Genomic DNA, 576716 nt, shown 5'->3' with positions numbered 1-576716 from the left:
TCAAATAGATCCGAAGGTGGACTTACAGTTAAGAAAATTCCTTGAAACTCGTCTTGAAACTCGCTGCTTCTTCTTCTTTCCTTTCCTTTCCTTTCCTTTCCTTTCCTTTCCTTTCCTTTCCTTTCCTTTCCTTTCCTTTCCTTTCCTTTCCTTTTTTCTTTTCTTTTCTTTTCTTTTCTTTTCTTTTCTTTTCTTTTCTTTTCTTTTCTTTTCTTTTCTTTTCTTTTCTTTTTTCTTTTTTTAACCTTTCAGAGTTTTAATTTCTTAAATAAAAACAGTCTCACCCCCAGCTCCCTTCTGTTCTTACACGGCCTGCTCATCTCCATATTCTGTTACCTTTCTACTTTTCTCGATTGCACATTTTACCGCCCTTCCTTTTTTCCTTTATTTCTCTATCCTGTCTGGTCCCTTCAAGGAGGAGCTGCTGCTATTGTTCCTCAAGTACTGAGCATCATAGAATCATAGAATCATCGAATATCCCGAGTTGGAAGGGACCCATAAGGATCATCGAGTCCAACATCAGCGGATCATCAGCAGGTCACTTTTGGCAGCACTCGTGTGGCCTGTCTTTGTCTCTAGTCATCTTCTGACTCTCAATGTTGTCTCTTCCTGCTCCTACAAGTACTCTAGGCCTGGACATCCCCCTGACACGTAATGTGGTATTCACAACAAATTCAGTGAAAGGTATTCTGCAGCTCAGCTGTGTGTTTGCTCTTTTGATTGATGATAAAGAGGTTTTCAGTGAACTGTTCATAGACATATCTAGGTCTCTTCCTAAAGTATTTCTGATTAATTTAGATTCAGGTGCAAATATGTGAAGTTTGGGATTTTTCACATTCAGAATTTCCATTTGTTTCTCTCCTGAGAAGCAATTCATAGACAAAGTCATGAAGTTAGTTTCTGCTGAATTATAACTTCACAGCAGTATTTTCTTTAACCTATTTGCTTTTCATTCCATTTGCGAAGGTCTTGCAAAACTAGGCCAAACAAATCATTAATTAAGAGATTACTGGAAGAGAGAAAAAACATGGAAAAGAATAAAAGCAGAGATCATTAAAACTGTCTCCTTGAAATTGTATAAAATATGATGGAGTTCAAAATCTTGTTTTTTCTTAAAAATGTGTCAAAAAAATTAAATCTAGTGCCAATGAAAACTGTTGCTTTGGCAATACAGTATGTCATTCAGTGACTAACAAGCCCAGCTAGGTATAAACCAGTAACCCAGCTGTCAAAGGATACATCTACCTCCCCCTTGCAATCATCTCTTCCAAACCTGTTTGTTGATTCTGGCATAGGGTGTTTGCCTGGGAACTACTGAATAGATATTCCTTGCCAGGATAATATCTGCAAAGAGAGAGGTTTCAGTTTCATAATTAAATGAGAAAGCTGAAAAGACTCTACTGAAAGATAAATTACTTCACTTTTTGTGAAAAGAGGTTTCTAGAATGGATTAATCAATACTAACAATGTAGACTTTGAAAACAGAGCAATTTCCACAAAAGTCATACCTATCTGTACCTATCTCTACACATATGCACACACTGAAATACACTCTACATACCGATGCACGCACACATGTATATCTTTTGTACAGATATCTCACATATTATGTATTTTTTTCTCTCTACAAAATGAAGCAGTCATTTTCAAATGTATAACAAAAGGGAAAATCTCCAAAATACTCAGAGAAATTCTGTGTAATCTTTACACAGTTTAGTGTTTTCTTAAGTGTCCTAGGTTTTATAATTTGTAAGGATCAGTATGCAGGTAAACAGTAAATCTAAATGAATCTGCTTTGGCATTAAATATATAAATAAACTTGCATGAAAATGTTGTAAGGGCAAAATGATCTCCGCTGGTTCTAAAGCAAAATGACATGCGTATGCAAAGTCATGCTGCAGAGAAAGATATTATCAGTTTTAATTAAAAATGGGTCAAGATGGCCAAGTTTTTTCTTTTGGCTGACTTCACTTGCCCTTTCCCTGGCAAAATCAAAGAAACCCCAGTTTTTCCTAGGACACAGCATGGTCTGCTTTGCATTTCCCAGCTTCCTCTTATGCATTCTAAACAGTATAAAACAAAATTAGCAATCCCTTGCCCCTTCTTTCCTCAGATAATCTGACCCTATTTGTAGGATTACAAGTGAAAAGAGATGCCAACAAGCAGGCAGACAAATGAGCAGAAAGACTGCAGGGACCCTCAGGTCATCAGTGTGTGCCCATGCATTGTCAGGTGCTTGCAGAGGCAGCAGCAAGAGTGTGAGGTGTCTCTGCGGTGCTTCATGAAGGGAAAAAAGTGAAAGTTTTTCCCCGTGGAGAAGGGTGAGAGGAGGAACTTGATGCCTTTGAAGTCAGTTAAGCATGGCTTAAAGGAGATGGGTGACAGAGAAAGAGTTTCTTGGGGAAGGGAAAAGGTAGGTGACAGCCATTTTGAATATGGGAGTGAAAAACAGGGAGGGGGGTCAAAGGAGACCCGAGGAAAGAAGTAAAGGACAATGATAGTGGGTAGGACCTGGGGTGATAACCACTACAGGGATAGAATGAACAAATAGCGAGGTATTTGATGCTATTTCCTTACATTAATTCCTCAGTAAATTCTCACAACATCTTGCTATAAAATCTGCACAAGACATAAAGCTGAGCTGTATTGTTCTCTGTAATCTGGACTCAAACATTCCCTAATGTGAGGGCAAGAATCGCTCTCAAATTTGGAGATTTAATCTGATCCACAGCTTGTACTTCCCCTACTGTTTTAACTTTCCTACTTGCATTTAGCTGGGTAATTGAGAAAGGGCTTATGAAGCAGTTTGTCTGTTACATTACCAATTTGTCTGGCATCAGGTACTTCTTCTAGATTCAGATCCTGACTTACCTTCAGGATGTGGGCAAATGACTTATCCTTTTATGTTCTGGCTTCCACATCTTTTGAAATTATTAATTATGCTTGCCTACCTCATAGGAATGTTGCAAGGATTAGCTTGTACAGAGCTTTGAGAATGCTAAGTATGGTAGTTATATTCTTTTCATGGAATAAAAACAAAGCAAAAACAAAGCACTTTACTCGCTACAATCCCACACTCGAAACCACCACCCATCAACAAAAAGTGACTCACAAGCACAATGAGCCAAGGATACGGTGTTTACTCCTGCAGGTTTGTTTGCACAGAAAGAATGAACTCTGCTTCCGAGTACGCCTTAACCACCTTCCCAGTACAGTTGAGTGAGAAATGGCAGAGTCCAGAGGTGTGGCCTACGGCTGATAGGCAACCCATATTGCTCTGAGTCCTTTCACTAGGGAGCAGAGCTGAGCAGGAAACAGAATTGTGGCAAATCAAAGTAGGCAGCTGCAGCGGTGCTGTTTGGGAATCAACTTCAGTGACCTGTTCAAGAATATCATTATCTAGGTCTTGAAAGTAAAATAATTATTGCTGAGAGATGTTGTATACACACCTATTGGTGGACTACAGAGGACATCAGAGATACCAGATTAATAAACATGAAGGGAAGTTTCCAAACATAGTAAAATGAAGTCCTGGTAACCATGGTCAGGGCAAGCCTCATGACTGGGGTGCCAGCAGGGTCAGACACCACCATGAGCAGTGGCAGTGGGGGCAGGTGCTGTTGTTAGGATGGCTGCTGGAGAACATGCTGCTGCCAGGGGTAGTGGCTGCGGGAAGGTGTCTGGTCACTGCAGCAGCCTTGTGTCTTTATATGGGCTGTGTGCACATCTAGTCTCCCACCAAGTCTCTCATCATGATCCCTCTTTTGTAGACTCTCATCCACAATCAGAACTTTGGCCTTGGGTCATCTGCCCTTCTGTACTTTCCTGCTCCTATCACTGAGACCTCAGCCTCCTAGTACTCTGCTCCATACTACTCATAACATCCAGCACCTCAACACAGCTTATTCACCCACCCAACACCTTTCTTTACCTCTCAGTGCTCCATTCCTCTCCTTCTTTTGCTCAATTTCTGAATCCTGAGCCAGTGTCAAAGTCTAGTGTGGTCTTGGCTCCAGCACACACTGGGGAGCAAACACAGGACCTCACAAGATGACAGTTGTATTCAGCAAGAAGACATTGCTGTTCCATCTTCTCTGAACTCATACCGCTCAGATACAGTGGTGCTCACCTTGACTCAGGTCATCCTGCACACAGGCAATAACACAGCATATCTGGTACCCAAATTTTCCAGGCAGACTGAGGCCTCCCAGCAGCTGCCCACACAAGCAGAAGTGACAGCTGTCACTGCTTACTTCAGTGGTATACATACAGCCAGGTGTGTTTGAACTAGAGGTTTGCTCTAATGTCCTTGGTCAAATTATTCCTCCTATATTCACAATCACATTAGTTAAAGCTTAAAGAGGTCAGCAAAATCACCTATTATGGCTTCCTGCTTAATGCCAGTCACAGACATAGACTGTTGTTTGCTGATCCCTCAAAGAAGTGATATCTGCATGAGTCCTTCTTGTTTCAGTAGGTATATTCAAGATGCTCAAGACTGCTCATGTACCCATGAGGAGTACAATGATCTTGAGATTTAGCACCTTGAGAGTGTGCTAAAGGTACAACACTTCACAAGAATGACACCTCTCTTGTCTATATTACAACTCAGACATACCAATACCACAACAAATATTTGCTGCCAACAAGGCATAGGGGCTAAGCAAATTATTATTTTGTCTTTGCCAGCATATTGCTACCCACCATAGTAACAGTGATATTATTCCATTGGTATTTTACACATATGAGTGTATCTTTTAGTAACCTTGCATGTTAAAATAACTAAACAAATATAAATGATCAATAGTTATTTTAATGAATGCTGTCTGTTCTTGCATATTTTTCAGTCAAGGCACCAAAGCCAGGAGTCAGTGCCCTCACCTTGCTCTGCTACTAACACAGTCCTTCAACACATTGCTTATTTTTTCTGATCCTATTACTTCTTAGTTGCCCCAGGCTCACAGACAGTAATACTTTACAAAGGTTCCCATTCATTTTTTGAACACATTAAGTCATGATGACAACCTCATCATGCTTGTCCAAGTAAAGGTGGTCATGTAGTTTACATTATCTACATATGGTAACAGTAACATTTTGCTTTTTTGTAGTTCTTAATTTGTAACAGAACAGAGTTTTATATTCCAGCTGGAGAATTATCCCATTATCTTCATATATCTTTCCTTTTTCTCATTTAAAAACACTTTTTCACACTCTTTTTAGTTTTCCAGCAAAATATGGTTAAGTTATAAAATGGTCACTCTTGGGCTGGTCTTCATTAGGTCTAAAACAATCTGATTGCCTTGAAAAGCAAGGCTGTAATTACTGGCTGGAGCCTTTATACAGAGCTTGAACACCAGAATGTTTCCTTCAGTCTTGCTGTGTGCACATTTGCAGCATATGCATGTGTGAATAGAAAACTCAGCATGCAGATGTTTGAACTTAATACATATGTTTTGGTCCAAACCGCCTCTCCTTTTAAATGAAAAACTGGTAAGAATGACACATTCAGGTTTAATTGTCCAAAGGGGAAATAGTTTCTCAGCCAAAACAGAGTATTCTCAAGTCTTATTTAATTTGTATTATGCTAATTTCTAACAAACAACTCTTTATTATCTTGGTGTTTTTGTCTTTTTTTTTTTTTTTTTTTTTTTTTAGTTTAACTGCAGTGGTAATATCAGTCTATAATGCTTTTACATTATTGAGAAACATAACATAAAAAATTTAAAAGCTGCAGTTTACAGTACAGTTCTCTTAATCAACAGACCAACAAAAAAACCTCTTTTAATGTAGACCAGAAAATGCAGCGCATCATAACAGAAAGCCACATTATTTTGCTAGGAAAGCCAAGGTGGGATAAGTGCTGGAATGGGTAGGGTTTGCAGCCTAAAATCCTACAGGAAGTCTATTTGGATGTTCTGTTTACATGCAAACATGGAAATATGCTCTCAAGGCCTCTGGTAACCTTGTCATAACATTATACTAGTTAATGTGACTCCTGTGTGAGTTCAACATCAGCATTGTCCTATACAAGCTGTATATTTATAAATAGGATTTAACTTCCAAATTAATCACAAGAATAGCTAATTATAGTTATTAAGAATCTTGGCCCTATAACCCCTAATACATTTATTCCTGAGAGAAACAAGTAGCCCTAGGGAAACTGGCAAATCTTGGAGTTCTAGGAAAAGCAATTGCTCTTCTGAGTACTCTTTCCTTGCTCCCTTCTGGGAACAAGAAGCCAAATGGGAGAACATTTTCATGCCGCTTAATGGACCATGCAGTGTCACTAGATAAACTCTGGCTGATCTAAAAAGGGACGAGCTAGTGCACTGAAAATGGATTATCTTTCCCCCCTGCTATTTAAAAAAACAACGGTGCTTTCTAATTAAAGTTCGCACCGTGAAACACATACAAACACACAAAGTTATAAATGAGTACTGAAAAGAAAGTCAAAGCAGTGCACTGCTTTGCAGTCCATGTGGAAAGCAAGGAAGAAGACAATCCAGGCAATCAATGCGATAGAAATTGTAAAGACAATGGCAAAAGTAGAAATAATAAGAGTGTTCCCCAAGCCTAAGGAAGAGGAAAGGGGCAAATAATAACAGGATCTTTATTATGCATGAGGATTTTGTGTAGGCTGCACAGCCTAAGGACATTTGGTCATGATTAGCTGTTGCTCACCATCAGCAGATGACTGTAGGTTTCATAAGACAGGATTTCAGCTTAACCTTTATTTTTTTATTTTTAATTTTTTCCATCAGTGTTGATCCCTGCAGTCTGCAAAAGCTAGTTGTCCTGAATTATATACTATAGGTCTCCTAACTGGAGAAGAGGACCTTCATCGGGAATTGTCAAACCCTTTGCCATTCAGACCAACCTCACTTTCATTTTCAGCAATATTTTGATCATCTTCTCTCTTGTCACTATAACTGATGAGAAATATCCCATGGGGCAAGGGTAATTTGTGTTAATCCATTTACAAGAAGGACACTTTATCTTAGTATGTGAGGTAAAAAAAAAAAAAGGCCCACTGAGAAGAAAAAATATAGAACCAGCCAACCCCCAAAAACTACACTGGTTATGCAGAGAACTTTAACTGAAGGACATCTTATGACTTTTAATTCTACTAATACCATGCATGAGGATAAGGGTATTCATTAGTTAAATAAGGTGCTTTCCAATTTAAAAGCACATTCTCATTCAACGGGTGACCATCAATCTTCAACAAAGCAGAAAAGTGACATCTCTGGTCTTCCAAAGAATAGTTGTTATCCATAAAGAATATATCATTTGTCAGGTGGTATTTTTTAGTGTTCTCTGTCTGGATACAGCTGTTCTATGTCGAGTTGGTGATGTGTAACACATTTTTTAAAAAGCCTATTAACACAGTTGTCAGTTGGGTGTAGATGGCTGTGTACTATTGTCTGCCAAGTCTCCCCCTCCTGCCCAATTAACTTTCTTATTGAGAAGACAGAAAGCAAAATGCAGAATCATTATGCAAAACATGCTTTACTATTTACCTGGAAATTTAGGGGCAGGTTATTCTCCAACATGGATGCAGTCCTAGAAACGAAACAAAATAGTTAAATTAGGCATTGTCTCTCTAACAGACATGACACAGAGGAAGACTAGTTTTACAGAGGAATTGTGTGCCCTGAAATTAAAGAAGTCTTTTGGAAAACAGGAGGAAGTAGGGTGTTATTTAGAGGTATTCTTCACAAGTTCTTGGGAACCAAATGTAAACAATATTAGCAACCTTCATTTGGAATAGCGTCAAACATGACAGGAAGCAGGAATACGAAAAGGCTTTACATATTTAATGCTTATTGACTTTTTCATTGGGTTTAAGATGAATCACTTCAGGATGAACCTACAGATTTGAAAGGATTACCTGAGAACCTCACTTATGCCACTTCAGTCTCCCGCTTTTATCCATTAAATAGTGTATCCCCCTAATTTTAAACACACAAATGCCTGAAGAGCAACTTCATCTGAAACCAAAATGCTGTAATACAGCTAATGCAGTAATGAACAGATTTTTCGTAAACAAACCTGTTTATCCACAAGTTACTCTGGAAGAGATCTGAGGATCCAAGTGAATATAAAAACAAACAGCTTAGCTGTTGCTTTCTTTGGGCAAGTCTTTGTTTTTATTTAACATGAAAATACAAGGAACTACATTTTATTGATTTGAAACGGCAACTGCCTCCTTTAGTTCAACATTATTATTTTTTCACAGAATTTGCTGTCTGATTATTTATTTGTTACTGGAAAATGACTGCAGATTTAGCAAATGTAATCACTGACAGCTTCTTGGAAAAGCATAATTTTTCCATGTACATTTAACACCTTCTTACATAACCGAGTTAGCTTTTGTCTGAACAGGAAGTTTCTGACAGACACCGGTTTTTAAATCTCACAGAGCCTTCTTGTAACACGAGCAGAACATGTTCTGAACACCAGGGTCCAGGCTGCCTATGCCAGCCTTTTGAGTGATGTTTAAGTGTATCCCCTTGACCCATTCTCCTAACCTGAAATGCACCTTAGTGCTAAAATGGTCCAAAATGGAAAGTGATTTCTCTATTATCACACAGGAACCTGTGGGACAGTCAGGCCTGGTGGATTTAAAAGGGGGCAGTGAGCCTTTTCAAGGCTCACAGGTGTGAGAGGAGACTGGACTTGCCAGCTTATCTCTCAGGAAGAGGAGCCAGGTCTGTTGTACAAAGGGATGTAGGCTGAAGATCACTCTTGATAGTGTTCAGAGAAACACCCAGACATTTGAATACATATCTAAATTGAATGCAAAGGCCAGAGAGAAGATAGTTTTGTGGTTAAATTTCAGAGTATGACTTAACAGATTTGCATACTGTCCCTGTTTTTTTTGCTGTAGAATTTCTATATGGTCACGTGTAAGTTACTTTCTGTTTGTATAGCTCAGTTTCCCATCTATCAAAGGGCAGTAATGAAGCCTTTGATTCATATCCTTTATCGCTCCTAGTGTATTTACTGTATCAAGCAATTACAGAAGTAAAAACAAGTCTTTTAGATTACCTCTTTGGAGGAGCAAATATCCAAACACTCACTGACAGATGTTTGTCTAATTGGTAGTTAAAATCTTGTAGTGGATAAGATTCAAAAACTTGTTTACTGATCCTTCAGAGTTGCAAACAATTTAATTTACACCATTTTTTTACAGTAATTTAAGCTGATTTCTTCTTGTCTTGCCATCCTACGTATGGATTCATAGAGAGAACAATTGAGTGTCAGGGTCATTATTACTTTTTCATTATTTCTTGATCCCACTTGACATACCTGGGCAGAAAAAGTCAGCTCCTAGTATCACAGGAAAACGAGACAGCAAGTCACCTACTCCACTTCCTTCATTATCTCCTCTTCCTCTCTTTCAATAAAGTATATGCAGAGCCTCCTTTCCTTTAGCATTATGTTTTCCCTGCTGGACAACAACATTTGTACCTATTTTCCTTAAAGTATGGGGACAATGAGAATTATTCTAACCTAAATAGAGTAGATTTTTTAGAACCTAAATGATTCTGTGATTCTAAAAGGTGTTGGACACAGACCTACATTAGCACAGTTCTCCCTCCTATTCACCATACATATTCGCATGTCCCAGGATAAGTGCTATCTTTTCTGCAAGTCAGATAACAGATTTATAAATCACTCCGCCCCCCCCTTTTTTTTGCATCATGGCAACTAAACAGGGTTCTTATTTTGTGTTGCAAAATGGAGTTATGTTTCCTCTGAGTATTCTGTACACTTGCATTTATTGAATTCCAGCTTGTGATTTGAAGTAATTTTTGTAAATAATTTAGATCATTCAACTTCTATTCCCCCAACTGCTTTGTAATTCTCACTTTTGAGATATCTAAGAAAACTAGAAGCATACTTGATTTCATTATTGATGGATTGAATCCAGCTTTCTTCGTTTAAACCTCCAGTTTATAAGCTTAGTAAATTGTCCTTCTAAAATAAGTGTCTGTATTTCTACTAGGCAATGAAGAAAAATAGCTACCTTTGAGAATATATGGAAGAAGATCCTCTCTGCCTAACTGGTCAAGGTCTTGTTCATAAGACAACAGGCAACTTACCTCTTTCTTTTTGGTGAGAGAGTTTACTTTAGAAGAACTACTTTACTAGACAATAAAAATGATGACACAAAAAACTTGGTCACCTGCCCCAAAAAGTAAATTAAAATACTGAATGTAACTAGGATCAGGAGAGCCCTATTTCAATGTCTTCCAGACAATTGTTTGTCTAGGAAGCAATTTGTAACTACCTGTAAGTCTTTTTTTTTTTTTTTTTCCCAAGCACTGTGCACTAGAACGGTGACATGGGTTTAATCAAAGACATACTTTACAGTTTTCTTCTGAGGATGCCATGTAGGGTAGTTTGAATTTAAAGACAAGATAAATAGCATAAAATGATAAAATGTCTTTTGTAATTAATTCTGAATTAATTCTTTATCCAATAGGCCAGCTGTCCTGGTAAAGGAGTAAAGTAGACTAATGTGTTACAATTTGTACTGACAAATTGATATTGGTTTATCACCTGATTGTTTTTCAATCTCTACAAATAAATTGACTTCTGATATTTCAGAAGTAGGAAAGCAAATCGACTGGCCTGTTTTCTTTCTCTTTTCCTTTCTTTAGTCCTTTGGTGCATCTCCTGCTGTTATTCTTGTTCTATCTACTCCTATCTCTTCATTAAAATTAAATATTTTTAAAACTTGATAGCTCTTTTTTTTTTTTTTTGATAAGGAATGAAATAGAGACATTCTCTGTATCATTTTGCTCCATTAATGGAGTTATGTGTTCACTTGTCTAATGGAGACTGTAGACAATTGAACTTTTTGACAGTTGAACTGTATGACTGAACTGTGGAAAACTGAGCTTTTTTCTTTGCCTCTTATGTTTCCTACTACTTGCTGTGCCCTGAACTTTAGGACTTCTGTAAAAACTGTGTATTTATAATTCTACTATTCATTTAGACTGACCCTCAGTCATATCTTCTTCTTTCACATATATATTTGTATTTTATTTCTGTAAAAGTCCTTGAAGAGCTCTTAATGCATCTCTAACAGCATGCTGTGACTGTCTTTCATCTCAGATTATTGGTCTTTTAGAATGGGGAAAAAATATTTCTGTGAGTTGGAATTTCTGGATGTTACCATAATATAAATAACAAGAACCTTGTGAAGTTTACCCATCTGTACTTGAGCACATGCCAAGAGATATCAGTTGTTTTATTTTCCTATCAGAATCCCTTTGACTTTACTGTAAGTATGATAAAAAAATTGCCGTTTGTCAGGGTTCGACCTCTCTGATTTTGAAATCTGTATTTCAGTCTTCTGTACATCTTCACTCACCTTTACCTGTACTCAGTCTCTTTGAGAGAGTGGATATTGCTCATTATATGGCAGTAAAGAGAATACAGACCCAAAGACATGGCAGAGGGAGAAGGAATATAATGAAAGACTAATCTGAACTAAAGAAGGGTATACAGATTAACAGGATACCTTGATGTGAACCTGAGACTTTATTTATGTATTTTTTTACACAGTAGGTAGGAAATGGGAGATAAACAGATATTAAAATTTCTTTTGAAACTTTGGTAAGCTCGACAGTTTCCTTGAACTAGAAACTATGAGGAAAAATAGTGTCTTAAATTCCTGGCTCTTCTTATTCTTTTCCTTAAACTAACTCAAAGCTGTAGTCATGATTTCAGTTCAGATTAGGCTTCAGGATTTAAAAATAAAAACAAATCTGAAAAACAAAACCAAAAAAAACACAACACTTCACCTCTGTTACATAGCTTAATATTAAACTCAAATACTAAACTTTCATTTGTAGTAGACTGTGCTTCTTTACTGTAGAAGACAGCTAACTTGAAAAGCCTCACTGAAAGTTTGCCTGACCCTTCCCTTACATATTTATGTGCGCATTTATTATATAGTTAAAAGGCATAAACAAGGACGTGCTGTGTGTGCAAGTTTCTGGAATCTCTTGTTTTCCCTTCCATGGTGCACAAACAAGTCATTTAGGTGAACAAAGTCTGAAAGTGAATCATAAACTTGTGTTGTTGTTGTTGTTTTTCTAAAAGAACTTTCTCTGGTGGCTTTGAGAACAGAGGTACCCTGTGTCAGGGCAAAGCACTGGATTAGCACCTAGAATTCAATGGTAGTGCAGACCTAATTTTTGTGGACAGGCTGACAACATTTTCTAGTAGTTCTGTGCCAAGGATAATGACATTATGGCTTGGAGTCTAGCAGAAAGCAACATTAGACTCTGTTTTGAGGGGCACAAGTAAACAGCTCTGTTTATCACTATGTTAAGAAATTTGATATAAGCAAATACCTAGCTCTACGTAAAAGCCATACCAACGAAATCTTGGGTAAGATGGTGGTTTGACTTAACAGAAATGTACTATTATGTTTCAAAAAAGCATTTCTTCTTTAAAAAATGTTTTGGTCATATTTTGATGATTAGATTGACACAAATTCCTTGAGAACTTTGTACATTTCCACATCGTGATCTTTGATACTCTCCCCTATGTGACTGCATCTATATTACACCCCTCAGCTCATGGGCCTGGATGTGTGCCTCTGCCATGTTGTAAGCAAGACCCAAGGAAAGAAAAGTCAGGCGTATGAGTCAGACAGGCACTGTGGCATGCTCCACCTAGGAAGTCTAGGCATGGCCCATGTGCCTAACAGTGCAAAGATGAAACTAGCAGATAAATACAGCCCTGTAACTGGAGCTGCTTTCATTGGACTCCAACTTTAAATCAATGTTTAAAATACATTCTTCAAATTAGACTTCTTTTATGGGTCTGTTGAGTCACAGAGACATGAAATTGATTTTACCTTTCTGCCACCAATACTCTGTGTGGCCTTGGGCAAATCACTTAATATCCCATCCTTATCTATAAATACTAAATGTTAAGCCGCCTTCTTGCTCAGCATTTTTAATGAAAATAAATAAGGAATGAAAGACCAGGTACAGAAGAAAGGAAGATGAAGCAGGGAAGCAAATGGAAGAGACAGAGGCATGTGTGGGAAATAAGAAGTGGACAAGGATGAAAACATAAAATAGGAAAAAGTGTACAGGCAGAGAGCTTTCAGAGGTGGCTAGTACATACTGAGAAGATGTGGACCTGCAAGTCATTTGATAAGGAAAGTGGCAGATGCAGTAGTTAACATCTGCTTGGAATAAACTGCATGTATGTGCAGGGGACTGTTGGTGGGGGAGGATAGCCAGTGCTGCCTGGAAAAAAAAAAAAAAAAAAGAGAAAAAACAAGAAAAAAAAACAGCTCTCAAGTGATCAAAGAGTGTTGACTTTCTCAGAGCACAATGACCCTTTGATCTGTGACTCTTTCTGTAGATAACTTCTGGGATAGAGAACTGAGGAGTTAAAAGTGAATAACGTGACAGAACAGCACAGAAGTGTCCTATGGCTTCAGATTAGTCCCAAGGATCTAGATACAGATCTCCTATGTAAATTAATAGCAAAAGGAGGAATTTTGCCAAGGTTACTCAGAGCCAAAAATCCAGTTGAGACCGTATGTGTAGAAATGTAGTGCCTAAGTTATTCTGATATTCAAAACTCTGGTTCTGAAAATAAGTGTTACTAATTGTGCAAGTTAAAAATCATGAGTCACTCTTGCAACAGTAATAGGGAGGATTAAATACCTTAAGATTTAAACAAATGTATGCCTTATTCTTTGTATTTCTTTCTGATTCTGTAAATCCTGAGAAGTAACATGGTTCCAGTTTCACCATTTTTCTGTAATCATGATTTCTAGGAAGAAGATTTCTTTTTATTTAAAATAAAAGGTGAGATTTTCATGCATTCGTATAATTCTCAATTCTAGCAGCTAAAGCTTTGGGGAAAAAAAAAAAAAAAAAGAAAAAAAAAAGTCACTTACTGTGAACCATGCAATAAAATGTCCTGGTAGTTAGTTAGCCTCTCTGGAAAATTCTACCCCAAATTTGTTGCTCTTTTCTGAGTGGCCCAGTCTAGATTCCTTACATAGTGTGAAAACTGTGGTGAAACTATGTCTTTAAAAAAGCAAGGAAAAGCTCTTTCCATGTAGATTCCTAAGCTGAATTGTTTATGGTCATAAAAATCCCATAATAGTCAGTAGAAGAGTTGAAAGTACACTAGACTATTTGATCACGTAAGAATTTTATTAAACTGATTCATGCATGGATTCTCACCCATATTTAGGTACAAGAATCACTTCTGCCTTGCAAATGGCCCGGAAGTTGAAATACCAAACATTTTAATAAGATTTCCAGGACTTAGCTACATCTCCAGAGCACCATCAATTGGACCCTAAGTGCATTGTGCAAATTAAATGGTGACAGCAATAAAACCTGGAACTTTTTAGAAGAAACCAGTCTCTGTTGGCTCATAGAAGCTTCAATTCCGATAACTGAAATCAACAAACATTTAAACAAAAGTCACTATCATAAGATGTTGTCAAATAAACCTTTGCTGGAATGTCCTGTTCACTCTTCTGAGGATGGTGATGACAATCCAGAAGTCAGCTTCCATTTTCAAACAAGCAGTTCCTTGCCTCCAACCTCATCATTTTCCATAGCCATTGAGTATGTAAACTTTATAGTTCTTCAAAGAATTACACTTGTGCCTGGCTTCCTGGAATTGTCTCTTGCCCTTCCGAATTCCTCTTAGAATCCTTTGTTCTTTTTCTTAGAAGACATTTTACAAGTCTTCTGGTGTTTGTAAGTCCTCTAAATTCCTCATGTGGTAAAAAGGAGCATTTGTGTTAGAACTCGGGAGAATGGCATTGACTAATATGCAAAATCCCACAGACATGGATTCTCTAGACTTCCATAAATCAAGTGCTGTTCCTCTTTCTCTATGGCCATGAAGTCCCCATTGAATTCAATAAGGGCATCCCTTTTGAGGTAATATACAGAAAAGGTTAATAAAACTGAAACAAAAAGGCTCAGAAAAAGAGTTAATCAATCACATTCAAACTTATGTGGATTCAGGAAACATTCAGTTATTTTACTGGTAGAATTTACAAACTTGACAGCTCTATGGAATTTAATTTCTTACTTATCTGAACACAAGCTAATACTCTGGAGGAGTAAGTCAAATTTTCAGTGCTTCTATCTTATCAAGCTTGACTTGCAAATATCATCACCAGATGATGGGAGAGAGGATGTGAGTTACCGTATTCAAGAAGTTCTTCATCTAAAAAGTCTAGACATTGCCACCAACAAACAGATTAAAGCACTGCTTGTTTTATTGCTTATTTCTTGTTGTGTACTCCAGGGATGCCTACAACAGTACAAAAACAACTGATGCCATTTGTTCTGAAAGTCAATGAGAGGATAATGGTAGACACAGTTGTGGTCCCAAGGCAATCTGAAACTGTTCAGGAGAGAAACCTGACTAGCAAAGAAATCAAGTGATTTTACAACATGTGCACAACATGAGACAGTGTTCATGGAGGACCACAGGCCCCTTAATTCCCTTCTCCTGGTAAATGCACGTTTCGGATAATACACATAAAGTTGTTCGAGATGGCTGGGAACTACTTAATAGTTGCAATCTACTGGATGGTCCAACAATGTTCCAATCCACAGTATACAGAAATTAATGAACACCTTTAATATGGTCAAAATTATAAAGGTATTCCTTGTTCAGTTTCAAAACATTGATCATATGGTAATTGTAAATGATAAAATAGAAATGCTATTAACTGCATGAATGTTCTGTTATCAGCTTTTCCAAAGTTTAGTTCATATTCTGTCTGAAAGATTTTGGTAACATCAGAGAAATATGTGATGCTTTTGAGTACTTGTAGAGAATGGGCCACTCTTTACATTTCATGGCTGAAATATTAACTTTGTGAAGTCATTTTACTTGTTTAGTGTGTGTGTCCTGGATTCAAATCATAGAATCATAGAATCATTTAGGCTGGAAAAGACCTCTAAGATCATCACGTCCAACCATTAGCCTAGCACTGCCAAGTCTACCACTAAACCGTGTCCCTAAGAACCACATCTACATATCTTTTAAATACCTCCAGGGATGGTGATCAAACCTCTTCCCTGGGCAGCCTGTTCCAATGCCACACATTGAATTTTTTTGTCAGTGAATTTTTTTTCCCTAATATCTATCCTGAACCTTCACTTGCACAACTTGAGACTGTTTCCTCTTTCCTATTGCTTGTTGCTTCAGAGAAGAGAATGACCACCTCACTACAGCCTCTTTGAGGTAGTTGTAGAGAGTGATAAGGTCTTCCCTGAAACTCCTTTCTAGGAAAAATAACCCCAGTTCTCTCAGCTGCTCCTCATAAGACTTGTTCTCTAGACTCCTCACTAGCTTTGTTGCCCTTCTTTGGACATGGTCCAGCACCTCAATGTCTTTCTTGGAGTGAGGGGCCCCAAACTGAACACAGTATTCAAGGCATTGCCTCACCAGAGCTGAGTACAGAGGGAGGATCACTTCCCTAGTGCTGCTGGCCATTCTATTTCTGATACAAGCCAGGATGTTGTTGGCCTTCTTGGCCACCTGAGAACACTGCTGGCTCACATTCAACCAGCTATCAACCAATACCCCCAGGTTTCCTTCTGCCAGGCAGCTTTCCAGCCACTCTTCCTCAAGCCTGTAGCGTTGCATGGGTTTGTTGTGCCCCAAGTGCAGGACCCAGCACTTAGCCTTGTTGAACCCCATACAGTTGGCTTTGGCCCATCTTTTGCTATACAAGCTGAGAGTAGGAAATAGGACATCAGTGGATTGGTGCATATGTCAAGTTGTCATGTTTGGGCTGGAGGGCTGGAGCAATGACACCCACCAATATTTGAAAAAAATCATTCAGCAGCATAACAAATATTTTTAAAGTGTATATATTTTCTCGTTTGTTTGTTTAAATGAGTTCTGGGAAGCATCCAGGTAACTTCTAGGGGGCTCACCTGGGAAAAGGCTTGATTCCATGAGGAAACTAACCAGAGATCTGCATGCCAAAAAGGGTCTGTAGGTGATACAGGAAGGTTTCCTCAGTAACTGTTTAAGAGAAGGAGGGAGAGACAAATAAAACTGCTTCCAGGGAGAATGAAAAACTTTTTGTTTGATCACAGATTTATTTCCAATGCCTGGAAGAGCAGTTATGTTCAGAAATGCCAGGAAAATGGAAACATCCTGGATCTTCCTTCAAATTCAGAGAAATGCAAACAGGTGTTTCCTAATTTACTTTAACATTCAATTCAAAATAAATGATCCTGGAGCTATCTAAAATCTGGGTAACTGCCTGCTTCTTGTTGCATTAGATCCAAGCAATAACTATTTAAAAGTTGAAGCTGTGAGAGAGAGACAAACCCATACAACACATCATGTTCAGAATGTCTATGTCCAAGAAGAGCAGTAGAGACTAGTCACAGAAATATTCACTTCACCCTACTGAAATACAGGGAAGCCTCCATTGGATTGATTCTATCGGTATCCAAATTTAAGAATGAGATATAGGAGTTCTACCATAGCTTTGTGACAGCATTAAAGATATTGTCATTTTGGAGGGAAGGTACAACAAATCAAATTTCCATGGTAGGATCCTCACCTTTCACGTAAACTTGGCAAGTCATGCTCTGACCAATAACAGTACTGTCCTTTACCAGTTTTGAATTTATTTGGACTGGTTTGTCTAAGTCTCAGGTAAGCTTACAAAATGAACAGATGTTCTGTATTTGCCTACGGCCTTAAATAACCAGTTTTGGTGATCTTTAAATAAACTTTTCCAGGTTCTAGAAGTGCTATAGAAATACCTAGATTCAGACCCTTTCTAGAAGACTATAATTTAATCATCTAAATAAGTGGTATGAACAAATAAAAATAAGGGATGGAGAGAAGAGAGAAAAAAAGACAAAAATGACAGTGGGTTACCCAGCTGGACTCAGCTGGAGGCATGCACTCCTCTAGAGACCAGTACTAATTTTACATCCATCCATCCTGTCCACACATCTTTTCTTGGTGATAAACCGTAAGTGATATTTGAGAGCAGGTCTAAAAGAGGCAAGTGCAATTGATTACCAGCTCAGAAAAGCATTCTAAGTATAACAAGTAATGTGCAAGAAAGCACAGATTGTGTGGGAGGGTGGCACTGCTAACAGAGTGGAGCCTGGGTAGCAGGAGGAGAGAAGATCAAGGACGTACATAAAGTGATGCAGTGCCTTAGATACAAGAATCTTAAAGCCTGTATACTCAGGTGATTAAATGATTTGTGTCATGTCTTGAGCATTGAGAGATCTGCTTAGCAAAACTCAGGGTTAAAACTCATCTTTACACATGTTCAGTATTTGGCATTATGACTATGCATTTTAGATATCCTTTTTATTTATAAAGAAAAGGTTGTTCCTGAAAGACAAAATACCAACTGCAAGTCAAAACCTATTTCTTCCAGACAGGGGCAATAAGTTCCAAACTTATCTAGAGAATGTGCCAAAACTAGAAAAATTTGTATGTTAATTTTCAAAGGTAAACTAGAAAAATTTGTATATTAATTTTCAAAGGTAACTCCTCAGGATCTTTTTATGAAAATTTTAAGGTTTTTTTTTTTTTTTTTGTTCTTGAAATTTTCTATCTGAATTAAAAAAGAGTGCTCTGGGAAGAAGTACTTACGGTTTCTATGTATATGAAGGGAGCTCAACAAGAGTTTATAAGCCCACTCAAGCCATAAATGGATCATCACACTAAGCATTCTCCTCCCTCTAGGACATGGCTGTAGGACATTAGCCAGGTGGTGTTTTCATGATACACTTACCAAATTAAACTTTATTCAAAGATAGAGGCTGGAAACAGCACCTTCATTGGATTCCTCATCCTGCAAGTTCCTTAGACCACTAGTTTAATGCTCCATACAGGGAGATGACTTTAAAATCTTCAGTGATACTGTCACAAGGTAAGTGTTGCGCCCAGGTAATCAGCTGTGAGAACCAGATGCATAGTTCATATATGAACTTAGTGTTGCTCTTAAAGTGTTTTCAGCACATGTGCTCCCATCACTCAGCTCTTGACAGAAATTTATGCTGTAAAGATATTGGCCATAGAAATACTGCCATATGTTCTTATCACCCCTGATTTTGTTTGCTTGCCTGTGAATTCTTTGTGGACTAGTTTATCCCCTCTGACCTTAAGTGGTACTTCAGTTATAGCAAGTCATTTATGTTAGAAAGATCCACCCTTTACTTTTTGTTTCCCATCCAATTTTGAACTTTGCTTTAGCTTTCGTCTAGATCAGTGGATCTCTTAAATATCCTCATTTCAACACCTTGAGGCAAGAGCTTCCTTTTCCAAAGTTATTTCTCTCTCACTAGACCACCATTAAAGATTTAACATCCATCTGTCACTTCCAGCCTGTAGTGTATGTGCTGAGTCTCTGTCAACAAAGTGGAAAGCATGTTAAAAGAGGCATTCAGAACTGCAGCTCCACAACCCTTATTATCAGAGCCAATTCTGAAGTCACACTCACAGTTCCATCATTTGCCATATTTGATTCTTTTGCACTCCCTGCAAAAGCAACGCCCCTGCCATGATGTCTTGAAATACTAAGCCTAAGTCCTTTTTGTGGATTCAATGTTTGATGATTTTGTAAACCATGTATTCGTTATCAGAAATAATCAATTTATTTTATTTTATTTTTTTTAAGAAAAAGGTACTATAGAAAACTTGCAAAAATACAACAAACATAGTATAAACAGATCTGGAAATAGGGAATCAATCTAAACTGACTTGTGTACAAACTGAAAATAAATTTGTCCTATAAAAGAGTACATTGATTTAAAATACTGAATTTCTTTCCCTAACATTTGTGTACACTCACATAATAAATTCCTGAACTGGTCTAAACTTCAGAAAGGTATATTTACAGAGTACTTTAGGAAAATAAATTACTCTGCAAAACTGTTTAACTGAAGCACCACACATACAATGGTATGTAATATTTGGTATTCAGGCATAAGATTCAGTATTTCTGTTTTCTGTGTTCAAAGACAAGTTAATGAGGATTTCTCCTTATGAATGAGTGATTTCTTGAAGTTTAAATCTCCAGTAAAGCTAATGATAGAATCAAAGAATGGCTTGGGTTGGAAGGGACCTTAAATATTATCCAGTTGCAACCCCCTGCCATGGGCATGGACGCCTCCCACCAGACCAGGTTGCTCAAAGCCCCATCCAGCCTGGCCTTGAACACCTCCAGGGATGGGGCATCCACAGCTTCTCTGGGAAACCTGTTCTAGTGCCTCACCATCCTCACAGTAAAGAATTCCTTCCTTATATCTAATCTAAACCCACCCTCTTTTAGTTTGGTAGGACTCGTTCTAATACTATGTCCTAATCCATGTCCTTCTTGTGCTGGGGGCCCTAGAGCTGAACATGATGCTCCACATAGGGTCTCACAAGAGCAGGTCAGAGGGGGAGAATCACCTCTCTCGACCTACTGGCCACGTTTCTTTTGATGCAGCCCAGGATGCACATTGACAGCTCATGTTGAACTTCTTATCAACCAACACCCCTGGGTCCTTCTTGTCAGGGCTGCTCTCAATCCATTCTCCGCCCAGCCTGTATTTGTGCTTGGGATTTCCCCCACCCAGATGCAGGACCTTGCACTTGGCCTTGTTGGGAGCACTTCATGAGGTTTGCACAGGCCCACCTCTCAAACCTGTTCAGGTCCCTCTGCGTGGCATCCCTTCCCTCCAGTGTGTTGACTACACCAAACACCTTGGTGTCATCGGCAGACTTGCTGGGAGTGCAATCAATCCCACTGTCCATGTCACCGACAAAGATGTTAAAGAGCAATGTAGGGCCTGTCATCTCTGAATAACAGCAGTGCATTGCAATGGGAATAATTCTACTGAAGTAAATGGGCTTTGTCTCATCATCCATTCTTTTCATTCAGTTTATTTCTAGCATCATTAGAAACAGTCAGACTGGGATCTCCACCCAAACAAGGGTGAAGAACTTTTCAATTTGTTACTCAAAAGAGAATGAAAATTCAAGGAGTGGCGGGAGTTGAAGTGGAAAATTAAAAGATAACAGCCTAGCTGGGTGGGAGTATTATTACAGAAAAAACTTACTTTGAGACCTAGTGCAGGTGGTGATGAAGTGGATGGACCTTGACCTTACCTTGAGTAAGGGCGAAGAAGCACATTTAAGACTATATTCTTCCTTTATTGGCAATTTACTGCACACATGAATTTGTGTACACATGAATAGCATGGTGTACTGGGTCTGTCTGGGATGGAGTTGGTCTGGATGCAAACTATTGCTGAGAGATTGGCTGGGCATTGAACTACTTCTGAAGGCAGTGAGTGATTGCTTTTGCATCACTTGTCTTTTGCCTTCTCTTTCCTTCACTCATTAAATGGTCTTTATCTTGACCCAAGCTTTCTTGTTTTTGCTCTTCCCATTCTCCCCCCTGTCTCACTGGGGAAGAAGGGGAGTTAAGGAGTGGCTGTATGGGGCTTCTTTGCCAGCTGGGGTCAACACACCACACAGACTTCAAGAATAATCTGGATCCTGTACAGAGAGAAATCTGCTGATTTATGTAACAGTTTTGCATATGCAAACACTGAGGGTGCTGTTTGCATTGTATGGTGCATGCATAAATGAGGAGTGATTCTCCATCACAAGAAATTGTCATGTGTAGTCTGATCATACCATGTGTGTGTTGCATCTTCAGTTGCAGTGAGTGAGCTTGGGTGTTAGCTGAGTCCTTAAGCTGACTCTGTGAAGATGGCCAGACTAGGAATTGTGCTATAGCAATGATACAAGCTGAGTTGACTTGCCATCCTTTCCCTTGTTGAAGCAGTAGTCTTTTATGACATGGTGAATCTATTCATTTACAAAACACAGAGCTGTGAAGGAAATAGTATGGCATTCTCAAAAGCTGCTGGCTTTGACGTGTGCACCAGACCAGATGAAATCATTGTGCCTAAGGGAAACTTGTGTGGACTGTGCTCACAGTTGACAGATGATCCTTCCACAACTAATATTAGTGTGAACTTTGGTCCTGCACTTCTGCCACTGTCCATTTAATACAGACTTGTGACTAAGCTGAGTCACAGCCTCAGTGACAAACTAGTACGTAATCCATAGGAGACCCTGGTTAGAAAATGACTCTGTCTTTGTGTCTTCAGGCTGACAGGGACTGTGATTTTATGTAAATGTTGCTGTTGGTATCCAGAGAGATGTCAAAGCCTTTTTCTGCTGTTAAGGCTTCTTTAGGTGCTGTGGAAACCATGTGGGACGTAACAGAAAAATAAGAGAAGAACACAGATGTCATGGGTAGACACAGTGGAAGTTAGGTGTAGAAGGAGTTTTAGAAGAAGAATTAAAAAAAAAAAAAAAACAAAAAAAAAAACAAGTTCCTAAACTTTATTTCCCTGGGTCTGTTTCTCAGCTATTCATGTGTGATATTCTCCTGTGCACAGTAGGAGAGCACACTGCCAGTGCTTGTTGTTTAAATATAGAGTAGAGAAACATGAAAATTCAGAATGCCTTTTTACTGCTCCTTACACCACATCTACTGGCAACAAAGACACCCATCCCATTTCTGAACTCAAGAGAGAAAGCAATATATCACATCAATCAATAAAAACAAATCCACTGTAATCTTCGATAGATGGCAAATAACAGTAATCCTTGCTCTCTAGACCTGTTGTGAAACATCATCCATTAGTCTTCATAAAGTACATCGAGGTGCTCAAATTTAAAGGTACTATAGGCAGTACAGGCAAAACATGATCAGTTTGAGTACAGCAGAAAAATGACCAATACAACTGACATCCCACATGTCTACAAGCACTGATCATGTATTGGTCTGATTTTCATTTAGCTTATATTGGTGTTAATAAAAAATGACCTGCATGGAGTCACAGAAGTTACAGTACTGTGATGTATGTGAAATAACAATTAAATGTGATACATTTCTTCATGTTTTAAATTTATAATACCTATTTCAAGATATTATAAATCTATAGCTAGTTTTTCTGTAGGACGTTTACAAATCTAATACAGACAGGTCTGGTCCTTCAACAGTATTATACCAACTGGTATAAGCTGAGGATCTGGCACGAAAGGAAATTGGGCATAGAGTATAATGAGATTATTCATTGTGATATAAATAGAGACTGTGATGAGATAAAATGACTGTAGTTTATTTTGTTGAGAAAAAAAAAATTCTTATAGAAAAAAAATTATATTAGAAAATTACCGGAGTAATCGCAATCTGCTTACCTAAACCCCCTCCCCGACCCAAGCACTTTAAACCTGATTAAGAAAAAAAAAAGAAAAAAAAAAGGAAGAAATACAACTAGGGCATGTCAGAAACAATTTCCAAAATGTTTTAAATATATTAGAAAGAAATATATATGTTCTGCCAATTGACAGCAATTTGAATGTACAATTAGCCAAATGAAAATCGCACATACTACTTTAAAATTACACTATTTTATTCTCTGTTTCTTTATTACTCCTCTGTATTATTTTGTCTTCCTCCATTCTCTTCTGATACCCCTTCTCGTTCATTCACAGCTTTCTCTCTTGCCCATTTTTTACCACTTCTCAACATCCGTAGTAAGAGCAAGAGAACATCCTAGGAAGCATAAGCGGGTTAGGGATTTTCTGAGTAAAGTGATCCTGAGCTTGAACCTGCAAAATGTTTCCATTGACTTGGAAAGAAGAAGCATCAGTCCTTGGAAAGATAGGCAGAACCTCTACTCCCATAACACTATTTATTAATCTTTTTCTGTTTTGAAAAAAAATAATGAATGCTGACGTGGCAAATCTAATGCGTCAAAGAGGACAGAAAATTTATCCTGTAGCTCTGAATGTCAAAGAATGCCCTGGCTTGAGAGGGTCCTGCAGGTGATGCTCGCTTACAGAGTTAAGCATCATTTACCATGGTCAAACTAAGCATTTTAATTTCAAAGTTGACTATCAAGCACTTGGCCTAATACATGTGTTTCATCAGCTAGATGTTATTCTCTAAAACAATTTGTACAGACCTGTGAAACATTAAGTCGTTTTTTCTGCAAGTACAAATAATGAACAGATAGTAAGAAAACCCAGAAATGAACATGTGACAGCAATTTAATTAACAGACATATCTAAATCCTTGTGCTTTGAAAGACAAAAGAGGTGTTGGTAACGTTTTATTTTCTTTCCATATTTTTCTTCAGATATGACTGTCAATGTTAAATGATTTTTTTTCCTCAGTATGTAACTGAGAGGAGTCCAATCTGAACTTTTGGATTTCAGTGACTTTATAAGTAACCAAGCAATATAATTGTTTGAATCATGCTTCGTGCTTAACCTTTATTTACTATGTAGGTGTTGGTGCTCAAAATAGAAAGCTTTCTCCACATAGGAGAGAAAGAATACATTCCACTTAATTTGGTTTCTGTTTCACAGGCCAAAACACTTGAGTTCTTTCCTATCTTATGGTCTTACTAATCAAAAGAAGACAGTGATTCCATGAGTAAATCTCTAATAGACCTGGGAAAATATGACTGTATTGATATTTAGTGATCTTTTGGGGTAATCTTGCATAAAACACTAGGAAAATATATTGAATTTTTACTTTGAAAACACATCAAAACTTTGATTGTTAAGGGAGAAAGAAAATGTGTATAAATTCTGGCCTTACATGCTCATCTTTACATACTGTTTTGTTTTGCAATGGAATTAGTTGACATAGTTTACATATCACACTAAATATCTAATTACATCCACGTATGTATAATAACTAATTACCTCCCCTTTAATTTCTTTTCCCTTGAGCAACTGAGATAATAATAGCAATTTTTTTGGTATATTTTTTCAAGCTTTGTTAAAATTTAAAGGCCCTTGGGCTATGCAAAAATTAGAGAATTACATTCATTTATTTCTGTCGAATTAAGAGCATTTGAAAGGATGACACTTAAGATCACCCTCACTGTATCTTCATTTTAATAAATGAAGTCTTAGTTTTTTCTCCCTCATGAAATACATAAAAAGTTTACACTAGTGTCGTATATCTCCTGGGATACAACTGTGAAAGCCCATGCTTCTCAATTGAATTTTTGGCTGTAATATGGACAAGGTCTTCCTTACCAGTAGGTGAAGACAGGACCACAATAACATTCAACTTCTTTATGGAAGTAAGTGCAGTTGGCTCACTGCCCCATTTTTCCAGAAGCAAAAGAGAAATTGCTGGTTTGGAAAAAACCTTTGGAGGAAAAGCCAGTGCCAAAAACCAGGGTGTGACTGTGTGACTGTGCTTCTGCTGTCTTACTCTGATCTCTGTAATTTCTTATACAAATACACTGATTGGCCTGTACAGAGGTGAGAAAAGAAAAATAAAATAAAATAAAATAATAATAATAAAAAAAAACACAACAAACTGTGCTCATATTTCTTCTTCTCTGCAGTCTGATTCACCTTATTACACACAAGATGCAAGATGAAGATGAACCAAGCAGGTCATTCACTAACACCTCAGCACTTTATCTGAAATTACAATTCTAAGTATCTTGTTCAAACCACACACTTCCAACGTGTCTTCCCATGTGGGAAAATGAGGTCCTCTCTGATGTCCTAAGTTAATCTTTATTCCTCAGAAGCTGATGAATTGTACCTCAAAATGGAGTTTTCCGGATGAAAATTAACATGACAGATTCATTTCGCTTGTAACTTTTGTCCTGCTTTCTGAGCATCTGTACCTGCCATTGTTATCACAGAATCATAGAATGTCCTGAGTTAGAAGGAATTCACAAGGATCACCAAGTCCAGCTGTTGGCTAGACACTCCACCTTCAGAGCTTTGTCCAAAGGCTCCTTGAACTCCGGCAGGCTCAGCGCTGTGACCCCTGCCCTGGGGAGCCTGTCCCAGTGCCCGACCGCCCTCTGGGTGCAGAACCTTTCCCTAACACCCAGCCTGACCCTCCCCTGTCCCAGCTCCATGCCGTTCCCTCGGGTCCTGTCGCTGTCCCCAGAGAGCAGAGCTCAGCGCCTGCCCCTCCGCTCCCCTCGTGAGGGAGCTGCAGGCCGCCATGAGGCCTCCCCTCAGCCTGCTCTGCTCTGGGCTGAACAAACTAAGGCCACACAGAGCAGAGCAGGACAATCCCTTCCCTTGACTGGCTAGTAGTGCTATGACTGATGCACCCCAGTATATAGTTGGCTCTTTTGGCTGCCAGGGTACATTTTTGAGTCATAGTCAACTTGTCGTCAACCAGAACCCCCAGTGTTTTGGAGCCAGGGAAAAAGAGCATGCCTGTGGCAAAGTGATCCTGACTGTGTGAGCCATACATGAAGAATAGTTTATTGTGTTAGTAGCTTATTTTCTAGGAGTACTAGGGAGTCCTGTACCACTTAGGGTGCTGATGGTGAGAAATACGTGTTACATTGCACAGACACATTCATACACATTCATATTTGTATATAAGTCTTATAAAGTCAGGATCAGGTCTGTTTCCAAGGAAGCAGGTAGCAAAACACACAATGATTTCCATGAGCATGTGTTCATGTTCCATGTGATTTTTTACAAATCAGTTTGGCATGTTCAAACACATCTCACAATAATCTAATTGCACTGTAATTCCTTACAACCAAGTGTTACCTTAAGTGCATAACTCGTATTAACAGTATGTTACAGGGCCTTAATTTCCTTTAGATCTGTGACTTTCAGAGTGACAAGGTACACCTTGTTTTGGTACACTGGTACATCTGCCGTGAGAGAAATGGCCCCTTGCATTTCTGGCAAAATGGCAATTCTTTACCAGACCAGCTATTCAGAAGAAAAATTGCAAGATGGCAGAAGAACTACTGGCGTATATACTCATTGAAAGAAAATTAATTTCCCTTGTCTAATTTGGGAGATGTTTTAACAAACAGCTTTAAATAGCAAAAGTCCATTCACTGCTGATCCTAGCAGATGAAACAATAAAAATACTTAAAACAAACCAAGTATTCACTCTCTTGAAATAACCTTTTGCATTCAAAGATAAAAGAATAAGGAACTGGCTATTTGCCAAAGGGGAAAAAAAAAAAAAGAAACAGAACCGCAGCTGAAAATGTATATACTCCTTTCAAGCTCTGTAGTCAGGGTCATACCATTAATTATAGATGACAGCATGAGGTTTAAAAACAAATGGTTTCAACCTCACCTTTAGGTTGAAGTGAAGCAAATGTTTCATTATCAGAGAGCACTACTCCAGCATGTTCTAGAAGGATTAAAACAATCAAAAACTGAAAGCAGGTGGTCTTTCAGGGAAAAAGTGGTTCTTGACACTCATTTTAGTAGTGACAGGAACAGTCTTCAGGCTTAAGGATACCCTACTGACAGCATTATTTATGTTGTTAACTGCTCTGTATTTAGTGGTAAGCAAGACTGATAGCAGCACTTTTTTTCTGAAATATTAAATATGATACAGATTCTGAATCTTCCTCCTCTACTCTGTTTCTTTATGTAGCCATTTACATTTACATTACAAATAGTGGACTAAATAAGCAGAGATTTTTTTGTTTGTTTGTTTGTTTTTGTGTTACATACCTTCTTTTTCTAAACCTAGGATTCTGACTCAATTGCCAAAACACAGGGCATAATAATGCCCTTTGAGATGCTCTGTGATCTATCTGCATTGGGCTGGAGGATACAGGTCCCATCCAATTCTGGTCTGGTAGACCATGCAGGAAGGTCTACCATGCAGGCAGGCTACCTTGGGTGTCTCAAGTGCCACTAGATACTTGTGTTTGGATCACTGGATCAAGGTCTAGAAGTCTACACAAGACACAAAGGAGTGGAAAATCACTCAACATGTTCCACTGTGGGTATACTCTAACAGCTATATGAATTTATTTGCAGTTGTAATCCAGATTCTATTCTCAAAATTGATGGCATAAAGAGATTTACGTCCTAAAAAGGTTCTTAAAAGTAACAATTTTGAATAAATTGTCATGAAACAGTTATTTTACAGAAATACTTGCCTCTCATTCACTATAGTCCATTGCTTCCTCATGGTATGAATTCTTCCAAATTATGAATTCATCATTAGGAGTGGATATATTCTATATGTCTTGCCCTCTACCACATGGAATTATTCCTGAAGTACACAGTGTAATAACTTGGGGAAAACAGTCCAAAGGAAGAGAGCAAAACTGTCTAAAAGTCCCATAATTCTTCTCACAGGCTCTCATGATTCACTTCTTTTTGGAACTCTTTATTACTATTTTTTATTATTATAATTTATTTTTATATCCCTAAACAGTCAACATTTGTGAGGAAACTGCATTCTCAAACTTGTCGTCAGGTATACTAACTGCAGAATAGCTGTTCATTATTAAGAGATATATGAATTCTCCATGTGGAAACTTGCAGCCTTAGATGCTAACCAAGGGCCTGTTCAGATGAGCATGTGCACCATTATTAAAGAGGATATGAAGTTTACCAGTCCTCAGGGAATTTTTGATGACTTTGCATGACTAGTCTTCCCTACTGTGTGGAAAGAAGAGAAAGGACCTAGCTTTTGCTTTCCATAGAGACTAGAAAAAAAGAATTTCTTCCCTGTTTTTGTGCAAGACCATATATCACTGTAGATTTATCAACATGAAGACAGGATGCACAAGAAAACTTCCTAATAGTAGGATAGTAGAATTTCTAGGACTCCAATGAAAATATGGTTATTTGACTTATGTGGTTAAAGATGTAAACATAATTGGCATCACAATTCTTTTCTTCCTTTATCTGGGAAACCTTCTTTACCATCTACCACTGTAGGTGAAGAACTTAATGAGGATGGTTTTCTTAGAAAATAATTATTTCCATCTACAATCTAGGCAGAGGTAGCATGAAAGTGTAGTGTACCTTTGAGAAATTAAGAAGTAGATGGCAGACATTAAGCCTTGATATAGCTGAATAGCACCAGCTTCAAATGATTACATTTTGTTTTCTACACAACAGCTGTGAGAATAAGGGAAGGAAGGGCTGCCAAAGATTTGTGAATAGGGAAATAGAAGCTATCAAGACATTCTGAGCAGTTTTTTGGTTGCCAGGACACATCATGAGGAACACCTTCTTCACCTGCTTCAAGGAAGGGTGGGAGTTTCAGTTTTTGCTGTGCTCAAGGGATATTTTTGGCTGTAGAAGAGGGTATCAGACTACAGGAGGCATTGTACATGGTCTGTGTGCTCTCATGAATTCTAAATGTTGTGGATCTTTGGACAGAAAGGCACAGACAATTTCAGCACCTGGGACTGCAGGAGCGAATGGTTTGTCTACTAGTGAGTAGGTATTTGCTATGCAGGGTTTGTTGATGCCACAGCAGGGCTATTGCTGACAGGCAAAAATTAAAGTACTCTGTAATTTCACAAATCATGACTTTATTGTCCTTAAAGCGCAATCAGTACAAACAGTGCCAAAACTTCAAACACTGAGTACATCTAGAACACTGAGAACTGCAAACAATAGGAGTTTAAATTAAAGGATGAAGGAGATCTGACACAATAGCTTGTAGCCAAAAAATGGTTCAGAGCTGAAGTGAACAAACATATTTCCTCCTGGTAGGCCACTTGAGAAGCAAAATGGTAAAGCGTAGTTTTGGCACTAAGGTGTGGGGGGTCCTTAGCGGTGTGCCAAGGGTCTTACTGGGTAACATTTTGCCCTAGACAGGCAGTTTCTCCACTGTGTATAAAATGGAACCGGAGAACCTTGTGTTTGCCAAATCAGATTTAAAACATTTAGAAAAGGAGTGACAAATACAAGACAGCAATGTCTTATTTATTTATTTATTTATTTTTGTCTTTATGTGCAGCAGCTCATTTTCATCTCTCTTCTTATTTGCCCTCTTTCATTGAAAACATCTGTTAATCCCCTAACAGGAAGATTTTTGCCACTGAGCTACCCAGTCAAGTTTTGCAGAAAACTTTAGTCATTCCACAAACATTTCCTCTCTGTTCTTGTTTTTTATGTCTCATATTCACAGGTGCTAGACAAAGGCTGACACTGGTGTTTTGAATGGGCAGAACGTTTTACATACAGATCCTGCAAGACAGGAAAATCAATAGAAATTTACTCTTCTTTGAATGGTTTCCATGCCAGAAAATATAATATCTTCATTTGATAGTTCAGGAGTGTCTTTGGAGTCTCTTAGTCTAAGACCCTGAAGAAGATACCGTCTTATCCACCACTCATTCACCTTATATTCCTTATGTCTTCACATTGCATTCAGAGCTTGCTATTAGAGTATCAGAGTTACTAGCAGGTTGCTGCTGCATCCTGTTTCTTCCAGCGGGGTCTGAGGCCTGTAACTGCATGTCTATAAATAATGCCTTCCTTAAAGAGGTGAAGCTGTAGAGGGAGTTCTGATGAAACCAGGTGAAAGACTTCCCCAGGGAGTCCTGATATTTGAGAGTAACCTCTGTGATAATATAGAGAGATAATGGCTAGGGAAAATCCAGCAAGATATGCACCACTGCTATTCATTAACATAATCTGGAAGAAATTAACCACCTTTTTGGGAATCAGAAATATAGCAGTACCTCTATTTGCAGTAATGGAGTTCTACCAAGGTACTTTCTATGCGTCATTCTCTTCTGTGTCAACTGGTCTAAGTGCAGAGTTCATGGAGTCAATAATGCTGCTTTGTAATTACTTTTAGGCATCATGCCCCTGTGTATGTGTGTGCATCCTTATGTGTGTGTGTAATTACATTTGTGCCTTGCAAATTGTGCTGGGCAATATGTTGCATAACTTCTGCTTAGCAAATTCCTACAAAACTTTTTTTTTTTTTTTGAGAATGTGCAAATCATATTGACGTAGGTTTTACTGATAATAAAAAAGAACGTATCTAAGATTTATGTTAAGCATGCAAAGATCGACCGAATTTTACTGAAACACATATTAATGAGATTTGTACTGAAAACAAAATTTCAATCTAAAATCCATCCTTGTTAGCAAGCTCATGCTGACTTTCTGAATTAATCCCCTTGGTGAGCAAACCACAGTGTGTATTTTGTACACAGTACAGAGTAAACCATTCTCAGATCACAAATGCTCTGTTCTGATAAGAGTGTTGAAACTTGTGCAATGTAGAGGTGAAAAAAATGGGATGGCTCCAGAGGGAGCAGGATACTCAGAGCTAGAGAAAAGGAGGCAAGGAACTGAATGGCAGGAATGAGCAGTCAGTAACATACAACTTGCACATTTTGCAATCACAGTGAAAAACTCCAAATCAACATGTATGGTCATTATGCCAAGAGTGTGATTTCCTCATGGAAAAACAGAGCAAACCTCAGAGGAATCCACATGAAAGAACAGCTATTAGGCTTACCCACACAGAAGAAAGAAACCATCGATGTCACCTCTTGTATGGCAACGTGTAGTCAAATCTGAACTGTTGAACAAATAAAGTATTAGAGCAGATTATCACAACGGATGATGACTATGCCAAAAACAATCTGGGGAAATGCCTCAATGAAACAGCAAGGTATGTGAGGAGATGAGGAAAATAAGGTGAAACCAAAGAATCTAAGTTAGTGCTAACAGGGACTGTGCCTGTACTGAGGGACCAGGGAATGAGTCCCGGCTCCAAGGTCACTTTGACTGCATCCCAAATTCCTGTCAGGATAAGATTTGAGTGCGTGTCATTTGCCCTACAGTGCTCTGGCTTCCCTGTGAAGGAAACACTGGTATGCAGGCAGCTAGGGAGACACAAAGCACAGTCAGAAGGAAAAGGAGAACTGATGTGTGAGGACTACCTGACCTGCAGCTTTGGTCCGATCCAGTGGCAACTGAGATAAATGCTGCTAACTTTATGCAAATGGATTCACTTTATGGAAACCTCAATCTCTCTTTCAGTGGGAGTTATGAACAGAGTTATTAATAGCAAGTTATCAATAAAGGAATGATCTACTGCTGGCTGGCTTGATTACAATATTTCCATTGTATACTAATTATATTTATTACAGATATGTGATTTTTATGTATTTATTTGGCTTGGAAGTTTAACCCATTGACAACAGTCTTGACAAATAAGATGATGTAAATATGGACACCTAGTAGTTTTGAGATGATCCTTAAATTATGACTGTCCAGGATAATATACTTACAAAATGGCCACTATGATGTCAACATGTGATATATCATCCCACAGAAGTGCGTATGTTTAATGAGCAAAATGGGTTGTTATATCTCACATTCACCCTCTATACCTTTTTGGCTCCAAACAGTATCTTTGTCTTTCTGAAGACTTCAAAATAATTGTGCAAAATTGGTCCATCCAGAAATATTGGGCCTGGTTCTTATTACATTGTAGTTTTGGTGTTGGATGATAGCTATCAAATTACTGGTGACATGTTCCTATTCTAAGTAACATTTTACATATTGAAGTCAACAAGAGTACATCTGAGCCCTGTACAAAGAAAGACATCTAACTTCCTTCCTGATGCCAGCTGGGACTGTAGCATTACATTAGTTTTGCTAAAGATTAGAGTAATGAGCTATAAATAAGTAATTTAAGAATAATGGTTACATACTTCAGTAAAGTTACTTGATATGGAGACATGGCTACCTCTATTTGCTGGCAAAAATATAAATAAAAAAATTTATTGCACGTATTGAAATAAATACAATTCCTTTAGAGATGTTTATTATTTAAGATCTGATTTTGAATAGAGAATTGAGAGTAGTGAAAACTGTAGGAAACTTTCAGTCAGTGATTCAAAGATCTTTTGTGCTGCAGTGATCTTTTACAGCAAAAAGAACACCATGAAGCAAAATCCACTGCAGTCACTGGCAACTAAGATTAACAGCTCAGGTGTCAATTGCACTGCAGACACATTTTCACTTGGAGCTTGGCTGAATGCCCCAACTCATTTCACAAAACCTCTTGAACAGTAACATTCAGCTTGTAACAGCTTTCACCTTCTGTCCATCTGGACTGGATGATGAATAAGACCCCAGGAAGGAAAAAAAAAAAGTTTTAAAAACACTTCTGATCCTCTAAGCTGTTTGGCCCGCAAAGGGCCTCTTGCTGGATAAGTGAGGACATAACTGGTATGCACAGCCCATCTATTTTAAAAAAAGAGATTCATTTTTTCACGTGATGACTTTTGCCATCCAACCCCTGCACCTCTGTTGGAAGCAAGCCTGCTTACAGGTGCGTCAGATGGAAATAATGCTGGAGAGCACTCAAAAGAAGCCATGCATTAAATAAAATGAGGAAATGCTTCTAGAGGCATGCTCTAGACAACCTTACGTGATTCAGATATTGGTTGTTGAAACTCATGACAAAAGCCGAAATCCTTAGGCTGAGGCACAGCACACACTATCTGGCAAACCTTAAACGCTTGTAGTTTAGTCATTCAGCTTCTTTCTTCCACCTCCTCCCTGTGAATATTCATGTCTAGTCTTAGGCTTGCTTGCTGCCTTTTCACGTTCTTTCTGGTGGGTGCTGTGACTCACATTGCCCGCCTCAGACTCCTTTCTCCTTGTTCCCCCACAACTCCTCACGTAACCTCCCACATGTCAAACACACCTCCCTCCATTCATTTCCTATAGACTTCTGTGAGGAGTTGCTCCTGTTCTTTTTTTTTTTTTTTTTCTTTTGCAGAAGATACAACACCCCACAGAAACGTCAAAACTTGCTGTCCTCATTCTCTGCTGAGCCATCTGTGATGTAGAGCTCCTCCCCTACTCACTTTACTCATCCTCTGCTATGACACAGCTCTCTCTGACCTCACTCCTCTCTCTGTAACAGCACCTACGTACTGATGCTGACGCAGTGCTTCTGACTCTCCTTCCTGTGACACAATCAGTGACACAATCATCCAATGCTTAATCCCTTCTGAGTTAATTTTGTCATTCAGTGGTGCTGGCTCTGCTTAGCTGGAGAAGAAAGCACTCTTTTTTTCTCAGACAGTGATCTTGCTCCTTGCTTGCTCTTCATATCATCCAAACTGTGGATGTCCCATCCCTGGAAGTGTTTAAGGCCAGGTTGGACAGGGCTTTGGGAAACCTGGTCTAATGGGAGGTGTCCCTGTCCATGGCAGGGGGCTTGGAACTGGGTCAACTTTTGGGGTCCCTTCCATCCCAAACCGCTCTATGACTTTGTGATATTGGAGGGTTTGCTAGGGACGTGAGTGGGAAAGGTGTGCAGAGTGATTCTGAGCTTCTGACTGTGACCAGAATTCAGAAACAGTGTTGGAGCATCTGCTACCATATCCTTTGCAGACACTGTCGACATATGTCAGCAGCAATCTGGTCACTGATCAGAGGATTACATTATGACCCTAAACACATAATTTGTGCTGAAGTTCAGGATAGGTGATAGTTCAGGGGCAATCTTAAAAAAAAAAATGTAGTTATGAAAACATTCAGTTAGTGCAGTGTTGTGAGTACTTTCTACAATATATAAGAGGCTGAGCTCAAAGCTCCGTGAATCAAAAGTAACTTGCTGGAGAAAACTGAGCTATTCCAATGTCACTGAGGTCAAAAATAACCACCGGTCACTGTCTTAAGAGAAACAATCCAAGCTCATACAAAAAGAGACAAGCAGTTAAAAGATGACACTGGGAGAAAGCACAAAAAAAAAAAAAAAAGGTGTCTGATTGCATGGATTTAGAACAAATTATTGTTGCTATTACATTTTTGATTTTTTTTTTTTAATAATCTATACTGATTTCAAGAACTTTGATTTGGTTAATAGTTTGTGTGTGGGACGTTCTTGATAGCTCAGTCCCATTCAGGAACTGAAATAAATAGTAAAAATAGTCATATTTCTGTGAGATTTAGTTTATTACATCAGTGCAAAGGACACCATTTGGTAAAATTGTCAGCCCGCACCCTTGGTTTTCATGCTACATGTACATGTACCTGTAGCTAATTGTATTTATAACTAGTCAAGGCACAAACATTTTTTAAAGCATGACTTCTTGAAGCAATTTAATTTTGGTTAATTCCAAGCTGTATTGTAGAGTGCTTGTTCCTGGGAACAGGCTACTAAAAACATACATATTCCATAACTCCTACACTTCATGCTATAAAAAGCTGCAGAGCAGCATCCATGTGATTTTATCCATTGGGATACTACAAGTGCTTGCCGAAATCTTGTATTCTATTTTTATTTAGAAATCTCCATCAGGAAAGATTTGTATATTTTTTTTCTACAATGTGGTACAACTTCTGTTGACCTTACACTAACAAAAAATGCACCTCTTGTCCATGAGAAAGGAAACAGGAAGAGACAGTTGCATAATGAGACCATATTTCTTCTGATTAAGTCAGTAGACTTTTATAGTCTGTCTCATCTGAGACAGGTGACTCCAGCTGCTGCGTGATTAGAGAGCTATGCTCTGAATCCAGGGGTTCTGATAGATGCCTAAGGTTAGGCATGGAGGGTCGTGAGAAATTAAAACAACTAGTGCTTTGAACAGGTAACTGCTCTAAGTGAACACTACACTTCCATCAAAAGTTAAAAAGCACGTTAATATGAAAAGGCATGGAAAGTACTTAAATGCTTTAGCTGTCAGGACAACCATAAACATAGTTTAGAATTAGATAAAGTGAGACTCAAAAAATCTATCAGATGAACAAGATTTAAATTGCTGAAGCAATCTAATCATTGAAGAAATGTTTGCAAAGCTACTAACTCCTGTAAGAGTTGCAAAAGAAGCTATTCCAGTCCTCTGAGTCCATTTACAGTCAAAAACAATTACTTGACAATGTGTTCCCTTAAAAGGTTGGCTACCTTCCATGTTTCAGGTAAATTTGTGCTTTATTATAGCTGCTTGGCAAAGTTTGCCAGCACCAAGTCAGTTTATATGAAAGTTCTCAAACAGTAACATTTTCTAACCCCCTACAACTTTATTTTTAAATGCTTGGTGGAAAATTTATGTGTGAAAAAGGACTATACTTAAGCAATCCCTATCCCATGGATTGTATAAACCCAGTCAAGTCAAAATGTTCTTGTATTACTGCATTGTGTAGTTTTTCATTATAAGCTTGACAGGCAAGGGTGTGTCTGATGATTGTTTGGGCTGTCTATTAAGTTTATCCAATGTTCATCTGTTTAGGGGTGGTTGGTGCTCTTGGCTTGCCAATAGGCTATTATATGCATATATCTGAATGCCATTTATGGGAAGATGAACAGTGCAAAATATGAATAGTGTTTTTACAAAGAAAATATTTAATTTATTCCTATTCAGATATAGTTGTTCCCCTGAACAAAAATCGTTCACCTAACTTCTGTCATTATCATCCTACAGACTCAGCTAATGCAATCAAGAGGGTCAATGGAAACCACCTGTACCAGTTAGCTTGTGCTTTAAAAGCAGTATGATTCACTCCAATTTATCACCCAAATAGATGCACCAAGGCTTCAAGAAGATGCTTGTAAATTCAATAGCTTTTCAGCCTGGAAGAAAGAATTTTAGGGAAAGAATCCATAAATGTTTAAAGTCTTCAATTTGGGGCAACAAAAAAAAGAAAAAAAAAAGTATTGTCTAAGAGAATGTTTCAGGGAGAGTTTGTGGAGTAATGAGGAGGTAAGGGCAGCTAACACCTAGAAAGCCCAGTAAGCACCACCCAGTAGGTCAGAAATGAGTTGTAAATCCAATACTCTCCATCTCTGCACCTGAGATATGAGCTTCTCTTAGGACACACCTGACAAGGCAGTGAAGTGGCAGGAAAAATGGGTATCAATAACTGTTGGGACAGACAGAAAGTGCAGTAGAAAGTAGTGGCCACAGCCATCTATGGTGAAGGTCTGATGTACCTGGGGCTGTAGCAGACATGCTCCAAGACCTCTGCTGAGTCTATGCCCTCAAAGGAAGTGGGTAAACATGTAGCACGGAGTGGGCCAAGCCCTCAGATGCAGGATAGGATTGGACACTGTAGAGGTCAGCCAGGAATAGCAAATTAAAAACATATTCTTCAAGTGTTTCTTCCAGTTCCTCCAGACTGCCTCCAAAGGTCTCAACGCAGAGTAGGTATGTTTTGGGGTGTCACTTTAAATTAGAGTTAATAAGAAGTTACCTGAGTGAACAAGGTGTGTCTGTGTATGTGTGTGTAAGAGGGTGTTTAAACAAGATACCCTGTACTATAAGATACATTTGTACCAGGGGAAATGGTGAAGTTTTCACAGACAAGCTGTTTTTCTTGTTTTCTTAATTTTTTGAGTCTTGGCCATGCAACTGAAATGTTTCTTTAATTCAGTTTTTTATGGATTAGCAGGTGGTTTGTTATCCTACTGGCATATGCTTAGGTCAGCACTAGTAAGCAACATTTAAGAATATTGATCTAGCTTTATCTATTCTTCAGAGTCCATTTGTCTTTAAAAATAAAGTATATCTGTATGAATCAATTACAGGAAAAGCTGAGGCTCTGTGCTTCTATCTGGACATCATGTGACCACATGAAAGAAATGATAATATTCCCTACTCACAGAATTAACTAGAAATGCCTCTGAGTCACACAGTCCTGGCACTTGCACAAATGTTCCCCAAATTAGGAAATATTCATACTCTGAATTTTTGTTCAGCCTGTTAGAAAGCTGTGAACTGGCTGTGAATCTCAGCTCTGGATCCAAATTTTACCAAGTTCCAGGAATGTTCAACCACGAGATATGGGGGTTGTGTTCAGGTTCACATCTAGCATTATTAAATATCTAATCTGGTTTCCTAATGAAGCAGAATTTATGTGATCACACTACCTGTCAGTCCATACCTAACAAATTCTGAATGAATTGGCCTATTGGCAATCAATCTCGAAAGAGCAGTAGTTATCTCAGAAATAAGCATATATGTACTAGTGTTATGAGTGCTGGATGCTTCATAGAACATTTCCTACACTGTTTGGAAGTTAAGATGAAATAGGTACTTTATTCTCCTGGTTGAAACAACAGGAGACCTAGATGCTTAATTACAGACATTAAGCAATCTGGGGAATTCAGCTGCCTAGAGAAATTCTGTACTAAAAACCCTCCATGATTAGAGGTATGGACGCATTCAGAGTAAGGTAGCAGCATAGGAAGAGCTAAAAGTATCTAAGTTTTGAATTCAGGTTGTTCTCAGGTGGGAGTCTAATGTACTTTCAGTGGACATAGTCTGAAGTTTTGGAGCTAAGGTTTGAAAGAAACCCAGGAAATATTCTAAACAACTGGTTCTTACAGAAGAGGGAACAATTCCTATCTCACTATTGGTTGGTTTTTGCAGTTTCATATGTTACAAGTTGAATATAGGTGTTTTAAGAGATACAGGTATGAGTTTATGACATAGAAAAGAAGTCATTCCTCATAGAAAGCTGTGAAGAAGAACTCAAGAATTCAATGAGATCATCATTTCTGCCTCTGAACAGTCTGTACTCTCAACACATAAGTATTGCAACTCATATGTTCCATGTACAGACAGACTTTCTTCAGTTACACAATTACCATTATCATTATTGCGCTTGAGAGCACAACAGCTTGTTCCAGGGAAATAAAACCCTGAAAAAATATATTAATCTCGGAGAAATGTAGAACTGGGAAAGGGAAAAGTCCTGTCAGTAGTAATGTTTACAGAAGGAGCTTCATGAAGGCAAGAGTAAATACGGGGTGTTGACAGATGAAGATCTACTTATCAAAATAATACTGTTTGAAACAATAGCCAGTATGGGAACATTTTAGCATACCAGTGAATTTACTAAAGCTCCATCTTCACTTTCCTGGTTTATAGAACAGGTGACTAATCTATTGCCTGCAGACTGGTTTCTGCCTGCCCAAACAACTAATCCAGCCTTTAAGTAGTCATGCAGTTTACTGGGATGGATAGGTTAAGAACAGGCCTAGTAGACTATTTCTAGCCATTCTTTTTCTCAGGAGTCACTTAGCCTTATAGCTGTTCTGTGTCTAGATATGTTCACATGAAAGAACAAATTAGCTTGATATGTAACAGTATTTTTAGCCTGTATTTTTATATTAGGTAATGCAGGCTCTGGGAGAATGTAGTGGGAGAAACTGTCTACCTAGAAAGAATTACCTCCTTGTATACTGAAGACTTTTGCATCAAGCTCATCAGTTCTCTGAAGGATTTCTGTATTAATCTTTTCAAATAGATCTGATTTTGGACACAGCACCAGCATCAATATTGGGTTTCTATAATTGTCTTCTCTGGAGCACTCAGTAATATCAGTGTTACAGCAGATTGTTGAAGTAGGTAGTTGAATAATTGTCTCTGAGGTGCCTCTACTACCGGAAATAAACAGAAGTACAAGGGGTTTCCAAAACATGTCAAAACCATTCTCATTCATGATTTATTCAAACCTTTGGCCCAGTCTTTCCAAAGCCCAGTAAAACATGAACATTGGTTTCTTTTCACTTTCTAGGGAGGCATAGTAGTGGCATAAAAAGTTGTTACCTCACACAGATGTGTTTCTAATAAGTTGTACTTGCTGACTGACAGAAAAGCCTTCAGGCAGGCAAACATTGTGAGCTGACTAACGCATCTGAGATTTGCTTGCCAAAACACAGGTATGTTGTGCCATTTGTGACATCTGAGGATATCCAAGGCAGCTGCATGGAATTAGAAGATATGATACAGGGTATGAGGAAGATTAACACCCTTCAAAAGTAGATGGTTCCTATTAGACATCTGGACTGCATATAGGTAATCATGTATAGGTACCTGGGTATAGACAAACACAGGAGGCTGAATATGGTGCTGAATCTCCGTTGTGTAGGCCTATTGTAGATACCTTCACTGTAGCTATCCAGACACTCTTCATTTTAGCCTAAACATCTGCTTTCTGGAATCCTGTCTGGCCTCCAGTTGCCTGTTCATGAAGGCACAAGACTCCTTTGGGTCTTTTGTCATGCTTGCAGCCCCATATAGGTGTTTTGCATACTGCAGAGCATTTCAGGTGACATTGAACTTCAGTATTCATTTGACTGAACCAAATTCCTAAAACTAGGTAAGAAGAATCGCAGCTATGATTTCATATTTGAAATTCATGGTTTTACAAAAAGGAAGTATAATTTCCTCTGAGACAGATGATATGTATAAATAAATAAATGTACTGCTAGTTATGTTTGTATTGAATGTCCTTCTCCCTTTGTGACAGCTTCTTTTTCTTTTTCTTTTTCTTTTTCTTTTTCTTTTTCTTTTTCTTTTTCTTTTTCTTTTTCTTTTTCTTTTTCTTTTTCTTTTTCTTTTTCTTTTTCTTTTTCTTTTTCTTTTTCTTTTTCTTTTTCTTTTTCTTTTTCTTTTTCTTTTTCTTTTTCTTTTTCTTTTTCTTTCTTTTCCTTTTCCTTTTCCTTTTCCTTTTCCTTTTCCTTTTCCTTTTCCTTTTCCTTTTCCTTTTCCTTTTCCTTTTCCTTTTCCTTTTCCTTTTCCTTTTCCTTTTCCTTTTCCTTTTCCTTTTCCTTTTCCTTTTCCTTTTCCTTTTCCTTTCCTTTTTATTTTTTTTCCCAGTGGTAGCTTATGAAATAAAAACTCCAACAATGAACAATAGACTCAATTTTGCAATGATGGTCTCTTAACCACCAGAATTTCTGCCACACCATCCAACTTTACAGTGTACTGAGCATTGCCAAGAGAAGTCTTCTGATGATGGCATGAGAAGCCATCAACAGGTTCTCCAGAGCCATTCAGTGAAAGTCCATATAGCTTTTTAATGGAGAATGTTGTCAACGATTAGATTATCTTGCAAATACAAACCTGCAGAAGTTTCAACACCTTGTTTGTCTAAATGACAAATCGTTGGTGGTTTCGAGTTCAACAGTGGCACTTGACTAGTAGATGCCATAGAGGGCTGGGCCACAGAATCTTACTGAATGTACTTTTGAAACTGAAAGAGTCTAATTATACTTTCCAAATGGTTAGTGTTTTATGAGGATTTATCAAGATTAATTATTGTGATTGTAAACAATTTGTCTTTGAATAATGTGAATATAAAGTGACTTCTTGAAATTCACACACTCTAATAAATAGAGGGGGGTCAGTGCCAGTTTTTGTTTGTATATTTGGAGCATTCATCAGTCACATTACTGACATATAGTCAGTCCTCTGAAACACAACACAGCAAGTTCAGTTAAATTCAGATTGACAGCGTGAAAAGAAAGTTGGCAGAACACAGGGTCCCGTTGCTAAGCGATGCTTGGCAATACAACACACGCACATTATGGTGCTTGTGATGACACCATGAGGAGAGGAGATGTTTTCAATATAATGAAAATCCATCATTTCAGAGGAGTTAGGGAGGAGCAGTAGCCAACAGGGTGAATGGATGGGAGACATGTCCATAGGGAACAACATTTTGCTGTTAGTTTCATTAGCATGAATACATTAACTTCGTGAAAGATACTCTGGATTAACTGAGGAATCACTGTAAAATGTTCCAGACGCTATGCTGAAACTGCCTGTAATGTTTTGTGAAAAAAATAATCCACGTTTTTCACAATGCTTCCAGCTTGCTTCTATGTCACCCCGGGTCAGTGTGAAAATTACAGATAACTCCAACCGGTTGTGGATTTCACAGTTGCCATTGTGTGCCTTCAGGTGACTGCAGCCCTCAGCGTGCCCTATTCTTGAGCTGGACTCAGAACAGCAACTCTGGGCTTTCCCTTCTCCATCATATTCACAAGCACGTATTGTGCTTTGGGCCCAAGAGGGGGACAGCTCACAAAGGATATCCTGAGGCTGAGGAGATGGGGCAGGAAGTAGAGGAGACCCTTCTACCTCATGGTCCCCCCTGCAGTCTGAGTCTGTCATATGACTTCTGTCTGTTGTGTCCTTTATCATCATCTTATGCTTGAATCTTGGTCAGTTATCTTCCAGGGGCTTCCAAAGCCAGTCAGTCTCACCTCTGTGCCTGGCAAGTTCACAGAGCAGATCCTCCTAGAACCTATGCTAAGGCACATGGAAAATAAGGAGGTGACTGGTGACAGCCAACGTAGCTTTACTAAGGGCAGATCGTGCCTGTCCTGCTTCCCCTCTCCTCTCTATCTTACTATTTCAGTGGGAGGTTTTCATTCAGTTTTTTTTTTTTTTTTTTTTGTAGGACATCATTACTACTCTGAATCTGCTATTTCATATTTCATAACAAGGAATACAAATTTACTTCAGCTCTGCAGCTTTCAGAGTTATCTGTAACCAGTCCCTGCTTAGTCAAATAGAAAAGAAACGGAGATAAATCTTGACTTTTATTAAATCAGTGACAAAAACTACATTGACTTTATGTCTATTGCTAAACAATATTAACCAGGAGTCCTTTCTACTTTTGGAGTCTTGCACATCTTATGGCTTTATCCTGACAAAAATACCTATTATATTATATTATATTCAGCCTTTCTTTGCTCTTGTTTTTACTGGGAGCAAAGTCAGATGTAAGAACAAGAAAGGGTCAGCAGTCTGGATGGTACAGGACTGCTCTACTGTTAAGCAATGACAATGAATGCCAGGTTTTCACCTATATTTCCCATATTATAGGATCACAAAAAGGGCAGGGAGGACAACCAGGAGGGAAAGGTCAGTCAGTCATCAAATCTGTGTCTCCAAATGTTAGAGTGCATGTCTATTGTGAAAACTTTTCTTGAAATATAGTAAAATCGGTATTTCAAAATCAGCTATTGTTCTGCATTTTGAATGGCTTTAGGAGGAGCCATTTTAAGTTCACTCAAGGTTTGCTCTTCTAGGTGCTGAAACTTCTGGCACCAATCAAACAAGTGTTGAAGAGCGTAACATAAGAATAAAAGAAAACCCAGTGAGTCCCAGGAATGAATGTGAGTGTTTTGATGGGTCAGACCAGCATGTCTGGAGTGTCACAAGACAGCCAGATGTCTCTGTGTCTGTATGAGAGGTGTCACTAAATGCAGAAATTAATTGGTATTAGAGAGAAAGGATTTTAGTCAGTGATTTTTGTCATCCTTACTTCACACTAATTTAATTTAAAGATACCTTCCAATCAAGCTATTACCTCTCTCCTTGGTATTCCTACCAAGATAGGATGTCCTTTCTGATATGGTATTCAACAAAATTTTAATATGCACCTAATTTAATGAGAAAACACAGACTTTCAGGCTGTGAGCTGGTTGTGTACATTGTGAAATTGCTTGCAGAGTGAGAGTGTTCTCTTACAGGGTTGAGGACAGGTGTGCATAGATGCATGTGTGCACACATACACACAAAATTCACTCCCTTTCAACTCATGGCTCTTCCCTACCTGCAGCAGGATAATCAAAGGAACTTGAGAGTCTATAAGCCTTTCTGTTGCATTTTTTAGTGAGCTAATAAAAGTCAGATCAGATCAAGGGGTAAGTATTCTTCCTATGGAACAAATATTTTTAAAAAGTGAGCGTGGCATGTGGCTTTTAGCTAAATAATTTGAAAAGCAACAAAGTTTGAAGTCCTTCTTTTAATACCAAATGTTTTATTATACTGTATTATCAAGAGTAATGGCAGTGATTTTTCACAACAAACTAAGAAAGTACTTACCTCAGACTTCATTTGAACTAGTTACATAACAAAACTATTTTTGTCTGCATTTTTGTGGAGGAAGAACATACATCAAAAAATACAAATTCTATTCAAAGTTATCATCAAAGAAATGAACAGGGAAATTTTCCCGTTATTTTGACAGCTAAATAAAGAATACAGGAAAATTAACCTGTTTTTCTTCCACTTTTTATGCCTATTTGTCTTGGTATAAAACAGAGGAAAGATGTTTGACGTGTTTATTTTATAATTAATTTTCTTGTTACTACCATCTTTCAAAAGCATCTGATGAGAATAATAGAAAACTTTTGTGTTTATACATTGTGCAATAAGATCTCATTTATTTTATCCAGCAAGTCATGTTTCAAAGATAGTAAGTTCCAACCTAAATAGTCAAATACTATTGTAGAGTTCTGTTTTCTTTTTCTTTCAGAGACAAACATGCTATTTCTTCACTTCCCTTATCACTTTCAGTCTACTAACACCATTCTGTTTCTTTTCTCTCATTAGAATCCTTTTGTGCCTTCTACCATAGTTTTCTTTTTTCCTTTTTTTTTTCCTTTTTTTTTTTCTTTTTTTTCTCCTGAAATATTTCCCTTAACATACTGTACTGGTATCTTCTATTCATTCTTTTAAAATTTGATACAGCTTGTACTCCATATCAGTGATAAAATGAGACAGGAAAAAAAAGAAGAGAAGAACAAGAGATTCATTCCTGAATAAAAACTGGAACAACTTTGGTAGTTATTTGCTAGCCTGTCCTAGTAGTAAACAAACTGAAGTTTCTTTTGTATCCTGGACAGTACTTCCCACATTGTAAGGGATGATCAAATGAATAGCTGCTATGTTGTCACAGAAATTAATGTTTTTTATTTGCTTGGGAAGCCTATCCACAAAACTTAAACTAAATGTAAAGTAATCCCCTGGTTTCATGGGAGTCCTTTGTTGGGGGGTGGGACAACCTGAGCCGAATCTACTTAGCTTAGTTGTCTGGTGAAACTGTGCCTAAAGGAATTGCCAAAGTTCACAGTACTGCTAGTAGGGATAGAAAGGTGCCCTTAGCTGCTTGATTAAAATCAAAAATCAAAGGTGGGAGCTAGAGAGAGAGAGAGATCTACTTAAGATTAGACAAATATATTAGCTGAATAGGATATCCCTCAGGATGCATTTGAAGGTACTTCAATTGAAGTAAGCTGACACTTGTTGAGGAAAGTAATATGAATATTTTTAAAGGGAGGTGAGAGTGAAGAAGCATCTCAGTTAGGGGAGTTTGGTGTCCTTCTTTTTGCAGGACACAGATAAATGCCATTTCATAAAGAAGTAGTACTAGAGTTATGATGATTTTTCATGTGCATGTTGTTTGCTCCAGACTTATGGGAGACAGACAGAAATGGTCAAAAAAAAAAAAAAAAAAAAAGAATGATCTTTGATCTTCACTCACAGTCTGAGCTTCCTTATCCCTGGAAAAGGCTTGTTTTCATTAGAGACATGTTATATCCTTCTCTTCTGCTGCAAACTGCATCTGCATTGTCAGTATAAAAAAACTGCATGACCGAAGCAGTAAATAGATATTGAGCAAGTTACAGCATTGCCTGAAAGAAAAAAAAATAAAAAGCAAGAAAAAGAAAAAAGACACTTTATAGCTATATTAAATCAAAATATTCCTCAAAAAAGACACTGACATTTGACAACAGTAGCAAGAAGACTTGCTAGATTTAGGCCTACTTCCATTTAAAGCAAGCAAATCCCTTAAACAAGCAACTAACTAACTAGAAAAAAAAATCACAGAAAAGAAGTGAAATAGTTCAGGATCATGGTAACTCGTTCCACCGTTCTACATCAAATCAACATTTTGAGCCAAAGAACATCATCGCTAAACCATGAAGGACAAAATCAAAGATACTGTGAAAATGAAGGAACAGTCAGTCTCATAAACCAATTTATCAGCTTTGCACATAATTTCTGCAATTCTAAATCAGCTTTAGGTTGAATCTGACTTTTAGAACAAAGTAAAAAAATAAGGCCTCAAGCTTCTCTAAGACTGCCATCTCAAGAAAACCTGTATATCACCTATTGAGTAATAAGGATACAGGTTCTCTAGTCAATTGATTTTGGTGGTTAATGAGTTTGACTTGAGGCATATAGATGGTGAACCAGGACATTGTCTGAATAAAACCAGTGAGTATTTCAGGCTTATTGCAACAGAAATTAAGCTTAGTAAAACACAAGCAAAACAACCTCCTGCTTCCCATATTCTGAAAATCTAGGCAGGATTACCAAAAGGTTATGTAAATGCCATAGCTTTTGTAATGCTTCCTTCAACTCTGAAGTAAAAGTGAAAAGAACAAGAAAGTGATCTGATAAACAGTTTTATTCTCTTAGTATAAAGACAAGCTCTATTTGTCCTTTATCACATCCTATTCCAAATCAAGGCAAAGCTAAATTAATTTTCTGTATTTTGTTCTGTTTAGTGAATGAAAATGCTAGTATTGTTATCTAGGCCCACTGTCTAGCAGACTAAGGATATTATGCACAATCCCAAACTTTAAGACAGGTGAGTTTTTCCTTACTATATTGAAGTTTTCAGGAGTACAAGTTGTGTCAATTGATGGAAAAATAGAATCTCCTGTTATAAAAGGCAGACACTTCCACCCCACGCTTCCTCTGTGAGTGAAAGTGGCAGGAATCATGGTCATTGAACATTTCTTATGCTGAAGAATGACACTTCCTGGAATACATTAGAAGGGCCAGGATCAGTGGTGAGAAAGTGTCTACACACCTCGTTAGATCAATAACACACAAATAAGTAGGCATAAATCCATTTGAGAGATAAAAGGTAAGACCAGTAACAATGAAGAGAGATATTCAATAAATCACTGTAAATAGAAAGATCATAGTCAAGTATGACCATCATCCTAGTTAAATCAGCAAATCAAAAACCTATGTGGGACAAAACGTAACAACTATATCACTTCTGCACCTTTCTGGATGCTGATAGAAGTTTCCTTGCTCCCACTTAGATTAGAAGATGAGAGGGACTGCCAAACAACCATATTGTTGTGTTATGTGATGAAGAACCTAAACTTAGCAATAGGAGCAGATTTCTCATCTGATAAATTCACTGTCCTATACTTTTACCATTATTTGGAGGGGTAAATGGTGGGGGAGAGGGGAGAGGAGCAGGAGGTGCATGATATGTCTGTCTGGTAATGGTGTCTGGTGTCTAGTAATAATGCAGTGAAGCATCTGAGTAACAGATGTTTCATCATCAAACAGGGTACATGCAAGAGAGTTGCCAGGTAAGTCCAGGTGAAGAATCAAATCCCAATGTAATTGGGTTTTATGGGAGATGAAGTGGAAAGCCACATGAAAGCAGTAACTAGTTCAGCCTGCAGCAACTTGCCTCCTAAAAGTATTTAGATGGTAGACAGAACATCACACCAGACCTCTGCTCCTTTCCTTGGCTCCTGCTGGTAGCTCAAAATTACTTCAAGATGTTGGTTCTTCAGCTTTAACTAATGCTTTCCTGTGCACCTCAAGGCAGCTGAGATTAATGGGGATGCTGCAGCCTAGGAAGCCCCCAGCAGAAGATCTCTACCACACATGGCACAGCACCCTCTGCTGTGGCACTGCTTAATCCCAGAGTTCAGGGCACGTTTGTAGCTTGCCACCTTTCACATAAAATGTCACATTCCCTTCTTTGTGCAAGTGCCTTGTAATAGCTGTATTTGCTTACAGAACGGCTTGGCACTATTTTGCCTAGAGGTAATCCAAGGTATAAACTGGCATAAACAAGTGAGGGAGTGGAAGGCACACTCACAGGCAGAAGTCACTGCCTGACTACTTATATACTGTTAACCCATCATGGAGAAACTTGTATGAATGCCAAAGTGAAGTAGGTTAGCTAAACAAACAACTCCTGATTGCAAAAATGTAGAAACATCCTAGTCATACATGCATGTCAACTACAACAACAACAACAACAACAGCAACAGCAACAACAAAGGAAAAAAGTCACTACAAAGCTTGACTTTGGAGCTGATCTATGTCAAGGGAGAATGGACACCTACACTCTTTCACTCTCTCTAGGCTTGAGCTTCAAGAGAGGCAAGGCTATGTTTCTCTTGGTCAGCATGGAATGAATTGCAAAGGCTGTCTTCTCAGACTACTGGCACAGGCCAAATGTTTGGAGGGTGAAATGAAAAAACAGTTTCTTTAGTATATTTCTCCAATATTGTAACAAAAACCCATACCGCCAGCAGGAAAGGATTAAAATTCTGTGTTAGTGCGGGTGGAATGGAATTTGGAAGGAATAAACAAAAATAATCCTGGGCATGTTTCCAAGGGAGTTCATAAGAAGAATGCCACAGGAATAGTGTCTGTCAAAAGACAAGAGTCTAAAAACAAATTGATTCAGCTTTCAGTGCCAAAAAGATTTGAATACAGGGAAGAGTCTCCATCTTCTTGAGTGAAGTTACGCACAAAGATTGTAAGCAGTGAACAGGACTTTCAAAGAGCCTTTCTGGTAATGAGAGAAGCGAGAGTATCTCTGAAGATAGCAGTCTATTTTAGGCTACATGAAAAGAATAAAAGGACTGAATTCTCTTCCCTATGACATTTTGAAGCCCCCGAAAGCAAAACCCTCAGCATTTGGAAGCTAAGCCTACTAGGCAAACATACTACAAAAATTAAAGATTAAAAAAAAAAAAAGAAGAAGGAGACAGTATAACACCAAGGCAAGGGAAGCTGACACTGTCAAGCTGGCCAAAAGCTGGAGGAGGTCATTATGAATTAAGATTTCAAGGTTTAAGATGCGTAAGTGGTTGTGAGGATTCAAACTCAGTGCTGGGATGATTTTTCATGTGGTCTTCCAGAAAGATGAGTTTCCTATAGAAATAAATAAATAAATAAAACAAAACAACTGAAATTCCCCAAAGAAAACAACAAAAAAAAAGTCAATATGTAAGTCATTACAGCTGAATAATAATAATAAAAAAGAAACAAATACAATATGTGCTTCATTTTATTGGGGACTCAACAACTGTTACAATAAATTTTACAGACAGACAGATGTGGCAGCAATTAACAGATAAAAGCTTTCTATGAGAATTCACAAAAGTGTAGAATGGGTTGTGATCCAGTAAGCATGGATGAGGCCCCATATATCTGTAGGGACAAACATGAGAATTTTCCTCCTGCCCTGAAGGGCATCAAATGTTCAAAAGAGATTCCAGCAAAATGGGGGATAATGATAATATTAGTGAATTAATATTGAATGAAAGGAGTCTCAGCTCTTCAGAAAACACTTTCTGTAATCAATGTAAGACACCTAGGACATCTGATGTGGTCTACAGCCCTAGCCGTCACACTCTGGAGGAATAATAAGCAAGAGATGGAAAAGCAGCTCAGATCACTGCTAAATTTTGCATATGATGTTTTTTGTTGAAGTCTTCTTGAATGGCCAAGTAAACCAGTTATGTGCCTTGAAGTTAAAGCAGGATTAAAAAAATTGCTTGTTTCAATATGTCTGTGTTATGAAACGGAGAATTCTAGAGAATTGTGTCATTGGAGGGATGACCCAGGGTAGCAGCTGGAGTTGGATTTAACAGTCATCTTTCTATATGATAATAAATGATATATAATCTTGTACATCTTCATTACTTACATATGTAAATCAGGGTTTTTTATACCACTGTAATGGAGAATTTTGGGGGGATAAAAATCGGGAATGATTATGAACTACTTCAGTACTGCCTTAGTGAAGAATACACAAGCATCAAAAGATCTTGGCAAAAATAGGTCAGGCCAAAAAATAGGTTGCTAGCTGATACCTGAAATTCAAAAGACAAAAATATTAAGAGTTTAGAGTCATCAATGGGACAGTTCTAAACAGCAGAAGTGATGAGAGTTGTGGATAAAATAGCGCAGTCACAAGCAGCCCTTCTGTCACCTAAAAAAATAACATTGTATTAAAAAAATAACAGATTTATTCCTTTATATGCTGATTCTTAGGAGAGAACAAAGTGATAAAATGCAGAATGCAAGCAATTGTACAACATCAGAGACACAGAAAACACAGATTACATTTTAAATGAAACCTTGGGACATGTCAAGGTCTTGGCCATCAGTCCAAACCTTAATGCAAGGGTTGAAGGCCCTCTGATTGCAGCATAGTGTTTTCTTCAGCTTATCCTTTTATCTTACTTCACTAGAGAATAAACATTCATAGATTAAAAGCCAAAGATCCTATTATGGCTCTTCAGTTTCTGTACCTCAAGCTGAGATGCTGATGTTTTTTAAGTACATATTTCATGGCAAATGACTGTAGAATTGCAGAGTGCTTCTGCATCATCCACAGCATATAAAACAAAGATGAAGAGTATCATGTGATTAGATCTCCAAAACAAGTTTGCAATCACTCATCTTATATTGTCTGGTTAAATTCATAGAAATTCTTTCTGGCACTAGCACATTAATCCACAGAACCTCTTTTCATGGGATGCTTTCAGCATTAAAGATATGTTAAATGCAGCCTGTTCTTTTCACCTGCCCCCCAAATCATCTCAGTTTAGGCCACTTCTTGCCAGTGTGCAGAGGAGCCTCGGGAAGATCTCTCATCCTCAGCATTCACAGCCACCCCCACTCACAGCACCCACATTTCTGCTTTGCCACCGGTGCTGTGTGGGCAGGCAATTAGTATGTGGCTTGCAATCTCCATCTATGGAGTGGGTTTCTAAAGCTTCATGTGTCTCATCTACTTCATTCTGGAATCCACCCCAAACCTCCCACCAGCCAAAAATCAAACAGCTTTACTTAATTCTTTCCACACATACCTCCTTCAGGCAGACTAATGATCTGGGGCTGCTTGTTTCTTTATATTAGTAGGGTGCAGCTCCTCCAACACAGTAACCATCTGATGATATTCAGAGTAGTGTCTTTCAGATCCCAAACTTTTCACTATCCTGTCAGCAACTCCTTGTGAATTCCTCTCCATCGCTGGTAAGCAAGCCTAAAAAAAAAATAATAAAAAAATCCACAGAGCCTTCATTTTCTCTGGGCCTGATAATGTTAGATATCCTTTCCTTTCAGTGAGAAGACTATTTTGTTTTACAAAGGGTCTTTGGGTCAAGAGTGTTTTGGGTGTAAGCAGATAAGATATATTAAAATTGCCTCTCTGAGATTATAGGTGCCTTGTATATCAAGTTTGACCAAACTATGTTTTGAAATGTCCAGGACATTGCGTTCTGTAAAAAGTGATTGTGAGTGGAAACTTTGAGCAACTTGCAATAATAGTACTGCTGCTGAGCAGCAATATGTACTGGTATATTTTCAAAAACAATCCTTTATGTGTCTATTATTTTTATCACTTTGTTTCTTTGTTTTCCATTTCTTCAAGATCTTACAGTTTCTGAAATGATAGTATGAAACCAACGCAAACATTATTTTATAGGGAGTTGTTTCCAAGGACAACCATAAACAGTTTTAGCCACTCTGGGATTACTCCCTGGCTAAAACTGGAATGTTACCAAACCCAGTACATCTGTGTGGGCAAAGGCCACTCCTTTGCAGAGGTCTAGCATGGATCCTGACCACCATCTTAGTTGCCCTCATGCTGTTGGGGTGTGCAGCTCCATGTTCCTGTTTCACACATGCACATGCACATATGGGCATAACAATGCTCAGCTGGAATCATGCACGACTGTGGGAAGGGGCACGGTATCAAACTAACAGGAAGCAGTGGAGGAGTAGCTGAAACCAGCCCAGCATAGGGGAGACCCTTATTGAGAATGGAGGAGGAAAACATCTGAGCTGAACATGTTGGGAACAGTCCAGTAGACACAGCCCTAACACAAAAACATCTCCCTACAGCTCTGCATGTAAAAACACAAACAAATGCACGTCTAAAACAGACTTGTATAGGCAGAAAGTTTCATAAACAAAAGAATAGTTGTAATATTTATAGATGTAAGCATTTTCAGGTACAGATTATGATGATGCACTGCAAACCATACCAGACCCACTCCCCCCTGCATCCTTTGTCATTACTCTATGAAAAGAAACTTCTTCCCAGCAACATACCTATTGGAAATACATGCAGGTCTAAACAGGATCAGTGTATTTTGTTGCTGGCTGTTCAAATATATATTCACTGGTATATTCTGTCCATGAGGATCCTGACAATCATCCAGAATTCTAAAAATGTAAATGGTAGGAAATACTGTGGTTTTCTACTGTGCTGTAACATTTTAAACTAAATATCGGTGTCTTACGATCCGTAAGACAGATAATTGTGTAAAGTAAATGATGACTGTACTTTAATGGCAGTTAAGGTTAACTAATGGGCTTTGCATGTCTGGGCACTGTTATGTGTGTGGGCTGCTTAACTGGGAAGATTCCTTCTCCATACAAAAAAATATAGATGTCAAAGGACCGGAGCGTGAAAATCCCACTCACACTCATGAACAATTTTTCACCTAAGCCCACCACTGCTGTTGTCTGATTGTGGGTGGACTAAGTGATTATTTAGTAATAGGATTACTAGGGTGAACAATTGCTCAATGATTACAGTAAAGAGTTCACTAATTGCCTAAAGGGATTGATGGGCCCACTCCTCTGGCTAAACAAAAGCTGAAGTCTTCTTTTGGAGGCAAATTTGAATACAATCATTTATTTAATTTGTTGCCTGATGTGTTGGTATTCTTTGGAAATGAATGTGTCTGTCTTTATTAAAAAGAAAATATTTGCTTATATTAACAAGTTTATTATTTTTATTTTTTAATTTTTTTTCAGCTAAAGAAATCTAGTCTGATGACTGATTTATTGAAGATTCAGGAGAGGGGTGGGGGGTTTGTATGAGTAGAATCCAAATGCAATAAAAAGTGCAATTAACAATATTTGATATTTGCTGTAAAGCTGAGAGCTTGGCTGTGTGGTCCACTCATGCTTTTGCAGAAGCAGGACTCATGGCCAAATTACAGGTAGGAGCTATTCAAATGGATTATAATATATTGCTATTTCAAACGTCCTCTGCAGTTTTAACTTATATATATATATATATATATATACTTCCTGGATGGAACTGTTGGAGTGAGTTGCTGCGTACTGCTCTGCAGCTACTAGCTTTCATCTCTGCAAGAGATGAATTTGGGTCTCAGCCAAAAATTGTATGTATGAACATATGGCTAAATTCCAAGGCTGTTATGCAGCCTTTTATAGTCCTTCCTTCTCAGACCTATAGATGGGCCTTATAGTGCCATCTTGTCCTGTATGGGTCAATGAAAATGCCCTCCTTTCTCCAACAGCTCACATAAAGCTCTAGCTGATGCAACGCATCATCACAGCACGAAGAGAAAGCCTGAAGGAAGAGAGAGAGAGTCAGTTCCTGAAGACCCTTGTAGAATCAGAACAAGAAAGGAATAATGTTCAGAGCCCTAGAGAGTAGCATGTCCTGGAAAGGCAGCTGAAGAGTGGCACCTACATGAGCCCAGCCCAAGGGTAAGAGCTCTTGTAAAGCTGGTGCAGTCTTATCGGTGTGGTAGTCCCCTGGGGCAGCGGAGGCCACCTTCTGGTGGTTCTAGATAATTCCTGGTAGTCTGAGTGCAGGATTAGAAACAAAGGATGCTCAAATTCTATTTTTATTTTTTTTTGGTCACCTCTTGTATCTACAAAATGCCTAACTGCATCTTGGTTTTGCTGCCAGGTGAGGAGTGTGGGAAAAGGTAAGTAAAGGTAAGGCATTAATTAGTTAAATTACATAGGTGCTTTGCAATTGGACAGCTTGTTGTAGTTGCTATACGTAACATTTGTATTTTTACAAGCAGGCAGTTTAATCCACATGACCTGGGACTCCCAAGCAAAAGTGACTTTCTCTTTCCAGAGGTTCAGAGAACTCTCCTCTTCTGACCAGCAGAAGATTTGGTTGTTGAACACAACTGAAAATCAGTCAAACATATAGGATATAGCTTAAAATTAATAATGGAAATATAGAAATCTAATTGCAATTTGAGAAAACATGGTCATCTAGTTTACACTGGATTAAGATGGTGTGTACTTTTTTGCTCTCCTTAGTTTGAAAGCAGTCGAATACCAATAGGACAACATTCATGACTGAGTTAAAAGGATAGACGATTCTTCAACAGCCAGCCTAAAAGATTTCTATGCCTGCATTCTTCCTGGTGTATGAACAGGAACCTTAGTTTGATTACACACATCACTGTCATGTCCCTATTGTATATTTTACCCCAGGCACAAACTGAGTTAATATTTTATTAGGCACTCATCAGTTTGAAGAAAAGTAATGGTGGAAGCAAAGTGATGGAACAGTCATTTGCATTCCTATGAGAATCTTACAAGTAAATAAAGTTGCTTTAAAAGAAAAAAAAAAGAAAAAAGAAAAAAAAAAGAAAAAAAAAAAGAAAAAAGAAAAAAGAAGAAAAAAGAAAAAAGGTGAGAGTGAAACTACATTCCTGCAGTTATTCCCAGGACACACTATCTACCAAACCACATGTTATTAGTTAAATTTAATAGACATGTAGCTCATGGCCAGCAACTCAGTGCTCATTTCACAGAACAGAAAAATATACCTTTCATCTGGTCAAAAAAAGGGGTGGAGGGGTGGAGGCGAGGGGCGGGGTGGAGGGGGAATTTAGTGGAAGTTAAAATCATAGCCTTCAAATACACACAAAAAGAGATTAATACAATTAGCAAAATAAAGTACGTTTTCACTGAGGAAAATGTAAAATCTTTAAGACAGAGCTATTTGCCTAGCATGAATACTTTTTTTTTTGTTTTCAGATATTGAGTGTCATGTCATAGACTTCTACTTAGTTGTACTTTCAGGTGAATTTCTTTGGCAAATAAAGCTAGACAGCCAGCTACCTGGCTATAAACTTTAAGAGTTGGAAATTATTATTATTTATTATTAAATCTAGGAATTAGATCCCTTCTGATCCAATTTTGCATAGCATTTGCTTGAGCTGAAATTAGGGATGAAATACAATATTAACTTTCATTGTACCCATCTTAATTTCTCACACATCACATGCATTCCTTTACCTTCAGTATGCACAGCCTCATCTGTGATTTGTGTGAATTGGATGGCAGATCTGTTTGTGGGAAACTAAAGAAATCCATGTTGTCACAGCCATTGTATGGCCTTTTCAATGTCTGCAGCTTTATGACACAAATTTTAGCCCAAGTGGCTTTTTAGTCACAAGGCCTTAACAACCATAATCATTTTAAAATCAAATGCAGCAACAAAATGTCAGACTGCTCTGACAAAAATACAGGTAAATAATAGCAAAGAAACTTGTAGAAGGAATATGAGATTAAACCCAGGTGTAAGAGCCTAACTGCAAAAGGTAACATGCATTCCACTGTAACATTCAGTGTGAAAATTGTACAGGATTTATAGGCTTTTTAAAGCACTTTGAAGATCGTGGTCAACTTAACAGAGGAGTGATAATTTTTACTCTAGGGCATCCATTATATAATCACTGTGTTTGTCTAGCTTGGGATGTAAAAGGTAGCAGAAAAAGGGAAATAATTTTCTCTGTGATTTTTAGTGATCAGCTCAGTTTTTATGTTTCAGTGACAGGCAACCTTAGCTTTCCAGCTCAAACAGTCCTCAGCTGGGATTTGACTGGGTGGAAGTAACTGGTCAACCTGATTATATCTCTTGGCCTCTTTATTATTTATATAAGAACAAGCCTTCTTCACATCTTGCAGTTGGGTTTTGGCACCTAACATGACAAAAGAAGCTCTTTGATGACCTGGTTTCTACTTATTTTCCTCTGTATTGTGTGATGACACTAGCATCAATTATCTTGACACCTTTCTTGGCCTCGACACAGATTTCACAGAGAAGTGGAGCTGCTGAAGGACTGTGTTGACACTTGTGATTCATTCACAACCCCAACTGCCACAATTTTACCCTTTTCTCACAGTCTCTGTGTGCTTTAGTGGATGGCAGGAGACCTTTGATGCCATTTTTTTACAATTAAATGGCTTCCCACCTACAAAATTCCAGTAAGTGTTCCTGAACGTTCAAAGGCAGAGGCCATGACTGGTTCATGCACCATACACACAAATACAAACCTCAAATATATGACAAATTCTCATGCTCAGTTTACATATGATTTGTTATAGGGTGAGAAGAAGAAAGAATAAAGTAAAACACCTTCTCACCTATTTGGATCTGCGTTGATCTCAGATCTGAACCAAGCTCTCCAAGCCTGTCTTCCCTCTCATTTATATGTCTGATTCAGCTTCCACTGAAGTCAATGGAGGGACTCCCATTGAACTTGATGGAATGTAGATAAGCTCTTATGCTACCATAAATCAAAAGTGCAAGGCTTATTTATTGCTGTTGTGAGCATCATAGCAAAAGGCTGTGTCAGCAGACCTGCTAAAACCTAACATATTACATAGCTTATAAATTTGCCGTAAAGCTTGGCTAGAGACTAAAGCTTGGCAACAAAGCATATGGCTTTGTTATGCATTCAAGTTTCCTTTATTTTTACAAAATACAAAATATTTTGGTGTGAGTACTAAAATAAAGAGTGGGTTTTGTTGAGTTCTTTTATTTTCCCATTTTCTCCTTTCTATGTCTATGAATCTGAATCAGGATGTTCTCTTAGATTTTAGCCCTGCAGACCTGTAGCAGTTTTTATCCTTCAAATGTCTAAAGAGAAATTAGATGACTGCAAGAAAATTTGCCTGCTAGAAGGATCCATGTTGTTGCCTCATGAAGAGGTTTGTGAGACTAGTTGACATGTAGTTATGTAAAAAAAAAATAAAAATCTTCCTGTGTTATCAGCACTACTCCTATATTTGTGTGTGTGAATACATCCACACCGTCTACACTCAGGTTTGCCTTGTTGTCCACAAAAATGTGATCATAACCTAACAGACTATGCCTAAGATGTTTCAACTATGGATGGGACTGTATAATTATGCCATGAGCACGTGCTCTGATCAGACATTTGGGAACACTAATAGCAATCTGTCAGTGCATTGGTTTGATATTCCCTTTCATTTTTAGAGAATACACTTAATTCCTTTCTTTCATAACATTTGCTTATATCTCAGTCTGAACTAACATTTTGACAGAACTTGGTAATTTTTCCTTTTGAGGTCCTCTGTGGAAGTTTTTGCCATTTTTGGTTTGTTTCTTGAACAGAAATTTGTGTCTCTTATAGTAAATGATTTGACAACATGCACAAAGAAAGGCAAAACAAGTCTTCTACCTAAGCTTATATAAAATTAGCTTGATTTTATATATTGTTTCATGTACTATTTTATGTATTCAGCACTTCACAACATACTCAGCTGCCTTTCAGACAGATGCCACCTGATTAGGAGGTGCTGAATGGGCCCTGTCCTTGAGGGATCACAGGGAGATGTTGCTGATGAGGGAAACTTCAGAAAAAAGGCCCCTTCAGATTTCTCGTATGTGCTGGTTGTTTCTTTTGTAAAGTCTCCTAATGAATGTGGCATACTCTCTTCTTCTCAGTAAACCAGGCACAGTGCCTGCCAAATGGCAGGCAGAAAAGAGCAATTGCTTTTCCTACTGCTCTCCCTCCCCACACCATTTTTATAGTGAGGCACTCCACAGGGGAAACAATCTTTCCTCTCTTCAAGGTAAGGATTGTTCTCATTATCCCATTTTATGCTGACCATGTAATAGGGTGAAGAAGGGACTGTTTAGTTCTTCCTTCCCTGTATGTCCAGGGTGCTGGCCCTCAACCTACTTCTGCATAAAGTTATTTTCACTTAAATTGAAATGTGGTTGATCATCCATCTAAACACAAGCCAGACTTGCTGAAGGCCGTAAGAGGTCAGTTTTTTCCTGGCAGCTAAAACCAAAACAATAGTAAAAGCTCAGCTAGCACTGATTCTCTCCTCTGGTCACTATAAATACTATGGGAAAGAACACGAGCACCAGCAAAAATGAATGCTAAGAAATGTGGTATGCAACATAAAGGCAACATGCTTTCAATTTTCACCCTGCAACCACCTGAAAATCTAGTGATACAAGGTGGATATAACAGAGGTCCTTCATGATTGCAAAACTTGCAATATATTTTAGAGGATGTCAGATGTCAGTTTAGAGGATGATTTCCCTCTGAATGCCCCTAAGAATGCTTTTCATGGTAATGCATTCCTATTCTCTGACTTGTCTGTTTCCAAAGGTCTTTGTCCCCTTCCCTTTCCTTTTTCCCCATTCACTTTTTAAAAGCCTCAAATGAGTCAATTTCTTTTACTTTTACTTTTTTTTTTCTTTCCTGAAGATTGTTGCATGAACTTGTTTCATTCTGACATTTAAAATCAAATGATGAATGCTGACATTATTGTTACCAAGAATAACTGAGTGAGGAACTCTCCACTAGCTACCTAGTCTTTGTGTTCCTGGGCCTTTTTGTGCTATTCGATTAAAATATACCATTATGAATATGAATGCCATTATTCCTTTCTGAAAAGATTATTGTTGTGTCTATTTTTCATCTGGATTGACCTTGTCCTTTCTATGTGACAGTGACTTCATTCTTATAAAATCATACTAAGATACCAAAGTGGCCCATGAAATTAGGTCCAGAAAAAAAAGGAAAAAGAACGGTGACCTAGATGTTTATAAAAAGCAGTTTAATTTGAAGGTTTTCTTGGGGTTCCATTTGTTTGTTTTTAATTACTGTAGCATAATGAACAGGCTGACAAAATTATCAGTCCATCCTGAAAATCTGGAAAAAAAAACACGGTGGGAAAGTCATTTGTAGCAATGGTTCAGACTTCCTCACTGTTCACATTTGCTTCTGATCTGCAAACAGTAAGGATCTATTTACCATATTTCAGAGTGCATTTTGTGCTAATTTAGTCTTCATCTCAACAGAAAACTCACCTGTAAAAACAGAGACTTTTATTTTCTCAGTGGACTCTGTACATACATCTTTTACAGTTTCTCCAGTGAGCTGTTTTTCTTTTCTCTCCTGAATCTCTGACTTGTTACAAACAATGCAAGGAGGCAATAGAATAGAAGTGATATAAAGGCAGAATTCTATTTGCTAAAACTTTTTAATAGCTTGATGACCAGAATAACCAAGGGAACTGCTGCTTGGGCTTTGAATTTCTACATTCATTCATAAATTTACAGTGACAGATTTTCTCAGCTGTTCTCATTACCATTGAACTGTGCATACACATGTCCTCCTACTAATTCATAACCTAGGTTTGCGAGCTAGTCAAAGCATGAACCAAGCTTATTGCAATTTTAGCAAGCCTGAAAACAGGGCAAAATTTTCTCCAAGCTGTTTTTATTCTGGGATAGACTTGCCTCACTGGATGTAGGATATTTTAAGTAATAATCCAATATCAACTCTTCTTTCAAAACAGTTGAGAAAAGAGCTTTTGTTAGTGGAGATAGTAATTAACATAGTAATCCACGTAAAATGTTTCTAGTTTTATTTTATGTTTGTATAGGCTTACATGGCTAGACTAGAAGCTGTTTCTGGAAGAAAATCAAATATGGGTTTTCTATACTCATGACTCATCAAGCCTCTGCTATCAGTTATTTTAAAAGTTATCTTTACATGCTTCAAGTGAAAAGGAAGGAAGGGAAGGAAAGGAAGGAAAGGAAGGAAGGAAGGAAGGAAGGAAGGAAGGCAGGCAGGCAGGCAGGCAGGCTACAAATGCCTAGAGGGACAGTTAGTCTTTTTTTGCTTGGGTGTTTTTCATTTCACTAGCCACCAGTAGGGTTTTATACAAGAACTGACACAAATTCTTCTGTTCCACTCTGGAATGGATCATGTATTGAACTACTCCCATTCACCAAATCATGTAGTTATATGTCAGGAATATATCTTCTGTGCTGAATATATGAATATATTTCTGTATTCATAGTGGAGCACACAATTAACACACTGTAGATACTATGCAACCTATTAGACCTTCCTGGATCTCAAGAAGGCTCTGTTATGTGGATGGGAGGACTACACTTTTGTATAGTTGAAAGTCAGGAAATGCCAAAGAAAAGGCTTCTGGTACAATTATAGCTGAGTGAGAAAACGTGTAAAGCCTACTGTGCATGCCAGGTATGTTATTTTCAGAATATATTTGATCAATTTTTTATAACATCCAAAAAAACTATTCATTAAATGTCTTCAATATGAAAAAACTGAGCTCACAATGCTCCACAGCATTTTATTATATAGATCTGCTTGATTTTGTTTTTTCATTTTTCTTTCTCTTTCTTTCTTCTTTTTCTTTTCTTTCTTTCTTTCTTTCTTTTTCTTTCTTTCTTTCTTTCTTTCTTCTTTCTTTCTTTTATTTCTTTGTTTTTCTGCCTTTCTGCCTGTCTTTTTTTCCCTTTCTTTCTTTCTTTTTTCTTTTTTCTTCTTTCTTTCTTTTTTCTTTTCTTTTCTTTTTCTTTTTTTCCTTCCTTCTTTTTTCTTTTTCCTTCCTTCCTTCCTTCCTTCCTTCCTTCCTTCCTTCCTTCCTTCCTTCCTTCCTTCCTTCCTTCAGTCTATCTGCCTTTTTTGTCTTTCTGTCTTTCTTTCTGTCTGTCTTTCTGTCTTTCTATTAGGATAACCCAGATTTCTTTCTTACTTGTACAGTATGCAAGCTCTTTTTCTTTCTTGCAAAATAAACAAAAGTGAAATGATCTTCAAAGAGACAACAGGCCTGGAAGATACACCTTTCAAAAGACATAACTTCTGGAATGATATACATAGTTTATAATGGGGGGTTAGAATGGAAATAATTATGTAAACCTAAATACAACAAGCATAGATGTTTCTTTTATGTTACAGAAGATAGGTAGGTAGTTTGAAACTTCTTTTTATTTATTATATACATGAACTAATGGGCTGCTAATAGGCACTGTATATGATTAGTTGTTCAGATTCCACAGATAAATTGCATTGTTCATCCACTGTGTGTGGCATGGATGCATAGTTGAGTGTTCATATGCATCTTTCAGTTAATATAGAAACTCTATGAGCTTCAAAATCCTTTTTTTTTACACCTGTAATTCTAATTCATGTTTTTAACATGCAAATGTAATACAACTTCATCTCACTCATCCAGTTTCACCACAACTGCATCTACACAAAGAAATTAAACAGTATCAGTGAATTTTGCTGGGCACTGAAATTCAATACTCTATACTGTGCAATTGCTTCAACAGCCCTTGGCATCATGTTTGTGTGAGCCAAGTAATATTCTTCCAAAAAATTTGTGGGAACAACTGAGTGTTATTATGGGCCTGGAACAATTACCAGGAGGCAGTCTGGTCATTGTTAGGTGTGCTAAATGTACTAGTAGAAATGTAAGCCATGGGGATGCTCTGTAGTGCAGTATTAAGAACTCAGAACTGGGATCTCAGAAAACACTCCTTCTCTAACAGCAAAAGCAAAAATAGTCACTGCAACAGGCAGAAACAAAATTCAGCTATTGGTTACACTTGAGTATCCAAAAATTCCTTAAGAGCAATAGAGGTTATCCATCTAATACAGTACAGTAGAAAGGAATTTTATTTTATTTTGGTTATGGAAAGGATGATAATTTGTCAAATATTACTTTTAAAATAACACAAATATTAAAGTAACTCTGATAACTGAGCCTTCTAAGTCTTAAACTCTTTTCATGAATTTAAATCAAGAGTTATAAAAATCAACCTAATGAGGCTACTCAGCTGTGAAAACAGCATGTGAGGATTTAGGTTGTTTGGGTGCATTTATATTGATAAATAGAAGTGGGTCTAAAAGTGAACACAGGTATTGGACCAGTGATTTTCTGCACAATATACTTCTTGTCTCTTTCCTCAGCTTTGATGTGCTCCCAAAGGCTCCCAGCAGCTGTTCACAACAGTGCCTGGCCATGGTCTTCAGCGACATTGATTTCTAATACTGTTCCTGGAAACAAATATGGACAAAACTGCCACAGGTTTATCCCCCTTGCCTAATGTCACCTACCAGTACTGTTGGGTCTTGTATCTTCCCATGTGCTCTCATGCATCCCAAAGCTGGAGCACATAACCTTGGTTTCATCCTATAAAAACACTGTTCCAGTGGTCTATAGTATAACCCTCAAATTATTTTACTGAATTTGAACAGAACCTCCTCATCCTTAACAATGAAGAATAATTGTATCCTGGGGGCAAGATAGGGTCAAGAGAAAAACGAGGGATAAGCCATGCATTGAAGATGTGACCATTCTCTCTGGACAGGATAACCCTAAGCATTAGGACAGTGAGACTGTCCATTTCAGTTAGCCATGGGTCTACGGACTAGAGGTCTGTAAATTAGTGACATGGGCAGTTCAGTCAGAAGAACAAACATTGAAGACACTAGCACTGGGACATATGAAATATGTCTGTGGTAGACTGAGAGCAAGAGAGATCAGGGATAAATAAGTGAAGAAAAGATTAATAAAAATAGAAGGGGTATGTTTATAGCAGAGGGATACTTTTTATATCAGATAAGGAGGAAGGAAACATTGCAAAGTGGAGGCAGATACACACCATAATTAAAGAAAGGAGTCACAAAAAGGAAGAGGGATTATAAATTTCTGACTGAGAGCAGAATTTGCTTAAATTATTTTTAAGAATTCTGATGAAAGTGGAATAAGGCTACATGCACATATTTTCTGCATTGTTAAATCAACATATTTCTTGTAATATCTTGATTAAAGACTTTGCTAAGTTAGATTTTGGGATCTCTGCATGTCTAGCAACTGTCTGAATCTGCTGCCACATTATCCTTGACCTTACAGGTATGGGGATGGGTGGACTTAAGCTACTTGTAAACCAGCCGCTCAAAACTATTGTGATGATGTAGGGCAACTGCGCTGTGGCATCCCATTTATGTGAAAGTCTAAAAAAAAAAATAAAAAAAAAAAAAAGAGTACCAGAACATGTGCCAAAGAGACCAATGGCTCATAGAAATCTGCAGCCAAAGGAGTCTTCAGAGCACATAATTCAAAAGCAATAGAGGCAGAGAATTAGCATGAATGTACCTAATGAATGGTACTCTTATCAGGATTTTTAAAAAGAAAAGCTGTTTGTTATGAAGTTCTATTATTCATTATAATAACCTTGAAAGACTGGAAATATTTATTATTATAACCTACAGGTAAAACAATGTGCAAATAAAGTATTAATATTCTTTTTCATTTCACAAGGAAATGAAGCTATAAGGAAGAACAATTTTAGATTAAGAGCTTTGTATACAGTCAAGTTCTTGAGATCCATATAGAAAGAGATAATCTTCAGTTTCTGTGTAGATCAAATACCAGATTCAATAGAAAAAAAAGTGTCCTGGAAATCTTGTAATGCAAATCTCTACATCCTTAGGAATATAAATAACTTGAAAATTTGATGCCTAGTAATCATAAATATGACAAAGAAGCCCAGTAGCAACAAAAGTATCTAAAAGTCACTGTCCTTCATCTTTATCAGAAGGGTGCCAATAAATTAAGACTGGATTCTTAGTCTTGCAAGCAATGCAAAGGGCTTTTTTGTGTCTGCACAATTTCCTCTGAGTAAAAACACAGACACTTCTCAATGCCAACACAGCCTTACAAAAGTTGCCTTTACCTTGATACAATCAGAATTTACCAGAAGACACCAGAATATTCCCCATGGATTATTGTCAGCTATATTAATGCAATTAAAATGGCTTGAACACTTTGGTACTTTCCAAGGACCTATTTATACAGCAGTCTATTACTAAACTCTGACAACAGCAGCCCAAATTATGATGCACTTACTCACTCTGGAGAGTACTTTGTACCATGAACAGTCTCACTTTGAATAAGGCATTCACGATCTGGCCCATCACCCTTTAATTATAGATGTTTCAGAGAAGAGTGAACACCAGGGTTTACTGCACTATTTATAAAACAAGCTAACAGACAAACATTGCAGGGCTTCTACTGCTTCAAAAAACAACTTTCCTTCCGTTTATGAGCTCTTCCACTGTGTACTTTAAGCTAATTTGAATGTATCAATAACATCATTGTAGTAAAAGAGGCATCCACAGATGAGAAAAATCTCACTCTTGGAAAAATATAGCAGTTTACTCAAACAGCTGATTTACAGTGTCTGTTTTGGAAATTAAATGCAATGTATTTATTAATATTAACAACTACTCACACTGCAATCGTGGCATGTCACCCTACTGTAAAGCATTTCAGGTTACACTAAAATAGGTGTCCTTGAGTGAGCTGAATACCCTCTGAAACACAAAGAAATCTGTCTGCATTGTCCCTTATTCCAATATGACCATACCAAAACACTCATCTGCATAAACCAGCCTCTATCTGACAAAGCTTAAGAGGAAGCACTTTATCCCTGTCTTTCCATAAATGGAGTGTAAGGGCTTTCCTTTGTAGTCTCTGCTACTAAATATTGTTTGAAATAGGATACCAGCCTGAAAGAACCAGTGTATGGATTCAGTAGCATGGGTGGAATTTTCTTGGTGCATTAGGGAAAACGCACAGGGTATTCCCAAGCACCACTGGGAGGACACGGGAGGAGTTTTCATACCCATATTCAGGTGAAAGCAATGGAAAGGTGGTAGAGAAGGTCTCCGGCTTTCACTCAGGGGAGATTTGAACCCTATGTCTTTCTTTTCCCATACCACTCGTATGACCTTACTTAGCAGCCCTTGATTTTCTGCCACTGTACCATAATATAAATGTTGCTAGTTTCCTCAGCTGTGCATAATTACAGAGTTCACAGGGGATATGAATTCTCTGTCAAGATCATTCTTTGTGTTTCAGAACTTATATTGCTTTTGCTGGACTGTCAGTGCTTTTGTGCACTATACAGAGGTTGCAGATTATATATTTATCGAAGTATATACATTATATACTTCATGCCCAATGAAGTTTTGTCTCCAACAAAACTATTTTTGACTTTTATCCACCAAACATTCTTTACCATGATAGTTCTTGCTCTCTCCAGATACTTACACAGCCCTTTACACTGTGGTTTGTGAGTGTTTCATTATCTAAAATGTACCCCTTATCTTTACCCAGCCTTACAATAGCCTATCAGGCTGAAAATGATTACCTCCCATCTAGCAGGGAAGACACCAGTGGACTTGTCAGTACTTCCTAAGGTTTGCGTGACATACCTCTCCTAACGATAACCTTCTTCCCCAACTCTCAGAGGAGGCTGTTCACAGAGGCAAAAGCTACCTATTCTGTGGAGGTAGCTTTAGCAGTTGTCTCCAAATGGAATAACCTGTCTTTGCTAAATGTATTTTTGCTGGTACATTTTTATTTTTATTATTATTATTTTTAATATAAGAGGATTTGACACTGTGGCCACATCAGTAAAGGACATTTTTTTTTGTTTTCCATGCTTCTAACCAATAGAGTTAAGCTGTCAAAATTTCTACGTATACAAACAACAGTCAGAGAGATTTTTCTGTGGATGTAAAGAAAGGGCATGACTAAACAGAGGACTGTTTCTTTGCGTACAAAAAATGTTTGCTTTGTGTTCCAAAGCAAAGCACTGGATCAGCTCAGTAGTTGCTGGCAGCCTTTATCAGATGCTGCTGACAGGTTCTTGAGAGATGTGAGGATTTCTTGCAGAAACTGCAGGAGAACTCCATTGAAAAGGGCAAGGGGCGAATCACACTTGAATAGAATATGTTCCCGCTACCTATAAAGACAGGTGCATGAAAAAACTCTTCTCACTTGTGCCAAGGTTTCACCTTAAACAGAAACAGTCCTTTTGCTCCAGGTACTCATTGCAATGCAGCACAGACTTCTCTACAAGGTCAGAATAAAGGAATCAGAGATCCTGCAATAAATGATAAATATCCGTTTACGTCAAAGACAAGTGTCCCAGACTTAGTGCAATGCTTTCTGGCCTCTGTACAGGAGGATACATTGCACCGTAGTATGAAGTGGAGTTCACAAAGCCTAAGTAAGGTACTGAATGAGTATCAGCCTAGTGTCATCTAACACAAAATATTAGGCACAGGGGCTTAGAGGAATTCAGGTCATCTGACTCAGACAGTCAGTTCACTGAGTCCGTCATAAATGCTGCCTTTTAAACACCCTGTTTTGGAGAACAGCTTAAAGTGTGTAATAGAAATGACTTGATTTCTAATAATAGTCAATTAGAAGTTCTCCTCTGTAATTGTATTTGGAAATGCAATGTAAGTGCTTCTGCTGGAAAAAGTTAATTTGTCTTCATTTTCCTATGATTTCTAAAAATAGGTTAGAATTAAATGTCATGTACCTTTGGAATGTGTATGTTTGGTAACTAACAAACTCACTTTGTCACTGTTTATGATCTCAGAATTCTTTCCATGGAAACTATTATAAGGTCACTATTATCATCAAGCAGCAATGAATGCTGTTCATATTTTCGAGAGTCATTAGGGAAAGGACAATCCTAAGGCCTTAAAACCCATTTGTTCATGAGGAAAGAAACATATAATACTTCTTTTGTGAATATATAGTTTTATGTGTGTATGGATAGGCATTTTTGATTTGAAGATTTAAAATCATACATACTGCCACTTGCAGGAAGTTCTCTGTCAGTCAGGTGATGCTTTTTTTTGGTTCTTATACTATATCTTCATAGATGGCACACATTCAAATGAAGACAAAATCTATCAGGTACTATACAGTCTCAGTTTCCATTAGCACCTTTTAAGGGCATCCATCACCTTGCAGAACTGAGGTGTTGGTTCATTCAAAACCAGATGCTGAACTCTTCCCTCTCAGAGTACATAGAGGTCTTAAAGTGAATATAGCTGCACTTTACTCCCACTGGATGATTTCATTCTAATTCCAGACTGGCGTAACAGAATCCTCAAACAAAAATGCAATTTAGGATTCATTTATTAATGTAAGCTGTGGGGAAAAACAAAACAAAAACAAAACAAACAAAAAATCTCTGATATTTACTAAAAAGCAAAATGAAGAAAATGTACAGTTTTTTTCAATATTTCAACATGTAAGGGACTCTGTTTATTATTTCAACATCTCTCATAGCCTTCATAGTACCACAACAGGTAACTGCACAGCATAAGACTGCACCAGTGTACTGGAAATGATTGAGTTTATGAGAATGATTTAAAAATTCCTATTGCATATGCATGATTATATGTATAATTCAGCTAATGAGTCTTACTTAGAGTCTCTCGGAAGAATTGCCATTGATTGATAGGAGTAGCTTTGGAAGTAAGTGAAGGAGAGAACATTGTCTATAGAGAACCCTACTCACACATATGCACGCATATATATCTCATAGTCAGCAGAAGATGACTTTCATCAACAAAGGCATTTGTTCACACTTTTCTACCATTAATCTGCTATCAGTTTTTCACATTAGTTCAAACTCTTCCCTAGCATTTGAGGAGGTTTAATTAGAATCAGGAAGCAAACTGTGAATTTCAAGATCTGGATTAAAACATAAAAATATAAACACAGGGACTGATTTGTGATGACAAGTTTAACATGGAGGTTTAAAATTGTTTTATTTGGAGAAGAAACAGAAAAATAATGGATCAACAAAGGTGCCTAAAACCTTGATTTGCTAATCTACTAGATAAAGATACAGATGTAAATACTTGCAGCTGTTTGCTAATACAGACTCTAGGTAATATTAGTTGGCAAAGATAATGGTTTATAAATAGGTATGAAATAATATTCACTCTAATGTGCCAGATTACCTCAGCTAGTCAGAGCAAGGAGCGCACATAATCTCTCTCTTTTTTTTTTCCCCCTTCTGCCTTTCCTTTTTTATTTTCCCAAGCATATTTCTCTAGTCTTAACAAACTTGTCTAATGACAATGAATTTTCTGATGGCTTATTTCTAAATAAAACTATCCTTTGACTATTTTCTTCTACTATTAAGCTTCAGGGGCATGCTGATTTTCAGTATGTAGCAGTTCATATTACAAATCTGGGTGTCTCTGGGGGATGGCTGGTTTACTGAAGACTAACTTATCTCAGAAATTTATCCCATTTAATGTTTCTTATGTACACCATCTTTTGATTAATTTGTATATCTTTATGCAAAAAAAAAAAAAATCCCATTTTTTAGGTATGTGGCAATGAAAAATTTTACTTACGTGTCTCCAATTTCTGCAGACGTGTATATACAAGAAAGCTTTAGGGGAAACATTATGATGTATTTTAAATGCTAGCCAAGAAGTTTAATCCACTCTGGTGCAGAAGTGAGCAGTGCTGTTTGTGAATAAAAGTGACTATCTGGACTACTTTCTGTACTAATCAGGAAATCTTCTGTCAGACAAAAATAGGAGGAGCTCCTTGTTTACCTGCAGCAATATTTCAGTATTTCTAGGGCTCTAATAACTGCTTCATTGTCAGTGTCTTGTCAGGCTCACGAAAATATTTTTTCCTTTTTTCGGTGTTGACTATGAACATACAGGCTGTTTATTATTAATATTATTTAGCCTGTTATTTACCTTTTCTAGGCTTGCAGACATCTTTGTGGCCATAGTAGTTGTGTCCTTGAGAAATTAATTGTTACCTGTATATTACTCAGGTAGAGATGGTCACCAGTTACATCTTTTTCCAGACATTTTGAGCATAGTCAGAAAGGGATAAGACATCTTGGATTTTGTAGAATGACTAAAAACTAGGTGATAATTCTCTGTGTGCTCTCTGTTGGGAGTTACTGTAAAACCTAGGAAATGCCCTATCCTGTCTATATTAATTTTAAGACCCATTGGCTGATTTCTATCAGATTTGGCACAGGGGTGAAGATCTCAAAGATAAATGTGTTTCTAGAAGTCTCAGAAAACAAGAAGAGACAGTTTGAAGAGAGATGTCCTAAACATGAATTCAGTTTCATTTCAGACACCTGCATTTAGGAGTTTGCAACATATGTTGTGTGCTGGTCCATCAGCCTCTGTCTCACGCTACAGTCAATGACAATCTGAAGTGGTAGTCACCTGTCTAAATATAGTCATCTAGTGCCACATGAGATGCCCTAATGTATTTTGCCTAGCCCCCAGCTGCCACTTCAGAAGATCATGCAGTTGGTCCTTATCATACCACACAGATGGCTCAAATACCTTACGAATTACAAAGGGCAACTAAATCAAGCTCTGAATCTCCACGGACTATAGAGGGCACTCGGATAGCCTGGATGTCTGAATCTGTATTAAATCCCAGCCCAGGGCAGGGAAGTAGTTGCCACATATCAGTGCCATTGTATACAGTCTCCTCCCTGGTGCTCCAGAAGGGTGTGGGTCCTATAAATCCTGTCTGCTGGTCCTGTTCCCTTTCATTCAGCTTCCTGACTGAATGAAAGCCACACCATAATATCACAAGCATTGAAATTCATGAGTGAAGGAGGAATTGCAAATGTCCTAACCCTGACGAAAGTGCCCATAAAAGTTTTCAACCAACAGCAGGACCCCAGTACTGGTGCTGGTATACCCCAATCCCAGAGCTCACCAAGCAGCTTCTCTCATGAAAGCCAAGAGTCTGGAGCAGGAACAAAGCCACAGCAGAAAGACACAACATCCCCCAAGTGACCCCTTTTTATATAAAACATGAGGAAAATAAGAAGGCAAAGAGTACCTTGGGAGTTAGCCAGCAAGAACAGACTCTTCTTTATAGTCTTGGCCATCAGCCTGTCTTCAGTCTTTATTTTTTTGGGTGTTAGTTTTGGATTTTCCTCCAATTTCCCTGGATAAACTAGACATTCAGACCATTCAGTCAGGATCATCAACATGTGAGGAATAATGACATTTTTCTGGACTAGGACTTTCCATTTAAATTTACCCCTCAGAGACTTGCCACTCCTCACAAACATGATTTCTCTTAAAAGTCACTTCAGGAAGTGCCAGAGCTGTGCAGGAAGCTGCCTGCCCTAGTTAAGTTGAACTGGCCGCTAGCAAGTACCATCCTCTGCCCTTCCTGAGAAGTTTATGAAGACTTGCCTCTAACAAGTACCAGCCCACTCCTGCCTGCCTTCACTTTGTCCTTCTCCTCCTCCTCCTCTCCAGGCCTGAGTCTCATTCAGGCCTTGAGCTGAAAGCCCTGCTTCAGATCTGCCTCCTCACAACCATTCCCTCAGACCTGGATGCTCTTTCTTGGTAGCACACCCGTGGCAAGGGGGTGGGTGATGGTGGGTATAATTTGCCTAACTGGCAAACAGATGAACTGTGTTACTGGCAATTACGTTCATTTTCATTTCATAGTAACGGGCAACATGGATCTCACTGAAACCTCTCTGGTGTGCTTCTCCAGCTCTGCCAGAGCTGTTGATTGAACTTTGTATGACTCTGGCATTTCCCTTCAAGCCAATTTTCATCTGTAGCTCAAAAAAAAAAAAAAATTGTCTCAACTGTTTTGTGGGGAAAGTAAGTACTGGTATATGACCTTTCTGCTTCCAGCCTGATTTCCCTTTGTTAGTGTCTTCTAAGTGACAGGCAGTGATAATTAAGTGGGTGTTTATGCTTCTGAGACAGACTGTAATTCCAAGGTGTGTACTCTGCTATGACCAGAGTAGTCTGCATATACAGGACTTGTCTACATATGGGTTAAATAAGGAACATCTAATTTGCGAGTCTTGCCAAATAGGACACAAAGTTAGGTTGCTTGTCTGTTTGGTAATATTTGAACACTCCTGCTTTTTCACTTACCCCCATGACCTTGCCAAAGTACATGTAGCCTTGAAAGTATACTAGACAGTGCTCCCATATATACATCTATGGCTACAAGAAGTCAGCTCAGACTTCTCTGAAAGTCAGTAGAGCTTGTGGGTGTTTTGAGGATGTGACTGACCTGACTTATTTTAGATGTCATTCTTAAAAACAATGAAATACCTATTTTTGTCTTTTAACTATAAAGGGTGTTGACTAGCTCAGATGTTAATGGCTCCACCATAGATGTCTCTGGCTAAATGAGTGACCTCTCCATTGGTTTTAAGGATGAGCTGAATTTGTTTTGTTTTGAACGAGTCCTGGTGAGCACTGAAGTACGGGATAGGACAAGAGACAATGGGGACAAACTTAAATATGGGAGGTTCCCTCTGAACAGGAGGTTCCCTAGGAAGCACTTCGTTATTGTGTGGGTGACTGAGTGCAGACACATGTTGCCCAGAGAGGCTGTGGGATCTCCTCCTTGGAGATCTTCAAAAGCCGCCTGGATATGGTCCTGGGCAGCCTGCTCTGGCTGGACCTGCCAGAGGACCTGCCAGAGGACCTGCCAGTGGACCTGGGGGAGGGGTTGGAGCAGGTGACCTCCAGGGGTGCCTTCTGAACTCAGCCATTCTGTGATGCCGTGATCCTGTGAAATATCCATTTGGGCATTTCAGTTCCCTTTATACATCTGGTATCAATTGTTGTCGGTTTTACTTGTGAGAAATTGCCCAAGACAAACTAGTGCAAAATATCATTTTGCACCAATATAATTTCAAATAAGTGAGTAGCAAAAATTTGTGTTATTGTGTGGCCAGTTTTTCATTATTTCTCCTCCAAAAAAACACAGAGCAGCTGAAAAGGTCAAGTCTTCTGATTTTACCATATTTCAGTGAATTAGTACCCCTGAGTGACCTTGATTGGCTCTTTATGAACATTAACAGCCTTGATAGTCTTAACTAATTGCCATGCTTCTCAACTCTGGGAATACTGGAAACCCATTTCTGCCTTTATTAATTTATATATTTATTATAGTGTTGTTTCCTACACTATAATGTAGAGAGAACATTCATGAAACTGTCCTGTGGGATCATCTTCTGACAATAGTTTTTCTCACTGAGGAAAGACTATTCCCTACCACACATTGGATTTTCTGGCTTCACTGAGAAAATGCTGCAGGGGAAGTGGGGGTGGTGAGAGAAGGGGTACCTTGCATTCATGTAAGAGAAAGAAAACCCCAAACCAACAACCTTTGAAGATGTTTTTGTTTTAATTTTTTATGTGAGTAAGGTTAGTTCAGTATGTAATAACAGGCTGTCTTGACAACAAAGGCTGAATCAACACAGAACATGATTGGAATTATGCATGTCAATTATAATGAATCTCATTATGCAACACGAAAGTCTAATTCTATTGTAAAGGCCTGTAGTCTGTAGTCTTAAGGCTGATGTCAATGCTGAACAATAACTGCCCTCTTCCTCACATCATAGACATAAAGAATAAATATAAACCTTATTTCGGCAGCTTTTTCATATGCAAATTTCATTGGGGTAGGGAAAAAGAGAGACTTATTTTTTTTAATTAAAAACAGACAACTGTCCTGGTCTTAAAGCAGTCATCATGTCCATTGCTTCTTTAAATTTAACTTTTAACTTTCTACAGAAAAAAAAAATAAGTAGGATTTATTAAGTTCTTTCTTTGTATCAAGAATAAAAGCCAAGAATGATAATTTCCCATACTGAACTGGCCAAATATTTTGTTTATCAAAACAAAATATAAAGTGCACACAGTTGTAGAGATTAGGTCATAATTTCTAACAAGAAAGTTACAGTAATAAATGTGATAGTAACACCTTTATGGAATTACAGGATAGTAGGAATGTTGCATGTGTTTTGTTAAAATTTGCTGTTTTTCCTGATTATTTATTGCAAGTTTTTTGACATGTGCAATTGAAATGTCTAGCTTCTGTAGTTTATTTCACAGCAATAAATAGATTTTTTTTTTTGTGAGCATGGGATATGAATGCTGTTTGAACTCTTAAATTGTATTCCATAATTTGTTGTTAAATAGTTGATAATTGCAGCTGGAAGTAGGCATGTAGCAGGCATTTTTATTTGATGAAAGAAAACACTGTTGTGGCACTATGTGACTCTGGTACATTCTTCAGACTGCCATGTAGCAGGATTAGGTGAGCACGTTACAGGGGTGAAGCAACATCTGCAGATGTTGCACTGAAACTGGCCCATGGCCATCAGACAATACTTTGCAGAATGTGGTAAGACTAGTCAGTAACCTCTTGTGTTACTGGTTATTTTCAATTGATGTTAGGAAGAGGTACTGCAGCTGACAGCAAAAAGCTTACAGGTGTGAATATGTCTTCTCCAAAAGACAGGACTTCAGAATGCAAAAGAGTTACAGGGTCTTCATTGTAGTTGTATATGAGAATTCATGTCTCTGGGCTACTTTTCAAACAAACTTGTACTAAAATATCCGCTGGTGTAAATTGAGTTTTTAAAACCATAACTTAAAGCAAAATTGAAACAAGATATGTTGATTTTAAAACAATTGACCCAGAATTACTTTGAACTCCCACAGATCACAGTTATTTATTTTTCCAATCAAAAGACAAATGAAAAACAAATTTGCAGGATCCTGAAAGGAACTTGTAGTTATTAGACCTAGGACTGTTATTTAATATTCAATTAGAATAGCACTCTGAATTTTCCTTGTTTAGAATGTCTAGGAGCTTTCATGGGAAAACTCTTGACTTTGGCTGTTTAGAGAGAAAGAAGTTCATAAAGTTGGCCATGAAATTTGTTGTCCTTTCTGGCTATTTCTGAAAACCAACTTTACATTTGTACCATCAGAACATTACTATAACCATGAACAGCACAAGAAATAGTAAGATCAACTGGAGAAAGAATTAAAGATAGTAATTTGAGAATATGCAAATACTCTCAGGTAAAAGGAAGGTTATTCTAGTTCTTGTTATGCTATTATTGTTACCATCTTCCTCATTGGTGCATTTTTCCTGAGGTAAAAGTCAAAAAAGAAGAGAATAAACCAGCATCCAGGCCATTTCCTCAAAGACTGCAATTTCCTTTTAACTACTTGCAAAGATTTATGGGATCTTTGCCTACCACCAAGCTTTTTGAATTAGCTTTGTGCTGTTTTCTCCAGGAAGAAGAGGATAGGGTCAGAAATGGCAGGAAAAGGACTAGATGCTTTGCAGGGTCAGGTGAAAGACCTTCCTATTACAGAAAGAAAAGGAAGGGGGAGGTTTTACAGTGCCAGAGGCACAAAAGGAAAGCAGACAGCTGGAATTCACTCCAGCCAACTCCAATATAAAATGAGGGTGCCTGGGATTGTTGTGGAGAGGGAAATAAGGGAATGGGAAGAAGGATTTGGAGTGTAGTATGCTTTAGGCCCACGTTACGCTGCATCCTCACAACTGTTTATACACTGCTATGGTGTGCAAAGAGTACATCAAAACTCAAGTAGACTCTGTTCACATAGGAATGTGCATAACTGTTGCACAATATATTGGTCAGGAGTCAAGAGTGCAATCACAACAGTAATATTTGGAAGCCAGTAATGAGAGGAGAACTCCAGGGGTCGATAGTGGGTCTAGTCCTGTTTAACATCTTCATTAATGATCTTGAAGGTGGGGCAGTGAACCTTCAGAAAATTCCCCGATAACACAAAGCTGGGGGGAGTGGTTGATTCACCAGAGGATTAGGCAGCCATCCAGAGGAACCTCAAGAGGCTGGAGAAATGGGCTGACAGGAACATCATGAAGTTCAAGAAGGAGTGCAAAGTCCTGCACCTGGGGAGAAACAACTCCAGGCACCAGGACATGGTGGGGGCCACCCAGTTGGAAAGCAGCTTTCCAGAAAAAGACCTGGGTGTTCATCCTTGCAGACACCAAGGTGAACATGAGCCAACAATGTGCCCTTGCTGTACAGAAGGTCAACAACCTCCAGGGCTACATTAGGAGGACTGTTGCCGGTAGGTCAAAGAAGGTGATCTTTCCCCTCTACTCAGCACTGGTGAAGCCACACCTGGAATACTGGGTCAGTTGGAAGGGAGCTTCAAATAGCATATGCAACTGCCTGACTACGTCAGGGCTAACCAAAAATTAAAGCATATAATTAAGGGCATTTTCCAAGTGCCTCTTGAATATTGACAGGCATGGGACATCAACCACCTCTCTAGGAAGCCTGTTCCAGTGTTTGACTACCCTCACAGTAAAGAAATTTCTCCTAATATCTAGTCTGAACCACCCCTGGCACAACTTTATGCCATTCCTGTACATCCTGTCATCAGTTACCAGGGAGAAGAGAGTGGCACCTCCCTTTCCTCCTCAGGAAATTGGAGAGAGCAATGAGGTTGCCTCTTACCCTCCTTTTCTATACACTAGGCAAACAAAGAGTGTGGAGCTACTGGAGAGAGTCCAACAAGGGGCCATGAAGATGATGAAGGGATGGGAGCAACTCTCCTATAAGGAAAGGCTGAGACAGCTGGGACTGTTTAGCCTGGAGGAGAAGACTCAGGGAGAATCTCATCAGTGTCTATAAATACCTGAAGGGAGAGTGCAAAGAGGATGGAGCCAGGTTTATTTCAGTGGTGTCCAGTGACAGGATAAGAGGTAATGGGCACAAGGTGAAACACAAGAAATGCCATTTGAATATCAGGAAACACTTTGTTACTGTGGAGGGTGACTGAGCACACAAACAGGTTGCCCAGAGAGGTTATGAGTATTGTCCAGAGAGGCTGTGGGGTCTCCCTCCTTGGAGATCTTCAAATGCCACCTGGACATGGTCCTGGGCAACCTGCTCTGGGTGGCCCTGCTTAAGCAGGGTTTGGACCAGATGGCCTCCAGAGGTACCTTCCAGCCTCAACCATTCTGTGGCTCTGTGATGTAAGTCAGCCAAAGAACTCTTCCTAACTCAGCTGATTCAGTTGTTTTCCTTTGTGACTATGGGGATCATGGTCGGCATCCCTCATGAAACCTAGAAGTTACAAGAATCACTAACAGATTTACTAGGGAAAGAGGGGACAGAGGTGGGTAACAGTACACTTTATCTGATGATATTACGAACTTTATTTCTGAAGAATCATTTGTGTATGTAGTAGTGCACATGCTTGATTTTCTAAACTCTATTTTACTTTTCCACTCTCTTCCCATGGGGAACTGCTGGTCTACATGCTGCCTGTCTGTCCTGCATTTTACTCTCTGCACAACAAATCACTCTCATTGAACATGGAAAAAAAAAAAAAAAAAAAAAAAGAGCCACTCAGTTTACTGGTAATCTCATTAATAGATTTGTGCCACGGTGTGGGTGAGGACTTCACCTCACAGCTGGCAGTGGTGCGTGATGCAGTTTATTGCAGACCATACCTGAGTGTGCATGGAGCCAGCAGTCAGTGCAATGAGGCAGTCAAGGACAGCAACAATCAATTTCCTGCACACAAGTTGTTAAAACAAGTCAAAGGCAGAACAGCATCTACAGTGACAAAGAGTGAAGAAAGGACAGGCTGCAACGAGGCACCACTGCAGACTATTATTCTTGGTGCTAAATCTTTAGGGTAAAATAAACTCATTGTCCCTGTGGAAAGGAGGGCTCCCCCATAATTAAGGTGTAGATCTTCACCTCTGAAGATCTATATGTCCCTAGTTATTCTGTCACAGACTGTCTCTGTGACTTCTGGCATGTCATTTAAGGCCAAGATCCTCACGGATTTTATACACTGCCTTCACTGAACTCCAGTGCTGGCTGGACCATCGGGTAAACAGTTGGTATTTTTGCAGCTTCCATGTGTAGTCTTAGCTCTAATAAAATGTGTTGGCCAGTCAGTAGGGAAGCAGAGGGTGTCTGAAAAGGCAGCACTTAAACAGAGAGCTGGGTGCAGCCTTGGATAGGAGGGACAGGTGGGACTGGACTGCAGGGCAGCCCCACTGCTTCCCTCCCCCAGGAGAGGGAAGAAGGGCCATGGGATACAGGACAACCACCTCCTGCTCCAAAAATGCCTAGTCCACTTTAATTAATAAAATACTGTCTGCATGAGGATGAAAAATATGTTTGCCTTCCTGACTATGCTTCTATAGTGAGCTAACTATGTTTATCAGCCACAGTTTTCTCTCAGATGTGTGGTGCATTGCATTGCTATTCAGAGAAACCTGTTACTTCTTTTATCATATATATATGTATATATGTATACATACCAGTGGACTCTTCAATGTACAGCGATCTTTTTCAGTTTAATAAGTAGCAACACAAGAATTATCTGCTTTTTGGATTTTAGTCTGTGAAATGTGGTTGGCAGAAATGCTTAGCACAGGATTTATTTTTAGTTTTATGGATATTTGATTATAGGCAAATGAAGACCATGCAGTACGTCAAGGATATATGTATGATAATTATGGAGATTAAATGTTTTAATTCAAGAAATTAACCCTCCTTGGTTACAAAAAACTGCAACTTCAACATTTTGATTAAGCAAAATATCCACGTGATAAAGCTCTTAGAGTCCATTTTATATAGACAGAACAAGGTATAGGTGCTTAAGAAATAATAATAATAAAGACGCTGAGCTAGGACATCTGGATCCAGCCTTGCAAAAAAGCAGAGATTTTAAGGCAAGTTCTGCGTTAACCTCTTCTTCAGCAAACCACAAATTTCTAACCCACCTCTGGGTCTTGCTTTCCAGAAATTAGAGTACATACTTTGACAATTAGTTTTAACAAACAAGCTTCCTATAAAACAAAACTATTCTAGTGGAAATGGTCATAAAATAGCTGTAAAACTGCTGATGGGAATGTTCCTGGAGAAAAAGAACAGTGGATGAATAAAATGTACTTCTGTATAGGTAAAACACACAGGCATTAATTCAATATATGAATAATTACTATTAACAACAGCTGTGCTGTTCATAATTCCTCAAAGCTGTTTCTCAAATCAATTTTGAGCAATTATTTTTAAGCAAAGTATTTTATTCTGATCTCTCCTCACAACCGTGGTGTTAGATTATTATTTGCAAGCAAATAGTACAGTGCGATATATGGAAGAAAAAAAAAAAAAACCTGTACAGAACTCATGTGTGAACATGAAGCTATTGAATGATGATTTACGTCTGGAATAATCGCTGCCACAAGCCCCTTTGGAGCATGCAGCTGGAATTAGAATTCCTGAGCAGGAATCCTAAGTGAAGGGCTGTATTAATTTTTTTTTACTCTTTTTTTTTTCTTTGTTTTTTCTTTTTTTTTCCTGTTTTTTTTTTTTTTTTTCTTTTTCTTTTTTTCTAGAGAACAAAAACCCCTGTCTCTCCCTGTCTGGACAGAATGGTACTGTCCCAGACAGAAAGGTCCCCATAGGCCAAGCTATTCATGTAGCACCAGGCTGCTGGGAGTACCAAGCTATGGCAGGGACAGGGAGGAAAAACAGGGAAGCGACTGCAGTGCCCGCATGACAATTAACACACTACAGATTGGGCTTGCTTGTCAGTTCTGGAGAAAGAGAGAATAGGAGAAAGAGAGAAAGGAAGACAGACAGAAAGACAGAGACAGAGATGGACACAGTAAAAGACAGAAAAAGAAAGAAAGAAGTGGAGAAAGACAAAGAGAGACAAAAAAGCAAGAAAGGGACAAAAAGAGAATGTAGAAAGAGGGAAAGAGAGGAAGAAAGAAAGAAAGAGAGAGAGAAAGAGAGATAAAGAGAGAAAGAGAGAGAGAGAGAGAAAAAAGGAAGGAAGGAAGGAAGGAAGGAAGGAAGAGAAAGAAAGAGAAAGAAAGAAAGGGAAAGGAAGGAAGAAAGGAAGGAAGGAAGGAAGAAATGAAGGAAGGAAGGATAGAGCTATGAGACTAGCACTGCAGGAGGCAATATTTCAAAATGGATAATGAGTGAAAAGGACAAGACAACAAATTAACCTTTTTCACTTTTTTTTTTTTTTTGGTAAAGTGATAAAAATGTTGTTTATTATTTTGCTTTAGAGAATATTCAAAACCATTTGTTAAATAAATGTATAAATAAATTCACTGAGCATATGCAAGGTTCCCAGACTGATTGTGTCTTTGAGTGCCTTTCTCTTTTTTCAGGCCTGTTTTTGCTGTTTGTCCGGACTGTTTATGAAGACCACAATTGCACTTGTTCTTTGACCAAAGGATTCATACTAACAGATTTTAAAATCCTTACTGAAGAGAGCAGGTGCAAGCGAATTCACTGAATATTCTCCAGAGTGCCAGTAATAAAAACATTTTTCAGGGTAGCATATCTGGGTGGTGTATGGGGTTTTATGCACATCACTGCTAGTAAAACTAGCAGGAATAATCAATGTATATAACTGCATGCTGAAGGGGAACTGGAATGCTTACTAACCACCCTCATATTATGTTCCCTGAAAAAGCACATCATTTTCTCAACAAAAGAAAGAGGTTTTTTATCATCATGGAAAATCATGTATATGAGAAGTAGCTCCTAGATTCTAATTTGGATTATTTTACGGGTATTTAAGTAAGGAAAACAGACATCATTCCTCTGTTTCTCCCCACCCCCTCACACTCTGCTATTCATGATTTTCCTGTCATGCAGACATCCCAACTGTGTTCTCTCCTTTATTATTTTCTTCCACATTTTATAGAGCACTGTATTTTCACTTTTGGTTAATGTAAATAAAGAGATCAGCTTAAATTTCCTGTGATCAACAATAATTTAAAGCATCCTTATGATGGGTTTCTTATCCCTTAAAAGCTTTCTCCTTTAATAATCTTTAAGACTCACTAACCATTATTATCCTGTGTATACTATCACAATAAAAGCTTTACAGAAAGAATACCAAAATACAAGGGAAACCAAACCAACCTAAGAAAACAGACCTACTAAATAATATATATGATAAATACATGCATACATATTTATATACATTCATATAGAGATGCATCTATACATGCATATATAGAAGTTTATAAACACATTTATGTGTAAAGGCTTTTCATTTCTTGTGATTGATACTTTAAACTACTGTCAGCTTCCCTGGATATCCGAGGATACTTGGCAGCTCTGACTGGATAGAAGCATGTATCAGTCCCACTTTCTCCTGTCTCTTGTAAATCTCAAAACTGTAGTAATCCTCTGCCTCCAAGGGAACCCAAATACTTTACACTGTGGCTCCTTATTTGAGATAAGGCACAGAGAGTCTGGGCTTCCCTGGGAAAGACTGGGTTTCCATACCCTGTTTCAAGGGATACTGAAGGTATTGTCTGAGCCAAAAGCAGAGGGAATCTCTACCCGTTTTGGAGATAAACATCTCTATGTGGCTCCTTGATGTGAGATGGATCTGCTAAGGGAGAAGGGAAGGGTATAGGAAAATGTCTGTGTGTCTTTTCAAAGGGATGACCCCCTGAATGCAAAGAGGGATGACAAGGTGGAGCACAGAGCTGCGAACATGTATCTTGAATGCAGAAAAGCACACCTGTAACTATAACACTGTGATGCATATATGCAAATTTGTAAACAGGAAGATCATGAAAGACAGGTACACTTTTCCTAGGAAGGCTCCATTACATCTGCCAAGTATCACCTAACATACAGTTCTTCCTATTGTAGGACTAAGAATAATGACTGAATCCTGGATTCCTTTCTAACTTTATAAGGGCAAAGAAGATGGAAGATCTTAGCCCATTTGTCGTTCTATAGTCTTTGAAGAGTATTGAAGCCCTCACTGCTTTTCTGTGTCCACCTCATAAGCAATCCAGGTTGTTCTGTACCTGTATAACCTGTTGTAAGGTAGATTTAATCAGCCATTATTCCACCTTCTTTTTTCTTTTTTTTTTCTTTTTTTTTTCCTGCAGTTTGCCATTTAATTTTTTGATTCCAAGTCATTCATAAAATCTTTAACAGAGAATCTATGCTGAAAATTGACCAGCAAGAGATAAGCAATTCTCCTCATTAATGTTTTCTCCCAATGTCCTGTGATCCCAGCTGTTTCGTTCACTCATTTCATATATACATATTTTGCAAAGTGCTAATTTTTAATCAGAATATTGTGCATTACTAAATTGAACTCCCAAGAAACGAGATATATTATGACAATTCAGTTGTCTGTACCAGCTGGACTAGAAATTCTATGACAGAATATCATCTTGTCAATATCAGGCATATCATGTGTTAATGAGTATCACATACACTAATTCTTTTATTTTTAGGCTATACCTTTTCCCCCAAACTTCTGTGGACACAAAGAACAGATTTTTTCCTTCTTCACAACATCTACTCTGCATATTTGAAGTCCTGTCCCTCTCTGAAAGGGTGAGGGATGGTTAACTCAACTGAGGATCTAATTGGAGGTTTTTGATCTATAAGACTGCCACAACAGCCTACTGACACTTCCACTACCAGTAAGTATTTCTTCACAAAAGCATTTTCTTATATCTTAACATCTTTTAAGAAATTAAGTCAATTAGAGTAGCACAAAGAAATGGGTTATATGTTAAGCTTGTGGAGGAAATATTTTGATATGGTTCCTCTCTTCCAAATTACCTCTCATCTTCCTCTTTTCTTTTCATCCTCCTCCAAGCAATATGATACACAATAGATGAAATAGATGAGTAGGTTCTTTGTGACTCAGAACCTGCCTAAGAGAAAAATGAAAATGTCTGCTTTAATTTGCTCTGGGAATATACTGACTCAGCACAAACTCATACCTGTTCTCCTGACTGGCCTGACCGAGCATTGGCTCCTCACAAAGCCAATGCTACTATCCTACCTCCCAGACTGAGTTAGAAGTTGTTAGCACTGTACTGCATTTTCTAATTACAGGCTTTGTAACACAGCCTACAGTGACAGAAATTGGCTAATATTTAGTCATGCTGTATGTAACATGTCTGCAAAAGAATCTGAGGTACAATTTGTCATAGCCAGACTGATTAAACACGGGCACTTTCAGGGCAGCCTCATCCATCTTCTGTGGAGACTTGATGGTCATAAAACACATTGACAAGTGTGGGATACGATATATGTGAAGAAAGCTTTTCATTGCAACCAAATCACATACCTTTAGCTGAAAACAGAAATTCTGATATTTACAGTCAAAAGTCCATATGCACGTCTTCCATGTAACATCTGGAAATATCTGCATTGGAAAATGGCAAAGTGTAGGTTAGATTCAGTATCTGATATGATATTCTCACTGATGGTGAAGTTAAGGGTAAGTAAAAATCTCTTTTTAAAATCTTTGAACATTTCACTGCCCAGCTTGGAACAACAGGGATAGGATCACCCAGTAGTTTATTTACCACCATACCCCTAATCACCAGAGGCACCAATTAGTAGTAAGACAACTTTGGAAAACTAATTATGGGTGATGTGACAAGACTAACCCCTAGTGAGTTGTATGCATCCCCTAGGACATAATAATTTAGTACTATAGCAGACTATTCTGTACTAATTATCTTGAATCTAAGTACTATTAGGAGCAGCATGATGTCTGTCATCCCTGAAAAGAATATTCTCTACCTTCTTTCAGATTCTGCAGCAGGTTGGTCTGAGACTGCTGCCCCATGGCTGTGCAATGAAATCCCTTGCTATTGTGGTATCAGTCCATCCATTAAAAACTTCTGCAGAATTTGCACCCCAGATGTTTTTAGATTCATGCAGCACCAACCACTTGAAAAATTCTCCTCTGAAGACTGCTATCAGCACAGAAACAACTGTAGCTTAATCACGGTTTTATTTGAAAAAGAAGAACACGTATTTACTTTGATAATATTTTTGAGTTCCTGAAGGCCAGATCCTGTTCCCGCTGGTATCTGTGGCAAAACTCCCATTAACTTCAATGGCAACAAAAGCAGCCACCTAGTTTGCATAATCTGCAGAAAGTAAATATTTTAACAATTGTTATCTGTGTTATTTAAGTAGCTAATAAAAATGTGCATTTAAAACTGTTTCATATTTATTTAAGCTGGTAAAAAAAAGTGACTTTCAAATAGGACAAAATATAGGACAAAAGCATTCTGTAAATGAAGACTCAATAAAGAAGGCTGATTTTTTTCTGGTTCTCCTTCCTCATAGTAAAGCACACACTTTTTATAATATCAGAGAAATATAGCTGTGAATACTGAAAGCAAATAAGATATTCTTATTATGGACATAAAAATGTACATAATAACTTCAAGCCCTAAAATCTTCCCCTACAACACATGCATATATGTTTATATACGGAAAAGGTAAATTGACAAACTATTCTACTTGAGCTTAGTTCTGCAAAAGCCATCTTAACCCAGTTGCAAATATGCTATTTATCCATTAAAGAATGTTGCTATAGTTACAATATCTATTGCAAAAATAGTCTGGTAATATGAGAGAGTAGATGAAGAATGCAGAACAAACAAGCTTTCATATTTCTAGTGCTTGTATTTTTATACTTGTACATGAAAGTTAAAAACATATAGTTAGAACCCCCTTTAATGCTGCCTCTGTTTTGAATTAAAGCCTTAGAACAGTACCTTTGTACTCAGTGGAACTATTTTCTTGTACCTCTAGTGTTACAGGACCTAACATCCATGTCTCAAATAGAGACTCTAGTATAAGAGTTTAACCAAAATTTGCACTGTAGGAATTTTATAAGTGATTACATAGATGAAATATAGAAACACCAAGATTTGACTTAAGTCATCGCAGTTCTCATTTGAAAAATCAAAATATTTGATGTACAAATGTACCAACATTTTTTTACTGATAAACAGCAAAATAGGTGATTCCACAATGTCAATTTTACAAGGCCAATTTTCAGCCCAGAACTACACTAAGCTTTGTTTTGCATGGAGACATACTAGAACTATTTGATCTACCCACCTTAAATTAACTTTGAAGAAATCTTTTAACTATACAGAAGAGTACCTACACCACAACCCAACTGATTCGTCTTATGGTAGTTTTGCACTGGAAGTAAAATGCCTACTGTGGTTACATCTAAGCAATGTGTAGGTAGATGCAGTGATTTGCCAAAATCCTGTCAACCTTTAAGACCTCTTGCATAAAGAGAAAATGCTGTGTTATTTTTGTTTTGCCTTTTTTTTTTTTTTTAAGAAAGTAATCCAGAAGTAATAATTCCTATCTAAAAAATTGCATAATTGGACTCAGTTCCTTTTACAGCCTCTGGCATAGAATCTGCAGAGTCAACACCATTTAAAATAAAGCTATAACTTGGTTCTTCTTCCAAATAAAACACTCATGATATGAGAGTTATTGGGCTTAACTTAGAAGGTGCTTGGGCTAGCATTAAACTCTGGACTAACTCCAGAGAAGTCAGTGTTGTTAGATCAGTCTTAAAACCAGTTCAATATCAAAGGCATTTTTCTCTACATAGAGTTTTTTACAGTCATTCTGTTTATCAGCCAAAAAAAGTGATTAAGACCATGTTGCTCTCAAAGTTATCTTGAGTACTTAGCCCCTTACCAGCTGAAGAGAGAAAATAGAAGGCAGGAAGGTAACATTTCTCTTTTGGAGAAAAAAAAAACACTAAAATTTAATCCAGAAAAGGCTATGACACTCTCTACTGGAATGTCACCTGCATAAATAAGCATTGAGGGTATCTGATTTTCAAATACCATAGCTCTAAAATAAAAAAAGGAAAAAAGAAAAAAAACCCTAAAGTGAGGTTGTGTCCATATTATCAGATAATTTAGCACCTCAGTTCATCCCATGGTCCCTGACCATCACACTGCATAAATGTCAGTCCCTTTGTGGCCCCTGTCTTGGAAAGATCCAACTTAGTTCCCTCACACATAAAGTCCAGGCCGGGTTCTTGTTTCCCTCAAACTCTACTTCTGGTAGGTATTAGGGACAAGAGTGCACAGGAGGTGACCCTTGGCAAATGCTAGGTAGTGAGAATGCAGCAGTCGGCTGTAGAAAAGGACAAGTTTGCAGTACTGGGAATACATGCCTCTTTGCAGCCCTTGTTTTGGAGGTATGGCCATTTGCAGGAGCAAATGCATTTAACAGTACAAATGTAGGCTGCTGCTTAGACAGAATTTACTTTCTCAAGGCTGAGACTTATGCAGACTGCTACCTTAACCCCAGACGGCTCACATGCACCACCATTTTGCTAGCAGTTTTGTTTGAGTTCAGATGTTGTGACTATCCAAATTTGCTCAGATTCTGCCAAAGCCTGGCTGAAATTCACAGAAGTATGGTAAGATCTCAAGACATTCACTTGACTCACCCCAACATAATGTTATACATTGTAGCCGTGGGTCGCATAATGAAAAATGCATAATCAGTCTTGAGGTCAAGGTCAAGAGGAAGAGTAAACCACTTTGGAGGCATTTTGTGTAGGAAATAACTCGTCTGCAGAATGGGACAGACGGATCTCACTAGTAAAGACATTGAAAGAAGAGTATTGTGTAGGATGGTGAGCCATTAGCCAAAGATGTTCAGTTCTTAAGTAAGTCTAAGTTTGGATTTGATTCTAGGGATTGGAAAAGTTTGTTAATATTTTATTTGAGGAAGACAGCATAGTCTATAAAGTCCTAGTCAACCAGTTAGCTTGATCTTACATTACCCTATCGCATTCACAGTTGGATCACATTGTGGAGCACTGTATGGAGATCCACCAACCAGCAGCAGTGGAACTAGGGGTGAGTTTGCTTAGCTCGAACATTATATTCTACCAATGTATCTCCAAAGCTTTTGGGAGCAACGCAGATGTCTCTCTTCATGGGCCTCCTCCAATGGCCATTTTCTCCATTATGTGTCCTCTTCGGTGTTCTGAAGTTGCTGGATAGAAGGAAAAAAATGTGAGATAAAGTGAAACTAGCTATGAATGCTCTTAAATATTTGCTGCTGTTCCTGCTGTTGGACAGGCAGTGTGCTAGGTAAATTTGTCCTCACATAAGACAATCTTTTAGTTCTCTCCTTAAAGTCTGAATTCACCAAAGTCAAATCACCAACAAACCTGAATGATGGCACACGTTGTCAAGCTGTGCAGGATAAACTTCAAGGCTCCTGTCAGGCTTTGTCCCCAGTGTGATATAAACTAAATATGTATGAATATTCCCACACCACACACCTGTTGAGCGCTTCACCTCCTACTAATCCAGAAACTAGCCATTTAGTATTGTTTTAACCTGCACTTACAACATTTCAACATATCCAGAATCCATACTCTAGAATTTTAAATTTCAATTTCATTTCAAATTTGAAATTCAATCATTTCAAATATTTTTTTTTTAAATAAAAGCTAATATTAGACAATGTACTAATAATTCTGTCAACTTCATATACCATGTGTTCCTGCACTTAATGGTTGTTTATTTTGAATAAAGAGATAAATGTCAATAAAGTAGTCCTTCTCTAAACGAAACAGAAGAACAAGTAACAGTGGTGCTGCTGTGCAAGCTAATTCATATTCCCTGCTCCTAGGAGGAAGACTGGCAGCAGTAGCAGCTAGCACTGACATTGGTGGGCTACTGTGTGGCCCAGCTTACCTCCAGTCCCCCTCCTTCAGCCTTCATCCTGGGATGTGACAACGGGATGGCTGGGGAGCTGGTGCTCTCTCTTACTTTCAACTATTTCCAGAACCCCTGTGTTTGGACATGTGTTTTTTGGCTTTTAGCCCTATGATGACTCTGGGATACTGCTAATAGTGTCAGAAAGTAGACTCACATGCTTCCCTTCTCTTCAGCTCAAGCAGCATAAAATCATTCCATTTGACAAGCTTGAACAAAAGTATTTAATAGCAGTCAAAAAAATTAAGCTTATATTGTAGAAAGCAGGGGAAAATAAAAATGAATAGCTAACAGGTGAAACTTCAACTGGATGCTTGGAAGCTTCCTAAAAAAATAATAATAAATAATAATAATTTTAAAAAAGCTTCATAAAGTTTGGTTATCTATGATGTACTTTATTTCCATTTCTCTAAAAGAGATTAAAAGAAAAAGTTTTCCAATCCATGAAAAAGTAGTTTTCCATTCAAATGTTGTCATTAGTTTCCCATAGAATATCAATAAAGCCCTTACTTGGTTTACAGGAGCTAAGTAAAAATTAAAGCTATTTGAACACTGGCGTATAAAAAGACTATCTCTTCAGACAAGTGATCATGGTAACACCCTCTCTGCTAACCATTTACTACCAAAAATCTTTTCAAAGAAATCTGTTATTTAAACATACAGCAATTCTTCCTTTGGTGGTCAGATCCTTAAGGAACCTGCCTAGTGATTTTCATTAGATGGTCTCTTCTCTTTCCTTTATTAGCAAGCGGCCTTACTGGCATTCATTTTGGATTAGCTCCCTGATGCTAACTGTCCCTTCCAAGAGCCAGAGACTGCTGCAGAGGTATAAAGGTTTACCCCTATGCAGCAATGGTCAGAAACAGCATTGTTTTTGTTCCCTTCAGAAACTGGAACCAACACACACGGGCACCCGTTTCTACCTCAACCTCACTTTTATTTTTTTTCACGAATATTTTTCGTGAATTATTTTTCAGTTGTATCTAAACCACTTCACTATATAGCATTATTGATAAGCTCTACTGGGTTAATCAGGCTTCTACGCCGCACTGCAGTTCTCTTTATATGGATACCGAAGGATGGAGAAAGCGGGTGATACTGGGCTTCTGCTTCTGAGTCAGACGAAAGGAGATTTTACTATCCATCCCCTCTTGGCTCTGTGGGCTCTTCACAGGGACCTATTGTCATACTAGTCTCTCTGATTATTCTAGCAAATGTTTTTCATGAGCTCAGAACGGCCATTGGTTTTCGAGTCATTGTGTTAGGACAGCACTGCAGTTTAGCAGGACTTTGTTATTGCCATGAAAGTGTGGGAACATCAGGAAGATCAGAACAAAGGCGGATTTAGAACAGACTGCAGATATAAAAATCTATTAAAGACTTTCTCTCTCTTTTTTCTTCAGAGTGAAAAATCAATAAAGTGGTATAAGCCAGATAGCATGAAATGTACAACTTCTAGACCACTGTTTTATGCACAAAGTGACCTTGACCTGTATACATCTATTCTGCAATTTCCTATCATTAATTTATTATGTACCACTCCTAACCACACAGAAAACAAAACAAAACAAAAGCAAAACACACAAAACTTCAGGGCTGGACGTGTTTTCTTTTCCTTTCTTCTCCTTTCTTTTAAAGAAGCAGACTTAGCACCAAGTAAAAGAATGTAAGTTATTATTTACAACAAAGGGGGAAATAATTTTTTTCACAATTCAGACTCTGACTAAATAACAACAGTAATGATTTACTATCTAGGAGCTAGCTGCAGAATACATTTAGGAATCATATGAGTCTGTACTTTCTGAAAATGTTATTACTGTCTGTACTTTTCTACCTTTAGACTCACACTGTTTTCTCTAATATTTTCATGTGCATATGATCATAATGAGAACAGGAAAAAGGAAATGTGAAAATAGTTTCCCAACCACATTTAGTTATTTTGAAAGAACTAAACACATCACAGTCTCAATCATAGGTCAGTTTATCATATAAACTGCAATTGGAGGAAGATAATAACTTCATTTTACATGGTCCAGGTAAGAGAGAGAAACTAACTGTGTAATTCAGGTCATAATGGAGATGCAGCTGAGTCTGAGGTAGACCTTGATAAGCATTTCAGTGCTGGCTATAATGAGCAGACTTTTAATGAACTTATGGAAAGAAAAACTGGAAAATTCTCTTTCCCTTACTTCTGGTCAAGCCCTTTCTATGGCTCTAATGACATAGACAAGATCCAGTTTGTACAAATGCTGTCTAAAACTTATCTGATGCCCAGGCAGTATTCCAGTCCATTTCTTTCCAGGGTGGATCTAGCCCTGTGAGCACCTCATTTCATTAGGATCTACCTTACTTTGCCTGTTTTGGGCAGGTGAGTCCTGTCCTCTCAGTGATATGTCTGTTGTGGGACAGTTTTAGTCAGCCATGAGACTGTTTTTTCCCTGAAGAGACCTCCAGATGACTGAAATCATCTAATCTAAATCTTCCTAGGCGCAACTTGTGGTCATTTCCTCAAGTCCTATCGTTAGTTATCTGGCAGAAGAGGCCGACCCCATCCTCATCACAACCTCCCTTCAGGAAGGTGTAGAGTGGATATAGGTGATATTGATATGGATAGATGTTGAAGGTGAGGGCAGGATATCATGGCTTTCTGTTGATAAGGCAGCCAGCAGAGGTACCCGGACATGCTATACTGCATCCTGGGTAGCTCTTCATTAACCAAAGAGGTAGATGCCTAACAGCGGACTGAATCACCCTCTTGAGCTCTCCGAGTTCCTTGCACAAGTGGTATCAGAGAAATGTCCTGTCGAGGGACAAATTTGCACTTCTCCTTTTTGAGACACCAGAGGATACAGGCAATTCAGTTCTTCCATATCAGATGCTTCCTTGCCCTCCCCTCCACCATCCACCCTCTCCCAGGGACACCTGCCTGAGATAAGGCAATGCCTAAATGAGGTTGCCTGGATTATCACCCTGATCAGGTTATTCCGCTAAATACACTGCCATGATCTTACAAGAGCTCCAGTTCAATTTGAATATCAAAAAGTCTTGACATCATTAGGGTGACAGAAGCTGGTAATTATCAAAATCAAGTTTCTATTTCAAGCATGACAATTAAAAGTAACTGCTTTTTTTTTTCTTTTTTTTTTTTTAATAGCATTTTAAGTTTTTCACCAAAGTGATCGAGCAGGTAGTATAAAACACAAGGAAAGACACTCTTATGTTAAGACCAATTACTTCTCAGAACTAGTTTTCAAAGAGCACCTCCAAAAATAGTTGCCTGTTATTGATCCTCTGCTCTGCAGATGGGAGACTGACTGGGAAAATTTCCCCCTGCACAGGTGCTGCAGCACCTCAGATACTTGGGTGCAGAGTGTTGTGAACTACAGCCAGCCTCAAGTATATGTCAATTCTTAAAATCCCCAAATCTGCTTGGAGGTTTGCCCTCCATTTCCAGAGGAGCAGGATCATGCTCTCTGAGGGCACCTGAGAGCTGCTCTGCACCTCGTGTACAAAGTGAGCACATTCACACAGAGCCCAGTCACTCCTATTCAGTGCCTAGCACCAAACCCCAGGGAAGTTGTTTCTAGGTCAGTTTCTTGTACCGTTGTTCCAAAGTCCTGGCCAGGAATACGGAGGGGACAAGACTCGAGATTTTCATATGTTTTCAGATTCTCCTCCACTCTTGCATGCAGGTTAAAATCTACAGGGTTTTACCCCATGAACCAGCCTTCTGCTGCAATTTTGATTGGTGCTCCCTTCGCTTTAGAAATATAAAATCATGCACACTTTCTGCTTTTTTGATTCAAATGTAAGCAGCATGTAAAAAAGATGGTGCTTCTTTCTGCCTGACCCAAATGCAACTTTGCAGGAAGAGCAGCAGCATGCCCACACTGCTTATACTGTCATGCCAGAAGAATTAATGTCACAAACTAGTTTTCTTCAAAGCTAACCACATGCAAAAGCTGGGCTGCTTTGGCTGACTGAAGACAACAGGTATAAATAACCTCCTGTGCCCTAGAAAGCAAGAGCTGGGAAAGGATTCTTGAGTTGTTTTCTGCACATCAGCCTATGAGCTCGGGGTGTTTTAATGCTCTGTTGATGCCACAGGAACCAACAGAAGCAGGGACAGATTACACTGAGAAGGAGGTAAACAAGTTGTTTACAACTCAGCGGGGCTGCAGTGTATCCTCCTTACATCGGCTGAAAAGCAATGAGAGCATTGGACACTGGGCGGCTGATGGGAAAGGATCCCCGGAGCTGCCAAGCTCTGGCTCCAGAAATGTCTGTGGGGCTTCAATAACAGGAAATCACGTGTGCTGTCATTATCAGCTGCTGAGCGAGACAGATGCACCCAGATCAATATCAGTGTCCGATATCAAAGAGCTATTGTGGCGGTACCGAGCGGTTTGAAATAAGGAGAACAACAAAACTATTTTAAATGATTAGGCCTGGCAAAAATCCCCAGACTTTCTCCTTTCTGTTTTGTTTTTGTTTTTGTTTTCACAGGCAGTGGATTCATCACCGTTAAAGGAACGGAAAGTCCTCTCTGCCCAAAGTAGTTTTGATCATTATTGATTTAATTAAACTCTGTTTGCTTAAGATTGCACTGGGAAAGGGCTGCAAATCAGCACTCTTCCTGATCTCTCCTAATACGAAAGAGTATCTGTTCACTCAGCTTGGGAATCGGCATGTCCTTTAGCACAGCTGAAAAGGGACTAAGCTTCTCTTATTATGCTGTCTAAAAATACAATGTAGGAACAAAGCAAAACATCTTCAGGGCTTTTCTTCAAAGCCGGACCTGGTGAGCAGAGAAATCCTGCACATGGACATGTGTGCTCCCTGTGCCGACATCCCTGCGCTCCCCCCAAGCTGAGGGGGTCTTGGTTGCACTGGCATTATGTGACACGGCTGACTTCTGCAGTGGGCTTTCCGTTTCTCGTCATTTGTGTTGTCAAATAAAATATGTCTGTAAAGAAGCATGCTATCTTAGCTTTGTACAAATTATATACCAAGGGATGAATTCTGTCTTACGCAAAGATATCTCTCTGGATATTTCAACCTTTTTTAAATTATTATTATTTTTCACTTTTTTATTATTTTTAACAGCTGGTAGGTTAGGGTATATCTGAAGGATCATTTTCTCACGTGCCCTTAAAAACACTGCAAGCTGTTGCAGAGAATTCAGTAGTTTTCAGGCCAGGAACAGAAATCCACAGGTAGAAGTAGGGAGCTTATTTCGTAGCCCATACATAGATACTTTTGTTACGCAAGGACAGCCCTGGCAGAAGGATTCCTAGGAAGTTCTGGCCCCTCGTATTTCAGATAGGGAAGAATCTGTGAAGTATGAGAAATGCACCAAGGTGAATCACATGTTTCTTTCCATTGCTTCAGCTGGGTGACTGCTGTGCTACTGGTACCTCAGAAAAGAGCCAGCAGTTAAAACAGGTATTTGTCTTCTGCCAGTTCTGCGGGTGGCTCATCTGTTTGCATTATGCACTCTAGCTTGTAATTGCATTGCTGTGTATTTGCATGCGTGTGTAAACCGCTCACATAATCCCGCATATCCTGATAAAAGCACTGTATAAAGATGAGGTGGCACAGTCTGCACGCTACCCCACACATACATTTCTCTTAAGTGCAAGTCAGGTACTTGATAAGCAGATTTGCATCAGGAAAAGGTCCAGCTCTGGCATCATTCCGGGCTGGGGAGCTGCACTGAGGGCAGCGTGCAGGTTTCTTTCCCTTCGCCTTTGCGAAGGGGCAGGGGCAGGGGCAGGGGCTCACCTGCCTGCCGTCGCCCCTGTTCACCCCTCTTTAAAGCATCCCTGCCGGGTGTCCAAACACCGCACCGGAGCGGTGTTCAGCGGCCGCCGAGCAGCCCTCCGCAAGGAAATGGTTAAGGCGAGCTGTTTTCCTGCTGCCCGCGCTGCTCCTGCTCCGGGGGCCGGGCGGAGGCAGCCGCGGAGAACCGCTCGTGCCTCCCACGATAAGACAGCCGAGCCCTCACCGCGACCCCCCCGGATCCCCGGAGGGGACGGGCACAAGAGAGCAAACACCGCCAAGAACGAATGGGGGCAGAGGCGGCGGCTCGGGCAGCGCCTGGGCCCGTAGTAAACAAGGCGCCGCGCCGCCTCCCGCAGCCCCGCCGCCGGACCGCGGCCCGCCGGGCCCGAGGGGTGCCTGCCCACGGGCCGCGGTGCGCCGGGCTATTTTTGCAACCGTCTGACAGACCTGCTTTCCTCCGGCAGATCCGCCCGTAATGCTATTAAGGCGACAGAGGGGAGAGAAACGAAGCTGCTGAAATAACGGCGCAGGGCAGAAGTAGGCGGAGGAGGTGGTTTAGCTCGTGCAGGCCGTGGCCCTGCCAGCAAAAGTTGCTCCCAGCAGGATGAACCTGAGTGCAGCGTGGGTCAGCTTTGTATCCATGTCTTGGGCTCCCTGTTGGGGATAGTCCTTTTTCGGTGCAAGTTTGGCACTGCTTTTTGGTCACAGGAAACCTTGACCCAAAGTCGTTACAGTATAAACTGGCACAGCTTCCCTGCACTGTAGTAGCCATCTACCCCAGACAAAATGTAGTCCCCTCTCCTTTTCTGATTCTTCTTAGGACATGAAGTCTTACGCTCTGCAATACAGAAATGTTCTACAAGGTCACCCACAAAATGTAATAAAGCAAGCTTCCTGTTTCCCAGAAGAAGATTATGTCGGAGTTTTTCTTTTTCCCTCTTTTTACTCAAATTGCTATGTGCAATGTGTTCACTTTGGCAGGGTTCAACTGTGAAAGTCGCACCTGGGTCCTGGCTCCCTCTCATGATATCGGTTTTCAGACTATTACAGCATGTGTTTCTGTCTGTGAAGCTGATATTCCAGGGCTTCTGTGACCTTCCTAAATATTGTAATAGTTGCTGGCCACCAAGTGACCCTGTCATTCCCTGGGTGCTTAGATAGGTATATCCAGGCTGACCTTCAGCCTGCATCCTGTCTTGCTGACTACTCTCTTATGTCTTCATCTAGGAGGTCAGAGATCAGAAGGGAGCCAGCCAAACCGGCCAAGGGGCAACCCTCACCACGGTGCAGCATAGCTGGAATGCCCTGAGTGGGCCAAAGAAAGTTGGAGGGAGAGGTGGAAAGTAACAGCTGAAATCCTGGGGTTGCTGAGAGTCCCTGCACCTCAGCTTAGGCAATTTCATGGCTGTAGTTACACCTGCATTACCAGACCTCAGAGCGCTTCTGCATTGGTGAGCCAGCCTGTGTGCTTTGGCCATATCCTAACTCTGCATCAAAGCCAGGTCTGCACACCAGCCTTCTCCAGCCCACTCCTGCATGTCTGTGGAAATTAAACCTTTTGGGTGAGGGCTGGCCAGGAATGGCGGCAGTTTCCTGATGGCACTCATCCACCAGCACAGACCAAGTATTTGAATGAGTCTTTACTTTTGTCCCTTCTGATGCAGTGGAAAGGCAAATAGATTAGCATAGGTCATCGGCTGTTTAGGGCTGTTAGACTTCAAAGTGAAACAGAGAAAGAGTGCTTACAGACTCAGGAGCAGGTAGGAGGTAGTTTTAAGAATCTGCTTCTTAACAGCTTTCAGCTATTGGTTTCTGCCTTCCAGCTGAGACAGTGTCTGACTGTGTCCTAATTAATGTGGTAAGACTGGGCCAAACATGCAATCCAAACGTGCAAAAGCCGTTGAGAGAGAATTATGCAAAACTTTTTTTTTTTTTTTTTTTTTTTGTAGAAGGATTTAAAACCTGCATCTTCAGCAGAGGAGGGAGTTTTGAGGAGAAAGCAGGAATAGATTATAAAGAACATGCCTCTGTCATGTAAGATAAGATCAATACCTTTGCTGTTTGTACATTAACATTATAGTACCTATGGTAGTCAGCAGAACATTTCTGATTTAATCCAAGTACAACAGTAAACATACTCTATAGGTAGTATGTTAGAGTATTCTACCTGTGTGATAAGTTTTGCACTTCTGGAACTAAATATAAGCTAAATATATGTTTTAATCTGATCATGTTTGCAAATGAGATAACCACACTGGGGATATTTTGCCATGGAGATTGAATATGAATTAAACAGTTAGGTAAGGAACAGTAGCCAACAGACTAACTGTAAATGATAGTTCATAGTATGAGATCTTTGGAGTACAAAGAGAAGGTGGGAGAGAAGCAAGAATATTTACAACAAGTAAAGCAAAGAACCAGGAGGAGATAGCACAGGAGTCCAGATTGCAAGAAGGCTATGATGAAGCAACTGCTCATAGCAGCAAGGTGTTTGAATATGCAGGCAATTTCTTCAACAAGAGACTTCTTGAGAAGAACAACTGGAAAGCAGGTAGAAGGCAGGAGCCAGGATGGCCTGAACCCTGTTAGAAGATGAAAAACAGAAAATTGACGCAAGAACAGCAAACAGCAAGGGGAAGTCAGCACAGCAGAATATGCAAAGCAACACTAGAGTTAGAAGAGGAGCTGAAGGGCAGCTGAAGAGGAGGAAAGCTGTGAGAGCAGGTCTATGCTGAACTTCTCAGTGAGAAGTTACCAAGGTCCAACCAGAGAGAACAAGCTAAGAATGAGAAGGCTGAAGGCAAGGAAACAGAGAGGCTGGAACAAGGCAATGGGGATTAGATACTGTGGTTGTAGGTGAAGTGATAGTATTCCTAAAGCAGAAGAGGAAGTGCAAAGGCATTTCTAGTGGAGGAAATTATCTTGTGTTGAACTTTACGATATTCTTCCAGTGGCTCAGCGTCTGGCAGAAGAGAAAATGGGTGTGCTGATATTTCCTATAAGTTTTGTTCTGGATGTCAATTTAACTTAAATAAAAGAAAGACTGGGACAGATAAATGTATTTGTGTCTTTTACAGCCATTTTGTCTATTAAAAGATTGACTTTAGCCCTTTAAATACCTGTTTGTAACAGCACTAATGAATCCCAGTGTCCTTCTAAGTAGCTGCTACTATGTAATGGCTCTTGCAGGCATCTGCTCAAACTGTATCCAATTAAAAAAATAAATCTAGGAACAAACTGCTCCCAGTTTCAGCTGGCTGAGAGGTATGAATTCTACTTTCATAAATGGCTTATTGCCCTTCTCAGTTCTGTTTAGGGCTATTGGGCCAGAAAAACTGCATCGCATAACTTTCAACTCAAACAAAGTGTGTCACATTTCATCTTTTTGGGGGATAAACCTTATTGACTTCTGCTAAGGTTAACAGATGTCTTGTTTTCAGTAAGCGCAAAACAAATACTAAATCTCTGTTCGCGGTGATTTCTTCCACCTTGTGAGATCTGCAAAAAGAACTTACAAACTTCTCTCGCTTACAAGCCATTCAGTATGAGCGCTGTTAGCAGTAGTACAGAACGGTGTGAGGTGTGGAGCTCTAGTAGTGGCATTATGGTAGCATTTTTGGCACCAGGCGGAGTATCACTCAGAAACATGCTATGTCTCCTTTTTACCCTCCAACCTCCCTGTGCTTTACAGGAGTAAACACTGCTGTACGAGCGGCAGTGAGTGCTGGGTTTGCACCGGTGAATTTTGGGGGACCAGCTGGCTGTGCAGGTGTGCCACCCAGCAGGAGCCTGCACCCAGCTGCTGGATCCCAGCCGGAGCCAGGCTGGAGCCCACTCTGGGGCGGCTGCGAGGGGCCTGGGCAGAGAGGGAGCGCTCCTGGCTCCTGCTGCAAAACACAGCCTTATACGGCAGCGAGCCTGGCTCTCAGGGATGTGGGTATCTCTAAACACTGCGCTTTCTTAAAAAGGTTAGCCGGGAAAAATGTTCCCGCTTGGAAAATGCGGGCATTTGAAATAGGGGCCCAATACTAGGGCTTTTGATAATGTGAATTGCAATGTTGAGTCAGACACTTTTATTGTGGTTGTCAGCCATAATCTCCAGCTCCATTTCTACTACCCGACTGATCAAGAGGTTGTAGCTGCTGCCAGATTCACAGGGGTAGAGGAGCAGGGAGCAGCAGGAGCAGGAGCGGTGCTGTACGGAGATCAGAGTGGCCCCCATCACTCTACACCCCTTCCATTATTCGGGTCACAGGTGCACTGGAGTTTGGCTTCCCCTTTGAAAACCACAAGGCAAAACTTTAAAAATGAGATAGTGTGGTCCCTTATTATCTATCCTTCTCCTTTTAATATTCTCAGGCGCACAGGTGAGTAAATGAATGTATACGATAATCGATGCATTTCCATTTTTAATGCTGACTGCTGTTAAGCATGATGCAAACTGATAATTGATGTAACAGTATTCAAACATAGTGCTTTGTCAGAGTTTATCTGCTGGTGGCATTGTTTCTATTTTTGATATGCTTTATTAGTAATTTTTATCCGTCCTAGGATGGATAAAGCACTTACTGATTCCCCCTTTCAAAGGGAATTAGTGAGCCTCGTTTCCTGTTAATAAATATATAGTTATGAAATACTTTATCAGTTGATTCTTAGAGCTGACCACATAAATTTCTTATTGTGTCCATCAATATCAAATAAACTACATGGCAATAATAGTCTTTAGGTATCAGAATTAAAGAATTTTGGTTGGCTGCATTTAATTTGATGGGCTATACCGTACTGTTTCTGATAAGCCATGGATCAGAAGTCAAACAGAGTAAGAATGAAGAAGGAAGAAGAGCAATTATTTTAGATAGTTTTTTTTTTTGTGTGTGTGGGACTGAACACCTGAGAACACCAGCTATAACATTAATTCTAGCAGTTTTGCTTGAGAAAGGGCTACTTTAAGATCAGTTGGAACCAAGCCTCCACGTGGGTTATAGCCATGAATACACATCCACGACATACAAAACTTCCTGTGAGGAATTCTTTGTCACTTGAACCACCACATGCTATGGATCCCCTATGAAAGTAAAGGGGAGATATGAGTCTATTTATATTCTAGATAAGTATCAGGCCACTGGAAAGCAGGGCATAGTAACTCCTATAATCGGGCAAACCATTTTGTGGGGAAAGCCGTCCCGCTCTCTGCCTGCTCCAGCCGCCTGTCTCCCTGTGGATGGTGGCAGGGAGGCAGAGAGTGCACCACTGAGCCCTGGCTCCCCCGCACTGCCAGCCCTCCCTCCGTGTAAACATTACGGGGCCGGAATGCCGCTGGAATTCGGGGTCGGGAGCCAGCCGGCGAGGGGAGCAGGAGGAGCAGCTGCTTTGCGTGACGGGCTGTCACCCGCGGCTCACCCAGCTCCCTGGGAGCCAGAGAACCTTCTAAGGCCACGAGAGGCTCCCCTGGGCGCAGCAGCGGGTGCCACCTGCCCACAAGCAATGTGATGCCAGCACGTCTTGCCCTTGCTGCAGCACAGGGAACAGGAGGTTCGAAAGAAGTATGCCCTCTGTTCCTCTTCCTGACATAGCAATATGAATGCAGAAGCATCGTGTGCTGATAAGCTCATGTTTTTAAATTAATCCTAAACCCACTGTAAGCGTATGGCGGGTGAAGTCCTGCTCCTTGCATTCGCACTGGACGTGAGACTGAGATCCAGGCTTTCATTCATACATTCAAGGCCAAGTCAGCCAGCTTCTAGTGCCCACATTGTGTTCAGGGGGTGTTCACACAACAGCAGCTCCCAGCTGAGTCCTGTGGACATCTTTATGCTGATATTCACTAAGAGGTAAGAACTGAAAATAACTTTCTAGCTGGGTGCCCATGAGGACAAGGTAGAAAGCTGGTCCATAAATCAAGTTAATACTTTCACCCTCTTTGCAGATTTATCTCATTTTAAGATATCCTGTACTGCACAGAGACTTCCTTAAACTGATCAGCAGGAACATCGTATTCCTCTGGGATAGGAGCAAGTGTCTAGTTGTTCCTTCGCTATTGGTCTGTGTCATTTTGTGAAAATGCAGTCTTGATTCTGAGCTTCTTGAAGCTCTATCACATACTGCTTGTCACATGTTCAAACTGTGCGCCCTGCAAATTCAGCGTAAAAGCAACAGAGTTTTCTTTGCTAGGGAAAGCACAAGGAAGCCTGTGTGACACGCAGGTTAACCTGGGAGGAAGAAATTTGGCTAAATTGCAGCAAACAGCCATACTTTTGTTACCAAATATATTTTGTGCCTGAAAACAGACCTAATTGTCAGGACTCCCTGAGCACACCAAGTAACTCTTTAAATAGCCACTGATCTTCATATCATTAGTTTCCCATTCTGAAAACTGAAATGCCCTTTAATTATCCAGCTGTAGGAGCATATAAGATGGCACTAAATTTTGCTTAAGCACCGACCATTGCCAAAAAGGAAGCCAAAATACATAATTAAGCTGGCATTAGCATTCTATAGCTGTGCGGTATCAAACCGCGCAGTGGCTGGGACATTCTGTGAAGGGCAACGCTGTCTGGGTAATGTAGCAGAAACACTTATCTAATAGCGTGCCCTCCTGTGCCCTCTGTCAGGGCGCCAGCACATTAGTCCTATTATCAGCCAGCAAATACTGTCGGCTTCCACATTGTGGCTGCTGCCAAAAGAAACAGTCTTCCCTGTTACAGGATCAAACGTCTGTGCACATAAATGAAACTGAAGAGTAATTAGATTACAGCATTTCCGACTGACCCCTCTGCAACAAAATATTTGGGCTTGCTAATTTACATTAATAAAGATCCCGCAATTTTTGCAGAATGCTTGGTTTAGTTCACAGGTCAGGCATTTTCCATAATATACTCTAAACAGACTACTTCAGTCAAGTAAAGTAGAAATGTCGAGATGACCTCTTCTAAAATTGTTTAAAAGCCCTGTTTGTCTTTTCCTTCTCCTATAATATGTATTTTTTTTTTCACATGGGATTATTATTTAGTAGATTATGGGGGTATTTTTCTTTCATTTTTGTTTTACTCAACTATTTGAACTGATTAAGTAAAAAAAAAAATAAGAAAAAAGAAAAAAATAACAAATACCTGTTCAAGCAATGAAAAAAAAAAACTGTCAGGAAGTTATTAAATGTATTTAGTTCCTTCATTACAAACATATTGCAATAGTCTGTCGTCATGTGACACATCTGAGACAATTTCATTTAATTCAAGACAAAGGGAACTAGACTTCCATAAGGAATATAATAATAATAATAATAATAATAATAATAATCTCGCTTTATTTTTTTTAATAAAACAAATGCCAGAATGCACTTTTCAGGAATAAATCTATCCATTTATTGATGAGCATTCTCATCAACATTGCAGATTTAAAACATCTGTTCATTGGAGCCCACGTAGCAGAATTTATATTAGCTAGTGTAAACAACCTATATACTATTAAGCCCATCATGGTAAAAATAAATCAATCACCGATCAAAGCAGATAAGAGCTAAGGGGCTGAGTTTTATACATAGCTTAGATTTTGGATTTATAAAGTTCAAAAATGTTTTTTTCAAAACCTAAAATGATATTGATCCTTTCATTCTTTTACCTCAGGTTTAATGTCTCTTTATAACTTGTAGAGTTTACAGTTGAGGAAAAATGAAACAAAATCTTGATGTTTTACTCCTTTGAATTAAACACTGTTCATTTGTATAAGGTTTTTCTGTCCTGTGAACTCTTTCTGGAACTGCTCTCTGGAACTGCTTCTGGGAAAAGAGGATTGTCCTGTGAATAAAAGTTGTCTGGTATCAGTCTATAAATTCCTGTCACTTGTCAGAGATTCTAAAGAGCACTCAGTTTGCGGTAAGAAGACTTCTTGGTGCATTTGATGGGTTTATTATAAATGAACCAGGGTTTCAATGATAAATTTATTTACATTTGTGAATTATGTTTCTGCAATTTTATGGAAAAAAATGAGTTCAAAAACAGCATAATATGTTATTGCTACATTTTACACACATAGTTATGTTGTGACTTTAATGACATTTCTTTTGTATGGTTCTGAGTGTGTCATTAATGACATTTCAGGTTACCACTGTTGCCTTGCATACATGCAGCTTCAAACCTGCTATCACTTAAATAACTGAGAAACATATTTCTGATTTTTTGCCCTTATTTCCTTCTCTAGTGTGAGCAAGCTGTGGATATTGGAGAAAATTCTCTCCTTCTTTTAAAATAAGTTTCATTGTTTTAGTCATATAGAAGACTAGTAAAATTTCAGAAGATAAAAAAAAAGTTAGTGATAGCTATCAAACTTGCTATAATCCAGTGTTCTGGGAAAAAAAAAAAAAAAAGTATGATGCAGTGAATTAGAGGTTCAGGGCAAAATAACCTACTGAATTGAAATCTCAGGACATCTTGCTTCCCTTTCAATACATACAACATCTTCCAATATTTTCTATGCACACTGCACTATCTGCATTTTCCCACTTGTTCCTTGTATTGCCTGGTACAATAACTCTGGCTTGCTGCCTCTGAAAAAAGACTGCTCAGCAGAAATCTGTAGAGATTGATAACTTTAGCTTTGTTAGTATAGCAGGCTGAAAACACACTTTATTTATTTTCCCTTGGCAGAACAAAGTGGCAGAGAAAAATCTGAGGTCTTGTTAAAGAAGATCCCAGACTCAATAAGAAATCAGTGGAGTTGACACTGGCAGGGGTAGTGGGAGATCTGAGTTAACTCCTTATTCTGCTCCAAACATTCAGAACATCCTTGGACAGGCCATTTAATGTCAGTTTCCTGTATGAAACATGATCATAAGAACAATTTTAGGCATGCCATACTGCCACTATAGCATGGAATAATGCACTGATGACCATGGTGATAGGGGACATGTCAGTGGAAATATATAGAGGGAATGTGAGATAAGCGGATTTATACTATAGGAGAGAGGAAAAGTGAGAGTGGTGATTTTATCGTCTCAAGAGAATCTGGGTTAATACTTAAGAAAATCTATTTGCAAACAAGAATGTGCAATCCTGTTATGTACAGACTAATGTTTTTTCCTTGCCTATGAATATTCATGCAATCAATTTTAATTCACCTGGAGAAGTGCTTTTATCGGAGCAGAGATGGAAATTCACGTGTGACAGTACTTCTGGGCAAAAAAACAAAAGCCACACTCAGGCTGTTCCCACCTGGCCACCTGGACACTTTGTACCAGCTGGGTGCATGATTCAAGGATGGGGATGTTCTGAGTTCAGGACAGAAAAAGAGCAAGTGTGAATGCCTGTGGCTTTCAAAGCACCTCAGATACATCACCCAGCACAGGCAGCTGGTGCAAGGAGAGGTCATGTAACATAAGGACAAAGCTGATCCAGTGGCAAAGTCCCTGTCCTAGTGACACATTTAGTGTGTTTCTGTCACAAAAGGCAGCACAGTCTGCCTGTGGAGTGGGACAAAACCTCAAGAGAGGGATCAGCCTCCGAGCACAGCTGAGGGGGAGGTTGTGTGCTGAGGTCTTGGCTGATCTTTGCACTTCTGCGCCTCTCTGCCTGCAGGGTGAGATTGCGGCTACTGCTGCATTATTAAAAGGCACAAGGTCCTGAATTCATCTTGTGTAATTATGGGATTATCGAGGATGCCTAAATTAGGAATGTAGCCACTTCACACTCCCTCTATGGGCCTCTCTAACTATGAGATATAGGCACTGTCAGTAGGCAAGCTGTATACATAGCTTTCTTTGCTGTATATTGTGTAGTGCTTTTTATGGACAGGCTCTTTTCATCTTACCCTTGTAAAGTCCGCACTGAAGATGTGAGCTTTCATACAGTCTCTTTGTGGCTGTTTTGAAAATTATTTCATGTTTTCTTCCACACTCCCCAAATCACAGTGTCTTCTTTATGCTAATCTAAAACCTCTATTTTGAGTCTTACAAAACCTCCCTATCAGTAACTGAAACAGCCTCAGGTTCTCTATATCCCCTTTAATCTACCTACAGAAACAATCCATCACGCTGTGTCCTGTATTTGCTGGTCTTTCCTCTGGTCTATTGCTTTGTCATGCCCCACAGTTACATTCCTGTCAGAGACTTATTCATAAGCTCTTTGAGGCAGCAATTGCAGCTTTTATGCATGTCACATCTTTGTTAAAATAGCTAATAATGTCACCAGTCACACACAAAACATGGAGATGTTGCAACTGAATGGTGAAGTGAGGAAAAATTCTCTGAAGCCAGCATTTGCACAATAACATCCAGCTCAAATATGTCCAAGATTCTTATTCGTTAAGCAATTACTACAAATCCATAAAAATCAGGATCAATTCTCAAATATAAACAGTGAAAAGAGTCATATCTGATGACTGTTCAGAATGAATTGTCTGGCCAGCTGCAATCTCAAGTGTCTAGACTGGAAATCAAAGGTAATGTTGTGACCATGTGTAATGTCTTCAGTTTAGTATTTAGAAGCTGAAATTATGCAAATTCAAGTTAATATACAGGTTATGGCAGCGTGGATAATCAGTCATGAGCACAACTTGACAATGGATACAGTTGCTTCTCCATCACTTGTTTTCAAATTGGCCACAGATCTCTTTTTTGAGCAATATATACTATAGTTTGATCAGAATTTATGATTAAGATAATTATGGATCATCCAATCTGTTTTATGCAGATGGTCAGCCTAAATTATCATAATGGATCTTTATAGTCTAAAAAATCCATTTGGGGATTTTATTCTTGTCTTTTTTTTTTCCTTTTTTTTTTTTTTTTTTTCCAAAAGACAGTGGTTTCTTGTCAAGTAGGTGAGCCTACTAGAAATGAGAACATGCGAAGGGGATCCTCACATTCTCACTACTGAGTGGTGCTCCATGATAAAGATATATCCTCTGTGCTCTTCATGAATAAAAAGGTATTTTCAGCAAATGGTTGTTATGGCCAAATACTTAAAAGAGGCTAATTAAAAAGTTTGCAAGGTTTTTTTTTTTTTTTCTTTGTCTGTTTTGTTGGTTGGTGGCTTCTCAAATATTTACAGTTTATGACTAAAGGTAATTGTCATTGCTTTGTTGCTGAATGAGTCTTATAAAGGCTCAATATTCCCTTCCAAGTCTTTTTCCAGGTTAACTGTGTTTGAGTAATAATGTGATAATGCTTTGATTTATACTGAAAATAGAGATTAACAGTACCACATACAAAAAGGACAGGGAAGGGAATGAAGAAAGTATCTCTAAAATATCCATCATTAACTTCCACTGTATAATTTTTTTTAAAAATTAAATTCATAATGTTTGAGCTAGTCGATCCTTGCACTTGGCAATAAGCAATAACAGAAGTAACTAATTTTTTTTCAGGGATTTAAAATATTTCAACAATACAAAGAAAAGAAAAAAACAACAACAGAGGGAGGCATTTCAGTGCCTCCAGCCCTAGAACAGGAAGCTTTTAAAGGTTTAAATCAGGGGTGTTGTGTTTTTTTGTTATTATTGTTTTGTTTTGTTTTGCCTAATAACTAACTTTATAATGTCTACCAATCACAGTTTCTAACAAGTTTTAATCAACCCTAAATTTGTACTGCTCCCTCTGTAAACATGGCACATGGAAGACAGATTCAAGTATATGTAGATTTTCAATGCAGTATACAAGATTACTTTTTTTTTTTTTTTAATCAGAAGGACCACAGTGGGTTCTCATCTGGAGCTGGTATTTGACATTTAAAGTAATTCCTAGTCTAAAATAATTCACATGGAAAAAAGATAGAGTTTCTAAATGTTTAAAGTTGATAAATGTTTAAAGTTTCTAAAGTACACCAATACCCAAAATGATCCAACGTGTTGTTGGCTGATCAAGGGGAGTTAATGGTGCTCAAACTGGCAGTGAAAAGTACAACAGCTTCACTTTTCATTCATTTCATTAGACTCTAAAAGCTGGCAAAATAGCTTGGGGTTCAAGCTAAGAGCAATTACCACTATATTCTGTTAAAACTATTCTATTCTCATTATCATCTAACCTAAAATGACAAACTACAGGCAAATAAATAACATTTGAAATATCTATCTGTGTTCGTTGTAGGGTTTCTCTTTCTAAGAAAATTACAGTAGAAACCCATGACTTCATTAGCCACATACCTGGAAGAACTTGCCAAAAGAGCATTTTTTTTTAAATTTCCTTTCTTTTATTTCATATGAAGAAGTTGAGAGGTGTATATAACCTATATAACCTACAGTTAAAGCCAAATTAATCTTCATTTCAACATAGGTACATTTTTAAAAGTTTTATTTTTACTGAATTTGTCCATTGAAAATCCATCACAAGAAAGAATACATCTTTCTTTGTTTAATGCAGAGAAATATTGCAGAAATATCAAAACTTCTTACATAGCAATTAGACCTTTCTAATAAGACAGTTTTCCTCAGAGGTTGTTCCCCTTTTATGTTGCAAGACATTTCAAGCCTTTTGACACAATAGCCACTTTTCTTCTGAAAAGAAGACAGAAAAATATGTGCCTTCCTTAACATTTTTTTTAATGTGACTGGTTTTAAGATGAAAAACACAGCATTTGTATTAAAGTAATGTGAGTCTATTTTAAAGAAGTGGATTAATTATGTCACTTGCTCAAAGCTGTAAGCTGTAGTGATAAAGTGTAGTGTAGGTCTAGTGAGAAATACCTGCAGAAGCATGACCTAATGTCATGTACTTCCTTCCTGTATAAAGGTAAATAGTTCATCTTAGTTCAGCTGGACTGAAAATAGTGAACTGAACCCTGAAGCTTTTACTCTGTGTTTAATCAGTTGTCAGTCAGGCAAACCTCCTGGGAAGTCAGTGGGAGTTTGCCCAGGAGATGACAGGGCAGGAATTTATTAAAGCCCTTGGAACCGAAATGTATTCATAAGGTTTGCAGGATCAGGCCTATAAGTTAGCATGAACTAAAAACATGGATGGAAAGTTGGCCATTCAGAAAACTGTAGAAAGGCTGGGCAGGGGCAGGCACAACTCTAGGCAGTGTGCACCACGTCTTGGAGCAGCATAACAAGAGGTTACTGATGCAGCTTGACAGAACACTTCAAAATGATGCATGGAGCTGGATTCAGTGAAAGGATAATGGACAGATGGCTTTCATTTTCAGAAATTTAGTGGTGACTTGACATCTTTTGTCATTAGTTATCTTCTTTAAAACTTTATTGAATAGTGATATTTTTTGTTTCCCGTGTTTTAACAGAACAATCATCCTGCTTCACTACAGCCAGCAAAGTATACCTATAAAACCATGTGCTCTTCAGCAGAATGACTGAAAGAATGAATAATTTCATTCAAAATGCTTATACTTATTTTTAACAAAGAAGTTGCATGAGGGGAGGGGAGGGTTGTTCTTTTTTTTTTTAATTATTATTATTTTATTAACTATAAAAACAGGGAACGTACATCTTGAAACCCACATTTGATATGTCTACTCACCATTCTACAATAGTAAATTTGAATAGTTCTTCAAAGTGCTACTATAAAATTATTTTTAAAAGTAACAAGTAAATAAACATATTCTATTTTCTCCTGAAGCCTACTATTGAAATATTTAGCATATAAAAGTAACTCTGTTTTCAAATAGACCTCTGGAAATCATATGAAATGTTATGAAATGCATCCCATTTTTTCCAAAATGACACCTCCACTCAATACTAATCTAGTCATTCTTTTAATCAAAGATTCACAACCAAATGTATCCAGCTTTCTGTCTGAAATTTTGACTTTACCACAAGATTCGGGCCATTAGGTAGGAAAAATATTAATATTTACACATTTGTTATTATTTATCTTTATTTATTTCAGCTGCTAAATAATCAGATAATGGCATACTCCCGAAGTACTTCTTATTTATATTTTTGGTCTTTGTATTTCATCTGCAGATTTCTGCTGCCCTTTGTGAGTGTCAGAATATCTTTGCACTCAGAACCGTCAGATTCAGAAGACAGTGAATGAAGCGTCTTTCTTTCACGAAGACACAAAACCCCACTGCTTCTTTCATAAATCACATTCAGAAGGACATACGTACATGCCTTGAAGTCTGAAATTACAGTTTTAGTGAGCAACCTGAAGTCCTTTTTCAAATCATGAAAAGAAATATAGTTGTGTGGTTTATAATGACCTAGCAAAAATCCGGATATTAATTTTGTTTTTATATCACTCTCTGATTTATGCCTTATTTATTATTCCTCAGGAAAGCTCATGACTGCAGAAATACTAATATTGAATTTTCTTTTTTTCCTCACAAAACCAATGTTGCTTTATTTGCTACAGAAAGATAAGGTTTCTTCAAACACGTTAAGTTAATATTTTGAGACCTACACACACTTACAAATGGGTAAGAATAAAGTTCATATTTGTGGCCTATTGACTGTGGCAGTGTCCTTTTAAAGCATTATTTTTTAACCAATGGATCCATGCTATCAGGCACATTCCACCTTCATTACTTATAAATGGTACAAGGCTTATTCCATGACTTATTTATTAAGAGCCCACACTGTTTCCTAAATTAGTGAGTATTCAGGTAACTTCTGGAGCATCATGCAAAAGGGCAGATTATCAGCTCTACTTAGCTCCCCGACTTTCACTGAAATACATCAAAGCCTCCCTTGGGGATGGGGTTGCAGTCTGCTAGCAGGCAGGAAACCCTTGACGCTACAAAGCTTATTTCTGCCCCCCTGCACTGAATACCCACAAGTTAGGCAAGCAGAGGGGGAATACGCCTTCCAGGCAGTGCAGCAGATCCAGCATATTTGCACAGCTTCAGATTGGGAGGTGACAGCTGCACAAAACCTCTGTCCTTACCCACAGTACATTTTCCAGGAAGGAAAACCTTCCTCCCGACCGAGGCATTCCTTTCGCACCCAGGATGCTCGCAGCCAGCTCCCCAGGATCTCACTTGGGCAGAGGGCAGCGTGTGAGCCAGGTGCAGGAACTGGCCCCAGCTCAGCAGAGGCTTAGCATAGTGCAGGGAGGGCACCAGCGTGCCTGAGGGACGGGGTGGGTGGCCAGTGCCTGCTGTCCCCTTGTGCTGCCTGACATTGATGTCACCTTGGTGAAGAGGCTTGCACCACTCTGTTCCCACTACAAGGTGTACTCTGCACACATAAGCCAGAAGTTAAAATATGCACTGGCAACACACGTGTTAAAAAATATATTCAGGTCTCCGGGTCTAATCTGAGGTGTGAATCTGACAAAAAAAAAAAAAAAAAAGGAAAAAAAAAAGGCTTCCTGCTGCCTAGTGCTGTCAAGGCTAAAATGTACCCTAAGAGTAGAGACTCCTCCAGGTTAAAAAGAGTAACACAATAAAGCTTGTCAGCGTCTACTAACCCCATCACCTTCTTGATAGAAGTATAGAAGTTAGTCAGAGCCTGCTTAATGCTGTGTGTGTTGGAACCAAAGGATCAGTGTAGAACAAAAACTTCATAAAGCAGGGAAGAAAACTTTAACAGAGAGAAGGCCATTGCTAACTTAGAGGTCTTTAAGTGCTTTGTTTTAATTTCCAGTAGTTCTTATTTTCCTTAATGATTTGTTACAGCTGCAAAGTCACCATCTTTATTTACAAAATTTAACTTTAAAATGTATCTGTAAGCAAATACAAATTTAGAGTCATAATTGGTATGTAGCTTAGCTCTTTCACTTTTGGAGTGAAAGGTATGCTCTTCCCCCCCCCCCCCCGCCCCGGTAGTGTTTTCATGAAGGCATCGCCGTTCTCAGCCCTGACTTGCAGAAATCATTCTGTACACCTCTTCTGTAATGTCTCCAGTGAGACTGGTAGGAAAGATGCCAAAGGAAGTGCTATTGTTTCCACGTAGCATGACAACCTCTTCAACAGGAATAATTGGCTCGGGCCAAGAACTCGTTTCATGTCTATGACAGAATCACTGACCCAAGCTGGATGGGAACCAGCAGACATATGATTTAAATAGGAGATGAACATTGATCTCAAAATAACTTCAGCAACCTAAGCCAAGGAAGCTACAAAAGGTTGAATGCTTAGCACTGCAGAAAAATAAATACCCCATTTTAGAAAACAGACTTTGCCACAAGAACCAAGCACTTGTGTATTACCTAGTGTCTTAAGCTGAAGAATATTCCTCTACTGGTAAATTCAAGGAAAACAATAAAATAAACCCTTTAATGAATCTTTGCTATAATAGTATGACCAGAACTACTTGAGTGAGAGCGTATCCCTTTTGTAGTTAGACTGATGAATACAGATTATGACAATGTCAAGGATATCAAGTGACTTATCATGTTACAGAGAAAGGCCAACTGAAAAGGAGTACCAGACTAACAGAGGTCCTTAGCACAGAGTCCTCTCTAGCTTATGTGTGCATATATATATATACATGTATGTATATATACATGTATACATACATACATACATAAAACACACATACATATATATGTATATATTGGAGATCTACATAAATATTTACATGAATATATACTTGGGAGGTGTGGCACACTGCCTGTATATATTTCCAATATCATATATGATGTATTACAGACCACATATCAGATGTATAATGTGTCACAACTCCCAAGATTTGCAGTCATTGTAATCTTTTCTGAAGCCATAGTTTCCTGAAATCCTGAATTGTACTCTTTGTGGAAAGTTAGGGTCTTGAGCAAAATTTACTTAGCAGAGGGATTAAATTCAGTCTGAGGAATGGTTCCACTTTCCAGTTAGCAAGTAGACACAGTGGGGGAAAACCATGTCAGCTTGTGACCTGCTTGTTTCCTTGCACTATATGGAGTGTGCTGCTGGACAAGGTGCACCAGCACCAGGTGTTCTAATAATCTGTTGCCAAAAATTCAGGGGAAAAGGGATTTTTCTCGCAGCAAGGGTTCAAAAAGGCCTTTGAGAACAGGGGTGGTTTTTTTTTGTTTTGTTTTTCAGAATATCTGTCCATGTGAGATTCTTTTTCTGTGTAGAAAAGGATATGTTCTGCTCCTCCAATCCAGTATATAAACTGCAAAGAAAATAATAACTTCAGCTAAATGTGAGTCCAAAGCACCATCCACTAATCTACTTGTTTATATCACAGGTAATGCGTAAGTGCTTTTCAGAGCTAATCCTGTCAGCCATACTACAAATATGAAGGCCAATAAGATTACTTGGAGATGAAGCATTTTAATAGCATCACTCAGTCAGGAAGTAACCAGATTATGAAAAGCAGCAACTGGCATTGATTTTATTTTGCAGCTTGGCCCAAATGTCCCAAACTTGATGCATCTTGTAATCAATCTTGTTTGAATTTCGCATAAGATTTGATCTCATCCAGAGGATAAGCAAGCGTGCAATTTCAAAAATCAGGACATTCAGAACACAAATGATGAGACAGAATGAAGCCACAGTGTAAAACTCAATAGCAAAATCACCTTTGCCAGTCCTCAGAGGTACTTGGCAGGGTTCAAAGAAAGAATCTGTGGAACAATTGTGCAGCAGACGACTGCAGCAGCGCCCACCTGGAAACAAACCCTCCAGAGAGGTTAGACTTGGCGGGTGTTTCGCTAGACACTCCCAGCTTCTCCATCGGTGGCTTGGTTTTCTCCCTGTCATTCTGGAACATTCCCAGTGTGGACTGCATTTTTCTGTCTCATTTGTAATATGAGCATCTAGAACAGAGATTCAAACTTTACATCTTCAGAAAGGAATCTCCCTCACGTGCAACAAAACCGCTTTGCAAATCAGGCTGATACGAGGAGGCAATTGAGGAAATAGTCCTTCAATATGTCACTATTGCTTCAAACCAAAACACTCATGTAGAAGGCAGGGATTAGGCCTAAATTACCAATTCAGTGAAATGAACACTCTGATTGCAGATCTATGAGACCTTTCTGACAACCATCACACTGTAAGAGCTGTATTTCCTTGCTATAATACTACTCTGAAAGCTCTCGACAACCTACGTAGAAACAGAGAAGTATTTATCTGCAAGCACGACTTTGTTGGAGGGTGTGGGGGAAGTCTCGATCAACACACTGCATACCAGCTCTGATTTTCTGACACATACATCTTGAATACAGTGGAAGAAAGCACTGTGTTTGATGAAGCTGGCTAGTGGGGCTAAATTAACAAGAAAATCATATATGCTCTTTTCATTGAGCAGGAGCAGTTGATACATCTTTTGCCATGAGATTTTTCTCCACAGAATGTTCAATCATGTTCAACATTTTGTCAAAAAACATATAAAGTCTGTATCTGAGGTAATCCTGTGCCTTTCTTCTGGTATAGGTACAGCCTCAAATTTCCACTTGTATTTGCATATCCAGTGGATTTTAATACATTTTGAGTCTGTTCAATTTGAAATTCAACACTTCCACTCTGTCCATGCAGCTAGATAATTTGTTTCAGTGGTAATCAGCTTTTACCTAGAATTCATGCCAAATCCACCACTGCACTCATTTTGTGTGGTTACACTTCCATTTCATACTTCCAGGCTGAATGAGAGGGCAATTACATTCCCCTTAGGTTAATAATAGCTGAAACAAAAGAAGCTACTGCGTAAGAGTGGGCAGGGACTAAGTAATACAATTGAACAAATACCCTTTGGAGCTGTGAAGTAGGAGGGATTGGTTGGATGTGAATGTGAAAGATAAACAGCAGAAACATGTTGAGTGTAGACAGAGAAATAGCAGCATGAGGAAAGCAAGAAGGACTGGATGTCAGTGAGACAGTCAGCACAGGCACCAGGAATGCAATTCTGAACAAAATAAGAGTCTTGTGGGAGAAGTGGAGAAAGACTTGCAACTGGCAACAAAGAAAATGCATCCTGCTGACCTTGCAATGAGGTTTAGGGGGATCTGTCCACATGATTTTTTTCTGACTACAAACAGAATTGCATAAAATGAGTATCTGACTCCACCATCAGCTTCTCCTAACACAGAGAGCCCTCAAACACCAGCCAATTGCTGGGGACAGACAGACATTACACACTCTGCCTCTTGGGCCACTCTCATGCAAGGGGGTGGCTCAGATTTGGCATCATCCAGATTTGTAAGAAATTTCGAAGCATAACTTCCACTTAAGCCCTAGCTCTTAATTTCATAAATGCCTTTGGGCTTTCAGCTTTCTCAGGTTTTTGAGTCAGAACATCGGTATTTTTTGTACTGTGCTACTTACCTTGAAAATTCTCCCAGAACTGGTGTATAAGTTATCATGCGCATCTCCCACAAATTATTCTCATTCTTTAATTTTCCAATAAATCTGTAAGAAGAAAATGAATTATATGTTAATTTCATGGGGAAGAAGGGTGGAGCTTTACCGCTACAAGGTAGAGCTTTGAGGAAAGGAGCGGAAACCCAGAGCTACATGAACAATTTTTGTTTATTATTTCCCCCCCCAACATGGATTTGAAGTAGGTATGTGCCACCTGAGAGTCTGAATTTGTGGAAAAGGAAAGAGTAAAGAAAAAAAGTATTCTCTATCTCTAGATTTTTGGAGAAGTGTTTCTCTTTTAAGGCTGCAGTGGAAAACAATTTCATGTCTGGCATGCAGTTTGGTTCCTAAAGATCATCTCATTCCTCCTGAGAATCCTCAGGCAGGGCACATATGGCATACAGTATAAAAATACATGAGAAAAAAATACTTTGACTATTGATTATTTAATAAAATGTTGCTTTCAACTGATCTTCCAGTGGCTGTTACTTCTACTGGCTGTTGTATGATTTAGCCATGAGATTTTCTGGTTCTCTGTTGTTTTTGCCATCCCTGCATAGTCACCTCTCGCACAAATTTTCTGCCAAGTGTGTTGGTTTTTAGATTCATCCTTGTGACAATTTATCTGAGTCACTGACCAAGAATTGCTTTTCATGCAAAGAACAGCTGAGCATTCAAGGGTAAGACAAGGGTTTTCTTTCCTACTTCATCAGCTGCTCTGCAGACCAGTGGCCACGCCTGAGTGAACCAGTGCCTCTGTTGTAAACATCACGGGGGGAAATATGGGACAGATTTGGCTTCTGGCTGCTCTAACTGTGATTGCCACCTTGACTGTGATGTTTTACCATTGCTCTGCAAGAGTTATGAGTTTCTCCCGTGGGAAAGGTCAATGCTGTAATTTTAGCTCCATAATATTATGGAAGCATTCCAGCATTGCTATTTGATTTTCAAAACTTGTTTTGAAAATGAAATAGAAAAAGAAAAATAGCCCAGAAAAATCAACCTTAAAATCCACTTTTTGTTTCTCTCCCCTTCCAATTCTGAAGAATCATTTCACCACCCGTTACACTCATTTAGGGAAGGAATCCTCCTTTAGAACCTTTTAGAGATTCTTCTCTCTGAATTTCCTCTTACTTCCTCTCAGCAGCTTGTCTCACCTACCATCTCTTTTCACCTTCTTGGAAACATTGTGGAAAAGCCTTTCCATCTGATGCTGACTTGTACACATCTGCATAGTCTAACAGGGCACCCAGCACTGTTCCTTCCCAAGACTGCATCATGGTATCTTGCCTGGGCTGGTGTCTTGACACCCAAAGAAGTGTTAGAGATTTTATGCATGTGCTGACCTGCTTAGCAATGTCACAGAAGCTCTCAGTGCTACCCCAGAAAACTCCTCCTGCTGTTTTCTGGTCCATAGTGGAAAGTGAGGTTAAGGTGGGAAACCTCAACCATAGCCTTCTGTTGCTGGCCAGTGGTGTGTTACCAGACTGGGCATCCAGTGTTATCCAGTGGCATCCACTGCCTGCTTTATTACAATTTATTCTGTTAAACCCCAATATGGGTCTGTCTACTCACCTCTCTTTCACTCAGTGATGAAGATAAATTTACCTCTTATCGTCTCCTCAAAACCTTCTTGCTTGTACAGCCCAGAGAGAGTCATTTAAGAGTTATGCTACCACATTCACAATGACTTACAGGAAAAAGAATGAGCAAAAGCAAGCTGTAATATCTTCCAACCCACCATATCAATAGAAGAAAGATTTAAAGTCCCTAAAATTAAAACCAGACAGGTAGCCACAGTACTATTGACCATCATAGGACTACTTATAGTCTAAAAATGTTATTAGTTTCAATATTTATGTAATCAACAATAATGTAAAACAACATATATTGAAACAGAGAACCCCCTTTTGAAAACCTTCATAATGGCTAGTCTGTCCTCTGGACTGTGTAAACCATAGCAAAAGAAAATATACAGATGACTTCTTTTTGTTAGGAACTGTTTGGTCCTTCTGATGTTACCTATCTTGCAAAGTAAAACTGTAATTTGCAACATATACTGTTCTAGATCAGGGACATACCTGGGAAAATGCATACCTCACTCTGCAACTGCAGGCTCTGAGAATCAAGTAGCTGAGTCTCTGTATAAAGTGATTGGCTGTCACTGTGATAGGTAGAGAGCTATTTGGAAAATGATATGAATTTTCCCTTTTTTATCTGTAAAACCTGATGCACTTTACAGTTGCTGATGAAATTGGAAGTCCACAGCAAGGTAATAAGCTCTCCATACTATTATTTATAAAACTAGTGATGCTCTATGAAAATTTAAGTATATCATTTTAATCCTCCCTTAGTCCTGTCAGATATGCTACTAATTATGCTGGCTTGTGCTGTTGGAAAAAGGGCTCATACAGTCTCATGTCAGATTGCTGAAACAGCAAATTTTATGATAAATTAAATGATCCATTGTTTCATTTAATTTTTGAAAACATAGGTAAGGCATTTTGCTGTAGATACACAAAGAAAACAGGCAAACTGTTTTAAAAGCATTGGTATAAAAACTATGCTGTGATCTGGTACCATGTTTTCAGCTGAATCAGGAAAACTTTCTCGAAAAAATCCTTCACGCTTCTTCAAGGGTTTCTATATCTACCTCCATCTAACACAATAATCTGTGTATTATTTAGAGCAGAAAAAAACTACACAGAAACAGTTCATGGACCTGCAATATTTTCTTTATAAAAGAAAATTATAATTATTTCTGAGTGTTTTCTTTCTTGAAAGTTTCATTAGAATAATGATGCTGGGACTGACTTTAGTGTAAGCTCCAATCACAAACCTATTATGTAGTTCATTTTTGAGACTGAATTTAAGCCAAAAGCAATAATTTTCCTATATATTTTAAATAAAAATAAACATTTTAAGAAAAAATTGAAGTTTATGTATGACATTTGATAAGTACTTTCCCTCCCCCTCTTTTGTTTTCCATACCCATGAAAATATAAAAAATGAGTAATACTGAGTGTAAACAATATTAAGTATTGTGTAGGAAATATTTCCACTGCATTGAAAGTTATTGGAAATTATGTCATTGTATTAGCATTTACATGACATCTGTACACCCAAAGTATTTGCTTGAAAACAATTAGCATATGCAGAGTAATTCTGGAAGACCTATGAGTTTAAAAATCTCATGGGACTTTCCAGGAAAATACAGAACAGATGGGCTGTGAGTTTAAAGAATGTGAGGTCTCCTCATTTTTAAATGTGAATGGAACAAGCTTTTCCAGCAAGACTTGTATTCATTTTTGAAGTTGAAATGCAACCTGATATGCACTCAAAATGGAAGTACAAACATATATAAAATTTAGATTCACTTTAGGATTAAGTAGTTGCTTACTGAAAATAAAAAGTAAATGTGATTTCCATTGCATTAGCATTGCAGGCAAGTAATGTGTACAGTTTATTTACATATTTAACAATAATCTTCCATGAATTGTAAAAATACTATTTACTGTTAGACGCATACAAATTTTATATGGTAAAAATATTAAAAATCCTTGTCAACAAATTCTTTTGGGACTGCATAGGGTAGCAAAGAAAAATATTTTTTTTCTGTATAGATCTCTCTCCTGAACAACTGCTCTTACTCTAAGCATAATAAGAGTAATATCTTCCTCCTGCTCCACCTAATTCTTGATCTAGCTGCAAGGACAAATCAGTGCAAATCCGGGAGGCCAGTTGCAAGACTGTAAATTCATCTTACAAAGCAAATAAAAACTGAAAACAAACATCTGCAAAAGAAATTCAAAGTTTTGATTTTGAGATATTTCAAATGGGTTGATTTTAGACTTTTTCATTTGCAAAATCAACATAAAAAGCTCAGAAGCACTTCATGAATGTATACATTCTGGAGAAACATCATTGTTTTTAACAATTTTAGGTCAGTTGTGATCACTGTTCCTTTGCAAGTCCTCTTTTCGTTCTCCAGAGGTATAAAACTCCCTCCTAAGATATCATTATCACAGAATCAAAAAATGTCTGAGGTTGGAAGGCACCTCTGGAAGTCACCTACTCCAATCCCTCTGCTCAGAGCAGAGTCAGATAGAACAGTTTGCCCAGGCCTGGACCCAGTTAGGCTTTGATTATCTCTAAGGTGTATTTCTCCAACTTTTCTGGGCAACATCTACCAGTGATTGGTCACCCACACAGTAAAGAAGTGTTTCAAGATGTTCAGAAGGAACTTCCTGTGTTTCAGTTTCTGTCCATTGTCTCTTGTCCTGTCACTGGGCACCACTGAGAAGAGTCTGTCTCCCTCATCTTTATTACCTCTTTTAGATATCTATACGCATTGGTAAGAAGCCCCTGAAATCTCTCTTCTCCAGGTTGAACAATTTCATCTCTCTCAGCCTCTCCTTGACTGATGCTTCAGTTCTTTCACCATCTTTGTGGCCCTGTGGGCACATGGTCTTCTAGCCTGCAGGAGGTATACAATTGTCAAGAAGCTGTGTTGTAAGGTAAAAGAGCTGAAGGAGGTCTTCTACCTCTCCTCATGGCTTACAGTTACAGGATAGGTTCACTGTCCTTGTAGCAAATGGAGCATCTCTGGTGGTTGAGCCTGCGTGACTTGTGACCATTAGGATACCGTGAGGAATGATAGTGAGTAGAAGACTCACTACAGTGAGGGACTAAGGCCCCATCTGCTGTTAAGACATGTTATCTAGGGAGGTTTACAGCTTGCCAGGGGTTCATATTTGGGATGTTGCAGAGAGGCTGCCAAGGCTTGTCTGGCCCTCTGACAACTACTACTCCCTGTTACTCTTCTGTGTGGGCCAGAGTTGACCTGGAAAATATCAAACATGGGTACAGGGGCAATAGTTAAGGGCATGAAGACCAAGGTGGTCTTCTCCTTGATCCTGCTGATGAGGGAGAAGGGTCTGAGGAGGACTCAATGGATCCTGTGGGTTAATACCTGCTCAGTGGGTGGTGGCAGCAGACTTTTGTTTTTTTATGACCATGGGACATTCTTTAAAGGTCCAAAGCTGCTTGGAAGGATGGGATCCATTTGACTAAATGGGAAAAAAAATATCTTCACCAGTAGGTTGGCCATCTGGTATGGAGAGTTTTAAATTAGAAACATGGGCAGGAAGTGACTTGTTAACAAACAAGCAAGAACAAGGAAGGACTTCTCAGAGATATGAAAGCCGAAAGCAGCTGTGGCCATGAGATGGTGGAGTTCAGGATCCTAAGAGAAGGGAGCAGAGCAAAAAGTAAGACCACAGCCCTGGACCTCAGGATGGCAGACTTCAACAACTTCAGAAATCCATTTGGAAAAATTCCATGGCATACAGCCACAGAGAGAAGATGAGTCCGGGAAAGCTGACTGACATTCAAGGATAAACTCCTCCAAACTCAAGAAAGGGCCATTTCTACAGGTAGAAAATTCTGCAAAAGTGTCAGAAAGCCTGTATGGATGAGCAGGGAGCTCCTAACTGAACTCGGATATAAAAAGGGAGTATAGAAGAGCTAGAAGTAGGAGTAGGTGACACAAGAGGAGTGTATAGTTGTTGTCAGACTATGCAGGGATGGGGTTAGGAAAACTAACCTGGAGTTGAATCTGGCAAGGGACATGAAGGGTAACAAGACAGGATTCTAGTACATAGACAGCAAAAGGAAGAATAGGGAAAGCATGAGCTGAATACTGAATGGGGCAAGGGACCTGGTTACAATGGACATGGTACTAAATGCCATCTTTGCTTTATTGTTTACTATTAAAGCTGATCTTTAGGAATCAGCCCCCCAGACCAAAAGGACAGTCAGGAACAAGGAAGACTTGTTTGGTGGAGGAGGACCAGGTTAGGGAGCACTTAAAGAAACTGTACACAACTAAATTCATGGTGTGTGATAGACTGGACTAATTTCTCCTCTCACTTTATAGTACTCTATGCATCTGGACTATTGGTTTACTTTTGGACTACCAGGTGATTGGAGGGAATCAAGATCTCTTTCATCTAATGACTATTTGGTTACTAGTGTAAGATGGATTTTGAGACTTGCATTTCCTCCTGTAATGCATCTCTAATAATTACAATGAAAAAAAAAATCCAAAAGATTTTTTTGCAGCTGTGTATGTGATTTAATTACATTAGTCATACAAAAGAGATTCATATTGTCATAGTAACTAAACCAAGATTCTTTTCTCCCTTTTATACTGCTACAGTATATTGTATAAATATAATAGTTCATCTTGGAAAGGCATGTCTGAACTCTTCTCAAGACATTTTTATCAGAACATATATTCTACGATTTGACATTCAGATCTAGCTCGTTTTCTCACAGATGCTGCTTCTTGAGTTTATCTTTAAGCAAATGAATATGCTGTGGGTGTATAAAACCCTACTCATCTGTGCAGCGTTAAGCATGAGCATAAAGATTCAGATCACTAGAGCACTTTACATTGGAAGTCAGGAATATGCTGGCATTAACTACATGATGGACTTCTTCACCTGAGTGAGGGCCTAAGTCTTTGCAAAGCTGGAGCCTTAATACTGGAGTTACAAACAAATCAACAGACCACCAGAAGATTTAAACTTACCATCAGTTTTCTGGGGAAACACCTTTGCTACAGAACAATACATTGATATCGCAGTGTGCTGCAATGTGCCTTTTATTTGAATACTTGATTTTTGTTCATCCTAAAGCTTATAAGGAATCACTCAGAAGTAACTCATTTTGCCAAGTGTTCCTTTATATTTACATTGTACCTGGTTCAGGAAAAAAAAAAAAAAAGAAAAAAAAAAGTTATAAAAGCTGATTACAAACTTAGCAGACCATGTCTTGGATTTTGATTAGGTAGAAAATCAGTCATTAACCCGGGAAAATCAGTCATTTTCCTGCACAGCTGCTCAAACATGCTGGGGCACATACTATGGAAAAAAAAAAAGGGTGTGTGTGTGGGGGAGGAACATTATCGCCATTGTAAAGCATTGATTAGAGTTTATTACAGAAATAATTACATTTAATCAATTCACAGTTAACAAGTGATTTCTTGGGGATTATTATTATCTAATTGTTATTAAAGATCTGACTACAGATGGCATATGCAATTCATTGCTTATTATTACTCTTACAAGCACAGATGGTAGAGTACAACCAGTAAGATGAGCAGACAGTGATTTTTTTTTTTTAATATAATAACAAATGAATGTGCTGAGTGATTTTTGTAGTTTTGCTAAAGTAGTACAAAACAGCTAATGGACTCACCTCTTCAGATCATCTTGTCTCAATAGCAATTCCTACTGATTGCATGTAGAAGCATGCTGAAGACATTCCCCAATTATAGACTCAAAATGTTACAGACTCAAAATATTTGCGTTATGATGTTCTTTCCAACTTGCCTGAAACTACCCTTTGCATAAGAATCAGTTTAGCTTGAACTCTGTGAACTCTACTGGCAAAACTTCTAAGGCATCGAACTATCAATAACATTCACACAAAGAAAGAAGTTAGTGGAAGAACATTTTATGGCTTTTTATTAAAAATAGAGTGGTAGCTCTTCAAAAACCAGAAGAAATAAAAAACATACGTATGCAAAAGCCAACAAAACAAAATCCTTTTAAACTAGCAAGAAACGATTGTTTCAGTGAAAGATCAAGTTTTTTCGGAAAGAGAAACACAGCATGCATTTGATACTTCAATACCTTCCTTTTTTGGGTCCTAAATGAGTGGGTGGGAGGATACATGTGTAATTTTACTGACTGTTTAGTTAGATTAAATTGATCCTAAAAACAAGACAAGTGCTGTGATAAGTACAACTTAATTCTTTTGGCCAAGTCTATCCAGCAATTATCTTTTGGAATTATAATCCCTCTCCAAATCTCCATCTCTAGTAAGTAAGCCAAACATGTCATTCATGGTTGAATGGAATTATCAAAATATCTAAAAAGTTACACTCCTAAAACATAATTATAGTACTCCTGTATGAGAGCTTTCACAGTCAGCAGTTGTACAAAGCTGGAACATGTTTTCACTATTCAGCATGGGTCATATTAAAAATGCATTGTTTGCTCTCCTTAAAAATATCCTGATCACATCTCAGAAAACGCAAACAAATTGCTAAGTGTTACTATTAAAGGATTGTTATTGGAATGCTTCAATTTTGAAATAGAATGAAAAATATATCTCATGAGAAGGACAGCGAACGTTACATCATGGCAAGTATGGATAATACAAAAACAGAAAAAGAAAAAGCAGAAATTATTAAAAAAATATCAGCTGATAAATAGGTCAAACATGGGAATATGTAACTTTTTTTTTCTTTTTTTTTTTTTTCCAGTGACATGTCACAACAGCTATATGCCTAAATATGTAGCAAATAAAAGGAGTGAAGGTAACTCTATTTATTATTGAAATACATGTATGTATGTCTTGATCTAAATCTGTAGAGTGTCTAACAGTTAAGCTGGTTATTAAAACCTCCAAGATAACATTCTCTACTTTCAGGCACTTCTAAGTCTGATTCAGCATACCAAGGCAACAACAATAAAAATTCGATCTGATCTTCTTAATAAAGTTTTTAATAATGAGGTAAAATTCTGTCCTTATATATGGTATTCTTACAAGGTCAAATATGATTTAATTACCTTGTGTTATTGAATTACTCCTCAACAGCTGAACTGTGGTAACTGGCAAAGTGCACACCTTAGTAGAATCCATTTGGTAAGTAAAATCCATTAGCTTAAACCACTATGAAACAGTGCATAAGAAAATCACCATCAAGGAGTTGTGGTTGAACTAGTGGTTTGATCTAATGTGTTTCACTATGCAATTGCAGCAGGCTAAAAGCATATACACAGGTCTTATCACAGCGTGGCAGAGAAGTAGTAGCTTGTTTAGCCACAATAACGATTGCTTCCATTCTACCTCCATTTCCTTACACATTTTCCATTAACTTCAACAAAGGTCTGGTTCTGCCTGCCTTATGTTAAAAGGGTACTATATGGAGTAGGCATGGCAGAAAAGCACCCACAAGTAATTTATTTCTCCGTCAACTTACTTTAATTGAGTAAAATAATCTTGCCTTTAAGTCTCTGAAGAATACAGAAAATAGTATGGACTCTGGTGAGTTGAAAATGGCAGATATATCAGGTTCAAAGTGTAATAGATGATGATTTGATGTCTGGTTGGTGGTCAGCAACTAGCAGAGTACCTTAGAGTTGATACTGGGGCCCTCACTGTTTAGCACAATGACCTGGATGACTTTGGAGTGTACACTCAGCAAATTTAAATCAGAGAGTATTACTACTGGAACAAAGAGCAGGCCCTTATAAGCTGGAGCACTGGACCACTGAAAACCTTATGAAATTCAATAAGGAGAAGCATCAAGTTTTGCATACGAGGTGCAGTGCAGTGGAACTGTCTGGCAACCAAGTGATTGAGAAGTAGTCCTGCTGAAAAGGACAATGAACAGAATGTGAACCGATAGTTTGCTTTCCTCATGAATAAAGCAAATTACACGCTGATCATTGCCATGACTGATCTGACCCAGTGGCAATCCAGTTTGACTGTGAGTTTGGAGTCTGTTGGTCCCTCCAACCCATCATTTCTGCTGTGCTATAATTCTATGGCTTTTTGATAAGTCTAGCTGTAGGAACTGTGTACAATTCAGACAAATACTTTGGACTTAAACAACCATTCAGTATTGGTAACACAACCTTTTTCAGTGCACAAAGCCCATGACAGCCAAACATGTCCAACACCAGGTGGTGGAACTAGAAGCGACTAGAGTAAACAATACATTCCATGGTCATGATTCAAATACAAGAATAACATTGTGTGTGTATATTTTTAAGAACTAAATATCAAAATTTAAAAAATAATTAAAAAAATCCTCAAAGTCTTGTGAAGTCTTTATTTATTTTATTTTATTTTTTTTAATTTTTATTTTATCTTACTCAACATTAAGCTCATTTTGTGATGACAAAACAAAGAAAGCAGGAAAGCAACCCTTCATGAGATTTTATGTTTTATGGGGTGTAAAGATATTCACTCTCTTTTCAGTATGGATTTCTTTGGATAGTAAAAATTCATCCCTGGAATTACCAAGAAAAAGATGATAAATAATTGAACATGAAACACTTAAAAATCTCTGGCTTCCAAATAGGATGCAACTTTAGAAGAATTTTTAAATGCCATTTTGTTTTGGGCTGTAATTGCCTCAGTACAATATGCTTTTCTTGCCCAGTTCCTATTCTTTAGATTTAACTAAACTGTGCAGTGTGGGGGAAACAATTCTGAGTTGGTATCATGTCTCTTTTAATAAGTTTTGTAAAGTGCTTTATTTTTAACTTTTTCTAGTCTTTGTCATTTAATTGCTTCCCCGCTTGGGGAACTGCCTACTCTTCTCTGCACCTCGTTCAGAGAAATGTTGCATTCATGTAAGAGCCAAAACCTGGCAATAATCACTGAGAATGATCATGGGTATTATACCAACCTGTGGGAAGCATTGATAGAGAAGGGAGAAAGTGGATCTTCATGCTTTTCTTCAACATACTCCCTGTGGTGTGTCATGTTACACTATTCTCCACTGCTGATGTGAGGAAGATTTATTGCTCAGATGCCATGGATCCCCGTGGCACGGATCAATTTCCTGTCTCTCATTTTCAGTAATCAGTTCAATGTCAGGTACCACCACCTACCCCCTAGCCTCTCTGTGTCCTTCCACCAACCTATTTGAAGCCTGCATACAAACATGTCCTCCCAAAACACAGAACAGGCAGAGGACATTGCATGCAATGACCATGGCTTTCAGTGACTGTGAATCAGAAGTGGTGCAACATCCCCACCTTTTCCTGAAACCATCAACCATCTGGACGATAGAATGAAACCAGTAAGTTTCTATAAATTTTTGGATAATGCTGCCCTTAGTCAAAACATCTGCCACAGAAAGCAATTGCTGAGCTAAACTTACAGGCAAAACTTCATTGCCATAATCTGGCAGTGAAAACTTCACTGGTGCCTCTGAGGAAAGTATTTTCATCTTCGGTGAGATCCTGCAAAGTATCTTTTTATTGTTACTGATATCATGGCTCAGGGACAAAACTAACCTTCATAAAAGTAATAAAGAAAATGTCGGCTTTTCAGAAAAACGTTTGTAAATTGTGAAGGACTAGAGACAAGCCAGTGTTTACTGGAAAGCAAGCACTCCTTATCAGAGCTAAGATGTAAACATTTCAGTATTCAGATATGATTAGCAAGTAAGCCCATCTTTTTCTGTGGTTCAAGTATTTCTGGAATAAATGCAATACAAGTGCAATACAAGATTTCAGCACTTCAGGGAGAAGTGACCAGAATCCTGTTGTAAGTTTTTGGGTCTCCAAACCTGGTATACATTTATAATCATTAAAGGAAAAAAAAAAAAAAAAAAAGCAAACACAAAAGATCCCTTTGAAATACTTTCTCAAGAGTAGAAGTAATGACCTGGATGCCTAGCACATGTACATGTGTAACAAGAAACAAAAGAAAGCGCATGTGCCTCCACAGGCAGGCATGGCAAGCAGTTTTATATGACTGCTCAGGATTTGTTTTCTTTTAATGAATTTGCTTCAGCTGTGCTTTTTCTCCCTTTGTATTCATTTTCAAAAAAAAAAAAAAAAAGTAGGGGTTGTTATCATGCATCTTGGGCTTTAAGCTGCCAGAGTAAGTATTAGTGAAACTACTTGACACATGAGAATTTGTGCACTCCTTTAATCTGAGAACAGAAACAACACCATATGACTTGTCTGACCAGTCACAACTAATCAACACAACTAGAAAAACAAATATCAGACATTGCATAAATACAGAAAACTGTTCACAAGCAGTCTCAGCATTACTGTTGCATAACAAATACTTATGATCTGTTTGTACATTGATTATAAACATTAGGAAGAAGGAGGTTTAGGCTTGTGAGAAACATTGCTAGTTTCTTCCTGTGTTCTTTCATTTTCAGTATTTACACTTGGAGGAAAACTGACCCCTTCTTCAGATCTTCCCTATCTGCAAAATAATAATTCTAAAATACTAAGCTTTCCATTTCATTTTGCTTATTTCCAATACTCCTTGCATTGAAGATCACCTAGCCCTAATCCTAGTCCAAATTTTCCTCAAGTTCTGTTTTTATCTACATAACTGTGTGTACGCAGTGCATGTGAGTCAATGTACTAGTCTTGGTGTGATGTCCAGAATTATAACAGAGCTGCAGCTTTGCTACAGTCTACTTCAGGAATTCCCATTTGGAAAAAGTGGATGCTCCTAAGTATTCCAAAATCTGCATGCTTATTTGAGTCTTTCCCCTGAAAGGGGAAAGGTGGGAATAGAAAAATAAGGAAGAGAACATCTGAAAAAGAACAACAACATAGGGGAACTTTTTTTTTTTTTTAATGCTTTGCAGATTTTCTTCTTTTTTCTTTGTTGTGCTTTGATTTGATTTTCTGTGTGGAAATTATGCTACTATACTGATTGTTCCTAAAATGGTCTCATTTTTTGAGTATTTACCTCATGCTTGGCATTAGTTGCTCCACTGGGGAAATTTACTAGAAAATTGTCTTCAGACATGTATTTTTTTCTACTAAAGGAAGTCTAAAACTAACCCTTACAAACTATATGCACACATAAATAAATAAAACTGGCCTTTTCTTGAGGTCTCCTTCCCTTTGAACCAGATACATCACCTATGGCTTGGGAACTGAGGACCTGCATGGTTGAAAGCAACAGGGAGAGACAGTCAGAAGGTCTAGGGACAGTCTTCCTTTGAGGGCTTTGCAGCATTAGAGATCACTGTTCAACAAAGAGAGACATTTGATATCTCCACCTTTCCTCAAGGTCTGTGTGAAGTATTTTTATAACACTCCTGACTCTCTTCCAAGACAGGGTGAAAATACTAAGACAAAAAGTCAAGTGGCTGTTGCTTTCTACACATGTAAGAGAGGTGCAATTGCTGATTCAGAGATGTTTGCAGTCCAGGGAGCTGTCAGTACCCCATTATCATTAAACACATTTCATATGACTTGTCGGTAACAGCATGCTGAATTTCCCCTTCAGAGGTACTTCTCTCAGATTCTGCTTCTTTATATGCTCAAAGCAAGTCAGACAACTTGCGATTTCCTGTTTTTCTGGAGCAAGTAGTTACAGCTTCTCAGTATCTCCAGCAGATGAAGGAAACTGACAACCAGCTCACGAGGACCAAAAAGTCAGGAGATGGGAACCAGAATGAAAAAGCTGGCCTTTTAGTACTTTTGTCCATCACCTTATTTCTGTGGGGACATACACCTAGACGCCTAAGATTTCAGCAAGGAGCTCACTTAAGTATTTGGCTTTTACAAGGCTACTATAGATGTCACCATCTAGACTAACTTTTCTTATCTGGTCACTTGGGATTCAAGGGATACAAAATCTAGATGTTCCTGTGGGTGGGTTTCTTTATGTGCTTAATTCAGTAGACAAGCTCAGATTGTGCCTAACGGCTAAAACAACTAATGAAAAACAGGTGTTTTTATTTGAAAGCAAGAATATTAATTGCCCACATTTTAAATAAAACACTGATTAAAGCACACATAAATAGAAAACTCTCTGGACAGAGAAAACTAAAACCCGTGTTTCCTATTTACAATAATCAGCAACCTATGGAGCAGATGAGAAAACAAAATCTACGATAAGCAGCCAAACCCATGAAGGTAATAAGGTGATCTGGTAGAAACCTTCAGTGAGGCATGAAGCTAAAGGTCTGATGCTATATTCACACTTGCATATCTGGATCTGCTAACTGATTTAACTTAAAAAAAATAATACATGAAGACAAATTTATCTTGAATATTGCTATACTATCTGTTTTCTTCTAAAAATATTTTCATAGACCTTGAGACTTACCTAAAATATTTAAACTCTGGCAATTTTAATTTAGTAAGTACAAAATATATTGGATTTAGCTTGAGTGATTTGTGTAAAAAATTACTTTTAGTCACACATATGATATTGAATTCTGAAAAAAAAAGGTATCAAAACTGCATTTCGAATAAAGTAAAGCATTTGATTTTGAGATAACTAGTAAAGCTTTCTTAAATTTAAATAGAAGTTTGTTTCTAGTGTAAATCAACATACAAACAGTAATTTATCTTTTTCTAACTTTACTATATTGATTAGCATTTCCCTTGCCAGACCTGGTTCAAGATCTTTGCAGTTTCACGTTTTATAGTTTTCAATGTAATAAAATATTTTGTTGGTAAATTCTGTGTTGAAGATCTAAAAGAGTAAATCGAAATCATCTTAATCTCCCTGCCTGACCTGGGTCTACAATCTTAAAAGAGTAGAAAGCAGAAAAAGCATGGTCAATATTAATATTGTACTCCCAGTGACCTAGGGTAAACACAGTTAAAAGATCAGACATACAAGAAGGTGCTATTTTTGCATACTCACTGTTCAGAGCAAAACCACACTTCAGCAGCTTTAGAGAAAGCATTCACAACATCTTTGAAATGCAAGCTTGAATCACGGAACACACTGTACGTTGAAAGACATCCATCTAAAGAACAATGAGTAGGCATTCTATTTCTGAAAAATATGGCCAAATAAATGACACCATAATACGTTTATTTGTAACATGTAACAACTAGTTCTAGGGATAATTGCTAAGTGCTTGTTTGCAAAAATGAATTTGCTGAATATATTTTGAAACTGGCTATTAATGTCACTACATATGTGTCACCTATATAAAGCTGGTAATTGTGACTATGTTCACTTATCATTGGAAAAAAAAAGAAAGGCAAGTAAAAAAATAGAGCTATCTTTTATTCATTTGAATTTAAATATTAAAAAAAAAAAAAAAATATGCTGACTATTCCTGTGATGAATTTAGTCCATTATTTTGGAGAACTTGGTTGCACACTCAAAAACATCTTGGATAAAACAAACAAACAAACAAACAACAACAACAAAAAAAAACGTGTTACACAAAGTACTAGGAAGGAGCAGTTTCCAATGTCTACCCACTTCTTCATTGCTAATACACATTACTGAAGTTGTAATTGATGTCCCTTCATACACCAGGCAGTTTTGCACTTCATTATGAAAGAAGGCATTGTTATCACTGAAAGTCAACATGCATTTTTTTAAACACACCCAAACCTACCAAAAACACAAGGGATAGCTTTCTAACATTAGTAAGCCTCTCCCATGCATTATAAGGCAGACAGTACTATACAGCAAAGAATGGGATCTCTAATAGCCAGAGACCAGTGAAAACACGCAAATCCACCCTCCCAGGAGTACCTAGGACCAATTTCCCCAAGAACACTAGGGAGTGTGTATTTAGGCTTCAGAAGAGAGGGGGAAAAATACACTCACATTTTGAACTCCATTTTAAATAAATAACAGCAAGAGATGTTATTCATGTCTTCGTCAAATAGACATTTGATAAAGTACAGTGTTAACAAATTTGAGAATGCAAGGAAGAAAGAGAATTCCCTTTTCCTCTCAGTCTCTTTTTCCACTCTCATTTCCATTGCTCCCTTCTGTCTTTCTGCATGACTGCTCTCTTCAGTTCTTGTCATTCCCTCCATACCTTTCTGGTTCAGTCATCCGCATTCCTAACCACCTAGATAGCACTGACATTTATGTGGGCCTAACCACCATTGCCTGCAAGATAATGCCTAGAAAACTTATAGCAGCCCTCTGATGTTGCAACCTAATTAGGTCCAAACAGAAAGATTTTGAGAACACCTGACAAGCTGCCATCTTTTATATTTACAGATGTGTCTAACTTAGTAGGTACCCACCTGCAGGCCTCACAACTCCCTACGGATTAACAGTGTTGCATTCTCCCACAGCCAGAAATGTTTAGTTCATATCTGTTAGGTATACTGCTTCATTTGCAGGTGCTGATCTGAGCCCTCTTTCAACCGTCATAAAGTCTTGGCAGTGAGCAGGATATGACCCTCTCCATCAGCCAGAAAGGAACTTCTCTCTATGGATGGCTCATAGGGTGCAGGAGCTGCCTACACATTTTTTTTTCAGCTCCAGAATAAGGACCTTGTCCACTAAATATAAATATAGTAAAACTGGCTTACTGTATGTATACAAGTTGCTATACTGTTATCTCTTGATCTTTCTTTTCCTCCTGAGAATAGTTATACACCTTTATCTTGATATTTTCACTAGTGCCAGTAGCCCAATATATATTTAATTTAATTTGTTGGTTTGAACTGTAGCAAGCCTAGGGCAGTATTAATATGCTGCATGTATTAACATATGCAACATGATTCTGTGAAAAAAAAAAAAAATGCCACCTTTGATGAGGTTAGGTATTAGCAGTGATACCACCACTGTGAAAAAGAAGAATATCCTTTCACTTTGAATAGTTTTTAATGCCTATTTTCTTTTACATTCTAAAATAGAATAACAAAAATGAAAACTGTTATGGAATCATTCACTGAAAATAGCTAGTGTAATAACATGGAGATGAATTCAAGCTCCATAGCAGAATAAACAAACAAAATCCCCAGGAAGCTAGACTTGACAAACACTAGTAACTTTATCGTATTTATTATTAATATTAAAGCTTTCTCAATGTGTTATTACCTGAGCCATGGAATTCACAGTTTCATTAGAGAGGAAAACCGTGCAGCATAGCAAATTGTTTCTGACTCCCATGAAATCTTTGAAATTTCAAAATATTTTCCATTCCACGCCAGGATAAAAGCTATGACCTTTTGACAATTCTCATTTAGGAAACAACATACCACCTTCGAGAGCACTCTCACTCAGATGAAGGCACAAATCACTTCCTTTATTTGGGATGAATTATCAGCTTTCAACTTAAAGACTGACAAAACTGCTCTGAGCACCAGGCTGTGCAACGTTTGGGTGTGGGAAGCCAGTAGATGTGATCTCTCCTTTTCACTGCCACCCCCAGTTTGGGCTTTCTCATTAAAATATTTATGTACATGTAAACACATATTTATGCATTTAAATGTTGACCAGCTGTAAGAAGAAATATTGTAAAATGTTTCTTTGGGCCATGTGATCTGTTCTTTCACTAGACTGTGTAAGGCAATGTTTGTTTGGGGGGATTTTTGCCACTGACTGTTGTAGAAGGCATTCTTCTTGCAGCAGTATGATTGTTATTGTTGTATTCATCTTTCTTACACTGTTATCCTGAAAGTTTTCTAGCTAAGGCTCTTGTGCATAAACATTTAGACTCAATAAGCCAAAAGAAGAAATTATTTGCAAGGGGTAATAATGAGGAGTAGCAGTTCCCTGCTGAAGAGTGGATTCATTTAGAGGAGAATAAATCTATTCCATTATGGAGGATTCTGAAAGTGATTATATTAGGTCACTGCACTCATGTTGTCCATCTGAACTGTTGTGTAATTACTATTTTCCAAAGTCTTTATTCAAGTCTTAATGCAAGCATTATAAGCAACAACAGAAATAAGCCTCACTCTTATCTAATACAAACCTATTTAGGATTCAGGGCAATGAAGAAAAGGTATTGAAGACCTATTTTACTTTTGTACTTGTTTCTTTCCCACTTTTTTTACTACACTGAAATGAATGCTAACAGTGCAAGTGTGCATGCAGCTTGCAACAACTAAGGTTATTAAATGCGGGCGCTAATCCAGGGAGCCCATGCAGAATCAGTGGGTGTTATGCTGGATGCTTCCACATATTTTAGGCTCAGAACAGGTAAAGGTAAAATCTTACAGAAGCAAACAGTTTCTGATTTAAACATTAATAAACAAATAAACACTAATAAACTCTATGTCACTTCTCAACCTGGTGCAATACCATTCTACCTAGACCTCATTTTTTTTTTCTCCTGTGAAAACACTTCGCTCCCCCATCTCCCTGCTCTTCTGTTTCTCAGTACCATATTTATAATATTTTTATATTCTGTGATGTTTGGGGATAGGTTTTTTACTAAAGCAAATGTCCAAACATAGCTGTGTGATATGTTTAAAAATTCAGCGTGACATCTATTAATGGAACAGTAGTTAGGCAAATAAATCTTCCATGAACTGAGATTAGAAAATTATACCTCAAAGTATTCACCCACCAAAACAGGCCATGAGGAAAAGAGAGTTATAGATTACTGTCTTGCTTTTATTTAATATTTTAATCAAGCTGGCTGGAATCCCATAATTAAACAAACAACTCACTCCCAAGCGATTTCTCAGAGTGAACAAGCCGCTAATATTACAGTGATATCTCATATCATCAGATTTTAGGGTAATGAAATGGTCACAGATTTTGCTTTCAGAAGAAGGGAGGGGAAAGGATGGGAAGGGAAGGAGAGGGAAAGGAAGGGAAGGCCATGGAAAAGGGTCTTGGTTTCACAGTACAAATACCTTTCCATCTTTGGATGTAAGCTGATAACAATAAGAATTCAAGTCAATAAAGAAATATCATTTCGAAAAAATGCTTTAAAATGGTTTCAGTTCCTCTTACTTCCCACATACATGAGTAACTGTGGGGTCATATGAATTCTTAATATCCTTCAAAATTCTTTTTTATATATAATTTTTTTCTTCCTTTTTTTTTTTTTAAATTAAGAACTGACACATAGCTGTTTGTTTTTCTGTTAACAGCTAGCATCTGAGGTGAGCTAGATCCTAACGGTGTGTTGGATGGACGATGTCACGCCACTGAGAATGACGTTATGTTGGACAACACTACAGCTACCTTATCTTCAGTGGAAATATAGAATATAAGAAGGGAAGCATTTTTTAGTTATAAGCCACATCTTCAGGTGGAATGGTGGTTCCTGTACACCTAACATGCAATATGTCCTAAGATATCTGGAACACTACAGGGTTGATTTGGTCCAATCCATTCAACTGAAAACCTTTATCAGAATGGCAGGAGTTCTACAGATGTATCCCCTTATTTCGAGACGGATTCTGGATAATTTTTCTTTCCTAATTCATAAATCTTCATATTTTTTTCCACTTGGGAATATAGTTTAGCAAGTTTATTGATTGATTGATTGATTTTTGATTTTCTGGTGGCATGGCCTACATTTATATTACTTTGAGATTAACTACACAGTATTCTGGAAAATACCTTGTTTATTTACACAGTAAAAATACTTACTTTTTCAATTCCACCTATATTTGATGTTTCTCTCAATATGAACGTTAAGAAGTGCAGAAGAGTGATTTAGACAGGCATCTTAAGGAGAACAGATTAATGTTTCTGAAAGGGAACTCTTAAGTTTGGAAATTTTTCTGTTTAGCAGCTCTGCTGGCCCTGTGCCTTATTAAGACCCACACCACAAGAACTACATGCAAAGGGAATTAAATTACAGATCTATATCTACGAACAAAAAAAAAATCACCTGCAGATACCTTGGATTCTCCATTTGCTACACAGAGGCAATAAAACAGGTGAGTATGGCTTCTTCTTGTATGCCTCACTTATCACAGAATTAATTTGTACTAATTGCAGGCAGTGGACAAGTCTCTCCCTATGTTTCCTATTTTTGTTCTTTGGTGCCATTTTCCAAGAAGGGAAGAAACATTTGTAGAGATTTGGGGAAGGGGAAACTTGAGGAATTTTTGTTTCATTAGCAATCACAAGAACTCAGGAAAAAATATGACAATAATTCCTATTACATTGGTAAAGTACAATGTCTACCAGACCCATTTTACCAAAATAATCACTTTGCTTTATGTGATTCAAAAAGTTGCTCACAAAGTCCAGTTTAGTAATCAGGATAGAACTGAATGACAGGTTTCTGTAAATATCAGTGATATTAATGGCAGTATAATAATAAAAAGCAACTAATTAAAATATTCAAAACTGTGGTGAAATTCATCACATGGGTATGTTCAGAAGAACTCCTAAGCATGAAGAGTACAGACATGCTGAAAATGCACGAGGGCCCATCATTTGTTTACCATTACAGGTAGAATATCAATTCCATACTAAATGGAAAATTGTAAAAATTCACAATTTATTTTATTAATTTCATTCATTCCTGTTGCATAAAAAGGAGAAGGGAAGGGGACTGTTTTGAAGTCCTATCTGCTTTATTAAAACCTGTATTTTCATAGCTCTTTGGGCCTGAAAGATAGTCCTCAGGAGAATGTCGGTGTTACTGAGCCATCATTTATTTATTTACTTATTGGTTATCAAATATATATTTTTGAGCTAAAGAGTTTTTAAATATTTGAATTTATGAATCCAAGTCAGGCAAGTTAATTTTATCATTTAAAATAATAAATTAATAAAATTAGATCATTAAATTTATTTAACATTATAAATATTAATATTAGCATAACAATAAGATGAAATTAATAATTAATAAGCATTAGGTTTTCTTGAAAATTAGATTATTATTTACACAATTAATTCTCCATGAAGTCCATAAGAAATTTACTTTGCATCTTTACAACAGTTCAGAGCATATTGTTCTGACACAAACATTGCCTATATAGAAAACTGTGCATATATGTGCATAGAAAATATATGTATATGCAATATTACACACACAGATATACATGCATATCTGTATACTTATTCATACACAGACATATTTATTTTTGTGAATGGTTTTCATCAAATTCTACTTTGTGGACTGGTAATATATGAAGAGACATTAGAATTCTGAAGAAAACATACTGACTGACTGCTAATTAGTAATTTTTCAAAAGATACAGATTTTCACACTTACACAAGAATTTTCATAAAGTAACACTAAAAAAAAAACACCAAAAACATAATAATACTCAGTTTTCATCAAATACTACCTCGTGAAGTGGTAATATATGAAGACATTAGAATTATGAAGAAAAAGCACTGACTGCCTTCTAATTAGTACTTTTTCAGAAGATACAGATTTTCACACTTATACAAGAGTTTTCATGAAAGTTACACTTAAAAAAATGATAATACTCTGGGTTTCTGCATTTAGTGGGATATCTTTCAGGTACTTTACCACCCCTGTTCTGGAGTAGTCTGAGACACTTATCTAAGGGCCAGATTAATTTGGGATGAACTTTATTTAAATGAATACTGCAAATGCCATGAATTACTTCTTAAACCAAGCAATTCTCCCTTTATTTTATAGTTGTTTGTTTTCTCTCTCTCTGTAGTAGCATTATGGTCTCTTTCTTTCTGCATTTCCCATCCACATAAATAAATTCTCATGTTCTTCTACACAAAATCTATCCTCCACAATATCTTGATGCAGTCTTTAAACTTTTTTTTTTTTTTCCCCTAACTAATTCCCGTCATTTACATTCATTTTATCTCTGAATAAACAGAGTATAGTGCTACCAGCATTAACAGTTGTACTAGGTCTGGCTGGGATGGAGTTAGCTTTCTTCCTAGCAGCCCATATGCTGCTGTGCTTTGTCTTTGGGGCTAAAACAGTGTTGGTAACACCAAAGTTTTGGCCATAGCTGAACAGTGCTTGCACAGCAGCAAGGCTTTTTCTCTTCCCCCACCTCTCTAAAAGTGAGTAGGCTAGGGCTAGGCAACAGGATGGGAGAGGATACACCTGGATGGTGGACTTAAACTGGCCACAGGGATGTTCCATACCATGTGGCAATGTGCTCAGCAAGAAAAGCTCAGGGAAAGGAGGAGGAAGGGGAGACGTTTGTGGTGATGGTATTTGTCTTCCCAAGCCTCTTTGACATGTGCCAAGGCCTTGCTTTCCAGGGAGAGGCTTCTGATGGGCAGGAGTGAATGAATTCCTTCTTGTGCTTGGCTTGTGGGCACAGCTTTTGCTTTCCCTATCAAATTGTCACTGTCTCGATACACAAGTCTTCTTGTCATCCTTCTATTTTCTCCCTGTCATGTGGGAGAAGGGAGTGAGCAAGCGGCTGGGTGGGTGTGTGGCTGTTGGCTGGGGTCAACCCACCGCAAAACTATTTCCAGCTCTTTATATGGATTCTGAGGAAGTAGAAGTAAAGAACACAAGCATTTGAATCACCCTGTTCTTTAGCTGCAAGACAAACTTCAAGACATATTTTGATCTGAGGGAAATAAAAAGTATGTATTTTCTTAAGGCGTATTTTATGATACAAAAAGACTGCAAGCTTAGTTTGATATCTCTCTTCTGAAACATCTTACAATAAAAAATGTGTATAGTTTCATTGGTCTTATTTTTTGCAGCTGATCCATGACTGAAACAGGGTTTATGACAACTGTGACTGTGGCACATCAAAGCTGGTTTTAAAGTTGGCAGTATGCATACACAGTTGCAGTCCAAATCAGGAGTAGGCTGAGGGCAGGTTAACCTCCTGTCTCTTTCACTGACACCCCTGGGCTCATGGGCAGAGTTGGCATCCTGCCCTGAAGTTCTCACCAGCACAGTTTGTCTCTCCCTGTACCTAAACTACTCAGTTTAAAACTGGTTGTGGAATATTTATGCATAGGCATTCCCTATTCAGCACCAAATATACCATTGCTAAAATAAGAATTAAAAAATAGCAATGCTGACTCAAAGTAGACGTGCTTAAAATGCTTCTCACATGAACAAAATGGTGTATTTAGATTCCACAAAAGATAATGGAATTTTCCTTTTGTTCTAAAAGGTAATGGCACATTGACTGACTTAGTGTTAATAATACGTATCCTCATAGTTAATAACTGACCACTGAGATGCAACAGAGAAAGTGGAAGCTGTCACATAAACAAGACTAGATTTTGCCATACATAGATGCCCAGTCACAAGACTCTCCTTTTCAAAAGTTAAAAAGATTTGGGGAGGCCCTCAACTTGAACTCAGTCAGAGCTCATCACCCGTTTGTTCTTTCATCGCCAGCCCTTTCTTTCAGTTTTGCTGAAGAATTTTAGTGCTTATTGTCTGTGCATGCTGTACCTGTTTTCTTTGTGTGAATGAATTATACTCTCAGGAGGGGGGAATTAGGGATGTGCATTAAACTTTTCACATGTTGGTGTGGGGATTCTTTTGCTCAAGTCCCCAATCTCATAACTAATCCTTGTTTCTTGAGTAAAAAGCACGTGTGATTCCCTCTTCAAACCTTTTCATTAGGCTCTTTGGCTCTGAGAATGAAATCTAGACTTGACTAACCTGACAGTTTGCTTAGGATCCCTCAGTCTGCCAAAAAATAGTCAAATAAAGTTGATTGGTGAGGGGCTCTGAGATATATCATCTTGTTCCTTCTTTTAGCATTGCTCTGAACCTGATGGCACTGCTGAGAGAATCAACTCTTCCATTTGTTGTTATTTACTATGTTTTGGGATCCATGGCATTGTGAAAAATAAATGTTGAGTGTTTTTATAGATTATTATGCAGATCGAGAACTCTGAGGTCATTTAGAAAGCACAGATTTTTCTTTACCTTCCAGCGAACGTATCCAAACTGGATTTCATGTGTATGTTTATTTGACTTGTATTTCATTTGGCACAGTAATCATTATTCATCTGGAGGTTCTTTTCATCTTTTGTGAAACAAATGGACATTTAGTACCAGTATCAAAGATAAGATCAAATACACAGCTGGCATAAATCACCCTAACTCTACTGAGTTGCTCAATTACTACTGTCAAAGTTCAGAACTTAAACTCGTTGCCCGCTTCCTTCTGTACAATGCGAATAAAAACATAAAATAGCATATTTCCTTGTTGCTATTCCATGGAAGATGATATAGCTAACAAAAATCCACTCTGAAGCAACAAACTATGATCACTTTTTGACTGTGTCATGGAGTCTTCCATTATTGGTGTCTAGATAGTACCATGGAAGAAAGATTGTTGGCCAATGGTCTCTGCTGTATGAATCATCAGTTATCAGTGAAGATTAGATTAGATAACCCTATTAACTTTGATATGTTTAACTAGAAGTTGCTGTTAACCTGCCCACAAGCTACAGAAAGTAGAGTTAGAGTCACTGCAAACCATATCAATTTCTTGTTGTTAAAGATAAGCTTGGGGTCAATTTCTTTTAGCTATTTTGAATCAAAATACATCCTTCCCTCCTTCCCTTCCCCTCCCCCCCCCATGTTTAAATGATCAACACTTGTAATATTTATAATCATACCTTATTTGCACATGCACACTGTGGTAATATCTTTAGGATCTTCAAAAGTTGGCAGTGACATGTATATAGAGAGTATGTTTAAACCAGAAAAAAAAAATCAGAAATACTTGATAGCTGTAAGTGTTATTAAGGATATTATTAACTTCATAATTGCAACAGTCAGTGCTCATTGTGGGTTAACTGCCTGAACATTTACCCTTCTTTTTGGCAGCTCCTGATGAACCTTGCATTGCTCTGACTGGAACATTTCTACCATGAGTAGCTAGTTTAAATGTAACTCCAGCACCTCTATGCTATGTTTCAATGACAGCACTGGCTGTACTACAGATGTGCATTAAACTTTATTCAATGGGTCCTCAGTGGCCCATTCATAACACTGAGGAGACAAATGAGCAGCTCATCACAACTTCTCTTCTGAAGAGGTTGTTTCTGTAGACAGAAAGTCACTTCTAGCAGAGTGAAAATACATAGTAGAAATAGATTATCTTCATTCCAGGTCCTATCTGTCGTGATCCTAACAGCTTTATATTCAAGGCCTTCTTAACAAAACCTCTAGGACACTGTAAAAACTACTACTCATGTTGTTTTCTCTTTCCATCAATAATTTCAGCCATTTGGAGTCACAGTACTGGAAGAGGCTCATCTTAGGTCCATGTATGCTCTACTTGATAGAGTGCTTTTCCTTGCCTATGTCTATCTGCATTCATGCTGGCTGGGGTTCTGGCTTACTGCATTTCCATATTTTTGGTCCAGCTTGCTGTGCTAACTGTGTACAGAGCCCTAGCAACTGCAACCAACATAAACGCTTCTTATCTTGTTGCCTGATAGATTCAAAACTGGGTTAGCAGAATGACAGATCTATGTTCTTTACTAACAACTGTTGACTTGCTTTGAGCATGCATTGTAACCTTATGGGCAAAAAATGCTGTCTACAGGCTTTCAACAGCAACAACAAGTGGTCCTAAGGGCACTAGCCACTTGAGGATGTTTGCAACAGACACTTTAATGTTGAATAAGGCACTAGTATTTGCTGCTTTCATTTAATTTTTCATGTCCCTTTATCCACCTCCAAAACAAGGCAGTGTGTCAAAACAGGCACAAGTTCTTAGGTTTTTGTGTGAAGAGTGCTGTGCTGCTTGAATGTGTCTTTTGTTTGGTTTTGTCCCCCCCGTCCCTCCCTCCAGGCAGGCCAGCCTGGGAGAGATCACCATTTCAGCTTCTTCTCTTCTTTAGCTGGGGTATTCAACGTTCTCTTTTGCTCTTGGTAGAGGGGTGGCTTTTGAAGTGGAGTAATATTTAAGAATGAAACTATGTTTTCCTCCCTCCAATTATGTTTGTGCCCATGATGTAAGCATGCTTCCTGTGAATCTCAAACATGTTTATTAAATGGAAGTAGATGTTTTGATACCTCAAATCAAGCTTTTGGGGTTCAATTATGTGTATTTATTTGATACATCTGTTACTGCTAGCACTGGGAGTCTACATAATTCTTTTACAGACTGTCACCTCTATGTAATTTGCGTAAGCCCTGTCAGGAATGCTGACCTTGTGCTGCCCTCGTGCATTTGTGTCTGGCCAGGTCCATGGTGACCTTTTACCTGAACATGAAGAGAAATGGAGTGGTAAGAGAATCTACAACATTTTCATCCTACTTACAAGTGGCCACAAATAAGAAGATGAATTTATTTAAGTAGGACAATTTTTTTTCCTAAGATGGAGCAAGGCATTTTTTGGTACTCATGCCAGGAAACTGCATGGAGAGTTTCATGGCCAAATTCTTTGAGCTGCACTGCTTTCAGATTCCTTCCTAATTATTGTGATGTCAGGAATGGCAAATCCAAAAGGTCACTTACATAGTCCTGGAAGCAATGCTTTCTCCCTGTCTGTCTTTCCCTTAGAAATTGCAGTGAGATGATCGTGGTTCTATTCATACCTTTGCATCTCGTTTGAATACACTGAATACTTGAGCCTCATTTACTGAGTGGTCCAATCACCGTAAATTAAAATAGACCAGAAACAAATGAACTAACACACTAATTATGAAAACAAAACCAAAAGTCAGAATGAACATCCCAAATAGTATCCTTGACAACTGGCAGAATATTCAGAAGTTTAATGCAGCGTCCTGCTATCTGCCCGTGGTAGGCCCCAGGAATGCAGAACCCTCTATTTTCTGTGCTCCCTTCCAGCACCAAATATGCTTCTCTGCTTCAGACAAAGCTATCTGGGAGCATCTTGCAAACCTATTAACACTTGAGGAGGTCTGCACAGGACTGTAACACAAGGTTTCTGAAAACCGTCTGAAAATGATTTTACGAAAAATTTAGCCAAGAGTGTCAAAATGGTTACTGCCTTTGTAGCTAGAGATGTCAAAGAAAATTAATATCTGAACATGAATGTTGTTTTTGTGTTTTCAGGTATTCTGGTATTCTGATATAACAAGAATAAGGGGGGGGGGGGGAGGAGGAGAGGGAAGAAATGCCGTTTTTAGTGTATCTTTTTCATGCATTTCCTCATTTTGTGAAAAAAGACACTGTACCCTCGGGCTCCTTGGCTTGAACGGAGTCTGCTCTGAATGTATGTCTACAGTGCTGTAGAAATACCTAAGGAAGCTACAAGATAGCTTGCTCAGGTAGTGTCACTGGTCTAGCATAAGCACACAGGAACTTTATCTCCTGGGATGCGTTCAGATTCACCAACACAATGGTTTGGCACTGTTTTCCCTTCATTGCACCTCCCTGTGCTCCAGGGCCCTGGAGAAGAGCCTGGAGATGGTGCCACATGGCATGACTCAATGGTCCCATAGCAGGGCTGTATGGCTATGGGCACAGGACACTGCACTGCCTCTCCCTGCACAGCCTCGTCAGGGATAGCGACCTCAGATCCTGCCCTTATGAACAGCTATGCTGCTTCAGGACCCAGAGCAGAGCCTGTGTGAAGCTGTGACTGAGATAACCAGCCCTGCCGGGGCAGAAGTGGCCCCATCTGTGACAGAGATGGCGAGAGTGAGCTTCTCATGGGCAGCTGAGAGAGGATAGACCACATGTGTGGGTGCTCTGGGATGCCAGGCAAGCCTCACAAGCTGCTGACTGTTGGTCGTGCTTGGCTCCAGGGTGCTGTACAGGAAAGTAAGAGATGTGGGTCTGAGTCATTTCAAGCAGAGGAGAGGATGGAGAAAGTGTCTCCCATATGCTGGACCACTCTTAGATTTATAAGCTGTTGTGTGGGAAAGAGAGAGCACAACAACTTCTTATGGCTTTAAAAGAAAAGTGGTCTGACTCATACACCTTAGAGAAAGAGTGGTGCATTACTGATGCTTGCAGAGCAAGGATTTAGGGCTTCCTTCTAGCCTCAGTAATTCTCTGTTTCTCCTTGGCAGCCACACACAGGGAAAGCTGGCAGCTCTGGATCGTAGCTGTGAAGGGTGCTTGCCACTTCAGGTGATGCACAACATGTCCAGGTACCCAGACAGTGGCCTGGATGCCAGCTGGGCATTCATTGAATGTGGCATTTTGTCCCTGGCTTCCTCCTACTTATTCCATCAGATTTCAGGGGAAGAAGAAAATTTCAAGCAGTATGGCTCATGCAGTGCTTCCTAACAATTGCCTGTGCTTGAAAGTTGCTGCTCACCCGTACTGTGAAGAAGTGAGCCTTTCTCCTCATCCTTCTAGGCTCAGGTGCACCTAAGGATGGGCAATGCAGCCTGTGGCAAAGGTCTCTGACTGAACATTAAGGCCTTCACCACCCCGGCTGCACTGGGAAATTTCACCATACAAAAACTTCTGTACACAAAAATTTCACAAACAACAAAAAAATTATTTTGTACATGCATATTCTGCTTAATATTGTGGATAATTGTTTTCACTCTGTCCTAGTTTGCTTTTCTGTTTTTCTTTTACTTTCCATTCCCTCCTTCCCCCTCTTCCCCCCCTTTTTTTAAAGTGCACTAAAATAGCTAAAATAGCTCACACATTGTTTTGGAACTTGTAGTACTTCTGTTATGCTGTAACATGACTTTAAAAAAGGAAGCTTGATTGGTCCAGGCCTTCATGGAGCTGGAAAATAAGGACCTGTGCAGTGCAGCATACAAAAGAGATCCAGGCTTAGTCTCGTAAAGAAAAACATCTAAACATTTATGTGATTACTAGGAACAGCATATTCTCCTGCACCCATGTGCCTCTGGATGCATTCCAAGATATTAATAGCTGTAGTGGCAGGGCTGTACATTATATTGTTATTTCCTCCTTGGAGAGAACAGAATGTTAGACTGTGAGAATATGACATGGAAACTATGCAAGTTGGCTGCCCTGTTCTACTTTATTTACTCCTTCCTAGATCTTTCTGACTTTGGGGCTTTTGCAATCACTTTAAAAGGGATTCACTTTTTGCCCAGGAAGAGGAACACTGTAATTTCCACTCTGGATCAGTTTGTGGACATTAGTTCAGGCTTCTGTCTCATTCTGTCAGAAACACAACAGACCCGAGGAGTCAATAATGTGTTAGACAAAGGCTAAATCTTAAATTTACTTTTGTTTGAGTTACAATGCTGATCGGTATATGTCAGTAGGTATAGATATTGATAAGATTCATTATTTTTCATCTTACTCTTACAGAAATAGACGTTATACATTCAGATAAATGTTGTCCTTTCATTTCACTGTCTATACCATTGAACTAGTCAGCAACACCATGCCTTCCATTGGTTTGATCTAGGATTCAGCTACAAGCAGGTCAAATACTACCAACAGACAGGCCTAAGAAGCTAAGTGGAAAGCAATGATTCAGTTTTTTATTCCTCCTAGAGCAAGGGCTGGTTGCTTTCTGAAAAGCTCTTGTTCCACAGTTAAATGAGAACCCAGGTGCCTCTTAAACTGCCCTAGTCTGCAGTGTGCCTAGTCGCATTTTCCAAGATTGGGGTTTTCAAAGATGTGGGCTTCTCATTGCTGTGATGAGAAGCAAGCTAGTAGGGCTGCTGAAACTGGCAGCTCCCTCTTTTCTGCATCTCCTTCCCTCCCTCTCCCACCCGCTCCTGCCCTTTGCACCACATTAGCTCCTGGGCTGAAACAACTATTCACGAGGTGGCATGGAAAGTCAGACCAGGGAATGGATCCAGACTGAAACTAACTGTGTTTTAAGCACTCAAGCCCGTTTCCCACTGCTGTTCACCATAGAATTGTAAACTCACAAAATATCCTGAGTTGGAAGGTACACACAAGAATCATCAAGTCCAACTCGTGGATCTGCAGAGGACCACTGAGAAATAAGACCGGGTGTCTGAAAATGTTGTTCTTGAACCCTGGCAGGCTCAGTGCCATGACCACTTCCTCCACACAGTGTGGAGGTGAGGAGGCAGAAAAAAGGCAGAATCTGCAGATCAAGACAGTGATGCCTGTTAAATGTTGAAATAATACTGCATTTCAGGGGACATGTAGTCATTAATCTAGATGGTACCTTTCCCTTCTACATGCAGTGTTATCTGTGTTAGTTGCCACATACGGCTTCTCACACCATCTGGCAGAAGCTCTCTCCCACAGAGGAATCTTGCTACAGATAAATTCAAATTGTGTATCTCACCCAGCAGAAAGTCTAAGGCACCAAACCTGACGCAGTTGTGCTCACACTGCTTGTTGGATGTGGTGCTTTGCATAACCTAACCCCAGAGCTGTGGCTGCTTTTCTTTTTCAGAGCGAATGAGATGACTTGCTCCAGAAGAATGAACGGTATTTACTCAGTGTGGGTAATAAGGTTTGTGATCTGGGCAAGTTGAGTTACTTGGTAGTACAGATGTTGGCTACAGGCACTTCCGTGTTTGGTGTGTTTAAAGAGAACGTCCATGACGTGGGCTTCTCTGTTTGAAAACTGGTTATTTCCCAGATTTTTGAAAGTGATATCTACGTGTACACAAATTGTCCAACCTTCTTTGCTGGGTCAGTCAATGTAAAGAAGTAAACATATAACTTGGGCATTGATCACTGAAGATTTCCTTTGCAGAGCTGCTGAGGTCCTTACCTGCCTACGGTGCCTGTACAGGGACTGCAGGTGCTTATTCTTGTGCTCACCTCCTACAGGCTCACCTCCTATCCTTTTTCCATCTGACCTCTCCTAATTCTACACCTAAAAGGCTAGTACCAATTGCTTAAGATAGTCTCAGTAAATCTGGAGGTAAGATACTTTTGTCTTAGATATAAAAGATACTAATTTTCTGTGCATAGCAGAAAGTACTACAAATACTAAGCTTCCACGTTCCAAAAGCAATCGAGTTTTTTATTATTATTTCATTTACTCACAGTGTGAAATCATCCTGAGAGTCCTACTCATGATTTATTTGATAAAACAGTGCTTCTGTTTCCTTGTAATTTTGTTCCACTATAAACACTGTATTTTTCTGCTTGAATGAGAGTTGGGCCCAGCTACGCAATTGGATCTGAATTCTCTGATAAAGTTTCTCTTCGGGATCCTGCTTCAAATTTCTTTGCAGAGATGTGTCAGAGCTGAGAAGCTGAGTTTTCCATTGTTGCTGGAAAGAAAGATTCAGAAGCCTGGTACCACAGGGTAGTTTTGAAAATAGCAACAGATGTGCAGGTTTAACACCATATTAGGTCTGTCTCAGGGTGTCAGGGGCTACAGAGCTGACGTGCACACCCTTGCCAGGGCAGCACAGAGCAGAGCAGCAGGGGCCTCCCTGGTGCTGAAGCTTTCCAAAACATGCTGACAAAGGTGCCCATTGAGAAGATTAACCTCCGAAGGCCACACTTTCATCATAGCTATGAAAGGAACTTCATTTCCTCCTACATCTAGTATGTAGGCATCAAGATTTGTGAAATGCCGCTACAAGATTTAAAGTTTTGCATGGCATTGTGCAATAAAGTTCGTTGCCCTTTTTGCTTTCTTCCACCTTACTCATTGAACACAGCTATGAAAAGAAGGATGCATGTATATAGGACAGAAAAAATGACAAAATGACATGTTCAGATTTTTTGTTTGTTTGTTTTGAAGTCTTTTTGGATTTTTTTTTTATTATTTTGAGTGTTGAACTCCAAATACGTCAATATTTTTTGATGCTATTGTTATTATATAACATCTGATTACTCTGTGAGTTTGCCATGGTACCTTCCAGAAGATAAATAAAGACACAATGTCTCAGCCTTATACAGTGAGCTCATCAGGAAGTTACTTGTGGAACAGCAGCTGCAGCGAGTATTAATCTAGAGAATTGATAAGGAAATAGGATGGACTAACTCACTTTCCTGGAGGGCTTATCTGTCATTTGGGCTTATGCAAAATATTCTAATAATGTGCAGACCCTGGTAGCCTGAAGCTGTTACTGGTGTATCGGAGGAACCAGGGTTTGCATAACAACGGGGGGGGGGGGGGGGGGGGGGGGGGCGGGGGGGGCGGTATCCTTGCTATGTTTCCTCCTCTTCTCTTGTTCCCAGCCCTCCCTGTGTCTGGAATGTAAACTCTAAACCACTGGACAAGGCAGCAAGTGAACTCGCATGAGGCAGCCAGCAGGTGCGCAGCAAGTGGTCAGGGCAGTAGTATGTCTTAACTCCATGCTTCAGAGCATGCACAAGCCGTACTGGAAGACCACGGTGCAGACGTTTGGCTAGATGAAGACTGAACATGTAATCTAGTACCTGAGCATCACTCCAGTTTCTTGGAGAGGATCTGGTCCTGGGTAGTTAAAAAAGTTACTGTTTAGTCAAGATAGACCTCAGCTGACAAGGTGTTTCTTTTTCATATAACCTGAGTGCTCATTAAAGGCTCTTTGATGATGGTGTTGATGGCTGAAGTGGCCTTCATCTGTACAATTCATGCATACAAATTCACCACATAGCCCTGTTTGACCCTGGAGGGTCTTTTTAAGGGGAGTAGGGTAATACAAATCCAGTGACCATTCTGCTTGTTTGCAGAAGTAAGTGTGTTTATAAAATTAGATGAAATGTCTTGTCTGTAATTACTTTTTTATTAAAAAGAATTCAGAAGCAGCTAAATGGGAAGAAGCCAAAAAAACATATGGAGAAAATAATATCCAAAAAGCCTGGGATGTGCTAGAAAACCAGCAGTCAAATAGGAACAATAACAAAAAAAATCGATAGAAAAAAAAAGGTTTATACTGAATCCAATTAAGTTTGCATTGATTATAGAGAGGAAAATAAAACCAATTTTGACTCATCTCTCTAATACTTAACCCTGAGAATGATGTCCTTATTTAAAGCATTCTCGATATGAGTTTCCATGATTTGCAGCTTTCTCCTCTGAGACTGTGCCATGCAGCACATTTATCGTTTATGTCAGAATTAAATAAAAACAAGCAGAGAAGACGCTTAAAAAAATTTAGTTCTGAGAGGTAAAACTATCAAAAGAACAATCAAATAACTGAAAAAATAATTAGCAATAATGAATACAAAAATCACTTTTTCAGGCCTGTTTCAAGTCTCTTTCACGTTTGGCCATATGTCAGAGTGGGGCTATGGAAGCATGAAAAAAGAGAAACATGTTTCTTCACAGCAGAGTGGAACTTAAATTCAGACCACACCTAGGGTCTACCCAAAAGCCCAGTTAAAATTCCTTAGGGTAGACACTAACACTTGGTGAGCAAATGCATTTTTATTTATTCACCTAACTCCTACTTTGATACCTAATATCTCCAGGTGATCAAATTGTTCTAACTGCTGTAACCCATTTTACGTCAAGAACGTCTGTGTGCAAACCTGGATCAGACAAGTGAAAAAAAGTAGAAAATGAGGTAGTGTTCAGATATTTTTAGGAACTGGAGCTCCAAATTTCATAAGCAACATAATTAAAAACAATTTATAAGATAAAAACAACCCACTGGCATAATGAAAACATCTCTTCTTTCTTTGATATTATTTTATAGATTTTGAAGTTTCATTTACTTTATTGTCAAAGTCAGGATGATTTTAGAATTAGAAGTAAAAAATCAGAAATAATGAGTAAATTTAGAAGATATGATGGTACATCTCTCTACAATTTGGGGAGAGAGAGCACCGAGAATGCTGCCCTTTTGTTTCCCAATAACTGAGAAGTATCTATTCACAAAATATTTTGACTAACTTGCTTGGGCTGGGATTAGCCTCTCCTCACATCTAATATCTAAAAATTCAGTATCTAATCTAATCCAATTGACCAATCTCATTTTGATGTGGCCAGAAAACATTGGATGTCTAAGGCAGGTATCTAAGGAGGTAAAATTAATTTATTTCCAACTGTGCTTACCTCCCAGCCAATGCATAGTTCCTCATCTAAGTGTTAGGCAGTTAAGTGAGAGGAATCATACTTGACATCAAGATCCACGAAGGTATCTGTTGATTTCAGTGGGAATATATTGAAAGGTGGCTTTAAAATGCTATAGTTTGTACATACAGTAGTTTTGGTCACTGTGATGAAACATGCAAATCATGAAAATTTCTTGCAAGATGCACCTGTGAAATATTCTTTCTTTCTGGTTTCTCTCTCTCTCCCTCTCTCTCTAATCCTATCACCACAGTAAGATCTCAACATGATAACATGATATATAAAATGCATTATGAAGTGGAAAATAAGCAGCCAACCTCTGCAACAACAAGGGAAGACAGTAGGAAATCAACTTCATTTTCAATACAAAATAATTATTTGGGCATCAGGAAAACACCCTTTTTAGAAGGGTGAAACAGTGGAAAGGGAAATTGGAGTTGTAGCAGAATTTCTTTTACTGGCAGTATGTGACAGCAGGTCAGCTCATCTGTCAGTGATCATCTACAGATAGCAAATCCTACTGGTCTTGACTCGGTACAGGAAAGGAAGATCAGTCTTGCTGACCTCCAACCTCATACTTTACAACACTGTGAAAAGCCTTATCGCCTTTTCCCTTGCATTTGGAACATCGCTGAGTTTGCATTGGACATGTATACCAAGGTCCAGCTGTGTTTTGTAATTGCTGATGGAGAATATTGTTCCCATCTGCCAAGCCTTGAGCAGGGCTGTGCATGAACTGAGGTGTTACTCAATGTATTTGGGAAAGTTTAAGCTGAAATATTGAAGTGGAATTTAGCAAAATTCAAGCAGCTGAGCAGGATCACAGCTTTGGACTTGGTGCCTGTGTGTTCCGTGTAAGTCCCATTTTTGTTAAATCCTTTTGCCCCTGCCTGTATTGTGGGATGTGAAAGTGCCTGCCAGCTTCTGCATCCCTGAAACTGAATCTGGGCACATACCATCTGCTTTTCCTGCCTAGGCTATGGTCTTCAGCCAAAGAATATTCAGGCACAGAAGAAAGACAGTGACAGAAAGTTTCAACAATTTCCCTAAATGAATGAGGGTTAGGACTGGATGAAGGAGGGTGCCACTGAGGGGACACAGCACAGCATAAGTGACCCCTCAGGCCATACCCATAGAGCCAATATATTAATTTAGTGTGGTACTCTATTTCCTGCACAAGCCAGAAGAGGATGTCAAGGGAGGGGTATTCTGCCCTTCAATGTAGATATGGCCTCTCTGAATCTGGCCCAGGCAGCTTCCCAAAATTAAACACGCAGATAAGTATAGCTTCTGAGGAGAAGAAATGTTTTAATCCATTTCCATTAAATAAAAAGGTGTTATGGGTAAGTAGCTGGTAAGCTTTGCTGCCAGTGAATTCATACATCTACTTTATGACCATCAATTGTCAGAAATATGTGCTGGTCTGGAAGCCCTTTTTACAAATTGACAGTGACTGGCCAGGCTGAAAGCAGGTGTATCCATTTAAATCTGTTCTGACCTTTGGTTCATGGCATATGCTCATGTCATGTCACATTACCTCATCATATCACAAAAGCTAAATGTCACACAGTGTCACAACTTGACCTAAGATGGCTCATCAGCCTCACTGTTTTCAGATTAGGTATCGCATGATAAGTGCACAAAAAATACATCTCATGAGTTATTTTAGCAGATAGCATTCACGTAAGAATTTGATGGTAATATTCATGCAAGTGAGCAGATATAGCACAATTTATTTGGAACCTCTCTGGGGCTTGTTTACTGATCACTGTTTTCCTAAATTCTACTTCTTAAGACTCTCTGAATTATCATCATGCTTGAGGTGAAAGAGCATGGTTCCTGAGGGCAGCTGGCTGATAAAATTGTCTTTGCCTTCTGTATGGCTGTGGAATTTCTCTGCCCATGCTCCTAGCTTTCTATCAGCGTATGAGTCAAAGCCTGTCAATGTAATCAAGCATGTGTCTGTTTGTAAAGCTTATGTCTTCTGAGTGGGAAACTGAAGCAATCCCTCATGACTTAGGGGACCAGACACAGAAGGCCAAGAATGGCTGACCATGGAGCTTGACTGCCCCAGGATATAATTTGTTTAGATAAATCGCTAGCAAACAACTGCAAGTGATATACAGGTTTGGAGAAATTATCAACAATTCACAGAAAGATCACAGACTGGAAAAGAAGTCAAGCAAAGGGACCATTCATCCTGTAAACTGATTAAGTGATCTCTCCAGGCCTATTCAGCCCACATCTTGCTGTCCTTTGGTAAGAACTACAGACAGTCATAAGAGTAAAGGTTTAAATTGTAAGGGAAGGTAAGTTGCATGTAGCTGCAAAAATGACACCTGGTGGCCCTTTGGGAGAGTGGCTATCATGCTTTCTTGGGAAGGGGGGAATAAAGCTGTTTTCAGAAGATCTTTATGGTCAGGCAGACACAGTCAACATGGGTTTATGAAAGGCAGGCCCTGACTGAATCTCCTTCTAAGAGAAGATGCCCTTCTTAGTGGACAAGGGAAAGACTATGGGTGTTTTTAACTTGGACTTTAGCAAGCCATTTGATACTGCTTCCCATGGCCTTCTCCTGGAGAAACTGGCTGCTCATTGCTTGGACAGATGTACTGCTTCCTGGGCAAAAAAAAAACCTGTCTGAATGGCTGAGCCCAAAGGGTTGTTGTGAATATAGTTCAATCTGGTTGGCAGCCAGTCACAAGCGGTGTTCCCCAGGGCTCAGTACCAGGGCCAGTTCTGTTTAATATCTTTATCAGTGATACCGATGAGGGGAATGAGTGCACCCTCAGTAAGTCTGCAGATGACACCATGTCAGATGAGATCTGCTTGAGGGTAGGAGGGCCCTGTAGAGGGATCTGGATAGGCTGGATTGATGGGCTGTGTCCTATCACATGATATTCAATAAGGATAAATGCCGGGTGCTACATTTGGGTTGCAACAACCCAATGCAGTGATAAAAAGCACAGGGAAGAGTGGCTGGAAAGCTGCCCAACAGAAAAGGATCTGGGGGTACTGGTTGGCGGCCAGCTGAATGTGTGCCAGCAGTGTGCCCAGGTGGCCAAGAAGGCCAATGGCATCCTGGCCTGCATCACAAACGGTGTGGCCAGCAGGACTGGGGAACTTATTGTCCCCCTGTACTCCGCACTTGTGAGACTGCAACTCAAGTACTGTGTTCAGATTTGGGCCCATCTCTACGAGGACGACATTGAGTTGCTGGAATGTGTTCAGAGAAGAGCAACAAAGCTGGTGAATGGACTGGAAAACAATACGAGAAGCAACTGAGGGAAATGAGGTTGTTTAATCTTGAAAAGAGGGGACTGAGGGAGACCTCATCACTCCCTACAAATGCCTGAAAGGAGGCTGTAGCAAGGAGGGTGTTACTCTCTTTCTTCAGGTGGCAAGCAATAGGATGTGAGGCAATGGCCTCAAGTTGCTCCAGGGGAGGTTTAGATTGGATGTCAGGAAGAATTTCTTCATAGAAAAGGTAGTTAGGCATTGGAATAGGCAGCCCAGCAAGGTGGTGGAATTGCCATCCCTGGAAGTATTTGAGATGTGTGGATGTGGCACTGAGGGACATGGTTTAGCAGTGCACTTGTAGTGTTAGGTGAATGGTTAGGCTTGATGATCTTAAAGGTTTTTTCCAAACCAAATGACCCTGTGATTCTAAGTTGGGTAGATCTGCAAGTAAAAGGTTTCAAAGAAAATGCTTCTCATTGTTCTTCTGGATACATTTTTTTCCTTCTTCCTAATATAGGCAGATGCAATTCCAATGAGTGTGGTTTTATCAGGCCACATGGCAGAAGCATCTTAACCTGCTTCCTTTCTCCTCCTTCCGCTCCTCAGTGGTCATGTAGGTAGGGAAAGAAGGAACTTGCAGAGCTCTGCCATGCCATGCTGCATGCTGGGACACTCTTTTCTGATACCTGCTACACATACTCCTTGCATACTTTTTCATGCATGTGATGGGGAACTAGGGACTTATGACATAGTGGGGAGTCTTAAGCTGCTTGCATGCAGCTTGCATGTTTTTAGTCTGAGTGCCATGTGGCATTTGGCAGCAAGGTGCCAAGGAGAAGTAGGAATACAGTGGTAGATGGGATTTAACAAGGCAATGAGGCTCCTGAGGTAACAGCCGTAAGGACCAGCTCCACAGCATGCCAGAGCCTTGCATGTGAAATGCTGAGCACCCCCAAGCTCCTCTGTGATTAATAAAACCAAAAGGTTTTGAAAGTTTCCAAAGACTTCTTGAAGACATTTGGCTTCTTTCGAGACCAGATTCCCCTCATCACTCCCTCCTTCTGCCTCCTTCAAGTTGAAATACTTACTAGCTAAATCATTTACAGATTTAAGCATTTTAATAGGCTAAGTAATTATAGCCCATGGTCATAATAAATGATATACAGAGAGATTTTTTTTGATTAAGAAATGTTTTCCCACACCTGTATAGAAAATGACCTTCAATGTATAGGCCATATTTCTTGCTCACTCTGCCACCCTGAGGGCACCACTTCCCTTTATATATATATATATATATATATGTAAAATGTTAATGATGTACTTATGATCACATGGCTACATCTAAATGAACCTCATTGCAGACTTTCCCCAAAGGGTTTAATTACACAGGTTTGTGCAGAATTACACCCAGTTGTAATCCTGGGGTCCGCTACTGTGGCTGGTGGTTAGTTTGAGCGTCTAGACTCCTGCCCAAGTGTGCACAAATAAATGTGATGCAAATTTCAAAAGAAAAGCTTCATTAATGTGACTGCAGATTGAACCTCTCAAACAGCAATGACCAGAACAAAGGATGTGCACCTTTCTACAGAATAGCTGAACGTAGTTCTGAGCTATCCCTTCCATGTGGGAAGAAAAGATGGTCTCAGTTAGATCTTTTCATTACGTATATTTAAATGTAAATGTATGTATTTTTTTTTCAATCACAGACATTTTAAAAAATAGCCAATTCAAAAGGGAGTCCTTCCCTGATATACTCATATTAAAGGTCTGGGTCAAAGTCTGACATCTGCTACCCTGGTATAAATCTAGAGATGATACCTGGATTCCAGTGGAGTAGCTCTGGATTTATACTGATGCCAATGAGAGCTCATTTGGCCTTCTAAATATGTAATTGTTCTTAGAGCAAAAAAATCTATTAATCCTTCACAGCAGTCACCAATTGTGGCATTTTAACAATAACAGCCAGCATGATTGAGTGTTTTCAGTGCTTACTGACAGATGGTCATTGTGTTACAAAACAGCCTCCAGTAAATAATGACCAAATCCACATGAGAGATGGAAAATAGTTCTCTATTGTACAATCCTTTCTTTCTTTTTTTTTTCTTTTTTTTTCTGCACGTAATGAAGTAGAAATATGTCTTCAACTCCATTTTATACTGATACTAAAAGGCCAAAACTTCCATTTGAATGGGAAGTGATAAGAAAATGAAAGCAGAAAGGTTCCAAGATGCTTTTATTTGTTTGCTTGCCTATTTGTTTGCATCTAACAAACCATCGGGACTTTGTGGTTAATATTCTTCTATCCTTATTTCATAGTATACCGCTCCCTTAGGGCACTAATGGAGCTTCTTTTTAAAGATTGCAAGTAATCTAGAGGTGAAGATACATCTTAATAGTTAGAACTTGATTGGTCTAAAACTCTGCATCTTCTTAACATGATGAGTGTGAGAGTGCACAGAGGTCTGCATGGCTAGAAAAGAGATTTCATTCTAACCACACGGCTTAGGATCATGACGTGTTGCATTAACATTCACAGAGTTGTGAAATTACTAATGTTTGCTGCAGGAACTGTGTCTGTTATATTGAAAAAGAATCTGTGCCAAGCGTGTTCAATAGATGCCTCAAAAATGTTTGCAGTGGATGCTTTATTGTTACACTAGGAAATAGCATAGTCGAAGTAGGAGTGCTTCTACCTGAAAAGGAGATTGGATACAAAAGAGAGACAGAAGCTGTCTTGCATCAGATTATTGCTAAATAAAAGGAGTGTTTTACCCAAGCACAGAGCCTACCTTCATAAGCCTACCTTTCTAAATGTATGTGGATTTAAGTTTTTGAAGAACAAATTGCTGTTCAGTAGCTGTCTTAATTTTCACTGCAGAAAGTCTCAATGATCCAACTGAGCTGAAGTGAAACAACAGTGAAGCACAACTAGAAAAATGAATACACAGCTTTTTTTTTTTTTTGTGTGTGTGTGTGTTGACTGTTTAGTAGTACAAAAAGTAGCTAAACTCTTTTTCGTCATTAAAAAGAGCAAGTATAATTAAATACATGGAATGAACAGATCTATCAAACAAGAATGTGCCTGTCACAGCCAAACTATCCTTCAGAGGTAATTTTTAGCCCTGCCTTACACATTCTACAGCAAAAAGACTTTCACTGAACCTTTATCTGTGCTGAAACTGATTGCTCAACGTTTCACATTTGCACTTCACTACCTTTTAATGTTTGATGTCTTAAACTGGATTATTTCATTGACTTTTACCTTTTAATCAGGGGAAAATGCAAAACATCCAAAACCACAAGCATCTTGTCTACAGAAGTTTTCAGGGCACATTTTGCACAAAGTTTGCTAATATTGAGGTCAATGATCAAACTGAAATCAGAAACTTCCATGTGTCTGAGTGACCCCTTCCTGTTGCAAGTGCTCCGGGGTCATAACTTGTGGGTTTTATATTCCTCTACGTGTTTACATGTGTTTAAATTAGGAATTGTTCTTTGGTTCTGTGATTAGAAACAAGAGCAGTTCTTTTATTAGAGTCCATAATGAGTTCTCAGAGCTAGTCACTTGACCCTGACAAGCTGTGGGAAAGATTTTCTGTGGTGGTTCCCACTTCTGTCTGATAGTGAAGTAGCCTCTTCAAGAAAAACTTATCTCAGTAAAGGTGAGAGGCATTCTCATATCTATTAAGTAACCATTTATCATTCAGATGAACATTTGTGAAAGCAGTAGCATGTCTTTTAACTTCTATATATGGGACAACATTAAATTCTTCATCTGTGAGCACTTTTGCTACAACTTGTTGGCCGTTTGAAATACTGTGCGGAAATGAGTGCATGGCTTCATCACCTGCTAGAGAGCTATCGCAGCTCACCCTTAGCTAGCAATCTCACAGACCTTAAAAGGTGAATTATTACAGAGGCTTACCTTATCATATTTTAAATGTGGTATCTTCATGTCAGAGTTGCACAACACAAAACAGATCTTTTAAAAGCAGTATCTGGAGTAAAAACATGACTCCTGGATCTGGGCAATTTCAAGACCTTTTTCCTTGTCATAATGTAATTTAAGTATCTCACTATTTGTAATTGAACTATATTAAAAGAAAGTTTTATTCCTCTAATCAAAGCAACACTGAAAGGTAGAGACAAAAATCACTCATTGCCTCATTTTCAGCTGACATGGTCTTGTGAAACTACTTGTACAATGGTACATTAAATACGTTCTCTGTACCAAAATGGAGCTAAATCTTGCTTTACCTCCTAACAGAACTTCCAACCATTTTTTATTTTCTTGTATGAAAAGCTGTGGGAGGTATTATTTCTCCAAGTAAAATCCATGCATGGAATTCCTCAACTACATTCCATTCATGGGTTGTAGCGGGAAGGGAGGACATTTCTAACTTCATGAAGCCATATGGTGGAATAGCATTTGCAGACGCTTTGTCAAGGTTGAATGTCAGGTGATCCTGTACGAGATTTATTTATAGGCATATCTATTAAGGAGCACATGTTAAAGATGCAAACACAGATACTGAGAAAGACACATGCATGTGTACACAGATACATGTTCACAAATTACATACATGTGTGACGCCACAATTATGACAATGCAATAGCTTTCATGTTGTGTGCTCCATAACACAGCTTATACCAGCTCAGCACCTTACATACGGATCGTCACAGTTGTTTAAGCATGGTTGTCTTGAAATGAAGTTTATCCTTCCTTTTTTAAGTGCTGTGAGTCTTTAAGCCTTATTGTCTCAGAGACTGTGGCCATGCTTCTTCTCCACCAAGGGAGAAGAGCACCACTTACTTTCTTGCACTGTGGGAGTCACTGCAAAGACAGTTGTTCTCTCTTTTGCAGTTGTGCACGTCTCCTTCCACAACTGATATATTTTTTTCATGGCTTTTAGCTCTTTTTAATGATTTCAGAACCTTTTGCAGTTTTTATATGATCACTTTGGATTCTGCTCCAGCATTCTTGCAAGTTTATTCAAGTCTAGTGCCATCCTTAATTTAATACAAGTCTTTTCTGCTCAGTCATCCATACTGGTAAGAAATATTTGGAGCAGAAGAGGGTCTCAGGTGCTTGCTAAGATGTGATCCTACATAGAATCTTTCTTTCCTTCCAGTCTTCCAGTGATTACTTTTTGAGAGCTAGTTTTCAACCATCTATTTGTCTACCACAGCAACCTATAGCCAAACTGATGAGATACAATTTGGATAGGTGAACTACAAAGCAGGTAAATAATTGGCTGGACTGTTGGTCTTAAAGCATGTGACAACAGCACACACACACACACACAAAAATAGTTGGCAGTCAAATAGCAGCATTCTTCCAAGATTAATACTGGAGCAAATACTGTCTTAATTAATGACAAGAAGAATAATGAAATTTGTGAATGACAGCAAATTCTACATACGTGCTGGGATGAGGGGGAGTCAGTACTCTGGAGTGAAGTGCTGGAGCATGGGGTTGCTGTTCAGTGGATGCTGACAGACCGGAGGAATGGGATGGCAGAAATTTAACATAGTTCAAAAACAAACTTAAGTTCTGCATCTTTCATGGACAACCTCCATGCAGCAGTATGGACTGGGAGCAGACTAGAAAGGCAGTAGACTTGCAGAAAGGATGTGATGATGATCCTTTGGGACAAGAAGTTGAACATGGTTCAGTAGCATGCCTTTGTGGCAAAGAAAGCCAACCCCACACTGGCTTCTACTAACAGAAGTGCAGCTGTCAGGCTTAGAGAACTGATCCTCCAGATGTCTTTTCCAAGCTAGATTACTGTATGACAGCCCTCATTTCCTCAGTTTGTTTAAAGGATGTGATTGGACAATAAATAAAGCAACCCAGTAGTCAAGCTCTCTTCTAATGTTAATAAGGCTTTTAATGTTATCTGCCTGGTTGGTTACCTTATTAAACAAGAAAATGTGCTGGACTGACACATAATGTATTTGGGAACCTCATATGAACTTTTCTTCTAGGTGCTTGTTATACATTTTTATATAGACTAGTATTAGAATAGATAAAAATAAAATATTAAAAAAAAAAAGATATAAAATTGGCCTGACAAATCTGGTGGCCACCTACCATGGGGTTACAGCATTGGTAGACAGAGGAAGAGCAACTGACATCATCTACCAGGACTTGTGCAAAGCATTTGACACTGTCCTTCATGACATCCTTGTCTCTAAATTGGAGAGACATGGATTTGATGAATGGGCCACTTGGTGGATAAGGAATTGGCTGGATGATTGCACTCAAAGAATTGCAGCCAACAGTTTAATGTCCAAGTGGAGATCAGTAACAAGTGGTGTTCCCCAGGAGTCAGTGTAGGGACTGGCACTGTTTAATATCTTTGTTGGTGACATGGACAGTGGGATGAAGTGCACCCTCAGCAAGTTTGCCAATGACACCAAGCTGTGTGGTGTGGTTGGCATGCTGGAGGGAAGGGATGCCATCCAGAGGGACCTGGGCAGGCTTCAGAGGTGGGCCTGCGCGAACCTCATGAGTTTCAACAAGGCCAAGTGCAAGGTCCTGCACCTGAGTTAAAGCAATCCCAAGCACAAATACAAGCTGGGCAGAGAATGGATTGACAGCAGTCCCGAGAACCTGGTGTTGGTTGATGAGAAGCTCAACATGAGCCAGCAATGTGCACTTGCAACCCAGAAAGCCAACCTCATCCTGGGTTGCATCCAAAGCAGTGTGGCCAGCAGGTCAAGGGAGGTGATTCTCCCCCTCTGCTCTGCCCTTGTGAAAACCCATCTGGAGCCCTGCATTCAACTCCGGGGCCCCCAGCACAAGAAGGACATGGACGTATAAGAATGAGTCCAGAGGAGAGCCACAAAGATGATCAGGGGCTGGAGCACCTCTCCTATGAAGACAGGCTGAGGGAGTTGGGGTTTTTCAGCCTGGAGAAGAGACGGCTCCAGGGAGACCTTACAGCGGCCTTTCAGTAACTAACTGGGGCCTACAGGAAAGCTGGGGAGGGACTCCTTGTCAGGGAGTGCTGTGATAGGACAAGGGGGAATGGCTTTAAACTAAAAGAGGATAGGTTTAGATTAGATATAGGGAAGAAAGTCTTCACTCAGAGGGTGGTGAGGCACTGGCACAGGCTGCCCAGAGAAGCTGTGGATGCCTGGTCCCTGGAAGTGTTCAAGATCAGGCTGGATGGGACTTTGAGCAACCTGATCTGGTGGGAGGTGTCCCTGCTCATGGGGGGGGGGTTGGAACTAGATGATCTTTAAGGTCCCTTCCAGCACAAACCATTCTTTGATACTACTATTCTATAAATAAAAACTTACTAGCTTTGTAGAAATCTGGCTTCTTTCTTCCCCCCTTTTCTAATATTTTCATCTTTTTCATCTTTATAATCTTTCACATCCTCCACAAGTTCTAGATGGTAATTGCTAACCTCAAGAAGTTATTTGTTCACCCCAAGGATTTATTTGTCCCTGCCTAGGACTTTACTTTTACTTCGGACTATTTTCAAGAATACTGGCCCTGAAACCTGTCTGTACTCTCAAAGGTTAGGTATTGCTTCTCTTAAACACAGTGTCCCAGTGATTTAGTAGATGAGGAGCATGGAGGTTTGGTAAACTCTGGAAAAATGTAGTGAAGTCTCAGAAATTTTCATACATCATGGGAAGATGAAGTCTCTCTTACCTCCAGCTCCTCCTGTATGCAGTGATATGCCCATTATAATGCACAGGGATTCCACGATGCTGAGGTCCTCTGCTTTCCAGCCCAAACTACACTCCTTCTTCCTCCCTGAGAAATTTTAGATGGAGTCAGAAATGGAAGCCCAGAACAGGCACTACAGAAACCCAGCTCAGTCCTATACACCTTTACAGGGACAAGGCACTTAAAAGGGAGTACTTATGTTAATTTCCTTTCAGGATCCAAATTCTCACCAGGATCTAGCCTTTTGATCCTATACAGGGATTAAATAAAGAACTAGATGTGAATATTTGCCATCTATTGTTGATTTTTTTAAATTATTATTATTTTGTCTTGCCAAGTCTTATCTGGATATTCACTCATGACTTGTATATATAGATACACAGAAATAAGTAAATAATCTGTGGGCATTAAAAATCATCTGAGGACTAATCCTGAATTTAACTGAATATTTCCAGAAGTATGAATCTTAACATTTAGCCCCAGGTTCCCCAAGTACAAATCAGTGTCTCAAACAAATAAGCCTGCTGCAGAATATTTAAGGGAATTATAGCTGGTATAGAAAAGTAGGAACTTTTGTAGGAACTGATGTAAAACATCGATCACTGTGCTTTCTGGCAACTAAATAGAACCCCCTTCCAACCTCAGAGAAACTGAGGTCTAGCTGTTATAACCTCAGGAGACAAGAGATGCATGTTTTTCAAGCTGCATGATGGCTGAACTTGGGAATTGCTCATGCTTAATAAGGACCCAGTGGTTATATAGAAGAGAGCTACTTTTGGGTGACTGCTTTAATCTTTAATGCTGTGATATCTAGCCATTTATTTATGGTAACTCTAAGGCTCCGGGAACCCAGATCCTAGCATGGACTTAGAAGACATTTCAAATGCATTTATTTTAATATTAACCTTTTTTTTTTTTTTAATTTTTTTTTTCTCCCCCTTTTAAAAATGTTATTTGAGTTTTTGTTCAGTGTCATTTTTTAACTATAAATTCATATTACAGACTTGTGTGCTGTATCAGCAAACACTAGACTTCAGTAAATACAGACTTCCGGTTACTAAAATGTAATAAATGAAGATTATTAGAGAAGTAATTTTTATTCAAGGTAACTCTTCACTGCACAAACTGATGGGGGATTAGATTCATTAGATGCTCGAGAGAGTCCAGAGAAGGGTGACAAGGCTGGTGAGGGGTCCGGAGAACAAGTCTTACGAGGAGTGGCTGAGGGAGCTAGGATTGTTCAGCCTGGAGAAGAGGAGGCTCAGGGGCGACCTTATCGCTCTCTATAGGTACCTTAAAGGAGGCTGTAGAGAGGTGGGGGTTGGTCTATTCTCCCACGTGCCTGGTGACAGGACAAGGGGGAACGGGCTAAAGTTGTGCCAGGGGAGGTTTAGGTTGGATATTAGGAAGAACTTCTTTACTGAAAGGGTTGTTAGGCATTGGAATGGGCTGCCCAGGGAAGTGGTTGAGTCACCATCCCTGGAGGTCTTTAAGAGACATTTAGATGTTGAGCTTAGTGATATGGTTTAGTTGATGACTTGTTAGTGTTAGGTCAGAGGTTGGACTGGGTGATCTTGGAGGTCTCTTCCAACCTAGACAATTCTGTGATTCTGTGATTCACAAAAGAGATATCAAGTCTTGTTGAAATCCAGCACTGTAATTTATAGCTTCAGGCTGCTGCTCAGAACCATGAGGAAGGTCACAATGCCTAGAGATTTCCAAGCATCTCAGACTGTCTTCCACAGAGCACAGATCTCCTACGCTATCCACATTTAAATACTAGACATCCCCTTGCCTGTCTGATTTGTGAGGCTCAAACCAATCTATTGGGGAGGGTCTGCACTAAAACCAGCTAAAAGTGGTTTTCATTCAGAAGATCTATGTGGAGGTGTCTTTCTGAAAGGATGCAAAAGAAGCTCCCCTACTTTTTGGAGTATTTTCCTGACCATGTTTTACTATGTTGTGAGACAGAGGAGCTATACATCCATAACCATTAATTTCAGATATTTCATTTTGCATGGACATTTATTTCAACCGCTTTCTAACTTATTGGTTTGTTCATATCTGTACAGTGAGCAAATTGCATTCTAATTCCTATTTTCAGAAACATTAAAGTAATTTATATTACTTAATAATTAGAATGAGCCTGGAGAGCACTTCTCCCCTCTCTTTGGAAGAGGATGACAGACAGATTCAGCCCTCTTCTTTCTGAAGTCTAATGCATATCAGGAGACAGGTGAGTGCACATCCATGTAGATGGAGAAGGGCTTAAGGCCCTGATTAAAACAGTGGGGGCAAAGGATTTGTCTAATAGCTGTCACATTAACATTGCTATGATGGCAATATAGCTGTGCTTGTCAAATTTTCCCCATTTACGCTCCTAAGCACCTCAGTTCTCTTGCATCTCAAAACAAATATACATTAGCGTGGTCTTTTCAGAGAGGAGTGGATTTATGAAGAACGATGTCTGGGAAAAATTACATGTAAAATCGGATTGCATTCAGCAAACAGTTTGAGCTGGAAGAGAAAAGGTGAAAAACATTTTGAAAATATTAAAATATTCTATTTTAGCATTTTAAAAATAATGTTTCATTAAAAAATAACTTTTTTTTTTGCTGTAATTTCCTTTAACACCCTTTTTAAAACTTTTTTCTTTCCTTTTTTTTTTTTATTATAAAATTCTATTTTAAAATTCATGTAAGAAGTTGACAGGAAAGGAAAGAAGAAAGGGCTAAGAGGGGTTTTTATATACATATATAAGAACCAAAACAAGCTATTTCAGATTGAATTAAATACTTCTAGCTAATTCAAAATGATGATTTTGTTTATCATAATGAATAAATAAATAAATCCTCAAAAATCCTTTTTGACTTGACAAAATTTCACAGCAATGTCTATGATTCAGCATATATTCTTGCCATCAGAGAAAGGGTCAAACCACAGGTGAAAAGACAGACAGCCTTTGCTAATGATCTAGTTCTCACTGGCACAATATATATCAGCACAGGGATTTATATATTTCTTCTGAAAATGAAAATCCTGAGCACACAGAGAACAGCAAAAACTGGAAAAAAAGCACTTCTTTATATGCTCCTGTGTTCTGTTCAGATGTTGTGAAATAGTTATGCTCAGGTTATGCTTTCTTTTAAAAATATATATATTTAGAACACAAAGCCATGAAATGTTTAATACCATTCTGGAAAAATGACTTGTACAGAGTTTAATTACATTTATTATTTAACAAGTGAATGGCAAAACTTATTTTAGGTTCCTCAGAGCATTTCAGATATTAGCAGTCTTTATAGCAATAAGAATAATGTGATTACGAGGGATCTCAGTACTACAGAGCAGAACTAAAAACTACAATGAATATGGCTAATACTATCACTTTAGAACTATGCTACAATCTATTATGCTTTCTTAGCAAGTTAATGAAATTCTTTGTCCCACATACAAAGGACCTGCAATGTAATAAAGTTATTAATGAAAATAAATCAACCTTTTAGAAGGAATAAAAAGGATCACTGGCAAAAAAGGAGATTTAATTCACTTATTCAACAACCATACTATTGTTTTGTAAACAATATAAAGTTTTAAAAGGTTTATCACTTCATGCTGTACACAGGTCTTTCATAAAATATTGGTGCGTGTACTTCTCTGAATGTCTAAATCAAGTTTTAAAAAGTAAGGATCTGCTTATAATCTGCAATAGGAATGCAAGAACAACTAAACACAAAGTGCTATTTCAGGAGTAACATGTAAGATTTATAAGCTTTAAAAAATTCTCATGCCAACAGCTGTTGTTTTTTGTTTTGTTTTTCATTTTTATTTTATTGTGTCTTAATATGGTTTTAGAATTCCATTGGATTTTATAATGTAAAACATATCTGATTCTTCTTATACTGAGAGGCTGATTTGTTATAAGTTTTGTTTGTTTCACATATTAAAAATTAAGCAATAAGGCACAATGTGGAGGAGTGATTATCTGATGATAACCCCAGCTTCCTGAAATTGCTTTATTGCAAATATAAATACATTTTAGATTGCTCATTGGATATTAAGGGCATTAGCATGTTCATAGAGTTTAATCTTTCCCTTTAGAATATTAATTCATAAGGCTTTTTTTTTTTTCCTAAGCTATTTTTTAATGTGCAAGAGAGGACTTTGTATACTCAAGAAATACTGTAATTGGCTGGCACATACTCCACTGGGGAGATTAATTTACAAGCACTGTACAGTTTGCTAAAACTACTTCTCAACATTTCAAAATGTCAATAGTATATTTTCCCAGCCCTGTAAACACATTTTGATACACAATATAAACTTTAATGGTAGTTTTAATACACCTCTGGGGGTACAGTTATTTAAGCAATAAGACACAGTAGGGTGTGAATTATGGTGTAATAATTCCCTACCAACTGCATTGTTAGGCGTGAGGCCAAAGGCCAAGGGACCAATGAACACACGAGGTGTGAGTTATGACATCATAAGTCACACTCTGGAGTGTCTTGCTGCCATTACAGAAATATTTTAAACATGTTTTAAACACAAATACTTTTCCTAAAGTACTATATTTTAATTGAATATCCTGAAAAATCCTCCCATGTAAAAAGTTGGCTATTACATATCCTGAAATTAATAACAAAACTGGAAAAAAAAAAGTCTCTCATCTTCTGCTGTTGAGTTTGTCATATTGCACTGTGATTATGTGCTGTAAGGAAAAGCCCCAGGAAAATGCATTCCTTACCCAAGTTTGCAAGAGAACAAAGGCCTTCTGCACATGGAGTCATGATGTGCTTTGCCCTTTGGAGAATCAAGGCTGCCTACATCAGGTTTGTAGCAGCTTCTCCTGTGTAACGGTACTGATGAAACCGCTAGCAAATCTAGCTACCTTTTTCCACACTTGGTTCACGCTGCTGTAACAAGATACAATGCAGACTTTGAAAGAGTAGCAGAGAGATTCCTTAAACCCCACCTGTGGTCCTGCAGCTGAAGCTGGTCCCCGTTTTAAGACAGCTTTTAGTAAGGATTGCAAGTAGCATGATGTGCATCATCCCATTTTAAACTCCATTTGACAAATGTATTCTCTGCCCCCTGGATACTCCCATGTTACAAATGCAGTAATGACAATAGCATAGTCTGGAGATACAAAAGCTTACCTTGCAAATAGCTGGCTCGGTGACTGGTGGCAAGCTCTTTGCAGCAGTAGGTATCTTGACATGATCTAAACCGGCTTCTCGGTCAGTTTCTACCGTTTGTCCTAAACCTCCATGCTGCTCTGATTGATTGCCAGCAGTCACCAAGCCATCCAGTGGGGACGTTAGAGTTAGCAGTGTGGTAGTAGAGCTTATGAAAGGACTATTTGCCAGACCTGTCTGAGAAGCAATAATCCTGCGGGCACGTCTGCTTGTCCTAGTGCAGTGAGGTCAGGATTTCTGAGCTAGGTGGGTAGATGATGCTGTTTTGGCTACATATGGTGACGCTAGGCCACACAGAGATAGCAACTTGCATCCTGGAAGCCAATGTCAGGTTAATTAGCTTACTTGCATCCAATGCAAGCCTTCTCATTTTGCTTTTACACAGGGATTTCTGCATGTCCCTGGTTATCTGAGAAAAAAGGCAAAACCACAACTCTTCCAGGCTAAGGCCCATCGTGACATAATTTTTCAGCAGGTGAGAGCTGTTCCCTGCATCACCTCACAGCGGCCATTTGATCTGACCATTGATATCAGCTGAAAGCAGAATCCCTGCTTCTCCCTCCACCCGTAGTGGGTAGCCTTACAGAGAGGACTTCTGCCAACAGAGGAGTGGTAAAAAGGTAAAATTCTGTGCTGAGTGATAGCTGAGTGATATTTACCCCTAAGTATCAGAGACCAATCAGCACATCATTAATTTAAGAGTTAACCTGTTGTCTCCCTTCGTTGTCCACTCAAAATGTCTGTTTTAATCTCCACCAAGAGAAGGTGTTTAATTTTGCCTACATTACTCATGGGAATAATTTGAGTTTTGCTGCTTCCCCTGTAAAAACTAACAAACAAACAAGAACAGGATTGCTTTTTGCAGGTTGTTTTCCCTTCCCAACAACTTCTAACTAAGGGTGAGCTCACTTCTATAAACCTTGCTTACATTTTAAAATATTAGTTTTACATCCACTTGCAAAATTACAAGCACTTTTTCCTGAATCCAAATAGGAATGGGGCAAACAGCCAAGAAGAGTGTTTCACACTGGTTCTACATACTCCAAGAATTTAAGTGGCCTCTGACAAAATACCTGTGTATATATATATAAATTACTCCTTTTAGTGGCAAAGCAGTATTTCAAAGACTGCTGAGCAGTAGCTAACAAGTTTCCAGCAGCATGTTTTTCATAAATTAACATTCCTGCTCAGAACTCATGTTCTCCAAGTAGAATGCTTCAATTTCTGAAACCATTTCATTACATGAAATTTGAGTTATAAATGCATCACTGTACCACTATAAGGACACAATCTTTTGATATACCCATCTCCATGAAGCATTCTGGCTTTTAAAAGTAAATCACAGTCCTATTTCCATACCTCATTACCATTATGTATCTTTCCACTGACACCTGACCTTATGCATAATCAGGTGTGAATTTCAAACCATACTTATAATTTAAATGAGTGCCTCATTATTTTACATAACCCAGAATGAAATAGGATTTGAGATGTAACTACAGAATTCACAGTCCACCCATTCAGAAACACAAGTCCACAGAAAGAAATTCATGCTCTCTAATTCTTGAGTGTGAAAACCTTTAAACAACACTTGCAAATACGGGCTTTGCAAGAATTTCAGACTGGACTTCAGAAAGGACTTTGCCAGTTCTGAACAAACAACACAGTGTTGAAACTGTCTGGGATGTTGTTAAAGATAAACTATGAAAGAAAAATGTGAGTATTGAATTTATTACCTGTATTTTGAAGAAAGAACGACAGCACCAATTGCATAAAGTTATAAAACACCGGTAATAAACATGTAAATAAACTTCGGGTTTGCAACTCCAACAGAACACAGACATCTACAAAGAAATATATATATGTATACATGTAATATAATAAAACCATTCATTAGGGAACAAGGAACATCATATTTTATACTATATAAAACAGCTGTACAGTGTGCACACAGACTTTCCTGATCTCTCTAAAATGCCTGTCAGTCACTTCTCCCTGTCATCATTTGCTTGACATAGTTTCTTCATTGTCCATGGGAGAGCTCTAAGTGGCTGTCTTGTACTTTTAAAGTAAGTACTTATAGTGCAGTTTGTCTCCATATATATATACACACACACATACATATATATACTCACAGATGCACACATATATATGTATGTGTGTATATATATCAAAAAGACAAACACACACATGTACACACACACATGACAGATCTAAATAGCTCCTCTATCCTGTGCTCTTGAATGAGTGCTTGTAAAAAATCCCTGCACACTCTGTGGAGGGAAGGAAACTTGCTGATTTTGCAGATTGAAGTCATTAGATGGTTTCACTACTTGCTGTCTGCAAATACACACATCCAAATCACATGGTGGTGTCCCATATTCCTGAAGACAGTCTGTTGCAGGAGGCATCCTCCACCTTCTTCAGCAGCGTTGGTTTTTTACAAGGGGGTGGAGGTGGGGCTGTGATTCTTTGCTCGGTGTTGTGCAAGATTTGCGGCCAGTCTTCTCTCTCTTCACACAGCTTTCTCCTCCAATCCAGAAGTTCTTGCAGAGCCACACTCTCATTCTCTGAAAGTCTAAGCTGATGAATAACCTGTTAGTGAGAAGGAAATAACAAGGGTAGATAAAGTTAATTTTCTTGGCAGTGTAAAACTGCAATGTCCCTGTTGAATGATCCTCCACACAGGATCCTGTGCAGTTTCTGTCATTGATGTAAAACTGCGATCGGGACAGATTCAGGTCCCATTTTCTTATCATCCTCTGTAAATAGCTCAGTGACATGTATAATGCTGTATAAACAATAATGACTTTCTGCAAAATAACCTTGCCTTGAACTCATGAGAGGTATTTTATATTGTGAAGCCCCATGCTAGGTGTGAACCACCTTCCACTCCACAGACTACATCTATTATTTGCAGAAGGACCCCATGGAGCAAGATAAGCTTATTCACACATTCGTGTAGGATGATGAACCAAAATCTTACGACTGCTAGAGTGTGCCCTGGCTTAGCCATGTTGGATGGTGAGTGCTCCCATTTTGACAGTCACAATTAAAGAAATAAAAAGATGCATGTGGATAAACATTCAAGTTCTACACTTTTGCTGATGGAAAGCTACTATCATTTGTGCTACAACTGAATGAAAAGAGATCAAACAACTCTGTAAATAATCTGAAGCAGTCTTCTCCTCCAGAAGGATTTAAAACTTTGTGCTTAACATGCTGTACCCACACCCTCCATTATCATTGTTTACACACAAAAAAACCAAAAATATTAATGAATTAGAATTGCCTTCCTTCACTCTCATGTCTGGAAGTCACAGAACTGAAGTTGTATGAAGTAGATTCCAAAAATTAAATGGAAAAAACAGCCTTGTGTCAGCAAAGACTACATGAACACAGTCCTTTGAAACACACAAAACAGACTACCTACTGTGATGAGTAGTTTCTATTTCTAACAACCTGGTCTTAAAACTGTTGTCATATAATACCATTATATTCAGAAAATACTCTTACACAGAGCAAATAGCAGGTGCAGGAGCAGTAAGGATTTTCCCCTAAATGTAAATACCCGAATGACCACAACCAAGAAAGTATAACGTTTTTTTGCTGTTTGGAATTAATAACGTTCTTGTTACAGATGTGTATTGTCCTTAGAATTGGGGGCTGGCATTTGCCTTCCTCCAGAGAATACATTATTGATTTAAAATATAGTTTCAGTCAGCCTGAAACTATTTATAAACTCAGTGAAGTAGCCTAACAGTTCTGAACCAAATTCATAATCCACCTAAAAGAAGACTGTTCCCTTCCATTTAACTTTTCTGTTCCAATGATTATTTATTTTGTACAAGTCAGTTTGAAGCCCTCACATCAGCACAAGTCCAGTAAGCTACGAAGTCCATCTCATTGTCCCTTAGGACTCAATATAGCAGCACCTAGACCAGGCACTGAGAGCTATTTGCTGGAGGATATTCTGTAGCAGACGGGGAATCTAGGGAATATGAACCAAACCCATCAAAACAGCTAATGGTCCACAGCCCTTACCCTGCTGCCTTCCTTCTTAAGAATCCCACAGGGACATCCAGGAGAGGCACCTGTACATGACTAAAATGTGCATAGCTTTCTTCACACAGCCACATCAATTGAGAAGTATGGCTATTCCTGGCAAGACAACAGCATAGCAAGGGATGCCTGGCAAGGCATTCCAGACCACTATATACCACTACGAAATCAAAAACATTTTTTGTTTTTATGTTTATACAAAATGCACCAATGCATCCCAGCAAATCAAAGGTAAACAAAACATTCCACAGATACTGTTAGAGAGGTTTCAGAGACTTCTTGTGTAACAAAACATATTACTTTTCAGTGTGAGTAGGAAAGATTAGAAGACAAAAGACACTTTTTAACTTGGAAACAATTTATCAAGAAAGAGAGGCAAGGTAGTTTTATCCTGAGGAACAGGTTTGAGAAGCACCATAGCTTACTGTTGCTGATTTGTATAGATTTTTGTGGGTTTAGATTGTGGACATAACCCAGTTCAGAAAACAGGTAGATTGTAATTCAGTCTTCCCTATTTAAACACCTTATTTGCATCTAAACATTAGGCATTTCATGAGCCTGTATTAGGCATGATTCTCGAGGTGCTGGAACATACAAAAAGAAAACTGTTAGACTGTTAAACAAGAGTTTCATATGAAGGAGTTTCAGAGATAATTAAACAAAGATGTGCTTAAACATTGGTAGATAAGCATACTTAAAACAGATAGTTTGAAACTCTGTAAGGGTAATTGGTTGCATTCAGGTGACTAAAGCTTGATAGCACAATTCTAATGAACTACAGAGGCATTTTCAGTTCTGAAAGATGTATAAAGTATATGAATAGAGACAGCTCCACTACTATTCCAAGATCCATAAAAGCACACAGGTGCAGGGTGAAAAGCAAGTACAATTTGCCTGGGCAAGGCAATTGTCAAATGCATCCTATTTATAGCTTATAGGCACTTTACTTTCCTGACCCTGCTTATGCAAGCTGTAAATTAATGTTGTGCCAGCAGTTTCTCTATATAGCTCATTTTCCAGTGTATAGTGGACAAATCTTAGTCCAGTCTACAAGTAAGTGTACATCTTTATTATATTTTTTAAACACGGATGGAAAAATATCTCAAATCATAATTCATTATGAAATTGATCTGGGAAATAGGCTGGAAAAAGTTTATATTTCAATTTGGATGAAGAATGTGCAATGGAAATGCAGTGGCAATGAAATGCGAGGAAATGCACAAGAAATGACAGAACTTTAAATGAATCAATTAATTTAGTTAGATTTATTGAACAAGATGATATCTTTTCTCTTTTCCATTCATGACTAGACCTGTGACAAGTTAAAGGTTTATTATACATATTCATTATAGAAAAAAGATTTACTGAATTATTTTACATGAAGCACAATGTAAATCAGCAAGCTATGTTTCTTCATTATTATTCTCTACCCTGAACAGGTATTTTGTGAAGGGTGAATAAGGTGTGTAGGAAGTAAGTAATTTAAGAGTGCTAATCTTTTCAATGAACACTGAACAAACAACTTCAACCATTAAGGGGTAGAGATGGTACCAACTGTAGACCAGGATTTTCCTACTTAAAGTCAACGGTCAATCACACATGGGCAACACAGCATTTGGGCTAGACCCACAAAAACATATATCGTTTGAATAGCTAGCGTTTAACAGCCTGGCCATCTGGTGGAAACACCTACCCTGTGTTTGGTATCCAGAGTCCTACTTGAGAAGACAATAAAAGCAAAAGTGTCAAAGACAGTGATGCACAAGAGAAGAGCATGCAGAGTTGCCAATTCAATGGATTGCAGTGGAGTGAAGCAGTTAAACAAGGTCCCCCTTTTCAACTGTGAAGACAGACAGACGAACAAAATCAATTTCTAATGAGCAGCCCAGGGAAGAGAGCCCAGGAGCATTCCTCCCAGCTCACAGCCCAAATCTACACTGTGAAAGAAAGTGCTCTCCTCCTGGCACTATGGCTATTGGTTTGTGCTGGAGCACCAATGGCTTAGTTCCAACAGAACAAACATGGAGGGACTTTTCACCATTATCTAGTGGTTAAAGTACGTCTGGAAATCAGAAGATGTGGATTTGACTTATTTCAAGTTAAGGAGGGGACTGAGTTCCCACATCCTGAGGGTGAGCTTAGGACACTGCAACTGCAATAACTGGACTCTGAGCGCTAGGAAAAGGACTTTGGTTCCTGCGCTATGTGCTAAGGTGTGCCATCCATGTGTGGTAAGTGTGCTAAAGCAAATCCTTCAGAGTGAACCCCTTGTGGTTTCAGAGCACAAGTGATAGGAAATTGGAGACAGATCACTTTGGGTGCATGCTGCAACTGTGAAAATTTTAGAGCATGATTGTGCCTACCAAGTAATATGCACTTAACTTTTACCCAGTCATTGGAGAATGAGTTCCTGAATAGTATTCCTGGATTCGAGCTTGTAAATTCTGCCTAAGTTCCTTTATAAGGGTCTAAAGCAGACATAGTGGCTTTAAACTCTGTCTTAGAATCAAGATGAGTAGCTATAAGTCCATAAATTATTTTAATTAGACTTAGTTCTTAGGCTGGTTAAAAAATAGAGCATTTTAATTATGAAAAGTTGAAAGTTTCACATTTTAAAATAATTTGTGACAAAAAGGTGTGCCAGATAAAAAGATTAACATGCCCATTTAAAATTAACTTCAGAATTATTTACGGATTTGGCTGTAGAAACTCTGGAAATTCATTCTGCATTAAAAGATCAAATTTTATAACGTTACAGAGGATGTTTTATAAGAGTAAGAAGTAACAAAGAGCTTATATTCTCTGTGTGGCAAATGCAACACAGTCTTACTCATTAAGCTAGGGCAAAAGGACTTATCTTAACATGTCTGTCAGAGATTTATAAATTTGCACTAGCATGTTCTTTTATTTATAAAATGTTTTCTTATTTTTTCTCTTTCTATGGCAAAATGCAGGGTTTATTTTTTTAAAAATATGCGTATTGCACTCGAGTCATTTTTTTGGTCACTTGCAACTGCAGTGATTTTTCTATCAGAAATTCACTAGACAATGAAAAGGAGCATTTAATTACATTCTTAGACGTTAAAACTTACAAATAAATATCTCTGCACAAAGCATAGCTCTGTGTGCTTTATTATAGTTTAGTTTTTAGTTGCTTCTGTAAGCTTTAGTAAAATTCCTTAATATAGACATCGAAGTAAAACAGAAAACAGATTTTTAATCACAATACAGTTTAAGGACAAGTATAGCATATAAACCTGTACTCCTGAGCCATATGCAGGAGATAGCTAGTCCATATTTTCCCTTCAGAGACATATTACTAATTACGTTCTTTAATAGATTTTTCAATGCTGGTGCTTTAAAGTAACTGTCAGTAGATTCTCACAATTAATTATTGCAGTTTTATTATGTTTCTCTTCCATTAGTGTTTTAAACTGTTAGTAAAGTTGAAGTCCCACCATGAAATCCATGGGGAGACTGAGTATATAAGGGCAGTGATTTTACCTTTTTAACATCAGTTCAGGATCAATAGTAAATCATGCCATAAAGGTAAAATCTTGATGATAAATTATCATAATTATCTTAGAAATGTAACTACCTTAATAAATTCCACATTTTTAATCTTTTCCAGTTTGCAGACTGCCTAAAAATGTAAGCAGATCAAATTTGAGCCTGCAATCAATAGGTGACTCACAGTTATCTCTGTTATAACCCTTAAAAGTAGTTCACAAGTCCCAGTGGGTCTCCTGCAGATCATCAGTTTTAAAGACAGAAGTGATCAGGATGTTCTCACCTCTCATTTCACAATTAAAGACACAGTTTCATTCAGTAATTCTGGAAATAATTCTTATTCTACGTAATTATTATGGAGAGCAGCACATTTTGATTCAACCTGTGACAGGCATGCATCTCTCTCACACAAAATGCTTCTAACTCATTTTAATGGTTTCATCTTTTTTTTTGTTTTCCTTTTTTATCTTAGAAGCCCCTACACTGACTGCTTCCAAACATATAAGTCACATCTTTTTTCCTACCTATAGGACAAACACACCACCAACACCTCAAAAATCCCAACCTTTTCGGTACCAAAACAGATCTGTTTTGTTTTTATTTCTCTGTTACAAAAAGTCACAGATCAGGAAGGGATTGCATTTCCACCAACTCTTGAATCAAGAATAAAAAATCTTGTCAGCCTACATGTTATTTAATAATAAAATATTCATTTGAAGATACAAGGGGAAAACACACAGTTAAACAAGAGTGCATTAAGAAGCCTAGGCAAGCACTCAACAAAAATCAAATCAATATGTAAATCTGTGTTTGATTGGGAAACCTGCATTGGCCATGTAAGACCCCAGCAGGGATTAGAGAACGGCTGTGATAAATGAGTTTACATGCTTCTAAATTCCAATTAAAAACTTTCAAATACAAATGTACCACTGGGATCCAAGCTGATTCATCCAATTGTCTTGTGAATGCTGGGACATGCATTTTTTTTGTAAATGCAGACCCACTGGACATAATAACTTGATATATAATATGCAACTGTAAAGTGATTTTAGTTAATTGTTCTCTCAAACTGCTGATAATTTTCCTTTGTATTGGAGTAACCTTACAATCTCCAAAAATAATACTCTCCAAATGGATGGCAAATGGATTTATTGGAAAGGACAAAACGGCAAAGCAGATCAGTACTGTCTGGTACAAACTTGGAATTGGTCTGAAGAAGTTGTGCCAATTTGAACAGCTAAATATGAGATCCATAACTGATATATATTGCATTTGCTTTGTTCTGAACAAGAAAATGTCTCATTTAATTCATGTGCTTCTTACATCAAAAGAATAAACTAGTTTTAGGTCAAGTGATACATAAATGACATACCAATGGAAGTCAGAATCTTGCTGATACTTAAAATCTGGGGGTAATCTTAAAACTAACAGAGTTGGTATTTAAAATAAAACAAATTACCACAGAAATCAGGAAGAAATCTTTTCCTTCCTGAGAAGCATTTTTCAGCTATCTTGATTTTTGGAGACAGATTTCATTTTCTTCCAAGCATAGTGTGATGCTGGAAGCAGGATATTCTGGGGGCAGAGATCACTTGGGTATAGGCATCTTTGATTCTATCCCTCTGCTATCACATGGCATTTGGAGAAGTATCAAACTTCATCCCCCCAGAAAATCAATTCTATGGTTTGCCATGGGTTGGCTTGGCTTGGCTTTCTGAAAGGATTTTCCACAAAAGTTCATGGAAGAAAAGTCCACCAAGTATTGCTATGTATAAAATGAACTCTGCCTCCAGAAGGCTCTTTCTCACAGGCTGCTGGAAACTGGGAAGATGTACCCTGAGCCTCTGAAAGAGGCACCCTGAAATCCCTGTTTCCTGAGGCAGCAGTGTCTTGTTTTGCTCAGGAGAATCCTGGGCTACATGCATCTTTGGTGTGACTCAGATTTCATATTTTTAATCTGACCACAATTCTATTTCTGGTACAAATTGTCTGATTTTCTCTCAGGCTCTTGGATACTCTTGGTGGGTTTTCTCATTTGTTGATATTGTTGTTGTTTTGTTGTTTTGTTTTTGTCTGTTTGCTTGCTTCCCCAGGAACAAAACTTAGTTGCAAAAGCAATGGTTGATCTTCAGTTCTTTTTCACCTTTCCCTCAGTGAAGTAGTACCATGCCTGGGACCACAACATTCTAGATTAATTAGGCTTCTCACCTTCCAGGAGGTCTTTCAGCAATCAAACAATGATACTATATCTTTGCAAAATAAAGTCACTGTACAAATCCTGAGCATAGCTCTAACACGTAATCTGGCAAAAAATATTGGAGGAAGGTAGGAACGTTCAATAATGTATGACAGCACACATTTCAGGCTCTCTGATTACTTGAGCTGGGAATACAGTTGGACAAGTCCACACATTCAAAACAGGGCTGCACTTTATTTATTTATTTGGATTTTGTGGGCTTTTATTATTTATTTATTATTGTTTGGTTTGGCTGAGTTTATCTATACTCTACATTTCTGTTGTCAGCTACAAAATGACACCTTACCAGAGTGACTAAAACTTCACCTTGGTACTGAAATATATTGTTTGTTTATTATTTTTTTTCTCTGAGGCAATATTTCTCTCTCCAGACATACTGACTACAAACTGCTCCTTAAAAATTTCAGGAGCATCCTCATAATTCACATCTGATGTGTCAGAAAAAAGATTATGTTCACGATAGCAACTGTGCCTTTCTCAAGATGAGTTCTGAAAACAAATCATCCATTGTAGATGTCTCAGAACAGCTGACCCAACAATACTCATACCTCTTTGTACATAAACTAGAAAAACAAACAAACAAAAAAAAACAACAAACAAATAAATACAAAAAAAAAAAAAACAACACAAAACCAGAAAGCATGCTACTACTTAATTGAATGCTAGTACTCTGTGGTATTAATGGTGATATTTTACTTGATCAAATATCAATTAATTTGCCAATCATTTTTCCATGAAGTTCTCAAAAATCTCCCTTGGCAATTGGAAGCTATGTTTGCCACTATGCTTTTGAGGCAATTACAGAAACCATCATCAACTCCTATTTTCTAATATTGTATCTATCACCCTTGTACAAAAAGCTACACTTATGGTCAAACAACACTAGAGGCAAACACCACTTAATTTATGGGCTGTTAGCCATCCAAATCCCAGCTGATCCACATGGATATGGCAGTATGTGAATGCAAAAGAGTGACAGGCACAGGGACCAATTTATTCTTTCTCATACCAGGCACTTAAAACTGTGAACTCAGAAGCGAAGTCATGCTCCGCAGGTACTGTCCATGGGGTACGGGACAACCCTCCCATTGAACTAAAATTTAAAGCAGCCTTTTATGGTGACCCATTGGCCATTGTGGCAGCCCAAGGAGAATAACTACATACCTTAGCCAAGCTCCTGAGCTTAGAGAGGGCAGAGGGATGCTTGGGAGGTTTTGTTTCCTTCTCCTCAACAGTCACAGCAGGGAAAAATGCAATGAGGATGAAGAAGTGCAAAGACGGAAAAGGGACCTCAAACATACAGGGAACTGATCATGGCATCTACTGGTTCAAAGGAGGAGATTCTGCACTTTCCCTTTTGGAGTTCACAATGTAGTTCCAGAAGTCAGAATTAGGACATACTTGCTGAGGAGGGAAGCATTTGGCCACCAAACACCGCTAACACAGCAATACAAGATATGTGTACCTACTATAGTACACATTACCTCACAGTATTTAATACATAAGGTACATATTTTTGGCTGTAAGTCTTCTAAAAATAAAGCCGCACTGTGTTGTAAGTCCTGATTTTTGTCTGGATGTGACATTAAAAGAAGAATTCTTTGATATTACTGTCAAAACAAAAAACACAATTTAGGGGAAAGTACTGATTCAGGTCGACGATAAATATGAAACACTCTGTGTCCTCTCTTGGATGTTATGTGTTTACAACGGCATTGGTGATTTTATTGTTATACCAGACTTGGTTGATTGCTACATTTTTCTTCAAACTGTTCCAAGATTACTTCCAGCTAATAGCCAAACCCGACAGACATTAATAACGAATGCTAGAGCCCAGTGTTTAGAAGCGTGACAATAGGCTGGGGGGTAGCAACGCATCACATTCTTGAGTATTCTTTTTTTTTAACTTCTGAACAGTCAACAAAAGAAGTGATTGGCAACAAATATTAAATCAAGTAGGAACAAAGGCAGCCCTTGAAACTATAATGAATATGCAGCTTTTTCTGAAGGAAGAGACTGCTGAAAGCAATGAGATTTCATGAAATAAGAGCTATGGCTTAAGCTATAATGAAACAATAAATACATTCTTCATGAATATGAAAAGACATTTCCAATTCTTCATTGTCAGGTGTTGGCTCCTATATTACTGCAATCTGCCAACCAGCACTATGGGGTTTAAACAAAACAGAAGAGATAAGACTGCAGATTTTTTAATATAACAATATGTGAAAAAAACACATCATTTTTTATCTTATCTCTTACCTTTTGAGCACGTGACAGATAAAACATGTTTCACAGAAGTAGGTAACCACTACTATTAGGATAGCAAGCTGCTTGCTTATTTAAGTCTTGTTCTGGGAGCATTTCCATAGGATGTTGAATGCATATGACTTTGATTTCAAATAAGCCGACATTCAGTCATGAGAAAACTAAACTGCACAGAGAGGCTTTGCATCTGTTAATCAGAAATTTTCGACCTTTTTCCTCTGATAGGTATGGACACTGTGGCTGTGAACTAACTTGCATAGTAACCACCCTATAGGTGAAGGTTTATTAAAATTATTTGTATTTGGCGGAATATAAATATCACACTGATACATGTATGAAGATGAATGTCTCATCTGGAACATCACTTATGACTTTCTACTTTTTTAACTCCTTAGTGCTGCTCTCTTTTCTCCCCACTATGCTGTAATCTGACATTGGTTCTTTCTCTCCTCTTTTTTCCATCTTTCTTTTAGTTGTTTTTTTCTTTCTGTGTGCTCTTCCTTCTTTCCTCTTTCTAAATCCCCTATTCCTATTACAGTCACTTTATACTTCTTCCAGTCTGTCTTCTCTGAATCATCCCTTAACTGGTGCCTGTTTTTCTCCCCACTCCCACCCCACACACAAGCTTATTAACACTCCAGTCTTTAATCTGCCCCTCATTCCCATCTGTTCTTTATCTCCAGGTTGTCCATTTTATCCCTTTACAGACAGACCATGTTGCTTCTTGCTGCCCACATAAGAAACAAGGAGTCTTTTAGCTGGTCTGCTTTTCTTTATTACACAGTGTCTTTCTCACACCACATCCCACTTCATAGCGAATGTTAATAACAACTTTAAAATATTTTTATCAAAAATAAAAAATACGGTCCTAAATCTGTGGAAAAGAAGACAGGGCTGCTTAGCTTTTGTGCAAGGTGCCAAAGACACAGTCTTGCTTTTGTTGTCAGTATTTTGTCTTGCTGATGTTTCTAATATGCCAAAGAACTTACACATCTCAACAGTCTTTATGCTCACATCTTTCAAACATATATGCTCACAGGAGCCACTGAGAACAGAGGAAGCAATAAATACTGTCCAGAGAAGAGAGTCCATTGGACTGGCTAAGGAACTGAGAAATTTTTGGTGTAAAAGGAACAGAGCACAGAGGCAATATTTTCTAAAGCTTTTTTTTAGTTTAGATGAGGTTTTGGTTTTTAGATCTTGTTAATTGATTTCAACATTTGTGGAGCCTCCAATATGCTTTGGATCACTTCCTGGGGTATGACTAAACACAAATAACTCTTGGTCATAACAAAATCTTCTACCTAGGCAAGATTATGGCACAAATGACCAGAAGCAGCATATTCCCCATTTTGGTGTTTTCTTTGACTCTGGAAGAAAATTATGGGGTAAGAATTCAAGACCACAGGTCCAAGCACATTGGAAAGTCCCATACTGTTTAAAAAAATCACTGAAGAAATTGACAAGAGTCAGCATTTCAGTAATTTAAAATCAGTTATTTTAAATCAAGTTTGGACGTGTCAGTTTCCCAGTTTTCTAATGTTCAGGGAGCAAGCAGGTAAGCTGAAAAAAGGCTTTCTGCAGTAGCTGAGTCTGACGGACTGCTTGCAGCTGATGTATTTGGGTTTAGATGCTAAGAGCAAAGTAGGCTTTCCTGTAAGGGTGGATCTGGATATTGTTTCTTGCAGTGTTGTTTTGCTGTATAATTCTAGTTTATGTTTGAAGATTTTCTTGACTAAAATGTTTTGTTTTACAAAGAAAACATAAAATACATGGAGCCTAGCATCCTGGGTTGCTGAGAAGAATACGTGTGTTTCTTTGCTAGTAAATAGTTTCTTAAGGACCTATTATCTGAACAAAATAAAATACATGAAACTTTTGGATAACTGGTTCTGAGAGCTTTGATCCCCAAATCCAAGGTTCAGTTTTTGATATTACAGATTTATATCTGATGTTAAGTTCTTTATATTTTATGTTGTGCTTACTTGCAATTTATAGATATAATCACTTGGAAATCTACAACTATACAGCCACAATACAATATGAAGGAAAAGGCATTAGTTAAAAAAATCATACTTTGCTGTTCACACTTTTTCTGATGAGACAAAAATCAAACTTTATTTTTAATTCTTTTCTTTTTTTTTTTGGTAGCAGAATAAAGTAGAATTTTATTGTGTACATTTCAAATAAGAAATATTTTGGTAATATTTTAACATTTTTTTTTTCAATTGTCTTTTTTCATCCTGTTAAAATAGACCTTTAAGGAATAATGGCCCTAGAAAATCATCATTTGTGGTCAAGACTGAACTTATTTTGTTTTCAATAGATTTCACTTTAGAGATGATAAGTAAAGTTGCTGAGTTCAAATCTGCATGATATTTTATACTGGTAATTGCTTCCAGAAGTATTTGTTAAGGTTGATCATTATGATGCATGTTGACAGATACTGAGCTAAAGAATTTGCTCTCTGAAATGTGTAGGTTTGCAGTGTGTGGAAAGTTTCAGGCAGTGGCACAGGTAATTATCACCTGATGTGACAATATGATGGTACTGCAAGCTACAATACCTAAACTTTAGTTGGTTGTATACGAGCCTTGAGATCCTGTGCCAAAAATGAAATTAACTCCTGTCACTTCAGGAAGGAACTAGCAGGGAGATATTAAAAAATACATAAATATTAGAAGTCCCTGAAGGCTAATGAACCATTTTCCTTTAGCTGAAATGACAGTGTCAGCCAAGAAACACGAGGACCCAGTCTATGTTTCTCTCTCTAAAGCAATTAGTCAATCAGTACCTTCAAAGATCTGTGAAACAATCTGTCCTATTTCATATGTCTGTACAAGAATTACTTTAAAGTGATAAGGTTATTGTATCAAAGCCTGGAAAAGAGTTTTACAATAGGGTTGTATGCTGTTAAGACTCACCCGCAGCCTGCTAAGAAATGTCAACTGTAATTAAAACCAATCATTTTCAGATATACGGCAGACTTTTGAAATAGTGAAGAATTATTTTTACAGTAAGAATTTTCAGCCCTGTGAGCACAGACTATTTTTTTTTGTGGGAGGAAGATTTTTCTTTTTCTTTCTGCAATACCATTTTGGAAGATGTTTATTCATTAAGGGAATTGTATCAAAAATCACTGAACTGCATGTTCCTTCTCTAAACTTGTCACAGTTCTTATTAAGGCTGCATTTAGGGATCGTCCCTGCATGTAATTCTGAGTACATGGCATGGAATATATTTTAAAGATTTGTGAGACATTTTGCCAACCATCTATTTACTGAAAAGTGACATTTCAAAGTACTGAACTGAAATTGTGTTAAGCTTTTGGCAAGTAGTGTTGGAAGAATCAAATATAGAAGTTTGCAAATGGTTAAAGACTTTCTTCTAAAATAAAGCATTTAAATGTTGCAGACTAATTTCACATAAGGATACAGTTTCCACTTGTAAAGATAAGAAGAGGAAAATTACTTCTCTAGGTCCAGTTCATTTAACTCTCCATGTACTGTACTGAGGTAGTAACTTAAACGTGAGCCCCCTTGATCCCAGGCAAGCCCTTTTGCAACAGAGGTGTAAGGTTCTCCACAATGACTGTGTCTCACTGTGTGAGGTTTATCACTGCAGCAATGTCTGAGATTTGGGATTTTCATTCACTAGAGAGTGCTCCTTGGCCACTCTCATGCCCGATAAGGATTTGGTTGTTTATCAGAAATGTATAAATATACCATCTCCAGTTGTCCTTATAATCCCATACCCTCTTACAGTATGGTGACCTGGAGATAGTAGGCCTGTCAGAGGGGTGTAGTGATGGCAAAGATTTGTTCATTTGCACAAGGAAGGTATGTGCCTGTGTGTGCCAGTGCAGTTCTGGCAGGGCTGTCATATATCTGATGAGATCAGCAAAGTGTTGAGTACTGCCTTGGCACAATTCTTCAGTTCAGAGTTAAGTGATGCAGTTTTGTCTGTGCTTTGGGCAGTGGGGCATAGAGACAAAATGTGAAGACTTCTGTACTAGTTTGCTCACATATTTAATCAGTTGCAACATACTGTTTTTCAAAGTTATGTTAACACCTAATATGATGCTGAAGGTTGAATCCCTTTCCTGTTGGAGCCAATGGACAAGGATTCATTCACTTTGTTATGGCCAGGTTATCGTAATGAAATCTCATCCGTCCCCCACAGAGAAAAACAAACAAACAACAAACAAACAAACAAACAAACAGAAAAAAACAGCTTTTAAGTGTGATAAAGCACTTCCCTTACCTTCTGGTAGAATATTTTGGAAACTGTAGCATTGGTTACTGAGAGGTTTCTGTTGAGGAAATTCCTCTCAGCTCCAAAATATTTTCTTTTTGGACAATATTTAGCTTTATGGTAAAATTCTTACAATCTCACATAAAAAAAAAAAAAGAGTCAGAAACACCATTTTAGGAAAAGAAGACATTAAGATAACAAGAAAATACACTAACTCTATTTAAGTGAAATAAAATTAAATTGCTTCAATGCCTTAATGCCTCAATTGGGTACTTAGAAAGTAAAGTGTTTCTCTTTATATATAAAATGCTAAAGTAAAGAAATAAGAAAATGTATTATGAAAAATTTTGTTCATTTTTGTTCATTTTATGCACATCAAAAAATTCTGTGTTGTTACTATTAAGTGGCATTAGCTAAACAGAAATTTTAATATACACAAAGTGTAAGCTTCACACTATGTCAGGACCTATTGTTGCTTAAATTGACACTGATATTTTGATTTTAATCATGCAGTATGGTTATCTTCACAATGGAAAAAAAAAAGAGTATATTAATCATTGTCCTTAGCTCAGTACAAGCCTGTAAGAGAAGTCTGCATTTTTTAACACCCAACACATAGATTTGAATCAATAAAGCTTTCACCGTGCAGGCAGTACAAATTTTTACTCTCTTATGGAGTAAAAATTACTCTCTTTCACTGGTTCCATTAGACCATCGATGACATTTTTACCTGAGTAGTGTGGCTCTCTCTATGTCTTTGAATCGATGAGCCTGCTGTACTGCTGGCTGACAGTCTTGAATATTCATTTTCCTCTGGTAAACCTAAAGCAGAACAATAATAATTTATAATCTGACATTTATGCACTGGCTGATTTCAACACAAGATTCAAAATACCTTGATGTGTTTTACTGCAAAAGAATGAAATACATCTCACATTTGCCTGGGTATTTGTTATTTCCATGCTTACTGAAGCTGGACATATTATTGTTTATCAAGCATAAATAGTATCATAGGTATGCATGCTGGTTTACAGAAGGAGCAATTGTACTGAAAGAGCCTACAAATAGCACTTTACCTATACACCGGCCAGGGGTTCCTCCTGCAATGCAGAAACCCCTGGCTCCTCTTCCCCTGTCTCCTTTTCGTCACAGAAGCAAGGCAAAGGGAATGGAAAACAGGTTCGTGGTCTGCTCTCAAATTAATGTCTCTAGTTGCAAGGGAAGTCGAGAGTAGCTCCAGGATTTACAACTTCATCTCATCAGTATAGTGGTTTTTTTGTTTGTTTGTTTTGTGTAATTTTTTACTTATTGTGCACTCTCCGCATGGGAATTAGATGCTCAAAATTTAGCCGTGTAAAAAGCAGTCATCCAGTGTAAAAGAGCCAGGCAGTCTCCCTCTGGAGACAAGAGAAACAAGCATCTCTGCATAGTGACCTTAGAGCAGGGCTCATGGCCAGCACCTCCCCATCGCTTCTGCTGGAGTGGGAAGACTATTCCCATAGCTATTACATTAGACTAGGTACCCACCTACCTTTTGGGTGGCTAAAACTAGAGAAGCTGAATCTGGGAATAGATATGTAACCATGAGATAAACAAAAATGAAGCAAATCCTACTGTTTGTATATTATACACAACATATTCAGAATTGTGATGGAAACAATTCAAAGTTAAATGCAATGAATCCTAAACTAATTATGAGATTATGTACTGTACTACCCATAGTTCAGTTTCATGTTCCTGTTCAGTTTCTTGTCCAATCATGAAACTACCATAAAAACACTCTATTGAAATATGCTTGTCCTACAAACCTCTATTTTCTGTATTAAAAATACTTACTTTTTTATTTTGATAAATGAACATTAACTCTTATATGGTTAGCAATATATGATTTAACTCACGTAAATATAAGTTGCATGAAAAGTCTCATAAAATAACGTGTTTCTGTGAGAGAAATAAAAGTTTTAAAGAGAATGAATAATCCTTACTCTCTTTTGGCCTCTTTCTCATTTTTAGTTTTCCCCTAACACTGGTGCATCTCCCCAGCTCTGTAGATAAGGACAGCAGCTTTATTTATATTGTTCTTCTGAATGAAGTTTGAGTAAACTATTTGGATCTTTTTCTACAGATTCACATCATCTGGACTTCTTTTGGATACACAAAGGCAGTGAAATGGTGGAAGCCCTGCTTGCAGCTCTGGAGACAGGACCAATCTTGGGAGAATCCAGCACTTCAGTCCTGTTCTGCCTGATGCAGAGAGGACATCTGACCCTGTTCTCTCATTGCTTTGAACTACCCATTATTTTGAGTTACAGTTCTTTCTTTTTTAAGGTATATATTGGAGCAAGGTCTGATACTTGTGGTATCCAGCATTCTAGGTTTGTAAAACATATGTTACCCCTATTCCTTTCTTACATTTATTAAAGTCAGTAAGCAATCCCTATCCTACAACTTTAAATTTCTCCTCAGCAAAATCACATATTTTTTGACAAATGAGATACTTGAAATACATGTTTTTATTTATTTGGAATTTCCCCCAAAAAATCCATTTTTGTCAACACAAACCGAATCCTTTTTTTTTTTTAATTAGTTCCTGAACTAATAATGTATTCACATGGATTCATTTTGTATATATCTCAAACACAATAAAAAGTTGTCTACTGTTTAATTCAAAATGCCTTTTAAAGTATGTGTTATTAATTTAACTCAAATACAATATATATTGTAAAATATTTTCATGATTCTAGACACCATAAATGAATGAAAAACTTTCCTAGGCCAGCAATATCCTTTTGGAAAAGATACCGCTTTTGCACTGTATTCATACACTTTAGGATCTATGGTGCATGACAGCCTTGAGCTAATAATAAGGTTATCAATGATTTTCTGTTTATTCCTATGAAAAGCACTTTGATAAGCAGCCTTATCAAGTAAGTAAAGTTTCCATGTACAGCAACAGCACGTCAGCACAGACATGGAAAGCAGAGGCTTGGTGGAGTTTGGAAAGATAAATGGAGTAGTTGATCGAACTCTAAAAGTTTTCCTTTACGTACACCTAAGTAAATATTAGGATACCACAGCTGTGCACTGAATAAGACCTTGCTTAATTCAGCACAAGGTTGGAAGCATCAGTTTAGCAGGGGCAGGCATAGAACTACAAGAACATAATCTAATGAGAGGTTCAGGCTGGAGCATAAATTATGACATAAGGACTGGGATTTCTTGAAACTCGAAGTAAGTCTAATTGTGATTTTTTTGGAAAAATTCTGCTTTGTAAGGTTACTGAAATTATACACGTTGGTGACAATGACAGCAGGGAATATGATTCAATCAATAATCTGCGACTGGGGAAGTTAAACAAAAGAAATGTATTCCAATATTTTCTTGTAATAAGAATACAGCCTTGTCCCAATCAACATGTATCTTCAAACTAGAAATACGATCTTTTACTCACTTGCCCCCCTAATGCATTTTCCATACTGCTTCAAAGGAAGGTCCCACACTCAAACCCTGATCTTCTTACTACACTCCCTTCTTCCCATGCCTGCCCTGCTCTCATATGCTGCTCTTACGATCCTTCAGATAAATGGCTTGCATCTCAAAATTATTGAGATCTAGACCACTGGACATCTAGAGGTGCTTCTGTGGTTCCAGAGAACCTCTAGTCTCAAAGGCTCCACTTCCCCAGAACTAGGGGGCCTGCACCTCCCGACCTCCAGCATATTTTGCAATTCAACAGCAACATCAAAGATGCTCTGGATCTTTACAACTGTGACCACAAATCATAACCCAAACCTTCTACCTTTCTCCATGATTCCGTATCCACACACAGGTTCGATCTACTGATAAGCTCCACTTGACACATTGGCTGCTACAGTGTAAAAGAGGTATCACCAGGAAAGGCAAGGAGGTGATGTAAGACTCTGCACTCAACAGCATGTAGCCTGTGTCATGGGGACATGCCCCTTTTCTGTCAGGTTGTCTGCTGTGACGCTTCTCCCATTCTATGTGCAGATAAGAACCTGTGGCCTAAATCTAAGACTTGGGTTAAGTTTCAAAAAAATGTACAGCAAACTGTAGTCCACAGGTGACCCGCTTAGACAGAATGGCTACCTTCTTGACAGATGAACTGAGATGAGACTAATCCCCTCACCAGAATAATGTGTAGGACTCTTGGGGAAACAGACAGGTTCTTGACAGTTACTCCTATGCTGATCAGCATAAACTAGACAGTGACTCCTCTCATGTGTATCTCCTCACCACGAACAGGGGACCTCGGTTATAACTGAAGGGAAGAGGAATAACCAGAGAGGCTTCCTTTGAGGGACAGCAAGGTGCCAATGGAGCTGGATGCATGCATGGCACAGTGTGAAGTGTGTGCCTGCACGACCACTGGGCAGGATGCAGCACAATGCTGCCAGAGTGGTCTCCTTTGTTCCAACAGGACTGTGTCATCTGTACAGTAGCTACTTCAGTTTTCAGTTGGATCACACTGGGTTAAGTACCTCTACAACACCCTCCACTGGGGGTAAAAAAGTGTCATGTATAACATAAAAGATTACTATAAGCTTTATAATTACTCTTTGTGCTTGGACAAGAAAATAGAAGAAAAAAATAAAAGCTTTCTTTTAGAACAAAACTGTAGATATGGAAGGTTTGTGGAAGAAAACTAAAAAAGTACTCTGGAAGAAAACTAAAAAAGTACTCTGTACTACGTTCATAGCACAGAGGTGTAGAAAACTGTTACTACTAATATTAAAGATAAACTAAAGAAGAAGAGGATTACTTTACATAAAATGAAAAAGAAACTTCTATTAAAATTCCAAGCAAACAGCAGTGCCAGATATTAAACTCAGCTTGTGAAAGCAACACAGCATTAATCTATTTGGAAGCTGAGCCAGCTAGCTTTTTAGCTGCTTACTAATGATTTTCTAAAGAATTCATCAGGTTAGAAGATTAACATCTTGGTCAAGTTGATTATCCTTATGACCATAGTGACTTTAAGTTTCATGATGCTTCAGAGAAGTGGTGCTGACACTTTGCTTCATTCATGACAGCAAACAACTAGTCATATTTAAAAAATTGCCTCTGGATTAACTCACTTGAGTAACGCATTAATCTGGATTTTAGTTCTAACAATAAAAAGTAGAGTATATAGTTCCACTGTGTAACAGTGGGAAGCAAATTATTGTATGCTCAAGAGTTTTGTAATCTCAGCATCAACTAATTAATAATACATTTCAAGTTTTATTTTCCTGAAAGCTAGCTTGTATACACTAACAGTAATGAAAAAGTATTTAACATGGAAATATCTTATGACACATTAAAAAATACTAGTTTTAACCTAGAGATATCCAAAAAGACAGATTTTGAAATCATGATGAATCCTGGAAGGAATACTTTTTCTTTTAAGCAAACTGGCAAGCTGTTTTTCAGGTCATGTAATCTAAGTAGTTAGGAAGTATGAAGTTTTCCATATTGTTAATTTTTTCAATTATTATTAATGCTATCTAGAAAACTAGAATTCTGTACCACAAAATTTATTTTTTGATTTTGGTCTGTATCAGGGTAAAACTAAAGCTTTTCTAGAACAGTCTAATAGACAAAATGTAGATTTGAACCTTATAATATCACAAATGATGTTAATTCTTTACCCAGTGGGATACTGCAAGACCTAAAGGGACGTTTTTTCTGCTCATAGTATACAGTAAATACCAAAACCATTCCTTATGAAAGCTGCATCAAAATTGGCAATCTTCCATTGAAACTTTGAGTTTGATGAATCAGTGTTTTTAATGGAAAAAATATCTTACTGGAAAATTCCACTGCACAACATTACACCTTTATGATTAAACTTTCCGTTTACAAATAGTTTAAAAATAATTAGTTTATGCATAATAGATACTGTGTATTATCAATAATAGCCCTGGCTACTAGCAGTTGCAAATACACTAATAAAAAACTTCACACAAATAATTATAAGCACACATCTCGCCTACTAGTTGGCCTTTTATTCAAGCAATGACCATTTATTTCAGTAACTGTGATCATTTACTAACTCAACTATAATCATAACAAATTATAAACATAAATCATCACTTCATTTCTAAGCTGAAAGAAACACAGCTCTTGTGATTAAACTCCCAGTTAAGGGATCTGGGGATAAAATGGTTGCTCTTATAAAAAGCTGGTCTCCCACAGGTCCCATTAGGACATCAGAATATATGATTAAAATCCTACATAGAAAAGAATCAAAGCCTTGCTCTACCCACAGATTTTGTGTTGCTATAACAGTCTGACTGTTATACATATCAAAAATATGTTCCCTCCTCCCTAAATTGTTATATTGATACAAATGGGGAAAAGTTAGAATGGACAAAGATGCCTTTTTCTTCTATTACAGTGCGTTCCCAGTTCCACGCAGGAATGAATGCACCTTTACACTCCTGTAACTCAGACTGGAAGACGTTTTTACTTTGATTATCAGAGAGAACAGGAAGAATTATTTTGGCAGAATAAATTTTCTTGGGAAAAAAAAAAAAGAATTATTTAATTTTGAAATGCTTCATTTCAAATAATAAAGCTTGATTTTTTCATTTCAAAGCTTTTCCATTTTTTGAAAATTTTGACAAAACACTTACTTGTTCCTCCACATCCCATTGAAATAAATACTTTCTATTTGTCTTATTTATATTCATACCATACTTTTGTATTTGTATGATATGGTTTTATGCAACAGAGGTGTTATATCCTTAGGATTATGTTTATAGGACCTTGAAAGATTTCATTTGGTCATTGTTCTTGCCCCATTTTGATCATCTTATTGCAATTATAAACAATTCGCCATTCACTAGCAAGGCACTTGCACCAGTGGGAGATTCTGATTTTCCATTTTCTGTTCAATTTTTATTGATTATAGGGTCAAAAGTCTCAAATCTCTGTTCTCCATGCCTTGGGTTACTTACAGACTTGGAGCTGAGGTAATTACAAATTCCTCATCAGAAGTTGTTTTATTTTCTTCACATTCAGCTTTTATTGGAGAGGGGCTTATCAGTTCATACATATGAAGTTAAGCCAGTTCCAGAAACACAGATATTTCACAACTGAAGAGATCCAGCTTGACTATATCTTAAAAAGCTCATTGAAAGATGCACTTCAGCAATTTTATGTTAGAAGAGCTTTGGGATTAAAAAATGCTTACCATTTGATACTGAATTTCCATTTTCAGCAGTCACAGAACTGGACAGTGGATTAGATGACTGAGTTCCATGGTTATTTGCATTTTTATCCTGGGTTTCTGATCCAATATCTGATGCATTTGGATCTTCCCTGCTCCTCAAGTTCAGATTAGTTTCAGCACCTGTCACAGACAAAAAGCTTGTCAGCTTCCTATTTCCTACTGGCTTTTGCACATAAGTAGACAAAACTAATACAAAGAAACCAAATTTATCAAATTACTTTAGTTAATTACTACATTCACTAGACCGGTCATAAATGTGGAAGATTTAAGTCAGTGATTTTTGCAGGGTTCTTCTTTGTTCCACCAATAGCTAAAATTTATGAAATTGAAAGGCATTAACAAAATTTCATTTGTACTGTTCCTTTACATCAGCTGATAAAACTCAACACGTTTGTGTTGACCCTATTTCAGGTTCTATGTCTATGTCACAGGAGTTCATATACTGCTGTCATCACTGCAATGTCTTTCACCATCGTATTAGGTGATATGAGCACCAGCTATAACACGGCTTTATTTTGTTTCTCTTATTTCTAAGAAATGAAATGGCCTTTAATACAAAACCATACGTAGCAAGATTCCTGCCAGCAGGGCCTCCATGTGGGCACTATTTACCATGTGTCAAGGCTCTCCAGCCATCAACTGTCACTTTCTATAACGTTCCAGGTTTTCATGTTAAATTTATTTTGCCTTCTAGTTAAATTTCTTCAAGATACCAAGAGGAGCCCTGATCCTGTAGGACATCACAGTCTGCGTACAATGCACAAGTATTTCTCCAAAGAGAAGGGCAAAACTCTTCTCTTCTTCCCCCCTTGACTGATGGCACATCTCCACAAAGCAGAAGAGCTCACCACAAAGTGCCCTGAACTGGCCCCAAGCTTACTGGGCTTTGTCAGCCATCAGGCATGCCACACGATGGTTCCCACTGCAGTTCAGAGGCTTGAGGGGACTCAGAGCTGGGAGACAAGACCGTGAATGGATGGGGATGGCAGGAGGGAGCCGCACTGCATGTCTGGCATCCCAGGCTATCCTTACTCTGCCCTCTGTGGAAGGGCTGATGAGACTGCATTAAATGCTGCACTGGCAAGGCTATGCAGTTCTTGGTGGATTTCTGTCTCTTTTCTGTCTTTCTGTAAGTTTGGTGGTGAACACCCTGTTTCCTTGCCATAATGAGGTTTCTTTCAGAGAAGACAAAGATGAATTCTGTTTCCTCTCTGGCTAGCTCCATTTCAGCTTCCCTAACTCCCTCCACCCCCTCTGAGAGCTGGCGTTAGCTGCGGGTCTGATGCACAGTCGCTGACACGGGTGCAGAGGCCCTCATTTAGCACTCTAAAATGGAAACATTTCCTCTGTGACAGCTATCAAAGAGCTATTCTTTGCTTTCGGTTGGGTCTTCTTAAGCCTTGTCATAATAACAGCAACAACCAACGAAGGTCAAAAGACTAGCTATTAAAACCAACATTACAGCATTTATCCATAATTCCAGTGACATCCTCAGCTCTCCCAAAGATGCAATACATCCTTGTAAGTCCTAAGCACATGAGCATTTTTCAAGGGAAAAGGAAAAACACTTTTTCATCAGGTAACAGATACTTTGCCTTCAGAGTTTCATACCTAATGCTGAGTGCATGGTCAATTTTTCATTTTCATGCCTTAACTGAAAAAAATCCAAGGTTACAAAGCACTAACATTTTTAAAATGAATTAACAACATGAAAACGATACTTCCAGTATGGTTGACTTGAAATGTTTCCTTTCATTGAAACGGCCTTTCTTAGCTGTGTTTAGCTTTCAGTTATCTAACTCTGAATCTTTCTTAACATTTCCTTTTCTAACAAAAAAGCTGTCTTGAAAAGTCAAAAAGTTCATTTCCAAGCTGTCAGAATAAAACATTTCAATGTTTTTTTATTCCCTTCCTTGCCCTCATTCCCTGATCCTTATTTGTTGCCAGATCTGATTGGAGTGTTTCAGTGGTGCTGTTTCATAAACTGCATATTTAGGCAAATGTGCTATGCACTGAAAAAATTAGGCCAGCTCTACCCACAGTAACTGATTTGGGGCAGCCGGTAGAAAGGGAGTCTGAGCTAGAAAATGCATGCAATACAATTATAAGAGCATGCCTGACTTAGCTTTTGTACAAGCAAGTTGACTGAAAAATGCATCTTTGCACCTTGTATTAAATTTGTCTGAAAAGGAAATGTCACTTTTAGATGTTAATAGTCAGTGCACTTGCCTATAGATCATAATCCACCTACATAATTATTGTGCCACCTTTTACATAAAGAGTCTCAGGGGAAGTGGCTAGGATCCTTATTTTTCTTGATATCCAAAAGATTTATTGATTTGCCTGACATCTGCAATTCATTTGATTGTTGAAGTGGAAAGACATTTTCTTGCATTCCTACTTTGTAGAAGTCTTTTGTTTCATAGGTACATTGGTATCTTTTCACAGCATTCATGAAATGGTCTTGGAAAAAGAAAAGAAAAGATTATCTTTTCTCCATTGTACGTGTAAGATGAAATACTACAAAACATTGTGGATAGCTGCTATTGATCTAAAACACCATCATAAATTGGCAGAAACAAGTAGTGGACAAATATGCAACATATCTGTTGGGACAGCTATCTAAATAGAGATCTGTTATCCCATTTGCTCTATTCAATCATTGTAAGAAATGCACATCTTCATTTGCTAAATAAAAGAATCTTACAGAGAAAATAACACTCCACAGTGCCTTATTTTCTTTCTCTCAGAGGTGAGAAAGAAGTCCATATTTTGTTTCAAAATAATCTGGATTATACAAAGGTACTTGCGCTAATTTTCAGTATAATGGGCATCTTCATCTCCTTCTTGGAGCAGTCATGTGAGTCTTTGGAAAAAGTGTAAACACATATGTTGGCTAACTTCTAAAAGACTCCTGGAGAAGCTGGAGTTTATCCCTAGCAAAAAAAACCAACAAAACTCTTTATTTATTTTGGGCTTTGTGTAAATTGGGTGAGTTTTTTAAGAAAATCTTTTCTATACATAAGATAATAAGAGAATGTTTTAGTCAGGTGTAACCAGGGTACTGTCCCTGTGCTGCAAAACTTATATCGGGCAATCCAGGCTGGAAGGAACCTCAGGAGGTCCCTAGTGAATCCCCTGTGACTTTATCTTCTGCTCTGGGGTATCCCTCTCTTCTGCCTCCCCACTACCTAAAATATCTCTGAGTATAACAAACATGTCTCCTGACTTTCTGTCAAAACAGCTCTGTTCCACATTGTGTGCCATTGCACAGTGGGCAACTATAAAAGATATAGGAAGCACTCTGGTAACACTGAAGACTTACAGGAAGGTTCCCCAATTCTAATTTTATCCATCAAATATTGGTCTGAAATTCACTTCACCGTCACGTTATCTCAGTCATCTGATATAAAAATTTGGACATTTCTCAACATTAAAGTCAGCTTCCCCCTGCCGCCATGAATCCCTGCAGAAACAAGTATGCACTGCTCTCTCATCCCTTATCAACTTTCTGGAACTATAATAAACACATCAGGAGAGAGTAAAAGAAAAAACAGTGGTTCTTACAGTTGTACATCTTCAGCAACCCAAGCTTTTTGTGCAGACTTGTACTCTGCTGTTCTCACCAAATGGATGGATTATCTACCAGAAGTTTCCACTATTTTTTTAATATATATATATACATATATATAGATTTTAGTAACAGAATCTGAGCAGTTGCCAGCCATTTGAATGTTACTTGAAGAGTCATCTGTGCCTACTTGTGAGAGACTAGCTACAGAGAGCTGTAAGAGCATGGTGGGAGTTCATGATTATAAAAGGAATGCAAGCTTCAAGTGAAAACCTACAGACTGTTTGCAACAGCGAATAGCATTTGGATTATTGTTCTGGCAAACTCAACTTGCCAAAAAGGTATCTCTGACTCAGTCAAATTCTGCTCTGACTAATTTTGCAGTTAATGAGGATGTATGGACTATGAGGATGCATGGACTGGGGACATAATTTGTCCCACAACTGCAGCATAGTTAATAACTGGAAGCAATGTCATGTACAGTGCTTTTAATCACAGTACAACAAATCAAAGTGTAACAGTTATTTCCTTTCAAGCAAGCTCCATATTCCAATAAACCCATAATTAATTATATCATCAGTACTTGAAAAGTGTAAAAGGAAATGAATACAAAAGAGGCAGCTTGTGAAATCTGCATTTGCATGCTAGTCTCAATATTCCTGGAAGAGACAAAGTTTAAAACTCATAAGGTACTGAATGAAAAGTAGTTTCACTTTAGAAAAAAAGTCAGAGTATAGCAATCATGGACATGATTTAACATAACTGCTTTTTATTTTCTTTTTTGAATCATTACCTGTCATTTAAAAGAAATCCAACACACTGAAAGTCTACGTGGAATAACTTCTTGTCAAAAGAACAACTTGAATTCTTTTAATTGAGCTATGCTTTCCAAATATTATACTATAAATCTCTTTTTTTTTTCTCAAACATAAAATGTAGGATGCCAAACACTGCAGTTATTTCGTAAGTAGGATTTAGGTTGAATTAATGCTGTTATCACGAAATTAGAAAATGAACTAGTATAGGCTCTATTCAGATGACAGATTAAAGTGCAATACAGAAACATTTTGAGGACCTATGATTTTTTATACGGAAATTATATCTTTAGCCTATTTAATAAAGCTTAAAGCAAAGTATAAATCGATGATTGATATCAGCATTTAGGTGGAATCAACATAGACTCTTTTTGCAGCAAGGCATGAAAAAACAGTATGTTATTAAAAGCCCAGCAGTAACTAACCTGGTTGGATTGTAATTGACTTTTCTGCCAATGCCCTTTTTTTGCTCTCCTTTCTTTAAAAGCAGGCATATCCTTAGCTTATAGCTGTCCCCTTATGTTCTTTTTTCAAACACTTCTTTTAACATTTAGTGCTCATTTACAGTCTGACTGAAAACTCATTAATAACAACAGAAGGCCTCCACTGCTTCCAGTGGGTTTTGGATCAGATTCATGCTTACCTTGGATGCTTTGTGTAGCACTGCCAAAGCATGAAGGGATTCATGATATAGGGTAAATACAGACAGCCCCTTGCTTTGTCTGCCCTGGTAATTTTAATGTGCTCACAACTGTTCTCTGGCCCTGAGGCAAATGGTAAGAGACCCATGTCTAAGCTATTAAACTTTCTTGCCCTCCACAGCAGAGAAGCTGCATCCAAGCAGTCTAGTGGGAATAGACCCTGGCCTGTGCCATTTCCTGAACCATGCTCCGATCTGTCTGGAAGGGAACCAGCCTGCCAGGTCCAAAACCTTGCCAGGGACTGCTCTAACACTGAGAGCCCAGATGACTGAGCTGCCATACCCAGGACATTCCCTGGCATTGGCTCATCTACGGAAATAGACATAGTCCTTCGCCTTGACTAGTTACTACAATCAGAAATGAGTGGTCAATATTGAGTCCACCTCAGAAAAGAAAAGACAAAAAATGAACCTCAGACAGGTCAGGGCTAGTGGGGGCACTAAACAACTGCTTGGTCTCTACTATGTAAAAGTTTCATCTTCAATTGTATTAGGCCAATCTCTAATGATACCGGGGGAGCAAGTCTCCCAAGTTTTGCATTAGTGTAAATGGAAGTCATATGGTCTATGAGGGGTTTATACCCCTCTTGATATGATCCATCTGATTTGACTTTTATCTGGATCAGTTTTTCAAGGTACATTTTCCGTTTCACTAATTAAACAGTGAGCTTAGACTGAGTTCTCAACTGAGGAATTCCACTGTCACAAGCTAAGCTGGATGTATCTGTCCTAAACTAGAAACAACCTCTGTCCTGGTCCACAAAGATCAGCTCCATAAATCAGAAACCACCAATACTGTAGAAAAAGCTTAATAGCTTTTCCACAAAAGAACTAATCCTACAAAAGTATATGAGACAATTATGGAAATAAGTATACAAAAAAGAAGGAAATAGTCCCCCTTCCTGTTTATTGTCTGAAAAAAAAAAAAAAAAGCCAGGATAATGTCCAACATTATTTCTTAATTCTTGAAAAACATGACTTTCTGTAACCAATAATCAATGTATGGCTTTAGTTATCAAGATGCACAGTCATCCACCCTGTATTAGCAACTGTGAAAGACAGAAAACGTATTCTGGTAGATAAATTAATTTAATACTGGAGGAGAAGCTTTTTGTTCCTGGGCTTCCATGGAATCCAAAAGCTAAATAGCTTGATTTTCTTGAAAACTGTGGCTGGCGTCCAGCAAAATGAAAATTTCAAGTGAAGCAGCTTGTCACTGTACACATGAATAAGTAAGAACCGATGGATCTTATTAACCAGCATACGAAAGACAAGGCGCTGCAGACAGAAGGGATTCTTGATCTGTGCCCTCATTCTTTCCTGGGAGAGTCTGGAGTATACAAAATCCTAGCAGCCAACCATGAATATTTGTTACATTTCTTGTGGTAACTGGACACTGTGAAGTGTGGGAAATAAAGAATGATGACTGCACAAACTACACGGATATTTTCTGATGAAGGAAAGGGAGAGGTGGGTTACATAAAAGGAGGTCATTCTATTTTGGTGCCAGTGTTTATCACTGTGTTTTGTTGCACCTTGGCAATTTCACTTGGCATTTCCTGTTTTGCTCTGAACTTACTGCTGAGACACTCCTTGCCAGTAGAGTTTGCTAGCTACCCTCAGCACATGTTGTCTGGGGTGTCCTTTTGCTGGATGAATGCATATTGCTTCAGATTAGCTCAGTTTACTCACATGAAGTCACACTGTGACCTGCTGTAGCATGACTGTTTACTTTGTCTGCTGAGAGCTGGAGGCAAACAGATGCATCTTATTTGCTGAAAGAAATGGAGCAGGATGAAAACTGTCAAGACAGGATTCCCCCAGCCTATTAGCGTGTACTGCCTGTCTCGCCCTCATAGCTGTGCTGCTGGCTGCCGCTGCAATAATTATTCATTGATTTATTTCATCTCACAAAGCCTGTCCTTGTAGCACCAATTGTCTGGGATTTCCCCCTGGTGATGATGCTCCTAGGACAGGCAGCAATGCCTGTACTGTCGCTTCCAGCACCCTTCTCCCTGAGCTGTGTAAGTAGAGGCATTACAAGCCACTCCAGAAGCCTCGTTCTTAAACAAAGCAGGTAAATACAGCATGAGGAAAACAGACAACTCCTGCTTTGCTCTGGGAAGACGCACTTGTGAAAGCTCTGTATAAGCACCAGAAAGCAAAGAGAGGAGACATAGGCCATGAAGATCTTCAACTGACTCACTCTGCTTGAGGTGAATTGCTCCTCTGAAGAACACTGTTGGTGTAATACTGGTCAGAGCTCAGAAGACAAGGCTGGTAGCGAGAAAGAAGTTGCTGAAGCAACTGTAGGAACTCCTAGATCTCAGTGAGCGCTTAGGAATCATCAGCTCAAATGCTTTTTCGTATATCACTTTAGATCAACGGTACGCCTAGAATTGAAAATGTTTGGAAGGTTTCTCTTGCTTTCTTGTCTGGTGGATTCATGTTGGTGGGAACATAGTGCTCTAATTTTACACTGATTTCAGCAATCACTACAAGCTACAAATTTTTCACTCCTTTGTAGAAATAATGCTTGAGACAGCACTGGGTCAGGCAAACCTTCAGAGTTGGTGAGGGAGGCTGTAAAAGCACGCTCTTTCCCAATCTGGAGGACTCTGGATCATCTGAGATCAGTTCCCATCACGAGACAAAGAATATTGCTGCTGAAGGGGAGAAAACTACCTTCCTAAATACTCATCACTGATGAAGAGTATCTGGGCAGACTGCCATATCTCCTGCTTGATAGCATCTGAGCAAGAACTTGGAATGTCTTTTAATGCAGCAAGTATGCTAGACTCAAGGCAGAACATGCTTTTCAGAGAAGGGGGATTTCATTCACCCTGTCATCTCTAGGAACTGATCTCTGTGGGCCTTTCTGAGGCTCCAACACCAACCACAGAGGGCAAGAAGGAAGGCAGCATTGCTTGGGACAATTTCCTGCCTCAGGAAAAGCATCTCTTCCCCTCATGTTCCCCACCTTTTCAAGACTAATATGGAAAAGAGTAGCTGATTTTACTCTGTAATAGTTTTGTTTACTGTTAGGTGTGTTGATTGGCTCACCAAAGAGGCTATTTCTTGTGTTTGTGTGGTTAATCAACTGCTGCTGTGCTGGAAAAGGAGGAGGCAATTTGGTAAGAAACACAGCTTCCCTTCTTTAAACTGTTTTTTTCTAACTAATGTGGATGCAGCAGTTCTTTTTGAAGACAGGCATTTAAGTTTGTTTACTTTTGTGTGTGGTATCTCAGTAACAGAACAGCATTTACTGCTGGGCTTTAGCTGCTGTTGGAAGGAATTATGTGATGAGACACTGTCTCAACCTTCCTCCCCCTCAAACACTGTTGCAAATATTGTGAAAATAAACAAACAAAAAACCCCAAACAAATAGACACGGATTTGCCACTGCCAACAGCATCACATCAGTTCTGTTTACTTTTCCCAGAGAATACTTCTACAGATTTTTCAGAATCTCTCTCATAAGAGCTCTGGCACCAACTGCAACACAGAAGTCCTAGCCTAAGTGACTGCATTGGGCAGATGAATTGTTTGAGCAGGTCCTGAGGGAGAATCCAAGGAATATTTTTGGATCACCTGTATTGTCAACCTTCCCACCATATAGACAAAACCTCTTGGACAACTTTTGCAATTTGTTTCGGAAGTGAATTTCCCAAATAAGAATTGAATTTGGAGATACTTCTTTAGCTTGTTTTTAAGTTCATGTTGAGGGATACGGAGATGGTCAACATCCATGACCTTAAAGCAGGAACATATATCATAACATATATCACAAACGCAGTGTGGTAAGTATCCATCCTGTGTACAAATACAGCCAACCTGTGGCTAAAAACTATCACCACATTCTACTGATATGTCAGCATCATTATAAGGGACCAGCCCTTAAGGAAAGAGCTAGAAGAAATAATGAAACATTAAATTTCAGTGCTGAGATTTTTTTCATATGTTGTTTCTTTTAAAACTTGCACATTACAGAGGATAAAATTCATTTTCACTTTTTTTCATTTTAAAATAAAGTGAAAACTCTACCCAAGAGAGCCTTGAACCTGAAGGCCTCTTTATATTCACATCCACTAGTGGGCTTGGGGAGAAGGCAGATGCCCCAAATTTCCAATGCTAATTCAGTGCTCCATTTTCAAACACTCTCCTACTCTCCTGACAGCACATTTCAGTTGTGAGGAGAGGGCATGAGGGTCAGGGCACCCTCATGTTTATGACCACATCTTTTCCCATTCTTTTTCTGGCTGCCTTCTCTTTCTTTTCCATCCAGCCCCACAATGCCGATGGTGCAACTGGAACACAATCCACGTGTGGGATTGTTTCACAAGTCCTGTCAAGAACTTTGGGTCATCACTGAGGTGCTGGAGTTTGTGCCATCACAATGGCATTGATCCAGGATACCTGAGCCAAAAAGTTTAGACGCAGCTTGGTTTGTCTGTAACAGGCATAAACATATCTTTGGTTTTTGTGCAGACATACCCCTAAGTGACATCCTGACCACTGCTGAAATGACCACTCTTGAACTTAGCCAGGACCAAAACAAGTCAAAATGCCTCACTGTTAACATTTTCAGTAAGAAAAAAATCAGCATCTGTGATGCAAACCATTTCAATACTTTCCAAACATTTTTGAAAGAGTTGACATGAAAGAATGTTTATTTCTGCACAGAATTTCAGAATGCTTGATTTTCATTCCAGGGCAAAACAAAAATAAATGTCACAATCTTGACATTTTCTGTGAAATGGAATTACTGCTCTTTACTTAGGCTTTATGCAAAATATGATTTAATGCTGAGATGTAAATAATTAAAAGCATCTGAACAGATTTCTCACTCAAATTGAGAATTAGAAACTTTCATTAAAATGAGTGTTCAAATTTCATTCTCCGCTATGTTCCAAATACCCGTAGCCCTGTAAAATCAAGTAATATATGATATTTACTGCCAAATAATATTCTTGGTTGGTATCAGGAATGAAAGTGTGCTAGAATTCAGTTTGCTCGTTCTCTCAGATATGATTAATGTCTCACATTAATGTACTTTTGTTTTACAACTAGTGATACAGTTGTTCCTAATCAAAGTCCTTCATGGTTCTCCATCTTGGTTCACAAATAAAAGACACAGAAGACTGTTTATCATCTAAAGAAGCCCACAACACTGTCACTAATGAGACAACTTTCCAAACCAGTGCTGAATTTGGAACAATGATGTTGCATCAGATGGTGAAGAATCTACATTTTTATGAAAATAAGAATCCTGTAAATCTCCTCCTGAAGGACTGAAGTCACTATTACATGTGGAATATTATTAAAATCCATGGGCTTGAAACGCACTAAGTTGAACCAGTATGGTATGGTTATTGTTCTCCAGTATCAGACAGGATGAAGGAGACATGCAGTAAATTGAACCCAAAAGGAAAAATAGACTTTAAGAATTAATTATATACAAGGAATGCCTGCAGTTCTCAGAAATGGAGCATTTAAAAGGAACATAAAAGTGTGCTGCTACTTCTCTTCAGTTTCCTTCCTTTTAAGCACTGACTAGGTATGAACACAAGAGTCCCCACTGGGTCAAACCAAGGGTCTGTCAACTCCAGAATCCTCTTCTGACAGATGTAGATAATTACATTATAAGATTGGGTCAAAAAATGAAGTGATATTTCCTATGTGATATTGGGGCTGTACAGCCTCCTCCAATGTCTATATGACTGGATATCAGCTTTGGAAGTGTGTGTAGGAGTGCTAAGGATTTGGGTTTATTTTCATTATAAGCACTTCAAATGCAAAATAAATATAATAAAGGTTTATGACAATAACCATTCAATTTTCAGCTGAAATATAAATTAGTTTTGATTTGTTCTTTTCTAATAATCTTCAGGTAAAAATTGTCTATCATGACCTCACACATAGCTTAATTTTCAAGTCACAACAGAAAACCAAAGCAAATCATACACTATAAGATTTTAGGCAGTAAGAACAAACACTGAAATCAACCAGGAAGAGAAATGCTTCAGTGAAAAAAAAAATAAAATTGTCATAATTGAATAACAAATGTCTCTACACTGAAAATAGTTTTCAGATTCTGAAATGGAGAATTATTCTTGGTATACTGCATTTTTCCTAAAACAGATCTTTTTTTGTGACACATTATCCAGATAATGGCAGCCTTACAGATGGGGAGAAAACTGCAGATTAAGGGGATATCTTCCAGGCTGTAAAATGTTCATAAACATTCTGCAAACAGAAATGAAGGGTGCTTTCTCTAGACTTTTCTAATGCCTTTCCCTGCTGCAGTAATGCAAACCACAATTGTTTCTTCAGAAAAATCACCCAGTATGTGCTGGACAGCAATGGTATTGCAAGCAGTTCAGTCTCCTCGTTTGTTATTTTTTGCACAGGGCATCTACAACTAGCCAAGTGTGGGACTTTTTCATGACTCACATTAAACTGTTAGTAGCAATGTTTTGGCTTTTTCCCACTTCTCTGTAACTACTGCAAAAGATTCAGACTGAAAGCTGCAAGTAGTCCGTAGTGAATCAGAGATGATGACTCTCCTGTGTTTAGATACCTAATCTGAAAATTAGTCATAGAAAGTCACCCTCATTCCCTGGTAATTAAGGCAATTATATAAACAGATATTAATCTCTCTCAGAGAAGTATTGTGAAGATAAATTCATTAAAGTTTTAACGCTTTGAGAATTTTACTTCAAAGATGTTATACAAGTCCAATGTCTCATGTAATCATTCCTCCAGAATTCACAGGTGAAAGAAGACAAAAGGTGACAACACAGCTTTTTGTGTTAGTCATGTTTTTTAAATTGTTAGCTTTTGCCACAAAGAAAGTAAAAATATTACATTGTATCAGTATAATGTAGGAATAATGAGATGCAGATACGAACATTATTAAGTTGCTTAAGAGGAAAAGCTGACTGGCTTAGAGGATAAGGGACTGGGATTTCATCTCAGAAACCCCAGTGGGAATTTAATTTGCAATCCACTGTTGAGATGTTAGCTGCACAATAGTAGCTTACTCTAATCTGCTGATAGAAGCAAATTGTTTACTAGCTGTCAAAGGGATACCTGCCTTTGGCAGGTCAGTATTCCCCATACATACACATTAAATCCTGTTATTTTCCAAGTTTGAGCCAATTTCAGCAACGAATATTTGTCAAACTTTAATCCCAACTAGGTACATCTAAATATTTGCACTATTTTCCATTGGTAACTATCTTACTATGACTTCCAGTGCCTAAACTGGAGAATGTGAAAAAATTAACTGATACGTGGAGCTACCTGCACTGGAAACATTTTGCCTAAGACATGGGTAAAAAGGGATTTATATGGATGCCAAAGACATTGGGCAAACATCTGAACAGTGTTGATATTTTGTCAACAATTTAATGTTTGTATGTCTTTTCTCTTTTTGTTATGTAAGTTACTAAACTTTTTTGGGGGGAAGGAACAGGCTACTGAAGCATAGACTTGCATATACAGACCTATTTTAAATGAAATTCTAACAAAAATCTTGAAGCTTATACAAAATTATTATTATTATTCTCACAAAACTTGAAGCTTATACATTGATGGGCTAAATAAAGGAAAGGTCTTCCTAATTTTGAAGGCAAGCATCCATATCAACCTTTTCTCAATCAGCAAGAAGGAGAGAAGGCTTAAATCTTTATCTCAATAGCCTGATGGTAAGCAAATTCATTCAGGTTAAATGAAAGTCATGTTTTATTTGCTCTTTTCCTTTTGGAATCCACATGAGTACTCACTCTGCCAATCTGAGCACAGATGATGGGCTGGGAATTATTCCTTCTTTTGTTCTGAAGCTGAAACAATTCCACTTTGCATGGAATAACTTAATATTAACTGTATCAAATTATGAGAAACAATGGTACAAAGGAGCAATCTGAGTATTATTCATCCGTATTGAGGAAAAAAGAGTTCTGTCCTTGCTCCACAGATAATTAATATGAAGCACTTCAACATGTAACTGCCTCCTCCTTCCCAGGAATGCCTTAGATGTTGAATAGTGTCAAAAATTTGTACATTCTTCTAGAAAGAGTGTGTTCAGATTAAGGCACTGAATTGGGTTTCAGGAAATCTAGTTTCAAGTCCAATGTTTTCATCTAGAAATACCTGGGTAGGAACTCTATACATGATCATTCAGCTTCTATTTGACCTGCTAACTAAAGTTACTATTTGTACAAATTAGAAGAATAGAAGAAAGGTGTGTGTGCATTACTGCTAATTTTCACTCAAGTCTCATTTGATATGGAGTAAAAGGGATTTCCTGTCTAACAATACATCTGTAGCTTCAATGGCAACTCCTCTCAAGCTTGGAGAAATCACTTCAGCTCAGTTCACAATTATTACAGTTTTGCTTATTTAAACTATAAGTTTTGTAGAGCTGAAAACTTTTCTCATTACATGTATTTTGCAAGAAATTGCACACTATACGACATACTGAAACTACTGTTTCAGTATACTGAAACAATTGCACAGTATATGACTATACTGAAACTACAAGTTTCAGAGTTCAACAGGACAATATCCTGACAAAAATGCTTCTGTGCGTTGACAAATTTCTGCCTGGGAAAACAGATTGATGCCCTAAACATCAGTAAGACAGCATGCGTGCAGCCAGCCAATGACTTGGTCATTAAATCTCATTCTGTGATAAGGTCACCCACTTAGTGGATGAAGAGAAGGTGGCAGATGTAATCTTTCAGGATTTTAACAAGGTCTCCGATACTCTATCTCACGGCATCTTTCTGGACAAATTGTCCAACTCTGAGATGAACAGGTACATGATCTGCTGGGTGATGTACAGGCTTGATGATAGAGATCAGAGGGTTGTAGCAAATGGGGCTACCTCTGGCTGATGGACAGTCACTAGCGGTATTCCCTGGTGCTCAATACTATGATGTCCTCTTCAACATTTTTATCAGTGATGTGGATGCAGGAGTAGAATGCATCCTCAGGAAGTTTGCTGATGATAGTAAACAGGGAGGTACATCCTTTGAGGAGAGGCTGAGGACACCTGGGTTGTCTAGTCTGGAGAAAGGTGCCTGAGGGGTGACCTCATTGTTCTCCACAACTTTGCGAGGAGGGGAAGCACAGAGGGAGGTGCCAGTCTCTGCCCGCTGTGAGCTAATGGCAGGATGTGCGGGAATGTCACAAAGCTGTGCAAGGGGAGGTTCAGACTGGATGTCAGGAAAAGTTTATTTACTGAGAGGGTGGTCAAACACTGGAACAGGCTTCCTAGAGAAGTGGTTGTTACCCCATACCTGTCAGTGTTCAACAGGTATTTGGACAATGTCCTCAATGGTTTAACTTTTGGCTAGCCCTGAAGTGGTCAGGCAGTTAGACTTGATGATCTCTGAAGGTCCCTTCATACTGAACTATTCTATTCTAGACTCTGATCATTACTTGAACCTGTAGATTATTTTGTTATTTTAGAAGAAGATTGGATACGCCCAGTCTATAACACCAGGTAATGAAAGTTGTTGCCATCTGATTATTTTTTTTGTTGTTGTTGCCTGTGTGAAAGAAAGGTAATCTCAGTTCAGTTCACAATAAACCAGCAGTCCATCAGAAAACCACAAATCCATTCTAGTGGAATTCTGGATGATCATTTCCCACAGTGAGGTCAGGAGCCAAAAGGATATCAGTGCCAAGGATTCAGGCCTTGAAATTACTCCTCTAGGTAAGAGGGAGGCATGTTGGGAGATCTGTCTGTATTACACTTTTATTGGCAAAGAGGCTTTTATCTCCAAGGCTGATGATCCTGTACAGAGACATATTGATTCCCATAGCTAACTTTCCTTGACTCTGAAATGGCCCACATTTGTATTTTCAGTTTTGAGTTAAAGTTGTTAAGTTATAATACAATATTTCTATAATATTCTATATAATATACAGAAATAAAGTAAATTGCACATTACAGAGTGCTGGTCTAGGTTGTGTCAATTTTCATGAATTTCCATTTAAAATTATTTAATTTTTTTACCACATCATCTCATATAAGTACAATAATACAAATAATGACATGAATTGAAAAAAGAAGGCAGTCTTCCAGGAACTTCATATGCATAAAGTAATAGGTGATAAAAAATCAGAACGTAAGACAACTTGTAGTTTTAGAGCCTATTCTGCCGATTGTCATTTAATTAATTGTATCAGAGGTTTAATAAAAGACTATTTATTCCAGCTGTTACCCTAGAAATGAACAAAACCTGTGAAGTACACAAAAAAAGTCAAAAACATTGCACATACCTTCACCTGTATTTCTTTGTTACTTTCCATCCATCTGCTCATTGCTGAACTATTCATATGTAACTGCACTTAGTATTATACAGTAGCTTCCTAGATCATAAAATATTGATTCAGGTTTTTTATTCTATATCTTTTTTGAACTTTGATCTTTCATAGTTAGTGCTGCCTTGATGAAATATTTAGAAGTACAACATTTTCCATGCGAAAGGTAAATTTAGAGGTTTTATATGGTAGCCTGTGTTAATGCACCAGCTTCAACCCACAGGAGACCCAGGCTGAACTCTGTCTTGGTCACATTTAGTTGAAAATTGAGTTTGTAGAAACCCTCAAATCCAAAGCAAAAAATTTTTAAGGTAAAAGTAAATTTTCTGACTTAAATGGAGTAGGCTTACCACACTTCCTCACTAGATACTTTTAGAGAGCCTTGAGACAATACATCCAAAGAGCTGACTTTAAAATCTGATCGTTTCTTCCTAGCAGATAAAAATGTATTATCTATACAACAAAAGCAGAGCCCCAACTTAAAAAAAAAAAAAATCTGCATGTATTAATAGGTTTTGAATGTTATCAACTAACTGCCAAAGCAAACAAAACTGCACTATCTTTACAAATTTAATCAATTCCTATACTTAGAATAATAAACAAAGCATTCTCTTGAGGTTGAAAACTGATGAAGTCTCAATTTGTATCCATGGCTGATTGAATTAAACATCTAGGAATATGCACGGTCCAGCTAGAACTTTTTCTAGGTCTGGAGGACTTACAAGAGGACTTACATCCACCAGGGTTTCTCTGATGGCTGGTAGAGGCCTTCTTCCCAAGTATAAGTCTCTTCTCTCCATCTAGTCACTGACTTTCATGAAACTTGTAGAAATCCAATTATTTTGAAATCTTCATCATAGAATCACAGAGTCATAGAATCATTCAGGTTGGAAAACACCTTCAGGATCATCAAGTCCAACTGTCAATCTGACCTACTCAGTTTCATCACTAAACCTTTCATCACTAAACCCCTAGTGCCACATCCACATCTCATATGTATCTTCAGGGATGGGGACTCCACCACTTCCCTGGGCAGCACAATCCAATGCTTGACCACTCTGTCTGTGAAGAAATGTTTTATCCAATCTAACATCCCCTATCCCGCACCCATCCCACCCCCAGTGCAATTTGAGACCATTTCTTTGCATCCTACCACTTGCCACCTAAGAAAAGAGACTGACACCCTCCTTGCTACAGCCTCCTTTCACGTAGCTGTAGAGAGTGATAAGGCCTCAGCCTGTTTTTCTCCAGGCTAAACAACCCCAGTTCCCTCAGCCACCCTTAGTAAGTCTTGTTTTCTAGTTCCTTCATCAACTTCATTGCTTTTCTCCGAACATGACTGAGCAACTCAATAACCTTCTTGTAGTGAGAAGTCCGAAACAGAATGAAACATTTGAGGTGAGGTCTCACTAGTGCCACATACAAAAGGACAATCACTTTCCCACTCCTGTTGGCCATACCATTTATGATGCAGGCCAGGGTGCCACTGGCCTTCTTGGACATCTGTGCACATTGCTGGCTCATGTTCAGCTGGCTGTCAACCAGCACACCCAGGTCTTTTTCTGCCGGGCAACTTTCCAGACACTCTACCCCATGCCTAAACTGCTGTATGTTATGGCCCAAGTTCAGGACCCAGCACTTAGCCTTGCTGAATGTAACAAGATTGGACTCGGCTGATTGATCTAGTCTATCCTGATCTCTCTGCAAAGCCTTCCTGTCCTTGAGCAGATCAACAGTCCCTCCCAACTTGGTATCATCTATGAACATACTGAGGCTGCACTCAGCTGCCTCATCCAGATCATTGATAAAAATGTTTTACAACACTGTCCTCAATATTGACCCCTGGGGAACACCTCTGGTGACCAGCCACAAACTGGACTGAACTCCATTCACTACGACAGTTTAAGCCCAGCCATTATCCAGCTGGTTCTTCACCCAGACAACTGTGCACCTGTCCAAGCCACAAGCAGCCAGTCTCTCCAGCACTGTGGAGGAGACGATGTCAAACACTTTACTAAAATCCAGGTCGACAACATCCACATCCCTTCCCTTATCTACTAAGCGTGTCATCTTTGTCATAGAAGGAGACCAGGTTAGTCAGGCAGGACCTGCCTTTCATAAACCCATGCTGTCTGGGTCTGATCACTTGATCATCTGGCATGTGCCATATGATGACATTCAAGATGATCTGTTCTGTGACCTTCCCTAGCAACGAGGTCAGACTGATGGGCCTGTAATTCTCTGGATCCTCCTTTCCTGTAGATTGGAATCATATTCAAAAACCTCCAGTCAGCTGGAATCTCCCCAGTTAGCCAGGACTGCTGGTAAATTATTGAAAGTGGCTTGGCGAGCACTTCGGCCAGCTCCTACAGTACCCTTGGATGAATCCCATCCAGTCTCATAGATTTGTGAACATTCAAATGATGTAGTAGCTCACTTACAGTTTCCCATCGGATTATAGGAGCGTCATCTCCCTCCCTGTCACCATCTTCCAACTCAGGGGCCTGGGTACCCTGAGAACAATTGGCCTTACTAATAAAGACTGTGGCCAAAAAGGCATTAAGTACCTCGGCCTTATCCTCATCTTTCATCACTACATTTCCCCTCACGTCCTGCAAAGGATGGAGATTCTTCTTACTCCTTCTGTTGCTGTTGATATATGTTTATAAAAGCAATTTTTTTTCTTCTTTTCTGGTCTCTCACTGCTCTAGCCAAATGGAGTTCCAGATGGGTTTTTGCCCTTCTAATTTCCTTTCCTGCACAACATCACAACAGCTCTATGGTCCTCCTGATTTCCTTGCCCCTTCTTCCAGAGTTCATAAATTCTCTGTTTTTTTTTTTTTTTTTTTTTTCCTGAGTTCCTGAAGAAGCTCTCTGTTCATCCAACCTGGTCTTCTCCCCTAACAGCTTGACTATTGGCACATTGGGACAGCCTGCTCCTGCTCCTATAAGATTTCTTTCTTGAAGAAGGTCCAGCCTTCCTGAACTCCTTTGCTTTTCAGATCTGCCTCCCAAGGGACTCTTGTCAAACAGGTCTCTAAACAGGCCAAAGTCTGCCTTCTGGAAATCTAAGGTATAGATTCAGCTAACCTCCTTCCTTATTTTTCCAAAAATCCATAACAGTATTATTTCATGATTGCTGTGCCCAAAACAGCCTCCAAACATCACATTACCCACAAGTTCTTCACAACTTGTAAACAACAGGTCAAGTGGGGCAACAGGTATCTCCTTGTATTTGGTTAAAAGAGGTTTTGGTTGAAGGCTGCCAAGATCTTAGGGAAAGAGAAACAGGGTGACACACAGACAGACATACATATGTCCAGAGTAAGCACAAACACCTGCTTCTGTCCTATTATAGCTACATAAATCAGGATATGATACCGAGATCAATGAAGCAGTATATAAATAAGAAAATAGACATTTAATAAGAAGATAATCTCTTTTGTGTAAACTAGAGGTTGCACACAAGTCAGGTCATTCAGGATATGCTGCTAGGGAGATGAGTTCATGTATACAGTGCACTGACTATTTTCAATAGGAGATTGTATTTTAAATCAGAAAAGTAACATAAAGTTACAATACTGGAGACAGTGTTATAATCGATACACAGGATGGGATTTACTTCACCTAACTTTAATCATTTAGAAGTTACAACTCTACTTGTTTAATCATCTAGGCTTTCCTCATACCCGGTGTAGAATGGGAGGAATGTAGGAGGAATTAAACTCTCAAAATGACTGTATCTTCATAGCCTAAGGATGTGATAACTACATTTTGAGCTTTTAGATGGACAAAGCTAGGTCTGAAGCATCTCATCCTTAAAAAGTAATGAAGTGAATTTGTTAATACCAGGATGAATTTTCAGTATTTGTAAGATCCATAGATTTGATCCAGAATATTGAACACAATAAACACTTTCTACCCGCACAAGGCAAATAATTAAATGATATTGTCTCAGGACCATAGTCTCAAAAACCTTAGCAAAATGGCAAGTTTTGCTTCTTTTTATAGTTGACTTTTGCACTAGATACAAACTACATACTTCAGGTGCCAGAAAATCAAGTCATTTGTGGGTATGTACATAAAAGTATATAAGTTAGAGAAAAGGTTAGAATAAAAAGAAAAGGGAAATAAACAGAGTTTACTGCAATACTCTTTGTCTGAAATTCATTTGAGATTTGTATGACCAAATCCAGAGTTTCATGGAAATGGAACCTACCAGACAGCTAGCCAACTGAAATATAAAAAATACATTTCATTCAAAGTATTTCTATGGATTGATATTCTAAACTCATTTCACATGATATAACATCTGTGCTTATTTTACTGAGACTATGGGAATGTGGAAAATAATCCATTTGATTTTGTGTCGTACAAATGTTTTGGTAAAAGACATTTCAGAGAAAACCTGAAGGCCTATATTTTTCATACGCAACAAATTTCCCATGTGTTTCTTATGACTACAATGGATCTTTGTCAAAAAAAAAAAAAGAACAAGTTTCTTTTGTTTTTTATGTACCCTGTCACCTTTTAATGTAAGACTGTTTTGGTGCAGAAGAAATACATAGAGATCATTCTTACCTTCTGGCTCCCTGATCTTACGTCCTGCTGCAGATTTCCGCAGCACGCTCCGTCCTGAGTTGAACAAGCTAGTTAACTCATCAAGGGGACTGGTCAGTGACCTTGAGTTTGTAGGGCTGTACGGAAATGAAGATGATGAATTAGAGTTCAATTTTCTGTGATCTGCTCTTGCCACCTTTGGAGAGTAAGGCAGTTTGGAGAATGGAGAAGATGAACATCCAAGCGGAGCAGGGTTTGGTCTCTGAGGTACTTTTGATAGATCTGAGTTTGTACCTGTTTTCCCTGTATTAATAAGAAAACTAGCACAAGGGTCTGGAGGAAATGCAAAATGTGTGGAAGACCGGTAGGAAACGGGAGGTGGTACAGGAGGAGGGGGTGGTGGAAGAGGAGGGGGTGGTGTTGAAGGAGGAGTCACTTTGCTGGAAACATTGAACACAACCAAGCCTGGAGATGCTGGTCTTTCATTTTCTCCTTTCTGGCTTTTGGAGTACTGTGGTGATAACGGACTTGAGCCTTCTGACTGCACAGGATATTTTAGATTGGTTTCCAAGACTGGAAGCTTTTTAACTTCTAGTGGTGTTAGCGGTGATTCATCAGAAGCAGGTGAACATGTGACAGGAGTTGGAGGAAATACGAGAAGTGGGGGCCTGTGAGGGAGCAAGTTTGGGAAAGGGGCTGGAATGTCACATGAGTCTTTATAGTTTACAGCTGCTTGACTATTTTCATCCAATGTTCCAGCTTCAACATGAACATTTTTTTTGCTTTCAAACATCAGAGGAGGAGATCCAGTCGCTACTGAAATTATTCCATTACCATTGCTTCCTTCTTCTGGCAGAAAATACTTCATTTCCTCATATACAGACTCTCCTTGCTCTGGGCTTTCTGCTTCAGCAGAACTGCTTTTCATTGCATTCCCTACCATTTCAATATAGACAGGCTCATTTTCTTCCTCTTCTTGTGACATGTAGAGACTCAACACACCATGCTGTGGTCCATCAGCAGATACTGCTCTCTGTACTGTCACAGTGTCATAGCCACCTGGTTTGGTGACTACGTTTGCCTGTTTCACATCCCTAGGCTTTTGGCCAGGTATTTCTTCATAAGAGCCACTAAGTTTTGTATTGGGACTCCGTTTTGGTTTTCTGGGAGGTATTTTTTTCATGGTACTATAGTCATCACTGTGTGGCCTTGGACGGGTCAGTACTAGGAAAGTGAAAAAGCTGTGTGTTACTAACAGATCAAAGTAATTTTTTTCTTACACAGGGCCAGTATTTAAGCTTTCAAATCTTGCTCATATAGTTTTACAATAAGAGTCACACACACGGGGATTCAGTCAAAAGTATACATATTTCAAGGAATAAAATGCAGAACTTTCAGCTTCAGAACCACAAGCTTTTGCTGCCTGGGCATACAATCTGCTTTGGTAGCCTCTACTGCCACTAAAACTAACACCCAAGGAGATATTTTTTGAATCCAAATGTTCACTGCATGGTCTGTAACACATGGAAATATGTGTTTGTTACTTATTTTGCCCCAAGGGAGATGATACAGGGGCATGCTTTTAACTAGGAATTTCAACATGGTGCTACACTGACATGGATGTTATCACCAGTAATTGAAGTATCTGCCTTTTATGTGAACTGCTTCGAGAACAACTTTTTACATGGGCAGATAGTGATAGAAAAGGGGGAACAGTTTTAAACTAAAAGAGGGCAGATTTAGATTAAATGTTAGGAGGGAATTCTTTACATAGAGGATGGTAAGGCACTTGAACAGGTTTCCCAGAGAAGCTGTGGATGCCCCATCCCTGGAGGTGTTCAAGGCCAGGCTGGACGGGGCTTTGGGCAACCTGGTCTAGTGGGAGGTGTCCCTGCCCATGGCAGGGGGTTTGGAACTGGGTGATCTTTAAGGTTCATTCCATTCCAAGCCATTCTGAGACTCTATGATTCTATTTAGTATATAAAACTCTAATTCTAGGCCGATATTATCCCTATCTCTGCTTCTTCTGTATTGTTGGTGTGGAAATAATTTACTTAGTTATGGAATCACATACCCTAGGGGTAATTCTTCCACTGAGTGAGTATACAGTTAACAAAACTAGATATCTTTTCACAGCCTCCAGGTACAGGTGGACTGGAGATAATAGACACCAATCATCAATATGTGACCGGTCTTTTAAGATCAAAATTAAATGGTGTAAATTGAGCTGGTTTTGGACAAAGACTCAGTGAATATATAATTCTTGAAAACTGAGCACAGCAGGGAAACCAGTCTGACTGTTTTGCGAGTGCATAAGCATTAGTGTTAAGACCACACAAACATATATAAATTTTCATTCTTTCAGAAACTCTGCTACAGCTTTTTGGTTAAATCAATCATTTCTTTCAGTGCTGGGCACAGAAAACCTAAACCACTACTCCTTAACTGACACTGAAGTTTATAGTTTAAAAGTACTATATTGGACACAGTTCATCTCACTTTACAAGGACATTGAATGAGAAAAGAAGTCAGGAAAATGGACTTGCATCTAATAAACTGGGCATGAGTAATTATTTTGCAAGAGGGAGCTGCAAAAATCTACAGCCATTGTATGCAGGCGTAGAGAATAGTTACATGTAGCTTTAAACCCAACCTGAAAAATCTTCCCTGATAAGCTTACAGGGGGCTCTTTACACAAACCATGACAAGTCAGGCTTAACAAGGAAAAGCAGAATGCATCCCTCATCTTCATCAAGAGTGTAGGAGGAGAGAAGAACAGAACTCAAAACTGGACCTAATGCACAATAATGCATTGCAACACTTTGGGACTTTCATAGCAGTTTCATTCCAAACAAAAAATTCACCATAAGCAAGTTATGGCACAATCATCAACCACTGAATGCACAAGTTATTCATGTTAACACAGAGCAAAAGCGGGAGAAAGTTTAATATTTAACTTGGTGAAATTCAAGATTTGAGCATTCTGTCTGAGCAATGCAAGATATTCTAATAGACAGTTAAAAAGGTGAAATAAAACAGTCAGTGGGGTAGAAAAACTGAAGCTGACAAAGATCATTTGCCTCTAGAGGGAATTCTGAAAACAGGCTTTGGCTGTTGACAAACCAGGCAATTAGAACACACAAGTACCTATTTGCCGATTTGGGAGCAAATGACAAATTGACTAACTTTATTTACTGCCACTGAAATATTTTACGGAAGCGGGGCTTTTCAAAGGCGCTTGCCTGTGCTTAGAGGGATCAAAGTGGAAAGAACAAATCAATAACCTAGAGCAACATTTGTGACGGCTTCCCCCTTTGTGCCTAACCTTCGCTGGCGGTTTCTTTAGAAGCTGCCGACAAGCAAGCGCTAACAGCCTCGTAGGAAGCGCTCAGCCGTGTGTTGGGGTCCCTCTTTGGTTTGGGAGGAGGCTGTTTCCTTGGTGACGGCAGGCTATTGCTGTCCTCCATGCTGAACACAGAGTGCAGGGAGGGGGACCTGATGGATGACCCAGCCGCAGAATGTACCAAGCCGTCCACCGCCATGGGGACGGGGACGGAGCTGGAGTGAAAGTGCTTAGGCGTTCGACAGCCGGCAAAGCTGTCCTCAGAGACCTTCCCACCCTTGTCTTCAGCTCTGAAAACACAGAAGAGAGGCCCAGATGCATTATTCAAGTGATAACAATGAACCTGTTCATGCAAACATAACAACAGCTTTTTGGTAAACAACCTCACAACTCCCCTGCTGCGCGGAGGGGATGTGTGGAGTAATCTTCTGACAAACAAATCCTGATCAAGCTGCTAGCTTTCTTCCATTTCCTGTTTCATGATAAATCAGGACACTGGCCCCTTTTCGCACAAATGCAGCTTTCCTTAAGCAGTTGCATATTGTTGATCAGACGTTCACCGAATGAATCGTTCACACTTTGATTGTTGCACACAATCAAAAGCTGCATTTCCAATCTGAATGATAATTTCTGGGAAAGCCATTTTAATGGAAAGTTACTGAGGCAGCAAATGCTGAGCCTTTATCACTATTTTCTAAAAAGACAACAATAAATTCTATTTAGATAATGCAAATCTTTAAAATATTAATGACCTTTTTAACCACCGACATTGGCTGCCTGAACTATTCCACCTAGATATCTATATATCCTCCTGTTTAAGCTTACTTATTAGTTATCCTTTTAAAGATAACAAATATCACAGTTTTGGACTTTTACTCATTCCATTTTTTACTTTTATTTTTTGCTATTTCAATGCATCCTGAGAAGTGACATTTATCAGCTGCCTCCAACAAACTGATTTTTAACAAAAATTCTTCCAACATTTTACTCCTCCGAAAATCAAAACGCTGAAAACCTTTTAACTTACAGTGGCAGTGTATTAGATAGATGTCTATACCATCATTTTACAAACAAATCCCTATTTTTTTTTTAAATTGTATTTCTGCATGGCAGATCACCAGCAGAGCTGGAATTCATACACAGGATATAGCCAGCTGCCCATGTAGTAAATGAAACAGCTAAAGATGAAAGTGTGGTGCTCAGTGGATAATTTGTTTTCACTGTAATGTTTAATTACAGTCTTTTCTACAAAGGCATTTCCTCCAATATGTAATCACTGGGATATTTGAAGCTAATTAAGCAGATGCACTGCCATTTTCACTTTAATAAAAGTCACTGACAAAAGCAATGAAACCAAAGGCAGTTGTTCCGGATGAGAATTAAGTTCCTATGGAAAAATAAATATTTGTATGTCCAGCAAGTTATAGACACTTTCCTGCAACTGATACATACTTGCTAGTAACTGTAAATGCTACCTTTGCCCATTCAGGCGTCTGAGGGAAAAAAAGATCTCGGACACCACAGCTAAGGAAAGAAAGGCTCTCCAACACCTGCTGGATTTGCACAATAGGTACTCTTGAAAATTCTGATGGGAGCTAAACAAAACAAACTTTCATCTATTTTTAAATAAGAGCAAAGAATCCTCTTCAAAATCTATCTAGTTCAATACACGTTCAGGATTTCTTAGTCTGCATCTTGTTGCATTTTAATGCCTTCCTGGCTGTTTTTCATTATCTTGGCATTTCCCAATGTTGGAATTTTAAGTTAGATGAGTTTTTCTTTTGTTTCTTTGGTTTGATGAAAGTTCAACTATAATCTATTTATCTTCAAATTAAAAAGTATTTATGTAAAAAATAAAGTCCTCAGAGGCTTGAATATGTTCCTATGAAGCTCAGTCTCCCTTGAATAGTACATTACCAGTGTCCTTTAGTGTCTAGACTTAATTACCTGCTACACAAACAAAATAGTGTCTAATACTGATTCAGGCTGAGCATATACTTGAAAATCTTCCAGAATTCCTGTGACTTTCTAAGCAGGGAAGAAAAGCTGAGGAAATGCTCTAATTCTTCACTATCCAGCACAGAAGATATTTTCTCATCTTACCTTTTGTGGACTTCCTCTGGTTTGTTTCTAGCCTCTAGCTTTTCCCTGTGGTAAGCTGCATTCATCTCATTGCGGATCCGGTCATTTTCCCGAGCAATGTCAGAAGCATTTTGAATGACCAAGGCATCATATGTTTTCAGCCCCATATCCTCGGCATTCTGCAAGAAGCTTCTGATTGAGGTGACCTCTTGCTGTTTGATGCTCATCTTCTGTAGCATGTGCTGGCGAGCTAGAAATCCTCTTACAACTACCATAACAAAAGAAAAAATTATGAACTAATGAAAGACAACTAACAGATTAGCAAATAAATTAATATTACTGTGTGTTCTGCTGTAAACATAAATAAATCAAATTCAGTCAACATCTTATACAAAGAATGAAAGAAATGTGACTGCATATATACATACAAAAAATGGAACCGTTTTCTAGTGCTTAAAACATAGTATGACAGCAAATTCATTCGCAAATTTAAGCTATCATAACTCAAAATGTTTACTTTCACTGAAAGTTATTTTTGTTTGCATTACAACTGGAAACTTGGATGTATGATGCAGAATGCAGAAGCATACACTTACAAAGAAAAGATCAAAAGATTATTTGTTTCAAAATAACCCCCTGAGTAAATGATTGTTGCATTGAATGCCATAGAAACTATAAGATCGTTTGGATCTGATCAACTTAAAACAGTATTTTAGATATTTCTGTGTACCTATAAACAGAAAAAATAAATAAATCAAAAATCAAAACCAACACAAGAACTTTGACTGAGACTTTGCTCATTTTTTTTCAGTAAAGACAATTAATGCAAATTTCTGAAATGTTTCTGTCATATCATCTGCATTTTGCAGTTTAAAATTTTCATCTACATTGCATCAGCTTTATGTGTCTATCAGGTCTAGTTTTCACACTCCTTGTCAGCCTTATGTTTTGGTGTATCTCCTGTAATAGCTGTGTTACTTTTCTAAGTATGTACACGCATTTCAACCACTTCTACCCAACCTAAATACCACCTAGTCTCCTGAATTTTCAGAAGCACCCAGCTGATCAGAAACACAAGGCACAGGGACTTCTGTGACCATGATGACTTCAGCACCAAATTGATTACTCTACCTGTAACCAGTGGTATTAGTATTCTTGGAGCATACCTCCTGGTTTAGGAGGAAGAGCTGTACCAGCCAAAGGTGCTTTTCTTGTTAGTTTGTTTGTTTGCTTGTTTTCAATTTCCCCAAGGTGCTGTTTCTTTCCAGGTCTAGAGCAAATTCTGTGTACCTCACAGGGAAGCACTTCTTATAGTATTATTTGCCTAGTGCCTGAAATACTGCTGACTTTCAACTTACATGTAACAAAAATGGGTCAAATTTCATCATTCCTTATAATGTTTGCCATCATTTTGGTCAAATGAAAGTTTTTCATAAGTAAAGTAAACAGGAAATAGCCTGTATAAGATGTTGTTTTGTGTTTGGGAGATGCTAATGAAAATAATGAGGTTGTAAGATTAAAAAAAATATATATATATGCTACCACGTATAGGTCTTTTTAACAATGTAATTAGTTGTAGGAGCACTGCAAAGTTAGTTGTAGGAGCACTGCAAAGTAACATCAAATGACAGTCAAGCTGAATTAATCTAAAGGAAAAATGTAGAGAGAGAAAGATACAATTAGTCTTCTATGAATGTAAGATGATACTGAATAAAACAAATAGATAAAGCAGAGGGCAATGTAAGATAGTTTCACCTTTTATGTCCTTGTTTGGATATTTAAAACAAGATTTTTTTGTTTTTAGAGATGCTCTAAGCCTGGCTGATGAAATACAAGACAGGGTAATGTTAATGTCCTAATGGTGCTGCTATCCAAAATTCACTGGTTTTGGAAACATTCAAGTTCATATACTTTGATATTATTTATAATGGACAACTTTGAAGGTTTACAATTTTTATAATCATAGCCAGTCATGCCATTTTCAATCCCTTGGAGTTACATTCTATAATAAAATCTGACTTCTTAAAAACCTGAAACATTAATGCACTTACCCAATTTAGTTGAAAAGGAAATTAATAGCACAGGTTTTTTTTGTTGACAATTTTATGAGAATTCACAGTGGATATACACATTACTGAGTATGAATTCATAATGTTGCTGTTGAGAAGGTAATGAATACATGTACAGAATATTATCAGAGTTCACGGCTCGCAAGTATGAAAAATTTCAAAGAGCTTAAAAATCAAAAATTGCTCCTTCACTTCCAGTATTTTCTTTAAAATTACCTGCTGCAGAGCAGATTGGGCATTTGACAAACGTTTAAGTATCAAATCCTGGATGACTTTGAAAAGAAGCTTGTATATTAAAGTACAGCTGCATTTTTACAAGTGTGCTTATACATTTGTATTTCGATATTGGCTAAAAAATGAGAGGGGATCAGTAACAACACTAAGGTGGGTTATGAAAGGGAAATACAAGGCCAGACCTCCAGTAGGATTGGTAGCAGGCATGAATGATGCAGAGTAGTCTGCTAGGATGGCCCAGTAAAATGATGCCCATTATAACTAGCTGTAGCACCTAGAGACTACTCTGAAATAAGCACATTCATCAAAGCAGAGATGTTTTGAAGAAATGCTCAAGAAAGTTTAGCCAGGAAGGTTTGGAAGAGATTTTTTTTTTTCCACACATTCTCATGAACTGAGTATCTCAGGTTTTCATTAAAAAATGGACATTTCACCATGTTTCCTTTTCTATGAAGATATTTGAAAGATTTTGTCTTCAGACAGAAAAAAACAGCAACAAAAAAAATCAATTTCAGAAGGTCAAAAACAGATGTGAAATGAAACTGTCATTTCCTAGATCTTTACTCTCTGTGTCATATAGTACTGTATGAGTACTTAAATTGTGTTATAAACTCATTCCTTATTTATGTAGATCTACAATAATTCTCACTTATGCAAATTAGAATAATAGAGGTTAGCACGCTCAGGGCATTAAAATACCTAATTCTTTATAGTTCATCTAAAGTCAAAGATCAGAATAATCAAAATTCAAGTAGACCATGGATCTGGTTTCTGTGAGAAATGTTTTAACTACTGTCTATACAATGTATTAATGTTAATTCCTAATCTGGACAAATTTTAATGGAAGAATCTAAAGATGATGGATTTTCCTATGCAATCAATTTTCTCAACGATTCAATATGATCAAAACTTCCCATATGTAGTTCTCAAACTGTCAGAAAAAAAGAAAAAAAAAAAAGAGCCTGTAAAATCACCCCTTTCTTTGCTTGTGTAAATTAACTTTCAGGATAACAGAAAAAACTTACCTAACTTGGTTTAATTAAGTTTAATTTAATTTAGTTTTTTTTTCTTCTTCTTTCCTTTTTTTTTTCTTTTTATTTTTTCCAAAATGTATGGAAATGCTGAAGGGATTGCTTGTAAGACTGGGGTAAAACCATTCTCTTCAGCTAACAATTTTGGACAAGGCCATTTAAGTCCTTGTACAGTTATAGTTTCCCATTTAAGTCCTTGTACGGTTATATGATACTACATTTTAAGATTGCTACAGAAAATATTGAGTAATTTTGCTATTAGTCAATATACTATCAAGAGAGATTTATCTTTCTTTGGATGCAAGGGATGAGGGTAGAAATACATGGATATGCAGCAGGAGTGATATTATTAATTGCTAAGCATCATCATCCAAGTGTAAAAGTTTATGCATCTCAGTTTTAGGACTACATAAGAACAAGGCACAGGTACCTATCCTGCTCCCAACCTGCCGGTGCTCTTTGGCATGCTAATTCTGCAAATTTCAATTGTACCCATTTGTGAAGGGCAGCATATTTCACGAACTAATGTAGTAAAATGGATGTGTAGCTATTTCTTACTCATACAAGTTCCTTAGTTTCTCAGGTTTCCCAGATTCTAGAAAACATACAGATGAGCCATAGTTACATAGCAAAACCACATAATTTTGGTGAAAAAGACTTTTCAAGTTAGCCTAATTAAGGATAACTAGAAGACAAAAAAAAAAAAAAAGACAAGAAAACCTATCATCTTCATTCTTCAGGCAGGGTTTGGCAGGTGCCTATTCCCTTAGCTCTGTAAAGCATGAATGTATCTGAGGTGTAGCACTCCGTAAATTGGACTCTGAAAGGCAAATATTCCCTTTCTTTGATAGGTCGGCATGAGAAGGGAGACAGGATAAGTCACTGTTGCTTTTCTAAATGTATGAATACAACAGGGTTATTCGGATACAAAATCAGGCACAATTTTCAGCACCCAGCTGACCTGTGGCCTGTGTTAGCTGTTACCCTCCACATTCATTCCTGAACTGCTACAATTTTGATTCCACTTCCAAATTCAACTTTTCTCTTGGTTTCCTCTATTTTTCACTGTAGTCTCACAGGGAAGAACAGTTAGTTAAAATGGAACTGGGTTATATATTCTTAAGTCTGTAATATTGTCTATCTGACCAATAAAACCAACAAAGTAAGTTTTTGTCTTTCTGATTTCCTTAAAAAAGGTGCTAATGGGAAATGTTGCAGACATCAGCTAATTAGATCAATAATGCACTGTGTTAAGGAAGCAGTTATTTGAGATTTTGATAGGAAACGGAATAGAAGTAACAGGAAATCAGGAGACAGCGAATACTAACTCCTTTAAAAAATGAGCCAAAAATGTCAGAGTGATCTTAGTAAAAACAAAAACATAGAAGAAAAAAAAAAGCTTAAAAATAAAAAAGTATTTTCTAATAAAAAAGCTGCAACAAAAGGAGAAAATAAAGACAACCAAACATTAAATTATTAGCTTTGTATTCACAAACATTTGAACACGCAGGTATTTTCTATCTTTGTTATTGTATTTGATTTGCAACAAGAAATTTAAGGTGATATTAATGCCTTGAAAAATCAATGAACATACTTTAAAAAGGAAATATTCAAGCTCTCCTTATTTTTAATTGTAGTCAATAGTTTTCCATAAAATTATGTTTCACAGACAGAAAGTGCAAGCATTACCAATGCTTGCATCATCTCCAAGAATCTGTATAAGCAGTTAGTTGGAAATATGTCTATATGGAAATATATAAAATACAGCACTATTCAAGGAGGAGAAATTTGTTGTTGTTGTTATGCAATATGTTTCTTCTGAGTGCACAAGGCGACAACTCAGGAATACTTGCTCTGTAATCGTTACCTTTTTGGCAGGTTATAATTTTCTTCCGAAGCTGAAGGCACAAATCGTTGAGATGGTCAGCTTGCCAGTACTTAAGAAACACTTTTCGGACTCCTATCTAGAATACAAACAACAGGGAAACCTTCACCATCACTAAAAAATGCCAAAATGATGACAAGTAAATAACAACAGTATGTATGCAATCCATCTAAGGACTGAGATCAGATCTGCCATTTAAGAATAGAGTACAATGCCAATAGTTGTACAGAGAGGCAATATCACTTGGTTGAATAAAAAATGTATTTAGAAAGGACAAACAAGATGTCATACACAAATTCCCCCTTCATGTCCAAAAACATCCAGGACAAACAGTCTTCACATTAAATATGGGTTGGAAAAGAAAGCATTCTGGATGTAATTACACTAATGATGTGGTACTTAGAGACATGGTTTAATGGGTAATAGTGCAGGGGGACGGTTGGACCAGATGACCTTGGAGGTCTTTTCCAACCTCTATGATTCTATGATTCTATGATAATGTGTTAGACAATTTAATAGAAAACAAGGTTTAGTGTTCATAAAACAGAGGACTGTGAGCACGGAGAAAGGTGAGAAACCTTAAACCTATGTGGAGCAGAAAACAGTAGCACACAAATGACATCAGTAGAAGAGAAAAGATTCAGCCCAAATTGTAGGATGGGAGAAACTCAATGCCATTGGTAAGAATGATTCCTAGTGTCCTATAAAATCATGAACCCTGGTTCCTGGAGTTGCCAGCTGAAGCTGTTCTGCAGGTCTCCTCTCAGAATCAAGAAGTCAGAGCTGCATTTGTGAAAACTGCTTTCCTAAGTATTGACAGAGCGTATGAGCTTGTGCTGGCACTGAACATTTGCTTTGCTTGATTTATCTAGCTCTTTGAGGGTCTTAATAAAAACAGCATACATGGATGCTCCTCTCCCTTTACAGAAAAAGTTAATTAGTTACACCAAAAAGAAACACCTTCCTTTTGATACTTTCAGAACATGCTGAAACAATCCTTAAAATTATTCTCTGTATAATCTTCAAAATCATTCCTTTCTAATAGCCTTAAAAATAAATAATAATTACAAAAAATTTAAGAAAGCTACTCCACAAATACTAAGTCACTAAAAAGCTTGCAGAAATGATGCTTTTGTTTATATCACTTTCTTCTCAGAAATTCTGGAGAAGAAACTTCACTTCTAAGAAATAACAAGACAGTACCAGGTAGCTGTGCTATCCAGTGAAGATTATAGCTTTTTTCTAGCTAATAATTTTTTATGGTTTATAAGCATGCTGATTAATTAATACCAGTCTGGCTGAAATTGCAGACATTCATTCCAATTCTTGTTTGTACGCAGTGCACAAGCTCATTTTCTTCTCATTGCACCATCCTGCTCCACTGTTTTTTTAGTATAGATGTAGGAGCCAGGTAGTTGGCAGGGAGATTTGCACACCTTTTCAACTAACTGCTTTTAATCCAAACACTGTTGTCAGGTATACTTCACTGGTGGTGATAAACCAGAGATAGCCAGGACACATATACCATGTCTAAACTCCATTAACAAAATTCAGAAATGGCAGGAGCACTTTTTAGTCCCTCGGCTTCCCTTCTCTCTACTCTACAGAAAAACTACTTTGAAACAAATGTTAGGAGTCTCTAATTCTAAAGTTTGAGCTGACAGACAATGATTGTCAACTGTTAGTCTTTTAGTTAAAATCAGATGCACTCAAATGGCAAAATTAGAATTATTTCTAATTTTTTATTTGTTAGTAACTCTTTTCCCAATAAAATAAGCCTTTTTGTGTTACTGCAAAGTGTGTGAAGGCAAGGTGCTAAAAAAACATATTACTTGTCTTGCCACTGTAGAAACTCATAAATAAGGAATAGGCTTTCTTTACATGCTGAAAATGCCTGGAACAGCTATTTTAGAAAACTGTGCGGCTACAGAAATACTAGCATAGCTTAGCTATTCCAGAATAGCTCCTCTATTCAGACCATCTATTCTGGAATAATCCTTCTGCTTACAAATTGAAGTTATTATTCCAGAACAAAATTGCTTTTGTCCAAGAGCCCTGTTTCTACAATTGTAGCTACCTTGGTAAAATGGTGCCATTATGGTTACTTAATAGATTATCTTAAGTGATGCCTCATAATTTTATAACGTCATATTCATCTGAAGCAATCTCACTGAGTTCTCATTAGGCTCTCACACTTTGCTCTCAGGGACATATTCTCATCCTCATTTTTCTGACTGCTGACTTCAAACAGAAGTTTTCGCTTTTCTTCCTGTACTTTCACACTTGTCTCCTTGTCTGGTTCTTAGCACTCCAAATTCCTTCTTCATCCATCATCTGCAGTCTGCTTCATTAACAGAACTTGCTAAATTTCCTTAGGAATCTTTCTTTTTGTTCCCAATTTTTTTCCTCCTCTCTTCAGAAAAAAAAAAATTCAAAGAAAAATAAGTCAACCACTTTCTTCTTCAGTTTAAGTTTGCTTCTCTTTCAGGCATCTAATTCCATGTTATGAACAAGCAAATTTTTCATGTTTTCACAGCAAACCATGTCAATTTGCTCTTCTCTTCCCTTCAAGCATTCTTTTGAACCTTCAGCTTTCTTCCACGATACCAGAACTTCATCTCGACTCCTCCCACCACATCCATTCTGTCACTAAAGGCTGCAAATTCTATGATAAATGCTCATAAAAACAGTTTTCTATTCATCTTGTTAAATCACATATTGAACTTTTCTTGTTACTAGTTTTGGCTACTAAAATCTTCATCTACTTGCTCACATCACCTTAAATCCAGAATTGTTCTATAAGAATAACTGAATTATTACTCATATGGTTAACTGCAATGAAATTATCATGTAGTTTTTAAAACTAGCATTTTTTTTTCTGAGTAGTTCTCAGAAAACCAGTGTGCAGATACAGATACTTCTTAAAATTATATTCTTCTCCTCTGGTGACATTTTCTGTTTACACCCCACTTCTTCTTTCCATAAGCCCTCTACACCACTTTGAAGACTTTTTTTTTTTTTTTAACCCCTCTGTCTAAGGCCTATACCCAATTGTACACTCTTTCTCATTTCATCTCTTTCCCTCCTTTTCCTAAAATGCTTGTTTCTGTCCTTCCTTCCTCACTGGAAGTCTAAAGCATGCCTCCCTATTAGGGCAAGATTATGGTACTTTGACAGTAGAAAAATCAGAAAAATCAGTTGAAGGAGATGAAGAGTTACATTTTGAAACCTTAGAAGAAGCCCTTATAACCAGAAATGCTTACAGCAAAATTAACAACCCCATTCTCAATTAGTCTCGTAATTAACACACTGATCACATCTATGATGTACTTCAAGTGTGTAACTTAACTAAACATGGAGTTGTGATTTATTTTGCAGCATTCAGTCACAAAATCACAGTCAAGACAACTGCTCAAGCTTATGGTCAGTGTAGCTACAAGTGTTCGCCATCTGCCTCTGTAGACTCACAAAGCCAGCTAGGGGACATGCAAATCATCAGCGCTCTTTTCTCCCATCCCATACCCAAGGAACAACATAAATGGAGTTATCATGGTATCACTTATACTAAGAACTTCATTAGTAGAGGTCTGCTATGATTTTTAAGTGAATGAAGAACGGACAGAATACAAATTCATTTTTTACATTCAGATAAAAGCTATCTGCAGATGTTACATCATATGCCAGGTCTATTGAGAATAGACATCTAGACAGAGGCATGTATAGAATAAACTACTGTAAGACATCAGGTTACGTTCACATTGCTGGAGATCTCTGTTGCTCCATCTTTGAACTAAATCTGATATCCTCTGAAGCTGATAGAGAACAAGTTAGTCTCCCTGCCTCCTCTGCGCAGTTCTGGCGTTCAGTGAAAGCAGGAACACTGAAAAAGGTTGGCATTTCATATGCTGGATATCACTACAGTTTGTGAGCCTGCCACTTGTCTTCACTGTGGTCTTTTCTCTAACCACAAAGTGTTTCCTGCTTACCTAGGGGGAAAAAGGTTAAAATGTTCTTCCCCTAAAGAAGTCGGTTTTCCGTACTTTCGGGGCTACAAAGTGCTTTCATCTGAGTCTGAAATTTTAATGTCATTCAGACTCCTGTAAAAGTAAACCATCTGTGAATTACAGTCATAGTTATTTTAATTAGAAAAGCATTAGGGCTTTAAATGTTATTTTTCAAAATGACACATTTTTTAAAGATTAAGTAAAATTGTCATTGATGACTACCAAAGCTTCAATTACTGCTACAGGGCTTTTTTTTTTTTTTTTTCCTGGGAGGAGGAAGAAAGGATGGGAGGAAGCTGTTCTTATTCTCTCTCTTTCTTTCCTTCCTTCCTTCCTTCTTTCTTTCTCTTTCTTTTTCTTTCTTTCTTTCTTTCCTTCTTTCTTTCTTTCCTTCTTTCTTTCTTTCTTTCTTTTCTTTCTTTCTTTCTTTCTTTCTTTCAAGAAAAGGTGTAGGATGTAGAAGTACAGACATTCAAAACTATGGAATGGATGCTGAGATGGTGTGTAGGTGGCATGGAGGCAGTATTAGCTCATATTTAATAGGTGTCAAGGGAATCTGTAAAGCTGTTCTTTAGTTTAAAAAAGGCAATTTGTGGGAGTGCTGTGTGTTTCTGGCAGTACTTTCAAAATAGCTACCTACAAAAGACAGAGAACTATAATCTAATGATATTTTACACAATGACACACATTTTCACAGTGCATTAATGAAATGTAGAAAAAAAGCCTTAAAACTATTGTAAAACGTGTCTTTCTGCAGCGTACATGTCTGCAAAAATATTATAACGACAAACACATTTACAGGGCACTGATCTTTTACAAGGACTGAAATGTTATTTTTAAAGGCTTACTCTCTCTGCTTTATTTGCTAGCTTTTCTTTACACATTTTAAGAGCCCTCCTTTGTCTCTGGCAAACTACTGACCTTGTACAGTGGCACATACTGAATACATCCACAGTTGGGCACAGCTTATGTATGGTCTTAACAAAAGTATGTGAGTAGTCCAGTATTCACGCAAGTGACATAAGGCATTTATGCAATAACTTGTCAAGATCTGGACTTTTGGGAGAAAAAGCTCTCTGGGAAATGGCAGAACAATGGTCAGCCCTGTTCCAAAAACTGTGCAACCCTCACAGCTCTTCGCTGGTGAGGCAACAAAGAAATGACTGCATCACAGGAAAGGAAATGAACAGGAAGAGTAAGATGTATGTAAGGAACACAGCCCTACCCTGGTTTAATCTCAAGGGATCCCTGTATTATAGACCTACAACTCTATTCTTTCTAAATTCTAGAAATAGACATAGCACTGAAAGAAACAAGATGGAAGTGTCTGTGAGTGTGAACTGAGAAATACAAGCACCAGGCAACAGGGACAACAGTGGCACAGAAGGTAGCCCCTGAAGTGGGAATCTGGAAAACTAAACCCAGACACATAAGAGATGAGCACCAGGACCAAATATGAAGTGACCTATCTAAAAACAAAAGAAAGAGAAGAAAACAATAGAAAAGGGTCAAGAGAGAGGCAAATAGAGAAAATCAACTTTGAATTAGAAAGAGAGACTCAGAGTCCAAATGTGAGAGAGCTGCATGAAAGAGGACTCAGAAGGAAAATGAAGAGTTTGCCAGACTAGTGATCATAAGCACCCTGAAAGGTAGATAGAGGTAGGGAGGGAGAAATATATTCTAGAGGGAAAAAAAAAATAGGAACCATAAGAAAAGCTCAGTGTGAATAGATAGAGCTGGTCAGAAGTCAAAGTGAATGATCCAATGGTCAAAGGAGATGCTGTGGACTTGTATTGTGTAGCATAAAAGAGCTGCTAGGAAAACTTGCAGGTGGATGCTGGCTTGGGCCAGCTTTTTGGCAGTACTGGTGAGGTGTAGCCTCACTCTGGCAATTTGTGCTACCAGCAAATTATTTCTAAGAATATAATGGGATGATATACTACTTGGACAATGTAATTCTGCTGACAAAATTCAAAGTATAAGGCAAATACAAACACTGGTGTTTTAATCATTTGCCATTAGTTTGGAAACCCCTCCTGGGATTTTTTTTCAAACGTGAATATGAAATTACTCAATTTTAAAATTGCTTCAAAGACAATTGACTTCTAAAATAGGAGATTCAAAACTAAATGGAAAATGACTTTCAGCACAGCTAAGATTAGTAAATGACAAATAAATAAACTGGCATACAATTTATGAGGCTCCTGAAATGACTTCAGTAATGTCTGTAGCTGTAAGAACGTGGATTGGAACTAAATCAGCACCTGTCTCATGCAGCTACCTGCTGGTGATTTGGAGCTTCAGAAAAAAAATAAAAAATAAAATCAGACTGACCTTCCTGTACTGCTTATTTCATATCTGATCAGTCTTCGGATCATTCCATTCAAACTTAACACCTTGTCTAACTCTCTCCAAAATGAGTGATCTCTTGTTTTCAGAATCCAAGGCTACTGATAAGAAGGAATCATTGTGGATTAGAACTACCAGGCTAAAAATTGAGAAGATAAGCTAAGACAAAGATTTTATTAGACACGTTTAAGAAGTCCTGTCTTTTAAACAGACAAGTATTCATAGCAGTTAAAGGCTCAGAGATCCACCTTTAGTGAAGTCTGTCCTTCGGAGCGCTAGTATTTAACAGCTGCACTGTACAGTGAGAGCAAATTAAACTGACGTTTTACCTTTGGTAAAATACAAGTTGTTTGCATTTTGGCAAGCTCCATATGAAGTAACTGAAGAGTTAACTGCAGATCACTGACCTTAGCTAAACAAAATGTAAAGCTCCAAGTTTTGATGAGAAATCTCAGTAAGCTATGAGCTAACTCCCCTTTATTGAATTCATATTTGCAAGCTTAACAGTGTGAGGAATGATAATCCAAATGAATGAAAGTTTTCTTCTGTCAGTAAAAGCAGCCAAGGACTGTTTGTGCCCCAGATTTCTCTCAAAGCATGCTAATGTTTGCCGGCTAGTCACGCTATTGGGATGGTAGGCTTTCCCTGGCTAATACATCATCGCATGACAATAAATGAACAATGAACGTGGATTTGTAAAGGCCTTCAGATGTTCTGGAGGGTGGGAGATTCTCCTGCTCGACATGAAGCAGCCAGTACTCCCACTCAATTTGACTCTGAAGTTACCATATATCAGCTTGCTCCCTCTTATATTAGTAGCAAAACTCTCAATGACTTCTCCAGGGGTTAAACAAGTCTGTTATTTTCACTCCGTCTGGAGCAGGAATGGTTTGTTTTGATTTAGAAATCTGATTTTCTCTTACATAGGGTGTGCTTAAAAGTCACAGCAAGTAGCTAAGCTTGTCATGATCGAGTATATATTTAAACTGAAAGAACACTTTATCTAGGCTGCACACAGAGTCAGGATGCAAAAACAGCCTTTCATTAGTAGCTCTGCACTTTCATAATTTCAGTAGTTAAGCTAAGTGCACGACTGAAACAGCATTGTATGCCAGCTTCAATTAAACAGCTATTTTATTGTCCTAGTTTAGTTATCTCCAGCTCAGCTTACCCAAGTAACAGCAACATTTCATAAACCTATCAACACTTCTTTAATAAATACTTCCCCCTAACACAGAAGCTGCTGAATCAAGCACAAGACCTTGGCTAGCTGATAGTGTTTGCTCTTGCACTCCACTAAATAGTAGAAAATAAACCAAAATTGGATTCTGGTATTAGGTCTTCTTCATTTGCCCTCGATTTTTAAACAGGCTGCAATGTTTACAAGAGGAGGAAGAACACGTTTTGTGAGTAGGCTTTGAGTTTTGTTGTTTTGTTGGTTGATAAAACACTCTCGAAACACAAGTTATGTGAGGAAAGAAAGATAAATTGTCAAGTAGAAAAGAAATACGAAGAAACCACTTTCTTCACCCATTTTTGGGAACTCATTTCAGAACACTGATTTGCTTTCCCCTCCCATCAGTTTAAGATCACCTTTCACAAAATGAGATAGTCAAGTATGTTATCCCAAGGAGGTTAAATAGCGTATCATCTAAATTCACCCAGCTGCTACAGAGTTCAGATTTTTCCTTCCTCCCCCCACCCCTCACCTCCCTTCTGTGGAGTTCATTGCCAACCTTGTCCTCTGATGACATGTAAGCAGGAGGTTGATTTCAGATGTGTGTTGCTTTTTCCTAAACTTCACCATCCTTGATGTGGATACTTTAGCTGTCTATTTTTTGGCCAATTTATCCATCCAAATCTGCAACAGTTCTTCAGGGAAGTGCAGGTAACAGAATTGGGGAAGACATTCTTTGACTTATTCATGAACCCCTTCACCAAACAGATTTTCAGTTCCAGCAGTGACTCATTTGAAGTAGTTACTGCTGGCAAAAATGGCTGAATAAACTGGTTATATGTGTAACCCCCTAACTCTTGGATGATTTTTGGTGATGCACTATAAGATGACTCCTTTTCTCTGACTTGGGTAGCTGACATCATCCTGGGTTCCTAATTTTTCTTTTCCTTCCCTTTCTTTCCCCTCTTTCTCCTTTTCTCATTTTTTTCTTTTTTTTTTCATTTTTTTTCTTTTTTTTTTTTTTTGGAGTCCTCTGCTGTGAAAGCATAGAGGAGGTCACCCATGACAACTACAGATTGCATAAGCTTCCACATTTAAATTGTTATTTAAAGTTCAACTTTCATGATTAGTCAAATAAATCAAAAAAGATAATTGAGAGAGAGAAATTAGGTGACACAGACATTAGTCACTACTGGTATACAGTTTTGTATCAGCAATACAAAATGTGGTGGTGTCAAATTGGTGTTCACTGGGCATTGCTGTAAGAAGTTCTCTGGACTTAGAATTAATTTTCTCCTAGATTTTTCTTCCAGGATAACTATATTTCCATCTGTTAGTCATAACTCTTTGTGGCTTGAAGTGGTAAGGAGCAGGTCACTCACTCTTTCAGACAGACCTTGTTCCTTTCAACTTAGTCTGTTGCCAGTGTGCTTCTTAGTCACCCACTGAGAATGGTATAACTCTCACCTACAACCCACCCCCCCCATTCCATTTAACTTACCAACATCGCCTAAGATTACCAACATCTCCTAAACTTACCAACGTCCTTTCTGGTTTGAAGGAAAATGCATCATGTGCAGCTGTAGTTTTGCACACCTGACTTCTCATGATGTTAATGATATTCTGGAGTCAGAATCTCTAAAACCTGTTTGAGATCACAAGCTTCATTCCCTGCACAATGGAAGGCAATTTCCTTCTTACATTTTTGTCTTTCAAGGTTTCAGGCTTGTTTTCAAACACCAGTCACTACACAATCACTAGTCTTGAGCTACGGAATTGCACTGATGGCCAATTGCTTTTTGAGGGGCTGTAATGCTGTTACTGGCTCCTGGGGAAATAAACTTGACAGGCATCCTGCTCTGTGTTTTGTGACTGGAGCACAATATGTAATTACTGTTACATAGCTTTTGTCCAATATCAAACTTGTAGCCTCAAACAAGTTCTGAAGGTTAGTGGCACTCTCAGCTCCAGGTACTCGTAAGGTAAAATACATCTTCTAGATATTAATGGTGTGTTTTTTTTACAGGGAACCTTGTGGCAAGGATGCAGAATATACTCCAGAACTGACCTAAGAAAACTGACCTAGGGAAAGCAAGTCTATTTTATGATTTTTATCTTCTTCAGGGCCTTTCTTTTTGCTCTTTACTATCGAGGGAATTCAGGTTACACAATGATACGTGTCCTACTTACTTAAGTGACTAAAAGGGAACTTAAACAGCATTTTGACCAAAGAAAAACCTTCTTATGTGTCCAAGTACAGGTAATCATGCATATATGGGTAGGTACAATTTTTTTCCTGTTATAAGTAAAGAATCTAGGACACTGAGAAAAATTCACAGCACTAAGTCTAACACAGTCCTTGTCCTTCATCAACCTTTTCTTTTTCTTTTTTTTGCAGAAACCTTTTCCGGTCATCTTAATGCTTGGACATTGTTACATGAATTGGAAGAAATGTTAACCCCTTCCTTTAAACTAATATTCCAAAAGCCTATATGAGCGTTCTAACCACTCGTCTGTCCCTAAACTTCAGACCTGCCTCTGAAAATGGTCCAGATGCTGTCTTGTGGTATAAATTTCAGTCCTCCTAGTCTCGGAAAAGACTTGAGTGTGAAGCTCACACTGTCCAGACGAATACTCCATACATTAAGTCACAGAATGCTTCCTTTCCATACATCAGCTGACATAATGTGAAAGGGAACAAAGTTTTCTTTAGAAATTGCATATGGCGAGGAAATCAGTGCTGCTAAATTACAAAGTTACACTAAGAGTACTTTCAACAAATGGAGACGTATGCATTGCAATTCTTATTCTGGTGAGGATTAACTATGGTATAAACAGGGCAAGGAGAAGGGATGGGAAGCTGAGAGCTTCCTGTTCATTGGCATTTTCTGGTGGTGGTGGTGTTTGTACTTGATGTACAGTGATCCTAGTTACCTAGCTCTATCTCTGAGTCAGCATACTGCTACCTACACAGGCACTGACTAGATGGGAAGTCCTAAGCAAAAGTTTTGAGTCTGTCCTATTATCACAGTAAAACATTTAGCATAGACTTTTACATGAAGAAAATATGCATTTTTTGTTGTTGTTTTGTTTTCTTTCCTAATTCAGAAACAATTCAACCACTAAAATGCATACACCAGATACCTTTAAAAACCTAGATACAAATTTATAAAGTGTACACGCTTAATTGAATTCCTTTTCTTCCCACAAGAAGACACTGATTTTTGACACAATGATCACACCTACTCATATGGTAGAAAACTCAGAAAATCAGCTTGATTCTACTCCAAAGCATATATTAAATGTCAAAAGAATATACTGCTGCAAAGGATCTGGTGGCTTGCCACAATGGAAGTGACTCAGCTAGCTTGTTTAAAGAATGATATTTTAATTGCTTTGTAGATCACAAACCTGCCAGCCTTGTAATTTACACTGCTGAAGAACAAGACGACATCGCTCCTTGGCAGACAACTTCTTCTCTCCTGCTGCTGTATCAGCCAAATCTTTATACCTAGAAAAATTAGCAGAAGTAGAGTTACTCTAATGTGGGACTGGTTGACATTTTTTGCAGATACTGTGAGTTTTCCTTTGACTTTCAAATCTCTGATATACAAACTGGAAGCTTAGGATTCTGCTGCAGGTGAAGAAAACAAGGAGACCAACTGCTTTAAATCTTTCATGTTATTAGACATGACCTTGGTTAATAACAGTGTGGGATAAGTGAGGCCTAAACTCAGATTTGCTTCTTGTCAGTTCTTCTGATACCTCACTCAAAATCAATGCAGAAAGAATGCAAAGCCTCATCAACTGATTTAACTGGTACTGAATCAGGTCACTGAAAGGAGGAAAATATTTTTTCAGTATGTGTTATATAACATATGGCTACTACGAAGTAATTCATAAGAAAGTGGCATTGCTTAAAATGTTTTCCATCAACCTGAAAATATTTTTCTTCATTTTGAAGCATTTGAATGAAATGTCTTGTAGTGAAAAAGACTTTAAGGAACTTGATCAGTTTACACTATTGGAAAGAAGATCAAGAGGAGAGTTCATTACAGCATTGGAGTACTTTCAAAGATAAAAAATGCTAGATATTAAAATGCTCTTTGATGTACAGAAGAAAAGAATCAATGTAGGAAACAAGTTATACAAAGTCAAATAACAGAAAATTTCAATTTTAACTGAGAACTTATTACAACATACTACTACTAAAGAAACTCATGAATTTACCACATCTTGATGCCACATATTATTACTATAATTTCTTGAAGGCATTTCTCAGTCTAGATATGACAAGATGTAACGAGCTAGAATGCTTTTTCATTATAAGAAGCCAGTTTTTGAAAGGGGAAGATTTCACAAATGTGCCACTTTTGAGTAATCTCCCAATGAAACAGAGGTAAGTTTTGAAGTTTGTGTGCCAACTACATTTCCTGAGGTTTTATTTGTTTGGTTCTCTGGTGCAACACAGAAGTGCTGTCCCAGGCCCACTCACACAGACCATGGCAGGCAGAGCTGCCAGGCTCCAGGGATATCAATGGTCCCAGAAGCCATAGCAACTCTGGAGCAATTTCCTCAGGCAAACCACTCTAAGGCCAAATTGAACCTATACTTCTAGTGTCCTGGAGCTACGCTGAGCTTCTGCAGTCTGGGAATGTCAATTGGTCTGGTAGCAGTCCTGCTGAAGACTCTACAGCTAAGGTTCTATGGCTAGTAAGTGAAATTTGAGAGGAATTATTTCTGCCATAGAAAATATATCTGGAAAAACAAACAAACAAACAAAACACAACCCAACAAAAATCACCATCAGCACCAACAAAGCAAACAACAACAAACAGCCTGTGCCCATTTATTAAGTATTCTACTATGTTCTGTTAAATACTGTCACCTTTCAATGGAGTGTAGCCATATTTGAACATCCTTCTGGGATTACTGGTCATTAGTCTGTCTCAATTCCCAAATTATGCCCAAGAATGGTTTGGAGGAATTCTGGTTGGAAGGGGCCAACTTCACCAGAAACCCTTCTGATTAGGCTAACACCCTAGACTATCAGTAGGAAACTGGGGACCCTATTTTCTTAACAGCTCACCTAGGGTCACAAAGACATTTGCTTTGTGGATCGCCATTAAGGCTGGGGCCACCTTGTTTCCATACTTGTACCAACCAGCTTTTCTTAGAAATCATGGAGAATCAGAGGTATTAGAGAGAAAACAGCTGGAAAGCTTAGCAACTGCTGACTAAAATGAAGATGATTCAGCATTGACTCACAATGCATGAAGATGCAACTGTGAAAGTGGCCAGCCTGAAACTCACTCACAGTAGAAACCCAGAGAAACATATTTCATTCCTAAAGCAGTGCCAAAGCAAAGTTTAAAAGGCTGAAATTCTAACTTTGGTTCAGATTTACTTTAGAACCATTCAAATCACAGGACTCAAAACAAGGATAAACAAATGTTCTTTACAATCTATATTATACAAGAAGCCAGACAAAAATGATCCTTTGATTTCCCCCAATCTTAAAAATCTTTCAAATTTCATCACATCATCCTGGAAGTCTAATCAGAGTTCCAAATTCACGTCCACCCCTTAAAACAAGCCCTATCTTAGAGAAAGAGGACAGGTTAGTGGTTGTGGTAGCAGAGAAAGAACTAACTATGGAAATTTAAATTAATTTCCCAATTCTGCCACAAACTTCCATTTTGAATATAGAAAGTTATTTTGAAAATAACCTACTTCTCCCTAAGTTAGCTACTGAAAAGCTATGTTCCTAGTCTGAGTTAGCCACCTAATTCTCACAACAGACTGTGAAGACAGCTTTTTCCATCGGGTGATTTGTTCTATGCATCCTAGACATTTTTCTTAAAATGAGAAGAGATTGCCCTCTGGAGGTGCTCTTCTCTACTGACCACAGAGGGACTCAGTAGTCCAGACTGGAGGCCTGCATTTTGGGTGGCTGAGAGGGCTCTCACTCTATGACTACTTGTCTGACTGACTGACTGACTTATCTGCTGAGTGGGCCTAAGAGAACTTCCTTATTTCTCCTCTCTGTCTTTTTCAAATTTGTTGGCTATCTAAGCACCTAGAATGAAAAACAAACAAACAAACAAAAAAATACTTTTAGACTTGGTATCATCATCTGCCACCTCAGATCAATCACTTTAATCTTGTATATGACTGTTTAAACAAAAACAACACAAAATTTGTAGCTATTTTTTTCCGCCAGAATGTTTCCCTGGTTGGTTTGATTTTCAGCACAGTTCTTCAAATATCAGTATTGACACCAGGGTAGTAATGGGAATGGAAAAGCAGGGATGAGCAGACTACACCTGTTGGTGGCAGCCCAAATTTGTCCTGGACAAAAGTGGCGTTGTAATCATAAGATTATTTGACTTTTTTCATAGCTAATTTTAAATGTGTTAAAGCATTTAAACTTTCTTCATTTTGTTTTTCCTTTTGGAAGTATAACCAAACATGTAATCTATGGCTTTGTGATTTTTTGTATTTTAAGGTTGCTATTACCTTCAGGAAGCATTTTGTTAAAAAGAAAGCAAAATAAAATTGATAATAAACTGAGATATAAAACAAAACATATAAAAACTTGTAATAAACAATACTATTATCAAAACACAAAATTATTCATATTTAGTATATCGGATACTTTCTACTGTGAATGGACGCTTGTGTTGCCATATAGACACAATAATTTAATGTCCTGTTTAACTTAATACTTTCATGGTCTCAAGAATAACAAAATAACTTACTATTCATCATATTTACTGTATCATAGAAAATCATAATAAAAATACTGAATTTATGGTGCAGGCTTGTATAGATAAACTTGAGTTATGTGCAAACACTGGGGTTTGCTTCTGGGGAAATGTAATCTGTAGAGTCTTTGAAGCCTTCCCTTACCAGAGAATTCTGCTAGCAATGTAACCTTAGTTCACTCTTAGGTAAACGAACAACCCAATTAAATACCAGGCTTCTTCTCACTGACAGGTCATATATTTTCCCCACATAAATAACACAGAATATGTTTGTAAAGCTTTAGAGGCGATCCCGAGGAACCTAGCGAGCTACCTTGCTAAAGAAGACTTCAGTGAGGTGAAATACATTTCAGCTAAACTTCCATTGATGAATTACTTGTGTAGACTTTCTTTAGAGTCAATAGAAGATGCTATTTGGGTGTCATATACTCTGTTGTAACACTGATCCTTAAAATAGTTCAGATGAGTTTTGCACTGTATGACCCCATTTCTTTCCACTGAGTATAAAAATAAGGTATGTATGCTCCCGATTCCAGCATAGACATGTACCGTTAGACAAAGTGAGTCCCTTTCCTAGGGAAGTAGAGAGGCTGATAAAAAGCAAGATCTCATGGCCTAGCCAGAGCAATTTATTCACTAATGGATCCAAAACAAAATAAAAACCAGGCAGATTTAAAGGATTAAATTGACTCTATACTCCTCCGCTGCCATGTAAACACTAATGTAGTGTACATTAGGAAATGCAAGACCTCTTCACTTGCACTCTCCTTACAGTTACAAGTTATCATCAGGGAGCTCTCCCAGTCTTCATCCTCTCTACAGGAAATCAGTGTGTGTTTACCTCACCTTCATCCTTAGCACTGTCCTCTTCCCAACCTGTTTAACACAACAGAAGAAAGCTTTTGGCTAGACAGGTTGGCACTGTGAGCATGGTCTGGCTGGAACCCTCTGGTGTCGTAGAACTTGTGCTCTGACCTCTTTTCTTTCACTTCTCAATGATGCTCTTGATCATGAAGACTTTTTGATTGTTTGGACTAGACACTACTGCCAGTAGCTTCAGGTAGGTTGTGAATACCGAAAACTCAGTTCTCTTGGGTCTTCAAAGATAAGAGTGTTATCTGATCCTTTTCTCCCTCACTTCCCTAAGTACACAGTTGACGAGATCCAGCAGGCTGCTTTTTTTTTTCTTTTTTTTTTTTTCTTTGTTAGAATATTCCTGAGTTCAGGTTATGGCACAGTAACCCACAGTAATACTCTTGGGCTCAGCACACTATTTGATTTACATGGAGTGTGCACAAATAGGCTGTAGGGCTGTACTCCCAGTTCTGTATACACAGCAAATCTTTAAGCATTGGAATAAACACCACACACGCTATTTCAATAGCACATCAACATGATAGAAGACACTAATGGAAAGAACATTGAAAGTACAAAGGGCAGAAAAACAAGCTGCTCCAAATCAACAGTTTACCAGCTTACACAAACCACATCGATGTCCTTGAACTGATGCCTCAAAAATACCTTTTTTTTTTTTTTTTTTTCTTTTCTCCTGTTTGATTTTGCTATTCTATTTCTCAGGTCTTTCTCCTGCCTAGCCAAGAAAGAACAAAGTTAGAGATATCTACTGACTGCAGTCCAATGTCCTCAGTAAGAGGATAGCTTTGAATACCATAACTCAAATCTTTCCTGAAAGCAACTCCTTCTCTCCATGTCTTTGTCTTGTTATTTCAGAAATTAAAATCACATATGGCTGGCATGCAGCTACCTTATAGCAGTGCTAAGTAATGTAGTTTTAAGTGGTAAATATCCAAACACAGCTTATGCAAAGAAAAATAGTAAGTCCTGCCAGTGTAATTCATTATGTTGCCATTTCGTTTTCTCTTTCTTTTGTTTACTACGCTTTATTCTGTTTGCCAAGTTAAAATGGCATGATTCAGTAAGATCTATTCAAAAGGTAGTGAATAAAAGAAGGCAATCCAAATTAACCTGTATAATGTATTTCTGCTAAAAGAAATGTAAAAATTGTCATCACAAAGGAGTAAAAACAGGTTGCGCTGTCTTACTAAATTCTCTTTTCTTCCTTTCTAAACTTCTTTTCTTCCTTTGACAACCAGTAACAGATTGATGTATTATTATGTCTGTGAAATATGTGAAAGAGATGGACTTTGTTTGCAAAACTTGTCACTATGTGCTCATAACTCAAGATCTTTAGTTTTGTTTGTTTGGATTTGGGGAGGATGGGGAGAGTGGGTTAGGCATGGCTTGTATTTGAAAAAGCTATCAAGTGAGAGCTGAAATATCTAGAGGATCTATCTACTGCAGAGAGAAACATATCCTTTTCAAGGGAAGATAAGATGTCTGGAAATGTTTCAAGTGATAGAAACCTTGTAAAAACAGTCACCAGAGAAGAATAGGATGGAATTTTGATTAATGTTATGTGTATATAAAGGATACATAGTCATTCCAGTTCCCTGTGTTACATATTTTTTTTTCTTTTTAATTAAAGGAGTAACCTAATTATCTTTGAAATATGAGGAACAAGGGAAATTCCAGATAATTAGAAAAGGTGAAATAGAGTATTATAGTTTCCAAGAAAAGAAAAGTGATTCTGCCAATCTCTGTGCAATATATAAAACATAAATATATTGTTACACAGCATAAATATTAACACCCAAATCAGGTATTCAAAATTTGGGATAGAATAAACCCTTGACAGGCATGAAGAAAAAGATGCCTTTATAAAAACAGATTATAGCAGACAAAAAAGATTGCATTTGGGGCTTATTTGATAGAAGTATGAAAATACAATATAAGAGGACTGTAAGTTTCACCTTTATGTAAAACAACAGTTTTGGGAGTGAGTCTGCTTCATACAGACTTACAGAGATAATCCGTATAGGTGTGGACATGAACATACATGCATGAAGTGCAATTTGCCTAATAGGTTTGAAATGATGAATAAGTATATATGGCAATGAACCAAAACTTTACAGTACCTGCATACCATGGTATTAGGTTTTACAATATCTTAATTGATATCAAGCAATGCAGGATTAAATGGCTAGACCTACAGACCAATTAGAATTAAGAGAGAAAATAAAATTAAAGTCATTTTGGAAAAACCGCAAGCAGTTTTGCTGGGTTAACCTGACAGATATTTGTTGAGAGAAAGAAACTTGAAAAGCAATCATGCTGAAAGCAATCTTACACCAAACCGCCAGGTATGATAGCTTCATGACAGTGCTTTTATACATGCCACTAGAACCCAGAAACTTTTCAACTGATGAAATATTCTGATTTTTTTACTCCAACATTTTAAATTTAATTTCTTACATAAAGGCACAGGGGCATGAATAGCATGCTTTATCATGTCTATGGAGAAAAAAGGAAAATAGAGTGACATAAATGGTATGTAACTGAGATAAAACAGCAAAATTAAGGACCAAGAAACACAAGCAGAAAGACTCAGAAAATCCCCGGGGCATAATTTTACACTGACCTGCATCAGCCCTACATGGAGTTCAGTACAGACTTTTGAGGGAGGGTCTGGGCTATGAAATGCACTGAATCAGAATAAACTTGCACAGGAAGTGGTTATTTAGGATATTTTAATTTAGACTGAATAAAATATAAAATAAATCTCTCATACAAAGAAACCAGTTTGTGATGGGTGACAGACAAGTGACTTGCAAGGATTTTTTTCTTTCCTAAATTTTATGGGTTTTGCATTAGGTTTTGTCATCCTCAATCTTTTCTAGATGTGTGAACTGCAATTTCTGGAGAGAAGAAATAACGAAGACCCACGTATCTTAATCCTGGAATATTTATTCATATACTTCATGTAATTAAGCAGGGGCTTCCTCATCTCAGACAATGTGGCAGCAGAATAATAAATAGAATATAAATTATAGTTCAACTCTTGGGATTAGTGGATTCAGCTATGCAAATAAAAAAAATGAATTCACAACATCTGCTAAAGATTTGCATTACAATACTTCTGCATTATCTTACTTAAAGCTGACACTCCCATTCCACCTACATAAAGCAATGTAAAAACGTATTTATTTAAGAAACTTGCAAAAATTAAATCAAAAATACACTTGCATCAAACAGATAATCATCTATATTACACAAACACATGCCTCTAACTCTGTAAATGTTTACATTTCCCTCTAGGCCTTCTCCATAGCTAATTTCCGCTTCATGTTCGGGCACTCCACAAGCACAGACACAGAGCAGTAAAATGTTTCCCTGTACATGAAATATAAGGACTGAAGAACAAATTCAACTTTATCAAACTGATAACTTGATTCTGTATTATACATAGTGGTTATAGGACTGCTATGTAATGAAACTAGTTTGCCTTCACAGACATAGCCATGTGAAAACAGGGCATCAAAAACAGATGTCCTGAAAAACTTAAAGGTACAAAATCACAGAAAATCAAAAGGTACACTTTTTTTTTTTTTTTAAACACAGACCAGAATATAGGAATGCTAGGAGTGGGAGTCTAAAGGTGACTGAACAGATGGGTAAATTTCTGTCCTTTCCTACCGCAGGGAAAAATTTGTCCTGTGAATCTGAGTCACATCTCACTAGTCAGGATATAAACAATTAGAAGATGACTTAATGCATCCCTTTCTTTAAGATCACAACCCTATGAGACAAAGATTTTGGTGATATCATAATATCGTGCACCTGGTCTCCAGGAAATTTGCAGAACTGGGCATCACCAGCAGGCCAGCTTTGAGTAAGTCAAGATAGAAAGTCTCCTGTCTCAGGTTTTGGAAGCTTAGAAGCAGATGCCTGAAAAACTGCAAACAGGTTGTGTAAAGCAAAGTGAATTGTGGCATAGACTTTTTCTGAAAAATGCACAAGGCCGTTTCAGAAAGGCAATGTGATTCTGAGTTGAAACACTGCAGACAAAATGGGCTTAACCCTTTCCCACCTGGTCTCCTGTTACTAGAGGGGCTGCTACGACGGCTCTTTGACTGCCAGGAAAGCACTTCCCAGCTTATTGCAAAGTATATTGAGATAGAAGCAGAAAGCAAAGCCAGAGTGAAATGGAAAACCCTGATACTAAAGGGAAAGAGGATTTAAATTGACGTTCCATATAGATGATTCTTTATTTCTTCTTTGCTTTTCCTTTTTACTCTGCTGTTCAACAAAAGAACTCACCCAAGGAACGGAAACACACAGAATCCTTCCCAGATGTCTCTCTTACTGGTAACTCAGAGAAGGTGCACTGGGATTATGAGGAAGGTTTTCAGGACCTTATTAAACCATACAAGCAAAATAGCTGCTCTGGAAGATCATCCCTACCTCTACTCTCTTCAGTGGGAGTTTCCATTGTACCCTCTGAACCCCACGAGTAGTATCACTCTGAGTAACAGTGATTCTTCAGTCTCTCAAGTGTGTAATTGTTAGACAAACTGTACTGTTGAAAAATCAACATTTTTTCAAGATATGCAAAGGCTGCCCCCTTGGGCTGCTGTATCAATACCGGAGCAGATTCTGATCTCATTTACTGTGGAGTACAGCAGGGCTAATTCTGCAATCAATGATATTAAATTAATGCAACACCGGTGTAAGAAAAGAGGAAAAAAAAAAGGCAAAAAAAAAAAAAGCACAAAGTAAGATCCAGTGGTTAAGCCATGTAAAAGGTTTTTACATGCATGCTTGCATGGGATTTTGTGTTTGCTCTCAGATGTCTCCAGTATAAGCTGCCTACTATTATTCAGTCTGACTAGGAAATGTAGCTTCAGGACGTCTCATTACAGGTTCTTCTGCTGAAGATTAAATGGTTGTAAAGAATATCAGGATGCGGATAAGGAGAAAAAGGGTGCCATGAATGTCTGAGTTGAGTGGAAAGAATTTAACAGCTGCAGAACCAAAGAAAGAAAAAACAGCAGGAGGGTCACAGTGGCTTTTGAGTGTGGGGAAGCTGGACTGCATTTATACAAGCCTTATGAGCAGACAAAGAAGCAGTCAAAAACAACTGATTATATTTTTCTAGGCACCGAAAGCACACAGTTATATTTAATTAATCAATGAATACACAGAAATTATTTTAAAGCTATAAAATTAATCTATCCATGTGACAATTTGCACTGTAATTAGATAACTAAAACTTCCTGCGTAGTGGCATTAGCATAAACTAATGTGTTGCATACTTACTTGTTTAAAATGTTTACTTTAAAGATAGCCTGTTTGTATTAATTTAATAGATTTATTATTTTAATAGGCATTTCCTTAAAAGGGTTTCAATGTATAAGGATTAGTGAAGGGATTAGTGGTTGATAATATTTTCTTTTAACAGGTTTATTTCTATGGCAGGCATTTAACTGAAGTTCTTACTACCATATATAAATCTCTGTCCATTATCTTTGTCATTAGGTGCTGTCAGCAAATTGTGAAGTACTCAAGAGCTATTTTGGTTGAAACATCAAGGTTCTGAAATCAGTTAATGTTATTAGCTGTTTGTTATGGGCACGCAGACATCAAGCAGCCTGTTGGGGTATATATTAAGAACTTTCAATATTCATATTTATACACAACTATAATTTTACCTATTTTTATAATTCAGGCTTTTAGATGGAACCAGTACTGTGGTATTTTAGTATTCTGTGGGAACATTTTCCCATGCTTAGAAACAGCATGAGCCTTTAAATTCACAGATGTAAATATAATACGGATATCATAGAGTAACAGGGCTATTTGGTGATTTAATAAATGTTTAGTTAACCCTGAGGGAAGAGAAATGTCAAATTCAGATAGTGGAAGCTGAGCGTCAGTCCAGAGGTACCAAGGGTGGCATGTAATTCTGGAAATGAAGTAAACATTTTAAAGTTTCACAGATATTTCCGTATGTCAAAATAAAGAAAATGACTGAAACTGCTGAAAAAGTTCAATCAGAAATACATTTGTGGGTGTCCCATATATTAACAGCTGCATAAGAAAATTAACCTAACTAGGAAAAAAAAAAAAAGATGGAAAAGAGAAAGGTGGAAAAACCCTTCACATAGTCATTGTAGTGGAGGAAGAACACCTTGAGGTTCTCTTTGAAACAACCTGAAAACCAGGACATGCTCTATTGCACAAAACAATAAACTCCATGTAGGAAGTTCCACTAAGATTTATACATTCAATACTAAATTTAATACAAACAAGAGTGGAAGCTCATTCAGATTGGACACTTTCAGAAGCTAGGAACTGCCAACCATAAAACTGACCATGCCACCTTTATTTCCTCATGTCTGTGTGTTTTATTACTGAGTTACATCCCACTACTCAAGGGACCTCTTTTCATGATGATCCTACAGAACTCTAAGTACATGACAAACATGAATAATTCAACTGACTTCACTGGAATGACACAACTGTTTACATCCACTTATGATTGCTTTAGAAAAATGAGGGCTGCATTATAAAGCTTAGAAGATACCCAGCAAACAACGCTGATATTTATTTTTACCTTCTAAATACAGGAGAAAGCTAGATGTCCAATTTACCACTGAAAATTCCAGTCAACGTTTTCTCTTATACTCATTTGTACACTGTTAATGAGCCCCCAAAACACTAGCAGCTTTATCATTCTCACAGTCCAACTCTGTGACATGCAGCATAAGCACTGATTCTTGGCATGTACAATACTGCTTATTCTGTGGCCTGGAGAACTGATGGTACTATGGTGTAACTTCAAAAGCTACTTCTACTTCAAATCCACAATGTTCTCAGTTTTTTGTTGGAGCCTGTTAAAATTTGAAACCTGTAAAATTTTTTGTTGGAGCCATAGACAAGACCACAACTGACCATATGAAATACCTGAAAAAAATGGATAAATCTAAAATAAGTCAGTTGAATCATATCCTCGAAGTGTACATTTTTCTCTATACACTATAAATTAAGTACAGGCTAACTGGTTGTGTGCCTATAGGCATCTGAAGATATCTGATGTTATATAATTTATTTCTTGTCTTCTGAGTATTACAAGGGAACAACAGAGAAAACAACACTAAACAGCTGCAAAGAAACACCCCTAAATGAGGTAAACCAGAATATTCTATTAACCATTAGTATAGTTTTAACATATGGAGATTTTTAGTTTATTCATAATATGATAGATACTATCCATGCACTACCACATTGTATTAGTAAAATTCAAACGGTCTATAGCGTTTAAGACTATATATAGTCCTAGGTAGACAGTCTTGTAGATAAACTATAGAAACACCTACTTACATCTATCCAGGCAACTCCCTAGGTGATATACACCAGTTCTAATATATGTGGATTGCCAGGGAGATCATCAGTGAACTCTGGGTTCTGGTCAAAGTTTACAGCATAATCAATCCCCTATATTAGCAGGCTTTAACATGGGATTAGTAATTTAAAGTAATTCTGAGACTGCCATAAATTATTCCAAACTGGACCCCATTATCAGAAAGGTGGGCAAAAAACACAAAGATTATACACTCCATTGCCCCCAGTCAAGTGCAGTTAGAAGCACAGTTCATCTGTAGTTAGGTTTGAGGACAAGGAGTGCTAATATTGTGAGCAAAATAAAAATAATTAACAAATAAATAAATAAATAAATACCCTTACTTTGGAATGCCATTGGTGTTAAGGTTCCAATGTTATCCATTTCTTTGTGGATATATGCTTTTGAAAGCCCAAGGCCAAAGTTTGTTTCTGACATTTAGGAAACCAAACTTTTTTTTTTTTAAAAAAAACAAAAACAACCCTAAGCATTAATAAAATGAGTCTCCTTCAAAAGACCTCCATATTTTTTAACACTTTTGCACAATTATTAAGGCAACTTCCTTATAGAATTTGATGATTACTGACACTGCTAACAAGATAGTATTTTTAAAAATCATAGTTTTAAACTTTGTTTATGAATTTGCATTAAAAGTGTTCTCAAAATGATGACTTCAAAATACTTCATTTACTCACCTTTTGTTGCATTTTAAAAGAAAGACAAACAAAAATGATTGTCCTATTTATTATACTGGTCAAAAATATCACTTCCAGCTTTACGTCTGAAGCAACAAACGATGCAATGGTGAGATTGCCATTTGGAATAAATTGGTAGCATTGCATCTACTTTAATTCAATATTGCTTTTTAACAGCAGTAAGACTATATCTTGTACTCATTGCAAGAATTTAAGGTATTATAGTGCATATCAATGCACTACTCTATGAGAAAACTGATGATATTATTGTATAGCAGACAATAAAGCTAAAAGGGCCAGTCAGTGTGATGACCTACCACTTTGCAATCTACTCAGTACATCATTCACGCTAAAGCTCTGCCTAACTTGCTCATGAGACTCTGAAATGCTTTGATGCAGTTTTGTAATTCACTACTGATATATTATAAAATATTATAACTTCCCTGCTCTCAAGGGGACAAAAAGAAAGAGAGGAAATACAGAGAAAGAACTGAACACCAAAAAGCTTCTGAACAAAGGGAGTTCAGATATGCAATGATGAGTCCTACAATAAATACACAGTCACAAACAACAAATCTGTGCAATACAGCATCAGCTAATAGTACAAATTTGATTAAAAACTTAAAATAGCGTAATGGCTTTGTGCCAGCTTCAGAAGGACAGACTTTACTAGATAAAGCAATGATATTACTATGAACATAAACTTTCCAAGGAAAAATGTACTTCTTCAGAATGATCTCCCAGCAAAGCCAACTGTCTGGATGACTTAGTAACCCTTAAGTGCTCTGCAGCCATTTTTGATCTTCTACTGAAGTCCACTGTTAGAGCATTTTGGTATCAATGAATGCCGCCCTGAGTAGAACTGCAGATTTCATGATCTGCAGTTAAGTGTAACTTCTAAGAACTTCATACTGAAATCAGAGGAAAACCTGTAAATAGAACAGGCTTCAAAAATACTATTTTTTTTTACCCTCACTGCTATTATTACCATAAGAATCTATTATCATTGTGTTCTGTATGTTCATTCCTAATATTTCCTACTGAGAAAATAGGAAATCTTTAAAAAGGTGGTCCTTTTTAAAAGTTACTTTAAAACAAAACAAAACAAAAATTAGAATGCTAACTCTTTTTAATGTTCTATTTTCAAGACATTAAAATCTTTAAGATTTTTTATTATTTTGACTCCATGTGTCTTACATATTATAATTTAGATATTTAACATATTCTGTACATAGAGAATAAGATTAGCCAGTGAAAAGAAGGAGGAGAAATAAGATAAGAGGAAGATGAGGAAAAGGAAGTAGGAGGAGGAAGAGGAAGGTCTAATATTGTGTCTTCAAATCTTCACATGATTCTGTCTTATCAACACAAACAACTGTTTATAATCTAAGCTACCTGACTGCATGACTATAGGTACAACTGAAGAATAGATTAATTCAATTTAAGCCATTTTAATGAGAGAACTGGAAATGGTGAATCATACCATTCTAGAGATTTATCTCTTCTTGCAATAATACTCTTACAGATGTCTTTACATATACCCTATACACTCTCTTTGACATGAAATTTTCTGCTTTTCCTTGAGCATTAGTTGAGGGCAGAATGGGAGTTCCATGATGGAAAAGACAAGACTGAATTGAAAGTGTTAAATCCAGAAAAGACAGTCTGGAAACTAGAGAGACAGTTATGAAATTTCAAGAAACACTCAAAAAGTGCTGAAATAAGGACAAGGGACATCATACTAGTAGACAATTATTTGGTCTTTCTGAACAACAAGTTTTGTTTTTTTTTGTCATAGAAATCCTGCAGTACTCATCAGTTATTAAGTGAAAGGCTGGAAGTAATACCTGTTCACATAATCCACAGAGATTATCCTGGGGTCCAACAGCCCTGAAGCTGTGTTGCAAACAGGCAGGGAAGGCTAACACAGATGTCTCATTTCAGGACCTGTGCAAGGACCTTGCAGTCTCCACTGCTAAGCAGGGTTCCAGATGCAAGACCTATGTGTGACACATGTACCTCAATCTCTAAGGCAGAAGATAGTTCATAAACCTTCCATCAATCCAGGATACAAAAGCACAGGCAGGGCAAAGCACTGGGTACAGTTCAGAAACTTACTGAACCACAGTAAAGAAGAAGAAAAGAGGAAAAAATAATTTTAATTTCTAATCCAATTTACATTAATGGTAAACAAAGTCATTTGAAGAGGATGGTACCAAAATAAAATTGTTCAGAATGAATAAAACAGAGCACCTTACTGCCTCTTTTTTACCTGACCATGCCTGAACAGCTGTATTATACTTCACTGAGCAAGAAATATAAGCTCAGCTCATTACTCAGGATGGGTCCTTGATCACTATCATTATTTTTAAAAATTTATATTCCTAATGGCTTTTACATGTCTTCTTTGAGCACCAAGTGAGGTGAATGACACGAAAGTCAGCCAGGATCCATTTTATTAATTGATGCAAAGAGATTAAGTCCTAGATATTAAACGTGTACAACCAGGCTCTGTCTGTGCCCCACAGAGTTTCTGAGCCTTACTGTTCTATACTGATAGTAGAACACATAATAGGTAACTTTTTTTTTTTTGCCATTGAACAAAATATTAAAAACAAAAAATTACTGTGTTCCTACTAAAGTCCCTACTGGCTATCTTGGGTAGAATTAACCTCACTTTAAATCAGATATCAAAATGCTAAATGCTGGAAAGAAACAGCCATCTTCAGACAGTCATTCCTTTGACTTGGATGCTTGTGCCAGGTGGTGCTGTACTGCTCTTTGGCAGTACTTATTTCTCCTTGTTGACTACATAAGGGGTGGCATACACCTTAGACCTACCTGTTTAATTTTGACACAGAGGACAGAAGAGGACAGAAGAATGCCTTCCATCTCTGAATTATGATCCCTTTTGATAGTTGTCCGGGAATTTGAAAAAAAAAAACATTAGAGCACTGAGGAAGCTGTGTGAACAGTTCCCACTTTATCATTATTATATTCTTTCTTCCAGGAAAAGGATATTTGAGAATATTTTACCTATGCACATAATTTGGCTGCTAATTGGAAATTCTGAACTCTTTACAACACTGCATCTTTAAAAGTAATTTCAAAATCTAGAGTATTAAGAATAGAATCTTAAGATATTAATGCAAAAGATAAGGGCAAAGTTTTCCAATAGTTCAAAATGCATGTTATCCAAGGCTTTTTATTTTAAAGATAAGGTAAAGACTGATTTCTGACTCTCTACTCAAAGAGCTATAGAAAACTGAGCCAACACTGCAGGCAAATTCAGCAGAAACACTGCAGCTGGATTGGCAAATCCTCTAAAATAACATATATCATTTTATGATTATATTGGTGCTGCCAGTTTTTACAGTATTTAATAGCATCTGACCTTATTAATTCCCATTTTTATTATGTATTCATTGACAGTAACTGTCACAGCTCCCACTTAAGAACCAGAATTTCCACAAGATTTCCTTCTGATCAACGCACCTTGGTGATTGAGGGGTTCACCAAGCAGCTGTCAACTTTTACTTTGATAATACATAAGGAGAACTGGTAAAACCAAAAAGAAGAGCAATAGAAATAATGATCAAGCGTTGTAGCCCAGGAAGAAGTGCTCTTGCAGAATATGACCTTTCCTTAGCTACTGTCTTTCTTTAGCCATCGCAGAGTTCAGGTGTGACTCTTAAATATATGCTAGAGACCAGTCATATTAATCCCTAATGAGACATTAATAGAAATTTATTCAAATTCATCATATTAAGAAAGCAATGGTACTGTCTGTATTACTGATGGACTACCCAGTTTTTCTGATATTCTACCCCTTCACCACAAAGACTGCTAGTTCAAACATTGTCTTTTTATTAGCAAAAAAAAAATATAAATAAATAGATTTTTAAATTTGTCATTGATTACTTTTTTTAAACTCTGACCACACTATTGATAATGATAAGGAAGACCCTAAAAGTAAATGGATAAAAACTGCAAGGAAGGTGGGGAAGGGTAGCAATTCATTATCATCTGGGAATTCAGGCTGGGATCCGGGCCACAAATCCTCTTTGATTTTATACAGTGCCTTCAAACCTACCATTAGTATCCTTTACTTCTCAGGCCAGGTAAGCCCAGGAGAACTGCATAGTACATTCAGCTCTAGAAAAACAAGATTTCCTCACATCACTAACATAAAACACTTTGCAGCTGAGCTAAGCCATGCTGTTGAACCACAGAGACACATTCACTGAAACTCAGCCCATCAAAAGGATGTCAAGACAGAAACTTGAATGTGAAACTCTTATAGTTACAGGTAAACCTCTCACAGGCACCAATCTGGGGACACATTTTCCTACTTGTTTTTCTTTGGTTAAAATCATTCTTGGATTGGTAGTTCCTAGGGTTATATTTATTAACTGTATTAGGACAATGGGCCCTCTTGTGTTTTACATTTGTAGGCCCAGTTTCCACCCAGTTGAGGCCACACAATCAAATTGCTAGTTAACATGACTCAAATGGGGAGGAAGCCCTCTCCTTCAAAAGATAAAATCTTCAATGAAAATCAAGAGTCCTTACTACTGTTCAGTATTTACAAACAAGGACACAGAACAGAATGACAGAATAAAGCAAAAATGATTTAAATTTCCATTTCTTATAAAGCATTCAAGGAAAAATTAAGGTATAGGCCAATTTCACCATGCGCAGGTGCATCCATCACTGAATTAAGAGAAGCATCCCTATTTCTTCTTTCGCCCTCTGTGTTATTCTGTTTCCTTCTGTGTTTCTGTCCCCAAAGTAATGGGAAGTAATTCCTTTGCCTCTTTGGGCAAGCCATGGAGAGACTAAACCATTTCAGATAGGATCAATATGTCTTGAAACATGTGACAGTAGCCTTGAGGAGGAGTTGGGGGTGTTGCTTGATGAAAAACTCAATGTGAGCCAGCAATGTGTGCCTGCAACTCAGTAAGCCAACCGTGTCCCGGGCTGCATCAAAAGAATTGTGACCAGCAGGTGGAACGAGGTGATTCACCTCCTCTACTCTGCTCTTGTGAGACTCCACCTGTAATGCTGCATTCAGCTCTGGTGCCCCCAGTATAAGGACATGGACCTGTTGGAGTGAGTCCAGAGCGGGGCCACAAGAATGATCAAAGGGCTGGAGCACCTCTCCTATGGAGAGGAGCTGAGAGAGTTGGGGTTGTTCAGCCTGGAGAAGAGAAGGCTCCAGGGAGACCTTACACTGGCCTTCCAGGTAGCCTACAAGAAGGCAAGAGAGGGACTTTTTATGAAGGATTATAGTGATAGGAAAAAGGGTAATGGTTTTAAACTAAAAGGTCTCTTTTTTATTAGATATTAGGAAGGAATTCTTTACTCTGAGGGTGGTGAAGCACTGGAGCAGGTTGCCCAGAGGAACTGGCTGCCCCATCCCTGGAAGTGTTCAAGATCAGGTTGGATGGGGCTTTGAGTAACCTGGTCTAGTGAGAGGTGAGTAACCACAGCAAGGAGGGGTGGAACTAGGTGATCTTCCAGGTTCCTTTCAACCCAAGCCATTCTGTGATTCTGTGTGCAGAAGGTTTCTTACCTCATATTGGACAAGATGGTGCTCTTTTTTTGCTGAAGCATTTGAAAATGTAAGAGAGGCAAAATCAAATAACTGAAATATGGACAGGGGAAAAGAGTTTTTCTTCACCCAGAAACAGTGGTATAAATCTTTCATTCATTTCAAATTAATTTAAAATTTCACTAATTTCTAACAACAATAATAAAAATCGAGTTGTGGTATGAGCATTAATAACTCATCAACATGTAGATGCAAATCCTAGCATACGAAATACAAATCCTGAATCCATGACACCTACAATGATAAACTGATAAAAATGAGACTATTTCTACTTCTCTTTTTTAACTACCTAGGGACGATATGCAATATTTTGTATTTTATAGATCATATAAATAGTATAAATTATAAAAAAAAACTATTTAATGAAGTTCTCTTTTTTACATTGAACACATTTTCCTGATGATATTTATAAAAATATTTCCACAAAGTTCATGATTCCTTCCATTAAAAGTAACAACCCTACACACATTGCTAGAAGACATGATTTTTCTGTGAAGTCTGAAAGGCTCATAAACAAAAGAACACTGCAAGTACTACTAGAGCATGACAGAAGGCTTTGTACTGTAGGTGAGAAAAAGATTTTATGAAACTTAAAAGAATTTACCTTGACAAGAAGTCTGTGAAAGAGAGACGTATGGGATATCCGTGTCGTATGATTTTGACCATGTCTAGGACACCAATATACTGCAGTTGAGCAGACACATAAAAATTGTCAAAAGTATCTGGCAACTTGGAGTTATTAGGCTTTATACAATGAACTGAATGTGGTGTGCAATTCTGCAGCTTCCCAATAATATCTGTGAGTGATTTCTGTGGAAAAAAAAAAGAAAACAAACAAAAACCAGTTATCAGCCATTATTGTGCTGGAAAGGCAATTGCACAACACATACACTATTCCTAACATCATTTAACATCATTTTCTCAAAAGATACAACCTGGCCGTGCAAGTGGCTTACACAAGAACGTGATTTTTCTGAAATTGCAATCCGTAGAGACTAATTCTGCCTTTAAAACTTTTTTTTAATTATTATTTTTAATATACATCTGTGCAGAAAATGTTCACTAACCCTGAGTTGTATTGCCACAGTCGTTGGGCCCCCTCTCTCCAGTCTCTGAAGAAATGAGGATGTCCCTTTCTTTTTCAACAGCTGTGGGGGAGAAAAGCACACACATGGTATCATTATTTCAAGATGGGCAGGAACCATTCATTTTCATTGTTACACAATTTGATAACAAAGGCAAACATTTACACAAATAATATGTCACAGACAATGATTTGATTTTCAGAAAGAATTGGGAAAGTGGATAAATACCCTCAAGTGTCTGTGGAGGTATGATTGGCAAGAAACTTTTGATTTGAAAAGCAGTTGTATTTCATTGTAATGATAAAATCCCTTTTCTAAATAACTGGGCAAGGCAATATGATTTGTAATTTTACTGTAGAAGCAGGACTTGTACAGTTAATATGCCATACAGTCTGTGTATTAGTAGCACAATTCTCTAACTCCCTGAAAAGCTTCCTCATGTCTTTGGCAGATGCTTAAGTGACTAAACATAAACACAGTTCATTAAAAAATGTTGAAGTCAAAACAACAATATTAATATTTAAAAACCTTCTATTTTCTTCCTACACAAGTGAAGGCAGTTCATTTTTTTTCAAACAGTTTTCACCCATTTTAGCCATAAATTATCAATAGATTTATATTATGTTAGAACCAACATTATCCTTCCCACACATCAGAGCTGGGAGCAGGGAACAAATTTCTTTTTTACTTTTCTAATTCCTATCTTGCAGACTAAAATGTCAATAAGCATCCTAAAAGTGGTACCAGTATCTTTTTTGTTAAAGATGCTACAGAAATGATGGCAAAACTATCGTGTTCTAGGATGTTGCCAAGCTCTTAGATTCAAACCTCTGTATCAATGACAGCCTTTTCACCTTTCACTTTTTTTCATTGCCTTTCTTGAGTCCACTTACCCCATAAAACTCCCTTTCTATCAGCTCAGCATGTTCTGGCCTACTCCAGTCTTTTTCCAGTTGCATTTAAAAACTGTACATTTCCTCAGTTTGGCCTTTCCAGGCCAATCTCCATTAAAAATATTGCAGTGTTAGCAATTCTCTACTCACTATGCTAGATTTTGGAGCTCTTTTTTATTTCAAATCTCACTTACTAGGATGTAATAAAATTTTAAAGGCAAATTCATCCCAAACTACAAAACAGAAAAGTAAAAGAGAGCTGCTTGCTCCATGTCTTCTCATAAAAAGAACCACTATGATATTTCTCAGTTAAAGTTTACAAAATGCTTTAGGAATATAACTAAAATAGAGTTACCTCTGCTTGACAGATGATTTGTTAGGAGGAATGGGTGATTGCATTAAGTCACTAGTTCTAGACCATTTGCTGAGTTAGGGGAAGAGCCAGGAACAAAGCTTTGGATGTTAAATTTCCTGCCTGGTGTACTGTGTTGCACACTCTTTCCATGGGAAAGAGGTATAAGAAGCCAAAGCCTCATAAAAAGTATCTTTACCAGCACAATATATTAAAGCTTTAACCCAAAGACATACCAGAAGTTTTGCAACAGGTGAGCTCTTAAAATAACAGTCAATGAAGCAAAGTGATCACAAGGAGAAACAATGCAAAGCCAATGAAGAGTAGAGCCTTTTGTTTGTGACCTGCATTTGTGTGACGCAAGTTCTGCTATATGAACTGCAAAGCCCACTGATTCTTCCAAAGGAAGGGGGTGGGGAGGGGAAGGCAACAGTATAGATTTGGAATAAATTACAGAAAAACAAGGGTGCAAGAGCTGATGTGAGCAAAAGAGAGTTGTGAGACTATCAATGAAAATATTTTCTCTTTTACTTGAAAAGGACGCACAGCCTTCACAAGTCACAGAGACCTGAGCTGGCAGCTTCTCACTCCTTATGTGCTCCAGATTTCTGACCTGTTCATGTCTATTTTGGGATGGATGAACTGTTCTCTTGGACCCTACTACAAGTAGAGTGGTGAGTTCAAAGAGGTAGACCGTCCTTACCTGTGACAACTTGCTCTGAATCAATGAAAAAGTCACCTATGAAGAGGTCTAACAATAGGTAAAAATATGGTGATCTACAGAGAAATCTATAATTATATAGGCTAGCAAATAGCTAGGACTGCAGATGAGAAGCTAAAAGGGGAGGGGAATCATAACAAACTCTTGTGTGACCTCTGAAAGCATCTACTTCTCTTCCCTGGATACGGTGCAGTCTAGATAAACCATACACAGTAACCCAAAAACCTCTGAATTGTAACATACATCATATGATGTACCGTATGCATCAGCCTCAGATTTCAGCTATAATAGAAAATACATTCTCTCTGGTTGATAATTCTTGCCTTAATGTCCCTCTTCCTTTTTCTTCCCCTCATTTCATTTTTTTCCCTTTGTTGCCTTTACCTTCAGGATAAACTCCAATAAAAATGCAGTGGTTATGATTTTCCAAAATGTAGTCATTTTAATTCTCAGCTGATAAAAAATGCCTCTTACATTGCATTTGCAATTACAATAACAATAAGAACAACAAAACTACATTGTTCTAGCTTACCACGGTGGATTTTCAAGGCTATACTGGAAAAGGGAAGAAATTATGAGATACAGCACACTTATAGATGCGGACTTGATCCACAAAAGAATATAAGCACTTACCTACTTCCAGTTCCTGCATCAGTTGCCTATTCCAAAATAACAATGGGCTTTTGGATTGTTTTTTTTTTTTTTTTTGGTCACTGGAACAGATTAGATACCTAAATACCTTAGATACTGCTTCAGTCCTGCAGGACAGCACAATAGCTTTCTCAAATTAGGCCAACTTAGTATCTACAAATTGAGCAGTGTTCTGTCTCACCTGCACAGCTTTTCTTAAAGCTTACCTTTGAGAAACTAAGCAATCTTTGCTTTTGTGGGCAGATGAAGGATGGAGTTCTTCCCACCTTCCATCTAATACCTAACAGTTTAGATCTTTCTCACTGAACCTGGAAGATCTGACTTAATTTATCATGCTTCCCAAAGGAAATTGAGTATGTTTTCTCTCTCTCTCAAGAGAGTAATTCCAGGTTAAAAGCTATTCTGGACTGGTGAAAAGCCTCATAGTTTCAGAGATCCCAGCTGTGTGGTGTTTCCCCCTGGCTGGATTAGGCTTCTAACTTAGACATGCCTTTCATGCTTCCTTCCATGTATGGGACTAGGATCTTTTTCACGTGCTTAGGAAGCTTCCTTTAGGAAGCTGTTACTATAGTAGAAAGGCACCTACAGGCACCTTGTGGTGCCTCAGCTGTTTGCTAAATATATCCTTAAACCAACACCATTGACTTCAACTTAAGTTTTTTCCACTGAGATTACTGACAAGAACAGTAGACAGGAATTATGCTACTATCAGCAGCAGGGCTAAAAGGAAGCTCCCATTGCTCTTCTGTGGATGTACTTGCATAAAGCCCTCCACAAAGACACATGAGAGCAGGCTCCTTAATCCCATGGCAGAATCAATTCTGTGCAGCTGTAAGCCAAAAATAAAGTTGTAAGATTCAAGAAGCCTGGCAAGGCAGCTGATACATTGAGAGAACCGCTTGCTGCTTTTCTAGAAGGGGGAATTCCAAAACTGTACCAAGAATGAACACAGCAAATGATGTGATTTCTCCTAAAAACAGAAATGTTCCATGTGACATTAACAATTACTTTTCGATAGCCTCCCAAAGTTTCTGTTTGGTTTTGTTTTTTAAACTTTTTAAACTTGTAGGACTGACAGCTAGCAAAAAAAAAAAAAAAAAAAAAAAAGAGGCAAGTTCCAACATGCAAAAGTTTGATTTGATTTGAAACCGACTAGGAAAATTTATGTGCAAGTGACCATATGAAATAGCAATATTTTAATAAATTTACAGCATTGATCTTCATACAAAACCATATAAACTGTCTTTTGCAAACCAAAAATGTCTGTTTAATACAATAAAAACACTGAGGTTTAATTTTTAGCTTCCTCTTTCTTAATTGACTTAACTAATCATACTCAAGGAGGCAAAACAACAAAATATTTTTATAGCCATAAAGTAAATAATACTACATCTACTGCTAAGCCCTGGAACCACAGAATCATGGAATGATTAAGGCTTGAAGGGACCTCATCATCTTGTACAACCTCCTGCTCAGAAAGTCCAAGAAAGAGCCCATATTACTAATGGGCTACCTGTTAATTCTCATTATTGCTCTAGTGTTGATATTTGGAACTAGATTATTTTAATTGTTTAATGACTACAGAGAACCAAGAACACAGAGCTTTCAGAAATGAGAAAGTAACAGAAAAATCTACAAGAAAGAAAGAACAGAAGGATTTCTAAATCCTTACCTTGCTGAGCTCAATATATTTCTTTGCTTCTCCACTTGCAGAGGCTACGGATGTATTTTTACTCAGCAAAGCTGCTTTACACCCTTTGATTTTAAGGGAATGATATGGAGGAACAAGTGATCCAGTTTGTGTCAGCTTGGACTGGAACAATTGATTGATGACTACATTTTCACTGGCTGGGAAAAAAAAGAGGAAATTAATGCATGAAAATGAAATACAGTTTAAAAGGTAAGTACATGGTATTTGGAATGAAAAACACACATACAGTAGGAGACAGTTAAATAAGTAAATTCAAAATAAATGGGCAACCCAATAAGCTATTATTTTATGCACTGATCATAATCGAAGAGCTTTCACTGCTTAAGGATGTCAGCCATCACTAACATTATTTTTAAACCTATTCAGATCCTGTGCTGAACAGAACAGGGCAGAAAACAAAAACTCTTAGGCTGTGATCTGTCTAAACTTAATTACTTCTGATAATCATGCTTGAATTTTGTCCCATTACTTAATGTTAATTTATCTATCTATTAAAACAATATAAGAGATGCATGCTGCACAACATTTACTTAACCTGTGGCATTTAGAAATGAACAAGGCACAACTATATAAAACATAATATAGGAAGGGATAAAAGAAAAAAATAAACAAACAAAAAAACTCGGTGAAGGACAGATCTGTACCAAGCTGGGTTCATATTTCTCCACATCAAGACCACACTTACAAACATTGATGGAAAAACGCATAATGACATATATATTTTTGATGCAGTGCTAATAAACAGTACAAAACAAATCAATTCCAAGAGATGTTTTTGTAAATGGAAATCTGTGAACTTGAAGACAGATAGGATATTTTATAATAATTCCAGCTAGATTATCCTTTGTAAGGTTATGGTCACAGGCTTTTTAAGATGAACATGGTAATTAAATGCTGCTTGCACTGCCACAGCACCAATAAGCATTGAAAACCTGCTGTGTGATACATCTTTAACCATCCTTAATTTTTATTTTTTTTAACAAACTGGCATTATGATCACACCCATCATGTGAATAAAACAAAAAACAAATTAAAAAAAAAAAACAAAACACCCACAACAGAGAAAGATTAATGGGATTAAGGTCATAAGTAATGTCATTAAGTTTAGCATAGCAAGTAGAAAATTTGCTCATTATTAGCTGTGTGAAGATACATTTACTAGATGTTTGAATGTAATAGATTTGTTTATCTTTTTCTGTAGCAACTATTATTGCTGACTTAACTTGAATAATAAAGTTATGAGAACGATACTAAAACAGATACCTTAATAAATTTCAGCACAAGCAGTGGACGTGGTAAACCTCCATATTTTAAAAATATGGATAAATGTAATAACTAGCATTAGGAAAGACATTAAAATTATGCCCTCAAAATTAAAGCAGATAAAACCTATGTTAATAGTATCTCCTGATTTATCTACAGGACAGGTATGTTCCACATTCTAACACATATATGCAAATGACTTCTATGATGTTAATGTATTTAAAGGTTTTGAACTGAGTAAGGAAACTTAAGTCAATGAAAATCAAGAGGCAAGCACTTAAGTTATACATACACAAAACATACAAAATTGACACTAAAGGAAATACATCACTGACAATCAATAGATTTTAAGTTTCAAAAGCCTAAGTCACTTAGATCCTTTTAAAAATTCTGCCTTCAGAATGTTTCCATTAATTATATTTATTATTATTTGACTTGTTAATTATATATACTCACTCTCAGCAAATCAAACATTTTATATCCAATCCAATCCGCCATTCTTCCCTTTTAAGAGCTGCATAGATGATTACACAAAATAGCAATGAAAATGCAAAAGGAAACTATTTAAGAGAACAGCAGAATGTTCTCTCTTGTAGAACATACTGGAAGTTGAGAATACACCTTCTTGTATTATTTGGCATTAAGTTACAACAGTTAGAACTGGAATTTCTCTAAAACTATAATCAATAAGATCAACTCTTTCATTTCTTTTCTCATCCTCAATGTATGCTATTTGCCTTTAAATTGCATCAATTATTTTTACTAGGAGGTTTAGCTAATTTCACAGAAAAATTGCTAAAAAACAATATATTGTAAGAGCAGGGCTGATTTGGAAGACAAATATTACCTCCAAAAGAACTCTATTTCTATTGAAAGAAATATAAATACATAACATATTAAGCAAAAGACTCTGCACTGGTTGAAGAAAAGACAAATAACAGCTCAGGATATAATGACATTTCCCCATGGAAGATGTTTTGTTTTTCTTCACAGAAAGAATAAATGAATGAGGTTTTTAATTATCCAATTATGAATCATTAATTAATAAATGGAGATGCATTATTATTGGACATAATTATACAATATGCACATGGAAGGGTATTTAATTTTGTATTTCAAAGGACATTTGTATCTATTCATTGGAAAACAAGAACACCCACAAGATGCTGCTTTTAGAAAGCACACTCAAGCAGTGAAGTACATCCCACTGCAGTCTCTATGATTTTGGGAGCCTTTTTTCCTTTCCCTATTTTCATTTTTTGTTGTTGTTTGTTTTGTTTTGATTTTCTTTTTAAAAGGTTTTAAGTCATACTTTATGATTTTTTAAAAAAAATTATACTAATCAATAACACTGTATCTTTTATTTCTTTACGTCACATCACATAATAAAGATGCTTCATGTTCATGGATTCTAAAAGCTTTCAAAATTAGAGTAATTTTCAGACAATAGGAACATACTTCAAAGAGATGAGGGTGACTTCTTTTTAAACTGGAAAGAAAATATACATAAACTCTCCTAAAAATGAATGAAAATTGAAGTGAAGTCATAATAGGTTGATTTCTAACAACAACAGCAACCACAAAACCATTTACTTACTTTTCATTACAAATACGAGATTTTGTGAAAGGGAATCTTTATTTTTTTCTACTGCACCAGCAATTTCGTAAGTAACCTATAATAAAATATTGTGACATCATTAGTAATGATCCCAGCACCTATTAAAAATCTTACAGCAATAGAAATTAAGTTGTGTTTTCTTCCACTTGACAGTTAAAGTCTGGCACCACATAGTGTCTTACAATTTTTTCTTAACAACACCAACAATACTAACCAGAAGAACTGGTTGCTGAACATTATGTGTCTCTGCAAGTATATAAAAATTTCATCAGACTGATTCTAAAACACTTCCACAATGCAAGACTCAATCAAAAGTGTAGCATATAGAAGACAGTGATGTAAACATTACTTTCCCTGTACTAATCATCAGTCCCAGACCACTGTGGTCTATTCACAGTGACCGTAACAGACCACTCATAGATCAGTCTGAGGTCCCAGCTCACACTCAAGACAAGCTCTAGCCATTTATATTGCCTTTGGAGGCAAATTCAGTCTACAGGTTATGTAAAAATTCCATTTACCCATCCAACAACTATGCACATAAGGGTTTTGGATCACCTTAGCTGACTGATGTCATCATTTCAAGTGCTACGCCATCTATCATCTGAATGCAGATGAACTCTAACACATGTGGTGGGCACACCAAAGTGAGGAAAACCCAATGCTACAGCAAGAGTTCCTGAAGATACATACAAAATGATGAAATGATGAAATGACCAAGTGTCTGTTTTAACTTTGAGCCTATCCAGGTGCCACTGTATAGAAAAGAAGCACTGAGACCAAAATGCAGTCACTGAGCCTGAAACACCAGTTAAAATCCTTGCATCACCATTATCAGATTGCTTTGTCCTCATATTTCTAAATTTATGTTTATTTTGCATAGAATATCAATATTTTACAAAATAGAATGATTAAAATAAAACAGCAAAACAGAATTTTCTTATCAACAATTTGTGATTATGGTTCACATCTTGGCTAGTATGGCAATCAATATTAAAGACAGACCTGGGGCACAACTTTAAAAAAGGAACTGTGCTACTTATGTCCTGTTTTGAAAACAAGTCTGTGTACAGATTATGGGATTTATCTCACCTTATGTAAGTGTGGGTGCCTGCATCTCAGTCAGTCACACATGGCTTCTGTATACATGCAGGAAAAATATATTCCTGACTCATCTGCCCTATTTTTCAATGGGATGCATTCCACCCTAGCAAGTGCTTATTTGCCATCCACCAACTATGCGTGTAGATTAGATGGCCAGCTCTGATATGCAAGTCTCCAGCTGCAGCAAAGGACATTTCGTTAGATGAATCTTGACACAGAGACACTAATGGCTACAAACCTTTAATGGACCTAAACTTTAACACCTAACCATGATGATACCCAACCTTTATCTGACTGTTTTGTGGAATGGAAGCAAGGATTCTCTAGGCTTCAGGCTCAGCATCAAGTGAGAGTTATGTGACTGAATTCACCAGTTCCTTGAACAGGAAATGCCCTAGAACTAGTGTACGGAAAACATATATCTAATTCCACCTGGAATTTTAGTCACCTAAATTGGCATTGCAGAAAGATGTCTAGTTCCACCCGGAAGTGCAGCCCACAAATCTTTCTTACAACCACTCTCTCAAGTAAATCAACTTTCTGGATTTTTTTTTTTAATAATTATTATTTATTTAATGTGGTTGACAATAGCAGGTGTGTTTACTAACATTATAGATGCTACTCTGCAGAAAACAAGATAGAAACATTCTATTTACATGATTCAAAACAATCTAGCCACAAAAGCTTAGATCTTCTTCAAAGCCTGCTACCTTTCTGAGGAGAAAAATCAGCCCAAGTTGCAGACACATGCACACTTTGCCATATATAGTAGATTTCCCTACCTCTCCACTGCATTTCCCTCCTCTGTCTGAGGTGGGAATTTATCTTTCTTACCTCCCAAGGCAGTTTTGCTAGCTTGAGAGGACGGGTTGCTCAGGATTGAAAAAAACTGTTTCTCCTCTTTATGCTGAAGCATGGAACAACAATAATTACATCTCTAAGATTTTTATGGATATTCTGTTAACCTAGAACTCATGCTGTATGCACCCATAGCTTTAACTTAGGGAAGGAAGCGGTTTTCCCTCTTCTCCTCCAAACTCTAATATCATCCCTATCCTCCACCTTGGTCTACATATTTGCATCCTCCCTTCAGGTTAAGCCAGAAGCTAAACCAGTGCTTCCTGTTTCTCAAATGAAAGCTCTCACAACTAGACCACTACATGAAGGGTAAGAGCTACACGGTAACTTTCCGAATGAAAGGATATTTTGCAGAAAGCTCATTTCTACAAAATGGATAGCCATTTGGCATTTTTTTTTCTTTTCTTTTTTTTGTGGGGACAACAGACAAACAGCTAATTAATTTTCAAGCTTTAGATATAAACAGCTCTAGCTTGCATCGTAGTAGAATCCAAAGGGAATTTAAAAATTAACAAGAAAAAAAAATAGACTGTAGTACTACCTCCAGGATTAGGCAGAAACTTAATGGGAACTTCTTAGAACACAGTTTTTGTTTGTTTGTTTGTTTGTTTTTACCTTGGGACCACATTTTTATCTAAAACTGTTTTAAGTTTCTTATTGAATCTATATCCTAAGCTCCTTAGGTATTTGGGGAAATTTTATCCTTGTATATTTAATAAAGCTGTAAATATATAATAAAGATTAGTAATACTAATCAGTTCATTAATTTTCTTTTCCATTGGGTCATTTGACAATTATGTGATGCTATCTTACTCATGAAAAATATTATATGTCTTGGATGTGTATAATCTGTTGTACTTAGTAATCGTCAAATGATGTAATTAGTATGGCATCAGCCATAGAAAAGGTGTAACAATAGAATTATGTTTGTTTCCATGATGGATGCACTATTATATTTTTTATCTGTGTCTCTTAAGAGTATACAATATAGCTAGCAAACTATTAGAATAATTTAAGCATACTATTATGTTTAACTTAAGCATAAGTTTTCAGTGTACTTAAAGTACATGTTCTAACATACTGGTCCATAAAAGATAATTAACAGGCCTTACTTAACAAATTCATAATACCAGTTCCTAATTGAATGTCTTAGGCTTTGACTAAGTTAGAAGAAGAGAGTTACTATTGATGGGACGAGTAGGTAAGTATAGCAGTGGGAGATTATACATTATGGTAAGTGCACCCTCAGTAAGTTTGCAGATGACACCAAGTTAGGAGGAAGTATCGACCTGCTGGAGGGTAGGAAGGCCCTGCAGAGGGACTTGGACAGGATGGGTCAATGGGTAGAGGCCAGTGGGATGAGCTTCGATATGGCTAAGTGCCAGGTCCTGCACTTTGGCCACGACAACCCCATAGAATGCTACAGGCTTGGGGCAGACTGGCTCAAAAGCTGTGCAGAGGAAAAGGATCTGGGGGTGTTGGTCGATGCTCTCCTGAACATGAGCTGGAAGTGTGCCCAGGTGGCCAAGAAGGCCAACGGCATCCTGGCTTGTATCAGGAATAGTGTAGCCAGCAGGACCAGGGAGGTGATTGTCCCCATGTACTCTGCTCTGGTGAGGCCGCACCTCGAGTACTGTGTTAGCTTTGGGCCCCTCACTACAAGAAGGATATCGAGGCCCTGGAGAATGTCCAGAGAAGGGCTACGAAGCTGGTGAAGGGCCAGGAACACAAGTCCTGTGAGGAGCGGCTGAGGGAACTGGGGTTGTTTAGAGGAGGCTCAGGGGAGACCTTATTGCTCTCTACAACTACCTGAAAGGAAATTGTAGAGTTGGCCTCTTCTCACAGGTAACTAGTGATAGGACTAGAGGGAATGGCCTCAAGTTGCACCAGAAGAGGTTTAGGTTAGAAATGAGGAGACACTTCTTCTCAGAAAGAGCAGTCAGGCATTGGAATGGGTTGCCCAGGGAAGTGGTGGAGTCACCACCCCTGGGGGTGTTCAAGGAAAGGCTGGACGTGGTGCTTAGGGACATGGTTTAATGGGTGATATTGGTAGTAGGGTGATGGTTGGACCAGATGATCTTTAAGGTCTCTTCCAACATTAATGATTCTATGATTCTATGAAAATGCCTACATTGAAACAGGGAGAAGTTTCAGTACTGGTACTGGTATAATACATTATCAACTTCTAGAATTATATTCATAAGACATCTCTCATCACATAAAATACATAAAAGTTAACAGGACTCCCTTTATTGCTAACTCTCTAACACTTTTCCCATAGTAAATTGGTAAATTAATTCACTGCCTAAAGACATGAAAAGTGGCTCAATGAAATGGCACTCTAGGGTCCCATATTTATTGTCAGTTCCACAAAAGAGAAAAAGAAAGAAATCCTCTCCAAATTGTCTATTTTGTTAATTTAATCATGTCCCCATCAGAGATGCCAACGTATGGTGGCACTTTGCCTAAAGCACATGCAGTTCCCCCACTTTTTTTCCATTGGGTTTCTAAAGTAAACTGGCCAGAACTCTGCACTGATTGGCACTCGAGCACCGTGTATAGTTATTCTGAGGAGAAAAGTCCCATACAAATTTTATGTGGTTCAGACAGGAAATGTACACTAGCTTAGCTCATGGTTCTGGTATTATAAAACATACCCCTTATTCTCACTTCCATTTACTGTAGCTGTTTGTTCTGTCTTGTTCTGCACCATGAACATTTAGGGGTAGACATTATGTAAACCTATGTGTCTGTGTTAACCAAGGGTAACACAGTAGTAGTAGTATCTTTAGATACTACCTGTACCAGTTGTTTTTATTAAAAAATAGTGCAGAGTTCCACAATGCATTTGAACTCAGTAAAACATTTAAACAAGAAAGGGATTGAATTTACTTCCCTTAAGTTCAGAAGGGAGGAGAGCTTAACCTAAACATACTAGTAGTGGGGCAGGCCAAATGTGCATTTAGCCCTGGGCATTTAAGGGAAAATATTGAGTAATGCTTCCACTTTGCCTCCCACCAGTTCCCCTCTCATCTTCCAGGGCTCTGCCCATTAGGGAGCTCTGGATCTGCAGGCTGTATCTCATCTTTGTGGTTAATATCTCTTGACAGATGTTTCCTCTATGAGTCTCTGTTTCCAGAGCTCATTAACATTTTCGGCATCCATAATACTCTGTGGAAAGGAGTTTCACTAGTTACTTGCTATGCGAAAAAAATATTTCATTCTGTTTGTGTCAGATCTGTTCTCTGGTCATTTAAATTGGTGCACCTGGTTTTAATGTCATGAAAACAAGTAGATAAGAATAAGAGGAAAAAAAAACAACACCCAGAAGACAGAAGGCTTGCACACCAAAGGTGCACAGAGAACTGCATGGCCCTCTTATCTTCTTACACACTCTCGTTTCTTCAATTCATTAATCATCCTCATGACACTCAATTTTACATCTTCTCTTAGAAATCTGACTTCTGACCTGAAGTATCCCCCTTCGTATCATCTGATTTTAGCAAGGGACTTTATCTAAGTTTACTCAATTTCCCCAAATACTTTATCAACCGGACCACCTTTACACATACTTTTAATCAATTCCTTCAAATAATTTTTGTTTTCATATCCTGTGGTATGACAAAAGTACTCATGGTTAATTGGAAGATTAAAAAAGCCAAGAAAATGCCACATGGAATGTTATGTTCATTTGGTTACATTTATAGTTCAAACCAAAAATGTTACTATTTTCATAACGTAGTAATAATATTAATAATTCAAAATGTAACTCAGAAACTCATTTTGTATGTCTTGCCAAATTCAGTTAATATGAAAATAATCAGTTTATATAATTGAAAGAAAATTTTTTGAGAACATGTTCAAGGACAATTTCAAAGCACAGAAAGTCACTTGTAGTTCCTACCTTTCCACCAGTACATAAATGTGAGTGATAGCATTTAAAAGTCTGAGTATGCCATTTTTTTCAGTATCTCTGGGCTTCTGACACGCTCCAAACAAGTTTTGTTAAGCAATGAGCTAATTAAATACCTTTAAAACAGTCTGTATTCTAACACTCTAACTCAGTCTTATTCTAACACTCAGAAATAGTGGAATATTAAAGCCAGAAGATGTTTAGAAACAAAATGAGAGAGGTGGTAGTTATGTTCTATTATTTTTTCCTTCAGGAGAACCTTTAAGTGAATGTCCAAAATCAAGTTTACTTTGGGGGGGGAGGGGGGGGGAGAGAGAGAATGAGAGAGAAAAAGACACAGGCCAAGTAGGGGGGAGAGAGAAAGAAAGAAAGAAGGAAAGCAAAGAAGGAAAAGGAAGGAAGGAAGGAAGGAAGGAAGGAAGGAAGGAAGGAAGGAAGGAAGGAAGGAAGGAAAGAAGGAAGGAAGGAGGGGAGGGAGGCAGGAAGGAAGGAAGGAAGGAGGGGAGGGAGGCAGGGAGGCAGGGAGGGAGAAAAAGTACAACTACCTTGTCTGTGTGAAAAAAGAGAATCTTTGTCAAATAACCTTTATAGGCTTTGGTATAACTTAGACTAGACTGATTTGATTGTTATGTCTGGGGATTCAGCCTGGGGAAAAAATAGAGAAAATGAAAGCATCCTTATTGATTAATCCATCTCCTTTTGTCTTTTGATTTAGAGGTTCAGTTTCACAGTCTGCCTGGGATACATAAGGCATTTCAGAGATGACTGCATTGGTGAAGGTGAGCTGACAGCTGAGAGGTATTCTTGAAATGTGCATAGCTGAGAAATGGCACAGACATTGATCTGCACTTAAAGGACATTATGTACACTGGTTTATAGAGCAAAGCAGTTGGTCTTTTGGTCTGAACAGTTTATTATAGTACTATAAGTCAGAAACAGTGGCAAAGCAAACATTGACAAGGGACTTACCAGATTTGTTAATTCAAGTATAAATTTAAACTGCACAAAGCTTAAAATATGACATGTTGTTCAGGCTACTAGAACAAATGGGCATATAGCTCATTATCTCATACAAGGATATGTTAAATTCTGCTACAAGGTAAATCTGTGTCTCTTGGCATTATGTTAAGCTAATATATTAGCTTAGATATTTCTGGTTTACTTACTGGCATGTAAATTCTTCTGTAAAATTAGGAAAAAATAAAACAACTTTGAAACCTAAAGAAAATTCCATGATGGAATGTTATGCTTCAAAAATCATGACTATCAGTAAGGCTGACAGTTCAGAGATGTAATTCATGTGAAGTCCTTACATTACATGAGAGCCTACAATGTAAATATTAATGTTATCGACAAAAGTATATAGAGATTCGGTATTACACATTCTTAGTACAGTTTCAGCTGATGGTTAGATGCATTGATCAACTGCACCCACAAAACACCTTATTTCCTCCAGACAAGCTGGCGATGTGCACTGTGGGCTCACCGTGCCTCTCCTCTCATAGTGCTGCCAGGCAGATGGTCTCTGCAAGAAGCAGCTAAGTATACCCACACCAGGCATCAGAAACAAAGCAATACCCTACACGAGCAGAATTTTTCCAGAAGAGATCAGACTGCCAATGTTCAAGGCAATGTGTAAAACAACTTTCAGATAAAGCCTTCCACTAGATTTTTTTTTTAGTCTTACAAAACCTGAATCATTCTTTTCTACCTTCTGCCTGAACTGAACAGATAAGCTTTTTGTCTTACAGCAGTCAGATACCAAGACATCAAATGGCTTTTAGAAGAGACTCATAATATATCAAGGCATTTTAGGAGTCTGCTCAGCTGCAAAATTAAAACTGGGAGATAAGGTAAAATACTGGATATGATCAAGTACTAATATTCACAGTGGCCTTTGCTAAACATGTGATCATGGAGTTAACTGTATCATACTACTGCTGAAGAAGGCAGATCTAGTGTTGTGCAGGCATAATAGTGAAATTCAAGAGAAATAAAGAAAAAAAAAAGTTTCCTTTCTTCCACAGGATGGTTCTGTCACATCTGTGTAATATGGAATTCGTTCTCATCTTTCATTGAAAAATTTCACTCACACATTGATTTCTATGTGCAGCAGCTTACTTGTGCACAGTTTCCTCTTTTAGCCCACTTTCTCCATTCCAAAGGAGTCAAGAGTATAATAAAAAATAATTAAAAAAAGGGTCTCTGAGAATGGTATCATACACAGACATTTTGTTAAAGTATTGTTTCTCCAGAAAGTCAAGCAGGAATTCCAAATTCTTTTTTTTCTTTTTTTTTTTTTTTTCTTCTGAATCTCTTCCCCCTGTATGCCTTCCTAGGTTCATTTTGACCTTGTGCATTCTTTTTTTTTTTTTTTTTTTCATTTCTCGCCCCTTTTCTCTTTTTCTCTTAGTACTGCCTGTTCTGGAATAATCTGAATCTAATTAGGCTTGGAACAGCAATATGGCATATGTAGTCCTAGAGAAGGCTACTGAGCATAAAACATAAGGGAATGAGTGATACTTGACAATGTATGATTATAATCAGTCAAAAAGACTTAATAGTGGGAAAAAGACTATTGTCCTACGACAATAGTTACATAACATTAAGATAGGAGCATGTTAGAGGTCCTTAAGACTGCATGGACACATTTGTGTCAGTTGTAATTCCCTCATAATATAAAGCTAGTAACACACTTTCATTCACAAAAGGCTGTCTGGCGTCTCGATTAAAGATAAAATAGTAGGTCTCTTCAGCAAGGCAGAATTTTCAATAGCTGCTTTTTGCAGTATAACTGCACTTAGAGTTGCTAAAATGGCAACTCTAAGCGTAGCGACCTGAGTAAACATATCTGAACCCAGTTCTTTCTGGACTTAGAGCTACATACATAACCTATTGAAAAAGGAGCCCACACCAGGTCCAACATGAAACTTTTTTTTTGCAGTAGATGACATGGACTACCAGCTGTCTCGCACTGACACTGACTGTGCAACTACATTGCAGTTACAGTTTTTGTTACCTATGGAAATCAGGTTGTGTGCCCTCAACTTCTGTTTAACATAAAGCCTGCATTCAGTGTTACTTTTTTCTGTGAACACCAGCCTAGACACATTACCTGAATATAAATGATTAAGCCTAGAAGTGAAAATTTCATGTTCAATTACCTGTCACATTTTACTGGTAATTCTTCTTCTACCCTCTGGGTCTGATTCATCTTTCAGCTATACTCATGTAAATAATGAGAAGCTTTACCAAGTAAAAGGAGTTACAATCAGTGAAAAATTGTGATAAGTGAGAATAAAATCAGTCCATCCATCCCCCCTCCCCCATTTTAAATTTTGAGATCTCTGAAGGTAATGATCAAGAGGAAGACTGCTTTCTACTTCTCCTGCTTTAGACTCATTTAATTGATATCAGACTATAAAAATAGCTATCAAAAACTGCCAAACTATACTGTCACTTCATATACGAAATTCTTATTTTTGAGTGCCAATGAAAGCTGATGTATTTAAAAGTCCGATCTATTAACAATTTTCATTATATATAAATCACAAATGACTTCTATAAAACAGATACTAAATGTAGTAATAGCACAATCTCAAGAACAGCATCAGCAGTTCTTAAAAAAAATAATAATTTAACATCCTTTTTTTTTTCAACCTATGAAGATAGCTAGTCTGGGAAAAAAAAATCCATTTGTGTAATAATTTAGTACAACAATGCTATCATCAGATTTTATGTAAATTCCTATAATAAATCCCTGGACATTTCAACTTATGATAGCTTGGTAACAGTTCCATGAATTACCAAAAATGCAAGTGTCTTTAAAGATCTTGCTCAGTCACTATTAAAGTAAGGGGAGTTAAGCACTTGCACAGGAACTTTTCTGTTTTGGCACGGACACGAGCATTTTACTGCTATGCGGATGCAAAGAACAACCTTACAGTCTGGAATAATTCCTTGGCCAATGTAAACCAAAGGATCTCCATTGACTTCAAAAGAATGTGTGAATTTACATTACTTGGAGAGCCATCTATTTGTTCATACTTTTAGATCAAATGTCATTACTATTATTAGGAAAAGGTCAAACCAAGAGTCTATATAATAAAAAAAAATCTAAACAACTATGCAAGGATAAAACACACATTAATTAAAAGTGTACCCCTTACCACTCATGTTTTAAGTTTCAGAACTGGGCACCCGAATCTTTGATCTGAACAAATGGTCCTACTGAGTCCTTCAGAGAATAAAACAAAATGTTTTCAACCTCAAGAAATTTGCTTATTGTTGTGATCATGATTTTAATACAGCTTCCTTGCTGTTTCCATATCAGTCTTCTAGTGTGTGGAAGCTTTTTAGAGGTATTCTGATAAATTTGGATAATCACAACAGAATTCCATTTAAAAAACAAAACAAAACAAAAAACACCTTACCTAAGAACAACAGATTTATAAAAGAATTTAGACATCTGGAGCCCACTGTCAGCAATTAACTCAATCACTTTAGTGCTAATAAATTTCAGAAAATCTTCACTGTGCTGTTATCTAACCCCTACGTGCCCACATTTCTACAAAAAAAAAAAAAAAAAAAAGTTCCAGTAGTAGAGGTATTCAAACCACTTACATTTGGCAATTAATTTGGGCGTAAGTAGAAGGCTTCATGATGAAAGAAGAGCCTCCAGGGAGTTATTCAGAGTATTTAGGTTAAGAATTTAAGCACTGTCCAAACACTCTTAATCCTTTTCATAATGACCACATTTCTATCATTGGGCAGGAACAAATTTGCCTGCGTCAGAATGCTGCCCAACACTTTCATCTACTTCATTTCTGATGCCAAATAAGAGCCACAAAATAGACCTTTCCCCATATATATTGCTGCAAAGGACCCTAATCTGGTCAAAGAAGCCTAAGCATGCGCAGCCTGTCTTCTCGTTTGCTCTGGACAGTTCAGGAAACATAATGTTACCTTGAGATATGACAGAGACAGCAAGTCTTTTTTTGGTGACTTGGAGGCAAGTCTTGAACTTGACTTCTAGGTGTACCCACTGCCAATGGCTGACTGAGTATTCAATAGCATAAATCTGTTGCACCTAAAATATTCATCATAGCAGAAAGTGTGTCATCCAGTGGAGTACCTTTAGCAACAAGGATTAGAGCTCTATTTCTTTTGTTCTTACCCTAACAAGCACAAAGAGCTCCCTTCTGAATCTATACTGATATTTTAGCAGCACACCAGATAAACTGTCTGCATTTGCTACAAGGACAACCATGTGAAGAGAAGGTTGCTCTAACTACCTTTCACAGTAAGGAGCAGCGAAGCTCTTACATTTGTGTTAGCATTGTAATATGCATTCTAATCAGAAGACTTTATCAGAGCTGCCCAGTTTCTTGCTCAATGACCTCACCTCTTCCATCTCTTGCTCAGGTAAAGAGAGGAGCATCTATGTGTCACTTGTCTGGTTAAGCTGAAGCACCTGCAGTTTCTACATGGCTTCCACGGAAGATTCTGATGTGATGAGGTACAAGTCACAAACCACCACTAAATCATGAAAAACCCAGGCTTTGCCTGATACCAGGCTTCCTGAGACCTCGGGTCTAAAGTCCCCTATTATGTAAAGTCATCAAACAATAACAAGTACATTTATATTTATAAACAACACAGTGCATATGATCACAGTGCTGTGGTTCCTTGGCAAAGTAGCTAAACGCAGCTGCCAGGCACAAAGCTTTTATGGGATTTCATCAGTGGAGAGATAGCACATGGGATCACTGCTTAAGACTTGGAAAGTGTGAAAAGACACAGAACAATTTGTTCAGATGCAAGGACTGATTCCTGCAACTTTCAGTCTACATTTTCACTTGATTTCGGTGGAAATTTTTGAAAAGAGAGAACCGAGAACCCCAGTTTATGTCCATATTTTCTATACTCATTAGCTCATTCCAAATACCGTACTTTGAACAGAGAAAAGTGGCAACATGTCACATTAATTACAGAGGGGACAATCTGTCAGATTATAAAACAAACATATTTTTATCCATTTAAACACATAACTATTCTGCTTGCTTTTAGCCGTGGTTCATTGTGGTAAGAATATGAAAATGAGGGAGTATTGGAAGAAAAGGGTAAGAGGCCTATTTAACAAAATTGATCATGCTTTTCCTGTGAACATTGGAGGAGGGGAAATGCAAAACATTCATCCTGTTTTACGGCAAGATTTAAAGACACAGCATGTTCTGAGATTTAAAAAAAAAAAAAAAAGGTACAAACATATTTTAGGTATGATTGCCAACTTGCCAGCAAAAATGTGGGTTTTTTTTTGGCCAGATTCATGCTGGTATCCATGGTACCTATATATATGGCACAGGACCTACAAGGAACCTACCCTGTTCTGGAACAACTTCTGAAAGCAAAGTGACAGCCAACTAAAATGACATTAAACATTTATGCTGAGATATCTGAATCACCCCTCTTCTTCATAAACAGCTTACAGTGAAAATACAATTTAGGATATAGAATTATGTAGGACTGAATCCTGCTACAAAAGTCCTGATTAACATTTACCTATTCCGTAACATTACCAAAAAAACACCATAGGATACACACCAGCAATTCTATACATGTATTGCATTGAGATACTAAGCTGATTTCTGAAAATTCATCATTACAATGTGAATTGTTATTTGTAACCAGAATTTGGACAGGCCACACAGAATTTACATTAACTATGTGTAACCCATCATTCAAACAACTTACCCTCCCAGCATAATGCATAATGGTGAAGGTGGAGCCCTGATCCTTTGGCGCAAGGTTGCCATTCCCATCTTTTGTGGAAGAATAAACTGTATTTGTGTCTGATGTATCCAAGTAGGACTGAATGCGTTTAGCAAGACTCTGTTCCATTGACCAATTAGATTGGCTTTCTTCATCTAGCATTGACAAAAAGCCTGATGGTTTCTGAAATGAAAAATAGATGTTTCGGTTTTATGTAATTTCAGTTGTTCCTTGTGAAGTAACAAAGCTGGTAATTTACTATAGATAAACATATCACCTATTATAGAAAGAAAAGGAAAAAAAAAACAGTATAAATGTTCTGGTAAGTCTCAACGTCTATGCATATCAGATAATTCAAAACTGATAATTATTGCTGATCTTTTAGGAAACTGTGCTATGTCCTTCTTAAAAGTTTTGCTCCAGAAACTAGTTCCAGGCATAAAAGAAACTGCCAAGTTTACAACAGAGATTGGTCAGTACTACAGCTGCATTCAGGACATGACATGACACACAAATGCTACACGTGAATCAATACGGGCAGAGTTTCTGCTACATCTTCTTCAACCCTAGCTCATTACAAATCTGTTAGCCCTCAAGCTGCAAGAGCAGACAACCCTCTCCATGGTTTCCTTGGTCCCATAACGTTCTCTTCAGATTCAAAAAACAGGAAATGCAAACAAAACTTCATATTAATCTAACACGCAGAGTATGCGTATAAATACACATGATGTAAAGTGGATCAGAAAACTACCTGAAAGAAAAAATCCAAGGCTGCAGTATGGTTTCCAGGAGCATATACTGTTTCCATGGTAACTCCCTCTTGTACACATTCTGCTTGCTCTTGTAGGAAAAGCACTTCATTGATATACTGGTGTATCTTCTCATTGGTCATATTGACACACAGCTATTGCAAAATGAAGAAAAAATAGTATTAGAAGTTTACTGGATAATTCATCCATTAGTATAGGGTTTACTGCATATCTAATACTGAATTTGATGAAATGTCAATCCACAACATGTTCTCTCTCTCTAGACCACATATTAGGAAGACCCTAGGGAAATTTACATTTTAATAGCTATTAATATTAAATTGGGAATAAACAGTTTTCTGTCTGCATAATTGTGAATTCTACATAAGACTTATCAAATACCAGCATTATGAAACAGTGCAAATTTACTCTAATTCCATTGACTGAAGTGGTGTAACTCTAAATATATGTTGTTACACTCAATATTCTTCTGCAGTTTATATTCAGGAAGACTACATAGATGCAACACGGTTTTAGAAAAAAATAACTGCATATTTGGTTAAGATCCTGATTTTGTAGTTAGTTTAGTATTAACAAATATGTTCAAATTCTGCTTCCACTTATACAATCACTGAAGTCTAAAACAGTTTCTGAAGAACTCATTGTGTTTTGCCCAAGTATATCATATAAAACAACTAGGAATATTTTACTAAATGCCTACTAAATTTTATTGATATTCTAATGGAAAGTTGGCAAGAAATGGTCTTCCATAGAAAAGTTCAAAGTCTGCAGAGATAAATAATATAAAAACCTCTCAAATATTTTCTTTGATTGCCTTTTACGACTTGTAGTGCCACTTTCGTAAAATAAATAGTTTAATAGGAATCTGGTTTTCAATTAAAAACAGGTGAGGGTTGTATCAGCTTATTCCTGGACCTTTTGTATTTTATTCAAAGTTCACAACCTTCAAAGAAAGTAAACATTTAATAACTTTGCTGAATAAATCTTGAACTGTTTTATTTACATTAAAATGGCAATTTTAGTGAGAAATTCTAAAATCTCTTCCAATGCTATACTATCACTAAGTAACTAAGAAAACAGAAACTCTTAGAGGGTTGGAAGAACCCTTTATATGAGGAATCATGCAAGGAATAACTGCACAAAGTATCTTTTCACATTAAACTAGTCACATATTTGTTTTGGCGATAAACTATGTCTTCCATGAATAAAGTGTATAAAAGCAATTCCACCAGCAAGTCATATTAAAAAATATGAGATATTTAGATCAACCATAAAAGTACATGGTTTAACATTCAGGTAAGGGAAAAGAACCCAAGTAATGTGTAATAGCTGCCTGAATTTTCCATTAACACCTCACGCTAGTATAGTCAACTTGCACTTGCTCTACAATGAAGTAGACTAGTGTGAATAACAGCAAGAAATAAAACTAAAACCAGATTTTATAACCAAATGTCTGTTACTAATTGTCCTTACCAACATATGAAAGTGCAGACAAAATGGAGCCTCAAATAATACCAGTATTTTTTAAAAGAAGGATTTATAAAAATTCAGATTATCTCATTTTAACACTGAAAGTATAAAATTCACTTATACTATTTAATTTTTTTATTGAAAGAGCTTTTTTAACTTTGAGGCAGGCAAATTTAACTTTGAGGCATGCTTTGCTGAACATTTTCCAAATTCAAATTCTAATTCCAAAATCTTTTCAGAAGCTCCTTAACATTATTTTAGAAGGCAGACATAACATTGCAAGCTTATACTTCACAGGATATGTAAAGCCTCAGCATGACACATGCTGTGTATACCTATATTTGGAAATGAGTTCTTTAGAGAGCTGTGTCATTTAACTGTACACTTTCTCTTATTTTACCATAAGAGAAGTTGACAAAATCACTATAAACTCGATTTTACTTTTTATCATTTGCAATTATCCTAAAACACATAAAAACAATTGATGTGCTGACTCTGCAGCAAAATTATTAAACTAAACAAATTCAGCTGGAGAGTAAGAATGACTTAGTCAAATTTTAAAAAGATGCTGATAAATAATATTGGTTTCAACTGCCAGTAGTGAAAGGCATATTATTTTGTTAAAACATTCACACATAACGTGTTGGGCTGGTAAAAGAAAAAATAATAAGTTTTACAGATCAGTATATTATAGCGTACATTGGTGTGCTTTTTGGTAACAGAAGCAACGCTGTCATTCATATAAGCAGGCTGGCCATAATGACAATAAGGTGCTGCAAACCACACTAGAAAGCAAGCTCAAGTTATTATATAAACTGCAAGCAGCTCCGAAGCTGCTCTGTCTAGCACTGGTTGTGAGCAGCAGCTCTGCAGAATGAGCACTGGAAGACCAGCCAGGGGCTGCTGAAAAGCAAGACGCTCTGATTGCCTCTTTCTCCATTTCAATGTTTTATACAACGTGCTGAGAAAAGGTGATAAACAGAGTGTTTGAAATTAAATGCTTGACACAGGTTGCTGCAATAATTAAAACAACTGAAATGTACAAATCTGATGAAAATGAACTAAACTAGTTTGGCTAACCCATCTTCTTTTGCTCTGTCATATGAAGTTTATATAAACAATGATGTTTTCTGTCCAAAGATATGCAAAGTTCAGAAAAACACATGAATTTAATTTCACCCATGCAAATGAGATGGAAGTGTAGTAGTAATAAAAGAAAACACAATTTTTAACATAAAATAAATGTTGCGGGAATACCTCTTAGCACTGTATATTTGCTTTTCTTGGCAGAGTTACTCAACATAACCCATAGCGCTTCTTGTCATTAAACATGGTTAAACTATTTGTCACAAGCCTTTTATTGGCTCCACTGTATGTCTCTTCTGTAAGAAATCTTCCTTTCCACCTATCTTCCTTTCTAATCCTAACTCACTATCATGTCTAGGTGAAAATAAAAATACAATTTACGTGTCAGTCTTCATTAAAAAGTACTCCTAGAATATCACTACAATACAATTAAAAAGGCTAAGTTAAAGTATTTAAACAAACTGAACTTGAAGTAGCATCCAAACTGTAGTATTCAGAAAAAATATGTATAGTGCCATTTAGTAAAACAAATAGGTATTCATCACATTAGACAGTATTAGTTTGACCTCTTTTTCTTTACTGCATTTGACCAGTTAGTAATATTAAGTATATTCAAAATTCAAATTTAGGTAGGAGACCAAAACTGTACTGTACCCCAAGGACAGAAAACCACCTATCATTAATGAAAATTTCCTGTTGCCCTGCTCCTCAGTGTATAGAAAACACTATTTGAAAAAGCATATCAAAAAAAGGGGGAGATTTGTGAAAAGAAAACTTGGTGACTATTAGACAGTGAGGTTGAGATGGATGTGATCACCCTCTGCAAAACTCATTTACATCCTTAGGTCATGGAGAAGAATTAGCTCTCCCAAGGGATGTGTATTCAGAGCATTGAGTAAAGCTTACACCTTTCATATCAATCTATCTATCAGGGCAAATGTTATAGGCCAAGATGAAGGAGCTACAATGCCAAGTTTAATTTGTAAGGATGTGCTCTATCTTTTCTCAAAAACACAATTCTGAGATAATGGAAGGCAGAATAATCTTCTATTTACTGAGTCTGGATTCCAAAAATGTTTTTAAACCTAAGGTAGGTAATCACTCATTTCTCAGAAGTATCTTGATGACTGTTCCCCCTTGTACCTGCTACCCTGGTGAAAAAAAAAAAAAAAAAAAAAAAAAGATACATCTCTTTTCCCTTTTAGTACTGTGAGTGACAGTTACTAGACTTCCACATCTTCTATGTAGAGTACCAATTAGAATATTTTTAATGCATAAATAACAACACCATAAACCAATACATTTCTTCCTTTGCCTTTTAGGGGCAATGGGATTTAATACAGACTTCTTGTTTTCTGTGTAGCTTCAACGCAAATTCAAACGTAGTCCTTCTGTGTCTCTTTTAGAAGAATTTTATTTCACTGGGAATTCATGTTGTCTTGGGGTCTGTTGCCATTGTACGTTCCCCAAACAGGGTAAAACAGAACAGTGTTATATTGAAATTTTATTGTTGATAGCTGTCACCCGAAAATCCTTCTACAAGGGAGGATCTACAAAACCTTTTCATAAAGGATAGTATTTCAATGCAACATGAAATACCCATCCACTTGACTCTGAACACATCAGAATGATAAACAAACAAGGAAACAAACATGGTAGCAGGTTTAAGGAATTTAGAATTAGAGATATTGAAATAGTTCCAAGTGACTTTTTCACTCATACTGCTGGCCAGCAATACTGTAGGATATAAAGGGTTGGGTGCTGCTGTGAAAAAGAAGATACCAGTTAATAAAAGTCTTTGCGCAGCATCTCACCAATCACAAAATGAATCTGGCTGGGAATCTAAATTTTAGATTTTATTTTCATCCACAAAGCATTTACTGTAAAGGAATAAAGAAAAAAAAATATTTTAATGTCAGGTACACGGTGAGAATTTTGACGTAGCCAGCTTAAAAACTGAGTAACACTGGCTTTTCAGTGGCTTGCTTGAATCTGCTGCACAGATAACAGCATCCTGCACAAACAAAAAAATATGTGCAGAATGAAAAAAAAAAAACAAAAAACAAAAAAACAATGAGACTGACAAGGAACAAGGGTACACCGTGACAAAAGCTATACAGACTGAAAGGCTCTCAGGAACTGGGTTGAGGAACAGATTATAGCACAGGTTTGTCAGACCCCTTGAGAGCACTGATTTTCAGGACCCTACTCAGCCTCCCCTGGGACCTCTACCCATACTTTGTCCATGGGCCCAGTTCCTGCCTCAGAGACACCACGGCAGTGTCAGTTTCCAGACCCATCTCCCACTGCTCCTTATGGTACCCCAGTCCTGGCTCGCTGCTTGTTGCATCAGGGCTGGCGACAGGTCCCGTTACCAGCCCTGACTCTGCCCACCATGTTCAGACCCCAACTGATGGTGCCCATCAGGGCGGGCATGGCCGGCTCCCTGGTACCAAGGGGACAGCTGTCTCCTGCTGCTCCCTGACAGGGATATTAAAATCTTGTGCATGGAGGCTAACTGGACCACAGTCCCATTTGTCTATGCTCAGGACAAGCAAAACCAAAGACTGATTTTTCTGCATAAAATTAAACATTGGAATGCCCTTTGGACTGCCTGAATGCAGACACTTGTGTATGGGACCTCCCATCTGCTATCACTGAGACCGTAATGACTGTAGAAAAGTTAATTTATGTAACTTTTATCTATTCATGCCCATCTATCTACATAACAGGCAACATGACCTTACATTTAGATAGCTAGAAACAGGCTCATGGCTGAGGGAAAATAATCAATTAACAAAAAATGTTATGGCTCTTTTAGCTGGGGAAGGTGACATGACAAAATCAAAGGAGGTCTCAGCAGAGTTAACTAAAGAAATAACCCACTGAGAAGTTAAGATTTACAGCACTTAATAATAAATGTAAGCTAAAATTCCTGTGAACACAGCTGGGTTGTACAAGCTCTTTCGCTTCACTGTAGTGACTTGGAACTGAAGCACTGAGTAGAGCAGGCAATGCTGTGTGCTCTAGGAGCCAGCTGATTCCTATGGCAAGAGAAGTGCAGCACCATGCTGCTACAGGAGCCATGCTTCTCCCAGCACTCTGCTGCATCACACAGATAATGCTACACATACTTTAATGGGTATAGAGTAGAATGGGAGTCAACAGACATTTGACTATTTCAGTAACTTTCAGTCCTAACTCAGATAAATTGCTTATATTTCCTATTAAAAAAAAAAAAGGAAAAAAAAAAGGTTGATATATACTTTCTTTGCAAAGCTTAAGAGGACTACAGAGGCAAAATATCATGCAAGAGCTAAATACAGTATTTACCACGAGTTAAATATTTTTTCATTTTACCCCTTGACAGATATCAGAGAGGAAAGTCTCTACTAGAGTCCATTTTGGTGAGCTGGGGGTTGGCCTCTTCTCACAGATAACTAGTGATAGGACTAGAGGGAATGGCCTCAAGTTGCACCAGGAGAGGTCCAGGTTGGAAATGAGGAGAAATTTATTCTCAGAAAGAGTGGCTAGGAATTGGAGTGGGTTGCCCAGGGAGGTGGCAGAGTCACCGTAATATTGGTGGTAGGCGGATGGTTGGACCAGATGATCTTGGAGTTCTTTTGCTCTTCTCCAACCTTAATGATTCAATGATTCTATGATCAGGCTTGTCATTTCATTGTGAAAATTCATCAGGCTGGTCAAGCATGAACTCCCTTTGGTAATCCATGCTGACTTCTGCTGATAATTTTCTTCTCCTTCATGTACCTGGAAATGGTTTCCAGGATTAGCTGCTCCATCACGTTCCCTGGGATCAAGGTGAAGCTGACCAGCCTGTAGCTCCCTGGGTCCTCCTTCTTGCCCTTGTTGAAGATAGGAGTGACATTTGCTTTCCTCCAGTCTTTAGGCGCTTCTCCCTGTCGCCATGACTGATCACAGACTATCAAATGTGGCCTCACAAGGACTTCTGCCAGTTCCAGCACTTCTTCGTGCATCCCATCATGGTACATGGACTTATGTATGTCCAGTTTGCTTCCAATCACCATATGCTTCCTTTTTGTGTTTGAGTTTGACCAAGAGATACTGGCCAAACCACATTCCAGTGTGGTTGTATAAAAAGCTGTTCTGGAACAGCAGTTACACAGCTGCTCTAGGAAAATGCTGTTCCCAAGCTAATGATCATTGCTAAGAAGTGACTGTAAATTGTAATTGGGGTGAGCTAAAAGTGTAGTCATTTACCATAGCTCAGCTGATGACCAGTAACTCACCGAGTCCTGGTAATTCAAAAGCTTTCATTTTTTATTGAGCAACGACTCCCTCAGAATACAGCTTCTAAAAATATTGTCCTCTGTTTTTAAATCTGTCTTGTAAGAGTTACATACCAGAAATCCCAACTCTACTCACTATCATTTATTTTATACACTCATTCACTAACATTGTTTCAAAAGTAATCACATACTATTTTTGCTATCATATTTTAAATATATTACAGATACATGTTTCTACACAATGAAGGCTTACCAATGCATGCCAAGTGCAAGCAAAACTGAACACAAATAATACTGCTTTTTACTTCTAATACCTTCTTTTTTATAATCATCTATAAAACTTCTCCTTGTAAACCATCAGCTACACCTTTTTGCCTGCAGAAGTTACCAGGTTCTTGATGTAGACATAATTAACATTACTCTTCTAGCTCTTTCACACCTCGTCCTGTGCATTGTTCATAAACTGTTACCAGTCCAATTCTTTGTTTATCGTTCCAACACAATCACTGGAGTGATCTTGTTGTTCTACTTGGTTTATTCATCTCTCTCTTCCTGAAATGTCTTCAAACAGTCTATTTAAACATATTGCTTAAATTGACATATGACTTAGTACCATATTGTTCTCTTAAATGTTACATTAAAATGTCTACCAATTAACCCAATTAACCCAATTTGAAGCCCCAGCAAGATTCACACATCTGCTTGGAATGTCCCAAGATTTCATCAGTCAGGGGATTTTAATCGTTCATGAAAATAATTGTGGTGGCTGTTTTTTTTTCTTTTCTTTTTTTTCTTTTCTAAAAGCAGGCAAACAGATATCACGAAGAATTCCTTCTCTTACACTACTTTGAAACCAAAGGTTAATTTCCACCAAATTACTTTTGCTATGCCATTTTAAAATATATTAATCTAAATCTAATAAAAATGTATTTTCTATGTCTCCTCCACTGTTCAGCTGCTAGGCCCATTTAATGTTAACGTTCTGCAATCACGGGCCTTGACACTGGGCATGTTTGCAGACATGATGCAATACGTTGCATGAGGACCCTATCTGGGCTAACACGCCTGTTTATCAACGGGGTTAGCGAGCCCAGGCAGGATGCTGAGCTAGGCTAGACTGATACACAGCTCAAGCTCCTGAGTGCAGGCTGTTTGGGGTATGTCTACACAATTGCATCGTGTGGAGATACAAACTGCTTCTGTTTGTTCACACTGCGATCTATTGCTTCAGGAATCTGATGTGTTAACCACATGACAGAGTCCTCATAAAAATGAACTCTGTAATTCCCTCATCACCGTTCTGTCTTTTAAGGAATGCAATTCACTAGTTTCTGATGTAATGACTCACAGTGTTACTCAATATTACTCAACAAAACCCACTCAGTCCAAGGAGAAGGACAGTCTATGTCTCCTGAAATGTATTTATAAAAAATAAAAATTCAAACTTGACCTTGAAAGTACCTTGTTTGCCATGCAGAAATCATAAAATAAACTACTTTTACACGTTTTTCTGTTTGTATCTCCTCAAGCATCTTACGCAGTCACTTAGCAGAAAATGGCTTACTTTAGAAAGTGGAATTCGTGGTATTTTATCAGATGTCAGTTACAGATCTTACATGTTTCATAAGAAAAAAAAATGCAGAACAGAGCTAAAGGAAAAAAAAAAGTCCCAAGGCACACTCCTCTCTTTTGAGATTCTTTTAAAATGCACAGAATATTATATCCTTGTTAATCATTAGGTTTTATGGGATTTTTTTTTTTGCATGTTTTTGGTCCATCAAAATGTTTCCTATTTTTCACTTGATATTTTCACCTAAAGAAGATATTCACACAGAGTAAATGACTCTGAATGTTGGCATGCATCTGTAGGACTTAATCCAACAAAGCTTTCAAGCTAGGCAAAACTGTAACAGCAAAAACAGTTTTGTAAGAGCGGAACTGGAAATACATGTTATTGCATTCTTACATGCTGTTTTGAAGGCAGAGGGCCTGTTTGTGCTTTTGGACTTTTGGAAATTGTGTGGGCAAGTAAACATTCTACACATACTGAACTAAAGCAGCACTATGACTTCTAGTTCACTAGAAAAAGAAAGCTGAGCCATAAAACAATGGATTAACTGAGATGAATGGGCAAATTCTGATTTCAAACAATAGTAGGTCCTTTGTTGCCTTTGTTGTCCTCTTCCTACTGCTTTAATTTTCTTCTGCTACATAAGAGAATGAATGAACAACTGAACAATAACTTACACATCTACTTCAGCGTGTTGTGTAGAGTTGCTACTGCTTTTGGAATACGCACTTCTCAAGAGCTTTGGTGTTATGAGACTAGTGTTAAAGGTGGGCAAATAGTTCTACCACCTTCAAAAAATGTTTGATATTTAAATGGATTTTTAAGCATTCATTGAGCTAACATTTAATTTATTTTCCATGGATGTAATTCAACTTTAAAAAAGTCTCATGTTGAAGAGTCACACAGAGGTGAATCTGCCAGTAATAGCACTTAGCATAACGGAGCATTTTCATTCTTTCTTTTTTTTTTTTTTTTTTTTTTTTTAATTCTCTCTAAGGCATCTGAAGAACTTTTGATCTTTCTCCCAATCCTGTCTATTGTCATCCTATTCACTGACCTAGCTGAAGTATCAGTTCCACAAGCATGAAAACAGACAACACTAAATACTTTCCTCAGGTTTTCTTTCAAGGCTGATACTACTCCTCTTCCAAATCATTATGATACATGTTTACCAGATTCTTTTAAAATGATTAATAGCACTACAAAGCCTGGATTTTAATTCAGATCCATATAGGAAGACTGGGAAAAATATCTTAAAAGCAAGTTTTCTCCTCCTTGATATTTTTATTCTGATCAAAACACTCGTTTTGGCTAAAAAACAAAACAAAACACATTTAAAGATGAATGACAGTTATAATAAATTCAGCAAAACAAAGCTACTTACCTGTTCAAAAGTATTTTTTTGAAATTCTTCAAATCCAAAAATATCCAGTATTCCAATTTCAAATATCTGGTCACTGGAAAAACAAACAAACAAACAAACACCACACAGATAATAAGAATTCAAGAAAGATGACAATATATCTGTTGTTTCTGACAAAAGTACTTCTGCTCTAGGATGAAAACAGCTTTCATTTCAAAAACATGGTATGAAACACTCATGCAGGCTATATATACAACATAACAACCAAAATTCTACCTACCAATCTACAAGCATAAATAATAAAAAAAAAAAAAAAAAGAGTTTTGAGATTGTTTCAGGACAATTAAAAAAAAAAAAGAAAAAAAAGAAAAAAAAAAGAAAAAGCTTATCTTTTTTAAAATCCAGTTTCTAAAAGTGTAGGTATCTACTCATTCAGATGAAGAATAGCCACAGAGGGGAAGTTTCAAAATTTACTGGTTGCACTCAGTCACCCCTTTGAGCTTCTATTTCCCCAACAGCCAGAACTGCTCCTACTAAACGTATATCAAGGGAAGCCCTTTAAGCCAAAGTCCTCAGTGCCAGCCTCAAGCAGAGGTTGTGAGCTCAGGCTGCATAAGAGGCTACATCTCCCAGGAGAAAGAACAGTCAGGATTTTGGCATGAAGAAGACAGATGCTTCTCTTTTGTACATTTAAAAAAAATACTTGTTGGCTATGCATCTGATTTGTCATACACCACTGCATGTATTCAGGGAAGGGCTTTTACTTAGGTCCTGTGGAAAGATTAGGATATGGTAGTCACCTAGGATTTGAACAGGTAAAATTTGAAAAGGACAGAGGTGTTATTACTCTGTACTTACTTGGGACTAAGTCACTGTCATCCAGATCTGGAGAAGAACCTAAGGTCATTAACAGAGAGCAAAATTTATGTTTTGGGATAGCCTATTGCTTGCTTTGGAAGGATTTGAGAACATTATATGAAAGGGCTGGGCTGGTTGAAGCTGAGCTTTTTCTTCGTGTTCTTCACATTACCATTAGAGAGAGAAAGTGAAAAGAGGCCAGTGAAAAGTGAAAAGAAAACCTTGCAGTTTGCCTATATGAATGCAGTGCGACTTTCTTCAGAGTGAAATGATCTGCTAGCAGGATGAAAGACTTTCCACTATAGCCAACAGATCTCTTGGAGCAGCAAAAAATAGCAAAGGAAAAATCTTTCAGTTTCACGAGAAAGGAGATGGACACTTTCTAAAGCATATGAGTTTTCCTTTCTCTTTTCCAACACAATTTGTAAATGTATGAGGTTGCATGCATACAAGTAATATTGCAGCCTCCTGTTTCTGAGATCTACTTTTCCTTCCACATTTTTCCTTCCTGTTTCACATTTCTTCTCTGCCTAAATCTATGTGCATACCAAGATATAAAGGTAAAGGGAAAAAAAAGGTGATTCACTGTCAAAGTACTTCAGTACAGTTCTATTATAGTCAATGTAAACATTACCATTCAATTAGGCAAAGATCCAGCCTTGAAAACAAATCCTATATAACAAACAAAACAGTAAAATAATAATAATAAAAAATGACTACTATAAAACAGACCAGAAAAAAACAGTCCTCAGAGACTAATAGAGCCTTCTTCAGAAATGATATCCACTAAGTTTGTCTTCATTTCTAAGGCATACTAGTTCAATGCACTACAGATTGTCACAAGACTGGCTATATGCATAAATGTCAGACATTGGACATTGCATAATAAATCTTGTCTAGAATGACTTTGTTGGGCAGAAGAGGTTATCGTGAGGTTGATTAGCCTCCAAGGGAATTTCTACAACACGAAGCATAAAAATATATCACTGCCTCCTTCTCTGACTGGGATTTAAATTGTGTTTAAAAACGTAAGCCTCATTTTCAAGTGTTACTGATTAGGGATGGATGTACATTCCTTGTCATAATGTGTTATCAACGAGACTGGTCCATTTTTATAAAGAATTAAACATTTTAAAAATAAACTACCTCTGAATAATATTCACAAGCCAGAATTATTATGTTGTTTGAATAAGTTCTAAAATAAAAAAAAAAAGAGTTTGGAATTTAAAAATACTTGATAGGTTTTTGTTTTTACGTTATTAGTTATTTAGCTACAGCCTTCCTCATAGGAAAGTGTAACAGGAACTGCTAGGCAATACAACACTGAAATATTACAATAATTTCACAATTATTAAGATCTACATAATGCTGATGGAGCAGCTTACCCCTTCTCTGTCTAATTCAATGAATGGATTTGAGGCTGGATTGCTTACATCCCAGCTGAGTGCCATGATTGTTATTTCGTCAAATTAGTCTCTCTTATTCTTTCTCAAGAAATATGTAAACATTTGCAAAAGGAAAAGTGTAAAACAAACTGACCTATGGAAATATTATAAATCAGGCAAAACAAGAACCTAGCTCTATTTCTAGAACTCCCAGGAAAATCCTTAGCATCCAGCCTACTGACTACTTCATGTAATATTCTTTATCAAAACGGTGAGATTTCCAAGAAATATCTTGATTTTCAAGGAGATGCACTTTTTTTTTTTTTTTTTTTACAGGAAAACATGTCACTCCAGTATTTTGATGAACTTCACCTGATAATCTTCGCCTTGTATTATTAGAAGATGCACACACTACATGAAAAGAGCTGAAGGTTTTACATATTTAATATCTTGCCTACAGGACAAATATAATGAACGAGGCTCTGTATTGCTAGAATAGTGATAATTTATTACTATATTGTGGCTTTATATGCAAAATTTTACCGAGAATGACAGTAATTTTCTGTACTAAATATTGCCCAGTTTTGCAAATTAAATAGCAACAGACAGGGCAACATCAAAATTAAATGTTTTATTTGTAATTACATATAAAGTTTTGCTTTATTTTTTCTGTCTTTTTGTCTTCCTCTGTTCTATACTACATTTATCCTTAGAGGGAGGGTCCATATATGGTTTCTTGGGTAGCTGTCAATCATATTAATTCCAGCAAAATTACTTTTCTTAAATTAATCATAGCAGAGATCCCCAAGGCAGAATAAAGCATGAATGATCCCATGTTTACAAATGAAAGGACATGTCACCCGTGTCCAAAAGAACAAATATTAGAAAATAGTACTTTTTGTTCTAGATCATTCCTTTATTTTACTGTACTTTTTTATGGTTAATAAACATCATTTACACTTTTCCTCATTATGTCTCAGACAGTCAATATTTAAAATGTATAAATAAACCAGCTATCATAAGATACAGGGGACTGAGATTTCAATTACATTATGTAATATTATGTGTTTATTTAGCAAGTAAGAGAAGGTTATGCATTTGTATTCTGTATGGAAATGAGATTCAATTATAAAGCAGTACTTTCTTTTCGTGTAGTACTTAGGAATGTATTGGTAATATGACCAATTTTTTTTCAGGTTTCACAGTACTTTTTAGCATAAAAATTAGGAAAACAGTAGTTTGCCAATATTTAAAGAAAGTTTCCGTCTCTGATACCAGTACATAGCTGTGAATAGTTAAATCACACAGTGGATGTTAACTACATCTGATTTGATTTTTGTGATTTACAAAACAGCCTTTCAACCAATAATATTTTACAACGTCTCTGGTTTTTCCTTTTTCTTCAGAATGATTCCCTCTGTATATATGTACCTCATAGACTAGAAACACCTTTTGATCTTGTATGCTTAGAAGTTGCATTGTAAAGAAACTGCATAAAAATTCTTGGCAACTCTTAAAAACAAAACACATATACCAGACATCCCGTCTGATGATCTACTGTCTTGGCAGATATCTTGCAATTCATCAAGAGATATTTTTGACCCATTTGCCATTTCTGGTAGAAGTGAACAGAATTCCCTTTACAATACTTCTGACCCATCATTTCAGACAAGCCTACAGGATGTTATTTGATCACTCTTTTTTCATCCCAGATGGTTTTCAGCTCTGAAATCCATAAGGTTCATTCCCATTTTCATTTTTCATAATGTGCCTACACAAAGCAGTGAAGTGAATCTGTTGAGGCAGTCTGATCTAACATGTCTTTTCATCTGCCCCAGATATAATGTTTCTTGCTCTTCCTCCAACTTATGCAAGTAACGAGGAACGAAACTAGTTCGCTTATGTCTGATCTGGATAAACCAGATGCAATACTGATTAATGACTAAGTATTTCTAGGATGAGATATATAACCAAGCTTTCAACTGAGAGCTGCCACACTCAGAATCCTACTTAGACCTTCTCAGTGCTCCCAGGGGGACAGACTGCACCTGCTGTCATAAATACAGCACCTGAAGGATGCTCATGAGACATGGGCTGATGTCCAGTTGTAAATGTTCTTCATCTCAAACAGTTACTCAAACAAACCAATTTCTGAGACTTTTGGGAGCAACTTTTCTGAGATTTTTGTTTAAATTCTGATCGTTTTTTTCAGAGACTTGGTGGCGTTTCCACATCTCCCAGTTATTTTGCTCAACACCTGACATTTTTCTTTTAATATTACCATAACCAAGTGTGAGAGGTACAGATAGGCAGTGGTTGGACACAGTAGAAGGAAACACGGACTCTGCATCTAACAGACATTTCCTTGAGTAATTCAACAAGTATGGTAGGAAAGAATAAATGCTTTTGCTAATAGACTCAAGATCTATAGCCCTCTCATCACTAGCACATACACTTCTCTACATACACTTTTACCTTTAAAGCAAAATCTGTTGTAAGGCATGGTGTTGTCTTGCTTAATAAAACTCTGGAAATGATCCAGACTGAAGCAGATCTTAAAATATGATATTACACAGAATATTGTATGATCTCAAAGTAATATTACACACATTATTGCATTGGATGCTTTGTATTGTTTGTATGTTTTAAAGTTTCCCCTATGTCCACATATAGACAGTTCTCATTATGTTGTGGTCTCATGTTCTGAATAGGAACTGCCCCTCTTCCTCCTGCATTCTCAGCATCCTTCTATGGGGTTCAATAACAGATGAATAAAAGTTTTAGTGTATGCTCAGATTATTTTTTTTAAGTTGGGCAGACTTCTGTTTCAGAAATATCTCACCTATAATCATAGTATAAATCAGATGAAGTGTATTAAGAATTCAGTGAATGAGACTTGGGAGATCTTTCCTTTGCCCACATAAATGTTGCACTGCTACTCTCTGGCAATACTCAAACTGCACTGGGAATAAGATTACACGGCCAGAACACACAAGCTTTCAGAAAATACAGATAAAGGAATATTCTATATGCTGTATTTGAAAAAGAAAAGTCCTATGGCTGACCTACAGACCGAGAGCCTAGCTGAATGCTAGCTTCATTTACTCACCTATAACACAGCATGTATATTGGCATTAGCCCCATCTTTAGGGCACATAACAGAGACTCTTTGCTAACTAGGTAAAACACAGTGCCTTCTTCTTAATAGCAGACGGGAAAGACAATATCTAGATTTTCTAAAGCAAAGATATCTAATTAGCTTGGTTTTCATAAGAAAATAGAAAATATATATATATCAGAAGACTTCAAAGACATCCTTAAAATTCCATGAATGTAAAGTCCTGTTAAAGAATGAGTCAAGCATTCTTAACACACCATCTCATGATATTGATTTACTAATATTTGGACCATCAGATCCAAATTCCCTAAAGTGCAATTAAGTACATTGAAATGCCACATTTAGGCAATCCTGACAGCTCTAGTCTCTTTTAGCTAACAACAGAAAATCGGCATATACATTTGAATGGAAGAAAAACAGAAGTAAACTTTTAAGAGTTAACAGTCTTGGGAAAAAGATCACATAGACAACTTTTAAAATGATAAAATAAGTGGAATACAAAGTCACTGTATGAATGAGTAAATGTAAGCACTAATCATTTAAAAAAAAACAATGATAAACACCTGTGAGAAATTTTCGTAGCTTTCCTCTAATCCCATTCTAACTTCCAATTACAAAAAACAGTTTCTACCCAGTGGATTTCTTTGAAAAAATATCAAGTAAGATGAATAAAGTAATCAACTTCAAAGTACTTTGCAACCAGTACAAACTAGCATCAATGGCTATAAGTTAGTTCCAACTTGACAAAATCATAAGTAACTTCTTAGGAAGGCAAACAACATTTCTGAAGGTGTATTATTTCACTTTACATTGTCATTAAAAACCCTTAGTACGTATTTATTGAATGGTATTATAAAGTAGTGCATTTGTTGGATCAGGGCAACAATTTTATCCTCTGTACTTTATATCTCTAGGGCATGGTCTTTGCAGCTTTTCATAAAATCATCTCCCCTTCCCTTAGATCTAATGGCAATCATCACGTTTACTTTGCCTGAAACCAGCCACAAGCTGTTTCATGGTAAATATAAATCAATATTAATGAAAAAATTCTAGTAGCTTCACCTTAAAGTTAAAAACAAGTAACTAATTTCCTCAAAAATGTCAAGGTCAGATGTTTCTTAGGGTTTAATAAATCTAATTTTATTGTTTCATAAATTCTCATGGAAGTAGAGTTAAGCTACCTCACAACAAAACAAGAGAACTGAGCTAGAAACCTTGTTCCCGATTTGTGATGAGGGTTTCATCCTGTCCAGGAAGTAGTAATTGTGCAACTCTCTAGCCAGGAAATAAAGTGTGGCCTGAAATCTGTCAGCCTTATTTAGCCGTGACAGTTGATATCTTTGGTGGATTTTTAAGTACAGGTTTATTAAAAGGGCACCAAACTGGAGATAAAAACTGTTAATTGCTGGATTTGCTCAGATGTATATGAAATAAATCCGAACCACAAATCACAGATCCAGGCAATGACTTGCATTAATCCAAATTGCGTCTTAACCTGTGCTATGCCTTGATTTACTATGACAGGTAAATCAATATGATTAGTCTGGACAAAAAGAAGGCTGAAGATGGAGGGAGGTGTTTTCCTATCTTAAGCTGGCAAATGCAACTGAGGTTGAAATATCAATGAAGGACAATTAACTTCATTTTTACTTAAAATAAGCTATTTGTCTTCAAGTTTGGAAAGGGACCTCAGGCTGAATTTGGCCTAAAATGTAATGTCTTGTCAGCATTGCCAATATATCTTGAGCTTGTTAGTTCCCATTAGCCAACCTCAACAAAAAAATCCACTTTTTCAAGCATACGTGTAAGAAAAAACTATTGCAAATTCTTCATTCCTGACAACATCAAACAGCTGTTGCATTTTAGCTAGGACTTACAACATCACATAGCCTTCAAGTTACCAGATGGGTGGAAATAATTTCACAGAGAAATACTTCCACAAGTCTCCTCAGGCACATATGATTGCAATAAGAGGAGAATACAAGGTAAACAATAGACAAACTGCCTTGACTTTCAATATTTTAAGGTCCTATGATATCTAGAAGTCACAGGTATACATTACTGAACAACAGAGATACACAACACCCTATTTTGAAAAAGTGTGAGATGTGGAGTGTCAAAATAGCACAATTCAACATTTATAAAAAAATCAAATATTTTTCATAGATTTTTAATATGCTTATTCTAGTTTTTTGTTTGTTTGTTTGTTTGTTTGTTTTTCCTCAACAATCACTACAAATGAGCTCACTGTACTTAGGAGTACCTGAGTTGTATTGTTGTCTGAGACAGACAAGTGCTGAGCTAAGCCTATGTTCCATAAGGTACAGGAATGAATGGGGAAGAATTGAACATGACCAATGCCACTGTCCTTGTTATAAACACAGTATTTCAAATTAACACATGAACTGGAAAGTAGATTTAGCTTGATTGTCCAGGTGCCTGCAATTGTAAGGGGCTGTATAGTCAGAAACAGAGCAAATAAAAACATTCAGTATTACTGGAAAACCTTTCCTTTGCCTCCAGTGGGAAGGTAGGCATTCTGGTGTTTTATATAGCCAGGGAAAGATTTTTTTGTGCAGAACACTCTGAAGTTCTCAGGTTTGGTAGCCTTTTCTTTTAGTCAAGCTTAAGGAAGAGAAATGTGATTTAGTACTAATTGGTCTACAAATATGTCAAGAAAAGAAAAATGCAAAGTCTTTGAACTTAACAACTCTAGAGGAGTACACCTGATAAATATTTATCCTCTGAAGCCAAGCCAGATATGATTTAAGGAAAAAATTACTTCTTTTGGAAGTCTCACATCTGTCTTCTATAGATTTCCATTTATCAATAATGCCAAGACATCTTGTACCTGGTTAAGAAACTCCATCTGCACATGTGAGTTGCTAAATCTTGGTTAAGTCACATACATGCATATACTCATCTAATTAGGTCTCCTGTCTTAGTTTGCTACTTTGATTCTACTGAGATTTCTTTTCTTTTTCTTTTTCTTTCCTGTTTCTTGACTGTGATGCATGCTTGACAATGATGCATGCTAATTAGAATTATTTTTTTTCTACAAAACCACATTGGACAGCAACTTGTATTCAATGGTAAGTGAAGTTTAAACATTCATTTGAAGGCCTTTGAACAAAATTCTGTTTTTAATAACCAGTGCTAAGGTCAAAGTCTGGGGGGCAAAGAACTAGTACATTCTGCACAAACATCAAGCAGATTTTTTTCAGATTTTTTTTTTGAAAGGCTTAGTTCATTCTGTATTGTCAACTCTTAAAAGACTACTAATTCTAACCACCAATACAGATAACTGCATAAAGTATCATATTCAGCCATGTAAACAAGTAAACAAACAAACTTATAATTGAGGAAGCAATTTGAAACATTCCAGGAATGACCAGTGAGCAATAAGGACTCAAGCGTCAGTTTCATGCAATCACAAAATGCATTAAATGATGGCATTATGGTTCTATTATGGATTTGAATTTGAACAGATAATGACACAGCTATTAGTTTATAATGGTAATCATACCTGCCAGCCTCATCTTGATTTTGGAGGTAGCAGTTGATTGTGTTGACTAGAAAGCTAAATAAACGACCATATAGGGATTTTGCCAAGAGATCCCGGTAAAATTCTGCAATCTCTATAGTGTGCCTCCGTACTATCATGTCTCCTAAGAGAGAAATCAGAAAATGGAAATAAAACAATTTGTAAGGCTTGCTTTAAGTAATTTTAGTTACAATAAGTCATCCCATCCATTTTACTTCTCCTTTGCCACAGCTATACAAGGTGCTAGTTTCTTTCCGAAGCCTCCAGTGAAAGATGAAAGACTATTAACACTCACAAGATCTTCAGCTTGGAAACATGAACTTCTTTTCAATAGAAAAGGGTATGCTTATCACACACAACTAGCATTTTACTGAAAAAAACTTCTTCAAAACTTGTGTTTTTAGGGACACTCCTGTTGACTTTAGTTCTTAGTATTAACAACTAATCTGTCATCTTGACATACTTGTAAGATTAATAAAGCTAGGAGTCCACCAGTGTCAGACTGCAAAGCTCCTTTGCACCATGTTATAAAGACAGTTCTAATTCAGTGGTCTGATCTGACATATTGCATGGTGGATAATCCTACATATTCCTCAGAGAGAGGAATTTATTTTTCATGAGACCATGAAAAATAAAGAACAAAAATTATCTGCTTTTAAAACTCTCAAATCAAAAGGATCAAAATGACATCAGGTCTGATCTATGAGAATGTAAGCTTGGAAAAGATTACCTTTAAAATACTGAACATCAGTTGTTAAGGCTGAAGCGAGCTCATCTGGTGAAACCTGCAGCATCCCTGCCACTGAAACGAAAAGAGAATTTAAAGAAAGCTTTAAAGAATTTAAAGAGTTTGTGCTGGACTGCATATTTCATTTTTATAACAGATTTTCTTATGTAGATGTTATTTTTTGAACAGTGAAAGAACCTACACATTAAAGAAAAGAGCGCTGTCACAGGAGTAATCAGAATTAATGAACATATAAAAATGGATTACTATAATCAGCACTTTGTGAAGTTGGACTGTATCTGTATATTACATTACAGCTTTCTTTCCTCTTTAAAGATTACTCAGGACTTTCCACAGCGCTTGGCAGACTTTCTCTCCTATTACAGTTAAGGTATGCTATTTATTGACAATCTGTATCCATAAGCCACTTTGAGGAGATTTATTAGTGACCAACAGGGCAAACTTCAAAGCATGAAAGCATGAGACCTTCTTAAGACACAGATTTTGAAAGGAATTTGATTCAATGCAAATTGTTCAGCTGTTGACGAGCAGCACAAGAGTGTTTAAAAGAGGGCTGCACAAAGTGCACTGAACAACTTCTTTTGGCAAATGACACCATTAAATCTGACATTGAATTGGATAATTCGCAATCCTAGCATTTTATTTAGTCTCATAAAAATCTGGAGTTTATAAAACATCCAAGTTGATTGGGTGCTTGTCTTCCCTCAGCTCCAGAAGCTGGCTGTCTCCCTGGAGCTGGGTTTCCATCTGTCGGTGGCTTGGTGCAACCTCCCCGTTGCAGGGCCAAGCAGGCAGTGCTGGCAGGTCATGTCCCACTGACCTTGCTCCAGCAGCTGCAGGTCCGACACAAGTGCTGTCTCGGCGTCTGTCAGAGCCGTAAAACTAATGTCTCCAAGATGCAGAATTGCTGAGAGAATCACAAACAGGTTCTCCACCTCCTGCACGTAGTTCATGCACAATTAAAGACAAAGAAGAGATTTGTTGGGCACACCAGTGAAAGGCAATGCTCTATCGAAATGCACATTCCAGTAGTTTTTATCCTTGGCATTTGTTAAATTAAAAAGTATTCACGAAATAACTATTAATAGTAACATTTGGATTTACAAATCAAACTGGAACCCATTTAGGACCTAAAACAACAAGATTACCTTTTTAACTTTTGTTTTAATGCAAATCACATTAGCTACTGAGTTTAGAAACGTTTTTACAGTGTGTGAAAAAACACTGAGATATCTTTAGTGGATGAACTATTTCTGCAAAAAATAAACATATCTTCTCCACAGAGAATTTCCGTTAAGACAAATTCTGTATCTGGGTCTGTTTTTTCCTGCAAGGTCTGTTTTTTCCTTAGCCAAGTGCATTCACAAGCAAAGTGCCTAGCTTTAAATTACATCATGTTCCTGGTAGTAAAAGCTGTATTTAAGATTGGAAAGAAACAAAAGCAACCCCCTTGCTCACACGCTTACCCCCCATGATTGCATGCTATCTTCAGATGTCTCTAATGTTCTGAAGCAGTTATTGTTAAGGGCTATTTTTTTCCTGCCCTCATTATTACCACACCAAGAAGAAAGTGAATGTTTTTGTTTCTTTGCTTGTTTTAATGTTTTTAAATTCAAGGGAAAAAAAAAAAGAGCTAAGACATTAAAAACGTGTTCTTAATTAAAAAACAAAATCAGTTATATAACAATGGTGCTCCTTTAAAAATATAAAACAGGAAATCTGATATCCACCATATCATTGCATGACATTATGTATAGCAAAGCTACTTGATAACTCTTACTTGAAATATTTTTTAAAAATATAATATTTAGAGCCTGATTCTACTGAAACAGTAGAACTGACAGCAAGAAGTCCCACTTACTGCAATTTGCAGGGTAAGATTAAAAAATACACTGCAAATGAAACATTTAGCCAATATATCCCCTCTACTCTCTAGTGACTGCAATGAATTCTGAACACATTAAAACCAAGCTTGGACAACTTTTCATTTGTTTGCAGAAGCTACAGGTAAAAAAAAAATAAAAAATAAATGCTTAAGTATTTCTGTGAAACAGACTACAGGGCGTTTGATAGTTTGATTCCTGAAATTATACTTTAAGACAAGAACTTCGGTCTCACACTATGTGAGATAGATGTACGTAGGGCAACAGTATATTTTTCTGTTACACAATCCCAAAGTTGGAGATTAAAAAAGATATCAAAACAAGATATCAAAACAACCCAATACGTTGTTGCCCTTTTTTACAGGCAAACTCTGAATAAGATAGCTCTTACCACAGATGAGTTGCCACACTAATCTGGCATTCACACTAGGGTGATACACCCTGCTTCTTGCTCTTAGGCAAGATCGAATGCCATATTAGTAAAGCATAGTTCTTGCTTCTTAACTTGTTCAGAACTGGTTTGGGGATGACTGTACTGCACTGACTTGCAGGAGGGAGAAAACAGCTGTTTATTTTGGTGGTTTTGGTAAGGCCTCAGGTTTAGTTCAGGTTCCAGAGTCTCAAACACTTTTGCATTGTGTTCTAAGATGCATGTTTCCTCGACTTTAAGACAAGTTTTTTTTATAGACATTAAGGTACTTTGTGGGATTCCATCAAAGACTGTTTAAGAATGTTTATGTTGTTCTTCAAAAAGATAATCTACTCTATTATTGAATGTGACTAGACAGTAAAGGAATAATACACACAGACCTCTCCATGTATCTCAGAAGTAATGGGTAGTAATTTCAGGAGACATGTTTTATCTACATTATTTCTTCCTAATATCCAGCACAGGAAATCAGCCTGCAGTACTCTGGTACTCCACAGATATCTAGTTCACTAAATGATTATTCTGATGCTACTTGGATATAGAGGAGTCTTGAAGCTGATTTACGCTTCACTGAGATGCAACATACCTTCCTTTCAAGAACTCTAGAGGGTGGTGAGGCACTGGCACAGGCTGCCCAGAGAAGCTGTGGATGCCCCATCCCTGGAGGTGTTCAAGGCCAGGTTAGATGGGGCTTGGAGCAACCTGGTCTGGTGGGAGGTGTTCCTGCCCATGGCAGGGGGGTTGGAACTTGGTGGTCTTTAAGGTCCCTTCCAACCCAAGCCATTCTATGATTCTATGAACTCTAAGCAAAGTGAAGTGCTGGATCCCAAATACTCTATTTTTTTTGTACAGTGTTCTCAGACAGTTTCTGCAGGCTTCCAAATGTGATTTGTTCTGCATTCTATTATTTAGTTATGAGCTGAAGCCTTTCATTAATGGAACAGGAAGATTAATCAAAGAGCTAGAGATGAGCTATCATCTGTGAACACCGGGCTAAATGCTGGATTATTGGAAAAGCATGGAACTTCTGCTACTCAATACTACAGGTGCAGAGCTTGAGACTTAGAAGTAAAGAATAATTCTGTTAAATATAGCCATATGTGTTCCACTTCATACATAGCCACATGAATATTCATGGAGGAAAAAGAAAAAAAACAAAACACCATTGTTTCTTTATATTAAAAGGTGGCATAGGTTACCAAAGAACATTTGTTACTACCTTAACTAGGGAATACCAAATAACTATATGATGCACAATCACTGCAGAAGTTACTCTACCTCATACCTCAACAACAGCTTCAACACAGGGTCACATTTTTTTTGCTGACGATCCTTTTTTATTACAAGCTTTGCCCATCTGTCATCTCTTATGATAATCCAGCATACTGTCACATAGACTTTTCCCCAGCTTTTTTCTTATGCTGCTAAATATCATGTAGAGGTGAAGAAAAGAAGTTTTTACTTTTTTCTGAAATTACTGTTGCTTACATATTTGTTTTGCAGAAGTGTCCCAGCTACAGTGTGCTAGATAGCATATATATAGAGAGAGATAGATATATAGATATATAAAATATGGAGAGTCTGTTAAATATTCTAGTATCCTGAAGGGAATTACACAGTTTATATGAGCTCTTATACTCAGCCCTCCATTTCTTCTGATTCCCCTCACACCTCTGTCCTCCAGAAGCTTTTCTTGATGAACTTTCCAAATTATCTTCTTCATGAGCATTTTAGGATTAAAGACAAACATCAGACCTATCTTCTTGTTGCTTTCTGGGGGTTAAGTCAACTCTTTCAAGTTACCCTGCTCTAATTTTATTTGATAAATATATATTTACTTCTTTTCAGGTGTTGCTAGCAAAGGCATTTGGAATGTGTGTTTCACAAAATTAAAAGGGACAGGAAGATAATCAGGAAGGGGAAAAATTCCTGTGGGTTTTATGAGTTTTCTGTCATATGGGATTTGATTGTTTCTTTTTATCTATATAATTTAATTGTTCAGGGCATTATACCTTGAAGCTGTTTTGTGAATCTTTAAGAATGAAAAAGATTTACATTGTTGGTGTTGTGTATAATTAAAAGTGATTACAGTAATCTCCCTGGAGTGAACTAGTACTGTAAATTGTTTCAAGGCCTTACCGACAGGGAAAGAAAAAAAAAAAAAAACAAAAAACGGAAGACAGAAAGATGCTTCGAAAGGTTATCAGTGACAGTTCCTTACAACCTGCTTTCAACTAAGTAACACTGATTTTAGCTGCAAATAACATAAATTTGTGTAACTTACCATGCTATTGAATCCCATAGCACTTAGAGCTTGTCTTAGCCCAGCTAATTTCTCCCTGTTTTGAGGGTTGGCTGTTAACATCGTCTCTTCTAGCACATTCTGGTTTAGATACCTGCATAGAAGAAAACTAGCATATTTAGTATTTCAATGCTGGTGCAAAATCAAGCTGTTGAGGTTAAAAGACAACTTTTCTCCTCTAATCAGAGATTTATCACATATATATCAGACTTCAGAGGGAACAGTACTTGTGACAGAATATTCCTCGTTTCTTTCCTTAATTTCTTGCTTAACTTCACATTCCTTGAATTCAGATATTAACTCACAGACTACACTTGTGAAACTTCCATGTATATAGACAAAATTCACTGAGTATACGTAAATGGACAAAAATTCACATTTCTTAGCCAAGTGAGATTGCTTCACTTTTGTGTTCAGATATTTTCTTCCCTTTTTTATCTCAGAAAAAAAGTCTTACAAAGGAAATCATTGTGCTTCCCCCCCAGCTCTCAACTTTAGTCCTATTTGTAAACTAAAACTTCAGATTTAATTTATACCGCTGAGATTTTTGCCATTCTTGCACTACCAGAGATTCCCCTTCAGAAGAAAAATTTGAGGAGATCCCTGATAACTCTGGCTGCTTCAAACTGCCCTCCTGCTGGCTAGGGGAGAGATCAGTTCTTATCTGCCTGATTGCATGATGATCATTCACTCCCCTAGCAGCTGAATGGGGTGACAGGTATACTCAGCCTCTCTTAGAATAAAGTAGTACCTGAGTACATAGAGTAGTATGTGTACAACTGTTATGCTGCACACTGTGAAGCAAAAGTTAATTCTAAATCCTTCCCAAAAATAATGATTTGAAGAGACAAAGAGGGGCATGTAGTGCAGCAGCTAACTCGTGGGGAGGAGGGGGGAAACGGATGGATGAACAGAGGAACAAACAAACAATTTTAACAAAACAGAATTTAAACAAAACAGAATAATCAAATAGTATGGTACAAAAGACTAGGGAAAAGAACAGCAGTCTAACCTTTGCAACAATACATTGACTCTCTTGAAATATGTCTATGGGTCAGATTTTTAAAAGTATTCAGGTAACTTCAGATATTCAAAATCTACAAGAATGCAGTGACTGAATATAAGATCTGATTTTTAATTATATCATGCTGACATAAAAAATGTCATAAAATTGGCAAAAAAAAATGTTTTCTTTATCTTCACTTGGTCTCTCACACAAAGATTGGAAAGTATGGTTTTAATTTCTGATAATTCATGTTCACAATCCTATTCTAATTGAACTGTGGAGGACACCACTCCAAAATAAAAATGTTATCATTGCAAGTTTGGCAAAGTTTTTGTAAAGGTGGTAGCTCTTATAAAGGTCATCTTTTTTTGTGATGTAGCTTTTGGAAACAGGTGAAGGAATAATTTAATATTTGCACTTTTCTAGCCAATAGTGAGATTTACAAGATATACAGGATGAAATGTACTGGGCATTTTTAGTAGACTGATACCGGATTTACCAGCATGGAGTTAGTTTGGATTGATATTGTTATAAGTTATCTCAGCAGGTGGTCAGAGAAAGAATGATGGAAAAAATGTGTGCCCGGGTGCATAAGCAGTTTTTGCACCCACAGGAGAACTCAGCTAGCAGATATTTCAAGTACAAACAAGCCTCACATCACAGTGGCTAAAGCCTGTGAATTAACACAACCTTTGAGAACATGGTTCTGTGAACATCACTGCCAGAGCTCTGTACCATTTCCTTGACGTTACTAAAAACATGACTTTTTTTTTCCAAAAATGGTAAATACAAATGATAGCACATCTGTCAAACTAGCTGGAGCAGATGATAGAGAGTGTATGCCAGATTTATGTTTTTTTTTTCTTTCTTTTTTTTTCTTCTCACATTGCCTGTATGTTTCAAAAGGAGGCTAGAATAAACCTGATACTGAACCTGGCACAGAACCTACTGGTATAAAGGTTAATCCAGCAGAAAATTTTCCATAGTTCTGAACTGCTGTGTGAGCTTATACCAGTTCAGTGCTGTGCATCATCTGTCTGTGTCATTTTCGATCCATAATTAAGAGATTTACAGCAGCATCTATTCTGCTGTCAAAACATCCTATTGTTGAATGGCTGGAGGACTTGGAAGCTTATGGTCATTCTTTCAAAAAAGGCTCTTCACTCGTGTTCTCACTGAAGAACCCTTTGTCTCTTTCTGTGTACTGAGCAGGAAATACATTTCCCTGTCCTGTCAAGAGAATATTGTACACCTTTCTTATTTAAGCAACCCCATTTAATTAGCTCTTTTTAGCTTAGCTAAAGTGCTGGTGGATATCATTGCAGCAAAAAAGTGTGTGAACACTACCAACTCAACACAGGCTGCAGCATAGCAAACTGACCCAGAATGTTACTCTCTTGGAGGAACGAGCTGAGTTGTGATACGAACCAACATGTGGCAGTTTTTGCCTTCAGCATGAGCGTTTCTTGCTGATACAGCAGGGGGGCAAACTGGGTACCCGCCAAACCAGACGCCTGTGGCTCCAACAACCCAGCAATAAACTGCAGCATCTGCCAGAACATGCCTGTTGGAAGACAATCTGACTTTCCCAGCATAAATCTCCCGAAGTTTTAATCAGCAGATGTGCTGGTGCACTCAGAAAGGGACATGGTTGGACTTTTTGTAAGGTGCACTTGAATTTAGAAACAATTTCCCCAGTCTAAAAGCAATGAAGTTCCTTCCTAGCATGTCATGAGGCCCACTTGTTTTCCAAACTATTTAAGGACTAATAAAAGATGATACATTGCTTTAAAGATATGAACATTGAATTGTCATATGCTTATAGTATAAATTATATGCTTATTAAGTGTGGATTAATTGTGTAGAGTACTTAGAACTGTTGACAGGTACCATACAACTCCCCAAAAATGCATAAAATGTACAGTGTAGCAGAGCTACACCTCTTCTCACCTTCAAGCCCCAAAGGAAAAATAATTAAAAAGGCTTGAGACAACTTTAGTACTACTAATATTACTACCATCTATTAATATGTAAGAACGAGAGTTCAAAAACAATTTTAAATTGTTGCCTCTCCTCCAAAACAAGGAAAGGGAAAAGAGATGTCTCATGGTGTTAAGTCCCAATACTAATGAAATAGTCTTTCATTGCAGACACATCATTATTCCATAAATTGTAAATATTTTCTTAAATCTGTATAGCTTTTCTCTCATTTATAGAGAATTTTTGTCTTTTGACATTCAAGTGGTCTGGATAGAATTCCATTGCTACTGATGAACAGGGATTAAACTGCTTAAAATTTCCATTGTGAACCTGCCATGTAACTTTTGGTTATTACTTTTACTTACGTATTCGTTATTGTAAGCTATGGTGCTATAGCCATCATATTGATGAAATCCTATGCTGTTACTAGATTGTGTGCAATGTTCCTGTAAGTTTCCACCCAGGTAGTCTGTGATCAGATGCAAACCAGAGCTGGTGAATCCTAAATTCTTTGTTACTGAAAAATTGAGGAACAGAGGTGCTATCGCTATACAAGCCAGCGGTGATACGTTCCATAATGCCCAATGCATGTAGGCTGCACACAGATTGTGGTCTTACTGATTGTTTTATTAGCCTTGCTACAAAACTGCTTATCTCTGAGTGTGAATTCATTCTGCAAATGCACATTCACATCTTTACAGTAGCCTTAGAAAAAGTTTCTCAGATTTTGGCTGAAGTTGAGCCTTGTAGCGGAAGGCAGCTGCTCAGGCAAGTGATGTTTATATCTCTGGTAGAAGTAATGAACCAACCTGCCTCTGCAGTTCTAATAATTAACTCCTTTCCACTGACTGTCTAACCATCTGTTTAAATACTACCATGTCAACATTTGCACTGGACTAGTACTCTTGACTGACAGCTTATCAGCAGGCAAAAAAGTTTTATGCACATGTGATCAGCGACTGTTTATTTCAAATAAGAAGAAATTCACTGATCCACGAAATGGGGCTATTTTAAGAAGATAAACTAATCAATAATTGTAGAGCACGGTCACTATGAATAAAACAATGCTGCAAAAGACATAATTACTCAAAAATAATAAAGGAGGCTATCTACACAGTTTTTCTTTCTGATTTTTTTCTAACAGTTCTAATTTGCAGCATTGTAACATTCTCATCCATTCCAGCCTCCCAAAGGAGGAAAAAAAAAAAACCATTTAGAAGAAAAAAAAAAAAATCAACGATAGCATTTTTTCTGTATACAGATTATCATAGTTTATAATTTTTCAACCATCATTGGAATTAGATAGATCAAATTTTCACGTAGGGGTGCCGAAGAATGTAAAGTGCTTAGTGTGACATTAAATTCTTTTTGTATTAACTTCCCCCGAAAGTTAACAATTATTGTTTACCTTATCATTCTCATTAGAATTGTTACAAGCCATCATCAATGGTACTAACTTTGCACATTATACTTCTCTGCCAAAAACTCAGCAAAGCAATATTTGATTTGGATTGAACTTAAATTGATTTATTTTCTTTTGAACTGCAACCCAATAGCATTTAGTATCGAATGAAGTAATCTGCCTCATTCAACACAAACAAAACATGTCATTCCATTTCCTTACATGAAAAGCAAAGGCAATCAAAAGTAGGACTCACAAAATTATTACAAAAGGTGAAAGTGTATTTTTATTCTCAGTCTTTCCTATCAGAATGTTATGCTTTTATAAAATCTGTGCAGAGATTTAAAAAATAATAATAAAATTTGCTATTTAGAGAATTTATTTCAGAAGAGGCTACTCCTTTTTTCGTTACTGTCACAACCAGCAGGAAAGTCAGCACAACCCACAGCAAAGATAAGGAGCTTGCTTCCCCACTCGGTGTGTCAGACAGTCCATTTCAAAGTGAGTTCAAAGCATTTAGAGCATGTGGGGATACTGAACCTTCATGTCTCAAATCCCAGGTAAGTTCTGCAACTTTCTGCTTCCCTTGTGCTGAGCCAGAATAGCTTAGCACAGTCAAGAACACCACAGCCTTTCAAAAATAAGCTTTTCTTGACTTTTGTAAATTTAGTCAAAGCAAAAGCAGAAAACAACCACTTTTTGGCCATGGATTTACTGTCCAATGTTGAAAAGCTGGTCACTTTTTAATCAAAATTTGATGCATCTATCAGCTACAGTCATCGTATCTACAGACCATGGTTATCAGAGTCCCAAGGGAGATCTGAACTGTTAATGTATGTCACACAAGGAACTTTTCTGATCTCCAGCAAAAAAAGGTTGACGACTGATATTTTGCACTAACCAACTTTTTAGACAACTACCATCATAAAGCACTTCAGACTGTATTGTTTATTCTTGTTAGCTGAGAAGAAAAAACTTGGTCCCCGTGACTGATCACAAAGTGAGATGTCATCATAGGGACCCTATGGTAGCAAACCTTCCTGAGGTTTGTTACAAACTTTGATATTTCACTAACAGAACAAGTAACGCATTAGCAAAACGCTATCCCAACACCTAACCACTCTGCATTTGTAGGCCAACACTTGAAATATTTTTCTCTAAGAACAGACACTTACGTCATGTGTATAAATATACATTATTGCTGTTTACCATACAAAAATATACAGTTTTTTATAGTGGTTCAACTCATATCTGACAGTGAAGCTGTCTGAAAGAGATTAGCAGGCTGCCTCTGCTTGATCAGAAATTCCCTTTTGTCAGGACAGTTAAAGTTGGGTTCCAATTAGGGGAGAAGAGGAAGCCTGTTTTGCCAGATGGACATTTCTTTTCAGAAGGCTTTTCTGAAGTAAATACATTCTGTCATGAATAATTAAGAGAATTCTTGGTGGGATTATATCATTAAGTGGTTCTAAATCACTATAAAATTTTTGGTTAAAGCACTATGATGAAAGAAAAGGATTTATTTATTTTTTTACGTTAACATCCAGCTGCTTGCTACTTGATTCCTTTCCTGACAGAGGCTGAGTACTGTCACATCTGAATTTTGTTGTAGAGCTTGCAGGCTTGATACAAGGGAAACATAACACAAAGATTAGTTGTTAGTCTTGAAACTTTACTATATTTGAATTTCAGTCAGTTACTGACTGTAAGTCAGCCCAATAAATGTTTGTGGTAATAAGGATTTCACATATCACAGTTAAGTCTTTAGTAAAAAAGCTCAGGGACCTCCTGAAGCCCCTGACAAAATCAGTTATCTTATGAAACACATTGAACTGATTTCTCAGTTATGTATTTTTGAACCTGACAGAAACAGTCATTTTGGCCCCAGAAGAGCGAGAGACCAAGAACAGGTAGGGTCTTGAACAGTTGGAGACATTATCTTGACCTTTGAACAGCTCCTCAAACACAAAAATCAAACTACCTGGCTCTTACAGTTTTCTTGTCACAACTAAAATATCTGATGACAAATCAGTTTTATTTAGAAATTTACATTGTTTAAAAACCAATGATACTGTTCTAAACTCAGGACAATCTTAAGTGTCAGAACCCTACCCAAGTACGTATTTGTGTACTGCAATTCCCCTGCTTAGGTCAGCAACTCTTCGCTAGTTTATCTGTCAACCCCAGAAAATGTCTGATATAACATTGCCTCAAAAAGTAGTTGTTAAAATAGCACAGCCTTATTATTTTACGAAAAGGAAAATGTCTTCTCACCTTGGAAATAAATATTTGTACAATTTCTAAATAGTCCTTTCTAAAGTGAGATAATAAAGTTTAAGAAAAATTAATATTCACAATTTACCAACAGGAAAAAAATAATAATAATCCAGACATTTTCATCACTTTCTTTGGACTGAAACTGACAGGAGACCTCTTCTGGATTTTTTTTTATTTTTTTTTTAATCTTCAAAATAGCTGGGGGTGGGGGGGTGGCAGAGGACAAAATTCTGGAATTTAGAAATACATATCCCATTTGAGCTGTGTCAATAATTGTCAGGATTTGTGCTGCGACTGGCAACAAGATCTCCATGCTAATTCAACTAAGTTTGATTTTGTATCTAGATAATAAAAGGCTTGTACCTTCTGCACAAAGTTATTTATTCGTAATTCTAGCAGGATGACTAAAAATAATATTTTCTCACATAAAAACAGTAAGCGAAGATAAGATTTTTATTTTGGAAAGTTTTACTGGGCTTCCAGTAAACATGTATACTAAATGAGCTCAATCTATTTAGATATTAGTTTTTACATTGTGTGAACTGGGAAAACGATAGGGCTGAAACAGTCACCACAGAAACTTTTCTTATTCCAAACATCACCCTGAGGTAGAAGAGGCAAGTTTCAAGATTCAGGAATAATAAAATCATCTTCCTGGTAAGAACCAGGAACATGAATGAGAATGCAGCTGAACTGTCCTGGCATTAGTGTACGAATCAGTAAGTCTTCTCTTCCTTTTGTGTAGCTGTTGCAATAGATTTTCAAAGAACCTGTCTGTTTGCACAGCAGATCCTGTCTAGATACAAAGAGTTGGATCTGATCTCTGGAAGCCGCTTTCAAACCAAGGGTAAAGGAAAACATTATTTTTCTCTGTTTAGCTGGTGAAAGGAAAAAAAACGAAAGAATGAAAGAAAAAAGGCCTGAGAAGAGTGGAATGTCATAATCTGTTCTTTTGTGAGATATCAGGGTATCTGGTTCCTGTGAGCAATTACGACATTTGTAGTGTGCTTTCTTCTTCCAACCCATTTGACTATGTGTCAGTTTTCTGCTACTGGTATTTCTCTACTTCTCTTAGCTAACCCCAGAGAAAAAGAATAGTATCAACTCTTATCCTAGCACAACTGACCACACTCTGTAGTATATTTACTTTGGTAAAAGGAGTCCAAGATCAGTGGGTAAATAATTTTCACCTGCAAGCAGCTAAGAATAAATATTTAACATAAACAAATAGTTAACTAAATATGGGACTCTGTATCAATACTTACTTGTGCAATACGGGCCACTGCGGATGATGTCATGAATCAGAAATGAATCCTGGATTTTGTCTAAAAATCCCTCATTTCTTTCATAAAAATGACTTACAAATAAAACTAATGTTTACTCACTAATTCAAAATAGCTATTAAAACTGAGATTCTGTTACTTTGTATATATTTATTTATACAAGCCAGCTCATCCCCACTTTCCTGTTCAATGTCATGCTGTAACCATGTGGAAACCGGTCATGCAACAGTTCCCCAAACCCTTTTGTGCTGTCCAGTTGAAGAAATTCAGAACACAGAAGTGAAGTAAGGCTGTATCAAAATATTGTCCTCATCCTCGATATGATTTCCTGCATACCTCTATCATCATACAGAGCTATCCAAATTCTTTGTAATTGTGCTGACCGGCAGGAAGAAGAATTGGCTTGCCACTTGCTTTGCATGAGCTGGTTGACAAGTCTCAGCTTTATAGGTAACTGGTAGGCAGGCAACACTTTATAGGCAACACTGTGTTTATATCCTGGAGGAGAACACATCACTTAGACCAAATGGATTCAAATATGCCTATTTGAAGTATTCATATGCTTCTGGTGTTGTAAAGGCTTTTATTACAGTTTGACCTTAATTAAAATGTGTCATTTAAAAATGCACAAGTATCCTTTCTGTGCTAGCTTCTATAAAATATTGCATCAGTTGTTCTAAAAACAGATGATGCACATCATGAAATCTCATTTAGTGGTTACAGGCCACTGGAATAACAAGAAGGAAGTAAAGGTTTTTTTTTTTTTTTTTTTTTTTTTTTTTTTCTTGCCAGTTTTACATGTACTATGAAGAAGGAAAATTCATAGCACTACTGCTTATTGTCCCAATTCGGTAAACATTTAAATGCAGCTAGCTTCAAACCTGTGCTTCATCCCACTGATTCCACTTGAATCTTAGTAGCATAATAAATGTTAATATGAAGTAGAATCAGGAGTTATAGCTTGGTACCCTACTTTGCACTCTGATTCATTATAAAGGGGGGAAAAAAACAGTTGAAGTGTTTAAGATACAAAGCAGGTGATAAGTAGTACTGGAGACCTAGTCCTCAAGCTGCCCTAAGCATTGCCTATATAATTTCCAGGCATATCCCCACATCATAGATGTATTTCTACACAGTGCAATGCAGTATCACACAAGTATTCCTGAACTATACCTATATGACCTAGGTATAATACAGAAAGCACAGTAAGTGAGACTAATTACCTCAAAGGGACCACTGGCCCTATAGTAACTATAGCATGTTTTGCTCAGCATTATTTGAGGTGTCTCTGCTACACTCCACAATGAGCCACAAAGACTTATCTTTTAACTTTACCTATCTTTAGATAATATGCCTAAAAGAAAGCCAGCATTAATTGGACTCTTCTTATTACAAAGTCTTAAATCTTCATTAATTGATGCTTTGTCGCTAGAAAATTCTCAAGAGGGCCAACATCATAGGAGGGTAAAGCAGTATTTCATAATCAGGTTCCAGCTCTAACACAATCAATATGCATGTTGTGGGTGTCATTTAATGTGACATTGTATTAAGAAGCATGGATTAACAAACTAAATCCCTTCCTTCCCCTTATTAGTGCTGCCCAATGAACCATGTACCTGCACAATCATGTGAAAAGCGTGTGGCTTTTGCCTGTGCAGTCTGCATCCCTCCTTCCCACCCAGCTCAGGGTAGCAACCCTGATTAAGCACAGTGATCATCAGGAAAAATTCAACATTGCCAGCTCAGTTAATTTTTACTTTAACCTAAGTGGAAATTGCAGTTGCTCAGATATATCTTAGTTCCAGATGAAATGTTACCCCTTATACTATCAGTTTTCTAAAAACTAGGTCAGTTTACTGTCCTCACTTTAAACATTTGTGAAGTCTTTCTCTGAAATGCGCCATATTTTCCTACAAAGTTAGCTGTCCCCTGCTACATCCCAAGTTTTAATTTAGGTATAACTAAACACTGAATTTAAGGACTGTTTTACCAGACTGAGAGTGAATGAGTTCATAGCTTTACATATTTTCAGATTATTTTTTTTTTCTAAAGTGCTGGGACAAAGAGTATTGAGTGTATAAACATTACCTTTCAAAAATAAATGCCAATAAACTGGAATACACTTTCAAAGTCACAGAATAAGAAATACAACATTTTTACTTCTTTAGATCTGTCATGTGAATGAGAGAGGACAATGTACACTGTTTAGTGAGGAAAAGCTGCCTTGCACTTAGTACTGTTTGATATGTAAACAGAGATGAGATAAAGACAAAACAAAACAGTTGACATCAATGAAGTAAACGACATTTACAGAACATGATAATGAATAGCTTCTAGTTGTGTTGTGTGTGGTGTTTTTTTTTTTTTTAAGGGAAAAGGGGCATATTTTTATTGCCTTTTTTCTTTTGTCTTCAGCTTTTAAACTGATTCCAAGATGAACAAATTTTACATCGTTTGAAACTTGTTGTGCAGTAGCACTGAGCTGTAATTACTGCTATATAAGTGTACAGATTTCTGGTCATGGCTGGTGCAATAAGGCACCAAAAACTGCATTTTAAAAATAACTGTGTTAATATCAGTAGGTAAAGTATCAGTACAACATTAATAAATTAAACACTGCAGATAGCTTTGGTGATAGCCAGAACACAGCTCTTATTTGTATTTTTCTGAAGTAAGAAAACCAGATGTTATGATACATCTTTTGTAAACTGGGATCTGTACAGAAACCTTACAATAGTCTTATACAATTATTCAGTAAATATTTTTGACTTGACATTTTCATAAGAAAACCTCAAAACATTCTGTAAGAAGTGTCCTTGTACTATTAAGTATGTAGTTTTTTACAGACAGTGGATATACTCAAATGGAAAGCAAAAAGATACAGCTTGGACTTTATTCTCAAAATGCCGACTGTCTTTAGGCTAAACTCAAGCACACTATCTTTTAACTGTATTGATATTCCTGTGGAGTAGACTTAAACCAGAAACTCCAGCCCATGTTCCTAAAACTGCATGAAAGTGTAATTCCATGATAATTCCATTCAAGAAAAAAAAAATGAATGCACACAGTAGTGAATCAAAATAGGATTTTTCACAGCCCCAATGAAATTTAAAGAAATAATAAAGGAGTATACATTGTAGTGTCTGTTTCTCTTGCTCATATCACTCAGTATTATAGGACAGAATCATTCAAAAGATCTCAAATCTGTGAATTTAACAGTACAATTTTGAAGTTGAATATACACTGAATACAAACATGATGATGATGATGGTGGTGGTGATGATGACAAAGATAAAAACTAGCAAATACTGAGCAGTGATGAACGCAAAGTAAATAAGTCAAACTGTATGCAAGTGCAAACTGGTCTAATCCATGTCCTGAAATGCTTCAGAAATCGTGTGTGAACTTTGTTCCTATAACCAAGAGTTATTTTGTAGTCCTGTGTTCAGACTTACTTTGGCACTAGTTGCCAGGTAGTTTATGAGCCTCAAGGGATTTCTCCATCAGCATTTGCTACTTCTTTAATGCTGATTCATTAAATAAAGCTTACTGGGTTAAGAGCCACAGTATCAGATCTACAATTCAAAAATGTGCTTTTGATATCTGCTTGTAACTTGCACCAGTATCTAGTTAAAACATTGCTAATACACTTCAAACTGATTTCATATAACTTCTGACTGTAGTCCCTGGATCAGTGTCAGATCAGCTTGTTTACAAGAAGCCCTCTTCTTCCTATATATGCAGGTATGGCTGTGTGTATTCAGGTATGTAACCTAAACAAGTAATTCTGAACAGTAAGATCCCTAACTTGGACAGAAAAAGTGAAGGTCACCCAAGTCACCAGTTGCTTTTGAAATACTGAGATACATACATTATTTACACAAGAACGAAACATTTTTAAGAAGCATTAATAGTGTAATATAAATAATCAATAACAATTTCCCTCTCACGGGTTAAGAAAGTCTCACACAACGCATGAATACAAGTTGGTGAAGTACCTAACTTTACCCACTTATTTTACAAAGCAAGAGTAGTCATTTTTCTACTTTAAATGGAGTAAGTATGTATGTGTTCATATATGTTATCTATTTAGCAACCAGCCATCCTCAGTCTTTAGTGGCCAGCAGAGGCTCCTGCTTCTCCCACAGCCATAAAATTACATGACCCCGAGCACAGGGTTCAGTTATGGTGAAGGCACAGCTGCTCTCCCCTGCTCAGCAAGGGCTGCTTGCCTCCCTGCCCTGGCACCCAAGTGCAGGACTGCCAAAGACGGGAACAGGGTGCATGCATGCGGGTGTTCCTCTGCCACCTTCTCAGCCCTGCCAGTACAATCATGCCTGACGAAAGCTCATGAACGAACTGCTTCTGACATTGAAATTCCCAGGTTGCCTCCCATTGCCTCTCGTAAGGCAGAAAGTGCTAGAGACCAGTAAGCTGTATGCTCAGTGAACCTAAAGCAAATTTTACAGGCAGCACATTGAGGATTTGACTGAAGGGCTGCACCTAGGCAGGTTCTTTATGTTACACTGAATTTACAATGTATAAAAGAAAATGACCTTCCCAAATCCAAAAATTGCAGATTTACCTCCATAATTCTGTGGTTTGTGCATCCAAATAGGACAAAGAGTCTCCCCTGCTGAGTCTTACTGCTAAAATTACACTGTGTTTACACATAGGGATTTGCACTTTTTGCAATTTAGTGCTGTAGAGAAGCTAGGTTTGTATCCAAATACACTTGAAAATGAAACAAAATGAGATAAAAATAAAATAAAGTAAAACAAAATAAATTTTAAAAGAAACACAGAAGATGATAGCAGAATGAATTATGCCTCAGAGTAGCCCTTTGTTTTTTTCTAAGATATGCAGGAATCTAGAAAGGGAAGATATTGGCGAGGATAAGAATTGCATGTTGGAAAAACAGGTTCCACAATAAACCATGGAACTACATATTTTGATAATATGTTCTTTGTTCCAGTTTTGACTTAACGATCAACCTTACACTGTAAGATATCTTAAGTTCACCATAGGATGTATTTTATTGGATGGTGCTCCACTCCTTTCCTCTTAATTGTTCTGTCACTGAGGAGGCCTGTTTAGCAGGGAACTTAGCCTTGGAAATACGTCAAGTTTACATAAAGGGGATTAAAATATAGTGGGAAAGTAATCACTGAGAACATGATGGAAATGGGGGAAAGGATTGCAGGTACAAGAAAGTACAAATGCATCTCTTAACAGTGAATCTAATTTTTCCAGCTGCAGCTGGTAACAAAGACAGATGACTTACACAGAAGCAAACACAAATCCTCAGAATCATTAGGAAAAAAAGGTGAAATCTCTTGAACTAACAGTTTTAACCTACCTGTATTTTGGACAGGAAGGTGACAGAAAATAAAGCCCAAGATAGCAGTGATTTCAATAGAAAAACATATCAAAGGAGGATTATACAGGCATTTTCTGAGTTCTATTAATTACTGCAAAAATATAATAACATGGGACAATCCCCAATTGTTTTCCAGTAATTATTCTGCTAAATTAATAATTTTCCCATTTAATGTCATCATTTTCATCATTCATTTATTACTGTGAAAAGCCTCAGACTTTTTCCTTCAAGAGATTGGCACTGTAATCCTCATCTTGGGTAGTAACAAAACAGATCATGAAACTGGTGTCAGTGTACCAGTGTCAAAATAAACATTGCAATTGCTTTGTAAGTTTAATATTAAGCTGCAATACCAGCTCAGTAAAGCGATTTTTACCCGTTTAATGACTTGGTCATGCTAAAAGTTCATAAAGGTTAAAGTACAAATTAGAAGGTACCAGCATACATCATAAACCAGAAATTTTGCTTCTCTGTAATGACTATTGCAAATGCAGTTTGTTTCTCAAAAAGTATTTGTACATTATTTCAGTGCCCATTTCCACCATCTTAGTCAGCAGAAATTTTCTACCAAGTTCTTTATTTTAGAGGACTTTCTTGATTTGCAACATTCTTTGCTCAAACTGGACTTTCTCACCCATATTACCACTGTTCAAGAAATGTTGAAACTTTAGATCAGATAAGCAGAGGCCTTATTAGCACAGACGGGTCACAGACCAAAATGATGTGTCAAGAAGCACAGAGCCTCCATGTTTCTTCCTTGAAGCCCTCTGAACTATTCCCAGCTCTCCTCAGTATGTCTCCTTGTCTGATCCCAGGTGCCGTTTGCACAGGTATGTAAAAATGTAGCTCCCCATGGTTAGACAGGCTAGCATACATGTGAAAATCATTAAGCATCCCTCCCAAACAGTACTATTTTAAATCTGTTGACTGCCAATCAAAGGTGACTCAAAAATATTGACACTATACTTGAAACAATATTGTTTACCTTTGATATCAATCACTGAGCACATCAAGTTTCACATGATTTTTGTTGCACTGTAGTGAGCCGCAGCAGCAGCACTTTGTACTGTGATTCAAAGAGATGTATCATAAATGAGAGAGAGAGAGAGAGAAGATCCTCATCCAGAACAAAGTAGTTCCACAGGCCGCCTGCATGGTGGCGATGCAGTACAAGACATTCCTGGACTCTTCTGTCCAGCACTACACTGCATAAAATCATTTTAGAAGCTAGGACTGGTGGAGCTGCCATTTTTAGGAGCTGTTTAAAACCGAGATCCTAACAACCTCTGGTTGTTAGCACTCAATTAACGTATTCTCAAGACTTAGCTACATCTAGGATTACAAAACTCAAATTGAGTAATTATAACTCCAAAAAAATATATATTAAAAATCTAGATGCAATTTCAGCAGGAATCAAAAGAAACTCTGAATAGCAGCAACCTGACACAATCGGGTTTAACCTCCGTGTAGAGGTGATTTTGAACTATGCTTAATGAAAGAACTAAGGAAAGAAAACCAGGCTACACTTCGGGACAACCCTTCCTGACCTTCCCAGAGGGAGCAGCCTAACAGTAACAGTGAAGTTATTCCAGTGAAGTCAAAAAAATCAGGCTAGTTCAGGGAGCCCAGCACATGCAGCCAGTTCAAACAACAGTGAGAGGTATCATCTCTCTCCGATTTAACATTAAGTTGAGATGAGCCACGTTCAATGACTGAGGCTGCCATATGCCAATAACAATTTCTTAAATGACCCATTTCTGACTGGAAATTCATCTACAGTAATTGTATCAGGATGATTTTAAGAGTGACTTTTGAAATATAAATTGCAGAACTATATTATCGCTGTAGATTTATGCTAAGTGGTTTCAGGAGCTGAATCCACTGAATCTCCCCCCACATAGGAGACGATTAGCATCCTAGTAAAGTGCAGAGACATATTTTGTACTTAAACTAAAAGCCAAATGAGCTTCTCTACCATTTTTATAAGTGAGTAATCACATCTACTTTTGAACTAGGATTTCTACAGCAATTTCATCTTTTGGAGCTACATCCATTGTCAGTCTGAAGTGGGCTGCCTAAACAGTCAGCATTTAATTTCTTCAACAGGGGACCAAATTTAGCCTCAAGATATATGTATATAACTTCCACAGATCTCTGGAGATTTTTCTTTTCTAACAAAAGGTTGAACGTGGCCCAGAAACTTTAAGGTGTAAGGTATTCATCAACAGAATTCACAACAAGTTGGAAAGTCATCTGGTTTATATTATATTTAATTTTGCATTTTTCTTTCTCCATTTCAAGCCATTTATTCCAAACAATGTTTTATTGTGCATTTAGTTTTCTGCTAAAACTAAGACAGATGTATGTTCTGTCTTCAGTAAATTTGCATGTACCCTATAGTTCTCAGTGCTCTTAATTACCAAGTTTGTTTCTTTCTCTCGGATTGAACAGATTTCATTTTTTCCTGCCTCCCACTCTTTATCTTTCATGCCACAGACAGATTATTCTCCTCTTATTTTCTGCACGTTTCCATATCATGCTAACCCCAACGGAGACAAGAAAGACAGAGCCTTTCTCAATCAAAGAAATAGCAAATGATACCATGCCAAGTCAAATGAAGGAATGCAAGTTTGTAGATTATAACTAAACATGCAGAAGTAAACTGGCTACAGCTTTAAAAAGGCAAAAGTCAAAGTGGTTTTATATCGTCTGATGTTATTTTTTCTGTTCCAAACAGCTTACTGGCACCAAAGGAATGTAAAATATCAAAGATTACCAGATATCTGAGTTCCTTTAGGATAATAGAGAAACACAGGGAGGAGGTGCCTTGGCTTTACTGTACCGCTTTATAAATACAATTTATTCCTGAAAACACATCTCATTTGTTCATTTACACCTTGTTAGTTCTACATGTTCAGCTTGTTAGAATTATGAGTGAGAGAAAAAAACATTGTTGAAAAGAGAGGTAATCATAATGAATGATTTCTTTACCTCTGAGAGTCTGCCAGTGGAGTGCTATACACCCTCTGCCACTATTCAATCAATATGTATGAAGAATAATACAATGAAGAGGGGTTTGTTAACATCAGATGAAGGAAAATACCCAGAGGAATATGAGTTTCAGATTTACACTCTTGAACAAAGCAGAATTTCTATAGCATTTATTCTGAAAGCCAGACAAATAACAAGCCCGCTTGGGACCTAAGACAAAGACACTGAGCTAAGTCTCAGACTTATTTTACTACCTTTGTTTTGTTAAATAAAAATTATTCTTGTATTTCATGTAAATTAATGATTAACAGCCATCATTGGAGCTATATTTTCCTAAAGGATCCTTTGAGAATAAAGCAGTAATGCTATAATATACAGCTAATGTCAGAATTGGAATAAATAAATTAATCATCAAAATCCAAGGCTAAGATACCTCTGCTTTCAAGTTCAAAAATAATATTTTGGATGTCTTGACATGTAATTAGAGTGCAAGTGTGCTCGTATGTATGCAACTAACCAGAATTCAAGATGAACCACCCAAAACAACTGCACAGCCAGATACTCAAAACAAATATTGTGAAATAAAGTTAATAACACAGATGTATACTATGCATGAGGGTTACATATCTGCAAACAGAGCAAAAAACAGCTGCTTAATTTGCAAAATAAAGCAGATGACACAAATTAATATTTCAGTTTTGTTTTGAAAACCTGAGCTATGATCCCGATTACATCTTCTGTAATTACAATGATACCTCCTAGAAATGTATCGGATGTAACAACCCATAAATATCTCATATAAAGAGGGGGTTTAAGATAGAGGAAACTGAATAAATTTTCGGAAAGATATAATTTTTGATTTAACACCAAGTACCAGACACTATTTTCTGAATATTGAAGTATAAAGAGGTAATTTTAGGGAAGAAGTTTTAGTCTATACAGTCCAGGTATCATATCTGCCCTGCTAAAACACACTGAGAAATTTGTTCTGTACACTAATAGGCTGCTTAGCGTTCCACTTAATTTCCATTAAAATCTGAGAGTTTATTGGCCTGAAAGCTTACCTCAACAGAAGTGAAGTACAAGAATAAGAAAAATTAGATAAATTAGACCGCAGAGTAACTCTTTAAAAAAAAACAACAGGGGGGAGAGGGGGATGTAAAAATCCCCCAGACTTTGTTAAACTTTGTTGTATTTTTCAATCTCAGGTATACCTGAGAAAACGTGCACTATGAAAAGCTCAGATTTTATTGGATTCAGATAAAATTAGTTCCGATTAATAAATAACACTTCACAACATGAAGACATATTTTAAGACAACATTCAGTAAATTTTCTGTTGTCCATCCTCAACAAAACCAAGTGAGTTAGTCATGATTATTACTATGCTGCATAACAAATCACACACGTCAGCCATTTACCGACATTGCCTCTCAACCCTTCCTTCTTTGAAGTGAAAAGAACAACACTGATGCTTGAAAATCATGCTCCAAGAGATTAATGGAGCCTGAATTTCAAAGAAGGAATAGGACAAGAAAAAGAGAGCTGGGGGATAAAATGTTCGTTTTGGTTCAATTCCTGTTCATTTCTGGGAAAGAAAAAGAATAAAACAAGTTCAATAATCCCATGAACACTGTTTACTCAGAAAATATGCATTAATGATGAAGACACGGGAAAACTGAAAAAGGTAAGAATACTGAGGTAAACGATAATACCAGTGTAAATAAAGGGGAAGTGGAGAGTGAAGTTAAAAGGGGGCAGGGAAAAACAGAGAGTGCAATGTGAAAGCACATTTTGCTGGAATATGCATATGTTACATATCCAGTTGAGAAGGTTCAACCTCAAAAAAAAAATCATTGAACAAATACAAGGTGAAGAGGGAAAGAATAGATGGTATGCAACAAACAAAAACAAAGCAAAGCAAATAACCAAAACAACAGAAAAGATTTAGACAACTCTTCTGATGTTGAAACGATTCCAGATACAAAACTCACTGAAGCAACTTTAAACCTGCTTCCTCTCTCCATTAGCTTTCTAATAACCAGCTGGTGTAGTTTAGCTGTCAGACCTCACTGCAATGTAAGTAAATGGAATTGCCTCATTTTGGTCAGATACTACAGAACTTGTCCTTAAAATAGTACCACTGATTGTGAATCAAATTTCCACAGTAATATTGTATGACAATAGTTAAAAAACAAACATTCACAGTTACAGCTTTTCTCTGGACAGCTGAAATGCAAGTAAATCACATAGTGAAGATGTAAACTGATTGAAGTGTGTAATTTTTGTTACTTGCTGATGTATTAAAAAAAAAAGCTGTTTTCAATTTTACTTAGGGCTTCACCTCTCCATATCTACTTTTTGTACTAAAATAAACTCCAGCAGAATTCCAACTGAAGTTAGGAGGATAATTAGAGTAAGGGGAATACAGTGATGCCAAATTTTCCAACTCTGGCTTAAGCCTCCCTACTGAGTTAATAATCTTGCCTCAGCATAAGCAGAACCCAACACTTCACTTTTCAAGTGAAGTGTTTTCACTATTTTGTCTTTTCAGCATGAGACACCAAAGAGGCCCAGCTTTTTAGGGAAAAGCATTTTCTGAATATTAGAATTTACTTGATTTCTCCCATCTGGGATCATAAAAAAAAAATGAAGAAAAACAAAAATGGCACATTTGTTGTGAAAATTTTTCATCTGAGTACAGCAGAGGCTTAGAATTGAGATTTACGCAGTCCTTAGTCCTGTGTAGGAAGACAAAGGACATAAAAAGAATAAAAATAACTAAGACCGCAAACACTTTAAAAGTGTTATTTCTTAATGAAGTTGACTACACAACATGAACTAAGAGTGGTCAACAAAATCACTGTAAAAAATAGTTGTTTTTTTTCTATAGTTTTCTGAAATACAGAAATCTTAACATGTAGCTTATCTCATTAATTTGTTCAAGTTCCTGCAATTATCAGATTAATGAAGCCAAGCCAAGCTTGCAGGCAGCTGGAAAGTATTGCAAACTTTTTATTTCATTATTATTGAGATAGTCAATAGTGTATACTCCAGGCTGCATATTTTGGAAGTCTAATTTAAGAACCTTGTAAAGAATCCATCTTTTGGAAGAAGAATACACAGTGCTTTCTGTGAAGGTCTCTTCCACTTCATAACAGAAAAAAAAATCCTTAGGTATTTTCAGAAAAAAAAAGAAGAAGCTTAAAAAAATTGTCTCCAGTTTTTATACTTTTCTTATGAAAATATGCAAACTATATTCTATTAGTGGTTTAATATTTACTGATACTGAACCCTATCTGAGATCCTGCCTTTTTGACAGTCAGTGAAAACTGAAATACTATTAGTATGGTTACTTTTTTTTTCAGAGAGAAAACACAACTTCATTTATTTAGCTTGGATACATATTAACTTACACAAAATAATGTGCCAAGTATTGCTGATGTTAAAAATAATGTGAATAATAGGAAAAAAAAAAAAAAAGTTAAATCAAATAAGTGAGTTTTGCTAGTCTTTACAAATTAATTATATCTTATTCTTGATTGTCTTTAACTTCCCTGTAAATTTGTGTAGCTGCTACAGCCCTCGATCTCCCATCGAAATACATATACCAAAGTTATTTTTCTCTCCAGCTGCTCTATGTATATATGTTCTAAACTTATATGCCCCCTTATCATAGACGCTGCTGCATTGATTTCAACTCTGAAGCAGTTTTTAATTCATCATCTGGGACCATATGAAAACTTCAAGGACATCAGAATTTGGTAAAAATTATCTTCATTGATGGAACAATAAAATTCCTGATTAACTCCCTCAGGTTTTGAAATCTGGGTTCAAAACCGAATTTTCACACCGTGGCTTCTCCCATTACCACATATGTTAGAAAGTTTATCAAGCACGCTTGAAAAATCTTTAAACCTCAATGGTCCTTTGCAGTCTAGGCATGCTAATATACACAGCTTGTGCTGTATCACTGCATTCTCTTGTAAGTACTCATGTACTTAAAATGCAAGCTTTTTTGAGAACAGAAAAGTGCTATGTGCAATATAGTTAGGACAGAAGAACTTGCACAGTAACAAAAAATATGGATTTTTTCAGTCAGAACACGATTTCTTTATTTATTTATTGCAATTTACGAGACCTTCACAAAAGAGAGAATCTGTAAAATAAAATAAACAAACAAACAAAAACAACAAAACACAGAAATGGGATAAAAACCTAGAGTTTTCACTAAGTATTTTTTTTCCAAGAAATGCCTATATACGTGCATGCATACACAAATTCAGGGCATATTACTTTAAGACATGAAATAGAAGAAAAAACATGTATTTGAACCTTTATGCATTAAAAATAATTCTAATGACTGCAGAAAATCTCATAAAATCTTTTTTCTCATTAATCTGAGTTTCACCTCTAAACCCTTCAGCTGTTACGCAAAGTGATTACAAGCAGAAAAAAAAAATAAGATTTGTATTAGACACGATATTCAATTTAGCTTGGATACCTACTGATGGATAACTTTTTCCTCAGTGCTCCAGAGTTACTCTACGCAAGGTAAAACTTTTCCTAGAACAATTCCAGGGAGTAGGATGATGGCAAGATGATGAATTTTAGATACTGCCTTTGAGAATCACCCATGTATAGTCACTCAGTCTTTAAAATTACTTATCCTCTGTAAAACATCAGATGCACTTCTAAATTTCAAGTTCCTTGGCTCATGTTTTAGTAGGGTGGTCAATGTTAAGTACAGAAAGATGAACATAAAGACAGTAGAATCCAGCGATAACTTATCTGTATGACTTAACACAAGATTGAAAAGTAGGTTGGGAAAGGAAAAAGAAGTGGGAGACTGATTCAGGTTTTTCCCTTTCTTCATACACTTTCTTACTAGGAACTTAAGTGCCAGAAAATCCATGGCAAGAAAATCTTAGGGGTGACAGACGAACTTCAAATCTTTAGCTGAATAGTTGCCAAAACAGCTGCTACATATTGGAAGTGTTAAAGTACAAGTTTATAGGATTACCTTAATTTACAAAAGAAAATACCTACATTGAAGAAAATATACATATGCAAAAATGAGCAATTAATAGTGATTTCTGAAGATTTAGCTGGTTTTTGATAATGTGGGGGAGCAGATTAGATATTCATTAACACTAACTGAAAATTGATGAAGGACCTTTTACATTTCTGTCAGGGCACTGAGTGCCCCCTGCCTCCTCAAAGGTTTCTATCTGCCTGGGCTGTGCAGGAAGCCTTGCTGGGACCCCTTCTGGCTCTGGAGCATCTTTCGAGTTTGGTCGTGGCCTGGGCTGCAGTCAGCCATGCCTGTGCCCAGCCACGGACCTCCCCAACCCCACTTGTGTGCTGACGTCCCAGCCCAGCCTTGGCCCGTCCCCATCCCCACGGCCCTACCTGGCCATTCTGGTCACCAGCATCTGACCCCAGTGGCCCATCCTTGAACTTGCTGGGTACTGAAGGTCAGTATTGGGTGGATGAGGGTCCTGCCCCACTGCCACCCCCAGATCCCCTGCCCATACAGGACAGCACCTGCTCCAGCTTCTCTCTGGCCATTACATAGAATTGACTAAATCCTGAAAATGCCACTAGAAACAGACAACTCAAAGAAGGCTGAGAAAAACTGTTGCTAGCATTTGGGAATGATTTTAAGGTTCAAAAGTCTCCCCTGTATGTTTTCCCTGGATGTGCTTGAGAAGAAATGACATTTAAAGAAAAGTAGAAGTGATAGGTTGCTATTATTTGCACTGAAGAATTAGAAAGGGGCTACGGCCAGAGAAAAAATGACCCTTATGGCCATGCAGCTACAGGGATGATAAGCTTAACATCTCCTGTCACAGCTTTTCTTCCCTTCTGTGCCCATACGTTTGCAATGGAAAAGTGAAAGACAGACAAGGAACCTCTGAGTCTGATCTTTACATTCTTCCTTCATTTAAATACAATGAATGCCACTTTTCTGATTGCCTGGAGCTTTATTCCATCAAAAAAAAAACAACAACATTGATCCTCACCAGTGAAGCTCACAGATCCTCAATGCCAGACTTTATTGGGGCGAGAGTGAGGATTTGGGTACAAGTAACTTATGTTGAATGCTATCTCCATCACACAAACTCTAACAGCACTTTGGTAAGGTGATGTAACTTGGCACTTCATATGGAAGTTATTAATCAAGCAGGACTGCCACATGTGGGAAAATCTGATGCAACCCTCCAAGATTTAGTAATGTCATTCACAGTGTTTAGATCCAAACAATCTTGTAAGGCAGGTCTAACACTTGTTCAGATCTCCCTCTAGTCATCAGGCACAGGTAACAGCAACTGGTAACTTATGAAGCAAAGGGATCAAAATGGCATTGCATAACTATATTTGTGAATTTTTAAGGATGCAGCTGGACTTTGTGGGGGTACTGAGTGTTTCAATCAAAGTAAATATCTGTGAGGAAAAAAGTGACCTATCAGGCTTGAATACGAGGAAAAAACATTGCACATCAGGGACTGGAAGAACCCTAAAATATCTATTTTTCCAGTTATGTGGAACTAATTATAAAAAAAACTTTCTCTATGAATTTGCCTTATATTATTAGACTGCCACAGCTACATTTGTAGACAAACAACATTCATACACGAAACAGTTAAGGTATATTCTCTCTTTTGCATTTTAAACAAGAAAACAAACAACCAGTTCGAAACAAAACAAACAAACAAAAAGGTAAAGGTATCCAATGAAAAAAAAAAAAGGAGAAGAAATAGAGAAAGTAGAGAAGACCTGGAAACATGTAATGTCATCCTGTCTTTATATCTATAGCAGTTAGAAAACAAAGGCTGCCTCCCACGTATGCTGAACTGGGGAAAGTTGGATTATGCGGCCACTCACTATCTTGAAAACTCTCATCTTGAGCTCTTGTGTGTGAGGGAAAGGCAGAGTGGGGATCCACATGAATGGTAATAAATAATCACCACTTTGTACACATTGTATAAGTGCTTGTTAGAAAAGGTGATGCCTGGAAACACATACACACAAAAATCAAATTTAAGGCTTTGCACATAATGTCTCTGAAAAAAATGTATACTGGGATCTTTTCTATACCATTCACTTTACTTTACTGATTTCTCCAACTCCTTTGTGAAAACCAAACTTTACTACTTAGAATGGGAGGTGATTTCCTCAGTGGTCAAGCAAAAATATCCTGATCAACTTAGATTCAGAATTCAATCACTTCACTAAAATTACTACTTTATACAGTAGATTAATGGAAAGGTTTCTTTTTGAGAGTGGACAGGGACCAGCACTGAAAAACCACAAAAGAAAATCAGTTCTGTGAACTATCTACAGCTATTGTGGCATACGAATTTCATTGCTTTTAATGGGTGAGGAAAATATCACAGACAGGCAGAGCACACACCGCAGTGTACATTCTTCTGTGAGCATAAGGAAAGTTTTACACACCTGGGAATAGCAGCCTGAGCTACAAACGCAAAATGTAGTCCCTGACCACAGTCCAGCTTCTGCATGAATGTGTGCATTTACATTTTCCCCAGCCTGAAGCTATTTATTTTTACACATACAGTTTACTTGCAAACAGCATATTTCAACCTATAAATGTCAGATCTTTGTCACCCTACATTACAAGGGAGGACTAAAAAATGTCCTTTTGTCCGTATCAACCTGCAGTGCTGAGAGCATTGTATGAGTTTGCCTACCAGAAGCCACAACAGTACAATCAGTTAGGATAACTAGCAACCTTCTTTAAACCAAAAATGGTGATATCAGGTTGAACTATCTTTTCTGAAACAATTTTCTATAACTAAGTAGCCTTAAGTTATGTCTCTAATATGCATATACAAATGTAATGACATGATTTTTAATGACAGCATATTTGAGTATATTACTTATACCTGCTATACAAAGACATTATTTTTATATATACACACTATAGCTTTGGGATATCAATGTTAATATGAAACAATTGGCCCCCAAAAATAAAACCAGATCTCTCAACATTTTTCCGTAAGATTTTTCCCACATTTTTTTTTTCTTTTCTGTCTTTGTGATCTCTGTTTAGCTCCATTTCTTCATCATAAAGACAATTTATAAACTGGTCTGTCACCATTGTCACTTCTCTTCTTTGCTCTCTCTATTTCACTTTGATTGCAAGATTTATCAGTAAGGTAGCACATACTGTAACTATGAGGCTAAACTTCATGTGCCAGAAAAGCAATGCTTACTGTAATGGGACCGTATCTGCACCCAGACAAAAGAAAAAAAAAGAAAAAAAAGAAAAAAAAAGAAGAGCAAATCAAGAATATAACTTTAAATCTCTAGTCTCTCGTCTCTCTTGTATTACATATCATCAGCAAAATAAAAATCTGAAGTTCTTTTGAAACACACAAAGTTAGGAGAAATTTTGGAAATATCAATCAAGGATCTACTGATAAAATCAGCTTCTGAATGAAATGAATGCAGGGGAGTAATTGTTGTGGAGCAAAAAGCCTTGACTTGCCCTTTTGAGACTCACTCTCTCTATCTTATGTGCTCCCCCTGCTCAATCTTGAAAAATGATCTTACCTTTCAGAAATTTTTTCTGTCCTTATTCACCATGATCCACATGCAGATACAGTGGGAGACGTATTCATTCTGGTCCCTCCCTACGAAGGTTTATGTGGCTTGCTACTCCAAGACCCCAGCTATATATAGCCTCAAAAAAGAAGCGGCCCACTCCTGATTTTCACAAGCTGCCCTAACAGTTGTTATGTTTGCAAGCACATGCCTTGAAGTTTCTAAACTCAAGATCCCCTCCCTGGAAGGCATCAAGCACTGCAGAATTACAACCTAATAACTGCCCTACAGATTGGGGTGAAACTACAGCCTTACTGAAACTCTCAGTGACTACAAAGGGGAGGGGTTTCCCCTTTTTATTATTTACAATGACTCTTAGTCCAGGACTATAAACTGTTTAGCACATGAACTACCTCTCACCTTTTACGGCATCAAGCATAAAAATAACCACTATCAACAATACTGCTATGACTCTTTCAGGTACTTTCATTTAAAAAGAGAATAAGAAATCGATGCTACATCTCATTTCTCATATTATAATGGCTTAAGCAAACAATGAAGAAACAGGGGTATCTTGCGATCTTAATAGACATTATTTATTAAGACTGTTTAATCTTCTACTTAAAGGTGCAACTTTAAACAATATAAAAAGGAACAGAAAAATTATCAGAAACGAGTTGGTTATGAACCACCTATAGTTTCAAAGGGGCTGTTATCTAATTAAATTTGATACTAGAGTCAAGATTACACTTGTTTAAAGAAAACAGAACAAATTCACTTATTGATGTTACCAGAATGATATGATCTCATAAAAATTTGACTAAGCCAGAAATCTAGAATTACTAACAAAAGCCAAATTCTGCCTTCCTGATTCATGTATGAATTTGATGCCATACAAACTTACCTCTAGTTTAACTCCATCAACCAAGAAAAATCTGTGCCACTGAACTCCTATACTCAGGAGTTTAAGGAAAGAAATACTTGGCCCAAACTCTCAGTCATGAAAGATACAATCTACTCTATGTAGCCAAAGCAAAGCTTTATTGATAAAAGCAGCTTTATGCAAATACTCAGCCATAAATTACTTATAAAGCTTTGGCACTCTAATATACAGACATCTATTTAGAAATGCTATTTTGTTCTTTTTGGATGCTTATCAGTTATCAGATAACTCTTTGTTCATGTGAACATAATTACTCAGGCTTTTGCTAAGTTCTTTCCTGTTGGAGCTTCTTGCAAAATGACTTCAAACTGTTTCATTTTCTGAATAAACTGAGGGATTCCAAACAACATTTGATAAAAGAGCAATAAATTAATGATCAGGAGTTGAGAATCCTTGTGGTCTTCAAAGGATTTAAAACAGAATTTAACTCTTCTCCCACACACACTCCTTTTGAAAGTTTTTGGTAAAGCAATTTAGCCTCAGGTTACTTCAAAGTTAGTGCTTTGTACTATTCTGTATAATATGAAATGTATTAACAGGTTAAAACATTACCAAACAATGGTAGCCTAAAGATTTCTGTTTAAGACAATTGGAATCAAGTAACTTTATTCCTGCACAAAAATGAATGCTGTATCTTTCTCTTTACAGGCCCAAACTTGAGAAGTACTGCTTTATGCAGGTATTAGTCAGACAGAAAGGTTGAGAGAGAAATTCATGGGAAAAACATGCAGATACAAAAAACTGAAAACAGTTTAAATCATTTTAATTACTATTGGTCATTTTATAGTTACTCATTGCACTCATTATAAACTTAACCAATTTAAGAGAAGACCATTAATGCCAACTAGGCTTCTCTCATTTTAGTGATATTGCTTAGGAATCACCTAGGAAAGACTGAAGAAAGAAAGGCAAATAATCTAACTTGGGAATATGCTTTCATTCCAAAAGAATCTGAATTGATAAATGTTGAGATATCCCAAAATTTCCTGGAAAAAATAAAAAAAATAAAAAAATCTTCTTATATAAACATTTGTAGCATATGTAGCCTTAGACACACTACATTTAGGTGTTTATACACAGCTCTTTATATTTAAGCTCTTACAGTTAAAGGGGATGTAGTCAGCACAGTTTATGAATCCACAGATGTGGTTCAGCTCACCCTGAAGCACACACCTACATGCAAATCTACATGCAGCTGAGAGGGACTCAATGGCCTTTGATTGTAAATGGGAGCCAAGACATGGGAGCTCCCATGGAGATACAAAGACCTAATTTTAGGTGCTGGGTGTTGAATCCTATCCCTAGTTTCAAAGCAGTCAAACCTTTGTTTCTGTTTTTCTTAGAAATATGAAGTAATTTTAAAATAAGAACTTAAATTTCAGTTACATATGGTGAAATGTAATCAAAATTAACATATTTGAAAAGAAAATTCTGATTTTAATGAAAGTCTTTGCTAAAGACAAAATATTTCATCAGAAAAAGAAAGACATAAAAAGAGCTCTAGTTCACAGAAGATGGAAAAATAAATCAGAAAACTAAAAAGTTTTTTTCCTCTTTCTCCTTTAAGGCAATAATCCTAGTAGACATATGACTGACTTTTTAAGAGAATAATTTCAGAATGAAATCCTTGTTAGCACAGACTCAATACTAAATAACTTTAGTTAAAGTAACTACTTCTAACTTTTTAGTTTTTTTAGTTAAAATAGCTACTTTTAACTTTTCACTTTTTTAGTTAAAATAACTACTTTTTAGTTTAAATAACTTACTAAATAACATTGAAGAGTTAGGACACAAAAGTTAACTACTTGAGGAAGGACCTCAGCAGCTCACAGGCATTAAAATAAGAAAAATATTAATACTAAATATAAAGTTGTTTTCCTACCTGTGTGCAGACAAATTACTGAGGTACAGCGTGTATTTTTCTTCAGCAGACAGACCATCCATCATCAAGTAAAAAACATGAAAATTACTCTGGTTGAGAGGTTGCATAATGACACGAGACTTCTCCAACATGTATGTATAAATCCTAGCTGATTAAGAAACAAACACATAAATTCATCATTATATTGATTGCTCTAAACTCATATATTTTAAACCATTCAGCACTGCGACACTGACGAATAGAAAATCTTTCTATAAAGCAGTCTGACGTACGCATAATATCAAAAATATTACCATTCATACAACTATGGTTTTCTCTATAAATCACATATAAAACCCTAATTCAACTAAAATTTGTGGAAAAAATGTCTTTCTTTTATTTTTAAAGATAATGCTGTTGATTTATAGTCTGTTTTGTTTGCTTAAGGAACCAGTTGTCATATTTGGCAAGACTTTCTAAGAGACAAACTATTAGTCATCTACCAAAGGGTAGCCATCTGAGAATTGGCATCTATTCTAAGCTCCCTCTTCATGGAGAGAGAAAGATGCAAGATGTCGTAGAAAAAACTGCCCATGCAACTATATCCTCCTTCTCTGTGGGCACTCAAAAATGCTTGGATTAGTAGTTTAGATTGACTACCTAACTTCTAGATGGTTACTACTAGATCACTACAAGATAAATCATATGGTTATCAACAACCTCACTAACCAGTACCTGGGGAGACAGAGACATCTCAGAAGGGCTATGAGAGCTTGCCACATGAAAAGCCACATGAATCAGCATGTCTGTGAAGAAGGGGAAGGAGGAAGAACCTGACCATGATTTGCCTATGGAAATGCTGATTAAAGGATCATACATAACTTCAAACTTCATGTCCACTAAGGTTCGCGAAAGAGGCACAGCACAAAAGCAGAAGTAATATTGGCCACCTAGATCTATTTACCTACTTTACCAGGTAACAGGCATTTTAGAGGTATATGTGGAGGAGACAGAGAGAGATTCACTTTTTTGGGCCCTTCAGCCCTCCACTGAGTGTACGATACCATGCAGTTCCCAGATGCAGCAGGCTAAAGAAAACAAGGGAAGGCTTAAACGTACCTAGTGGTCAGAGCCCTCTGAGCACCAACCTGACTCCAGTTCCCACTTACATACTGTTTGTAAACTGTATCTCATCACTCTTTAATGTAAAACACTAGCTATGGTGCAAAGACCAGACACAGGTCCCTTCATATACAACTGAGACCTCCTCAACTCAGATACAGAACATTATGTTGCAGCTTTATGTTTTTCAATCTCCACAACGTGGCAGAGTTCCACAGGGTCTTAGCATCCTTAAGCAAGCATCCTTATCCTGGAAAAGGTTGTGGAGTTTAGAGGTTAAACTGTACTTCTCAGCAATGGAGGAACTATATTTTTGAAACCCTTTGAGCAGAGAAGGATATTAAACCATAGCTTCCCACAGTCTGGATGATGACCAACTCAACTCATAGTTGTTGCAGATTCAATGGCATAAATACAGGTATATGCATCCAGTAGCACAACAGATATGTTCTCTAAATACATACCATTTTTGAGCCACTAACTTTTTTCAATTCTTTTTTGTTTTTCCTTTTTTGAAGCAAACTGGGATTAAGCATAAAATAGCACTGAATTATTCAGTGCAGTCAAAACTGTTGCATTTCTAGGCATATCAAGAAGCACAACTTAAAATGGCTGAGACACTTGAAGTTTGAAGGCGGAGTGGGAGTTTAAAGATTTCTAAAGATGGGGACCATTGAAACTGTATTTTCAAAAACAGTTTTGGACTCAGGCATTAAAGTTTAATGGCATTGCTCAGTGCAACACTGAGCAAAGTTATACAGGTTAGATCTCTGTGTGTCTATCAGAAGCATGGTAGCTGCATTAGCCTAAAGGCTAAGATCAAAGCCAGAATGTCACACTCCTGTCACCAGCTGCTAGTATCCACAGCTAGCTTGGTTATTGCTATACCATCTGTATTTGTCTGGTAATTAGATTTTACTTTTCACCTTCCATTTTTCACCTTCTTATCTTCTGGAGAGCTCTACATCTCTGTCTATACTGTTTAATGAAAAACTGTAAACTTGAAGTTATGTGTATGAGGGAATGTGGACTGTGAGAATAGTGTTGAAAACTGCGTAATGTGGAGGGAAATAAAACCAATGAATCCTGAACATATTGTTTTGAGAATGGTCTCACAGATAAGGGCTGTCCCTGAAATACATATAATCATGCATTGTCTCATGAAGCACTACTTCACACAAGTCAAACCATCCCAGACAGACACCAGTAGAGTAGAGCAGAAGATCAGTTATAAGCCACCCAGGCTCACTTTTTACCCTTTCTTTTATTTAACGGTACAGGCATGGCCTAACATGTGCTGAGAGACACGTTATTCTACCAACAGAAGAGACAGTAGCACTGACAAAGCTGAGCCGTACAGCTGACTTGCTGAACCAAGGAGACCTGAGCTGCCCCATTTAATCATCTTACCAAAAAAAAAAAAAAAAAAAGTAAATTACTGTTATTATGGAGCTTATATTATGAGAAAATATGTATCAGCCAACTAGCCCTCAGTTACTGTACTATGAAAAAAAAGAACCATGCTAGAAGTAAAAGGACATGCTTGGGAAATCATTAAGTTGGTAGCAAGATATGTTTCTGCCTCCAGTAAATTTGCAGCACATTGCAAATTGAAGCAATGCAATCTTAACCTAGGCCCAGGCTGGCCCAGACACACACTTTCATCAGAATCAATCATTACCTGGCTGCCATTTCAACAGGGTAAAACAGGATAGATGAACTTGAAGGATGTCTTCTATCTTTATTCTGCTTGTAACTTACTTCTCTGTAAAACTAACCCTACCATCAATTAACTTGAAAAGAGGCCATTACTAATCTTTAATCACTTTCTTCTGTGCAGAGATGTCCACTAAGGCTTTCATAACTATCACACAGGTATTTTTAACCTTCACCAATTAATAAAAACAAGAAAAATTATACTGGAGATCATCTATCTGATTAATTAATACATTTAACTTTAATGATGGGCAACACCACTTATTTAGATGACACAAATTAATTCAGCCCTTTTCAGCTACTTCAAGTCACCCACTTTAATAAGGCTAAATACTGTTCATCTCAGTTAGCATCTCCAGCAATAGGAAGATCTGTTAAGAACTGTCAAGTCTCTGATCAGCGAAAATCAAGCACAGCAACATTTTATTTGAGTTAAAGCAATTCATGAAGAAAACTATCACGGTAATATGGCTTTTCTACAAAGAGAAACATGTTCTTTAATTTATATGTGAAACAAAAGGGAAAAATAATACAGTTCCAGAGCAAATTTTGTCATGTTTGTGCAATGTTAACCGTGCTTACAGGCACAAGGACATTTGTACTTCCTCTAACAGACAAATTGACCTACGGAGCAGTTAGAGTCAGCAAGCAGACCCTGTACGGAAAGTGTGGCCAGTGAAATCTTCCAGCTATGCATTCTCTGAAACTCTCAAAAACCCTTCAGTCCTAAACACAGCAAAAGGTAAAGACAAGACAACATTTCAATGCTGCAGTCTTTCTTAAATAAAAAAAAAAAAAAGGAAATTCAAGTCTGAATTTTTTTTTTAATTGATTGAAAATGTTTGTAACAGACACAGCTCAATATGCATTCTGCTTCTTTTTGCAAATCAAGTTAGATCCTTCCATTTTAGTGTAACTTAAAAAACAACAACAACAAAAACCACACCACTTTGCTTTTCAAAATGTGAGGATTAAGAAAAGCAAGGCTGGAAAATTTGGAGAACAAGTATCTCAGGCTTGATTTTCTTTTCCTAACCTTATTTAGATGCTTGAGAAAACTGACAGAAGCCTTGCCTTTCATCTCAGAACTTATGTCAACTTACATGAAATACCATTTATCTTCCTTCTTTCTAAATAAAAAGAAAATGCATTAATTTTAATTCTATAAATAGTTATATAATCAGACTGTCACTACTAGGCTCTTGATATGAAGTATCAACTACAAAGGATTATGATTTTTTTGGCAGGTCAGTCTTTGAGTTCTGCTAGGTATCAGTTTATTTTAAAAACTTAATTAAACCACTGGTCTGTAGGTTATTCTGAATTTATTCTGATATTTTTCTGAACTTTTTACTAGTTCCCACTGCCTTACCTTATGCAGTCACAATGAACAATGACTTAATCTGGGTTATACTTTCTCTGCTTGTTTGGACTAAAGCAATGAAAAGTACCTGACCACTTATCACCTGAAAACTCTCATTTCAACTCAATACTGAGAAAAAACTGTCATTAGAAAAAAGTCAGAGGAGACACATAAAACCTCTACAGATGTTTGTACTGGCTTATAGTAGAACCACACTCAAGAGCTCTGCCCCTGTATTCAAATCTTGTGGCAATGAACCAGTTCATAATAAAGACCAAATCAAGCATGTAGATGAAAACTATGGCCAACATTTCTGTTCTGGGGCTATGTTGGACTTCCTGCTACAGGAATAAACCTTATGTGACAAAAGTCAGACAGAGCATTTTCAGGGCCTAGGCATGAAAGAACTTCAGCACAAACAAAACACTGTCAATAACTTCATCCAGTTCCACTTAAAATGCAAGAAATGCTACTTTCAACTTGTCCTCTATAATAAAAATGTACATATATACTCTGCATGTCTCTTCCTAAGTACATTGTTTTGGATCTCTCCCCTTAAACTCTGTCTGCTAAAGAGTTTAAACAGCCTAAACCCTTCGTTGGAGGCAGCCTAGTGTGACTTGAAGTTTTGTTTACAAATCAGACATATTTAGCCCGGTTTGCCTAAATAAGTTATAAAGTCATATCTCAGCAGAATCAGGTGCTCTACATACTTACACTCTTCATTCATGCTTAAACAGTGCAATACAGTAAACAGCACTTCAAATGATCTTTTAAAAAAATACACAGAATCGTTGGGTAGGATTTAAACCAGCCAAAGACAATGTGCCAGATTCTTTTCTCATTTATGGTGGTGTAAATCAGGGACAATTTCATTCAAAAGTTATACTTGGCTGTAGCCTACAAAAAGTAACATCTGCAATGCAAATCAAACAGCACAAACAACTGTAACATATGCGTACTTCGAAAAATATACAAAATTTTTTCAGCTGTATCGGAACTTCTCACTCTTGACTTTAAATTTTGGAACTTTTGGCTACCTAAATTTTGTTAAAAGTAAATGACTCATTTCCTAAATATTTGGAGGATGGCTGGGCAGATAAGTCATTTGTTTATATTTGTTAATGGACTTTACTCAACCTAGGTTTTCTGCTTTTATACCTATAGTTTCAAAGTGATAAAAGCACAGCATCAGTGTATCAGAAAACTGACATCAGAGCCGGGTTAGCTGCTTCCACATTTACATCCTTCACAGACAAAGGTTGTGAATTAAACTGGCAAGTATAGGTAAATCTGCTTGAAAAATCAGGTCCCTGCAATTTCAAGCAAGGCACCCAAAAATTTTGGGAATACATAACCTTAAGGCTTCTATGCTATCCTCATCTGAGGAACTGAATGACACAGTCTTAGGTCAGTAGTGCTGTGAAAACTAAGCAAGTTATTATTCTGAAATGCTCATACACTGAAATATGTTAACGCAGAACATAGAAAATCCATAGAAAAACTATCATTCTGGTTTTAGAGCAGAATAAAATAGCACAAGTCACTTATGGATCAATGAAAGGAAAACAAACTGTTTAGTAGCAGATCACTCAAGATATATAGTCCAAAGTGGTAACTCCGTTGACTCTATTAAAATATGTACAATAAATAGGATTTTTAAAATGTTAGTTTTAGGGATTGAACATTATTTTTACAGGCTCAATTCCGATGCTATTTAGTCCATTCTGATGTTTACATCCTTTGTTTTACTCAGCCAATAGCTGATTAATGAAAAGAAATCCCACTTTTTAATTCTACATTTTCTTTCTAAATAACCTATCTTTATTGTAAAGCAAAACAGAAAAAAAAAGTGGTATTGATTTTTCACACAGCAATATTTTCACTGTTATTTGCTAAGGCACAGTGAACTCCCTTGAGAAAATAAATTCTAATTACCATTATGAAATATTCCCAAATAATTTTTTCAGAAGATCTTCTGAAAGTATAAACATATTAATAATGATATTTTTTTAAAGAAACAGTTTTGGAAATGTTTATCTAATGGAATCTAAGTTACTTGAAACAAAATTTGTCACCACGCAGCTTCGCCATTCAGAAGGATCAGTGAAAGTAGGAAACTGTGCACAGTTATTTTTGAACTTCTCACTTCAGCACAGAGAAACTTTTTGATGACCTACACGAACCAGAAATGAAAGTGCTCCCAGACTGGCTCTGATGATCAGAATTTTCAGAATCCACTGAAGTTTTGCCCAATATTCATTTTCATCAGTAATGAATTCTTGCTGGGAATTAGCAGACTCCCACTTACAGTAAAAGCAGGCACCAACTCCGCAGTATTTTACCTCTAATCAGAATAAACATGGGCATGACTCCTAGTTCCTTCAGAGGTAGCTCAAAGCCATAATTAATAACTTCTCATTTTGGTATTACAGAGTATACCTGTTTTTTTGTTTGCCATAAACTGCTAAGAGTATCACTTGTTTAAGCAATACTTAAAATACCCAAAAACAATACTAGTTATAAATGCAAAAAGTAATCCCTTTGTTTCTTTTATCTGGCAATAAAGAGATACACAGCTGTCACAGTTTGTTAATCTCAGCAATAAAGAGAAATATGATTTCCTGGGCAATGAAAGGGTAATCAGTGGTGGTCAAGGTTTTTTTCTGGTGTTTCTCTGCCACCTGGTGGTTGCACAGAGCAATTCTCTCCCTCCTAACCTAACCACACTACTCTGAGCGAGCTGTGAATTTACATGCTATGAATCTCGTTGCTCTGACGCTCCATAAAGCCCCCTTGCCTCTTTCACACACTTTAAGTCCATTGCTGCCTGTGTGTATGGCACACTGGGACCCCTTGACCTTGTTGTTTACGGGTAATATCTAAATAAAATCAGCAGATGTTTTAAATAATACTTACCTGCAATTAAGGTTTTTTTCTTCTCACAAAACTGTAGCTCAAAATATTTTATAAAACAGCTAGAAAAATCATTCAGGGGTGTCTTAGCATGTCCAAAGGCTTCCAAGACACAGTTTACCTGCAAGAAAATGGTAAAGCAGTAGTAAGAGAGGAAATTTATTTTAACAGGAAGATATTTCAAAAAACTTCAGTGAGATTGATTTGAGACCAGTAACTGGAGGAAAAAAAAAAAAAAGACTACTTTTTTAGCTTGGGATTTAACAAATTCCTTAAAATTTTATTTTCTGTACAGAACTTAAAATAAAATAGCTTGGGGAAAAAAAAAAGCGCTGTCGGAATAGTGGGAGTTGTAAATGCAACAGGGAAGACAAGGGCTTAGGCATAAGCTGTGCCCTTACAGGTAGTTTAGATACAAGTGATGGAATCACATGCCCACAGCTGGCAAGGTTAACAAAAAGATTAGGATATCCAAAGGCAGTTATGCTTGAAAGGTTACAGTCAGTTCGCACTGAAAGCAACGAAACAAACTCACAAGGTTTTTATTACGCCAGAAATGACATAAATTATAGGTTTCAAATAGAATTGCTTCAGCATTAAACTCATGAAAAAGTAAGGAAGAAAACAGATTCAGATTTTGTTTGCATCTCTCACTAATGTACTTCCATGTGACATCTTCATTTGTTTTGCAGTTATTTTAAAAAAGCATATTCAAAACTTTAAATGTAATTAAAAAAATATTAAATATGCCCTCTTTCTTCCATGTTCTCTCCGTATTTATCTTTTTTGTGTATAATTAGTTTCTTACACTAAATGAATTCCCTTCAGCACTTTCCTCTCTTGTATCCTGAGAAATTGATTGCAATGTGGCCGCAACACACTGTTGTTCTGATACAACAGTGGTTTGCTGGAGCTGGACGAACGTAGCTGGGAAGGGAGTAAACAGGAGGGAAGAGGGCTGTGGAGAGGCACAGCTAACGTGTGGTTCCAATCACAAAAATAGAAGCTCCGAAAATCAGACCCTTCAGAACTACTAAATTAAACCAGCTATTTGTGCAGTAGGTGGCAGCAGAAAACCAGTGAGCCTAGTTTTGGTTCCACTCCAGCAGCATTGCCGTTTAAGATGTAATTGCTGAAATTTGGCTAATTCAGCACTCGGTTTGACCAGTGCAGTTTTAGAAACTTCCAATGATGCTATGTATAACTGCAGCAGGCACAAATCCAGGCCATCGTGTTCATTCGAGCACCTTAACAGGCAACTAAATCAGAATCATCACTTGATTCCCCTTGGGTGGGATCTGCTACACCTCCATTCTCTGCCTGAGGTCAGGTGTCCCATCCAAGCTAGTTACAAGGGATCTTTCTATAACAAACATGCAACTCATTTTTCTTAATATGTGATGTTTCTCTTCTACCTAATGTTTCTACCTGATGTTTCTCTTCTACCTGTATTGACTAACAGTCATTGACATGTGTGACTAATTCTATACTATAAAACTAAACAGTTTATTAAACTAAACTCTAACCTCTATGGCAAGTGGCATGAAAAGGTTCACACTCATATTTTTTGTTTGCAGAATAGGGTGGACATACTGGCACATGCTGTCCTCTGAACTGTTGCCAGAGGACCTGGTGGGGATTTAAACTGTACCAGGAAGCAGGAGACAAGTCGCAGCAGAAACATGAATACCTCTCACACCTCCTAATTCCCACTGCTGCCACATTTGTATCCAAAACCATACCGTTTTCAGTTTCTTATTCAGAAAGTTAATTATTAACTGATTTCTTCTACTCATTATTTAATCTGAACTTTCTGAAAACAAACGGATTTGAAGGATCTGACCTGAATTTTGCAGTTCTAATTCAATAACATCTATGGTCAGATCAGTTCAAAACTGCAAGAAAACCAGTGTAGGTAGTAAACTAAAAAACAACACAACAACAAAAAACAGTAGAAATATATATTAACTGAAGGTCTGGCTCATGGGTTCAAAATAAATTAAAAGTGTACAGTCCCTATCACTGCAACATTAATCTTCATAATTTATATTACAAAGAGAAAATAAGCAACAGTATTGTTAACATTGTCAAGTGAAACACAGGTTAAATGTGTCAGTTGAGGAACATACACGAAGCAGGATCACGCTGAAAAACACTTTAAACATGGAAATTGTATGATTGCATGAAGGAAAGCAAAACTAGTGTTGTTTTTTTTTCAGTTGTGTTTTCAGTGTGATCAGTTTTTTTTAATGTCTTCATAAGACATTAAAACCACTGTTTTCTAAAATCCAGCCCAAATCCATAGGACTTTTATTAACTTACTGGCTAGAATGTACTAAATAGGAACTAGTGTATCTATAGTCTTTCCCATATCCCAATAATCCTGATTTGTAGGTTGTATGTTAACATCAGCTATGCTTTGACACTATTTTGTCACCCTTCTGGACTTAACCATGCATAATTCAGGAAGAAAGCAGTGTGTTTTGAATGATGCATGTTACATCATTAAAAAACAAACACAATGAACGAGTCCAGAGTTTTTTAAGGTATCATGCATATGGCAAGTTAAACCTAAAAAAAATTATCTTGGGTTGAACGTAAGTGCTGTAAAGGAGGAAGGATGAGTGAAAGATTTGAAAAAAATATATTTTTTAAAGTATGAAACAATTCAGTAACAACAATGTAGATTGTGTTAAAACATTACATGTAAATCTGCCTCTGAGCTGGGATCTCAGATGAGAAATTTCATCAGCAAAGACAGTTTTTTGAAAGAATTTGAATTTGCAACCTAGAGTTCAGCATAACTTAGAATGTGAGTCTGAAGCTTTATAGCAGTGTTACCGCTATAACAATAAAACACCAATGAGTTGCAATGTTCAGTCAAATGAAAACTTTACATTTGCAATGTACTAGCATGGAGCCAAATGTATCTGATATGTGAAGCAGGTTCTCATGACTTCACGATATGCACTGAACAAAATTTGGTTCTGCTATGGGAATGAAATATGCAAATATTTCAGAACGCTTGCCTATACCGTATTTAGTGTACAAACATTGAGTCACATAATTTCAATCAGCCCTTTCAGTTCTACTGCAACTTTCCAATTCTGTTTCACATAATATTACTCCAGATGACTGAGTGCTTCTTACACTGGCCAAAGAAGCATCATCACAATGAGAAAAATTTATTTATTTACTGAAGACAGTTAGTACACATTTAGGACACAGTACCTTATCACACAAATGGTTCCTATTCATCAAAATTGCACTCCACTTTTTGGTTTCCTCTCAGCACATCAATGTGAGCTTAATCCTGCTCCCATTCAGATCAGTACAGGAAAAAAACAAACAAACAAACAAAAAAAACTTTACCTTGAATGGAGGTGATAAACCCTTTATGAACTTCAGCATAGCAGATGACTTTTCCCTTCAGCTTTGAATTACTTTGCCTGTCAAAGAAGCCAGATTTTTGTCTTGTTCAACTCAAGTGTTCAGAATGCTACTTACATGTTTTATCTTTGTATCAAAGGTACTTCTGCTGGAGCTGGCTCTACAAGTGAGGTGCTTCACTATCTGTTTGCAGGCTTCAGTCTTCCCAGACCCACTCTCTCCACTGCAAGATAACAGGCAAGGAAGAGATGCAAGAATCATCATTATTTTTACATTTGAGATATTACTTATACTCCCTGCTAGCTCTGTTGGAATGTATTTAAGATATCTTTTGTCCAGCAAAGGAGTCTGCTTATACTGCCTGGTTCTTTATCCAGACAGGAAAATACTACTGTGGTAATGACAGGAGTCAGAAGAAAAGAAAAAGGTAGAAAGCAGTAGGAAGAACAGAGACGAAATAAAAGGAAAGAAAAGAAAAGGATGTTTGAAGAGTCAGCTGGCACAGAGCACTTGTGTTAGTAGGGCACGATTTCTTTTTGCTGCCACACAGTCAAGAAGCTGAGGAGATTTCACAAGCTGCCCAGTCTCTGCAGTGCATACTCTGACTTCAGTGATTCTGATTCATTCAATTTCTTGTCAATGATGTGGAATATATATTTCTAACAATGAGAATTTCTGAGGGGGAATATGAACAAAGAAAATGAGTTAATAGACAATTTGATTAAGACAGATGGGAAGAAACAACATAAAAGTGGAGGAATGGGGGAGGGAAGCAAACTCAGTGGTGCATTTTAAGCATGAAGATGGAAAGGATAAAGTAGTGAAGCCTGATTAAGAAATTCTTGTAGGAACTTCTTATATGAATTACAATTGTTTTCTTTATAGGCAACTGAACCAAACAAAATTTAATTGACGTTTCTCCTTCATTTATCTGCTTGATCAAATTTAAAAGGCTTTTTCTACAACAGCCAGACTAGATTGTCACCAGTACAATGGCCATGCTGGTTGGTCAGTCTGTTACCTAGTTTATGAAAATGAGAGGGCAGCAAAATATAATATGTCTGGCCACTGCCACACGTATTCACATCTCACTTCAAAGGAGAAAATTAAATAAAGAAAAAAACAAAAGAGGGAAGAAAAAAAAAGGTCTTCATACTCAGGCAGAGCTGGGAACTCTGTGCCACTTATTCTCATTCAGTTCTTATAAGACATAAATGCAGCTCTGGGGGATATCATATTTGTTTGCCTGGTGAGATGTGTTCCTAGGCGTCAAGATGGATTTCTCATTACTGTATATAATGTGTCAAACTGCTTTTAACTATGTCCTGAATGCTTCTGGAACAAGCTGGAGTCTGACCCTGGACTTCAAACTCCTGCTGGCATCAGTAGGAGGTTTGTGGTCCAAGACTGCAAAGGTTTGCAACCCGCATGTAAGTTATGAAAAGACCTCATTTAATAGGCCACAAAGCCATATTTAAACCAGGCCAACAAACTGAAGGTAAACAAATCAGATGAAATCAAGGTCACTGTCCTAGCTAATGTGAAACCAGTATTTCCACAGAATTGACTGGATGCTTCGTAAGTGCACTATACCTTGCACAGATCTTCAGCTTCTGACTTTCTGAAACAATTTGTTTCAAAAGTCAGTGACATTTGATATCACCCTCAAAAATCTGCATGCTTCTCTGCCCTCTGAATCAATGACTTCGCTCTCCAAATGCTAATTGCAACATGCTGCCTCTTTTCCTAAGAAGTAGCATTAGTTTTCTGCCTTAATAATGTCTGTGTCCAAATCGTATGATCTTTTTGCTGTTATCACTAACAGGAAAAGAAAAAAAAAGTGAAACAAGGGCATTAGTCCTGCAATACTCATCCCCTAGAGACACTTCATACTCTTGCAAATTACAGACCTTATGCCTGTATTATGCAATGAGCTTTCAGACATATATCAACTGTGTATAAGGGGAGAAAGAATTATGATAGTTGATGTGCCTTTGATTGTTTTCAAGTATTACAAAGGAGGCATGCAATTTGTAACTAAAAAGAGAAAAATGCCTTCCTAAATGAAGGAACCCAAGTCGTCCCCATAAGTTGCACTCTTAAAGAATTTGTTTCACTTGTATAAAAGAAAAAAAGGTATGTTTTGTTTTCCACTGCAAGCAAACTTCAGCCCAGATAACACAGGACCTGCACAGCAAGGGGAACTTCTGTCTCTTCTTGACTATTTCCTTCCAAGATTGCTATTTTCTAAACTTTACAGTGAAACAGCTTAAAGATTTGATAACTTTGGATCAACTGTTAATTTTACAGAATAGAAAATTTGTCTAGCAGTGTCACAGGAGCTTATTGTCTAGACTGGTTGCTAGAATACAGTTCAGAGGTGAGAATTCACTAGAATTTGTCTGCTGAAAGACAGACAGTGTCATGCAGTTGTTCTGCACATTTCAGGGACCTGTCTGTAGTTCTAGTGAAATACAGACTGAAGCACTAAGAAATAAATGCCATGTTAGATAAGATAATTTTTGTTGATATCATTGCAACATTTGAGGCAAGAAATACTCTAACAACAAAAAAGTCATTCAGCAACTTCAAACTTCTCCTTTACTCCACTACCTTTGAGGTGGAGTAAAAAAGTTTGTAATATCCCTTTTGTCTACAATATCTGTGCTTTAACAATTTAATTCTGCTTCTAGAAAAATTCCTCTTCTCTGTTCTAAATAGTTGCACCACTGTGTTGTTCAAAATGTAATTTACAATATGAAGGGTGGTTTGTTTTTTGACTTTTGGTTGGACTGCCTGATTAAGGTAGAGGATAAATTAGCATTGGAGCAGGAAGGCACTTTTCTGCAGTAAAACTTCCATAAAAGTCATTATGAAACAGGCAAAGCAAAGGCAGCTTATTACACAGATAAACAAGGTTAAATCAGGAAATCAGTACAGAGACTGTATTCCAAGGGAAAGGAAACAGAGAATTTGAAATCCTATGCTCACAAAGCTTTGTCACGATTTCTCCTTTGGCTTTCTAGTTTTCCTATATACTACCTGATGGAAGGCCTGCTTCCTATTATTTCTTAAATAACTTTTTTTTTTAATAGTACCTTAATTACAACTCTAGTCTCTATATCTTAAAATTAAATGAATAATAAGAAAAAATAAACTCTTTTGAAATAAAACATCTGAAATTGTTATAAAAAAGTCCAATTCAAAGTAATAAAATACAAAGGCATGTGAAGCAAGGAACACAAGACGTTCAACAATCAGGGGAACTTGGATTATCATCCAGCTCTTCTGCTACTTCATGCAAGTCTGGCTGGGCCACTGGCACCACTCACACCAGTAAGCTGGAATGTTGGAATGTTTTGTGATGGACATTCATGCATAATGTTTTATGTAACAGGTGATTCATTTTACAAGACTGAAAATTGTTTTATTTTTTACATTGTCTCCTTTGTTGCTTGGGGAAAGCCAGTCAACCTTTGGGAGCAGACAAAGCAGAGATCTGACATGTCAGAGGTCCAACAAAAGTGCAGCCTTCTGCTTCCATAAGTTTAATTTCTATCATTATCTCAAGTCAGTCAAGAGACTGCAGCCAAATCTGGCTAAGGATACAATATAGAAATGGTCTGGCCCTGAAGAGCTTCTAGTCTAAACATATCACTACAGACAAGCAGCTGCAGAAAGAAAAACTTTAAAAACAGAAACAAGAAAAACCTGATGGTTGTTGTATGAGTGAGAGAATAGGACAGTAACTATGAGCAGCACTGCATACAGTGAGCATAACTGCTTATGTACGAATGACTAGTTCATTGACTGATGTGGATTAGCAGTGCTTTAAGAAAGTTCATTGGAAAGGACTTCAGTAAGAAATGTCAAATTCCTGGTTCCCAGTTAGTCTTAAACTTGAAATAAATAGTGCTGTAAGACTCCGTCCAGAAACTATGAACCTATTCCGAACACACACGGGCTGAAAATTTAAGTAGCACTTGAAGGTAAGAAAAGAGAGCCTGGAAGTTTAGCAAGGGTTACAAGACCATAACTTTGTACTTAGGCAGCCAAGTTTCAGCTCAGACAGATTCAGGTACCTTTACCTCTTTTCATTATAATATTTTGCAAAAATGTGGAAGGCAAAAATGACAAGACGCAGAAGAACAGTACCGTTAAGGGTTACACTGCATGCAGAATTCATTAGCAACAATAAAAGAGTACAATAAAAGAGTAATTCATAAATCATTAGTAATGGCCACTAAACTCATGGGAAGTATCTTTCTGTAATTAAACTTTGGCAGAAAACAAAAACAAAACCAGCACTGAACTGAAAAACATTGCTAATAGAAAATAAACTTTACCTCCACAAAATAAAAAAAGATACTAAGCTTGATGAAGATGATAGGACTAGCACACATAAGGGGATATTTTCTGAAATTCTTTGCAGTGTCTTTGAAAAGATATTGGGTAACTTGATATATTGAAAATACAGTAATAGTCTTCTATAAATTACTGTGTTGGCTTTTTTTTTTTTTTAAATAACAAATTCCAAATTTTCCAGAAGAGTTCAGATGAGTTAGACACTGCTATCATTTGGCTCTTCTGTGGCAGCTTATAGCTAAACTAGACATATTTTGAGAATTGCACATGAGAAGTAAAATATTCATACTGGTATGGTATTAATTCTCACTGCTCTTTATCACATCATAACATGGACATTAAAACAACCTCTTCTCATAGTAAAATGTATTACAATAAAACTAAAGAATAATGATGTTTACAAATTCTACTAACAAATTACTTATACTATGAAGTATTATTATAAGTAAAGTAGAACTAAAATAAATATAGATTATGAGATTTTATTGTATAATCGCATCATGTTTCTCTTGCTAATGACAGCAATAAAAGACAGAAGTGTACCCTCTGTGTACTCTTCCCAGAGTGCTTGTATGCCAAAATGGCATCTCTTGTAGTTATCAAGGAAATTTCATCTTGAGATTTCTGCATATCCACTGTAATCATCTATTTTCACTGGATTTACTACTAATAAAAACAAACAAAACTAGCACCCTTATGACTTGGAGTGGCTATTTTCCTATGTGGCATTCTGATATTCCTCCTTGTGAGACCTCTAACTTGGACAGTCTCAGGCCAACCACTTCAATACCACAGCAGCAGCAAACATCATAGTGGGATTCTAGGAATTATTTAGTCTAAACCAATACCACTACCAAAAACAGCAGGCCCTGCCTTTCCTGCTCTGGCAACTCCTTTCACCTCTATGGGAATTTGGCTTCGGAATGGACTCAGGTTAAAATAGCTCCTCAACCTCACCACCGTCCTCCCAAAATTATTTTTCACCAGAGGGCATTTCTCCAGCTCAGTTCACCATGCCACCACCTGAATGTTTGTGTTGACACAAAGGTTGGCATGGAAATGAAGAAATGAGCAGCCAAAGGTATGAGATGGGCAAAAGCACTCCTAGGCAGCTTATTCCAGTGTAACGTTCTCATGGATCTATGAGACCTTCTCACTTGTTCATCCACTGGCTCCTACCTTCTGACTGCTTCCATGAAGTGGCCCTTTTAGCTATGGAGAGCTCTTCTGAGCTCCTCATCATCATTCAGTACATGATTCCACATTAGAGGGAAGTATGTTTTTTTACTTTTAAAATTTGTTTCTAGGCACACTTATTTCAATATATATATAAGCATGGAAATGCATGGAAAAGTATTCACAACTCAGCTTTATAAGTGGGGGTATTTTAAAATTCCAGGCCATATGCCAAGTTTACAGATTTTTTTACTTGGGAATGAGAAGTATACCTGATAAGAAAGGTTGGAGAAAAAGTAAAACACAAAAGCTTGGAGTATTTCAGAACTGCAGAACTACACTTATTTGGCTCTAATATGAAATGAAATAAATCTCAAAAAAAAAACAAAACACACTGTTACTCAAGTGAAGAAATCAAGAAAAAACCTTGGTCACTATAGCACATGCCGTAACAGTCAGATAGTAAGCCCTGCTCCTTGTTGTTTATTAGCACAGGTGTAACCAATTAACTATCTATTTATCCCTCCCAGTGGTAGAAGAACCTTCTCTTGCTGATAGATAACACTGTTTTACAGCTAAAATAGTAAGAGAGTCAAAGTCCATTTAGACCATACACGTGCTCATGCACACATATATATACATGCACATGGGTGACATCAAGGGGGTAGATGAATAAATTGAGAATTACATCACGGATATTTTTCCAATTATTATTTTTGTCAGAAAAGCAAAGGAAAATTCTTGTATCACTTTTCCTTTCCAGACATTCATTATTTAGATTCTTCCAATGGAGTAATAATGAGAATGTCCCTCAGTTAAATACAATGAAACCCTGACTAATATTACACATAGAATGATTTTTAACACTCCTCTATGAAATTCTGAAAAATCCCAATTCCTCTCTGTTTTCTCATTTAGAGTTAGCAGAAGAAAAGTAGTTACAAATAACTGTTTCTAGCTACTTCTGTTAAGTTGCAGTTATACTCTTATGCTAAATTAGCAGATACATTCCCTTCATTTTCATAGTGGCCTTCAGATCTAATTGATTACTTTAGGACTGCATAACTATGGATTGCCTTGATGTGATACACAAATATCCTGCCAATTGCTTATGCCATCAGCAAAACACCCTCATGTCACATTCTCCATCAGGTCACTGATTTATATATAATAACCTACAGTGGGCCGGGCAGGGATCGAAACAGTGGAGCTTATCAAATTTCTTGACACCCTGATATAAAATCATCAGAAGAAACTATCTGCTACCAAAGCCATTTATTATTAAGTATATTATCCTTTGTGTACTACTACACAATACTGAAATTGGCAATTAGCCTTTTTCCTTAAGTCAGTAAATATTGTTTTCTGCTTTCTCTCTGTTTGTACTTATGGGCAACTTCAGAAAGTTATTAATCAATCACCATTGTCCCAAGTGAATACAAAGAGAAAGTTCCTACTTTGAAGAAAATGCTGAAAACAGTGCCTTAGAATATTTCTTGTTTATATCAAAATGTATTTTACCTAAATAATAGAGTATTTATGAGAGGAGAATATGAACATACAGTAATGATCTTCTGTCTGTATCTCTGCTTAAGTGTCTTTGCTCACTGGATAAATAAGTAACAGTTCCATTCTGAGTAGGTTATAAAAAGGTTACCATTTGTTTCAAAAAATCAAGTCAATTCTGCACATAATTGATTTATGTTTGTTAGTTTATAAATTTATATACTATGCTTTTATATAAATGAACTGCATATACACTATGCTTTTTACAAACAGTGCTTTTAAAAGAAAGAAGACTTAATATACAGAACTTCAAATACTTGCAGAAGCCTGTATCCACATAAACAGAATGCAGTAAAAATGTCTACATATGAATTTATGATTGTAGTTATGTGTTCATTTTAACTGTTGTAACTGTGCAACATTATGATTAGCAGCTCTTATTAACTACCTCTAGAATTAGAGGTAGGTCAAGAGCAGTTATAAGTTTTCTCAAATGGATCAGCCTTTATTCCTGGTCAAAATCAACCTTTTCTTTTTTTTCTTCCCATCTCTATGAAGTTTCACAAACCCTTGTCAGTATTTCAGCCAACATCAACAATCAAACTGATATAATTGAACAAGAAATTACATTGAACAATTACAACAAATTCATCAGACCCTTTGCTTTCAGGTAGGGTGAAGGAAGAAAAGGGAGGGCAGAAGATTAATGGATTTGGGAAGCAAAATTTCCCAAGAGAATTCAAACTTTCACAATAATAAAGCTGGAATATTTGGATGAACCTCTGTTTCACTGGAAATTTTTAATGCATTTATTCCCAATCTTGAATGGATTTATTATTGCAACAACACTGTGAATTAAAGAAATGGTTAAAGTGCTTTTTGAAGATGGAAGGCTAAATAACAAGCTCATGATCACATACAACATGAGGCTGAGAAGAAGCTCTAATAGAGGTGCACGAATTCAGAGGTTTATAATTTAGAAAAGGACTTCCCATTTTTCTTTTCATTAGATTCTATTTCTAATTCTTTTCCATGCAATATTAGCAAACACACACAGTGTTTTGAATTTTTATCATTAACTTTTTGTAATTATATCCAGTTAGATGGAGTGGCAATTTGCCAAGAAAATTTAGGAACTTGAAATGTAATTAAGCCTTTTTCAGTTCTATTTAGCTCTAATGTATGACACAGAGATCTGTACACAGAAATAAATCAGTTGGACAAAAAAAATACAATGGAAATCTTAAGTGCTAAGTCCTGGGGGAAACGTCTGAAAGGCAGGAGTTGTAAATTAGTTAATAGAAAGATAAATTTTCACCTGAGGATAAAGCACTGGGGACGCTGTTCCTGGAATAGCATGTGGTAAGCTCTTTCAGCACAGGAAAATATATGTGGGGGAAGTGAGGAACACAGTTTTCCAGAGTTGCTTAAATAAAGCTGAGTAACCTGAAAAAAAATGTGAAAATTTATATGAATACACTTCAAATCAATTGTTTCACCCCTCCCCTGCCCCCCACTATACTCCTAATTCTGTGTCTTTCATAGAGCTTTCTGAGCATTATGACCAGAATCTGTACATATACATATGGTACCCTTGAAGTATCTGTGAAGAGTTTAATTAAAGAAAACAGAGCTGTAAGTATAAAAATTATAATTAAGATACACAAGAAAGAAACAACTATGGCACTCAGCAGTGCTGGGTTTTCCACTGAGTAAAACAAAATGCAATGAAAAACCTTCACACATTTATTGTCACTGCATAATGTTGCAAGTACTTTGCAAATTTAGACATTTTACTAATGGATTTAAAGAATATATATATTTGCCCTAATCTGACAGAATTAAATTCTGCACAAATATAACAAAATAGGTTACCATAGTACAAACTGTTTCAACAGTTACTATGTCATCTCCGAAGTGGTGTCTCTATGTTCGTAGTGCTACTACAGTAGTCAGTGTATTTCAGTGTAAAAATGCATTAATATTATCATCTAACAATTGTATCAAATGAAGCAGCATATATCAATGCTCATTAATTCATGGCTCTTTATGTCATCTCAGAGAGAAAAACTGCTCACAAAATTATTTGTTTTAGTAAAAGTCTGTTGGAACTAAGAGTGGGAGGATAGCGTAGCATGAAAAGTTCCCAAGAAGTTATGAAAAATGATTACAAATCTAAGAAATTTTGAAATGCTGTTGTTATTGAACAATATACGTGATCATACTTTCATTCCTTCATCGTGGATCTTTCATTTTTTTCCACATATACTCTGTCTCTAATATGACTGCGCATGAATATGAAGCAAATACAGAATCATCTGAATCTACATTATTCGCACCAATCTACAAAGCCTAGTAAATTTAGTACCAGTGTCTAGGTACTGAAATGATAAGCCCCTTAGCAGCCCTAACTAGTCTGCCTCATAAGTGAAAGATTATAGAGATAAGGGTACTAGTAAAAAAAAAAAAACACCTGAAGCACTTCTTAAGCTGCCTTGTGGATAATGACGGAACGCTCATGTACTCCAGTTTGCTCATATGCTGCCTGTACGCAACACAGGCCAGCTCTGTGCAACTGCCCCAGTGCAGTGCTACGCTCATGTCAAGCACTTTGCACTCCTTGCCTGTGGTGTCTGAACTGAATGGCCCAGTGTGGAGCACAGAGAGCAAGTTTGAGCCTTTCAGCACCTCTCGAGGTTGTTATCTTCATAATTGCATTTTCAGCAAGCTGTGAACCCAAACAACCACTGCATAAAGCATGTTTGTCTCTTCTTCCAAGTTTGGCAGTGGCAGAAGTCACCTAAGTGATGTTATACACCTGGAACTACTTTTAAACAATTGAAACTGTTACTCCTCATACAACACTTAGCAAGGTGACTATTTTAAATAGGAAACAGATAGCAAAAATAGTGGTATCATGGAAGAAATTAAGAAGTTTTTGCCTTTTTTTTTTCATTAAGATGTTCCCAACACAAGAAAGGGCATTTATGTTAATTAATTACAGTAGTCTGACCTGCCAAATTAATTATATGAATCCTCTGAAAAAGAACAACGCTGTAATATTTTAAAGACGAAATGCTTACCATGGTGGAATAAATAGGAAGTTCCTTAAATGGGTTAACAAGCAACAATATATCACCAATGTAGGTCTGGGAGAAAAAAGAGAGAGAGAGAGACAGAGACACATATAATTTATATAATTGCTTTAGTAAGAAATATATTAAGTCTTTAAAGATGCTAGTGGTTTTCTTCCAGAAAAGACTTTTGGCAAAGCATCTTAAATCTATCTATCAACACATTAAATATATTAAATATAATTCAAGAATTCAGAGCCTTTAACTTCATAAGTTTAAATTGAGACCTAAACTTACAATTTAGATCGCATTAATTATTCTTTTTGTAATAAAATAGTTCTTTATAATGGAAAATTATGCACAGAAGAATTGCACTGCATATATTATTGTTATATTATTTGAAAGTTACTTTGTAACTCACCATTTGTTAAACTACAGAAATGTAACATGCCTAACACATAAACAAGTTCCTTAAGCAATTTTTATGGGTTACATGACAGAATTTAGAAAAGGTTTATTCATTACACAGAACTGATACATTAAAATGTTTCTTGTCAGATAAGACCAAGCAACTAATACATACATAACTATTTACATGTGTGTATGTATGCACATATGTACATACATATATATATATATATTAAAAAAAAAGACATCCTGGCTATATTAAAAAAATAGCAAAGCATCCACTGATTGCTACTATTTCATTTTTAAACACTCATTTTGAAAGAAATATTTAAGTATATGGTTGTAGGTCACCCTTAGTGCTATAATTCTCACTCCACATAAGTAGCTGCTACTGTATCACACTCTTAGAATGTGAAAATTCCAGACCTCTGTCTGACAGCAAATTATCATGTGAACAGTCTCAATCATGCTGCCTTTTTCAAAATGAGATATTTTGATCTGGGGAGGGGAGAAATATTCTCTTTTGTAGCAAATGTACTTTTTTTTTTTTTCCTTCTGAAATGCAATCGTTTTTTTCCTCTCTCCCTAGACTTGACTTCACTGCAGGCTTTTATTGCAGAATGGAACATTATTACCATTACTACACATCAGGAAACAAGAAAGAAGAAGTCTTCCATACTAAGGAGGATTTTGATTTGGAATTGAGTCCAAGGACTTTTCCTTCTAAGGCTGAGAACAAAATCACTCAAAGATCCAAGTCAGCATTGATGCTGACAATCTACCTAAGTACAATGTCTGCCTTTGAGTAGAATATTAGTCATCACTGTCTATAAATTTCCATTAAGCTAAGGAGAGTGCCAGAGTAGATTACGAGATCCTCTTAGGTAAAATCTTCAGTATTTTAAAATAAAATAAGACTTCTCTTCCCTTTTATAAATACTAAGTATCTGTGGATCTTCCTGAATTCAAGTAAAGTTACCTGTATTTCACATCCTTGAAAGCGAGATAAAGAAAAATAAATATTCATAATAAAATGGGATTTGATCCATGCTTCTAAAAACCAGATTTTTTATTATCATGGAATACTGTAACACTTAGGATTGAAGTGCCCTTAATTTCAAAGGTGTTGGCTGCAACTTGTTACATGTGACATTCCAGTTCCCTGTTATTGTCTAAAAAGTGCAATCAATCTATATGTTTCAAACCAATTGCCATGTTTCACATTGAAATGCCACTCAACCGTTCAATACATTAGAAGTAACTTATGAGTAACATATGAACAGGGATAGCATAATTTTCAAGTGAAAATTTTTTTCCACAGAAATACACCTAACGAGATGCCTCCAACATTTAATATGGCAAAAACAAGAAAACCTGCTTTACAGAAATCTTCTTATAATTTTTTTGCTTGATATCTAGATGATAGAGAACATAGAGATTGATTTCTGTAATACAAGAAAAGATCATGAGTAATTAAATCTCCCATGATCATTTGTCAGCTTTTTAAATCTAAATTTCTTTTGAATTTCCAGTAATCATATGTTCTATTAAATTTAAATGAACATAACGTTAAAGGTGGAAGGATCTTGTGCTTGGCAGGGGGGTTGGACTAGATGATCTTCAGAAGTCCCTTCCAACCTTGGCCATTCTGGGACTCTGGGATCTTTCAGTAGTTTAAGAGGGGAAGATTACACATGACCATCAATTTTTATCAACACACTTACTCTGTGAAAAAAACATACATAGGTTTTATCCAAGCCTATTTGAAGTGTTATTCTATTTTTTATTTATGATTTTATTCTCCTATATAAACTGAGAACTTGCAGGGCTTACACACATGTATGTCCTCATCCATCTAAATATTAGTCATGAGTACTGGTCAAGTTACTGTCTAGTAGTTACAAAAGTAATCCTATTCTTTTACTCTTGTTTGCTCTTTTTTGAAGGCTTACTGTTGATAGGTGAATAGTAACTCACATATATCTGATTATTACTGAAACGCTTCTGAATCTCATAAAGTAGGCTGCTGTCTGTCAGCTCACTCAGAGAAGCCAGGTCATCATTTGGAGCTGGAGGCATTAGCTTGACCTAGAAAACACAAGTTACACAAAGAAATAAAGTAACTTCACAACCAATCATTCTGTACTGTAATGTTTTAACCTAAAATACAGACTTAGATCACTAGAATTTATGTAAAATGCATTAGGAAACTGGAGGGTTGTCACTCCTCCCATACAATTGCACAATCTTAAGCAAGAGAAGCGCATCAAAAACAATTAGCAATGTTAAGGTGTGTAACTGTGTGAGTTTGATGGGCTCTTAAGAACATAGCCCCATACTAGAGAGCCATTTGCTATTCCTGAACCCATAAAGATTCCCAGCTCAAGTGCAATTCTCAAGCTCACTTCATCAAATGTTTATGGCAGAAGAAATCAAGACTATAAAAGTTAGCGTACTTGTAAACTATTTATCGCCTAATATTTAACAAAGCTTTCACATTACTCTTCATCATAGAGGATTGAAAATTCTATTAGAATTTTTCCTGCAGAATAGAAGGAAGTTAATAAGAAGTGGGAATTGTGTTGTCAAGGAGACCAGAAGAGATTCAGAAACTGCTACTGTAGCGAAAACTGGTGATTTAAATGAGCCTAGTGTTTCTCAGACTTCGGAGGAACAATACAAGCCCTGCAAGGCAAAGTAAAAAATAAGGAAACAAACAAACAAAAAAAAAATCAAACAGAACTGGAAAAAGAAGGAAAAAAAGAGCCAATGACACAGGAAAATGTGATTAAAGGCAAAATAATTTTGATGCATCAAGCACAGTGCTTATAAATTATCTACACTTAAAATGTAGGTTAATTCCTTTTTTTACGCCAGCAGTAAGAAAAGTATTTTTCCATAACAACATATTACCTACAAGCAGAAAATACTCATGTGAATGATAGTAGAATGATTTTATTTGTTTGCTCTGAGTTTACTAAAATACCCTGCGGTGTCCATTTTGAGTATGGGCAATGAAGATGAAACAACTTTGTTCAGAAGCAGAAAGAAGACTGGGAGGTTTTGGAGGGAACATGGAGCAAGTTTCTGGCAAGGAGAAGACCCCAATGACCATGGATGCTGGTGTTTAATAGCAGGGGTCTGATCCAAAACTACTGAGTTTCCATTGTTTTCATAGGTTCAAGGTCTAGTTGAGAAACCATGATGATCTGGGCTTTCTTCCTGTATTTGTCTGGGCTGCACAGTTCGATATTGCAGAAGAATTTAATTTTAATGAAATAAGACTAACGATCTCACTTTGTCTTCACATTCCAAGATTCCTGAAACACACATACAAACACTCCTTCACACACCATTTTTAGGTGACCATAAGCAAACATCAGGGAGTTTGTAGTCATAAACAAGAAGGATGAATCAGATGTAATTTTGCATCTTCTTTAAATCATAGATCTTTGGCCCAATCAAAATTCTTCTCCTAACAATAGCAGTATTGAATATCAGTATCAAAATATTCACCAAACAGGGATAAAATTGCTTACTCTTCTGTTTTATCAAGAAGAAGCAAATGATGCACACCAGACATCACAACCACAGAACTACTAGCCTTTATGATACAAAACAAAATCCTGTTGTTTTTTCCCTTCACATATTTCAGCTTTACTCACATCCATATGCTGGTATGGTATAAATTAAGTTACAAAACCTTGAAGGTTCCTCTAGTCTATAGAGAAATACAAGTACAATTTGTAGAATATCAACTTCACACTTCATTTAGCACTACACAATGACTACTCATATCAGCACAAGGAAAAACGAGACACTTCTTTTTATCAGTAATTTTTACATACCTGACTCATAGCATGCTGCTCTTTTCTTAGAATCCTAGCTTTAAGGCCTTACTAATCCTAAGTAAATTTGGTGAATTATGCAGTTGCTTCCAGCCCAAATCATCTCTCAATGCTGTACTTGGTTTTCAGCTACTTGCCCTACTCAGTTCACTCTTTTCTTCATTTAACTTCAGAACTGAATAATGAGGCACCAGCTTAATCATACAATCTAAAGAAACTGCAAAATGTAGCTAAAGTAACTCTAAGAAATCACGCACAGTATATGTGAAGCCATGGTTCATCACAGATGAAACATATCTGCAGCAGGGGTTGTAAGCTCCCAGCTTCTGTTGCCCCATAATTTATGGAGCACCTTTTATTTGTGGAGAGCACACTTTTACTCTTTTCTCGACCGTAAGTGCTATGGCTACCATTGCATTTGTGTTTCTTGTATCAGCTCTATGCTGAAGATATTCAAAATAATACCTGGGGCTCTGGCATGCTTCCATTTTGGGACAGATACGGTGCCTGGAAAAATGTGGGAACCTCTGCTCTCATCTTTAAGTATTTCCTTACTATTCCTCTAAAGACAAATACACTCAGTAGAAAATACTGCCTAAAGCAAGTATATGAGGTAACAGGCAAACTCCTCACAGAAAGCTGTCTCCTGTCTTTATCAGCTCTAGATCATAGATCACAGGCATAGATCTAGATCTAGATCACAGGCAATAAATGATGACGACTAAACCTCATATGCATGTAGCAGCATGAATATTAACAAAAGCTTTTTCACTGTTTTTCCATTCATACGCTAAAACATGGAAGTCAGACATCTAATCTGCATTCTATCTACAACAGATGTTGAACTAGACAAAGTACCAACCCATAAAAAATGTAAGGAAAATGTACAACAGTAGCTCTATGAAAGGTACAGCCTGAATAGATCAAGTGAAGACTTCCCCCCACCCCCCCAACTTTTAATCAATTTTAACTTTATTTCTTATATCCATGGATTTTCAATAAAAGATTAAACAGCCGGGAAACCAGCACCTCAGGGGGAAAGCCCTTAGAAAAAAAAAAAAAATCATCTCGCTTTTGTATTCTTTTGAAAATGATCCAAACAAGTTCAAGACAAAGATTATTTAGGAGCAGAAAGATAAAAATTGTTCACCTTTTGAACCCTAACAAATATCTTGGGGCTTCTTTCTTTTCTTTTGTTTGCAACAATGCTAAGTTCTCAGTTCATATTTTCATATGTTGGAAAACAGATACCAAAATACAAAATTTATATGCTTCACAGGCTTCTATGCCTTTATCATAGTTGTTAGAGTCAGTATTAGACCAGCTGCAAATACATAGAAGAACAAGAAGGCAGAAGTGCCCAATTACACTTTTATGATGCTTTCTATTTCCTGTTTTCCCCATAAAATTGTGGAAAAAAAAAAAAAACCACACACCCCACTCATTTCATTAATCCAGAAAGCAATAAATCTACAAATGTACAAATGAGTGAGTATTTCAAGGACTTAATTTCCTAGATGTAGCTGATGTAATGACTATTGTTAGATATCCATGTAAGATTTATTTACCGCAACATGTAAACTGTGGAGATATGTACATATGCCAATTGAATATTTCACAATGTACCTTTCCACAGCCCGCATTTTCCTAATTCAGTCTTTTTCAGAAAAGATGTACTCTGAAACGATGGAGTGCTGAGAACTATCAAAATCTTATTATGGATATTCCCAAATAGACAGGAAAAAAGGAGAAATGCTGACTTGTTTCTCGAAATATTTGTACTTTCGGGTTCAGAAAGGAGAATATGAGTTTGAACAAGCCAGAAACAGTTGGGGTCCGCAGGTTGCCTGCTACATTTGTCTGTGTCTTTCTGACTGCTTATTCTGTAGGTATATTCCTCATCCCACTAAAGCGAATGTAGACTTTTCTGTCACATAAAAGATAGCATTTCTTCCCTTTTTTTAAAATTTTTTTACTTTTATTTTCATGGGAGTTGGATGGCAGGCTAGCCAGACGGCAGATGAAAGACAGAAGCTTGCAGCCTCCTTCCTTTACCAGGGTGTTCACCTGGCTTGCAGCATCAAAATGGGCACAGGTCTTTACTATGTTCCCTTGCACCCTATCAAGACTGTGCCATGAAATAAGTTTCTCTTAATTTACTTTCCGAAGCTCTCATTCCATATAAAGATGAAATCTGCACTAGGCTATAAATAAATGTCTTTATTTCTAAATAAAAAGTCAGTTGGATTAGAGTATTGGTCTGTGGTTGTCCATATTTTCTGCAAAGTTAATAAACTTCTTTGTATGTTCTGGGCCCAGCTAGAACTCATGCATATGAGTACCATTCGTGGACCTGGGCACCATTCAGGTATGCCATCAATGGTCATTTCCAATAGGCAATTGGACACAGACCCATCTTTTGAGGTAGAAAATAGTTTTGTCTTAAGGATGATGGATGTTCACTGGGCCATCTCACATAGCCCTAGGCTAGAGAACAGGCTCTTGCTTGTTTTATTTCATAATATACGTATAGCCAAAGATGCTGATTCCATAGATTGACGTTTAGAAATGTAAAGTGCTCAGTTAAACTCCTGGATGCACAAGTAAGGGAACCCAAGTCTTTCACCATCAACATATTTTTCTAAAATGTACAAATAAAAAGTTTAGGGTTTGGTGGTTCAATATTTTGTAACAGAGCCTTCGCACTAAAATTCACAGCTCAATGAGCAAGAAAATCACATAGAAACTGTAAACTGGGGTACTAGAATGAGAAGGAATTCTAAACACATTAAATTCACAAATGATTGGACCTGGCCATAAACAGTATTTACATTATTAATAACCTATTTGTGGATGTCTACAAATTCTATTCTTATCATCTACTTTTTTAGCATACAGATGAGTTTTCTCTGTTTATTCACCTTGATGTATTTATCATACTTATTCCACAATGCGTATTTTCCAAGACAAGAATAAAAGAAAATCAGTTATAAATACAGCATAAGTTCTAAGACAACTATGCCTTATGAAGTTATTAATTTTGAGATTACTGTAACGTTAACAACGAAGATCCCTATTCATTCCTTTAACTTACGTTCACTTAACAATATTCACTGTCCGCTCAGATAATGGTCTCTAATGATTTTTATTTTTTTAATTCCTTGTGTCACTAAATTAAGTATGCATTATAGGTTTTATGTGTAATAACATGATACACACAATTGTCCCTTGTGTATGTGGTAAGTGTTACTAGAACAATAAGAAGGGCATCTGAGGATACTCTGTCACATGTTTCATATGGCCTAAAATATGTAAACAAGAATTATAAGCCAAAGATAAAACATTAAAAAAGACCTAATTTAAAAAAAAAAAAAAAAAAAAAAAAAAAAGGATTTAATCTGTATTTCTTTGTAGAACGAAAATGAAGCACATAATTTAATTCCAGACCAATCAGAAAAGTATCCTTCCAGCTGAGAAGAAAAAAAAATTGCCAGCTATGCTAAAATTCTGGAAATTATTCATATTGCTTTCTTTGTTTGGCAGCACAGACCTTGAAATTACTTATGATCAAAGAACAGCTTTTACCTAGAAAAATGCAAAAGCTAACACAAGCCAAGAGAGACTCAAAATGCTTTATCAGTGTAGTCATTTGATAGCCATCTCCTATACTTCATACAACAAAAATCTTGCTTTATGAGAAACAATATTTTGTTAAGGTTCTTTTCCTTTTTTTTTCAGTTAAAAAATGGAGGATACATATAAATCTGAGCTCTTAGTTTTCTCAAAAACAAAAAATTACAAGCTTCTCTATTAAAAATGCATGTTTCAGATGTAATAAGATGATTTTTTTTTCCCTGATCCTCCAGTAAAGGCCTGATCTGCATGCCACATTGACTAAGAATGTATGATACTTCTGACACACAGCATAGGAAATATCATGCTGATCTATTTCAATAATATATGAACATAAAATCCAGGCAATGACTCCACATACCCTACTGAAAAATTAAACAGAACATGATTACTTTGAATGTAGTTGAGAATGCAACTGGTAAGAATAAAAGATAGCAAAACTCATTAAAATTAGTATACCTAGGAGGCAGGGGTAGGGAGAAGGGGTTATTCAAAGCTTTCCTTTGGTATCAGCACTAAATAAAAATTGTAATTTCCAGGTTGAGCAAAAAAGAATAAAAATTAAATGGGTTACTTGGAAACACCAACTCTAAAAATTCAGATCTATATATTATATACACCAATAAGGTTATGATATGTATCTACCTACAGTTCATAAAGCATGCCAAGTAATACAGAATAAAATCCCCCTCATCACAGGCTTACAAAAAAGCTGCTGCTACACTAAAAAAATAAATAAAATGTTCAAAGTACACAGAAATTTTGGTCTTGATGGCTTTTTTTCAACTATGGCAGTTTTTGCTGCTTCCATTTTTATGGCCAGAAGTCAGCTTGTGATAAATAGCTCCTTAGAAGAACGAAAGAAACAAAGAAACAAAGCACTGCTCATAGTAAGCAATATGATTAAATAACTGCAAGCCAAATGTACTGAAAAAAAAAACAACAACAACAAAAAACCAGACTTCCAATAAATAACAATAATACTAAAGAAATATATATATCAAGAACATGCTGAAACAAGAAATATCTGTGATGGAAAGTCCAGTTTCCAGGCTGACAAACATGTCTCTTCAAAAAAAGAAAAAAAAAAAAAGAAAAAAGCTCATATCCTTGTTTTGACAAAACATGCGAGTAATGTTTAGAAGATCTGCCCTAGGACCCTGAAGTGACTTTGGAACATCATGGTGGAGGGGTAAACTACCAGAGTGAAGACCTCTGGTTGGTCTTTCTCTCCCGGAAGATCAGCTGCTCTTCTTCTGATCAGCTTCGGCATATATTTTACTGCACAGTCTATAAAGCAAAAGTCTAGCCTAGAGATAAAGAAAACTCAAATAACTTTGGAGAGATGTGCACCAAAATAGAATCAAGCAGAAGGAAGTATGTATGTTCTTGTCCACACTTCAAAACATTCAGAATCAAGTGATATTTTCAGCAAGACCGAGTTAAACAATTTCCCCTTTCCTTACAAAGATAGGAGGGGTTCCTCCTAATGCAGTTGCAAGCATTTAATTTTCCTACTGGCATTGCTCCTCTTTTGGATTGACTGTGTTTTCGTCACATAAGTGCACAATCAGCAAGGCCAGAATTTGGATGAAATGAAAACAAGACGTAAGCCAAGTGCAAAACATTTCGTGGTATCTTCTGATGGAAGTGGCTGAATAGGGAACTGCATGCTCTATGGGATTCCAAAGCTGAGCACTTTTGGAGGCAGATTAATATGACTGACATATGAACTCACTGATTGATCTCATATAATTAACACAACATTCCTCTGAAACATATTCAACAAGCATTGGAGTATGCGTGCTTCTGCCAAGGCAGGCATGCAGTTTTTTTTGAACTGAACATGGTTTAAATGAAATCAGCATTTTGCTCCTTTGTTATGTTTCAAACTCACAATAAGTGATTTTAAAAGAGAATTCTCCCTCCCAATTCTAAGTAGATTTCTTTCTCAAATGGCTAAATACTTGTGGAATATGTTTCCCAAATACATGTAACAAAAAATAAAGCCCCTTGTACCCTCACCCTCCGACCCTCCCCCCCCCCCAAAAAAAAAAAAAACAACACACAAAACAATACTTACATTGTAAACATTCAAAGTTAGGACATGCCAGATTTATAAGCAACAGGTAATTGCCTCCTTTGCACCCACCCTATGCGCTGAATGAGACTGTGATCCTTTGGAGAAAACTGTAAAAGGTATCTAAATAATCAGTGCCTGTATCCTAATGCATTAGCACATGAAAGGGATTTAAAACTGCAGCTGTAAATCTGGCAATTCCTATCTTTGAATTAGAGTCACTTATTTTGCAACTTAATAATCCCTAGACATTCCTTTTTGTTTTTGCAGTCTCCCAGGTTGTGTTTCTTTCCTTTGTAAACCCAACCTGGAGCCTAGAGCACACTTTGGACAGAGCTAAGAGTTGTCCCTTCCCCACTGTGAACCATCAATAAATAGAGCCTGAGCAGCTCGGAGCCCTCTGATGGCCACAGCCCCCAACCTGTCTCCAAGAGCTGGTCCCTTTGCAGAGAGGGAACTCTTTGCACGGCCAGATCGTGATCGCAGGGAGCGATTGAGGAGACAAGGCTCCACAGTGCATATCACGTTGCTGTGTGATGAAGTGAAAAAAAATCTACCACCTTCTTTGGCTTCATTAAGTTTGCAATTTCCAGGCCTAAGCACTAAAAACATTTCAGGAATTTGCATGCTATTACCTGTTCAAGTTTGGCTGTACTGTTCACCGTGACGTTTTCAGATGCACTGTCTTGAGATTGCTGCTTACATAAACCTTTAGCTGCATCTTTAAACATGGTGTCTTTCTCCAGCAAACTGTCTTGCTTGGCAATCGGTAAAGCCAGGGGATTGCTACAAAGAGAATCAATAAAGCAATTAGACTCCTGCTGAAGATGTCAGACAAACAAAAGATTGCCCAATGTGGATGGCACAAACACAGAGGTAAGGTATAATTCAGGGCTGAGGCACTGGTTCTGGTCCGAGTACAGAAACTGGTATAATATAAAAATAAACTGTTCACCTGGGTTGGTCTGTTCCCAAAGATGTAAAGCAAAACACTTTGATTTAAAATTCACCTTTATGCATATCCCTTCTGAATCAGAACGAAGCAAGCCAAACAGAATATGCATGAGCCTGTACTTGACAGTGCTAGGCTGGCAAATCAATAGGCAATTTGAAAACTGAATTTTAAATGCACAATTAACGTACACAATACTGTTTTGAAAAGTAATATATTATAAAATAATCCAATACAGATATTACCATTACAGTTAATAAAATTAAAATCCAACAATTAGCTTGCCTTTTTTTTTTTTTTTTTTTTTTTGAATCAGACAATACCCTGGCTTTTATGACTAAAAGCTGCTTTGAATTTGTGGTATCCAAATTAAAAAAAAAAAAAAAAAAAAAAAACGAACAGCTGACTCTCAAAATCACTGCCACTATATACAATACTTTTTATTCACACAGAAGAGTAAACATATTTTTACATGCATGGAGATATTTTCCTTACTGACACATCAGACTTCTGAAAAACAACAATGCCAAAATTTTGGATGATTTTGGCTGTGTTGTATATCCAGAAGAATTAACGAGGAATCAGCCCCAGGAGCTGAGAACACAAACATCTTAAAAAATAATTGTCTGGCCTCTGACAGTGCAAATGAGACAATGTCATGGAGTATACGGCAACTCTTTGCCAAAATATGTGCATAATTTCTTTGAAAGGAAAAGTGGACTCAGTGTGGGAATAAATAGTGCATTCCGCTATGGGATAAAGCCCAGATGTCAAACTTCATTCAGAAAAAATCTAATTTTCTTCTCAGTTATTTGAGTTTGACCACTTGTTATAATAAAGCCAGGATTATATATATAGTTTACTTAAACAAACAGAATCAAGAACCATAGCTAACATTGATTTCTATTCAGGTTAAGAACTACTGTTGAAAACAGAACTGAAACACAAACACTGTTTTATAAAGGTGCAGTCCAAATCAGAAGCAGCAAAAAGCCCCTACTAAGAAGAATTCATTGGAATATTGGTGTCAAATTAGCTTCCCATTGGAAAAAGGAACATGAATAAAACTCTTTATTTTGATGAAACCCTCAGTCTGCAAAAATTAAAAGAATTAGTTTCAACATTTTGCAATGGAATATACAAATACCTGAGGTGTGGGAGACAGAGGGATTTAGCCAACCTCTTTTCAGTGGTTTATGGGGACAGGACAAGGGGCAATGGCCACAAAATGGAGCACAGGAAGTTCCGCACCAACATGGGAAAGAACTTCTTCACGGTGAGGGTGACAGAGCACTGGAACAGGCTGCCCAGGGAGGTTGTGAATCTTCTCTGGAGATATTCAAGGCCCATCTGGACGCCTACCTGTGCAACCTGCTCTAGGGAACCTGCTTTGGCAGGGGGGTTGGACCCGATGATCTCTTGAGGTCCCTTCCATCCCCTACAATTCTGTGATTCTCTGATTCTGTGATACACAATTTCTTTTCTAATTATATTCTGTTTCATATATTTTGATGTAAAATGTCTGGAGGAACACCAGTGAAAATAAAATTTTCTGTTTACTGCTACGATTGACCTAAGACTTTGTCATAAATTTATTTACCAAATGTGACATGGACAAAAGATTGAAGAGCCAAATGTATATATTTTTTATTTGCCTTTTGCCTTGACTTGAACTGTAGAACAGAAAAACCATTATCCAACTCTGTTCATGAATGTTGACAATATTTACATGTCAGAGAATAAGAGACATCAGTGATTGGACAGTAAAATAAATGAAATAGCTGTGACATCCACAAGCAGAAATGACTAATCCACATTTTACCCAGACTCAGAATTTAAGAAAACACAAGTTTTCTTTTTGAGTGTATTTTTGCTATTGTCCCAAACTTCTCAAATTCCTTTGGACACAATTATCTTAAAATTCAGTCATAAAGAGAAGAAGAAATTAAAGCATAAGCCAAATGAATTAAAATATTACAAAAACTAGACGCTGTCACTTAAAGCTTTTTATTACTCATGTGATATTTCTTTTAAATTGTGAAGATCCAGGATTTTTTTTCTTGTGAAATTTAAGCTTTTCCATTTAATCTCACCACTTTCATGCTAACTATACCACGCATACTGGAAACACTGTTTTTAAAATTTATCTCTAAGCTCCTCAATTAATTTTTCGGGTGTTGCAAAAGAGACTTATGTTGCAAATAACATAATGCATTTCCTCAGATACCTTTTTGAACTAAAAAGGACAGTAGTGTTATGACTAAACCAGAAGTGTTCCACGTTTTGATGTAAAGAGTATCCTATAAGATATGTGCATTTGTACACAGCACTTTAAGTGATGGAATGCAGCATATAACCCATATTACATCAAAAATTAGAACGATTACAAGAGAGAAAAAGCAGATTAAAAATCGCTATAAACAGTTCACCATGACTCAGGGTCAAGAAGACACTGTGAAGAATAAAACAAATTGAAATAGAATGTTTCCAGCAGTGACTTTTTAGAAAAAAAAAGTAATCTGTTAATATTCAAATGTACTTATATTAGTCAAAAGATGAAGTCAAACACTGCAATTGGAAATTCAACTACAGGACAATGCAAGAAATTTTATGTTAATGTAGGCAAGTGGGTTAGCATGAACAGCCTTCTTCTATGATAATTAATAGATAATTAATCAATAATTAACCACAAAGGGAGACTTAAGCCAAAATGATGTCGCATAATAGACAACAAGCAGTTATCTAGGGTAATTGTATTAGAACAAGGTAGGACTGTTGCCACTGGAATATACAATGGGGAAAAGATCTTGCACATTGTATGGAGGATAGTCACTTTAATTTTTAGGTGTATAAACCATCTTATACATAGTTAATTTGGTTGGTTGGTTTTTAGATAATCTTTAAGTTTTAGATAATCTTATAAATTTTCTATAAATTGCCATCATCTAGCATTTCCTTGTTTGTTCAAGAAGGAAAGAAGGAAAGAAGGAAATAAAGCATACAAAAAAAAATGTGAGAGTTTTATGACATGGTTTTATCATCAATATTGGAATCAATATGGAGCTTCTAACTAGGTAGAAAAATGTTATAAAAAGAATTATATCAAGACATAGTCTTCAATGACATTTTCATGTGCTCTTTGAACTTACAGCTTTTGTTCAAGAGAACTTCTCAGTTCTGTTACTGTAATCCTTTCACTGACAATTGAGATTTTCCAAACAATCTCTAAGACAGCTAACATCTGTAAATTCCATAATCTCTGAAACTTCAGTCTAAAAACTTTTCAAAGTTCTGTAACAGAACCTTCTGAATGGATTAAACACATTAAAAGACTGTTTGAAAACACTAGAATAAATGAAATGCAAGTTGCTGCATAAATGGCTATAATCTGAAGTGCTCTGCAAGAAAATGAAAAATGTAATCTCTTTTCTGCTTTGTCGTCTCAAACTCAATTTCTACAAGTACATGTACTAAACTAGAAGCACGGTGGGGCTCTATCACAGCTCTATCATAAGCCTAAAGTCCCCTTAAACAGATACAACCAATTTGATTTCCTGAACCATAAGCTATATCAACTGATGTATTCGGGTGCAGTTGGTTTTGCCAGTGGACTAACAGAGCATGTTCTGACTGTATTATTAGGATTACAACTGTTTCTTTTATTGGTTTTGTTTCCTGATACTCAACTTTGTACTCAATTTTTTTCTTCAATTGGCAATAAATTAAGTTAAATTACCCATGCTGAGTCTGCTTTGCCTGTAATGGTAGATAGTAAGTAAACTTCCTGTCTTTACGTCAGCCCACACGCTTCTCCTTCCTAATCTTCCTATTTTCTCCCTTGTCCAACAGAGGAGGATGAGAGGGAGCAAGGTGGCTTGGGTGAGTGCCAGATGGGGCAACTCACCACAATTACCTTCCTAGTCTACCTCTCCTTGGTCACATAGACAAAAGTACTCAGTAACTCAGTAGAAGAACTAGGAAAAAAAGTATTCCAATACTGAAATTAGTGCTTCACAATAACAGGTTCAGGTGGATAAACTCAATGCCTGACTAAAGGAACCCAGGTTTGCTTGATAACCTTGCATACCGCAAACATACTGACTGCTAAATTTTAATTTTTTTAACCAAGTAGAGACACTAATCTTCAATTAATCTATTCATAGATTGATTTCAGAAATTGATACTATAATTTAATCTAGAACCAGCAAAATCAGGTTTCTTGACAGAGCACATGCCATTTGTAATTGTTTGTTTATCATTTTGGAGTGTCCTTTTGAACACTGTTCTCTTCTGAGAGATGGCCACAAAGAAATATGACTGAACTACAGCATTATATTAACTCTTGTTAAACTATCTCCTCAGTCTAAACATACTTCCCTATGTCAGGAGAGTTGACAGAGACTGGAAATAATATAGACCAAAGCAATTGTGCAGGTTATTATTGTGCATTCATCTTTGCAGCACTAAAAATTCTGTTTGATACACAAGAATAATACAGACATTCATCTTCATCCTAGCATATTACATGTCTGTCTGTGGGCTCTAATAGAGCTAAAAGGATGAAACTCTTCAATTTCAGCATCAGCCATTGAAAAGGTAAGAATTTGGTTGAACACAGTCATCTAAGCCGCCTCTTTCATGAACTAATACAAATAGGCCTTCTGGAGGATAATTCAGTATATCTTGAGAAGATGGCTACTATAATTTGGAAGAATAAGCCTCTGTAATGCTTAGTTTTTCACTGTTGAACAAGCATGCTACTACAGAACTAAGATGACTAGCTTTGAAATGACACCTGATTTTCAGGTGACTATAAAGTAAGATTAATAAATACTGTTTCTAAGCAAAATGGAACTCTGCAGAAAGTGTGGTGTGGATCACTCACATTTTTCCACATTTCCAGCAGTGATACCTGGGTCACACACATGCCAAACACACCAGTTCTTTTGCCTCTCAGGAGCTCACCCGTCTCAGAATTGCTGACTAGCCAGCAAGTTCACTGATAGCAGGCCTGATAGCCAGTCAATGAAAAGTTCTGGTTCAGGAAGTCCCTAAACCTAAGACTGCTGAAAGTCTGGAGAATGTGCCAAAGAAGCATTACTTCAAGCTTAACATACCCTTACATTTTCTCCCCAGCTATGCAATGGACCACTGTCGAAGTCTGTGTGCAGGGCTACAGAGATCTTTGGTTTGACCTAGCATGTGTTCTCAGGCAGGCTGTTTAAGTATCACCAAACTAGCTGCAGTCACACTGGGACTAATCAGCCCATTTCCACACATAAATCCAACTTTGTTTTTCCAGTCAATGTGCATTGCTTTTCCAAAACTTCTAGTGAAGTTCATCACCCATGGCAGTTTTGTACTAACCAGTTAGAAAGTTCTCAAAAAGTATCTCTTCATCTATGTATTAGAGGAAAGAGAGTGTGGAGAAAAGATTTTCAGACCACTTCTACTCTACGCAAGTCACGTATTCTAAAGGTTAATCTGTTTTAACATCAAAGAACAGTATTCAGTACAACATATGCACCACAGCACAAACTTCTAGAATATAAAACACTGGAAATTAAAAAAAGATGATGCATCATCCAGACACAGGAACAATGAAAAAGTTATCAAAGTCTCTAAAACCTGGAACAATAACTCTTTTGCTAGGCATCATTACAATGTTACAGGACTAACCTACTTTCTACTTCTGGTATCATAACTTTTACCAATAAATAAAAATAAGGTTTTTCTTTATGGTTGAATCTAAATCCTTTCTTTTGTATCTCAAAATTCAAACTTCTTACTTAAATGACAGTTAAGGAGCATGATTCAGGTCATTGGAACAGTGGATTAGACTAGAGCACTGCTTATTTCATAAGGAATTAACAAACATGATAAACTAATAATTCCATAAGCATTAATATACTAAACCCAGCTATGTATCTTAGTGAATACCAATCATTAAGCAGAATCAATATTCCGGGTTTACTATACATGAAATATGCAGTCTTTAGTATATGTAAGTATAGCCCATGGAATTCTAAATTTAGCAGATTAAACATTTCATAACAATTGCTTACTACATCCAGATTTTAATGTGTTGCAAATATACTCTGCAGACTATAAATTACAATTGTTACAAAATGCAAGCCAATATATCCTCTCTGTCTCTCTACATATATGATTTGAGAGGTTTTAATTATTTTTCCCCACATACTATCCAGTACCAAAAAAAACAATGTCAATATTTCAAAACCTTGTACAACAAACATGCTTCAACCATACAGCAACTATATGGCAACTGCATAATATATAAAGGAATTATCTATACCTTTTAAAATTCTGATCAATCAGAGTATATGGAAATTAGAATTTGAGAAATCAACATCTTGCACTACCACAAAACTACCCTTGATGCTTCTAACCCATTTTATACCTTTTTTTCCACATATGTATGACAGTCTTCTCTTAAGCTTCACAAGAAAATATTAAAAGATCAAAAATTACAATTTAAGACACAAATTGACTCTTTAGTTCAATACACTGCAAAATTCTACTAAAATTCCTCTTGAATTTTAAACAGTACAAACCTAACTATAAATCTGTGACTACCTGGAGCCATATCATTTTATCTGTAATTGTATGTATTGTTTTTACTTTCAGGACTTGTCCATACTTCTTTCATAGGCATTGGTAGTTTTACTACACTATTCCCATCTACCTTAATAAAAGGATGTTTGGATCTACAGTATTAACCCCTAATAATTCTGCTAAAGGAATGCCAGATCATTTTACTGGCAAATGCCAGTGTATTTTATTACTCATACAATTAAGGTTGAATTAAAGTTTATAGAATTAAGGTTGACAAAAAGAGATGAGAGATACAAACAAACAAAATGATTCAGTAAAGTTCCAAAATTAAACAGTTACTTGATCTATCAAATCACACAGAATCACGGAACAGTTGAGGTTGGAAGGGACCTGCAGAGGTGATTTTGTCCAACCTCTCTACTCAAGCAGGGACACCTACAACAGGATGACCAGGATCGTGTCTAGATGGGTTTGTCTCCACAGACTCACAGACAGGATTGAAAGATTGATAAATACAGTTCAAATGATAATCTGAGTGCATGCCTCAGTGCATCACTCTTAACAGAAACACTTACAGTTTATTGGAAAGTGCGGGCAGATCATGGATGATCTCTTCATAAGGCTCTTCTTGAGATAAAGTAGAAACAGATAAAGGGTCTTTCATTTTTTCCTCCCAAACAATTTCAGCCTTCAAAAGCATTTCCTCAATAAACTCAGAAGCTGCAATATCTAAGACATTGGAACACCAAGATATCAGACAAAGAAACCAGTACAGAAAAGCTCCTTTCAATTCAGCTTTCCAGATCAGATTAAGATTAAGCAGTTGGCTAGATAAGTATTTCGTTAAAAAGGAAAGAAATGTTCAGATATTGATCATAAAATAATACTTGAAATTACTGGAAAAAGCAAAGGTGAATAAATTCAGTATGAAATTAAGTTGTCATCTGCAAAACCTCAAAACTAGTCTGTGTAGTGAAATGAAGTATTTATTCAATAATTCATAGGACATCAGTAAAAACAACAAAACTATTTTCACCTCTGTACTTCAATGAAAATACACTGAAATAGCTTTTGAATCTTTTACATTTCTACAAACTAGATTTATGTCTTGCACATACAAAAGCACTGAAATTGGATGTGTTTGCAGACCAGAAATACAGTTAATTCAACTGTATTAATATTAATTAACACATACTAAAAATGTTTAGCTAGCTGTATTGTTAGGTGATCTCGGTTTAGACCATAGCCTTTTATACAAACTGGCACGTCCCTAATCAGAAACAACTTTCCTGAATTTAAGCGTTGTGAAGTTCCCTAGGAGTATACTTGTAGCTACTTCGTTATTTGAAGCATAACTTAACTTCCTTTATTATGCAAAGGAAGTTTCTCCTCCTAAAAAGAAATAATTCAATTTTCTACATTCTTGGGTTCCATTTTCATTTTACCCTAGGCCTGGAAGGTTGAACAACTACATGTTTCTTCTCTCCAACACTGCTATCTAGCATTACTGACATTAGCTCTGCCTTGATCCCTGGGTTAGATCTGAAGATATGAAGTCCCTTCCAACCTAATTCAGTCTATAACTCTACTTCCTTTAGAGTCAGTGCTTCAGCTCCTGTTGCTATCTGATCAAAGAAGGTGCCTTCTTCTATGGGAAACTACAGGTATTACATTTGAAATCTGGATGGTGAATTTGTGTTCATTTAGCAGCTACAGGAATTCCAGTCTATGTGCTATCATCAATTGAGAAACAGAAGGGAACTCAGTAAGAAGTCACCAAGGAAGCACAAATGCAGCTATCACCAAGCACTGACAAACTTACACGGAAGAAACATAACTAAAAATAACCAGAGAATGCAACATGTGGAAGAAAATGCTATCATATGATATGACATCTTTCATGACTGTGACTAGCAGTTCTCAGCAATATACAAAAAACTATAAATATGTGTACATATATGTATATAACTACACACACTATATAAACTATATGCATATGTATACTTAAATATGTGTATGTGTTCATAACTAAGTTAGTAAAAAGGAAAAAAGTGTCACAGTAACTAGCACACATAATACACATAGATTTTCACCTACCTGAAGGTTTTTCATTATTGCAGTTAAGAAGATTGGGATTTGCCCAGTGCATCAAAAGCAGCTTCACAAGGTGGGTCTGAAACAGGCAAAACAGAGGTGTTTGAAATGGCAGAAGCAGGGCAGGAACAGTACAGCTGTCATTCAGTGTATTTGGTCCTTCCTGCACTAGGTGAAGTCATACAATAACCAAAGGCAACACTTGCAGCTCCTTCTGGAGCTACTACACATTCATATAGATCACCAGAGACAAAGTAAAATACCGTTCTACTACAGTTTCAGTGTATCCTCAGCACAAGTCCAACCCTGAACTCTCCCTCCATCCTTAAATGTGCAAACAAATCCAAATCAGCAAGGAAAAAAACCTAACCCTCCATCACCACCTGTCACGACTGGGATCACAAATATTTCTTTATGCCTAACTAATTCACCAGCTGTGTACCATCACTGCCAAAGGGGTATGACTCACAGCCACCATGGAAGTAAATCTTTTCTCTGTCAGCAGCAGAAATTGGCACATTTATCTTATGTTTACCAAGTCAATTTAACCTACTAGTAATTGGAGCAATTATAGTACAGTAGAGTAGGGTATAGTATCGTATAATGAAAAAGTCTAAAACATATTTTTCAATTCCTGCATAAATGCTGCAAGCAACTGTTTTTAGCAAGCTTTCCTATCACTCCACTGAAGTCTCAAAGGATATTTCTCCATCAAAGACTGTAGTAATGTCTACCCTGATAAATTGGTTGCTAAGAAAATAGTAAGAAACTACACAAGAAACAAAAATACATTTAGAAGCAAAGTCAGAGATCAACTAAATGAGAGAACTGTTTGCAATTTAATTTTTTGCTAAGAAAAATAAAATTTATAATGTAAATGTAACCAACAGAGGAGGGAGAGCACAGGGGAAAGTAGGGTGCACAGGAAAGAGGATTCTTTAGAGCAGAAGAGAGCTAAAGAAAAATGAGACCTAGATCAGACAGCAGGTAAGGCAAAAGATAGCAATTTGGCACAAAATCAAACAAATGATAGATTAATAACATAGGGGCTGAAAAGGAAGGAAAATATTGCAATTTAAATATTAAATTCCATGTGGATTCAATATTTTTTAGACAATTTACCAGGAAAAAACATGATAAAGAAGAATCAGCTAAATGCAGGGGGGGAAAAATCAAACCTCTAATTGCAGAAAGCCAGGAAAATATTGTTATAAATTTCTATAAAAATAAAATGATCTTGCACTCCATGGCTTTCTAATATGGGCTTTCCATTCTGGCTGTAACAGCAGAAAATTCAGCAAACTGTGGAAGCAGGGAGGAAGCCATAACAGCTTTATTTCCAAATCCAATTAGCCCAGCTTTCAACCAAGAACCCTCAACACATATATCTCTGTGTTTTTTCATTATGAAAAAAAAATGGAACGTGGTTAGTCATTAAACTGACTAAATCAGCGGCAGTTCCGTAATCTCATTAACAGCCATTGTGAAAAGTGGTAGAGGTTGTATCAAAGGAGGTTTTTTTATGCACTTTTGATTTAGTAACAACAAACAGCGTTTTGGGTTACCCAAGTTTTGGATTTATGCCACACAAAGACCCTTACATGGTGTGATGCCAATGCTTCCTGCTGTCAAAGAAATAACTCCAGCTGGAAATCCTTGATGCACATCACCACAACTAAGGCATTCAGGTCACTGCTAATTTCAGTTACCTGCTCTTGGATAACCAGAACTATCTGTGTTAATTTTAACGTCATTCCCTTATCTTTCAGAAGCAGTATTTTAAAATCCAGTTGCTCTATCTTCAGAACTGTGCCCAACAATAGAAATATATATATTATCACAGCAAATTACCACTGTCCGAAAGTATTTTAGTTGCAGAGTTACAAATAAAGTAGATATGATACGAGAAACTGCAATATCTATTGAAATATCTAAAGAAAATATCAATATATATTTTAATTCTTATTTCCAGTGTTGTCTTTGCCATTTTATGTAGAGGAAAAAAAATGATTAAGGGATGATTCACTGTGCAGAGAAGTACTAGTAACAGCTATTATTTAAAACATCTGCTTAAAAAATGTCACTTGCCTTGATTTTCCTCTTATGCCTCTAAATATTTATTCAGTGTCTTTTGACAGGACACCAGGAAACCTCTTCCACCCTACTTTTCTCTTTTCAGAACTTAGCTCTGAGTACTCTCCTTCACAAATCAAACACTTACTTCTCTTTACAACTAAAGTACAACTCCCTCTATATATGTAGATACTCTCAGCATTCTGACCAAATTTTAATTTTTCTACCTCTCTTTGACATCCCTTCCTGGGTATCTTGCCATCTGATTGTTGAGAATACTGTCACAAGGAAAATTTTCTTCCTTACCTCTTTAATATGGAAGTCATACCTTTCCGATTCCCTATGGGTTCCTTCTTTTCCCACAAGCCATAAGCTGCTTGCCCTCATTTTCAAAGGCCTTCATACACCCTCTGTGCCTTACCTTTTCAGCTCTCAGACTCCTGTTCCAGCTTCACATCAGTCAGTGACTTTGCCCATCACTAATATATTTTCAAATGCATATTGCCATGATTTTTCCAGGCTGCACCTAGAAAGGATGTCTTCAAAACATCCCCAAGACTACACCGTAAATCTCAGTTCCCAGGCCATTCTGATGTTATGTTTGCCAAACAGAGTAACATGTAAGGCACTGACATTCCACCATTCAAGTGGATTGAAAACTGGCTCAGTGGATGGGCTCAGAGGCTGGTGATCACTGGCAAGAAGTCTAAGTGAAGGCCAGTAACTAATGGTGTACCCCAGGGGTAAATACTGGATCCAGTCCTGTTTAACATCTTCATTAGTGAGCTGGGTGATGAGGTGAAGTGAAACCTCAGTAAGTTTGCTGATGACACAGAACTGGGAGGGGTGGCTGATAGACCAGAAGGTCATGTGGCCATCCAGAAGGACCTTGACAGGCTGCAGAAATGGGATCACAGAACCTCATGTAATTCAACAAACAGAAATGCCAAGTCCTGCCACTGCGGAAGAACAACCCCAAGCACCAGCAGATGCTGGGGGCAACCCAGCTGGAAAGCAGCTCTGCAGAAAAGGACCTTTGGTTCCTAGTAGAGACCAAGCTGAACATGAGCCAGCAATGTGCCCTCACCACCAAGAAGGCCAACAGCTTACTGGGCTGCTTTAGGAGGAGTGTGGCCAGCAGGTCAAGGTGATCCCCTCTACTCAGCACTGCCAAAGCCACATCTGGAGTAATGGATCCAGTTCTGGGCTCCTCAGTACATGAGAGACATGGAGCTACCGGAGAGAGTCCAATGAAGGGCCACAAGGATGATTTGGGACTGGAGCCTCTCTTTTGTGAGGAAAGGCTGAGCAAGCTGCGCCTGTTCAGCCTGTAGAAAAGAAGGCTCACAGGGGGTATCTCATCAATGTATATCAGTAACTGAAGGGAGGGTGCAGAGAGGACAGAGCCAGGCTCTTTCCAGTGGTACCCAGTGCCAGGACAAGAGACAATGGGCAGAAACTGGAACACTGGAGGCTCCCTCTGAACATCAGGAAATACTTTCTCATTGTGCGAGTGACAGAGCATTGGCACAGGCTGCCCAAAGAGGCTGTGGGGTCTCCTCCTTGGAGATCTTCAAAAGCCACCTGGACATGGTCCAGGCACCCTGCTGTAGGTGGCCCTGCTTGATCAGGGGATGGGACCAGATGACCTTCAGAGGTCCCTTTCCACCTCAGCTATTCTGTGACTGTGTAATGTAACAGTTCACCTACAGCTTTTCCAAAGAAGACCATTTCATCTCCATGAACGAGTTAGTGAACTTTTAACAGTTTGAATATCTGTGGACATGGGAAATTTTTAATAAAAATATATTAAGAAAGGTTATATTAATTACAGCTTTACAAAGTCATATATAAATAAAAAGTTTTTTTGTCCATTTGAAAAATCTGAGCTTAATAAACAAGACAGATTGCACGATCAGATGTGCAGACAGACTACTACAGTTACACCAACAGAACTGTTTTTTCTAAAGTAGAAGGTGAAGAAAAATGCAGCCTGCCTACTGCAGTGAACTTTAGTACTCAAAGGAAATATTACAAGAAAATGAAGTGTGATTCACATTAATGGGAGCAACACTTATGATCAAAGGAGCTAGAAAAATATGTACAGATGAACATTGCCGGACAGGGGACCACTGGAGTTGAACAGCTCTTTAAATGTAATGAAACATGGAGTACAATAAAAGTTACAAGGGAAAAAAAGCATAAATAGATTAACTGCAGTAGGCATATTACAAAGTTTTCAAAAATTACAAAATTTCCCTCTGCAAAAGAAAAAGGGGCTAAGTTTTACCACACACAAAAGATTAGCAAAGACAGCCAAATGCTCAGTTTCATAAACCATAAGCTTATATGCACAAATTTTGTCCAGCTGATAACTGTGGGGCCTGTTGCCACAGATAAGTGGCTGCAGTGACAGGGTAGGAAATAGGGCATGAAGTAGTGATAGAGGTTCCTCAGGACTCTTCCTATACACCAAAGGCTGAAAAGGCAGCTCTGATCTGCTGTCACACCATGTTAGTTTTAAGGCTAGTGAATTAGCTGGAGAGCAGAATCAGTGCTCCTGAAAAGTACCCCTCTTCCTTTCCTGTCCAGTCAGATATTTTCTTCTGAATTAATGCACAGGACACTAAACTTGTGCCAGCACCCACAGAGGTTGAGCTGCTCGCTCTGGCTGAACTTTGACCTCTGAATTATTAAATTTTTATTTATAATTATAATTATAATTATATATGTACATATTGTAATTATAACTATAAATATTATATTATATTATACATTATATTATAATTAATATATATAATATATATAATATATTATATATTATATATAACTATATATATATAATTATAATTATTATTAAGCCCCAGTACAACTATCTGAGATATTATTTATTTCCTTTTATTTACCATTGGAGAAATACCTGCTCAAGTTATAAACTTAGAAAACTGGAGGTTTTTTGCAAATATGCTCATGTGTTACTTTGCACAGCAATAAATATGCATCACCTAATTTGCATGCACCCCCAGCAGCAAATTCCTTCAGTCCCTCACTTTTCTTCTATCAAAACCAACATTTCTCTCCACTCCTCTTTTTCTTTTACAAAGGTGGAGATTTCCTACCACCCTTAGTGACCTGCTTCATGATCAACCTTTCGTTCACCCACCCACCATTTTTGCTTCCCCAAGCTCCTTCTCTCTGTTCCCTCTGAGACTCCTAACTCCCTACATGTCTCAGCAACTTGTTTTCTTCCATCCTTTTATTTGTGCTCTTACACTTCCTTGGGGACAACTTTACTTTTCTTTCTTGACATCTATCCTTCAGTTCTCTTTGACTAAGACTTCCCCACCTTCCTCTTGCAATTGCCTTCTACCTACTGTCACTTCGTAGATTCCCACTCCATTTTCTGTGGATGTGGTCCCTGGCATGCTCTCATCCACAGCTGGACAAAGCCACATAATAGGAAACCAGTGGACCAACAACCTTAGATCAAAAATAGTATTATTTAGGACCATAAATCTCACAATGTTGTGTGGGGAAAAAGTGAAATCCTCAAGAATTATTTTAATATCTACAGTCCTTATTCACTAAACACAACAAAACCCTAGGCAAAACTACTGGTTAGACCATTATTAACAACAGTCTTCACCACTGAGTAACATGGACTTCAACTGCACTCATAAGAACCAGGTTTCAATTGCTTATAAGGCTAAACTGTACTGAACTGGAAAAGTGAATATTCACCTCACTGTGATTTTTACTAGGCACTTTGCTAGGACTGCTGCCTGTGAATTTTTATGATTCCTTAAAAAAAAATAAATATATATATATATATGTCAGAAAGATAAATCAGCCAAAAATGAAGCACTTCTGGAAGCAGGGTGTGGGAAAATACATTGTTCAACCGTTGTGAGCTCCCATGTTTGTATGGTGTGAAGATTTCGTATTAGGCAGAAGATGAATTCTGTGGGCTGACAATATCCTTTTCATTGTCTCTTTGTTCTCAAGTTGCAAATCTTTGAAAAAATCATAGGCAGCAGATGCTTACAAGACAGTTTTTTAGATTATAATGGATAAATCAAAGAGCCCACCTTTGCTCTTAAGTCCACTGTAGGCCTAAATGTTAGTCTAACCAGTATCAGTGGCTCTGTTAGCCAGAAAAAATTTGGATGTTCAAAAGACCTGCAATAAAAAATATAAATCAGGTAAGTACTTTCAGTTTTTGTTATTACAATTATTATTATTATTACTAAGCTTCTGTTATGGAATTGCTGTAACTTCAGGCTAGCCATATATTGAGCAGATGGAATAAATAAGATCAAGTAAGTGATCATGTAAGAAACTACAGTGAAAAGCACTGGAGATGTATTTAATTAATAGAATGAAGTAAGAATAGGCACTTAACAAAGCACCAAGGATATTAAGAAAAGTGCAGGTTAGGGAACTATATTTACTTAAACTACTGGGGAGGGAAAAAAAAAAAAAAAGTAGAGCCTATGACTGAGACACCCAACATTTTTAAGTAAGGCAATTGTTAAACTATTAGAGTTTCTGTGATTTCAGTTTTGAAGATCATATTGTATATTCGTTGTTCCTTACAAAATAGTACACCTTAAAAGACTGAGTCTTCCTTGAAGCCAAAGTTCCATATGTAAACAAATAAGAGCAGTACCATTCAGGGGCTAAGTAGCATTTTCTCTGCAATTGCCAATCTCATCCATAGTACTGTTCTAGAAACAGGAAATGATGTCTGAAACTCATTACAGATCTCTCTTCTTAATACAATATAGACAAGGAAGATATTTTTCCTGTTTCAGCACAGAGAAAAGGGGACCATAGCCACCTGCGGTCAGCAAAGTGGAACAGATTAGAAAAAGTAGGTTGCAGGAATGAGATGAACAGCAGGGTAATAAGAGTGGAGGGGAAAAAATAGAACAGAGCATGAATAAAACACTGGACTTTGGAACAAACAGCATCAAATAAATGAAGTGAAAGGGAAGAAGAGAGATGTGGCAAGGAGCCAGGATGTAGGCAGAGACAAACTAAGCTGAAAAAGAAAATGAAAGAGGAAAGTGACATTGTGAGGAAAAAACACTGAGATTGAACAAGGGAGATTGGGACTGTGAGCAAGTGGGAGAAAGGGATAAGTACAACAGAAGGGCAGGAAGGTTGGCATGAAGCCAAAGTAGAGAAAATAAAGCTTGGATGAGAACCAGGGAGAGGAGGAGGGACAGAAACTGGGTGTGCAAGGAAAGGATTGGGATAAGAAGCCTAAGATGAGACACGAAGCCAGGCAAATACATGGGACACCGAGGCAATGGAATAAAGACAAGAATGGAACAGATTGGAGGGAATGGAACAAATAAGGTTACACGTGGGAGCAATGAACTGTAAAGATTGGGCCTGTTTATAGACAGAGTTTGGAATGGAACCCAGATTCCCCAAGTGTCACCACTACCTTTCTGTAGTCAGTGTGTTTAACCTTTACTGCTTAAATGCACTTTTAAAGCCTCTGGAATAGTTTGACTAAAGAAGGACAACACAATACTGTTTTCAGCTACTTAAGAAAGTGACAAAGGTCAGTAAAAAGTTTTCTTTTCAGCTGATGTGAAGGCTTAAGCAGTCCTTACTTCAAGACTATAACCTACATTTCTATTTTTCAGTCCTCCAGGAAATTAGATAGAGAAAAAAAAATAGATTACATTGGGAAAATATTGCATGATCTTGTGATGAAAGATGTTTTAAGTTATGCTCATACAAGTTCTATATTAATGCCACAGAGGATCATAAATCTGGTACTTCTCAAAGTTTTTGCCTGAACAGTCTTTTCAGCCTTGTTTATGATATATGCCTCTCCTATTTTCATATATACATACCTATGTATATAAGAGAAAGTTACTATTGCTGGTACTTCAAGGAAATTAATTTTAATTTTGATCACTATGATCCTGAAGTAGTGAAATAAACATCATGTAGCCAATGCACATCTCAGCTTTAACTACATACTTGTAACCACTGAGAATTTTATAGTATTTTTGGAAATCGAGGCTGCCCCAAGTCTGTGTATGAAGCTTAAACTTGTACTTCTATTTTGTTATCATTTGGTATTGTGTGAATCTAGCTTCTCTTGCCTTAGTATTCTGTACCCGAAATTAGCATTTGAAAGATTCACAGAAAACTTCTGAGTATATTGAGAGTGAAAGAATGATATCACAGGCAGAAATCCCAAAGAGGTCTCTCTGCTTGAGGAAAATGAGTGTAATTGGATCTGAAGGGAAATGCTGCTGTTCTACCTGCGTATCATCATGAATGCCAAAGATGAACGAAAAGACTAAAGAAAAGAGGGTGAGATATGACTGGATAAAGCATTCTCGAGAGGATTTTCTGACCATAAATGAAAGATTCCAGCTGCTTGACAGGGAAAATACGTATTCCCAGAGTGACTATACTCTATTCTCTTTGAAATACCAAACAAGCACCTGCTTCTTTAGGTTCTTCTCATTGAAAATATTTGTGGAACGTGTTTGCAGAAGTCCAGAAACTGCAATCAAAGGAACTACTATAGAAATGGCCAAAGTGGAATGAGATTTAATATCATTTCCTACAAAGAGTTCAGGTATCCTCTCTACACTGTAGCATATTGTAATGATCTCTGTGGATTCTCTCCTATTTTGGGGTCAACATGCACATAAGAAAATAGTTCATAGTTGGGTTGAATTACTAATGTGTTCTGGTAACGATGAGCAAATTAGACAACTAGTAACAAGATGTGTTCTCTCAAACTTCAGCTGTGAAATGCTGTGTTTGGATGAACTAACTAGACAGAAGGGTATGATTCAGCCCAACCAAATGCGTATTAAGGGAGAATATACTTACAGATTGCCAATTTCACACACAAATTTTAAAAACGACACAGGATATATATAATATAATAAGAAACATAAGCTAAACATCTGAGCTCACTAAACAATTTTTGTTTACTTATGCTTAATGGCAAATCCTTTCTATTGCAAGAGTTACTTTTGGAGATGCAGCCAGTGGTTCAACAATTATCTTTTTTTTTTTTTTTTTGATATCGTGAAACTGTTAAAGCCTCAAAGCCACATGCTAAATCCATCTTGTTAAATAAGAGAGTGCAATGGAGCAAGCTAAAGTATCCCTTGTAATCCACACTGCTTAACTGTTAGCTCTGTCCCTGACTCTGCTTTGGACCACTCCAACCAGCTCTCTAGAAACAAGACTAATCTCCTATAGAGGAAGCTAGCTCTAAACAATGTGAATGTGAGCCAGACTGTTCCCTGGCTTAATCCCTAGCCTTCTTTGATTTAGCAATTTAAAAGTTTATACACAGGCAGGCAGCATCCCCCAAGGATGAAATTTTGGGAGAGGTAGTATTTAAGCTACTGGGGAGTCAGCTCTGACCTGCACGCCTCTGATAGCTGGTTTGAAAGGTGACATTTCTGTGATATACAACAAAGAAACAGCTTGTGCCTGGGAAATGTGCCAAAGTACCCAAGGCAAGCGTCAGAGCTGCAGCCTATTCCCACCACAGGGAGGGCGAGTGCGTGCTCTCCTGATCACAGCAGCCCGGAAGGTGTCCAGCAGGGACAGCACTTCCAGTGCCAGACTACTAGCTGCTCAGAGAGATCGCTATGCTAAATACAAACGAGGGCATCAGCCTGAGAAACACAAGTTGCCCTTCCTCAGTTGGTATCAGCGAGGGAATGAGAGGTGTGGTATCCCAGTGACTGTATGTCCCACTCTGGTGTGCACAGGCAATAGCCACCAATAGATCAGTACTTCCCATGCTGTATGTGAATGAGAGAAGAAGCTGAAATTGCCATCAATTAGATCAAATAGAATGTATATGCTCAAAAGACCCTGTTAAACTTACTTAAGCAATCCTGGCACATTCTAATTTCTTGAGGCTTGCTTTGTTGCCTTCATAATCTTATTTTGAATAGGATTTTGTGTGTCATTGATGCAGATTTGCATGTGTTTTGAAGAGGTTATTATATTCCATCATTTTATTAAGTTATTGAGCAACTCAGACCTTAATACCACAATAGTATCTCTTTTTAGGTATTATGTGAGACTCTCAACTTGCATTAAAAATAATAAATTGGTTTTAGTCCTTATATTTACAGGGTGGAAAATGACAACAGTCCTAGAAACTCAGAAGTACCATGCTTAAAAATATTCCTATTTTTCAATGCTATTACCATTATTTTTTAATGTTTGCATCTGGCAGTATTTCGGTTTCCAGTCTACCAGTGCACTGATCGGTAACCTAATCAGTTTCTGCAAAGCAAAGCATCATTTTACAAAAAGAGAGACTGACCTTCAGGCAGTAGCCTCAGTTACCTTATCCTATACTCAATAGCCACATGCTGTAAATACTCCTCAAACTCAGCAGTATTATCCTGTACTTCTATGCAATAAAGGAAGAAATTCTACACTGGATCTACACACTCGGGCACTAGCATGATTCATTTATCATTCACTTGTGTTCTTTTTCAATATTGAGACTATAACCATTTGAGCAAATTGTAGATAGCAAATTTATCAGTGACTAGAATGTTTGAAACTGCTTTTCTCTCCAAATATATATAAACGTAGCTACATATTTTTTTAAAACATTAGGTAAGATATACTGACACTGAAAACTCCTAGTTATTCTCTCTTTACAAGGAATCCATTATGTTTTGCATTTGATAAGATAGGTATTGTTGTAAGTCTTTAACTGTACTGCCTATGTAGGATTTACTCTGTGCAGCTTCATGTCATTAAAGAGTGAGACATCTGCTCCATGTCCCCTTTACAATGACTAGGGAGAAGTAGAATATCCAATGCGCAATTCACCTATCCTTTGGCCTGTTTGCCCATCCTTTTTGGACTGGATTTCTCTCATATTTTGTTAAAGTGTTCAAGTTAGACATCTAGCATCTGTTAGTTGCTTATACCCCCTGTAGTCTGAGGGAGAGGCTGACCTCCAAGTAATGATTCATCCCACCTACTTTAAATGCACCTCTTAGACTTGCCTGAATTGCACCCTAGAGGTTAGCCTTCATTCTGGTAAGGAAAAGCTTTGAATTTGTATTCAAGTTGTAGTTAGCTAAATTTAGTTGAGAAGAATCCCATCCTAAATAAAACTGCTTTTGCCATTATCAAGGTGCTTGTACAAGCCAGAGTTTGATTAATAGGGGTGAGTGTGATGTTTTTCACATGCTTTGCTCACTCAGGATAATGTATCATTGCTCCAATAATTTATCATATCGTTTACTGTGGAAGCTGGAGAAATAAGCTTTCTGTTATCCACTTACATTGTGTATTAATTTACAACTTGAGTTTTGTAACATTATGCTTCCAGTGCCTATATTCTTCATAAATTTCCTCCTTTACTGCTCCAAATTAAATTTTCTCACTATAAATTTTAAACTTCGGTGGATTCAATTTATTTTTTTCCATGTAAAGTGAATTAGTACCAACTCTACTCTTGTTATGACCATAGAAATAGCCATATCAAGGTGTGGGGGGGTCATTCTTCTTTAGTATTTTGTGTATTTACAAACATAAAGTTTTATATGTACAGAGCGCTGTTCCTTCAGCCGAGTGTTTATGTCACTCTAAAACTACATAACAATTTCTTCATAAGAATATTACTACTCACTTTTTTCATAAGGTGATGTGTGTATGTACGGTCTATAACATAAAGCACTCCAAGAACATAATGTGCAACTCGTACAACTCGTTCAATTGCATTTTAGTAAGTTAAGCAGGTTCACCAGACAAAAAATATATCTGAATGATAAGAATTTTACAGTTATTTCATAGACAGAAAGAATTATCAGTTCACATGACTCATAAAATATAATGATAATAATAATATATTGGATGGGGGCTGGAAGGAAAGAAATCAGCTCAATGAAAAGAACATTCAAAGTAGTATGCGTCTGTAGTATAGCTGAGGTGGAAGAATGCATTACAAATGAACTTTTTAAAAATGTGAATTAAAATACATAAAACTCCTGACAGAAAAGACAGTAAAAGATTCAGGGGATACTTCATGTCTATACTTTCACATTTTAAAAGACATTTGCATCTTTATTAGAATCTAAATGGCTCTGATTCATTCATTTAAATATGAAATTGTAAGGAAGCCAGTCTATCACACTTTAAAATGGCTGCCTTTCCCACTGTAAGCACAAATGATAGTGCATCAAACTAAAACCAAAAAGATTTTTTACTGTCTTCTGATAAAGCATACAGTTTATCACTGCAGTGAGTTTTTCAAGTGAAATTTTTAAACAAAGCCTACCACAAATATGTGTTACAAGAGGGAGAAACCGTTAAGGGCCAGAGTCAAGAATTTATATTAGTGACTTCCTCAGGAAACAAGAATATTTTTGGCTAAAAAAACAACTAATTTCTCATAAATATATTTTTATTTAAAACAGATTATTGCAAATCACATCTTGACTAAGATAATTCTCACCTTGCCATACTATATTCTCCCAAAAACGTAACAATGCTTGTATTTGTCTATAATTAACTACTCAAAATGGAATTGTAAGTATGATATGCACACGAATTCACATTAAGGCTAAATGTTTTTCAAAATTATCATAAGAAAGGAAATTTTAAAAACACTGGTGGCTTAGCTATTGTATGAAATATTTTCCTGACATCTAATAAATCCCTCTTGATAAAGCAATTTAAATGATTTAATTGTTTTTTTTATAAAGAGAATCCACATTCAAACCATGTTTAATCTTCTAAATAAGGATGGCATATTATCTACAATGAAAAGAAGGTATCTCCAAGTTTTATTATTAACACTACATAGGGAAGATATTCCTCTCTATTTTTAGCGATGAAGAGTGCAATGTTACTTCATTTGTCTTCATCCACGTGTACCCAAAGTGTTTGTACAGTGACTAGCAGAACTGATGCTTGGCCCCTCACCGACAACTCTGGGAATAGCATGAATCACTGCCACCATCACCTCGGACATAATGATAGAATTACAGAATTATAGAATGGGTTAGGTTGGAAGGGACTTTAAAAGTCATCTAATTCCAACCTCTCTGACATTGGCAGGGACACCTTCCACCAGACCAGATTGCTCAAAGCCTCATCCACCCTGGCCTTGAACCCTTCCAGGGACAGGACATCCACAGCTTCTCTGGGAAACCTCTTCTAGCGCAGTGCTGAATGCAGCACACCAGGTGGGATCATAAAAGAGCAGAGCAGGGGAGGGGAGAATCATCTGCTTCGACCTGCTGGCTGCGCTCCTTTGGATGCAGCCCAGGATATGGTTGCCTTTCTGGGCTGCAAGCGCACATTACCGGCTCATGTCGAGCTTCTCATCAACCAACACTCCCAGGTCCTTCTCCTCAGGGTTGCTCTCAACCTACTCTCTGCCCAGCCTATATTTGTGCTTGGGATTGCCTGGGCTCAGGTGCAGGACCTTGCACTTGACCTTGTTGAACTTCAAGAGGTTCACACAGGCCCACCTCTAAAGCCTGTCCAGGTCCCACTGGATGGCATCCCTTCCCTCCAGCATTTCGACACACCACCCAGCTTGGTGTCATCAGTAAACTTGCTGAGGGTGCACTCCATCCCACTGTCCATGTCACCAACAAAGATATTAAACGGTGCCAGTCCCTATACTGACCCCCTGGGGGAACGCCACCTGTTACTGATCTCCACTTGGACATTAAACTGCTGACTGCAACTCTATGAGTGTTACAATCCAGCCAATTCCTTACCCCCTGAATGGTCCATATGTCAAATCCATATCTCCCCAATTTAGAGACAAGAGTATTACAGGGGACAGTGTCAAACGCTTTGCACAATCCAGCTAGCTGATGTCAGTTGCTCTTCCCCTATCTACCAAAGCTGCAACCTCATTGCAGAGGGCCACCAGATTTGTCAGGCGTGATCTGCCATTAGTGAAGCCATGTTGGCTGTCACTAATCACCTCCTTATTTTTCATGTGCCTTAGCATAGTTTCCAGGAGGATCTGCTCCATGATTTTAACTGGCACAGAGGTGAGACTGACGGGCCTGTAGTTTCCTTGATCTCCCTTTTTTCTCTTTTTAAAAACAAGGGTTATGTTTCCCCTCTTCCAGTCAGTGAGAAATCTACTGGACTGCCACAACTTCTCAAACACAGTGGACAGTGACTTAGCAACTTCATCCACCAGTTCCCTCAGGACCTGTGGATGCATCTCATCAGGTCCCATGGACTTGTGCACCTTTAGGTTCCTCAGATGGTCTTGAACCTGATCTTCTCCAACACTGAGAGGTTCTTAATTTCCCCAGTCCCCTTCTTTGCCTTCTGGGACTTCAGCTATGTGGCTAGAGCTCTTGCTTGTGAAGACTGAGGCAAAATAGTCACTAAGTACCTCAGCCTTTTCCATATCCCAGGTGACTGGGTCTGCCATTTCCTTCCAGAGAGTGCCCACAATTTCCCTAGTTTTCCTAAAGACTAGGTATAAATAGTGATAAATCACTGACATACCTATAGAAGCCTGTCTTGTTGCTCTTGATGTCCCTGGCCACAGTTAATTCTAATAGGGCTTTAGCTTTCCTAACTTGATCCCTGGCTGCTCAGATGATTTCTCTATATTCCTCCCAGGCTACCTGTCCTTGCTTCCACCCTCTGTTGGCCTCCTTCTTCTGACTGAGTTTGGCCAGGAGCTCCTTGTTCATCCATGCAGGACTCCTGGTGTTTTTGCCTCTGAACTTGGAGGAGGTGATCCTTGAATATTAACCAGTTTTCTTAGGCCTTGCTTTCGTCCAGGGCTTTGTCTCATGGTACTCTACCAAGAAGATCCCTGAAAAGGGCAGAGTCTGCTCTCCTGAAGTCTAGGGTAGAAAGCTTTCTGTGCTCCCTCCTAGCTGCCCTCTGAATGAAAAACTGCACCATTTCATGGTCACTGCAGTCAAGGCTGCCCCTGAACTTCACATTTCCCACCAGCACCTCCTTGTTGGTGGGAAGGAGGTCCAGCATAGCACCTCTCCTCACTGGCTTCTCTATCACTTGGAGAAGGAAATTATCATCAAGCATTCCAGGAACCTCCTGGATTGCCTATGCCCTGCCATGCTGTCTCTCCAGCAGATATCGGGGTGGTTGAAGTCCCCAGTGAGGACCAGAGGTTGTCAACGCAAGGCTGCTTCTATCTGTCTATAGAAGGCCTCACCTGCTTGGTCTTTCTGATCAGGTGGCCTGTAGCAGAATCCCACTAAAATGTCCCCTGTCCCTGCCCTCCCTTTAATCCTGACCCCTAAGCTCTCAGATCCATCCCAGGCAGAACTCCAGCTGCTCACTGACATAGAGAGTGACATTCCCTCCTCGCCACCTCTGCCTGTCCTTCCTAGAGTGCCTGTATCCTTTCATTCCAGCACTCCAGTCATGGGAGCCATCCCATTACGTTTCTGTAATGCCAATGAAGTCATAGGCCTGCAGGCATGTGTACATCCCTAACTCCTCTGGTTTATTGCCCATGCTACATGTGTCAATGCAGAGACATTTAAGCTGGGCCCCTGATGAAGCTGACTTACTGGCTGTAGTGTCCAGAAGAGAGACACAGTCCAACAAAGAGGCATCAAAAAGGATCATCTCACAAAATAGCAAGCTGAGCTCTTAGAACACTTCAAAAATAATGATATTTTCCCCACTAGCCATTTTCAGTTACAAACTTTACATGTAGCGGTCTGTTTCAAACAGAAAAAATACCTGACTTTATGACAAAAAAAGCTATTTCAGGTCATCCAGAGTTAGTGTTGCAAACAAATATGTGTGTTATACACACATGCCAAATGAAAGGTTTTTTCTCACTCCATTCGAATAAGTCCTTTCAAGTCTTTTTCAATGAAACCAGGGATTAGGCTTCACACTAGGCAAGACTTGTAGCCATTATATGACTACATTAGTGCAGTACAAAGCTTGAACTTTCAAGCCATCCTGAAATGTAAGAAATAGTAGCTCAAGTTCAAGATTACACTCCTGCAACTGTATTACTTCTGAAAAACGTTTTCTTGCCCTTCTGAAATCAGAACATGGGTAGAGCGAGTATGTGTCTACCTGCAGTATAACATCAGGATCCAGAGGGATCAGCAAGGATATTAGAACTATAGCACAGCACAGTACAAGATGGGATGAGAAAAATAAAACTATAATACATGCAAAATGTCACTGATGCCTCCCTGGCTAACAAAATGTTTGCTCAGCATATTTTTGCAGACAATTTTCTCCATAAACTTAACCTTCCAGAAATTTCAGCATGTATACACTAACCCATACATATATATAAACCAACGATTTAATCTACTGTGAAAATACGCTGAGCCTATTATATTAATTAATATTAATATATATTTTATATATTAATATATTATATATTAATAATATTACATATTACATATTATATATTATATAATATAATAATATAATCTATCTATCTATAATATAATATAATAATATAATCTATATATTAATACCCTTTAAGAGAGTAGATATAGAGTATCTCAATAGGAGAAATCTACATCCCTACACAGTTAACTGGTCTCAAATACACTTAAGTTTACTATTGCTTTACTACATCTTCTTGCTATAAAGTAGTATTTAATTTCTGAAGTCCAAAAAGCATTTGGAAGGCATTTATACTATTAGAATAGTATAAAAATAAAATAATGCACATACAAAAATGAAATAAAGTAATACATATACAGTAAGAAGATTCATGTATAGCATGCTAATAACCAATAAGAAATTAATCAATGTATAATGTAAGTACTGAATTGTACCCTTAAATACATATGCAAACCTTAAAATATATAACAAGGAGTTCTCTAAAGAAGGCAGTCTCAGAGCTGAATTTTTATATATATGCATAAAGTATTTGAATTATCTATGAATACCTATAGACACATCTCCTACTTTTCATTAGATATTTTTGCATGATTAGATCCTATTCCTTAAATATGGTCCTTAACTTGTGGTTCACTTGCAGTGAAAGACACAAAAAGGAAAAAAAAAAAAAAAAAAAACAGCAAACAAATAAACCAAACCCATAAAAAAGTCATCTTGGCTTCCTATGCAGACCATCAAGGATGATACAAAATCAGCAGCATCCCACCCCTTGTATCTCAGCACTTGCCTCGTAATTCACAGGTTTGTTCTCCTGAGTACCAAAAAGCAACTAAAATACCAGAAACAGACATGAACAAAAATCCTACATCTCATCAATTATTGGAGAGAGATTCAGCTAAATAAATGGCATTGTCTTCAGTGAGATCAGAAACAGATTTATCTGAAGTTTTTGTGAAGATTATTAGGAAGTTGATATTATGAAGATATCCCAGCAGAAGTCTATACAGAATTTTATTTATATTTACTTAATTATTTAATTTACTTTAATTAAAAAAAAAAAGGGGGGGGGGAACCAAACAGAGTCCTGTTTAGGAGCAACAACTTTTTGCCATTCTGAGTTACTTTTAAAAGCATGGTTGATAGTCAAAGTGACAGAAATAGACATTAGAAGATGGCAAAATATCAAATAAATACAGTAACAACTACAATTTAAAACATCTTCTGACGAACCCCGTACACCTACATCCACAGTGTCAGGAAGGATAGCTCTGCCATCAGAAAGAATCTGAAGAGAAAAAAGCAATTTGTATTCAGAGATACACCATGAAGCTCAGTGTTTTGTCCACAGCAGAGTATATCTCAGTCCCTCCTTGTGGAGGACAAAGACGGGATGGGGTGAATTTTCCAGGAGCTGCAACAGAAACCTGAAAGGAGAAAGGGCATGAGGGTGGGATGCTGAGCTAGGATGCATCAGAGAGGTTTTTGGAAGGTGTCTGTCAGTAAGTGGTGATTTGTGAATGTCAGGTGTGTCAGCGGTAGCTGTGGGGAGCAATCGTGAAGTGCTCAGACATAAGAAAGGAGCACTGACCATGTTCTGGGAGAGTAAGGGTGAAGGAAATGTGAAATGGTGGGATGTTGGCAGGCAAAAGTCATATTTAGACACAGCCTCCAAATCCCACTCCCAGAGCACCGTTCCACAGCTCAGTGTCTGGAAAACTTTGAATGCAACTACTGTGTTAAGTGGATCCTGTACATTCACAGAAACATATACAGCAAATAAGCTAGCTAAAAATAAGAATTTGACTTCAGAATGTAAGAAAACAACAGACAAAAGTGCTTATTTTGGCTCCTTTTCAAATTTCAGTGCAAATTTAATTTTTTGCCGGAGACAAACTGCTGTTGATTTTAATGAGCCGTATTGAGTTGATAGCTTTACAATGTTTATTATCAAATGATCTCTGTCATTTTCCATATGCCACTTATAGTACAGAAACGAGTATGTTTTTCACATTAAAAACAGAACAGTCTCCCTGTCTTGAACATATTTGCTATTGCTACACAAGACTACCATAAAGAAAAGAAAAGGAGGTGAAGAAATCATGCTTTACCTGTCCATACTTTGCAGCTAAATGTAGGGGTGTCCAGTACTGATTATCCACTACATTGAGATCAGCCCCGTGATCCAGTATCAGAGATGCAACATTCTTGTATCCATTTGCACAGGCCACGTGAAGCTGCAATATGAAAATATCTTGAGATGTTTAGTTTAGAGTTCTCAGAAGAAAAACATAATGCACTATTGCATATGTTGATTGCCTTACAGACATAGCTGGATAAGTCACAGTAACAACAAATTCAAAACACACATGAAAGCAACATTCTAGAAAACCACCACTTAATCTTTCTTATCAGTTATAAACAAAACACAACAAAAAATAAGAATGTCAGTTTACTGATATCTATATAAACAATTCAGTCTCACTAGACCTTTTTCATACAATTTCAAGCAAATATCCAATATCCATTTAAAGCTTATTCACTGACTTCAAGAGCCCAGGTATATTCACACATTTCAGCAGAGCTTGGCCTAGACCTAACTTTCTTGTGCGACAGTTCAAATATCCCAGATGTGAGCTGACATTACTTTATTCTAAAAGGAATTCATTAACACATAATCAATCTAAGCATGTTGACTTTGCAGCACAAAATTAGTCATAAAAAAACACCTTCTTAAAAAATACCACGGAGATTTTGTTTCTTGTGTTGCTTCACAAGATAATTTAATCATTTAGAGTGGAATTGCTTTAATACTTTAAATTGATTTTCTATACCACTATACTTCATTTCAGAGGTACCATGGGACAGAAGAAGAGGGAAATAAAGTAAAAGAATGAGAGAAACTCAGGTAAGAAGGAACCTATGGTGGTCCCACAGTGCAACTTCCCATTAAAGCAGGGACAACTTCAAAGCTATCTGTACTTTCTCATGGCTTGTTGATAGGAGTAGCAAAGACAGAATGAGAGACAAGTTACTAAGAACTTCAATGTCAAGAAAGTGAAAGAGGAAGCTCAAAAATTATCTTTGTTAATGGGTGATTTGAGAAATTGGATTCATAGAGAAAGAAATGGGCAGCATAATTTACTTAGTAATTTACTAGTAATAATCAAGTGAAAGAAGAAACGCAATAAGGAATCCTACGTGAGGGAAAATTTGTCATTTGCAAATTTTAGTGGAAATTGTTTCTTATGTATGGTGAATAACTCTGTTGAGGCAGATACTTCACATGACCAGAACGGTTCATTTCACAGGGTAGTGGTGTTTATTTTCTCATGGCTCTCTGCTATGATTTCAAACATTCTCTCCACTTCTGGGAGCAAAGGAGACAAAATTTGCATTTGGAAGTTGGCAGAATGTAATTCCCCACCCACAGTCAGAAGCAATCAATCCTTGTAAACGTCAATAAGAACAGGGTTCAGTAAGACTGCAGAACAGGGGTAACCTGTACACCAAAATAATGTAGCCCAACCACGTTTTTTTTTTTTTTTTTTTTTTTTTTTTTCCCCTTGAAGCATTGTTAGCCTAAGAGACAATTTTTCTGAGAATTGGAATGGTTGGCTAATGGCAAGAAACCTCTTGCAATAAACCTCTTACTAGAACTGTGGGTTGCAAAATCACTATAAGCATAGGAGACACCAAAAACTGAGTCCAGAATATTATTTGCCACTATTTTTTTACTTCTGGTTCAGCTGTACCTGCAGAGACTAAGCATAAAGTTTTCTTTATGAACATTCTTGATGCAGAGGGGTGAAACACATTACAGCACATCAAAAATCTTCCCCTAGAATGGGGGCAGAACACCAATTATGTTCACCATAAATGTTCTAATTCAAATGTACAAAAACCTCAACATTTTCCCATAATTTGATATAGCTTCAGCTTTTTGTTTTTAACAAAAGAAATTACATTTTCTATTCAAACATCAATTTGACAAGTACTATTTTAAAGAAGTTTAAAAGCTGAGAGGACAAAAGAAATATTTTATGACTAAAATCTTTTGAAGAAAAAATTATTACAGGAGAATTTATCAGAAAAAATAGTTTTACCACATATCATTCTGTGTCTGTACTGCATATACACATATGTATGTGCTATGAATCCAAGAGAGTGCGTACATATGTCATCAATTTTTTCTTACTGATCCTAATTTACTCGTGGTCTTAGATAATGTATGAAGAAAAGATTGTTTGTGACCTACAGAGAATAAATTCCTGAGGTGGAAAAATCAGGGCTCAGTGCCACTCTTCTCCACCTTTGAAGCCACAAAGAAAGTGGTTTATGTTTGTACCAATGGGTATATATAGGTTTTCCAGAGATATACCAAAATACAGTAGAACATCGAGCTGAGAAGTGAGCTGGACTAAACATTTTTTCCCAATCTACTGCTCTCTGTTCAGGACTTATAGCACCTACTCCATCCATAAGGTACTTAATCTGCTGCTTAGCAATCTGCACTGAAGATGTAGTTAGCTCTTAGGACAGTCCTGTGCAACAGTGCTCTTCCAAACTGGCAATGAGTCTGATGCAGCTTGTCACTGTGTTGACAAGTTTATCTTCTTGGTATGCCCAACAACAAATAAAGAATGTACTTCTGGCTATGGCTTACAATACACCTTCAGAAACGGAGAACATTCAGTGAACATAATATATATTCAACTGATTACACAGTAAAGAGTGAAAGCAAATGATAAAAAAAAAACAAAACATTATTACTTGGGAAAAAAAAGACTTGGTGACTGTCAATCGACAGGATTAAAGCAACAGACCTGTTTTTTGGTACGCCCACTTTCAAATATAATTATGTTCCTGCTGCAAACTGTATCATCTTAGATTCTATCAAAAGAAAATACATCTCATTTTCTCTTTACAACTGGCATATTTGTTGTTTTCTCTGTGCTGATATATTTAGAGCAACAAAAAACTGTTCCCAGAGCCCTTTGATACACACACAGCTATCACAGACTGGCTGACTCCATACCCATGGATAGAGACAGAGCAGTCCAACAAATTCTGTATTTCCCACCAATTTGTAAGACAAAATTTTCACATAATACAAATCTCAAACAAAAGCAAAATGATTCACTCTGTAGCTACTTGTGGCAAGACTATGAAAGAAGTCCAGAAATCAAAGTTCAACATAAAAACTGTGCCCAAAAATATCCCCTTTGTTCACATCCCACCAAACAAGAAGAAACAAACTATCAAAAATGCTTTTCTTCTGGTATATGCAGTACTGTTAAACACATTTCATACATGCATTTCAGCTATTCCTGCTAACTACAGAAAAGGTTTTATGAAGTGATAATCAGGCAAGCTCTTGACTTGGTTCAATGAAGCCAATTCAGACCAAAGTGGCAATAAGAGTACAAACAACTCACAATGTACTGAGTTAGCCGTTTAGCTTAAAGGTATCAGGAAAGTGGAAGTTTAATTAATGTTTTTATGAATGAAAGTAAACAAAACTTGCCTCATTCCTTCCCATCCACAACCCTTCCCTCCTGTTTTTAACTACAGTTAACTGCCTTGAGGCATCCACCCCAAAAGTCAATAGACACAGCCAATGCTAGGATTCAACAATCCCAAATATGAAGCTAATAGTTGAATATGAATACTAATAATTTAAACTCTCCACAGATGTTAAAACATGGAACTAAATACAAATGATCTGGTATTAATTCATTATCATAGAATGCAATTCAGCATAAATGGAATGGTTCAGTAATACATACAATTCTGATTTAGTATAGTACTTGGAAAAAAAAAAACAACAATTTTTTTTAAAACTGATTCAACATCTTAATGATGAGAATGATCATTTCCTGATTGATAATGATGCTGAAGGTTTTATATGCAAAGAGAACATTTCACAGACATGCTATTTAGGGAAAAATACGTTAATTTTAAAATAATTTGGTAGCTGGTGTAGTAGTAATATCTATTAGAAAAAAAAAAAGAAAAAAAAAAAAGAGAACCTGCAATTACAAATAACAAGCAAATTTAGAAGCGGGAATATTTATCCAATGATAAGGTGCAGGCTTCCTTACACTGAATCAAGACAGGATAGCTTCACGACATAGTGTTTTAGACTAGCTCAGCCAGAAGATATGAGCCTAACACAGTAATCACTCGGTGAAGCTTTAGGCCTTCTCTTACATACAATGTCAAAGATCATAAGTATCTGCTCGAGTTCTAAACTACAGAACACAATATTTATTTTTTCGTTATTGATTTTTTGTGTTGCATATTCAGTGGCCAAGAGTAAGAAAGCTGACATTAAGACACAGACATTGCACTAGCCTATTTCAAAATCTGTACTGCGCAGGGCATTGACATATATTTATTTTCAAAAGGACAAATAAGAACCAAAATCCTACACTTCTTCATGTCTTTTTGTACAGAACAGCCTAGCCTTGTATCTGCACTTCCAGTCACCATTACAGTTGAAATACATGCGTATTCACAGGGCTGAAACTCTATTACATACTGCTACTCACCAGGGTAACTCCGTCATCATTCTTTTGATTCACGCTTCCTCCACTTGCTATGAGCTGTCGGACATCTGTAAGCATTGTCATAGGTCTCTGTATCTTCATTTGACGCAATGAATTCAGCTCGACACCTGGAAAAATGAAAGGGCTAAAACCTTCTGCTATTCCATTCATCAGTCAAGAACACACATGATTTTGTTTCCTGGTTTTGTAAAAGGCTAGTCATCATTTAATTAGACTTCAGTGTATATTTACAGAACATGTTTACTTGCTCATATTTACCAACAAACTGATTCATATCTTTATTTATCAGTCACTACATGGATGATTTAATGTCATTCAGCAATAACAGATAAATGGTCGTGATCCCCTGTTAACTGGCAAGAGCACTTGTAGGCAAAGCAGTTGGAATATCATTAAATCCACTGAACCTGTGAGAAGTAAAACAGCTGTGAATGGGAAAAAATCACTTGAGGGAAGCCACTCGAAGTCTTTAGGACTTACTGAATGAATATTATTTTTGACTGCATTCTTTCACCCCTCTGTATTCATTACAGTGCCCCAGACCAACCTCTCATATCTGTCAGCTCAACTGCTTGAGAGATTGTGAAGTGAAGCAAGTGACATTAAAACTCAACACTTTTTTATTTGCCTAGGTTATTTTTAGCCAGGATTAGTTTTCCAGCTGGGCCTGCACCATTGCAAGGCCCATAAACCTAGTGAAAATGTGGTCTGGAGGCAGGAACAAATGGGAGGGGATAAAAGGAATGAAGAGCCTGGGACTGCTTGAGTCAGCATTGCTATTGAAAGAAACACTTGTCAAAGTACAGCTTTAAAAGGAAGATACGCAAGGAAGTCTATATCCAAAAGAAAGCATGGCCTCCAGTCTGAAGAGACTTAAAATTAGAAACAGAGGGTACAACAAAATTGCTGAGTGGTTAAATTTGCAACTGGCTTTGGCTTGATTGGAATATCTAACCAAAATTCAGGGCTTGATTCTTCTGCTCATAACTTCCAGTGGTCATTTACATCCATTTATAGAAAATGTAATATGAATATAAAAATCTTTCCTCTCTGCCATGGTCATGACATAACAAAAACCATACGAATAAATGATTTCTTGGTTCTCTTCCACATTTGTCAGTGAGCTGAAAAGTGACAAATAATAAATTAAATTAAATAATATGTGTGTAGCTTAAATATTTTACTTGAATGATTCATTTCACATTTACTTTTCAACAATTCCTGCAGGGTTTTCTTCATTACTAAAAGGACTGAAGCATGTTTCAGGGTAAAAGCATATTTAAAGTCTCATAGTTTAAAGCTATGCTGGAGCTCACACAAATGGGTATACCACATGTAGTCCAACAAAGAATCCCATTAATTTTCTTTTTCTAACATGCTATTCTACACATTGCTCTATGTTCTGAATTTTATTTGCATGCAGCACCTCAAAGAGTTTCAGCTCTAAGGTGAAGTGTCCAGTGTGAACACTGTCTCGCTGATCACATTTACTTATCTCTTACTTTCATACTTGCCACCCAAATGATACTAAATGATACCAAATGTAAAACACAAATGTGAACCTAAACTAGAGAAAATGAGACATGTTCTGCACCTGGACTAAAACCTGTGCTCTTTCACATAAATTCAATTCAGACAAACATAAATTTGTATTGACAGCTTAAATTAGATAACCACCCAAAAGCAGAATGTGCAAACATATTATATTGACTGACAGTCGCTAGACTGGGACACAATGTAGATTTTATATATGACATTCTGAGTACCTCCTAAGAATCAATGTATGTATTCATTTTGTCAGAACAGAATTTTTTATGCCTTCATCGCATTTCACAGTAATAACTTAAACCTACCTCATGACAGTTACAAATTACTGATGTCATGTTATCTTACCTTCCGGTTTCTTCCTAGCTCCTGCTTTTTGCAACAGTAAATTGATAGCTTAACATACTTGCCCTAGTAGCCGAACTCTCTCAAATGCAGAAGTTTAAATTTCCGAAACGCTAAATAGTGAAGGACTACATACACCCCAAATTAGTCATCATTTCTAACACTGACTCTACTTGTTAAGCACATTATATAGAACAAAAAGCTGAAACAAAACTTGCCTGGCCATGATTAAGCTCTATCTAATGCTGTCATGTAAGAAAGATTAAAATATGTGTAATATATAAAATATATGTATAGTTTTATACCTGATGAAAAAGGCCATTTTAAATTACTACTGACAGAATTTATGTCAATATTTGTCTTCCTTTTGATGTCTCCACTAAGCAACTACAGTAAGTTTTGATTTTCAAGGAGAGAGGTGATAGGTAGAAATTAATGTACCTTTTGACCGTGCATAATACCATAATACCTATAACACTCAAACATGGAAACTATGTTCACAGTTTACAAATTAGAAATACCAGTATCTGACTTTCTTCAGAAAAAAAAAGACTGATTGATTGAAATATTGATCCTTGCCTTGCAAAGCACATTTGATAGCACCTTTGTGTACTCCCTACGGGTCCCCAAAATACCTGACTTGAAAATTTAACTTCACTCATGCTGAAAGAGGAATCAAGAAGAGTTCAGTTGCATCATTTGCTTTAAACATTCTAACATACATGTAATTATATGCCCATCAGCTCAGAGAAGATGCATAAACAATGCTACACAAAAGGCACAAGTGAGCTACCTCAGTGACGTGTTCCACAGGCTACATTTTGGCAACATCCAAATGAGTTTTGAAAATGCTACAAGAACAACAGAGATTCCCTTCTGCTGCCTTTATAGAAAATAGAATGAAAACATGGAAAAAAAAAATCTAAATTGCAATCACAGAATTGCAGTGTTTTGAATCCCGAGAGCTCAGGAAATGTTGGATTTGAGAGGGAAGGCTTCTCCAGTGAGGAACTGAGAATCAGCTTTACCAAGCATGTGCATGTGTCGTTCCCTGAGACTCAAACAAAGAGACTTGGTCAGTAATTGCCTTCCCTTAATCAAGTTTGTAATTCTGCAGCGTCCTCTCTCCCTCCCTGGGGAGTGATAGTTTTTGTGAGTTTAGATGGAATAAAAAAATGTTACCCATGCAGTAACTCTCGCAGTCTGAATCAAAGAATGACCTTCATGTCGCTTTTCAAAGGGAAAATATGGTTTAGATATTCAGCTGAAATGGGATGACAGCCAGCATGAATAGAGGAAGAAAACCAAATTGGCATGTAGTATGGGAACAGATTCACATAAAAAAAAAAAAAAAGAAAAGAAAGGAAAGTCAAAAAAGAAAGGCATAGGATAGAAAATACACTCCAAATACCCTGTAAAAGAAGAGCTACATGCTCTCAAACTCTGCAGGAGACGAGATGGAGAAGGAATAGTTAAAATGGTAGTGACCCTGCAGAGCACAGCATTGGGTGATGAGTGTCAGTGCTGATGACAAGCAACAGCATAACCTAAAAGCTACAAAATGTATCACTTCTCCACATTTACCAGAAACACCTGAAAAGGCCATTTCATTTACTTTGGCTCTCTCCCCCTTTCTGGGATATGGCTATAGAACTGACAACCCAAAGGAATGTAAAAACCTCAGATAAAAAAGGGGAAAGTAACTTTCATTTAAAGTAGTAAAGCAATACATGGCAAACAGAACTGAGAATTGCTATAAAAATATTTTCCTCAGAAACATCCATTACTAAGAAGTGTCTCTGTCCGGCAGACACCTGTTTCTGTGACCAAACAAAAGCTCTATACTTGAGGACACCCAGCAGCAACTCTTTCTCTAACTAATTTACATGTCTCATCTCTAATGTAGGAGTCTTTAAGAGAGGTCAATATCATCATGTCTTGCAAGCACAAATGTATGGTATAAACCTGTATCAGCTATGAGAAGCCAATTGCTCCTCTTAATTCTTCTCTCAGTTCTCTCACCCTGCCTATATCTGCCCTTCCTGCACCAAGCTGTAATCGCAGCAAGGCTCTTCTCAGCCAAAGTGTTGATCTATATTCCATAATTCTGGGGATACCATACCCCAGAAGATGTTTTTCTCCTGTGCAGCACAGTACAGGATAGACATGTAGACATGACAGTCAGTGAGAAAAAAATAATCATGGTACCATTCTTGATATATTCATTTTCATTCATGATACTATTCATGTGTGGCTGTTACATCCAGCTTTATTTGCATAAAGTTTCAGATTTACTGGCCACTTATTAGATAGCTTTACAAAGAGCATCAATTTACAAAGAGCATCAATTTTGTAAAATTACACAGTTCAGTAGCTCTTGTGAACATCACTTAGCAGCATTATGTGCATCTGATTTTCAAAGTTCAGGATGTGAACAGATATTTTTCAGCAACGACTATTATGTGAGAAGAGAAGCCAATATTTTCAGTATGTGCAAAAGAATGCATACCCACAAAACTACTGAGGGTATAGCTCTAATTCATTACAGAAGTACTGACTGATGGCTGTCACTGGGTTTTACATGTTTGTCTTTAAAGCTATTATTATATATGCTGTCAAAGCAAATCAATGATGTTTAGGTTATTTCTTTTTACTCTGAAAATCTATCAGAAATTAAATTCCTGTTTTCCCCTTATGTAGACATCAGAGTGATAATTCTCCCACTCTAGTGAAAAACACCCTCTCTCTTCTATAATATGGACGTTGATGACCCATCTAACTAAAATTAGTTAAGTGAATTCAGTCTCTTCTTAATTTGTATGATAACAAAAATAACTCTCATTTATTTTAACAGACTGGCACAATCTCAAGGCTTAATCCTAAAGCATTCATCTGTGGAGATATCTTGCATGTTTATTTTATTTGTAATGTTAATACTAGAATGCAGAAGCAAAAGAAGTGTGTCATCACCTGGTTACTTGAGATAAGCATCGTGTCTTAAACTAGCTAATCATGTACAATACTTCTGTACTCAATATTTCTCTGCAAGTTCTGAATGTTATGGTTGGATGTTTTTGTGAGAGAGCTGTAAGATCAGGCTACTCAACAAGTGCAAGGGAACATGGGGCAGTGTCCTCGCTGCCCAGGGCACAGCCTCTGCATACCCAACAAGAAAATCAGCCAGGTCTGGCGATCTGGGAATCTGGGCCAACCAACAGTCCTGTGACACCAGGAAGCCAAGACAGTGGGTCAGTATCCAAGACATGGCTCAGGCGAGGACCAAGGGCAAAGGCCTGAGCCTAAACATGGCTCTTGAGCCAGGGGATGGGGAAAGATCATGACAAGGCATCTCCCAACTCCATCCCACTACTGAGCTATCCTCTCAGCTAACTGTTCCCCAAGCTACACGGCTCTACCACATCACAGGTGGCCTCGAGCACAGGCAGCCAAACCCCTAGGAGTGTGGTGAACAGGCTGCAGGACCTGTGGGTACATGCAGGACACTGACAACTTTTTTTCTAACTTGCTGAAGGTTATAATTGGCCCTGGGAAACCTGATCTACTGTGTGGCATCCCTGCCCATAGCAGAGGGGTTGGAATTAGATGGTCTTTAAGGTACTTTCCAGCCCAAGCCATTCTGTGATTCTATGATAATTTTAGGAATTCTATAAATGTTGGTCTTTTATTTCTGATGGTAACAGAATTAGATTGTTCATCAGTAAGCACTTCAAAAGGATACTAAAAGGCCATCCCTCATTTCTGATGTTCTTCACAATTTTTTTCAAATTTCTGTAAAAGCTATTAGTCAAGGAGATGCCTGTTTTCCTTCTAGAGTCACTTACAAAGTAGATCATAACCTACTGACAATAACTTAAAATGTTAATTCAAGTGCCAAAAGTCTGCACAGTGAGTTTAAAGGCTCTTCCTTTGATAAAAACATATGGGTAACAAAATGTTTCCATACGATGGATTTTTTTTTCTTTAATTGACCACACATTTGCATGCTGGAAGCACACAAATAGTAAGAGGAGTCTGAGATCTGAAAGTCAGTTCCTCAAAAGTTATAACATATAAAAGCTAAGGTAGTCTATTGAAGATCATAATAAAAAATACAAAGGCCAAAGGAAGACAGATGAACACTCTCAAATACGACATTTTGGATGTGTCACATTTTCTGTGTGGTTCATTTTTAGGACTTGAAGGGATCTAGTGAAACATGAAGTTTAGTCCCCTGGTTCTCACAGGCAACATTGTCACCTATCCCTTTATCAGCATTTAATCTAGCTCTACATAGAAAATTGATTATTTGTGTGTTATAGTCCTACAGGTAGGTGATTCCCAACCAAGAAACAGAGTGAAAAGCTTTAAATTACCCTGAGGCTGTTTGGTGTTGGTTGCCTGATTTTCTGTCAACCTACTGCATCAACATTAGTAGTAGAAAACTTACAAGCGACATTTACATCACTTTGCACATGGTTCAAAAAAAAAAAAATAACAACTTGTATATGTTGATACTGTAGTCCATTCTGATTATAGTATGTTAGCAATAATTCCTTAAGGCCTATGAAAAGCCTTTCATAGCTTTAAACATGAAAGTCCAGAAAAGTTCTTTTATGAAATGATATTGATCTGTAGTAATGGCTTTTCTTGAGTGCACTAAGGAAACAGTACATATTTTTTCCCCGTGTTGGATTACTAGATCTTTTTAAGGGTTTCTATAACACAACCTGAATGTTAAGAATATTTTGGCATCCTTTTTTTTTTTTAATTACTAGCAATTAAAACTGGTGAAATATATACATATCTGAGATTTTCATATTGTTCTTATTTTCATAAAAAGTACCAGTGTTGAGAAACACATGACCAGATGTATTTGGTATAGGTGTCAAGGCTTTGGTAGCACAAGGGTTTGCAGGGCTGGCTGGTGTAAGAAGAGGCAAGGGTCTGCCCCGTGCTGGAGACAGCCTGTTCCAGACGGCTCCAGTGGACCCACTGCAGGGCACAGCTGAGCCCATCACTAAGATTTGTAGTGCAGTTGAACAGATCCAAGTTAACATTAGACTAGATAGGTTGGATGCTATAAGTCAGGTAGGCGTGGAAGGGAATTATTCAAGAAAGCTGTCTGGGAAGCTGAAAAAATATTTAACCAGCTGGCTATGCCAAACTTAAGGTCTGCAGGGCTACCAATTTAAAGGTGGCTTGCTTAGGCCTATATGAAGTAAGACTAAAGTGCCTTTATACTTCCAGAAATAAGAAGGGAGGAGTTCGTTAACCTATGACCTCTCAATATGTACCTAAGACACTAAACAACAAGAATGCTTATCAAATGATCATACATAGAAACACAAAATTGGAACCATCACTTATACAGAAATGACACATTTGCTATCTTCCCTGAGATGCTTTACTGACATTTTAATGTTTCCACAAAACAGACAAATAGTAAGAAAGATAACTTAAATTCTACCTTGCTAATAAAGAAGGGAGATAAAAGAGGTTTCAATGTTTCCTCTAAAATAACCTTCAAAAAAAGAGGAAGGAAATAATGGTTTAGCCCATATAAGTATAATCAGCAACTGGAAGCAGTAAAACTACCCCAGTGATAAAATCTGTAAGAAATTACAAACATACAAGACTTCTAAGAACTTTAATGTCCCCAATTAACAAAGTTTTCTGTAGCATCAAAACTGATTGTTCCAATCCTACTTTGTTTCATAAAAGTAAATTGATAGCTTCTTGTTTTCCTGTTAGCTGAGCCATATGGCACGTGATTTTATTTTTCTTTGTGAACTCCACAATAAAAAGCAATGACAGATGATTACAAATGTACAGAGTACAGATGATTTTACACAGCAATCTTAATGCTGTAAATCAGGCTGCACTACGGAATGGAAAATATTAAGGAAACCTTTTAGGAATGCAGGGGAAGTACAGAGAATAGGGAAACATGCCCTATACATTGTATTTACAGGGTGAGACTATACAAGGGTGTTTCACAACACTACAGGCTGGGGATGCTATTTACTACAGGATCAGATAATGCTCTTGTGCAACAACATCTTTGGCCGTAACATTGCTCCATACGCATGCAGGTGTGCATGGGGATTATTGCTATGATGAGGGCTTCATGAAAACAACCCTCAGAGAACCCTTTATTTTAGGCAATTCAAAGTAATTCATACTTATCCACAAAGCTTTATTTCCTCCAGTGATTCCCTTATTAACTATAATGTTTTTAACTACAGTAGAATATTTAAATACTTCAGAAGATACTAATTAAATTCTAACAAGTAAGTGCAAAACAAGGTTTCTTTGTGATGCATATAGTTAGGGAAGAAGAGTAGCAGACCACTGAAGGTGATGAACCAAACTTATGATGCACCTGTTTAATACACCAATGTTCTTTGGACCAAGAGTATAGGACATGACACTAAGAGTGATTTCCTTGCCAAGTTTAAGTTAACTTTTCTTTTAAGTATTCATTAACACAATATAATTTAACTTAGTTTATGTTAAAGCATATTTCTTATATGGAGACTGTGAAATTACAGATTTTTCTATCACTGCTCTTTGTTTTTTCTGCTTAATACATTTTCCTCAGTTTTATGATGAGCCCCTTAAAATGTTAATTATAGTCAAAAGCAATACTAGAAAAATCACTTCAGAACCTGTACTAAATTTGGAAAAACAAATGCTTTTTTCCAATACAGATGCTGTCATCTACAACATATTAAGCATATTTTATAATACAAATCTAGCTACATTTTCTCAGTGCAAAACCAAACAAACAATAATATTTTGAAATAAGTAATAAAGTTGCATATACGATTCCATTCAGAAGATTTGCAGAGATTTATATTTAACATAAAAGCATACTCTGATGGTATACATAACTCACATGGGAAATGAAATAAAATGTAAAAATTACTTCTGACATCATTCAATTAGTTGGTTTAAAAGCTTCTGCATTACTGCCATTTTTCTGCTTCTAATTAACATTCTAGCATCTCCATATGAATGGGCAAAGGAAGATCTGACAACAGCCACTGTCACTAACCAGTGTTAGTTGTTCCAATCTGAACACTGAAAACTTTTGTGATTCCAGATCATATTCCTCTCCTCCATCTCCAGACTAACAGAGTTGCTAACATATGTCAAATCAATATCTGTACTTTTCAACTTGATGTCACGTTCAAAAAAAACATTCCAGAATCTGAAGAGTTGACTTACCATTTTCTTCCAAGTACATCAGAAGGATGCTGCTGGATTCAGTTCCTTCTATGGCATAATCAAGTGCAATGTTTCCATTAACATCTTGCAGCAGTACATTCGCTCCAGCCTACGTACAAGAACGAAAAACATTTTAAGAGTTTGCAATGAAACCTGAAAACACTGTTGGGGTTCTTATATATCAGGACCAGCTAACGTTCCTATTCAAAAATATTTCAAAGCTGGAGTTCTTAGACAGCAGGCTGATTGTAACTCGAAACATTACAAACAAAGCAAAATAAAACAAAAAACACATAAAATAAAGAACTTCTGAACATCAGAAAGGACTGGCTTTGCCAGGGACAGCTGACGCTGTTGCCACTCTAGCTGTCCAGCCGGCCTTTACTGCACAGATGTCTGAGCTGCTCATCAGTGAGTTTTGGAACCACCACAGTTTGCAGCACAGCGTTTTGAAGTAAACTAAGCTGTCACCAATTACAGTCTGCCTTAAAACACTACACAGTGAAAACAGCAATGGTTCAAAAAGCTGACTGACAAGCAGCGCAGACACCCAGGCAGCAGGGATGGGCAGACAGCTGGTAGGGGTAACCTTGTCAGCCGGCCCAACCTCTTATGGCCTCATCCATCAATCCAGCCTCACAAAGAACCATCCCTTGCTAAATAAAATTGCCATTTGTCACCAACTGGAGACAATGAAAGTGAGCTTGATGATTTCAATTGTAGTCCCTAAAGGAGTCAGGCTGACATTTCTGTAAGTTTCATTCAAAATTCAATATAAAGACACACAACTAAAAGGAGCCATTAGGAGGGGGAGAGGAGGGGATGGGAATAGACACACCAGAAGACTGAAAAGAATATACCATAATGATAAGAAAACTTGTATTTTCTATATTAAGTACAGTTACTGTTACAATTTGCACTATGAATGGCTTTAAAAAAAAAAAAAAAAAAAGAAAGCTCTCTTCATATCCCTGAAAATATTATAAATGTCTTGTGGACATAAAAGTTTACACTACAGTAAAATGTCATGTATCTTCTTTAAGAGGTTATAACTTTAATTCATTTCAAATGTTCTCTCTATGACTTTTAACTGAAAGGAATTATGAAATAAGAGTGACCTCTGGTAAATCTAATTACTTTTCTTACCAGCTTGTATGATAAAAGTTTAGCAAATAAAAATGAGGAGCACTAAGGACAGCCTTTCTTAAAACCACTGTGGCAGAGGTCAACTGTAATAAGGAATTATTAATAGAAGGTATGACTGCTTCTTTCAGGAGCTTACACTTTAAGTACCATATCAAAGAAAAACTTAATGAGGTCAGCTCCTGGATCAGAGTGAAATACAGCATCACAAACTAGCAAATTCATGTGGCTTTCATGTCATCAAATGTAAGGTGTTGGAACTGGACTGCTACTGCTAATCTGAGCTAATCTCCTGGGTTCCCTTTGTAGTGACAAGGGGACAGACAGGCATCAAAGAATGACTCACTGCAGCTGTCTCAAATACCTGAGATATCCCACAACGTGACAGACTATCCAGCAAAATAACCTATCCTGCTCTGAAGATGGCTAAATGAGATTAGATGAGAGTAGTTGACTCTCATGCTTAGTGAAAAGGAACAGGAAAAGGAACTTACATGGAAGGAGACTTACCAGGTATAAAATGTTACATTCATTATAGTGCTATAAAAATAAATTTCTAGTTGCCTATCCTGCTAGACAAAATTAAAGAGATGACCAAAAAGCACATGAAGTATGGATTTGAAGATCATAACCTCTTTATAGAATAGCTTAATAACTATTTACTACACTTGTTCCACTATTGAGTAGCATGATTTTTTGTTTTGCTTCTAAGAGTTTGCTGATAATAGTAGAGTCAACAAAGTAACATACTTCTGTATCCAGTTGACTTGCATGCAATAAAAAAACACAAACTCTTGAAGGTACATATACTTCCTTGCATGTAAATAATCTCTAAGCAATGCCAGAACTAGTTCAGGAGAATAATAACAAATCTACAGAATTTTCTTCCTTCTTGAGCTAAGAAGACAAAAGACCTTTGACACTAAACTCAGGAAAATTAGAAAATGAACCAGCAGCACACTTTTCATTCCTTCTCTAAGATGTAATGTAATGTCATTGAAAGGAGAATGTAACATCGAATTACTCAGCTTCAAGTAATTTTTTGGTAGTTCTACATTAACTTATTTCTTCAGAAATGTGCACAATGAACTGCACTCAAGCAGAAGGTCAAGGCTGGTACAAGCTGGGACAGCAGAGATAGGAGAGGCTCTCAGAACTCAAGTGAAGAGGCAATTCTGGACAGTGATATGGTTTTAAAAGTAGCATCTTTCTTTAAAAATAAATTCTTTGTGGCTTTTAATAATAAGCACTTTTAATATGGTGTATCTGCCACTCCTCCCAGTTTTGTATCACCAGCTAACTCTCTGAGGTTGCATTCTAGCCCATCGTCCCAGTGATTAATGAAGATGTTGAACAGGACTGGACCCAGTACCAGCCCCTGGGGTACACCACTGGTCAGCTGCCTCCAGCTGGACTGTGGGCTGCTGATCACAACCCTCTGGGCCTGCCCAACTATGCAGCCAGGCTTCAGTCCACCTCACTGTCTGTTTCCCTAACCTCAGCTACCACTTAATCTATGAGGATGCCATGGGAGACTGTGTCAAAAGCCTCACTACAGTAAACAACAGCTACTGCTCACCCACCAAGCTAGTCACCTCATGGGAGAAGGCTGTATGACTCATCTGACCACACCAAATCTAGTTTTAAGGGCTCTATCAAATGTTTTGAGAATAGCCACGAATACTACTATTTATAAAGTCTGTCACTGGCCAGAAAACAAGAGTTCAGTCCGGAAATTTTACTTCAGTTAACTTATTGCCCTCCACTCCTTTGGCCTTTCCCTCCCACCCCTGTTGCCTCAGTGTCCTTCCTGCTCCTCCCTTGCCACTCTTTGGGTGTCTCCCCTGCCCTGCCAACATCTCCCATGTCCCCTGCATTTCTTCCAGCCATTACCAGCCTTTCTTAAATATATTTTTCAGAGGTGACATAAACTCCCCCTGATGCTCAATTCAATTTCGGCACACTGTGGGCTGGTTTTGCTCACAGCAGAGCTGGCTGGAACTGGCTGTGCCCTGCACGGGGCAGCCATGGTTCCTTCCACACAGGCCATCTGCAGCCCCGCTGGCAGCCTGCCCACTATAAAACTCCAGCATGCTTCGCAAAGCAAAGCAGTTCTGGGTACAACTTATGAAAAAAGATAATCTTTTTGTCTCGTGAGAGGAGCTGTCTGATTCAGGAGCACGTAATTCAAAGATCTCAGTACACACAAAGGCAGGTACTGGAAATTTTTGTTAAGCTCAGCTTCTTTGGTGCATTCCCAAAAATAGTTCTTAATTCTATTTCTGTGCTTAGCTATGCTTTCAAAGAGGTCCTGAACTGAAATAATCCACCTTTGTGAAAGACATCTGAAAAAAAGAAAGTGAGAAACAAAAATCCCTAGGCTATCCAATCATTTTTTCTGTCTATATGGAAACAAAGCTGAGAAAAGGTACATAGATAAAAATTGCTTCCCTTCTCACAAGGTTTTATTTTTCCCTCATTTTCCTCTCTTTCACATGAGGCTGTGAAAGGCAGACTTCCCACTGTAACTATTTCAAATTAACTTGCTTATGGGCATTTTTTTTTCAAGGGATTCTCATTATTGAACCAGATTTTGGTATGCATATGGATGGAAAACTTATAGTTATTTATCATTAGAACCCACAAAGCAAACAAATGAAGAACAAATTAATTAATCCAGGTACATCTGAAGTGTTGCCAATGTATAAATAACCCTTTACAATTAGTCAAAATATGAATTTAATTTAAATTTGGTGATAAAGCCACTGTAGCACATGAGAAGCCTAGGATTTCCCAGATGATTTTACCAGCTCGTCAGACACTTTTTTGCCAATAATTGATATTCAGTTGCGTAAAAAAAAAAAAATAGTAAATTACAACATACTCTTCGTGTTAATTCAGGAAACATGGGGAACCCCTACTAAATTTGTATTTTGCATTTTGCCACACAGGAACATGCACATGCACTGTACATGGCACACATGCTACTGAAACCTGTGGAAGCATGATGACCTTAGTTCAGAGAAAGGGAAGACATTCAGAGACATGCAAAGCAGCTGATGGCGAGTAAGGAGCTCGTTTCCTTTAGTGGTACAGCAGCAGTTCTCACAGCCACTAAGACAGACAGACCAGAGCTCTTCTGTTTCTGTTGCAATAACAAAATTTCCCATGAACTGGAAACTGAGTTTTAAACAACTGCGGTTAAAATCCATAAATACATTGTGCTACCATCCAAAGGTGGAAAATTTTACTGTATTTCCCTTTCTAAGTGAATGGCACAATATCCCATTAAAAAAAAAAAAAAAAAAAAGGTTAACAGGTTGTCAGTATGATGCAAATTGTACACTCCAATATTTCCAAGTGTATATAGTATGGAGCATATCTGCTTGTTCACGGATTACATATTTGCCTGCAATGCACTGGAAATTCCTCACTGTTAAATGTGACACAGACTTTTCAGGTCCTCGGCAGTCTTTTTATTCCCAGGCATCTCTCAGCTAGCTATGGTAGGTCCTATAAGAGGATTTGAAATCTTATTTTCTAATTAAAATGCAAACGTTCCATTTAGCATCTTGTATGAGTGAAGAAAAGATGGCAATACTAAAGGTGGCAAAAAAGATGACACATGCTCACACAGGTAACTAACTGATAGTGGTCGGGGCAGAATAAATGAAAGAATAATAAATAAAATCAAATAAATAAATAAAATAAAATAAAATAAATAAAAAAGAGAAAAATAAATAAATGAAAGAGAAGCAAACTAAGCAGCACAAAAGCAGCAGTCTCAAGCAGAAGTACAGACAGAGCATGACAAAGATGCAGAACATATTGCAGGTAACAGATGCCACAAATATTGTACATTTAGTCCAAACTCAGATGGTCAAGATCGTGCTAAAGTATGAGTGTTACTGTTACATATATGGCCTTGTAAGACAGACAGTAAGAAACCTAGATATATCCAGCAATGCAGACTATCTGCATATAGTCCTAATTTGTTCCTAGGTTTCTGTTTGTAGCTCTTGAAGGAACTAAGACGAATAGTTTCCCCAGGCCAGGCTATTAGAGTTTCCAAAGTTCTATGCACACTTACAGTTTAAATACAAAATGCAGTACCTTATTTATTCCATTTCAGTTCAAATATTTTATCCACCCACTGGAATTCTGCATGCAGTGCTCAGCATAGCATGTACAAGAAGTTACTGGCTTACCCATTCTCAACACATCTTCATACTCCAGTCATTTCTCATAAAGAAGATGAATGTCTTGAAAAACTTTATCCAATATATCCCATAAGTTATAAAAAATATTTCTGAGAAAAATATTTGTCTTAAATGATAAATTGCTTCATTTTAGGAAGACTTTGAAGGGAATAGGTTATAAAAAATGCTCCCGCAGAAACCTGATTCAATATACAGAATGCAAAATGCAACTGAAGTGCATGCACTGCTATGTGGAACAACATCCATACGCAGAAAGACCATGTGAGAGTGAACGCTGGTAATCAATAACAACTGAGTGGACAGCGCCATATTTGCACAGTGTCCCTGTGTGACCAGATATCAAAGCTTGCTGCCAGAGAGAAAATACTTTTGGCTACTGAAAGGAGAAAAGATTTCACTTCTGGTTCCAGAAACAATGATTCAAAATACTTCAATTTGTGATAGCACTAATTTACTGCACATTTTTTAATCCTGTTTTAATTTCTGCTTTCCTTTTTTGTAGAACATATCGTATGTTTTCATTTCCATCAGACTTGATAAAATAGCTTAATTCCACATATACAGAAAAACTGATTACCAGGTACTGATCACAGAGTGAGACAGGTTAGATGTGAATGGCTTCACGGTACCAATCTACACACACACACATTTTTGCCAGCATAAAGTAGTTTGAGATGACTTCCCATTCAGTGAAAGAGAAATGAACAACTTCAAATTCACTGGCTACAACTGCAGAATAATCATACTGTGTACATTCCCACTCTAACCTATCACAAGGTCTTATCTTTGTATAGCTGAACTTCTGGCTAATTTAGAATAGTACAGGGAAGAAAAACACTTTGCGTACAAGGATGTAGGAGGAGTTGGACTCTTCCTTGCCAAACACTGTTCTGGAAGGTGTGGAAAAACAAAACAAAACAAAACAACCGTTTTTGAAGTCCAAGCTTTATCAGACTTTTTGATTTGCAAGAATTTACAATGATGAATTTACCTTCATCACATAATCACTTGTGAACTGACTGTAAGCATAGCCAGAGTCCTCTTCAGGGTACTCTCCCTGTTCAAGCTACACTTTGCCACTTGGCTCAAGGGCAAAGGTATAAATACAGTCACAAACTCTTAAGAATATTTTGCTGTAGCTATATCCCAGTGGATCAATGTCCGAATTCTCATTAGTAATATAAGGGTTGAGTTTAGTCCACATTCTACATTTGGGAATCCTAATTAGTGATACTGTTAACTCATAAGCATAGTATTTATTCTGTATTTTCTTCATCAATCTCTCTTTTTTCTTCTTTTTTTTTTTTTTTTAAGAATAATTGAAATCTACAAATCAAACTAACATGCATACTGGCAAGCCTTTAATTAAATGTTTGATTTAGTGTCAGTCTTAGAACTTTCAGCCGTATCAGTGCTATTTACCAGCTGGCTAGTAATCCATGATACTTTTTCTTATTCCCCGTGTTTCTTTTACATCTTACCATGATTCCCTAATGAGAAATATATCTACCTACCACTACTTGAAATAGAACAGGAACACAGGAATCTTCATTCTAAGGAATGCGTCCTTCTTAACAGATTTTAAAGGATTTCTTCTGTCACTCTGAATTCCACATTATTTTGTTTATCAGCAGCCTAATGTCATCAGGAGAGGTAAAAAACATATTCTCCCAACACTGTAAGTTTATAATTAAAGTCTCTTTTTGGGGGGGGGGGGGGGGGTCGGAAGCAAGAGCTGTGGGCCATCTCCAACCATCTCCTATATCCTGGCTCAGAGTTCTAGCCACTAGGTTTTACGTCCAGACACATGAAATCATCACAACTCTTTGGATCATAATGTAATCTGATTTAGGCATTCTTAGAGGATTCTTAACTTACTGAGGTTTCTGAAGGATTTGGGAAGTATTGGAACATTACTTCATCTAGCTACAGAACTTTAAGGTACTTCCTCTTGATTATCTCCCCAGCTGTGATGCTAGAGCTAAGGCATCCTCGTGCTGACAGGGGTTAGCTGGCTGAGAGAGGATGTTTGAACTGCTTTCTGAACCAGAGTCAGCATCCATTTTAGCTAGAAGCCACGTAGTATCCAGACAGTCTAACTATGATCTACTTTAATTCAAGCTGAAAGTCTGGTATTCTGTTGGAGGCTTAAAATTGTTCTTTCAAAGTTGTGTTCTAAGCAGGTTATTTGAGTATTAGAAAAAAATAGGTAATTTATGTTTAATTGTATAATAAAAAGTCCTGGGTTTGTTATAAATTAGGAAAAATTTCTTTACCATGAGGGTGGTCAAAGACTGGAACAGGATGCCTAGTAAAGTTGATGCCCCATGCCTGTCAGTGTTTAAGAGACATTTGGACAATGCCCTCAATAACATGCTTTACCTTTTGGTTAGCCCTGAAGTGGTCAGGCAGTTGGACCAGATGACCATTGAAGGTCTCTTCCAACTGTTCTGCTCTGTTTTATTCTGAAATATTACATGAGATTTTCAGCCATGATCCAGCCACTGCCTCTTTTACCTAGGATTACAACCATGGGGCTGTATGAAGGTAATGAGATACAACATACAGCCTGAGGAATATGTGCGGATATAAAACAGAAAAAGAAAAAAAAAAAGTATGAATGAGACAGAGGCAGAAACAAACTTTGTTTTTAGGTCATTAGCCACTGATCTCACTTTCCACAGATTCACAATTCTAAGCAGAACAGGAACAGTTCTCAAGGCAGGGATCAAAAAAATTAAAAGACTTCACATTAGCAAACCACAGACAATGAAATAAAAGAGTAAATGAGATTGAGCAGCTGTTCTCAGTTCAAAAGCATGTTTTCTTTCCAACTCATTTCAAGAACAGACTTTCTGTAGGCAGGAAATTATTTCACAGAAATAACAATTTAGTTACAAGAAGAACTGGGGGAAAAAAAAAAAAAAGATGAGGTTTCAGTGATTATAATTAGAGATCCTCTGTTGACAGTTACCCTACTTGTTTCCTGTTGTAATCCAGGTTTACCTATTTAATAAGATGAAAATGGCCAGACACAAGCTGAGTTACCACTTTTCTCTTTTAGGGTATATAGAACAGTATAGAAACTACGTAGTATAGAATCTAGATATTGTCTCTCAGAATGATGATTGCCATCTTACCACTTTCATTTTAACTTTTTCCACATAAATCTTTTCTAAAGTTCCTTCCCCATAACACTGCAGATTGTTAAGATGTCAGCTATATAGCTAATCAATTTCTATCAATTCCAGAGTAAAACAAGGATTCTTGTTCCAGAACAAAAGGTAAAAAGAAGCCCATGAAAAGCCAGCTATCATTTTCCCCTGAGGAGATTCAGGAGTAGGAGTCTACCATAGGTAGACATACCTATGGTAGACTCCTATTACCTATTTCTACTCATTACCTATTTCTACTTTTTTTCCTTTTTTTTCTCCTCCCCCTGGGCTTGAAAGAGAATGCAAGAAGGATCACGAATCTTTGTACGACATCTATAAAGATCTTTAAGTTCCAGTACAGTCCACGGCACGCAGTACAATTGTCTCAACCCTGCTCTAGCTTCTACTTTGGCTTTAATGATCCCTCCCAAATAAAAGAAAAGGCATAGTCCCTTTATGGAAGACAGGATTGGGACTGATAGAAAATCATTCCCGGAACAGTGGTATCTGCTATGCAGCTAATCCTAGCAGGCTCTTTTCTTTTACATATCTCAGTGAAAAAACAAAGGAATTAAAATTTCAGCTGTACAGAAGAAACATTTCACAAGCCTATTCTTCATCGTTTTAGGGCAATTTCCACCACTGCAGCCTGAGGGGACCTAACTGATGTGTGATTAAATGGGAATTTCAGTAAGCTAAGACTGATGACTGGACCTTCAAAGTATCACAAATAATAAACTATAGCTTCTCTCAGGCAGTTAAGGTACTTGCAGGTAGTTAACTTCCACATCTAAACACCACCATACCCTGACTGTAATGGATACCAGACATAGGCCTAAGTTTTCCAAAATAATAGGCTTTATTCCTTAGTGAAATCTGATTTATTGAAACCCAAATTTTTAAAAGTATTGAAGAAATACAAGTGGTGCATAGGAATTTCCAAATTGAAGATATTTTCTTCCTTTCTTTCCAGAGTGTCTCTTTTCAAAATAATCTGAACAAGAACTTACACTCCTTTCAGCATTTCAGAAGTAAAATCTGTGGATCACAAATCAAAATAACAACTGGAAATACCTAACAGCATCCACCATGCTTGTCATTTGATACCCTAACAAATGGTCCCTGCATGCCCTACATGCGCTTGTGTAGCTACAGAATAAATGAAAGGAATGAATCCTCCTGCTCAGCTGATTTCCTCCCTAGTAGTGCCGCATGTTAAGGCATATTCATGATGACAAGCAAATTCTCCCTTCACACAAATGGAAAAACCTCTCAGTTTCCTTTGTATGGATCTGCAGAGAGCAAAGCTCTGTAAACTAGGCTGGCCCAGTTGACCTTCAGTCAATGGCTACCTGCAGATCATGTGAAGAAGCTGACTCTACTTCAGGGCTTTAAACTCTGTACAAGTAGCTACTGTCTATAACCCCATGCTTGGCACATTACCAAAATTATTCTTTCACAAGAAGCAGGAATTGTCTGACACCTGGATAAGGTTAACTTGCAATACAAGTTACATCATAGAAACATAACACTCAATCCCTTATGTCTGTGACAACACAGCCTACATAACCAAAGCTGAATTCTGTGTCTTTTAAGTACTCTCCTGGCACATGAAATAAACCCAAGACAAGAGACTATCTCCACTAAGGCACACTAAAGTAAAGCAGGGGAGTACTAAGTTCTGTTTTGTTTTGTTTTGCCAAAACACTTAAATAATTTCTAAAGCATAAGCATTTATATTAATAAAAAGCTATGGTATACCTTTACTACTGTGTCTGTTTTTTTCCCTCATAGCTACAAGATAGACCAGACAAGAAACCTTCATGCAAATACAGTTGGGAATTCAATCATGTTTGTGCAGCAAGCATCCTTGTGTAAGATCCCTGTAAAAGAATTTCAGCTGACAAGTGAAACCTGAAGTAAAGTTCTTTAATTCGCAGCAATCCTGTGTTTCCACATTGCAGAAAGGAGCACCAAAATCTGAATACGTAACTTAACTCCTGGTCAAAACAGACCTTTTGTTTGTTTGTTTGTTTAATCTAGAAATTAGGATTTATGGATGCACGCCAATGTGCATAAAGAACATTACAGTGTTCTGAAAATCCCAGGCATAACCTCTGTGAAAGACTAGCTAAGACAGAATAAAGAAGTGTGCCAATGTAGTGGCTGTTTATAAAAAGCATCATATAGATGTACACATATAAGATCAGTGACATCTAAAGAAATAGTCAGCTATATTTAAAAACAGATTTGCTGTTGAAGCACTTTAATAAAAATAGTACTTTAAAATCATCAAAGTTCCACAACCATTTTGATAATCAATTTATGAATAACACATTTTTCCTTAAGCTAATAAAATGTAGACAATGTCATTTCACAGAAAGGATTTTCAGTAGAGTTTAAAAAAACAAACAAAAAAAAAACTGTCATGGCACATATTACAGATTGCTTGACAGGCATAGTCTGTTGCACTAATGCATTCAGAAGATAAAAGAATTAGCACTGATGACTGAAAACTAAAGACCAACATTTTCCCATCTGTTTGTGCACCACGGGGACTTAAATTCTGCCCATCAGCTGGAAGGCTTGTAAAAGGCAAATGAAACCTCAGTTCCAGTTCTGAACTCTTCTGATAACACTGAGGAAGTGCGTTATGTTTTCAGTAACATTTTTCAAAGTAAAATACAACTAAGCATAGAGTAAGAAGATGAAAAGTTAAAATCTACTAACCCAGAAGCTATCAAATAAAAAATAAGGTACATTTCTGAAGTACTTACTATTTCCATTCCCCAGCAGTACAACTTTTATGAGGTTTGGGAACATCCTATTAATTCTAAGGGCATACAGATAGTTACTTGCATTCTAATTAGCTGACAACTTGACTTTCGTGGTTGTTCATCATATTCTGGCTCCTAACATACATCACGAAGATTTCTTGGAATTTAAGGCTTCCATTTCTGAGCTACGTAAGGTCTGATTTCCTTAACTTAGCTGTCCTCAAGAAATCTTTGTGACACTGATTCCCATCAATGAGTTTGGGCCATGGGTAGAACATTTTCAAGTCCAGGACTAAGGCTGCCACGTAGCTGTGAGTTTAAACATCCAGTTCTGCAGTGTCTACACATACATTTTATTCAAACGGAAATGACTGGAAACAATCTTGCTCTTGAGATATGCACTTACTGTAACATAAGGCAATATTCCAGCTGCCAAAAAATTGCCTTGCACTTAAAAAACAAGTATGATGATAAAGAGCAGTTAGTGAAGACTTCTATCCATGATTCTCACCTCCAAAGCCAAGCATAATACAAACAAAGCAATATCTTGTATTATTTAATAATTTACGAGAGCACCCACAGATAAATTGGGTCCAAACACCTATTGAATAGTTTTAGTGAGGGTTTCTCAGAAAAGAGACAAAATGATGAGGCATTAGGGTACCTGTAGGGCACAAAAAGCATGAAGAAGCTGCTTCTCTTGGCTTAGTAGACAAATAATAATAATAATAATAATAATAATAAAGTTCAGTTGGGATAAAGAAATGAGTTAGATGGACCAGTTTGAATGTCACAAAAATAAGCTAAGACATACTTTTAACTCTTTTAATTAAATCAAAATTGAGAACACATCTCAGAATTTTTTTTCTCATTGTGACTTAGCATTTTTACTGGAATTCAAGGTAGACTAAAGAAGTGACAATAAAAGACGATAGCAATTTTTTTGTGTGTTATTACAGTACAAAGAAAAGTTCTCTTCATCTAGAACAGCATTCAGTTCTATTTTTAAGACAAAGGATCAGAATGAGGTCAACAACAAAGGTGGCTGAAGTACAGAAGGATAGGTATTTGACTTGATATTGTCATCCCTCATATTATTTGGCCAGAAAAGAGAATTATAAGGGAACCTTCAAAGAGCATTGATGACTAAAGACTAAAATTTCCCCATCTGCTTGTGCACATGGGACTTGCACACTACCCATCAGTTGCAGAGCTTACAGAAAAAAATGAAATGAATCAAGCACTGAATGCCTCTGATAACAGTATAGCAGAACAATTTATTTTTGACTTTAATTTAATTGTAATAATTAAAAATTATGACAGGCATACTGGAAAATGATCAGTCCCTGTCTCATAACACTGGAACAAAAGGTCACTTTATGAAATTATTGCCTTTTATTTTTAGAACAAATGGAAGATAATTCTCCTTCACACGGCAAGGCGTGAACCTTTGGACTTCCCTATCAAAAAGTCTTGAAGTCAGACAGTATAGCTACAGTTAAGAATTACTTTATAACCACTAATAAAGCTTGCAATCGTACAAGGTCAACCAATCTCATATTCAGGAAATAAAAAGAACCTGCAGTTAGTGAGAGCTGTCACTTGTGTACAACACTGGACAGTTGGTAAGGTATAATTTTTTTGTAGGCAGAATAGGGAGAGGAAGCATCCTCTGACGATCAACCACAATACTGTGAAGGACAGGGCACAAACTAAGCTGGAATGAAACAGAATATTCTGAGACAAGACAGGAAGCATCATCTTATATGTTTCCTATTAAGTTCTGTGTGTGTGTGAGAGAGTATGTATAAATACATATATATATATATATATATATGGGGAAGTATACATAGATATACTCCAAACAAAACAGCAGGGGAATGTGCTGTCTAGTAGCTTCACTCAAGAGTTACAAAGGGTTCCCTACCCTGACCTACCACTGTTGAAGTAGGAACAAACAAGCCACATGGAGCAGCAAAGAAAGGAAGCTGGTTTTGATGGTTCACTAAAGATTGGAAGCTGGTTCCAAGGAGCTGGTAGCTTCCAGGTTCAATCTAAATGACATAAACAGTGGAAAATCTAACTAGGGGTAAAACTGAAGTCCCTCTCTAAAAAAATGGTCTTCTCCTTACTCCCTCTGTGTGGGAAACTAGCCTCTTCTACCCATCTATGCCATCTGTCATATCCATAGTTACACAACTTGGAAGATACAGATGCTGAATGTTTTGATTTTTTGTTCTCCAGTCCATGCTGACATTACATACATGCACATAAATGTGTGCATATATATATATGGAAATTAAATATGCTTCAACTGGCACATGAAAATAAATAGCGCTACTTCAGGCATGACATTGGATATTACCATTTTACTTATGTCAGAAAACGACAAAGTCTATATTATCATATATACACATAAAGTAAAAATAAACGTCTGTACTATGTGTCTGGTATAAAAAGCAAGAGATTAAACAGTACATAAGAAATGATAGCTGTGTACAGTGCATAGTTTCTGCAAAGATAAATGCATTCATTTCACGCCAGGAACTAAGAGCACAAAAACGCTAATTTAACCCAGTTAATTTGCATTTCTGTTATGAGACGTTCATTGTGTTGACTGATAACATCAACATATTCCAAGTGTACAGGGTAGGGACTCTATAGCAGCTTAATCTGCACTCGGGGTGACACTGTCCTGCTGGTTAGTAATTAAATCTATACACTCTACAAACAAGTCATTGTGTGAAACACCAACTGTATTTAGGGAGTTTAGTATGCCAGTCATCTTCATACAGAAGAACTGGCTTCTGAGAATACCAGAGCGTGATTAGAGAACTTGCCAGACAAGCAGGCTACCCTATAACTTTTCCTGTGCCTTTGCAGTGAATGAAGTATAGCAGTATAGCATGTATCAAAAACTTCCAGACCTAAAAAGTAATAACTTGCTGCGTGGGGCTGCAGTATTCTGAACCAGTCATGGGGGAAACACACATCCCATGCCAAATTTTCGCATTGATTATATGAAAAGGAAAAGATATACCTGTCATTTCTACCAACACAAGCATAACCACAGCTGTCATTTATTTATTAAGCAGCCATAGAATTCCAGGTTTATTTGCATAAAGTACAGTCAATCAGTTAATTCACATATTGGAAAAATGTCAGAATTTTATACAAATTTGAAACAAATACTTTTAAAGACATAAATTTATGTAGCCCATCTGTGTTTTAACAGAATTTTTAACCATGTTCATATAGCATAATCTTGACAGTAAATAATGAATTTAAAGGCACCTAGCATCTTATCTTCTTGCCCAGCAATATTCGTCCATAATAATTCCCTAAGGATTCTCTGGTCTTCTTCATCCCCTAAAATACATGTTATCAATTTCCAATGTCTCCTAATTTTTGTGAACATCCTTCTTCCCAAGAAATGCAGTAATCTTGCAATATTTAATTCAACAAGTACTTTCAATTTTTTAAGATTCTGGGAAAATGTTATTTACAATGTTTAATTAGTTTGCAGTATATCATAGTTTCCAATGAGATTCGTTTGGGGGAAAAAAAAAAAAAAGCAACTGATTTGTTAGATTTTTGCATAGCTGAAGCTGCAGCTGTTATTCAGAAATTTTCTAAAGCCATTTTTTTCCTGTAGTTTCATATTCCAGCTTTTACGTATTTTCCAACATCCTTTTAGCCTTTCAACCTTGCAAACAGCAACCACATCTTTTGCAAGCTCATTAGCAAAACCAAAAAAAAAAACTGCAACTTTTCACTGCTTTTCACTTCATATCTTTAACTCCACACTTCATTATGTGTATCATTCTCATTAACTTACTGTTCTCCACTGAACTGAATTACCTACTTTTTCACATAGTCTACACCAATTATTCTAAATTTGAAAAGTCAGTATTTTTTCTGTTATAGTATCTTATAGTATCTTTCCTATTCTATGACGTCTTCACAAACGTGCAAACATGAGGCTTTTACTGACCCTCATGTTACCTTATTTATTACCTCTGCTAACCCTGCACTGTTGTAATTTACCTAAACCATCTGCTTTCAATACATAAGCCAGTTTTTCCTGCAGCAGTTTTCTTTCCAATGACTTCACACATCAGTCTTTAGAGTGGCGTATCAAGACAAGTGGCCCTTGATTTTTTGATAAATTGCACTAGTTCTGCGTTTTCCCCTTCCAGTTCACTCACCAATTCAAGAATTTATAAGACGACTAATTTGAGGGCTCTTTTTTTTCATAGGTTCATGCTCCCAAACCCTTCTAACTTATGAATTTCAAAATATGCTATATTGATGTTTCATTCCAGTTTCCCAAAGGAAAACACACGAAAAGCCATGCAAGATTTTAAGGAAGGACAGATTGTGAGTATGGGTTGCTTAGGATTTTTATTTTGGAACACTGCAGGACTGCTCTGCCTAAATAAGTAACACGGTATCAACTTACCTGAAGGAATATCCCTCTCTCCATTTTTTTTTTTCAGAGAACAGTATCTGATCAGATTCCTCTGGTCTGGGAATCACATCTGACATCCTTCTTATAGTTCCATTTTATTGGAATTTTGGAGATGCTGCAAGGTTTATTCATTTTCTGTGAGCTAGTCTCTTTCTTAGCTTCAGGAGAAGGGTGATGGTGAGAGATTTCAAAGATGAGAAATAGGTTTCTGGCTCATTAGGGTGAATAACCTGATTAATTATTGAAGGAAGGTAGGAGAAAGAAGGAACTGAAGGAGTCTTATCTGTCATATAAATATTTCATATTTTGCAGGCGTGCCTAAACGGAAGGACAAATGCAACCTTTTCTTACTCCTGCAGGGATGGAGGAGGCATAGATTTACAGATGGCTGACCTTCACACTAGGTTGATAGTAGTGTCCTAGATAGTGAAGACATACAACACACTATACTATTCTAGGTCTTTCACATCCCAGGCTACTGCTGTAATCACTAGACCAGTGGTTTCCAAACTATTTGACTGTGTGCCACTCCTATCAGTGAAAAAATTCTGCATATGTAGCCCCAATATATGTATATTTATTTGTTTATAAATTATATACATGTACCACTATACTGATGAAACATACACAACAATAGAAAATGAAAAAGGATGAGATAAATATGATTTTAAAATATCTCAAAATATTTTATTTGATTTATTAATGGTACGTTTGTTTTATTAATAATAATATTTTTAATGAGACCAATGCGACTGAGTATGCCTCGTTATTGTTGGTATTTTTGGTTTAACACTTTGTGATACAGTAGGTCTGGTTCTAAGTTCATTTTACTTCAATGCTTGTTTTTAATGGCTGTCATAGCTGGAAAAGATACCTCACAAAGATAAGTAGGTCCAAATGAAGAACTGCATCATTGGTGGCACTTGATATCATGATACTTCTTGAATCATGATACTCCTTTTTCAATCCCACCCACCAATTACCCCAAGAGTTTTATTGAAATTTGGCTAGTAAATATCCATCTTCCCTGATGTTAATCACTTGTTCTTGCAAACTCAGAAGGGTGTTGCATTTTTATTGTTAACAAATGGGTTCAAAGCCCACTGCAACTCATTGACTGGAAGATTTATAAACAGATTAAACTGTTTCCAAGTATTTTCAGTGTACAGATATAAGACTTTTTATAGGTGTTGCAGTTTAACACTGATGGGCAACTAAGCTCCACCACACCACTCTCTCACTCCCCCTCCTTAAGAGAACAGGGGGAGAAAATATGATGAAAAGAAAGCTCCTGGGTTTCTAGGACAGGGACAGGGACAGGATAAGGACAGGTAGATCACTCATCAATTACCATCACAGGCAAAACAGATGCAGCATTGGGAAACGTAATTTATTGCCTACTGATAACAGATTAGAACAGTGAGAAACTAAAAGCAAACTACAACCACCTTGTCCCCCCATCCATCCTCTTCTACCTCTTCCCCCCGAGCAGCGCAGGCGAATGGGGCCTGCCATCAGTCCCTAACACTTTGTCTCCACCACTCCTTCACGGTCACTCCTTCCTGAACTGATCCTGCAGGGGCTGCCCACAGGCAGCAGCTCTTCAAGAACTGCTCCCACATGGCTCCGTACCATGGGGTCCATCCGTCAGGAGCAAACTGCTCCACCAGGGGCCTCTCCACAGGCCGCAGGGAACTTCAGCTCTGGCACCTGGAGCACCTCCTGCCCTCCTTCTGCACTGACCATGGGGTCTGCAGGGCTGCTTCTCACTCCTCTCTCTCAGCTGCTGTTGCCCAGCAGATTTTTTTTCTCCTTTCATAAATCTGCTCTCCCAGAGGCCCAACCAGCATCGCCCATATCTTGGCTCTGGCCAGCAGCAGGTCCCTTTTGGAGCCATCTGGAGCTGGCTCTGGTCTGACATGGGGCAGCTGCTGGGCTCTGCTCACAGAGGCCACCCCTGCAGCCTCGCCACTACTAAAACATTGCCATGTAAACCCAACAGAAGGTAGGTTGTTTTGTTCTTCTTCTTTTACAAGCAAGAAGAACAATTTTTATTAAAGTTATTTACTGCTGAGAATATATCTCCTTTGGCACATCTTTCTTTTATTGGGCCAAAAGAAAATAGCTCTTTGTGTATTTCATTAATGAACAGAGTCTGGCAAATACCATAAGCTGAAGCATGTCAAAAGACATGTACTTTCAGGAAATTTTATAGCAAACCACCTACATAATTTGTTTTAATACTTGTTTCTTCAAATCTTCAGCATGTTTTCTACATATCTTCCAACAATATCTGCTGACTAAGGAATGCATTTTAAAATCTGTCTCCATGTTGTTTTCTCTGTACCATTCCAGACATTTTTACTGCAGCAGGAAGAACAAGTGTTTCCCCAGTGGTACGTGGCTTTTTGTCTTTCACTACTAAGTAAGAAACCTCACTGGAGGCTTTTAAAGATTTTTCATTAAATTCAGTGAAATTTTGTAGATCACTCTGAGTATCACATTACTTTAAACATCATCGATCAGATCTGATTAGATCAGCTTTGTTTCTACGTCGCAGTGTGTCTGATGAAGTTCATGCATACTAGGAGTAAAGTGTTTGCTCTGCCATTTTTGTGTTCATTTGCTCAGAATTAGCTTCAACCCCTGGTTTCTTTGCAGGAATCTTTTTAAGCCCTTGACCATTTTGTGAGCATTAGTTTAGTTAAAAATAGATAATATAATCTCTAAATCCACTTAACTGGGCACACACAAACTGCAATAAAGCACAACATGCTGCAAGTCAATGAACGAGTGATGGTACCATCATCACTCATCATGTCAACACCTCTGCACCCACTTTTCCCCCAGAACACCCCACCTATTGTACGGGACATGGGACCCTCTGAGATACAGACAGAATGAGGGTGCCAGCATCAATAAATATTAAATATTATTAAAGCTTAATTTTCTCTCTCTTTTTTTTTTTTAGATAGAATGTAAATATAAGTGGCATTTCTAATATTTTCTTCCTACACATCAATGTGTAGGCCAATAACAATATGTCCACCCCACTTTGAAGACCACTGGACTAGACCTTACAAATTTAATTTTTTTTCATTTCCAAATACTATATAGCTTCTGGCAAAACCTGGAAATCAGTAGGAATGAGGAACACAACAGGAACTGTTAAATAATTTCAAGCAAATGTCACAAAAGATTGTCCTAATACACTTTTCTCTTTGTGACTCTTGCTTTAATCATTTCTCTGATTAATCAAGTGCCTTCACTGGCATATTTCTCATATGTCTGCTTTTTCATACCCCCACTGGGACAATATTTGGGTTTATGAACCAGTCTGCACTGCAGTTTCTCTTACAGATACTGCTGAGGCAAACAATTAATTACAGATATAAATATCATTCTCAGCTTACTATCAGTAACAATGCATCTGACCTTTTGTGACCTTCAGGTTTCTTTTCTTCTTCTTTTTTTTTCCTGTTATGCATTTTCTCTCCAAATATTTGAAAACAGTTTCTGAGTTTTTTCCATGAACTCTTCTCCTGCCTGTTCTCATGCCCTAGAAATTCAGCCGCAATCTAAGTCATCAAATATCCACCACAAAACTTTATTTGCAGTCGTTTGCACAAGTATAGTTTTTAATATCCTCCACATGTTACATTATTATTTTAAGCACACAACCAGGATAATTATATCTACACAGCCCTCTGAACAGATGTCATGTGGGAATGTAATACTAGAATGGATCTCCTGAGGCACTACTTTCCTAATGCAGGTAAAAACATAACATATAATCTCATTCACAACTTTAAGGTTGTTTTTAGAGCAATTAGGTTTGTTTGTTTGTTTCTTCCTTATTATTCCTGCATGTAATGTTGTTTTCCCACCTAAGTTTCTTAACATTCAAAACAGTTAATTTTTGTCTTAAAGTCATTTGTGGACATTTTATAATCATTTGCTTTCATGCCAGCAGTAACCTCAGGCTTCAATAGCTCTTTTTACCTCCTCCTCTATCCTGATATATTTACAGCAAATTTTCACAACCTCTCTGTCTCAGTCTTTGTCACTTTTGTTTGTTTGTTTGTTAAACAAATCAGTTATTTTTAGCCTCTTCCCATAAAATAGCCTATTTCCCTATTCATCTTTGCAGTTTTCTGTAGTACAATTTACCATTCTTGAATATGGCTGTACATAGTTAACTGTGGGCTGCCATTCTTTGTACAATGCAATAATGCATTCCCCTCTCTACTGGAAACATCTTCATTTTGACAGATCCAGGAATCTCTTTTCCCTATTGGCAGCTCCATATTTGTAATTTATAATCATCTTGCAATTGACTAAAGCTCTGAGGTCTTTCTCTTTCCTTACTGTTTCCAGTTGATGATTCCCAAGTGTATCACAGAAGTGCCTGTTACTCAGAACATGACCTTGTATTTTGTACGCTTACATTTCACCCTTTTATTACTGAAGCGTTCAAAGATATCCTATTCTTTCAGCATGACATTCTAATCCTCATCTCCTCTGACAAGGCATTGCATCTTTGTCATGTAGATTTCATTATCATACTTGTATTTTTCCTTCCAAAGTTATCACCAAAAAAATTAAATAAAATAACATTGTACAACCAATCCTAAAGAAATCTCAGGAACTCCCAGCCCCATAGTTTCTCTCTCAAAAGCTAGGCTGTTGTCTTGTTGCTACCAAGTTCTCAACTACCAGGCAGCTTTTCCATTCTATAATTTAAATAACAGTTTTCCTCATATTCCCTAGCTATTTCATAAGAACTACTAACAGGGTAGTTGTGTCACTGATTCAAGCAGAGGCCACCTGGCATAAGCAATAAATCTCACCTCCCACAAATATCTCCCAGTGATTGAACATTCCCAGATCATCTTTTCCATAGCACGGGTCTATGTTCACTGAAGATCAAAAGCCAGATGTTGATTTTCATTATCTTGTCATTCCTTCATACCCTTTGTTTGGGGACCAAGAGAATTTCAGTGAAGCTGATCCAAAATTCCCCATCTTTGTGTGTGTAGTCCACATCTTGGCGTACTTGTCCTGATGTACTCCAACCCAAAATGAGGGTGTTATTTTTCCTGATATGAGGAGCAATTTGTGCATACTGTTGTGTTTTCCTCAAGATCATCTTCAGTCTCAAGGCTAACTCTCTTTTACCTCCAAGATTTTTTATTTTCTGGAAACACTCTGATGCTAAGAACTGCAAATTACACATATCTGCTTGGTACTAGCACTGTTTTAAGTCCACTCTCCCCTCCACTCCCAACGTTTTCCAAAATCAGAATCTAGGTACTTTCTGCCAACACCTGGAGGTGGGGGGAGGTTTTTTCTGTTTTTGTTTAAAAACATGTCTCCTGTTAGACTGATTCCTTATTCCCACCCATGAAATGCATTAAAGAATAGCCAGACCCCAAAGTCACAATCTAGGCCAACAACTTCTAATTTTAACTTGTAAATTTTTACTGGCAAATAAATCCTTGCTTATTGTTCATGCTTTTTCCCTCTTTTAAAAGATAAATAAGTTCTGTTTATCTAGGTAAGATAAGAAGTTCTGTAATCTTCTTTTAACTGTGCTATGTTCTGTATCATCAGTAATCAGTACTAAGAAGTGTTACTGTCAGCCAGTTCCTACCATTCGTGATGTTTCTGCTAGCAAGCAATACTTTTAACTGTGACATCTCAGCCAGAAACATTCAATTCTCTAACTGTTGTCCACAGTTTTCGTGGTGATTTCTAACCATCCAATAAATATTTACAGACTCTTCAGACATAAAAACCTGTCTAATCTCTGAGCACAGGTTTTAATTTCTGACTCCTTGTGGAATAAGACTTTAACTCACGACTTGCTTTAGCATTCTTTGTACTATAAACTGCAGGTTCTGTTTTCACTGGTTATTTCTTCTGTCAATGGAACATTCCATTTGATTCCATTCCAAAGCATTGGAATGACGCTTTTCTTCTTCTCATCACATTATCCTTATTATTTTACTAGACCACTGCCCTTGGGCTATCTCCATTACTTATTCCTCTCTTCTGATGAGATGCTTTTATTCTTTCTTGACATCACATCTTTTAAGTAGTTCTAAGAAAATCTTTTCCTAAGATCTACATCTTCAGCAGCAGCTGGTCACTTCTTTCATCCTTTGCTTATGACCATGTTACAATATGTATACTCATATCCCTTGTTTAGCACCTTTCTTGGTCAGTCTCCATGTTTTCATGTTGACAGACCTATGAAAGTATTCTCTTTATCTGTTTGTTTTTTTCACTTCTCTTCTATGATATCTTCATATCTCTCTGTGATAAGCCTTGGATTCCCTCTTTGATGAATTCACTCCACCAAGCAGTCTTTCTTACATAAATACCTCCCATGATAACACTCAAGGACAAAATGCTTTCCAAAGCCTCCGTATCCAGTTAGTTTCCTGTTCTTTTCTCTCCTTGGACCACCTTTAGTGCTGCATTACTAGCTACCTTCATCCCTTTCTCTTAGTCTTAAAGGAGAAGCTACAGCTTCCCCTGAGTGTTGCCATCTGGCGTTCAGCAGCTCATTAATAGCCTTTGCCTAGATTAGTTCTATCCTAGCTCAATCAGGTTTTATTTTTTCAGCAACGATTAAAGGCAGTAAGCCTGTAGTACACACTCTCTAGAAGGTCCCTCCCACACTCATCGCACATTTGCTAGCCTCTGCAGACTGCAAGCGAGGGAATATTTAGATAGATACTCACAGCTTTTATATAAAAAAACTTCCATTTAAAGCTTTTTACAACTGCCAGATATTGATAACTGTCTCTAGAAACCGAGAAGAATCATTTTCTTTTAGGCCATGTTATACTTTAAACTGGTATCCACAGTTCCACCCCCAACTCTACTGCTCATTGTGCCTTCATTATGGTTCCCTCTTCTATTGACACAAAGGAGAAATAATATTGAGCACGACTGAGTGGGAGGGCAGAATTACTTTCTTTTGAGGAAGCAATTGTTTATTCTGCTTTAATTGTTTCTGAAGCTATGAAAGATAAAAATCTTTCATTAAGTTCTAAAGCTAACGACATTGTCATCATTCGTCTCTGCTTGCTAAAACAGTCTGATGCAGCTGCAAAGAACAAGGGCAAAATAACTATGCAACTGCTCTCTGATTACATGCCTTGAGATACATGCCATACCAACTGCACGGGAATGAGGAAAAGAGAGTTGCAGTCCATAAGACTTCCTTCCTACTCCCACCAGTAACTTTTTTCCTGTATTTTTTTTTCCAGTAGACCCATATCTGATTTGGCAAGAGCTACATATAAAAGGGCTTTTAAATTAAAAGCAAAAGAAAGCATCCTACAGAACATATTAAAAAGTCTATCAAGAAAGTCAGGGTTAAAAAAGGAAAGGATGAAATAACCAATAAATTGCATACATTAAGAGGCAATCAAATTTAAAACATTCATCTAGGACTACTAGTAGGAGTCGGATTTGAGTAATTGAATATACTCATTTTTTATTCTGTCAGCCAAAGTGTGGCAGCAGTGGTGGAAGACATTTAAACAAGTTTCCAAAAGCCCCTTACAAAAACAGAATCCTATCAGAATCCTATCTAACCTGACACGATGAACAGTGTCAGGGCAGTTCACAGCACTTTGATAGATGTCATTCAAGTATATCCATAAAAATATTCAGAGGATGATGTCCTGCCATCTTCAATAGCCCACTGCACTTAGTGTGCTAGGCTTTGGGATGAGAGCTGTGAAATTTTACATAGTACTTACTTTACTGTATGTTTTGTAAGAACTGAATTGTTCAAGTGGCCGAGTTTGAACTTGTATAATCACATTCTGTTTAATGGCACATCCTCTGTAGCTTCTTCTGTATTCTTTCGTTTATGCACGACATAATGATCCTTTTGTAGAATCATTAAGTTTCAATATAGAGAAAGCTAAATTTCCATAATAGGTTTATTCTACTGATTGCCTAAATTGCACTGAAAATCCAAATAGCTCTTCAGAACTCTGACAAGTGAGAAGATTAAGAAATAAAATCAACAATTTACAAGTTACACATTTAAATTCCTTCTTACCACATTAAGATGAGGACAAACAAGCGAGTGTGGAGAATCTTATCTTTCCCAGATAACTTCATATTCCTTTGCAGGCCACAAGAATACAGACACAGCTCTGCTGTTCCCACGGATAGAGATTTTTGCTTAGCACCACTTTGAAGGACAATAAAAACACCTTCCATCCACCTCTAATAAACAACATCATTAGATGCTTCCATGCATGGCCTGTAAGGCATAGCACACCTCAAGCACAAGCCGAGGAAGCAGAAACCACTATCTTCCCTTGCAGGGCCTTAAATACTGCCTTTCTAGTACGTTGGCTCCTTATGATGAGATGGAAACTGTGAAATCCACCTTCCATCCCACCTCTTCCCTAATAAGCTCCACACTCCACATACTCTATTGTTTGTTTTGTTTTCTGGTGGCCTAGAAGACCCAGCACCACCTGGGAACACCATCTGTGCACCAAAATACTTCTCAGAATCTCTGGCAGCAATCTGAGAGCCCATGGAAATGAGGACAAAGGAAAACAACTTACTAGATAACACAGAGATGCTAAAAAACACAATGAAGAACTTGAAGGAGTATGTCACAGACCTACAGTTTGAGCAATAGGCTAGGCTAGAAAAAGCCAAAGCAGGAACAGACACAGCTAAAAAGTATAACAGAGAGCTACGTAGCTTATTAAAAATAAATAAATTAATTCAAGTCTCTAGTTGAAATCACAGTACAGAGTCTAGTCACACTTTTCACATTTTACCAGTTTTACCAGCATTAATATTTTGGCTAAAATGTGTTACACCATATGGTTTACTCTCATGGCATAAAGAATTTTGAAGAGGTGGATCAGCAAATTCAGATGACATCATAACTACTGAGTAATGCTTTCAAATGACTGCATAAACTGGATAGCATTATACAGTTCAAATACCCCAACACTGTTCATCAACTGTTAGTGACTGTAAACTTAATAAACGATTCAAGTATAACTCCCTTTTTCATGCTGCTGAGCATAGATTTTCCTAAGTTCTTGAGAAAGAGAGACAGACAAAAATATTCAGCCTCGATTTTTTTTTTATAAGCTGCACTTGCAGCCTTCTGTGCCTGAATTGAATTTTGTGTTTCAGCTCTAGGTTCCAAAAAGTACGTGAAGAAAGACATTTAATTGGCTGGTGGACAGCACTTGGATTTGCTTTTCCTAGCAATGTCTGTAAAAAGAATATATTAAGAATGTATTTCTACTCCTCGATTTTCCTTTATCTATATGTAAAAATTCCGCAGGATGTAGTATTGCTTTCTGCCATTCTAGTTAATTAACTGCCATGTTTATTACAGTAATGCCTTCAGGTCAAAGAAAGAATAAATCTCCACTGTGCAAAGCACTGTACAAACACTAGAATACTGTCTTCACCTTCCTAGTGTCATTTGACAAGATCTGCATTACAGAGGGTGAAAAATATTACATTCATGTTGCCCACTAAAAGGTGACTCCCGATGATAGTAAAATAAATTACACTATAAAAATGAATTCTCACCTGCTCTGTTTTTTGTTTGTTTGTTTTGGTTTGGTTTGGTTTTGGTTTGGTTTGGTTTGTTTGTTTGTTTGTTTGTTTTCTGCTGCTCTTAACTTTAGGTCAGTCAATGTAAAACAATTCCATGACTATTTAGGAGTGGGGAAGAGAGAAAGAAAAAGACGCTCTCCACAAATAGAAATAATACCAAAGATGTACTGAAAAAAAAAAAAGTCATAACTACCATTGTTATGTGTGAGTCCAACAGTACAGCTAAATAATGAATTATCTGTGACATGCTCTGAAATTAAAATGTAGCAGTAAGTCATAAAGATACTTACAGTTCATAACACAGTCATACTTTGTCTCAAGAAAAGGAACTAAACATACTGTGAACCTTTTAATAAGGACCTAAACACCATGTTTCAAAAGCAGAGAGAAAAGAGTGGGTCCGGATCCAAATAAATAAATCATGGAATTGCACAGGCATAAATCAGAATTTGATCCATTATATTTTTTCATTTAATTTTCAAATGCTTTCTGGCAGGGAATACAGTGGAGGAAGTGGGGCAGCTGAACAGCTTGACCTCCTTTGCCTTTTTAATGATCCAGGGCTGATTCTTAGAGCATTCATTCTTAGAGCATTCTTAGAATTCATAATAATTAAAAATACTGTCAGGCTGAAGAAAAATGAAGAGGAAAAGAAAAAAAAAAAAACAGTTTTACAAAGTGATATTTTTATTTTTATACCCTACTGTTTGAGTACCTAAGGTTAATGTACTGAATTGCAGCAGTATTAATGCTACTATATAAGGTGGAAATTTGAATAGTACACAAATGAAGTTTTAACTGCTTTTAAGTGTCAAAGAAATATGTGGAGCTAGAAAGTATGTAATGTGGAGGAATAATTACACTGCAAGCAAGGGGTATCAGTGTAAATTAAAGAGAGTTTATAATTTTTGGAAAAGAGGGGGGCCACTCAGGAGGACTATAAGGATGTTGCGAGGCTGTGCAGGGACAAAATTAGAAAGGCCAAAGCTCATCTGGAGCTCAATCTGGCTACTGCTGTTAAAGGTAACAAAAAATGTTTTTATAAATACATCAACACAAAAAGGAGGACTAAGGAGAATCTCCATCCTTTACTGGATGCGGGGGGAAACTTAGTTACAAGGGATGAGGAAAAGGCTGAGGTGCTTAATGCCTTCTTTGCCTCAGTCTTTAGCAGCAAAACCACTTGTTCTCTGGATACCCAGTACCCTGAGCTGGTGGAAGGGGATGGGGAGCAGAATGTGGCCATCACTATCCACGAGGAAATGGTTGGTGACCTGCTACAGCACTTGGATGTACGCAAGTCGATGGGGCCGGATGGGATCCACCCGAGGGTACTGAGAGAACTGGTGGAGGAGCTGGCCAAGCTGCTTTCCATCATTTATCGGCAGTCCTGGCTATCAGGGGAGGTCCCAGTCGACTGGCGGCTAGCAAACGTGACGCCCATCTACAAGAAGGGCTGGAGGGTAGACCCGGGGAACTATAGGCCTGTTAGTTTGACCTCAGTGCCAGGGAAGCTCATGGAGCAGATTATCTTGAGTGTCATCATGCGGCACTTACAGGGCAACCAGGCGATCAGGCCCACTCAGCATGGGTTTATGAAGGGCAGGTCCTGCTTGACGAACCTGATCTCCTTCTATGACAAAGTAACACGCTTAGTGGATGAGGGAAAGGCTGTGGATGTGGTCTACCTTGATTTCAGTAAGGCTTTTGACACCGTTTCCCACAGCATTCTCCTCAAGAAACTGGCTGCTCATGGCTTGGACTGGCGTACACTTCGTTGGGTTAAAAACTGGCTGGATAGCCGGGCCCAAAGAGTTGTGGTGAATGGAGTCAAATCCAGTTGGAGGCCAGTCACTAGTGGAGTCCCCCAGCGCTCAGTAGTAGGGCCAGTCCTCTTTAATATCTTTAGTGATGATCTGGATGAGGGGATTGAGTGCACCCTCAGTAAGTTTGCAGATGACACCAAGTTAGGTGCGTGTGTCGATCTGCTCGAGGGTAGGAAGGCTCTGCAGGAGGATCTGGATAGGCTGGACCAATGGGCTGAGGCCAACTGTATGAAGTTCAACAAGGCCAAGTGCCGGGTCCTGCACCTGGGGCGTAACAACCCCAAGCAGCGCTACAGGCTGGGAGATGAGTGGTTGGAAAGCTTCCTGGCAGAGAAGGACCTGGGAGTACTGGTTGATAGTCGGCTGAATATGAGCCAGCAGTGTGCTCAGGTGGCCAAGAAGGCCAACAGCATCCTGGCTTGCATAAGAAGCAGTGTGGCCAGCAGGTCTAGGGAAGTGATTGTCCCCCTGTACTCGGCTCTGGTGAGGCCGCACCTCGAGTACTGTGTTCAGTTTTGGGCCCCTTGCTACAAGAAGGACATCGAGGTGCTTGAGAGAGTCCAGAGAAGGGCGACGAAGCTGGTGAGGGGTCTGGAGAACAAGTCTTATGAGGAGCGGCTGAGGGAGCTGGGATTGTTCAGCCTGGAGAAGAGGAGGCTCAGGGGCGACCTTATCGCTCTCTACAGGTACCTTAAAGGAGGCTGTAGCGAGGTAGGGGTTGGTCTATTCTCCCACGTGCCTGGTGACAGGACGAGGGGGAATGGGCTAAAGTTGCGCCAGGGGAGGTTTAGGTTGGATATTAGGAAGAACTTCTTTACTGAAAGGGTTGTTAGGCATTGGAATGGGCTGCCCGGGGAAGTGGTTGAGTCACCATCCCTGGAGGTCTTTAAAAGACGTTTAGATGTTGAGCTTAGTGATATGGTTTAGTGGAGGACTTGTTAGTGTTAGGTCAGAGGTTGGACTCGGTGGTCTTGGAGGTCTCTTCAAACCTAGACGATTCTGTGATTCTGTGAAATTTAGAGCCATTTACAGAGTGGACTAAATACTTTCCTCCATCTAGCAATGCATGCACACTACCAAAGTACCGGTGTCTAGACATTCTGTAACTCAGGTAGCATTTTCAATGGGATGAAGCTGTTTGAATATTAAATTGCAAATCTTAGCTAGTATTTCAATTCAATACAAAAACTGGTACCAAAAATTAATGCAAAACACAACATTGCAATGCATCCAGAGATGATGGAAAAGGAACGCACCCCAACCGGACAGAACTGCTGTCAGCATGTCCCCAACCTGAGCATTCAAAAGGCAGCATGGCAAGACAGAGCAGACGCTTCTAATACCGTCTGGTTGCTTTTCATGCTCTTTTGGAGACTTCATTTGAGCACAAATCTACATAAACCTATGCATCTTTGTTCTTAAATGGAAGTCCCTTCAGCACTTTCCTCAACCTGCTAGAGAAGCCTCCTGCATTACAACATCCACAGAAACAGTCCCCTACCCCAAGGGAAACCCCCAACACTGATGCTGCCAGGCGAGGATCGATGAATCTGACCTTATCACCTCATTTGCATGTATGGCAACCAGACCTCTGCGGATTACCTTTGATCCTTGTGTGCTAGCAGCTGCCCCAGGGCAAGTTCTTCAGTGGCTGACTATTTAGCAGACTGGGATATATTTCCTGGCTGAACTGCCCAGTGTCCTCCCTTGCTGACAGCTACAAAATGGAGAAGACATAAATACGTTCCCCAGAAAGCTAAACCACCTTGGGTAAAAAGTTGGAAAGGAAGAAAATCGCTTCAAGCATTTCATCTGTATGTATTCCCCAAACTGCCCACAATCCCAGTAGGCATCCAGTAGGAAGTGACAGCAGATGAACACATTACAAACACCTACAACCCCTCCTAGCTTTCAGGGAAAGACATTTCAGCTAAGGAGCTTTGTCTTTGGACAGAAACAGTGAGTTACCACAGCTAAACTGATGAATGATAGGTCACTATCTTGGCTGAGCCAGGGAACATGAAGACCACCAAAAGTGGGATATAATCATTAAATGGGTATGCTTAATTAAGTCTTCCCCCATGGCCTTCTGGGATCTATATATATACCCTATGTTCCTTTTTTTTTTTTTTTCTATTTTCCCTTCAGGGGACATTTTGAAACCCTCAGTGAGGAAACCTCCACTGGTCACTATGACAGTTTGGCAGGAATCAGAATTTGCAGAGGTCTCTGTTTAAGGACCATGCTGTTATATTTTAGTTCACATCTTTAAAACAGATAATATAGCATTGTCCAGGTTATAAAGTCAATCCAGAAGAAATATTTATCTGAAAGTAATTCATGAGGGCACATGAAGTGTTATTTATTCTTCCAGCTAAAATTTGTGGCATAATAGAAGCTGCCTGTGGCTCATATTAGCATTATCCAGGCTCATGCTACACATTAGACATGGCTCATGAAACACTGCAACCTCAAGGCAAAGTAATTTCTAATATCAAATGCTCACACAGACAGTTCAGGGTTGTGAAAAATACTTCCCTCCAACCTCAATTTCCATTTTCACTTTGTCAAATATTATTAAAGACAGCATTAATGTCACGGTTCAAAAACTACTGCTTACCTAAGAATAATTCTCTTTCTCTGCCATAGTACTCCATTTATTATTCCCACCCCTGAACAAAGAGTATAAAGTTATTATTTACATGGTCAAGGAAATTTTGCCTTAGAAAGTGCTGTCCACCTAGAATGTGGGCAAATTCATTAGCAGTTATTGCAAATAATACAGACAATTCCAACCATAAATGTAAAAATCCATATGGATGTAACCCTGCTTATTGAAACCTTAAGATATAAGATGTCCTATTTATTCCAAGTTATCAGAAGATATTTTGAACCTGCAGAAGACAGCTTGTAATAAACAGGGACTAAATCAAACAACATTCAAATGATGGAGGCTGAAAAATAATTTGGATATAACCCTCTATAGAAATACTTAATTGTTTTTTATTAGATTGGGCTTGCAAAAAACAGGCAGGGGAAGTTTTTAGATGCATCCAGCATAACCCTAACTGATCCCGTTAATGTCAACAACAGCATAGCATTCGGTATTTCTGAAAATTCCCCATATAGCAATACATAAGTTGTTATGGACAAGCTTCTCCATTCTAATCTGCTTATACGTTTAGGAGTACACACAGAATTTAAGGTTATACAGGCTTCAAAAGTATGTACATAGAACAGATCAACGCAATACAAGAGATAAAATATCAACTTGTGGAAATTGCATTTCTTATTTGCCAAGAGCAGTTACAATGTGGCTATTCCTACCAAGCCTATTTGATAGCTGTAGTTAGGTAAGCAATACAATTTTAAGCATTAAGAGCAGAAAAACAGATTTATACTTGATACTTAGTACATTTACTGCACCTAATTACAGTTGTATTAGAAAAGCTGAGAAAGTGGACATTCCAAAGAGACCCAGCTATGACAAAAGCTGTATCTCTACTACTGAATGACATGCACCTGAGAAAACTCCAGGCATTGAAACCAACTGGAAGGGGACAGACTATGTTTAGACCAATAAAGTCTCTCAGCCTGTCTGCATCATGACTGCTGGATACAAACTGGACCCTGGGACTTTCCAGCTTCAAAACTGTGCTGGGGAGTTGTTTGGAAGGAAGCTAAATGGGCACATGCCAAATTCATACCAGAGGCCATTCTAACATTTTACTAGTACAGATGATCATGGTCCAGGAATGCTCCTGGATACCTCTCAGTTTTCTAGAGCAGGTGCAGCCTCAGAGGCCATCAGAATCCTAAGAGACTACCAGAGAAGATCTGGTGCAGATCAATGCTAAAACCAAATTTACAGATTGGAAAAAGCAAGCACAGAACAGTGTAAAAGTAATTCCAGGTTCAAAGCAAAGGTTTTGGTGAAGCCCAGGTGATTTTGGTGAAGCCAAAAGGTCAGGTAGTAGCTACAATACTTTTTTTTCAGATATATGGCATTACATTAAAGTTAGCAGTCATTAACTCAAAATCATATTAATATAATTCACTATGCTGAAGTAAGTCAGAAGATTATCCTCTCTACTACTGAAGACTACTTAAGACTGTTTACTTGTTATGGTACTCTAATTGAATAGTACACTCATATATTCCACTAAGTCTAACTACACATGATGGCTTTGACTTACGAGATTCTGAATCCAAGAGTCTTATGTTATTAAAAAACACATCAAACAAACAAACAAACCAAAAAAAACCACAGTTTTTCATGGAAGTTGTCAGAGCACTTTAAAAACACAACACATGCTCATGTGGGACACAACATTTTTTTTGCGGAAGAATCTTTCCATTCAGAAATTCTTTCCAATTTGGTGTGATTGAACAAGAGTCTGTAAAGGAAAACCTTCAAGGGTTACCTGTTCTGATTTCAAATAAAGGTCGAAACTTGGGAATTCTGAACTGAGATGAAAGGAGGGAAGGCATTACTAATTCTGAACTGAATACAAGGTATTATTTTTCATTTATTTGCTAATTTTGTACAGGATATGACTTACCGTGCTCTGTAAAATGAAGCATAAGTGCTAGAAGGAGGAAAATCTGTATTTCAGAAAGAAATCAAATGTAGCCAAGACAGCCTGAAACAATAGCTCTAAGGTGTAAATTACCAGATTAATCTCAGTGATTGCTACTTCACATACTCATTATAGAATAACAGAATCATTTAGGCTGGAAAAGTTCTTTAAGATCATCAAGTCTAACCATCCACCTAACACTACAAGTCCACTGCTAAACCATGTCCCTAAGCACCACATCCATGTGTCTCTTAAATACTTCCAGGGATGGAGGGATGGAGACTCCACCACCTCCCTGGGATGCCTGTTCCAATGCCTAACCACCCTTTCAATGCAGAAATTCTTCCCAACATCCAATCTAAACCTCCCTGGGAGCAACTTGAGGCCACTGCCTCAAGTCCTATCACTTGCCATCTAAGAAAGACCAAGACCCTCCTCGCTGCAGCTTCCTTTCAGGTAGTTGTAGAGAGCAATGAGGTCTCTCCTCAACCTCCTCTTCTCTAGACTAAACAACTCTAGTTCCCTCAGTTATTCCTCATATGTCTTGTTTTCTAGTCCTTTCACCAGTTTTGTTGCTCTTCTCTGAATGTATTCCAGCACCTCGATTTCCTTCTTTGTGGCAAAGAGGACCAAAAATTTCCTGAACTGCACTGCCAGCAGGCCAAGGCACCGGTGAATGCTCAGAACTGGCAAGGTACTGATTGCAGACTTCCCAGTACATGAAAGTCGTGGACATACTGGAGTTAGTCCTGCAAAAGGTCACAAAGATGATGAAGGGACTGAAGCATCTGTCACACAAGGAGAGGCTGAGGGAACTGGGACTCTCCAGCCTTGAGAAGAGAAGACTCGGGGATATTATCAGTATGTATAAACACTTGAGGGAGGGGTAGAGAAGATGGAGCCAGTGGATTCTCAGTGGTGCTTAGCAAAAGGACAGGAGGTAATAGGCACGAACCAAAATACAGGAAATTCTGTTTAAACCTAAGAAAAAAAATGCATTTTTTTGTTTTGTTTTGTTTTTTTCTGTGCAGGTGGTCAAACACAGGAGTGAGTTGCCTAGATTGTTGTCTTACTGGACATGGTCCTGGGCAAGCTGCTGTAGCTGGCCTTCCTTTGAGCAGGAGGGTTGGACTAGACAATCGCCCAAAGTGATTCCATGAAAGCTATTACCAAGTATACACTCTTTCAAAAACATTTCTCATTTAACTGTACCTGTAACATTGAAATACCATTATGAGTATACTAAGAAATGCTGATCTAATTGCAGTGACCTATTAAGAACATACAAATTTTAAAATGATGCAGATAGGTTAGAAAACTGTAAGTCAGACTGTGAATTATTTCTGCATTACTGTTTTAAAAGACAATATAAAATGAACCAGGACAAACAGCTGCATTAATATCCTGAAGTCAAACTAAAGGCTGCAATCCTAGGAATAGAAGCACAACAAGAACAAAGCTGTTTTTTACAAAGGCTGAATGTCATATCTATTACTACATTGGGTATACTCTGCTTCAAAAAGTCAAAGTTGTTTAGATAAATATGAAATTGGCCTCTTTTTGACCATGTCCACAAACACTTCTTTATGAATACTGAGTGTAATTGAGTGAATATTTGCTTTTAAGAAGGAGTTTTTGATAAGATTGTCTGCCAACTCAACCCTTAACAGAAAGTGACAAGGAGAAGAGAAAAGAAATCATCTGAATATCCCATTTGGGACTGAATGCTTATCAGAGATATAAGCTCCTGACTAGAGGGAGGAGATAGGGGAGACTTGACATGACATTCATAATGAATTTTTGTTAAAGACCTGAAAATATAGGCCTTGCTATACACCACCTAAAAATCCTGAGCACCAAAATAATGTCAAGAACACAACACATACAATATATGCTTTCACTGATATGATTAGTAACATACTGCATTCACACAGCAGTTTCAGACTGCATGGTGTTATATTCTGTTTCCTCTTCAAGCACACAATGCATTGGATTGCTTTACTTACTAGCAGCAGCAGCAGGACAATATCTGGATTATCACATGCACAGGCTACATGCATTGATGTCCAAAAATCCTCATCTTGATGATTTACATTTACTCCTCTGTCAATTAGAATTTCTGCAGCAAAGGCATTATCGTAGCGAGCACACTAGAAGAAAGAAGAACAGATTAGAGATGGTGTTTCACCGAGCATACAACTGAATTTATTACATACTTTTTTTTTCTCCATTTGACATTTAAATTTAGCGGACGACACACAGTTAAACTGCTGTGCTTGTAGGGGACAACAGCTGATGAATCTATAGAAATAGTTCTGTGGAGACAACAAGTTCCATGTGTATGATTCAAAGAATCCCTTATTCCCTGTGAAAATGCGTTAAATAAAATCTGCTGAAAGCTACAGAGAAGATGAGATTCCCTTTCAGTTCAGTACTGTCATTCCAAATCAGTGCACAGGCACTGAACGAACACATTGTGAGTGGTAGGGTGTAAGTATATGCACACCCACACACGCATATGTCCACAGATACACGAACTCCTGCCTTTTATGCAATTTGTAGCAGCAACACATGCCTCTCTGTACCCACTCCTATCTCCAATCCACTAACTATAGCAATTCCTGTTCAAGTCTCTCTGACAGACACATACGCTGAACACTATGAGTGTGTTTGGGGGCTGTGTGAGTATGTGTATGTGTGCAGGCGTGTGTGTTTGTACACTTTGTTTCATATTGAGGATGGAGATCACCATTTTTAGCAGAGAAGAATAAATTGGCATAGCCACTGTTTTGAGCTTACTGCTCTCGTCACACCTCTGACCCCACGTGTTTGTGGATAATACTTTAAAGGACAACCAGAGCACCTAAGTTAATGTCCTCAGTCTGGCTTGCATATAATCTCAGTAACTCTTTAAGTAGGGATTCTCTCTCCTTCACCACTGGAAAGAGGCTACAGGGAGCCTAAGTTTCTATATTAGGTACTTAGACGTTTTGAATACCAACTTTAATAACTATGCGTCATCCAATATTTAAGGCTGTGTAATATTTTCCTGTTCTGGAAACCACACATATATGATAAGAGCACAAATATAGTGAAATTTGCAGATCATATGCAAGGGAGGGTGAAATAATCATGCTGTTATGTCTGTAACTCATGGGGAACCACACCAAGGCATCCCGTTTGCTCATCTGTATTAATCTGGCATGAAAGCCAGGACACTGGAGGAAAAGGGGAAGATGGAAATGTGCCCAGCTGGATTCCATTGTGAAGTCAAGACATAGCTGAGATACTCAGATGAACATGGGAATTGCATATACTACTGGGTTCATAAATATAAACATAATATAGATACTTTGGAAGATGAAAATTAAACTCTAGGAGGCTAACAACCAGTCCTGCATTAATTGATTTTCACACATACTGACAAATTATAAGCAGAAATTAAATTCTGAAGTAATATATTTCCTTTGGCTTGTAACTTAACTCTACAAACAGATAGTTTTGTTTCATTGCATCAAGATCATTCATTGTACCAGCATTATAACTTAAATTGAGTTGTTCAATGTTCAACTTTTAACAAATCAGTGATAAGACATTTTTATAATACAGATCAACATAATCTCATACCAATCACATTTTCAAGGCACTGTTAAGCAAAAAAAAAAAAAAAAGAGCTTTTGTACAAAGCAAATCTCAGACATCTCTGAGCCATTTTGTGTATTATTAATAGATATAGAGCCTTTTGTACAGAGCCTTATGTTGCCAGTTTTAAAACAGCCTTAGATTTGTAGCAGCAATATAATTACTGCTGCTCCTCAATTCTTGTTTAATGGCAGTTGTGAAGCAATTGGGCAATCTCCATCAAAGTTCCAGAAGAAAACTGGCACTCATATACTTTGTTTCTGGCGTGGGTTGGGCAATTGCCTGTGTGAACTGATATACCATTACTGGGCTTCCCACTGAATGCAACTCAGGCAAGTACTAACGTTTTTGGTACTTCTCCTCTCATGGATTCTAATGAAAGTTCACTGAAGACCTTTGAAGATCCCATGGCCTACCTGAGATTCAAGCATATTGGAATACTGCCTACAGAGATAGCAACAGAATCCTTAGGAATCAGAATCCAATTTTTTTTTTAGAAACATATCACATTCTGGAAGATAAGACAAGTGGAAGGAAAAAAAGGAATTATATCATGAATCAGTTTTTAAGTGAAACATGCAGATAAATATATTTTCCGTTCACTCTGGAGTAAAAGCTTTTGTCCTATGACTTGAAAGATCAGGCTCCCCTTTAGAGAAGGTAATTTACACAGAAATATAGTGATAAAACTGGTACATATAATGGATCTGAGTGAGGTTCAAAAATATAATAAAGATGTACGCCCAATTACTATTTTGAGTTCTCATGGAAAAGTGAAATTAACTTATCTATTTTCCTGTATCATGACTCTCCCCTCCTACCTGTACTGTTCCCAAATCAGGGTCAAAACCAGGTTTCACTGACATCAGGTTTGCACGTGTCTCTAATAGTACTGTCATTTTCCTGTAAATGAATTCTGAGCACATATAAGTAACACTGACTAAACTGGGGCAGCAGGTTACACACAGATCTCTATTGTACTTTTCTTGCTGCAGGAAGCTTTCCGTCCTTTTGAAGCATGTGTGCCTGTGAAGCAGCAGGCACCAGTGGAGAGATACTGAGTGTGCCAGTGTTACAGGGTGTGATGCAGATGATCAAGAAACCTGAAAAGTCACAGTTCACTAAAATCTGCAGTTAAAAAGTGCGTAGCAGTTGAACTAGACAAAGCAACCTAAAATCCCTAAAGGATGGATCTTTCCTTCATTCTAAAATGTCAACAGGACACGTCACATCAGCTACACTGAAGATATGGGTTGTCTCCTGGGGCTTTCAAAACAAGATAAGATTTAGGATGTCTCAGTTTTGGGAATCCTAAAGATAACATCCCACATGAGCTGCATTTTTAGAGTGCGATTGAGAACCTTTTGCAGAAGGCAAATAGTTGAAAGACAGAAAAGAGAACTTCAGTTGTCTCTGTTCCACCTCATTATTGCACCATCCCCTAATCTATGCCTCTGTTTCCCAAAATCTCTGTAAGCAGCACAGCCACAGAAGATGAAGAGCACAGATTCATTACACAAGGAAAATGCTACATCTTGCAAGAGTATGGCTGCAGGTGTGCTGTACTCCAGTAACATTACAGGATCTGCTTTCATCAAGAAAATGTTCTATTTTGTGTACATACTATGAGAAACTTAATCCAATGGATCTAAAATGAAACACTCTGCCAACAGGCTTTTAACTAGACGCCTTTTTATGCCCTTGTATTTCTGAAGTCAAATTTATTTCAGCAGCATTGTGGAACAAAGTTGGATTCAAATATCTTAAAATAGTTTCACATTGAGAAGAAAGCACATCTGCAATTGAAGCACCATAGACCAAAGTAAAGCGTAATCAGACTTAGGATCCTACTTATGATAAGTTTTGACATTGACTTCAGCAAATTTTACCCCTGCAGTCTTGTCTGTCTGGCAGTCTTTCTCCCACATGCCCTTACATCTTGCTTCTCTTTGGTTATTGTACACAGTTTTCCTTCTATCATCTTCTATTTGCTACATAATCCAAATGGCTAGGCAAAAAATGATAAACTAAATGCTGACAATCTGTTCAATATCTATGTGTAGAAAATTAGAGCAAGAAAATATGCACAGAAACAAAAGGAAAATGTCACATCACGGTGTTTTTCGTATAGGATCTGTGAATCTTTGAACCATATAATTCTATATTCAGAATCAAGCAGCATTTCCTTTGTTCTTATTTACTGTGCAGATAATTTATAAATAAAACGTTTAATTCTACATTGTTAGTTACCATTCCTATGACATGATCCATCCTTTCATAAGCAATTTGAAAATGACCACTTATTTCACAGGCATAGCTGGATGTCATCATAATGACTGTGGGGGACAGTGTAGATAAAACATTGCTAAACCTTTGTTGTTAATATGCCCAATCTGCTACTCAGTATCCCACCATATTTATCCACAGTTACTAACACTAATCTTCCATCACTCTTACCAGATGGAGCAGGGAGCCTCCTGAGGAAACAAGCATGTGAGGGTCAGCACCATCCTTCAATAGTCGTAACACTGAAATACCAAAGAAAAGAGGAACAAGAATTAATGCAGAAATAGAGCCAATTCTGAGCTGTTAATAGCCTGATTCTTCATCATCTTCATTAACAGATTTAATAATATATGCAAACCTCTGAGATACCATTTGCAAAACTATCATGTCAGCATTTCCCATCTCATCTATTTTAACGACTAGGCCTGGAAGCAAAGGACCTTTGATAACAATGTTAAATATGAACAGTATCAAGGACTTCTCAAGAGGACAGAGGAGCATGTTAGTTCTATACATAGGAGAGGGGAGGGGCAAGACCCTCTCTCAAGGTCAAAATCACCTTGGGAACAAAATCAGTCAACTGGTTTTATTTGACTTTGCAGAGTTCCCATGAGACCTGCTGGCTTTTTCAGTAAATAATTGAAAATAGCGTTCATAACTTATATCACTCAAAATTAATCATCATACCGTAGCTAAATGATCTGCACTCAATTTAACCTTTACAGTGCATTGTCAGATCACCGACACAGCATAATTCTTAAAATGATATTCAGAGCCTAACTTCTCTCCCATTTACATGTATCAGTCTCCCTTTTGAAATGAAAACAGGCTTATAAATGCAAGCAAAAAAAAAAAAAAAAAAAACAACCCTGCATGTTGATGCTCACTCAAGTGTGAAAATTCCGCACTTTTTCCCAATAGTCTTTACTGCCTTTATAACCTTTTCACTTGGAATTAAAGCATTGACTAACTCATGCTATTAGTGCTCATTCCTGGAGCAGGATGGTGCTGTGACGCTGCCAGACATTATCAGAGGAACTCACCCCTGCACTGCAACATTTCCTTCACTAAACTCATATGAAAAGCCCTCCATCTAGGAGAGTAACTGCCAATAACGTTCGCTGTAGAGAAACACAGCTCATTCTGCCCCATCATCTGGAAATCCTGTTTTAAATTCCTTTTTAAAAATCCTGGATGGAGTTGTGCCAAGGCTTGCAAAGCACTCTGAAGTTCTGAGTACCCCAGAACTCTGAGCTACTGAAACCTCTGACCATCAGCTGGTCTCAAGGTTGTCCTAACTTCTGTCAAGAGAATAATGTGCACCACCTCTTCCTTATCCATGCATTTTTGTGTGTGTGTTTTCTTTCTCTGGAGAATGCCTTCTAACTCCATTTTCGCTGTACATTTAAATTTCTTACTGCATTCAAACATTCACCTGACCTATTTGAAAGGGGTCATTTGTCTTTTCAGATATTGTCAATTTTCATAAGCAATGTCTTCTGAAAAGGATGAATTATTTTTGATCAGGTGTCCTAGAAATATTCTGGACAAGAAAGAAAAATTGTCTAAATGGTTGTAAGCCTGTAAAATTGAAGTGAAAACAGACGAGGGAAGACTTGGCTTCATCATTACTAACTGCTTCACACATAGTAAACACAGTGGTATATTGGGCAAATATTTATACTAGCTATACAAATCCATTTAATCATCTGCTCATGTTTAAACTTTGAAAATCAAACACCAATCCAAACCACTGTACAAATTCATACTTTATGAATACCTCCGTGGTATCTATATCACCTCACCCAAGTTTTCATTTCAGTTAATTTATATGACTCTGAAAGACTTTATGTTCTGGCAAATGCCACTTTGAAAGCTAACTACAATTAGAAGCCACCGTTGTCTCCAGCTTGCCCATTAAAAGTAGAAGTGGAACAGTAAGTAACCTAGAATAAATGAACTGTACAACAACTGCCAAGAGAGATGAAAAGCACCAAAGCAGAGAGGGAGGGTGGAGAAATACTTACAAATTTTCACAACCTCGAGAAAAATGGATGAATGACAAAAAGCAATGGATTTTTCTGCTCTCAGACACACAAATTCAATACTAAAGTACACAATTGTCCTCATCCAGACAGAGTCCATTAAAAATAATCTTCAAAACTAAGTTCCTTCCTTCTTTTACTTAAATTGCTGACCACATAAGGAGATGCTTCTTCTACCTCAGGATGAGTGAAGACCTTCTCTGGAATCCTCCCTCCTTAAATAGGTGTGCAACTATATCATCTTCAGGAGTCAATATTTTCAGTGTTTGTGTGTTATTAACATTTCTTTAGCAAGCCAGAAAATACAAATTCCATATCAAAAAGCATTTCTTAAGGCTCCAAAAGTAATTTCATTCTGCCAATCTGATCAGGATTTCATCTGAACAAATTAATACTCAAAGTCATTCTCCTTCCTCCGTCCCTCCTTTTCAGCAGGGAAAAGATAAATTCCACCCATTTCAGTTTCTTAGCCACTTAACAGCAGTGATTTTGTGTAGCATTCTTTCTTATGGACTCTGTGTGTAGGTTAGAAATGTGAACTATGACTTGGTTCCACCCACAGAGACATGGAAATTAAGGCAGATAGTCCTCAAAGGTGTGATTTGCAGAAATTATTAAAATATTAATTATTAAACTACTGAAGTATTAAACTACTACTGAGTCTTAAGGAGACTTCAACTGATGACTTCAGTGGGAGTGCATCATTCACTGAAAATAGCATTTATAAGGTGTAGTCTCATGGAGGGAAGGTGTGGTCTCAACTGCATTGACAGCTCTTCCCACCTATGGAGCTACATACTCATCTGCACCAGAAAGTCTTTTAAGTCTTTTTTTTTTTTTTTTTTTTTTTTGAGCACATCAGCACACGTACAGAGCATACAAATGCATAAATCAGGTGGAGGCAGAGAAAGCACACTGCATTTTGGTGGCAGCACACTCTTCTATTGGCTAAGGGTGATAACAAAACTATATTTTTTGTCTGTGTTTTCACAAGATGTGATGAGCTGAATAAAGAGACAACCAAAAGGCCTTGTTCCCTTCCCCCATTCACAAAAAGACCTACACATCATTTACCTCTGCCTACGTCTGCCTCTGGGAACTGGCTCAAAAGGCAGAAAATGATTCCAGCAAAAATAAAGTTCAAAATTTCTTGTTGGGTCATTGAGATTAAATCACTCAAGTTTTGGGAGCACCAAAAATGTTTTTTGGGTAGGTCTCTCTGAGCAAATACAGAGGATGAAGACCTTTCCTGTTTGGCAGGAGCAGGGCACACAAGAAGGTCAGAGGATTGGGAAATTGCATCTCTAAAAATATTCCACAAGAATTTCATCCATCTGGAGCCTAAAATGGTAACCAAGTTACACAAAAACAATTCAGCTACCTGTGTATAAAAAAATATGGACAATTTATTGATTCTCTTCCCTCCATAAACCCACCAAAGACTTGGTTCTTGTAGAACATCTTCTTCCATGCAAAAGGAAATAAAACCTTTCCAGACCTACTCAGCAATACTTTGCTGTTGAAACCAAGAAATGACAGATGATTTCTAGATCTGAAATTGAAATTCATAACAATTAATGTCTTTGTTTTGCTTTCCCTCCCAGAACAATAAATAAAAAGATTATATCACAAAGAATCGATACATAAACTGCAAGCTTGAAGTAGAATATTACATAATTATGACCACAAACAAATGATCAAGTCATATAAAAAAAATCAGTGTAAGTGGATAAAAGCTCTGTTCTCAGTTTTCTTTGTCTGACTTATTTTCCCGCAATATTAAATGTAGTTTAATCAGTGCTTCAGGAAATTCACATCACAAAGACTACAAGGGCAGGATATGCAAACTCTTCTTTCAACTGGGCAAGAGTTTTTGTTCTGAATCAGGATTATGTGCTACATTCCTCTGCATATAATGCAAGTAAAAAACATTCCTCTTTCCTTGAATACACCCCCCCACCCTGCAAAACACCATAAAAAAGCAAATAAAGAAAAGATCACAAACAAAATTCCCCTCCCCATCATGTAATTCACTTAGGTCATTCACTGAAGACTTTACTAGCCAACAGGAAAATCTTCACTTTATGTTCAATTTTTCCTTTTGATAGAACTACTCTACTTACTACTAGTAAGTTTTGATAAATTGCTCTAATGAGGACAAAAAGACACACAGAGACATGCACACAACTAAGTTCCAGAAATGCTGTCTCTCTCTTAATTAGTGCAATTTTAAGGTAGCTTCCACAGGATTTCTTTTAAAACTTGTTCAATATATAATCTTTCATGGAAGAGAAGTCCCCAGAAAAGACGAGGAGACTGAAAATGGGCATTAACGCAGAAAGCTGACATTTACTTGAAAAAAAATAAAATGAGAGTAAAATTTTCAGTAAACTCTCAAGTACTTCCTTTGTATGTCTAAGGAGGTCCATCCATTCCTCCAACATTTTTCGTATTTGATATGCAGAATTATCAGCTAGTTGGAGTAGAACTAATACAATCTTTCACAAACCATACTATCTCATAAAGCACTTTAGAAAGCATTGAAGTGATAAAGTCAGTCTCTCGGTGGTAAAAAAAAAAAAAAAAAAAAAAAAAAAAAGATTACAGTTAGGGTAGCTTTTTACATATGCTTTATGCTACAACTGTAACTGGATGGCTCCAATGAACTGAACAGCTTTCCGCAATTCATTGACTGAATTACGACTTACTGTGTAGCCCTATAGTCCAGTAAAGACAGCATTACCATGCCTGTTACCAGCCACAGGCCTTTTAACTAGCTTTGCATATGGGACTTGTGCTGTAAGGCTTACTTTGTCTGGGCTTGGCTTGGCTTGTTTGGAGAGTTCTAGCTTTTTGAGCTGTTACAGCAATTGGCTAATGACCAGTGACAACTACTCGATGTTTTAGTTTTGTTTAACTTTGAAGAACTGTGCCATGCAGGGTGTAGTGTTAATAATTTTGATATATATGAGAATAATTAGTACTTATGGTGTGCTGTGTCTAATAGCACCTAGCTGTTCTACCATGTAGAACCATCTGTGACCTTACGTGCTAGAGACTAAGGAATACAGGTCTGAAGTGACAGCAGAGCCTTGCAGATGATTTCAGAGACCCCAAGGCTATCAACAGCTCACCAGTGGTCACCTACTGATGGTAATGCAAACTTCAGAGTGAGGCAAACCCAGTTTTAGTTGTAACAGAAAAGACAAAAAAGAAATGTCCAACATATGTAAAACTTATAATTGGCTTTTTGCTGTGTATTGCTATATATTCAATAGAGTACCAGTAGATATTTCTAACAGTTGTTCCTCTGGGAGTAGCAGCTAGCTATTGTGACCTTTGTTAACATTTGTTTCTGTTCTCTTCAGTTTAGCAGGGATTACTCTAGCTGGAAGGCTTTACTTGTTCATTATGTGAGGAATTGTGGCTTAGTTTAGAAGTCTAAGACCATGCTGTTGCTCAAATGGATTATTCTACTCTCCTCCTGCCGTAGGCTGCATGTTTCTGCCACTTCCCTTGTGCTGGCACAAGATAAAGATTAGTTTTCAACTAGACCAACTATCTGGGGATGTGGCACTGGGCAATGGCTACGAACAGGCAGAATGGCACAGCCATCACTTTCAGCTGACAGCAGTTCTGGCATATGCTGACCATGAACCTGTGTAACTGGACAACAGAAGTGATGCTGAACCAAGAAGAATAGAATACTTCTATTGTCAGTTACGGAAGGGCCATATATTGCCCTTTACTCACTCCATAATCAGACTGCTCGTCCAATACTTGCATCTTAAAGTCTGTACGCCACATTCACGCCTCTGTAGCACACCTCTCTCATTCCAGTCACACTGTATTTTCAGCTTGTACCAAAGGTAGCTTTGAGAAACCTGTTGGATGACTCAGCTGCATAAGAGATTAACTGATGAACACCAATCTCTGGTATGTTATTCTTAATCAGAACAACAAATGAAATCAAGCAAGATGTCATCATTTTTTAATGAATGTAGTCTTGCATTCAGCAACGCTTCCTTTTCCTATCATAAGGTTAAAATAAAATTTTAAAATTTAAGAACAATTATTTGTAGATTTAATCATTCTTGTAATTTGGCTAGTTTGCCAGACAAACACATTTATAGTAGCAATACTTTTACTACGTAACTAGTGAGACAGCTAATGCTTTCAAAGCAAGCCCTACCCATTGGGATACAGCACTTACTCAGAGAAGTCATGCCCTTAATGTCCTTTTCAAACCACTGATTCATAACCTTACTGCTTTTTCACCCTTAAAATATTTCCAGCAATCCCCAGCAACATCTGTCAAAATTGTTCAAACCTCATCTTACTTCTCATTTCCTAAAGAACCCTTGGAGCTCAATTCCCACCTTTGCTACGTGAAAACAGATCATAAAGGAAACATGCACACCATTTGGACAACTAAGCGTTACACCATTCACAGAATGCAGAAATGAAGGGAGGAAAAAGACACTTTCCACAGTAGCTGAATTTGAGAACCTTAGGCTTATCCAAACTATATCTTCCTCTGTTTAAACACAACATTGATGTGGGACTGAGGCTTCCATCCTCCCTGGCAGGCTCTTTGTAATTTATAATTTTTTTCAGGCAGATGGGAATCTGATTACCATGGCCCCAAAACAATGGGACCATTGATTCTTTGTTGAACTTAAAAGCATGATGTGAATTGTCAGGCTGATCCAAGAGCTCCATTCAACAGAGCATTATCTTTAAAAGAAAGAAACCAAAACACCAATGAAAGACTGACAAAAGTAGTCCTACATCCTCAGATGACCTCTCTCCCAGCTTTAATGTTAGGCCCATATCAAAACACGTCAGTTTTTTCCCATGCTCTGTTACTGGAGAAATCAATCAGCCCCCAAGCTTGGGTGCAGTTCAGCACCCCAGTCAGTACACTGTGGGATTGAACTGTAAGCAGCAGAGGTAAGCACATGACAAGACAGCTCCCTTCCTTTCTGCACCATTATTCCACCAGGACTTGTACCCTCAACTACTATATGTCCATGCCTAGGCGTCCAGCAATGCTAACAGCTTCCTACTAACACAAGTCACTCTGGAGGTCAAGGACACATCCCTCCTGTTATCTGAGGTACCTTGAACTGGAAAACCACATAAAAATAATAGTTTTGTTTCTGGGCCCCCCAGACACCAAGTCAAATTCAAATGAGATCCACGAGGAGTTCCCTCAGTGGGACAGATATTTCTGTTGCGATAGACATAGCCAGAATAATTCATCTTTACCATTATTTAATAACTGCTAACTTGAAAACTTCAGACAAACTCCCCCTCTTTCATTTCATTTTATATATGCGAAATTTAATGCAGTTTGTGCCTCCACTGGAAAATATTAAGGACAGAAATCAAATAGCATAAAAAATGCTAGTGGGTGCTCAAGCACAGTAATACAAATTAACCTCCTAGGGCAGCAGTCAAATATGACATGCCGTGAGTTAAGTGGTGGAATGGCAGGCGAAGCATCTCTTCTGAAAAGACAGATATTCACATGGAAAAGCAGCGTGGACTCTAAGATCATTTCAGAGGAACAAGATTTAAAAACAAGTGGGTCGCATTACCTAACATCTACATCTGATTTCTTGTCTCTCTCATTTCCCTTTTTTTGTAAGATATTTACTCTTAAAGTCCTGTTTTCTTTCTTCTTTTCTTTTTTCTTCACAATATTCAACTCCTTCCTACTTCATAGTTACACTTTCAAATTCAAAAATTCAAATACATCATTTACTTGCAAGAACTTGTGCAGACAATATCTATGTTTATGCCCACAATGAGAAGGAAAAACAGTGACCGAAGTAATTTAGAGAAGATTGGAAATAACCATTCAGTTGCATGGCCCAAAGATCCTTTTCAAGGGGCACACACTGAAGCTCTATGCAATGGAGGTCATCCCTTGTTTTGCCTCTATTTTTGAATTAACTCTTCCAGAGCTAGAGCTCTGAAAAGGTCACAAGGGGAAAACTGCTGTGGTAAGGTCTCACTTGTTTATAAAGCTGTGATTTTACCTCAGTGTAACTAAAACTTCTGTATACATTACAGAGCTGTTGCTAAAATGATTCACATCACCTCACAAAATAACACATGCTTAGCTAAAAATATTGCTTCTGTCATCATAGCTGATAGCACAGCAGGGCTTTTGCCAGCATAGCTATTTCCCAGGTCAAAACAGCTGTGTCATCAAAAGCTGGTAGCGCAGACCCGAACAAGTTCTGAATCTCTGTTAGTGAGTTAAAATTACAATAAAAACAAAGCTTTTTTTTTTCTTTTTTTTTTTTAATAATTCATAAGGTGAAAATTAACCTTAGGGAAAAGTAGTTGATCACATAGTAAACTTAAATAAGACTCTTTACAAAGATTTCACCTCAAACTAGCTATTGTGAGTTAGGTATTTCAATGTAAAATAAATAAAGAATTTAATATGTTAGCACTTCCTATCTCCTGCATTCTATATACATATTTTATCTATGTCCCACATATGGGTTTTCCTCCTGAGAAAGGTGACTAAAAAAAACAGCAAGAACACTGTCAACATGCTAAAGTCAGTTATTACAAACGCTTCCACCCTACTGGATGTACCCGAGAAATACCTGTCAATTTGAAAGCTTATAAAAGTACTGGTGTAATTTTTAGACTAACTCTTCTCCTACAGAGACACCCAACTGTACACTCAAATGTTTGTAGACTTGAATAAAAGTTTCAGATCCTTACGGTATTTTGCTAAATATGTTAAATTTATTTCAGACTTTTCAAGTTTCCAATTATATGTTCATTAAAAGGAAAATGTTAAAACACACATCAGCAAAATAACTTTTTCTGTGGGCAGTAGCTTTGAAAACCATTGCCATTGTATGCTTTTCCCTAATGTAACAGTGAAAGTTGAAGAATTTGCATACAACACAAATTTTCTGCTGAATAAACTGTATGCTGCTGCTGTTTCACCCATCATTTATGTTGATCCTACACCAGCATTACTTAATTGGCATAAATCAAATTACCCCTGACCTGCATTCCATATGAAGTGAGACTCAGTCCCTCTTTTAACTCTCATAGCATGCAGAGCAAGTTTGTGCCAGCTGGTTTAGAAGCAGTGTAAGCAAGTCATTACGATTCCTATTAGAGATCTTCAAGGATAACAGTCTATTATCCTGCTTAGCAGCTGCTAAATGGTGCTAATTACCAGCTGTGGACCACTGGCTGTTAGATTCTGTATGTGTATAGTGGAATTACCAGGGTGTGCACAAGGAAGCAAAGTTAAACCAGAACAAACTTTGGACATTAGCAAGCTATACATTAATCAAAAATAGTCACGTGTGGCATGTGAACAACCAACTATGATGGAAATGCCGGGTTCCAGGCATATCTCGCCACTTGACATACTTTCCTTAGGCACCCCTTTTCCCAGGATACAGCCTGTGACAGCATACGTCATCGAAATGAGAGTTGCTTCACTTTTGTTGGTCTTTCCATTAATGTCCTCCTGCCTCTGACCCTGTGTAGCAGTGGGGCATGTCCCTCTGCCATGAGCTGGACGGAGGGCTTAAGCTAGCTCAAGGCTAACCTTAGGAAAGGTGGTTTCCAGCTGGTTTAGCTCCCTGAACTGGCTTACATTAAGATGAGTGTAAAGGAAGGAACACAAAAGGACAGGACAGAACCAGAGGACAGAAAGGAGAGAAACCTGTGATAACCTCAATTTTAGCTTAATTTTATTCAGTTAGAAACATACTTTGCAAGTGTCACTTAGTACCACCTGTGATGCCAGTAAATAGCTAACTCTGTTTTGTGTGAAAGAGATAAAATATGCACTTTGAGGAAAGGGCAAGATGACCCAGGTCTTGTAGCTGTCTCCAAGTTAATCATGAAAAATTATTAACTGAGGAACTGCTAATCAGGAAGACCGTTGTGTTGACATTCTCAAGGGAAAGATGCTCGTGAATATGTCAGTAATCAATGCAATGTGAATAGTTTCCTGAAGAACAAAGATTAGGAGTATTCTAATGCTATCCTCATGATAATAGTAAAAAATCATGCCCCTAGGTTGGGAGATCCTGGCCCAACAAGGGACCCTTCCTCTCTGATGTTGAGCAGAGTGATCGTGTCACGTCAGCAGTGTGCTAACTAGGTAATCAATTGGAGGTGAAGGGATTATGTGAACATGTAAATGTATTGATAAGGGATTGTATAAAGAGTAGTGTGGAAGGTCCTAAAGGTACCAGTTTTATGGGAAACCACCTGGTACCCAGACTTGCGCAATTCTGAAATAAACAATATCTCGACCTAGCAGGTGGATTGTCTTATTGCACACCGGGTAACGAATCCAAACTCTTTATCAGACTACATATATATCCGTAGGCTACTCTCAAAGCTATGTCACAGTGCCTTCAAGATGCCTGCATATTCCATTTCCTTTCTTTGCATCTGCACATCAGCTGTGACAACAGGGAGGTCAATCAGTTCAGACACTTGACACCGAACATAACTGTTGATTTGGGGGGATGGTTCATTCTCTCTTGGATCAATTTGCTGAACTGGCTTCCTCTGCAGCCACACAATTGCTAGCTGATACAGAGAGCATGCAGCAAGAACTCTTGTAAGAATGGGATCAAAAAATATGAATGAAAATTTCTGAATCAGAAATATAAACACATAGCATTGGCATAACATAGAGGTATACCAGCATAAGCAAACATTTTATTTATATAATTTAATTCACTACTGAGAAATGCACTGAACTCAGAGAACAATTCCCTACTGATCTAACTACACCCCTGTGGGAGTGAGCAGCACAATTCAATTCAAACAGTGTGACTGCAGTGATACAATTCTTTTTTCTTTTTTTTTTTTACACAAATAATGGCACACAGAAAGCCACTACAGGGTGTAGTCAATATAATATTTCCGTGAACTTCCATTATACAGACAACTATAACTGAGGATGTTTACGTAAACAAAAAATACACAACAGATGAATTTTAAAAGGCATCATTTGAAGTGTTCCAAATAAGGAATATTGTGTGCATCATTTGGCAGATATCACATAATTTTTGGCAAAATGCTTTTCTCCATCATCTAAATCCAATCTATATTTTTCTTTGATTTTATTTATACCTATCTTGTTGTATCTACCAACTCTAACCTAATTCCTTCCCAAATTTGGTATTTATATCTTGCAGATAGCCTGTAGATAAATATGGCTATAAGCTGATTCCCTTGAAGATCATCTGTGTTCTAACTTGATCATTAAGTAGGTGTTGGAAAAAGCCCACCACTAGATCATTGTGTATTGTCATTAACAATGCTTGCAGTCATCATTTGAGCTAGCTCACAAATTTCTACTCACGAATTCCATCCATCAGCCTAGTTTTCCTTGTTTTGTTTTTTTCCTCTTCAAACTTCCCACTCTCTTTCAAATCATTTTCAGTGATAGAATGCCAATTCATGAAGATGTTCTATGAGAGTAAGCCTGAAGTCAATTCCTGCACCCCAAGATCAATAACACACTTCTTACTGCTACTTTTCACTTAAAGAATTCATATCCACTTTGAATAACAACATTGAATGCTGTATGCTGTGCCCCACCTGCCCAGGCCCAGGCCCCCAACATCGGACCTGGGGCCATCAGCACCTGGCCCAGGAAGGCCCCACCAAGGCTGGGCTCCAGCTCCACAGAGCCCTGCCCTGCCCGGCCATGGGCCCCAAGAGCTGGGTCCAGCCCCAAGCCCAATTCCCAGCCTCAGCCTGTCTCCATCCCCAGTGAGGTGCCTGGTGCCCCCAGCTGTGCTACTCCTGCCTGGGGTGGTGGGACAGGCCTTTGTGCCAGGCCCTGCCCTGCCACCCCAGGTAGTCCTTCATGTTCCCACTGCCCCAGACCACATGGAACTGGTGGGCCTCACAGTGCCCTTACAGCCTTTACATATATTTCATTAAATTCAAACAAACTGCCACCTCCAGAAAGATTTCCAATCCCACCCAAACTTGATAACAAACTTCCATAGGTTTCATGGAAGCAGAATCATGCCCCTACTCCTTTACCCTTGCACTTTCAATGTCCACATAATCCAGTTTTTCTGATCTTTTATTTTTTTTATCCTTTTCTTCTATGTCCTTATTACCTATATACATCATTTTTAGCACATTACAATTTGTGTGCTATGAAATATTGTCTGGTTGAGGTACAGTTTCCTGTAGGGCAAATTTCAATCTATCTTTTTCTATCTAAATCTCTCTCTCTCAAATTTCGATCTATCATTTTCAGTTTATTGATACCAGTATCCTTTTTTAGACATCTCAGAGAGAGTCTAGAGATGCGAAGTGCCTTGAATAATACTGTTCTACAGATATAGTCACTCTCCTCATAACATTTACAGAGTTTTAAAATGGAGAGAAGTTGAATGTTGGCATATATATGCCACACCATTTTTATTTTTCAATAATATCAGCAATCACAGTCCTATACAATTTACCAAAACAACTGAGAACATCATACAACTTTTTAATAGTTATTTTCTGCTTTACCCTCACCTCTCAATTTTGTTTCTTTCATAATGCATGAGATGTGCAAAGCCTAACGACTCCTTGCACATAGGGACAGCATGAGACACAACCTCCTGTAGGCAATGGAAATGATGTAACATCTGATGTAATAACTTGTATCATTCTGAATAAATGTACTTATAGGATTCTTAGGGAGAGGTTTAAAAACAAAAATCCAACATTCATTCCATATAGGAACTGAGTGAAGTTCATATGGCAGTTACTAAAAGGCATACCATGACAGCTGGTGCCCTCTTATATTATATATGTCTCCTTAGTAGACTACAAAACAAAGCAGCAGTTCAAATTTCACACAGATGCTTCCAGCTTTAAAACTGCAAGTCATATTTTCCGTACTCTCAATGGGTAAATGTGGAAGTCTAGAAAAAACTACCACTATGTGCCAACAATAGTAGTGATTTCTAAAATCTGGAGCAGAGACCGAGCTCGATGATTCAGTGCTGCAGCTGTCATGTTTGACTTTTGAATCTGAACATAATCAAACCCCTAACAGTGCATGGTGTGAGAAATTACTTCCCAAAACCATCTTGTTGTTTCCCATGTAAAATCACAATATATACTGGTTCAAGATCACGTACAGTCTACAATGTAATATAGAATCAATGGTAAGGAACAAGGTAAGAAGGCAGCATGTAGCCTTAGGTTGACTGTGAATTCTAACTTGAACTGTTTGCATATGCTTAAAATCATTGTTTAAAGCAGGGCATTTAGAAATATTGCCAATTTCACCTTAACTACTTACCTTCCCACCTCCATTCTTGGATGCAATTCACATAGAAACACAAGCTAAATTACTCATTCCCTTAGATGCATTGACTGTACTCTTACAAGCTTCAGTTCCTCCACTGTAATGACCTGTTACTGTGATGGCTACAAATAACAATAATCAAGAAAAATCAGTTGTCTTTTCATTATGCCTTATAACCTTTTTATTCTTTTGTCTCTCATAGTTACAGAGCTTGTTCGCTGTCGACTTGAAGTGCAAAAGGTTTTAACAGCTAAAGCCCTGTACACCAAGTTAAGATGATACCTCAGTGTATTGAGAAAAAAGAATCCTCCGATTTATGTCAGAGAATAGAAAGATGACTGAAATAATAAGTAGTATATATACTTCATGTTTAGAATTTTTATTGGGTAAGGAAACCACTACGTGCTGTACAGGTAAACCTAGCACTACCTATGATGTATTTGTATTTGACCACAAAAGGTACTACAATTCAAACAGAAGTAAAGAGCTGAGTAACAGAAAAAGCTCAAAGAGACAGGGCTTAGCAATTTAATTTTTTAACTACCATTACCATGATTACTCTTTTGCATCATGTGATTCTGGCTATATTCATTTTGTTATACCTTCAGAGCTTCTCAGGGAAGCAACTCCACTTAGTTATTCTATTTCCCAAATCTCCAAAGAAATTGCACTTGTGCTGTTTTTCACTACACTTATTTAGCTGGTTGACTTTTCTCATCCTCAGAAAACGTATGAGAGGTAAATTGGGGGTTCTCATTTAAATGCTGAGAAAGCATTTGGTCAACACTCTTAGGTGCATGGTTTGATTCTTAGGTTGCCCTGTGCGGAATTAAGAGTTCAACTCAATGATCCTCATGGATTTCTACCAACTCAGGATATTCTATGATTCTAAAACCTCCAAACAAATATTCTTCTCAATCTGACAGTTCATATGATAAACTGAAGTCTGTATGTTGTAGGACCCGAAAATAAGGTCTCTTCCCACACTTATGCTTAAGTATTCCATCAAATCAATACTCCTCCAGTGGAACAATTTCAGTCTATACCCTGTTGGAAAAGCCTTCTAAAATTAAATTGAAAAACTGAAAAGGTTTTAAACAGTTGATTTTTTCTTAAGAATTGTATTATCACTGTAAAGGTCTGTTCTTTAGGAAAAAAAAAAAAGGAAAAGGTTTCTCTCTACTGATTTCTGTAGTTTTCCAGCTTAACTTCTATGATAAGAAAACACCTTAAGGTAAGTGTTATAGAAAGATGAATATAGAAAAGTTTCCCCTTTGGACCAAAATATTATTGGAAATCAATCTGAAGCACAATAAATACATTGAAGTAGAAATCAACAGCAAATTGTATAGAAAAGCTTTTCTTCTTGCTACGATTTTATTTCACAAGTATAGACAAGGGTCTTCTGCCTAATCACAGCAATCTTTCTTTTTAATCAGTGTGACTTCTAACAATACATGGAATGGGAATGTTGCCTATTTATAGCCTTACATCCCATTGCATAATGCTGGAAAATCAACTCTAGATCCCCTTTGAAATAATTAGGAAAAATGCCAGATGCCAAATTGTTGTTTGTTAATGGCTTAACAATCATTTATTGGCATCAAAGTGAATTTGTCAGTGATTAACCTTGGTGTTTCTTGCTTGTTTTGGGTGCCAAAGCATGTTCAAGTGGAAAACTTTTTATTATTACACTGAAAGAAAGATGTTAAGGAGAAAAACACCAGCATGGGAATATAAATGAGCTTGATAGGTTTAAACTGAAAAAAGTACATACAGATGTCTCTAAAGGTTATCAGTTCAGACCACATTATATTCTTAAAAATCTGGACGCTTCTGTAGAGGTAATAGTCTTGTGAATAGTTTTTCTTAACATTTAATTCATTAAGCCTTCTGAATTAGATCCTCATTATGCAAAGTCATGATTCATTTACATGCTGACTTGTCCCACTGGAGAAAAGCTTTGCACCAGTCTACCAAAAAAAGTATTTGAAAATTTTGGAGAAGTATTTAAAAGTAAATAAATAATATTCTTAGTTGAATTTGTGCATTTTTTGACAAATGTTTCATCATAAATACTATGCTTTACAGTTGTAATTGAGGCAATTAATAAATCCATGATTTCTTTTAATCAAATGTGTTCTTGTTTGGTGTTCAAGAACAGACCTATCTGCCTGAAAAGTAGTCATTTCAATGCTTACATTCTAGATATCCATTGTTCAAGGAAAAAAAAAAAAAAAGAGTTTCTAGAAACCCTGTATAATAATAAAAAAAAGTTACCCTCTTCAAAGAGGTGGTCCACAAATCCTTCAGGGTGAACTTAGAAACATCCAAAACTGTCATATGGGAATTGCTAAGTTCAAATGTGTGTCTGGATCTTGACTTGTTCAGAGCTTAAAGATGTGGAACAGGGCTGCAAATAGTCTAGTAAATACTCATATTTTCAAAAGAAATAAGGAGATCTCATTCTTTTCAGAACACAGGTAGTGGCAGAGATGATGACAACATCAAGGTTTTTGTACAAGAGCTTACTATGCAGTGAACTTTCTACAGTTTCTTATACAGTAAGCAAGACCACCCAGGTTCAATTTGTCTCTCAGTCAGGAGGTCTCAAAGCCCTATCCCCATGAGAAAGCCTGGTCGGGTTGGACACTGCTCAAGAGACTTGAGGTGTGGGTCATGGGAAAGCAGAGGAGAGGAAAGGTGGAAGAAAGAAGTGCACAACCCTAAACAGCACTCAAAGCAACCCACAGGCACAACCTGCAGGCTAGAATAAAAGTGTGGGTGACAGCTCCAACCTCATTCTCATGGAGACAAGGAGGATACTGCAACTCCATCTGATGATAAGATGGATAAATTACATTTGGCATGAATGCCCCTAACATATCAGCTCAAGAGGGCCCAATATGGAGGGATGCTTTGTGTCTAGTTCCCTACTAGCTATGAGGCAGAGGACAGCTGTTCAGCTCAGAGTAGTTTGGGGCATGTGTGAAAAAAAAAACTGTAGCTGAAACAGCCTAGGGAGCTTTCAGGATTGAAAGAAAAGATGGTAAACGAAGGCATTCCTGAGATTAGACAGTCCACAGGGAGAATGAAAAGTCTAGATAAAATCCACCCCATCAAGCCATTTGTTTTATGATACATTATACTTTTTTCTATAAGCTTTACTTATTATAATTAAATATATGCTGCATATCAGGAATCTTACATATCTTTATCAAACAAAAAGTAGCTTAACATTCAGTTCTCATCTCAGCTTTACCAAATTACTTAAAATGTAAACACGCAGGCCAAAAAAACAAAAAGCACATATGGAATCCTGCAGGAATTCAAATGTATTCAAATTTCATCTCACTGTGATTTTATGATTGCTTTTGAAATGGGCTGCTTTAATTACTTAACATCTGTTACCCAAAAACTAAAGGCATTGTTTCCCTGCGTCATAACAAAAAGCTGCCCTGTGTTGCTGAATTCAGCACACATGGAGCTAAACAAGGATAAAAACTATGCTGAACCTACAGGACTGAAAATTCACTCCAGTTTGAAATGTGCCTTTACCTTCTGGGCCTTTGAAACATCTTTTTCATCAATGGCTAGATTGAGACGTTGATTGATGCTTCATTTTTCTGTATACCAAACCGATTAAATCATTGGCAACATGACCAAAAGTCAGCTGTGTTAGTCTCTTCTGAAGTTACAGAACTATGAGTTCCCTATATGGAATGCAGATATTTGTCTGACTTGTCGACGTATTCATTTACAGTATACCATTTTCTTTCTTTACAAGACCTCCAACTGGGCAAAAATTTATGCACTTCATTAATTTCATATGCACTGAATGGTCCCTCAACTTTACTATTCAGTATCTAGTGTTCAAGTCTCTTCAGGATTAGGCAATAAATATTAAATTGCATAAATTATCATAGATATGTATTGTGATGTTTTCTAAAACAGTTACTAGTAAATCAACATTTGTTGATAGTCACTTCTAGATTATCATCTAATTGACAAATTTATCCTCTGATTCAATGGAAACTAACTGTAAAATAAAAAATCACCCTGTGTGGGCAGAACCCCTTATTATGACTTATTACATATATATAGTGGACTCCACTTGCTATTCCAGTGGGGGGGGGGGGGGGCGGAGTTTGGAAGAAGTTTAGAATGAGAGTAATTGGTTGGAATGATGTAGCCAGAGTGAAAGGGAGAGGGTTTCCCAAAAGTGAGTGTAAAACTCATGAGTGCAGGCAGAGAGCTATGAAAAGCCACCCTGATTACACAACCTAATCCTGATTCACCGACTGCATTTACAAGTCTGATCTCTATGCTCTTGATGTAATATATGTAGAACACAGCTATATATGTAGTAAAACACTCCATGCATTTAATATTTCTCATAATATCACCTATACAATTTTACCCTGTCTCTTCTGAAGGCTGTAGCTGAGACAAATAGTATACAAAAGAAATGCTAATGTAAGCACCTTTGGGAGAAGAAGGGAATGAAAGAAGTTGATATTAAATATTAATCATAAGAAGAGCACGTTATTTTAATTTGCGATGGCATAGAAGACTGATCTAAACTTTCACACAGAGGTCCTCTTCTCATCAAGAGTCATCTTTTTAACTTATGATGGAGTTAAATTAAGCCAAATTTAAGGAAACTCTGGCTTAATGATACTCAATTTGGTAGATTTAACACACCTATTTTTCACTTCTTTCCTAAAGCTTAAGAACAACCAAAATAATATGTTTTATTAAAGTCTTTCAGTAAATTTGTTATCACAAAATCACAGAATGGTTTGGATTGGAAGAAGCGTTACTGGACCTCATGCTCACCGATGCAGATGACCTCATGAAAGAGATCAAAATGGGAGGCAGTCTGGGCTGCAGCAACCAGGTTGAGTTCGTGATTGTTGTGGTTTAGCCCGGCTGGCAGCCAAACACCACACAGCCGTTCGCTCACCCTCCCCCCTCCCTCTCCGGGATGGGGGAGAGAAACGGGAAAGTGAAGTCTGTGAGTTGAGATAAAGACAGTTTATTAAGACAGGAAAAATAATAATAATAATAATGATAATAGTATTAATAGTAATAATGTGTACGAAATAAGTGATGCACAATGCAATTGCTCACCACCCGTTGACCGATGCCCAGCCTATCCCAGAGCAGCCGGCCCCCCCACCCCGGCTAGCCACCCCTATATATTGTTCAGCATGACGTCAGATGGTATGGAATACCCCTTTGGCCAGTTTGGGTCAGCTGTCCTGGGTCTGTCCCCTCCCAGCTCCTGCAGCACCCCTAGCCTGCTCGCTAGCAGGACAGAGCGAGAAGCTGAAAAGTCCTTGGCTTGGTGTAAGCACTGCTCTACAACAATTAAAACATCAGCATGTTATCAGCGCTCTTCTCATCCTAATCCAAAACATAGCACCCTGCCAGCTACTAGGAGGAAAATTAATTCTGTCCTAACTGAAACCAGGACAGTGATCTCGAGGAATATGGGCCTGGCAAAGAGCAAAGTTGGGGCCTTAAACTTTAGAAGAGTGAATTCACAGTTCTTTAAAGAACTAATGGATGAGATCTTCTGGGACACTGTCCTTAGGGACAGAGGAACTGATCAGAGCTGACAACTCAACACTTTTCTTAGAGGGCAAGAGTTCTCCATCCCCATGTGTAAGAAATCAAGCAGGGAAGGAAGGAAACTGGCAGGGCTGAGCAAGGACCCACTGGTAACAATGAGGCACAAGAAGGAAATGCACAGGCAGTAGAAGCAGGGACATGTGGCCTGGGAAGAGTACAGGGATGCTGTCCGGATGCGCAGGGATGGGATCAGGAAAGCCAAGGCACAAACAGAACTTGGCAAGGGATGCAAAGAATAACAAGTAGGGATTCTATAGGTACATTGGCCAGAAAAGAAAGGCCAAGGAGACTGTTGCCCCTCTGATAAACGAGAAGAAAGAACTGGTAACAACAGACATGGCGAAGGCTGAGGTACTCGACAACTTCTTTGCCTTAGACATCACTGCCAGTCAGGCTTCCCATGTCTCTCCAGTCCCTAAACCTCTAGGGGGGATTGCAGGAGTACAGTCCCTCCCACTGTAAGCGAAGAGCAGGTTTGAGACCACGTGATGAAACTGAACAGGTACAAGTCTATGGGGCCTGATGCCATGCATCCCAGGGGCCAGAGGGAATTGGCTGATGTAGTTGCCAAGCCTTTCTCCATCATATTTGAAAAGTCATGGCAGTCAGGCAAAGTCCTCAGCAACTAGAAAAAAAGGAAACATCACTCCCATTTTTAGAAAGGGTAGAAAGGAAGATCCAGGGAGCTACAGACCAGTCAGCCTCACCTCTGTGTCTGGGAAGATCATGGAACAGATTCTCCTGGAAGCAAAGTCAAGGCACATGCAAGACAAGGAGGTGATCCATGACAGCCAGCATGGCTTCACCAAGGGCAAATCATGCCTGACCAATCCAATTCCCTTCTATGATGGGGTGACTGCATCAGTCCACAAGGGCAAGACTGACCAAAGTCATCTACCTGGACTTCTGTAAGGCCTTCAACAAGGTCCCACATGACATCCTGATCTCCAAATTGGAGAGAGATGGAGTTGATGGGTGGACTATTCAGCAGATAAGGAATTGGGTGAAAGGCTACATCCAGAGAGTTGTGGTCAATGGCTCTTCATCCAGGTGGAGGTCAGTGACAAGTGGTGTCCCTCAGGGGTCTGTCTTGGGACTGGTACTGTTTAATATCTTTATGAATGACATAGCGGGATCGAGTGCACCCTCAGCAAGTTTACAGATGACACCAAGCTGAGTGGTGCAGTTGAAACAACAGAAGGAAGGGATGTCATCCAAAGGGACTTGGATAACCTTGAGAAGTGGGCATACTTGAACCTAATGAGGTTCAACAAGTCCAAGTGCAAGGTGCTACACGTGGGTTGGGGCAATCCCAGACATAAATAGAGACTGGAAGAAGAACTCATTGAGAACAGACCTGCAGAAAAGGACATGGGGGCTCTGGTAAATGAAAAGCTCAAGAGTGAGCAGTGCATACTTGCAGCCCAGAAGGACAACTGCATCCCAGGCTGCATTAACAGAGGCGTGGCCAGTAGGTCAAGGGAGGTGATTGCCCCCCTCTACTCTGCCTTCATGAGGCCTTACTTGGAGTACTGTGTCCAGGTTTGGAGCCCCCAGCACAAGAAAGATGTGAACCTGTTAAAGCAGGTCCAGAGGAAGGTCAAAAGGATGATCAGATGGCTGGAGCACCTCTGCTATGAAGAAAGGCTGAGAGACCTGGGTATGTTCAGCCTGGAGAAGAGAAAGCTCCGGGGAACCTGTGGAAATTTGCAATCAATTTCTAAATAGGTCTAAAAAATGAAGATAACAGTCCCAACTGCAATATTTTGTGGGTGATTCCATTCTTTTTAATAAATCTTTATGTATCTTTTACCCTTTTCCAAGGGTAAAACTGGAAGAAAATGTATCTATCTCACAATTTGCACTTTGAGATTTTCAATGTCATCTTACAAAAACCCACAACACACAACCATGAAACTTGAGAACATATAAACACTTTGAAGCAAAAGATCATAAAAACAGTACAAAAACATTAACATCCTCATCTCCAAAGTGATTCCAAATGTGTATACATCCATCAATTTCATTTAAAGTACCCAGGTTGCACAGTCCTCTCAGACTCTACAGCTTGCCCATCCATTCTACACAGCTGGATTAGTCTCATATACAGCCAGGTGAATTATATTATACCTTGAGTGGAATTCATCTCTTCAAAACCATTGTACTTCAAGCTTACAAAATTAATTATTGACAAGGAAATGCATAACCTGACTGAATTTAGTTGACTAAAACTACTTGAGTATTGAATATGTAACATACCTTTGTACTTTATAATGATATCTCATTATAAGATATTAAAGATATATAAGATTATAAGATATCTCATTATAAACAAAATGACTAGTTTGAAAACTATCTCTAAAAATTAAATACATTCAAACAACATTAAAATATCCTGCTGGCAATTATTAATGTTTAGAAAACAAACCAAATTAATGACGACATACTGAGTTCTCATCTTAATTACTTTCAATATTTATTCTGATATAGACAATATTCAGATTAGTTTGAATCCCAGTTTTTCACAGGATAGCAACTTATCTTCATCTAGTAGAAGGTGGTTTATACTAAGCCATGAAATTATTATTACCAATTCATATTAGGATACTTCTCTGCTACTTAATTACATTCAGCTATACTTTAAAAAATGCTTGTTCAATGCCCAGCTTTTGCAAAGAGAAGCATTTGGCTCCCTATATTCAAAGTGAGAGTGTTTGGGAATGCTGTTGACTGTTAAGCAGACTGTGGTGTAAGAGCCTGATCCTTCAAACCAGACATGGATTTACAGAAGAAAGGAAAGCTGAAGCCTGTTAGCACCTGTCTGCTATCTTTACTTCCTTAATGCAGTATGATGACCTCTTTCACACTCCCCCAGGCCATTGCACTACTAGCAGGGAGCTGAAGAGATGGTGTGACATTTAAAAAGCCAGGAAGTGTGTGCTCATTCTTATCAGCAGCCTTATACTGCAGTCATTTGTGCCTTACAACCCAGCCTTATACTGCAGTCATTTGTGCCTTACAATCCAGTTCAGATCCCCCTTTTCATACCAGAGCTGTGTGTATCCCAGCTGCACAGATACAGCTGATGTGAAACTGCAGTGAGGTGCAAGACACTCCAAGCAATTATCAGGATCCATCACAATTAGCTTACTGGCAACATATACCGATTAGTAAAGTGATGTGCAAGATGAATGATGAATGTTGAGTGAATGGCTGAAATATAAATAAATACACCAAGAGAAACAAATAGAGCCCAAACCTCAACTTCCCCAGCTATACATGTTTCAGTGGGATCACTTAAATTTAAGTCTAGCCTGACCTTATGGATTGAAAATCCATTACTGTTTGTAGGCATTAGATATGCTCCCAGAGTATGTCTTCCAGTTCAGTTTTGTCTGAAAAGAATCTAGTTTCCATGCTCCATAAAGCAAGAAAAAATACATTACATGGATATGATATTTAGTACAAAAGCATACGTCTAATTTGAACTGAAATCCTGATGTAGATGTATTCACCAAAGAGTCATGGATGAATGTTCCACTCAGCAACTGCAGTAATAGAGCAGCTTTTATGTCTATAAAATTAATTTTAATTATTATTTTTACTCACATTGTAATATTTCTTAGTATAGCATTATTCACTTATAGGTGGACAGGCAATGGGAACATTTGCCTAAAATCACAACAGACAGGCACTTGCAGGTTCCCAAGGTGCTTAAAGAAAACAATAACACTTTCTCAAAGTCCTGTGGAAGGACCACAGGCATCTAAATCAGGATAGTGTTGTTATTCCTACTGGGGTTATCTTTGGGCTATTTGAGCTGCTTGCTTCTGGGGACCTATCATCTGTTTCAAGTGCAGGGTACCATCCCTGTTTTTCCCCCACCTTACTTTCTTCTGCCTGAGGTATCTCCTCTTTCTGCTCATGCTATTCAGTTTCTGAATTTGCTATTCTGATTCAGGTGCAGCTCAAGGCCAAGTATGCGCAACACAAAAGACTGTTGATCCCCCATCCCTACTCCAATGAGCAATCTACGTTTCTTCAGCATATCAAAAACAGCCTGAAGTATGTGACTTTTACAGAATGCTAAAAGTAACGTCTAGTATGCCGCTTTTTTTTTTTTAGAGAAAGTTGGAAGCTGTGGGAACACAGAGAGAGAAGTTCTTCACTTATAAAGCCTGTATTTTTACACATTGTAAAAGTGGAATGAAAGGTTTTGAATTTTATTTGTAACAGTTATAAATGTTTCCCTGGGCATTCACTTTAAGAGAAGAGCTCTTTGATCCATTTACTGTATAGATCTAAATATGCAGGACTATATCTCAATGATAAGCAATGGCTGTTAGAACAAATGCCTACTAAAACTAAGGTTCAAGAGTGAGTAAAAACCCTGTATCTAACCAAACTGGTAAAAACTAGAAGAAGGCTGGCAATTCAGCTCTGTGATGGGACTCTTGTTCAGAGCCTCCTGTATTAGGGTAGTTTTGTGTTAATGTGATTAGAAAAAGCAGACATAAAATCCACTTGTAAAGAGTTGCTAAAAACATTGCATCAGCTCTTTTCTTATATCCCTCCCACACAACAGTATGGGGATTCCTGGGAACTTCTAAAACTTGAGATATCCTTAAAGCAAGGTTTGGTTCCCTTTTGAGGAGTAAATTATAAAATTCATGAGTTGAGATGATTACAACTGCACCAGGGATTCAGACAGTACCAGGAAACTAGAAACTGCGGCTACATGTTTCAAAAGGCCATGAATGTCATACCAGACCCAGAGAGCTGACCTGCTGTCAGTGAACACCATCTCGTTGCTTTAGCCAGGCCAGTGCTATTAATACCACATTTCGTTACTCCAGATTTTTGTTATAAATGGAAAACTAATTTTCAAAATAACTTGAGTGAAATTCTGTGGCCCACAGATACCTAACAGACAACACACAATGATGATAATAGTCCTAACCAGTTTTGAAATATATTAGTTTATACACATATTAACCTCAGAGTCAATGTTAGGCCTGCTAAGGTTTATTTTTTATGCCTTAATGAATTCATTACAGTGACAAGCTATAATATACTGTATGTAATACACATCTGTATATTCTATCATTTTATGGTAAGCATAAAGTGAAACTGTATTTTTCTGAAGATGGGTAAATAGAACATGGAAGCTCCTTCTCTGAAACTTTTAGCTATACAAAAAGAAAAAGTAAAAAATGACATACTAAGTACCTTCTTTATCGTCATGATGTATGATTGCATCCTGTATCATATCAGCAAGATTGAAACGAACTCGATGATTCTTTCCATGTTTCAGTTTTTTGACGTAACCCTCCCGTTTCTGGAAAGCTTTTTCTCGTTCATAATAAGCCTTTATTTGATCACAGCGCATCCGCTTCACCAGCCGCTGCCGCTGGCCGAGAGGGAGGGACTCCAGCAAGCACTGGTCAATTTCCATCTCATGAGACCGAAAAACATTACATAGCTGGAAACAGCCTGGAAGATATGGAAGACAAACGCATTTAGATAAGGCACCAGTGTGAGTTCACTTCTGATTCTAGTGTTCTACATTATATACACACTTAAATTGCCTTCAAATAGTAGATAGGTGCCCGAATTTCGCATTTCTTAGAACTATCAGCAGGCCAGATGAGTGAACTTCTCTCTCCTTGGTTTGATGGAAGAGCTTTTGAAGAGAGTGTAGGCTCAAGAAACTTTGGGCAGTTAAGAAATACCAGAATTAAGCATTGGTGTGCAACTTAGGCCTGCTTTTTTTTGCCCATTTTGCTAGATCTTTAATTACATCACCAAAGGGCTCCTACCTCACACAGGGCACTACCTGGGTAGTGTTGACTAAAGGACCACTTTGTTTTCTCCTTGCTGCTTGACATGTCTCATCTACTGAATACCATTCTAACCCTGTTCTGAAGACAATAATTTCCTGACAGGCTTTTGTAAAGCTCACATCATGCTAGCACACAAATGCTTCACAAATATGTATTTATTTTCTTTAAAAAAAAAATAAGGATAAAGGAGCATTATTACCTACCTTCTGTATTGAAAATCTGAAAACACAAGCATTTTTAAATCACTGATTTTGGATATCCAGTTCAAGACATCTATGCTCTTTTCTTGAAGTTTTTTGTTTTATTTTGTTTTGCTTTACAGACATAGTGTTCTATACACTATTAGGTAACACCATAATAAAATATTACCAAAGTGATAGTCCTACACCTGCATGCCAAGCAGCCCTACAAATGAGAACCCAGAATCTCACATCGGATTTTCTAAAACCGAGGAGCATACATTTATACAAAACATGCCCAGAACGTCTTGTTGAGAAACTCTAATACACAAGCAGACACAGGAAACAGTTCTACAGGTCAAGTTCAGTCAACTTATTTTAACATAACCTACCCTTTCTCTCCCTATATTTCTTCTCCTTTCTTAGCATGCCCTTCTAGTTACAAGAAAATTGTCAAACTAAAACTTTGGAAACAAGTATTGGCTTGCGTTAAGCCAAAACACACACGCTTTTTGCATGTCAGAAGCCAACAACTCCTGTATAAAACAAAATTTTCTGGTTGACCTTTAACGATATGTTCCATTGCTGAGCATGTCAGAAAGGGCAAGGAAAGGAAAGGTAACTCCATAAAGTGGCGGAAGATGGAACCTCATTCCCAGCTTCACTCCAAGGGATCAGAGCATTCAATCAAGTAGAAGATCTGCATTCAGATAATCCTCAGCCTGAGGCAGTTTGTGACTGCATCTCCTTTCTGTCACAATATCAGGACAATCGAATAAGCAAACTCCAGATATTCCCCATTAGAACTGTTATGTTTTGTATAAAATATTTCAGTACCCATGCCATAAGCCCCCACAGTATTTCTGACCTGTAAAACTCTTAAGCTTATACTTTAATACACCTGAGTCTGGGTATAGTGCCTGCCAGCCAGGCTCACAGCCTCAAAGGGAAAACCAGCTTGCTGTCTTAAACCATGTTGACAATGCAAACTGAAAGTTTGGGAACAGTTAAGAGATTGTTCTTCTAAATGCCGTTCAATTTGTCATTGCTACTTCATGACTGTAACAGAAGACCAATTGCAGGAATTTTCCCCTTCTACTCCTATAGCAGCACCTAAGAGCACAGACAGACAGCATTAGCTAAGATGCAGCAGACCACCATTCTCATGCCCAACCTTTGCACCTTGGTTTGGTGACCACGCACGTGGCCTCAGGCCTTAAATGGAAGAATACAGCATAGCAAAGATGAGCTCATACAGCCAGACTACAGTTTCAGGAAGGATGTGGCTGTCTTAGTGTCCTCTGCATCTCCACTGAGATGACCTTCAGCCTGTATGAGTGGCAGTCTATTTGCTCCATGAAGAGCTGGGTTGAGCTGCTTGACTGCCAGCACTAGCCTCACATAGTAATTTCCAGTGTGTGGCCAGAGTCAAACAGTTCAGGCAGATTAAGAGGAGATTCTTCATCAACTTGGGTGCTGGTCTGAGCTGAGGAGTGATGAGTTGCAGTTGGGATTCTTTCTCTCAGCACATCTCGAACCTGATGAATACCAGATCAGATCAGATCAATAAGTGACTATGGATATAATAGCTGCAGATCAGCAGTCTTGGTTGGTAAAGCCTGGATTAAACAATATCATATAGATGCAGACAAGGCAAACTTTTTGAATTCATCATTCAAATGTCTACCCAGTCATGAAATGTCCAATCCCAGTTTTAGAACCAGGCATATCCCTACCCTGACTGTGGTGTCCTAATGAGCATGGGGAACTACTGACAGCGCGACAGGGATTCCTGGATATTACCCTCAAAGGGCTCAACTCAAACCCAGGAAGGTTGTAGACATGCTTCTGGTGGAAAATCTGGGGTTAACATAGTGCCACTTTGAGCAAGGGGTTAATAAGAAACATCGGATCGTGTGACCATGTCTTTGCTGACCTAATCTTGAAAATCTCCATCAGTGGATTCTGCAGGTTCCCTGGATAACCTGTTCCAGTGTTGCACTGCTTTCTATCAAAAATGCCTTTTTTTTTTACTGTTGCCATTGCACCTTGCTAATAATGTCGCTACCTAGCAGAGTTCAGCTTTGCCATTTCTGATATTATCTTGGTAGCCCTCTGCTGCCCTCACTCCAGTTCCTCAACATCCATCTTATACTAGGGAGACCAAGACTGCAGATATACTTGCAAGTGCAGCATCACTAGCCCCAAGAAGAAGGGCACAATGATTTCCCTCAGCCTGCTAGCCACAGTCTTCCTAATGTACCCCAGTATTGTGGTTTGCCTTCTTTGCAATCAGAGTACAGGGTTGGCTATCATTCAACTTTGTGTCCGCTGTAACCTCTGCATCCTCTTCAAAAGGGCTGCAACTCAAACCAGTCACTTCCCAGCCAGTACCAATTCACAGGGTTGTTCTGTCTCAGGCATGAAAATACGTACTTGTTGCACTGCTCAGTCTGATGGCCCAATCCTCAGAATTAAGCTCTACCACTCAAAGTATGCCAACCAACCACTCTGCCCTAATTTAGCATTGCCAATAGCAGCAACAGCTTCAGCTGTAAAGAAAACCTCCAGGAAAAAGCTGCTAAAATCCACAACTTTGTTAGGCAGATGTAAACTGTTATTGTTTATAGACTGACAACTTGGCTACAGCCAGGCTCTAAGAGAAGCTATTGGAGCCTCCTAAAGGCAACATGTGTGGTCTGTCCATCCTCTTTTCTTCCATGTATGAGAAAAACCATACAAACTAGCAGAGTGGACTCATACAAGAACCTCATAACAGACTCAGTCAAGTAGAAGATTTTTGGAAAGGAAGATCTCAACTAGAGCTCTTTCTGAATTTTCGTCAGGAGGCAGTGTGATAACGTGAGGAAAGGTTTGCAGATACGTAGAAAGCCTGCCTTCTGAATCAATTTGCCTACAAGTTTATAACTCATTATATAAAATACCACATTTGAAGATTAGCTCGCGTTTCTTCCTGCCTCGGTGTATGACAAATTACAGTTGTGTACAGTGATTTGATGATTTGATAAGGTCACTGTGACTGTCATGGCAGATTGCACTGGATAACTCATTAGCACTGTCTTCATCAAAACACTGAAAAGGCTTCCTAGGATATGATTTATTTAATGAGATGCCCGGACCAAAACGACTAAAATAAACATGATTGTTGGTGTATATCTGGTTTTAAAGTATGCATCTTTCATACAATCATACGACATAAAAGCCTCTATGAAAAACTGAAGTATCAAAACCAGAGATCCTTTATGGTATCACAATGGTTGTTAGCTAGCATAGGACAAAGGAAGTCTGTAAATATAGAAGGAAAAAAAAATGTCTAAAGGATGCTTGCTAGTGTAGAGCTGCTTCACTGACTCCACCTTGAACTATTAGAAAGAAAAGAATCATTGCTACAAAAAAAAAAAGTTGATGAAATTGTAGCAATTTACTCACAATTAGCCAGAGTGCCAATTACATTACACCACAAATTACAAGCTTGATCCTGCCTGTTCGAACAAGGGATTTCTGAGTAAAGAGGAACTGCTTGCTTTGAATTGTTACCGGTTCTCACTGTGAAGGTGAGAGAAGGAACATTTTGTGGCATTACAAGCACCGGCCCATGAGCATCATGAAGAGCCTGGGGAAGATGATGGGATATAAACGTAGAAGAAGAATGCAATTGCTACAGGCATTTTCCTCCATCCCCTAGAAGTGACTTGTGCCCAAGTAACTGTATGTCACATAGGAACAGTTGCAATACCTTTTTCCAGAAACCATAATGACACAGCTTTCCTTTAAATTTCCCGTTCTTATGGCTTTATCTCACTTTACTTTAGTCACTTGCTCTGGCATCTAAATTAGGGGTCCAGTCAGGACTAAAAATGCACCTTAGATGCTAATTCACATTGCCATTGGGTAAATATGTTCCTATCTGGATTGCATGTCAAGAGGCATTTCCAGAACGTGAAGCTGAGCACAGAACTGCCTGTACACATTCACACAGAACAGTTTACCACTCTTCTCATGCATACTGCATTTTCATTTTTCATGTGATATAAATATTTGTTATCGTGATTCAGAGAAAGAAGTACTAATGGACCCCGGGAATAATGTGCTTTGTAAAGTATGGCAAGTTAAAAACCTTCTCTCTTCATTAAAAGCACACTCATAACCAAAATGCTGACATTCCTTACTGCAGCAAGTATCTCAGATAAGGTGATACAGAATTATGGTGCACAATACTTTAAACTATGAATAAGAATGCTAATAAATACTAGGACATATTTATCCTTATTTAAGCAAACATTTGTCTTGATTTTGATGATATTTTAATGGAGGAATAATTAATCTTCTGAGTGTTTGAAGAACTGTGGTCTTTATAGCACAGAAACACAGTGCAGATGGGTTAAAATTACTTGGAAAAATAGCAACCTGAGATTCTAAGAATGTATCTACTCGAGACTGCTACCCAAACAATGTTCTTTAAGCATGCTGTTCTCATTGAAGAAAAAAGGGTAAAAAAGAACATACACTGTGTTCTGCCTGGGTTCTCTGACACTTCAGCTCCAGAGTTTTGGTCTGTTCCTGTCATAACTACAATTAAACACCTAAATTCTCATTTAGATGCCCAAAGTTGTCCTGATCTTCAAAAAGATTAAATACTTGAGAATTTCATCCACTTCAGTATACTGTTAAAATAGATAAGTATTTATTAAATAAAAATTAGCGATAAATACTGAATTACTGCATGACACTTCTAAAGCCAGCTAGCTAAACATATTCCCAGTACTAACAAAGACGTGGCAAGAGAATGCAGTGAGCAGCAAGTACTTTGATACTTAAAGAACCGGATACATATACAGTGTAAATCAGTGCAGCTGCAGCTGCTTCAAAAAGCTGCATTACTTTACATTTCAGGTTTGATAATAGAAACATGACCAGAAACTACAGGACTGACCCTTTCAGTAATAAACTTTGTTTTTATACACGATGAATTTACTATGCATTGTTGGTAGCATGCAAATCGTAGAATCATAGAATCATTTAGGTTGGAAAAGATCCTTAAGATCATGAAGTCCAAACACCACCTAACACTATCAAGTCCACCACTAAACTGTGTCCCTAAGTGCTACATCCACACATCTCTGAAATACATCTGACGATCACGTATAATTAGAAATATTAATTTATGGTTATTTATGCAGCTGAACTGAATTCCACGTGATATCAGTGATAAAAATGTAAAAGCCTAACTGATATAGTGGCGTCTGGACCACAGATCAATGCATTCGATTACAGGTGCACTCTTCAGAAATCAAACATTATTATGCATCATCTACGGATCTGCCAGTTTCAAAAAGAAATATTTCTTATCCACAGAAGGGGCTACATTAGTTCAAATCCATCTCAAATTGCAATGTTAAGGTCGGTATCAAAATACTTGGGTTTGAAAATCCTTTGTTCAGTGCAGGGAAAATTACTTACCATGTGAACAGCCTCTCTGTTACATTTATTAAGCTCTAACTGAAACACAATGCTCTTAACCCCTCAGCCCGATCTTAAGAGCTAAAGTATTTTCATCAGGTCAGCAGCACTGTGTTCAATGCAGCTGTGGGCTTATTTTTTTGTTTGTTTCCCTTCCCAACCACAAGCGGACAATTATAATTTTAATAGAGCAGTATAAATATAAACTATTTCTCTTGTAATGAATCTAAAGAATTCAATTAATGCCAAATCTGAGAATAAACTGCATAGCAGCAAAGGAGCTGATCTGGATCTCCTGTTCTTGGCTCTATGGAGCTTCTTTAGGATATACTTGCAAAGTTAGGCTTCTTAAATGATATAAAGCTTTCCCATTTTCTGCTGAACACCCTACTCTCTCTCTGCTGAAGAGCAATACTGATCATATTCAAGCAACCATCCTCTTGTAAAACGCTACTCTTGTACGCTGCTCTTCAAGAGCCTTTTGATGTGACTAGACTGGTAAGCAGGAACTGCAATCAATCCAGCTGATACCAAGGAAAAGTTACTTATCAGACACTATTAATCAACTCTACAGGGTTTCTAATAGACTCTATTATCTATCTATCAGCTATTCAGTGAAGTTACAGCAGCATTCTCTACAAATTTATTATATTTAAATTGGAGAATCAACCAGTTTGGGATTTTGCCTTTGCAGTAACAGAAGAGCACCTGAATAATAAGGAATTAAATAAAACAGAGAGCTCTGCAGTGTCATTTGTGATTTACATCATGTAGCAGTCTGTAACATACGGATATTGTATGTGCTAGGTAAAAGTCCTTAACAGCACGTCAGCCTATTCAGTAAACATAACCAAACTGCCTGCCCATGCATCAGCCTTCAGTGTAATAAAACACAGGTTTCCAATACACACACAAGGGGTTCTTCCCGATTCTAGGAATAAAAAATATTATTTTGTTTTGCCTGTCTTCAGCTCACAGGTTTGAATGGTCTCAGAGGAAATGTGTTTATCTGAGAGCAGCAGTCCTCATTGGTGGATCACATCCAGAAACGGAAGGAACGTAAACAAAATGAATAGGCACAATCTGGTTGTACTCAAACCATTAGTTTTGGTAACGCTGCTGTCTCCATATCCCCTCTACTGCCGTCATCCTTGTATGTTCCCTTGGAGGATGAGATGAAGGAGGACTCTGGATTCCCACAAACAGCATGCCTCAAATACTTCAGGACACTGGTAGGGAGGGTCACTCGGGAGTCAGTCCTGAAGGGCAGAAGGGTCCAGGAAGGCCGGATGCTCCTCAAGAAGGAAGTCCTAAAGGTGCAGGAGCAGGCTGTCCCTGTGTGCTGTAAGATGGGCTGTCAGGGAAGAAGATCGGCATGGCTGAGCAGGGAGCTTTTGCTGAGTGTCCAGGAGAAAAAGTGAGTTTATGTTCGGTGGAAGAAGGGGAGGCAGCTCGGGGAGAGTACAAGGAAGCTGCCAGCATATGCAGAGAAAAAAAAATCAGGAAGGCCAAAGCTCATCATGAGCTCAACCTAGCCACTATGGTTAAGGATAACAAAAAATGTTTTTATAAATATATTAACGGCAAGAGGAGGGCCATGTAGAATCTCCATTCTTTACTGGACGCAGAGGAGAACATGACTACCGAGGATAAGGAAAAGGCTGAGGTTCTCAATGCCTTCTTTACATCTGTCTTTACTAGCCAGACCACTTATCCTTGGGATACTCAGCCTCCCAACCTTTAGATCTGGGACAGAGAGAAGAATAATGCCCCCACAGTTCAGGTAGAAACAATTAAAGACCTGCTGCTCCACCTGGACTGTCACAAGTCCATGGGGCCAGATGGGATCCACCCAAGGGTGCTGAGGGAGTTGGCAGATATGATTGCTGGGCTGCTTTCTATCATCTATCAGCAGTCATGGTCATCTGGGGAAGTCCGAGAATACTGGAGACTTGCTACTGTGATGCCCATATATAAGAAGGGTCGTAAGAAGGACCTGGGGAACTACAAGCCTGTCAGCCTGACCTCGGTGCTAGGAAAGGTGATGGAACAGGTCATCTTGAATGCAATCACGCAATGTATGCAGGACAACCGGAGGATCAGGCCAGTTAACAGCTTAACTGGGTTAAGTTCAGAGCCCCTCACTACAAGAAGGATATTGAGGCCCTGGAGCATGTCCAGAGAAGGGCAACGAAGCTGGTGAAGGGCCTGGAACACAAGTCCTGTGAGGAGCGGCTGAGGGAACTGGGGTTGTTGCGTCCGGAGAAGAGGAGACTCAGGGGAGACCTTATTGCTCTCTACAGCTACCTGAAAGGAAGGTGTGGGGAGCTGGGGGTCGGCCTCTTCTCAACAGATAACTAGTGATAGGACTAGAGGGAATGGCCTCAAGTTGCGCCTGGGAGGTTTAGATTGGAAATGAGGAGCCATTTCTTCTCAGAAAGAGCAGTCAGGCACTGGGACGGGTTGCCCAGGGAGGTGGTGGAGTCACCATCCCTGGGGGTGTTCAAGGAAAGGTTGGACGTGGTGCTTAGGGACATGGTTTAGCGGGTGACATTGGTGGTAGGGGGATGGTTGGACCAGATGATCTTGAAGGTCTTTTCCAGCCTTAATGATCCTATGATTCTACTGCAAACGGCAGAACAGATCCTTTGAAGTTTTTCTACAAATGCTGCCTAACCACCTTATCTTTATTTCTGCTTACAGCAATGTAAGTGGTGCAAAGGGCAATTCTGCATGGCAGTATATTTCACCGGAGGAAGAACAAATTTCCTTGCAGTAGGATTTAATTTCCTAACAACATACTCAAGACTACTTTGTATCTTCTGTGACAAGAGATTTAATGGTTATTAAGCAACTCAGATATTCACACAGTAGAAAAGCTGCACCATCAATTCTAACTATAATGGAAGAGTGTAGTATCAAACACTGCTCACTCATTTGGATAAATTATGTCATGATTAACATATTTTTGAAGACCTTTTCTTGAAACAGGGCAACAGGTTTGGAAGTTACGATGGGAACAAAAATTAAAAGATACACAGAGGTAGCATAATCACATAGACTTTGTTTCCTTTGGAAAAATCAAATAAAAATATGTCTATATGATTCCTGAAGATACATAGTATTATTCCTAAAGCAGCTAACTTCAATATTTTAATAGAAATAGTGTAAGTCCCCACGTTAGGGTAAGAAGAGAGAGCTCAAAGTAATCTGAAAGCAATAGTCATCCAATTCAATAATTGTATTGAGAGATTTTTTTATTTAATATATAACTCTATATATACAACTTAGAAGAAAAACTAAATTGGCTGTCTGAGCTAATCCTTATAATCTTTTGTTCACTTTTGGATCTATGAATTTATGTCACTCATTATTTGGAATTTCCAGAAGCAAACAATGTATATTTTTAAGATGAATACAAAGCACTTAACAAGGCTTGTCACTTGCAAAGCCTTTGAGAAAATAGAACCATAGACTGATAGAATCTCCTGAGTTGGAAGGGACCCACAAGGATTACCAAGTCCCGCTGTTGGCTCCACACAAGTCCACCCAAAAATCAGACCCTGTGTCTGAGAGCATTATCCAAATGCTGCTTGAACTCCAGTAGGCTCGGTGCCATGTCCCGGTCCTGGGGAGCCTGTCCCAATGCCCAACCACCCTCTGGGTGCAGAACCTTTCCCTAACACCCGGCCTGACCCTCCCCTGTCCCAGCTCCATGCCGTTCCCTCGGGTCCTGTCGCTGTCCCCAGAGAGCAGAGCTCAGCGCCTACCCCTCCGCTCCCCTCGTGAGGGAGCTGCAGGCCGCCATGAGGCCTCCCCTCAGCCTGCTCTGCTCTGGGCTGAACAAACCAAGGGACCTCAGCTGCTCCTCATACCTCTTCCCATCTAGACCCTTCACTATCTTCATAGCCCTCCTTTGGACACTATCTACAGCTTTCTTTCTTTTACTGTGGTGCCCCAAAACTGCACATAGTACTCAAGGTGCAGCCACACCATCGCAGAGTAGAGTTGGACAATCGCTTCCCTTGACTGGCTAGCAATGCTGTGCTTGATGCACCCCACTTTAAATCCCCACTATAAACCCCACTATAAATCACACCACTAACAAGAATAACTCTAGAAGCTCCAGATCAGAAGGCATAAGGAGAGCAAAAGAGATCTGGGCTTACCAAATGACAATTAAAAAAAAAAAAAAAAAAGGAAGAGATAGGAAAAGATAGGAAATCCCCTAGGAAAAATAAATAAATGTATATATATCTCATTTTAGTCTTTGCAGAGACCTGGCTGTCTTTATTTGGATAAAACATAAAACTTTTGAAGTTGTAACTAAGCTGTGAAGATGAGTTATTTCCTTACAGTGCAGTAAATGGAAATATAATAATACATTCATCTCTAGTCTGCTCCTTCAGATATGGGACAGAGAGGAAGGGAAGATGTGCATCTGGGAACTGATGCACTGGAATATTCTTGCTGCCATCACAGTAAATATAAAGGGCTTGTTACGCAGACCAAGGACACTCAGATCACAGTAAGTGATGAAAAACGCTAACACTTCTGTTGCTACTCGTAAATCTGGAGCTTTGAATTAACACACAGGTACGCAGTGAGAGAAAGCCAAAAATTACAGCTGCTACAAAGGTTTCATGATACACTTTTAACTAAAAGAACTAAGAAAGTGGCATGGCAGCAGAAATAACCAATAGTTTTACAATAAATAAATATCTGAATAAAGAAACAAAAATTAAGATTGTTTCAAATCCTGGGGCAGTCCTTTCACAGACATCCTCAGTTATACCTATTTAAGTACAAATATGCCAGGGATCAAGAAGCATATAGTATATGAAAATTACAGAAAACATAGGCAAGAAATACATAAATCAAAAGTTTGTAAAGCCTGCAGAAGATTTTTTTATTTTTTAAGAAGGGATGTGTGGATCAAGACAAAGAGGATATTCAGTATCATACGTGACAGATAGTCAAAAGCCAAAAAGGAAACAGTGGTTGATAGACCCCAAGTGTAAGGACTGGCAAGCACACAGGAAAGGAAATCCTGTGCCAAGTGGGCTGTGGTTCAACATGCCATCTAATCATTTACAGAGATTACTGTAAAGTAAAAGCAGATGGAAAACTAGTTTACAGTGGGGCTAACAAAAACTCTGCTTCAGAGCTAATATGCAAGCCTTTGGTCACTGCTCAGTGTACATCAAGGGACTGCCATCTCAGTTTTCAAATAGCGAAAGGATTAGAAACAGACCCTCCTCCTTTCTGCGGAAAGGCAACTTATCTGGAATATTGCATTCAATTCTAGACAGTCAAATTGGAGCAGTTCAAAAGAAACCACCACAAATGGTTCTGGGGCCTGAGGGACTGATTTATGAGGAAAGATGAAAAGAATTAAATATGCATAGCTTAGCTAAGCAGTGACTAAGGAGAGAAATTAACAGAAATTTGAAGGGTGAAATGGAAAAAGAAAGGTTATATGTCATAAAAAGGAAGGGAACTTGGAACAACAGAACAAGTTTAATATAGTGTAAATTTAGACAGAGTACCAAGATACAAATAGCACACCTGGATGAGATTACCAGGTAAAACTGCAAAATCCCTTGTTTTGGTATACTTACTGTGTGAACAGACACACAAAAGCACCAACAAAGGCACAGCAGTTTTGGGCACTCAGGGCAGCCCAGCCAGCTCTGGCATCTCTGCATGGCCCTGCATGCTTTTGTAAAGACAAGGCTCCAAGAAAGTAGGGAAGCAACCACCAGGGCAATTTTGGGTATGTAGAGTCATACCATTTGCCTCTGAAAGACCTCTCTCCCTCGCGCTGTGGGGATAGCTATTGGACCTGTCCACGGTTAGCCTGGGCTATGGTTAGAATACCAAGAATTCATGCTAGGCTCAGCTGGATCTTCAGGGATGAGTGAAAACAAAAACAGGCAGAGCAGGTGTCCTGAAAACATAGTTTATCCGAGTATGTCAAGGTCACCTTCCACATCTACCATCTAAACATTATACTCTTGGTCACCTAATACTATAGTCATATGGAGGCATATAACATAGGAGAAAAGAAGTGCAGAGAACAACCCCTTACCAAACTTGAGTGTGAACATACAACAGCAATATCACTTTTAGGTTATGTTAAAATGGAAAAACCCTGTTGACTATTTCTCTTCTGAGGAAAAGGAGGAAAAAATTGAACAACTTCATCTCATATGAGAACCAAAAAAAGACAGTGTCAACGTATGGACCCCTAGTCTACATGAAACTTCAAGTTTTTGCACTGAGGAAGTAACTAGACAAACATACAAAAAATACTTCAAAGCTATTGAAGAATCTGAAGTAGAAATCCAATTATTGTTGCAGCTCCAACATTATTTCTCACAAGACAGAAAAAGTGTCTCAGAGACACAATAAATCTATACATTCATTGGTGATTAGAAGGAAGTACATCATTTAGATTGCTTTGAGCTTTATTTTTCACAATCTATATGATTTACACATACCACTACTATAACTAACGTCAGTAATGCAACTCACTAAATGAAATAATTGTGTGCAGAGCAAAACACCTGAAGTACAAGTTATTCATTTCATCCACAATCTGAATATAAATTTTTTTCCTGTTTCACAATAAACTGAGTACTGGGTAAAGGATACATAGATTTCACATACTGCCTTACAGCCTCCTACAGTAACATACTTAACTACTATCCCCTCCACAAAGACTGAGGGAAAAAAGGGAAAAATTCTGCATGCCTGCCGCCATCCTTCCTTATCTTCAGCTTAGATGCCAATGTTTATAAAACTTTTACAGGAAGAAGCTTTGATTCCTTGTATAGTAAAAGGATCACATTTGAAAGCCATTGATTAGCTTTCAAAAAATGACCTTAATAGACCATTCTATTTTCAGTAGAAGTCTTTACAAGGTCTCATATATATTTCATATGTCATGCTTCGTAACAGGATTTGCCTCAAATTTACCACAGCAGGGCTCCGTCAGCCTGGGGTGGAATGGCCCAAATCTATCATCTGCTCTGAATATGACTTCGATTTCTTCTGAAAAGTCAAACTGCATAGAAAGGCATTCAGAACAGAATTTCCAGCCCAAGGTATCAAACCCCAGGTTTTCCTTCTTCCCAAGAATAATACTTTCTGTACTAAAGTCAAATATGAAGTATAGGTGAGTAATGCACACTTCCATGTGGAAACCTGACAGGAATGCCTCCATTCTAGCTGGGCAAAAGCCTCCTCATAAATGACCGGGGGGCCATCTGCTCATGTGCCATGCCTTCCAGTTCATACTACTTACCAGTTCCTTTCTTCACAGAATCATCTAGGTTCTTGCTGACCATAGATTAAAACACACTATATGCCAGCTCTCTGCATCACCTTACAGATGGGGAAACTTGTCACAGACGGTTGTCTTTCAATGTACAACAACGAAACTGGTAAGGAAAACAGATCTAGCAGTATTATTTGCAATTGCATTTCTTCAGATTACAAAAGACTGATCAATGTCATCTGTTGTCTGAGGGAGAGTCCAGCAGTCAAAACACCAGAACTTGTACATTTCTTTTAGTAGGTCTTATTATGCTGTTGTTTGCACTGAAGGCAGTTGCTTGAAAGCAAACAAATGAAAAATACACATTTCAAGATACAATCAAATATTATTTCTTTTTTTTTTTTAATGTTGGTGGTACTTTTTCATGATATATCACAAAATTTGCATAAGGACAACTCTTTGTTGTTCCCAAACCAAACTTTCATTGACTTAATTGATTTTCATTTGTTTAAGTACAAATTAGAATTACTTTAATTTAGAATTTTACTTGCTTTGAAATAACTATTTTTATACTGTGGCAGTTCTGATGCAAGTATTTATTTCATTATCTACAGATGTTTTCTCTTAGGCTTTACAACTTATCAGCTGTGCAAAATTTACCATGATATAGTCTATTATTTTGTCTGAAATAAGAAAGAAAAAAAAACTGTGATTATTTGGAGCAAGAACTGATTTCAGGAATGAAAATAAGTTCCTGATTCTCAAAATTTTCACCAACTTTGTAATGAAAAGTGGCTACATCACTACAACTTCACATGTGGAAATAGAGAGGTTTGGTTCTTTTTTGCTGTTCTCTATTCTTGCAGTAATCTTCTCAAAAAAATGTAATATCAGAATTCTAAGGCTTCATGCATGCTGTGCAATATGGTGAGAAAATATGGTACTTTGACCTTTACAATCTTTTTGCATTTTCTTTTTAGGATGGTTATATTTCTTCGCTGTCTGCAGAGTCACTATATTAGAAGAAAAAAAGGAGTACAAGTACCAAAAATATAAGAGATTTCTTTATAATTTCTTCACAAGTTCACAGTTAAGTTTTTCCATAGAAAATGCTGATATGCTTCTCCTTCATGGCAGATTTTTTTTCACAGTATGAAACAAAATGTTCAAATAGAAATTTGGGGATGACTGTAATTTTCTTGGAAAATATTATAAATACAACCTATGCTTAGTTTAGTACAAAGTTAGAATCCTGTAGCCTTCAACTGTCCATGTTGATATTGCTCCTCTTGCTGTTATTTCAAATTGTATTTTTCCAAAAAGAATTTTCTATTCAATCTTCTATTTAGAAACTCCAAATGAGTTGTTACAGTTAGGAATGTTTTATTCACTTGAAGGCATACTTTACAAAATATTAAATTACCAGTATTACAAAAGTGCAAAGATAACTGGGCTACTACAGGGCCAAAGTACATTTTTCTAAATATCACTTCCCATGTTTATATATAGATATTAAAGGTTCTTTTTACTTCTTTCCTGGCATCCACTGTCATGATTCCTAAGTTTTTCATATCTAGATAGCAAATTAGCTCAAATTTTTAAAAAAGGAAAAAAAACAACCTTGACTTTCTGTCATTGTCACATGAAACCAGGAACAGGAGAGTATAAATAAATCAGTAAATCTAGTACCAAGAGCTGGTACAGAAGTACTATGTTCATAAGTTGTGCATTTTCTTTTTTTTCCTGTTGACTTGCACCTATCCTGTGATTGGCATAAGAGAGTCAGAGAGGTTAACAGAAGTAAAAATGGTCTAGTTGCGGTTCTACTTGTATCAAGACTTGTAAGACAAAAAACACGTTTCTTGATTGTAGAATTAAAAACCACTGTTTTACCTAATTCTTCAGATATCCTTCATGACATCTCAATTATCATACTTTTTTTTTTTAAATCTACTTTGTATATCACTGGAACACTAGACTCAGTCTGTCAAAATTGAGGAAGAAATAACGAGTACTGCATTAGCATTATCTTTGTGTATTTTAAACTGTAAGTTTATGACACAAATGTCTTTCAGTAAAATCCCTTTAATCCTTCAGAATTGCTTAATACACCTTCACAGGATCTGAATACTCTCAAGCAGTGGCCACTCACACACAACTGATCCTCCCCTCTTTCTGGGCTCCCAGGGAAGAGGACCTCCCGCTCTTTTTAAGCGGCTGTCCTAGGTATCTCATTCCAGTAATAACCGTAGCCTCATGCCAAAGGTTACTGGGTCAGAAGCATACACAAGGAAAAGGAACATTTGACATGAGAGTTTGCTGACACCACCATGAAACACCAACCTCAACTTAAGAGATGGCTGTTGAATAGGGACCAGTACAGACACCCTGTTTGTACTTGTAGCTCTACAGCTTACTGCCATAAATTTTACTTTTTTGTGCCTTGAGCTCCTCATCATAGGTAGATACTCTATGTAACTAAGAGGATGTGAGAATTCTCAGGGACATCATAAAATGCACTGCATAAATGAACACCGCATTCCACTCAACCCTGGAGCAGAAGAAATCTAATTTACAAGAAGAAAACACTTTGAAGACTTTATTAGTTTTCTCACCTCACTAACGGTCCAGCATGACAGAGCTATGTGTCTCCTCCACTTGGGGTAATCACGCATCCTACACACATGCTGCCATAGGAGCAAAGGGCTCCCTTATCATAGACCACTTATCATAGACCAACTTGGGGACTCCAGTTCTTCTTTTCAGGCTCCTCTTCTTTTCTTATTCAGTCTAAGATACAGCAATTCACTCCACTGAACACATGAAATCTTCACAGACTGCCTCACTGTAATAAAGCTGACATGAACATATCACATGTTTCACCCACTGTATTATTACCTCTTCCCCCTCAGGGGAATCAATTTCAAGTCCCCATCCTCTGTAAACTAAAACTAATGTATCACATCACATCTTCCCCCACCCCTTTCCAAGCTGCATACACTTCAGGTAGATCTATTGCTGTGGCACAAGTCTGGAACCAAAGATGACTCTGGGTGACTCAAGAAGGGCTGAATTACTTGGCAACAGCACCCAAACTGAATTCAAAGTGCTAAATGAGAGCTTGGGACAATATGACTCTCTCTTTGAAAACATCCTGGAACATGCTAATGCAGTCCATCCTATAACCCTGGTGAAAAGGAAGCAGACAACACCACGGGTGAAATGCTCATCCAGCTGTGCTGGGTGTCCTAGTGGTTAATAATTTTATTGAAACAGAAAATTTATTGAAATGAAAAAGTGGGGTGAAATTAAATAAAATGGAAATCATAAGAATAATCCAAAGAATTTACTCTTCTTTTATTCATAAATATGATAACTTTATTACTAAACATTCTGTGAATTAGTGTGAGAAATACTCAAGATGACACCTATAAGATCATTACTGCTAGCTTTGGCCTTTCAAGACAAAGTATATGATTAAGGTCTCTGGTACTGCAGACTGAAGTCAAGACAATTTTTTTTTTTTTTAATGTAATAAAAGATCACTGGAGTATATAGATTTTTTAAATATTATGATTAGGAGGCAGTGAAAAGAAGGAATAAATCAGTATAGGTTACAAGATATCTTACGAGGATATAGCAACATTTAAAGGCCAACTCTTTCAGAGCATCTTCTACTCTAAATAATTTTCTCCACAGACAATCCTTGCCATATGTTTAGACCGTGGAATTAACAAGGGCTAGGTGTTAGAGAAATTTGTAATAATTGCTTTTTGTCTTGTTTCAAGTCCTGAATTAAATTCACCAATAAGCATCTAATTAATATCTCCATTCCAGATCTCTGTAGGTATTGGTCTCTAACAAAACAAATTTCAATGTTTCATAATTCCTACAAAGGAGATTAAAGGAATCAGAAAGAGAGATACTCCCAAACCAGAGAACATAGATTCTGATGCTCAGATTTGATATTCCTAGTATTTGGATAAATTCACTTGGCTCAGATTTTCAGCTGCTCTGAGTATCACTCCTTACCAAAATCTTCATTCTGTTTTTAGATTCATGCATCTCTACAACATTTATAGTGGAAATCAGACTAATAATTAGTCAATGAATTTAAGCTTCCTGAAAAAAAATACTGCTCTTCTTGCTACCTTCGGAGGTCCTTAGAGGAAGTCCAGAGTACAGGTGGAAAACCAGAGCCATAATACATAAATGATGATATTTATGTCACAACTAGATATACAGGGGAGAGAAGCTAGCAGCAAGATGCTGCCTAATTTGCAAAAATTACATTCATTTGTACAGTCTGTCACACAAATCACCGAGATAAAATGGTACCCAGTAGCTGGCAGATAACATGTGGCAGCATCCTACAAACCACTGCGCTCTCTGCTAAATAGCTTGCACCAACTGATTGCCAAGGAGAAGCTACTCACACAGGCAGGGACAGCTCTCAGAGGCAAAAATGCTTGGCCACAAAAGAAGATGGGCACCAGTAGCAGCAATGTGAGCTGCTCAAACAGGCAGACATACACACTGCCTGTGTTTCAAATGCTGCAGGTGCCAGCCGAAGATGATACAAGGGCAGCAGCAGGTCTTTTTCTGGGGTTTTACTGGGATGAAAGACCATGCTGGGCATTGCCCCAGACAGCCTGGTGTGACTACACAGCTGCCTTGCTTAGAGGAGCGGGAGGGTGGACTAGAGACCTGGTTACTTCCAGCCTGAAAGGTCCTGTGACAAGATGATGACAGTACAGCTCATTTTCACAGTGTCCTAGTGGGAGCAGCACATTGAAAAAAAATGAGGGAATATTAGTGAAATTGTACTAAAGCACTAGAAGAAGAATAGGTATAGACCTTCTCAGCTCAGATCTCCACACTCCAGTCTGCAGAGATTAAAGCACAAAGTGCAGACACATGCAACATCCAGGGAGATACCACTACAGTCCATAAAATACTAGCTTTAAAGTGACGTTAGTTTACACCTTTTAGACACTTCCCTCTCCCTAAAGTAGACCCAGAGACAGTACTCTCTGCAAATATGTTTCTTCTGGTTCAACGTCTTTTCCTTCTGATACAGAAATCATCGATTAAATGGATTAAACACAAAGCCTCGTGTGAAGACTCGTGTGCTATCCCTTGCGAGGTTCAGCTGCTCTCAGCAGATCTCAGAGCATCACTGGTGCTGCCACTGACACTCAGCCCTGGCCCATATTCAATCCCAGCTTTCTGCCAAACACAGACATGAGTAACACTATTGGCATGTTAAGTCAAATGGTAAGGCTCAGAGGAGGAACACTGAGGAGTGAACACTCCTTCACTAATTACAGGTGGAGGTGGAAGCAAATTCACTAATTCTGTATGGGGAAGCACAGGCAGTAAAACGCCTTCCTGGAAGGTTCAGCCAGCACCCATTGCCTTCTAAAGCACACTATTTGGAAGAAGTGCTATGGGGTAAAAGACATTGATTTAGCAAAAAACCTCTTATTACAAAATTCTGAATTTGGAAAAGAGGAAATAATATTGTCAAAACTGTAATGTACATTCACCTTTCCCTCTGATGTGTTTTAGTCCTTCATCCCTGCCCTCTAACCAATGCAGTGAACATCCCAAGTAGTTGTCAGTCAATTCCTTTTAATGAGAACCTTATAGTAATCCTTCTCTCTTGTCAATTAAGGAACCTATGGTATCATCATAGTCACATATACAGTATGTCATTGAACACACACATGCCCACATACACTTTCACTTTAAGAAAGTAATTCCAAAGCGAATAAAGACGGAACAAGACTATTCTGACATCTTCAAGATGATATGCTGCGAATTCCCCATCTGCATTTCTCAAGTCTCATGACAGGCTCCAAGACTTATTCTTAGAATATACCTTTAGAACTACCCAGTAAAACCAATCTGTGCTTTTCAGCATATACAGGGAATTTAGGCTAGGAGCTCCCATCAGTACTCGGAAAGCAGTTCCATGCACAAGTCCCACTGAATCCAGACAGGAGGAAACCCTCGTAATTCATTTCCCTTTGAATTCCAGAAATAATTCCATGGCACCTTAATTTCATAATAAAACATCAAAGAACCACATTATTGGTTTCTTAATGCAGTATTTTAAAAATAGTTCCAGAATGGCCTTGGTATACTTACATTATATCAAAGACCACAGTCTGGGAAGAAAACCTCTTACAGCAATCTGCCATTTGTCATGTAAAAAAAGTGACATAACCACTAGAAATCTGAAGTTTTCCAAGTCCTGTAGTAAAAAAAAAATGCCCATGGCTAACAAACTCCTCCTGGCTGCCAAAAACAAATATCTAAATAATAATTCATTACTATGATGTAAAGACAGCAATTTCCATTCAAACACTGGATGCTTTAAAACGCAAAATGCAAAAGCTAGAAAAACACCCATGCTAGGAAGACAAGCACAATCTTGACAAGCAGATGAAAAAAATGCTGCTAGGAATTTGTTCTGCATTGAATCAATGCATTTAGCACAGATCCTAATTTCATGCTCTAAGGAGGTAGCTTGCATGATTCAAGGTTAAAAGTTCATTTCATTTTTTAAGTTTGTCCCACCAAATAGCTAAATATTCTGATAAAGAGAGGACACAAAGGTTTGATCTACATAGATAATGAGATGTGCTCTTAATTATGAGCTATTCTCATTTATAGTACCCTTGCAAAGTGTAAGAGCAGTGTCCAAGGTTGTCCTTATAGGCATCTTTACCATTATGCTATATATGACACGTTTCTTCTTTTGGGAAATTATTTTCTTCAGGGAATAATTAGAATAAAAAAAAGTTTAAAGAGCTAATCAGTATGAACTTCAGAATGAGAGCTTTATCACACACACAATGAAGTTGCCTCTGAACAGAGAAAAAGAAACCCTGCTCTGCCTGCATATTCACATGCAAAGTAACAACTCCCCTTCCCGACTACCACGTTGACATCATGCAGCATCTGCCTCCGACTTTTTGCATACGCATTGAAAAGACACACCTCGCAAATAGAAAGACAGCTTTATGATCAAAATAACCATTTTGTTACTCACAGCATTTGATAAAATGGTAATGAGACATTCTTTCATCTCAGGCTGTAGTCTTGCTACAGGTTTCAGCATTCTCTTCTGCTACAACTGTCATGCCCAGGAAATGCATTATTTAGAGCCCTTCCTCAGGTATCCGGTGTACCTCAGAATACATTATTTAACGCAGGTTCTGTTCCAGGATCTTGCAGAGGCTTCCAAGTCATCCTCACCCGGCTGCTGGAGTTACGATAAACCTCTGTGTGTCTTGAGCCACGACTACTGCACGTGCTATTGTAGCACGATTGAGTGACACTGCTCCTAATCCCACATCCCCAGGAATAGAAAGATTTAATTGGTGTGCACTTGCAGCCACATTCTTCCAGCACTGAGGTGTGCTGCTGCACTGCGGCTCTCGCAGTCCTGCCAGTTAATGGCTTTTCAATAGCTTTCAAATGGCAGCAAACTAAGCTTGATGAGTGGGCTCGAATGAAATCGCAGAACAAGGGATCTTAAATTTTACTCGCGCGTGGCGTTTGTGTGCCAAATGCGGCCAGATTCTTAGCTGGTACTAAAACATGATTATTTTTAGTTGCCACCAGTTGCTGTGTGAATAGGAAATTGATATAGGTTCCCAAAAATAACCACCTTTTAGCATCACAGATCATTATGTCCGTTTGCTGTAAGGTAAAAATCAGGAACAGAGCTCACAGCCATCTTCAGACTCTCCTGGTTTATGCATGGGTTAGTTTAAATTGAGCTGAGAAACATGCTTGGGTGTACATTCCTCGATATGCTCTTGTTTTGGCATTTCTTTGTATTACACTGCATCTTTTTCACAGATGGAGTATTTCTGTCAGAAGAAGGAAACTGCAGGCTCTGCACGGTTTATGTCATGAATATGTGCGTTATCTAATGATATTGTAATCACCGATTCTAAGAAAAAACGCCTAAGAAGATGCATCACATTTAAATATGAAATAGGCTCCACTGAGAACAAGTCCATACAATTATTTAGCAGACCCCGGAACAACAAGTCAGTGTATCCTGACGCATTACCCGCCTTCAGATTAAGGGCACACAAAAGGCAAACCTGCATTGTATTTTAAACACCCAAACCGCATCATCCTCTGAGCACAATCCCTGCATTACTTTCCCAAGAACAGCCACCTAAGTATTTGGTTACCACTTCTTCAAGAAGAACTAGAGCAAGACATTTAAATAAATCAAATAATAATTTAAGAAAATGGTGCTCAGAGGGGATTTACCTTTGCTTACCATTTGTCATGCTTACCACAGTCATCATTTCACTGAGTGAGAGCTCTTGTAAAGGGAAACTGATAGCCCAGCCATATTTAAATCTTTTATTCATCTGAAAGGTTCTCACTTACTGTTTTGTATACATAACATTTTTAACAGCTATGGAGCATTAAAGGGACTACAAAGGGAAAAGGGTCTGTCTCATTAGTAAGGATTACTAATTCAGATTCTATTAACTATTCTGCAAAGTTCCCACAAGAGCAGAAAGATGTATATTCACAGGCTTCCCATGATCCATTAGCAAAACCCTCAGGTGAAATCTCTCAGCTCCTAACAGCCACATATTTCAAACCTACTTTTAGGTATAGTACACACAACAACAGTTTTGCCAGAGTAATTATTTAGGTGTTTTTGTTGTTCTTGCTGCTTTTTACTGAAAACATATTTTTTCAAAAGAAAAGGAAAACAATGCAGAAAAATAACCTCAGGAAAGAGGGATAGATTATATAAAGCACAATACAGTAATTATATTACCATGGAAACTTTTTATTGTAGAGTAAAGTAATTAAAAAGTAAATTTTTCCAGACTTCCTTTCACACATATCTAACACTAGGCCACCTTGGGCCATATGGCTTATAAAAAATGCATACATAGTGCTTTAAGAGGCAATGTAAGTCATAGTCCATGAGCAAGTGTCAAGTAACATGACAAAAAGCCCTTTGAGCACCACTTTTGGGCTGTGCCGTGCCTAAGGGCACCGGGCTGCCACCCACCCACAACAGCCTGCTGAGAGCAGGAGGGCTCTGGGCAAGCACTGGTGAATGGGAGCAACAGGCAAAAGGTGTTTTTTCTCAAGACAGCATGAAGAGGAAGAAGAAACATTTGGACTTTGGCGTGAACCTAATGTGGAAGAAAAAAAAAAAAGGTATTAGGATTTGCCTTCCATATAGAGAGGACCAAGGTACAGGGCAGGCTCCTGAGCACCTCAAAACGTTAATTTCACGTTTAATCACAGAATTAATATCCCAAGTTGGAAGGGACCTATAAGGATCATCGAGTCCAACTCCTGGCACCACACAGGTCTACCCAAAAATTCAGACCATGCGACTAAGAGCACAGTCCAAACGCTTCTTAAACTCCGACAGGCTTGGTGCCGTGACTACGTCCCTGGGGAGCCTGTTCCAGTGTGTGACCACCCTCTCAGTGAAGAGCCTCTTCCTGATGTCTAGCCTGCGACAGGGGAGATTCAGCTTGACACCATTCCCGCAGGTCCTATCGCTGGTGACTAAAGAGAATAGATCAGCGCCTGCCCCTCCACTCCCCCTCGTGAGGAAGCTGTAGACTGCGATGAGGTCTCCCCTCAGCCTCCTCTTTTCCTGGTTGAACAGGCCAAGTGGCCTCAACCGCCCCATGTACGTCTTCCCCTCCAGGCCCTTCACCATCTTTGTAGCCCTCCTCTGGACACTCTCCAATAGTTTCATGTCCTTTTTGTACTGTGGTGCCCAGAACTGCACACAGTACTCATGTTTACATCAGACTGTTCATATTTACATCAGACTAACTGGGAGCAGTCATACTGTCTATGACCAGGATATGCCCCCACTTTCTTTTCTCTCTTACCATGCACTGGGCCACATAAGCAGGGCAGTGCAAGGGGCCACTTGACACAAGAAGAGCCACAGCATTATGCCGTGGCTGGGGACTGTGCCTTGCCACTGGACCTTTGGGTCCATCAAGCAGCACACAACCCCACCTGCAGCAGGGCCTGTGGCCTCTCCTCTCCTCTCTGTGAGCCCATGTGCCAAAAATATGAGGTCAGTTGCTCAAGTGTGATTGATAGCCTGCAGGTGAATGAAAGACAGGTGCCAAGTGTGTCTCACTCCCAGGATGTGGCATTCGCAGACAGCTAACCTCAAAAGACCTTTCGTTTTACAATATCACATGCTTGGGTTTTTGACTTTTTTTTTTTTAATTTAGATTTATTACATAGCTAATTATCATTAGTGGACTTTGCAAAAGATGTGAAAATTCAGAAAACGGCACTGTATATTGCTGTCACCAAGAAGTTCTGACTCAAGTTGAAGGGCGGCATTGAAGCAGTGCAAAAATGAGGAAGGAGGAAAGATCCCAAAGAAATGGGATGAAAACACTAGGCAGGGTAAAGAGAATGAAGTGGAGAATGAAAAGAAATAAAGCCATCAGATAAATATTAGTATAGATGGGATGGACCTTCAGGAGAAGTGGCAACTAAACCAGAGGCAAAAGGAAGCCAGCACAGGAGTACTGAAAGAGGACAAAATCTGATCCACGTGTTGGAAAGACATGTGATTTCCACTGCAGCCTTCTTCTAGGCTGGAAAGTAGAGAAAGAACAGAAAGAGAAGAAACTGTAGTGCTCATGGTGGTGGATGTCCATGTCATAAACAGATTTCAGGTATGCGAACAACAAATAAAAGATCTTGGATTCTAGGATGACTCCAAAGGAGGAAATATTTTGTTGTCAGTGATTATACAAAGCAAATTGTACAATTTGTTTATTCACAAGAAGAGGGACATTAATTGTGCTAGACATTTTCTCCTGACTGAAGTCCAGGAATGAGAAAGGAATCCTAAAGTAAAAAAAAAAAAAAAAAAAAGGACAGAAATGACATTTAAAGTCCAGCCATTTAAGCAATGCAGATGTAACTGTACAAGCTCTTCAGAGTGTTGCAAAAGTGCCTTCTTTGAATATTAGGGAACACAGACACGTTTTCAATCCAGTGCTTAAGTCTACAGAGACACCCAAGTATACTTGGACTGGAGAACAAAGACTGAGCTGGTACCAAACCTGACGTTAAAACACCGAATACTAATATATTTGATTTTGTCTAGCTTACCAAAAATAGCGATAAAAGAGAATCAAGGTCAGAAAACAAGATATATATGGCCCTTTCAGAAAAATTCCTTGTCACCTTTTCCTATAGGAAGGAAATAGTCACTTTTATGCTAAGTGCAATTCCAGCATTCAATGGAATTACAGATTAAAAAAATAAAATAGAATCTTCAAACTGGTTAGCCAACACTACGATAGTTACTTGTCTTAACATAAAAGTGCATTTACAGGCTGCCAACTCAGAGTGTACACTGCTTCCATATCTCAATTTCCAAGGCTCAAAACTTGTCTTAGACAAAGTACCTATGAAATGTTTTCTAAACCCAGCACACAAAAACATTGCTTAAAATAAGGTCTTGCTGCCAAAAACTGACATGCTGTATTGTATTCATGTCATGTAAATATTTTATTATTCTTAGTGTCTCCTGGTGTCACAAGCAACCAAACATCTAATATTTTTAACACCTTAGTGTTTTATACTTCTCATATAACAGCAAGATTTGCTGTAAAAATGCAGACCTATCTGAAAGCAATTTAAATCATGAGAAAAACACCATAACTGCTGGTTTTAAAAACGTGACAGATGCTCCCCATTTATGACATTTTCATGCATTGCAACAAAGTTTGCTATATTCCTTCAGATGTTACAATTTCAATGCATTACTTATGGGTTTAAGACTGCAATGCTTCACCAGACAAAAACCATGGAATGCAGAATAACATTAACATTCCTCATATATTTTGACAAATCATACTACTTAGCAATCACTCCTTGGCCATGCCATCCAGCTGCCAACAAGCCACTCTTCAGAAAACATCTGGTAGTTGTATGCTCTTCAGGAAGCTAGGGATGAGCCACAACAGATGCAGATACTTAGCAAGAAGCACCCTATATAACAATTTTCTCTACATGAATCACAGCAGAACAGAACACAGCGATATTTCCACATAAACTTTCAGATGAATTGGCCCGTAAGATATATGCAAGGTTTGTTCCATAGATAGCATCAACAAACCACATCTAATCACTCAATCACTCAGAGTGTGTCTGACCCCTAGAGAACTAGATGAGTTCTTTTCTCTTCCTCCAACCTTTGCACACTTTCTTCCATTACCACTTCATCGGAAATACCTTTTTTTTTTTTTTTAAAGGATGTATGGGATCTTCCTCCCATTCTTCTGTCACTGGATCAAATCCTTACAGAATAAGAAAAATGAAAAAAAAACTTTTTCTGTCTTCTCCATTTACTGTTACAACTGAATGTTATAAACTCTACATTACAGTTATAAACAGTACATTAATAATGTCACTTACAGGACATTATTATCCAGTACTAATGAACTCTGGAGAATTACCAGTAGAAGTTGCATGCCACTTGAGAGAACTACTTACTTCCACGCCCAAAATGAACATTTTTATGCTGTGCGTAGACCTCCCTAGCAGCTCCTTCACTGGTTAAGATAAAGAAAGTATCATATGCGGTGACAGAATAGAATAATAACAAGACTAAATACAACAAAGAAATCTCAATGGTCTCATATGCTGGTAGTCCTATCTGTGGCACTGCTAGTGACTCAATAATAATTTCTTTGTTACAATCGGCGTATAAATTTTTTAAAACTACATTTCTTACTACATTTGATGCAAGGATGTTAGAGAGGAGCTGCAGATTTATTTTTTTAAACATGAAAACCCTCTAACGAATCTGAAAAGAAACTATCCAGACGTTAAAATAATAAGCAGAAAAATGAAAAACATGACAGCCATCACTACCACCAGACAAGTGAAAAATGAAAAAAATCACCATGAATTTCCACATAAAGAGTTATTATATGATCAGACAGATTTTTTTTTCCAGTTTATAATATTCAGGAAAGAAATAGACAAAGATAGAAATTCGGTTCAACATATAAAGTGTATTATCATCCTCCTGATAATTAGGAAGTGCTATGACCCATTGCACTGTATCCCTAATATTTCTTTTCTAATTAGTATGATAGTTTTAAAACTATGAGACTAATGACCACACTACAAGATGGATAAAAAGCCTGGAACAGAACAGAAGAATGTGTGTAGCTTTACTGGGGCAAATGTTACTTCAACAGTGTAAATCTTTAACAATAAAGTAAGAAAACTTGGAAGAATTGCAGAAGAAGCACTTAAGATAAAATGCAATGATAATTTAGAAAAAAATACCTTAGCTGAAGAAGGAAGCGGAAGAATCAGACTCCTCTGGGACTACAGGACAGCGCAGAGGATGGTGTGGCAATTGGTAATCCCAGAGATAACTCCAATACTAAGTGTTCAAAAAAAAAAAAAAAATACATGGACTGCTGTTGAAGATATGAAAAGGGTTGGTGACTTCACAGAATTTAATTTCACCCAATGATGATATCCTACCTGGATTTGGTAGGTTTAATTTTCAGAAAGCTAAACAAAGATTTCTAGCTCTCAGTTCAGGATTCTGAGGTTTATTACCAAGTCTTACATTAAGTAATAAAAAGGGAAGAAGATTACCTGCAATATTTTACAGATACTTTCACAATAAAAAGAAGAAATTATGTTGAAGCAAAATTAAATAAAGACGATAAAAATAAAAATCCTAAGTGACTCCTTGTATCATTCTTATGAACTAAGAATATAATTAATAAAATAGCCAGTGAGGACACAGCAGTGTTGTTACTAAACAGGTGATTATTAGTTTTTTGCTGGTATTTCTGAAACATAGATAAAGTAACTGGAATGTGAGCACAGAAGTCACAAAGGGAAGGAAGAACAGGAAAGAAAATGGAAGAATGCTGTTAAATATTAAATATTTTTAAAAACAGTAGTCTATATATGCAGAGCAAAAAAAACCCACTGAATAAAACACATATATGCAAAACGACATGCAACTGTTATAGACCAAGAACAGAATAAATATTAGATGAAAGTTTTAATTGAAATCACAAGATACCGAGGATAGTTTTGTAGATATAAGATGTATATTGGCCAGCTATTGTTGTACTGAAAATGATGATGCATATAATACTTTGATATATAAACACTGAAATATAAACACTGTAATCAAAATAGAGTATTATTAAGTTGCAGAAAAGAATCTAAAAAACAAAGACTAAAATTAGGCAGAAAGCTACCCAAGATCTATTTTATTTTCTGATCTTTCTATTATTCTACTTTCCAACTCATTCTACATACAACCGTTTCTTTTTCAAAGCCTTTCTGCTCTCCATTCTTCATGTAACTTAGCTTAACTTGTTAGTGCATATTTGGTTCCAAATTCGTTCTTATGAATAAAGCACTGATCAGAGATAGGACTTTGGGAAAGAACAGGTGCAAAGACTGGAAAAATAAATCTCAATCACTCTGATTCTATACCTTCTCCAGTCACTGATGGTCGTACTTATTTATTTCCACTTTTTCTTTATCTGCATCAATGCTTAAGAAATTCATCATTCTGACCTCAGAGACCAGGTAAGAGCCTGAACTGATGAGAATGATAATCGAGCCAAACGGTCTGATGATAGGAACTTATGAAGTGACTTAAGATAACATGATATGTCTTGAGAATAACGTGGAACGGTAGATAAAGTTAGTGAATAAGAGAGAGACAGAATTTACTTCAGTCAGCATTAACATAATAGAGTTAACTTCTCATTCTCAAATAAGCAGAAATTAAACTAGGAGCTGGTAAAAAACGGACAGCTGCTAGTGGAAGGAGAGGAGGAATGAGAGGAGTAGGCTAAGAAGCTAGGAAACAGAGGCATGGTAAGAAGAAGACCATTAAAGACATCAACTTGTAGAGATGTCCAAATAATGCTGAGGAAACGGTAAAACAATATGACTTTAATAAAATAATTTAGGGTCAAATTACGGGCAATCAACGAGGTTATGAATAAAGACAGTCAGAAAGGTGGTGGAAAAGAACTTTACAGTTGTGATGCCAGTAAGAACAACAACAACAAAAAAAGGATTCCCCAAACATAGATCAAGAATTGTGTGGAGAACTCTGATGACTGGTTTAATCAATAAATACAAGTTGCCTTGATAATCAACTCCCCTAAACAGAAATAACTAAAATATTCAGATCAGATTTCTGTCTTTTGTATACAAGTAAAAAATAAAGAAAAAATCCCTCAACTCAGCCAGTAGACGATTTACACATGAACAAGTGAAGAGTAGGGCAGCTTTTTACAGTTACTACACATACCACTAGAGCAGCAATAAAAATGAACACAATATCTAAATTCAGATAGCTGAAACCCAATTTTCCTATTTTATAATAATGTTATATTGAATGCACCAATGATTAGAAAACCTGTGGAATCTTACAGAATGATGCATTTCTTTTCCTACTGGAATGGCCAGCTGTTCATAAGCAACAGAAGGTTTGTTTCTTTGCTCTCAAATGAACACTTACCTCTTACAGTCAAATGCTGTATTAGAAAAGTAGTTACTATTCTAACACCCTTTTCTTGGACATGCAACAGTATTTACCTTTTATTTCAAATAGTGAGGGACACCTGAGAAAGTAACAACAGAGAAAGGCACAATAATGAGGAGATAAAACATATCTGAAAAGAATTATCCAGCGGGCTAAATTATGTCATCTCTATCAATTTAAAAGGCTTTAATTCATAGTGGAGTTTTTCTTGAGAAAGAAAAGAAAGTTTAAGAAGAATTAACGTGATACCACACCTTGCCATCCTGGGAGAGTGCAAGCTGCATGACAAGTTATTCCCCTTACCTTTTGGCCCAAATACATTATGCTGAAATCTCCAAGGATCAACACTGTAAATTCTTAGAATAAGAGAAAACCATGCAAGTTGATACTGACTAGAAATAATTCTTTCAGAATTCTTAGATTTTAATGTCAAAATCAGTAGGGGCTCTGTCATTGTCTTCAAAAGGAGCAGAGCTAAACCCTTTAAAGTGAATGACCTAAGATTACCGGAAAATGACACAAATGAGCTATCTTGGAGGAAAGAATAGGCAATTATACGCAGCACACCAAGACTAATTTGCATAACGTCTTTCAAATGATCATGTTGAACTTAGTGTTAACTGAAAACTATGCATTTACCCATTTCTCAATATCTTTCTCATTTCAGAAATACTTTTCCCTATTATTAACATATTTGTGTCAAATTCAAGGACAACATAGCAGTAGGTAAGGCTATTTCGAGTAATTAGGAGGAGTTTTTTCATCATTGACTCTAAGTCTAATCTTACAGCCATGGCTGAAAGTCAAGAGTAGAGAGGGCTTAGCACCTTTTACTGTTAGTCTTCCTGGAACTTCATCTATGTAAACCTAATGTTGTGTTAATGTAGGTTTACAGAATTCAGTACCTTATGTTTTAAAGAGAAAAATAATCATATCTGCCAAAAAAAATCAGCATTTACTAAACCTAATTATAGTGTCTGAAGTTAACACGTATTTGGAGTTTTTGCTAAAGACAGTTTCATATTAGGATGCAATTAATCAGCAGAAACAAATGTCAAAAATAGACTTTTAAACATGAAAAAAAAAAATATAAAGGCTTAACAAAGAGACATACCAATAATAATATGAATAAGCCCAAAGCAAAAAAATGGCATGCCTCTAACTTTTTTTTCTCCTTTTGACTATGGTACCAGAAATAATAAAGAAGACAAGTTGTAGCTGGTTTTCTTACCAGCTGGTGGATTGGTTTGATTTAAAGTGCATAACCACAGTTAGAATAGCTCAAAGTTGGCACATCAAGTCAAAGAGTGGATAAACAGGGTCCTTCAAACACTAACTTGGGAGATGAGCTAACCTTATATGAATCCTCATCTCAGAGTAGTTAAATAGCCTTGTATCCGGTCTCAGACAACATCTGGTAAGGAGTTGTGTGCAAAAATTCCATTTAAATGTCGGCATGAAATATGTTCATCAGTTTAAAAGGTGATAGAAAAATATGACTCAGTAGATACAGATATTTCACAGTGAGACTGGGAGTAACAAGGCTTGCAAAAGGATTTTGCTCACTGAGTTAAGCTGCTGATAATTGACCTATGGAGTAAAGTGGTCAGCTCCTGACCCACCAAAGAGATGCTGTATATCAGCAGGGTTCAGGACCCACATCCTGGATAAATGACAAATTAATGCTTTCTGAGATGTTGCAAACAACGACAATTAGTGGAAAACGACAAAATAGTTTAAAATGCTCTCCTTGAAACAGAAATATGAAGGCAGCATGCTGCACTCAGATTATTTCATCTACTAAAAGCAGAGTTACTAGCTACACTTCTACAACAAATAATCCATAACCCACTGCCAGAGATACAGGGTTGGAAGCTACCACCCTCTCCAAAGACATTTTTTCCCCCTTGATTCTTCCCCATATTCACAGAAGTACATAGTGGACAAAGAAAAGCCTTCCTCACCAAAAGTGGCTTTTCAAAGTACAAAATTTGAACAACAGATGTTGAAAAACAAATTTTGAGGCAATTCATACTGCAGGCTTCTAGCTTTTTTCCATAAGACCACATCCTAGAGACTTGACAGTACTTTTGCTTTTCTTATTTTATCAGTAGGATTCCAGGACATGGGACTTAAGAAGATGACTCATGGTCCTACTCTCTGTAGTGCAGTCCCTGAAGATGACAAATGATTGGAATTGTGCTGTAATAAGCAAGAACAATCTCCTCCTTGTTGCCAAACACCACCTAGGGACATGCCCTAGAAGGTCATTGGAATGCAGGAGAAGACAGACACAGACACAGATTTCTAGGTTGGAAGAGACCTCAAGATCATCGAGTCCAACCTCCGACCTAACGCTAAGTACTCCACTAAACCATATTGCTAAGCTCTACATCTAAACGTCTTTTAAAGACCTCCAGGGATGGTGACTCCACCACCTCCCTGGGCAGCCCATTCCAATGCTTAATAACCCTTTCGGTAAAGAAGTACTTACTTCCTAACATCCAACCTAAAACTCCCCTGTCGCAACTTTCGCCCATTCCCCCTCGTCCTGTCACCAGGCACGTGGGAGAACAGACCAACCCCCACCTCGCTACAGCCTCCTTTAAGGTAACTGTAGAGAGCGATAAGGTCGCCCCTGAGCCTCCTCTTCTCCAGGCTGAACAAGCCCAGCTCCCTCAGCCGCTCCTCGTAAGACTTGTTCTCCAGACCCCTCACCAGCTTGGTCGCCCTTCTCTGGACTCGCTCGAGCACGTCTATGTCCTTCCTGTAGCGAGGGGCCCAAAACTGAACACAGTACTCAAGGTGCGGCCTCACCAGAGCCGAGTACAGGGGGACGATCACTTCCCTAGACCTGCTGGCCACACTGCTTCTTATACAGGCCAGGATGCTGTTGGCCTTCTTGGCCACCTGAGCACACTGCTGGCTCATATTCAGCCGACTATCAACCAATACTCCCAGGTCCTTCTCGGCCAGGCAGCTTTCCAACCACTCATCTCCCAGCGAAGACAAGACAATGACCATGAAGAGCCTCAGCAGGTAAGGAGGAGGGCCAGAGCCTTTCCTAACTGAAATGAGATCAGAAGGGGACAGCAGTGCTACAGCTATCCCAGCTGAAAAACGTATTTTTTTCCCCCATGTAAAATTTTAAGGGGGAAGAGAGCAGAGATTCAAGAGCAGTCTGATGAAAGTAATGCTGCTTTGACATGCATTAGCCTAAGACTAACTCTCCACTTTGATTATTTGCATGATATTCCCTTATACATGGTAGTGGATGCTTTCTTGTCCTCCAAGCTTCGTTTTCAAAAATGTCTCTTGGAAATCTTCCAGAGTCCCTGCCCATGATGGCCTCGCTCTTATTCTTTATTGATTAGGTGCCTTTGAGTTGTATTTTCATTCACATCTTACCATACCTCTTAGCGAAAAGGCAACAGCTGCTCCACCCTGGTGAGGAACATAGCCCTTGCGCTCAGTTGTTTCAGCTGCTCACTGTAGTTGTGTACCAAGAAGGGCACTTGTGGAACATTCCTGTTGATTAGTGCATTAAGTTAGTAACATGCTCCTCTTCTAACAATGAGCATCTCTACGGTTGATTTCCTGTATCTCTCTGGGCCTTTTAATAAATATTCACACAAATAAATTAATCTCCTCAAGGAGACTTTTAAACAAAATTTGAGGACAAAACCTCTTGTGTAACTTGCTAAAACAGTAGGTTTGTTGTGCACAGAGAGGATTTGCTGGCAAACACACACAAGCTACTGTTTGAATAGGTAATGTCATGGTCCATCTACTGCTCTTGGATGACCCAATTGTACTTATCCCCTTGTAGGGATGCCACAAAGAACAGCAGTGTTCGTTTTTATAGAGTATGAAGTATTCAAGAAGAAAATCAGTGTGAGAGAAAGACTATACTCCTTCCAGTTTCTGTTAAGACCTACATCTGAAAGGAAAAATAAACCATTGAGGAAGACAATTCTACAATGTTAATAGCAAAGTTTCGAAAAGCAGCACAAAGACAGTCTATGGCATAGCAGCTCTTTGTTGATGAACTAGGTAAGAAAAAGTTATTTCAGATGATCTTCACTGTTTAACTGCAGCTGAGAGATGAAGGACATAAATTTCACAAATAAGATTTACGTACCTAGGGTCAGCAGTAAACTAGACAAATATCCAATACCAAAGTTTCACATGAAAATAGTGTGAAGCATGTGTTCATGTAGAGATGTCAAGAAGAGTACTAACAACTATCACATTATAGAGACCATATATTTCCAACAAGACATTATTTTCAAGAAGCTGAAAGCAAAAAATGTATGGGGAGTTATTTTTAGCATGCTTGTAGGATCCATAATGTACAATCACATTAACAGATATATAAATCATGATCTATAGAAAGGTGTATAAAGATTGTGACACTGCTGATCTACTGAAAACCTCCCTCCCAAACCAGCCACTTGACAGAGGGGGAAAGAAAGTATTGATTTATTCAGAATTAAAGTGGAATTTTAAATTCTCATTTGCCTCCCTTACCATGATGTGCATTTTCCATTTCATGGATATGATCTGATTCACAGGAAAAGCATACAGGGCTTGAAACACTTGATTGTACCATTTCTTTGGTCCCTGCTCTGAAACATATACCTCTCTATGTGGGTGCACAGCTTCCACGAAATTTATGAAGCAATTTGTGTTTTTCTATCTGTTCTTCCCTGAAGGATCACAGTGCAAAATGGCTAAGGGAACTTTACTGAGCTCCTGTGGGGTAATTATACTTAGAAAGAAAAGTGTTGCACCACTACAATCCTTTTACCTTGCCCTGTTACCAACACTGCTATCTGTGTGCTGTCAAGTACCCACAGCCTCTAAAGAGCAAGGAAGTACAAACTAAGCTGTCACACTGCCAAAGCCTCAGCAGAGCTCTCAAGCTGATGTTTCTTGAAGCATGACATAGTGCTGGAACCTGTCCCATCCTGGGACCCCAAGAGCCTGCTGAATTCAGAGTCCCACCAGACAGCACCTCTCTGCTACACGTCTCCTGAAAAACATACAGGCTGTTTAAAAACACGCAGGTGTTCTGCAGCAAACATCTTTGTATGTAAAATGAAACACCTGTGAAATGTGCAAAATGAGCTTAATGTTTATTTTTTTTCAAAATAAGAAAAATTATTACCCATTTCCAAAGTCATTCTGAGTTTAACATATGTTCTGTTCCTACCAAAGATATGAACAGCAATAAAGGCAAATTACTACAGTCGCCTATTTGCTACCCATCTCAAATACTTGCTACGTTACTGGAAAAAATAAACTATTTTTATACACAGACCATAGATTAGTTGGCTGACCCTATTTTATAAAGTAAGCACCTGGTACGACTCCTGTTGACAACAGAAGCAATCTGCTTTCAGCACATTTGACAATTTCAGCTCTGCCCTCCAAGTGTCCTCAGCCTGCTTCAGATGCTGTTAACCCTAAGAGCCGCAGCCACCTATCTCAAGCAACAACACTCCTTCGTTCAGCACTCGCTGCTCCCTTCCCACATGCTTACCTCCCTTCGATTCACAAAGACTGCCGGAAGAATATAAGCCACCACCTAAACCCATACATTTCTATTTCGTTTCTTTTCACCCCATGGCTGACACTGCTGTTATCTTTAAACCTGCATAATTTTACTGGAATTTATGAATTACTGTTGTCAACAGCGGTAAGGAATAACGCTTTATCTGATGAGATAGAAGTCACTACCACATGAACAAAGACGTCAGAGAAAGCATTTTCTACCTGACTAGAAAATTATCAACAGCCTTTGATAAGAATCACGAATGATGCTCAGATCACATTAGGAGAGATCTAAGAAGGAAAGAGATGAAACACGCTGAGAGTAAAGGAGAAAAAAGCACATGAGCCAGAACTAGTTAGTCTTCAACATGCTGCATCAGAACTGCAGGATCAGATTATTAAAGGGAAACAGAGGTGCCTGTAAGGAAATACTAGAAAGAGACCTTCAGGAAAGAAAAGGCTTTTGAGTAATCTTGTCTACTGTGGGTATGAGTGCTGAGAAAAGATTTCCTGCCTCAGATCATTAAACTCAGGCATTGGAGGATGCCATTTTTTAAAAATCAAACGAGTTATTTTTAGTTTAGTGTGTAAGATTATCTTGTTCTTAGATCATGTAATTATAAGAAAAATATTTTTAAAGAAAGGAAAATCTCACATACTGAGCATGGACAATGATTTCATGACAGTGTATTATCCTGGAAAGCATGTCTGGACATATTATGTACAGTAGACTGAAGTTAGTATTATCCTAAATCCAATAAGTCATAGCAGCAAACGTAAGGTAAGAATGCTAGCATGTACTGCAGAGGGGATTAGGCAGAATTTGTATTACATTTACGATATTGTGCATTTTCTTCACAGATGAATTGAAGCCTCAGTGTTTGCTCTTACAAAATCACGTTTTTATTTGATTGATTTGAAAATCAAAGACTTTTTATAACAAAGTATTACAGTGGAATGTATATTCAAGAATGCCCTTATTTCATGAGGTCTCTTGTGTGAAAAGCCCACTGATTTAGTGGGAGATCTGAGCGCATGATGACAGTAAGGTCAGGCTGTAGAGTCAAAGTGGCAGAGATTGCTAGGACACCAGTTGTGCTCAATACAAATTACATTAGATGCTTAGCCTTAAAGTGAAGAAGTTATTTAGCTTTCTGGGTGTTTTGTTTTGTGTTTTGGGGGAAAGGATTGTTGTTTTTGATGAAATAAAAAAACACAATGGAACTAGGTGGCTTTGTGAATTTTCAAATAAGTATTTAATTTTGATATATAATTCCTAAGAGCCTGCTCCTGTGCCAACTGAGGTGCTATGAAAATGTTTCTATTGACTGTAGTGGGTTTTAGTTGAGGTACACTGGGCAGACTGTTCTAAGGTATCTCTGCTGGAGCAGAGGGGTTGGACCAGATGACCCCCAGCTATCCCTTCCACCCCGCATTCTGTGAATCTGTGATAACTCCATTCACAATGTGCTATTCAAACCTAGTAAGCACAGACAACATTATTAAAAATAAGTAAAAATCAAGAGTTACAGTAAGGTCAATGTTCTGAGAGCTAACAGCATAGGAGGACTAGGGGTTATCGGGAAAGACATCCCTCAGATTGGGAAACTGTGATCAAAGCAGGCTGATAAATGGTTTCTAAGATGGAGGGGCAACTAAGCTTGGTATGAGAATATAGAATCCGATGGGGCTAGAGGCCAGGCTTAGCCTCCAGCTTTGTACAGGGCACAACCTTGACTCTGCATGGCATCGGCTATGCGTACCCATAGCAGTGACAATGTTCCACTTAGCATGCTCGGTACAGGGGACAGCAGCCTGGATCACTCTCTGAAATTACCTTTCCAGACCATGTGAGTTTCTGCAAAAGACAGCTACAGTATGTTTCACACCCAGGATACAAAACAGATTATGAAGGGATGATTTGTTTATCTTGCCTTCTGGTTGCATTCAGTACTTTTTTTCCCCTCAAGTCCCTTACCATTGCCTACCTTGACCAGTTGTAACTGGGTCGGGCTGGGATGTTAACTTTCCCTGCAGCAGCCCATACAGTGCTGTGCTCTGCACTCGTAGCTAAAACAGCAATGGTATCAAACCAGTGTTGTGTCTGCTGCTGAGCAGTGCTGGCACAGCATCAGGACTCTCTCTAACCCCCCTAGGGGTGGGCAAAGATGTGAGCAAAGAAATATCACCAGGGCAGCTGACCTAAACCAACCAAAGGGATATTCCATACCATATGATGTCACACGCAGCAATAAAAGGTGGAAAAAGGAGGAAGAGGGGAGGGGTGGGTTCTCATTGTGAAAACGTCTGTCCTCCTCCCGAACACCGGCTACGTGCGTTGAGGCTGTTTCAAGGACGTGGTCAAGCATCGCTCATTTGTGGGAAGTAGATAGTAATTTCTTTCCTCTGCACTTCCACATAGCCTTTACTCGGTTTGTTTAGTTTTCCCTTTCCCCCTCCCTTTTTTTCCCCTTTCCCTTTTTTTTCCCCTTTAGTTAAATTGTTAATTGTTTAGTTAAATTATTATTAATTAAACAATTTAACTAAACAATCTTTCCTTAATAATTATTTCTTCTTTCCTTTAATTAAATCATCCTTATCTCAACCCGCAAGTTGTTCTTTCCTTTACTTCTTCCCCTCCTCATCTAAGGAGGGGGAGTGAGAGAGCGGTTGTGGTGTTCAGCTGCCTAGTCCGGTAAAACCACCACACCAGTCACACTGGTTCACTGAGGGAGGCAGAAATGGACATGCTAAATGTCAGAAAATGTGTACTAAAGGTGGCATGACCTAGCAGGGAAGGCCAAACTCTTCAGCTTTCCAAGCAAATGGGAATGTGCGCCCTAGGACCCCATGCAGTTCAGCAATGGAAGGACTAAGGTAGCAGTGACACACAATGTGTTTTACCTTGTGGCACCTGCCCTAAATCATCGCCTCCCCTCGATTCTGGGATCCAGTGCATTAGTCAAACCTGGTAAATGTAACAGCACCAGCAAAGTCTGATAGGGGAAGTCCAGTCCTAGGACAGAAGGGAGACTGTGACACTGCCAAAATCTGAAATATCAGCACCACAGGAAGAAACATGTAGCAGGGACTACAGGTACAAGTCTTCTGTTCGAAGGAGGAGACTTGCCAGATCAGTAAACAGCTCCTATGCCAGGCCTAAGTAGCTCTCAGCATGTCCCAGGGCACTCTGAAGGTTACTTCAGCATTCCTGAGGCAGCCCAAAACGGTCTTAGCTGACTGAAGCTGCTGGCAGGTGGGTTCATGCAGCGATGATCCTCCGAGTCCAGGGGCACAAACAATACGAATAAAAACAGTGTGAGGGGGAGCATACAGCATTCGGTCATTTTTTCCAAGGATCACATCAGATGTCTTAAGGTTTGACAAGTGAAGCTGCAGCACAAGCTTTTTTCTTTAACCTACTGCACCACTCAGAAAACATACAATTAAAGAGAAAATTTCAAGAGGAACACATTGTTAGAGTTAAAGCAGCTCTGCAGAGATTTCAGAATGCAGCTAAATATAGCACTGAAAAAATAGTGAAAAAATATAAGTGTAGATCAATTAGGTTCATCTGCCATATTTAATGGATTTCAAAATACCTTGTAAACCTCCAAAGGTGAAGAGCATATAAAATGAAATTGCACATGCAACATTTTGTTGGCCACGTTGGCAAGAAAGCGATTCTTGATCTCCTAAGATCTGCACGTTCTTTAAAGGACAACAAGCAATGACTTCAAGGGAATACAGAAGTGAAGACAGAAACACCACCTGTGTTTACATCCTCAACATATCACTCCATATTCTCTAAATACAGTGACCAGAAAAAGCACCCAGAATTCTGATGCCTTGCTACAAAGTATACATAAGGTAAAAGATTAAAAAGCAAGTAAGAACTGATTTTAAATACAGCTGCCACAACAAATTATAATTATAGCATCTTAACGTTAATCTCTCTGGCGTAGCAAAGACTAAAGAAGCACGTACTTGCTCACTGACACAATCATTTTCTCTGTCAAACATTCATCACTAATATCATCATTCTGAAGTTTGTTTGAAACACGTTGCCAATCACCCTTTTTTTTTTTGCAGCACAAGTTTTAATTGTATGTCAGTTGGGTATTTTGCCCCCTTGTCAATCAACAAAATCCATTTCCAACATCCATTTTGGCAAACCATCCCAGCGCCATTAAGCATCGTAAATTGTTGGCTTCTGGGCTAGAAGCCGCCTCTATAAAGATAATCTCACAAAAGGAAACTACAGGTCTCTGGCACCCTCATATTTCTTTGGGCAAAAAGCAAAGTTGCTAGACTTTGCCACCTTTAAAACTTCATTTCCATTTGTGAAAACAAGCAAATAAACCTTAGAGTCTCCATACATACGTGTCTTCTATCCTGTTTATACACTGAGAGGTCTGACCTCTACCTTCAAATGGAAGTAGTTTAATTTCTTAAAAAGAAACAAGCAGAGAGACAGAAAAATGAAGGGGGGGGGTGTAGATATTAAGTTAAATGAGGAAGAATGAGGGTTAGCTTTCATTTGAAAGATTACAGAATAGTAACAAGGAAGCCAGCCTGACTAGGAAGAGACAGAAGTATTCTGGTGTCTGACAGAGATAAGTCCATACAGAGGGCATAAGACCCAGTCTTTATCTTCCACTTCATTTCCAAATAGATCAAAAAGGATTTTTTGGAACTGGCAGTTCCCTGTGGAGAAGTACAACTGATGAGCGTACAGCAGCTCATGCTAGGAACAGGATAAAAAGGAGTAGGATAGGGATTTGGGCACAACGCTGATTCATTAAAAGCAGAATCTTCTGTGGAAAATTCCATCTTTAAGTGAATTTCTGCTTGGAAAGGTTTTTAGGTCCCGAAACCAGAATTTGTGGTGAAAATAAAACAAAGCACCAGAACAGACAACAGCATGGTGATCAATATATGAGTTGGCCGCAGGAGTAGCAGGTTCTATCAGAAGCCTGCCAGCTTCCCTGCCAGCTTGGCTGGTGACCTGAAAGGAAACAAAGCTTGCAGTGTCTCTAGGCAGTCCTGCCATCTGGACTGCATCCACATTGTGAATCCTGAGGTCTCTAGGGACTGACTGCAGCCCCAGGAAAGCCCTGCCACAGAGGCGTCTTGCAGGTCGCTGTCTCAAGAAGCTCCCTGCGCTGGAGGTCCCAGCTCCCAGGACCACGTGGCTCCTGATAGAAATGAAAGAGAACAAGTAATCTGGGAAAATCAGGAGACAAGGGCTGAGCCAAGAACCTCAGTCATGTGTTGCAGCTTCCTATAGCAATTCAACAAATGATCTTACTCCTAAACAATTTTACCCCTTCTGTGGAGCTTTTGTTACTGAAAGGTGTAGGGTTTTTTAGAAGACTTTCCAGCAAAACAGAGATTCTAATGCATTTTAATTAAATACAGTACAAGTTAATAATTGCTTTAGATATCCATTTTGTATCCCTTCCAGTATCATTCACACGAATAATACTTCTGCTCCATATGCAATACAACAATAGGTAATTATGTCGAGATCAATGCACCGATACAATTTAGAAAACTGCCAATCAAATATTTATTCTTCACTACAGCTGGCTACACCCTACAATTACTACCATCCTTCCCATTTCAGGCACAAGCAACACAGCCAAAGGCTCTTTTTCCTGGGAACAGTGCCTGCAGGGTGGCTGCTGACTGGACAGGTTTCCACATCAGCTTGGCATGGGCTGCTTTACTTTTGGAAAACTAGCCATAGGTTTCCCTAAAGCATCCCGAGCCCGTCTTTTTAGCTTTAGTGTTTATTAAGGAAATTAATGGCTGCAGTAGTCACTTTCTGCTCATAAAGATTCTCTGCAGACTGCTGATTTTTCCTACTCTTCCTCACTTCCTGAAAAGGATTATCGGGGTGTGAAAGCCTACAGCACTCCCTTGCAGAATATAAAGGCTGCTCAAACTGGAAGATGACACACTTATTTTCTGACATATCACTTCCAGACTCAAGTGAAATCACACATTCAAATGAAAATCACTGCAACGGTGGAGATGGGGTTTAACTGAAACTTGGGAGCGAGCACATGTCCATTTTGCAAGCTGCCTGAAGCCTTTTTTCCCCCCAACTGTCTCCCATCAGACTGCTTGGCTTGCAGTCTGCTTGCACATCCATTAAAGTTTTATTTTTGCCTGGTGGTAATTTCCCCGTGCCCGTGAGCCTATAGAACGATGTTCTAGGTTATAAAAAGATCCTATCGCTTTCAGTGAAAGAATATTCCTAAAGGACAAAGGGGCACAAGAACAAGAACGTACAGAAGTTTATTATTATTATATGTTCTTAATTATATTGGTCTTAAATGGGGCCTCAGGAGGAGATCAAAGCCTCAGTCTAGCAGGGACTGTGACTGCCAAGGCCAGAGCAGACTTTGTCCCGAGATGCAGCCAGTCTGAGTGTCCAAAGACAGACAGGGGGACGGAAATCATAGTGGAGAAGGAAAAAGAACAAAACATCAGTAAAACTAAACTAAACATAATTAGCTTAAACCACAGCAGACCAGCCATCGACAATTGTCGCATGTCCAAACCCAACCAGCTCGGGGTCTCCGCCTGCTTTTAAAATTTAAACCCACATTTCCCACATTTTTCAGCTCACAAACAACGCAGCATCGTGCACAAACCACTGTGCAGGCCGGGAGGGCTTAGCGCGTGGGATCTTCTGAGCCGACGTGGCCGTTCCCATTTGTTCGCTCCTGGCAGTTGCCAGGACCTGCTGCCAGCCTGCCAGAAGTCTGCAGCTTCGTCCCTGCCACAAAGCCAGCTTCCAAACAGCTGTCACGGGAAACAGCCTTCGAAACTCCGCTGCCAGCAAGTTAACTATTCGAGTATTTCTTTTTAAAATGCAGGAGGGGTGATTTAAAACTGCATAATGCACGCTCGGGTTTGCACTGGAATTATCACACTTCTCGCAAGCTCGAAGGAACGGCAGGTCAGGAGCTATAGCAAGTCATGTCATTCGCTTTGCTGATCTTAATTCTTATTCAGTGACAGATCTTCCTTGTCAGATGGCTCGCTAGCTATTTTCCATCTTGTGTTTTGGTAAATTGCAAGGTAATTCTCAATCCCCATTAATTCCATACCACAGCTAGTGACAAATGTGTTAATCATGATGAAATCTTTACAGAGGTTCCTTTGGGTTACCTACTTAAGCTGCTGCCAGTATTACACAGTCATTACACTCAAATTAAAGGATCATTATGGCATATATTGAATATTTGGCTTCACAGCAGGTAAATTCTGTTCAACACATTTCAGATGATGAGAAACAGTCTCCTTCGGTCCCCCTCTCCCAAATACTGCCATCAGGAGAAAACCTGATGGGATTACCCTTTGAAAATGTTCCTAGCATGACCTGCTTCTTATTTACTTTTAGAGGACTCTTGAGACTGCTCCGCATTTCACAGCAGTGCCCAGTATTATGACCGGTTAGTACCCATTGATCATATTAGTCTTACTATGATACCCTAAAAGTCCTTAATTCCCTGGTGCAAAAGACATTAGAGCCTGTACAGCAATATCCCTAAAATAATACACTGCTAGTTGTTCATTTTTATTATTGTCATCACCACCTCTACCCTGAGGCACCAGAAATTTGGATGCTGCGAAAACACTAAGGATGTTCATTTTTCTGCTAAGTGCCCTCTGCAAGGTGCAATATAATGGAGGTGCACTGACAATTTTCCCTCAGATGTGCCAAATAAGCTCCTTAAACCTATTCATAGGAGGCAGGTTATGTATCCAGACGGCCACCCCGGCCTCAAGGACACCTGAGCAACCAAGGACAACTTTACATTGCAGCACTACAGTAAACACTAAAATTCTCTGTTCAGGGGAAAACAGTCCACCAATTATCTCACCCACCAAGAGATTACTGTATAACTGCAAGCTTTGATTCACTTCACTATGTACTTCTAACTTCACTCACTCTAGATTTGTACAAATAAAAAGACAGGGTTAACAGGTATCCCAGAGAAGCTGTGGCTGCCCCATCCCTGGAGGTGTTCAAGGCCAGGCTGGATGGGGCTTGGAGCAACCTGGTCTGGTGGGAGGTGTGCCTGCCCATGGCATGGGGGTTGGGACTGAGTGGGCATTAAGGTCTCTTCCAACCCAAGCTATTCTGTGATCCTATAAAATTGCTCCACTGTTTTTATTCCTTAACAGTGTAAATACCAGATTTGGATTCCTGTTCAGGTGGACCAAGCAGAGAACGTGACAGCAGCACAAGTTAATGGGGAGAAGAATTGAATCCATATCTGTGTATAAACTGTTCTGAATTTGATGGCAGAAATACCCAGATGGATGTAAATAACTTCAGACCTGTCAGGGCTCATATTGTTCATGAGACTCATCCAAATGTCTTCTGCTTGACTATGAACAGATGCATGAAGAGGATCATTGGGGCTTTTGCTCCCCACGATACCCTCAGCCAGCACGGTGACTGCTCCGGCATCACTGCTGCCCAGCCAGAGACTAACCTCACACAATTCAAGAAGCCAAAGGCCCAAAATCCAGACCCAGTTACCTGTCCCTTGCCCTGAGCCTCATCCCCTCCCACACCAGGAAAGCAGACCCTGGGGCCTGGATGCCATTTCTAAGGGTCTCGAATGGCTATTCTGGAAACTGAAAAATAAAACGGTGCTTTGAAGTCCAGGAATATCTTTAAAACCCTACTATTTTTTTTTCTACATCACACAGATCAAATAGTAACAGTAAAGGAGCAATAAGTAGAAAAGATGGGAATAAAAACCAGTGCTTTGCTTTCTTCTCACTGTGGGATACTTCTCCAATTAGCAAAATTATCTCCTGACAGGAACAAATATGAAAGATTAAGGCCACACCACCGTAACAGCTTACAACTCAGGTGTTGCAGAAGTACATGACAGGAAGGACACGCATCAGCTAAGCGGCCAAGCAAAGTGATTTCTTCTCAAATACATTTTCAGCAGCAAGTTAAGACTCTAATCAAAATCAATCTGTTTGAGTATGGCAAGCTTCAGTAGTCTTCCCCTCTCCAACAGGTGTCCATGCATTTAAAAACACATTATGGGTTTGTGGATTTTTTGCTTTTGTTTTTAAAGGCAATAAGATGCTGGTAAGAGCCCTCTACAAACTTCTCAGCACCATGAAAGAAATACTGGACTAGAAGTGACCTGCTTCCCATGTTCTGGGTGAGTAGGTTTAAACAGAACACAAATATTCCCATTGCGAACCACTTTCCTGGCTTGGCTTGAAAGAGCCTAGTACCTCGAACTTGTTTAAAACACAAGACAAAACAAAACAAGGAAAAACACGATGGGCCAAAGTCAGAGGGTACTCAAAAGAAAAGAGAATTTAAAGAAGAAAAAAATCACCACACATAAAAACCCAAAGAAACACAGCATGACCCAAGGACTGCCCCAGTGACAGTCTCACAGTGTTCTACAATCGTGCTGTGGCACATTTCTAACACCGCCACTTCATTAACAAAAATGATCCTATTTTCTGTGCAATCGTGCCAAAAGAAGAAGAGAAAGCAGGTTGGGCTTTGAAAACATTAATGCAATTTCTAAACCAAGCTGCAGTGCAAAGAACACTGCTGACACAATTGTATCTGCATTATAAGTGTATTACGAAAAAATAAATCACAAGGAAGCAGGAGTCAAGCTGACTCTTTAAGATAACCGACACGCATACAAACTCACGTTTTCTTTGAGAATTGACATCACAGAAAGGCAAAGTGATACAGCAGGGTAAGAGTTCTGATTCAGAAAGAAATCCTTTCCCACCTTAAAATATTCTTCCAGAAACTATCTTACTCCAAAGCTTTTCTGATTATGTAACTATTAAAAGTAAATGTACTGCAACACTAATGTCAAGTGCTGTATAAATACTGAGAATATTCTTTTATGAGTTTGAGTTACATATAAAAATAATAATCTAGATGCAATTTTATTAAATTACAATGACTCAGTGAATATCATATGCCAAAGTAACAAAACGAGTTTTTAGCTATCTAGAACAAAGAAAAGGGTTTGTCAAAGATACACCAAATAGCTTTTTTCTTTCCTATTTTTCTAGAAGTGCCACTGACACATAAAAGACACAAAGCAGACAATATACCAAACCACATCCACGTATGATAACTTTGCATTGGGTAGCTCTTTTAAGACAAAATTCCAGCATAAGGCTGTCAAAATAATATCTCTCCAAAGAGCCTATTTACATTTTCCTAGCAGCTAATGAATTGCCATGGAAAATGGCAGCAGGCAAGCTTATGAAAAGCATCTTTAAATCTGTTTTTCCTCTTTCTAAAGTATGAGCCTACATGCTACACTTAACAATGAAACACTCCCTGATGGCCCCAAACAAAGCCTGAAAGAATCCTAGTGTATCTTTGCAAAAGCTCGATGAAAGTGATATTCATTTGTCATATACAAAAGGAAAACAAAAGAAGAATTTAACTACTGCTCAGCTTAAAAAAAATCAAATGGCAGGAAGATACAATGGATAGCTTTAACTTGTATTTTATAATATCTATTATAGGTGCTTAAAAGAAAACTCCATGGGCCAGAATAGAGTATTTACTGTCATTTTTATGTGCCAATAGTTACTCTGAGACAGCAAGCCTGACAGAAGCTAACTTCACGCAGTGCCTGGATTAGAGCTGACTTGCACTCAAGAGCCTTCGTACAATACCTACTCCAATTAGCCCCCATAAAAGCCTGTTTAAAAGCACAGCTCTTCAGGGCCTTCTTTTGACCTTTAGGCCAGCAAAAGAGAATATGAACACCTGAAAAAAATGAATTAAGACACACAAAGTGCTCAGTTACTATCCAAACACTGTGACACAGTTTTGCCTTAACTGGAAAGCAGAGGTTGCACTTGAAAAATTGGAAAATTAGGTACAAATATTGACTTTTTTGTATGGTGACACGTGGTCAGTCTCAAGATTTCTCAGTCCTGGATGCTTTGATGAAAGCACTGCAAACGGTAATAGCAAAGCCAAGGTATTGCTGAACTGATGAAGCATGACTGATGTTTAGCCAGCCAAAAGAACATTGTCACCGATGTTGATGTGGCTAAAGAAGAACTTATGTAGAGTTGATGACCTGGGATATAACCTAGCCTGATTAGCAAGGAAACAGCCTAGCACTCTGTCACTTAAAAAAAGAAAGCTAAAGAAAACGATTTACAAAAACCCTACTACTTCAGTTTTCACATTGCTTTAACAGTACAGAACATAACTTGCCCCTCAGTTAGTTTCTATTTGTCCCAAACTCCCATGAAAAACCTTCTCATGGCTGGTCAGGAGAAAGAACTCAAGTAAGGAACAAGCATCTTGCTGTTCATGCCCTTCTGTCACAGTTAACATTGCTCATTCCTTTCTTAATCACATGCAGCAGACAAGATTCACATGATAACGAATGATTAAATTATCAAGGAAAATTTATAGACTATGCAAAATACTAGTATAGAATACAGGAGCACGGCCTGCCACTTGGGTCTGGGTAAGCACCTCTGCTACATCCCCACTACACAACGGGACAAAATTTGAGTGTATAACACTCCCTTCCCCAGAGAAATAAACTCAGCTGTATCATTTGCAAGGGAATGACAGCATATTCTGGCCACGTCCCTAACCTCAACAAGTAGGACAGCAGGACTGTGGGAATACTGCAAGGCAAGATTATTCAGTCAGGCATAATATCAACAGCTTGACAAACCATGCTTCATCCAACTTCTGTTCCCTTCTTCCCAGGCTTTCTTCCATGCCAAAGTGTCTGTGCAGACAGCTACATCAAAAGGTGTGTAGGGGCACCCAGCTGAGACAGAGGTAGAGGTACTGAGACAAAGAGATAACTTCATGGCATCTCATTGCTGTTTCAATCCCGGTTTTGTGATTATGCGTAGAATCATTTTGATTATCCGGTGCCAACTTTTGGATCCCAAGCCACAGTCAGCTTTTATTTTTCCCTTGTCTGCTTTCACAAAAAACTTCAATTTTCTAAGGGCTCCAGCATCAATTTCTAATGGCACAGGCATCCTTCCCTTCAGCTGTCAAAAAAGATGTAATCAGCTGAAAATTTGTGCTTCACTGCTTCCAGTCTATTATTTAACAGTGATAAATATGGATCTACGTTTGACTCCACAGTCTGAGTGAGACCCTTATCATTGTCATGCCGTTTTCCAGCAAACAGTTCTACTGGAAAGAATGGGAATCTGAAGTGACACAAGAACACCTGAGCCTCCAACCTGCTTAACGTCTGATCTTGAGCCACATTTCAGTGGGCAGAAATTTAAGAAGTTTATGTACCATACATTACATATTTTCCCCTTCCCCTAACAATTTGATAGAAAGCTGCTTTGCTTCTAGACTGAAATTTGTCTTACACCCCATGGGTCTGCATCTCTGAAGGAAGGACCATACACTTAAATCTTTCAATGAAAGAGTTCTCTTGGAGCTAGCATTAAAAAAAAAAAAAAAAGACATTTTTGCACTCCATTATGTTTAAATTCATCTTTTAAGATAAGTTGTTCTGGACAGTATCTTAGGAATTGCTATCTTGATGCTTTTAAGTGAAGTTCTATTTGTTTGATAGTTTCTCTTTAAACTGAAAATCAGGATCAGGGATATATTTTATACGCTCCTTGCTTTTCCAGGAAAGGTCATCTAAAGGTCTAACTAACTCCATTAATTGCAAATCCTGCTTTGACTGAGACTAAGTTGGGCATCTTAGCTTTATTTATCAAGATTCATTTCCAGAAGCCTGTTTTAGGCAGCATCCAAATGACAGATTATTAACAATTTGCACTGTAAGCATATGCATAACATGTTGAGTTCCAACCAGGGAATTTATGGGTATATAAACTAACTCCTTCATTCTTATATAAACTTCCTGCATGACTTTAGAAAAGTCATTTTGCTGTAGCTCAGTTGTCTCCCACAAAATTGACATAATTATGCAAGCCTTATATATAAGTTACACATGCAGGGGAAGTTCAGAGTGAAGCGCTCAGAGGTAGACAGGATTGCAAAGATCATTTCAATAATGTTTCTGAGCAGGTTCTAATGAAGAACAACTTCAGTGGATAATTTTCATCCCAAAATTGCATTTTAAACAACCCACGCAAGACAAAGTGGTGTGCCCTAGGGAATGAGAAGAATCACCATCTTCCCTACACTCTCATAACTGTTCTTGCTTCTTTTTGGGACAGGTGTGTCATTATTGCTGTACTGAGTCTCCTACCTATCTCCAAATGGGGCTGTCAGCCAAAGAAAAAGTAAAAGCGGGGCAAACATTCATGATACTGTTCCCCATTACTCACCTGTTCCTGAGCTGCTTTCAGAGCATTTCCTCAGCCTTATATGATTTAGTAACACCTCATGGATTCCTCTTCAGAGCACTCAGTAGTCTCCTTCCAAACTCATGTAAGGTAAAGCCACAAGTGTCCAGCGGTGGTCCCCAAACACAAGAACCTCCTGAATAAAATCTCTCACTTATTACAACACTACCATAGTTAAAACTATAGTAAGTCATTAGAAACACCCACTATTACTAAGAAAGAAAACTTGGCATAATACTGAAGTAGAACAGAACAAAAAAGCAGAAAATACTGGGAACAAAAACATGTAGACAAGTGATAGATTGTTTGTGAAGTAGATTTCATTATTATTTATGATTACTGCCTTCCACCATTCTTTAAATGTTCTTCTTAACATCGCCTACTGTTTGCCTGTGCATTTATAACAAACTTTCTTAAAAGTCGAGTTGTACCAGAAAGCTCTGTCAGTATGAATGGCAGTTTGTGTATGTGTTAAAAGCTTCACGTAAGCCTCTTTGCACCAGAAGGAAGGTGCTGATAAAGAGGAACCCACCATGTGAGTTTCTACAGACAACTCTGATTTTACGAGACCTATTTTAAGTCAGTTTAACCTAAGGCAAATGATGTCTGCTGGATCCACAGAGCCAAGGCATGTTTGTATGGTTAACTTTTCAACTTTTGTTTAAAATCTTTGGATGGAATAGTGCACATTTATCAAAAATGATCAAGCTTTGGTTTCTTATTAAAGTTCTTATTGAAATTCAGAAAGTCTTAGGAAGGCATTTCCATGTAATACTGCCTTCCATATAGTGTCAGTTTGATACATGAGCTCTCTTTCTCATTTGAGAATAGTTTATAAACAAGTGCTCTGAGTCACCATATTGAACCTTGAGCTCTTCCTTGGATCTGAGACTGAAGAAGAATATTTAAACCTGATTTATATTTCATGTAAAGACTGGTTTTATGGAAATACGAGGAAAAATAAGCCATTTTATTCAGTCAAACAACTCAAGAAGCAAAACCTACGAAGACAAAAAATTCACAGGAAGCATAATAATGCATAATGAAATAACCTATTAAAGCTGCCCAGTTAAGAGCTTTTTAACATGTCAGCTAAGGTGAAAAATCTTTGAGATCTGAAAAGAGGTTAGAACTCCTTCTAGATTTGTAATGCAATGTGATACAGATACAGCTGATGAGCTCATGACTGAAAGGAAGGGAAAAAGTTCTTTTGATTACAAAAATGTAGTTTTGTAGTTCTAGAAAAGCCTCTAGATCACGAGTTGGAGATCTCTAAACATTAAGTTAATAACAGCAGAATATATAGAAATAAAATGAAGAAATAAAAATACACCAGGTATACAGCATAAGATTTCAGATAATGATAAAAGGAAGAAATGAACAAAAATGGCTGGAGTTGGGTTTTATTTCCTATTTACAGTACACTGCAAATTTAAAAGAAGTACCCTGAATGTTTTTCCTGATATATCCTTAATGTAGCATCATATTTGAGTTGCTAATGAGTTGTTTTATCTGTCTGGCCATAGCAAGACACAACTCTCTATTCTCATGGTATCATCTGATGAGAGTCCATTGCAGTGGTGCAACAGGAACCTGAGAGAAATACATCACACAGGGAAATATATAATACATATATCACCCATCTGATTTCTTTTGGATAATGGCTTTTATAATCTTTCCAGATTACATCTTCAAACTATTTTTTGCCCCCACCCTCCCAACTTGACAGCCACTTTGGAGTGGCTTTACAAATACTCACTTTCATGGTTAGAAACAGTCACTCAGAAATTCTCTGGCAAAACAAGAGTCCCAGCTGACAGCTGATTCCAAACTGTTTTAATAACTTACCTTGAATTTAGCTTCAAAAGTACTGAAGTGAAATTTCACTTGACTTCCCTGTAGGTGACTGGAAGCCTGGAGTGCCAACTTCCCCAAAGTTCAGTAGTGAGCTATGAGAAGAGACCTCAGGCATACCCACCTTCTCACCAACATCGGTACGAGAAACCCTAAAGCTTTTAGTTACTCTGACCACAAGCAGCTAGAGGCCTGACAGCTCTGGAAGCCCAGCGCATAACCAGGAGCCTCTTCTGGCCACACAGCCCAAACCACCTGTGGCTCCATTAACCAGGCTGACAGTTTTCATGCATGCTGGTACCATTCTCAGGATAAAGTTACATGCTGAAACACAACAGGTCTGCCAACCCTATTAATGCTGAAAGGGAATATCCTGATTTGCCTCGTTTGCTTTTCACACACCCCTGTTCCCTATCCCATTAGCGTAACATCACCTTTCCTGCACCAGCTCAGGTGCTTACTGATCTTTCACTGAAGTGATTTGACTCATTAACACAATACAATAGAAAACTTGTGTTTTGTGTCTTGGGGGTAGGGGCAAGGACAAGTTAGCCACCACTTTGGTGAGTTGATTGTGACTCGATAAGTAATATCCTACATCCAGTCAAGCTGAGGAACAGAGAAAAAAGTCTGGCCAACAGCAACAAAAGACCTCTGACCTCCTTCACAGGCAGCGCTCCTCTTCTGCCCTGCTTTCTCCAGTCCAGGATCTGCTTGTCTTTTAAAGGACTTTCTCCTCCCTGCTTCCAAGGCCCAACTTCATTCAGCCTTTTCAAATTAATAGTTAAAACCAACAATTCCCACAGAACCATTCTCCTAAAGGATTTGCATGCTTCCTGATGCACTTTCTGATTTCCGAGTGCAGAGTCCCTGCTCAGGGCCCCCCCAAGCTCCTTGGCTCAGAAGCAGGGCACGGAGCAGAGCCTCTCCAGAGATGCTTCTATGCGGAGCAGTGGCACTGGGAAAAGGATTGCAACCACATGAAACCTCAAGAGGTTATGGTGCTTTCAGAACAAAACAAACCTTTGCACATCAATATTTTGAAACTGAATCTGGGGTGACAGAAATGGATACATATTCTGCATGACCCATCTAGAATACAAACATTTTTGTTTGTATTCTAGTTAGTTTTTTCACTAACTGACAATGACAACTTTCGACCAATCCGCACTAGAAATACTCCAGTCCTGCAAGAGGCACACCACAGGACACAACTGACCCCATTAGCCAGGCTAAAGGCACCTGTGTGAAACATATTTGGGTAAGGGCAAGACACTGCACAAACAAGAGTGAGGAAAAAAAAAAAAAAAAACAAGAAACATCCTGCAAACAGCAAGGTAAGAAAATGAGGGGGAAGAGATGCTCCAGGCACTGGGAGCAGAGATTCCCCTGCAGCCTGTGGAGGAGACCATGGTGTAAGACGAGGATTTGCCCTGAAGGAAACTGCAGCCCATGGAAGACCCCCGCTGGAGCAGGTTTATGCTGAGGGACTGCAGCCTGTGGAAGGACCCACTCTGAAGCAAGAGAACAGCATGCAGAGGAAGGAGCGGCAGAGAGGAGTTGCTATGGACCGACCACAGCCCCAGTCCCCTGCACTGCCCAGGGCAGGGTTGGGGGAAGAATCTGAAATGAACGAATTACGCTGGGCCTGTAAAACAGGGGAAGGCATTTTAGTTCTTGTCCTTGCTTCTCATCATTCAACTCTATTTTAATTGGCAATAAATTATATTCATTTTCCCCAATTCAAGCCTGTTTGTGATCTGTCTGTCTCCACATTGACCTAAAAGTTTTTCATCTTATTTTCTCCCTGTCCTGCTGAGGACGAGGAGTGAAAGCACAGCTGGGTGGGTGTCTGGCTGCCAGCTAAGTTCAGCCCACCCTACCTTCATCACCTCTTTCCCCACAAGTGTATTTTTAAGGAGTGAAGAAAATAAATAAAGTGCATTTCCAATAAATGCCATTAGTATTAAAATTTACTCATACCTGAGTAGGATCTTGTATTTAGGTCATTATTTTCTACTAATATTTGGAATTTGGAATTAATATTCTGTACTTTAATTCTTCTGTACATTTAAATAATTCCATTAATATTGTTTCTAGTTAGTACATACTCCATAAATTCAGAATACATTCACATCTGGAATACTCCATGCAGTACATATCACTTCAAGTGAAGAAAGTAAAGGGACAGACAGTCCAAGCACATTACAGCTTTTAATTTGAGAAAGACATTGAATATGGAAAGACTAGTGAATAGGGAAATATATTTCATTGCTTATCAAAACACTATAAACAAACAATGCCCTTAAGTATCAGGCAGAAAGTTTAGAATAAAAACTGTACTTTTTTCATAGCACATCATTAAGTTTTAGAACATTTTGACATTCTTATTCATGTTAAAATCAAATGGGATTAAAGAAATATTTTTATGAATAGTTTTTAGGCATCCAGATATTATGACCTAGATGGAGCCCTAGACGGATCACTGTATATGTACTTTTTTTTTTTTTATATGCCCTTCTTATGCATCAGCTTCAGCTGTATTCTACTCAGCAGTTAGAAACTGAAGTATCTTTAAAATTGGTGCTTTTTCTCACAAAACATTCATGGTTTTGTAAAATATGAGTAAACACAGGCCTATAAAAAGCTGGGAAATGCACAGTGTACCTGTAAAATCCAACAACATGAAGCTATCCAGTTATTCTCTCTAATCTAATAACCTTTTCAATTCCAGAATAACTTGATGAGATTACATTTATATCAAAGATATTTAATGAATTATCAGAACTGTTGCCAACTGAAATTCTCACCTCAATAAAGATGCCAACCTCAAGCAATATATGATTTCAAATTTAAGTGCCATACTGAGTACCTACTTTAAAAGAATGTGTATATTACACCTGTCAGAACAGAAAGACCTTTCTTCAGAGCAAGATGCTCTGGATTCTTTGAGGCAAGGTGATCGTTTTCTCATAAACGTCTGTAAATGCGTTACATTTAACCATGTCTGCCTCCAAATATCAGTTATTTCAGTTACCAGCAAATCAGATTAACAACATAAAAGAAAAAAAAAGGAATGAGATAAATCTCATTTAAGAAACTCCCATGTTGATGCAGCTGTAGCAAGAACTTCTTCAGATGCTTAAGACAGTTGCCTGTAATTAGCATCTATAAAATAGTGTTGACTCTTTAAGACTTTACATTTTGCAGAAAATTGAATTGATAAAAAGATATAAAAACCATTTCTAACACTAAGTATTTTCCCAAAGTTTATATGAAACCACACTAGAGCTAGTGGCTCTAAGACAAGGTAGTTAGGACTGCCACTGTTCGTCTAGCACCAGCTAAGCACAGAGCTGTCTAAAAGGAATGAGCCATTCTTTATTACCTCTAAAGCTTCAGCACAAAGATGATAAATTGAGAGATGGATGGAAAGCAACATGGATACTATCTGTGCACGGGAAAGCTGGGATTTGTTCTGCCAGTACCTTTACCAGACTGTGTGAGCAATCCTTCCCCAGCTTCCACTGGTTTTAGGATCTGCTACTTTCCTTCATTGCCAGCGTAACTGCAGGGGAGCTACCCTCCCATCCAAGCCTGGCAAAGTAAGGCTGTTTTCAAAAGCCTTTGAGAAAAAGCCACAAAACTGGTCTAGACCATCTTGACAGCCCTCAGCTAACAGCTGGCCGGGTGCCTTTCGGCCAGCATTTTGGCAGCGACCGCCACTCGGTGCAGCTGTGAAAGCACCGCCTCAAGTCGCACACACCGCAGGACCACACGTAGTCCTTTTCCCATCCTGTATGATGAAACCCAGCTCCAACAAAGAGTTTTTATGCAGGTGAAAGGTAGGAAGAGGAATGATGGTGCCAGGCTCCAGTGAGGCACATGGACAGTGGGTACGCCAGACTGCAGGCAGATACTGAGACTAGAGCTCAGGGCTGCCAAGCTTCCAGTCTTCCTTTGGCCACCAGCTTGACCTCAAGGCTAGAAAATCTGGTTTGTGGTAAGGCTCATTCAGCATGGCAGGGCTAAGTCAGGATTGAGAAAGACAGCCATAAACCAGTCTCATCCAACTCTTTTTTCCATGCGCCCTCAGAAGCACTGGCCTGCCCTTTCAAGTTTCCACACGGGACACGGTAAGATCTCCTCTTCTTTGGGGGAAATACATCCATGGATATGATACCTGAATATAACCGGAAGCAGACTTCAGTGAAAAACACTCATGCTAATCCTTATATAAGCCTTATTTTTCCCCTCAGTCATATTTATTCAGTCCTTACTGAAAACAGCAGCTTACTGGTTTTAAGCATCTGTTGCCAGTTTCTTGTGAGAACTGCAGTCCCAGGCCACTCACTATGCCCTGTTGTTTGGCATGGCAACTTTCACATTCAAAAATAGTCTTCTGTTAAATGACGATTTTGTTTAAGTTTCAGCTCTTCCTTCAAATGAGCATTACACGCTTTCAGTTTTGTTCTCACTTAATTCATGCCTTTCCTCTTCTTATACTTTCAAAAATGACAGAGACAGAAAGAAACATGATTTTTTTTAAATCTCTCTTTTCAAATCAAGAATGAGGGCTCCAGTTTTCTACAACAACCAGATAATGACTTATTGGTGAATAAAAATAAACATATTATACAAATCTCCATCAAAACAAGCAAAAAGACTTGCACGCCATCAGTCTTTCAGTAATGAGATAACACTGGATTGGATAGACAGTGCAATAAGTGAATAGTATCAGCATCAAAATTAGCCACTTGCACATGGTTTAAAGCGGGTAAAGTTATAGGGGAGAGAACAATGAACAGTGAGATTATATACTGGATACTGGATTTTATTTATTTTATTACTGGATTCACTACATATGCAACCCAGGTGGATGGTTAATATCTTGAAATGGGTCCCAAAAGAGCAAACAACACAAAAATTGTTAGGGATAGAATTACAATTGTGTCCCACAAGCAAAATTGGTGTTTATTTAGGTTTTTTAAAATATATTTATTGTCTTTCATAAAAACTCGAAAGTACAAAACATATCTCAATAGACCCACAATGACCACTTTGGGAAAATATGCAGATATTGCGTACAACTATAATGTCATAACCGAACTTACGCTGTGCGTGCAAGAGGAATATAGAAGGGAAGCAGTAAGAAGCAAAAATGCCTTAGTGATAAAAAGAAAAAACACTAGTCTCAACAATCTGCTTCCTTACCTACCTACCTAACTGTATGTCCAAGGTTTTAGCCTTTTGCACTGACGTCTGCTGCATTTTACTTTGCCTTTGGAAAGCCTACATACTATTTTTTTTTTAATGTCATGGTGTCTTTCTCTACTGTAGCAATTCAACCGCTTCAGACTATATGCTGACTTAACATCTATGAGATAAATGCATTTTTCTTTGTCTAACTTGCTCCACATGAACATGTTCGGGAATGGAAGGTCTAATATTGTGTGGTAGCTATATGGGCTACAACTTGTGAATCTAAGGTGAACTACTTCAGTGTTTGGAATGTATATTGCTAAAAGAAGAGACAATGCTTCCTTACAAAAAACATGGCTGGTTTGGAAAAGAGTAACATCAGTTGCTCATGATTTGTTTGCAAGTCAGCAAAGACTGAGTCAAACTGAAAGGTTTTAAGTTGAGATTCCCTTAGGAATCCAAAACATCAAATGCTGATGATGTTCAGGAAGCTTTGCAAGTGTCTGTAACAAATGTTAGCCCTCCACAGCAACCGGGAAGTTCTGAATTCACACAGCCTCTCTCATCTACTGCTGAAGCAGGTTAGCACCATAGGAAGCAGCTAGAATTAGACTTACCATCTTAGGCAGTCAAATGGAAGAAGTACTTTGCCACATTATAGTCTCTCATTAAACATCATCAGGACTTTTAGGATACAACCAGAAGCATTCGTTTCAAGCCTTTACTTTTCACCCAAACAAGTTCAGAAAACCAGTGATCATGGTGAAAAAATATGGAAACAATCAAAATGGTTCAGACAACTAAAAACACCTAACATAACATTTTTTCTGGTACTGACAACTGGAGAAGCTGCTTGGTAGAGAGCATGGACCAGGCTTCCCCCTCTTTCAGTGTATTTCCTCTGTAATTCCGTACCTTGACAATCACAGAATTGGGGATGTTAGAGTGTACTTTTGACAATTCCCTTTAGTATCTGTCTATGGGCCAACTACCCATGAATTTGTGTATTTTTTTTAATCTGATATCTGCATTCACAACACCTTATGGCAAAAAAAAAAATCCAAATCTGTTAGTTTATTACAAAATACTTCCATCTGTTTTAAGCCAATCTCCTCCTAATTTCAAATGTCATCTGGTTCCAGTACTACAGGATTTTGTAAATAACAGCTCTGCCCTTATGGTTTTGAAACTGTATTCATGCTTCCCATGAAACTTCTTCCAAAATGAGCAATCCCTGCCATATTAGTCCTCAAAAGCAGCTGCTTCACCCCCTTTTACACCTTCAGCAGTCCCTTTCAATTCCTCTGGTGTGTAAACCAGATCTGCGCAGAACTACCAAGATTTAGGCACAATGAATTTGTACACAGCTGCAAAACACAGAGCAGCTATTATCTGTCTTGTTCTCAATATCCTTCCTGATGACCAACATTTTCACAGCTTTTTTGGCTGGTGCTGCTGAACACTAAGCTGATGATATCAGGGGATTTTTGGTGATGACTCCAAGACCTTTACTACTGAAGACCTATCAAAATTCATGTTGAACCCTCCCAGGGTGACATGCATGAGACAGCTCGTTTGTAGTAGTCTGTAAGTGAAACTGCAGCCTGTGTTCTTCTTGGCTCTGGTTCCTCCCCCCATCAGATGAGCTAATTCCAATGAAAATGTGAGACCTGAAGCACTAATATTGTCAAGAAAGGCAGATGCAGTGCCACCCACCCTCAAGCCCATCTTGAACTAAGATGCACCATGCAAGTACCATGAAAATACAAAAGGACCTACTTCATGACTGGTGGCATCAATCAGGCAGGTCTGGGGGATACAAACTTAAAGAGTTTACGATAGGCTTTTTGCTAGCTGCCATCAGCTTTCCACCCATTTTCCTCTTCGAATTAACGAGCACAGCTTATATATCTTGTATTCATACATTACATAGTATATTTTACTAGTTTTAAATTTACCATCTGTAGAGATTCAAATGTCAGGATCGTAAAATCTTTCAGTGTTTCCTTTTTAAAATGAAACAACTAAAGGAGTTATGTTTAAAAGCTGTCTCTTCTGCTTGTCAGGTTGGCTGAGTACTCAACTTCGGATCACTCTAAAATGCCAGCCTCAATAGTATCATGATCTCCCTTCTTCCCATACTATTTAGCGTCACCCCCTTGCTTGCTGTTAATCCTTTTTCTTCATTAGCAACAGAATTCCAGGAAAGCTTCATTCCTTTAACTAGCACAAAAAAAAACAACACATTTTTGAAGGTCATGCTGTTTATAGCCTGATGAGAAGTGATTGACAATCCAACCACTTAATGGCAAACTGAACCCTTCTAAAGAGTCTGATTCAAGGTGTTTCTATAGCATGCATTACCAAAGCCTCCAACCATTTAACTCTACAGAATATCCCTTTAAGGCGAGTCAGACCCTTGTTCCAGCAACCACCAGAGGATTAGCTACCCCCTACCTGAGGCTCAACAAATAGTACCATGAGGTTGGAAAAGCCATCCAACAGCTGAGCTGAATTAAGGAAGCCGGTCAGTGTAAGAAGGTTAGGATGCTAAGATGCACTGGCTACAGGAAGAAAGCTACCAAAAGGAGGAGCAGGAGTGAATTCTAGGTTGAAAAGAACAGACCAGAAACCTCTAGGTAGCACAGATGGGTCTTCAGCAGGAGAACCAAGGTTAGGAGAACATACTGACTGCTTTTGCACAGCCTTGTGAAAGAAAGTTGAAGCCCTGAGAAAAGAGTCTGGGCATGGTGCCATGCCTTCTTGAGCTCAGAGGGCAGGCTGCCAGCCTATACTTGTAAGCCTCAACAGATTTCTCCTGACAGCATCCCTGTGAAAGAAGACTATTAATTCTCTCATTTTAAGATGGCACAATCTTACCGTCCTCAGGGTTAGAGGAAAGGCTGTAAGGAAATATGATTTCGATCTTATATTTTATTCAGTTCTGGTTTAAGTTTCTTGTTTAAACTTACATCCTGGGAGACTTAGAGCTGAGGGTTTCATGGGGAGGTTTTTTTTTTTTTTTCCTGTTGGAGGGAGAGGGAAAATGGAGGAAAGAATTCTCCCAAGTGTTTTGCCATTCAATTCTCAGAGTGAAAAAGGGGCATTGCTTTTGCTTTCTCTACTTGGAAGAAAAAATAAAAATGTGTTCTACTACATTGTTGCAGCTTCAGAACTAGATTGCACACCATCTATAAATACCTATCCCTTTGATTTTTCACAATATTTACAGATAGCTCGTGCAGAAGAAAAACTCAAAATAAACCCTAAGAAAACAAAAGGACAAGGAGTGAAAGAATGCAAATACATAAAGCATTCTTTACAGAATAAAAATATTATTCTTCACCATCAACAACAAAACAAGAAAATATCTTACAAAGTAACTTTAACCCTCTTACACGTTCAGATCAATATAAAGCACTGATGAACAAGCTCAATGGGTACTTGATCTCTGCAGCCGCCCTGCTGTGGCACTGCTGCTTCCTCAGAAAGGCATTCACCCCCTAGATCCACTCATCAACTTACACAGTAGGTGATTCAGCTGTCTCAATTTCTGAACTGCATTTTGACCATCTTTCACAACAGTTAGCAGTAACTTCTGTCCTTCATCCACAGTTTAATATAAACTGATCCAGGGGTCAAAGTGGTTGGAAGAATTCAAAGGATTTGGAAAAGTTTCCGCAGTTTTAAAAATGAGAGCAACAATAATTTCCATAAATAGTCTTCTATGACACGACTGTGGGCTTCAAAATCCTAGTTAGGTGCACATGGAATAGACCATATTACCCAGAAAGAATTACAACATACTTAATAATGCGTTTATATGCTCAAAGTAGCCATAACTTTGCATCCCAGCAGTCAAGTGCATATGGCAATGAACATCTATGGACATCCAAGCTAACCTAACGTTTAACTGCAATACCAGATGCTACAGCGAAACAGTCTCAGGCATTTACTGCGAAGTTTAATCTTCAAGAGATTTACAGCTCACTTAAAACATCCTTATGTGGATAAGACTTCATGCATAAATTGTAAGTTCAGAAGTTACAGTAGACAGAAAGGAGCCAGAAGTTCCTCTGTTAGATGGAAATAACACTAGCAATTTTGCTCAATACCACAAATAAAATTACCTAATCCAGTTGAAAACAAATACCAATTTCCTCATCACTACATGCCTGTAGGAACTATACACACATTCTGTGGGGACAACAAGGTCTCACCAATGGCCTGCTCTACAAGCAACGTACTGTTCTATTGAATAAAAACACTTCAGCTGGCACAGCTATATTCACAGCCTGTGGTATAGATACAGGCTTCGTAAATATTAGAACCTATACATGGCACCCTGAATCTCCTAAGAAAAACTTAGTTCAAATACAAATGCTTAGTTTGCATGGAAGTCTTCAAGTCCTGGATGATTTTTAAGAGAGGGAGATTCAACCAACCAATTGTGTGGAACACGGGAGGGGTTTAAGAGCAAGGCCAATACCTCATAGCACTTAAAAAAAGCTAGTAAAATCTGGTACAGTTCACAGAAATAGTAAAGGAAAGGTATCATCAGCATGTAGCTAAAAGGAGTTGAAAATCATATAGGATAAGAGTCAAGAGTCCCAATTTGTCAAAGCAGGAACTGCAGTTCTTCTAACACCTTCTTCCCACCACTCACCAAGAACACAATCCCCTAATGCTCAGTTCAGTGAAGAGTCAGGAAGGCTGGAAAGCCACCGAGAGGGAGGTCAAGCAGTAGTTCGTCCCCTGCTAAAGCACTCTTACACCTTTCCACCTAGATCTTGGTGCACTTTGGAACAGGTATTGTAGCATCTTTCTCACCAGTCTTGAAAGGAAGCCATGACTTTCCCACAGATACCAGGCTCTAAATGTGCATGTAAAAGTGGAAGATAGTTAAATCTTCAGCTACACTGCTAATTATAGACATTACAAAAGCGTAGAATATACCACCAAATTTAACAGAACTTTCGTGTTTTTGTTTGTTTTTCTAAAAAAGAAAGCTTGTTTCTAAAACAAAACAGGTTAATGTAACACTGAACATAGGGATCAATTTATTTATTTTCTGCTTTATGGTCCTTTAGAGTCCATGCCTTCATGTTAGTAACACAACACATTCCCTGCCAGTGGAAAAAAGAAAATGCGGTGCTTTTAACGTTAATCAGTAAATACGACAAATATTGGTACTGAGAAGTCAGAAATTCAGCTCTCCGTTGGGAGCTTATATACTCAAGTCATTGCTAATGCAATTCAATGCATAAACTATCAGCAGATGAGCTGATCGTCTTCAGGTCACTCAATTGTTACAGACAATGCCAGAAAGTAGGAGCCAAAAAACTGGGGGTTATCTGGTCCCAACACATAGGGAACCACGACTGAAGGATGCATGATGGAATACGATGGACTGTAGGAAGAAACACAAACAGTGTCACAAGTGTGACTCAGTCACAAGACTAATAACACACTGTATTTTAGCTTTTTTAAACTGCCAGGGAGATGGACAGCTTTGTTACTCTATCTGATTTGACCTCATCAATGTGTATAAATATCTGAGGGGAAGTGTTGAGAGGATGGAGCTGGTCTCTTTTCAGTTGTGCCGCCCAGCAAGAGAACAAGAGGCAAAGGGCACAAACTGAAGCACAGGAGGTTCCAGCTCAATATGAGGGGGCACTTCTTTACCATGCAGGTGACAGAGCACTGGGACAGGTTGCCCACAGAGGTTGTGGAGTCTCCTTGTCTGGAGATATTCAAAACCCGCCTGGATGCCATCCTGCGCAACATGCTCTAGGTGATCCTGCTCAGCAGGGGGTTGGACTAGATGATCTTCAGAGGTCCCTTCCAGCCCTGGCCATTTTGTGTGATTCTGTCATTTCCACCACCTAACCTACCATACATGTCTGCTTTATTCATTTTATCATTCTGCTTTATTCATTTTAAAGTAGCACAATACAAAAAGATAACAGTTTTAGCAGCAACAACCAACTAATAGTTTTAAGTGGCAGATACTGGCACAAAATCATTCAGAATACAGTTAAATCAATTAATTAAATCTACTGTTAATGCGGCCCTTCAAGAAACAGACATAAACTGCAGGCGACACAGCTTGTCTGAAAAGCTTATGAAAATACAGCATTAACCAAACAGATGCACAGAAGAATGACAGAGGAAGCCAGCTGTCTCAAAAATAACTGAAGCTAGACCATAGAAACCACTGGCAATTTTACAGGAAAGACTGGTGGCTGGCACCTAGGGCTGCAATAAGGGATTTACCAAATGAACGGCTACACGATCCTGAAACATACACAGAGGATGAGCCATGGCAACTTTTATTCTCAAAGAAGAAGGAGCCAGATGTCCCAGAAGTGCTGGGAAGAGACTCTCACCAACCCCAAAGAAGAGATGAAGGGTGTTAGAGACCAAAGACCTTCCCAGGAGAGCTCAGTGGCTTCCAAAAACACATTCTCCAGGTAAAGCCAAAGAAGCTCCTCAGCCTTCCCCCAGCTCCCTTTGGCTTCTGCCTCGTGCCCCTTGTACACACCAGACAGCTCTGACCAAATGGCTCTGAGAAGAAGAACGATGGAGACAGAGGCACAGGTACAGTTCCCATCTGTGGTCCCAGCTGGGTGTCCCATTGTGCACCCACAGGTAAATCGAAGATTGCCTTCACCTGAATATCATCTTAATTCCAAAAAGCTGCTCTTGAAACATCCTAACAGAAAAATCTTAGTTGAGAATCTAAAAGATAATTTGTATTAAAATAATCGTTAAGAGATGAATTCATGTTTCTAAGAAAGGACAAAGTGAAACCAAAGAATAAAGATAATTTGCTTCAGAAGCTTCAGTAGTAAGTCACTGTCTCACTGGACACTAACCTAAAGGCACATGTGAGCGCTGGTGGTTATTGTAGGAGACTATCAAATGCATAGAAGCAGTCTACCAGATTGTATTAAAATAAAAAAAAAAAAGACCAAGAACATAGGAAGAGCATTTAACCCCAAACTGAAGAAATATGTAAAAAGCCCAATGAAGATAGAAGCGGGTAACAAAAGGTAAATACAAAGTGACAGCAAACTAATGTAATTCTAGAAGCCAACAGACTCAAATCAAGGGCTGAGATGGTATTCTATGAAAAAAAACTCACAGTCAAAGTCTATTTTCAACCTCCCTTCTCCATACACCAAAAAACAAAACCACTGAAATTACATAGTATGAATGTGTAAGAAACAATGACTTGTACATGAGTAAGGACTTTTGGCAATCAGTTCATAAAGCTGTAATATTCAGAGGAATTGGTACCCAGTGATGCTCTGCTTGCACTCATCACCCTCCTCCATGGTCCGAGGCATGCCATGGGTGCCGCAGAATGGGGATGGAAAGGGAGCTGGACTCTCCCACTAACCCCAGTGTCCCCTACAAGTATTTCAAACAAGTGAGCCACTGTCAGTAGTGGTATAATGAGGGGCAGAAGCTCTAACAGTGACAATTTTGCGTCTGCAAGCTCCATGGTGGATACCAGTGTGCAGCTGGCATCCAGCTAAAACCACCAGTGACGAATGAAGGAACGCAGTCCGTGCATTACAGCATACAACGCAAACTCACTTCTGGCCTACGTTACTTATTTTTGCATCTGTTTAACCTTGATTTATCTAGGTTTGCCCAATTAAGTTGGGGATTCTGTTCACATTTAAAACACAAATGAACAATCTCTTGAGATGCAGCTGTTCACCATCACATGAACATAGTAGTATAGGAATATTATTTAGCTTAACACTTGGCAAGGAAACACAAGAAAATGGGTAACTGAAGAGCTAAAAGATGTTACTGCGCCACACAAGAGCTTTACTCCCATCTTCAAAACTCCAAATCACAAAGAGCTTCTGTGAGCACAATGTGCAGCCAACACTTGCCCTGTGTTTTCCTTTGCCTTATCGTCGCATACCAACGTAAAAAGACATTGGTCAGCAACTTCTCTGCCAATGACCTGGCAAACGTTGTTCTCTAAAATCTAAGCCAAAGGGGTAAGCGCAAACAAATATTGGTTTCTGTTCTGTAAATAAATTGAGCTATTCAGTTCTGATTTGAACTAAAGAAACCAAAGCAGTAGCACAGTGGCTTTTACATGACACAGTGGTACTTCAGACAAAATACATTGTATTGACTGTATTTGACAAGACCATTCTGACCTCTTAAAAAAATAAAATTTAACTGAATTCTGCTTAGTGTTATCATATATATTTTTCTTAATAAAATAAAAATAGCTTGGACATCATAAATACAGGAATAATGGGGGTAAAACAGAAAAGCACATGGAAAACGACAGATTTTTAAGCTATAAATGACCAGTAAGTTTAGATTGAATTAATAGCTTCAGCACTACACGCACTGAACCTGACAGAAGCACACTTCCTGCCCCAAAATACCACACAGCCTGAAAAGTGTTCTTAAAAAAAAAAAAAAAAGACAATGAAATCTTACACAAACAAGTATCAATTTGCAACACTTATAACTCTCATACAATAAACCACCCTTCTAGTCCTCTTAACAGGACATTTCCCAAGACAAGGATCTTTATCATTATTTGATAGTCCAACTGCACTAAGATGCATTAGTAAAACAAGTAAAACAGAAATACTAACTAAAAATATGCCTGATGTGTATTTTTATTTTTCCTAGGTAACAAACACATTGCTGATACACATATTATAATCATTCCTTTCCCAGGATGTTTAAAAATAACTGGGAAAAAAAGAAAAACACATTTTTCTCCCTAAGACATTGCACATACTGTTGGTCACAAAAATCACAAAACAGTGCAATGAAACATGATCAATATTTGTACAATCCATTTATAAGCACAGATATCTGTCTTTTGTTACATCAGCGTGCTATTCAAAATGCTTACTGCCTCTAGGACATTTGTTATATCACTGTACTTCAGATTTAGAAAAAAGGAACAAGTTTAAGCCTGATGTATTTGAAATCATGCTTTCAAAATCAACTTCTACTATATTAGCTTCCAGTTCATAACAAAACTCACACAAGTTAATTTATCTTTCTTACATTACTACCAATTATTCTCATTTCTTTTTTAAAAAATGTATTTTATGTTTAACTAGATTCATTACATATAAATACATTTCTCAAATGCCTTATATATGTTGAAACATACACATAGCATCACATGAAGAATACATAAGAGTTTATAGTACAGAAAAAAAATATACCTCTAAGACCTTTTTTTTTTTTCCTTAAAAAAGGTCGCTCTGATAAAATATTGAAAACATGAAAAGAAATAGATTTTCCTACCAGAATTTCTATCTTGACCAATTTGGCTCCCACATATTTCCATGTTCAACTGAATCAATTTCACACTTACTCACCTCCCTGTCTCTGTGATGTAGTTTATTCATTGGTTTGATATTGCCATAGCAACTCCACAGCATGGAAACATGTTCACCAAGCAATGCTGCTCACCTCCCAGCGCACGGTGAATAACTGTCTGCTACATACAGCGTAATATTTTAATGTATATTGATTTCTGCTTCCTGCTATTAGCAAACTGTTTGAACATTACCGTTTCTAAGTTTGTGTCTGACAATCTTTCATCGTGACCTTCGCAGTAGTGAATTTGCATTGGTCTAAGCTTAATTATAAAAATCAACTCCTACCTCAGAGTTAAATGCAGGATGTATTTTTACTATAAATTCCAACTAACACATTTGGACATTTTCAAACAACTGGAAAAACAAACAGCACTACGCCCGCCCTAAAAAAATCAGGCCTTCTCCATTGTTTTGGCATTTTCACCCCTCATGCAAACAAACCCATGCTAATGAAAGACCAGCCTGAAGCAGTTTCTCCATCTGAGCACGTTGCCTGGAGGGACTGGACACCTGTCCAGGCCCATATCTCCCCAGAAATACCAGCAAACTGGCTGGCATGGGACAGGGATGGTGCTTTGTCCCCAAAAGGGACGCAGCAGGCCTCCTCGGCACGCTCCGACCGACCAGCTGGAGGCAGCTGGCTTCTTCCATTTGGAGAAAATGGGACCCCAAAGGAAGCAACACGTCCGCACAAAAGTGGGATCTCGGCTGCAGCAAGTGTTTTTTCCGCTCCCAAGTCAACCATATCGATACTATGCAAGGCAGGGTATCCCCAAACACAGATTTGGATCACAGCAAGGAGACTAGGCAATCATCCAGGGCAATAGTACGAGTGGGAGTCAAAACTGTCTCATTGACTGAGTCTTTATCTTCACAGGCTGGCAACCATTTCACAACTGCGCTTACTCACGGCGGAAACATCCTTATGTTTGAGCAGGGTTGTACCACAGCTTGACCCAACGGGGCTTTATAAAAGCAGTTTACTTGCCCTCAGACACTGTTGGACAAGTCCCATAAAACACAGAGGCTCTGCCCACACAAAAGCGGAATGGAGACCAGCAATAGCACAGCACCAAACATGTCTCTGAATGTGGTAACAGGCCAGGACACCTCCTGCCTACCTAACAACATCACAACTGTTTCAGACTACGCTGTGCTTAAGCTCAAAGGTTAAATGCTGTTGTTTGCCTTAAGCTAAGTGCAAAACACATCTGTGAGACAGTATGAGCTTCACAGCAGAAATTCAAGTCACTGCCAGGTTGCTATAACACAGGAAGGTTTGTGATCTGTGATGTACCACAAAAACATCTCTGCATGGACTAGCAACAAAGGGATCTAATTTCTTTCCCCAGCAAAGCTGAAACCAGCATTTTTTGTCCAGGATTTCTTTAGATTGTATCAAGGAAAAGATGTAGAGCAGAGGGAAGATAGAATATTAACTCTCCTAAAATATATTTTGTTGTCTCTTTGACAAATAAGAAGCTCTAAAGAGGAGTTAAAAGAAAAATCACATTCTACCTCATCTTAGAGCCTATTTCATCTGAGTACGCACTCAATTTACTGACCTTTGCTGGAACTCTTACAGCAAGTTCGCTGGCAAAGGCATTTAAGCAATATTAAACATTAGCAACTGGTCTGGTGGCTGCTATGCCCTTCATCCTCTTGGTAAAGAATTTGATTCTTCACACCCCAACGCAGTTATCTGCTTTCATTTAACGGACTTCAAGAAGGGGTCAGATGGGAGCTATCTGTGCACACAGGTCGTGACCACACAGCCAAGAATGGGGCATGCACATGGCAAGATACTCCACACCATTCCCATAGGTACATTATGTACACCCTTCAGAAGAAGAAAACAAGAAATAGTGCAGAAACAGTAGTTTCCATACAAACACAGTCTTTAAATAATCCCCAAACTATGAATCTGCACCAAAGCAAAACCCATCTCAACAATAACTAGATCTAGATCTCACAAGCAGCCTAACCTAGATGCACATGGAGGTTCAGAGGTGACATTGAAATACCACCCTAGCTTCCCTTTTATTCTCCCCAGGTCTCAACAGCTGTGCGAATGGACCTGAGTAAAACAAACATCAATTATTTTGCTCCTAAGTATTATCATGAAAGTTGAACAAGGAAAGTGCAACTGCATTTGATGTTGTAATTTCCTTATAGGTCTGAAACAGTCCACAATTTCAGCAGTATGGAAACATGGGCAAAAATTTCTTGGTAAACATCAGAGTTGCGGTCCCACGAACTGAGGTCCAACTTCAGCTTTCATACAGCCCCAATAACTCTGGTTGTTTCTCTAGCTCCTTCATCCTTAGATTTGCAGCCTTCATATTTTGTGAACTTGCTCCTCATTCCTTCTCTGCTCCCATCCTGATTTCTTATGCAGGTCTTAAAAACACAACTGTAAGACTGCTTGAATAAAAGCCGCATTTTAGTTTCTAACAAGCCTGTACCGCATATTTCAGCCACAGAGCCAAAGCACACAGTAAGTCAATCATAACAGCAGAACCTTGCTCTTGCTGAGGGTCAGACGTCACACCTCTGGGGAGCTGTCGTGGGCTCCTCTCCAGACTCGGCATTTCCCAGGGCCAGAAACCCACAGATGCAGTGGGTGCTTCACAGAGCTTAGTGTCAAGGCCTACGCAGTTACACGAGGATGGTTTGACAGCTCTGGGCTTCACACAGTGCCAGGAATCATTTTTCTTTACCTCCATCCTCCGAGCAAGGCAATGACTCAAAAAGCATTTTATATCCAGTCATAACTGCCACAAGGGCTGCCAATCAGACTAGTCTGGATTAAAACAAAAGGTCATACAACTTGACTTTGGCTTTAATTGCACTTATTATTTAGACTAAACAAGAGGACTGACAACTTGGATTTCACATAGAGATTCCAGTCCCAATATATAACTTCTTTAAAAATGCACCTCTGAGTACCTTTATATTCTTCCAGCAGAGGTGCATACAAATGGGATTTTTTCTTGCTGAGATTCTCATAAGCTTAATCTACAAAACCAGCAAAACCTTGAAAACCAATCAAGGTTTCAAATCTACAAAACCAAGCAAAACCTTGAAACTCGTAAAACACACTGGATGAAAAGCCCTCACATTTTGAGCATACACCATTTTTTTTTCTTTCCCCCAAATCAGAAGGCATCATTGCAACAACAGAAAATTAGCTTGATAGGTGATTCAAACAGACAAAATGGGTTGTCAGCAAATAAGCTGATGCCAATAAAAGCAATCATCAGTCACATCAGGGAAGCTGTGCAAGCAGAAAATGAAGGGACTGCGAGTCAGGTCCTACCCAGTAAAAACAACTGGTGATTTCTTTATTAGTATTTAGATATTTTTAATAAAGATGCAATTTTAAGCTTGAAATGTGTTGCTAAGACATGGTGTTATTTTGATTGATTGCACCCTTCTCTCGTCATCAAGATGAACCAGCACAGACATACAACCGTCTCCAATGGCAAACCAGTACTTAACAGTATTATCAGAGACTACCGCCACGGCATAACGTCATCTTTTTAACATCTAGTAATTCTGTGCCGTTGCTGCTGTTGGTTGTTGCATTGTTGTTTTTGTTTGTTAATGCAATCTGTTAGCATAAACTTAAATCAGAGGGAAAAAAAAAAAGACTTCATTTACAGAAGATGCATTCTGATTTCTGTTTCATCATAAGCATTAGATAAAGGCTCAGATCAGCAAAATGCTAACAACTTTTGCAAGGTACTTAGCACCTTTAGTTTCCTAAGATTAGGGAGGTCCTATACCCATCCCATCGTTAGTTTTAATGCTTACATTAGACAGACATTATCTATTTTCATTTAGCCACTTATGTATTAAAGAACACCTGGTACAGTACAGTCAAAATAGTAAAGTATCTGTATAACTTTATGAGCATCCTTCCTTGCCAGATTAGGTACTTTAAAAGTTTACTTTCCCTTACCTGACAGTAGATTGGTGGCAGAAGAAAAGGGAGTGCTGTGCCATTTCACTGCAGTATGCTTTCAGAGGGAATGTTTGTTTGGCAATTTTCAATGTTAAAAATGACATTAGAAGAAAAGAATATTTTTTCCTAAAAGAAATTAACACTGTAAAATTTGTTTATAAGCCAGATTAATGTAAAGGTAGTGTGGAAAAAAATACACTTCCTCATATATTTGAATTTGACACGAATCATTAGATAAGTATATTTGGCATCTAGTGCTGAGTAAACAGAATTATCATTGCTGCTACAATTACCAAAATGTCCATGAAAACCAAGAGCCATCACAACCAACCAATTTTCTTCACAAATTTTAATGGATAGCATTAAACCATATAAGGAAACAGATAATGAATAGGATCTTGATTTTGCATTGCTACTTGCTTTCCCTACAGCTTTGTTCCTTGTATTTCTGTCAATGGCTCTGTTTAGTAGTGTTATTAATCAAATAAATACTTCTTTTGTGCTTTGATGTAACAAAGTTGTCGCCTTGATTCCCATACATTGATATGAACACATCAATCTTTGCTATGGTAAAGTTAATATGATTTTATTCACCATGCTAAGCTAAAGCTGCAGGACTTTGATTGCCCCTTGTAACAGGCTGAGCGCTATCACTATCTATAGACAGAATATGCTAAAAGTATTATTTGTATCAATTTACAAATAATTAGTACATCTTACACCTCCTGTCCTTTCAAGTCACAGATCTACTCTGAACACTACCATCAAAAATAATTTACTTTCAAAGTAAATATAGCGAAGAGTAGTATTCAACTTCACTCCACAAACAAATTTAGCCCATAAAGGAGATCCTACTAACACATACTCATTGTTTGGAAACAGCTACATCAGCACTGAAAACAGGTATTCTTTGCTGCTACTGTAGGGAGATGAGCAAATTATTATTTGTATTTGCTAACAGACCTATTCAACCTTTGCAGTGACAGACAGCTGAAAAGCGAAGCAGCCAAAGCATGGCAGAAAAACCCATGGCCTAGGAAGCAATTGACAAATGCACAGCCACAGCTGAGCGATTGGAGGGCCTGATAAGAGTCCAGAGCAAATTATATCAGATTAATTCCTGACTCAAAAGTTATTATCCTCTCTGCAGAAGGGAAGCTACAGATCCATTAATGAAAAGAAAGGCTCTGTAACACATAAGCAATTGTACTAACTCTCTGTTCTGCTAGTTGTTTGAGCACGATGTCAATAAATACAAGATCATAATAATTGACTCCTACTACTGTCTGCTATGAATTCTTTTCTAACAGAAAAAAAAAGAACAAAAGCAACGGGACACTTGTGCATGTGCTGCTTTCATTACGCGAAACCCTTCTGGTTTTGGCAGACGATTTTTTGGACACCAGGCTTTTGTGACTGCATTGCAACAAACATGAGCACTGTTTAGCTTACACCCAGCATAGTTCATTATTTAAAATATGCAATTTTCTGGTTTCTAGACAGTACAGAGATCCCAACACTAAAATGAGAAAAACTTATTGGGCCTGATCCTTTGCACTTACACAGCTTTTAGCATCTCACTGATACCAACCTTCTTTAACTGGTGCCTGCAAATACCTGGATTTTGATTAGACTCATTCCAGATCTTCCTGAAGAACAGCAAAAGAATCAAGACTGTTTTGACTGCAATTTCAGGCACTGCAAGGTAACTCTAAACACTACATCAAATTCACTGTGCTCTGAATTGGTTAAGAGTTGTGCAGTCACTGAGTTATGGCTGTTAACTGGTATGCCATATTTCAATGACATTAAATAAGGAATACCTTTTCCTCCATTGTCTTGCCTCTGTTTTCAATTTAAAGTGAAGACTTTTTTTTCTCCATTGTTTCCTCATCTTTAACACTAAGAAGGGAATGCTGAGAAAAGAAGCAAAATTTACGCTCCTGCAAATATACAACTCTAATTTAAAGCACAAAGCTGGATTTAATTACATTTCTTCATTCTTATGTATCATTTCATTTATTCAGAAATCATTTATTCAGAAACCCAAGCCTTCTGTTAGCTCCAGCCTATCCGTAATATTATAATCTCATACCAACAGGAAAAACCTTTTTAAAAATTTTAAGGCCACACGCCACAACCTAACACAATGATCATTCATACATTATTATTTACAGGAAAGGGAGTCGAGAAATCACTGTTTTGAAGTCAGTCTCCTAACCATTTCAATTGCTACACTTCTCTAGAAGGCAGAGGAAGCTCCACAAAAGCCTTGTGTTTTTGTCTGTCTTCCTAACAACTCATCTCCAATGGAAAAAAAACTTTTTGGGGAGCCATGCACACAAGCTCTCCCACGGAAAGTGCCCTTGAAATGCTGCTAAATCAGAAGTTAGAGCGGGTCATCAAAAACTAAGAGATTAATGTTCTACAAAAAATGGCAATTTTTGCCATCGATAAAGCACGAGGTCTTATGCTGTAAACATATGGTGCTGCTCATAAAAGATGGAGCAGAACTAGCGATACTCCATTTTGCATCTCACCTACAGAAAAAAATATTAGACCTTAATTTTTGATCTGGCCTTTATACGGTACCCAAAAGACATTACATTTTCGCTGTATTGTTTGTTTTAATTTCATTTTTCTGAAAGAAAGGAAAAGATGCCTCATTTCACATGAGCTGGATGCAGCATCACCACAGCTTTTACTGTTCACTTTAGTGAAAAAGATTTCTCCTGGAATTTGATGAGAGAAAAGAATCTCTGCAAATTCTGTCCCTTTTACAAACAGACATTTCTCTGTATATTGATTATTTAACCCCTTCTTCAGGTTGTTTTTTTTTCTCTTCAAGTTTTCAATCTATGCATAAGACTTTGAGGCAGTAGGTTACCAAGGGAACTCATGCAGCTCATTTTTATCTAGATCTATTTAACTAAAAGTTCAATTTGGGGTGAATAAACTACCCTGCTCTGTCAAGGAGTCTTGTCATCTTCAAGAGATGTTGAGAAACTGCCTTAAGTTTTTAAAGACCAGGGTAGTTGAAGCAGATGACTATTATGGGTCAAACAAGTTGAAGAAACTGCTCCATAAACATCTTCCTGGTTTCCCTTGCCCCCAGTTTACCCATACACAGGCATCTGTTTCCCAGGTCCTGCCTTCCTCACACGACAGTGAATCAACTTCATTAATTCAGAAGAAAAAGGGGAAAAATCAAGAGCTTCTAGATAGTGTCAACAGACACACACAGGATATAGCCAAAGTTGAACTCAGGTCTCTGAAGACTATGGCAAAGTATCTCCTGGTTTTACAGTCCAAATACTGGATCAAGAGCATAACTATTATGTAGCAAAAATCACGGGGCTGATATAATCATATCCTGACAGATCACATTTGGTTTACTTACACAACCACTAAGTTTACAAAGACTCAAGATGGACCTGTCCCCATTAGACTCTTACCAGACCTTCCACCGCTGGTTCCCAAGCTTCTCTACCAGCTCCTTCCTACATTGTTCCTATTCCTTCTGTCTGGTCCTGCTCGCTGTCTTTCATCAGCTTACCCGAAGAGGCAGCTTTAAGCCCAGTGCTCGTACCTTTTCTTTAAGCACAACACAGCCGAACCCTTCTCTTGCCAAAGCATCTAATCCTGGAAAGACAGCCTGGCCAAGCCAGAGACAGAAAATCCTCAGGCCACATAGGAACCTCTGAAGGTTGCTTAGTCTGGTCTTACGTATTATAACACAAGATTCAGGCAGGGATCCTTTAGGCAGGCACTGCACCCTGTCTGCAACATGTATAATGCTGTAGTGATGCATAGTCACATTGATTCTTCATGCTAAAAGACCTGAAGCACCAGTTCAACATCTGTAAAAGGTCTGAAAAGAGAAAGAAGAGGCCAGGGTCTAGCATCAGCCTACTAGAAGTAGGTTGAGCAAAGTGCTCTGCAAGGTGCTTGACTTGAAGGTACAACTAGTGGAAGAGCTGTGCACACACACAAACCAGTAGCAAGGATTGCTTGCTTGAAAGAAAATGCGCAGAAGAAAAAAAATCGAAGCCACCAAAGGAAATGGTGCCCTCAAAAGAAGAATAACTGCGAAGCTTGTAGACCCTTCTATTTCCCTGGTGAACACTGAGTGGCTCCAGAATCAAGGTAGGAAACACTCCACTACCAGCCCAGAGTTATTCTAGAATAGAATAAAACCAAGACTCTGCAAGAGATCAGATATTTAAGAGCAGAGCTCAAGTTTTGATTGCTAGAGCAATCATTAAGCGATGAAGAATGGGGGAACTGGTCATTTTCAGGGGGTGGAAGGGGAAAATGGGAAGGGGGAAAGGGTTTCCCCATGTGGTAAATATGGCAGTAGGTAGATTAGAGGTTCATTACATGAGAAAATGAGCTACCCCACCCTGTTGTCTCCACACTACATAAGAAGTGTTCTAAGGAGTCATGCTGAAAGATGTTGAACATCATCACCACACTCTAGAAGGGCCACCTAGCACTGAAGACAGTTCATCACCCCCATAGGGCTTAAAAAGCAATGAGACAAAGCTTTCTTACACAGACACTGCAGTTTATTGAAACAGGAGCATATATTGCATTTCTTGTGAAATCCCCACTCCTGCCCCCAGTTCTGGTTTTGTTCAGCCTTGTGCATTGGTGGAGTGAACAAAAAAAATGCGAGAGTTCTTCCATAAAGAAAATCTGAAAAGCAGAGAGGTGAGAAGACCTACTTGAAACTCACTTCCCCGCTCCTCCTCCTCATCTGAAGACTTTAAAGAGCATCACAATACAAGTCCAGGAAGCATGTTTCTGAGTGTTAAAAAACAGGCTTCTTAGAACAGGGAAAAAAATTATATGACCATAATACAAGTGGCACCCACATCAGTATTATTACTTGCAAGTTTTATTATGCAAATATATTCTGGAAACAAACAAAAAAAGGATTAGATATTCAAACAAGAACTATAAAAGTTTTTGGTAATCAACAACAACACATTGAAATATGCAAATGGCACAGGATTTCGTAGTAAAATACCATAAGACATTGGAAAAGCCAAATAAATTCCCAAATTAATGTCAAGCTTCACATTCTAAGACATAGCATTTGCAGAACTGGCAGTAAATGAATTTATTTTAAAACAGCATGCAGCTGCAGTAACTCTTCAGTCTGCATGTGGAGATGCCTAACTAACAACAGGAGAGGCTCCCTCTGCAACTGCTACTGCCGAGCTGATGTACTTATTTTGCCTAAACTCACAGGTTCTGATTTTCCAAGTTTATTCCACTGGCAGTACCTGAACCCAGCCCCAGTACATGAACCCAGCCCCAGCAAAACCCCCATTTCTGGGGCTACATATCCCATTGGAGAGTTTTCCCTGGGGGGACACAAAGTCGGAGCTGCACCCACGGTCTGACATGGAGCTGACAGCAACTGCTGTCGATGCTAACTCCAGTGCATTGCTGGTGACACCTGCACAACTTGACACAGGAACCTCCTTTACAGCAAAGGCTAACACTGAGCCAGAGTGTCAATGAGAACTAATCCACAGCATAATCTCTTGCATTTCTACACTAGCCTCGGTGCTGTCTTTACATCCTCCTTGCTGCTAAGCTAACAGGTGTTAACAAGAAGTTAACAGCTTCAGACCTACGTCCTCTGTAGCTTTTTCAGATCAGCTTGCTGGCATATCTATTACACAGCAGACTTCGTTGTCCTGCTTTTTTTTTCTTTAACTACAATCAGAAAGGTTCACGTTAGCTATGAGAAGACCACTAACATAAGTAGGTGAAGTATTCATCATAGGATGACTTTAAAAACACACCGATCTCTGGTTAAAGCTTCAGCCAGCACAAATCCTTCCTTTCAGCTGGATCTGCATCTCAGGTAGCCCCTACCCACACTGACAGCGAGCAACGCAAGGACCAAAGTTCAGTCCCTGAGCTCCCCTTGGGGATCTCTTAGTGGCCCCATTGGTTTCCCTCAGCCCATTTTTCCAAAGCAGAACATGCATTCGTATCCATCCGGATTTGCAGTTTGGTTCAGGGAGCTTCTGCTCTTGGAAGTCCTGCTTCTGAGGTTCACAGCATCCACACCATTAGTCAAACTCTGCCTGAGAAACAGGAAGAGCTGACATTTTCCTTGGAGCAGGGAGATAGAAATTCTCCAGCTTTTCCTGCCCTATTATTCTGCATTTGAGAGCTTGGAAAAGGAAAGCTAGGACTCAGCTCCCTCACCCTTCTCCCCAGTACTCCATCCTGGAACGAAGCAAACAGCCAGCCAGCAAAACAGAACTTTTCACAGTGCACATCCTTACTGTCACCAGCAGATATACCAAACGTGGAGCTGGTAGCCTCCCTCCTGAAGCCACACGGACACATCACACCATGTGTGCTCAAGCAGAGCTATGCAGATGTAACTGCACTAACACAGCCATGAGATAAGGCAAGTCAAACCTGAGAAATAGACTGATACTTAGAACTGAGGTTAGCCATTTAGCACACGTTTAACTCGTGCAAACTGACTTTTAAATCATGCTTTAAAAAAGAAGTTAAATCACTTTCCAGCACAGAGTTGCCATGCTTTGAGCAAACTAAAACATACACACTGCACTACCATATGTGGCACCTTGTTCTGGGACAGCTTAATTTGGGGTTGAATCCACATCAGAGCACATTGTGGCTGAAAGAAAACACACTGCTGCAGCTGCACCCATTCCTTTCTGCCTGCCAGTTGGCCAGGAGGCGCAAACAAGGCAACATGCCGTGCTTTAAACATTTCTTACCTCTTACCAGCCTAGGCACCGTAAAATATTTATAGACCGTTTTAGGTGGCGTTTCATTGCCAGTTCCATATGCTTAGCTGAACTATTCAATGCTCAGAATGACAATAAAGAGAAGATTACATCTGAATGCACAGTGTAGCAAGTATTTTCCCCTTTAGCTACTCTAGGCCATTACCTCCCTAAATAAACAACGCACAGCCTGCTTGCTCCATCAGCCGGGTTCTGCAGCATTAGCCACTTCTCTGCAGCATGAGGATGGAGGTGGCTCAGATATCTATTCCAGGGTCTCATTTCCATTCATGGATATTCACACACTTTCCTGGCCACCAGGAGGAGAGCAGAGCCTGAAGGGTGCGAGTGTACGTGGTGTACAGCAGAAGAATGAGAGAAGCAAGGCAGCTACAGATCCCTTCCCAAGCACTACATGGTTTTGCTCCTCCCTGTAGGCATAAACATATGATGCAGCACTCAAAAACAGAAAATTCCTTGCAACATACAAAGGAAGAAAATGAGAATTACGTCTGATCTCCAGAATAATTTAATACATACTGAAGGGAGACAACCACTACTATAGGAAAAAAAAATTGTACTCATAGGCCACTGCAAATTAGTGAGGAGACAGGAAAAAGATGCATAACTTCAGGATGTGCCACAACTTGTCTCTGCTGCACCATCATGCATTTGTTCTCGTATATGTGGTAGCAATGTCGTATATGAGATGCTTTGCAGGGAGAGACAGTGCAGATTGAAATGCAGGACAGAAGAAGAAACTTCCAGCTAACTGAATGGATTTGAAGTCTCTGTTACCTTCCTTGGAGAAGAAACTGCCTACCATATTGAGCTACTCCTGTGGGTAGCCAGTCTAGTGAAAAGGATGATCTTTTAGGCGCTACTACAATATTTAGGATCCTAAAGCAGCTCATTGGATCAGCTCCCCAGTGGTAAACCAGTTAGGGTAATCCCAGCTATATCCAATGGTGAACTCTGGACAAACAGCAGAGCTTTTAGTTTGCTTTGACAAAAGCTGGCTAGGCACCAGCCTTGTACTACAGCTCCAGCACAAACAGGACCGCATGTGCCGTCCTCCAAACCTTTCTCATTTTTTCTTTGTGTCACTTGCCTATAAGTTTTGCAAACTATTCAAGTTTAATGGTTGGTTTTGTTTAGGGGAGGAGAGAGGTGGTATTTTTATTTCTTTTTTGTTGTTGTTTTATTTAGGCTTTAAATATAAAATGGAACCCAAGACATCTTTCTAATATCTCTTCATGCATGTTTTTTTTTTGTCCACTACACTCACACCTTTAAGTTTAGAGAAGTTCACTTTAAATACAGAAGACCTGTGTATTTTCCTCTCATTTCCCTTCCCACTTGCTGCCTGTTCAGAGCTGGAAGACAGCACCTTTTGCATTAAATCCTGACCAGGCCCATGAACATCAGGAAACCATCCCCATTAAAACAGCAATATATTGATATGCGAACGCTCCACTCCCCAAAGCTTTTTTTTCCACCACTTCATTACCATTTTTCACCGCTGAACCATTATATCCTCCCAAAGTGGGTCTTTATTGTTCAATTTCCTCAGCCTACCATTAATGACACAACAAAAGGAGAGGCAATTGCAGATAAATCAGCCAAACTTCCCATTGGGCTCCCCTTCTGCACTGCTGCCATCTGTGCCGGCTGCCGCGCGTGCTCGGGGACAATACTGCACAGGTCACGCCGCTCTCCAGCCGCTCGTGTCGGCTCTTTGTGGCTGTCACAGTCCGGTACCTCTGCTGTCTGCCTTCAGATGCACGTCTGCAAGGGAGAGAGTCCTTTCACCTAAGCTGGAGGCAGACAGCTGAGCTCCCGGCGCGGCAGATGCCCTTCTCCTCCAAGACAACTTGCTGCTTGTCACCTGCTCCTTACCACATGGAATCACAAATCAGAGATTTCAAGACTTGAGAGGCAACACGTCACATTTTCTATGCCCGACTTACTCCCCAAAAATTCTCCCTGACACAAGATGGTCAGACCGAACTGTCTCTTTGGCAAAGAACAGTATTTCCAAAGCAATAAATACACAGGAAGCTTAAATCACAAACAAGGTTAGGAATATGGGAACATTTCTTTCGACTAAATTAACACTAGCAAAAGACAGAATGAAATATTGATCTATGTTTCTGAAATAGCTTTCTGAGGTTTGCAACCACCTTTTCATACTTGTGAACACAGTGCGCCAAAAAAAAATTGATCATCACTCACTTCGCAAGCTGAACTGCATGGATCGTTAATGGTTGACTTGTTAATTAAATACGGTAGCAGAATCCCAGATTAGTCCCGTCTGTATAAGAAGACCATTAATAAACCTGTTTTTCAATTTAAGAAACATCATCTCTGCATACAGTAGCCATTGTAATATTCCTGCCTAAGTACAGTATTTCATTCATTACTCTGACAGGCCGCATCACTTAGGCCATCCACAAGAATATATTTCAGCAGCTCGCACACGCTATCTCTGTTTCCATGCAGAAACCCCACAAGCACAATGTCTCCTTTAAATCTTACATCACCATTTTCATAAACCAGCAGGCACAAAAAACCAAACCCATGAACAACAGACTCACAATAGGCTTCTCAATTTATTATTTGATGCCACAGAAAATGATTGTTTAACTGAAGAATTCTCATCTTCCTATTTTCCATTTTTTTCAGTCTCTTGCAGTGCATGTAAAATAAAAAAAAAACTTGTCTACAAATGCCCAACAAGGAAACCAAACAGGTCCAGTACAGCTGTGTCCTTAATCTTTCTATATTGCATATTATGATATGAACATGAGCATGTACAACAGCTGTTGTGCTATCTTACTTTTGATTTACAATGTGATGGATCAGTAACATTGACATGATCTGGCCCTAATTCTCTCAAGTATGGTATCCAAGGTGAATACCAAGCAATACTTGTTCTTTCAAATATACAAATACTTGTTCTTTCAAAACAGACAGCAAGTGCCACTGGGAAGAATATTCCCCTCAGAGAAGCCTTAGAAAAATGGTACCTAAGAAGGGATTCTTTTTGAAAGTTTCTATGACATCTCATGTAATCAATGTGATTAACACTCATATACCATATAAACATATACACACACAGCATCCTTCAATATTGAAAACATTATTTCAGGACTGAAACAATGAACGTACGATGATTAAATGACTAGCACAGTGAAATGCTGAGGTAGCAATACTGCTAAAATATATGCTGCGATTCAGTCCTGCCTTCACTAGATAGAGCCATCACTGTGGAAGATCGTCTTTTTGGCTAATACTTAATCAGGCTTCAACTATGTATTGTTAATAACTGTGAATAATAAATTAATTCCAAGACTGCGGCATAAAAGGATATAGAAGAGTGATGGATGGTTGTTAAGAGGTCTGTTCCAGAGGCAGGAAATAACCTTAAACGCCTTTTTTTTTTTTAATTACTATCTATCCATTATTGCAAATCCCTAATGAAAACTCCACTATTTCCTATTTTAAGTATACAGAAAAGGAAGTTTTAGGAAATAGTGACTTAGAGTGGAGGCCTAACGAAGAACAGGCATGATTCTTCTTTCATACAGTCTGTTTTTAAGAAGGTGCAATTGATCTCCTTTCAGTGGAGTTTTTCTGATGTATGTTTCTCATGTAAACGAGCCAGCTATTTTACAGAAAGCCCTTGGTATTTTAAGATATTTACTTTGCCTCTATTTCTGAGAGCAAAATTTCTCACTCCCCAAAAATATGTATGACCAAAATTCTGTCTTTAAGAACTTCCAGTATAACAGTTCATCCTATTTTTAATGGATTTTGCTTCCTACTTTCTATCATACAGTAGGTTTTGAAGCAGTACATACAGTCCTTTTGCAAAAATTAACAGCATTTATTATATTCCAGAGCTTGCAATTAAAAAGGGAATATTTCCACACCACTACAATACATGGTATTGAACGATACACTGAAGTCTTCTCTGTGCTTAGAAAAGAGAATAACCGGGATACTGCAGATACCTTATTTAATAAGGGGAAGTCTGCTTCTTTTGAATTACTTGAAATAAATACAATTTTCTTTGTTAAGGAGATACTGAATAAATTATACTAGTTAATGTGTTTTTTAGATGGACTCAATTAATATCAGATATTCACAGACAACATAATAGAGTAAATCAAGATCAGTATGATGCCCCTCAAAGGATGAATAATTAAGCCTTAGCTGCAATATGTACAAAACCAGCAGATTGCAGAAATTTTCTGGCTGCATAGCTGATGTTCCATTTGCTTTGAAATCTTTAGAGAAAATGCCTCAAAACGTAGACTATATCAAGAAAAACATTTTTTTTTCCAAAAGAATGTTTTAATGCAGTACATCAATTTCTCACACAATTTATATATGTAGTACCACACTTCAAGGGAAAAAGGCACATTAAATACACACATCCATGGAGATACAAGAGTATTGCAACTTTACTAGCTTTGGTGCCAGAGAAGACACATACTACTTGGCCTACACAAGTTGCATAGTAAAAGGAAAAACCTGTATTCATTTCAGTTTAGTATTTTCTTAAATATTGTAGATCAGGAACCATAACATTTAATAGATAATCTGAAAGTTCCTTTATAGATTATGAGATTTGGTATTTATGATTTAGTAGTCAAATCTATACATTATTATATAGATTATCATGATAGCCTGACCTTGGCTGGCTGGCAGATGCCCATACAGCTGTTCTGTCACTCCCCCTCAACAGAACAGGGTGAGAAAATAAGGTGGAAAAAGTCATGGGTCCAGACAAAGACAGAGAGATCACCTACCTATTACCACAGAATCCTAGAATCACTTAGGCTGGAAAAGACCTCTAAGATCATCACGTCCAACTGTTAACCTAGCGCTGCCACATCTACCACTAAACCATGCCACTGAGCACCACATCTACATGTCTTTTAAATACCTTCAGGGATGCTGACTCAACAATTTCCCTGGGCAGCCTGTTCCAGTGCCACACAACCCTTTCAGGGGAGAAATTTTTCCTAATATCCAACATAAACCTCCCCAGCACAACTTGTGGCCGTTTCCTCTTGTCTTGTCACTTGTTGCTTTGGAGAAAAGACCGACCCCGATCTCTCTATAGCCTCCTTTGAGGTAGTTGTAGAGAGAGTAAGGTCTCCCCTGAGCCTGCTCTTCTCCAAGCTAAACAACCTCAGTTCCCTCAGCCGCTCCTTATAAGACTTGTTCTCTAGACCCTTTGCCAGCTTCATAGCCCTTTCATTGCTCCAGCACCTTGATGTCCTTCTTGTAGCGAGGGGCCCAAAACCAAACACTATTCAAGGTGCGGCCTCACCAAGTGCAGGGGAACAATCAATTCCCCAGTCCTGCTGGCCATACTACTTCTGATACAAGCCAGGATGCTGTTGGCCTTCTTGGCCACCTGAGCACACTGCTGGCCAGCTATCAACCAACACCCCTAGGTCCTTTTCTGCCAGGCAGTTTTCAAGACACGCTTTCCCCATCACTGGGGAAACAGACTTGTCTTCGGGAAACATTATTTAATTCATTGCCAATTTAAATGGAGCAGGACTGTGAGAAAAAGACAATAGCGAAACACCTTCTCCTCACCTCCCCATTCTTCCCAGGCTCAACTTCACTCCTTCAGTCCCAGCTCTTCCATTTCTCCCACTCCCCTTCAAGAGGCACAGGGGGTATGGTGAACTGGGGCTGTGCTCAGTCCATAACAGTTCGCCTCAGCTCCTCCTTCCTACTCTCATTTTTCACCTGCTTCAGTGTGGGTCTTTCCATGTCCTGCAGTCTTTCGTGAACTGTTCCATCATGGGTCCTTCCCACAGACTGCAGTACTTCGTTCATCAACCTCCCACAGTAAGAGCTTAACTCCAAACAGCTACAGTTTTCTAGAAAAAAAGTTCTTCCATGGAAAATCTCCAAGGAAATCCCCAGTGTAACTGTGGACAGGTTTCCCCAGGTACAAGAGACTTCCCAAACCTTTAAAAAACAGGTTTACAGGCTTTGTTGTTGGCAGAGTGCATTCTAAGGCAAACTAATTCTATACCGTGCTTAAAGATGGCATGGAATAAAATAGTTCAGTTGGAAGGGACCTACAAAGGTCACTGAGTCCAACTGCCCAGCCACTTCAGAACTAACCAAAAGGTAAAGCATATTAATGAGGGCATTGTCCAAACGTCTCTTGAACACTGACAGGCATGGAGCATCAACCACCTCTCTAGGAAACCTGCTCAAGGCTTTGACCACCCTCACAGGAGAAAATTTTCCCTAATGCTCAGTCTGAACCTCCCCTGGCAGAGCTTTGAGCCATTCCCACACGTCCTGACATCAGTGCCCAGGGAGCAGAGATCGGCACCTCCCTCTGCGCTTCCTCTCCTCAGGATGTTGCAGAGAGCAACGGGGTCACGCCTCAGCCTCCTTTTCTCCAGACCAGACAACAAAGTGTCCTCAGCCTCTACTCACCAGATATGCCCTTCAGCCCTTTTACACTTACAGTCAATGCACAGATTGTAATAAAGACCTTGAATAAACATTTTTATTTATATAGCAACTGAAATGCATAAGAAATATAAAAACAGATTAACATACTCATTGAGTAACTCTAAATTTGATACATAAATTCATTAGGGAAGCAATAAACATACTGTATAAATTAATTACTTTGTGGTTATCTTCATTAAATGCTACTTAATGAGTTAATAAGCTTGAAAAGCAATGACAAATTGCTAACGTACATGTACAGGATTTTTCTTTTTTCCTTTTTTTTTTTTTTTTTTTTAAAAAGCAGCACATCTAACAGAATGCTGCAGCTCTAGATACAAGCTAGCAAAATTGCCAGCTGGTCACTTTACCTTGTAAAATGCATTAAAAAGTACCTTTCCCTACAGGATTTGAATATGACAGAAAAAAGTGCAGACTTTACAAAATTCATCTGCAGAAGACAGTCTTGCTACGGTTTAAGAACCACCTACTACTAAAACAAAAACTTCTTATTTGTCTTACAGGATGACTTCCAGCTTCTTTGGAAACATTAGATTCTGCCAAATCAAAAACATACACACACACATACATATGCATACACACATATTTTTGTGTGTCTGTGTACACAAATATCGCTGCTTTTGACGATTATGATCAGGCTTTTGTGGCTTTAGCATCTTAGGATGACAAACACACAACCACATCATGAGTGGGGAATTGGGAAGTTACCTTCTAGAGGCTGAGCAGCACTGGGGAAAGCTATATCCAGAGCTGATAAATACCTTAGCTTCTGTGATGGTGCCTGAGTATTCCAGCATTGACTGAGCTCTGTTATCAGCATGCTGTGGAAGACTGGAACAGTGGCCCCATTTGTCATGTCACAGGTATGGGCTGCTTATGCTTTCACTTGGTGGAGCGCAAATGCTGAAACTAGCGTTGGTCTATGTTACAATTAAACACAACAAAAAAAAGCCACATAAACATGGTTTTCACTTGCTCTCTTTCCATGCCATAAAATATATATACACATATATATACATGTGTGAGTGAAGATGGCAAGCTGCATTCCAGAGTACATTAGTCATATTGATACTGTAAATAGTCATATTGATATTATAAGTACCTTTATTCTGAAATAAAACATAGCCTGAATGGAAAGATACAAGACAGGGACTCCTGATGGCTCGTGAACAGGAGAACCTTTATTGCCATTTTTCACCACTACATATACTCTCCCCGTAGCCCCACGCGCTGTCCACGCACCCAAATCTGTCTTACAATTGGTCAGAGACCCTCAGACGCGCCTCGAGCCAGCCAGCAATTGGCCACTGCCCAAAGCTCATCTTTAACACTGTAGCCAATTTACTTTATCTCCACCTTGCTCAAGTTTTTGGTTCTACTGCTTGTTTCGTCATTATCTCTAACTCAGGTGGCTTTGTGCTGTTTCACATGTCCCTGCAAATTCCTTTCCCACACCTGAACATATCTCCAATGCCACATCAGTGCATTAACTAAGCATGGTTCAGTGAATGCATCAATATGCAGGTTTCTCACCTTTCCAGGACATGTATAATTTGCAGTGAAACTACCAGCATAACCTTGAATAAAATATTTAAGGCAATCTTTGACAATTACACGCTCAAACGATTCCAGGAACAATAAACAAATAAAGAGAGCAGTATTTTGAACAAAGCATTTCATTCCTTTAAAGAGATTGTCATTCCTTACTTTCCTTTTTCCTCAAGAACACCTAGACCAAGGAAATTAGGATACGCAATTCCTGATTGAGAACCATGAGAAATATCCATGAGCAAACTTCAAGGCCTACATGACTACACACACACACAAAGCAGTTTTTAGCATCCTCCAGAATGACCAGTATGATCTCCATATGAGTTGACAGCACAGGAACCCTATTTAAACAAAATCCAGAAGAAATCAGCTACCAAATCGACACCAGGGAACACTACAGTATTAATCACGTAAGTTGCTCTGCATTGCTATGACAGCAGCATCAACTCCACAAATTGAGGGGGGACACACAAAAGTACACTTCACAAGAAGGTACATGCTGATAGAACAGCTCCCAACAATTCTTTCTTCAAGGTAAATAACCCTGTAGCCTATTGTTGAGTGAAACCTCAAATTCTTTTAAAACCTAACCATTCAGTAAACATAACTGCGTCCATCAATCACATGAAGTCTTTAGACATTTTCTGTTGATTTTGCGCGCTTAAGACTAAGTCACAAAGGATTTGAAAGCCAGAACACAGTTAAATGTCATCTCTACACTGGGTCAAAACGTGTATTAAACAAATGAAGACATACTCATGTTACAAGCAAGCCCTCACCAGTTCTGTGCTGAGACTTTGGTAATAAGACAGCTAATGAGAACAGCTCTACTCTACTCAGCACTGTTTAGGACACTAACAAATTGTCTTTAGATGTCTTGTCATCATGTTCCAACAGGAAGAAGCCACATTGCTGAAGGGGTATATGGAGGGGAAGAGAAAGACAGGTCACAACGTACTCCCATAAAGAAATCTTCAATCCCAGGCTAATTACTGGCATAACAGTAATAAACGATACTAGAAAAAAAATTACATGGAACAAGACTAACCATTTATCTAGGTTACTATTATATTTTGAACTACTGATAGGCACTTTAACCTTCATGTCTTAATTTTCAGTAGTCATTACAGTACTTTGAAAGAACTGTTTTGAAAAGGAATTTTAACACAGTTTGAAACAGAAGGACCACAATCGGTCACCGCCTGCATTTTCACAAAAACAGACTGGAGAATCGCAAAATGAAGGATGGGTGGTGCGGGTTGAGAGTGGTTTTCTTTCTGTTTTCCTTTAGTGTATCTTATTATCTCACTCCTGAACCATTGTGCCTGTGGAAGAGATGAGGAAAGGTCATCAGTAGCCAGTGGCAGCACCAGCTGGGAGCTCGAAACGGCACTTGCAGTTTTCAGCTGTCAGATGCTGCCTGAAATTTAACAAGTGCCAATATGAAACGATCTGCAAATCTGTAGCTTTTTTAAGCTAGCAAGGATAAATGAAGGGTTTCAAGAGCAATTTGAAGTCTATTATATTATTATGCTTATACATAAAGTATTTCAGATTGTTCGGTTTCACTGGTTCCCAGGTTAGCTAAATTCCCACCCATATCCCATGCTTAAATACCAAGGCTGAAGCGTGTTGTGTTACATTTGATCCACTCCCTGCTAAAATACCCCAGTCTTTTTTGTCTCTGGTTCGTTTTTTATGAGTACACATCACAGATAAAGTGATACCAAAAGAAATCGGTCACTTATTTATGAGTGGTACACATGACCTGCTCGTATCTGCTAACGATGATTAAGCCAAGAATGCTGAAACAATACAACAAAAATGTAGACAGCAATGCAACTATACAGGTGTCTTCTATCCGCATCCACACAATGCTTTTGGTCCAAACCCATGCTTTATGTCTATCATCTTTTGTGATCATGACCTGCCTTTCCCAAGCAGCAGGCTCCGCTGGCATCTGAACCCAGCTGGAATTCACACACATGCTCCCAGCCCAGCAGCAGGATGAAAAAGCCACAGCTGTGGCTTCCTCCACAACTGTGTGTTCAGCAAACCCACTGCAACAGCAGCCGCGACACCGCTGCCCTTACTTCCGGAGACAATCAGCTAGTATTTTAGCATAGGCATAGAAAGACACTGGGGCCAACCCTTAGCCATTTCCAAATACCAATCTGTTTATGAACACAAATAACCCTTTCAGAATACACCCAGCCAGCCTCCCGACACCACAGGACCCTCCACCTCACACAAGCCTCTCAAATATCCCTGGCTCCAATGCAGAAGAGGACGGTGCATGACATCAAGAGCCAAGGGAGGTTTACCATGGAGGTGAATGCCCTGCAGCGCTCCTTTCTTTGATTTCTAGACCTGCCAAGCCGATGCAAGTAGCTACAGCACACTGCCATGGCCTGCCACCCTTACAAAACAGGGAGACCAAATTTACCTGTTGTGCAGGTCACTGTGTTTCAGGAAAGGCTGTGTCCATGCCTATGGTCAGATGCACGACGTGGCAGATCTACAGACAACCTCAAGAGAAAAATCAGCTTTGTCCCTTAGAAGTAGGCCAGCTTACCCTTCCCTCCTCCACTCCCAGTGCGCAGGATGTTCTACAGCCCTTGCTCTTCAATGGCAGAGTAAGCTTCATCCGTAAGCTTCATCCCACTCATCGGCACTGAATGGACTTCTCTAAAATCCTAGGTATTTTATTTAAATTATGGTCTTTAAAACATTAAGATTAGCTAGTCTAATGACTGCTTACTACATATAGCAGAAAACCAGAAACAGAACTGTTCTTAGCTAACAAAACTCCCCTGACTTAAATTATATTTGCTATCTCATTTGTCCCTGTGGACATCACCTAGTTTTCCCTTGCTCTTCTTACATCTGATCGACAGAAAGCTTTTGTGGGGCAGGGACTGTCATTTACTGGATGTCTAAATGGGACCTAGGCCACAAAAGCCTGAAAGCTTTGAAATGTTACTACAATAGCAAATAATGAGCATATTTGACCGCTCTTTCTAGTGGATGAGACTTGCAGAAGCTATATTTAAAACTAATAAGGAGGAGAAAATTTGAAAGTGATATTCTCCATTCTTAGAAAACTATATAATGAAAATAGTAAAAGCCACCTCACTTTGCCTTTCTGCACTGTTGGTAACGAGATTAATTATTGATCAGGTTTTCAGCTCTACTGGAACACAATGACTTCCACCAGGCACAGAAACGCAGGCGTGACTACAGCCCACAGACTGCTCCAGCAGCCAACACAACGCTGTGCGCTCTCTTTCTGTTCCCAAGACTCTTCTTTCTGCAACCACCGTGTAGTTATCCTGATTCAGCATCTCTTGTTAGAGCTTTGTAAAGGAAGTTTAATATTCTTGAGCATCCTCTGTTCAACTAAAAGTTGAGGGAATATGACAGGAGGAAGGCAGAGAGCAACCACCAACCCAAAAGCTACCAGACCCATAAAATTTCACTTTTTTGGAGAAAAACAAAATAAACCCCTCAGCATTCTGAAAGCAAATGGATGCAATGAAGAGCTATTAACACAAGCATAAATTCAGAAAGCCTGGATAACAGTTGCACCAGCAAATAAGCACACAAATAAGAACTGTTCCAACCTGTTAACCTATAAAAATGAAGTCTCTGTGGGTGAAAGTTGCCATAAGCCAGCTTGGCTTCCTCAGCCTTTACTCACTGGGATGAAACTCCCCACCCTGATGAACAGCCTGGTGTCTATCAGAGCACTCTGCAGCTCCCGTGTGCTGTTTGTGCCCGTATTTTCTCTCACAGGAGGCCAAAAGTTAAATCTGTAAGCATAGAAAAGATCATTAAATACCAAAGTCTCACTTGATACAGAATTGGAGCCACTGATGTCGTCTCCACACACTGTCCCCTCTGCATAGTGAGCGACAGCCACCAGCAGGCCGGGGTCTCCTCACTGGAAGCGCTCACACCGAAATCCAGCGGGGCCTGACACCCAGGAGTGCTTCCAAGTTCTTTCTATCGCAGGCACGAGAGGGCAGCTAAGGGCAGAAGACCTCCTGGGAGAGTGCTAGAGAAATGTCCCAGGCAGAGGAAGCCAGACTTGGCAGGGTCTGTATCCATACTCTTCGCCCAGAGCAGACCTTAAAGCAAATCAGGCAGCCAGCAATGCCTTCCCCCCGCCCTGGCCCCTCTTCAGAAGGAACTACTTCACTATCTCTGTAAGGATATGGAATTAATTAGCTTGTATATGGTGTGAGCAATCAGGAGACTTGAACCTGGGACTAAACGAGAGCCAAATTATTTGACACTAAAACATTCAGCGAGGAGGAGTGAAAAGGGTCAAGGAAGTACTGGGCCACTTGACATCAAAAAGCAGTATCGGTGGTAGGAAGGGGAAGCAGAAAAGAGTAGCTTGCAGTGTTTTTGTATCCCTTCCTTTATACGGCTGTGTTGGCACACTGGGATGTAGACTAGCATGTCCTGCTGGGAAAGGAAGGGATGTGACAGGACTGAGGAATCACCAGTCCAGGGCTGGATCTCACACCGTTTTTGCACTAAATACACATATCCACACTCAGTGCGCCCCAAGCATGCAGCAGGTCTGCTCAAAAGTGAGCCCTTTTGTTGTACAAAGACAAACAAGCAAAAGATTAGTTTAAAAGCCTGCTACAACCGTTGTGCAATAAAAACAAGTGACAAGCTTTTAGGCTTAATTGCTTCATCAGTCCAATAAGGGAATAAGGTATTCTGAACCTAAGAGCTTGTTTGTTTCTTTTCCAGCTACATCAATTAAACTAATAAACAGATCTCTCTCTCTCCAGACTTTATACTATATTACTCCAGACCGGTTACAAAGCTCCCCATCTCTAAAACCATGAAAACCTAGCATTTGAAGAGACCAAATTATTAGGTTTTAATTCAGCAAAGTATTAGCCGCCTTCCCGAACTAAGAATTTGTCAATTTTGTGAATCTCTGAAACAAGCAAGCCTGCTTATCAAAATTAAGAGAACACCTGAGACATCTATGAGAAGAAAACTTCCACAGCCACCTGTTCAATGGCCAAAATACTCCCTGCCAGGTTCTCCATTCAGCTGAACCATATTTCGTAGATTAACTGGAATCAAGCTACAAGGACAGCTTTATCTTTTTAAAGCCACACTGCACTTTGGAGCAGGCTCACGTCTGCTTCAAGTTGCACCTTCCTACCTATGCATATAAAAATCTGCCTTGCCTGCTATAAACTACAAGAGCCCACAGCCAGTACACCCTGACTGCACCCTGAGTTCTCCTTCTCACACTTTGAAGGCCAGAGATAACTGTGGTATAAAACAATTTGAGAATGCCTTCTCCACTAGGTGTACCCGCGCAGAATCTGATCCTACAAATGCGTGTTCAAGAGCCGGAGTCATTTGGGTTGCGATGACTGACTATAATCGGTCTCTGGAAACACTTGGCTCATATCTATCTTTGCCATTATGCAAAAATAGAACAAATATTACTATTTACTTATAGGCATTTTCTACAGAACATTGCCACAGAAATAAAGCTCTCTATAAACACTGGAAATGAGTGGTTCTGATTTCCTTAAGGGTGTATTTTCCATAAAAAGTCTTGCTCCAGTGCTAATTACAAAATTAGCAAGAAGCTTATGAGTAATTAGATTGGGGTGTTAAATCACTAATAATCCTTAAATAAAACTCCTAATTAGGACACACTGCACATTTATCTGCAAGCTAGATCTGACAGACTGCCCCAACTTTCCTTTTAGCTGATATTCAGGGCACCGCAAGAAAAGGAAAGTCCCCTGGGGCACCCTGTTCAGGAAGGAGCCCTCACATCACCCGTGCAGATATGGACAAGGACCTCTGCGCCCACCCATCCTGACCCCAGAACAGACGGCCTGGCCATACATTCAGATACCATAGGGTCATCCATCTCCATCCTGTAACTACACAGGAAGCATGAGCACTTGCTCTTGTTAAGTTTCCATGAAGGCATTTAGCTGCTGATACCATAAAAATTACAGAACTATCAACACTACCTGGTCCTCCCTCCACCTGCATGGTATTTCTCAGACTCCAAGATAAATTTAGTTAGGTAGAAGCTTTGCTTTTATTACACCTAATAAAGCAGCACCTGATACAAAGGCATCTCGCTTGAGAATTGATCCACAGTAAACTAAAACAATGCAAACAGCAAGGGTTGTAACTCCTTTACAGCCCACTTATCTGAGACATATTTAACTGCTTCCAAAAAAAACCACCCCAAAACAACTATATTGACATGCCACGCATCCCGAAGACAACCTTTCCAAGCATTCTGTACCTAACTCTAGCCTCAAAGTGAAATAATCTGTGATCCCAACTGCTTTTGGACAAATCCTCTCTCTGCCAGACACATCCACACAACGAAGCCAGCTGTGCCACAGGTACCTAGCCATTTTCGGTGAAGGGGGAAAAGAAAGCTTTAAGTGACATGCAGAGCAACTTCAAAACTAAATACCTATCAGCTGCTCAAAAAACAACAACAAAGCTGTATTTTGGAAGAACGTGTGTTTTCTCTCTGGAATTTAGTCTTTCTCCCACCAGCTCCACTGAGAGTGGTTTATGCCCGAAAGCACCAGAAAAATCAGCTTGGTTACCACAGCGTCTGCACCTGAGTCAGGATGCTCCTGCTCTTCCCTCTTTTGGAGGCCACTGAAGTTCAGATTTGACACCTTCCCCACCCACATTCAATTCCAGAAAGGAACAAGCCAGTATTAACCTGTCTGGAAACAGCAATTTCTCTACACATGACCCAAAAATCCCAGTTATTTCAGCCACCCTGAAGGTATTTACCCGTGAGGCCCCATCGTTGGATTTCTTATTTTACTTTACATCTACCATTTAACATTCCTCTTTGCTTAATACCACAGCAATTAACCCAGCAAAAACAAAGTATTTGCCGCATCCATTAGAAATGAAAACCTATCATACACTTCCTACAGCCACAGGAGTTCATACAGCACAACAGAATGAATGACTTTCTCAAACATTATTTTTCTCCTGCTGCAACTTACAGTAACCTCAATTTTCCAATGGATACACCCAGCCCTCTGTATTCAAACACTCGTTAACACCAGAGATGGCCAGAGATATTGTGACTAAAGCAGGGTGCTTGGTCAGAAAGTGCAAGTTCTGCTAAGGCAAAAGCCTTTCTCAGAATTGTGTTGCAAACCCAGGATGTCATTTTTGGGAAAAAAACAAACACAGTAACACACTGACCACATCTCAGCTACACTGCCCAGCAGCTGACACCTAGGTTTGCCACAATCAAGATTTGAATCCCGGTCCTGCACAGCTTCCTAAAGCTGCACTTTTTTTACTTTCCTGTTTTCCAGCCCCAAGGGGAACTAAGATCTCTGAAGTTGCATCACAGAGCTTTCAAGATCTCAAATATTTTAGGGAAGAAAACAATCACTCCGTGACCAAAGACATGTAACGGCCACATTAATGGTTCTAGAAATTCAGGAAAGTGATATTTTACAGTGAAACATTTACAATCAAAATCTGTAATCCAACCCTCCTCTGTTTGTATAATAAGACTGGCCATGAATCAGAGCACAACTTATTAACAATTACTCCACAAAAAGGATGTGTGAATAGCAATATATATATATATATATATATATGTGTGTGTGTGATGCTGTTTATTTGATTGCTGTGGCACATCTCTAAGAAGCTAAATGAATTAACAGCTAGGCTTGGCAGCACATGAAACACACACACCTTAGGGAAAATTAACAAATCTAAGTGCAAAGGTTAGTTAGCTGTTTGCCAACAATGTTCTTTTATTTCATTGATTCAAAAAAAATCTTTGCCTTTTTTTTTTTCCTTCACAAAGATGCAACAAATTGTACTTCACATGAAGCTGGCAGAGTCTTAAGCCAGCAGGCCTGGCCCACAAAATGGCAAGTGTCTCCAGCAGCTGTTATTGTTGACAACATGTGACAACATGGTATTTCCAGACATCATCAACAACATCCCCAATTACTGCTAATTTTGTGCAGGATTACAACATTTTCCTATGTTCATTAGCTACAATTATCTTAATAACAGTAGCAGAAAGAAGATGAAGTGGAAAAAAAAACACAGAATGTGCAAGTGAGGTTTGCTAGGCGACAATCTGGAAGACAGTAACAAGATACAGGCTTAACCTGAGATACAGGGCATTAGAGTGCTTTTGGACCGTGCTGCCTTTTTCATTTATTTTAAAGCAAACGGGAAGTTTTCTAGTTTGTCATTTATCACAGAATTGTACAAACAAAACAAGTGTTCAAGCAAACCTGGATAAAAGGATCATTTGGGTATGAAGACTATTTTCTGTTCTCTCTCACAAGTGAACAAAGCACTGTGGTGCTCATACGTTTAAGCAGGATATTTAAGCACATTTTCTGTGAAACAAGCAAACAAATCGCACTCTGAAATAGCTTGCTGGTTAGGACAATCAGGTGAGACGGAAGAGGCCCATGTCCAAACCTGTAATCCCTCTCGTTAGTGTCCCATTTATTATGGGCACTTATCTCACGATCATTTTGTCAGAGTTTCCACGTCTAAGCTAAGAAATCATTCCCCTCCAAACGAGTAAAATTGTGGTTGAAACTGTCATTCTGACAAAAATGTTTTAAGACAGCTTTAACCTAGATGGCTATTTTTCTTGGTACGACACCCTACATAAGCATGGTGTTTTATGGATACCTTCAAGCAAAGATCTGAATTTAGCACTCAAAATGTTGTTTTACAGGAGCGCATGCCAAGTGCTTTTCATCTCATTATGCTGGTTTGAAATAATAGTACTACTTAAAGTAACATCATGCTAGCATAAAATGCAAGAGTGATTTCAAAGCAGCACAATAAACCACTGTTTCACGATGGTCAGTTGCCTCAGCCAGCGTTACAAATTCCAAACCGCTCAAGCTCCATTTAATTCCTCCTGTACAATTTTAAAATATACTATGCCCTAGGCAGATTTATTGAAATCATTCTGTATACTCTACCCAGCTGGAATTATTTTGATCTTCCAATTAGAAGATTTTGGTCATTTACCCATTCTCCACATGTTCTGCATACCCTACTCCTAACATTATTGCTACTGCTTGCAAAATTATTCCATAATTAAGGCTCAGCTCGCAATGAAAAAAAAAATATTATAACAGAATATACAAAGACAGTTTCAGTCTGGAAACTTTCCAGTTCTGGTCTAACCTATGAAACATCAGACAAATCGCTTCCTCTCTGTTCCTTCCCCTTACAAAGTGCTTGCTGTACCTATGTCATCCCTTGAGGCCAAGGGCTGGCTTTCCCTCTGTATAATGTGATTTACAGCTGGGATTTCTCGAACGCTACTGTAACACAAAATCATTGCAACGGTTCAGAGCCCTGCTCCACCAACTACCCTAATCCCAGCCCTTGCCGGTACTTCTAATGGCATCCCTGCTGCTCCTCGACAATGCTCCAGCCAGGAGAACTTGTCCCATCACCGTGAGCCTGCTGTGTGCACACAGCTCCTCATCGCCAGCCTGTGAGATGTGCTCTGAAGTCTGAACTTACTCTACACCCAGCAAGAGGCCACGGTTTTACACCCCCAAAAAATCATTCGCAGCGTAAAACACTGCCTGAAAAGCCACTGCTTCAACACTGCCTGCTGGGTTTGGGTACAAAAAAGCCCTAATAACGAGCCTAACCAGCCTCGCCTTGCTCCTTTTCCACCTGGGGCACAGAACTCAAGTTCAAAAGCGTCCCTCGGGGGGTGAGCCGGCTTGTCCCCCTCCCCAAACACCCTACACCCACCCCTCAGAGGGAAGGAAAAGCCCCCCAGCCCCTGCCCCTCCAGGAGGGGGCTCCCAGCCGCCAGACGTGGGGCCGGGGGGGCGCCCGGCCAGGAGCCACCTGAGGAGGCTGGAGGGGGCGAGCCCAGCCGACACCTCCAATAATAACCAAAAAAAAACCAAACACATCTTTTATCAGAAAAACCCCGGCAGCTCAGTAACAGGCCGATCACGGCGAAGGGGGGCCCCGGCCGCGGCTGTCCCCCTCCCCACCACCCGCAGCAGCTCCCACCTTCCCCCGGGCAGGGCACGCACACAAAATAAAGACCTCTACAAATAAACGCGCTTATTCAAAATAAAACCACGAAGCCCCACAAAACGCACCTCCCTCCCCCGGGGGCCCCGCGGAGCAGCCCCCCGACCCCCGGCACTCACCTCAGGGGGACGCGGCCTCGGCGGCGGCCGGGGACAAAACCGCCTCTCCTCCGGCTGCTCGGGCACTTCCACTTTCTGTCGTGGTCCTTCTCCCCGGCACAGTGCTCCCTGCCCCTCGCCCAGCCGTGCCGAGCCGAGCCGAGCCGAGCCGTGCCGTGCCCGCTCCCCCGGCTCTGCTCGCAGACGCCTCCCTGCGGTGCCCGGGCAGGGGAGCGGCCCCCTCCGTACCGCCCCGCCCCGGTACCTGCCCGCTTTCTTTCCCTCCCCCCGCACCGCTTTTCTGAGTTTTTTTGCTGTTTTATTCCCCCTAACTTCATTGCCCGCCCGCCTCCTTTGGGGAAAGAGCCTGAGGGAAGGGGGCCATTGAGGTTGGAGGGGTCTGGATGGAGTTGAGCACAACAAAGACCCCCTTGGTTCCCCGCCGGCACGTAATGCCCAACAAAAGGGAAACACTGAGAATGTCATCGTTATCACCCCGTGAGATACAGGCTAAAAAACAACACTTCTTACGAGGTTTGTAGTTCAAAAACAAATGGCAGCTTGGATGAGTCTATTTCTGTCCCGGTACTATAAGCAGCTCGCTCACACCCTTCTGCTTTAGTGCTGTGTGTGCTGGCACTATAGGCAGAAAGCTTGCAGAAAGCATAAAGGCAGCAAAGCCACAAGTCTCTGGTGACAAAGAAGTCTATTGGCAGCTTATCGAGTGGGGAGACTGGCTGTTAAGACATATTGCTCACAGATGAGAAGCTGCTTAACTAGTGGCTGAGGTAAGTACCCCTTAATACACATCCCTGCATCCATTTTACTCCTCACACGTCCTGAATGGTGCTCACCTGACGATAGCACCTGCACCCACTGGAGGTGGGCAGTGTAGGCACACAGGCACCTGTCCCCATTAAAACTCAGCTGTGATCCAAACACAAGCATCCCACCTCTGAACCTCACTCAAGCTTTCTAGAGAAAAGGTGCTTTTCCAAGGTGCCGGCCATGTATCTGACCGCAACTAGCTTCGCACAAAGTTTTAGGAGTCCACTACCTGGTGCTGGAATATTCAGTGTCACTGCAGATGGATTATTCAAACTATAATCCAGATGAGTGCTCTCTCATTGGCAGGGGGATTTGGGAACAGAGCCCTCTCTGCCCTGCATCTGGAAGCTGAAGCCACTGCACAAAAGGAGTGAAGGAGCTACAAGGGCAGAAGGAGTGAGATGAGGAGAACCCAGCCTCTAGCTTTGTGACTGAGGGGCTCAGTTAGGAAATGTGCTCCCACGATAGGTTTTTATCCTGGTGATGCTCATAGTGGCAGCAGTGTAGACCCACGTTTGGCCTCCTGTAGGTTAAATGCCTAAATGATGTCTTCTGGCTCCTTGACAGCAGTCTGGCTGCCCAGACAGACATCCACCCCTAACAGGGATGGAACATCCTATTTGCTTTTTCCCAAAGCCTCATCACGCCTTGGGACCCCAATGAAGCACTATTTCAGAAAGTGAATTGAAACTCTTGGGGGGGGTGGGAAAGCTGAGGAAGGCCTGTAATGGCCCTCTCGCTTGCTTGCCAAGCACTCTAAATAATCAGCTGTTATGCAGAAGACAGGTAACTTCCTTCCTGCACTTGATAAGCAACTTTCATGCATAAGATCTGTCATTTTCTATTGATTTCAACTCAGCCCAGAAAGACTGATGTCTCAGGTGGTAAGGATCTCCTAGCAGCCTTTTGTGGTGCCTATTTCTTTCACTGCTTGAGTAATGCAGACTTTTACTCTAAAGTCACCTTCCCTGCTTCAAGGACTAGGGGCTAGGCATCTGTTGTGGTTTAGCCCAGCTGGCAACCAAACACCACACAGCCGTTCGCTCACCCTCCCCCCTCCCTCTCCGGGATGGGGGAGAGAAACAGGAAAGTGAAGTCTGTGAGTTGAGATAAAGACAGTTTATTAAGACAGGAAAAATAATAACAATAATAATAATAATAATAATAGTATTAATAGTAATAATGTGTACGAAATAAGTGATGCACAATGCGATTGCTCACCACCCGTTGACCGATGCCCAGCCTATCCCCGAGCAGCCGGCCCCCCCCTCCACCCCGGCTAGCCACCCCTATATATTGTTCAGCATGACGTCAGATGGTATGGAATACCCCTTTGGCCAGTTTGGGTCAGCTGTCCTGGGTCTGTCCCCTCCCAGCTCCTGCTGCATCCCTAGCCTGCTCGCTAGCAGGACAGAGCGAGAAGCTGAAAAGTCCTTGGCTTGGTGTAAGCACTGCTCTGCAACAATTAAAACATCAGCATGTTATCAGTGCTCTTCTCATCCTAATCCAAAACATAGCACCCTGCCAGCTACTAGGAGGAAAATTAACTCTGTCCTACCTGAAACCAGGACAGCATCTAAAATGGAAATGAAGCAATAGCTGTGCTCAGTGCCTCAGTTAAGGCACACCAGGTCCATACCTTTGCAGTTCATTTTGTTTTCCAAAGGCATGACGTACACTAACTGTATCCTATCTGACACATTAGACTTTACTTAAAAGCAGTCATTTCAAGCCAAAAAGAAATGTTACCAGTGCTTCTGAGGTGACCACATTCTAGCAAACACTGACATTCAAAAGTTTATTTACAAAGCTGGTTGTGTTGAAACTCGTTGAGGTGGTGCGTGTGTAGAGGAAAGTCCCTGCAAGCTGAAAGAGTTTCTCAAAAGTGAGAAAGCCAAAAAAGTTCAGAAGAACCAAGGCTACATACTAAGAAATGAATAGTTAATTCATTTTTGGTTCTAGGAAGAAGAGAAACAGGAGCACAGGTATGCAAAAAAGACCCCGTATCTTGACACTTGCTGATGCCACCATCACTTTAACACAGCACGGAAAAGTTTAGATCACACAGGACTCTCCAGCAGTGACCTGGGTTGCTGCTTTCACTAAGGCGTGGTTTTACAATGCAGCTAAGCTGGTTTTGGAGCTATCTGCTGCTCTAAAGGTGGCAGTCCTGCTCCTGACTCTTCCTCTGTTGGAGCAAAACCAGTAGAAAGCTAGCTTATTTCCATAGCTAGTTTAGCTTCTTGAACAGACTCTGAGAGTGAGTGCTGCGTAGCAGAGAAAGAAGCAGAGAGCAGCTGTAGTGCTGGGGAGAGGAGACAGGGACTGGGATTTGGGGCAGCAGGCAGCCACCAGTTTGATTTAACCACCCTGTGAAACTCACCTTCATAGGAAGAGCTCGGAAGAGAGGGTGTCTTAAACCTCGCTCCTCCTATGTACAGTATTTAATTTGCATGGCACAAATGGACTGTCAGACAAAGAAGGATTTTGTTACTTTATAGACAGGATGCACCAGCAGGCGGAGGGAAGACCTGACTCCTTGTGCGTGCCTGGAGAACTGATGACAGCCACAGGAGCAAGGCACTGAACCAAGGCCTCCCTATTCCCCCAGCACCCCCAGTCATTTTCCCCACACCTGCTTCTCTAGCACCAAAGTTCAGTGCCAGGGAGAAGCACCTGGCTGGCTCTTAACGTGACAGCACTGACAGCACATGCAGTGCCACTGCACTGCTGCCACGACCCATCAGCATCGTCTTGGCAGGAGCACAGGCTGCACCAGCATGGCTCTGCTGGCCCCTGCACACAATCTATCCCCAGCGTCTTTGCAGGGCACAGCACTGTGCAGCAGGCATACCAGCTCCCAGCACGCAGTCCGCATCAAAATATCATTGCAACAGTGAATAAACTATGGAATCATTCCACTAAACTGACAATATTTCATTAAAATAGAAATATTGTTTCTGGTTTTAAAGCGGATTTTTTCTCTATTAGCAGACTTAAATGGTCAGTTTTCCTTCACATCCAGTGTATACACACCCAGTTTCTTGGTGTTCATCTGTTTGCTGACCTAGTAACATGTGAAACTCAGCTTTTGCAAAGCCACAAATTAGAAGGCAACAACAATAAAAAAAATATGATGTATAAATTAGTTAATAATTTTTACTGTAGAAATAATTTATATGAACAAAAATATTAATTTGGGGTAAAACCTTTGTAATAGTGAGTTAAGATCACCCACTGGTGTTAACTGCATCTTTTCAATCTCCAGTATGAAAAGAATGTGGCTGAGCTATGTGCAGCCTATCAAGAATGCTGTTGCAAATATGTATGCATTCTTTTATTGATAGTTATGAATCTAAATTACTATCATATGTGACACTAACCTGCAAAGAAATGATTTCTCCTTGCTTCTCCGTCAGAGCATGTCATTATATATCCATTCAGGGGATGAAATCCTGAATCAGGAGGAATTTGAAATCATTTTGAACTGCTAATCAGCTCCTTTCTGTAACCTACTACTGGTGGGAAATTCCTGTGTGGGTACAAGTATCTTTGCAAATAAAAGTGTAGAGACCATCTATAAGAAGACATGCAAATTCCCATGGCATGAGCTTTACCAAAATGCCAAGCATGCCATGGCATACTGTGAATGTGAACAGCACTCCTCCTTGCAGTGAAGTTTCAGTCTGATGGGAAGAGGAACTGAACGTCTGTGGTTGTTTTGAGGCCGCCCTCCTATGTTCAAGGGGATAGGCTTTCACTTTTTCACCCTTTTTTACTCCAAATCAAGTCAAAGTAAAGTTCATGTTAACCCCACACTATTCTTAGGATATATTCAACTTGTATATTTCTTTTAGACGTCACATTTTCTATGGAAATATAATTTCAGCTGTGCATGTTGGAGAGGTGTATAACGTTGTCTCTTCTTGTCCCCAACAGCTATGGCACATACTATGTAGATGTGTTGGCTGCTTTTTAACGGAACAGTCATTGGAAAGAAAAACTTCTGTAGTTTGACAGCTTAAAGTTTAGGTAGGAGGTGTGAATCACTGCCTGAAAGCTGGGAGACACTAGTTTTGTGTGAATTGCATGGGGTGAAGTGAGGACAGCAACAGGTTTCTAGACAGAACCGTAGAAATCTCAGGAAAGTGGAGAAGCAGGGTCAGAGAAGATTGGAGACAAGGAAAGGGAGAGGGCATATTTTTAATGATGCCAAAAATACATGTTTTTCTAACTTTGAAGGCATTTCAGTTCAGCTGCAATGAAACATATAGGCAGGTTATGTCAAACAAATTAACCTGACAGGTAAGGAAGTAATCTACCATGGCTACAGACATGTTAGGTGATGCAAAAATATGAAGAGATGAAAGTGACCTAAAATAGACACATCAAAGGATTGCCCTCTATTGCTTGATATCGACTGACCACAGGAAAGACCACTATTTTTAAAGAAGAAGTCACATAGCATGATAAAAACATCGGGAATAGAGAACGGGGAACAGAGAAAAGGAAAAGGGAAAGGAGAAAGAGTTGTCCTTTCAGAACAGAAAACATTTTTATACGTAACCAACATACAACAGCCTGACTTCCATGGCTCTAGTGAATAAATGTCTCTGCTGAAGTTCTCCACCAAGGTTAACGAAACATTATGAAAGGTAGTCAAGGAGAAAAAAAATGTATCCATTCAAGTGTATATGAATTTCACAGTACTTTTGTGTCTGTCACTTCTTATTATATTCATCAGTGTTTATTTATTTTTCAGATTAGACAATGGTCTGCTCAGATTGCTTTCTTTCCACAATTCTATTAGCTAAATTCGTCAATAAGGACTTGTTTTCTAGATAAAAATTCTATATCCTAACCTGGAGAGTCATATATCATTTTCTATTCTGGCAGTGAACAAATTACAGGATTGGGTAGGTCATTTTGATACTGGTACAAGCAAGGCAAGTTAAAAAGAAAGTATCAAAATTTATCTCATGAGCCATATTCAAAGGTTTCCTTTTCCATTGCTATGGATTTTCTGTTTCTCTAGATCCATTCCGTACAGAGGATCAAATGCTAAGCTTGGGCAAATTGACAAAGCCATAGATTTCTATTCATGGGTTTGCATTAATTGAGGTCCATAGTATTTTAATACGCCACATATCTTCATGACAATAGTTTTGGGAAGTACAAGAATGGAAATACTGGAGCAGCTACTAACCTCTGAATAACACTGCTGCTGATGTGAATTTATGACTCCATAAGGGCCTATCACAACAATAAAACTACTGATTGTTGATGTGTTAATTGAGGATTGGATTACCAAGAGCTTCAGCTGCTTGGTGATGGCTGCATTTTAAATAATGAATTAGATGGCCTTGGCTTCTACAGAGGGAAATATGTTATGTAGGTAGCAGTAAATGCTCTGAAAACTTACATTTAGGCATTCTAGAGACTTGTGAAATGAGTATTTCAGGCAACTGTGACACAGATTCTTATCATGTACATCTCTATGTGAGTGATTTACGTACTGGGGTCAGGTGCAGAAAATTATTTTTAAGGTTGAAAACCACTAGCTTCATGACTGGTGTAACAATGTAAGGCAGGGGATATCTGTATTTAGCTGTATGTTGTGTAACTTTATTTTGTTCAGTTACATCTGGTTACAGTGTGGCTTTGTTTATTCTAAATTCTTAATGAATCATTTTTATAAACTCGTATTTTGAGAGTAACTTTTTATTCACTGGAATTACATCCAGTCCCTTAATACTGCCAGTTCAAAAGCTACTTTTGTCAGGAAAAAGTTTTCTCAAGGGAAGGGTGTGCAAAAAAGCAATCAGATTGCCAGAGCTTACACTTACTCTGTATTCAGTGAACTATAGTAAATAATAACGTGCATGCCCTTATCCTGCCAGAATTTCTAAATGGACAGTGTAGCTGCTGAAAATGAGAGGATCTATTCTGCATTATTCCAATGAGGATTAATCCCTAGCCTGAATAAGGCAGAGTCCTAAAATGAATATGTGTTTCTGATATGCCAAGCAAATGCCCTATACACTTCTTGTTCTCCATGGGTCAGCCAGCTGATCCTTTACTTCAAGCCCCCCACCCTTTCCAATGGTTTTACTTACATTCTACTGAGAAAAGGGAGTGTTTCTGCTGTCTTAAGAAGTCTGTAGGATGAAATTGTGATTTCATGGGCCTCTCAGAAATGCTGAATCTTTAAAAATGGTATTCATTTTCTTATATCCTTTTATCAGTTTAATACTGTCTGTAAATGCATTCAGACAAAAAATGTCATGATCTTGATGTATAGAAATTTAACTCTCATCTCACTTGCCACAGAAGCTTTCATTTTATTACTGATAAGCATATTATTTTGTAATGAAAATATCATACGGTGCTGCAAACATGAGCTCTAATGAAGCAGCTTACTCAGCAAAAGACACTATCTCAAATCATTGGCTGTATCTGTGCTCTCCTGCTACATGGCATGTGGCAGCACTCTGCAGGTCACATTCCTCAGATGTTTACATTGCTTAGTCAGAGGCTTTTTCTGGGCCACGCTCTTGGAAAAACATGGGGGAAATGCCAAAAATACATAACCCTTAAAATGTTCTTACATAGTTCAGGCAAACCACATCACTGCTGTGCTCCAAGTACTTCAGCACAGATAACCTAAAGCCATTTTCAGTGACTATTCTAAGGCAGAGATAGCAACGAAACTAAAGAGATGGGGGAGTAAAGCATGGCTCTCTTGGCAAGAGATGCATGAAGGTGTAAGTGTGAGGTACTTCAGAGGAACTTGACACCTTGCACACAATCACAAGTGAAGGAAAAGAGAGGGAAGCAGGAGAAAGAAGGGTAAAAGGTGGAGGACAAACACATCTCCAGAAAAAAATGATGATGATTAAACATCCTGTATCTCCGTATGACTTTATGCCATCCCCCACCATCATTGATAAACAGATAAAGACCTCATTATTCAGGGCCACAGCATCAACTTTGCCAGGCGCCCCTTTTTCCACATCCTAGGCAGTCACATCTGAGCAATCATCACTAATATTCTTCCACTCCACAGGAAAATCAACCTGGTTATCTCCAACTGGTGGTTGAACACTGTCTGTAAGTAGCTTGCTTACACTTTAGTTTAGCTTAGGTAATAGCTTAACAGCTGCTAGGTCTTCACAGTTTGGTAGCAGACTGAAACCACCTTTACGACAGTTTCATGGAGCTGTTCATAAAACTGGGAATTACTACATCCAACAAAAAAAGGTTTGATCTTCTGGATGCAGTGTCTTCTGGTGTGGGCCAAAGGACTAGGGATGGGCATGTGTCTTGTAGAAACTTTTTACACTAACACACCCATGCCACAGCCTTAGAGGGTCTTTAGGCACATTTCGTCTGCATAGATTGAGTGATTCTGAAAAGTGCCTATAATCATTTAGTTAAATGAATCTCAGCACATTTTGTTTAGTAAAGTAAAACTATTTTTTAATAGAGAACTAGCCAAGTTTTTGTCCAATTGTCTTAAATTCCAATAATTTTTTTTTTTATAACATTAATTGAAAACTTATTCTGAAAATAAATGGTTTGCTAACCACTTTTACATTCTTTAGGAAAACATGAATCACAGGTGAATTGCAGGTTTGGTTCCTGAAATTCTCTGGAGATCATTAACAAAACCGGTATTTTACTTGTAATCTTATACAGGGAATTGACAAATTCCTCAGATGACTTAACCAACCAGTTAGGCATAATAAAACATGACCTTTCCATTAGTTTTGGTAGATTTCTGACTTTGCAAACAACAAAGTAATCCTTATTCAAGTGTCTTACTAGTTGAATCAAAGCAACAGTTGTAAGTCTGTGAAGTTTGTACATTGATTTAGCTATACTTTTATATGTGTACAAAATTCAGTACTTGTGTTGAGCTTTAAATTAGCAAATTAATATTGACTTGAATTGTATGATTCAAATGAAATTAGATGAATTTACACATTCAGAAGAAGATTTTGGAATCAGCAAAGAAACGAATAATGAAAAAAATGACTTCTTGTCACTATAGCTCAGCAGACTAATAACTGTATATATATAGAAACCAGACACGCATTGATTTTGACAGTAATACTCATTCCAGATTCCAACACCTCAACAACTCAGGTGTTCATGAACCCTTTATCTAACCCCCTGCTATCTATACCAGCAGCTAACAAAGCTAGGGTTTAGACTGAGCCAGTTTGTCTTGTGCACCATGGCCTCAATTTCTTTCAAATAAAAAGCCAAAGCTCTTGCCACTGTATTTCCAATCCCCTTCTTACCATGACAGCCTTGACAAAATCACCTAGGAGCAGAGATGTCTTGCATTATCCTTTGCACGAGCAGAGTAGAGGGAGTCTGTCTGAGACTAGACAGCACACGTACAATAATAGTAATGAGACTTCTAATTCATTTCAGTGAGATACTATTTCAAATACACGGTGTCATCATTATTATTTCAATGAAAGAGTGCTAAGAAATGAATTAATTTATAGAGACATACGCAACATATGTGGTGTGTCACTCTTGTTGTCCATGGATTTTGTGTAAGTATGACTGAATAATTTTTTCCTCAACCTAAGAAGAACCAGGCTTTAAGCAACCAATGATGCATGTGAGTCTCAGCGGAGAAAAAACTGACTGTAGGGAGCTCAGGAGATGTGTTCAAACTCTGTGAGACAGAAGCTAGCCCGAACAGTATGGTGACATATTGAAAGTCTTCAACTTCAATATCCTGTCCCCTAAAAGAAGGATATATCATATAGAGAATTTTGTTTGTGGGGGAAGCTTGGCAAAATGCTGTTTCCTTCTAAGCTAGTTTCTGAAGCAAACTTTGTATGTTAATGTGCTCTTGAGGACTTTCTTTGGGAATAATTTCAGTACAGTTTTTTAAATTCTACAGCAAGACATTCTTAGCATACTCGACCCCAGCCAAAGAATCTGAGCTGGCAGGTTCTCTGCTTCACGTGCAGGATAGAGTCTCAGAACAGAAATACAGAAAACAAAACAGGTGAAAGAATAGTTTGCCAGCAAGTAAGATATGTACATTTCAAATGGCAATCTATGCCTTCCAGAAATTCCACTTTTATTTCAGGAAGACTTCTTGCAGGTAGAATTTCTTTGATCTCTAGAAATTCGTTAGACCTAGTGCCTGATGTTCCAGGACTGTCAGATTTCATAAAGAGAGATCAGACTGTGAAACAAGGGACATAGAATATAGAAGTCACTTAGCTAATTTGAAAAAATTGCTCCTGAATCTGCTACTCCTTCCAATTGAGCATAATATTCTACTCTTCTTAATACCAGCTTGCAGAAATGGCAATAGGATTGAAATGAACTGTAATAAAATATAAAGACTAATACATTAGCTTAATAAAAGCGTGTGGAAAATGGAAAGCTCAGGTCTCTACATTTAGGCAAATCTGTAAATTAGAAAATAAGTCTGTGTTTAGGTGGGAATTTTAAAAGGCTCTCTTAAAAGTATGGGAGAAGTATGTCGTAGAATAAGGTCTACAGCCTTAATCCCTTTATCATTGTGATCTATTGGAAATGAGTGGTGGAATATCCAATCCCACAGTTTAGATGCAATCAACAAGTACAAAGAGAAAACAAGGCTCTCAGCTTTCAATAAGAATAAGCTGTCTATCGCTGAGTTTACACAAAGGCTTAATTAAGACACCCTGGTTTGTAGGCTATGTCCATTAACGACACCATGTTGTGCTGTCTGGATAGATTACAGTATGGACTAAAATGCATAATGTCAGCTTCTTTTAAGTCTGATTAAGGGTTAATACCTGCAGATTTCACCTCTGTAGTGAAGAAACAGCAAATGTTACAGAGACCTAACAAGAAAATTACATCAAAATTTATAGAGCCTCCTTCAACAAATCCAGTAGAACCAACCTCCTGCAAGTTCATTTCCATGCCACTCCTTTCTCCCTTTATATTAATCACAGATCTGTGCCACATGTGGCAAGAGTAATTTTCTTTCTCTTCTCTGTCCCTCCAGGCTTGGACACAGATATTCTTCCTCTCCCTACATGTGTGTACATATGTATAAAAAGGCGATGGAAAAAGTTTCAGGATGAAGCCCTACTGCCTCCCCATTCTTGGCCTGGAACTGATGAAGAGCCCTTTGTCATCACACACACGCCCCCCACTACTGTACATGAGAAAATAAGCTCATAGACAACGGAACGATAGAAGGTATTAAGACCTCTAGGTTATACGTTACTTCAGGTAAGGTATGCCTTCCTCTACAGTTTGATCCTGTTCCCACTCCAATCAAAAAAAAACACTTATTTAATATGAATTGTGAAAGAGGAAAATGCCCAACTTTGTGCTATTTCTTTAATAACAGAATATCTGTACAACATGTACAATGAAAATCCTATTCAAACTTTAGACTTATGTAATAGTAGTTGTAAAGATACTTAGAGAACAAATGGCTTATATTGTACAATACTATCAGCAATGACGAAGAATGAAGTAACTTCAGGTGAATAGATAAACATTAAAAAGGCTAAATTATTTTTCTTTAAGTAAGGAAGGTTTTCCTCTAATACTGAGGTCTCAGAGAAAAAAAAGGAAAAAAAAAAAACCAACCTCAACAGAATGATGGAGGAGCCTTGCCTTTACTCTTTAAGTCAGAATTATGCTAGATAAACATGATATTCTAGCTTCTCCCTTAGCAATATTGGAGAAATTGAATACATATATGTGTATATCTGAGATATGTTTACCTATATATCTCCAGGGACCTGGTGAGGTGAAAGGGTTAAATCATGTTTAACCAGAATGTATACTTAGTCTTCTTTATCTCCCTGGAACTTGTTAGCACTTTGAGGACCAATTCACTAGGAATGAATAATGCCATGAATGACATCAGCTTCCGCCAACATGCAAGAGGTTACTATGGTAATGGAGAAAGTTTTTCACAGTACAAAACAAGTACCATACTTGATATATTAGCCAGCCAAAGAAAGCAGTCACATATAAACTACAGCATCTTTCTAATGAATAGCCATTTATGCAGCATGCATGTTAGCAATTCTGCTGAGTTCCTCTGAACATCAAACTGTTGGCAGTTACATTGAAAAAACTTGGCAGATTTACAAAAGTGTTAACATTTTGTTTTCAGCAGCTTGTTTTTTTTTCTCTTGGAGCCCATATCTTCAGCATATTCACAGAGTCTTTAGCCAATGCCAACCAGGAAGGTCTCTGATGTGAGCTTAAATGTACTGTATATGCACACTGAGAAGGCAGGATGTCCAAACCATGCAAGTGACTCAGAATAGACTTTTTTTTTTTTTTTTCGGATTTGTGGCAGAAGAACAGATGGCTTTTTTGTTAGGTGGCCCTTTCTTTTTTATTTGCCCAGCACCTTTTCCATAAGACTTTAATCCACAAAACAATGCAGCATGTATAGTACAATGGAAAACCCAGAAAATCTTGAAACCTTCAAGTCATATCAGTGCACCCGTGCACACACACACACATCCAACATATATATATATATATATATTTACTGGATCAAAGCCAGCGCCAAAGCAAACCTCAACAATATTTTCTTATGACAAAAATAAATAATTAGTCAAAACAGAAGCAAGATATTATTTCCTTGTTACTTCCACTTCCCAGAAAGAAAAACTTCTTGTTTTGGCTACAGTCATATCAACTCCTTTGTAATCAGCAATATGATTATTGCAGGGGATGCTGAGGGATGGGGGAAAGAGGAAATCTGTGAGCATTTACAGACCATTGATTCTAAGAGTCTGCTGACAGATATCTCTGCTTCAGATGGAGATTTTTGTAAACCTTGTGCCAAAGGACTTGGATAACAACTTAACAGAACTTCTTCACAGCAGTTCTCTGCTCCTTCACTGCTTTTCACTTGCCAAGGATGAAGGAACGAATAAAAAGCAAAGGAATATATTTAGAGTGAATGAACTTTCATGCAATAAAACATTCCCACATTCTAGAAACAAGGGATAACTGATCTTGGACTATGTCTTTTCTGTGTCACTTATGAAGTACATTCTGGCTGTGGATACTGCCAAATATGCATACTTAATATTCTGCCGAAATTAAATTTCACTGCCCAAGACCTTCTTGGGATGATCATCCCATTATTCAGCCTGCCATCATTTTGACAGGCACAAAAGACTGTTCCAACTCCACACTTACATTTTTCATCAATCTTTCAAGAGGGATTTTGAAACTGATTTTAAATATAAAACACCGTGAACCTGATGTGTTTATATATATATATAAATTATTTTCTTCCTAATGTCAGAAACAGAAGAATATTTCCTGTTCTAAAATCTGAAACCTGTCAGCTCTGTATTTTCTGCTACAGAATTTTCTAAGGCATATTCTATTTTGGATATCTGAACAGCATATTTTGAGATAATATTTTTGGTAGTGTTTTCACAATGTAATTTCTTCTCTGTTTTCTCATCTGTTACGATGTTAGTTGATATGTTGATAGCAAGGGGGTTTTGTTTCAAATGTTGGCAAAAGGGTAAACAGGAGGTGGAAAAAAATAGGAAAAACTTTTCCTTTTTGTTTGAAGTCCTATTCCTATTTTTTTTTTGACAGTTTTGCTTTATCTTTTCTAAGATATTTCATGTTTAACTGCCATTCTGTAAGTGCAAAGATGCAGCAGTTCCAAGAGCAGCTACCCAATTTAGGACACAAACTGGCAACCACAAAGATTCTAAAAAAAAAAAAAAAAATCTTAACATTTCACTCTTTGTAGTTTCCTCATGACATTTCAGCTTCTTAAGTTTCTTTCTAATCTTACATCGACCCACTGCACATACCTGGGTCTCTTACAGCTGTTGTATTCTCATTGAAATAACCCAACATTAAAAGGAAAGCATTTAACTTGTAGTCTAGAATGAGCTCCATCCAGGGTTATATCTTCCTCTACACAAATGATTGATACATAAAAAAGAAATATACAATATTGCAGTCTTTGAAAATGGAGGAGACAGCAGCACAGATTACGCATGTTGACCTAAGACAGAACCACCAAATGGCTGAGGTGGGAAGGGATCTCTGGGGTCATCTGGTTCAAAACCCTGCTCAAGGAAGGCCACCGAGAGTAGGCTGCTCAAGACCATGAGACCTGCAACCTGACTGGCCTCACCAGGCTACCATGGCTCTGGCGCAGAACACAGCCCATTTTCCATTATGTTCATAGCATGCTTACAGGCTAGAGCTAGGTATATTTAGGCACCCCAGTAAAAAAATCACAGATGATCATTTGGAAAGTACTTTTCCATCTGTATTTTGACAAATCCTTTTTTTTTTTTTTTTTTTTTATCAGTCCTCTCGTGTCTCAGGCAGAAGCAAAAACAGGTTTCTTCTTTATAGAAAGCTGTTTAATGCCTCTGATCTAACACCACCTCAAAATCAGCAGTAGCATTCACTGAAAAAAAAAAAAGAAAAAAAGAAAAAAGTGCTCTTTAAAGTACTGCCACCCCATAACATTTCTGAGAGGGCCTGCTGGACTCTTAAGAGATGGAGTTTGTTAGGTCTGAACTCTTAAAGGTGGCTAGATATCCACCTTCTTTCAAGTGTACACTGGCCTTACTATTGATATTCAGCTGCTGACCCACAGGCGTCTAAATAGGAGAACTAAACCTCTTTCAAACTACTCACTTTCAGTCACTTTCAAAGTACTCAAAAAGGAAGGTGTTTCAGATTTTCTACATTCCATTGCTAAGAACTTTTACAAATTAAAAATTGTTTAAAAAATCTTATAAAGATGGCTGGATTTTTTTTTAATATTAAAATGCTGTCTGATATAGACAGTTAAGTGTACTACCAAGAGTTACCATAACATTTTAAAGCATTTACCAAGACAAGTTCAAAACAGCATGACTCCATCTCTACTGTAACAGAATTCAAATGAATGAGCAGAGGAAGTAATAGTACCAAATACCACATCATTTCTACTTGTTCTCTCCTCAGCTTTGCCAACATGAATTATTTATGTTGGCTGAGCAAGTAGAATCAGTCTCATTCACAGCTAAGCACAGGTGACAAAATGTAACAGTGATAATGATGATAATCTCTCATTGCCCTCAGTTATTTTTTCTACCACTTCCAGTTACAAACACAGCATTTTGAGTCCACTCCTTCTTCATTTCCATAGCATAAGACATTTTGAAAGGTGGCTTAATAGATTTTTTGGGTGCTGGGAATCTGGGGCCAGTTTTGAATTCAGCCAGTTGAGGTCACCACAATTTTCTCAGCCTTCAGCTTTCTCTCACCCCTAACAACACAGTCTTTAATGATGTTACATAGCTTGCACACTGCTCTAAGCTAGCTAGGGAAGTGATTGTCCTAGGCCTGGAGTTTTGGAGATGACTTGGAGCCATCATGACTCCTATTACCCTGCTCTACCCATTATTCTTCACCTGCAAGGATATGGTTCACATTTGCCATTCTGATTAAGTCCCTGCCTTTGCATTACAAACCTCACTATCACAACACATTCACACACTATTTCACTCACTCCTGTTACATTACTTCTTTATCTCATTCCTTCTGCCCACGGTCCCATCTTTCCATCCTAACCTGAAAAACGCAACTATACGTTTGAGCCATACACACAAACACATACAGACCTCTGAGATGACCGTCTCACTTCTGAATCCACTTTTCTACTTGAAGCACTTAACAAGTGAGATGACTTGACATCAGATGAACAGACATTAGATGAGCAAGATGTCAGGTAGATGAATAGCTAGATGGAAGGAGAGACAACGGACACTGGCTGTGAAATCTCACAGTATTGCAGATAGAGGTAGTGCCTCCAGCAGAAGACAAATCTTTGTGTATTAGGGCATCAGAGAAGGAAGGAAAGTTGAATGAGGGAATCATTTTCTGAGTATTATCGAGACCAGTATTTATCTTATTAGAAATTCACAGTAGGCTAGACGGATACACTCTGCAACTGCTAGGCGGAGAGCAGAACTTTGAATGAACTCCAAAGGAAAAAAAACAGAAATGAGAGGTGCAGAACTGGTGGTAAGACATAGGCTGGAGAAGAAAGATGGTTGGGAAGGAGAAGGGAACCAATCCTTCTCATGAACAATCAGGAAGCCAGCCCTGGTCTTTCTATTCTGACTTCTGGTCTGGTGTATTATCTTTAAAGTAGCCATTCTTGCACCACTTCAGGATGCCCAGTTGGAGGCTGCCATTTCCGATCAAATTTTCAGGAGAGCTGTATCTTCTTCCTCTTATTTCCACTCCACCTGAGTTTTGACATATTCTTAGCCAGCTTTCTCTTTTATTTGTAGAGTTGCCTTGGGCTGCCAAACACCTACAAAACAGGAGAGGTGCAGTGCTGAGGTTTTAAACACATGCCTTTTATTAGGCTTGTAGCAAAATGGCAGATTGTTCAGTCAGGATTAGAAAGCAAGTTTAGCAAGAGGACTTGCAAGCCACATTTCACATGCCTGATTGAGTGCCAGACTTTGAAATTATGGCAAAGAAAGTGCTGCCACATCATAGTGCATTTTTGTCGTAGTTTGAGTTTTAAATAGGAATTACCTGCCAACATCCAGATTACAATGAAACAAGTATGAAAGCGTATTCATGCTTTAATATTTGGGATTTAATCTCAAGTGATAACAGAAAATCCTAGCTTATTCTTTACAAACACACACACCACCTGTAGATACCAGAGAGAGAGAGAGAGAGAGAGAAGGAGAATTAACGAAACTGGCAAAAATTGTCCAGAATAGACATAATTCTAGGTATGTCCCTGCTAGCTTATGTCTCTATATAAGTTTCTCTGATTAACTAGCCTGACCTCCTGGATGGGCACTTTGTGAAAAACTGATGTTCCAGCTTGGAAGATAGAGCAAAACATGGGAGCAAAATTCAGTTCATGACATGACTGGTTTTTTTCCACTTGTTTTTCTATTCATAAGGATTTTTGCTTCATTTTCTGTGATTTCTCCTATTCAAGCAAAAGCAAGAGCTCTGTGGCTCTGGGAGAGCCAGCTTCAGTCCATCCTTTGGACAAGGGAATTTGAATTTGAATTTGCAATTGAGGCTCCCAGCTATTTGCATCCTTCACATTCTTCCTAGGTTGAAATGGCTTTTTTTTTTTTTACTTCCTGAGTTGTAGGTGCTTCTTTCTGCAGACTTGCAAAATCCCCTTGTCCTTCTAGTCCTTTTAACCACCCCTGGCTACTGAAGATTACCTCAGGAATGGTGGTTCCTGTTAGAAATGGAAGGGTTAATCCTTCCCTTTCGTAAGGTGATTGCACCTGACAGCATGGCTCATACGATTGCATGATCTAACCATGGAACATAATCAGCCACGTAACTAACTGCTGCCAAATCTATACCCGTTAGGACTGCATACATTCATGTCAGGGTGTCTGTGTGATCCCATCTGGAACAGTTTCTGACACATTTCCACCCAATTCAGAAGAGCCTCAGCAATGAGACTACGCTAAAATCAAGGGTAAATTTAGAAAACAGTACTAAGCATTTCTTAGGGGCAATAGGGGGAGTGTGCATACAGTACCCGTAAAGGAAAGAAAAGGAGGAGGCCAAATTGAATATCTCCAGAGAGGGAGCAAAAGTGATAGGACAAAACATTTAGGTGATAGTTAGCAGCTGGTTCTACATTCAGCATCGCCTGGGCTATAGATTTCAAGAACCTTAACATGATAGCAGAACAGTTTTTGTCCAATAATACATTTCTTAGATTTGTTGGAGGGTCATTCTAAGCTCTAGACCTACACAAACCTATACAGACAAGTACCCATGTCAGTCCATCCATGCTATAAAAAAATCCAACATTGATGTGTATTCTGCATAGGTTTCATGTACTTCCTAATCCATGTGTATTCACATAGGAAGATGACAGGGATTACAATCACTTTGTGAGGTCTGTGTATGAAGAACTAACAACTTGGCCAAATTGTTAATGATGCTATAAAACTCTATGCTCACTAATGCTTCATAGTTGTTCAAAGTAGTTGAAAAATCTGACAAAGTTGGAAAAAAATAATATTTATATGCCTGGGTTGTACAAGCTGTCTTTGCAAGCAGGGCAGTAGGCTAAATCTCAAAATTTGGCTTGCATTTGAAGCTCTGCTATAGGTTTTGTGAGACACCAGGCAAGTCATTTCATCAATCTGCCTCATGTCTCCATGAGACATGTAAAAGTTAGAAAATGGAATATTCATTACTGAGCTTACTTTACATAGCACTGCTGAGCACTGCTACTATGTGTATAGACACAATTATGTGCACATAAAAAGGGATATATTTGTCCTACTAGACATTACAGTCTGATTAGACCCTCTGGGGGTACTGCATTCCAAACAATTAATCAGATCCATAGTATCTAAATTGGTCAGGAAGGCTACAGACAGTCCAAATGGGAGGTTTTTGGCCTGCAAGCAAGCAGAGGTCAACATGAACTCAGGAGACCTGTCAGCAGGCCACCCAATAACAAGGATTTCACCATTAATTATTTCCTCTCAATACAAGACTGATGGAAGAAATAAAGAACAGCTAACAGGGTTTAATGAGTTTATTGCATAAATGTAGATAAACTATTTCAATTTGTACTGTATTTGCATGCATTTAGAATCATTAGAAAAGTTAAGTTGAAAGTATCAGATTTGGAAAAGATTAGGGTATATAAAAAAATCATTTAAACATACATAGATGCGATAGAAGAGTAACAGAGATTTAAGACCCTGACATTCCATATTAACATGTCTTCATTGTATTAACAGTGCTAAAATGAATAGCTGTGCTATTTGCAGTGGCTTTAACTAAAAAGAATGATCATGTTAGCTCAGTCCCTGTGAATAATGCATGAGGCTGAATTCAACTTATTCACCTCATCTTGCATTCAGTCTAAGAAACCCACAAAATAAAGGGCTATACTTAGCATTAAGTAACAATTTCTTGTTTAACTTCCATATCATTACTTCTGAGCAGTTAGAGATTGGTTGGAAAATTGCATATAGAGTGGTTTTCCATTTGTTAGAATTTTCAGATGCAGTCTCAGTGTCAGATAGAGGCCAGTCTGGGAGTTTTTCTATTTTTCCCATTTAAATCTTTTAGGCTCTCAATGCATTTTTAATAGGCCATATAAGAATCAATTAAATTTTGTTATTTGGATGCATTACAGGGTTATGCTCTTGTGGATATCTATCCAGTGTTAATTAACCACGGAAGAAAGCATTTTGCACTTTAAAATTGTGTAAAATGCTATGTTCACAAATTAAGGATTTCACACGTCTTAGAACTGAAAAGACTTATTAATGATAGCAGCGCATTAGTGAGTTATGACTTCCAGCTGAAGAAAGTTATGTGGAAAAGAAGACTTCATTATCACGTCTATTTAAATCAATCTATTTTCATCATTTTATTCTCTTAAAGAAAACTGTACTTCATAATCACTTTGAACACCTTGACTAACCAGGACAGTAATGACCTTGAAGGAATGAAATCACCCGCTCTCCCATAGCAGGTAGAAGGGTTCCTGAGAAAAATACTGTGAGGCTCTGAGGAATCTTTCTAGCCTTGCTTTTGTTCAGAAAATTAACTACTGCCTCTATCCAAAATGGGCTGAAAAAGCAGCTATCCAAAAGAAAACAGCAAAGACGGACAGTAATGGAATAGGAGACAATTAGGTCATCTCATCCCGCTGCTGTTTATTATTTTCCCAGTCAACAGTGAAGGGAGGCAGCAGCGGAGTCCTGCCATCAGGCAACACCGAGAAGACAGGGCTTACTAGGATGGCTGATGGTCAGCTTTGGCTGCAAAGAGATTGAACAGCGGTAGAAGAACAGAAAGGCATTTTCGTATCAACCAGGGGGCAGAGGAGAGAGCAATAAGCAGGGAGAATGGAGCTGAAAGGTGATGAAACCAGACTTAACGAAGGAGAATCAGTGGTGATGGGAACAGCTATCAGCCCAGCAGAACTGCAGCAGGACATCCCTACCTCCTCTGCTATCCAGCTGCTGGGGAATGGTAGCTTCTTACTCAGCTGCCCCTCCTGGAGAGGAATAAGAGGTTTCCATATTTTGTATCAATCTCCTAATGAAGGTCTTCCAGGCATGGTGCTTTATATTTCCTGGGTGGAGGTTTCCGCATAGCCAGAGGCTATTTGTAGATCAGAGGTAAGTGCTACACCTTTGTCTGTCCAGAAAATGAAGCTACTGTCCCCCTCTCACAGAGGTTGTGTCAAAGAGCATTTTGGTGCAGCAGCATGGCCACAGGCATCCTGCAGGCCAGTGAATGGCTGAACAGCCAAATGGAGAAGAGAATTAAAGCACTGAGGACAACCCAGGAAATTGTGATCCTTTAAAAGAAGGAAGACACGTGACATATAGTCACTTTTTGTCTGCTGTCGCAATTGTAACATTTTACGCAATTAATTAATTTGCAGGTCACTTTAGACAGGCAGTGTTATATCAAAAATTAGTTCATTCAAGGCAGCATGAAAGGCAGTGAAGGCCTGTTAGCAGTGGAATTTAGTTCAGAAGATATTCAATTTTTATTTATTTATTTATAGCCTTGAAATTTATGTTTGAATTCAGTCTTCAGTCATCCTTGTTTAGCTTTTGGTAAGCTGAGGGAAGATTCATTTGGGATGAGTACTAAAAGGAAACTGCTTCCCTCCATGCTAATGTGATGAGTTTCTTCTTGTCCTGCTATTACAGAAGAACAACAGTAGCTTCCTGGAACAACTGACGTTCATTAAGGGATCCGATCATTCATCAAGCACAAACAGCGTGCTAAGCCAAGACGTCTATGGGAACAAGTACATCTTCTGTACGTCTAAGGAGTCAGAGCACACGTTGTCATGTCTCAGTAAGGAGCTGGATAAATATTGTAAAATATTGTTTTAGTGGAGCAGATGTTCAGACCATACTGACACCTAGTAACAAACTCAGACCCCCTGAGGCAAGAAACTTTATTTACAGTGGAATTGAATTATTTCTGAATGTGCGAGCAACATGCTACCTAAGGCAAAGGGTAAGATTTCTTCACATTTGTTAAAAATATTAAACCAAACCCAAATATAGACCCGTACTTCCCATGTACTTGAACATCATTTTCAGAAAACCAGAAAATGTCTCCTAGTAGTTAACATAATTTCTGTTTCATGAATAACAAGATGATTAAGCATAGAAAAATATAAATTGCAAGCATTTTTTTTTTTAAGTTATTGCTCTCATTCTAGATATATCAACCAACTCTGGTATTATTTTGTTTTGATTTAGCATATAGACTTTCATCTGAAAAGAGGCTCCAAAATTGGCCAAAATAAGACATATTTAACTAAATGGTAGGTGTATTTTATTCTGTATTGGGGAACAGCAGAAAAAAGCTCCAGGATATCTCCCAGGGCTTTCCTAAATCATGATTTCCTAAGAATAGTTACGGTAACGTTATGCTATAATCCTCGTTTCAGCCTGCTATCTTTTAAAAGCACTGTGCATTGGAAAAAGGGTCCTCAACTCTGAAATATTATTAGCATGTAACTGTTGGGGTAGAGAAGGCGTTAAGAGTAATGTTCATAAATTTATATCAACTCTACGAGCATAGAGCCTTTACTGCTGCTGAGTCAGATTTTTGTGGCTTTATTTTCCTAACACAGAGAAAGCCTATGGATTGTGAAGATGAAAACAGTTATCTATTTTACATAGAGTGGAAGTGATAGAGAATTTGGACATTCTTACACTACAAATACAGGACAATTCTTAGTGAGGTTTATTGATTAGAAATAGAAGCAGACAATGAACATGAAGTCATGATCCTAAAATAATGAGGTAACAAATTATTAATTGTGTAACTTAAACCCCAATCTACAGAGCCAACAAGACACAAATCCAGCATCAAATCACCTATATGGTTTTTTTATGAAGTTAATAAAGCCTAGAGAAAAATAAAAGACATGGCATTAAACTTTAGAGCAATCCATTCCCCATTAAAATATTAAGGCCAGCTCATGTACTGAACATTAATTTATTTTGCTGGAAACTCTGTCCTTGCTTCCTATACTCTACACACTAATGTGTTCATCCTAACAGTGAACTACCCACCGCTATCACAACAGCTAAGATGTTAATTTTTTATGTGTACCAGAAGAAAAAATGCAAATTCACGTCTTCCCAATGAGTAAGTGCACTATTTATACCTCTTTAATCTTAAAGTGAAATTCCTACAAGAGTTCAAATACAAGGCAGAAACAGTCTTCATAGAAAAAACTTGCCAGAAGCTGTATTAATATGCATTTTGGCACATTAGAGTCTACATTAAGAGCATTTATACCATTCAAATAATCTCACTAGCATCAAGCCTTTGGCTGTCAAAGAAAAAGATCCTGCAGAAGGCAGATAAGCCCCATCAAGGCCCTTATTTGTAAACACAGTACAGCTGCCAAGTGCCTCCGAATACTCTTAGGTTACCTGGTCACGTAGCTGGGAGCAGAATGTAGAACAGAATTTGTCAGCTTGCAAACAGAACACACGTCCCCCAATCTGCAACAAATCTTGCCAATATTAAAAATGGATAAAGATACGGTGCTATTCAAATCCTGCAGATGCCACATGACACGTTTACTGGTTTACAGCTTATGAAACCAAATTGTTGTTGAGGGCAGAAACTTCCTCCCTCCCTCCCCCACCCACTTTTATCTTTCTTTTTTGGACTATACATTATTAATCAGGATTTTTTTCCCCTTTGTATTTTTTTAATGAAATTGATTAAATCAAACTTTCTCATCCTGGGGTATTGGAGAAAGTCATTCTTGCCATTCATATTTTTTGCTGTCCAACTCAAAAATGCAGAATTCAGGCAAACAGAGGAAGAAGCAAAGGTATAAAACATTATGCAACACTTCTGCCCTGTAAAAAGGACAATACTAAAATTAAAAACTCTAAGGAAAAGAGGACCAACAGCCAGGCATTTTCTGGAAGTCAGAGAGGCAACATATTTTGATGACGTGCATCCATGTATTTTTCTCTCTTTTAAAAAGCGTGTATATTAGGATGAGATATATGCTGGTGATCAGGACACTGGAGCTCTAGATTAAGACCCACCCCTAGTAAAAATAGTGATAGAGCTCCCAATAACTTCAGCAGGAAAGAATTTCACCACAGCTTTTCTCTTCATTGCTCTACCACTGACTGGTTGGATAGCTTTTAATATCACTTCATGTATACTCTAGTTTCTCTTCCTGATCAGAAAAGGAGTGCAAATTCTGCTCTGGTAAATGCATTTCCCAAAGGCATCTCATTTTCAGTGACTTCTTTCTCTCAAGTGTGACAGTAAATTTCACATCTTCAGTAAGTGTGACCACGCTTTCACACTAAGCCTTCTCAAACTGCCCTCAGCAGGCATCAGCGTGAGCCATTCTGCTCCACTTCTCTTAAGCTACCTCTCTAGGCACGTTTTTCTTTATCCAACAGTGCAGTATGTCACCTTGAAAGCTGTGCAAAGAGTTTCTGAGTGATGGGCCCAATGAAGAACCATGCGATATAGTGCCAAAATCTGTCAAGATGGTTTTAAGCTCTGGTCCAGAATGGGTAAATGACTAAACAAATGTAGGTATTATTTTCAACAATCGAAATACAGTAAAACATATAAACATAGCATGGAAGAATTGCAGTTTGTATCTGTGGTGGGCTTACCCTAGCCAACACCCACCCAGACTCTCACTCCTTCTCCCCTCCTGCAGAATGGGGAGAAGACAGAAGCAATGCAACAAGACTCAAGGATCATGAGAGTGACACTTTAATAGGGAAAGTAAAAGCTGTGTGTGTAAGCCAAAAATAATATGGAATTAATTCACTATTTTCCATTGGCTGGCAGATGTCCAACCACTTCCTAGAAATCAGGGCTTCAGCAGACATAATGCTTCCTTGGGAAGACAAACACCCTCACCAAGAGTTTTCCACCTTCCTCCTGAGCTTTTCCTGCCCACCTGCTTCTAGAAAGTTAACTCCATTCCAGACAGGCTCAGTACAATCTTCAACCCTTATTCCATACCATTAGCATCATACTCAGGTCCCACATTATCTGATACATATAAGTATTCTCTGACTGTTCCTTTCATCTATTGTTTCATTTTGGTACCAAAACTTTATTGCATTAAAGTTTGATTTAACTTTAACGCTGTATCACATTAATTGGTCCTTCTATACCATACCTTTTTTCCTTTTCATTCTGTTTTTTCATTCCTGATATCCCTTCTTATCAACACTTATATTGCATTCTTAAACCATCTTTAGATCCCACAGTCAGGTTTATAAATCCTCATTAACCACCTTCCCCCATCCCTTGACCTATGCACAGATATTGTTCCCCTATTCCATGCCCCCTCAAATGTCCATGAGAACAGCTGATGACTTGGCCCAATCTGTCAAAGAGGTCGCTCAGGAGTGGAGAAGCAGCATGGATTGTTGGGCGCCAAGACTGGCTTCAGTTGGGTCCTTGCCTCAAGTGTCCACCAACATATACCCTCTATCCCCTGCTCCTCTGATGGCACTGAACAGATGCTTGATAGGCACAGGCCAAGTCCCAAAACAGTGCTTGGAGATTCTGAGTCTAATTGGGGTAGGCAAGGCACTTATCTGTCAAATGGCACACCAATTAAATGGGAATCCATGCCTCTTCAGGCATGTCCTAGTAGGTGTTACCTCACACCAGGGGTCCAAGTTCTGTCTCCTCTCGCCTCCCCAGAAGGCCAGTAGGCTGTTGGTGGTCAAGAGGCTGACAGCTGACACTGCCAGGACAGCAGACCCATACTGACCAAAGGGATATTCTATACCACGTGGCATCCTGCTCAGCAGGAAAAGCTCAGGGAGAGGAAGAGGAAGAGGGGACAGCTGTGGCATGGAAGGAGTGAAAGAAAGTAATTGGCATAACAAAGACAAATCAGTAACACACTGGCACACTAGAGCATATATTTCTCTGTTTGGGCCAGTAGATTTTCTTACTTATCTTTTTGTGTTCTTGACAGCTTTTAGGTCAGTGAAAAGTCCCTTTGATAAATTTCATTATAACATCACCACAGGAATATGAAAGGTTATGTTCTGCCATCAGCATGACAAAAGTCTCTTCTCCCTCTTTAACCTTCGAATCAATCTGTGCAGCACAAAATAAGTGTGTCAGCTTCGTGTCCACAAGCACTTCTCATCTTGCTGCTGTTTTGTAGCTGGTGAAAGTCATAGCAACTACCACATCTAATTTGGAAATCAATTTCAAAAGCTGATTCCTGTCTTCTTTGCAAGAAGGTGCCACATTTCCAACAGATTGAACTCATTAAAATGTGTTTCTTAAAGGAAAGATATTTCTGTATAATTCAACAAATTAGTTTTCCAGTCCCTAACACTCTTCCTTAACTTTGATTTTAGACAATTAATACACAAGTAGGAAATTAATGGAAGTAGATACTTATTTTATTATTCACAGGACAACTAAGAACAACTAAAGTGGCATGCGGGTCACTGTGAGGTTTCATCACGTAAAACTTGTGATAGCATGCTCTAAGCACTTTTGCAATACCCACTGAATTATTTTCCTTTGGTTTTTGCTTTTTACTTCACACATCTTCTCTCTTTTTCATTTAACTAATATCTGTTATTAATCCTTCTTGCAGGGGGTGGGGACTTATGGCTCTTTTTCTGCAAGAAACCAGATTGAAGAAGTGTTCATGGGCCCTTAGCATCCATCCTGCCTTCCGTTCACTTCTGCGCTACTGTTCTTGGACATGCTGTCTCTTCTGTCCCACCTTGCCCTCCCAGCATCTTTACAGGAAAGGATCTCATCCAGTGAGGTTTTCTATCAATGAAAACTGAGAGCTTGGGTTCGTGTGCTCAAACACAAGAGAGAAGACTAGAAATATTGGTGGACTGCATAGAAAACAAGATCAGGAAACTCCTGTGTATCATCCTAGCTTAGTGACTGGACTCATGTCCCATGGAGCATCACTTTCTGCTGGCTTCTGGCCCCTCCTTGTTGCCCTGTTGCCACGATCTGCGTGCTGGCTGCTGACCTTGCTGGTGTTGTAATCTCCTGCTTTTTGCAGAGATAGAGCATCTCTTGTGCTCAGGAAGAGGCCACATGGCTGTCACCAAGCCTGAAAAAATTTTGGGCTAGGTTCACTGTTGCCCTTGTCCAGTATTTCATACTGGGTAGAAGCCATTAAAATCATTAAATCAGGACTGGTAAAGGTGTAAAGAATATTGTCATGAAACACCTCATTTAATCAAAAATTGATCTGTCAGCTACATACATACACTGAAATTTACATTTCAAAAAGGACAGAAGGCTCATCTGTAAAAATGCTATCATTAAAACACCTTTCAAACATGAAATCACAATATCATGTGGAAATCAATACTGAATCCAACTTCTTTTATTTAACATCAGTAATTAAATTTCCCTGAGACAATTCAGACTGTATAATATTCCATAATCACCAGAAGGAAAGAGCAAACCACAGCCACCAAGTAATGGTCTGAAGGTGTTAGGTGATCTTGCAGAGGAGAGCTGATTTGAGAGATAACAAAAATCTCTTTCCAGACTCCACAATGGAAGCATGTTATGACTGCTATACAAGTCAATACTCATCCAGTGCTGAAATCTTGGGTTTTCATCCTCTCTCAGCCTTTAGCTTTTTATCTGCTCTGAAGCATCTAATTTATCCCTGTAAAAAGTCACCTGTTTATTCAAGAATACACCAGACACACGATCTATATTAATGATACAGTTAGTTAAACAGCCGTAACATAAACAGGGAGAAACAATTATTGTAAATACTGTTTCACTTCTCTCTGGTAGGATTCAGTCTGACAGAGAGCAGCTGGTGCTGGAAATGAGTGAAATATGAGTTCCTTGTTACCAAGGGTGAGAGGAAGGTTAATAGACAGCTGCAGATCTAGGACTTTCTTTACACTGAAAGCACTTATAAAATATATTAAAATTTCCTATTTGCTCAAATACCAGCATTTTCTTGGGAGCATCTGTCATCTCAAAAGCAATTTAGGGACCTCCTTTGGTAAAGTTGCCAACGAATTCATCATAACACATAGCCCTGTGTGTCATCTCAACAGTCTCACTGGGATTTCCTCTCTGATTACACCCTAGTTTCTTGCAGGGAAGACGTCCTTTCTGAGCTGTAGCCATAGGGTTATCATAGTTTTGTCATAACTGACTGGTTTTCATACAACATTTAACTACATTAAAATAAAATAAAATAAAAAATAAAATAAAATAATAAAATAAAATAAAATGTAAAAATAATACTAAAATATTTCTGCTACAGTTGATAATTTCAAATAGAAAAAATCAGCCTGTGGTGGTCAATCTAGAGAAAAGAGTGCTTAGGCAGTAATATAATGTTCTAGATAAAGTTTTCACGTTGCTAATCTAGCTTGGCTGTGTGTTTTTTACTGGAAGTATGTTGCTGAACATAGCTAGCAATCACTGAAAATTAAAAAAAAAAAAAAAAAAAAAAAGGAAAAGATTCCCCATAAAGGAAATTAACTAATCTTTGCGATGTCTTTGCCTGCAAAACTGACTTTGTTCTTGGATTTAAATAGGAGGACCTATTAAACTGCTTCTTAGAAGTTCAGAAAATTAATCTACCCAGTCTAAATAAGGCAATTGTAAATGAAAGGCTTTCCTGTAGATTTGTCACCCTCCCACATCCCTTCAGCAGGCAGACAGATACTTGCATATAAATAGCAAAATGTGGAGGATGCTAATGTTGCCTGGGACCACAATGCATTTAGAAACCTACCAAAGCTATTTTTCTGTTTTAGTGAAAGCTGTTATTTTTTCTTTAAGTTTCAGACAAATGACAACATGAGCTCTGAGGTAGTATGAATTCCTTTTGCATGGTGATCCTTTTGCACATTGTTGACTAAACAAAAATATCTGCATCTGACAAGGAAGAAAAAGAAAAAGAAAACAGAGAAAAAAAAAAAACAGGAAAAGAGAAAGGGGAAGGAAAAGGGAAAGTATAATATGAAAATCTTGAAAAAAGTTAAATGTTCTGGAAAGAAAAATCAGTAAAGCATAAATGCATGCAAGTCACATTACAAAATACAATTAAAGCACTTACTATAATTATTCTATATGTATATTTCAATTACCTTTATGCGTTTTGACATATAGAGATTTTTCCACACATATTATTCACATAATTCATGCATATAATATTGCTGATCATAGGCAAAAGACAAAGATAATATGCATTTGTTTCAATACAATACACTTTATCTCCTAAGTTTTTAGAAAATTGTAGGAAAACAAAGACTGTCTCATATTTCATTGGTAAAATGAACAAAGTTGAATTTTTCTTTGAAAAAATCTGAAATGATGTACCTTTATCTTTAATCAAAACAAGTCAAATCTGTAAGATGACAGAACATTTTTTACTAATTCTTAGTGATATGATTATCTTAATGATAATCTTGATAATCGTAACAACTACTGTGTTTGTCTTGGGCAAAAATTTAATTAATGGAAAATAACCCCCATATTTAGAATTAACTCCTGTAACTGACAACAACTTTTTGTATGCTAAATGTATAACCTAGTCCCCAAGGGTTAGTGCCCCATTCGTCATCTAACTATGTGAGTAGCATGACTAGTGTATTCTGATATGATCTGAATTTCACAGAAATGAGCTACTGAGTCAAATCATCAGCAATCCATTACTATACAGATTACTCAGATTGTGCAGCTAGCTCAGTATAGCCTCAAAGTGTATAAAATGGGCAGATCTAAGTTGAATAAAATCCTGAGTACAGTATTTTCCTGGGTAAGTGTCAACTCAGATGGGACGTTCTAGTAACAGGTTAATGGTGGAAAAAAAAAAAAAAAGGAAAAAAAAAAAGAAAAAAAAAAGGAAAAAAGAAAAAAAGGAAAAAAAATTACATAGAAAGAAAAAACACTTCATCCATCACTGCTGGTTGTCACATTGTGAAGGATTGTCTGTTTTGGGACATTCCCATTTAATAAGTGACAGTGTGAATTTACAGGATCTTATGTCTTAAGAAACACTTTTAATCCCTGTACAGTACGGAAATAGAGACATCAAGGTAGATTTGCTTACTTCTTCATCTGGGCTCTGCCCTACTTGAACACAGCTTTCATGTTTCCTGCTGCAATCCTTCTCTTAAGCAGGCAAGCTTCGGAGCTATGCCCAGGCCAGCAGCTGCCAACCAGGCCATCTCCTGGGCAGAAATCTCTGCACCATGCAGGTACCCTCTCAGAGTGTGCAAAGCATGCTTTTGGGGGAGCTGCTCAGCTCCTCCTCAAAACTGAACTCCACCAGTGGCCGTGGAATGGCCCATGGAGCCTGGGAGGCCGCAGCGTGAGGGTGGCCGTGGTGGGATGGCTGCAGGAGAGCAACGCCAAGGGCTGAGAGCTGCCACCGGGAGATGTAGGGCCCCAGATAATGTGGTGGAGCTGTGGCTGCCCTCATGTTGTTCATGCTTGGGGCCTGCAAAGCCTTGGGCACAGCCACTGTGCTGGGCCCCGCTGCCGCTCTTAGCCTCGATGAGGGAAAGAACAGCCCAGCTGGCAGAGGGCAATGTAGCTGACAGAACCCAGCAGCTGCCCCTAGGAGGTCACAAGACCAGTCAACCCAAGCCAGTTGTGAAGGTGGCTGCACCTTGAGAAGGCACATTGACAGCTTGATGTGGGCAGCAGCAGCTTTGGCAAACAGGCGGTGACCGTACCACTCCTACACGCTGCAGCTGTGCTTGTCTTTTCAATAGCTTCTCAAAAGCTGTGTCAAATCTTCACCATATTGTGCAGGGTCTATGTCCTGTGCTGCCAGGATGAGGAAGATTGCCACAGTTGTGGCACAGAGGTGGGAGAGAAGGGGATCAGTGAATCAGATCTTTCACAGCATGCTCCCCCATTCGGCGGCAGCTGAGCAGTCAGCACCCTATGCCTGCTTTCCCTGACAAAGTGTTGCACAGACACAGACAGGTCATTTGTTCAAGCAAGCTATTTATTGACATTTTTGTAGAGGCCAAAGCACACAGAGGAAATGGACACTTTCTGAGAGGCCAGGTGGTCCCTGCCCACCTGGTGACAGGAGCCAGTTTCAAGCCTCTATGCAGCAGCCTCTTCAGCTGCATGGGGTCCACCTCCCTCAGGTGTGGTTTTGCTGTGGAGAAAATGTGCAGGAACAATTCCCATTGTCTGTTGAAAGGCATCTTCTCCGTGTCCACTGTGCACAGGTCTGTGGCACCTGCTGTCCCAGGAGTGTCTGTGAGGGTCAGATTCTGCAGTGTGGCTCTCAGTGAAGAGACATGTCAGTGGTGCCTCTTGCTTGGTCCCTGCACAGCCACAGGTGTGAAGAGGAATTTCTGGGCTCATGCAAAATTGACACCTGGGCTGTGCCAGTGCAAGATGACAGTCAGATGTCTCTCAGCAGGTGACTCTCTTATCAGAGAATAAAAGAAAGCAAAAGCTGATAAAAACAGTCTTGGCTTACCAAACACACAGGAAGACATCCAGATCACCTTGCTGCACCTAAACATCTCCTCAAGCATTGTCTCATTTCCTAAGAGGAAGTGGTTGAGGTGTTTCTCCTCCATGCAGCAGTGCAGGTACTGCAAGGTATCATCCATCCTCCTGCACTAGCTTGACAGGGGTATGGTGGTCAGGAGGTACATGACAGTAATCTTGAAAGCATATGTAAAAATGCCTGTGGCACCAGGATATGGGTGCAGAGCTGCAGACATTTCATGTGGAAGCCGACACGTCAGATGTGCCTGACCATGTGCCCGAAAGACTTCATCTCTGCCACAGTCCAGCTCTGCATCCACCTCGTGCAGGGGGGTAAGCTGCCCTTCGAAGTAGCCTTCAAAAAATTAGATAAAAGGTAGGACAACAACTTAATGAGAGTCTTCATGGGCATTGTCATCATCTGAATAAACTCATCAGAAGAGTTGGATCACAGAAAAGAAAAAGTGGCTTTAAATGCTGGAAAGAATGATAGAAAAATAAAAACTTAGATTGCCATGTTGATACTTAACAGTGGCCTCGACTTAAACTTCAGTCTTTTTCTAGCTGATCATGTCTTTTTTTGTCTCCTTCTCTGACTCATACTCCCACCATTTTTGTTTTTGTTTTCAATAGCTTCTGAATTGTAGCACTTGAGATGCTCCCTCCTTTCATAATCTTTCCTGAAAAAGTCACTGTCTTTAAGATCCTTAACTATAAGCCTTTACTATCAACAAGGATACAAAATAGCAGTGACTTGAAATCTTACTTCAAAGATCATTCTATCCCCAGCCAAACTAATCAGATTTGATTTCCCACATATTTCTTGCACACAGAATCTTTAGCATCTAACAAAGGATAAGATCATAACCCTGTCACTCAGTGTGGCTAGTAGTAGTCCAGCAGCTTGCTGCCTGTTTTAAACAAACTTTAAAGAGTTGAATGTGCTTGACATTTCCATACTTTTAGTCAAATTTGATCAAAATTGGCCAGCAGGTTAAAAATGAACAAGTTCAAAGAGCACAGCTGTATAAACCTCACTTCCTTTAGTGAGTATACTTAACAAGCTCCTTTAGAAGAAGATTTTGCATTTGTTCTTGATTTCCAATTGCAATTAAATCTTAACTGCATGGATCAAGTCTTATTTTCTTTCTCATATATACATGAGATTTTCATACTACATACATTGCAATTTTTAAAAAAGAAATTTCCTATAAATCCACACCAATACAGTAGCTCAATACAATAAGACAGATTGATTCCCCCTTCAGGCAAAACAAATGCCTGAAGTTTCAGTCTTCCATAAATGCACACATCAAATCAATCCAGGAAAGTGGATCATTGTAGATAAAATAGCACTATTACAAACTAATTTAGGAACTATGCAATTTCTAGCAAATTATGTTCGGCACTGCAAATCCAATATCGTGTGTGATACAGTACTTCAGACAGAATGTGCATTCAACAGAAGATATCTGGGGCTCATTTTTCCTGGCAGACTTGATAAGTCCTTACCAACTTCATGAAGAGCAACATAAGTGAAAATAATAACATGATGATCTGTTTCAATTTAAAATCTAAATGTTGCTTTTGTTTCCCCTGTGGAGCTCACTTTATATTTATCAACACAAATCGTATCCCATGGAATCATCTGGCAGCATTTGTCCCAGTCTCTCTTCACACATATTTTAAAATGTGGAGGAAGTATCTAGTCAAGAATATACCATAAATAAATTGTAATTCCTACAACATAAATAAGGTTTTCTTTGTGGGTGGCCAAGAAGCTAATTTGTTAAGCTTGCTTGCTCTTGTCATATTAGTGTTAGATCCTAGTTTGATGCTCCTGGAAAGTGTCAAGGACAAAATGGTTGAGAGCTTGTCTTAC

General features: G+C 38.2%; 1 protein-coding gene across 1 annotated transcript; it reads right to left on the bottom strand.

The window, feature by feature from the left end:
• Positions 1–161738: 161738 nt before the first annotated feature.
• Positions 161739–544650, bottom strand: MYO16 (myosin XVI). The gene is made up of 35 exons (XM_035565595.2): positions 544466–544650; positions 450871–451134; positions 426790–426860; positions 422697–422840; positions 388889–388997; positions 379751–379875; positions 375308–375433; positions 356754–356829; positions 355232–355385; positions 347764–347914; positions 339545–339655; positions 337169–337234; positions 335404–335531; positions 327156–327261; positions 323652–323769; positions 316553–316700; positions 288821–288932; positions 285044–285161; positions 284206–284277; positions 283458–283599; positions 274592–274664; positions 264795–264947; positions 264026–264226; positions 251377–251452; positions 248478–248653; positions 244171–244251; positions 243708–243913; positions 225179–225278; positions 214220–214316; positions 209040–209286; positions 206919–207226; positions 203615–204817; positions 183574–183732; positions 177106–177197; positions 161739–162619 (listed from the first exon to the last, which is right to left on the bottom strand). Exons 2-35 carry the CDS (start codon positions 451094–451096, stop codon positions 162386–162388), a joined length of 5709 nt encoding a protein of 1902 aa, XP_035421488.1. The 5' UTR covers positions 451097–451134; positions 544466–544650; the 3' UTR covers positions 161739–162385.
• Between the last annotated feature and the right edge of the window lie 32066 nt (positions 544651–576716).

The sequence above is a fragment of the Cygnus atratus genome, chromosome 1 (genome assembly GCF_013377495.2).
Source record: "Cygnus atratus isolate AKBS03 ecotype Queensland, Australia chromosome 1, CAtr_DNAZoo_HiC_assembly, whole genome shotgun sequence".
NCBI classification, from domain to species: Eukaryota; Metazoa; Chordata; class Aves; order Anseriformes; family Anatidae; genus Cygnus; species Cygnus atratus.
This window is presented reverse-complemented; position numbering and strand designations above follow the sequence as displayed.

Excerpts from the sequence above, each read along its gene's own strand:
- MYO16 (XM_035565595.2), bottom strand. The coding sequence starts at position 451,096 with ATGGAAATTGACCAGTGCTTGCTGGAGTCCCTCCCTCTCGGCCAGCGG. Across the intron at positions 316,701-323,651 it reads GAAAAAAACCTTAATTGCAG|CTAGGATTTATACATACATG; the intron begins GTAAGTATTATT and ends TTTCTTAATCAG. Across the intron at positions 264,948-274,591 it reads AAAAAAATACTTTTGAACAG|CTGTGTGTCAATATGACCAA; the intron begins GTAAGTAGCTTT and ends ATTTTGCAATAG.